At 40.3% G+C, this 576,716-nt stretch overlaps 4 protein-coding genes across 17 annotated transcripts; 2 read left to right on the forward strand and 2 right to left on the reverse strand.

Annotated features, from left to right (window-relative positions):
• Window positions 1–21,290: 21,290 nt before the first annotated feature.
• nfkbiab (nuclear factor of kappa light polypeptide gene enhancer in B-cells inhibitor, alpha b) lies at window positions 21,291–24,349 on the reverse strand. Its single transcript, XM_072568883.1, has 6 exons — window positions 23,931–24,349; window positions 23,239–23,347; window positions 22,713–22,923; window positions 22,349–22,437; window positions 21,978–22,226; window positions 21,291–21,777 (listed from the first exon to the last, which is right to left on the reverse strand). Exons 1-6 carry the CDS (start codon window positions 24,194–24,196, stop codon window positions 21,724–21,726), a joined length of 978 nt encoding a protein of 325 aa, XP_072424984.1. The 5' UTR covers window positions 24,197–24,349; the 3' UTR covers window positions 21,291–21,723.
• A 73,354-nt stretch (window positions 24,350–97,703) lies between these two features.
• Window positions 97,704–101,187, forward strand: insm2 (insulinoma-associated 2). Its single transcript, XM_072568884.1, has one exon. The coding sequence runs from the start codon at window positions 97,814–97,816 to the stop codon at window positions 99,215–99,217; it is 1,404 nt and encodes a 467-aa protein (XP_072424985.1). The 5' UTR covers window positions 97,704–97,813; the 3' UTR covers window positions 99,218–101,187.
• Window positions 101,188–121,727: 20,540 nt separating this feature from the next.
• ralgapa1 (Ral GTPase activating protein catalytic subunit alpha 1) lies at window positions 121,728–434,705 on the reverse strand. 14 transcript variants are annotated; one of them, XM_072568892.1, is made up of 42 exons: window positions 434,185–434,702; window positions 418,001–418,111; window positions 406,260–406,309; window positions 384,915–384,972; window positions 382,191–382,234; window positions 381,639–381,816; window positions 381,158–381,273; window positions 379,915–380,053; window positions 360,356–360,564; window positions 360,032–360,268; window positions 358,670–358,873; window positions 353,420–353,560; window positions 353,039–353,187; window positions 345,863–345,992; window positions 338,222–338,459; window positions 326,789–326,950; window positions 318,640–318,783; window positions 317,406–317,573; window positions 315,074–315,198; window positions 313,025–313,166; window positions 301,116–301,289; window positions 296,908–297,060; window positions 295,273–295,466; window positions 283,939–284,037; window positions 278,311–278,466; window positions 277,560–277,688; window positions 271,570–271,695; window positions 268,085–268,143; window positions 267,488–267,596; window positions 267,284–267,394; window positions 262,819–262,887; window positions 262,596–262,730; window positions 257,298–257,481; window positions 231,159–232,023; window positions 219,873–219,944; window positions 217,152–217,275; window positions 207,682–207,837; window positions 194,361–194,519; window positions 184,869–184,996; window positions 148,437–148,561; window positions 124,340–124,454; window positions 121,728–123,147 (listed from the first exon to the last, which is right to left on the reverse strand). In XM_072568892.1, exons 1-42 carry the CDS (start codon window positions 434,288–434,290, stop codon window positions 123,057–123,059), a joined length of 6,384 nt encoding a protein of 2,127 aa, XP_072424993.1. In that variant the 5' UTR covers window positions 434,291–434,702; the 3' UTR covers window positions 121,728–123,056. The 14 variants fall into 14 exon arrangements, with proteins under 14 accessions (XP_072424993.1, XP_072424990.1, XP_072424989.1 ...); XM_072568889.1 differs by having other exon boundaries at window positions 124,340–124,409; window positions 313,025–313,241; window positions 434,185–434,701; XM_072568888.1 differs by having other exon boundaries at window positions 313,025–313,241; window positions 434,185–434,701.
• A 233-nt stretch (window positions 434,706–434,938) lies between these two features.
• On the forward strand, window positions 434,939–467,914 carry brms1la (BRMS1 like transcriptional repressor a). Its single transcript, XM_072568901.1, has 10 exons — window positions 434,939–435,233; window positions 438,373–438,463; window positions 447,905–448,032; window positions 448,305–448,384; window positions 452,161–452,257; window positions 453,169–453,258; window positions 453,635–453,699; window positions 463,179–463,218; window positions 463,307–463,430; window positions 466,183–467,914. The coding sequence occupies exons 1-10, from the start codon at window positions 435,098–435,100 to the stop codon at window positions 466,298–466,300; spliced, it is 969 nt and encodes a 322-aa protein (XP_072425002.1). The 5' UTR covers window positions 434,939–435,097; the 3' UTR covers window positions 466,301–467,914.
• The last annotated feature ends 108,802 nt before the right edge of the window (window positions 467,915–576,716 follow it).

Consider the following 576,716-nt stretch of genomic DNA (forward strand, 5'->3'; position numbering starts at 1 on the left):
AAATAAAATTCCGATTTTTCACCCAGTCTTTTAATAGTGAGATGAGAACCTCACTGGTGAGCACAGGAGACCCATTTGCAAGTATTTCCATCTCATTATTTCTTCTTCTTGCTTCATTTGTTTGCAGTTTGCTATTCTCCCACCCAGTGGAGAGAAACTGGACAATGACAACTTGTGGGTAACCTGGTAGATTCAGCTTGCTGCTCGCTCCTCTGGACCTCTATCTTGACCAGCAATTGCCAACACCTCCTCAGGGCACTCTCCATCATCAGTTTCCAGCACATCCTTTTGAACCCCATCATGTCCATGTAGGTTGGCATTGGATATGCACTAGTTGTAGCACAGTATCCTGCAATGTGAATGGCTTGTAGTGACCCACAATATCAAATACAAATCCTGGTAACAAGGAATTTTGACTGTATTACTGGTCATTACAGAGTAATCATAGTCATCTCTGTGAAGCAAAAGTGATCTTAAAGCCGTTCACCTGCAGGTCAACACAGTGCAAGGTCTCATTGGATGCAGAATGCTGGTTTCATGTCACTGTGAACTATAAGTTTTTGTTAACATGCTCTTATATGCAAAGCTTGCTTTCTTCAGTGATGTGGGGTGGGGTGGGATTCTTGGTGGTAGAGGGAGGCAAAGTTTCAATAATCTGATCACATTTACAATCTCCTACTGTATTTGTGGATCATGGCTTGTGCTGCATACATCAGAATATGATCCACTATGTCAAAGGTCCATGTATGGGATTTCTACAACGCTCAAGTTGGAATCCTGCATGTCCCACTTTATCAAGGACTAAACTAAACTATCACTTGTGTGTAATGTAAATGCTGTTTATTCACATAACCAAGGACCTTTCAATTTTGATATTCCCAACACGGGTTCACTAGAACTGTGACCAACGGATTCAACCACATCAGAATTTATCTTCACTATGGTCATGGTGCAATAAAAGGCACAGAAAAATTGAGGAAGAAGAAATGCATCAGCAACTCATGACCAGCAGCAACCTGCTCTGCCCAGCAGTGTCCACAAAAGAGGCCAAACCTGAAGGTCCCTGTGGATGCAGAGGAGGTATGAGAGTCCCAGAGCCTACTTCCTCAATGCCATTTCCTCCAGATCAGCAAGGCTGATTGTCACTACAAACTGTGATGTCCCTCCGCACTCTGTGACCTGAGGATTGAGTAGTCATCCTATCCTGGTGCCTAACAAGGTGGCAGCTGAATTAAGCTTTTCTGCAACTGGCTGTTTCCAAGGGTCCAGTGGGAATCTGTGTGGAATCTCTCTTTCTCAACAGATGTTGTTACCTTTGCAATTTGTGCCAGATCACATCGCTTCATCTCATTTCCCAATGACAAGGTCAGTGCTGCTGCCCAGGCAATAGGCTTTGCCACCATAGCTGGCTTTTCTGGATGCAAAGTCCTATATACTATAAAGGTGTTGCATTGAAAGCACCATATCATAACACAATAGACTTCACCAATAGCAAATAGTTTGATTTCTTCAATGTACAAACCACTTGTCATTAACAGTAACATATCCCAGAACTTTGCACAGGTACCCTGACAGCTGTCATGATACCTATATTCTTGAGAACTCTCATGTTCCTACTTGATTCCATGGACTGGATGCCTTGTATGGATGGTTGCTGGGAGAAAAGGGCTCCCTTCAGTAACTATGGCTGACAACTATTACTCGATCCCCTGATAGAAGTTCAGTGTAGATGAAATGCAGCCCAGTTTTCCACCATAACAATCATGGAACAGTCAATCGGCCTCCTGAAGCTGAGGTTCCAATGGCCTACAGGCAGATGGAGTATATGTTAAACAGTGTCCACTGTGGAATCCCAGCCTGCTGTGCCTTGCACAACAGGAGCATGCAAAGAAGAGACAAGATAGATACTGAACAGTTAGGAGAATGCCAGCAGTCTTCTGAGGAGAATGACAAGGATATGGGCAGGTACCTTCAATATAAAGCAGCGGTGCAGTGTTGGGCACAATGAGCTGGACAGGGCTTCATTGATAGTTGGTTCCATTAGATACAAGCTGGGTAAAGTGACCAGACATTGACTGTAGATCGGTTGCTGCTCAGAATACAAGTGGTCCTTATTGTTCCGAGAAGCAAATACACCTTTTTTATTTGTTTTTTAAATTACTTTTCCAGTTGTTGAATAAAAGTTAATGCTTTCAAGTGTTTAAAGATTTTTTTATGATGCAATAGTCTCCAAACTAGAGGGCATAGGTTTAGGGTGAGAGGGGAAAGATATAAAAGAGACCTAAGGGGTAACTTTTTCACACAAAGGGTGGTACATGTATGGAATGAGCTACCAGAGAAAGTGATGGAGGCTGGTACAACTGCAACATTTAAAAGGCATTTGAATGGGTATATGAATAGGAAGGGTTTGGAGGGATATGGGCCGGCTGCTGGCAGGTGGGATTAGATTGGGTTGGGATATCTGTTCGGCATGGATGAGTCTGTTTCCATGCTGTTCATCTCTATGACTCTCTGACTCTATGAGAAGATATTTTGCTATGTTGATTGATAGGGAAAGAGCAGCATTCCCTCAGATAAGGTTCAAACATGGTTTGGTGCTAAAAATGGGTAGCCATTGTGATTTGATTCTTGTAGCTGCAGTTACAATTACTGTTCATCAGATACATGATATTGTAGCATAGCAGCACATTTGCAAATGTGAACTTCCATCTCCAATGAAGAGTCTGTCTGCTCTGTGATCTATATCCCCGATGTTCTTTTCTATTTCTCTCCTATAATATGGACTGTGAAAGGTTATTATTAGTGGGCAGCAATTGACCTGGTGCATAGCTGATCTTTAAATATTGCTGTACTGGCAGAGACCCTAGAAAGTCCAGGCAGCAACAGGTACCTGTTCCACTGGTGAGCAAAAGATAACAAGAGAACAGTGCTATAGAAATTTGATGCATACATAATGAGGTGAGCAGCAGACAGTTGTGTATGATAGCTTGATGGAGCTTATGGAGAGAATACCTTCATGAAATTCCCTGAAATTGACACTTAAGACAATATGTGGCAATATTCAGCCCTTACTTAACAAACTTACAGTCTCAGCAAAAATGTTCTGACTAAAATAAGATACCCCAGGTGCCAGTTCAATGGAATTTGGCAAAACTAATCCTACTGTAAAATGATTGCTGTGAGAATCTCAAACATTCCCACTTCTGGGTCAAAAATATGCTTTAAGGAAGGGAATCTCAGGGGGGATCCAAGATGGTGGCGACCCAGCAAGTCTGAGTCTACAGTGCTCCTCCCAAGACTTGGGCAAAGTGGGCCACCCACCCCCACCACACTCACCAAATCATTTAAAATAGCTTTTACTTAATGTAATTAGTCGTTTAGTATTGAATTTAAACAATTTAATCTCCAGTAAAAATGACTAAAGGGAAGGGAGCCCGCAGCTCTCAGCAAGCAGGAACCCCTCCCCCACACTCTCCAGCTGCAGCAGAGGCGTCCACAGCCGCCCCGGGGGACTTACCTACGGTGGGAGCCTCGTGGAAATCATCTCCAAACTGGATGCGAAGATCGACGCTTTCATTGAAGAATCCCGAAGTCGATGGGACTCACTCTCGGCCGCGCTGCAAAAGCACGACCGAGACATTAAGGAAATCGAGCGACCTCCGAAACTAAAGCACAATCGGCCGTGGATCGGGTCCGGACTCTCGAACAGCGGGTCCGGACCTTAGAGAACCACATTGAGTCGTCGAAAAACTACTCATTTGCTGGGCCTTCCCGAATGGGAAGAGGAAGGCCAGCTTACAGCGTTCCTCGAACAATGGCTTTGACAGCTTTTAAATCTGGAAGCTGGATCAGGCCAGGTGAGGGTGGAATGGGCCTACCGGGTTGCAATATGCAGGCCTGGCTCGAACCAGCGCCCCCACCAGATCCTGTTCTGGCTGCAGAGCTATAGGGAGAGGCAGATACTCTTAGAAGCCTCCAGAAATCTTGGAAAAGATCCCCAAGCCATGATCTATAAAGGATCCAAGATCATGTTATTCCAGGACTTTTCCCCAGCTCTGGTCCAAAAGAGGAAGGCATTTGATGAGGCAAAGAAGTGTTTAAGGGATTTAAATATTCAGTACTCCTTACGCTGCCCAGCGACGCTACGCTTTAACCATGAAGGATCCGTGTATAACTACGGATTGCCGGAAAAGACTAAGGAATTTTTGGACTCTCTGAGATAAATTGTAAGAGATAATTGATGTTGGTTTGCTTCCCCCCCACTCCAGTTTACATCCCCCCCTCCCTTTTCTTTTATATATTCATCCCTTTTTATTAACTGACTGTTTAATATTATCTTGCGGGTGGGGAGAGGGATTTATTTATTTGTTCCCTACTTAATGATTTTCTCCCCCCTTATATATATATATAGGCCAGGGGGTCTAGTTAATGTTGGTGGGGGGAGGTGGTTACCTTATTCTATTTTACCTCTGTCTCTAGGAGTGGGGTTGTTATTTTTTATTATTATATTTAATTAATACTTGTTGAGGTTGTAATTTTATAGTTATATATGTTTATACATGGTATTAACATTACCAAATATATCCAGGTGTTGGTGTGGGTGGGGGTAGGGTGCTCACTGTTAACTCTAGCTCTGAAGTATATTTGAATTTTCCTCATCCTATTGAGGAGCGCCTGGGTCAAGGGTGGGGCACTGGTTGGGAGAGGATACGATGGACCTTTGGAAAGGAAGTGATACCCCCTGGGAACAAGGGGGGAAATCTCCATTTAAATATCTTTTTTTAAATTTAGAAATAGTTTTTTGTTATACTGTTGTGAGTGTATTAGAGAGCCTTTATTTTTATGAATTTTATATGCTCTATGTTCGGGATGTTCTGGATAGAGTTTCCCCTCCCAAGGGGTCTCGGATTTGCCCGGACGATTATGGTTGATCAGTCGGTTAAGTGGTGCACCTGGAATGTCAAGGGGAGTAATTCGCCAGTCAAAAGGAAGAAAATATTATCAAACCTCAAGAAAGAAAGGGTTGACATAGCTTTCCTACAGGAGACACACTTATTGGATAAAGAACACTTGAAATTACGACAGGGTGGATTTGATCAGGCCTTTTTTTCTTCTTTTAGCTCAAAAAGCAGGGGAGTTATTATTCTTATTCGGAAGAATTTCCCTCTCAAAATTCTAAATCAGGTAAAAGATGAATCCGGACGATATATTCTGATTAAAGCCCTTATAAATGGAGAGGAATATGGGATTTTAAATTTGTATTGCCCCCCCCCCCCCCCCCACCCCCACCCGGCACATCCTTTTAAATTTATAACGGAAACCTTCTCAAAATTGATGGCTCTCGGTGCCCGTCATACAATTATAGGGGGAGATTTTAATTGTATTATGGATCCAGAAATAGATAGGATTCCCAAGAGTACTGTAGGAGTATCTCCCAGATCTAGACAATTGGTGGATTTGAACAAAGAATTAGGATTAGTAGATGTATGGAGATGTCTTCATCCACAGGGCAGAGATTTTTCTTTTTACTCCAATCCACATAAATGCCATACCAGAATCGATATGTTTTTTGCCCCCTCGATTTTTTAACATTCCATATCATCCTGTAAAATAGGTAGTATAGCAATTTCTGACCACGCTGCTGTATATATGGAAACCAAGGCGAGGAACAATGGGACATACCCCCGGCACTGGCGTATGGACCCCTTCCTGATAAAAGATAGTAAATTTGTAAGGTACTTCTCGCAAGAATTTAAAACTTTTTTAGAAATTAATTTAGATACGGCTAGCAACCCATCAATGATGTGGGCGACCATCAAAGCTTACGCGCGAGGTTTGATCATCTCATACTCAGCGACCCAGAAAAAATTAAAGGGAGAACAACAGCGTCTGCTCGAAGCTCGCTTAAAAGCAGCTGAAACAGCATACGCTGACAGACTTTCTATTATCAAATTGCAAAGCATTACTGCCCTTAGGACAGCTCTAAACACCATGCTTACCCAAACGGCTGAGAGCGAAATATTATTTGCAAAACAAAGGTTATATGAATTTGGCGATAAACCTGTTAGATACGTAGCATTTCTTGCAAAGAAGAGAAAGGCCCCTCAAACTATCACGTCTATCAAGGAAAGTACGGGTATTTTGACTCATGCTCATAAAAGGATTAACGCAATCTTTAGAAAATTTTATTCTGATTTATATAAATTGCAGGATTGTGAAAACAGGACTAGGAGGATGCAATCATTTTTTAAAAATTTGACCATTCTGGACCTAACTCCGGAACAGGTATCAGTGCTGAATGTTCCCCTAACAATCCAAGAAATACTTGACACAATCAGGCAACTTCAGAGCGGTAAGGAACCTGGCCCAGATGGTTTTCAAGCTGAATTCTATAAAGAATTTACAGGAATATTGGCTGGTCCACTTATGGACATTTATAACTACTCATATAGTCAGGGCTGTCTCCCGCCTTCGCCTTCTCTCATCCTTAAAATAGGAAAGGACCCAGAAGATTGCGCATCATACAGACCAATATCCTTGCTAAATGTAGATTTTAAAATCGTCTCTAAAACATTGAGGCTAGAAACAGTATTGCCACAAAAGAGGATCAGACGGGGTTTATTAAGGGCCATAGATCATCCAATAATGTTAGAAGGAATTTGAATATGATTCAAGCCTGCCATCAGGGAAAGATACCAGGAGTAGTTGACTCATTAGACGTGGAAAAGGTATTCGATAGGGTTGAATGGTCGTATTTGTTTTACACATTGGAAAGGTTTGGCGTTGGAAAGGTGTTTACCAAATGGGTCTCAACATTGTATAGTGATCCCAAAGCAGTTGTGATTACCAATGGATTAGGCTCGGATAGCTTCAGTGTGGGTAGGGGCTGCCGTCAGGGATGTCCTCTTTCACCATTGCTATTTACGCTAATAATTGAGCCACTAGCAGAAGCTATACGGGCTGACCCTAATATAACGGCCCAGAGGACTGGTACAGGTAAACATAAAATTACCCTTTATGCAGATGATGTTCTTCTATTCCTCAGTAATCCTCTGATGTCCATGCCTCATTTAATCCAAGTTATTAATACATTTAGTGCATTCTCAGGCTATAAAATTAATTTCTCAAAATCGGAGGCTATGCCAATGGTTTACCCCACTTAGTGGACGGATCCCATTTTCCCTTTCGTTGGTCCCTGGAGGGTTTCTTATATTTAGGCATTTTTATTACCCCAGTATTTGGTCAGTTATACAAGGCTAACTTTGTGCATTTACTGGAAAGGATAAGGCAGGACCTCCAGTGATGGGGAGACCTTCCAATTTCCTGGCTAAGGTAGAATAGCACTAATTAAAATGAATGTCCTGCCCCGTCTCCTATACCCTATGAGAATGCTACCGGTGATGCTGCCGAGGCTGGCTCTACGTAAATTATATGGCTGGTTGGGTTCCTTTATCTGGAATCATAGACGGCCCCTCATTAAGCTGAAGAAGCTACAGCTTCCACAGGCAAGGGGAGGATTGGATTTCCCAGATTTTAGGAAATATCAGTTAAGTTCCCTATTAGGTTACATAGCCGATCAGGTCTTGTCTGACCCACGATCAATCTGGCTGGACATCGAGGCTTCTCAAGTAAAATGCCCACTTATTAACCTTTTATTTTCAGACAAGAGGAAAATCATTACGGATAACTGTAAAAACTCTATAATACTAAACACAATTAAAGCTTGGAATATAATGTGGCAAAATGAGGGCAACTCACATAAAACATCCCCCTATGCTCCGATAATGGGAGCATGGGGATTCCAACTGGGATTTACAGATGCCACCTTCAAACTCTGGAGATCCAGGGGTATCTCATGTCTAGGGGACCTATTTAAAGATGGGGTCCTAATGTCTTTTGAACAGCTGTGTCAGAAATTCGGATTACCTAATGGAGACCTCTTTCAATACTTCCAAATTCGAGATTACATACAGAAGAAAACTACATTATTAGATAGTCTTTATAAATCAGATAGAGAATGTAGAGTGCTACGGCCAATGGGGGTATCTTCCATCAGTACTATTTATCATTTACTACATGAGGAAGTATTGGGAGATATGGACAATCTGCTTCAAACATGGGATCAGGATTTGGGACTAGAAATCTCTATAGAAACATGGAATGACATTTGGGAAAACGCCAGAAGAATCACCATCTGCAACAGAACCCAGGCTATCCAGCTGAAGATACTTCATAGGGCCCATATAGCACCGGATCGATTGGCAAAATTTAAGGCAGGGGCATCTCCAATGTGTCCCAAATGTAAAATAGTAGTACATTGCCTATGGACCTGTCATAAGGTCCATAGATATTGGACTAAAGTAGCAAGTGCTCTGACAGAAATCTTAGGAACGGAAATTAGAGTGGACCCTGTATCTCTCCTTTTGGGCTTTTTGAACTTACCCTCCCTGGACATGTACGGGAAGAGATTATTTTCTATTCTCTCTTTCTGTGCAAGGAAAATATTTTGGTAAACTGGGGGCCCCCCTGGACTTTCAAATTGGCACAGTTTAATTATGGAATGTATTCCCCTTGACTTCCTTACAAATATGGTGCACCAAAAGACCGAATTATTCCATAAAATATGGCAGCCCTTCTTGAATTATATAAATACAGATATTTCAGCCATCCTAACAAGGGCTTTTATTTAATTGAGATGGCGAACCTGGCTGGTCCGGGGCCCCTTGGGAGAGGAATCCCACACGAATACAGGTTTTGTTACATTTGATGTTAATACATTCCGAGCATGTATCTCACTACCCAATTTCTGTGTTATCTGTCAGTTTTTTTTTCTTTCTCTTATTTGAATAATGTAAGAGACTTAATTATACACTCTGGTTAGTTGTAGGTTAGATTAGTAGTTAGTTGAGTTTTTTTTCTCTCGGTATTTTTCTTTTGTTAAATTTTGGTTATTATTTATTTAAGATTTAATTGTATATCAATGTTTACACTTGGGATTTTTTTTATTTTTGTAAACTTGTAAAAATGTTAAATTTTCAATAAAAATATCTATAAAAAAAGGGAATCTCCTATTCTTTACTTGGTCTGGCCCACCTGTGACTCCAGACTAGCAATGTGGATGACTCCTAACCATCCACCGAAATGATCTAGCAAGCCACACTGATGCATTAAACTGCTCAAGTTAAAAAAACACTACCCATCTATTGTAGTTCCCAAGCAGATTCACCACCTTCTGAAGAGCTCATAGGAATCAGCAATAAATACTGGCTTTGCTAGCAATGCTTACATTCCAAGACTGAATAAAAAAAGGTCAGTTAGCTTCATTATAAACATTTGATATCTTTCAAAATCAGTGGATCTGTGCCTCTAACAAGCATGTCTAATTCCCTTTTATTTACTTGACGTGTTCCAATAAAAGGGAAATAAGCGCTTGGTGGCAAAGTTTCAGTTTCACAAGTCAGGGATTCTGTGTTGCATGCTTCCCTGAATGGAAATTACCTAGGTTATTATTGCCTACAAGGAACTATAGGCTGAAAAATTCCAGAAACGTACTTCTTCTTATACTTCAGACACTAGACATGATAAAGGAGTGAAGAGATTTGGATATCTAAGAGCAGAAATTGCTCAAAGTTAGAACATAAGAAAAACCTAAAAGATCAATGGTATGTTGAAATCCTTCAGTTGCATGCTGCTTTGGCCAGACTCCATCTGGAGCATTGTGTCAGGATTTTGTTGCCACACCTCAGCAAGGGCATGTTAACCTTGAAAAGGATACTGCCCAGACTCACCAGAGAAATACTAAGACCCGTGAAAATTCAAATAGTATGACAGATCAGAAGGTTAGGATTGTATCCCCATGAATTAATTTATATGATTGTGGGTTGATGTCTTTAAAATTATGAAAGGATTTGACATTTATTTCATTTGGTGAGAGAAGCCAGAGAAAGGAGGCATAATCTGAAAATGAAAATAGACTATTCAGGCGTGTAAACCAAGATATGTTTTCTCTTAAAGTTTATGGAAATTTGGAAATCTCTTCTCCAAACTGGTATGGCTATTGAGTCAACCAAAATGTTCAAATATGGGCTGGGTGCTGGCAGGTGGGACTAGATTGGGTTGGGATATCTGATCGGCATGGACGGGTTGGACCGAAGGGTCTGTTTCCATGTTGTACATCTCTATGACTCTATGACTCTATGAGATTGACAAGTTTTAATTTGTTGAAGCATCCAGAGATATCGATCAGCAATATAAATAGAGTTGAGGTATAAGTTCACCATGATTTAATTAAAAGGGAGATCAAATCTGAGCGGCTGACTAGCCTGTCCTGTTCCAGTGTTTCTGCTAAAATTGTTGAACTTCAATCGGGTGGATGATTAAACATCATGTGCACAGCATCAATCCCATTTTTTAATGTTGGAAAATATTAATTGCTTTTTTGTGACTGATCAACAGGACAATGCATGCAGTCACTGGTAAAAACATAGTTAAAACTGCAATTAAAAACCCAAAACAAATGAGACCATATTCAGTTTTGGAAGTAACAGATAGGTGTCTTGATCTTCCTAAGATACATTATACTTCTGAGTGGTTCCCTGGATAAAGTACAGAATCACAGAATTGTTACAGTGCAGAGGAGGCCATTCAGCTCATTGTGTTGGCACCAGTTCTCTGTGCATTGTAACCTAATGCCAGTCTTCTGCCTTTTCCCTACACATAGACTGTTTAAATAATCGTCTAATGTCCACTTCAATTAAAGTCGCCTTCAGCACACTTCCAGGCAGCACATTTCAGATCCTAACTATTCTGAATTCAGAGAGATTTTTCTCACCTCATATTTGCTTCTCCGTCCTTTTCCAATTGGGAACATTTTCTCTCTATCTACTCTGTCCAGGCTCTGACGATTTTGAAAACTTCTAGCAAATCTCTCCTCAACCTTCTCCTCATCAAGAAAACAGTCCTGACTTCTTCTATCTACTGACATAACTAACGGTTCTCATCCCTGGAACCATTCTTGGAAATCCCTTCTGCATTCTCTCCACTCTGTTCACACCCCACTGTAGTGTGACATCCAGAACTGTACGCAATACTCCAGCTGTGGTCTAACCAGTGTTCTGTATAAATTTAGCATACCAACCCTACTCCTGTATTCTACACCCCTATTAATAAAGTCGGCAAAAGTGAGGACTGAAGATGATGGAACCCTGATGAAGGGCTTTTGCCTGAAACGTTGATTTTCCTGCTCCTCGGATGCTGCCTAACCTGCTATGCTTTTCCAGCACCACTCTAATCTAGACCCCTATTAATGAAACCTAGAATACTGGATGCTTTATTAGACTCATCTCTTTATCTGTACTATAAACCTGTAATGATTTATGCTGCACATATTGCTCAGGTCTTCCTGTTCTTTCACACCTTTAAAACAGCACACTTTGTTTTAGACTATACCTCCATTTTCTTTGTATCAAAGTGTATCACATCACATTTCAAACTTCATGTACTATTTTATCCTTGTGTCAATGTCTTTTGGAGATTTTGCCATATCCTTCCCACAGTTTACAATTCTCCCAAGTTTTGTGTCATCTACAAACTTTGAAATTGTCCCCTATAAACCAAGAACTAGGACCTTATATACATCTGGAAAAACATGAGTCCCAATATTGACCGTGAGGAAATGCCACAATAAACCTTATTCCAGCTCAAAACAATACCATTAATGACCATTAATAACCATACTCTCTGTTTCCTAATACTCAGCCAATTTTGTAACTATGTTGCTACTATGCCTTTTATTTGATAACCTGTAACTTTGCTTGCAAGTCTTTTCTGTGGTACTGCATTGAATACCTTTTGGAAGCCCATGTACACCATACCCACAGCCTCACCCTCATCAATTCTCTCTGTTACCTCTTCAAACAAATCCAGCAAGTTAAACATGATTTTCCCCAAGTAAATCATGGTGGCTCCGTGGTTAGCACTACTGCCTCACAGTGCCAAGGACTCGGGTTTGATTCCAGCCTTGGACAACTGTGTGTGTGGAGTTTGCACATTCTCCCTGTGTCCATGTGGGTTTCCTCCCACAATCCAAAGGTGTGTAGGTTAGGTGAATTGGCCAAGCTAAATTGCCCATTGTGTTAGGTGCATTAATCTGGGTAAATATACATAATAAGGTAGACGAATGGGTCTGGGTGGATTACTCTTTGGAGGGTTGGTTTTGACTTGTTGGGTTGAAGGACCTGTTTCCATACTGGACGGATTCTATAAAAAAAAATCCATTCTGACTTTTATGAATTAACCTCCATTTTTACATGCAGCTATTTTATGGGTGGCATGATGGCACAGTGGTTAGCATGAGGGACTTGGGTTTGTGTGACTGTCTGTGTGGAACTTGCACATTTTCTCTTGGGGGGTTTGCTCCCACAATCCAGGTTAGATAGCTCAGCCACACTAAATTACCTATAGTGTCTACGGATGTACAGGTTAGCTGGATCAGCCATGGGAAATGTAGTGGAAGGGAGGAGTGTGTCTGAATTGGTGAGGACTCGATGGGCTGAATAGCCTGTTTCCATATGGTAGGGATTCTGTTCTATTATTTCTAGATGTTACCCATCACCTTAGTTAAACTGTCCACACTAAGTACTTTTATTTTCTTTGTTCCAGCATGTGGATGTTACTGGCTAGGTCGTTGTTTATTGCCTTTCCCCAATGGCTTTTGAGATTTTGGGGTGAGCTCCCTGGCGAACCACTTCAGTCTTTGAGGTATACCCACAATGCTACAAGGGAGGCGTCCTACGATTTTGACCCAGCAACACTGAAACAACAGGGATATAGTTCCAAGCTAGGGTGGTGTGTGGCTTGGAGGGGAACTCACAAGTAGTGGTGTTCCCATGCAACTACTATCCCTGTCCTTCTAGTTGTTAGAGAGTGTGGATTTGGAAAGTGCTGGTGGATAAGTCTTGGCGAGTTACTATGATGCATCTTGTAGATGGCATACTGCTCTTGCGATGCTTCAGTGGTGGAAGGAAAGGAACACCTGGAAAATGGGAAGCCTTCAGAAATGAGATAACGAGAGGCGAGCCACAGTATATTCCTAGGTAAAAACAATGACTGCAGATGCTGGAAACCAGATTCTGGATTAGTGGTGCTGGAAGAGCACAGCAGTTCAGGCAGCATCCGAGGAGCAGTAAAATCGACATTTCGGGCAAAAGCCCTTCATCAGGAATACAGGCAGAGAGCCTGAAGGCTGGAGAGATAAGTGAGAGGAAGGTGGGGTGGGGAGAAAGTAGCATAGAGTGCTCTTCCAGCACCACTAATCCACAGTATACTCCTGTTAGGGTGAAAGGAAAGGTTGGTACGTACAGGGAATGCTGGAAGACTAAAGAAATTGGGGGTTTGGTTAACAATAAGAAGGAAGGATATGTCAGGTATAGACAGGATAGATCAAGTGAACCCTTAGAAGAGTATAAAGGCACTAGGAGTATACTTAAGAGGGAAATCATGAGGACAAAAAGGGGACACAAGATAGCTCTGGCAAATTGAGTTAAGGAGAATCCAAAGGGTTTTTACAATACATTAAGGACAAAAGAGTAACTAGGAAGAGAATAGGGCCCTCAAAGGTCAGCAAGAGATGGGGGATATACTAAATGAGAATTTTGCATCACTATTTACTCTGGAAAAGGATACGGAAGATATAGAATGAAGTGAAATATATGGTGACAGCTTGAAAAACGTCCATATTACAGAAGATATGGTGCTGGATGTCTTGAAATGCATAAAAGTGGATAAATCCCCAGGAGGTGATCGGGTGTACCCTAAAACTCTGTGGGAAGCTAGGAAAGGGATTGCTGGGCCTCTTGCTGAGATATTTGTATCAACGACAGTCACAGGTGAGGTGCTGGAAGGCTGGAGGTTGGCTAACGTGGTGCCACTGTTTAAGAACAGTGGTAAGGACAAGACAGGGTACTTGTGGGGACAAAAGTCCTTCATCAGGAATAAAGGAGGGCTTTTGCCTGAAACGTCGATTTCGCTGCTCGTTGGATGCTGCCTGAACTGCTGTGCTCTTCCAGCACCACTAATCCAGTATTTGGTTTTCAGCATCTGCAGTCATTGTTTTTACCTAGGGAACTTGTGGGGCAAGTTGTTGGAGGGAATCCTCAAGGACTGGATGTATATGTATTTGGAAAGGCAAGGACCGATTATAGATAGCCAACATGGCTTTGTGTGTGGGAAATCATGTCTCACAAACTTGATTGAGTTTTTTGAAGAAGTAACAAAGAGGATTGATGAGGTTAGAATGGTAGATGTGATCTATATGGACTTCAGTAAGGCATTCAACAAGGTTTTTCATGTGAGACCAGTTAGCAAGGTTCGATCTCATGGAATACAGGGAGAAATAGCCATTTGGATACAGAACTGGCTCAAAGGTAGAAGACAGAGGGTGGTGGTGGAGGGTTGTTTTTCAGACTGGAGGCCTGTGACCAATGGAGTGCCACAAGGATCGGTGCTGGGTCCTCTACTTTTCTTCATTTATATAAATGATTTGGATGTGAGCATAAGAGGAATAATTAGTAAGTTTGCAGATGACACCAAAATTGGAGGTGTAGTGGACAGCGAAGAAAGTTGGCTCAGATTGCAATGGGATCTTGATCAGATGGGCCAATGGGCTGAGAAGTGGCAGATGGAGTTTAATTTAGAGAAATGCAGGGTGCTGCATTTTGGGAATCTTAGCAGGACTTATACACTTAATGGTAAGGCCCTAGGAGATGCTGCTCAACAAAGAGACCTTGGAGTGCAGGTTCATAGCTCCTTGAAAGTAGAGTCACGGGTTGATAGGATAGTGAAGTTGGCGTTTGGTTTGCTTTCCTTTATTGGTCAGAGTATTGAGTACAGGAGTTCTGGTCTCCTTCCTATCAGAAAGATGTTGTGAAACTTGAAAGGGTTCACAAAAGATTTACAAAGATGTTGCCAGGTTTGGAGGATTTCAGATATCGGGAGAAGTTGAATAAGCTAGGGCTGTTTTCTCTGGAGCATCGGAGGCTGAGGGGTGACCTTATAGAGGTTTACAAAATCATGAGGGGCATGGATAGGATAAATAGGCAAAGTCTTTTCCCTGGGGTGGGGAAGTCCAGAACTAGAGGGCAAAGGTTTATGGTGAGAGGGGAAAGATATAAAAGTGACCTGAGGGGCAACTTTTTCACACAGAGGGTGGTACGTGTCTGGAATGAGCTGCCAGAGGAAATGGTGGTGGGTGCTAGGTACAATTGCAACATTTAAAAGGCATCTGGTTGGGTTTATGAATAGGAAAGGTTTGGAGAGATATGGGCTGGGTGATGGTAGGTAGGACTAGATTGGGTTGGGATATCTGGTTGGCATGCACGGGTTGGATCGAAGGGTCTGTTTCCATGCTGTACATCTCTATGACTCTGTGACTCTATAAGTGAATGTTGAAAGTGGTGGATGAGGTACTAATTAAGATGTCTGTTTTTTTCTGGATGATGTCAAGCTCCTTGAGCATTTCTGGAGCTGCATGCATCCAGAGAAGTGGAGCACATTCCACCTCACTTCAGATTTTTAGCTTCTAGAAAGGCATTGAGTTACTTGCCATAGAATTCCTAGTCTCTGATCTGCTCATGTAGCCAGTATTGGCGAGTCCAGTTCAGTTTCAGGTCAATGGTAATCTCCAGATTTTGGTAATGGAGTTTCAGTGATAGCAATACCATTGAAAATCAAGGGGAGGTAGTTAGATTCGCTCTTATTTTAGATGGTCATTGCCTGACATTTGTGTGACATGACTGTTACTGCCACTTATCAGCTCGAGTCTGGATATTGTCCAGGTTTTGCTGGATGTGGCTATTTCAGTATCTGAAGAGTCATGAATAGTGAGTCAGATTGTGCAATCATCATTGGATGTCCCCACCTTAGACCTTATAATGGAAGCAAACTAAAAATGACTGGGCTTATGACACTATCCTGAGGAATTCCTACAGAGATTTCCTGGAGCTAAAAGTATTAGCTTCCAAAAATCACAATTGTCTTCCTTTGTGCTGGATATGTCAAAAATAGGCTCTGATCTGAGCGGTGTTTTCCCTGAGCACATTAACCTCAGTTTTGCTGGGGTTCCTTCATGCCATTACTTGGTCAAATTCTGCCTTGATGTTAAGATCCATCATCCTCACCTCACCGGAGTTTAACTCTTTCGCCAATATTTGGATCAAGGCTGTAATGAGTCCAGGAGCTGAGTGGTACTAGCAGAATTCAAAATGAGCATTCGTAAGAAGGTTATTGCTGAGAAAGTACCACTCAGCAGGTCTGTCGACGAAGTCTTCCCTCTTAAGTTACAGATAATTGAGTGTGGACTGATGTTGCAGTGATTGACTGGGTTGGATTTGTCCTGCTTTTCAGCACAAGAATACTGAGGCAGTTTTCCATATTCTCGGGTAAATACCAGTGTTGTAAAATCACCAGAACAATGACTGTGGTCATAACTAGTTCTGGAGCACAATCCTTGAGTACTATTGCCAAAATGTTGTCAGATTCCATAGCCTTTGCAGTACCCAAAGTCTTCTACCATTTCTTGGTATCATGTAGTGAATCACATTTGCTGAAGGCTGGCATCTGTGATGCATGGGTCATCTGCAAGAGGTCATTGACATACTCTCCCTTATTTCTCAAGGCATGTATCAAGCCTAACACTAACAGGCATTTGTTTAGGCTAATCTTGGCCCTTTGACTGAAGTTGAGAGGAAAATTACTTGAAAATGAGCAATGACGAATGAGCAAGAAAATGTAGTTATTAGATTTCAGCTCACAAACCTAATCTCAGCTTCCAAATAACAGTTACCACTGTTCTTATGTTTTATAATGTTACTTGGGCCCCTTCATTAGATTACAGCCTTATAACTCTCCCAAGGTATCCTTTATATTCCATAGGAACCACAGAATGATTCTGTGAACCCTTATAAAAGATGTCATTACATACTGTGTGAATCAGAAAATGCTCTAATTCTGTTTTATGGATGTCATCATTCACTATTATGCTCTGTTTGAAATGTCACTGTGGCTTTGCTTCCAGCTGCTAGCAGAGATCACTTTATATTATTTTATTTCAGCCACAGCACCATGGAAAGATTACTTGTCATCTTGTTTTCTTAATAAGAAGCCAGAGCTTTTTCTCTGGATTTTCTTTCTGCTCTTAGCTGTCCACTTTAAATGAACTGAATGGCCTATAATGTAGGGATTCTATGATTCTAAAGCATATTTCTTCTATTTCCCAGACCAATATACTGATTACCCTGCAGCTAACTTGAACTCATTTTTTTTCTTCACTTCTCTTTGGTATCTGTCCTGATTTCTTCATCTCTGCTTATAGTTACAGGTTTCCAAAATGACTTTCTAATTCCTTATTGTTCTTGCGTGTGTTATTCTTTCTCTGTCCACCTTCCTTACTTTGCTCTTTCTAGTTTTATGTGAATTTTTAAACATAATTTATATTTCATACATGTGTGATTGTTCTATTAATATACATACATGATACTAACTCACAGTGTCAAGGAAGGCCACCGGTTCTATCCTTGGTCTATATTGAGTTAACAGATCTAAATTTGGGCAGCAAAGAGAAATTATAGTTGGCCTCAGTGTCAGTGGAAACTTAGGTGGATATGAAAGGGCAGTGAAACTGATTAGCAATATGTGGGATTAAGGAGTTGATGAAATCAATTAACAAGTGACTCTCTGTTAAGGCTTTGTTCATGTAAAAAATCACCAATGATATGGGGAATGGCCTTTCAATCTGAAGTTGGGTGTCTGACATTGGGCTAATTCCTGGGTCACAACCTTGCTGCATACAACGTCAGTGCAGTGAGGCTATTTTCAAATATAATTGATCTGATTAAGTTTGATGCCCAATTAGCAGTGCTGGGAACATGCTGGGATGAAGGTGTGACATAATAACTAAGAACCCTTTGAAAAGTCAAATAGGGATCATCTTTCCCATTCCCATTAGTATATGAAAATCCAGATCATGTTCTCAACTGTCTTAGTCGAAAACTTGAATAACAGGAGTCGTTCTGTGATATTCTGCTACGGATATTAATTTTAATGTTTATTAAATAAGTAGACTTACATTATACTGTAAGGTCAGTCTTTGAAGGTCACTATCAGGACCCTCCTCAGATGGTAAATCAGTCATGGTAACTACATATCATGGTTCCTCACCCACTAGGATAAAAGCACCTGAGTTGCTGTGAATGGCTCTGTGATTTCTACATCAACATTGGCCTGCTGTAATTTGACACTTCTTGAAATAAAAGGGATATTTTTCTCACCATCTCCCAAGGCAGCAGAATCACTACAATAATGCATGTAACTTAAAACCATTAAACATCATTTTGAACTCAGTGACTTAACTCTAAACAGTAAAAATTATAACAGGTGGTAAGAAAATGTAATCGCAGCTGAGGTTCTGTGAGGTTTCAAAGGCATCCAGAAGGCATCCTTGTTCCCTTTGTGTAATTCCTGTGCGTTCTGTCCCAAATATGAATTCTAATTGCTCTCTTTCAGAAAGAAATCTGCTACTAACTTAACTGGACTGACTTTCCAAGAGATTTTATTTTTAACATTAATCTCTGCTCAGTCAGGACAACAGAAAATCCATTATTTTACTGACTTTTCAAGGCAACGACTAGTGAAGTCTGACTGTTGAGGATGGTTTGAGCAAAAGATTATATCCTGACTGCTAACATTTGTAAAAGAGCTGTTGAATAAGGCAAAGACATTTTGAGATCAGAGAGTAGAAACTGGCAAATAGAACAAGAGGCTGGGAGGTGAGTAATGCATCAGATCCATTCAATAAAGACAAGAACTAGTTTATATAGAGCCTTCAACAGAGCAAAACATGTCATGGCACTTTGCAGGAGAACTAGCAAACCAAATTAAACATTGGATCAGCAAAGGAAACAACCAAAAACATAGTCAAAGAGATATGTTTAAGAAATGTCATGATGGAGGAACAAGAGGATGATAGGACAGAGTTTTAGGAGGAATTTACAGACCACAGGGCCTAGGTTGCTGTAGGTGTAACCATCAATAGTGGATAAATTGAAGTCAGGGTTGAGCTAGAGATCATAATTGGAGAAGGATAGGGCAAAGACACAGGAGTGAATTTGAAAATAAATCAAAATGTTAATCGTGAACCACATAAATAGGTGACTGGAATTTGGAGCAAAAGAGGGATTGGTTATGGACTGGGCAAGATGGGATGCTGAATGGGTGGACTTTGGATTTGTGAATTCTAGAAATAACAAGGGTAAGGATGAAGGCTTCAACAAATGAGCTGAGGTAACGATAAATTTGAGTGACATTAGGAAAGTGGAAATGTCTAAGTAACAGCCTGGACAATCACAAAGGCTAACCTCCCATCTATAGAATCTATCTGTCAAGGAAAGGCTGCCAGCATTCTCAAAGATCCATCCCACCATGGTAATGTTTCTCTACAACCTCTACCAGAAGCTACAGAAGCCTGAACACACGCACCAGCCGGTTTCCTAACACTTTCTATCCTACTGTTGTTAGACTACTGAATGGACTCTCAAACTCATAACATTCGCCTGTACCTGTGTTTTTGTTTTTACCGCTGTTTACCTATTACTTATCGTTGCTACTTAACTCTGTGATCTGCCTGTACTGTTCACAAGGCAAAGCTTTTCACTGTGCCTCGGTACATGTGACAATAAATCAAGTATATGCAATCACATTTGACTTAATTAAAAATATCTACATGAAGCAATGTTTGACCAGTTACTAAATGCGATGAAGCAACTTAGGGTCCAGTTTCATCGAAGACCTGAACTTGCACTTACTGTGTAGACACTATGATGCTTAAAAATGACCATCACCTTCCATATACTGTGACCTGATCTAAATACTTTTTCTGAAGATGCTCACTCCAAATGTAATCACAAATTAAAATCTCAAATTTCTGAATAGGATTTTTGAAATGCTAACTACATTTTAAAAATATGACTTATAAAATGTCGGATTTCATAAACAGATAAATACAAGTTGCCTCCCAATGTTCCAACCAAATAATTATTAAATGAAACTGCCCAATGGTACTTTTCAGTGTGAACTTTTCATCAAATAAAGGAACCTTGCTTAAAATTTAATTATCCCTTTTTTTCCTCTAGGTACTGACAGACCCATTAAGCATTTCCAAAACATTAAAGATTTGAGTTCAGATATGGCAAACTGTATTCAGGCAAGAACATCCCTTCTTATCCCAAATGCTTTAAAAATAAATTACTCACAAAGGTTTATAAAATCTGCCTTCTGAAATATCAGATGATTTCACAATAGGAAAGGCGCAATTTACCAATCTCCAGCTCTTACATAATTCACAGAATAATTCCAGAATGTCACCACCTTATCAATTTTATGCTGTGCCATCTGAGCATGACAAATAAAAATGTTGCCATGTGGGAGACTACAAATGCAAAATTGCAACATTACCCAGTGTGTTCCAACAGCAACTGGGGTTAAGTCACTCTGGTTATAAAGTTCATAACTAGTTATAAACTCTTCCTGATGGAAGAAGTGCACTCTCATTTTTTTTGGGACAGCGCTTCATCTATGCAATTAATGCAAACTTGTTTTTTTGGAGTATTATATTTGCGGGGAGTGCGGTGGCACAGTGGTTAGCACTGCTACCTCACAGCGCCGGAGACCCAGGTTCAATTCCCACCTCAGGCAACTGACTGTGAGGAGTTTGCACGTTCTCCCAGTGTCTGCATGGGTTTCCTCCGGGTGCTCCGGTTTCCTCCCACAGTCCAAAGATGTGCAGGTCAGGTGAATTGGCTATGCTAAATTGCCTGTAGTGTTAGGTTAGGGGTATGGGTGGGTTGCACTTCGGCGGGTCGGTGTGGACTTATTGGGCCAAAGGGCCTGTTCCCACACTGTAATCTAAAAGACCACATGCAATAGAATTACAAGTTCAAAATAAAAATTATATGTGCCAGTCCTTTTATATTTGGTTTTTGCTCTCCTGTACAAACTGGTTACGGAGAATATTCTGTATGGTGACCGGTCGGGAATAAATTAAGTTTTCACTCAACCAAATAACAAGGTCTTTGTTGATTAAAATACTGCAAAGATATTCCATAATTCTTCACAATTTTTAGCTATTTGTATTACAGATATTTGCAGTACTGTAAGTTAGGAATTCCTGTGGATTATTCGTTATAATCACAAACTCAAAACATACAACTAATTTTAAGTCCATAATCTTTATTTGACAAAAAATAAATATTTGAGGCATGTACAAACATTGTCTTGTTTAAGGGTAGAAAATTCTGTACAATAATTACACAATTTTACATATTTACAAATTTTTACAAAATACAAATATGCACAATATCTCAATGTTGAAAATTTTACAGTTTTTTTTTCAAACCAGTTACAATAATTGAAAACAGTGCATACAAGCAATCATTTACACCATAGTATATAATTTACATCTAAGACTTGTAGCACTGCATTCTCTGCTTCTGAAAGGCTTATTTACATTAGAAATTTAGAACATCAGACGTCAGCACCCAACTGTGACTTAGAAATCTTAGTGTACGTCACTGAAGTTTTTCATTAAACCAAATTATTGGGTAACCACACTAATATGCATCTCCAGTTTTTTTCAGATGATTTGAAATGCAGCAATGCACAAAGAAAGCAACTTCAACATCTGAGTGGAAGTCCTCCAATTGCACAGTCATCATAAGAGAAAGGTACCTGAGGAAACAATGAATTACACATTAGTAACAATATCAGTGATGAACATCTTTAAACTGATACCACTGATTATAGAAACAATTTAGCTGGGTTATAGTTTTATTCTATATGATATGTTTATGTAGAGGTCAACAATTACAGTAAATGCACATCTTTAAAGCATTTCAGTGGGTATAACAGTTTACTTTTAGCACACTCACCTCATGGTCAGGTGTTTCAGATTCCCAAAACTTTTCTTCATCCCACATCATGCATAAAGATGGATCTGTCACACGAATAAGTTCTGTCTGTATTTTGCCGTTGTCTCTTCCCAAGGTCAGGTGATATGGTGTACAGCCATTGTAGGTGAGCACATTGGGGTCTGCTCCACACTGCAGCAACAGAGACACCATTTCAGCATCCTGCTCCTCCACTGCAAGATGGAGGGCTGTCCGACCACTTGATGGCTCCTGTGCCAAAAACACACCTTAGAGTTAGTACTCGCCATGAAAGTGAGTTACAGAATGTCTTTGTTTAATTTGCCATCAATTGAGAGATTGCTCTCATTTAGAAAGTTAAAACATTAATATACCTGAACATTAATATCAGCTCCAATCTGAATTAGATAGACCACCATCTTGTGAAGTCTGTTTTTGACAGCCAGCTGCAAACATGTAAGACCTGAAATGGGAAAATGAAAGTCTTAAATATGTGCAACTAACAAATATTCATTGTCCAATATATTAAACCCCAAAACGTTACATTCTTTACATTGCAGCATTAATTTGCATGTTTATTGTCTAAAAGAATACCTAGTCACAACAGTGCAGCCACAGCAATGAATTTTAAAGAAACCCGACGTTACATTTTATACTAATTTAACATTTTGAAAACGCATTATTTATTCTAAAGAATGGAATTCGAATTTGAATTGCACATATAAAAGGCAACTGTACCATTGTAATTCTTGCTGTCCAAAAGTTCTCGGGTATGGTGCCTCGTGAGGAAATCGCTGATGGTCTTCACGCACACGAACAAGTTCATCTCACAAGCGATGTGTAAAGCTGAATTCCCATTGATGTCCCTCAGTCCCAGATCTCCTCCAACCCACAACAAAGCACGTAGCACGTCAGGCTGCTGTGTGATCACTGCCAGATGCAAGGGAGTCTGAACAAAACAGAACAAAAAGAATTCCAGTGAGAATACTACACAGTAAACCACGGAAACGCACAGTACAAAGGAAATTGGTCACGTTATTTATGCACCGCGCCAGTACCCACAGTATTTATTAATATGGTGGGGACTTTCCAATGCAAACTGCAATCACCCCATTTAGCGGCCTCTGGCAGAACAATATATTCTCAAAAGTTAATTAAATCTAGAACAGTCCCCAATTTATTAAATATAAAATGACAATGTTTCAGTGTTGTGCATTAAAGCAGCTTACTCAAATATTTGTATTAATCAATTGCAAATATTTACCTGTTTCAGGTTATTCTGACGGTGAAGGTACTGATCTCCAAACTCGGTATTGGCGAGGATTTGGGATACGATTTCACTGGCTGCATGGATGATCGCCAAATGCAGAAATCTAAAAAGGAAAATGTCATGTTAAAACTTGCTGCATCGGGGAAACTCTGCACAACAGCTCAGCCCTGAAGATTGGAAGTCTCCAGGATTGCGCAAGCTCGGGTTTTTTGGGTACTTTCCACGGTTAAATATTTATCAGACAACCGCAAGCTGGCCGCCTGCCAGGGACTTTCCAACATCAAACAGGAACTGTACCGCCCAGCGGCCAGCCATTGCCAGAACATCATGTTCTCAAAAAGCCTTTCAACAGACTCCAGCCCCTCAGTTACTATTAGTTTATTCAATACTCTTCAGTTTTTATGAATTTTTAAACACATTTTCATTTGAAAAAAATGAATTGCAATAAAACACCACTAATTTTGTTGTATTGTATTTGCAAACCGGACGTTCACTTGAGTCGACATTTTTACTGGTAGGGTTCTGGAAACCTTTAGCGGTTGGTAAATTGCTAATTCAGAGACATTTATTAGTTTCTGCAGCTTTACTTTTCTCCAATCCGGACAGCATACACTTGTTTAATTTCTGTATATTCCCCCCTCCCTGTAGCTTATTGCATGTTTTAAAAAAGACTCCAAGTCACTTACGTATCTCCATCCTCCGAGATGAAGTCTTTCCAACATTGGGCTGGCTCTGGTTTGTCGTCCAGGCTGAGTTCTTGGATCTCCCGCAGAACCTCCGCGTCCTTCTCATTCATTGAGCCGATGCCGCTGTCACACCGCTCCTCCCAAAGGGGAGCCTGTTTACCCACTCCAGGCTGCATCGAGCCGCCCTGATAATCTACCTTCCCACTGCCTTTACTGCGATTATCCAAACGGTCAGCGTGATTGTGAAATAAGGTAGGATCGGCCATGACTTCTGTACAGTAAGAAGTTTCCCAGTGAAGTAGACAAGCAAAAAAAAATACAGCACAGCCCAAACAAGCAACGGATGACAGACACTACCAAATCCTCCACCTACAGCAAAATCCTCTGCCACGTCTCAGTACTGTAGACGTGACACTGCACTGCAAGATTTATAAACTCCAAGTCGGGTTTTTTTTCTGGGTGGAGTTTCTTGTCCCCGCCTCCAAACTTCAGTTGCCTTTTTGGCTGGGAAATTCCAGAGCAGTTAATGTGCCTCAATTAGAAAAAAGAACACTGTGTTCCGAATGGAACAAGGAGGGAAAATCCCTTTATGGGCGGTAATTCACAAAGACACAGGGCAATCCCAGAAGGAAGACGTTAGCTACACATTAATTACAATGAAGGGTCAATTCTCATAACGATTAGCATGGAGTTTGTATATTATTCTGCAATATCTGTGCTTTTTTAAAAATTGGTTACATTTGCTGAAGCCCTTCCGGTTTCTTTTTCTGCTGAATTTTGAAGTGGGTGGAAATTTCGGAAGCTGTGTGAAAATATTAAAGAAAGTCCCAATAGCTGCAGCAAGTTCCCGTGCGGACGGGAACATCCCGGCGCAGAGAGAAAACGGCAGGGGTGTGTCTGGTATTTGGCAGTTAAAGTTGTGCGTTCTGTTAATCATCCCCAAACTAGTACTCTGGAAAGTTTACATGGGAGGGGGGAATTTAAGCGAGGGTGGTTTTGAAACAAGATGACCTTTGATTTTCTAATTAATGAGTCTTAGGGTGAGGAGCAGGGGGAGTACATTAAAGCAAATGCACTGAGCCAATTCATGAGGCAGTTGCACAGTTTACGTACAGCATTCAGAGGGTGGATTAAAATACGTTTTCATTAATTTTCGCAAAGCAATTTCCAATATTTTGCTCATTAACACCTCTAATGCAATGCACCTAAACAATTTAGACGATCAAAATAAAACTTGTGATTACAATACTTTGCTACCTCGAAATTGGTTATTTGGGTTAATGTTATTTGATTGCAAAATAATTTTGGCAAATGCATCAAAACCGACGGGTGCGAATGTTACAGAGCTTGACATCAGTCCTTATTTGCTTAAATATATTGTCACAACACACCGAAATACAGTCGATTTATGACAAACTGTTGTTTGTGTAGTAATATGAAATTTAGTCAATTTCAAATGCATCTCCCAAGAAATAACAACTTCCCTATCATGAAATTTGCACAGTATGTATTCAACCATGCATAGGGAACTACAAGGTATAGTTCTTCAACAATTAAGATTAGACTCATAAAATGTTTGTTCTCAGCATTTACAGTGAGCTGTAATTCCTTTCTAAAACTATCAACACTTTGCTGCCTCCCAAATCATGTCCATCTTTCCCACAGTTCCACACTTGTCTCTCTCTCTCTCATCAGGTTTCTGCCCTGCTAATTCAAAGTCACAAATTATATGCTATACAACTATGACAGTGGTACACTAGGTCTCCTCTACTTTTTCAACCTGTTGCCTTTGGTGTGATTGTGATTGTTATCAATTGACCAGAAGTTGTCTTGCTCTGTTCTAGTCTTCCCAATCCAGTTCCAGTCAGCATATCTGCTGGAGTAGCTTCCCTTCCTGTCCACCGATCTTTATGTCCAAATCTTTTTCAGTACCCCCTCCAATTTGCATTCACATTTCCTTCCCAAGATGAGGAGAAGTTATGATGTCAGATTCGAAGAGTATTCTGACAATACTCCGCTCTACTTTCTCAAGGCTTTTATTATCTCTAATATTAGATTGCTTCTTTAATGCTCAATCCTGGGGTAAACTGCAATTTCCCAAATTAAACATTGGAAAGACTGAAGCCATTGACATCTACTACCATAGAGTCATGTAGGTCGTCCATGCTGACCAAGTTTCCCAAACTAAACTAGTCCTATTTGCCTGGGTTTGGCATACATCCCTCCAAACCTTTCCAAACATTTGTCTAAATGTGTTTTAAATGTTATAACTGTACCAACCTCCACCACTTCTTCTGGAAGTTCATTCCACACTCAAACCACCCTCAGTGTGAATTAGTTGCCTCTCAGGTCCTTTTTAAATCTTTCTCCTTTCACCTTAAAAATACACCCCAGTCTTGAACTCACCCAACCCAAGGGGAAAAAAAATTGCTATTCACCTTATCTACGCACCTCATGATTTAAAAAAATCTCTTTAAGGTCACCCCTCAATTTCCTATGCTCTAGTGAAAAAAGCTCCCAGCCTGCCCCGGCCTATCCAAACTCTCCAGACCCAGCAACATCCTGGTAAATCTTTTCTGAAACCTCTCCAATTTAATAATATCCTTCCTTTAGCAGTGTGACCAGCACAAACTCCATTCCCTATCATTGACTTTATCCCCTTTCCTGGTCTTAAGCTGAAACAGACTATTTGCATCTTTGCTTGACCCTGACCTGAGCTATCAAACCAAATTCTTTCAATCTCAAAGACCATTTCCTACCACCTTTGTAACATTGCTCACTTTAGCACCAACTACCCACCTTACCGACCCCACCCAGTGGGCGGCACAGTGATTAGCACCGCTGCCTCACAGCGCCAGAGATCCGGGTTCAATTCCTGCCTCAGGCGACTGTGTGAAGTTTGCACATTCTCCCCGTGTCTGCGTGGGTTTCTTCTGGGTGCTCTGGTTTCCTCCCACAGTCCAAAGATGTGCGGGTTAGGTGAATTGGCCTTGCTAAATTGCCTGTAGTGTTAGGGATAGGGGAATGGGTCTGGGTGGGTTGCGCTTCGGCGGGTCGGTGTGGACTTGTAGGGCCGAAGGGCCTGTTTCCACACTGTAAGTAATCTAATCTAATCTAAAAACCCCAGGCTGAGCCTCTTTGATGCTGTAACCCAGGTGTGGCCTCCTGCTCATTTCCATTACTCTACTGATTGGGCTCCATCTTCTCATTTGAGTTCATCCAAATTTGTTATTCCCCAGACCTAATTCAGCCTAAATCCCAATCACTTGCCACCTCTGTTCCTGCTGAACTTTATTGCCCCTTAATCCATCAAAGCCTCAAACATATAATTTTCACCCATGTGTTCAAATTCCTCCATGACCTCACTCTTATTCTCTAGCTGTGCAACTGCATAAGAACTCTGAACATGTAGCATAAAACAGTACAGCAAGGAAACAGGCCCTTCAGCCCACGATATTTTGCCAAACATGATGCTAAATTAATCTAATCCCTTCTGCCCTTGGTCTATATCTCTCCGTCCCTTGCATATTCGTGTGCTTATCTAAAAGTCCCTTCAATGTCCCTATTATATCTGCCTCCACCTACCAGTCCTGGCAGCACGTTCCAGACTCCTACCACTCTCTGTGTAAAATACTTGCCCCTCACATCTCCTTTGAACTTTTTCCCTCTTACCTTAAATGCATGTCCCCAGTACTAGATATTTCACCTCTGGAAAAAGATTCTGACTGTCAACTCTATCCATGCATTTCATGATTTTATAGACTTCTATCAAGTCTCCCCTCAGTCTCACCGCTCCAGAAAAAAAATCACTAAATTTCCTAAGCTCTCCTTACAGCTTGTACCCTCTAGTCCTGGTAAACCTCCTCTGCACCCTCTCCAAAGCCTCCACATCCTTCCTGTAATGTGGCAACCAGAAATGAATGCAACACTTTAAGTGTGGTCTAACCAAAGCCTCTTTAAAGCTGCCAACATGACGTCCTGACTCTTGTACTCAATGACCTGACCAATTAAGCAAGCATGTCATATGCCTTCTTTACCACCCTATCTACTTGTGTGGCCACTATGAACCCCATCTACTCTGGCCTCTTGTATCTCCCATTTCCTTTGTCACATCCACTGATGCCCTAGGTTTTTAGTCAACCAAGCACTAAACTTTGTTACTACTTGAATGTATGGTTAATGTAAATGTTTTCAAATCAGACCTATTACATATATTGTAGTTTCCACCTTGTGCAACCAGATAATGCTCAATGCAGCTGATATCAGGCAAATCCATGTGGAAGATTGGGGAATTTTAAATATGGGTAAATTACACCCAAAACTACTGAGTTCATTTTTCTGTCATCTCTTCCAATGGTTTGGGACTCAATTCATTTGATTCAGGAGCCCAACTATAAAACTGACAATGCCCTAAGTATTCTGAAAATTGCATTGATTGAAGAAAGTGCTTCAAATTATGTTCCTTTTCTTCAGTCATAGACAGGAAAGACAGGAAAAGTTTTTTTCTTATCAATAATAAATCAAGTTAGAAACAGATTAGTATACAACAGTGAAACTATGTAAATGTTCCATATAGTTTTAAGTTAACCGTTGTGGTTTTAAATCAGATTATTCAAACTGGATAGGCATTAAAAATGTCCATTTTTGGTGGCATAGTTGTTGACTGGTAAAATTGCACCAGGTTACTACTTGCAAGTCAATTTCATTTTAAACTTGAGCTGTACCCCTACAAGTGCAGTTTCAAATGCATTTTGAATGAAATTTCCGAATCATGCGTAATGTGGAAAGCCAGGCATTTACATGAATGCAAACAGAAATAAGATGCACATAAAGTCCCAGAATATTTTTGAATCGCATGTGTTGAAATGCAGACTCGAGGCAACAGATTAAGATTATTTGGCAATATGAGACATTCCATATCTGGGGAGGGGAAATGCTGACAAAGGTTTTCTTGCTACAATTCTGCCTTCTGCTTGCAGCAAAAAGAATTAGCGAAGGCTGGTCATCAAACAGGCCAGCCTTTAGACTGTCTGTAGGAGGTTTTGTAAGAGTAATAGGGGAACAGATTAACCAAACATTTGATTAGACCACTGAGAGTGCCCTCTACTGGAAAAGTATTAATCTCTCATATCTTTGTTATTTTTCTTGCCAAATCTTTTGTTCCTTACTCTGCCCAAAGTGCTAAATCCTTTCTGAGGTACAAATCCATGGGAACTGGTTATCCTCTGGCACCTACACAAGAATTGATATTGACTTTAAATGCCAACTGCGGATTGATACCATACAGAGTCATACAACAGAGTGGAAACAGACCCTTTGGTCCAACTCATCCTTGCTGACCAGATATCCTAAAGTAGTCTTGTCCCACTTGCCAGCATTTGGCCCATATCCCTCTAAACCATTCCTATTCATGTACCTATCTAGATGCCTTTTATATGTTGTAATTGTACCTGCCTCCACCACCCTCTGGCAGCTCATTCCATACATACGCCACCCTCTGCGTGAAAGTGTTGTCCCTTAGGTCCCTTTTAAATCTTTCGCCTCTCTTCTGCCTTCTAATTTCAGACTGTCCTACCCAACAAAAAAGACTTTGACAATTCACCCTATCCACACCTGTCATGATTTTATAAACCACTAAAAGGTCATCCCTTAATCTTCAATGCTCCAGGGAAAACAGCCCCAGCCTATTAAGCCTCTCCCTACAGTTCAAACTCTCCAACCCTGGCATCATCCTTTAAATTCCTGATGAAGGGCTTACGCCCGAGACGTCGATTCTCCTGCTCCTTGGATGCTGCCTGACCTACTGCGCTTTTCCAGCAACACATTTTCAGCATCATCCTTTAAATCTCTTCTACATCCTTTTAAGTTTAATAACATCCTTCCTAGAGAAAGGAGACCTGAACTGAATGCAGAATTCCAAAAGTGGCCTGACCAATGTCCTGTACAACTGCAATTTGACATTCCCAACTCCAATAATCAATGCCCTGAGCAATAAAAACAAGTGTACCAAACACCTTCTTTCACTACCCTGTCTACCTGTGGGAAATTCAGATTTTTAAATCAAAAGTGTTTTTTTTTAATAAAGATCCTCATGAAAAGCTGCAACTGAAGCTAAACAGAGTGAGTTCAATATAAACGCAGCATGTGAATGAAAAACTAGTCAAACATACTTGTTTGGGGATTAATGTCAGACTGGGGAAAGAACTGACTGAAGAGTTCTAACCTTCAGTGCAAGAGTGTCTATTCTTACCAGCTACATCAATGGATTGACTATGAGAACTCAGTATAAGCTAGTTACAATTCTAGGTGTTATAAAACAGGGGTGAAGTTTAAAGATGATGGACTTCTACAAAAGGAATGGATAATAGTATTAAATCTTTCAAACTGGCAGTAAAGCATTATAGGCGCCCCACACAGTTTCCAATCTATTATTGTTGAGCAAGATTGTAAGATCTGAAAAAAATTAATTCAGGTTATCAGAGTAAAACCAAAGTTTCAGTTTGCGTGAAGTGTGATCTGCTGATGGAAATTGTCAAGCTGTTTACAACAGAAAATATAGTGTTGGAAAAACCTTTTCCATAAAACTTACAATGTCTGTTTTTTGTAACCAATTGAATCCATTTTAGAAGATGAAAAATAAGTAATTCAGGCTTCTCATGTGGTCAGACATCTGTCACGGATTTTACAAATTTAATTAAAGGATTGACACTTCCTGGAAAATAAGGAAGGACTGGTATTGACTTGTCATTTTCATCATTGGCTGTATCTCAATTCGGGGTTAGTATCTATTCATGCTCATGAGCTTTTGTATGGGTCTTCAGCAGAACTGGCAATTCTACACTTGCAGACATTGGCCACGTGAGGCAGGATGTGCCATGAGGTAGTGGGCTCTGAAGAGCAGGATTTGATTCATTTTCTTTGCTCTTTGCTGCCGCTGCTGTATCTCATCATTAAGAGGCTTGTTCTTGAAGCATGATGCAGCATAATGGGCATATTGTTACCATTTGGTACGACTGATAGCAAGCTCTTCTCACTCCTCAATGTCCATGCTTCTGACCTTCAAGCAGACCTTCAGAACGTGTTCATAGTGTTTCCTTTGTCTTACCTTGGAGTACTGGCTATTTGAGAATTGAGAAAACAGGATGTGGTGACAAGACACTGTTTAGCCATGCAGACACAGGTCCAATCCTTTGTAGTTGATCTTGCAGCAGTTGCTTATCAACATAGCATCTGAAGCTTTTTGAAGTCATTAGGGCCATTTGTAGATTAAAGTCAAATTGATCTGAGCTAATCTGCTCCAGTACATCCACAACGCTTGCATCTACCTGACAATGTGAAAAATTGCCTAGGTATGTCCTGCACACAAAAAGCAGGACAAATCCAATGCAGCCAATTACCACCTCATCAGTCTACTCTCAATTATTAGTAAAGTGGTTGTAGATGCCATCAACAGTACTTTCAAGCAACACCTGTTTCGTAATATCCTGCTCACTAATGCACAGTTTGACTTCTGCCAGGACAATAGACTCCTGACTTCATAACAGCCTTGCTTCAAACATGGACAAAACAGCTGAATTCCAGAGGTGAGGCCAGAGTCACTGAACTTGACTTCTTGGCTGCATTTGACTAGTGTGGCATCAAGGATTCCTAGCATAAGTGGAGTGAATGGGAATCAAGAAGAACATTTTCCACTGGTTGGAATCATACCTGGCACATAGGAAGATGACTGTGTTTATTGGAGCTCAGCCACCTCAGCTCCAGGAGATCAAGATTCCTTAGGGTAGTGTCCTATGCCCAACCATCTTCAGTTGCTTCATTGATGACCTCCACTCCATCATAAAGTCAGAGATTGGGATGTTCACTGATGATAACACAACATTCAACGCCATTAACTATACAAGGAAGTAGTCAGACCACATCCGTAATACTGTGAACAGTCAGTCCCCTTTTCTAAGGAATATTATGCTGGCATATCAGGATATCATTAGAAGATTCACTAAGTTGATCCTAGGTATGGAGGGTTTTTCATATGAACAGGGTTTGTGCAGGTTAGGCCTGTACTCAATGGAATTTCGAAGAAGGAGAAGTGACCTTACTGGAACATAGAACATTTTTAGGGGGTTTGACAGGGGGGATGTTGAGAGGTTGTTTCCTCTAAGTGGGACAGTCTAGGAACAGAGGCCCCATTTAAGGTAGAGATAAAGAGTTTTTTAAAATTAGATTAGATTCCCTACAATATGGAAACAGGCCCTTCAGCCCAACAAGTCCACACAGACCCTCTGAAGAGTAACCCACCTAGACCCATTCCCCCACCCTATAATTTACACCTGACTAATGCACCTAGCACTATGGGCAATTTAGCATGGCCAATTCACCTGACCTGCACATCTTTGGATTGTGGGAGGAAACTGGAGCACCCGGAGGAAACCCACACAGACACGGGGAGATTGTACAAACTCCGCACAGGCAGTCGCCCGAGACAGAAATCAAACCCGGGTCCCTGGTGCTGTGAGCCACCGTGCCACCCCCCTCTGATGGTAGTGAGTCTATGGAATTCTTTGCTGCAGAGGGCTGAGTAGTCCCCCAAAATTCTTCAAATGAGATTGTATTACAGGAGTAATTTTCCCATTTGTAAAGGGATTCTCATTTTTTGGAAAAAGAATATACCCTTTATATTTTCTGTCCCACACAGAATAGGGATTTTAGAGGCGGTTTACCTCTTGGCAATGTTCCAGCAATTTCAGATACAAATAGCAGACACAGCAACCATTTTTCAGTTTTTGTTTGGTGGTTGAGCTGTAGTTTGGACATTGTGAAGCATGGACAGAGTGAGGCACAGTTACTGAGTAATGAAGCTGGGATTGGAAAATACTTAAATGGGAGCCTTGAAAGAATTGTGGTTATAGTAGCAGTGGTGACATGATAGGACCTGAAATGGAAAGCAAGTTAAAAAAGAAATACAATGATATGCTCAATGTATATTCTCCAATGACATAATTCATATTTGAAGGCAACATTGATGGGACTAAAGGGCTGGCAAATCCACTAGACCTGACAATCAATATTCGAGGTTTGAAAGCTTTAGCTGAAAAGAAAGAGGATGCATTGCTTTCCAGAATTCCTTAGATTATAAAACAATACCCAAAGATTGGAAGATAGCAAACACCATTAGTTAAGTAAAGAAGGATCAGAGAAACTGGGATTTATAAGCTAATTCACCTAATAGTTGATGAAATGCTAAAATATATTAATAAGAGTGTGATAACAAGGAAATCATGACATAATTAAGCAGAGTCAACACAGATTTATGAAAGGTAATAGTGTTTGACAAACCTTAGAGATTTTGAGGATATAGCTTCCATGATGGATAAGGGGGAGCCATGGGACATACTGTATTTGGATTTTCAAAATGTATTCAATAAGGAGATACACAAAATTCATTGTAGGAAAATAAGACCAAAAGGACTGGTCGTTTGATAATTGGAATTTGTAAAGTCAGCAATTTTATTAAACAGATTCTGGATTAGTGGTGCTGGAAGAGCACAGCATCACACGTGACATCACTTCCGCCCTTCACATCATCGCTGATGCCACATGCTCAGTGACCTCCGCCACCCCTCCTGCTGTGGTCACCACCACTTCCACCCCCACCAGCGCCACTCACCTGCATTCTGCTGACATGCCCCCACAGACCCCACTGTCACTATCCCCGCCCCCCAGAACCCCAAGGGGAACACTACCCACTGCTCATGACTCCACCCCCATTCCCCCCACCATCACACCCACTCCAGTTACAGGTTCCGCCCCCACTCCCAGCTCTACACCCACACCAGATCCCAGCTCCCAGCCCTGCCGAGTTTTCACCATCCTCCTAGACTTCCCCCTCACTGAGGATGAACGATCAGTCCTCAGCAAAGGACTCACCTTCATCCCCCTCCGTCCACGCATCAATGAATTTAATACACGTCGTGACGTCGAACAATTCTTCCGTCGCCTCCGCCTCCGAGCTTACTTTCACAAACAGGACTCCCGCCCACCTTCCGAGGACCCCTTTGCCCACTTCTAACACACTGCATCCACCTGGACACCCCGCGCTGGCCTATGACCTGCCCTCGACCTCTCCATTTCCAACTGCCGCCGGGTTATTAATCGCCTCAACCTGTCGTCCCCCCTCCCCCACTCCAACATCTCACCCTCACAACGCGCAGCCGTCCAATCCCTCTGCTCCAATCCCAATCTCACCATCAAGCCAGCGGATAAAGGGGGTGCAGTGGTAGTCTGGCGCACTGGCCTCTTCACCGCTGAAGCCAAACGCCAACTCAAGGACACCTCTTCCTACTGCCCCACCCCCCATCACCAAACCATCATCTCCCAGACCATACAGAACCTCATCACCTCAGGAGATTTCCCACCCACAGCTTCCAACCTCATCGTCCGGGAACCCCGCACTGCCCGGTTCTACCTCCTTCCCAAGATCCACAAGCCTGACCACCCTGGCCGACCCATTGTCTCAGCATGCTCCTGCCCCACTGAACTCATCTCTACCTACCTTGACACTGTCCTATCCCCCCTAGTCCAGGAACTCCCACATACGTTCAAGACACCACCCACGCCCTCCACCTCCTCCAAGACTTCCGTTTCCCCGGCCCCCAATGCCTCATCTTCACCATGGATATCCAATCCCTCTACACCTCCATCCGCCATGACCAGAGCCTCCAAGCCCTCCGTTTTTTCCTCTCCAGATGTCCCCAACAGTACCCTTCCACCGACACTCTCATTCGTTTGGCCAAACTGGTCCTCACACTTAACAATTTCTCCTTTGAATCATCCCACTTCCTCCAGACCAAAGGGGTAGCCATGGGCACATGTATGGGCCCCAGCTATGCCTGTTTCTTTGGTGGCTACGTAGAGCAGTTGATCTTCTGTAATTACACCGGCACCACTCCCCAACTCTTCCTCCGCTACATTGATGACTGCATTAGCGCCACCTCGTGCTCCCGCGAGGAGGTTGAGCAATTCATCAACTTCACCAACACATCCCTGACCTTAAATTTACCTGGACCATCTCTGACACCTCGCTCCCCTTCCTGGACCTCTCCATCTCCATTAATGATGACCGACTTGACACTGACATTTTTACAAACCCACTGACTCCCACAGCTACCTGGATTACACCTCTTCCCATCCTACCTCTTACAACAATGCCATCCCGTATTCCCAATTCCTCCACCTCCGCCGGATCTGCTCCCAGGAGGACCAGTTCCACCACAGAACACACCAGATGGCCTCCTTCTTTAGAGACCGCAATTTCCCTTCCCACGTGGTTAAAGATGCCCTCCAACGCATCTCATCCACATCTCGCACCTCCGCCCTCAGACTCCACCCCTCCAACCGTAACAAGGACAGAACGCCCCTGGTGCTCATCTTCCACCCTACCAACCTTCGCATAAACCAAATCATCCACCGACATTTCCACCACCTCCAAACAGACCCCACCACCAAGGATATATTTCCCTCCCCACCCCTTTCCGCCTTCCACAAAGACCGTTCCCTCCATGACTACCTGGTCAGGTCCACGCCCCCCTACAACCCACCCTCCCATTCTGGCACTTTCCCCTGCCACCGCAGGAACTGTAAAACCTGCGCCCACACCTCCTCCCTCACCTCTATCCAAGGCCCTAAAGGAGCCTTCCACATCCATCAAAGTTTTACTTGCATATCCATTAATATCATTTATTGTATCCGTTGCTCCCGATGCGGTCTCCTCTACATTGGGGAGACTGGGCGCCTCCTAGCAGAGCGCTTTAGGGAACATCTCTGGGACACCCGCACCAATCAACCACACCGCCCCTTGGCCCAACATTTCAACTTCCCCTCCCACTCTGCCGAGGACATGGAGGTCCTGGGCCTCCTTCACCACCGCTCCCTCACCACCAGACGCCTGGAGGAAGAAAGCTTTATCTTCCGCCTCGGAACACTTCAACCCTAGGGCATCAATGTGGACTTCAACAGTTTCCTCATTTCCCCTTCCCCCACCTCACCCTAGTTCCAAACTTCCAGCTCAGCACTGTCCCCTGACTTGTCTGGACTTGTCCTACCTCCCTATCTCCTTTTCCACCTATCCACTCCACCCTCTCCTTCCTGACCTATCACCTTCATCCCCTCCCCCACTCACCCATTGTACTCTATGCTACTTTCTCCCCACCCCCACCCTCCTCTAGCTTATCTCTCCATGCTTCAGGCTCTCTGCCTTTATTCCTGATGAAGGGCTTTTGCCCGAAACGTTGATTTCGAAGGTCCTTGGATGCTGCCTGAACTGCTGTGCTCTTCCAGCACCACTAATCCAGAATCTGGTTTCCAGCATCTGCAGTCATTGTTTTTACCTTCCAATTTTATTAAAGATTATCACTTTAAGGGTAGTATTGAATAAGAGCTCAATATGTAGATAATCTGAAGCCAGATGTCATCATGTGACCAAAGGCATCAGTTACTCTGCATTGCAGCACCCCAGGACAAGGATGTGCCTTGAGATTACTATTTACTGTATACATTAGTTTTAACTGTAAATAAAGCCTTCAGAAGGCTTGAAATAAATAGAACCCATGTACATTGTTTGCATTGTATATAAATAGCAGAACAACTACACTTTTGGTCAAGAGTGTGGTGCTGGAAAAGCACAGCAGGTCAGGCAGCATCCGAGGAGCAGGAAAATCGACGTTTCGGGCAAACGGCCTTCATCAGGAATGAGGTTGGCACCCTCAGGGGTGGAGCTGAGGGGAGGAAGGTAGCTTAGAGTACAATAGATGATGACGGTGGGGATAAAGGTGAAAGGTTGGAGAAGAGGGTGAAGCAGATAGGTGGGAAGGAAGATTAACAGATGGGACAGGTCATGAGGACAGTGCTGAATTGGAAGGTTGGACTGGGGTAAGGTGAGGGGAGGGGAAATGAGGAAACTGGTGAAATCCACATTGATGCCATGGGGTTGGAGGGTCCTAAGGCGGAAGATGAGGCGTTCTTCCTCCAGGCGTCAGGTGGTGAGGGAGTGGCGATGAAGGAGGCCCATGTCCTCCATGTCCTCGGCAGAGTGGGAGGGGGAGTTAAAGTGTTCGGCCATGGGGTGGTGGGGTTGATTGGTTCGGGTGTACCCCGCACTGAAGAACATCTCCGGGACACCCGCACCAATCAACCCCACCGCCCCGTGGCTGAACACTTTAACTCCCCCTCCCACTCTGCCAAGGAAGTGCGGGTCCTGGGCCTCCTTCATCGCCACTCCTTTACCAACCTTCCAACTCAGCACCGCCCTCATGACCTGTCCCACCTGCCTATCTTCCTTCCCACCTATTCGCTCCACTCTCCCCTGCGACCTATCACCTTTATCCCCACATTCATCCACCTATTGCACTCTCAGCTGCCTTCCCCCCAGCTCCATCCCCCTCCCATTTATCTTTCCACCACCGAGGCTCCCAAGCTCATTCCTAATGAAGGGCTTTTGCCTGAAACGTCAATTTTCTTGCTCCTTGGATGCTGCCTGACCTGCTGTGCTTTTCCAGCACCACACTCTCGACTCTAACTTATAGCATCTGCAGTCCTCACTTTCACCTACAGTTTCTGTCAGCAATGCTGCAACCAAGGGGAAACCATTGTGCGGAAGAGGTGAAGATATATGGAAAACAGACAATAAGGGAATATACAAGGGCAATTGGCTCACTTTCATAATAACTGTGTTATGACTTCATTCATAAATTTGGTACAATTCTTTATTTTTCATAGACTGCCCAGACAAAGTGAGATTGTGTGGTTTGCCTGCTTCTCTTCCTTTCTCCCTCCTTCTTCTCCTCATGCTTTTGTTCCTCAGGTGCTAACTGTTTCACTGGGGCCAGGGCTATCTGATCACAACGAATGCAGCATGCAGCTTGATATCCATTCTGCTGAGAACTGCAGGGCTCCTTCAGAGTGTCAAGTCAGCAAAGGTGCAGTTTTGGCATGCTATTGATACATGTAGCTCCATTACTTTCTTTGTAGTCAAGCTGTTCATGTTTGCATAGATTTTTGCATTTATAATCAGTCATGTTGTCATCAATTGCCCTTAGCTATTTTTTGTTTGTCATGGTGGCTCAAATGTACAGGCACAGAATGAAGGCATGATGACTGTCACCAGTATAGTGGACATTGACCAAAAAGTGATTCATTGTCTATAGGTGTACATCAACTGCATTTCATGAAGTTGAATCCCAGTCAGCACTGGTATAGAAAAGACAGTATCAGCAGAGAGATTTGAGTGCAGTCAAAGAGACCCTGAGTTACGGGGGAACCTATAATGCTAGAAGTGCATTCTTCCTTTTTGTCTTTGGCAAGGGTAAATGAAATACAGCTGGCATTCTTTGACCAGAGCCCCACAGTGACCTCCCTTATTCCAGAGAGGATTGGAAACTGTGAAAAGTTGCAGGTTTGAACAGTGTCTCCTTAAAAGGAGATAAATTAATACTGGCAATGAGGCCTTACCCTATTTCAAGGCTGCAGATGTGATTGCAGCAGGTTTCAGTAAAGGTTCTTTACATTTTGAGAGTTGGTGGTGCAGGATATATATGGAAAATTGTATTCTGGGTAATCATGTACAAACTTCTGCAAAACCTATATAAAACCTCTGGAAATTCCTCTTTAAAGCCATGTCTCTATTTTCTCTCTGTCCTTCTAAATCTGTCAGAAACAGTACTTTGTTGTAATATAATTGACAAAAAGGGCAGTTATTAGGAGTTTATATATTCCTTCTCGACTTAGAGGTTTATCCTATCCTCCTTCAGAGGAGTGTGACATGTTTAGTAGAAGCTCAATACAATGACAGGGATGAGGTAATAAGTTCGAACTTCATGATTCTGGAGGGCTGATGCACTAACAATTCATGATTAAGATTTTGCTGAGTGGGTCATCCCATGGCTTTTCTTTTGAGTTAGGCTTGCTTAGGGTTTTGCCCACAACGTTGCAGGAAGTATGAGATGTTAACAGGTAACAGGCATCTGGATCATGAACACATGCCGAGTGAGAAAAAAGGCTGAATTCCAGTGGATGCATTGGATATCAATTCATTTACAGGAAGAGAAAAAACACAGGGAAAGAAAATTGGATTAAGAAATGGAAACAAAAGTGACAAAATGAAAATATAAGAACAATATCCAAGAAAGTAAAGCATTATAGCTTGTCTAATTCTCCCAAACCAATTCATAACCTGATTGGGATGGAATGCTTTACATATTTCCCATTTTGTACAAGTGAAACTGATTGCATTGCACTAACAATTATCATGATATTAAAAGAGGCTTATGCCAGATTTAGCTTTCTGTGATAGGTTTAAGGGAAAATTAATATGCAAATACAACAAATTCAATGGGAAAGTGAGCACAACATGTAATTTTCATGAAGCTAATAGTGAAGCAGTGCAAATAGTCAGCCACTGGTAACAATTTGGAATTCAGAGGTATCACTTCCTCATTACAAAATACTGGCTGATTTGTACATTTATGTAACTTTTTAAAAGAAAATTCTGCCTCAAGCTTATTTGTGCCATTATGTCAGAACACTACAACATTTAAAACAAAGCTTGAGTTAGCAGTTCCATTTTACCTTTTGTTTTCTGTGAAGCCTTAGCTACTTAATGATTTTACCCATGTTAGGTGCTTTCAACAAACTTTCCCTCTTTATAAATTCTCGTATTAACTATCAACAACAGAGATGGGGGTGGGGTGGGGCGGGGCGAAGTTTCTTGAAAAGTTTAGGCAGCACGTGACACAGCAATTCACATTCAAAATAGAATCATGACCGCTCTACCTGGTGGCCACAATATAAATTGCAGGTCAATATTTACCAATTTTACTGACAAAGCAATGTTTAAGTAGGGAATTGATACATTTTAATTCTGCGTTCTTCGCAATACTGTTTAAGAAGTGCCTCATAAATATAAAGTGTAAAATGCTGTAGTGTTTGGATGTGGATTTAATACCTCTAAATCAGGAATTCAGTGCAGAGTTGGACTGTTCTGTGACGTGCTGTTAGTGCGTTAACATAGTGATCCACTTGAAGACTTGTAAACCATAGGCTTTTTCCCTCTATGTTAAATGCGAACTTGTAAATATAGCACTGCAATTGCATCCGTAAGAAATATTAGCAGCAAAAATAACAGATAGAAAGCCTATTTTACTCTTGCAATTCATTGCCAGAATGTGTGAGCTTGGATTTGGTGTAACAAAACTAGAAATTGCTGAGAAACTCAGCAGCATCTGTGGAGAGAGAAACAGAGTCTCCAATCCGGTGACCCTTTTTCATGTGTGATAATCTCAGCTTTCTCTCCACAAATTCTACTAGACCCGCCGAGTTTCCTCAGCACTTTCTTTTTTTTGTTTCAGAGCCTTAGCAAACGCAGTTGTTTTTTCTGGATTTGCTGTGAACGTTGTCGACATGTTTGAGCAAGTGGCAGACAACTCGAGTTAGAACAGATGGAGGTGTTAATAGGTGGCTGTGAAGGGTAAGTCTTTTGGAACTTACTTGGTTGCCTTTGAGTTTGAGAGGAATTTCCCAGTTATTTTTCCTGAAATGACCAAAGGCCTTGCTGCATTTTTTTTTGTTCAGGAGATTCCCCGTCGCGTGAGAGTATTCGGTAGCTCAGAGCTGTTCTAGGTGTGAGTCATTGTGGATTGTACTGTTTGGTTATTTCATTTCGTACGAATATTGCTCAATTCCTGATTACACAATCACGCATGGTATTGAAAAGAATTAAAGCAAAGTAATATGCGTTTGTGTGTCAGTGTGTGGTGCATGTCCATGTGTGTGTTTCCAACGTGTATGTGTGCTCTGCCAGTAAGGTATTTATGCTTCTCTGTGGGCATTTCAATTGTAAAAGGCTAATCTCTTATTCTGAGTGCGAGACTCTTAGTTTCAGACTTTCAAGCCAGAAAATATATCTTCCTCTCGTCTGCTCTATCAATAAATTTCTGTAGTTCAGTGAAATCTTTCTCATTCTTCTAAACTTCATAGAATCGATTTATGTTCTATCAGGGGAGAACCCTTCATTTGCTCTCTCTCAGGAGGCTAAAATTGCACACTACTCCAGGTATAGTCTCACTAAGGCTCTACATAATTATAGTGAGACTTATTTAGTGTTATTACTCAATTTTTTTAATTAAGCAAAGCATACTATTTACTTTCATAGACAGAAAAACACCTGTGTTCTTATGGAAACTGGGCATTGTGGGGCTGCCAGCAATGAATGGACTGCATGGGTTCAAGAAAGCAGCTCGCCAGCACCTTCTCAAGAGTAAAAAGGCAATAAATGCTGGCCCAGCCAGTGATGCTCATATCCCGTGATTGAATAAAACTAAAACAAGACTAGATAAAACATAAATCTTAAATTTATCCCTATTGTTATAACTATTTACTTCCATACAAGTGTTTGATTTGTTTGTCGTAATGTGCAGATTTAGTGGTATTTATATTATGCAGTCATCATCAAATGAAAAGTACCAGTGTTCATTATATTTATGACCAACACAGAATGCTGGAGAGACTCAGTCAGTGGAGAGAGAGAGAGAGAAACAAGGTTAATTGTTCAAATCCAGTATGGTTTTTTTCAGCACTGTTTCATTTATAATTACCTATAGACTTATTATGGGCTTTTCCTCTGACACTATCTGTGATTACAAACATATTGCCAACAGAGGGTCGGGGCCTGTGTATAAAGGGGAGGGGCTATCCATTTCCTGAACTAGGCAGACTGAAGAAACTCGCCTGAGACACTTAGGGCTGGATTTTCAAAGCAGAGTTGGGAACCTAATATCTGGGCAATTCTGGGTCCTGGTCCCATGCCTGAACAGCGTTGCTGTATTCAGCAGGATAGGCCCAGATGTTCTGATAGCTAAACAGTGATTTCTGAGCTGTTGATGGGAGCTGCGTGCAGTGAACCTGCAGAATCTCTGGCGTGACAGAATCTGACGGAATTGCCTGAAGATTCTGATGGGCAATTCCCTGTGCCTGGGACCCTCCAAAAGTACCTATTTAAATCGGAGAATTCAGAAGATTCCATTGTTGTGAAGTTCATCAAAAAATTAGACAAACAAAACCCTAGTCTAACTCTCCTGGTAATTATTAAAAAGCACACCCTCCCCCCAAAAACTTGCAATACTCACCATCCCCCACAAACACACCTACCCTAGACCCCTTACAACTCCTCACCTAACAACCTTAGGGGCAGCATGGTGGCTCAGTGGTTAGCACTGCTGCCTCACAGTGTCAGAGATTCAGGTTTGATTCCAGCCTCAGACGACTGAATGTGTGGAGTTTGCACATTCTTCCCGTGTCTGTGTGGGTTTTCTCCGGGTGCTTTGGTTTCCTCCCACAGGTAAAGATGTGCGGGTTAGGCGAATTGGCCATGCTAAAGTGCCCATGTGATATGTAGTTAGGAATAAAAGTAGAGTAATGGGGAATGGGTTTGGGTGGGACACTCTTTGGAGGCTTAGTGTGGACTTGTAGGGCCGAAAGGCCTGTTTCTTCTATACTGTAGGGATTCTTAAAAAAAATGTCAGCTGATGTCCCCCAGCAGGACAAATCAGGCTGTCTTCGTTCCCAGAACCAGAAATCTCATTCTCCTTCCAGAACCTGCAGCCCTCTTCCCCTGCCATGACAAGGCATCTTCCCCTCTGCCACAAAAACCAACACATTCCCTCTTGCCTCTGGGACCTGACACCTGCCTGCTGCTGCTGAACATGACACACACTCCTCTCCCTGCTGGACTCAATAACCTACCCTAACCACTCAGTCATTTGCCCAGTACTCTTCCCACCTTACACCCTGGCACCCTAATACTTTACACACGTGGCATCTTGTTACTTTATGCACCTGGCACCCTATCCATCTGGCAACTAACCTCACCATGACCTTGTATACTTACCCTTTTGCATGAGCTATCAACAGGGCTGTTTGTGCTGCTAAACATTTAATTCACAGAATAAAGGAACTACTACTGTGCAAAGGGGATGTGGTTTTCCTTCACCTAACTGTTTGCACTGTGAGGACACTGTTGGATTTAAAGTCCTCGCCACATTTCTGCATGAGCCATGAATAAAATCTCTTGCCAGAACCTTTTTAAAATAGGAGTGAAGTGGCAATCTACCTATGATTACCACTCCTCAGAAAGACTGGTGCATTATTTTTAATTTCAGATGGACTAAGTGGCAAAAACTTAGTGCCAGTGCCTTGCTAAAGCAACCAGGCAGATCCTCAAATGGACAACGGTATCAATGGGACTGGAAGGGGTCATATGAGAAATTTGAAATTCTATTACACACCCCAGCACAGGTGAATCTTGGAAATAAAACAGGTAAAATCTAAGTTCAGTAAATTTTAATTGGCCTTTGAGCAAAGCTGGAAAATATGCACCAGTGAATGTTGAACTGTTCAGATTTTTAGATTGGATTAGACTCCCTACAACGTGGAAACAGGCCCAACCAATCCACACCAACCCTCCGAAGAGTAACCCACCCCTCTGACTAATGCACCTATCACTATGGGCAGTTTAGCATGGCCAATTCACCTGACCTGCACATCTTTGGACTGTGGGAGAAAACTAGAGCACCCGAAGGAAACCCATGCAGACACAAGGAGACCATGCAAACTCCACATAGTCACCAAGGCTTTTCAATAAGACAATTCAAAACACTCAGAAGCCTTTGAAAGAAAGAAAATTCATCTCATCTCCGTATAAATGGGAAAACCCTGATTTTAAAACACTGACCTCAAATTCTAATTGATCGCAAATTAGGTTTTGTAGTACCTGTAATGAGAGGATTGCCTCATGCAGAAAGGCTATACCTGCCAGTTTAAAAGAATCAGAGGTAACTTCATTGAAACATATAAGATCCTGAGGGGACTTGACATGTTGAAAGGATGTTGTAGGAGAATCTGGAACCAGGGATCTGGTTTAAAATAAAGTGCTCATTAAAACAAAGACAAGGAAGCATGTTTTCCTGGCAGAGGGTCGTGAGATTTTGAAATTACCTCCCTGAAAAGGCAGTGGATGCAAAATCTTTAAATACTTTCAAGGCAGAGATAGGTAGTTTCTTGATTACTAAGGCAGCAAAAGATTATTAGGGAAATGCAGGAATGTATAGTTAAAGTCAGATCAGTCATGATCTTATTGATTGACAACAGGCTCAAAGGTCTGAGTCGCCTATTCTTATTCCTTGTCCATATGTTCTAGATTCTCAATCAACATAGCTTTTGGCCTCATTAGCAGCATAGCATGTTCTCAGGAGGAAATAAGGCATCACTTGGAACATTAAACAATGTCAATGATCAAGACAGAAAAACATACTAACAATGCTGTGAATTTATGTAGCATCATTCGTGGAGTGTAACATAGAACATAGAACATAGAAGAATACAGCGCAGTACAGGCCCTTCGGCCCTCGATGTTGCGCCGATCAAAGCCCACCTAACCTACACTAACCCACTATCCTCCATATACCTATCCAATACCCACTTAAATACCCATAAAGAGGGAGAGTCCACTACTGCTACTGGCAGGGCATTCCATGAACTTACGACTCGCTGAGTGAAGAACCTACCCCTAACATCAGTCCTATATCTACCCCCCCTTAATTTAAAGCTATGCCCCCTTGTAATAGCTGACTCCATACGTGGAAAAAGGTTCTCACTGTCAACCCTATCTAACCCCCTAATCATCTTGTACACCTCTATCAAGTCACCCCTAAACCTTCTTTTCTCCAAAGAAAACAACCCCAAGTGCCTCAGCCTTTCCTCATAGGATCTTCCTACCATACCAGGCAACATCCTGGTAAACTTCCTCTGCACCCGTTCCAGTGCCTCCACATCCTTCCTATAGTATGGCGACCAAAACTGCACACAATATTCCAGATGCGGCCGCACCAGAGTCTTATACAACTGCAGCATGACCTCAGGACTCCGGAACTCAATTCCTCTACCAATAAAAGCCAGTACGCCATATGCCTTCTTCACTGCACTATTTACCTGGGTGGCAACTTTCAGAGATCTGTGTACATGGACACCAAGATCCCTCTGCTCTTCCACACTACCAAGTATCCGACCATTAGCCCAGTACCCCATCTTTTTATTACTCTTACCAAAGTGAATCACCTCACACTTAGCTACATTGAACTCCATTTGCCACCTTTCTGCCCAGCTCTGCAGCTTCTCTATATCCCGCTGTAACCTGCCACATCCTTCCTCACTGTCTACAACTCCTCCGACTTTCGTATCGTCCGCAAACTTGCTCACCCAACCTTCTAACCCTTCCTCCAGGTCATTTATAAAAATGACAAACAGCAATGGTCCCAAAACAGATCCTTGCGGAACACCGCTAGTGACGGCACTCCAAGATGAACCTTTGCCATCAACTACTACCCTCTGTCTTCTTCCAGCCAGCCAATTCCTAATCCAAACCTCCAACTCACCCTCAATGCCATATCTCTGTATTTTCTGCAGTAGCCTACCATGGGGGACCTTATCAAACGCCTTACTAAAATCCATATACACCACATCTACCGCTTTCCCCTCATCTACCTCCTTAGTCACCTTCTCAAAGAATTCAATAAGGTTTGTGAGGCATGACCTGCCCTTCACAAAACCATGCTGACTATCCTTGATCACATTATTCTTATCCAGATGTGCATAAATCCTATCCCTTACAATTCTCTCTAAGACTTTGCCCACAACAGAAGTGAGACTCACTGGCCTATAGTTACTAGGATTATCCCTACTCCCCTTCTTGAACAAGGGAACCACGTTTGCTAGCCTCCAGTCCTCCGGCACTACTCCTGTAGACAAAGAGGACACAAAAATCAAGGCCAATGGCTCTGCAATCTCCTTCCTTGCTTCCCAGAGAATCCTAGGATAAATGCCATCAGGCCCAGGGGACTTATCTATTTTCACCCTTGCCATAATTTCCAACACCTCTTCTCTACATATCTCAAAGCCATCCATTCTACTTATTCATGCCTCAGTATTCATATCGACAACAATGTCCTGTTCCTGAGTGAATACTGACGAAAAGTATTCATTCAGTGCCTCCCCAATCTCTTCAGCCTCCACACGCAATTTCCCTTTACTATCCTTGATTGGACCTATTCCTACCCTAGTCATTCTTTTATTCCTAACATACCTATAGAAAGCCTTAGGGTTTTTCCTAATCCTACCAACTAAGGACCTTTCATGTCCCCTCCTTGCTACTCTTAGCTCTCTCTTCAGGTCCTTCCGGGCTACCTTATAACTCTCAATCGCCCTTATTGAACCTTCACGCCTCATCTTTACATAGGCCGCCCTCTTCCATTTAACAAGGGATTCCAATTCCTTATTAAACCACGGCTCCCTCACACGACCCTTTCCTCCCTGCCTGATAGGTACGTACTTATCAAGGACACTCAATAGTTGCTCCTTGAACAAGTTCCACATATCAATTACACTCTTGCCTTGGAATCTACATTTCCAATCCACACATCCTAAGTCATGCCTCAACGCATCATAATTTCCCTGCCCCCAGCTATAACTCTTGCCCTGTAGTACACACTTATCCCTCTCCATCACTAGAGTAAAAATCACCGAATTGTGGTCACTGTCCCCAAAGTGCTCACCTATCTCTAGTTCTAATTCCTGGCCTGGTTCGTTACCCAGAACCAAATCCAGTATGGCCTCACCTCTTGTTGGCTTATCTACATATTGTGTCAGGAAACTCTCCTGCACACATTGCACAAACACTGACCCATCTAACGAACTTGAGCTATAGCTTTCCCAATCAATATCAGGAAAGTTAAAGTCCCCCATAACAATCACCCTATTACTGTCACTCTTCTCCTGAATCATCTTCGCAATCCTTTCTTCAACGATTCTAGGACTATTAGGAGGCCTGTAAAAGACTCCTAACAGGGTGACCTCACCTCTCCTATTCCTAACCTCAACCCAAACTACCTCAGATGGCAAATCTTCGTCCATCTTCCTTTCCACCGCTGTAATACTATCTTTGACAAGCAAAGCCACCCCCCCCCTCTTTTACCCCCACCTCTGACCCTACTAAAACATTTAAACCCTGGAACCTGCAACAGCCAATCCTGTCCCTGATCTAGCCATGTCTCCGTAATAGCCACAACATCGAAGTCCCAGGTACCAACCCACGCTGCAAGTTCACCTACCTTATTTCGTATACTTCTGGCATTAAAGTATACACACTTCAAGCCACTCTTCTGTTTACAGGCACCCTCCTTTAAGATTGATGCCATATTCCTAACCTCCCTACACTCCAGGTCCTGCACCCTAAAGCTATAGTCTGGGTTCCCATGCCCCTGCAGAGTTAGTTAAACCCCCCCCAAGAGCACTAGCAAACCTCCCCCCAAGGATACTGGTGCCCCTCAGGTTCAGGTGCAGACCATCCTGTTTATAGAGGTCCCACTTTCCCCAGAAAGAACCCCAGTTATCCAAGTACCGAAATCCCTCCCTCCTACACCATCCCTGTAGCCACGCATTTAACTGTTCTCTCTCCCTATTCCTCGACTCTCTATCACGTGGCACGGGTAACAAACCAGAGACAACAACTCTGTTCGTTCTAACTCTGAGCTTCCAACCTAGCTCCTTAAAAGCCTGTCTAACATCCTCAGCACTCCTCCTACCTACGTCATTGGTGCCAATATGGACCACGACTTCAGGCTGCTCCCCCTCCCCCTTAAGGACCCGGAAAACACGATCAGAGACATCACATACCCTTGCACCTGGGAGGCAACATACCAAACGTGAGTCTCTCTCGTTCCCACAAAACCGTCTATCTGTGCCCCGAACTATCGAGTCCCCAATTATTATTGCTCTGCTCTTCTCCACCCTTCCCTTCTGAGTAGCGGGGACAGGCTCCGTGCCAGAGGCCTGAGCCCCGTCACTTACCCCTGGTAAGTCATCCCCCCCACAAGTATCCAAAACGGTATACTTGTTCTTGAGGGGAACGGCCGCAGGGGGTCCCTGCACTGGCTGCTTCCTCCCAGTCCCCCTCACTGTCACCCATCTATCTGCCATCTTTGGAGTTACTACTTCCCTATAGCTCCGATCTATGACCCCCTCTGCCTCCCGAATGATCCGAAGTTCATCCAACTCCAGCTCCAGTTCCCTAACACGGTCTTGGAGGAGCTGGAGATGGGTGCACTTCCTGCAAGTGTAATCAGGAGGGATGCTAATGGCTTCCCTCACCTCATACATGTTGCAGGAAGAACATTGCACTGCCTTCACTGCCATCCCTCTAAAGCTAACCTTTATTTTAAAACAAAACTGGGTCTAAAGAATACAACAAGCAAAATTCAGCACTTACCTACTTACCACAATGGATCTTATTATTAGGTTAGAGGAGGAGGGCGGGTGGGAGGCACTACCTCCGTAGTGCCTCGGGTTCTTCAGCTGTGCGCTTTTAAAGGGGAAACAAACCTACCCAGGTAAGCTTACGCTCTACCTGCTTCCGGGTCTCGGCTACCTCTCTGGTCGTCGTCACTTCCCCCTGCTGCTCCCGCTCTTTCTGTGAAGAGAGAGTGAAAAAAAACACCGCTGCCCGCTATCGGTAAGTACTTTTAAAACAAACAGTCTTACCTTAGCTGCTGCTCGCACTATAGGGAAGTAGTAACTCCAAAGATGGCAGATAGATGGGTGACAGTGAGGGGGACTGGGAGGAAGCAGCCAGTGCAGGGACCCCCTGCGGCCGTTCCCCTCAAGAACAAGTATACCGTTTTGGATACTTGTGGGGGGGATGACTTACCAGGGGAAACTGCAGACTACAGAGAAACCATTGCCACTCTGGGTTACCTGGACAAAGGCAATCAAGTACCTACGCTGACCACTGCCCATCTCTCCCAACCAGGCCTAAATCGGACCAAGCTAGTGCAAATTCTGGATTGTTCAATTAATAGAAACAATGGCAAATCTCATGGCTCACCCCAACCATTAGTTTATTTGCAGTTGGAGGAGGACATGTATAATATACCAGATGGCTCCTCACCCACTTCACACTTGCCCTTGAGCTGTCCCCCATAAGAGGGTGGGAGTGATAATCATCAACCAGCTAATGAATGGCCAGTTAAAGGCCTCAGTCCACTGAAACAGCCAGGGAGGCAGTGTTTGGGGGAAGGAGGCCAGCCAATTCTTTCAAACCTCAGGTTAAAAGTTGCATGTTTGTGGCTGGCTTATACCCCAGAGTGCCCTCACCAAGATGGTACTTAACCTTTATGCCTCCTAATCCCCAGTTACCAGAACCTGACCCTTTTTCCCCTCTCCCCACTGGGGTCCCTGATCACTTTCCTTTCTATAAGTATTGGCATTAACTTGGTACCAATGCTGTCTTTTATTCCAATACTGCCTTATAATCTCCAGAATGGCTATTATTTGCTTCTGGCATTATCGACTTTGCTGCTTGCTAATCGGAATAACTAGCTACTCTTGAGAGTGAGGCCCTCATTTCTCGAGGGGCTGAGGACCTGCTCTCAACCTGTTATGGAATGGAACAATCTGGCATCAAGCTAGACACTGGACACAACAACAGCCCTGTTGACTCTGCAAAGTCCTCGCCATTGAGAAAATTTGGGGGGGCTGTCTCTCAGATTAACCAAGAAACAGCCCAACATAGCCATATTCATGGAATCATAGCTTATAGACCACATACATACCCTACTGGCAGGACAGACCAAGCAGAGATGATAGCACTGTAGTATACAGGAGGAAGGAGGGAGTTGCCCTGGACGCCTTCAACATTGACTCTGGACCCCATGAAGTCGCATGGCATTTTGTCAAAGAAGGGCAAGGAAATCTTTTGCTGATTACCACATACTCCACTTTCCCCCACCCACCAGTTGATAATCAATGTTCCTCCATGTTGCACATGATTTGAATTCAATACCAAATGTGGTATTAAGAGTCTAATGGTGACCTTGAATCCATTGTCAATTGTCGGGAAAACCCATCTGATTCAATAATGCCCTTTAGGGAAGGAAACTGTCATCCTTACCTTGTCTGGCCTACATGTAACTCCAGACCTACAGCAATGTGGTGGACTCTTAACTGCCCTTTGGACAATTAGTGATGGACAATAAATGCAGGCCTAGTCAGAGACAGCCTTGTCCCATGAATGAATAAAAAAGAACACTTCAAGGAAGCACTGAAGGTGGTAAGACTACTCTAGGTGGGGGAATTCAAAGTCCACCACCAAGAGTGTCTTGGCTGCAGAATTACCAACTGAGCTGATCAAGGCCTAAAGGTCTCAGTCTGCATCAGGTGGTGATGAAACCAACAAGAGGGAGAAATGTACTTGATCTGATCCTTACCAATCTGCTGCTTGCAGATGCATCTGTCCACGACAGTATCAGTAAGGTGACCACTGTATAGTCCTTGTGGAGACAAAGTCTCTCATGTTGTGTAGCACTATCACTGTGCTAAATGGGACAGACATCAACTGGGATGGGGAGTAGGATATGGTGTGATCAGCAGACGTTTCCTGGCCCATGTTTGATCTGATGCCATGAAACTCAATGGGGTAGAGAGTCAACACTGAGGACTCACAGAGCAACTCCCTCTTTCCTCCCTCCCAGCTTCAGTAAAATTCATCCCATTATAAATACTTGTTCAATGAGCAAACCTTTCTATAAGCTCCATGAGCAATAGAAGGTTATTGATATCCAGCAAATGATTAATAAACAGCACCTGATATTCTGAGCAATGCTCACTGCAATACATATCAACGTTAAGTGTCTAGTGGATATCTTCATATTCCAGTGGGATGCCCAATGCTTTGCTCTCTGAAGCAGAGAGCCAATAGATTTGATCCCAATGGCAACGGGCAACAAATGACCTGGCAAGACCATGGAGGGAATATTCTGGACCTCCTAGCAGAACAATGCATTGAGATAGCTCCCTAAGGATGTCCAGCAATATATTTGTGCCATGTCTAAAACAGCTCAGACTAATCTGACCTCAACCTTGCAGGGAAGTACCTTCAGCCTGAACTGGACCAGTTTGTATTACCACATCCTGCCATCGCTGACTCATCTCAGAGCTGAGAAGTGAACAGCACAAGCCTGGATAACCATAGGGCTCCCTCTGTGCCATGAGCCCTACCAAGGGACATAAAAGTGGGACCCTACTTGGAGATATTTGTAAGTGGATAGAGAAGCACCAGTAATTGTTTAGAAAATGGGAATGGACTTCGATTCATTCAATATACATTTGCAGTAGCAAGAACATTGACCTCATTTGCTTTAGACTACATTTAAAGGAAGGGCATTCATCAGATGTACCATTAACCAAACATGGTAATATTCAGGAAACCAGCTATCGTTCACCATCAAAAAGTGTGAAACTCTGCTGCAGCAACCAGATTTAACTATTTGAACTCTGAGAAATTCACGTGGAATTGAAGGTAAGAGTAGGGGGAGTCATTGACGTTTTAGCACTGTGTATGACAGTCAACAATAAAAGTTTGCTGTATTTCTCTGTAGTTTATAGATTAGGAGCGTGGGAATAGTCTTAAAACGGCAAAAAGAGAGCCCTTCAGTCCACGTTCACTTGTTCATGAGTGCATGATGCGATTAACATTTGCTTCAAATGTATTGCTGTGTAATGAATGACAGAATACAGTACAGTATTTGCATTTTCAGACCATGTTCAATAAACTACTGGCAAGGTGTCTGTAAACATTCCCAGTCACGTACACTCAGGAAAGAAGCTGTGAAACCAGTGAGGCTCAGCAAACAGCCAACACCAAGACTTCATTTTTCACCATCTAGTGGCCACAAGGCTGAACAGCAGGACTCAGAAAACATCTCTCAAAACCACATTAGCCCAGATCTTCCAAAAGGTTATTGCAACAATATTTGATTGAAAACACATAGAAATCCCAATGTAGCTGATTCCACTGGAATTGCCTGGGAAGTTAAAACTTCTGATGGATTATTCTTTGCTGTCTGAAACCTTCAAAACAAGTACCCAACTTTGAGTTAGAATTGGAGACTTCAGATATTCTGGCATACTGACCTGAATAGTTATTCAGGAAATTAAATGAAATAAAACCTGCTTCGATTCTTGCGTAACTATTAAACTAGGAGAAAGTGAGCCCACCAACTCACCTATGATATCCCCCTCATCCCTCCTCATCCTTTCCCATCCCTCCCCCCTCCCCATCCTTCCCCATCCTTCCCCACACCTCCATCCATCGCCATCCTCACCCCCATCACCACCCCACAGCAACCCCCATCCCCCATCCAATTTGCTCCTCACCTTGACTCCTGCAACCCATTCTCCAGGTCCCAAATCATCAGACTTGATATCTTCTCCAGACTCAATGTCCTCCCTACCTTGGTACTCACACCCACTGAACGCAACACTCATCAGATACAGCATTCCTATTTGTGGACCTGACAGTGCCCCCTGACCTTCACTGATTACTGCAAACTGATAGCCCACCAGCCTGAACTGATTGTACCCATACTTGATCCCTCCCCTACTCAAATCCCCCACCTTGAATCGGAAACCTTCCTATTTCCCTGACAGACACAACTCACTCCTTTCCCCCAGTAGGATCCACGTCGGTACGGATCCACGTACCTGCCACCCTCCATCCCACCCATCTGTCACCTATCCCTCCACAACCTGACCTTCTGACAGTGGTTGTCAAAGTGGCTACAGACCTTTGAACCACAGATCTGGTCCTATGCTACAGAGAAAGAGGGAATGCTTTCAGTGCCCATTCTCTTCATTCCTTCTTTCATAGAACCAGGTTGGAGAATTCATGCCACATTTCCCAGTGTTTCATGAGTGCCTGAATGGCAGGTACAGTGCATTAGAAATATAGATGCAGACCCGTTCTACTTTGTTCCATATCCCTTATCTTCAAGTTCTAGGTTATGTTCTTGTTGAGGGGATTAGTGCCTTATTGTGGCAGGAGCAGCTATTGGTATTTAAACCAGCAGTTATGTTTCCATTGGGATAGCTTGGAATATAAGGAAAGGGGTCTCAGTAGAAACCTGCTGTAACTTCTGTTACTACTATTGTGCTTACAGGTTAAAGCTGAACTCAGATTACAGGATGGGAATCCATTTTGGCAATGTTGTCTTCTGTTGAAAACTGCAATCATCTGCATATGAAACCTTTATCATTGATAGCAGTATTGGAACAATGTAGAAAATTATCTGAGTCCGTTCTGTTTGCATTAATCAGGATTGACAGTTAAGTAGCTGTACTGCAGATTCATGCTTCTTCTGCCTTCTAATAGCTAATCAATCTCCTCATCAGGTCAATAACTTCCCTTCCATTCCATGAGCTTTGATTCTGGCTAAGGATCTATCTTATGGAATCTTATCAAATGTCTTGTCTGTCCTCCTCTTTAAAGTGCCATTGTTTTGATTTTTGTTTCCACAAATTTCCAAAACAATGCAACAGTTTATAAGACAGTAATTAGGGCTGCTAGAATTCAAGGAAATCAGCTCTTCCATAGATTAATCACAATTATCTCCATCGAGACCCCTCTGTGTATTCTTTAGCTACTAATTGAATTGGATTTATTCAACTTAACCTGCCTGTTATAAATCCATGTTCACACACTCTCTCTAATCAATTCCAGTTTCTCTAATTACTTAGTCACTCTATTCTTAAGGAATGTCCTACAATAGATGTTAGACTGACAGCTCTATATTTTCCTGATTTCTCTTTCACCTTTATTAAATAGTGGAGTCATGATTCAAGGTTGATAAGGGGGAAGTGTTGGATAGACTGTCCGTGCCCATTTAAAATGGACAAGAACCTAGGAGCAGATGAGATGTATGCAAGGACACTGAAGGAAGTGAGAGTGGAGATTGTGGAGGAACTGACTATAAGCTTTCTGTTTTCCTTCGACTCTGGCATGGGCCCAACTGACTACGGATTTGCAAACAACACGCTCTTGTTCAAAAAAAGATGTAAGGATTGTTGAGAAGATTCTGCATATTTATTTGAGGATTTAAGTTTTGAAAGAAAGTTGAAACATTTATTTGTTACAAGATTTTGGAAATACCTAAAGAGGTTTCTTTAATGGAAGTCATTAAAAGGTCTCTGTAGACATTGGAAACCTTCTTCACAAAGCTTTTTAGATATCACATGATTGGTGATAACTGCTGGCTTTTTCATTGACTTTTCTGGGGCTGTTTCAGCAGCGACTACTTAGGGAGAGTACATTAGATTCCGAAATGAATTGGAGCATAAGGTAAGAAGCCAGCCAGGAAAGGTTGTTCAGTTGATCTCTCCCAATTCTGAGAAAAAAAAACCTCTTGTTCAGTTTGGGATGAATTCTCTTTGCTATTTGCCATTGAAGAAATATCTCAATTTTGCATTTCCTGATCAAGCTGTTTCAGAAAGATGCCAGAGATGATTAATGCCTTGACCACATATGCCAGGACCTCAGAGTGAAGACCTCAGAATGTTCAATCAATTAGCCTTTTTGCCTTCAAGAACAACCTTCTGACCAAAGGGTTTTTATTTTCAGAAGGCCAATCTCAGATTCGCAGAGTGTTATGGCACAAAAGGAGAACGTTACATCTCATAATCTTGCACATTACCTCTATCCAAATAATCATTCAGCACTCTCTTTAATGCCTCAATTGAGCCTGCCTCCACCACACTTCCGGGCAGTGCATTCCAGACCCTAATTAATTGCTGAGTGAAACAAATCTTACCTCTCATTTGCTTCTTTTGCAAATCATTGTAAATCTGTTCTCTCTTGTTCTTGATCCTTTTACAGGTGGGAACAATTTGGCCCTGTCTACTCTCTCCAGCATCTCATGAGTTGGAGAGCTTTGTCAGATCTTCTCTAAGCCTATGTCTCTCCAAAGGAAACATTCCCAATTTCTTCAATCTGTCCTCATAATTTAAATTTCTTTTCTCTGAAGTCATGTCATAAATCAGTTCTGCACTCTCTCCAATTTGTTCTCACCCTTCTTATAATGTGACACTCCCAGCTGAGGTCTAACAAGTATATTATACAAGTTCAGCATCATCTCTTCGCTCTGGAACTGTATATCCCTATTAATAAAACCAAGTGCACTGTAGATATCTTTAATCAACATGTTCTGGCATGTTATGATATGTGTCTGGGACAGGGTGAGATTTGAACCCAGGCAGTCTGTTCAGAGATAGGGATGCTACCATTGTGCTGCAAGCCCCTCAATGTCAAGAACATTATATGCTTCATTGATCGCCTTTTCAACCTGTCCTGTGCATATGTATACCTAGGTCCCTCAGTTCCTCCAGTCTCTTAGATTTGTACTCCCTGCTTTATATTGTCTTTATCGTACCCACTATTTTATATTGTTTTCACAGAGAAATCTATTTTATCCTCATCCTGAAATGTCTGCATGGGATATTTAGCAGACAAACACATATACTTTTATATTACTGACTGATTGTGTTAACCAAATATTGAATCTCCATTGAATATATTTTGTATTGATAATAAACCAATTTTTAAATCGTGTTTATTAAGAAACCAGGTTGGTAGATTTTTTTTTGCTTTAAACCTAATATGAGATAATCTATTTAATTGGCCATCTCTGTAACTGGAAAGATAATTTTTTGTTGTGATCCCATGGAGTAGTGAGACTAGAGTAAAAATGCATTCCCACCAGCCTTGGTTGTAAAAGGACAAACCCAGCAATTACAGAGCAAACAGTTTAATCTCTGTGGTGGAAAAAGTTTTAGAAACAATAGTTCTGGAGTAAGTTAATAATTACTTGGACAAATGTAGGCTTAATAAGAAGGGCCATATGGTTTTCTTACTGGAAAATTGAATGTAATTAACTTGCTGAAGACTTTTGAGGAGGTAACAGAGAGGTTGATAAGGGTAATGCTGTTGATGTGGTGTACATGGACTGCTAAAAGGTATTTGATAGAGTCCTGCACAATACACTTGTGAGAAACGTTGGAGCCTGTAGAATATCAGGGACAGTACTCAAGTGGATACAAAATTAGCTGAATGATAGGAAACAGTAAGTAACAGTTAATCGTTCCTTTTGGGCTGGAAGAAGGTTTGCCATAGTTTACCCTGGGGTTGATATTGTGACCCTTGCTTTTCCTGATATATATTAAAATCTCTTCCTGAGGGGGTTGGTGCAGGGATAATTTCAAAATTTTTGTATGATACAAAACTTGGAGGCATTGTGAACTGAGTAGGATAGTGTAGAACATCAAAAGAATGTCGATAAGTTGATGGAGTGGGCTGATGAAGTTTAATGCAGAGAAAACAACATTTAAGAGGCATTTGGGTGGGTGTATGAATAGGAAGGGTTTGGAGGGATATGGGCCGGGTGCTGGCAGGTGGGACTAGATTGGGTTGGGAAATCTGGTCGGCATGAACAGGTTGGACTGAAGGATCTGTTTCCATGCTGTGCATCTCTATGACTCTATGACTCTATAAGTGTGATGTGATATATTTTGGTGGAAAAACATGAAGAGACAGTAGAAGATAAAAGTGTGTAGGAACAGTGAAGCCAGGGTGTATCTATGTGCTTAAGTCAAAAAAGGTGGAAGGAAAGGTGGAGAGAGCTGTTAATAAAAAATTTGGTAATCTAAACTTTGATGATATGTTTTATGTGGTAAAGAGCAGGTAGGTTATGCCAAACTTATGTGAGACACTAGTTAGAGGAGTATTGGAAGTGACAGCAAAGAGTAGATTTCATAGAAGTCTTCAAAATCTTGACAGATCGAAGCAGTGTAGGGGGAGAAACTGTACCCACACCTGAAAGAATCAAGAACACAAGGGCACATCTACTAGGGAACATTTGACACATCTGCTTTACTGATATTGTGATCTATAAAGTGTGATGTGAAAGTGAAAAGAAAATGCAAAGTCTGAGAAGATAAAGTAAACAGAAAGAAACCCCTTGAGAAGAAACTTAAAAGTTGCTGCAAAATAAAAAAAAGCATTGACTGAAATTTATTTTACTTTTTAAGAAATTACTAAAATTACGAGAAATGCTTGTGAGCTAGGAAATTGTAATTGCGTTAGTGTGAAGTCTGATATGTCCCTTGTTGACCATGGTTTTGAATCTTGCACAAAGTGCTTCAAAGCAAGAATTGCCTTCATTATTTAGTAAACTTGCATATTATTTTCTGTACTGGAAAGACTGTTAAAGCAAGTAAATGAGACAAACCGATGCCAAGTCATAGTGCTGCACACCAGGGAGTGTCTCTCTGCTGTCACCACTCATCTTTCACAGAGTGGCTGCTTTCTTGCTTTTGTAAAGGAAGATAAACTGCAAAGATCTGAACAGATGGCTATATAATTATATGTGTTTTACTGGGCTTAATGAATCCGGATTTCTGTGATTATAATAATTGTGAAAGAATCATCAATTGAGTAAATAAACATTCTACCTCAGTGCTTATCTGTCCTGCAGTTGTGTAATAGAAAGGATGCTACATCTCATTGAAGCAAGGCACCCTATCGCTTTGTCATACTGGAAACTAACTGGTTCACATTACAGCCTGCAACAAAGAAAATAAATTTCTTGTATTAACCTTCTAGATATTGAGAGACTTTATAGCCCTCAAAATCAATTTTGTTTTAATCATTTTGTCTTGGCTGTTGTTCCCAAAGGTTTATAAAATATTTGATTTATGTTTGCAAATAATTAAAAATTCTCTTATGCATTGAATTATTAAACAAAACATTTTCATAGCTGCAACATTGTTGTTTCAACATTACTTGGGGCATAATGACTGTACATGGGTTTGTCTGAAAAGTAAAGATTTGCTTCAAGAAAATGTTAAACCTCCGGTAAAATGAAAGCTAAAAGACTGCAATAGGAATTAAAAGAATTATTCAAGAAAATGTCCATGAGAGTTGAGGAAGAATTACATTTTCATTTCCTATGCATTGCAATTGATCAAAATCTTAAACTAAAGAATGGTTCTAAGATACTGATAATATTGTCACAGGTGTATGCCCTTTGAAGTATAATTAATGTTGTACAGATCCGTACACAACATTTGGTTAATAGCGTTCGGAGCTTCATTGCAACGATCTCCACATGTAACAATATGTCAATATGTTTGCTATTAAAGAAAATCTGTGGTTCAGGCCTGAAGGTAGCAGCTTTTGCCCCCACTGGGTTTTCCCTCATGAATCTCCTTTCCCAGATAAGGGGAGTGACAATCCTACCTGACTCCCCAATCCATTTTGTTTTACATGATGTCAGTATACTTTCAACTTTCCGGATGACTCCTGACAAATGAACAGTTCTAATGTCAAAATATTGTCAGGATCTTCAATATATACAAACGTGTGTAAAATTATTCATTGAGCCAGCTAATACAAATTTAAATTACATTATGATTGGACCAAACGTGTTCACCCAAATAAACAATACACAATTTTTTTACTTCTGTGATCTTTATGTTCTATCTATGTCAGAGCCTGGTTTGCACATAACAATATCAGCTTTATAACCATGTGTTTTTTATTGAATCAAGGCTGCTTTTAATCTCTGATCTAATACAGCAGTGTATACATAAACTGTTTTTTGTAATTAGGTGACCGAGGTTAGAAAACTCTTTTAACTAACATAAATTATGCAAAAGATCTCCTTTGATCAATTCATGAATTGTCTAAAGCATCCTCTCACATTCTGAGGAATTGTCTCTCAATGAGTATTACCTTAGATTATGGAAATGTTACTTTTCCAGGAAGAGGCTTAATAATTAACAAAAAAACAGCAGTGTCTTATTTTCTGCGTGCCAGATTGAGGATAGGAGAAATAGGGGAGTAAGGCAGACTACCAAATCTCCACCTTTTTTTTGATGTGTTAGAAGTGGTTTAATGATTAACTTGTAAATATGTTTGTAGCCTTAATGATTATTTAAAAAAAGATTGAGAGATATTGGGAGGGTTTATGAGTGAACAAAGTCTATAGTATAGAACATTTGAATGAAAGATTCTGAATTTTTTTTAGTTTAAAGAAAATACGCTTTGCTTGTAGAAAAACCTTTCGGTTTTAATTCAGTTTGGGGCAGATCTGCAGGGTTCTTAGCTGAATATGGAGGTGTAAAGCAGTTGGTTCTAGGAAAGGGAGAAAATAGTTTAGATTTGTTAAAAAATAAATCATCTCAGAGCAAAGTATGTTCCAGACCAGAAGCATTTGGGTAAAACCTGTAAGGGGGTACTTGAAACTGAGAAGGTTTAAGCTCAGCTGCATAAGTTCTCCAGGAAGAGGCTATCAGATTCTTTACACTAACAGTAGAAGTTGCAGTTAAAGTTAGCTTCCAAAGGTATTAGAAGGAGATTCTCTCTCGTGTGAGTACTGTAAAGAGATGCTTTTGGGATTTGTAAAGGAGTACTTTTGTGATCTATAAACCAGTGCTTTTGGGATTCATGGGATTATATTTTTACCATATGTTCTGAAATACGTAAATTGTTTGGTTTATTCCATTTTATCTTAATTTATTTTGCATAATCTTCTATTTCAGTGATAAAACTAAATCTACAATAGAGAGACTGCTTCATTAAAACTAAAAAAAACTCTATCAAGCCAGATTTAGTCTAGAATCTGACTAGCCCTTTAATAATGTCAGCTGGGATCAAAACAACTGAAATCCTTTCTTGCTGTCAGGAAGTTCAATACCCAGCAATGAGATCCAGTTTCTCAATGTAGCTGATTTTGACAGCTCTGGGCATTTTGAACTTATTTATAATTTGTTCAATCTTTTGAGAGTATGGCCACAAGAAATACAAACATATTTTAGATGAGTTCAGTATAATCAACAAAGTAAAAAGGCAACAATGAAAATGCAGGGAAACTGAAAGAGAAATATGAAATGTTGGGAATATTTTCAGCCTTTCCTGTGTTTGGTTCACTGCGATAATCTACTGACATTCTGTCAAATAATGCGTACTTGCATTCTGTTTTCTCAAAGAAACAAATAATTTATGTATAATTTTTTTCAGATTATGTCTATTTAATAAAGTGCTAGATGTTTATTTGGCGTTCTATTAAAATTATTCTTCCATATCCTGCAGTAACTTCACATCTGCAACAAAAAGCTGACTGCTTTTTTTTAGATTAGATTACATTACAGTGTGGAAACAGACCCTTTGGCCCAACTGACCCGCCGAAGTGCAACCCACCCATACCTAACACTACGGGCAATTTAGCATGGCCAATTCACCTGACCTGCACATCTTTGGACTGTGGGAGGAAACCGGAGCACCTGGAGGAAACCCACGCAGACACGGGGAGAACGTGCAAACTCCACACAGACAGTCGCCTGAGGTGGGAATTGAACCCGGGTCTCTGGCGCTGTGAGGCAGCAGTGCTAACCACTGTGCCGCCCACAAAGTTGATTTAACACAAGGCCTACTGGTCAACATTGTAAATAATTTATGTTTTTTCCACAGAAGACATGTCAGATGTGTCCAAATGGGATGCAAATTGTCCATTATTAATGCAGCATGTCAGGTCTACTCTGGTTTGTCAAGTTTTCTTCCCTGTATCTCTCCTGTCTGCCACACAGTAACTATCGCCAAGGGTGCTCTGCATTGTTCTTCTGTCAGAATTTCTGCCATACTATAAGCTGCTTCTGAAGGGTGTTTTTTTGCTGCTCACAATCAGCATCTGTTGTCAAATGGGACCCGTGTATTTGGACCAGTAATAACCCCACAGTGATTAATCCAATCCCAGGCCAACATGAAGGGTTTCACTAGGTTTCCTATTAACATGCAATTCTAATTGAATTTATTCCACTGACATTCAAATGCTATGTTTGTTACTACAATAGGTCTGAGTTCAAAGATTTTCTCACTGCAGAGTTGGATTTAACACAAGTCCTACTGGTCAACATTGTAAATAATTTATGTTTTTTTCCACAGAAGACATGTCAGATGTGTCCAAATGGGATGCAAATTGTCCATTATTAATGCATGTCAGGTCTACTCTGGTTTGTCAAGTTATTTCCACCTAAAGTTATGAGTCACAGGAAATTCCTAAGGATATTCATTTGCTTTTACAGTAAGCATATTCTCCAGAGTAATTACTTACTTTATGTCCACAATTATTGTTCCAACGTCTGGTTCATATTCCGGAAGAGCTCTATTGTAATGTGCCCAGATAGGGATTATGAGGCTGGACGTGTCACAGCCAAAATTGTGTAGTTCCTAGCTCCTTACAAGAAATGACTAATATTATATTCTCAAATCTATTCCACCCTTGAATTGCCTGAAATACTAAACTGGGTATTCATGGTAAACTTTGTCAAAATTATTCAGGTTTGAGAGGATGAGAGGAAAATTTTGCACAATGCAACATACGAACTGTGCACTGAGTACTAAGGCATTTTTTTCTGAATAATAATTCCCTCTGGAATAATGGTATTCATAACATGTAATAAGAATGTTTCTTTAACTAACTTGAATTTCCCTGATGTCTTAAAAGTGTAAAATAATGAGATTCCCCTTTCAGATAATGAGGACTTTGGAAATTATCAATTGTCGCTGCTCTCCAACCTTTCATAGAAACATAGAAAGTAGGAGCTGAGTAGGCCATTCTGCCCTTCAAACCTGTTCCGACATTCAATATGATCGTGGCTGATCCTCCAATTTGATACCCTGTACCTGCTTTCTCCCCACACCCTTTGATCACTTTGGCCCCTTACAACGTTATATAACTCGTCCTAGAAACCTTTTTACAACTTAGCTTCAACTATTTCTGTGGCAGTGAACTCTACAGGCTCACACTCTCTGGCTGATGAAATTTCTCCTCAGCTCAAACCTAAATGGCCTAACCTGTATCCTTTAGTGGTGACCCTTTAGTAGTGCACTCATTTTATGATTCAATTACTCTTAACTGTGTTATGGACCAGGCCAGACCCCCTCAAAACATTTCAAGAAAGTGGCCCAGACCCGAAATTTGCCAGTTTTTTAAGCAGGTGAAAGGTGGATATTCCAGGAGAGATGCAGCTGGTCAAACCACTTAGTTTTAAACGAAACAGAATTTAATTACAAGATTATCAAATGAAACACAAACGGAAAAGAGAACAGAATATGAATAACTTAATCTATCCAAAATCCCAACAGATTATCCCACTTAATGATGCTATTCCAAACTCCTCCTTGGCAGGAAAAAAAAGGAAAACTCAAACGCAGGTTCTTACAGGAGAGATGTCAGAGAGAGAGAGTACCATATGACCTGCCTCTTTGGGTCCAGTAGCTTCACACTGACTGCTTTCAATGAACAGCCAGATCAAACCAGAGAAAAGCTGAGCTGGGAGAACTGACCACTCCCCTTTCATTGTACAAGTTTTTTTTAAACTTGAAAAAAAGGCTAACTTTTGCCTGAAGTTAGCTATAATCAAACTGGACATACTCACTAAACAATCCCATTGCCTTGTGGCCAATTACTTCAACTTCCCCTCCCACTCCGCCAAGGACATGCAAGTCCTGGGCCTTCTCCACTGCCAAATCCTAGCCACCCAACAACTGCAGGAAGAACACCTCATATTCTGCCTTGGAACCCTCCAACCACAAAGAATCAATGTCAATTCCACCACTTTCCTCATCTCCCCTACCCCACTTTATCTCAGATCCAGCCCTCCAACTTGGCACCACCTTCCTTCCCACCTATCCACTCCATCCTCTGCTCCAACCTACCACTATCAACCCCCACCTTCATCTACCTATCGCCTTCCCAGTTACCTCACCCCCAGCCCCAACCCCCCTCCAATTTAACTCTCAGCCCCCTTAGATTCCCCCCCCCAACATTTTTGATGAAGAAATTATGCCTGAAACGTTGACTCTCCTTCTCCTCAATTGCTGCCTGACCGGCTGTACTTTTCCAGTGCCACACTTTTTGAGCCGGAAAGCTGTGTTAAAAACGCCCTCCTGGGAGTGGTCATCCACAACAAGTTTTCTTGGACTCTTCATGTGGACGCACTGGTTACAAAGGCCCAACAACATCCCTTCTTCCTCAGCTGAGGAAATTTGACATGACAGCAAATACCCTTGCCAACTTTCATAGGTATGCCATTGAAAGCATTCTGTCTGGATGTATCTCTACCTGGCATGGCAACTATACCATTCAAGATCGGAGATGGTTATGGCGAGTGGTGAACTCAGCCCGAACAGTCACAAAGGCCAGCCACCCATCTATAGAATCCATCTACAAGGCCTGCTGTCAAGGAAAGACTGGCAGCATCCTCAAAGATCCATCCAACCCTGGCAATGTTTTTCTACAACCTATACCATCGGGGAGAAGGTACAGAAGCCTGAACACATGCACCAGCTGGTTTCATAACAGTTTCTACCCTACTGTTGTTAGAATACTGAATGGACTCATAAACTCTTAACATTTGCCTGTATCTGTGTTTTTGTTTTTGCTGCTGTTTGTCTATTATTTACTTATCTATGATACTTAACTCTGTGATCTGCCTGTATTGCTCACAAGACAAAGCTTTTCACTGTGCCTCAGTACACGTGACAATAAATTCAATTCAATGTTGTGGTTCTGTTCGTCGAGCTGGGAATTTGTCTTGCAAACGTTTCGTCCCCTGTCTAGGTGACATCCTCAGTGAGTGGGAGCCTCCTGTGAAGCGCTTCTGTGCTGTTTCCTCCACCATTTATAGTGGCCTGTCTCTGCCGCTTCCAGTTGTCAGTTCGAGCTGTCCGCTGTAGTGGCCAGTATATTGGGTCCAGGTCGATGTGTTTGTTGATAGAGTCTGTGGATGAGTGCCATGCCTCTAGGAATTCCCTGGCTGTTCTCTGTTTGGCTTGTCCTATAATAGTAGTGTTGTCCCAGTCGAATTCATGTTGCTTGTCATCTGTGTGTGTGGCTACTAAGGATAGCTGGTCGTGTCGTTTCGTGGCTAGGTGGTGTTCATGGATACGGATCGTTAACTGTCTTCCTGTTTGTCCGATGTAGTGTTTTGTGCAGTCCTTGCATGGGATTTTGTACACTACATTGGTTTTGCTCATATTGGGTATCGGGTCCTTCGTTCTGGTGAGTTGTTGTCTGAGAGTGGCTGTTGGTTTGTGTGCTGTTATGAGTCCTAGTGGTCGCAGTAGTCTGGCTGTCAGTTCGGAAATGCTGTTGATGTATGGTAGTGTGGCTAGTCCTTTGGGTTGTGGCATGTCCTCGTTCCGTTGTCTTTCCCTTAGGCATCTGTTGATGAAATTGCAGGGGTATCCGTTTTTAGCGAATACCTTGTATAGGTGTTCCTCTTCCTCTTTTTGTAGTTCTGGTGTGCTGCAGTGTGTTGTGGCCCTTTTGAATAGTGTCTTGATGCAACTTCATTTGTGTGTGTTGGGGTGGTTGCTTTCATAGTTTAGGACTTGGTCTGTGTGTGTGGCTTTCCTGTATACCTTTGTGGTGAATTCTCCGTTCGGTGTTCTCTGTACCATCACGTCTAGGAATGGGAGTTGGTTGTCCTTTTCTTCCTCTCTCGTGAATCGGATTCCTGTGAGTGTGGCGTTGATGATCTGGTGTGTGTTCTCTATTTCTGTGTTTTTAATTATTACAAACGTGTCATCCACATATCTGACCCAGAGTTTGGGTTGAATTTGCGGTAAGACTGTTTGTTCTAACTGCTTCTAACTGTTCTAACTGCTAACTGCATTACTGCTTCTGCTATGAGTCCAGAGATCGGTGAGCCCATGGGTGTTCCGTTGATTTGTTCATATATCTGGTTGTTGAATGTGGAGTGTGTTGTGAGGCACAAGTCCAGTAGTTTAAGTATGCCGTCTTTGTTGATAGGTTCAATGTCCTGTTGTCTGTTATGTCTGTCCAGCAGGTTGGCTATTGTTTCTTTGGCTAGGGTTTTGTCTATGGAGGTGAATAGTGCCGTTACATCGAATGAGACCATAGTTTCTTCCTTGTCTATGTGTATATTTCTGATGATGTCCAAGAATTCCTGTGTCGATTGTATAGATTGTCTGGATCCGCTGATCAGGTGTTTCAGTTTCTGCTGTAGTTCTTTAGCCAGATTGTGTGATGGTGTCCCTGGTGTGATACTATGGGTCTGAGTGGGATGTCTGGTTTGTGCACTTTGGGTAGTCCATAGAATCTGGGGGTGTTGTTGCTTTCAGGTTTCATTCTTTTTAGGTCAGACCTGGTTATCTGTCCGTTTTTTTGTAGATTCCTCAGTGTGTTGTTTATCCTATTGGTGAGCTGTGGGGTGGGGTCAAACTCCCTCTTTTGGTAGGTGTTGGTATCTGCAAGTAGTTGTTGTGCTTTTTGGATGTACTCTGCTCTGTCCAGGATGACCGTCATTCTGCCTTTGTCTGCTGGTAGTATGATTATGTTCTTATCGTTTCTTAGTGATTTTAGTGCTTCCCTCTCCTTGGTGTTGAGGTTATGTGTTTGTCTTTTTCTTGTTATCAGCGGTACAATACTTTGTCTCACAGTTTGTTGTGTCTCTTCTGTCAGTCCATTGTTCCTGAGTGTGCATTCTAGTGCTGCTCGGAAGTCTGCTGTCTTGGCGTCCCTGTGGTTGTAGTTGAGTCCCTTGGCCAGTATTGTTCTTTCCGTGTCTGTGAGCTGTCTGTGGGAGAGGTTTTTAACCCAGGTGTGTGTTGTGGTGTCCTCTTCATTGTGTGTTAGTTTGGCCATTTTTTTTTCTTTTAGTGCCGTTTTTTTGCGGTGTGTTGTCCTGTTCTGTCCTATGGTGACGGCCTGTTATATGGTCCGGGTCCATTCCTGATTGGTGGTTTTTGAAATTAACGATTTTTGGCGCGCAATGTCTTGTCTGTATTTGTGTAGTCTGTTGTGAGCGTCTGTAATCATTACCTAGATCATCCTGAATCCGTTCTGCCTGGCTGTGTCCCTGGCTTGTGGATTGTTGACTGGTGGTCTGTATCTAACACATGGTGGAAGGCTTCGATTCTTTTGGCATTCATGCAGGAACCGGAGTTGTTTGTATGTGGCACTTAGGCGGTTTATCACCAAGCCTGCCTTCTGATTCAATTGAACAAGTAAACATTGTAAATGATCCTTCCATTTTGTGACTAAAAATCACCAGGTCATCAATACATGCAACACAATTAGCTAATCCGGACATGACCTTATTGATTAGTCTCTGAAATGAGGCTAGCGCATTTTTCATATCAAATGGAATGATTTTAAACTGGTACAGTCCATTTGGCATTACGAATGCCGAAATTGTCTTTGCTCTTTCGGACAAAGGTACCTGTCAGTATCCTCTGAGCAAGTCCAACTTAGAAATATAAGTTGCTTGTCCCACTTTTTCAACACAGTCTTCCAAACACGGAATTGGACATGCATCAGGCATTGTAACTGCATTGACTTTATAATAGTCCAGACATAACCATTGGGTACCAATCTGGTTTTGGCACCATTACAATGAGCGAGTTCCAGTCACTGTAACTCATTTCGATTATGTCGTCTTGGAGCATGTGCTCAATCTCCTTTTGAACCTCTGCCAACTTTAGAGATTAGGCCTATAAGGATGTTGCTTAATCGGAACAGCATTCCCTATATCTACATCATGCATAATTAGGTAAGTACTTCCCAGTTTATTTCTACTATCTCCCCATGTGATAGTAATAACTCCTTGATTTTCCTCTGGAAGGTAACTCAATAATTTATCCCAATTTTTGCCAACTTCCTCATTGTCCAATTTAATTTGAGGAATGTCCAATTCAGAGTCCTCTGAATTTGGTTGTGCCTTCTGTGAGAGGACCACTAAAATTGACCAGTACAAACATTATCTGTCGGCTTCTGGCACAAGCTGATATGCACTCAAGATGGCTTTCTTCACCTCCTCTTATACCCCAGGTACCTCCTCTGATAGCGATGCAACTACCTCACTAGCTCTAGTTACAAGTTTTCTTTGGATCAATAAAACCCACATGGTCACTGGCCACTGCATTTGCTTAGCTACCTTTTCAAATGAGATGGAAAAGGCTTCTACATCCTTCTCCTCAAATGTAGTCAACGCTTGAATATATTTAAACAGATCCTTACCAGCCCTTTGGCTACTATGGGTTTGCTCATTGTCACTCTCTTCCTCATTAAGCTTACCTTCAGCTTTCATCGCCATCCCTTTAAGCTGACTTTCCTGTTGAAGTGGCAATTTCTGAAGTTCAAACTCCCTCTCTTTCTTCCTTTCCTCTCTCTCCTTTTCTCTCGCTTCTCTCTCTTTTCCTTTCTCTTCTCTCGCTCTATTTCTCCTGGTTCTGCTAAAGTGCCCTGCTTTTAATTGTAATTCAAAGTGTTTTATTTCTGTTGCGCTTTCCTTATCGTTTGCCCCCAACTTGAGCTGCTTCATTTTCAGCTGAAATGTAGCTGTCTCTAAAGATTCTGATGGCGTTTCCAGTAAATGTAAATGCTGAGCTATTGCTGTAATTATCTCTCCCTTTCCTCATGGAAGGAAGCAGCTCCAACCCCAGCTTGTCTGCTAATTCCAGCAGCTTGGCTTTAATCACCTTTTATAAAACCCCAAAGTCACTTCTTCCACCCCCAGAAAACTCTCGGTGTCTGAAAGAAACATTGCTATTCCAAGCGCTCTTTAAACGAACCAAATACAACACCTGGAACAAAAGACACAAACACCTGCCACTCAATGCCTTTGAATCCAACAACCCCAATTTCAATTTGGAACTATAGATCAAATCCTGCAAAGATCCTCCGATCTGTTACAGAGGAGACCCGATCCCCTCAAAACATCTCAAGAAAGTTGCCCAGACCCTAACTTTGTTAGTTGTTTTAAGCAGGTGTAAAGTGGATATTCCAGGAGAGATGCAGCTGGTCGAACCACTTAGAATTAAACAAAACAACTTATTTGCAAAATTACTGAATGAAATATAAACAAAAGAGAACAGAATACCAAATAATTTAACCCAACCAAAAACCTGACAGATTATTCCCAACTTAATGATGCTGTTCCAAATCCGTGCAACAATCCTCATAACCTCCCAACTCCTTGGCGAATCAAACAGGATATTACAGGAGAGATGTCAGAAAGAAAGGATCAGCATGGACCTGCCTCTTCGGGTGCAGCAGCTTCATAACTGACTGACTGCTTTCAGTGAACAGCTAGACTGCTGAAAACCAAACCAAACAGAGAAAAGCTGAGCTGGGAGACCTGGCCACTCCCCTTTCATTGTACAAGCGTTTTTAAAAAAAAACCTTGAGATCCTTTTTGCCTTAGGCAGCATTTGTTAGCTATAATCAAATTGGCCCTAAAACCCATCCAAGCCAGATTTTTCTGAGTCTCTGTCTTTTACGGCCTCTTTGGAAAAAAAAAGCCAAAGACACCATAACCTTGTTAAAGGAGCAGCATTGTCACAAGTACATTGTTAAAATAAAACAAAGCTGATAGTTATCCATTCCCTGAGAGTAGTTTGGACAATATAGAAGCCTTTTCATGGATCAACTGAGGAGTGGCATAAACTGTGTTTGTGCATGTTCTCATATCCATCTGAGATTGTGTGGAGAAGGTCAAGTTGTGAAGGAAAGAAATAAGGAAAAATCAATAACAAGAAAAATTACATTAGTGATGTATTGAGCATCGCTCTGAATGGATTTACAAAACTGGTCCCAAAAATGGGAGGTGATATGTATTAGCAAAAATGGAACAGGCTAGCACTTTTTTCTCTAGAAAAGAGAACATTAAGGGTAACCTAATACAGGTCTTTAAAGCTACGAAAGGGTTTGATAGTGTAGACATGGGAAAGGTTTTTCTACTTGTGATGGTTCCAATATTAATGGTCACAAAAACATGGTCGTAACTAGTGAATCTAACAAGGAATTTGGGAGGAACATCTTTATCCAAAAAATGGTTACATATGAAATGTTCTACCATTTGGAGCAGCTAGGAGAAACAGGACACATGCCTTTGAGGGAAGGCTAGAAAATTTCATAATAAATAAATAAATAAAACAATATGCTGACAAAGAGTTGGGTGAAGTAAGGTGATAGAGGTTTGTGTGGAGCATAGACACCAATTTACACCAGTTGGCTCAAATGTGTTGTTTACTTGTTGCACAGTTTGTGGGCAGAATCTTTTTTGGGTCTGAGAGATATGAGCTACAGCAAGATACATGGCAGAGAGCAATGTCAGGAGCAACTTCTGACATCTCTTATTCTTTTGATGTATGGTGTGGCAGGTTTCTGCTAGGTAGCAGCGGGTGTCATACATGAGAATAATTGCTTTTTAAATACATTGTTAATTGTCCAAATCATCTCATAATTTTCAGCTTCCTCTTACCAAATATGTCAAACAAGCTTGATTTCAAGAAATCTTGACATGAAAGTCAGAGATGGTACCTGGTGAACTCACTCACTTCTTGCTTGGAAGAACCACCATTTTAGATACTGGGTGTCAGCCATATGCAAGGATATTGGCATACGATATGTGGCATCTTCTAAGAATACTCATGACACAGCTCCACTTATAGGATGCATTTGCACCTAAATGCTTCACCTTGGTCAGCACCAACAACTAACACTGTCGGGCTGCAGCAAGGGCACTCTGCACTCAGGGACACACACTCAACTCATGGGCTGGACCAGGCTGCATCTATGAGCTCTTTCACTTGCTGCCATAGCACTCACTCACTCTGAGTCCACTGGAGACTCACAGCATCCCTACCTTATGTTATAATGTCTTGCGTTTTTGCACTTTGTCCCCTTCAGTCAGAGATACAAGGCTCATATTACTGTTGGTCTTGCTGAGCTATTCAGCACAGACATAGAGCTTGGAAGATTGTCATGTTGTCGGCAGGCATTCTTATTTTTTTTAAAACATTGGATAAAATTTAAACAAGAATCAGTGGGGCTCTTAATTGAATTCCATGCAGTACATATAATTATTATTTGTGTCACCATGGTTAATCTTCTGCCATGTTCCACCACTTTGAATGGAGTGGCAATCATACTAAATTGAAACAGTAAATGAGTTACCTTCTTAAATAGGATGGCTTTCTACATATACCTTCCCTTATAATACCTCAGATTCTTTTTTCCCAACCACTTCAGGACAGTCTCACAATACCGTCTTGCAGTCAGAACGTCCGAGCTTTAGAATTCCTTCAGACTCTGAGATTATTGCTCCCTGATCAGTAAGCAAGAAGCATAATTCAGAAGAACAACGTGTTACGTTTGCTTTCTTTTAATGCTGAATTCCTTATCCCTTTGTAGTGTCCAGTTCTGCACTGAAGGCAACTGGTGCCGATCCAACTAGCATAGATAACCAGAATAGACAGGGAGCTTGTGTAATGCAAAGGTAGTGTCCCTATCTCTGAGCCAGCAGGCCTGGGTTCAGGTCCCACCAGCTCCACATCTGCATAATGATATCCCTAAAGAGGTTACTTAAAAAATATCTTGGTGGACTGCCAAGTTTCCCTAGGACTTGAAGCCAGGAAGCATATGTTCCTTCTGACCGAGCTGCTAGGTCACAATGATTTAATTTACCTTTCTGTTGAGAAAGGAAGAAAGATTACTTGAGATTTATTTAGAAGCAGCATAAAAGGCAGCAATTGGCAATATAAAGCAACCGTAACAAATTACTTTTAAAGAGGAATGACCATTTTTAAAAATAATTAGGAGAAAAAATATTAGTCTAAGTAATCAAAGTCAAATTATTTGAAAATTGCTGCAATATATCTTGAATTAATGAAAATGCATTGAATAATTTTGCGATTAAATCTGCTTTCATTTTTAAAAGGTTTGACTAGCCTTTAATTATGTGTTGGACTTGTATAATAAATCAAAAATTAAGGGCAGCAAGAAACACATTTTAAACACATTTCTATTTGTAACTCAAAATTTTTGAAATGGAATTTTCTAAATCTTTCTTTACAGTAATCAGAAACTTTTTTTTAGAATGATTAAAAATGCCACTTTGATTATTGCCTAACAAAGATTATGAATCTTGATATTCCTGGTCAGTGATCTGATAATGTTGCAGAAAGTTGGAGTCCTTTTGATTTAGATTCTGATTCATGTAATTATGTTAGAAGCATTGTAAAAGTGCAACCAACTGTTGTTGGCTGGGTTCTACTGCAATGATTAGACATTCGACGGGGATGTGCATCAACTGAGACCATATATAATACCATAGAATCCAAGATGGACCTGTGGAATTGGACCTTCCATACATATCTTTTACTGCAAAGGAGACAGAACTGTAGAGCAACCTATCAAACCTCGCATACCATGGGTTCTCAACATAATTCTGACATATAGTTGCAAAGACTACTGCTCAGCCCAGTAGCACCTGTATAAACCTTCTGGGGATCTAAACTAAGAAAAACAGTGACATTCTAAAGTGCAAAAGCATGCCAGTACAGCAAGTAATTAAGGAGGCAAATTTCATGGTAGCATTTATTGGAAAAGAATTGGAGTGCAGTAATAACAAAGTCTTGCTGCAATTGTACATGGTTTAGGTGATACAAGTGTAGGATACGGTGTGCAGTTTTAGTCTCCATAGTTAAAGAAGAATATGAAAGTTTGCCAAAGTGGTCCCTGGAATGGAGAGTTTGTCCATGCTGAGACACTGAGTAAATTGGGCCAATATTCTCTGTGTTTTAGAGGAATGAGATGCAATTATAATGAAACGTGCAAGATTCTGAGGGTCTTGACAGGATGGGTGTCAAGCAATTGTTTCATTGGTCAGGGAAATCTAAAACATGGGGACATAATCTCAGCACAAGAGGCTGATCATTTCGGATTGAGATGAGGAGAAATTACTTTATTCTAAAGGCTGTGATTCTTTGGAATTCTCCAACCAAGAAGACGGTGCATGCTCTATTGTTAAATACAGTCATTCCTCTATATCTGTGAGGATTCCATTCCTGAGAACCCTTGCAAATAATCAAATTCACGAGTGTATTACTTATTTAAAAGTAAGTTAAAAATATACGGATATGTGAGCTTTGCTCACTGATGTTGAATTTTGTTGATACTTATTTTTGGTGCAGATAAGTGAACTTATGAGTTGTGATTTCACAGATAGCGAGGATTTACTGTACATTGAGATAGATGGACTTTTCATCTCTCATGGAATCAAGGGATGTGGGAAGGGGGCAGGAAAATGGCCCAAGATAAGACACAATCTAAATTTTAGCATGATTTGGCAAAGTGTTACTTTCATTGAGTTTCATGGAGGCTGTCACTCCACAAGGCCTAACGCGGTTTCTCACACTATCCACCCAAACTTAACTTACCTCACCCACCATGTTCCTATGGCAGCCTGCTCCTCTGATGTTAGCCAGTTTTTCTACATGATAGCCAGAAATTCTCGCCACTCCAGGGCCATTCCAGGATCACTAGTACTGGCACCCAGTCAAGCATTGTCTGTCCACAGCTGTGCTGCACAGTTGAATATTTGCCCAGATACGGTAGAGAAGGGGTAATTGGTGGTCATTTGTGGACAGGAATTTGGAGACTGAGGTAGCACAAAGGAGTGATTTCCTCTTTCCACTGGACTTGCAGTACAGGCTCATGTCACCAGACCTGCAAGATTCATTCATGTTGCCACCAATATCAATGGCGTACACTGCTCTGCCAGGGTAAGTGCCACCATCTTCTCTCTGCCACCTCTCTGCTACTGTACCCATTTCCGACCTCAAGGCTCATGCTCTACCACTCTCACTATTAAATTCAAAACCTTCCCTCACTTCCTTTTGTCCATCAAATTTCCCCACACCACTTACCCCGCATGGTCTGTGTGCTGTTTATTCATTAACTAGGGACACCTCATCAACTTTTTCCTTCTACCACTAGCACTAACCACCAGGGATCCTAACAGCTGCATCTCACTCAATCCATTCCTTTCTCTTATTCCAGGGGGAAACAGCGTATGCAGGCAGAAAGAGCCAATACAGGTGGTGGGGTGCATGACATTCAATTCCTTATCTCCCTGAGGAGAGTATCCTGCCCCTGACCACCTCAAGCAGCTGACTGATTATGTCCAAGCTCTTGGAATGTTATCATATCCTGCCCTTCATTTCCTGTGGCTTGACACTCTGTCTGAAGGCTATCCCCCTGATGTGACTGAGGACTACTCAATCTTTGAGACATGGTCATTTGCTTAAAGTCCAAGCAATGGGTTTGCCGTGTAAGCTGTTGCCATGGTGCAGGTGTGAGATTGACAGAGCGTGGAACCTACGGAAACATATCCATCTCCCTGAGAGCTGATTGCTGACAACATGCCTGGCTTTGTATCTGTGCTAAAATGCAAGGCAAGACAGAAGGACAGTATGCCTGCTTGCTGTAGCTGAGGAGTTAAGCACTCAATGGCAAAGTAAGGCAGGAATCTTGTCAGCATCCAGGTAGGTGCAAGATGAGTGAGTCTAAATGATAATTGCTGGAGTGCTCCGAAGCTTGGAATGCAAAAGCTTAAAGTAAATGTATCAGCAATGTCCCATGATATTTTAAAGAGGGTGACATGAATTGGATGTAAGCATCCATAAAGACAGACAGTGCCCTGAGACATTGGTGACGAGTGTCCAAGATGAAGGTCCGGAGAAACAACGAACTAGAATCATCAGGGAAGCACTGAATTTCTTGCCGGGAGTTATTTGCATTTAGCATGGTAGAATAGGAGAGTGTATATTAACGAGGTGAGCTGAGAAATAATGAGGGTGATAATGAGCACAACAGGCCTCTCCCTGCTCACCATCAAGAATTTTATCTCACTGTCTATTCAGAGAGAAGCCTGCCTGTCTTCCTTTTGCACAAATTCTTAGTGTGTTGTGACCTACCAAAATGAGAATACAGACTGACCATCCTCACCAGAATTAGATTTCTACTTGCCTTTGCTTCTTAGCTGTTTGTCCCCATGGCAACCTCAGGTCACATGGCTATTCTCTATAACCAAATGATGACATAATCAGGAAACATATTTTGCCTCATCCTCTTCAGTCCAAACTAATTTAAAGGGACATCTCTCAGAAGAACGTCCAGACTTACCCCATTACTGACATTTCCTAAAGCACATGGATCAACACAATTTCTCTGTATAAGTAATATCAAACCAAAAGAACAGGTTGATTTATTATTAATTTTGGGGGCATATTTTTCTCTTAATCAAGAATTTGCCATGGAATTTTTTTTGGACTGATTTAAGACTTCAATTCAGCCTCTCATTGCAAATGTGGTACTGGCCGGCTGCTGGTAGGTGGGACTAGATTGGGTTGGGATATCTGGTCAGCATGGATGGGTTGGACCGAAGGGTCTGTTTCCATGCTCTACATCTCTATGACTCTAGTCCCAAATATAAATGTAGATTGTGACCTTGAATGGCACTTCCAAACATATCTTTTTGACTTTGAGGCAAGCTGACACTAGACAGGGTTAGGGGTTCCTATTTTATAGGTGTAAAAGGAAATCATTGCGGAAAGAATCATTAGAGGTAACTACACGATAATACAGTGATAGTAAAACTAAGGTTGTGTGTACAGCTTTTCATCTCAAAAATAAGTGAAGGCCCAGATCTTCCTGTCTTCGATAACTGGTGGCCAGACGTACAGTCCAACACACCCATCAGGGTCCCACAGAAGACTCATTGCTCTGACTGTTTAAAATTACCTAGAAAATTTAAATTTCTACTGGGCCCCCTGCTCTCTAAGAAACATTTCTTTAAAAAGCCAAGAGCACCCATCCAAGAATGTAGACCTGTGTTGGGTTGCATGATGCTGCCATAGTTTTGGTAACATGAATTGGAGCTTAGTGGGTGTTGTGTGAAGGAGAGTTGTAGATGATAGCATCTTCAGAAGGAAATGATAAACAGGAATATTAGTGCACTGTCCATATGTGGAAATCAAAAAAGGCCACCTGTATGAGGATACCACACACGTCCCTTGCAACCAGCAATGAGTTCATTTCTGCCTCCTCTTGGGCTGTTCTGACTTATGTACCTGTGCAACAATGGTTTTGAACAGCCTAGCCACAGAGTAACTCAGCCACTTCAAGCAACCATCCAACATGTCAAAAATGATCAGTAATGGTTCTGATGCCTGCAGACTGCAACAAATTCATTGCACTGGTGCTGAACTTGTGTTTCCAGAATATGGAACAAAATGCAGTTGGCCACCATTGTAGAAAATAGGTTTGCACTCCCAGTCCCCATCTTGTGAACTTCCTGTGTTCAATCACTGCAAAATGCAATCATGATAGGGCTACCTAACAGTGAGGCATGTAGTCACTTGCACGTTGTGGTGCTGATAATCAAAAATAAACTGCAAGTTGTCAGATTGGATTTTGTTCCTTCTGATGTAGGTAGTATCATTGATGAAGCAAGTATGTACAGTTATCTGGGTGTAACCTTTGATTTATTTGACATTCTGGCATTCATTAAGATTATGATTATCTGGTATACTGCCAATTATCAATGGGAAAGTGGATGAATAGGCTTGTTCCAATAAATAATTTATCCACAACTTGTACAGTGAATTTGCATATAACTGATTGACTAACAGAAATGATAATTTGGCTGGAAACCCGGAATGGTCCTGTCACATGTACAACTGTGTACAGTTCTGGTCTCCAAATTTGAGGAAAGACATTCTGGCTATTGAGGGAGTGCAGCGTAGGTTCACGAGGTCAATTCCTGGAATGGCAGGATTGCCTTACACGGAAAGACTGAAGCGACTGGGCTTGTATACCCTTGAGTTTAGAAGACTGAGAGGGGATCTGATTGAAACGTATAGGATTATGAAAGGACTGGACACTCTGGCAGGAGGGAACATATTTCCGTTGATGGGGGAATGCCGAACCAGAGGACACAACTTAAAAATACGGGGTAGACCATTTAGGACAGAGATGAGGAGAAACTACTTCACCCAGAGAGTGGTGGCTGTGTGGAATGCTCTGCCCCAGAGGGCAGTGGAGGCCCAGTCTCTGGATTCATTTAAGAAAGAATTGGATAGAGCTCTTAAAGGTAGTGGAGTCAAGGGGTATGGAGATAAGGCTGGAACAGGATACTGATTAGGAATGATCAGCCATGATCATATTGAATGGCAGTGCAGGCTCGAAGGGCAGAATGGCCTACTCCTGCATCTATTGTCTATTGTCTATTGTCTATTGTCTATTTAGAATGGTTGCTTTCTTTAACCTCTGTTGCTACATGTACTTTTTTTGTGGTACCTCAAATCCTAGACACATGTTTTATATGGGTGAAATCATTAGTACAAATGCAGTGGGAAAATGGGAAATTCTCTGGCTTTACTACCTCACTACTGTTGAGTCTCATTGAGCCATCCAAAACAATGTTGTTATTTGCTTAATAGCAATTAAGATGGAAAATAGTAACCATGCAAAGGCAGTCAGAGTTCCAGTAAAAATCAACTCTGACTCAATTTGTCCTTTAGCCATTTGATTCTCTCTGTTTCAACCAAACTAGGAGTAGCTGAAGTCTTTGAATCCTTTCACATATCACACACACACATAGCTGCCTCAAAACATCACCTAAATGATTATATTTGGATCAAGACTGAAATATATCAGTTGTTGCATCTCATCCTTCACCTGTCTCAAGTTTTATTCTGAATAGTTCCATTATTAACAATGTTTTGCACACATCATGAAGGTTATTTGAATGACATGGTCCTGACCCAGCTTAACTGCACCCAATTGTTGATAAACTCTATCCCATCATATAATGGATTCTCAATAAAAGTGCAAATTCCACTTTGGTTACAATATTTTAAAATCAAGAGGTAAGTAAAGAACAAAGAAGAAAATATTGGCAAAATATTCCACTTTATTATATCATTCTCTGCTTTGGATCTGAAAGGATTTGAATGAAAATTAAGTCAGAACCATAGTTGTGAAGAATGTTTTTATGAAGTTGAGTGACATATTTCAGACAACTTATTCCTGATTTTATAAAGACTGTTGTATAAGGCAATGGTTACAAAAGGACTACTGCTGGACATGACATTAAATTCCAACCAATCTGAAGATTTCATAAGGACCTGGAACAGGCAGAAAGTCCCAGAATGTCAGAAATGCTGTTAATCCTTACTCTCCTCCAGGTTTTTGTAACAATTTCTGTCTTACTATCTATAGGGGAGGCAGTAACATTGTGGTAATGTTTTTTGAGCCAGTCCAGAGAATTTATGTTCTGTGTTTGAATCTTACAAATATTATCCTGCAAATAGTAATCACAAATGGTGAAATTCGAAATTGATGGATAATACTGGAAGTAAAAGTTGGTCAAGTGGTGACCATCAAACAATTATTATAGAAACAAGAGAGGTAAATCTACTATCCTTACTTGGTTGGGCATAGATATGACTCCAGTTCCAAGGCAATGTAACCTCTTAAAACCCACTCTGAAATGTTGACCAACAAGCCACTCAGTTGTATGTAACCACAACAAAGTCTAACAAAAGGAATGAAATGGTACAGACATCCAAGCATTGAAATAGATACTGTAAGAGATAGATAATGAAAACACAGTTAAAAATCACACAGCACCTGATGAAGGAGCAGCACTCTGAAAGCTAGTGCTTCCAAATAAACTTGTTAGACTAAAACCTGGTGTTGTGTGATTTTTAATTTTGTCCACCCCAGTCCAACACCAGCTCTTCAAAATCATAATGGAATCGCAGCCTTGACAATCCTTCAAAGTCCTTTGTACTAACATCTTGGTCAGATTTGAGAGAGGTGTCCCAGAGATTCACCAGGCAACAGCCTGAGCATGATCTCAAATCACAAACCAGAAGTGTAATAAAATACTCTCCATTTGCCTGGATGAGTGCAGCTTCACCCACACGCACAGGTCAACACCATCCAGGACAAAGTAACCTTCTGATTATGACGCATTCAACATTTATTCCCTCCATCTCTTAAGAAAGTATTATCTCTCATTTTCTTTCAGGGCTCATGAGCTGCAGTGACTTTCAGAGCTGGAGGTCAATGCCACAGTCGCTGTGCTGATACTAATTGCCACATCTTGAAAAACCAGCCCCATGCAGCGTGCTACTTAGAGGGAATGTTGCTTATGAACAGTGACAACCATATTACCAGCTGCAAGATGCACTGTAGCAACTCACTGAAGTCTTCTTAGAAAACACCTTTCAAATTTGTGGCCTCTACCACCTTAAAGGTGAAGGGTAGCAGATCTATGGGAACACCACGATGTGCAGGTTCTCTTCCAAACCATTTGGAATTAGAATTTCATTGATATTACTTTATTGTAAATGGATCAAAATCATGGAAATTCTTTCTTTGTTTAACACCATTGTGGTTGAATCTCCATCACATGAAATGTAGTGATTTTAGGCGACAGCTCACTACCACCTTCTCAAAGGCATCTAGGGATGGGCAATGAATGTTACCCCACCAATAATGACCAGTACCCCATGATTAAATTTTTAAATCAGGTAGCTCATACCTGCTTATTATGCAAAAATCGACATTTTGTTTAAGACAAGACCCTCTGCTCATTGCATTACTTAGTTGTTTTTCTCTATCATTTTATACCATATATAGTTTGTATACCCAGTCAGAGAAGGGAATAGAGGCAGCAATCTACCTAATAAATACTGTATCACACTTCTGTTTGTGATTTGAGATCACGCACAGGCTGTTGCCTGATGAATCTCTGGGACACCTCTCTCAAGTCTGATCACAGATGTCAGTACAAAGGACTTTCAAGGATTGACAAGGCTGTGGTTTCATTATGATTTTGAGGAGCTGGGGTTGGACTGGAGTGGATAAAATTAAAAATCACACAACACCAAGTTTTAGTCCAACAGGTTTATTTGGAAGCATCGGTAAAAAAAAAGCACCTTGTTAAATTGAAGACATGCTTTTACTTTACACTCACTAATGATCCTCTTGTAAACACGCTGATGGAAAAATAATTAACATGACAGGAAAAAGCACCATCAGCCACATTTGTCATCTTGGCAATGCCACTGGAACGTTGACTGTAATTATCAGTAATTAAAATTTAATAAAGATGCCAATTCTAATCTCTTGCTTATTTGTGCATATGGTTGCTGGAACTGTTCAAATCCCTTTGGTGCTGAATCATGGATTGACAATCTTTTCCACTGCCTCCAATCTCCAAGGGCCATCAAAAGCTGTATTAGAAAAGGCTTCAAATGACAGAAAGAAAAATAATTGTTTGTAATGTTCATTACTTAAGATCATTAAATACATCATTTTTAAATATCTAAAATTCATGCAGCTTTCAGAAGAATAAAAATAGTTACTTTCTTTACATTTGTTGGTGTGTTACATATGAAATTGGCTATTCAGTGTGACAGTTTGGCTCCTGCTATTTGTCTGTATACAGTACCAATTATTAATACAGTGGGGAGAATACATAAAAAGCAGAATAAATCCAATCTGAGCAATTATCACTCACCAGTCAATTCTTGATCATCAGTACATTGATGGAAAACATTACCAATAGTGTTATCAAACAACACTTGCTTAACAATAACCTGATTACTAATACACAGTTTGGTTCAACCAGGACGACTCAGATCCTGACACCATTGGTTCAATCATGGTCAAAAGAGCTAAATCCCAGAGGTGAGGAGAATATGATTGCTCTTGACATTAAGGCTGCAATTGACTGTAGCATCAAAGAGCTGTAGCAAAACTGGAATCATTGAGAATAAAGGGTAAAACTCTCTACTGGTTAGAGTTATACCTGGCACAAAAATAACTTATAGTTGGAGGTTAGATTAGATTAGATTACTTACAGTGTGGAAACAGGCCCTTCGGCCCAACAAGTCCACACCGCCCCGCCGAAGCGCAACCCACCCACACCCTTACATCTACATCTACATCTACCCCTTACCTAACACTACGGGCAATTTAGCATGGCCAATTCACCTGACCTGCACATCTTTGGAGTGTGGGAGGAAACCGGAGCACCCGGAGGAAACCCACGCAGACACGGGGAGAATGTGCAAACTCCACACAGTCAGTCGCCTGAGGCGGGAATTGAACCCGGGTCTCTGGCGCTGTGAGGCAGCAGTGCTAACCACTGTGCCGCTGAGGTTAATCATCTCAGCTCAGCTGCTAGCTCCAATCACCTTCAACTGCTTCATAGATGACCTTCCCTCCATCGCAGTGTTGTGAGCAAATTAATTCAATTAGCTATTAAGAAATCTCACAAATGACTAAAATCTAAAACAAAGATCTAAATTTTATTGCATTTAGCAAGCACAATAAGAACCAAGTAAGCAAGTTAAGCCACACAACCCAATTTGGCTATGACCCTATTAATGGAAGAACTTAGTTTTGATTCTAGCCAATAGTGTCTGTCTCTGGAAGTCCCAGGGTTCAATCCTTGTGTTGTGCTACTCTTTGAAGTTCTGCCACTGAATTGTTCTGGTGTTGGATTCTTGTACAATTTTCTCTCTTTCAAGTTTATGGTATGGCATTATGATGATTCAATAGATTCTTTCAACCCCAACATGGATTACACATTTTTTTTGAGCCCTCTGGTCTGTAGCTTGCCTTCTTATCAGAAGTAACTCCATTGTTCCTTGTCACATTCAGGGTTAACTGTAGGTTTGAAACAGCCTTTCCTGCAATCAAGCTCTTTACTTCGGGACATTCCTTCCACAGGCAGTCATAATTGTCCATTTGTCATGAGGCAGGAGGTTATCTAGCAGTGTTACCTCCTCTCTCCTTGGAAACAGCCTGTTTAGGTTGCTTCCAGACTATGTCTGAAAGAGTTATTGCTGATATTCTTTCAATCCATTAAGTTATCAAAGTTATGAAGTTTACATTGTCACAATAAGGTTAGTAGTGGGGATATTTGCTGGTGATTGCACAATGACTTATGCCACTTACAACCCCTCAGATACTGAAGCAGTCCTTGTCCAAATGCAACAAGACCTGCACGATACCCATGTTTGGGCTGACAAATGTCAAATAACATTTGTACCACTCAACAGGCCATCTCCAACAAGAGAGAATCTAACCATCATCCCTTGACATTTAATGGCCTTACTATCATAGAAATTCTCTTTATCAATATCCTGAGCAACTCCAAACTGCAGTGCTCTGTGTGCACAGCTGCTCTGATGTTCTGGGTATGCCAATTGCCACATTGATTTCCAATTCCAGACATTGCCGCCATCTATGGCTTCAGGGTCCACACAATCAATAAAATGATTAGAGGGGATGCTGATCCAAGGGGTTACTATTAACGAGAAACTGAACTGGACTAACTATTTAAATACTGTGACTACAAAAGCAGGTCAGAGGTTAGAAATTCTGCAGAGGTTAAGTCACTCCCTGTCCACCACCTAAAAAGCACATGTCAGGAATGTGATGGAGTATGTCTCATTTGCTTGGATGAATGCAGCTCCAGCAACACTCAAGAATACATAGCAACTTCATCCACCAACATACACTCTGTTCACCACCACTGCTCAGTAGCAGTTGTGTGTACCATTGTAGAGCATTGTAGAAATGCACTAATGCTCCTTAGGCAATAAACTCTTGACCACTACCATCCAGAAGGACAAGAACAGCAACTGCCAACAACTCACACTCCAAATCTCTCACCATCCTCACTTATTTCCCTCTCTGTCTCTGTTTCTCTCTAAAACTTGGTTTTAGATTCAGGTTGCTCAGTCACCTGTGAACCAATCTCTTAACTTTTGCCTCCAGTTCATCTTCAGTCAATTGCTGCTTGTTCAAGCAATTGTCTACAATGTCTGCCATGGCCATCAGCTTACCTGCTTTCAAAACTGTGGCCACTCTTTCAAACATCAGTGTTTAAAAAGTTCTTTCTCATTTTAGTTCACAGCTTTAAAACAACAAAAAGTCCACATTCCACTATTTAAGAAAAGATGTAGAGAAAAATAGGGAACCACAGACTCACCCTCCTTACATCAGGATAGGGAAAGTATTACTGTAATGAAGGATGAGATAAACAGACACTTGGTTAGTGCTCACCCGGTTCGACAATTAGCATGTATGTGCGAACAGAAAATCATGTCTCATGAACTTTTGAAGTTTTTTTGAGAATGTTACAAACATATTTTATCAAGGGGAGTTGATAGATGTAGTATATTTGATTTTCAGAAGGCTTTTGATAAAGTTCGTGAGCTAATTAAAGCAGGTAATGTATTGGCAATGGATTAAGGATCGGTTAACAGACAAAAAAACAGAGGAAAGGAACAAATGGGTCATTCTCATGTTGACAGGCTGTGACTATGGAGATACTGCATGGATCTATACATCGGTCCGGCAATTCACAATGTAATGCAATGACTTGGAGGTGTGAACTAAACGTAATATTGCCACGTTTGTAAATGATACAAAGCGAAGTGGGAATGTGTGCTGTGAGGAAGATGTCAAATATGGTCAGAAGCGCCCGAACTGCAGACCTAGTGATTAGGCAAGAACATGGCAGAGGAAATATAACGTGGAAATGTTATGAGAGAAACTCATTCCTGTGTTCAGTCAATGGCAGAACAAATCTGTTAGCTATATTACTCTGTTCAATCTGATGGCAATGAACCGCGGCGGCACTCAGACCTGGGCATTGGCGCTGAGTAGTTGGAAATAACTACTGAACAGACAGTCCCCATTTCACATACAGCCCTTTCTATCCGTTTATCTTCTATTCATGTCCTCACCCGAGAAAACCATCGAAACCAAACCCATGGGACAGCCCGGGTTTTGATAAACACAGTTGCATTTTTTCTAGTTTAAAAAAAACTGAATAGCGACTTCACTGATATATCACCAGTAAGACGAGCTGCCGCAAATATGAACGGCCTCGTCTTTGTGACAAACAGAAATTGCTGGAAAAATTCAGCAGGTCTGGCAGCATCTGTGGAGAGAAATCAGAGTTAACATTTCGAATCGAGTGACCCTTCCTCAGAACTGTATTTGTGGCCAATTTCTGACTGACTCTGTTGGGAATGAAAACCTGCTGATAATCTTAGAATTGTTATACTTAGAGAAAGAGTTGTCAATGCACAGAATTTGGAGACTGAGCCCGGATTTAATTCCTGAATACTCGCAAAGCGAGTCCAGATCTCGCACATACACAGTAGTGAGTCCACACTGTGGCCTCCCATGCCAGGCCAAGTCAATAACACCTTCATCTGGCTGTGTATTGCTGCCTTTTGACTTTAGTTCAGGAAGAAGTTTAGTAGCAGTCCATAGAGTCATAAAGCACAGAATTTAGATGTGCAGGTTAGGTGAATTGGCCATGTTAAATTGTCCATAGTGTGTAGATTCAGTGCATTAGTCAGGGGTAGGGGATTGGGTCTGGTGGTTTGCTCTTTGACGGTCGCTCTGGACCTGTTGGGTTAAATGGCCTGTTTCCAGGGGTTTTACGATTAACCGTATCTATAATGGGAGAGTGCGGGCTAGAGGGCGACACGCTGTCTCTCACATGTGGTTAGAGAGGAAGGCTGGACGGGGGGTGGGGGGGGAGCGGTCTGCATACACTGAGCTCAGCATACATCTCGAACCCACAGCTCAGCTACTGCGAGCGGCCAGGCCCCGAGCTGCCCACATTAAATTAGCCGATAATGTCAGGCTTTCTGAACCAAGAACAACAACCTTAAACATGGATGTTGTTTCACATCGTCCAAGGATTGAGCTGTTGGGATTGATCCGCTTCATGTTATTGGGGATTCTCCCAACTCTTTCAGGGTTCCCAGGCACGACTATACACGGGGTTGTTTTAAATCACCATACACAGGCTGTGTGTTCCTGTTGCAGATGTGACCGGCACGGTTAGAGCTCAGGGTCAGACTAGAGGTCAGGATTGACATGTAACCGCTACGTGAGGTTAGTTTGAAACAGGTAATCAGGAGATGGACACATCAAAACCCTTCCTGAAGAAGGGCTCCGGACTGAGAGGTCGATTCCCCTGCTCCTGGGATGCTGCCTGACCTGCTGTGCTTTTCCAGCAACACACTCTCAACTCTGATCTCCAGCATCTGCAGTCCTCACTGTCTCCTCATCCAAACACCCCGCCTCTTTCAGAACAGCAGCTAGAGAGGGAGTTGGGACTGAACACAGGATCCAGGCCCGCAGTTAGAGTACAGAACATGCAGAGTACAGTTCACATCAAACAATGGCGGCCACAGCTTGCAGTAACTCACATACTGACCTCGGCTCCCATTCATTATTGATCAGCCTGGCACAGTGTGAACTCTCCCCGGAACCCCAGCTGTCTGACCAGCTCCTACTGGTTTGAACACAAGGAAATTGTTCAATTAATAATCGCTCAGGCGACGTGACTTGGCTTCGGTGAAGTCATTTCATTTTGGAAGGTTTTGAATCAAAACAAATAAGATTATTTATATATATGTATATATATATATAAAAGAAACGTCCATTTCCTTGTATTTCTTGTTTCTTCAAGTAATCACGTTTGGTATAGAATCTGACCACGGGATAACTGGGATTAATTGAAAAGCAAGCAAATTAGCAGAGTCCTGACAGACAGGGCAGATGGTCAGATGGAGCCCGGCAAGCGGAAGGGAAGGGGGCTGGGAGATGTATCTAAACACTTGGCCATTGAACCTGCCCTGTGTTCCCACTGGGGCAGACTTCACCTCAAGCAGCCGAGGAGGGGAATTCCAAATCCTTATGAACTGGGTCACTGACAGTAACCCAGTGCGGTCTTCAGACTTGCCAAATTAACCTTTAGATTAGAGAAGAATCAAACGTCGAGTGAAATTTTATTTGTAAATTCAACAATTCATTGCAAAAGATTTGCCTCACGGCTGAGAGGGTTTAGATTGCTTATAAATTCTAATTGGAAACCGGGACATTTACCAAGACCGGCATATTTTGGATGGGTGGTATGATAAGGTACAGTGCTCCCATCTGGAGTTGTTTATCAGCGGCTGCAGTTGCAGGCGAGCAGAGACCCAGATGGCTGGGCTTTTCTCTCTGCATTATCAATACCAACAGCCAGCAGCCTCCATTCGGACTGCTGCTGCTGCTGCTGCTGCCCCACAGCTCTCACTGAGATAATGATCACACTCTACACTTGGGAAAAGACAAGGAAACATTCCCACGAATTGTCAAGGACGCCATCGGCATCACGGCGGATGTGGGCGCATCACTGAAAATGGATTTTTCCAACATTTCTGTGGGATTATTCTGACGGTTCGGACCTTTTCCTGTGGGCAGGTGCAGAAACACAGAAGATGTGAATTAGGCTAGTCAGATAATAGAGGTCTGTGCTGCACTGATAGAGCGATCTTTCGATGGAGATGACCATTTAAAATAAATGTGTCTTTCAGGGACATCTGGAAGAAGCCAGGTTTTATTGAACGGTGGTCTGGAAGGATTTTCACATGAAATTGTAGTGTGAATGAAAGCGACTAATTGCACTTACTACCCACAATGAAAATATTTGATTAGTTTCAGAGGGATCTGCTAAAATCCGTTGGCGAGATAAGTGTCGGGGGTGGGGGAGGGGGCGCATCTCAATAGTTTTGTCTTGTTTGTGATTAAATTAACATTTGACACAGCAAGTTCCTCTCTGTATTTCACATCTGAACATATTTAAATCCTCAAAATCTAACAGTGGCGTCTCATCCAACTAGAACTGAGACTTGTCATAATATAATATCAGGTCTGGACTCTTTAACAATATTTACATTGATTTTCAGCGCAACAGCCCATTAGCTGATAAGGTGCAAACTAGACTTTCATCTTGTTAAGAGCTAACTTCACACTAGTAAGTCTACAAATTATAGTTGTATTCCTGAAACTCGCAGGAATGAAGCAGCTTAAACAAGCCATTGGTTCACATAAGAAACAATGTTAAAATCAGAGGGAGTTACTTCAGATATTTTCAGTCTGCCATTGTCAGGTGTTAAAGATGTTTAATCTGCTTTGAGGACCTCCCTAAAATGTTTCTGTGAAGTTGGTTTGGAGGGATTAGTGTTTCAATGCAGGGTTCTTCTCTCACTGACTGTAAAATGGAATCTCTGCATCTTCCTGTTACAATGTTGGACAAGGGGCCAAAACTAATCAGGAGATTGTGGAAAAAGGGCCTGACGCCCTGCAGTATTCACCCAAACAAGCCCTGAGACAAGAACATTACTCTGAGGTAGGAGATCCTATCCATTTCTCTCAAATACTTTATCCTGGTCCTCCCTGGTCTAAAGCTCCAAAGGTGACACACCTTAGGCTCCAAAATGACAAACACCTTGCAGAGTCAAGAAATTGAACTTCTCTTCAATGAAGTGAGCCATCAAGGTTCTAACGTCTTCCTTGCAAAATTAAAACTTTTCATTTAGGTGCTGTCCTTGGGAAAAGCTTGTTTCAGAAATTAAAGAAAAACTTGTGAATCTTTTGCATGCTAATTACATGCTTTTCATGGTACTCAGTTCAGAATGGCACCATGAAGTCCCAGGACCCAATGACAAAGCAAAACAAAATCACAATATGAAACAGGACAGAGAACAATGTGGGATGATGACACACATGATGTAAAATAAAAACTGAATGCCTAAATTGTGAATGTCAGCCTTAAAAACTTCATGACTTTAAAATGAAATGACAAAGTTGGGTAATTTTAAGTGAGCATTTTCTTTAGAATGTTACACATGACTTTGTTTAACACTGGGATCTTGGGACATTGATGTCCATGCAGGCTGATAGGTGAGTGAATCCCAGGTCAAACCATGATCATCTTGTTGCTGCAGCCCAAATTGACCAAAGCATTTGATTCAGTAAATCACATGGTTCCTTGGATTGTGTTCCAAAGAGTTGGGTGGCCAAGGAATCTTCGTCAAAATTCTGCAGCTGCTTCATGATGAAATGATGGATTTTTTTTGTGGGATATTTTGAAACAGATTCCTTTACAATTTAGGTCTGGTCAAACAAGGACATGTGTTAGTCCCTATATCATTTACAATCTACCTGACAGTGACAATTCAACTCATGAAAAGTCAGTGTCCTCTGGTGTGAATATTAAGTAACTTTGAGATGGAAACCCCTTTAACACCAGTGGCCCCTGTATAAAAGTAAATGGACAACCACAAATATGAATGATGTGCAGTTTGCAATGATTGCAATTGTATGGTTCACTTTGCACCAGCTTTCCAAGCTTTTCTCAATCTCTTCCTTGAGTGAGGCCAAAACAAAACTCATATATTAACTCTCACCTGACCATCCAAATATTCAACCACCTGTATGTGTTTAAGGAGTAACTCTGCAATATGTTGAGTATTTGCCATACTCTCTCAACAAGTCACCATTGAGAAAATCCAACACTGGATCATCTGTCCCAGGTGACCCAATAGTACAAAGTGCAGCTAAAAGTTTTGGACAACAAAGACCTTTACAAGTCAATGGAAGCCCTAGTGTATGAAGCAACTGCTGGCACCACAATCCAGAGATCAGTATCACAGAATAGAGCTAGAGAAATTCCATCAGCGATGACCCTACCACATCCTCCTCAAGCATTCAGGCATAATTGCTGCAAAATCAACTTCAGTGAACTGAGCACTGAATCTTGATGGCTAAAAACAATCTTCTGCCCAGAATCTTATTTTCTGAATTCTCAAATGGTCAATGTTCCAGATGAGGTCAAAGAAAACACTTGTAAAAATATTTGAAGTTCTTCATGAAGCACAACAAATCTGACATTAATGCTTGAGAGGACTGTGCTACTAATTGCTTAGAATGGCAAAAATTTCTCCATCAGTCTACATTAAGTTTTGATTCACAGTTTCTTATTGATAAGGCAGAATGGCAGAAGAAAGGGAAAGAAAAGGAAGAAAATCTTGCAGCTGATCTATTACCTCCTGCTCCATGAGCCCAAAAACGTATCATGCAAGAATCCATGTATTCTGTTACCCATGGCAGAAATTTAAGATTATGAGTAGACATGAACCTTGAATTAAGTGTCAGCCAATAATACAATGATTTCCATGTCAATTCTAACTGTGTCCAAATGCTTAATAACTCATTTAGTGACATTGATTGTCCAAATAGATCACTGCCTTTAACAGCTTCATACCTATATCCTATTGGATGTTCCAATGTAAATATTGCAAATGCTGATTGGTTGAAACACATGGAAGACTGATGCTTCTTTCAAAGACAAGACAAGAAAAGAACAAAACTATTTTGTTAATGAAACTGTCAAAATAAGGGAAAATAATTGTAAAAAGTTATGGGAATATTTAGCAAGGTGAGGCAGCGTCTGTGGAGAAAGAAACAGAGTTAATGACCTGACTCTATTTGTCTCTGGATTATAGGAGTCTGGACAAGTGACCAAGACCCTACAAGAGTCCTGATGTCCTGCCCTCTGTTGGAATTGTCTGGGTGGTTTCAACTTCTGGTCAGCAATTACCTTCCTCCCTGGGACAATCCATGAGTGTTGAACAGGTAAAACATGCTTATTAAATAGTTATCCAGGCAGGGAAAAATACTTTGTCTAACTCTTTGATAAATGAGCTGCCAGAGGATGTGGTGGAGGCCGGTACAATTACAACATTTAAGAGGCATTTGGATGGATATATGAAGAGGAAGGGTTTACAGGGATATGGGCCAGGTGCTGGCAGGTGGGACTAGATTGGGTTGGGATATCTGGTCGGCATGGACGGGTTGGACCGAAGGGTCTGTTTCCATGCTGTACATCTCTATGCCTCTATGAACTCTAGAACAGATCCCCAGTCATTCACACTGACACCCTAACTGCTTTCATGACCCCTCGTCTAACACTCTAGCAATCTGACTCTTCCCAACTCCCAACCACATCCATGATCCACCACCAACATCCCCTGGCCCTTACCTCACACAATGCTTTCCTGACAAACTTGCTGATCCTTTGATTAATACTTGACTCCCAACTACACAGCTGACTATCTCCAAACTTGACTACCACCTCAACTATCTCCCATCTGACTCATCTGCCACCCTACTAATCTAATATTATCTATCACCCTACATGTTTGATACCTCCTCACCTATCTGTTACCTCAGCCATTTGATACCTCACCTACCTGTTCCTTTGTTCATTTGCCATCCTACCCACCTCCAGTTCTACATACCTGTCACCTGACCCACTTACCATCTCATCCAAGCCCTACCATCTCAAACACCTGCCATTCTACCCACCTGCCATTCCACTTGCTAACCATCTTACATATCTGCCACCTAACCCACTGCCTGTTCACCCAACTAGCTTTTACGCACCCAGCTATCTCACCCATATTCCCATCCTAACTATTTACTCATTTGTCCACTGACTCACCATTCACACATTCACTAATATTTTTATTAGACCTTTAAACTTACTGTATGGCAGCAAATACCATGAAAAAGATTCATGTCCTGCCTGCCCCAATTATCCTTCCCATTGATGGAGATGTCCAAGGGACTTTGTGCTCTCCATTTCTGCCAACATTAGTATCATAAGATCCAGCAAAAATGCAGAGCAGCATTGAGTTTCGAGAAAATTCAAATAGAGTGACAATTCATTGATAATGATAGCTCTGCAGAAGATCCACAACATAATTTCAGGACTTGTCATTTGAAAGGTATTTTCTCTAATATAAATGGTGGAAATATTCAGAAGGTCTGGCAGAGACCTAGGGTCATTTAAAGCATAGATGGAAATCATTCAATACTTTGAGGTCACACTGGCTCTCTGTAATTCACCCAGACCACTTCCTCACCCTATCCATGTAGCCCTGCAAGTTTGCTCACATTCAAGTGGACATACACTTTCATTTCAAAATCATTGAATATCTCTTCTTCCACAAGATAATAGGAACAGTGCTCCAGGTCAGCACCACTCACTGCATCAAATTATATTTACCCTGCATCTCGTGTCTAAACCCATGAATCTGTAGCCCTTGCAAAATCACGAATTGGAAATAGCTGTTCATTGCCTACCCTGTCTAAATCTGTCATAATTGTGTCACCACTATCAAATCTCTGCTCAAACGAGACAACGGCAGGGTCTCCAAACTGATGTTGCATCTAAAATACTTTATCCCTGGAACCATTCCAATATCAATGAGAGTTGGGATTTTAGAATCGTGGCATCTAATTAGAACTGGGAAAAGTTAGCAATGTAATCAAATTTAAGCAACTGAAAACAGAAGATATTAAATTAGAAAAGGTTTCGGAGTGCACACCCATAAAGAACAGTAATGCTAAAATATCATAGGCAACCTTCAGAATAATGGGTACCCAAAGCAGTTCATATTTTAGTGTATATGTAACAACTCATGGAAGTTCATCAGGTGGTCACTCTTGACCCTGAAAAGTGCTCAATCAACATTATATTTTCCTCGGGGTAAATGTTTGAGCACCAGACACAGATCTTTCACACTGCTACAGTCAGTACCAACACAAGTGCTGGCACCATTAACAAGGTATTGCTGTCAACCCAGAATGATTTTCTGTCTATCAAACAAATGAATATTGTAGTGCATGAATTTCAGTGTTGGTGTGATGACAGGTACATATACCATATGTCTCAAAGATTGGCGGATTGTATCAACAATATGTTCCCTTGGCTGTTCGCAGCGGTACTCTACTTAGTCATAGAGCCATAGAGATTTACAGCACATAAACAGACACTTCAGTCCAACTCATCTATGCCAACCAGATACCCCAACCCAATCTAGTCCCACCTGCCAGCACGTGGCCTATATCCCTCCAAACCCCTTCTGTTCATATACCCATTCAGATGCCTTTTAAATGTTGCAATTGTACTAGCCTCTACCACTTCCTCTGGCAGCCCATTCCACACATGCACCACTCTCTGTGTGAAAATGTTGCCCATTAAGTCTCTTTTATATCTTTCACATCTCACCCTAAACCTATGCCCTCTAGCTCTGGACTCCCCCACCCAGGGAAAAGATCTTGTCTATTTTTCTTATCCACACCCCTCATGATTTTGTAAACCTCTATAAGGTCACCCCTCAGCCTCTGACACTACAGGGAAAATAGCACCAGCCTATTCAACCTCTCCCTTTAGCTCAAATCCTCCAACCTTGGCAACATCCTTGTAAATCTTTTCTGAACCCTTTCAAGTTTCACAACATCTTTCTGATAGGAAGGAGACCAGAAATGCACACAATATACCAAAAGTGGCCTAATCAATGTCCTGTACAGCCACAATACAACCTCTCAACTCCTGTACTTTATACTCTGACCAATAAAAGAAAGCATACCAAACACCTTCTTCACTATCCTATCTATCTCTGACTCTACTTTCAAGGAGCTATGAACCTGCACTCCAAGGTCTTTGTTCAGCAACACTCCCAAGGACCTTACTATTAAGTGTATAAGTCCTGATAAGATTTGGTTTCCCAAAATGCAGCACCTCACATTTATCTAAATTAAACGCCACCTACCACTCCTTAGCCCATTGGCTCATCTAATCAACATCGACCCATTTTTGCAATATTCACAACTCAGTGCTTAACATGACCAGTGTACGACGTCTACTGGATAGTACTGAATGTGTAAAGAATTATGCTGACAACCAATTTACTGGAGTATTATCTGTTGGGCTTGCAGTGTGACATCTTTGTGTTACTGGAAGCTACATGTGTTAATACTCAGGGCTCTGATCTTTGCAGACAGAAAAAAACCCATTCGATTCAACTCAATAAAATAGGCCATTTATTGGCTCACTCCCAAGGGCAATGCCCTGACCAATCAATGTTAACTTGCCTGGTTTAAAATTAAACAGTTTCTGAATGCATTTTGTCTGCTGTTTGGGTTTGTTCCAGAAACCCTAACCAGTATGCCCTACATCATAGACATCTTGGAAATGACTGCCACACTACTCAGTCCTCTTGACATCATGGTAGCCCATAAACCCACCAACAAACTAAAACAGCAACTAATGAACTTGAAAGACCCTATACAGACAACAAGAAAAGCTAATATCATTTATAAAATTACTTGCAAGAACTGCAACAAACATGAATTTGGACAAACAGGCAGAAAACTATCAGCATACATGAACATCAGCTAACCACAAAAAGATATGACCAATCTTATTAGTATCTTTACATACAGATGAGGAAGGACACCACTTTGACTGGGCCAACACATCTATCCTAGGACAAGCCAAACAGAGACATGCACAAGAATTCCTAGAAGCATGGCATTCCAAACGGAACTCTATCAACAAACACATTGACTTGAATCCCATTTATCACCCCGAGAAAAAGAACAGGAAATTACATCAGCACAGAAAAAGACATCACCATGGGAAGTGACATCACCAACCCAAGGAAATCTAAACACGTAAACATAAAGCAGGCCATACCACCAGTGCTTCACTGGTAGCTCACCTGATGATGTTACCGAGTATGGTGATGAAACATCTGAAAACAAACCTTCCAGCTCAGTGAGCAAACTTACGTCCAAATGCCTAATAAATGAAAGGAAGCACAGATTTTTAAAAGGCAAAATTTATTTGAGTAAGCTGATTAAGTTCTTTGATAAAGTGATGTAAAAGATGTCCAGAATAATTTACTTCATGTTGCATGAATGGACATTCAAAACACATTTGAACAAGAACTACATAACAGATCTGTTAGTAAAATTAAAAACAATTTAGTTTAGGGATAGTGGTAGTATGGAAACAAAATTGGGGAATGGATAGAAAAAAGAGTAAAAGTGAATAGTTATTTTTCAGATAGGATAAAGGAATATAATGATTTTTTTTCCTGAGATTGGTATTAAGGGCACTGCTGTTTTTACGCATATATTTGGACAGGGTATTTTGGTCATATTTTTGAAGTTTGAACTCAGAGTTTCTATGAGATCATAAACAGGCAATGGAACTGCATGAACATGGTGAAATTTAATGTGGTGAAATTTAATGTAGTGAAATATAAAATTATACAATCTGATAGAGGTAATAAAGAGAGGAAATAGAAATTAAGTGTTTTTTAAACAGTCTTAAAACAATGCAGGCATTGAAAAACATGAAATTATAAATGCACAAATTTTTGAAGGGCAAAATGAGAAACTTGGTTTAAAAAGAGAGCTTTTTTGACTTTATTATGATAGGCTTTTGAGAACAAAAGCATGGAAATTATTTATTATAATAACCCTGGGTTTTGGGGACTTGTCAAGAGATCAGAAAATTTGGGCTAGTTCCATTACAGAATGGAAGCAGAGATTTGATAGAGGTGTTCAAAATGCTGAATATTTTTGACAGATTAAATAAGAATCATCTATTTTCATGGCAAGGGCCAGTAACCAGTGAGTAGAGGGTTAAATGATAGACTAAGAACCAGGTAAGACGTAAGGAAACATTTTTGCACCTCAGGTTGTTGTGGTCTGGAATAAGCTGCCTGAAATAATGGTGGAAGAAGATTCAATAGTAATATTCAAGAAGAAATTGGACGAATATATTAAAACCATTTACCGTGCTAAGGAGAAATATCAGAAAAATTGGACTAATTTGTTAGCTCTACAAAAATGCCACACAGATATAATAGACCTGAATGACTACCTTTTGTTCACCATCATTCTGCAGTGATTGGAAGGAGGCGAATGCCATGGGACTTGAACAAACCATGATTCCTACTTAAGGTAATTGCTAATGTAAATATAATGGAACACAATCAGATAGAGTTCAGAGAAGAAGCACAGCAAATGAGATAAAGCAGAAAAAAATCCAATTGACCTTCAGTCGTATTCATTCAATAGGATCATGGCTGATCAGACACTTCTTACATTCACTACCTGCCCTCTCCCCATATTTTTTGACTCCCCTACTGACCAAGAATCTATCTATGTCTGCCATAAAGATACACAAGGACTCTGAACCCACAGCTCTATGACATGGAGTTCCGACCGTATGGACTAACATTATTGATGAATTGAAACATAGCATAACTTTCCATTACTCCCTATTCACAGATCAGTTGGTCTCGGATGAGGACAAGTGACTTGTATTTGCATATACATTCGGGATGTATTTTATTCACCTCAGTGTAATTTATGACTGTGCTTATATTTGCACTTACAGGTAAATACATAGAATTGTATTATATACAGATCTCTCCTAATGTCGAAATTATTACCTACTCTTCCGCTTGCATCTTTCGAGGACGCTAGAGATGTCCATGCTGGTACAGTTAAATGGATGTTTTTAAGCTACCCGCATTAGGGTTCCAAAGTACAGCTATACTTTCCATCAGCTGTTTTCAAGCAGCATATCATCTGTACATTTCTGGGAATTGTTAGTTAAATATGAGCGCTCGCATGTAAAGTAAATGGGGCAATCAAACAGCATGACATATCGAAAGTATGAGGTTTGGGGAAGTGGATTAGTAAATACCTCTGCAGACGTTATTGTTGTGGCGATCGGTACCAGGCAAACGCTGAGAAGGGGGAATTGAGCGAGTCCCATAGCCATTACTTTTGTATGGAAACTGGCTGCCTTGTCATTCACGATGTCGGGGACGCACATGTCAGCTGGCATCAAGTTACTGCAGCCTGTCCAATCCTGAATACTGAGCTTCGGGTTACACACACACACACACACACACACACACAAAACTGGGACTAAACAAACATAAATAAACAATCATAAAGCGTCTGCCGGCACTATTCCATGTATGTATTAGGCAGAATACGCTCAATGGTGTTATGTTGTTGGTTTTCATCAATTAATTGATCAGATACAATAATAATAAAGCTGAAACAACACATGACAACTTCTATTGTGTTAATCCCCTCTTGGGAATCCTTAAAAGGCCATTAGTTTTCACAGGCTTCAGTGTATTTGCTTCAAATAACTCACGGCTGGGGGTAAAGAATACCATCTTGGAATAACAGTTATATTACTAAACAATCTGGGAATAAGAATCAGTATTAAACAATCTGCGAATAATAATTAAAGTGTAAAACTATCTGGATAATCAATCTGGGAGCATTTATTAAAGTAGTAAACGCTCTGGAAAAATTACAGTAATGAATAATCTGGGGATAATAATTACAATAATAAATAATTTAATTCAAATCTCTCTCCTTTGCCCCCAAATTACGGGTAGGTTCACGTTTTCAATTTGATAAAACATTTTTATTGCAGTTTAGAACGATGTGTAAAGTTGTGTATATCAACACTTTGAAGGAACTAAACCTAATACCCTCAAATTCATGATGTGCAAAATGTTGATGAGGTTTACTAAATGGAACAGATTTCCACAGTCCCTGGTTGATGGCAGTAAACAGCTCCTGTGCTTGACTTCGGTGCATCACCCGGCACTATACAAAAGCCACACAATTCTCTCTTGCAACAACAGTGATAAAAAAGCCCCCTTTCTCGGGATTGTTACTGCTTTGGGTCTGGTATTTCTGTTATCTTCTGATTTCCAGGAGTACAACTTTTTATTCAGCAATGTGTGATTTTATTGTTTTCATTTTGTTTTAAATACAAGGATCAGAATTCCTAAATTTTTTTTTGTTTTTATTGAATACACATGGCAGCGTGCGTTGGAACTCTGAACCCTTAATTAATTTCTCTATTTGAGCTTTCAAGAGATTCCAAGTCGCCTCTAACGTGATATCTGCTTTGTGTGAACTCACCAGCCGTGTGCCTGGGTCAGAACACATTCGTGATGAACTGTGATGTATCCCATACACACACAGCTATAGCATACACCACTGTTCTCTTATTTTTCGGAACGGTTCGACTAAACTCATATGGACCTGAGTTATATGGTCTTGACAAAATTCTTCAGGTACTCGCATACTTCATGGGGAATTTCTGAAGGTCTTGCCCCAGTCATAAATACACAGTCGGTCAACCCCAGAATTAAAATTGCAAGATCAACACTATCAGAATCCTACTGCGTTTTATCGTTTTATGTCCCCTCCACATAACATTTAAGCCTGGAATCTGATGGAGGTGTAATTTAAAGACGTATTCCTCCGAAAGGAGGGGAGGTCTGAGACAGTTCATCCTGCTAGCTCCGGTGCCGATGAGAGAGAAATGAAAACGGGGCAGTTGTATAGAGGTAAGCCCGGTGGTTGGCCGGAGATTTCTCAGATCACTGAACACAGGCAGCGGTACAAACCGGCCCTTTCCCCAAACAAACATTCGGATGAACTTCCACAAGATTTATTCAAGTTTACAGATGTTCCCAGTTCCTTAAGGTGCAGTTTCAAAGTGTACCAGCTCGTCAATCCCTTCCAACGCTGACGGAATCCACATTATAGCCTCTTTTCGGAAATGAGCACATCAAAGAGAGGGATTTCGAGGCTGAATAACAGCGACACGCGTCCTCATGACCGCACAGTCTGTGAGAGCACAGCAGTATAACTCTTCAGCAAAATCACATCAGACGTTTTAGCTTTGAAACCTTCACCCTCACGACCGAAAATACACGCTCAGTGCTGGTGACATCTCGGCGTTGGATTGGCCTTTCCTCAGGGAAAGCTGACCGAGATTCCTCACCTACCATTGGAAAATCAAAGCCTACACTTTGAACCAGTGTTTGTTCTGCAGACAGCCCTGGCCGTAAACAACCCACTGTTACAACGACATCGATGGCTATCCAAGCCCGCAGTTCTGTTATGCTAGCCGGGTAATTTCACGGTACCAAGATGACAGCTCAATCGATGGGTCCATCAGGGGGACTGCCTTCTCTCGATCAGAACAAAACATAGACAATCTTTTACTGGAAGCGCTTTGGGTGTTCAAACACAATACCGTCACATCGATCCACAACGTGTACACTGATTTATCTCACTCCCCAATGCCTGTTTAACCTGTTGTGTGGTTAAAATAAAACCCGCCAGGTTTAGGAAACAGACCCATGTCCCACACGTGAAAGAAAGCAACTGCAATACTGTCCATTCACGCTAATTTCAACGCCAGTAAAATGTATTGTGTGCAATTACTCCAAACACTACAACCATTGATGGCTTGCTGCTGGGAAATGTCTTTAGAAATCGAATGGATTTACCATGGCAGAAGCGTTATTTTCTTGCTCCGGACGGACCTAATAGTTTATTATCACCAAAGATAACTCAATTATATCAACAATTAAAGCGAACACGAGAAGTGATTTCCGTTTCGCGGGATAATGGAAGCGCGTTTAGCTATCACAAACACTGCCTTGATTCACAATTTGCGAAGAACGATGAGACACGCAATCATCTGTTCTGACCTGACATCAGGTTAGCACACGGAAGGGTTTTGTCAATAAAATACATTTCCCGAGGAAACATACAGACTGCGAGATTGGCAGTTTTCATGTGACTGAAAGGCACTGAGTGTAAAACACAATAAAACCAGCAACAGAATAACAACAACATCTATTTTATTATTGTTCCGCGCCGGGGAGAGGGAATAACGGGTTTACGTCCGAAAAGCGGACTTCAGGAAGCAGAAGTCGATCCTTCAGGGGTCCTCTCTACCTGAGAAAATGATTTAAATCCCGTCCAAGTTAGCGTGAGGCTGCCGCAGATTAGGTCATACTAAAAAGTTGCACGTGTGAGCAAGTGTGTGTGCAAGTCTTTTGAGGGAGGGCAAGACAAGGAGGTTTTCCTTTCCCTTGCAGTTTTCTTTCTATACCCATCTCACACAAATAATATCCCTGGTTACCTCTTTGTTGCAATAGACCATGCCGCCGTCCCTTCTCTCCACCTCCTGAGCCATCCGGAGCGATTCAGTGGTACTGATTGGACTATTAGTCCCTTCCACAAACAGCTTCTCCGTCAATAAAAGCCAGGCAGGGCAATGTGGAGAGTCAGTACCACCGTCTCCTGATGTTCATCCCTGACACCTAGAGGGAGGGGAGGGGAGGGGAAGAGAGGGGAAGGAAGTATAGACCTGACTCGGCTCCTGAAACCTCTGCACAGTCCAGACGGGTCGCCTTCTGTAATCTGTCTAACGCCGGCTCGAAGATGCCCAGAGGATTCCTGGTGAAAAGGAACAACAAATGGTCCCGGGTTTCATACAGGATTCGGGCTAAGGACGATCAACTACTTCAAGGCCACCCTCTGACAGTGGGCATGGGGCCAGCCGTGTGCCCGGACAGTCTTTTTGCCCAGTCAGGTTCCCAGAGCAGCGGCCCAGAGGGGTTTCACCACGGGATGACAGAGGATCGAGGCTTGTTGTCAGCCCAGGGACAGAGAGTGCAGGCTGACGCTGCTCCAGGCCGGGGCCTTACTGGGTGTCCTGCTGCCTCTTCCAGCCTGGTCACAGCCACCGACCCCAAACCAGAACCCTGTGCCTTGGACAGCAGCTGCCTCACCTCCTCCTCCCCCTCCGCAGCTGCTGCCGCCAGGCCGGGGGAGTGGTCCCTGCGGGCACCGGCAGAGGGTACCCAGCCTGGCAGCACTGACCCACACCCCCCAGCTTTCCCGGGCACCAAGGTAGCTGGCCCAGAGCCCGGGCGCCGCAAGTACAAGGTGCGCCCGAAGAAGCCCAAAGTCAGCAGGAAGCTCCACCTGCAGGACGAGGTCAGCACCTCCCCGGTGCTCGGTCTGAGAATTAAAGCGGACGCCAGCGACTTCAAAGCGGAGGCACCGTTCGCAAAGCCGCGGCTCCTGGCCGCCTACACCTGCCAGCTGTGCAGGGAGACCTACTCGGACGCCTTCTCGCTGGCCCAGCACAGATGCTCCAGGATAGTCCGGGTGGAATACCGCTGCCCAGACTGCCAGAAGGTCTTCAGCTGCCCGGCTAACCTGGCATCTCACCGCAGGTGGCACAAACCCCGCTCGGGAGGCGATGCTGCAGACCCTGCCAAGGAGAGGGACACCTGGCCCGGAGCCCGGCCGCGGGTAGACCCAGAGAGTAAGGAGAACTCCTCGGGCGTGAGCGCCGGGGAGAGCCGGGGCGGCTTGCAGACCCTGGACAGCTCCGCGCGGAGCTCCGAGCCGAGCGAGGCCGCCACCCCCGTCCCCCCGAGCCGCCCCCAGCGCTTCGAGTGCCGCTTGTGCAGCAGGAGATTCCGGCGCCAGGCCTCCCTGGAGAAGCACCAGTCCGGGCACCAGGCGGCCGGCTCCCCGGGCCACAGGCGCCTGCAGTGGCGCCGCCTCAGCTTCCCCTGCCCGCTGTGCGAGGTGAACCTGCCGTCGGCCGACAGTCGCAACAAGCACCTGCTCTGGCATGCGGTGACCCGCGGGGAGACAGCCGAGCTGCAGGAGACTGCCGCCGGCACCGGAGGGCAGCTCCTCACCTGCAAACACTGCCCTTCCAGCTTCCTGAGCTCGGCCAGCTTGAGCAGGCACCTCACCAAGTCCCACCCGTCAGAGAACCGGCAGCTCCTCCTCCTCCTGCAGCTAGCCACCGGGCCAGGCTGCTAATGGCCTCCAGCCAGTGAGACCTCAGAATCCAGAAGCAATGTCTTTATATAGAACACAGTAAGAGCCTGTACCACAGGGAGTGCTGAGGCCAGTAGTACAGACATGCTTAAGGAGGGGCTAGGAGGTTGGATTCATAAACATAGCTGAGGAAAAGTGAATAGAACAAGCAGGTTGGGTTAAGTGGACTGTTTTTATGTAGTGCGTTATGTACTTCATTCTTTTCAAAACATACCGCAAAAGACTCAATATCATTTCTTGCTCACTAAAAAAAAGATCTTAAACGAGAACCTGCTCCAACTGCTGCCAAACTATTTATTCTGAGCATCCGAATGAGTGACTTGTTTAGCAAATGTGCTGAATATAGACCACTTGTAAGGTGTGTCCACTATTCAATGGTGGATGCTAGAGAGCAAATGTGGGTATAGTACAATGGCAATGGCACATGTTTTATCCATGTACTGGCTCTGGTAGTTCATGGAGACTTGCTTCTTTGTCTTGTCCAAGACTTGATGTGTAGTGATGCCTCAACCTACAGTCAGAGACATTAGGGGCTTTTAAGCGACTGCTGGACAAGCACATGGACAGCAGTAAATTGAGGGGTGTGTAAGTTAGGTTGATCTGAGATTAAGATAAATGCTCGGCCCAACATCAGGGGCCAAAGGGTCTGTGCTGTTCTATGTTCTATGTTCTATAAACACAGAGGCTGTCTGTGACAGTGAAATGCCAATGGTTTCTCACTGTCATGGAGAGTGGCAGAAGATGATTGTCCTAAGTTGTTCACTCTAGCTCAGAGTGGATACATTTGCATAGGGACCTGCACAGCAAGGAACTATTTATTGGAAGTTTAAAGGATTCCTACATGTGTCCATGCATCAGAACTTCTGCGGTGTCCTGATATGCATTTTCTGTTGTATATCCAATCTCTCACAATCTGGAACCTACACAATTTAGGCTAGATCTTTTTGATGTTCTGAATAACTAGTCAGGACTCTGGAACACAGACTCCTAATTGCCTCCTTGTAGTGGGGAAAATATTTTGGAAAGCATAGAAAATATATGAACATTTAGATATAAAATTGAATTTTCTGTTTAGCAGAAGTCCATTTAATGAGCATGCACACCCTATATCCAAATACTCTTGTAGAATATACATAAATACATTTTTTCTTTCAAAGAATGCTTGCAAATGTGTTACTGGATATGCATACTGCAACAACAGCATCATTTTTGTCAAAGGTAAAATGTTGTAAAATACAACATTTTGTAAGAGGGAGTCTTAAAGCATCTATTTTAAAACTCAATACATTAATGTTGATGTATCTTTGTATTATTTGCCTTACATGTCTTGTACTACATTATGAAAATAATTGCAATTTTGTTTATTTTTTGTGGCCAATGTGGTAATGACTTATCAACATAGCTTTTCATGCAAGCAATATTTCTACCCTGCTAGCTATTTACTGTAATGTGTGCTAGGTAGTTCATATGTGACAATAATTCCTACTCTGATTGTAAGTTTGCTCACTGAGCTGGTAGGTTTTTCTCAGACATTTCATCACCATGCTAGGTAACATCATCAGTGAGCTTCCATTGAAGCACTGGTGTTCTGTCCTGCTTTCTATTTATATGTCTTGGTCTGTTATTGTGGGTGATGCCATGTCCAGCTCTTTTTCTCAGAGGTTGGTAAATGGCATTCAAATTGATGTGTTTATTGATGGAGTTCCAGTTTGAATGCCAGGCCTCTATGAATTCCCATGCGTGTCTCTGTTTAGCCTATCCTAGGATGGCCACCAGGATGCACGAACACCAACTAGCCACCAAAAGACATCACCAGCTATCACAAGTATCCTTACACACCGACGAAGAAGGACACCACCCATCCTAGGACAGGCTAAACAGAGACAAAAACGAGAATTTCTAGAGGCCTGGCATTCAAAGTGGAACACCATCAATGAACACATCGATTTGAACCCCATATACCAATCTCTGAGAAAAAGAGCCGGAAATGATGTCACCCACCGTAACAGACCAAGACACGTAAATAGAAAGCAGGACAGAACACCAGCACTTCAACAAGTGCTCACTGCTGATGTTACCTTGCATGGTGACAAAACGTCTGAGAACAAACCTACCAGCACAGTGAGCAAATGTACAATTGAACTACAAATCTTCTTAAAAATCGCAAATAATTCCTGCTCTGTAATTTCTTACCTGCTTAAGTCATTTTGAGCTATTTTCATACACTTTAATAAACTAAATTACTTGAAATAACTGTGCATTAGTTATGCTCAGAGCAATCAATATAATTTAACTTTAGGTGCTTTCTTTTTGTAAATTCACTTATAGTTTACTATCACATGTTTTCTGCAGTTAACATGAGAACAGGTTAACTTCTTGAGAAAGAGAAATATGAGATGGCAGTATCTTATAAACTTAACTCATTAAGTGTAGATCTACTTTAATTAAAACATTAAAAAGGAACAAAATAGAAAACCAAGGTTTTCTACGCAGCTAGAAACTTGCTCATGGAACCTAAGTGATTGAAAATAGAATCAGAAAAAAAAACAACTATGGTGAATGCTAAAAATCATAAATAAGAACAAAAAGTGCTGGCATTGCTCAACAGGGCCTGGCAGCAGGTGTTGGACAGAATGTTATGGACTAGACAAGAGCCCCCAAAGTATATTATGGAGATAGTCTAGAGCCTAACTTTTATATATATTTTTAAAGACACTGTGTTCCAGATATCATTTGACTGGTCCACCACCAATAAAACACATTTAAAGTTATAGAGTCATACAGCATGGAAACAGACCTTCAGTCCAACCAGTTCATGTCAACCATGTTCCCAAACGAAACTAGTCCCACCTGTCTGCGTTTGGCACAAATCGCTTCAAGCTTTCCTATTCATGAACTTATCCAAATGTCTTTTAAACATTGCAACTGTACCAGAATGCATCACTTCCTCGGGCAGCTCATTCCACACATGAACTACTATGTGTAAAAATGTTGCCCCTCATGTCTTTTATAAAGCTTTCTCCTCTCACCTTAAAAATATGCTCCCTAGTTTTGAACTCACCTATCCTAGGGAAAAGACCCTGTCTTTCACTTTACCTATGCCCCTCATGATTTTATAAATCTCAACATGGTCACCCCTCAACCTCCTATGATCCAGTGAAGAAAATCCTAGCCTGTCCAATCTATTGTTATAACTCAAATCCTCCATACCCATCAACATCCTGGTAAATCTCTTCTGAAATCTCTCCAACTTAATAAGATATTTCCTATAACAGGGCGGCCAGAACTGCACACAATACTCCAGAAGAAGCCTTACAACCTCAACATGATAATCCAACTCCTACACTCAAAGGTCCGAGCAATAAAGGCAAGGTGCTAAACACCTTCTTAACAACCCTGTCTACCTGTGATACAAATTTCAAAGAATTATGTGCCTGAACCCAAAATCTTTCTGTTCTGCAACACTGCCTAAGACCCTATCATTAATTGTATAAGTCCTGCCCTTCTTTGTATGACAAAGTTGCAATAGCTCACACTTATTCAAATTAAACTCCATCTGCCATTCCTCAGCTCATTGACCCAATTGATCAAGATCTCTTTGTAATCTTAGATAACCTTCTTCAATGTCCCTTATACCCCCAATTTTGGTGTCATCTGCAAACTTACTAACTATGCCTCCTATATTCTCATCCAAATCATTTATTTAAATGACAAACAAAAATGAACCCAATACTGAGCCCAGTGTGACATCACTGATCACAGGCTTCCAATCCAAAAAAACAACCCTCCACCACCACCCTCTGTCTGTTATTATCAAGGCAATTTTATATTGAATTGGCCAGCTCCCATTGAATCTTGTGTAATCTAACTTTACTAATTAGTCTACTATGCAGAACCTTGTCAAAGGCTTTCGTAGAATCCAATTAAACAACATTTACCACTTTGCCCTCATCAAGCCTGCATTTATGCAGCACAGAAACAGACCCAACTTGTCCATGCCAACCAGATATCCTAAATAAATCTAATCCCATTTTTCAGCATTTGTCCCAAATCCCTCTAACCCTTCTTATTCATATAACCATCCCAATGTTTTGTAAATGTTATAATTGTTTCAATCTCCACCACTTCCTCTGACAGCTCATTCCATACATGCACCGCCCTCTGTGTGAAAAAGTTGCCCCTTTGATCTCTTTTAAATCTTCCCCTTTTACCCTAAACCTATGCCCTTTAGTTTTGAACTGCCCTACCTGGAGAAAATATCTTGTCTATTTACCCGATCCATGCCCCTCATGATTTTATAAACCTCTATAGATCATCCGTCAGCCTCTGATGCTCCAGGGAGAATAGCCCAATTCTATTCAGCCTCTCCCTATAGGTCAAACCTTCCAACTCTGGCAACACCCTTATAAATCTTTTGTGAACCCTTTCAAGTTTCATAACATCTTTCCAATAGCAGGGAAACCAGAACTGCATGCAGTTTTCCAATAGTGGCCTAACCAATATCCTACGGAGTCGCAACATGACCTCCAAATTCCTACACTCAATACACTGACCAATAAAGACAAGCATACCAAATGCCTTCTTCACTATCCTGTCTAACTGCGACTCCACTTAGAAGGAACTATGAACTTGCACTCCAGGGTCTCCTTGATCAGCAACACTCCTCAGGAACTTACCATTAAGTGTATAAGTCTTACCTTGATTTACCTCACACTTTTCTAAATTAAACTCCATTTGCCACTTTTTGGCCCATTGGGTCATCTGATCAAGATCCCATTGTAATCTGAGGTAACATTCTTCGCTGTCTACTACACCTCCAATTTTGGTGTCATCTGCCATCTCATTAACCATGCCTCCGATATTCACATCCCAATCATTTATATAAATGACAAATAGCAGTGGACTCAGCACTAACCCTTGTGGCACACTGCTGATCACAGGCCTCCAATCTGAAAAGCAACCTTTCACCACCATTCTCTGTCTTCTACCTTTGAGCCAGTTCTGTATCCAAATAGGTAGTTCTCCATGTATTCCATGTGATCTAACCTTGCTAACCAGTTTACCATGAGGAACCTTGTCGAATGCTTTACTGAAGTCCATATAGATCATGTCCACCATCTTACCCTCATCAATCCTCTTTGTTACTTCTTCAAACAGATTCAATCAAGTTAGTGTGACATGATTTCCCACGCACAAAGCCATATCGACTATCCCTAATCAGTCCTTACCCCTTTTCTTAAATAGTGGCACCACGTTAGCCAACCTCTAGTCTTCTGGCATTTCATCTGTGGTGATCAAGGATACAAATATCTCAGCAAGGAGCCCAACAATCACTTTCCTAGCTTCCCATAGAGTTCTAGGATACATTTGATCCTTTTGGTTACTTCATTAAAAAAGCTGAATAAAATTTGTGAGACACAATTTCCCTCACATAAAACCATGTTGACTATTCCTAATCAGTCCCTGCCTCTCCAAATGTATATAAATCCTATTTGTCCAAATCACCTCCAACAACCTTCCCTCCACCGATGTCAGTCTAGATTAGAGTGGTGCTGGAAAAGCACAGCAGTTCAGGCAGGAAAATCGATGTTTCGGACAAAAGCCCTTCATCAGGAATAGAGGCAGAATGCCTGAAGGGTGGAGAGATAAAGGAGGGTGGGGGTGGGGAGAAAGTAGCAGAGAGTCAGGGCAGAGGAAATGACCTGGGAGTTGCAGTGGGAGAGGAGGAAAACTTCTTCAGGGCAGACATCCTTGCAACAGGATTCACAGTAGGGTTAAAATCAACTAGGTAAAAACAAGAACTTTCTCCCCACTGCTATCAGGCTGCGATCAAGGTGATCATTTCATTCCTATTTCTAATTTCAACCCATATATTTTCAGTAAATGATCCCTCAGAAATATCTTCTCTAATTATTGTGGTAATATATGCCTTCACCAAAAATGCCACTTGCAATCCTCTCTAGTTAAAATACAACAAAAAGAAAAACTGGCATAACTTTATTTCATTGAAATATTTAATAAGATAATGTATTATTTACCCACCAATCATCAACTGTTCTAATACAGGCAGCATCCCATATACACACCTTTGGCAAAAAATGCAATTCAGCATGATTCTCACTTGTTGTCTCTCTCCAGTCCAGAAGAAAGAACATTAAAAGAAGCAATTGACACATTTTGATTTTTAAGAGGAAGCCTCTCGTCTAAGACTTCACTCTAGTAGCAGAAAACATAAGCTTTTAGCTCCAACAGCCAGCAAAAAGTCTTCTTGACAACTGAAAGCAAAACTAAGATCATTCCTGGGTCTATGTGAGCCCTGATCACACTGACCCACCATTCTTTTGACTTATTAAAAAATACATCTAGGCAGAACTCAAAGCTATTTACCAAGTGTCTGTCTGAAGGAGACATTTTGAAACTATTGTGACAACACTCTGAAAGAGAAACTGGACAGGAAACAGTTCTTAATATTCTGTTTTATCAGGGTTGGGAAAGGCTAGAAATGTAATAAGTCTTAGAAAACTAAGGGGATTGAGGGTCTGAAAAAGCACAAAAGAAAGATCTTTGATAGGAATTGAAGGCAGGAAAGATTGAATGTCAGAAGGTTTCATGGTGCAAGATTAAGAGAGTTGTAAAAAGGACAAGTAAAGAAACATCAGATGGATTTAGAGGAGCTGAGAATTGAAGGTTAATTGCCATTTAAACTGAAGTAAAGGAGATGAAAGAGAAACAAGAGGTAAAAGCAAATTAACACAAAAAGAAACAAAAGAAGGACAGAAGATATGATCTAAAATTCTGAATACGACGTTAAATGCAGAAGAAGTAAAGTGCCCAGTTGAAAGGTGAAGTGCTGTTCTGCAACTATGTGGCGAGCTTCACTGGACATGGTAGCAGGCCACAGACAGAAAGGACAGGCTTGAGAATTAAAATGGCAGCTGACTGGAAGCTCAGGATCATGTTCAGAGATTGAACAGAGGTATTCCATAAAGCTGTCACCGTGTCTACTTCTGATATCTCCCATGTAGAGGAGACAATATTGTGAGCAGTGGATACACTATACTAAACTGAAAAAATGTACAAGTAAATCACTTGGAGGAGTTTCTGGGGTCTTAGATAATAGGAGGTAAAAATGTAATCTTACATCTCTTATGCTTCCAAAGGTGCCATAGGAAAGAGAGTACATATTGGAGGTGATGGATGAGTACAGCAGGATGTCATGGAGATGGTGGGAGACGTCACTTCAAAATGCTCAGGAGAGAGAAAAGAACATCTGGTGGGGCAGCAATCAAGGACATAGCAGAGTATGGTGTGATGTGAAAGAGCATGGTGATGTGAAAGATGTGGACAAGGGGATCCCTAATCAATATGCTGGCAGAGAGGGAAAGGCTGGGGCAGGAGAGAATGAATTAGAATGAGATTGTTGAGTTAACTGTCAACTACTGTTGGTGAGTGAGAGGAGTCCTTAGTTGAAGGGAAAGAAAAACCTATCAGAAGCAATGGAATGGAAGTTTGCATTGTCTGAACTGGGAGAATCCCTTGAGAACTGTACTCAAGGCATCTGTGGGAGGCATGAGGTTCATCAAAGTTATTAGTTAATAGCTTCTACCTAGAAATGAAGAGAGGAAAGTGCACTAAGAGAAGGGAAGAGCCAAGGATGGACCTTGTGGCAGTGAGAAGAGTGAGCATTGCAAGTAAAGTTGATGAAATGTTACAGTTCCAGCAGGAATAGGAAATGATGCAACACAGTTATTCATGAGAGATAAAGGAAGGGGCCAGGGTGAGACTAAAAGAACAAATATGTCACATTTCTCATAAAAAGGCATGTTCTGCAGGACCCGTAATAACACCTTTTATTTTAAAGGATGTGAGCAGATTTAATGGACAAGTTCAATGTGCGAAGAATATCAGTCAAGCAGAGGAAGGTATTGGATGGGGGCTGTTTGGGGTTCATTCAATGGAGAAGTGGAGAGCCCACAGACAACCTTGGTGGTGATTGGTTCAATGTCTATTCTAAAAGGGGACAGAAACTGTTGAAGTGATTGAGGGCACCTGAAAAATCATGAATGTAGATGGGAAGAGACTGGGCAATGCAGGAAAAAATAACGGAGGTAAGAACAAATCAGTTTAGAGGGGCATAAGTTGTTGAACTGATAGGCCTGTTTGTGGATCTTGGGTAGAAGGTTCAAATGGGCTATTTGAGAATGGAGCTGGGGTTGAAAGCCACAGAGTTCTAGTGTTTTTACAGCATGAAAAGAGGCCCTTCAGCCCACCAGGTTTCGGTAAGTCATCAAACATCCATCGACTTTAACCCCATTTTCCAGTGTAGCCTGTAGCCTTGTATGTTAAGGTATTTCAAGTACTCATCTAAATAATTTTTTATTGTCTTGAGGGTTCCTGCCTCTAGCACTCTTTTAGGCAGTGAGACTAGATACCCACAGTCATCTGGTCAAAAAGTGTATTCTCAAATCCCCTCTAACTTGCCTGCTTCTTATCTGAAAACTGTGACCTCTGCTTATTGAACCCATCACAAAATGAAAAAGACTCTCCCTATTTACCCTGTCTATACCTCTCAGAACTTTGTACACCTCAATCAATGCCCTTCTCTGTTCAAAGGAAACAACCCCAATGTATCTAGTCTCTCTTTGTAGCTGAATTGCTCCAATCACGGCAACATCCTCGTGAATCTCTTCTGCACACTGTCTAGTGCAACAACATTATACCTAAAATGTGACAACCAGAATGACACATAGGACTCAAGCTGTGGCCTAGCTATCATATATACAGCTCCACCGTAACTTTTGTGCTCCTGTATTCATTGCCTTGACTAATAATGGCAAGTATCTCATACACCTTCTTAACCACCTTAACTTTCTGTGTTGCTGCCTTCAAGGACCTATGGATGTGCACACCAAAGTCTCCCTGATACTCTGGACTTCTATGATTCAACATGAATTCCCTTGCCTCAAAATAATCACCTCACAATTTTCAGGACTAAATTTCATTTGCCACCGTTCAGCCCATCGATATTACCCAATTGTCTAAGGTTTTCCTCATTGCTATTTATTATCCCACCAATTTTCATGTCAGCTTACAGAGCTTACAGATCATACTCTGTACATTCCTGTCTAGATCATTAATGTACATAATAAATAGCAAAGGACCCAGCACCAACCCACAAAGGTCACTGGGCACAGGCTTTCAGTCAGAAAAACACCCTTTGGCCAGCAGCCTCTACTTCCTGACACAAAGCTACCCATTGTGTCTTCATCTGAGGGACGTTCAAAGATAACATCCCTCTTTACTGCAGTAAATAACTTCTCAATGAGCATTGCAGCATCACTTCATCTCTCGTGCTCCTCCCCCCCCGACTATAGTCTTGATGAGATTGACTCAGTCCTTCTTACATACTGATCTGTACATTACTCTTTCTGAACCTCCACACTGCATTCAACCCTCCCCCGCTGACAAATTAATTTTAATTCCTTCCACTGCACTAGCAAATCTCTGCACAATGATGATCCCATTTAATTTCCAATGCAAACTGTGAGATTTGTAAATGTCTCACTTGCCACAGAAATGAACGTAGTGATCCAGGAATCTTAAGACCTTCTGCTTCAGCTCTTCAGCCATGCATTCAACTCTTCTATCTGCCTATTCCTATAATCACTCGCAGGAGACACTGGGAATAATCCAGAGATTGCAACCTTGAGGCCATGCTACCTTGTACCCTAAATTCTTGTTGCAAGACCTCATCCCTCTTTCTACTATGTTTCTGGTACCAATGTGTACCATGATCACTGACTGTTCATTCTCCTCCTTCAGAAAGTCCTGCAGTTGTTCAGTGACATCCTTGATTCTGGCCCCAGAAACCTGTGTCTGCATCCCACACTATTAATTCTCCTAACACTACTGTGCTCCTTGAATTTCTGTCCCTCACTTATGCAGCTGGGCTCTGACTGCACTCCCCAGAGGAACCCATCATGCTCATTAATTTCCAGTACACAAAATCTTTTCTTGAATGAGATGTACTCTGGGACTTTCTTGACTATATGCCTGCAACTCTTCTTCTGACTGCTTCAGTGGCTATGTGTGTGTGGAGCTGAAGGACATTGCTAGCACATTCAGGAGGAGGAGAATATAAGTACAGAATTTGAGAAGAAGGAGTCTGAGTTTCTTGAGCAGATTGAATAAGACAGTGAGGAAGTATTGAAGGTTTTGGTAGGCTTAAAAATGGATAAATTCCCCAATCCAAATGAAATCTTTCGCAAACTATTGTGGGAGATGAGGAAGGAAATTACCGAGACTTTGACCCTAATTCTAAATATCCTCTGGCCACAGAAGAGGTATGAGAAGACGAGAGGACAGCTACTGTGGTCTTACCTTTTAAAAAGGGTGGTAGGGATGGACCAAGGAATTGTAGATGAGTGAGATTCACATTAGTGAGAGAGAAACTATTGGAGAAAAGAATCAATCTCCACTTGGAGAAGCATGTTCGATCAGGGATAGTCAGGTAGTGTTGTCAGAGAGAGGTCATGCCTAACATTTATCTAGGAATAGTAGTCTGGGAATAGGGCATGAATCTGTCTGAGTGATTACATTCAAATTTCTATATCCTACACGTAATCTAATTGAACCAATACTTTAGAAGAACTTCAATTACTCTAGCTTGGTTCCATCAATTGATCCTCTAATATGTATTGAATTTCCTTTGTTATTTTGGCCTGTTTTTCTGGGTTTAACTAGTATGGGTTTTATTTATCGGTCCAAACTGCTTACATCTATGTCATATTTGGATAATATGGTACATCTAATTGTATCTATGCAAACTTTAATGTATTTCCTGAGCAATCTTACTACTGTATATCACTCTTTTAATCTTTCTCCAGATGCAAAATACAGCATCAGAATTCTCCAATATCTGTGAATTGCTTAATTTAATGGCAGGAAACTCACTTTGTAAATTATCCTTTACTCCATGGCTATCATCTTTCTTTCTTATATTCTCCTCTACTGCCGTCACTACTTGACACATCTGTATTTCCCCATTGTCTTCCCAATGGTAGGACTGTTTTAACATGTTCACATGACATGATAGAATTTTATTTCCTATGGATGGGAGTATCAATTAAAGATGCTACCTGACCAACCCTTCTAATTACCTTCTCGGGACTCCTGAAATTTGCTTTTAATAGCTCACCCCAAAATTTCATTTCCTGCTTTAAAGATTCTAATTGTTGTATGTTTATCTGCCCACACTTTAATTTTGTTTTGGGAAATTTTAATGTCTTGGTACTCCTGTTAACTTTTTGAGAAACATGGATACATACTCAAACATTGAATATTCATTTTTCTGACTTAATCATTTATCTCTAATCAGTTTTATTGTTACTTGTATTTCATGGCCGTAAACTAACTCAAAATACCCGAAGCCAGTGGATTCATTTGAAGAACTCCTGGTTGCAAGTAAAAGAAAATTTAAACCTTTGTCCCAATCCTTTGGACACTCTTAAAGCACTTTGGATCTGTGGATGGTACACAGTCTTTCCCTATTTAATCCCCAAAATACTAACGATAGCTTGAAAATGTTTTGACATAAAGTTTGATCCATGATCAGACTGTATTTTCCTTGGTGGAAATCTGTTTCTGTAATTGTTCTGATTCTTGTACCTCCTTTGTGCATTTACGATACCAACAGTTACTTCTCCTGATAACAAATCACATTCCAGTGTACTTTATATAATGGAACTGGAACGTATTCTCCCTTAATCCCATTTATTAATACCTGAGTTCCCATCAATCAGTCTAGGGGAAAATCATGCTTTTCTCCAGTAAAATTGATTGCATCACCCCTATATCTCTAAGCATGGTTTCATACCTTTCATTTCCCTGAGACATTTCTTTACTAATGACAGAATTCTACCATTGGCCTTTTCATTAACATTAGTAGTACAATCTGGTCCATGGAACTATTTTTTTGTCTTCAGAAACAAAAACAGAAATTGCTGGAAAAGCTCAGAGGATCTGTCAGTATCTGTGGAGAGAAATCAGTGCTAATGGTTTAGGTCCAGTGATCCTCCTTCAGAACACTGTAAATCCCATGGGTCTACCTTGCAACTTCCAATATTAGCATGCACATGTCCCAACTTATTACAGTAGAAACATTTAATCTTCTGAACTACACCTCCAGACTCATCTTAATTTCCATCTTAATTGGAGTTGTAGTGCTTGGGCTGTTTCCCACTGTCTACACTCTACCCTGGCTACTTACCTTCTTTTCACGCTCTCATTTTGTTCTTCTCAAATTTCTGGGGTTAGAGAAAATGCTTATGGACCGCTTCATAATCATTAGCCATTGCAGCTACTTGTTTTGCTTTACTACCCTTTGACCTTCTACATGAGTTCTAATTACAAAACGTAGTGAAGTCTTCTAAAGTAATATCTTTCCTGAGAGCACAGTAAGTATTCTATGCCTTTAATGCTCTTATCCACCATAGAGTCATAGAGATGTACAACATGGAAACAGACCCTTCCGTCTAACCTGTCCATGCCGATCAGATATCCCAACACAATCTAGTCCTACCTGTCAGCACCCAGCCCATTCTCTCCAAACCCTTCCTATTTATATACCCATCCAAATGCCTCTTAAATGTTGCAATTGGACCAGCCTCCACCACATCCTCTGGCAGCTCATTCCATACGCGTACTACCCTCTGCGTGAAAAAGTTGCCCCTCAGGTCTCTTTTATATCTTTCCCCTCTCACTGTAAACCTATGCCCTCTAGTTCTGGACTCCCTGACTCCAGGGAAAAGACTTTGTCTATTTATCCAATCCATGCCCCTCATAATTTTGTAAACCTCTATAACGTAACCCTCAGCCTCCGACACTCCAGGGAAAACAGCCCCAGCCTGTTCAGCCTCTCCCTATAGCTCAAATCCTCCAACACTGGCAACATCCTTGTAAATCTTTTCTGAACCCTTTCAAGTTTCACAACATCTTTCCGATAGGAAAGAGACCAGAATTGCACGCAATATTCCAACCATCAAAATTATTTTGTTTTACCATCTCAAATTCAGTACGAATTTGTCCAGGCTGTTTCTGTAAGTTCTGAAACCTCTGCCTGTATGCTTCTGGGACCAACACATGTGCATTTAGAATAGCCCTTTTTATGTTATCATAATTTTTAGAATGTTGCTCCAATAGAGATGCGTAAATCTCTTGTGCTTTCCCAGTTAATTTACTCAACATAGACAAGGTTTCAGCGCACCCATTTGTGTTGTCATCTTCTCAAACAACATAAAAAATGTGTCTACATCCATCTCTTCAATACACTACCCTTAAATATCTCCTGACTGAACCATGGATTGAGACGAGAAACTTCTTCTTCCAAGTCTTCACGATTATCTGGTTAAACTTATTTAAGCTGCATCATTTCTAATTTAAATTACCAGTCTTTCTCTTTTTCCTCCCTTTCTCTTTCTTTCATTCTTTGGAATTCCAGCTTTTAAGTTCTAACTCTCTTTAGAATTCAGTCTCCAGTTTTCCCAATTCCATTTGTCTGAACTGCAAATCAAAGTTCACAGATGCAACCAATATTTTGCCTGTTTGACTTGGCCTCTCTACTTCCACTAAACCCAACTGCTTCTTTATTTCATCTATAATGGCTGTGTTCTTAAATTGTTATGTCAACATTATTTCCAGTCTGCTGGCTAACTCTGCCAATTTTGCTCTAATTATACTGTACAACCTTACCAGGGAAACCTTTGACATTTTTAAAAATGCCTTAACAGTAACCAATGTCATCTTAAGTCTGAATACAAACCTGGTGTTTGATCATCCATTCTAACAACCAAAATCAAATTCCAGATCTACATTGTCTGTGGTTCAAGATCGAGTACTTGAGCACGCTGTTACGTTATGCCATGGAGACAGACAGCAGACCCACATTAGACTTTCTACCACTGTATTTGCAACGCAGCAAAATTAAAACCTTCAAATAACCTCAAAATTGCCCCCAGTGGTTACTGACTAGACTTTTTGAATAAGTAAGTCGAGAGTGTGGTGCTGGAAAAGCACAGCAGGTCAGACAGCATCTGAGAAGCAGTAGTATCGACGTTTCATCAGTGTGGAATGCAGGTTCCAAAATGCAACAAAAAGAAATGTTTGAGGAATACTGGAGGTCTAAAAGATATCGATAATTGTGGGTAGATTCAAAACAAGAAAGACAACATTTCAATGGGAACCCAAAGCAGTTGCTAAGAGAGATGCGGCCATTAAGGCAAATATTGGTAGATAACGGATCAAACATAAGAAGGGAAGTAGAAGGTAATAAACATGTAACAAGTAGAAGAGACAGTGGAAATCATATTTCTTGCAGTGAGGGCGGCTGAACAGAAACTAAAAAGTCTGCTTACCCCATCCCACAGTTTCTGCACATTCAATCAAATTTTGGATGACCTGTGAGTAGCTATCCAATAGGAAGAAGGCCAATATTTGAAGCAAAGGAAGCTTCCTGAATACTAAACCTTCCTCTTCTGTTTCAATCTTGTAGTTATTATCAGGTGCCACATCGTCATGCTGCCCTTTGATGCCAAATATACTCAACTCATGTCTGAGGTACTGTAAATAATGTGGTGATTTTTAGCAGTTCCATTCACAGTGGAATATGAACAACACCTTGGCGTGAAATGCATAACTTGTGGGCTCAAAGAATTGACTCTGGGGGAGAAAAGATCAAAACTTTGGCACTTTAAAAAGCAGGAAGATAGACAAAGGCAGAGACCATGTGGTCAGAGATAGAAACCTATACTGCTGTCTGACACAGCAGTGAATCTGCACAGCTACTGCCTTTGTTGTTTGAGTATCTCTGGAAATCGGAGTGTGTCTAAGAAAAATTAACAAACAGCGAAAATCACAGCTGACCTTGGAGGAACCTGTGTGGGCGAGCTCACAGCACAGGATCAGATAAGTGCATAGTTTTCAGTGTAACCTTGCTGTAAATCTACAATAGTGAGTAGAGTGGGTTCTTTATTCATTATTTGTTTTATTGAGATCTGTCTCTTGATTACATTTTTAAAGTATAAACCATAAGTACTCAGTTAGCTTGGAGCAGTGTTTTGTTAGAGCAGTAAGATGGTGCTATTTTCTGGATCTATAGATAGTTAAGGAGCAAAACTGGTCTTTAGTAGAGTGATGTGCTCTTCCTGTCAGATGTGAGAGTTTAGGGAGAGTTTCCATGTTACTGATGATTATGTCTGCAGGAAGTGTCTTTGGTTGTGAATCCTAAGAATTGCATGGATCATTTGGAGCTGAAGTTCGGGGCAATAAGGAATTTAGGGCGTGTGATGGATGGTAGTTATAGGAAGGGAGAAAGACCACAGATGCAGTCAGATAGATGGGTTAACTCCAGGAAAGGTAGGAGAGGTAGGCAGGTAGTACAGGAACTCCTATAGCTATCCCCATCTCAAACAAGTTTGCTGTTTTAGAAATTGTAGGTGATGGACTCTCAGGGGAATGTAGCATGATCAGCCAAATTTCTGGTATTGAGACTGGCTCTAATGTAACGAGGGGTACATCACATTCCAAGCAATCCATTGTATAGGAGATTGTCTAATCAGAGGCACAGATAGATGTTTCTGCGGCTGGCAGTGAGAAATCAGAATGGTGTGTTGCCTGCTTGGTGCCTGAATCAAGGATATCTCAGAGAGGATGGAGAATGTTCTCAAGAGGGAAAGGGACCAGCAGGAGATCATTGTTCACATTGGAACTAATGACATAGGAAGGGAAAAGGATGAGATTCTGAAGGGAGAATATAGGAAGTCGGACAGGACTTTAAAGAGGAGGTCTTCGAGGATAGTAAATTTCTGGATTACTCCCAATGCTATGCACTAGTGAGGGTAGGAATAGGTGGTAAGAGCATGCTGAGGAGCTGGTGCAAGGGTGAAGGTTTCACACTTTTGAATTATTGGAATCCACTTTGGGGTAGAAGTGACCTGCACAAGGAGGACAGATTGCACCCAAATTGGAAGGGGACTAATATTTTGGCAGGGAGATTTGCTAGAGCTGCTTGGGAGGATTTAAAGAAGTAAGATGGGAATGTGGGACCCAGGGAAATAGTGAGGAAAGAAGTCAGTCCGAGATTGGTACAATTGGGAAAATGAGCCAAACAGTCAGGGCAGGCAGGATCAAAGCAGAGAATGAGGTCGGACTGATAAATTAAACTGCATTTATTTCAATGCAAGAGGCCTAACAGGGAAGGCAAATGAACTCAGGACATGGTTAGGAACATGGGATTGGGATAACATAGCAATTACGGAGAGGTGGCTCAGGGATGGACAGGACAGGCATGCAGAGGGTGCTGAGTGTATGGAATGAGCTGCCAGAGGGAGTGGTGGAGGCAGATATAATTACAACATTTAAAAGGCATATGGATGGGTATGAGAATAGGAAGGGTTTAGAGGGATATGGGCCAAGTGGTGGCAAATGTGACTAAATTAGGTTAGGATATCTGGTCAGCATGGACGAGTTGGACCAAATGGTCTGTTTCTGTGCTGTACACCTATATGACTCTACTCAGCACTGCAAAAAGGACATTTGCGAAAGATGTATAATGTCACAGTCATGCTTACAATTGTACAGAACCCTGGTCTCCGAATCACCGTTTATTATTCATTGAAGATATAAAGTATTTTCTTTAAAAAAAGCTAACTAAAATAACTAAAGCCAGCACCTTCCCCAGCAGAACATAGTGAATGTACATTCAATGAATGCCTTGATGGCAAACCTTCTTTTAATCACCCTCATGCTGCTCCAGAATAGCAAGCAAAAAAGGCACCCAATTGTTTTTTAAATGTACAAAGTCCAGAAAATGCAGTAGATATTAGAACATTGTAGATAATTGGATCAGCAGCAAGCTTAATGACTTGTTAATGAATTAATTCAACATGCCTAAGTTGGGATGATTGTCATATAGCTGACACATCACAATCTTTCATCGACATTTGGATTTCTGTGAAATTTTGAGAAGGCTTCCGTTATAAATTTAAAGGGGTGTGCCGGGGGGCAGTACAAATTTAAAATCCCATATTCCTCTCCTTTTATGAGGGCTTTAATCAGAATATATCGTCCCCATTCGTCTTTTATCTGGTGTAGGATTTTGAAAGGGAAATTCTTCCGAATAAGAATAACAACTACCCTACATTTTGAGCTAAAAGAAGAAAAAAAGGCCTGATCAAATCCACCCTGTCGTAATTTCAAGTGTTCTTTATCCAACCGATGTGTCTCCTGTAGGAGAGCTATATCAACTCTTTCTTTCTTAAGATTTGATAATATTTTCTTCCTTTTGACTGGCAAATTACTCCCCTTGACATTCCAGGTGCACCACTTAACTGACTGATCAACCATAATCGTCCGGGCAAGTCCGAGACCCCTCGAGAGGGGAAACCCTATCCAGAACATCCTGAGCATAGAGCATATAAAATTCACAAAAATAAAGGCTCTCTATAACACTCACGATAGTATAACAAAAAACTATTTCTAAATAATAAAAAAATGTATTTAAATGGAGATTTTCCCCCTTGTTCCCAGGGGGTATCACTTCCTTTCGAAAGGCTCATCATATCCTCTCCCAACCAATGCGCCACTCTTGACCCAGGCGCTCCTCAATAGGATGAGGAGAATTCAGATATAATACAAAGCTAGAGTTAACAGTGAGCACACTACCCCCACTCCAACACACCTGGATATATTTGGTAATGCTAATACCATGTATAAACATATATAACTATAAAATTACGACCTCAGCAAATAATAATTAAATATAATAATACAAAGTTTGGTAGAAGATTTGTAGCTCGGCTGCTCGTTATTGTGGTTCTGTTCGCCGAGCTGGGAATTTGTCTTGCAAACGTTTCGTCCCCTGTCTAGGTGACATCCTCAGTGCTTGGGAGCCTCCTGTGAAGCGCTTCTTTGCTGTTTCCTCCGGCATTTTTAGTGGTCTGTCTCTGCCGCTTCCGGTTGTCAGTTCGAGCTGTCCACTGTAGTGGCCGGTATATTGGGTCCAGGTTGATGTGTTACAAACACTGCAGTGGACAGCTCGAACTGACAACCGGAAGCGGCACAGACAGGCCACTATAAATACCGGAGGAAACAGCAAAGAAGCGCTTCACAGGAGGCTCCCAAGCACTGAGGATGTCACCTAGACAGGGGACGAAACGTTTGCAAGACAAATTCCCAGCTCTGCGAACAGAACCACAACAATAATAATACAAAATAGCAAGGGAAAACAACCCCGCTCCTAGAGACAGAGGTAAAATAGAATAAGGTAACCACCTCCCCCCACCAACATTAACTAAACCCTCTGGCTTATATATATATATATATATATATATATATATAAAATATACAAACACATATATATAGAATAATGAAAAAAAAACCCCGGGGGAGAAAATCGTTAAATAGAGAACAAATAAATAAATCCCTCTCCCCATCCCCAAGATAATATTAAACAGTAAGGTAAGAAAAAAGTAAAAGGGGGGGATATAAACTGGAGTGGGGGGAAGGCAAACCAACATCCGTTTTCTCTTACAATTTATCTCAGAGAGTCCAAAAATTCCTTAGCCTTTTCTGACGATCCGAAGTTATACACGGATTCTTCATGGTTAAAGCGTAGCGTCGCTGGGTAGAATAAGGAGTACTGAATATTTAAGTCCCTTAAACACTTCTTCGCCTCATCGAATGCCTTCCTCATTCGGACCAGAGCTGGGGAAAAGTCCTGGAATAACATGATCTTAGATCCTTTATAGATCATGGCTTGGGAATCTTTTCCAAGATTTCTAGAGGCTTCTAGGAGTATCTGCCTCTCCTTATAGCTCTGCAGCCGGAACAGGACCTGTTGGGGGTGCTGGTTCGAGCCGGGCCCGCGTATTGCAACCCGGTAGGCCCATTCTACCTTTACCTGGCCTGATCCAGCTTCCAGATTTAAAAGCTGTGGCAGCTACTGCTCGAGAAATGCTGTAAGCTGGCCTTCCTCTTCCCGTTCGGGAAGGCCCAGCAAACTAATATTTTTCCGACGACCTCGATTATCGAGGTCATCAATGTGATTCTCTAAGGTCCGGACCTGCAGTTCGAGAGTCCGGACCCGATCCATGGCCGATTGTGCTGTAGTTTCGGAGCTCGCGGCTTTTAGATCCGCCCCTCCAACTCGGCGCTCGATTTCCTTGATGTCTCGGTCGTGCTTTTGCAGCGCGGCCGAGAGTGAGTCCCATCGACTGCGGGATTCTTCAATGAAAGCGTCGGTCTTCGCATCCAGTTTGGAGATTATTTCCACGAGGCTCGCCACTGTAGGTAAGTCCCCCGGGGCGGCTGTGGACGCCTCTGCTGCAGCTAGAGAGGATGGGGGAGGGGTTCCTGCTTGCTGAGAGCTGCAGGCTCCTTTCTGTTTAGTCATTTTTACTGAAGATTAAATTGTTTAAATTCAATACTGAGGAACTAATGAAATTAAACAGCTATTTTAAACGATTTGGTGAGTGTGGTGGGGGTGGGTGACCCACTTTGCCCAAGTCTTGGGAGGAGCACTGTAGACTCAGACTTGCTGGGTCGCCGCCATCTTGGATCCCCCGCTTCTGGCTCTTGAGGGTCATTGGGCTCAAAACATTATCTGTTTTCTCTCTACAGATTGGATTAGATTCCTTACAGTGTGGAAACAGTTGGCCCAACAAGTCCACCGACTCTCTGAAGACTAACCCATCGAGACCCATTTCCCTACATTTACCCTGACTAATGCACCTAAACTGGCAATTTAGCATGGCCAATCCAACCAACCTGCACATCTTTGGATTGTGGGAGGAAACCGGACCACCCGGAGGAAACCCACACAGCCACGGGGAAAAAACTCCACACAGTCACCCAAGGTGGGAATCAATCCCAGGTCTCTGGCACTGTGAGGCAGCAGTGTTAACCATTGAGCCACTAGATATGTCTTCCATTTTCCCCAGTCAAGAATTCCCACCTCAACTGTGACAGACAGGGTCGACAACCAAGCATTTCCATCCATCTGGACAATGTGGAGAAATGTTAGAGGTAGATTTGTCAAAAACTGCAGAAAGTTTGAGAGAGATGAGGAGGAATAGTGAATCACAATCATAGCCAAAAATATATCATTTGTGACTCTGATGAGAACAGTATCATCATGTGGCACAGGGAAACTAAATAAAAGGGTTACATCATCAACTTCTGGGAAAAATGAGCATGGGTTTCAGCAACAGCACCTCATTCAAAGACTTTCAAAAGAAAGGGAGTTTTCACATAAGACAGTAGTTTACTAGGATAGAATTTTTGAGAGATTTGATGACAACAAATTTGATGGTGAGGGGATCATAAACTGAGGAGAGAAAACAATTAACTCGCAAGCTATCATCGACGTGAGGGAGTGGTTCATCAGCAATTTGGAGGAAATAAAGTTGAAGCAGGAGGGGGAGGTCTCATGGACAAGTGGGGAGTTTGGAGAGGATACTGGGTAAGATTGAAGATAAAACAGAAGATGATGAGTGTTCTGCTTATGGCCAATGCGGATTTACTGGGATTTCCAGGGGAGGAGAACCAGTGCATAGAGTAACATTCTATTGGGATTCATATTCTTTCCCTATTCTTTTCATCCTGCCCCAACCAACAAAAATAAAATCAACTTTACCGATATCCTTCAAGGTGATGCTTGAAAGGCATTGCAAAAATGGTCTTCAGCGAAAGAGCAGCTGCAATAATTAGGCAGATACTGCTAGATCTGCTGAGTTTCCGTAGTAATTTTTATTTGTGTAGACTAAATGCTGACTGGAACAAATGTTAAGGAGGTTACATCATGAGTAGCGAGTTCAGTACACTAAATAGAAAGACTCCTCCTTCCCTATACACCTTACCATATAAACGGAAGGAATACAACACCTGCCCTTTTACCTTTTCATTGTCCTAGGTACCAAACACTCTTTCCTAGTGAAACGGAGATTTACTTGTACTTCTATTTATTATACCGAACTCACTACTCACAATGTAGGCTCCTCAAAATTGTTTCAGTCAGCAGTTAGTCTGCTCAAACAAAAAAAACCATAAGTTGCTGACGAAACTCAGGAAATCTGGCAGCATCTGTGGAGAGAAAACGGAGATAATGTTTTGAACTCAGTGAGTCGAGAGTGTGGCGCTGGAAAGGCACAGCAGGTCAGGCAGCATCTGAGGAGCAGGTGAATCGACTTTTCAAGCATAAGCCCTTCATCAGGAACCCAGTGACCCTTATTCAGAACCAGAAGCTGACTGGTTGATTCATTTGGTCAATATCTCAATGCAGTGAATAAGAGCCACATCAAGCTTTCAGTTACCTACCATTTTAATTTTTCATCTTGCTCCCATCTCATTCAGCCTGTCCTTGAAGGCTACAGTATTTCAATGAAGCTCACACAAGATTAAGGAACAGCACCTCACCGTTCCAGAGGGAATTTTACTGCCTTCTGGACTTTAACAGAGTTCAATAATTTCAGGTCATAAGCTTTGTCCATATTTTGTTTGATTTTCCAGTGCATTCTTGTCACTCATTTCTTTCTTATTTTCTTTGCAATTGGACAGTAACCATTTATAGCTCCTCTCTCAGCATTGAGTCTTTACTTGTTCCATTACCACACTTTCGCTTTGAATTTGTACCATGAAATCATGTCATTTAATATTTCCTGCCTCCCATTCTACAATAGACTTTGCAGTTTGTTCTTCCATATCAAGCCCCTTTCACTTGATTAAAACGTAATTCTAACTTTGCTTAGTTGTGATGGCTGGCAGCTGAAACAGTCAGAATGCAAGAGTAGGTATTGCTGGGACTACAAGGAACCCAGAGAAGATGATCATGGCAACCTGAGATAGGTAAATCCCTGACTTTCAGGGAGTGATTGGAGATCCAAGGGAGGAGAAATGGGAGAAACTGGCCTTTGGAGTGCAAGTAGGGAGGAACAAAGGAGTCTTACATCTTGGGCTAGTGAGTGCCAAGATTGATTACCAACTCCCTTCCTTCCCCTCATTTTATTGGAAGTGAATTGAGGTCCTTCCTATAATTACCACGAAATTGGGCAGTTCAGCTGGCAGGCATCTAATCTACTCCCCACTCTGTATTACATGGAACAGGTTGGGGTGGGCAGAAAGATAGTGGGCTGAGCACCTGACATTTTACTTGCTCTCCTACCGAACATATTCCTGTCAGGAGAGCAGTAAATATTCCAAAAAATTTATTAAAGCAAGCATTAGCAATACTTTGATACTTGAGAATATTTCAATAATGTTGAAAATATATGAAATGGAACGGAAAAAATAATTAATTAGTGAATTACGGTACATTAGATATTTATTGGTTTCCCTTTGTGCTTTGACATTTCTCAATATAGCAAGACATTTCAGAGTTCTGAAAGACTACATAATAGCATTCTCCATTTAAGACTTGCTAACAAAAATTTCCACAAGTAGACATGGTAAGAATATTTTTTATTGCAATATTAAACAGCGCATCTTCAGCCATTACAAATTTTTATAGACAACTACATAAATGACAATACATAATATATTTTATCATATGATATTTACACATGCAGTTAGTACTGACATCATGCTACATACTGTTAGTAGTAACATTGCAAGTCACCTACAAAATAATGTTTCCTTGTAGGAAAATACATTTGATAAGCTGGAATATGCATTTTGTTGCATTTCAGCAATTTAAAGTTGACTCAATTCAAGTTGAACTGGTTATACAGACACACTTAAATGATCCCTTTTCTCCTTAATGAATATATCACAGAAAATTGAAAACATATTTGAGTGCAAATCCTGTAAGAGTGCATATCCAAACACATCCAGAATTCTCATCATTCCAGCAATAACTTGGCCTCTTACCAGATTTCACCTACAGTGTTTTTTCTACAGTTTCTTGGTTGGAAGCCATGCACAAGTAAATAGTTTAACTCAGCAGCATTTTCAGCATTTTTAAGATTATATATATTTATATATATATATATGTCAGTGTTTAAAATAAAAGCAAGTCCATATATTTCCTCTTGATTTTCTTTTGTCAAGCTATGTTTTATAGCTGAAATGCTAAGAGACCATTTACATTCCTTGGAAAATTCATACTTATAATTTAAAATGAAAATATTCTGTACATGTTTTGTGCCATAAGATTGATTTGGTGAATATATTTTGAAACAACTTTACATCTACATAAAAACTGAAAACTTACTATACATTCCTGAATTGTGCACAAGTAATCTGAAATGTTTCTACTGTAAAACAAAACTGTACAAAGTACACAATATACAGCCAAGCAAGACTGTTGTAATTTCCTAGTGATGGTACCCGATAACAAATGGGTCATTCAACTTAACTAGCCAAATACAATTCAACAAGAAAATGTTTTTCAAAACAGTAAGTGTGATTAAAAGTGCAGTAAATATACAGATACGTAATCAAGTAGGTGCAAGGTAGTTGCACTGTACAACCAAGCGTAGATTAGATTGCTAAAATATATATTTTGGTAAGCTAAAAATAGAACTCCAGTGTTCTTAATAAAAAGTAGTTTACAAGAAACAGGTATTAAACTGCATATGGAGTGGTAACACACAGTTACTAAATTAGCAAGAGGCAAAAACATTTGGCTTAAGCAGTAAAATAATAAGTAAAAAAAGAACACATTGATTTATGGCTAGTGAATTAGGAGTGTAACTTTTTGTTATGATGTGGTCGTTAAGATTTATTAGCCGAACCAGACGAGCGCCGCAATTTCATCGACATACGACTCTTGCTAGCACGAGGTGACATTGGAGAGGCTAAGTCGATCCCGTCCGCCCCCTGTGCTGCAGGACTTTCGGCCTGCTGACTCTCTGGGCATGAGCCTGCAAAACAGTACAAGGAAAATATTATTTATATACAAGCTATTGTTGGGAATTTTCCATCAACTATTGCTCTTTGTAAAGAGATTTAAAGAACTTTAAAGAACTTTTAACTTTTCTGAGGCTTATACTAAATGTTTCAGAATTTTACAAGCTTTTGAAGTGCCATAAGCATGTTTGCAGAATTTATTTAACTCATGCATACTTAATTCCACTGAGAAAGGAACAAGGATATGCATGCTCCAAAGAAGAATAGTAAATGTGAACAATCAAATAGCTTTCAGCCAATACCAGAAAAATGCAAGAGCAAGAAATTAATTCCATGTTAGAAAGTGACTACACAGTGTCAAGTGAACCAGTCCTGATTTAGTGAGAACAAAAAGAGAAATGGATTTTCTTCTGCAGGGCTTCATAAGTCAGCAGAATTCATTAATGAATTAAAATGAAATGGTTTGGGCACTACATCATTGAGATTAAACCAGAAAGACACGTTTTCTGTTCTGAGTAAAGATGGAAATATGGAAGGTAAAAAGTAAAAATACATTCAATAAGCAAAAACAATGTCAAAAATAACATACCAAAAACATCCTAACATAAATTTAAAAGCAAAAAAAATACTAAACTCGGAAATTAGGCCTACCAGTTTAGCACATTGACACTGAACTGTGTATTACACAAATTACAAAATATCTGAAACGATATAGAAGCTTGACTAAATCTGCAACATAACTGATTGCAATTAAGCTTAATTAAAGTCAATTAATTTGGACTGATGAGATTGATCATAAAATGTATTACAACAATACCATTGTTGTAAACCAGAGTTTTCTTGGAAGCATGTTCGGTTTAGTTTATGTAAACCTCAGTGAAAGACTCAGAACACATCGGAGATAAATTTCAAATGAAAGGCAAACAACTTAGCTATGTAATTAAATCTCCATTCACTTAAATGAGTAAAATATAATTTTGACTTTAAATTAGCAAGAATAAATTACGTCCTCTACAGTCCAAATTAAAGTATTATCTGGACTGGAAATGTAATTTAATGAAATTACTCAAAACTACAGAAATGTATTGATTGGTTCCCTTTTTAAAGAACATGTAAAGTAAACTAAATATTTATAAGTTACAAATATATTTAGGAGCTAGAAATGACAGGCTGAAGGAAGTTTTGTTTAAATTTTGCACAGCATACCATTCATAGCTAGCGTGAAAGACCTTCCGTTTCAAGCCTTTGCCCTTTACCTTGATGAGGCCAATGTTTTCTAGTGGAGGTTTGGGAAGAAGAAGAAATATCACAGCATTTCTTTCTTTAAAGTGAAGAAAATGAAGCAAAAAATGAATTGGACAAGAAGGGGAGAAAAGGGAAAAAGAGAACAGGCGTGAGAAATGATACAAATAGTAAAAGTTGAAGGGTATTAATAATAAATGTGCAGAACAGAGAGATAATGAGCAGAAATCCTGACGCCAAACCCACCAGCTACTTCAAAACAGAAGTTACAGCTGACAATTACACAGTGGACAAAGCACGATATTCAGAGAACAATAACTTGAATATTATATACTCTTTAAAAAACCAAAAGAGACATATAGTTGGAATGCACAATTAGATTTTCTTTGCTTTGACTTTTCAGGCCGTGCCAGAGTCAGATTTAAAATACCAAATATTATGGTTGGAGCAAGCATATCAACAATACAAAGATGATCCATTAAAACACTACACCCAAACTGGAAGTCTACACATCTCTTAACAGCATTGGAGTAAGCACCTACATGTAATAGAATTTATCTCTGAGTGTGTCACACAACAGTAAGTATATCTAGGAAGGGATGTGTCTTGAAGCATTCCACTGACTCAAGATTCTCATTTCAGTCCAGCAATTTCAATCGAGATGTTCATATTATGGAGGTTAAGAGTCTCCAGGGACTGTACTTCAATAGGAAATGTTAGTTAGCATCAAAACACAAATCCTGGTTTATTTTTAAATGCTTGCTGAACATTCTGGATTCTACTGAGAAGAGCACATTCATTAAAATACAAATACAAAATTATATGTTCAGCGTAAACATCTGTGGGAGGCTGAATAAACACTTAAAAAGTATCAGTTTACAATGATAATTTCCTTACATATTACTATATAGCTAATACTTGCAATAGAGACAAAGACAAAGATGTTCATATAATATTCAAAATGCTCATTATGCAAACTAAGCATTCAAAGAGGTACATAATTGATCGATATGGACTTCAGTATGGCATTCGACAACGTTCCCCATGGGAGACTGGTTAGCAAGGTTAGATCTCATGGAATGCAGAAAGAACTACTGATTTGGGTACAGAACTGGCTTGAAGGTAGAAGACAGATGGTGGTGGAGGAGGGTTGTTTTTCAGACTGGAGCCCTGTAACCAGTGGAGTGCCACAATGATCAGTGCTGGGTCCACCACTTTTCGTCATTTATATAAATGATTTGGATGTGAGCATAAAAGGTATAGTTACTAAGTTTGTAGATGACAACAAAAATTGGAGGCATAGCGGACAGCAAAGGTTACCTCAGATTACAAAGGGATTGGAGTTTAATTCAGATAAATGCGAGGTGCTGCGTTTTGGGAAAGCAAATCTTAGCAGGACTTGTATACTTAATGGTTAGGACCGAGGGAGTGTTACTGAACAAAGAGACCTTGGAGTGTATGTTCATAGCTCCTTGAAAGTAGAGTCACAGGTAGGTAGGATAGTGAAGAAGGTATTTGGTATGCTTCCCTTTATAGGTCAGAGTATTGAGTACAGGAGTTGTGAAGTCATGTTGCAGCTGTACAGGACATTGGTTAGGCCACTTTTAGAATATTGTGCGCAATTCTGGTCTCCTTCCTACTGGAAGGATGTTGTGAAACTTGAAAGGGTTCTGAAAAGATTTACAAGGATGTTGCCAGGGTTGGAGGATTTGAGCTATGTGGAGAGGCTGAATAGGCTGGGGCTGTTTTCTCTGGAGTGTCGGAGGCTGAAGTGTGACCTTATCAAGATTTATAAAATCATAAGGGACATGGATATTATAAATAGACAAAGTCTATCCCTCTGAGGTGGGGGAGTCCAGAACTAGAGGGCATAGGTTTAGAGTGAGAGGGGAAAAATATAAAAGGGACCTAAGGGGCAACGTTTTCATGCGGAGGGCGGTGAATGAATGGAATGAGCTGCCAGAGGAAGTGATGGAGGCTGGTACAATTGCAACATTTAAAAGGCATCTGGATGGGTGTATGAGTAGGAAGGGTTTGGAGGGATATGGGCTGGGTGTTGGCAAGTGGGACTAGATTAGGTTGGGATATCTGGTCGGCATGGACGAGTTGGATTGAGGGGTCTGTTTCCGTGCTGTACATCTCTATGACTCTATGGCACTGTAGCAATAGGAACAGGGTAATTGCTACAAATGCCAGAGCATTTATGCCAATTCATGTTGGAATTATAATTTCCCATATCAGATATACCAACATGCCTTTTTCAGATAGGTAGATAGAAGAGGGATAAGAGATCAATGTGACTATTTTAATGAATTCAGTTTTAATGGATTGCTCTGCTTAAAAAAAAAGTTTACTTGAAAGAGGAAAGATCAATTGATTTAGGATCCAAGGCAGTTAATAAACCTGCAGCCAAATCCAACAAGATTGTTCGGCAAAATGACTGAGAACTTAATCTAATGGCTGCCTAGTTTATGTCAAATAAGCTTGAAAAAGCTGTTAAACCAACAACTGTTCTGTGGAGAATGTTAATTTACTCACCACAGATGCATTCATAGTTACTTATGAAGATAGCACTTTTCCAATTAACAAGAACATTCTCTGCAGCTGTATGGAGAAAATGTCCCATTAAATCTAAACAGATTATAGTTCCTTCTCCGCTCAATCTCCAAAATTAAGTGGAAAGCCTTATTCGGAATACAATTTCAATTCTTTCCAGAGGACAGCAGTCGAGCACATTTAAACTCAAACAGTTTCATTATAGAACATAAAGTAAAGTAGGAATCAGAGTAAAGGAAATGCTTTAAATTCTCTTTCAGGAGAGTCACCATGCACATCACACTTTGTTTTGGAGGGTAGTAATTCCCAAATGTGCAAATGTGGTAGTCGTTTCATCTGCTGGAAGATCCTATAACAGTAGATTAAATGAATGATCCAATGTTTTTTTTTGTTAGTAGATCGAAACAGGAATAATGACTGTGACATTAGGGAAACTCTATCCTCCTCAGACTTTTAGCATCCAATTGAACCAAACTATAGACTACACCTATATTTACTGAAGAATGAATAATGCTAGGTATTGAAGTTCTGAAAAATTTAGGTAGCAATTATAATTTAAACATTTTCAATTATGAAAGTGACACTTCAACTGGGTCAAAGACACACTTGCAAAGTGAGGTGGACCCAGAGATAGCAACACTCAAGACAGCAGATGTGAAGAGAACATGGACAGACAGCAGCATCTAAAATAATTATCCAGTCCAGTTTCAATGCCTCAGAGTTTACCAACAATGTTCTGACAGAAATCAAAGCACCACATTATAGCAAAAATAAATCAGTGACTGTCTAGGGAATATTTTACTTCCTGATCTTTCAAATCTTGTCTAACTTGGTAATAATTATGTTCTTACAGGTCGGAATAAAGTTTGCTAGCAATAATAAAATTTATTGGGGGCTGTAATCTTTATTAATTATAAATTGAAAAATAAAAGGGTCAGATGCTGGGTTGTGCTTGCAGAACGTGGAAGCTCTTGGATGTCAATATGGTCTAGGGAAAATGCATCTGCTGTAAATGTATGCAGCTTCAGGAGTGTTGGTTTATTCAGAGTTTGACACTGAGCTACAGACACTGCAGCACATCTGGGAAGGATGAAAAATGGCCTGCACACTGTTCCAGATGTCTACACCCTCAGTGTGTTCTGATTTGGTCACTGGCCAGGACAGTGTGACTCTAAGTAAGGCAGGTATAGGGATCGACAACATTAGAAGTAAAAGAAGCTCAACCTTTGCAATGGTCCAATAGGTTCAGTGAGCTTGCAGTCAGTATGGGTTAAAGTAGGGGCTGCAGGGTGGATGAGCAAACTGACCATTGTATTGGAGTCCATTAACACAGGGGTAATAATTAGGAATACAGTGGTATAATCAAGGGGATAGAAATAGTTCTCTGCAGCCAAGTTTAAAAGCTCAGATACTAATTTGCCTGTCTGTACCAGGGTTTAAGACATCTGCTCTGAGCTGGAGAGGAACTTGCTGCAGGTTGTGTTCTATGCAGGTATTAGGTATGGCTATAAAGCAGCTTCTATTTAGGGAACAAAGGCAGCCAGGAAACAAATTGAAAAAGCAGAATCCCAAAGGTAATAATCTCTGAATTGGTACCTGACACATGAGCAAATTGACCTATGGCAAATAAGATTCTAGCGCTCCAAAGATTGGTGTGGGAAACGGGTTTTGATTCTCGGAGCACTGATTGGGTCTGTACTGAGTAAAGTAGGAGCCTTACCAATGGGATAGTCCTCATCTGATCCATGTTGAGGTGAATGTTCCAGTGAATCATAATATTAGGGCTGGAGATAGGCCTTTAAACTAAATGGAAGGTGAATCAAATGCAGGAAGATGGGATTAAAGAAAGAAAACAAGGCAACTGTTAAGGTGGCAATACAGGAAGTGATTATCAGAAGCAGGCAGGAAGGGACAGACATACAAACAAGAATGTGCTGACAAATAAGCCAAAGATTGCAAAAGATGACAAAAAAATGAAAGCAAATAGTATTAGTAACAATAAACAAATTGACAGTTCAAATAGCAATGAACATTTATGACCTGATGGTCATTACAAAGACATGGCAACAAGATGATAAAGGCCGAGACAGAAATATTCAAGGGTATATGACATTTCAGAAGGGCAGGAAGCTAAGTAAAGGTGAAAGAGTAGCTACAGATGATATTTGTACAATAGAAATAAGGATGATCTTCGTTCTAAAGGCCAAGATGTACAATCAGTTTGGGTAAAGAAAGAAACAGCAAAGGAAGGTAAGTTACATGTGGAAGTAGTTCATAACCTCTTAATAGAAACCATGCTGTAGGATGATGCGTACAAGAAGAAATAAGGGCAATTACAGAAAGATATGGTAATAATCGTGGGTGATTTTAATATGCATGTAGATTCAGCAAATCAGATTGAAAGAGGTAGCTTGGGAAATGAGCATTTATCAGGATAATTTCTGCAGCCAAACAGAGAACAGGTAACTCTAGAACTGGTAATAGATTAGATTAGATTACTTACAGCATGGAAACACGCCCTTCGGCCCAACAAGTCCACACCGACCCTCCGAAGAGCAACCCACCCAGACCCATTTCCCTACATTTACCCCTTCACCTAACACTATGGGCAATTTAGTACGGCCAATTCAACTAACCTGAGGTGGGCATTGAACCTGAGTCTCTGGTGCTGTGAGGCAGCAGTGCTAACTACTGTGTCACCGTGCCACCCACTAATGTACAATGAACTGAGATTAGTTTATGGCCTTCTAATAAATTCATCCCTAGCTAGCAACGATGATCAAATGAGTGAATTGTGCACACAGTTCAGGGCAGATGAGTGGGTCTCATGCTAGTGGTTTATTTTTAAGTAAGGGAAATTCTGGGGCATGAAGGCAGCAGGCTAACATGAATTGAGAAATTAGATTAAGGGATAGGTCCATGGAGATACAATGGCAGAAATGTAAGGAGATATTTCATACCTCTGCAGATTGTTATACTGAGCATGTCAGAAGACAGAATGAAATCTCACTTAACAGATCATTTTTGAAGTTGGTTAATGCGTGGTGGTTAGTTACTATAATATATTCGTACATGGTTGCATATGTTCTTTAACAAGAGAACATAAGTTTATTGCAGAAAAGAAATGAACATAGTGTTATTCAAAAAGATAAAACAGTTAGAAAGATCATAACACAAACATCAAAACAAAGTTTCAACCTGTTTCCCCAACATTACTCTTTACAAAAGCACAATCTCTGAGAAATATTGCTCACTTCTTAGCTTGTTAAATCTTTACTCAACGAACACTTCATCCAGTTTCCTTTTGTTGGGTTATTGAGATCATTTAAAAAAAAGACTCCTTTCAGAGTCTGTTGGCGTGAACTTTTCAGAGTTATGATAGCCAAAACTTTCTCAATTTAACAAATGAAAGATTCCTGTCCAAAGTGTCCTGTCTTGGAAGTTCCACAGGCTAGGAACCACTTACAATGATATGACTGGCCCCCGTGAACTGACTAGCTTCTCCTGCCTCCTGTTCTGAACTGAACTCTGCATACTTCTTAATTTAAAAGCTTTGAACTTACTGGTTTTATGTTTTTATTCTGCCTGTCATAAACCCAACAATATAAATATTTCATCCATTAACACTACAGGGATTCTCCCAGACACTACACTGAAATCACATGCTTTCTGGGAACTGATTGTTTAGGTCACTGTTCCAAATTTACTTCCAGGTCTTTTTAATAGAACTAACTCACATTCATCTGCCTTTACTTTGAATATGTTATACATATTTGTAAGATATATTCCAAGGAGAAAGATATACTTTAGGGAAAGGATACACTGTTCTTCACTATATAAGGATAGTATCCAGGAGTATCAAATACAAAAAGCACATACTACCACCTACATTAGTTGCAGATCAGAAGATTGGATAGAACATAAAAAATAGCAAAGAAAAAGGATAAAAGTTGCAAGGAAAAGAATAATAATGGAAAAATTAAGAGTATGAGAGAAAGACAACTAGAAATATGAAAACAGTTAAGTTTCTACAGATATTTAGAAGTGAAAACAGTAATGTAAATGTTTTTTTACACAAGGAGAGTCTGATGAATTAATAATAGTTAATAAATAAATGGTAGATGAATTGAATAGATATTTTGCATCTGTCTTCAATGAAGATGATGCATATAATTTTCAAGAAATAAGTATGAATTAAGAGCTTAAAGGGAGTAGAACTAAAACCTGACATGTTCCCACATCATAATGGAAATCATTCCAAAGTCAAAAATTGCTGTTGAGATATTAATTTTAATTTTCCAAAACTTCCTAGATTCTGAAAAGGTCTGATGTGATTAAGAAATAGTGAATGTAAATCTGGTATTTAATAAATTTGGGATGCAGAAACTAGGAAACCACAGGTCAAATATCTGTCAACGGGAAATATGTTGGAACCCGTTACAAAAGAAATTGCAGCAGGCATTTTGAAACTTGTATTCAGTTAGGGTCAACATTCTTTCATGGAAGGGAAAAACTTTTTGACTAATTTATTAGAGATTATTTATTAAAGATTTTCAGGATCTATCAAGCAATGTGAATTAAGGGGAATCTGTGGATGTGGTATACTTAAGATTTTTAAAGAGAAATTTATTAAAGTGCCACATCAAGTGCCACTGCATAAATTAAGAACTCATAGTGTAGGGTAACATATTGCCATAGAGAGGGGCTCAGTTAGATAACAGGGACTGGAACGTAGGCATAAATGGGTCATTTTAGATTGGCAAAATTGAATGAGGAGTGCCACAGGGATCAGAAATGGGAACTCACATTTTCACAATCTCTATTAATGACCTGGATGACAGAATCAAATAAATGGTGCAGAAACTGAAACTACTGGAGAAACTCAGCAGGCCTGGCAGTATCTGTAGAATGATTAGGCAAAAGTGAGGACTCCAGATGCTGGAAATCAGAGTCTAGATTAGAGTGGTTTGGAAAAGCACAGCTGGTCAGGCAGCATCCAAGGAGCAGGAAAATCGACATTTCGGGCAAAAGCCCTTCATCAGGAATGAAGGCAGGGAGCCTCCAGGGTGGAGATCTCTTTGCAGAATGATTGCAGAGTTAATGTTTCAAGTCTAATGACCCCTGTTCAGATCTGATAGTAGTTAGGAAAAAACAAATTTATGGTTGATTTTACAGAATCATAGCATGCCTACATTGTGAAAGCAGCTAAAAATGTGTTGCTGGAAAAGCACAGCAGGTCAGGCAGGCTATTTGACACATCAAGTCCACACCAACCCTCTGAACAGCATCCCTCCCAGACCTACCCCTCTACCCTAACCATGTAACCCTGCACATCCCATACCTAACCCACCTAGTCTACACACCTTTGGACATAATGAGCAATATAGCATGCCCAAAACACCGAATGTGCACGTTTGTACTGTGGAAGATTTTCTGAAGACACAACGGTAGGTAGGAAAGTAAGTTGCCAAGAAGACATAAGGTATCTACAAAGAGACACAGATAGGTGAGTAATCAAAATTTTGGAGCATGAAATGTAGTGTGGGAAAATGTGAACTTGTCCATTTTGGCAGAAAGATAAAAAAAAGCATATTATTTAATGAGGAGAGATGGCACAATTTTAAGTATCTTATATAAGCTTCCTCCTTTTTCTTTAACAAATTCTTGATATCTCTTGACATCTGGAGTTCCCTGGATTTGCTGCCTTTGCCCTTCACTCTTGGAGGAACACGCTGCTCCTAAATGCTCACTGTATTACTTTTAAAAGACTCCCAGTTTCCAAATGTAGACCTATCTACAAGTAGCTGCTATGCAAGTATTTGCCAAATCCTATCTAGTGATATTAAAATTGGCCTTCCTCCAATTTAGACACATCTTCGTCATTATCCTTATCTGGAGTAATGTATGTAGTTTTGGTCCCCTTATGTAAGGAAAATATTATTTCATTGGAGGAATTGAAAGAAGGCTCACCTGGGTGACTCCCAGCATGGAAGGATTGTCTTGAAGTTGGGACTCTATTCACTGGAGTTTAGAAGAATGAGAGGTAATCACATTAAAACATGCACAACTTTTAAGGGGCTTGACAGGATAAATGCTGAGAGGATGTTTCCCCTCATGAGAGAGTCTAGTACCAGAGTACACAGTCTAAGAATAAAAGACCAAGATAGAGTCATAGAGATGTACAACATGGAAACAGACCCTTCGGTCCAACTCGTCCATGCCGACCAGATATCCCAACCCAATCTAGTCCCACCTGCCAGCACCCGGCCCATATCCCTCCAAACTCTTCCTATTCATACACCCACCCAGATGCCTTTTAAATGTTGCAATTGCACTAGCCTCCACCACTTCCTCTGGCAGCTCATTCCATACACGTACCACCCTCTGCGTGAAAACGTTGCCTCTTTGGTCTTTTTTATATCTTTCCCCTCTCATCCTAAACCTAAGCCCTCTAGGTCTAGACTCCCACACCCCAGGAAAAAGACTTTGTCTATTTATCCTATCCTTGACCCTTGTGTTTTTTAAACCTAAGGTCATCCCTCAGCATCGGACGCTCCAGGGAAAACAGCCCCAGCCTATTCAGCCTCTCCCTACACCTCAAATCCTCCAACCCTGGCAACATTCCTGTAAATCTTTTCTGAACCCTTTCAAGTTTCACAACATCCTTCCAATAGGAAGGAGACTAGAATTGCACGCAATATTCCAAAAGTGGCCTAACCAATGTCCTGTATAACTGCAACATGATTGCCCAACTCTGACCAATAATGGAAAGCATACCAAAAGCTTTCTTCACTATCCTATCTACCTGCGACTCTACTTTCAAGGAGCTATGAACCTGCACTCCAAGGTCTCTTTGTTCAGCAACACTCCCTAGGACCTTACCATTAAGTGTATAAGCCCTGCTAAGTTTTGCTTTCCCAAAATGCAGCATCTCACATTTATCTAAATTAAATTCCATCTGCCATACCTCAGCCCACTGGCCCATCTAATCAAGATCCCATTGTAATCGGAGGTAACCTTCTTCACTGTCCACTACACCTCCAATTTTGGTGTCATCTGCAAACTTACTAACTGTGCCTCTTTTGCTCACATCCAAATCATTTGAAGAGGAATTTTTTCTGTCAGAGGGTTGAGTTTCTTTGAAAGATGTTACCACAGAATCTGTGTGGGCAGAGTCCTTGTGTATATCTAAGGTTGAGATAGATTGATTCTTGATCAATAGAGAAATCAAAAGTCCTGGGGAAAACACAGGAATGTGATCACGAGGAACAACCACAATTCTATTGAATGGCAAAGCATGCTTAAGTGGTTAAATGGCCCACTCCCAGTCCTATTTCTTATGGTATTATGGTCTTGGGTTTTGGCAGTGTTATCTAAATGATACAGAAGGAAAGGTGAGTTAGAAGGTTCTGATTTAATGTATAACAATGTTTGCTGCAATGTGAATGTCATAATTAAAATTTTAAGGGGGAGTATAGTTATTAGCATTCATGTTCTTTGATTTTTATGCAGTAATATTATTTGGATTTACACTATGAACCTCGCAGTCTTATCTATTTACTAACTATTTGGGCCTCACATTAATACAAAACGCCACTGGTCTCTACGGAGATCATAATACTTAGCATTATTGGCTCTGCTACTTTTAATGACCATGTACCATTGAGGATAAATGTCAATCTGATCAAAATATCATTGTCTATGTCCTATTTGACACTAAGGGCAGAACCTTAACACAACAGACTTGCATGCAGCTGACAAACCTGAATTTTTGCCATTGCACTTCTAACAGCTACAATATTAGCATTTAGCTTCTGGGCTTCTTGACTAATCACCATGTGTGGGATGACACAGTACCTGTTAAAGACTAGACTTCTAGTCAAAGAGATACTCAGATTAGAATGACTGAACTGTACATTTATTGCTGAACCTTCAGCAACCATAGAAATGGCATCCTCACCAGGTCTCCGACTTTTACCCGGAGATCCTGTTGAGACATCTGAAGGACTGAAGTGAGATTATGTGCAGTAAGCTCTTTGGATCTGGATACAGTACACTAAAGTAATTCATGATTTCAGAAAGAGATGAGAAATGTGTGTCAAAATGCATAAATCCTCCACACACTGGCTTTTCCAGCATTCTCCTGCACACCTCTCAGGTTAAAGGTGGCACAGTGGCTCAGAGGTTATCACAGCTTCCTCAAAGCGTCAGGGACACAGGTTGGATTCCAGTCTCTGACCACAGTCTGTGTGTAGTTTGCACATTCTCCCATGGGTTTCCTCTGGGCACTCCAGTTTTGTCTCACAGTCCAAAGATGTGCAGGTCAAGTGAATTGGCAATGCTAAATTGCCCATAATGTTAGGTGGATTAGTCAGAGGGAAATGGGTCTGGATGGGTCACTCTTCGGATTGTCGGTATGGACTTGTTGGGCTGAAGGGCCTGTTTTACGCTGTAGGGAATCTAATCTAATCAATACATCTCGCAACTCCAAGTACTGCTCTCTCATAGCACCTCTTCATATCCTCATCCTCAAAGCCAGCATTGAAATTCACCAATCTTTGTGTCATCTCACTCAGGTTTAGCCGCTTTCCACTATGTTGTTCTTCCCTCCTCCATAAATAATTCATTTCTTATACTCCGTTCTCTACCTTCTCTCCTTGCAAGAAATGCAGAACTCCATGAAGGAACAGAAAACCAGAGCAGGACCTCCAGAGAGCCTGAGGGCCAATGGCTCTGCATGCTACATGGTAAACCGGGAAGTTTCTGTCTCTGTTCCATGTGGATACAGATATCAGTTATGACTGATCATGAATGCCTAAACATTATGAAGCACTAGTGCTCACATGGGAAGAGACAGGTGCCTGCAGACCCTATTTTGGGGTCTCACCAACTTTGTGATGTGCTCATTTCCTCTGCCTGGTGGAGTGATTGAAGCGCAGGCCACTACTGCTCCTATTGCTCTTCTTGTTCTGAATGAAAAACCCAAGATAGAACTGCATATACTTTTCCCATGCCACAAAGTGCAGACCATCAGTAGGGGAACGTAAGTCAAGGTGAATGAAGTTCAAGACATAAGAGGTGTCTTCTATGAAGTTGGAAATCGGCTATTAAACGGTGAAAGCACATTGTTAGAAGTGCTCTGAGAACCAGTCCCTCACCTTGGATTGGCAGTTCTATTGAGAAAACACTCCACACTGCGACCTTGCCTGGTACCTTCCACAGAACTAAGTAAACCTATGCATAGGGTGTTAAAGTTAGAATGTTGGGTTAAGTACAGAGTTAATTGGTCATTTAAAAATTAGTTACTTATGAGCAGTTCGACTTGCATTTGTGCTTGCCTGCAAACCACTTGAATAAAACCTGGAAGTGATCTAAATCAAGCAGAGTTCATTGACACTTTTGGGGTTTAACTTCCTGAACACACCTGAACAGTTAAAATTCTGCTCCAAGTTTCATTTTTTAAAATTAATTCTATCTAAGTCAATTTCCAATGGCCCACTATCCATAACGAATCGAATTCAAAATCTGTGTCTTTGCCTACAATTTCCACTTAGTGTTTTTCTCCCTGCCTTTATACCTCTTCCAGCCCCATGTTAATGTCTGCTCACCTGACTCTGGCCTCATTTTCCCCTGTTCTAGTTCTCGCTTTCTAATCTTTTTTGTTATAGGACTTTCAAGTACCTGAGCCTCATACTTTTGGATCCTCACTAAAACTTACCACATCTTACTTCTCTCTCCTCAGTCACCTCAGGAGTCAGTTAGTTCAGCTGGCTGAATGGATAATTTGGATGCAAAGTGATGCCAATAGTGTTCACGTGTACAATTCCCACACTGAAGTTACCAGGAAGGACTCTCCTTCTCAACCTTTCCTCTTGCCTGAGCCATGGTCTCCCTCAGGTTAAACCACCTGTCATCGCTCTCTAATAAAGGAAAAGCCCTATGGTTTGCTAAGACTACGGCAACCTTACATCTACAGTCATCTCCTTCAGCTCTTCACCCTTCTGCGATCCCTAACCTCACCTGCGTTGAGAGATACTTTGGACATGGTATAATTGCAAACTCAAGATTACTCCTAACTCTTTATTTACCATCCAGTAACTGTATCCACAGAGAAACCTTTGAAGGCCAGAGGTTTGTTTTAAATTTTAGTTTTGAAACTTTCAAAAGAAAACAAATAACAACTTGAATTCCTATAGTGTCTAACATTGTAAAACAAGCTAAGTTAATTGACAAAGCATTAACAAGCAAAATTTTAATGCTCAGCATTGAGCCATTAGGACACATTACAAAAGACTTTGATCAAAGAGGTAGGTTCTAAGCAAAATCTTAAATGAGGAAAGAGATGTAAAAGTGCAGAGAAAAATTCCATAGTTTAGGGGCTTGACAAATGAGGGCTGCAGATCTGGAGACGTCATGAGGAATTTAAGACAAGAATTTTAAAATGGAGTCAGTGCTTAATTAGGAGCTAATGTAAATCAGTAAATGAAGAAGTGATTAAATGTGGGGTTTTCTTAATGCAATTAGTTTTTGCATTGCATGTAATATTGAAGAGAAATCTCACTTGTGAAATTACAGCTGTTTCAGTTGTGAAGAACTGCAGTTAAAACTAGGATATTATGGCATATGGTGGAAAACGCCTCAACAGATTATCCTTTGTATTTAATCACGGCAATACTTCTCTTTCACTTAATGCTGTAGTTAATTCGACAAAATGCTACAATTCTTCTCATGTTATCAAAGGGTTAAAGGACATTGGGTCAAGTTAGGTCATGTATAGCAGAGCTTTAGATGACTTCAAGTATATGCTGGCTAGGACATACTGAACAGGCCAGCAGTATGTTGAATAGTTACATGTAGATGTAATACAACGCATGGATGAGTGTTCCATCAGCAGGAAGCAGGAACGGAATTGAACGATAATGTAAAGGTGACATAGGTATAATCTAGGTGAATGAGGCAAATCAATTTTGATAACATGAGAAGAATTGTAACATTTGTAGAATTAACTACAGCATTAAGTGAGAGAGAAATATTGCCTTGATTAAATACAAAGAATAATATTTTGAGGCATTTTCCCCCTTCTGCCATAATATCCTAGTTTTAACTGCAATTCTTCAAAACTGAAAGAGCTGTAATTTCACAAGTGGGATTTCTCTTCAATATTACATGCAATGCAATAACTAATTGCATTAAGGAAACCCCACATTTATTGCCACATGGATGCAGACTTGTTGTTGTATTCTCTGGCATGAACATAACATAGCAATTCTCTATTCCATCCTTGTGTTGAGCAAGGAAAACTACTGACAGCAAGATTTTTCTTATGAGTGTAGACACGCCACAACCTCCAAAGAAATTAAAAAATCAGTGACTAGATAATAATTCACTTATACTTCTTATTGGTAATAAATTAATCACAATGAGTTTTCATACAGCATTATCAATTGTGGTTAATCATGTTTTGCAGTGTGTTTGAATATATTGTTAAAAATCACACATCACCAGGTTATAGTCCAACAGGTTTCATTGGAAGCACTAGTTTTCATCACTATCACCTGATGAAGGAGCGTCGCTCCGAAAGCTAGTGTGCTTCCAATTAATCTGTTGGACTATAACCTGGTGTTGTGTGATTTTTAACTTTGCACACCCCAGTCCAACACCGGCATCTCCAAATCATGAATATATTGTGATTGGTTAAATTCTCTTCAGAAACAATTTTGAATTGTGTCTTTAAAGTGACTTCCTCTTTTCAAAAAAAGATAATACAAGGCAGATTACACCATCTATATGCATAATATCAGAATGAAATTTTAGATCCACTAGTCTCTCCAAATATACAAACAAACTCAGGAGCTAAGGGTTTCTTTTTCATCTATGTGTTCATTTTAATTTTCTCATTTGATATTATGGATTGAAGTAGTAAGCTGAAAACTCAATGATGTCAACAGTGATAGTAACCCTGGCTACAAGCTCAAGGTTGCCTGGAGGAGAATGCCAAATTGAGAGTGTAAACTTTACCTTTGTGGCAAAATGAAAAAATAATTGAAAGGAAGTAAAGGGCATCTGACCTGTAACTTATATAATTGGTATGGATGAATGATCATTAGAGGTTTTCAGTTTTCTCATTTTGTAGAAGGATTTGACAAACCAAGTGCTTAGCTGGCCCATGCGAACTCTTGGTACAGCCTCGTAAGTCTACATTATCTCATAATCATGATCTATGTTACTAGTCTTGTAAATTCCTTAGCGTAAAGTCCCTATTCAAACACTTTAAAAATTATTCATAGAACTAGCTTTCACCACTTTTTCGGGATAGTTTAGACCCCAACAACTTGGTGAAAAAAAAAGTCTTCTCTCTCCTACAGCTGTTGCTCATTATTTCATATTTACGACCTCTAGTTATTGACCTATTCAACAGAAGGAATAATTCTCTATACTTACTCGTGAAAAATGTCTCTCTTTCAAAACCTTCAATAGGTCCCTCATAAACTTTCCTATTCCAAGAATAAAAGTCTTGATTTTTTTTAACCTATCTGCATAACGAAAGTCTGCCATCTCTGGTAGCTCTGATAATCTACACTTATATAGCTAAAAATCGCACAACACCAGGTCATAGTCCAACTGGTTTAGTTGTAAATACAAGCTTTCGGAATGCTACTCCCTAGTCAGGTAGCAGCGCCCTGAAAGCTTGGACTTCCAAATAAACCTGTTGGACTATAACATGGTGTTGTGCGATTTTTAACTTTGTCCATCCCAGTCCAACACCAGCACCTCCAGATCATGGCTACATCTATATAGTTTCTAAGAGACAAAAAAAAAACTGCAGATACTATCTGGCTTGCTGTGTTCTTCCAGTCTCCTACTTGTCTACTATATAGTTTCTAAGACTAACTATTAATCAATTGGATGCAACACAGAATTGTTATTTCACAACACTCCAACTGAGAACTAACTGGTATGATCTCTTTGCATTTGTATAATAAATATATCATTATTTATAAACCTAAACAACCTGTATGCTTTCTCAAATCACCTACTTCAATGATAACCCTGTAGATCAGATGGTAGTCAAAGGAAACGTACAAAAATTATGGCACTTGGATTAACAAGGTCTGTGTGACAAAGAATATGATTTAGAGTCATAGAGTCAGAGATGTACAGCATGGAAACAGACCCTTTGGTCCAACTCATCCATGCTGACCAGATATCCTAAATTAATCTAGTCCCATTTGCCAGCACTTGGGCCCACGTCCCTCTAAGCTCTTCCTATTGATGTACCTAAATGTTGTAATTGTACCAGCCTCCACCTCTTCCTGTGGCAGCTCATTCCATACATGCACCACCCTTTGCTTGAAAATATTGTCCCTTTTAAATCTTTCCACTCTCACCCTAAAACTCTGCCCTTTAATTCTAGACTCCCCAACCCAGGGAAAAGGCCTTGTCTATTTACCCTACCATGCCCCTCATGGTTTTATAAACCTCTATAAGGTCACCCAATAGCTCCAGGGAAAACAGCCACAACCTATTCAGTCTCTCCCTACAGTCCAAGGTCTCTAACCGTGGCAACATTCTTGTAAATCTTTTGTTAAACCTATCAAGTTTCACACTATCCTTCCTATAGGAGGGAGACCAGAATTGCACACAATATCCCAAGAGTGGCTTAACCAATATCCTGTACAGACACAATATGACTTCCCAGCTCCTATACTCAATGCTCTGACCTCCCAACTCCTCTACTCAATACTCTGACCAATAAAAGAAAGCATACAAAACGCCTTCTTCACTATCCTATATACCTGAGACTTCACTTTCAAGGAACTATGAACCTGCACTCCAAGGTCTCTTTGCTCAGGAACACTCCCCAGGACCTTACCATTAATGGATACATCTTGCCCTGATTTGCCTTTCCAAAATGCAGCACCTCACATTTATCTAAAATGAACTCCATCTGCCACTCCTCAGCCCACTGGCCTATCTGATCAAGATCCTGTTGTGCTGTGAGGTAACCTTCTTTGCTGTTGACTACACCTCCAATTTTGGTGTCATCTGCAAACCTGCTACCTATACATCCTATGTTCAGATCCAAATCATTCATATAAATGAAGAAAAGCAATGGACCCAGCACCGATCCTTGTAGCACACCATTGGTCATAGGCATCCAGTCTGAACACAACCCTCCACCACCTCCTGTCTTCTAGCTTTGAGCCAGTTCTATATCCAAATGGCAAGTTCTCCCTGTATTCCATGCGACCTAACATGCTAACCAGTCTACCATGAGGAACCTTGTTGAATGCCTTACTGAAGTCCAAATAGATCATGACCACCACCCTGCCCTCATCAACTTTCTTTGTTGTTTCTTCAAAAACTCAATCGTTAGCGAGACATGATTTTCCATGCACAAAGCCATGTTGACAATCCCTAATTAGTCTTGCCTATCAAAATACATGTAAATACAGTCCCTTAGGATTCCCTCCAAAAACTTGCCTACTGCCAATGTCACGCTCACTAGTCAATAGCTCCCTGGCTTTTCCTTACCACCTTACTTAAATACTGGCACCATATTAGCCAACCTCCAGTCTTCCAGCACCTCACCTGTGATATTGATGATCCAAATATCTCAGCAAGGGTCCAGCAATCACTTCCCTAGCTTCCCACAGAGTTCTCGGGTACACCTGATCAGATGCTGGGAATGTTTCCACCTTTATGCACTTTAAGACACTCAGCACCTCCTCCTCTGCAATATGGACACTTTTCATGATGTCACCATCTATCTCCCCACATTCTATGTCTTTTATGTCCTTCTTCACAGTAAACACTGTTGCAAAATACTCATTTGCTATTTCTCCAATCTCCTGTGGCTCCACACAAAGGCTGCCTTGCCTTTGAGGGCCCCTATTCTCTCCATAGTTACCCTTGGGTCCATATGTATTTATAAAATCCCTTTGGATTCTCCTTCCTTAACCCTATTTGCCAAAACTGTCTCATGTAGCCTTTTTGCCCTCCCAACTTCCCTCTTAACTATACTCCTAATGCCTTTATACTCTTCTAAGGATTCATTTGATTTCTCCTGTCTGTACCTGACACACGCTTCCTTCTTTTTCTTAACCAATTCCTCAACTTCTCTCAGTCATCCATATTTCCCTACACCTACCAGCCTTTCCTTTTTCACCCTAACAGGAATATATTGTCTCTGGACTCTCGTTATCTCATTTTTGAAGGCTTCCTATTTTCCAGCTGTCCTTTTACCTGTGAACACTTGACAATTCTTGCTTAATACCATCAATATTAGCCTCCCTCCAATTTAGAACTTGAACTTTTAAATCCTGTTTCTCCTTTTCCATCACTATTTTAAATCTAAAAGAATAATGGTCGCTGGCCCCAAAGTGCTCTCCCACTGACACCTCAGTCACCTGTCCTGCCTTATTTCCCAAGAGGAGGTCAGGCTTTGCAGCTTCTCGAGTGGGAACATCCACATAGTGAGTCAGAAAATTGTCATGTACACACTTGACAAATTCCTCTTCATCTAAACCCTGAACACTATGTTCAGTCCCAGTCTATGTTTGGAAAGTTAAAATCCCCTGCCATTACCACCCTACTATTCCTACAGATAAGGGACATCTCCTTACAAATTGGTTTCTCAAATTCCCGCTGATTAGTGGGAGATCTATAGTACAATCCTAATAAGGTAATCATCCCTTTCTTATTTTTCAGTTCCACCCAAATAACTCCCCTAGACATATTCCCAGGAACATGTCCCCTTAAATACAGCTGTAATGTACTTATCAAAAAATGCCAATTCCACCTCCACTCCACCCACTCCCCCCCCCCCCATACACACACGCACACGCTTCACCAACCCCCCTTTCTATCACTAATATCGCATTTGTATCCTGGAACATTTAAGCTGCCAGTCCTGCCCATCCCTGAGCCACGTCTCTGTAATTGCTATGATATATCCCAGTACCATGTTCCTGACCATGTCCTGAGCTCATCTGCCTTCCTGGTTAGGCCTCTTGCATTGAAATAAATGCAGTTTAATTTACCTCATTCTCTGTTTTGTTCCTGTGTGCCCTGACTGTTTGACTTGCTCCTTTTCTCAACTGCACCAGTCTCAGATTGATGTGTTTCCTCAGTATTTCCCTGGATTCCATGATTGGCATGTGCATGGTGATGGAATGCAGGTGGGTGGTGAAAAGAACTGTTGGAGATATGCATGGGGAGGGCACACAAGTTGGCAGTGAGATTAGTCTCAACAATCAACCAGTTGACTGAAATCTCCATGTTGGAGATCATGGAGGTAGGGGGTACAGAATGCACTGTTTGAAAGTGCGGTGAAGGCAGGTTCAATTGTAAGCATTTAAGAGAGGAGGAGATTGGTACAAAGTGAAAATGCTCCAAGCTAATGCAAATATAATGGGCCAAATGGCCTCCTTCTACACTGTGGCAATTCTGTGATACCAATATGGAAACTTCAATTTCATGCAAAATTAGGAGCATATTGTACACTTGTATACTATACACACCATGATCTTTCCAAGTACAAGAGACTTGTCAATGTGAGGGCTATTTTGAAGTTTGCTCTATTCATTTGGATTTAATGCTCCTTTCATTCACTACAATTTGCTCCCCCAGTCCCCTCCATTCACCCAATCAACACAGTCTCTTTTTATTTGGCATTACCTTCTAATTTTCTTACAAAAATGGTCTGAACTCAAAAACTATTGATTAAAGTTTATCTTACTACCCCTTATCTAGTAAGAGCTTTAAAAATTCTTAATTCGCTTCTTTATCTTCTGCATCAGCTTCAAAATAAGTCAATGGACATAATACTTATTACAGCTTACTTAAATTGTCACAAAGCTAAACTTCAATCATGATCACAGTTATTTAATTACTTCCCAGAATCTTAAGTTTACCGAGAGTAGAGAGTAGACCAACTGATAGAGAGTAGACTCTTTTCTGGAAACTGTGTTATTAGGTCCATGTATTTACCTACCTTTTGAAAGATTCTCACTATCATTAAATTCATCTAATGGGCAATATGAATTGCACAGAATATTTATATATACTTATCCTACTGCAATTTTATGACTCAATCAAAAATTTTACATTAATGGCAACTCTTCACCCTGATATTCTATGATAATTGCAGTTTTTTTCTCTTTGCTGTCATGGATTCCCAGTTATACTCAAAACTTCCTTTACTAGTAATTATACTAGCACTCAACATTATTGCATAGCTATTATAAATTAAATTACGCCAGGAGAAGAAAATAAAAACTATCGCTGAAGGGAGAAAAATGAAAACCTATGAAGGACTTATGGTCAGCTTAGCAAAGACATATAAGGAGACATGATAGATATTGGAATAAAAATTATCATCACCAACTGAAATATAGATCAGTTCAGGTTTAAATAGCATGAAGACTCAGAATTACACAAGAGGACTGCACTAAAGATGGTTCACACAAGATTGAAACAATGATTTGAACAAGCAAGATTAAAAGAGAGATCAAGAAAAATGTTCATTCTTTGATACATTTAATTTATAGGCAGTCAAATCAACAAGCTATATACAAGATTGTATGTACATGGATTGTAGAACATCCTGTGTATTACATACGTTTGCAAAGTCAGCACCACCGACATTGCTATATTTTAAGATTTTAGGGTACCAATACTGAAATTACAAATGTAAACAAAATAAGCTACTTTCACCTAATGCAATGTGGATAATCTCTGATGAGATACCAAGTAATATAGCAAAGCCCTCATGTTCTGAATTAGCTAGTCTCAGGGAAGGGTCAGGGGCATTAAAACTGGCTGCAGTGTCCTTAAAGAAAACAAATGTTCAAAGCACTTCCATTCCTGCTTTTTATATCTTGAAGCTTGCTGGAAAGATGGATGAGTGGCTGTAAGTTAAGAATACATGGGTCACTACAATGATGATTCATCCAGTGAAATAGTGTCTAGCTACTCGCAGTCTAAGCTCAGACATTATAAACTACTACTGGGTTAATGTACAGGGGCTTGCCAGTGTCCATGAAACTAAGATTCAAAAAGGAGGAAAGAAAAAGAAGTAGAGGAAAAAAAAAGTCAGACCTTTTCTTTCAAAGTTACTTCTGAAGTTAGTCAAATTATAAACATCCAAGAGCAGTAACTATAATGAAAGATAGGTGAGGAAGGAAGTCAATAAATCTTAATTTATTTGTTTTTTTTTAGAAATGAACAATGAGATAATTCTCTCATTGATTCACTATTCATAGGCATCTGGATCCTTCTGTAAGTAGTAGGTACCATTTATCTTGCTTTAACTTGTTGTGATTGTACATTTCACTATCCTACACGATAAGACAACCCTTTAAATTGCTTTGCCACTCATTTTATGTCCATACTTTCCTTTCTTTAGAAAAGAAAAATAACCTAAAAGCAAACAAACTATAAAGAAAATAATCTAGAAAACAAACTACAGTTAGATTCGATTCCATATTTGAAATTTTCATTAAAATATCCCAGAATAACTAAAAGGATTTATAAAGACAAAGTAATAAGAAATACTGCCTTGTAGGAAAACATAGTTTCTGGATACATATTAAATTCAGTACAATACATATATATGTCATATTATTTCTTCCAAATGAAACCAATTCATGGGAGGTTGCAAATTGTCATGATTTCACCTTCATCTTGTCATCAGCAACAATATAACCAGGTGGTAACATTATAAAGATCAACTGTCACAATTTTAGATAATAGGCTTTTAATATTAAAATAAGATAATTTTGGACTTCATTTAAAAAGATTGCATAATTGCTATAAATTGAAATTTAATTGGGTAAAATGTACTTCTAACTTAAGATCTTCAAACATTTATCAAGTTTAAATCAAATATGCAGTTTCCATGCTATTATTAATAAGCTATTAGTTATTCATGTAATAAATCAGGTAATGCAATGTTCATTAAACTAGCTTAATCATAATATGCTATTTTTGACAAATTTATCTGTTTCTTTATAGAAAAAGGTGCAAAAGTTCTCAGATATCATAATTGTTATTGTACTTCGTAATTAGATAAAACTGTATGATATATTCCTACTGTGTACTTTAATCATGCTAAGTGCTAATGAATTCAAATCATAACAGCACAAAGGATGCTATTCTCTTCATCGAATCTGTGCCAGTTTTCTGTAAACTAATTCAGTCAGTCCCAATCCCTCACTATGTCCCTCACAATCCAGTAAATTTCTTTCCTTCAAGCGTCTATCCAATTTACTTCTGAAGTCATTCAACATTTTAACATAGCCCTGTAAGACAGCAAGTCTCAACTGACAGCAGTAACGAAAAAAAAATCTTTTTTGCTCTCCGCTCCCCACCCCTGTATTTCCTGCTCAAAAGCCTTTTATATGCTTTTGTTCTTGTAACCATCAGCTAATTGGAACAACGTTTTGATAGGATTTGTCTCCAAAGTGTTCCATTATACTAGCGTAAAAAGTCTTTCAAAACATATGGAACTACAGCTGCTGTCTTTATGTTTGAAAGTTTGCAGTTTAAAATACAGTAAAATTGTGTTATCTAGCACCTCAACTAGAATGTTCCATGAACAAGAGTCACTATTATATTATAAAATACTGCTATCATTTACTTTTTTGTGATTATAAAGGAGTGGCTGAAGATTGAAGTATTTTTTCCATCAGTATTTGGAGTGGAAGGAATCAATGTTGGAGAGCTTCTAAGCACCTGCAATTTGCAGCATACATCAAGGCATGTTTCTGTTTCATTCCTACATTTACCACAAACTGCAAAGACTTAACTGGTATTTCTGATTTACTGGCACCACCTCATCCCAGTATGTTTCAGATAACATGTATTTTACTGTAGATGCATGTGACACATTACTTTAACTTTAAGACTGTGCTCAATAATAGCAGTATATTTCATAATTTTTTTGAAGGTCTTCAGGAAACTGTTTTGATAAGTTTCACATCTTACAAAGAACGATGATTAACTTTCACTGTTGTTTACCTGGGTTAGAATGTTTATTGAAACAGTGCTATTGAAATCATTTGGAAATCAGCTTGGAGGAATTACAATTTGTGAAAGTTAAATTAATAGATATTTGTTTATTAGCTTGGAGGATTTCAGCAATGAGTTGAGATTAACGTGTATCAACATTTCCTTGAGTAATGACTCAGCTCGAGTAATTACTCCAAACTACTTTGCCATAAAGCTATTATATTTTAAAAGAAACCTTGTAAAATATACAAAAGGAAACAAACAATTTTTGCAATGAGATTTGCAAAATAAATGTTAAAAAAGACACAAAGATAGTGAAATGTCGAAACGTTGATCTAGTTATAAATGTCATTAATGATTTTACCCAATCGAGAAACTTATTTTCCGTGTAGCACTTTCTGCTGATATTAGTTCTAAATAGTAAATATTAAATATAAACATGCATCAATGGAGTTGCTTTTGATTCATGCAAGAGAGAAACAAAAGAGTGCAGCAATGTTATTTGTCCAAATCAGACTGGATTGTTAAATATATTTCAGTACTGAAAGGTTAGTATGGTGTACAGGCCTGGTTAGTGACTCTTCAGTCAAGAGCATACTTCAAAATAAAGGACTTGGGGAAATCCCTTTTAGTGTGAACAGAGCATAAGAAAAATTTGCTTCAAACTGTTAAGGGTTTAGTGCTCTGATAGGAAGTAACCTGAACATAAACTCTGTCACTGAATCTTACCTTTGATTTATAGAATTGACATTTTAATGATCTAAAAGGGGAAAATAAAACAATGAAAATAATCACTTTGATACATGGTAGGTCTGTACAGGATAGGAAGGCTGAGTTTGCCACTTTTATAAACCTCAAAAAGGTTGAAATTGCAATTTGATATGAATACCAGAAACCCAGACTATAAGACAAATCTGCAGGTACCAATAATGATGCAACATTTTAATTTTCATTTGTTCTATTTTTGGTCAAAGTTTTAAAAATGGCTTTTTACATATTTTAGGAAACGCTATCAACTAGACCTTGAAGTCTTTTTTTTAAAAAGGCAGAATTTAATCTTCCCCATCCAATGTAAAATAAAATGCAAAGACTAAAAAACCCGTATTCAAAAAAATTATAGATTTTTTGCAAGAATTCTACTGAGAGGTCAATTCGTCTTGCCTATTTTGGTGAACTCAGAAAACAGCTCTACATAAATATATTTACATTAATATCATGATTTTCCAACAAAGTTGTAAAGATGAATTGTAGTTACCAATAATTTCATCCAGGCATTCTAGATCGTCAACACCATAATTAAAGTTAGGAAAAAGATACAGCAGAGAAATTGATCCTTAAAAAATGTGATAGAAGTATTTGCAATTAAAATATCAGCAATATTATACATTTTTTTCATCAAATTGTACAAATGACATAAAAAAACCTAATATGGAACTGTTTTGGGAATTAATTTATTACAAAGTCAAATGCAAGGTCAAATATTTGCTTTTACCTGGATCAGATGGTATATTGTGACAAGGGGCTGGACAGAAGACCTGGGCAGCAAAATCCTCAAAAGTGGTTGGCTCCTGGTGGTGTTGCACAATGGTTTCTAGGTATCGAGCTCGTTCCTCATAGCTGAGATTTGAGTTAAGTATAAACAGACCAATTAAAGCAGTATACTAAATTCAAAGCTGTCAATTGTACACTTTAATTATTACTAGAAACTTGTGTTTCCGTCATAAGAAATGTTTGGAGGAGTCCTGGCTTGGTACCTTAGTAGAATTTACAATTGGAATTATTGAATTGTATTATATTTTCATATTCTCTCATTAATGCATTTCAATCTTCAAGAAGGGAAGCTATCCCTTTTTGTACTCTAACAGGAATGTGGAGGCACAGAAAAGACTAAGGAAAATGAGGAATTTCAATTAATGAATGGCAGAGTTATATTGCTAGCATTTGACATTCTGTATTACAATTGACAATCCCAGTCCGCAGACTAATTAACAAGGCTTCTCTGACTAATAGTTAATAGCCCTGTGAAATTGTATAAGTTACTTAGCAATCTGATAATGAAAGGGGGCAGTATTTAGTAACTAGATCTTAATAAATTGCTTAAATTCATTTTAGTTGAGGAAAACGGAGATCAGAAAAGAATCTATATTCCACTTTCCCCAATCTCAAAGTTTAGCTCCCAGCTGTGAAAATAATCAAGCACACTAGTCACGAAAACAGAAATACAGGTAAAATAGCTTTATAACTGTAGTGCTAATTTGCGTAGCAAGCATTATAAGTACAGACAGTCCCTGGAAGCACAATGCAGTTCAATATAAAACAACTGTTCGGAGGTAAGGAAACGTGTTTAAAATTCAACCCCCATATTGGATTGCATTCACAAGCACTAGTGCTTGTAAGTTGGATGTTTGTTAAATTGGGGACCATCTATTAACTTTTGTAAAATGACTTTCTGTCATAAATATGGGGACAACAGTAATATACGATAACTTCCTTTTCTGTTGCATGAAGGTAGAAAGTTACTTAGTATCACGTTGTGTAGAATCCAAACATCAGCCAGCAGCTTATTGCAGCAGCTCATATTTTTTCTGTGAAATAGTGGAAAATGATAACTTTAAATTAAAATACCCTTATATAGCTGAAACAAAGCTAACAGGGACAAGTTAGGTCCCACTAAAATACAGAAGGCAACATGCTGTTACAAAGGGTTTATGCTTTTTTTTATATAAACAAGTTGCCTACAGTTAGAAAGTATTTCAAATATTCAAATCAACAGCTGTGCAATAGACAGTAATTTTGGAACTGCAGATAATAAATTACAATTTGCTGACTTCATGGCTTGTAGCATATGCTTTAAGAAAGGTGTTAAATAACATACCATATTTTTTTTTCACATTGATTTTGTTTGCAAAACCATTGGTAAACATTGAATAACACTATAACGTTAAGAAGATTGGAGTGGGGTGGAGTTGGGAATGGGAAGCAATAATGTGTTCAGAGTTTGTACAATGAATTTTTCAATATGTAAACTGGAACTTGCTGAGATCATGAGATCTTAAAAATTACTGGTATTTAATGTAAGGGATACATGGGATTAAATTAACTGATTACAGAAGCTGCATTCCAGAGACATCAATTTTGGACCAAAATTGTTCATTTTTAAAATAAATATCATCAGCTTTTAAAAGATAGTGCAGATATTAGTTTATATTCACTTCATTATGCCATAGGTTCAACTGATACCATGATGGTTTTTCAAATAAAATACATGCAACTATCACAAACAACTTATGGTTTTTACATAGGCAATTATTAAAACAAATTTGAGGATTGAACTCAATAATGGTGCAACAGATTTTGTTTATAGTTTGCTTCATTATTAATTACAGAACAATGTCAAATTGTTGGTTCTATTTATTGTAAACTATTTAGATTTATTCTGCACTTTTCAAATGGTGATGGTATTCATAACATAGCATTTTCTCTGCAGTAAATAAAAAAAAGCTCCACATAAGTGATATCATGACTCAAGTCAACAGCCAACTCCCAGTCTGAAACAAGTACACTGAAATCAGAAGGTGCAAGACAATCTCTCATAGCTTTCTGTTAAATCACTCTGAAAATATATACTATAGGTCAAACAACTTTAATCAAAGTTTCAAAACATTTCAAATTTAGCAGAATCCCCACACTTTTCCCCAAGAAGTTATAAGTTAACTGATTGTGTACTTGTATTTATGCACATCAATTCTTGTTTGTGGTGGTCAGGGAAAAGCATAATCAGCAGTGAAATTCCGGTCTTCATGCTGTGCATTCTGTTAATGGAATCGATAGTCTAATTATTTTGGGAGGGTGGTCATAAGTACCAAAGTTTGTGAACATCCTAACTTCGAACCAAATGCTGTTTTACATCTTAATACGACTGGTACGAGGTCTCAAATGGTTTCAAATCTCAAAAGGGATCCAACATGATAGTGTTTTCAAGAAAATTGTTGTCACTGCAGTGAATCTTATAATCAAGATTACTTTAAACAAAGGACGGACAATCTGTTTTGAAGAATTATATTGATTCTATTATGGTTAATTCCCAGTCATAAATAAAGACGCCATCATCTAAGTATTTCCTCATGGCTTTCTGATTACATTTTGACATTTCAGTTCTTTCGAGCAAGTCAACAATACAATTGTTTTTCGCCCAGTAGTGTCACACAAAGCTGCTTTAATTTTGATCTTCCAGCTTCTGTAGCATTAGTGTTTATGCTTATACCAGACAAGTTGATAAAGACAAAATGCCCAATTCTTTTAGATCTATGAGTGTTATGATTTTGAAGCCTGTTGTTGGTCTTGTTATAATGAGTACTGCATTGATGACAAAACGAATTCATAATATTTCAAACTGCTTAATGATTAGATGTAACCATTTAGGATTCATGATTGTAATATTACAATATTTAATTGACCTTATTGCATTGTTACATTTATTTGGACAGGGACCAATGATGCTAATTTGATGTTTTTTTCTTGTAGCCACTAATTCAGAGGGAGAATGGTGCCAAAAGTTACAATTTCAGAGTCTCCACCTGAAACATGTCCTATACCATAAAAAAGAACCACTAAATGTTTACAAATCAAACGAGTAATCAGGTAATAGTCTTGCACATGGAAACAGAATCATGTAGTATAAGATCGCACCAGGAATCCAAAAGAAAACAATATGGGTTTTGACAGTTGGATTCACGATAGTATCTTCATCTGAACTTGAACATGAAAAAATATTTATGAAAGCATTTAAGTTACCACTGAAACATTTTTTGTTTAGAAGAGTCAAGAAAATTCTTAGTAAATTAGCAAATAGATGCTCACAAAATACAAGACATGTTCACAGGATAAAGAAACAGATAGAATGCCAGAGACACAGCTAAGAGAATGAACAAGAGAAAGAGAAGCTGAGAGCCTCAAATATACAATTTTTTTTCTTGAAAGGATGGATGAACTGGATAGAGTGTTCAAACCTTTTCTGAGCTGTTTGATTTTACTTACTCTGTGCATTTAACAAATAAACCAAGAAGAACTAACAAACCTGTAATAAAAATAGAGATTGCTGCAAAAGCTTAGCAGGTCTGACTGCACCTTTGGATAATGTTTTGGGTCAGGTGACCCTTCCTCAAACCTATTCTGTAGTTTGATCCATTTTTGTGGTCCTTCAGCAGTTTAAAAATTGGAGGACGTCAGAAAGAGACAATCCTAGATGATCACAATTAATCAAATTTAGTAGTGCGGTCATATTGGCTTTTGGTACCAACACGAAGGATAGAAACAGTTTTCAACATGGAGATATACAGCTAATATAAAAATTAAAATTTAGAATAGATTCTTTTTCGTTTGTGCGCTTATTTTATTTTCCATCTGAATGTCAAAAACGTTTAAAGTGCACTATTCCACGACAAGATTGTGGATGAAATTTAGTGCAAGGAAATGTGAAGTGGTACATTTTGGGAGGGAGAACGTAGGGAAGATAAAGGGCACTACTGTAAACAGGTTGCAGATTCAGAGAAACCAAAGGGTATACGTCCAAATATTTTTGAGGATGGCATGTTGATAAAATGGTTAAAAGGCAAACAGGACTTTGGACTTTCTAAAAAGAGGTGAAAAGTACAAATATAAGAGATTTACGGTGAATATGTATAAAATTCTAGTTCAATTTCAGATGGACTGCTGTATCAAATTCTGAGCATCACAATGTAGGACAAATGTGATGGGTTTAGAGAATGTGCAGAAAAAAGATTGCAAGAGTGATTCCAGGGACAAGAAACTTCAATATCCATGGAATGGATTGGAGAAGCTAGGGTTATATCCCCTGAAAGAGAAGGCTCTGGTAAAGTTTAATAGAGCCAAAATCAAGAGAGATCTAAACAGTAAACAATGCAAAACTGTAAGGATTATGGGTAATCCAAGATGGAGGATGGGAGAAAATTGTGGCTGTAAGAGCTGCTCATTTTTTTGAAGAAATTTAGGTGTTGAAAGCGATTTCCTCAAATTCCAGAAGCAGCAATTACTGTTTTATGGGGCAGTGTTTTGTAGAGGAATAAGATGGTGTTATTTTCTGGGTCTGTAGATTGCGAAGGAGCAAAAATGGCCTTTAGTAGAGTGACGTGCACTTCTTGTCAGATGTGGGATTTAAACAGAGTTTATGGATCACTGCGGAATATATCTGCAATAAATACTGTTGGTTGTGAATCTTATCAGATCGAATGGACTGGTTGGAGAGACAGTTAGAAGCAATGAGGAATTTGCAAAAGCAACAATATGTGATGGATGGCAGTTGTAGGAAGGGGGAAAAGTCTCAGATACAGTCACATAGATGGGTTAACTCAAGGAAAGGTAAGAGAGGTAGGCAGCTAGTGCAGGAGCCTTTTGTGGCTCTACCCATTTCAAACAAGTATGCTGTTTGGAAAATGTAGGGAGTGATGGATTCACAGGGGAACGTAGCACGAACAGCCAGGTTTCTGGTATTGAAACTGGTACAATGCAATGAGGGGTAAGTCGGGTTCCGAGAGATCAATTGTGTTAGGGGACTCTCTAGTCCGAGGTACACACAGATGTTTCTGTGGCCAGCTGTGAAAAATCAGAATGGTGTGTTGCGTCCCTGGTGCCAGGATCAAGGATGTTTCAGAGAGGGTGCAGAAGGTTCTCAAGGGGGAGAGGGGCCAGCAAGAGGTCATTGTCCACATTGGAACTAACGACATTGGAAGGGAAAAGGTTGAGACTCTGAAGGGAGATTACAGAGAGTTAGGCAGGAATTTAAAAAGGAGGTCCTCGAGAGTAGTAATATCTGGATTACTCTTGGTGCTACGAGCTAGTGAGGGCAGGGATAGGAGGATAGAGCAGATGAATGCATGGCTGAGGAGCTGGTGTATGGGAGAAGGATTCACATTTTTGGACCATTGGAAGATCTTTTGGGGTAGAAGTGACCTGTACAAGAAGGACGGTTTGCACCTAAATTGGAAGGGGACTAATATATTGGCAGAGAGATTTGCAGAGCTGCTTATGAGGATTTAAACTAATAAGCTGGGAGGTGGGGGGGAACCCAGGGAGATAGTGAGGAAAGAGTTGGGAACAGAAGAAAGTCAAACAGTCAGGACAGGCAGGGACGAGGTAGGACTAATAAATTAAACTGCATTTAGTTCAATGCAAGGAGCCCAACAGGGAAGGCAGATGAACTCAGGGCATGGTTAGGAACATGGGACTGGGATGAAACATGGCTCAAGGATGGCAGCTAAATGTTCCAGGATTCAAATGCTCCAGGAAGGATAGAAAGGGAGGCGAGAGAGGAAGGGAAGTGGCGTTCTTGATAAGGGATAGCATTACAGCTGTGCTGAGGGAGAATATTCCTGGAAATACATCCAGGGAAGTTATTTGGGTGGAACTGAGAGATAAGAAAAGGATGATCACCATATTGGGATTGTATTAAAGACTCCCTAATAGTCAGAGGAAAATTGAGAAACAAAGTTGTAAGGAGATCTCAGCTTTCTGTAAGAATAATAGAGTGGTTATGGTAGGAAATTTTAACTTTCCAAACATAGACTGGGACTGCCATCGTGTTCAGGGTTTGGATGGACAGGAATTTGTTAAGTGTGCTCAAGAAAGTTTTCTGATTCACTATGTGGATGTTCCGACTAGAGAAGCTGCAAAGCTTGACCTGCTCTTGGGAAATAAGGCAGGACAGGTGACTGAGGTGTCAGTGGGAGAGCACTTTGGGGCCAGCAACCATAATTCTATTAGTTTTAGAATGAGGATGGAAAAGGATAGACCAGATCTAAAAGTTGAAGTTTTAAATTGGAGAAAGGTCAATTTTGACGGTATTAGGCAAGAACTTTCGAAAGCTGAATGGAGGCAGATGTTCACAGGTAAAGGGACGGCTGGAAAATGGGAAGCATTCAGGAATGAGATAACGAGAATCCAGAGAAAGTATATTCCTGTTAGGGTGAAAGGAAAGGCTGGTAGGTATAGGGAATGCTGGATGACTAAAGGAATTGCAGGTTTGGTTAAGAAAAATAAGGATGCATATGTAAGGTATAGACAGGATAGATTGAGTGAATCCTTAGAAGAGTATAAAGGCAGAAGGAGTATACTTAAGAGGGAAATCAGGAGGGCAAAAAGGGGACATGAAATAGCTTTGGCAAATAGAGTTAAGGAGAATCCAAAGGGTTTTTACAAATACATTAAGGACAAAAGGATAACTAGGGAGAGAATAGGGCCCCTCAAACATCAGCAAGGTGGCCTTTGTGTGGAGCCGCAGAAAATGGGGGAGATACTAAACGAGTATTTTGCATCAGTATTTACAGTGGAAAAGGACATGGAAGATGTAGACTGTAGGGAAATAGATGGTGACACCTTGCAAAATGTCCATATAGCAAAGGAGGAAATGCTGGATGTCTTGAAACACATAAAGGTGAATAAATCCCCAGAACCTAATCTGGTGTACCCTAGAACTCTGTGGGAAGCTAGAGAAGTGATTGCTGGGCCTCTTGCTGAGATATTTGTATCATCGATAGTCACAGGTGACGTGCTGGAAGACTGGAGGTTGGCTAATGTGGTGCCACTGTTCAAGAAGTGTGGTAAGAACAAGCCAGGGAACTGTAGACCAGTGAGCCTGATATTGGTGGTGGGCAAGTTGTTAGAGGGAATCCTGAGGGACATGATGTACATGTATTTGGAAAGACATTAGGGATAGTCAACATCGTTTTGTGCGTGGGAAATCATGTCTCACAAACTTGATTGAATTTTTTGAAGAAGTAACAAAGAGAATTGATAAGGACAGATCTATATAGACTTCAGTAAGGCGTTCGACAAGTTTCCCCAAGGGAGTCCGATTAGCAAGGTTGGATCTCATGGAATATAGGGAGAACTAGCCATTTGGATACAGAATTGGCTCAAAGGTAGAAGACAGATGATGGTGGCAGAGGGTTGTTTTTCAGACTGGAGGCCTGTGACCAGTGGAGTGCCACAAGGATCGGTGCTGGGTCCTCTATTTTTTGTCATTTACATAAATGATTTGGATGCGAGCATAAGAGGTACAGTTAGTAAGTTTGCAGATGACACCAAAATTGGAGGTGTAGTGGACAGTGAAGAAGGTTACCACAGATTACAGCAGGATTTTGATCAGATGGGCCAATGCGTCTAGAAGTGGCAGATGGAGTTTAATTCAGATAAATGCGAGGTGCTGCATTTTGGGAAAGCAAATCTTAGCAGGACTTGTACACTTAATGGTAAGGTCCTGGAGAGTGTTGCTGAACAAAGAGACCTTGAAGTGCAGGTTCACAGCTCCTTGAAAGTGGGGTCGCAGGTAGATAGGATAGTGGAGGTGGTGTTTGGTATGCTTTCTTTTATTGGTCAGAGTATTGAGCACAGGAGTTGGGACATCATGTTGCAGCTGTACAGGACATTGGTTAGGCCACTGTTGGAATATTGCATGCAATTCTTGTCTCCTTCCTATTGGAAAGATGTGAAACTTGAAAGGGTTCAGAAACGATTTACAATGATGTTGCCAGGGTTGGAGGATTTGAGCTATGTGGAGAGGCTGAACAGGTTGGGGCTGTTTTACCTGGAGCATTGGAGGCTGAGGAGTGACCTTATAGAAGTGTACAAAATTATGAGGGGCATGGATAGGATAACTAGACAAAGTCTTTCCCCTGGGGTCGGGGAGTCCAGAACTAGAGGGCATAGGTTTAGGAAGAGAGGGGAAAGATATAAAAGGGACCTGAGGGGCAACTTTTTCACGCAGAGGGTGGTATGTGTATGGAATGAGCTGCCAGAGAAAGTGGTGGAGGCTGGTACAATTGCAATATTTAAAAGGCATTTGGATGGGTATCTGAATAGGAAGGGTTTGGAGGGATAGAGGCTGGGTGCTGGCAGGTGGGACTAGATTGGGTTGGGATATCTGGTTGGCATGGACAGGTTGGACCGAAGGGTCTGTTTTCATGCTGTACATCTCTAAGACTCTATATGCTGTTGCATTGTTTTGGAACTTGGAGGGGGGGGGGGTTAAAAATAAAGAGATCAAAACAACGGCACATTTAAAAGAGAAAGACAGACAAAAGGCAGTGACCATATGGTCAGCAAGAAACATACACTGCTAACTTACACAGCAGTGAATATGTTTGAGTTCATGTATCACTACCATTGGAGTGCATCTAGGAAAAATGAACAAACAGCAAAATTCACAGCTGACCTGCATGGGAAAGCTCACAGCAAGTGCATAGTTTTTAAGTGTAACCTCACTGTAGGTCTACAGTAGTGAGTAGAGTGAGTTCTTTCTTGATTATATATTTTATTGAGATCTGTCTCTTGATTAAGTTAGTCTGTAGCGCTGTTTTTTAGAGCAAAAAGATAGTGCTATTTTCTGGGTCTGTAGATTGTGAAAGAGCAAAGGAGAGTGATATGCTCTTCCTGTTGGATGTTGGAGTTTAGGGAGATGTTACTGATTATTATGTCTGCAGGATGCATCTTTGGTTGTAAATCCTATCAGATCACATGGATCAGTTGGAGCGGCACTTAGAGACAGTAAGAAATTTACAAGAGCTGGGGATGTGATGGATGGCAGTTAAAGGAAGGAAGAAAAGCCGCAGATACAATCAGGTAGATGGGTTAATTCTAGGAAAGAAAGGAGGGTGAGGGAAGTAGTGCAGGAGTCTAATGTGGCTATCCCCATTTCATACAAGTATGTTGTTTTGAAAAATGTAGGGGGTGATGGACTCTCAGGGGAATGCAGTACGAACAACCAAGTTTCTGATATCGAGACCGGTTCTAATGTAATGAGGGGTACATCAGGTTCCAAGCGATCAATTGTGATAGGGGATTTTCGAGTCAGAGGCACAGACAGAAGTTTCTGTCGCCAGCAGCAAATGGCTTCCCTAGTGCCAGGATCAAGGATATCTCAGAGAGGATGCAGAATGTTCCCAAAGAGAGGAGGGACCAGTAGGTCGTCATTGGACACATTGGAAATAACAACATAGGAAGGGGAAAAGGATGAGATTCTGAAGGGAAAAGATTGAAAGTTAGGCAGGAATTTAAAAAGGAGGTCATCAAGGGTAGTAATATCTGGATTACTCCCAGTGCTATGAGCAAGTGAGGGTAGGAATAGGAGGATAGAGCAAATGAATGCATGGCAGAGGAGCTGGTGCAGGGGTTCATATTTTTGGATCATTGGAATCTCTTCTGGGGAAGAGGTGACCTGTATAAGAAGGACAGATTGCAGCTGAACTAGAAGGAGACTAATATACTGGCAGGGAGATTTGCTGGAGCTGCTTGGGAGGATTTAAACCAGTAGAGTAGGGGTGTAAGACCCAGGGAAATAATGAGAAAAGAGATCATTCTGAGACTTAGACTGTTTGGAAAAGGAGCGAGTCATGGCAGGCAGGAACAAAGCAGAATACAGGTAGGACTGATAAATTAAACTGCATTTACTTCAATGCAAGAGGCCTAACAGGGAAGGCAGATGAACTCAGGGCAGGTTAGGAACATGGGTGTGGGATATCATAGCAATTTAGACAGCACGGTGACTCAGTGGTAAGCACTGCAGCCTCACAGTGCCAGGGACCTGGGTTTGATAGCCTCGGGTAACTGTCTGTATAGAGTTTGCACATTCTCCCAATGTCTGCATGGGTTTCTTCCAGGTGCTCCACTTTCCTCCCACAGTCCAAAGATGTGCAAGTTAGGTGAATTGGCCATGCTAAATTGCCCATAGTGTAGGCTAGGTACATTAGTCAGGGCTAAGTATAGGGTAGGGGAATGGCCCGGAAGGATTATTCTTCAGAGGGTCGGTGTGGATTTGTTGGGCCAAAGGGCCTGTTTCCACACTGTAGGGATTCTGATTCTAACTCTTAACAGAAGCATGGCTCAGGGATGGACAGGACGGGAAGCTTATTGTTCCAGGATACAAATGCTATATGAGGGACAGAAAGGGGGGGCAAGAGAGGAGAGGGAGTGGCATTTTTGATAAGGGATACCATTACTGCTGAACTTAGCGGGGAGTATTCCTGGGAAAACATCCAGGGAGGTTAGTTGGGTGGAACTGAGAAGTAAGAAAGGGATGATCACTTTATTGTATTATAGACCCCCTAATAGTCAGCTGGAAACTGAACAACAAATTTGTAAGGAGATTTCAGTTATCTGTAAGAAAAATAGGGTGGTTATGTTCAGAGATTTTAACTTTCCAAACATAGACTGGGACTGCCATAATGTTAAGGATTTAGATGGAGAGGCATTTGATAAATGTGCACAAGAAAATTTTCTGATTCAGTATGTGGATGTACCACATGGAGAAAGTGCAAAACTTGACTATTCTTCAGAAATAAGCCAGAACAGGTGACTGAAGTGTCAGTGGGGGAACACTTTGGGGCCATAATTCTATTAGTTTTAAAATAGTGACAGAAAAGGAGAGACAGGACCTCAGAGTTGAAGTTCTAAATTGGAGGAAGGCTAATTTTGATGGTATGAGGCAAGAACTTTCAAAAGCTGATTGGGGGCAGATGTTCACAGGTAAAGGGATGGCTGGAAAATGGGAAGCCTTCAGGAATGAGATAATGAGAGTCCAGAGACAATATTTTTCTGCAAGGGTGAAAGGAAAGGCTGGTAGGTGTAGAGAAATATGGATGATTAGAGAAATTGAAGATTTGGTTAAGAAATCGAAGGAAGCATTTGTCAGGTACAGACAGGAGAGATCAAATTATTCCTTAGAAGAGTATAAAGGCAGTAGGAGTATACTTAAGAGGGAAATCAGGAGGACAAAAGGGGGATATGAGATAGTTTTGGCAAATAGGGTTAAGGAGAATCCAAAGGGATTTTATAAATACATTAGGGTCCAAAGGGCAACTAGGGAGAGAATAGGGGCCCTCAAAGATCAGCAAGGCAGCCTTTGTGTGGAGCCGCAGGAGATTGGGGAGATATTAAATGAGTATTTTGCATCAGTACTTACTGTGGAGAAGGACATAAAAGATATAGAATGTGGGAAAATAGATTGTGACAGCTTGAAAAATGTCCATATTATAGAGGACGTGGTGTCGGATGTCTTGAAATGCATAAATAAAAATAAATAAATCCCCAGGACCTGATCAGGAGTACCACAGAGCTTTGTGGGAAGCAAGAGGAATGATTGCTAGGGCCCTTGCTGATAGTCACATGTGAGGTGCCGGAATACTGCAGGTTGGCTAACGTGGTTCTACTATTGAAGAAAAGTAGTAAGGAAAAGCCAGGGGACTATAGACCAGTGAGGCTGACATCAGTGGTGAGCAAGTTGTTGGATGGAATCCTGAGTGACAGGATTTACATGTATCTGGAAAGGCAAGGACTCTTAGGAAAAGTCAGCATGGCTTTGTGTGTGGGAAATCATATCTCACAAATTTGATTGAGTTTTTTTGAAGAAGTAACACAGAGGATTGATGAGGACAGAGCAATAGATGTGGTCTACATGGACTTCAGTAAGGCATTTGACAAGAGAACTGATGGGAAACTAGTTAGCAACATTACTTCTCATGGAATACAAGGAGAACGAGTCATTTGGATACAGAACTGGCTTGAAAGTAGAAGACAGAGGGTGGTGGAGGAGGGTTGTTTTTCTGACTGGAGGCCTGTGACCAGTGGTGTGCCACAAGGATTGGTGCTGGGTCCACTGTTTTTCTTCATTTACATAAATTATTTGGATGTGAACATAAGAGATTTAGTTAATAAGTTTGCAGATGACATCAAAATGGAGGCGTAGTGGACTTCAAATAAAATTACCTCAGAGTACAATGGGATCTTGATAAGCCAATGGGCTGAGGAGTGGCAGATGGAGTTTAATTTAATAAATGTGAGGTGCTGCATTTTGGAAAAGAAAATCTTCACAGGACTAGTAACTTAATGGTGAGTGTTGCTGAACAAAGAGACCTTGGAGTGCAGGTTCATAGCTCCTTGAAAGTGGGGTTGCAAGTAGATCAGATGGTGAAGGCGGCATTTGGTATGCTTTCCTTTATTGATTAGTTTATTGAGTATAGGAGTTGAGCGGTCATGTTGCGGCTGTACAGGACATTGGTTACGTCATTTTTTGTGCAATTCTATTGGAATCTTGGAAGGGTTCAAAAAAGATTTACAAGCATGTTGCCAGGGTTGGAGGATTTGAACTATCGGGAGAGGCTGAATAGGCTGGAGCTGTTTTCCCTGGAGCATCGGAGGCTGAGGGGTGACTTTACACTGGTTTATGAAATCATGAGGGACATGGATAGGGTAAATAGACAAAGTCTTTTCCCTGGGGTAGGGGAGCCCAGAACTAGAGGGCATGAGTTTAGGGTGAGAGAGGAAAGATATAAAAGGGACCTAATTGGCAACTTTTTCAGACAGAGGGTGGTACGTGTATGGCATGAGCTGCCAGAAGAATTGGTGGAGACTGCACAAATACAACATTTATAAGGCATCTGGATGGGTATATGAATAGGAAGGGTTTGGAAGGATATAGGCCAAGTGCTGGCAAGTGGGACTAGATTAGGTTAGGATATCTGGTTGGCATGGATGAGTTGGACCGAAGGGTCTGTTTGTTCCCATTGGCAGAGCAATTAGCACTACTTTAAAATGATTCGCAAAATAGCAAATTGACAAGGTGCATGTTATGACCCCTGTAGAAACCAATAACCTCTAAAAGAAAGGAATCCCCACAATGCCATGAGAAAGAATACCAGTGGACAAGGTGGTGGCAGAGTTGCAGTGCAGCATAAGGATTCCTGCCTGGAGTTCATCTGCTCCATTCACTTTAACTTTTTTTTACTTGTTTGCTGTTTTCTTTTCTCACTTTAATCTACTTACCTTCTGTGGAGAGTGGGTTTGTGCAGTGCAGAGGAGAGCGAGCTCAGCACATGGCAGATCGAGCCAGCGCAGTGCATGGGAGATCCAGCCATGGTGGGGACAGTGAGCCCAATGTGACAGTGAGAGAGGTCCCCTGGCATCTACAGTGGTGTCAAGTACAGGGGAGATTGAACTTAGCTTCTCAAGAGAGCTTGGTCGTCGAGACACCAGTGGGAATGGCACCATGGCTTCGTTGGGTCTGGAGCGTTGCAGCAGCTAAGGGTCTGGAGCAGGGACTTTGGCGGTCAGTGGTATTGCAGCTGGTTGCAGTCTGGTGAGTAGCAGTCGCTGGAGGCCTGGATTGGGGTTTTGACGATCGGAGATCAATCCCAATGTGGGAAGAATGAGCCCAATGCAGCAGTCAGGGAGCTCTCCTGCCATCGGCAGCAGTGGTGAGAGCAGGCAGCATAACGTTTCCTGGAGAGTAGGCCAAATCAAAGGAGATTGAGCCCTTGTAGGGAGTATAAGCTCAGCATGGCTAAGCACTTAAGAAAGATTGTTGAACTTTTAATTTTGTTTATTTTTCTACTTAATACTAAGAAGGTCTGTGATGTATAACTTTTAAACAGTATTTATCTATTTTTCAAATTTATACTAATATGGACTGTAATGTTTAACTTTTAACTCAGGTACAAAGTAGAAAAATAAAGAAACCAAGATTTTGTATCTAGGTCCCTTTGTATCGAAGATGTTGCTGGGAATGGCGACACTGTACACTTTTCACTGTACTCATGTACTGGCAATGTAATTTAAGTATTAGTCAAGGTGAAGGATATTTCAACCAAAGATGTAGATTGCATTTTAAATAATTGATACAAAAGTATACTTCATATAGTTCCAAGCACTTGCATTACTTGCTGTAGAAACGTGGTATCCCATCCAACTACGTTTTTTCCAAGTCAGTCTTTGTTGTATAGAATAGTACCCCCTCAATTATTTCAGCCCTTGGATCACATTTACTAGAAATTCTCATTCATCTGCAGTCCCTGGACATGTTTACCACTGACAAAGTGCACATCTACAAACCCTCTCGCACGCAAGTCACAACAATACTAATGACACAGGAATCCCAGACACTTTGTTCTTCGAGGCATTAAATGGTCTGGAGAGCTCTGGCAACACTGAAACAGCAGCAATGGGTTTTGTTTTCTTGGCCTTCCCAATAAAAAACAGAGTTTAAAGTCCCACCCATTTGAATATGTTTCATGGAATGTCTGAATAGGTTGATTAAAATAAATTTAATACAAATAGCAACAATGGAATTTTCCACTCCCTCGATGGCAAGAAATGTGGGAAAATATGGTGAAAATGAAAAAATTCAAAATCTTGACATTCAGGAAAACAAAGAGGTCCACTTTTCCCCTTAAGGTTAAAGGTGCATTCAGAACTTTGCTAATGAGCAGAGACACCATCATTTCCATGCAATTGAATATATTCTAATTCAACTCTCAAGGGAGTCAGTGACATAATGATAATGTCATGGGACTAGCAATCTAGAGCTTCATGTTAACTGTTATCATAAGGAAATTGTGTAAGTGCTGAAGAAGAAAATTCCTAGAGTTGGGGGGAAAAAGGACAGGAAAGTGAAACAGTTGTGTTACTGTCACAGAGAGCCAACATAGATACAACCAGCTTAATTGCTTTCCTCTGTACTGAAATCAAAGATTTAAATAAAATAGCTTGTGGATAACTTTTTGAATAGGACAGACAAAAATCACAAAGGGTAAAGGATTAACTTGCTGTAATTGCTTCAAGGAGCTAATCATGCTTAAACTGGACATCAGGAACTTTTGTTTACTAGCTTCAGAGTTGCTTGCGTTATGACCTTTCGGTAAACTGTACGGAAATATTAGACTTTACAGTAACCAGCTAATGTACAGTATATTTGAAAGAGTAATTATCATTATAACAAGAAATCAAGATTAAAATGCAAATAGCATGGATCTTTTGAACTAATCATTATATCTCCTACCTGTTTGTAACAGTTTTAAACTTCCTTTAGTGCAATAACTCAATATATCACTTTACTGTTTCACTTGTCCTACTTTCTTTTATTTATGTCACTTGTTTCCACCATATGATATTATATTAGGTAATAGCACACATAAATTAAGATGCTCGGTCGGATAGTATTAACTTCACTACAAGAAATCTTCGAAACATATAAGTTGCTGCTTTAACCTGATATTTCAAATGATACTATAAAGCAAAGCAACAGAAGACAAATAAAGCAGTTGTGTGGCTCTTCACTTTTAAAGCTTGTTCAAGGAAGCTCCCAGTCGCTTCACAGCTGCAGAATTATTGGGGGCTAACAGTGCCCTGTTCACAGCAGTGATTCTTGCAGAGAGAATATGAGGCTCTGCATTACCAGAAAGTAATATTCTGTTAACATAGCATTATTGGAGCACCCACCTACTGTGCTTTTCATTCAATGTGACTCAGCTGAGAGCCATCTCTTGAAAAATTATGCTTGAAGCAAGGGTATAAAGTGAGTTTGTTAGCATGTAAGAACTGCAGTAACATAGGGCCCCAGAAAATTCCCAGTTGTGCGATTATTTTTGTCTCCACACAGCCTGGTACATGTAGTTTCCTAATTGATCATTCTTTTCACACAATGGTACCACTAGGTAGAAAAGGTATGAAGGGCCATAGCAGGGTTCAGAAAAGATTTACAAGGATGTTGCCAAAGTTGGAGGATTTGAGCTATAGGGAGAGGCTGAATAGGCTGGGGCTGCTTTCCCTGGAGCATCGAAGGCTATGGGATGACCTCAGAGGTTTATAAAATCATGAGGGGCATGGTTAGGATAAATAGACAAAGTCTTTTCCCTGGGGTGGGGAGTCCAGAACGAGAGGTCATAGGTTTAGGGTGAGAGGGGAAAGATATAAAATGATGTAAGGGGCAATCTTTCTACACAGAGGGTGGTATATGTATGTATTGAGCTGCCAGAGGAAGTGGTGGAAGCTAGTACAATTGCAACATTTAAAAGGCATCTGGATGGGTATATGAAGAGGAAGGGTTTGGAGGGAATGGGCCGGGTGCTGACAGGTGAGACTAGATTGGGTTGGGATATCTGGTCAGCATGGACCGGTTGGACCGAAGGGTCTGTTTCTGTGCTGTACATCTCTATGACTGTATGAACAGTCTATTTGAACAGGAGGCAAATTGTATCATGAACAACACAAAATGCTCCCCGTCTGGAGCAATCATATTCCTTAGTGAGATTATGTTTCAGTGATATTGGTAATGGGAATACAGTAGACTTAAACAACACATTAACAAATTATTTCTGACAGCTGTCTTCTGATAATGGCATGAATGAAATAGAAAAAAACTGCAGGCAGCTGCTGCAATCAAAAGTGAAAAGTAATCAGAGAAAAATTTGCTTTGATCCACAAAAAAATTATAATGGAAGTAGACTGTCATGCTTACTAAGAAGAAAACACATCTGAAGCATTCATTCCAGACGAGGAAAGTTGAGAACAAATGCTACTGATCTTTAAAAATAATTCACGTTTTAATCTGAGTAGAATCAGAAGATGACAACACTCCCCTTGTGATTTTTGAAACTGCAGGCCATTTAAGAAACAGGCTATGCATAGTTCACTTACGTAAATATCTTTAGGACTACATTACTACAAGACTATTTTTGGATTTTCTGAGAGAAAAGATGAATTTAGCATAACTGGTCGGCTCAGTTTCCGTGCTGTACATCTCTATGACTTGCAATTAGTAAAATATAGATCTTACTACCTATTGTCAGTTCTTTAATGCAAAACATGCAAGATCATTCCTGTACTGAAGACCCATTATTAATTAATTCATTCAGTTATTTAGTAAATAGCTTCAGGCAAGATAATGCACTGTTGCAGAGATTCTGAATGCATCTGAACATCAATCCTTTATCATTGTTCCTTAAGTATTATATTACCACTGACATAGCACATTTTATTTTAGCAATTTACTACATATGTTGGTGACATGAGAGTGGCCAGTGAGCATTTTGTGCAGTGTAGGTGGCTGTTACTCTCCTGGCATCTGAGTGCAAAATAAGAGACAATGCTGCCATGGAAAAACATGCGGCCATCTAACCAAAATGGAAGGAAGTAGTTGACAATCAAGAGACAACTCTGGTTTTTGGCTCAGTGGTAATGAAAAACATCACCCTCTGGACAATAATGGCAGGGATGGCGATTGACGGACGAAAAAAACAGATAGAGATTATAATGAGGCACCGACTTGCTGAAGCTACAACACAGGATTATGCATGCCAGAAATGCAGCTGCACGCAATAACAGAGCAGAGCCATCCCAAAAGCAAAAGATTAAAGATCTGTATCTGTGATATTTTGTGAATTATGGGGGCAATGGAACAACAAATTGGAGGATGATATTCCAAAAACAATGCATAAATGTGAGGTATTGCATTTTGATAAAACAAACAAGGGTAGGGTTACACAATTAATAGTAGCATCTTGGTTCGTGTTATAGAACAGAGGAACATAAGGGTGCAGTTACATAATTCTTTGAAGTTTGCGTCACATGGGGTGGATAAAAAGGCATTTGGCTGCTTGCCTTCATTGCTCAATCCTTTGAGAATAGGAGTTGGGAAGTGCTGTTGAGATTGCACAGGACACTGATGAGGCCTGTTCCGGAATACTGTGTTCAGTTCTGGTCGTCCAGGTATTGGAAGACTATTATTAAACCGGAGAAGGTTCAGAGGAGATTTACAGGATGTTGCAGGGCAGGGAAGGTTTGAGTTATAAAGAAAGGCTGGGACTTTTTTCCACTGGAGCAAAGGAGGTTGAGAGGTGACCTTATAGAAGTTTATAAGAAAAATGAGGGGTATAGATAGAGTTAATAGTAGTTGTCTTTTCCCTAGGATGGGGGATTTCAAGATGATACCTTAAAATCAAAATTACAAATACCTTAAAATCAAAATTACAAATTGTCTTATATAAGAAAAATGTATCCTCTCTTTCCATTGTGATCTTAGCTGGCGAGAATTACAATGAATGTTTACGCTCTTTATTGATTTTACACTATTATATACAACCAAGGAAAGAGAGAGAGAATGAGCAACCATAAGATTATTGTTGTTGTTTCGGATTGTATCTTTAAAAGTGGGGTTAATTTGAAATGGTTTCATGGGATCTATTCAGGAGATCTGATAGGAAATCTAGGTTATTTAACTATTAAGAATTAACTGGAGGACTCAAATTCTTTTACTGAAAGTGAGGTGCCAGATATTTACACTTGGGGACAATGGCAGTTGTTTCTAATTTCACAATGATAAGATCCTGTGTCTCTTGTGACCCAGAAAGCTGTTACTGATATTAAGTGATAAGCAGTTTGCTGACACTTATCTCTGTGTTTCAAAGATAAGAGATTAGAGGTACCTTATTTGCAATTCTACATGGACAAAAAATGGAAAATAGGAGCAGGAGCAGACCATTTAGCTCTTTGCTCAACTATTAATCATTCCAGTTTTCTCCCCATAACCCTTTAGTCCCAAGAATGTTCTCTAGCTCTTTCTTGAAAACTTTCAATGATTTGGTCTCAACTGATTTCTGTGACAAAGAATTCCACAGGCTCACCACTCTCTGAGTAACGAAATTACTCACCTCAGTTCTCATATCCTTAAACTATGACCCTGGTTCTGGACTCTGGTCATTGGGATCATTCTTCCTGTGTTTACTCTGTCTAGTCATTTGGAATTTTATAGGTTTCTGTTAGAAACCCTCATTCTTCTAAATTCCAGAGAATATGGTCCAAACCAATCCAGTTTCTTTTCATACATCAGTCCTGTCACCCAGGAACCCCACTGTACTTTATCCGTAGCTTGAACAACCTTCCTCAGAAAAGGTTTCACCAAAAGTGCACATCATACTCCAGTTTTGATCTCACCAATGTCATATACTATGCAGGAAGACATCCCTGCTACTGTACTCAAATCCTCTCATTATGAAGGCCAACATACCATTTAACTGCTGCACCTGCACACTTACTTTCAATGACTGGTGGACAAAAAACACCCAGGTCCTGTTACACATTCCTCTTTCCCAATCTATTACCTTTCAGAAAATCATTTGCCATCCTGTTTTTGCTACCTGTTACGGGCCAGGCCAAACCCTAATTTTTCTAGTTGTTTTAAGCAGATGTTCCTGGAGTGATGCAGCTTGTCAAACCACTCAGTTTTAAACAAAACAGAATTTATTTACAGACACCTCTATGACTAATGAATGAAACACAAGCAAAAGAAAAACAGAATTTAGAATAACAACAATTTGAAAACCCCTGCAACTTAACAAAGAGCTGTTCAGATTTCCTGCAACATCCCATAAACAGACCCCTTGGCCAAAAAGGTAAATTCAAACACAGGTTCTTACAGGAGAGAGAGTGTAGAGAGGATCAGCCTGGGATCATTGACTGGAACATCTTTTTACCCCAGCAGTGTCTCGGGATACCCAGCTAAAACTAAACCAAATTAGAAAAATCCCTGAACTGGTCACTCCCCTTTCATTATAAAAATGTTTTCAAAAAACCTAAATGCCCATTTCCCCATTTGTTGCCTTAGGCAGTATCAGTCATAATCAAAGGGCCCAACCCCAACAAATCCATACCTCTGGTTCCTAAAACCCCTTTTGAACCCTCTTGAGATAAAAGACAACATTACATTCGCTTTCTTAATCATGAACTCAACCTGCATGTTTACCTTTAGAGAATCCTCAACTAGGACTCCCAGATCCCTCTGTACTTTGGCTTTACGAATTTTCTCACTGTTTAGAAAGTAGTCCATGCTTGTATTCTTTTTTCCAAAGTGCAAAGACCTCACATTTGCTCACATTGAATTCAATCAGCCATTTCCTGGACTACTCTCCCAAACTGTCTAGATCCTTCTGCAGCCTCCCCACTTCCTCAGGACTACCTGCCTGTCCACCTAACTTTGTATCATTGGCAAACTTAGCTAGAATTCCCCCATCCCTTCATCCAGATCATTAATATATAATGTGAACAGCTGCGGCCCCAACACTTGTCACCGGCTGCCATTCCGAAAAAGAACCTTTTATCCCAACTCTCTGCCTTCTGTCAGACAGCCAATCCTCAATCCATACCAGTAGTTCACCTCGAACACCATGGGCCCTCACCTTGCTCAGCAGCCTCCCGTGTGGCACCTTATCAAAGGCCTTTTGGAAGTCTAGATAGACCAAACCCACTGGGTTTCCCCGGTCTAACTTACTTGTCACCTCTTCAAAGAGCTCCAACAGGTTTGTCAGGCACGACCTCCCCTTATTAAATCCATGTTGACTTGTTCTAATCTGACCCTGCTCCTCCAAGAATTTAGAAACCTCATCCTTAATGATGGATTCTAGAATTTTACCACCAACTGAGGTTAGGCTAATTGGCCTATAATTTTCTATCTTTTGTCTTGATCCTTTTTTGAACAAGGGGGTTACAACAGCGATCTTCCAATCATCCGGGACTTTCCCTGACTCCAGTGACTTTTGAAAGATCTCAACCAACGCCTCTGCTATTTCCTCAGCCACCTCCCTCAGAACTCTAGGATGTAGCCCATCGGGGCCAGGAGATTTATCAATTTTAAAACCTTTAGCTTTTCTAGCACTTTCTCTTTTGTAATGGCAACCATACTCAACTCAGCACCCTGACTCCCTTTAATTGTTGGGATATTACTCATGTCTTCCACTGTGAAGACTGATGCAAAGTACTTATTAAGTTCTCCTGCTATTTCCTTACCTCCCATCACTAGGCTTCCAGCATCAGTTTGAAGTGGCCCAATGTTTACTTTTGCCTGTCATTTGTTTCTTATGTATTGAAAGAAACTTTTACTATTATTTCTAATATTACTGGCTAGCCTACCTTCATATTTGATCCTCTCCTTCCTTATTTCTCTCTTTGTTATCCTTTGTTTTTGTAGCCTTCCCAATCTTCTGATTTCCCAGTGCTCTTGGCCACTTTATAGGATCTCTCTTTTTCTTTGATAGATTTCCTGACTTCCTTTGTCAGCCATGGCTGTCTAATCCTCCCCCGGATAATCTTTCTCTTCTTGGGGATGAACCTCTGTACAGCATCCTCAATTTTACCCACAAACCCCTGCCATTTTTGCTCTACTGTCTTCCCTGCTAGGCTCTGCTTCCAGTCGATTTTCGTCAGTTCCTCTCTCATGCCCTCATAATTACCTTTATTTAACTGTAACACCATTACATCTGATTTTGCCTTCTCTCTTTTAAACTGCAGACTGAACTCTACCATATTTTGATCGCTGCTTCCTAAGTGTTCCCTTACTTTAAGATTTTTTATAAAGTCAGGTTCATTACATAGCACTAGGTCTAGAATAGCCTGCTCCCTTGTGGGCTCCATGACAAGCCGTTCCAAAAAGCCATCCTGTAAGCATTCCATGCATTCCCTTTCTTTGGATCCACTGCCAACATTATTTCCCCAGTCCACCTGCACACTGAAGTCTCCCATGATCACCGTGACTTTGCCTTTCTGACATGCCTTCTCTATTTCCCGGCACATGTTGCGCCCCTGGTCCTGACCACTGTTAGGAGGTCTGTACATAACTCCCATTATGGTTTCTTTGCCTTTGTGGTTCCTCAATTCCACCCACACAGACTCCACATCATCCGACGCTATGTCATTCAGTGCCATAGATTTAATTTTGTTCTTAACTAACAAGGCAACACCGCCTCCTCTGCCCACCTCCCTGTCTTTTCGATAAGTTGAAAACCCTTGGATGTTTAACTGAACATTTGTTGCAGTTCCTCCATATCCTCTTTACATGTTTGCGTAAGATACAGTCATAGAGTCATAGAGATGTACAGCACAGGAACAGACCCTTTCATCCAACTTGTCCATGCCGACCAGATATCCCAACCTAACCTAGTCCCACCTCCCAGCACCTGGCCCATATCCCTCCAAACTCTTCCTATTCATATACCCATCCTGATGCCTTTTTAATGTTGCAACTGTTCCAGCCTCCACCACTTCCTCTGGCAACTCATTCCATACACATACCACCCTCTGCAAGAAAAAGTGGCTCCTTAGGTCATTTTATATCTTTCCCCTCTCATCCTAAACCCATGCCCTCTGGTTGTGGACTCCACCACCCCAGGGAACCTATCCATGCCCCTCATGATTTTGTAAACTTCTATAAAGTCACCCCTCAGCCTTCGATGTTCCAGGGAAAACAGCCCCAGCCTGTTCAACCTCTCCCTGTAGCTCAAATCCTCCAACCCTGGCAACATCCTTATAAATCTTTTCTGAACTCTCAAATTTCACAACATCTTTCCGATAGGAAGGAGACCAGAATTGCATGCAATATTCCAACAGTGGCCTAACCAATGTCCTGTACAGAAGCAACATGACCTCCCAACTCCTGTACTCAATACACTGACCAATAAAAGAAAGCATATACCAAACGCCGCCTTCACTATCCGAACTACCTGCGACTCCACTTTCAAGGAGCTATGAACCTGCACTCCAAGGTCTCTTTGTTCAGCAACACTCCAGAGGACCTTACCATTAAGTGTATAAGTCCTGCTAAGACTTGCTTTCCCAAAATGCAGCACTTCACATTATCTAAATTAAATTCCAACTGCCACTTCTCAGCCCACCTCCCCCTCACTGAGGACTAACGATCAGTCCTCAGCAAAGTACTCACCTTCATCCCCCTCCATCCACGCAATGAATTTAATACACGCCGTGACGTCGAACAATTCTTCCGTTGCCTCTGCCTCCGAGCTTACTTTCACAATCAGGATTCCCGTCCACCTTCCGAGGACCCCTTCGCCGACCTCCAACACACTGCATCCACCTGGACACCCCGCACTGGCCTGTTACCTGCCCTCGACCTCTCCATTTCCAACTGCCGCCGGGACATTAACCGCCTCAACCTGTCTACCCCCCTCCCCCACTCCAACCTCTCACCCTCACAACATGCAGCCCTCCAATCCCTCTGCTCCAATCCCAGCCTCACCATTAAGCCAGCGGATAAAGGGGGTGCAGTGGTAGTCTGGCGCACTGACCTCTACACCACTGAAGCCAAACGCCAACGAGGACAACTCTTCCTACTACCCCCTCGACCATGACCCCAACCCCCATCACCAAACCATCATCGCCAGACCATACAGAACCTCATCAACTCAGGAGATCTCCCACCCACAGCTTCCAACCTCTATCGTCCGGGAATCCCGCACTGCCCGGTTCTACCTCCTTCCCAAGATCCACAAGCCTGACCAACCTGGCCGACCCATTGTCTCAGCATGCTCCTGTCCCACTGAACTCATCTCTACCTACCTCGACACTGTCCTATCCCCCCTAGTCCAGGAACTCCCCACATACGTTTGAGACACCACCCACGCCCTCCACCTCCTCCTAGACTTCTGTTTTCCCGGCCCCCAACGCCTCATCTTCACCATGGATATCCAATCTCTCTACACCTCCATCTGCCATGACCAGGGCCTCCAAGCCCACCGTTTTTTCCTCTCCAGACGTCCCCAACAGTACCCTTTCACCGACACTCTCATTCATTTGGCCGAACTGGTCCTCACCCGTAACAATTTCTCCTTCGAATCCTCCCACTTCCTCCAGACCAAAGGGGTAGCCATGAGCACACGTATGGGCCCCAGCTATGCCTGTCTCTTTGGCGGCTACGTAGAACAGTTGATCTTCCGTAATTACACTGGCACCACTCCCCACCTCTTCCTCCGCTACATTGATGACTGCATTGGTGCCACCTCCTGCTCCCGCGAGGAGGTGAAGCAATTCATCAACTTCACCAACACATTGCACCCTGACCTCAAGTTTACCTGGACCATCCCTGACATCTCCCTCCCCTTCCTGGACCTCTCCATCTCCATTAATGACGACCGACTTGACACTGACATTTTTTACAAACCCACCGACTCCCACAGCTACCTGGATTCCACCTCTTCCCACCCTACATCTTGCAAAAATGCCATCCCGTATTCCCAATTACTCTGCCGTATCTGCTCCCAGGAGGACCAATTCCACCAGAGAACACACCAGATGGCCTCCTTCTTTAGAGACCGCAATTTCCCTTCCCACGTGATTAAAGATGCCCTCCAACTCACCTCCGTCCTCAGACCCCACCCCTCCAACCGTAACAAGGACAGAACGCCCCTGGTGCTCACCTTCCAACCTACCAACCTTTGCATAAACCAAATCATCCGCCGACATTTCCGCCACCTCCAAAAAGACCCCACCACCAGGGATATATTTCCCTCCCCACCCCTTTCCGCCTTCCGCAAAGACCGTGCCCTCTGTGACTACCTGGTCAGGTCCCCGCCCCCCTACAACCCACCCTCCCATCCTGACACCTTCCCCTGCCACCGCAGGAACTGTAAAACCAGCGCCCACACCTCCTCCCTCACTTCTATCCAAGGCCCTAAAGGAGCCTTCCACATCCATCAAAGTTTTACCTGCACATCCACTAATATCATTTATTGTACCCGTTGCTCCCGATGCAATCTCCTCTAAATTGGAGAGACTGGGCGCTTCCTAGCAGAGTGCTTTAGGGAACATCTCCGGGACACCCGCACCAATCAACCCCACCGCCCCGTGGCCCAACATTTCAACTCCCCCTCCCACTCTGCCGAGGACATGGAGGTCCTGGGCCTCCTTCACCGATGCTCCCTCACCACCAGACACCTGGAGGAAGAATGCCTCATCTTACGCCTCGGAACACTTCAACCCCAGGGCATCAATGTGGACTTCAACAGTTTCCTCATTTCCCCTTCCCCCACCTCACCGTAGTTCTAAACTTCCAGCTCAGCACTGTCCCCATGACTTGTCCGTACTTGTCCTACCTGCCTATCTCCTTTTCCACCTATCCACTGCACCCTCTCCTCCCTGACCTATCACCTTCATCCCCTCCCCCACTCACCCATTGTACTCTATGCTACTTTCTCCCCACCCCCACACTCCTCTAGCTTATCTCTCCACGCTTAAGGCTCTCTGCCTTTATTCCTGATGAAGGGCTTTTGCCCGAAACGTCGATTTTGCTGCTCCTTGGATGCTGCCTGTACTGCTGTGCTCTTTCAGCACCACTAATCCAGAACCATATCTTCAAGACCCCACTGTAATGTGAGGAGGGTAACCTTCTTTGCTATTCACTACACCTCCAATTTTGGTGTCATCTGCAAACTTACTAACAGTACCTATTATGCTCACATCCAAATTATTTCTATAAACGAAGAAAAGTAGTGGATCCAGCACTGATCCTTGTGGCACTCCACTGGTCATAGGCCCCCAGTCTGAAAAACAACCCTCCACCACCACTCTCTGTCTTCTCCCTTTGAGCCAGTTCTGTGTCCAAATGGCTAGTTCTCCCTGTATTCCATGAGATCTCCCCTTGCTAACCAGTCTCCCATGGGGAACCTTGTCGAATGCCTTACTGAAGTCCATATAGATCACATCCACCATTCTGCCCTCATCAATCCTCTTTGTTACTTCTTCAAAAAACTCAATCAAGTTTGTGAGACATGATTTCCCATGCACAAAGCAATGTTGGCAATCTCTAATCAGTTCTCGCCTTTCCAATACATGTACATCCTGTCCCTCAGGATTCCTGCCAACAACTTGTCCACCACCACCTTCAAACTCACTGGTCTATAGTTCCCTGGCTTGTCCTTACCACCCTTCTTAAACAGTGGCACCACGTTAGCCGATCTCCAGTCTTCTGGCACCTCACCTGTGACTATCGATGGTACAAATATCTCAGCAAGAGGTCAAGCAATCACTTCCCTTGCTTCCCACAGAGTTCTAGGGTATACCTGATCAGGTCCTGGGGATTTATCAACTTTTATGCGTTTCAAGACATCCAGTACTTCCTCCTCTGAAATATGGACATTTTTCAAGATGTCACCATTTTTTCCCAACATTCTATATCTTCCATATCCTTTTCCACAGTAAATACTGATGCAAAATACGTGTTTAGTATCACCCCCATCTCCTGTGGCTCCACACAAAGACTGCCTTGCTGATCTGGCTGAGCTAGACTTGCACATTAGCAAAGAAAATGCTGACTCCATCATTCACAATCTTCAGACTGAAGACCAAGCTCATGAGGAGTTAAAACAAGGCTGGGAAGTTCATCTCGGTAGAGCTAGAGGAAGAATGTCCAAGAAAACTTTGAGTGTAGGAATAGAATGAATAACATAATTAAGTTATGGCTTTCGGCTGTCATGAAAAATATAAAGAGGCACATTCTGTACGTAATTTATATTTTAAAATTCCAATGAAAATAAACTTGTATTTAGTAAGCAGTGGTGTTTTGGTTTAGTCATTCAATATAGTAAAGTTTTAAAACTTAACATTTTGTTGTGTGGCCTCCTTTCAGTTAATAACTGTTTATTCAACTTCTGCTTTACATGTCACCAGTCTTTATGGAGATCACAGGAACATACAGGGGTGGGAGGCCATTTGTCCCTTTCAGCCTGCTCTACAATTGAATAAGATCTTGGCAGATGTGGTTGTGGTCCAAAGTCTACTTTCCTGTCCAAACCATAAAACTTGATCCCTATTCCATCAGAAGTATCCTGAACTCAGCTCTGAATAATTTCTGTGATCCAGATTCTGCTAGCTTCTGTGAAGTGAATTTCACATATTATTAACCTTCTGTGAGGAAAAATAAAATTCTCATCAGTCTTAAAAGCAAGGTAACTATGTGCCCTATTTCTTGTCCATTCTACAAGGGAGGAGGCATCTCATAGTCCAGCCTGTGAAATCCCTTTGATACTGTATACGTTAGAAATTATAACACGTCTTGCTCTTTCTGATTTTTGACCCAGGAATATATATTTATATTCAGACATAATGTACCAAACAAGCAGTATGATTACTGATACAATTCATATAATGAAATTACCACATTCTGGAAAAGTCTGAAATTATGTATTTGGGAAGGATCTCCAAAGTAAAGGAATACACAATAAACAGATGGCATTGAGAGGGGTACAGGAAGTGAGAGACCATGGAGTCCATGTTGTTGAAGGTGGCAAGACAGGTAAATAAAATGTGATAATGAAGGTTTACTTGATGCTTTCTTTCATTTGGCAAAGCACTGAATACAAAAGCAGGAATTTAATGCTGGAACTATACAAGACATCAGCTAGTCCACAGTTGGAATTCTGTATACAATCCTGGTCACCACATTGCAGGAAGGACAATTGCTCCAGAGACAGTACGAGAAGACTTACAAGAATTCACAAGAAATTTACTGTCAGAGCTTGAAAATTGCAGCTCAGGGAATACTGGATACATTAAGATTGTTTTCCTTCAAGCAAAGGATGGTGAGGGGTGACTTAATTGAGGTGTACAAAACGCTGAAGTGCTTGAACAGTGGATAGAGAAAATGTTTCCCCTAGCAGAAAATCAATTTTTGAGTGCACAGATTTAAGTTGACTGATAAAGGATTAGAGAAGACATGTAGGAAACCATTTTCACTGAGAGGGTGGTGGATAACTGGAATTTGCTGGTTGAGGCAGAAACTCTCAACTTATTTCAAAGAAATCTGGATCTGCACCTGAAGTGCTGTAACTGCAGGGTTATGGACCAGGTGCTAAAAAGTGAGGTTAGAAGGGGTGGCTAGTTTATACAGTTAGCACAAACACGATGGGCTGAAATTGCCTTTTTCTGTGCGGTTATGTTTCTATGGTTCCATGGATTTAAAGAATGCAACACATGTATTAAAAGAAATGAGGTACTGTATTCAATGAAACATTAATATTCAAATTTTAAAAATACAGATCATTGTATTAAATGAAAGGCTGCTTGAATCTTTGTAAAATTAACTTCCAAATATAGAATGGTTAGAATAAAAGAACTCAATATTGTACACGATACATTAGTCAAAACACAATTTTAAGAAAGTAACAATTGCTCAGTCTTGATTTGAAAGATTTCAGTTCTAAATATTTGAAGACAAAAGTTACAATTTGGCTGTAATTACATTTTTCTTTTATCCAAATTCACTTAAAAGGCTTCAATAAATTAGAACTGCAAATCAGATCCAACTTCTTCAGTTGGTCGGTGTAATCTATAACTAAATTAGCGTAAGGTCTCCTCTAACTGCTATACAGTTTGTAAAGCTATGATTATGAATACTCAAACTCTATTTCCACAAGGTAGAACTCACTGAAATAATACTAAACAGCTAGGTTTTATTGTCTGAACAGAGCTGAATTAAGGCTGAGAAAGGCGCTGACTCAAGCTCCTTATCACATTGAACCATATGCCAACCCCTCAATCATTGACACTTTATCACACAAAATCAGGAGCAATGGCTTCCCTGTAAAAATCCCACTTCACATACCCTCTGTGCATTGTGTCACTTGTCTGTGGATGTGTTTAACAATATTGACTTTTCACAATCAGTATAACCAGATGGGAACTAACAAATGTGGCGTGGCAAATAAAAGTTACTAAAATTAAATAATTTACATTATAAAAAACAGAGGTACAGAATCCAAAAAGGGGTGAGACCCTCAGTTACCATTTTCTATTCAAAACTATTTTTTGATTGAACAAGATATTATTGAGCTGAAGATGGTTGGGTGCCTGATCCTTTCACTAAACTACAGTAAAAGGAAAAGTAAAGTTGCCATTATTTTACCAGACCAGAGGGTTGCTCTCTCATTAAAGAGAGGGGCAACTGATGGTGGTTTAACATGAAGTTCCTGTTAATCTACATCACAAACCAGCTGTCCAGCCAACTGAGCGAAATTGATCCCTTAACTATAGTAATGCTATAATGACACAACAATTGAACAATATTCCAATAGCAGAATATTTATTGAAATCTTTAATTTCAAGACTTTTAAAATGCATCTCCTCCTCATAAATTATGATATAGTGAGAGAAAATATGAAACCTTCTCTCAAGTGGATTTACAATTGAAGCTAAGAGTTTACACTTCATGAGCCAGTGACATGCAAAAGTAAAACTTCAAAATAAAAATCCAGAAAATTGAAAGCTTCGTGGTTGATTGTCAACTGTTCCTGCTGGGTAGGAAATGAGTAGTAACACACTGCACCATTTATAAATTAACATTTTCATAATTGGAGGTTAATTTTAATCATAAAAACCCACTGGTAGGGAAATGTAATACCTGCTTACACATCTTTTCTGAGTGAAGCAGGTCAATTCAACTTGGATAAGCATGGACTAATCAAGGAAAATCAATAGACTTTTTAAAAAGATCAATCTGAGTTTGATTAATGTGGTATTTTTCATGATGAGATAATGGAGAAGATGGATGAGGACAGTACAGGTGATGATATGTCTATGAATTTTTAAAAAGCACTGGCTCATTTTGCAAAATTACAAAAAGGAGGGAGCAGTATGGATACAAGATTAGTTGAAGGATTGACAAAAGTATTGCAAAAGTGGCAGCTTTTGGAGAGATATACACATTGGATTCTCCAGAATTACGAGGGAGTACTAGTGATTCTGATGCATATTAATGTCTTGAACATGGTTTACAGAGGCTGATTGCCCAAAAGGCACAAACAAGGTTGTGACAGCAGATGAAAGTCAATGCAAAAAAGTGATGGATACATTTTGGTAGGAAGAATGAGGAGAGACAACATCAGCTTTATTTATGTTTTAAAGTGATGGCAGAGAGAGACCGGAGGTATTTCAGAGGTTAAGAAAGCAATTAGTGCAGCATTTGAGATCCTGAGTTTTATAAATAGAAGGTTAGGGTACAATAAAGCAGAAGTTTTGGGTTTACTCATCTTGGAGCAGAGAAGATTAAGAAAAGCTGATCAAGCAGTATGTTCAAAATGGGCAGCATGGTGGCTCAGTGGTTAGTCGACTGCCTCGAAGTGCCAGAGGTCCAGGTTCAATTCCACCCTTGGGTGACTGTCTGTGTGGAGTTTGCACATTCTCCCTGTGCTGGTTTCCTCCCCTAGCCCAAAGATTAGACGGATGGGTTATTCTAAATTGCCAGAGTGTCCAGGGATGCGCAGGCTAAGTGGATTAGCCATGGCAAATTCAGGATTGCAGGAATAGGGTTGGAATGGAGCCTGGTTGGTATGCTCTTCAGAAAGTCAACGTGGACTTGATGGGCTGAATGGCCTGCTTCCACACTGTAGGGATTTTATAATTAAGAGGTGACCTTTCTGAGGTGTTCAAAATTATAAACAATTTTGACAGGATAAAGGAGGATATTCTGTTTCCACTAGTTTTCATGCCAGTAACTAAGTGGTCACAATTTCAAGACTGCTAGCAAGAGAGCTAGGTATGAGATTAGGATAAAAATCTTTACTCACAGTTGTTAGGATTGGAATGCACTGCCTAGGCAAGTGGTGGAGGTGAATTCTACAGGAGGTTTGAGAAGAGAACTGGGTATATATTTGGAAGTGATGAATTTAGAAGGTTACAGAAATTTGAGTGGAGAATGGGACTAGCTGGGTTGCTCTAGGGAGCCAGTACAGAGACAATGGGCTAAATGGCCTCCTTCTGCACAGTAAGATTCCATGAAAAACTTAGGCTGTTGTCTATTGAGTAGATATTAGAAGAGATTTATTAGAGGTATTTTAAATAATCAAGGCGTTAAACAGAGTAAATGAATACTGAAACTGTTTCAAAGACAGATTGGATGCTAATTGCAGGGCTCAGGTTTAGATGCTTTGCAGACAAACTAACATCAGAAAAATATATCTGACTGATTCGGATTTTGAACATACTGACTCATAGACAATTATTGTTAAATTTGCATCATTACCCAAAATAGGAACCGAGAAAATATTTGTAGGAAAAATGCAGGATTACAGAAAAAAGATTCAGTGAGTGGAATTGCTGGATCTCATTTTTAAATCACCGACTTGTTTGGTAAGTGGTCTCCAATGATATTGTTCTACTGAATGGTAATGGCTGCTCTGACTTACCTTTCTCTGTTAAAAGTTCATTGCTATACTGTGCAATTCATATTTTCTGTTGTTATTTCTAGTTTTCTCAAGGATAATCTAAGATAAGCAGAAATTATGCTTTTAGCTATCATATTCTCTGGTGATTTACCTCACTAGACTTTAATTCATACTTTGAATAAATACAAAACAATCTAATTTGCATTACAAATAAGGAACAAAAAAAGGTTATGCAAGTTCTTGTTCCTTGCTTTGATCTTTTACTTCTTGTTCTAGTTCTCTTGACCTTAGTAATGCATCACAACTATAAATTATCAAGCCAATAAATTGTTCACAAGGGAGAAAAAGGCTCACAAAAGTGCTTTCATCAGGACAAAACAATCAAAAAATTTAAATAACTCAACCCTCGGCTCATTGACGGGCACCTCTTCTACTTCCTGGGTGCTGGCAGGATGCCTGACCTGCTGGGGGTGACAGAAAAGAAGCCATGTGACATTTGTTGCCAATGAAACAATGGTTGTCAGCAGCGCAGCAGGGAGCCTGCGGGATGTTGGCAGGTTAGGTAGGTAGAAGGAAACCTTACCATCAACAGGTCAGGGAGCATCTGTGCAGGTCAGATAGTAATGACCAGGCTAAATTGACTGTAGTGTCAAGGGATGTTTCCTGAAGTGGGTTAACCATGGTAAATGTGGGGTTACAGGGATAGGGTGAGAGACTGGGTCTGGATGGGATGCTTTTTGGATGTTGGGTCAATAGGCCGAATAGTCTCTTTCCAAACTACAGGAATTTTATTATCCTTTGACCAAGGGCTGAATTTGACTAGCCAACTCTGGCTTTTGGCATAAATCAGAACATTATTTTATTAGAGACTTTATACAAAGTAAAAAATATTTCTGCACAGTGTAAGAAGAGCTATACAGCATAACCAGAATACAAATCAATCTTAAGTTCTTTAAATTCAGACACTGATAGAGAACATCCTTCAGAAGTGAAATCAATGTTTTTGGCTAAAGTCGTATTTATCTGTGCTTCAAATACATTTTGTGTCATTTTAGAAATGTGGTGTAAAAAATCTAACTGATACCTATAGAATTTGCACACTTCAGTGAGTGTCGCAGTTAGCTGTTCAGTCTGCATGAGAAAATGTATTTATAGTATCTTGATCAATGCAACATGTCAGCACCCATTTGTAAAACGTTCATCAACTACTAAAATGAAATGGAACTGAATTACACACAAATTATTAGATGAAAATACTGATTCTTGCTTTCTAGAAATGCTGTGAAAGTGTTAAACTTAATTATTTCAAGATTATAACTACTTGAAGTTCACCTATGAGCTAACTGCAATTGAATCTGCAGGTTGTATTAACAAGATGCTGATAACATAATGCTATCAATTGAAGTTAAAATGTCAATGTTTAATATGAAATTTAACATTTCAATTTTGAAGCATTTCTACTTGACTTTAGGCTCGACGAGTGCTATCACTGAACAGTAATATAAAAATGCACTGGATATCAATGACTTCCACCTGCTTTGTTCCACCATAATTTTGGTTTTGGGTATACGTACACAGTTTCTTAAGACAAATAGAAGTAGTAGCAATAACTATAGAACTTGTGAACAGATAGGTACATAACTGAATTGTCTCATTTTCTGTTGCTGTCCCAAACTGGAAAGCTCCAACTCTGATCCCAATTTTCATTGGTCATTTTAGACCCTGCCCTTTCTCAACTTCTATGCATCCATTCCTGGGGTTAGGCTGTTCATCAATATCTTGAAGAAGACAATTTTCCCCATATCCCTCTTTCTTTAAGGATTGTAATACATTTTCCATCACGTGTTTTGACACGACTGCTGACCCTGATAATGCTTTTGATGTCTTGTCTTTTTCTTTAACTGGGGATGACTGTTCACCATAGTTGAAAGGATTGTCCATTACATTTCTTCCATTTTTGCTTTGATCCTTCCTCCCCATATCATCCCTTAGAGCCATGACAGGGTTCCGCTTATCCTCACCTTTAATCCACCAGCCCATACATTCAACAGCTCAGCTTCTGCTTTCACCAAATACACTGCTTTTGCCTTGTCTCTTAGCATTTTGACTAATCCTTCTGCGACATCTTGCTCCACTCCTCACTTATTTGCTCTTTTTTCCATGGAACCCTCCCATGCAAGTGTAGGAGATACACCTGTCATCTTATGTTCTCCCTCCCCACCACTCATGATCTGAAAACATCTTCCAGTTACAATAACTATTTTTGAACTGTTAATGTATGATACAATATATTTACTGCTCATGACTCAGTCTGCTCTAAATTGTGGAGACCAAACACAAAATCAGGTGAGCACTTTGAGTTACAAATTCAATCACCCAATAAGACTCTAAGCTTCGCTGATCTTTATTTTAATTTTCTGTTCCACTCCCACTCTAACCTAAGGTTCTTACATCCAACAACACTCGTGAAGTTTGAGCAACTGTAGCCCATTTTCTTTGGTACTTTACAATCTTCTGGACAGAGTTCAGCAATTTCAGACCATAGTCTCTGTTTGTGACAGCAACTGATGACGATCATTTTGTGATTCCCATTCACAATCCCTCAACTCATCTCATTTCGTTACTTTCCCCATTAAAACCACTGCTTTTACCCAGACATGTCAGCCTTTTAATCATTTAACCTTCCCTGCCTTCTACCCCATTAAGTCTTTTGCTTTTGTTCTGTCCCCCTTTCTCCTCATGTTACTCGAGTGTTCACTCACTCTAAGTTTTTCCAGTTCTGACAAAATCAGAAATTTTGAACAGTAATTGAACCTGGATTGAATAAACAAACTGTCACATTGGTGATATGCTGCTGGAAATAGTCAAAAATGCCTTCATCCTCCTGTTCTCTAACAGGCAGATTATAAAGTTCAAGCTACAAACAAATTGCATTTCATAAGAAATTTAAGTGGTAGAAGTGAAAGTCAAACACAGCAAAAAGAGTAATGATTTACTTCACCTGTAAAATCTGTTCCAAACAAAATCTGATTTTAAATACAAACTTTGATTTCTGAGGTTACACTGAATTTATAGTGTCTATAATATGAAGCTTAGAAATGAAATGAGTAATCATGCTCCCAGCTGGTTAATGACTGAAGCAAAGATTTACTAAATGGGAGCCTTGCTAAGAACGCTCGTTTTAAGACAAGAACTATTTATTAGGCAGATCTGGCTCATTATCTAGAATTTGTGTACTTAATTTTAAAGTGATCGAAAAACTGACATACTAAATATTAACATAATACCAAAATATATAGTCTCTTCCGTCATGAAGCAAAGCAGATCTTCTATTCATTACACTTACATACAATGTTTTAAAAAGATGCAGCATAATAAATACTAAATGTGGATTCAGAAAGACTTGACATCTTGATATAACTATATAATTTTTCTGCATCTCAAATCCTCTAAGACGTTTGTAAATTTTCAACTTTATCAGATTACATCATAGACTAAGTTAGTTTTCAACAATTATACGTTCAGAAGGTTCCTCTATGTTTGTTATAGAAGATGTTGTGGTTCTGTACGCCGAGCTGGGAATTTGTGTTGCAGATGTTTCGTCCCCTGTCTAGGTGACATCCTCAGTGCTTGGGAGCTTCCTGTGAAGTGCTTCTGTGACCTTTCCTCCGGCATTTGTAGTGGTTTGAATCTGTCGCTTCCGGTTGTCAGTTCCAGCTGTCCGTTGCAGTAGCCGGTATATTGGGTCCAGATCGATGTGCTTATTGATTGGATCTGTGGATGAGTGCCATGCCTCTAGGAATTCTCTGGCTGTTCTCTGTTTGGCTTGTCCTATAATAGTAGTGTTGTACCAGTCGAATTCATGTTGCTTGTCATCTGCGTGTGTGGCTGCTAAGGATAGCTGGTCGTGTCGTTTCGTGGCTAGTTGGTGTTCATGGATGCGGATCATTAGCTTTCTTCCTGTTTGTCCTATGTAGTGTTTTGTGCAGTCCTTGCATGGGATTTTGTACACTACATTGGTTTTGCTCATGCTGGGTATCGGGTCCTTCGTTCTGGTGAGTTGTTGTCTGAGAGTGGCTGTTGGTTTGTGCGCTGTTATGTGTCCTAGTGGTCGCAGTAGTCTGGCTGTCAGTTCGGAAATGCTCTTGATGTGTATGGTAGTGTGGCTAGTCCCTTGGGTTGTGGCATGTCCTCGTTCTGTTGTCTTTCCCTTAGGCATCTGTTGATGAAATTGCGCGGGTATCCGTTTTTGGCGAATACATTGTATAGGTGTTCTTCTTCCTCTTTTTGCAGTTCTGGTATATTGCAGCACTGCGACCACTAGGACTCATAACAGCACACAAACCAACAGCCACTCTCAGACAACAACTCACCAGAACGAAGGACCCGATATCCAGCATGACCAAAACCAATGTAGTATACAAAATCCCACGCAAGGACTGCACAAAACACCACATAGGACAAACAGGAAGACAGCTAATGATCCGCATCCATGAACACTAACTAGCCACGAAACGACACGACCACCTATTCTTAGCAGCTACACACGCAGATGACAAGCAACATGAATTTGACTGGGACAACACTACCATTATAGGACAAGCCAAACAGAAAACAGCTAGAGGCATGGCACTCATCCACAGATTCAATCAATAAGCACATCGATCTGGACCCAATATACCGGCTACTGCAACGGACAGCTAGAACTGACAACCGGAAGCGACAGATTCAAACCACTATAAATGCCGGAGGAAACATCACAGAAGGGCTTCACAGGAGGCTCCCAAGCACTGAGGATGTCACCTAGACAGGGGACGAAACATCTGCAACACAAATTCCCAGCTCGGCGAACAGAACCACAACAACGAGCACCCAAGCTACAAATCTTCGCACAAACTTTGTTATAGAAGATAAATAATTACCTTTCTTTCTTGTAGAGGCATCTTGCTAATGTATTTGTGCAACTTACCTTCAACCCCCCCACAAAAATACCAAACTGAATGTGTGGATTCTTCTCCCAAACACTAGCGGAGGCATTAAAAAGGAAAATATCTTGCAATTGTAATTCCATCTTAAGAGGTTTTCTGAAACTTCTAACGACATTTTAACAAAAGGAAAAGGCAGACATTTTTCAAAAAGGATACAAATTTTGATACAGTGGAATTAGTGATTTTAGTGCTCGACTTGCATTGATTGCTGTAGCTCGGACTAGATTTGGTAGAACTTTCCCATCCACAATAGCACCATCAAAGAGTGGGCCAAAAAATGGTATCTGTTCAAAAGAAGGTTATTTGGTTCAGTTTTACCAAATGAGTTATTTCCTATCACTGCAATTAAGTTACACAAGATTTCTGCATTCAGTTTAAAAATAAATTTACTTCACTTCAATAGAAAGAAATGTTAAAAAAGTGACTGAAAAATGATAATAGGATCTAATTTAAGTCAATTGCTTCTATTGGCCATTTGAGTGGAATGTACTTCACCCTTCTCCATCTCTATATTTCACCAGTTCTTGTGGATTTCTGCACTCAATTAACTCTACTGGTTTGAGCATCCCTAATGTTACTTGGTCTACCATTATTGGCAGTGCTTTCAGCTACCTTGGTTTCAAGCTCGAATTCCCTCCCTAAACCTCACCCCACTGCTTTTAATATGCTCCTTAAAACCTTTCCAACAATACTGCCAGAACCAGCAACTGAGACGACTGAGAACAATAAATCACAAGTTACTTTCAAAGGATAATGTATTCCAGAGTGTCAATGTCAGGCAACAATATGTAATAATGTAATATCATTGGGAAATAGAAAATTGTTAGCACCTAGGTAACATTCTCAGCACTGGCACAAACAAACAGATGTTAGTCCAGAGGACTTTGCAGGGTTGCCAGCTGAGTGCCTAGGTCAATGCTAAGTTATCCAAATGGTTTCGCTCTTTTTCTTAGGTTTTGTAGCAGGTTGACATAGCGGAGAGGTTTGCTGGGCGACTTTTGCAGACATTGTGGAAGGTCAGATCAGGCAGGGCCGACAGATTTCCTTCCCTAATGTGCATTACTGAACCAGATGAAGTTTGATCATAAATCAACAAGAGTTTCACTGTCATCATTACGCTGGCTTTTAGTTACCATTTCAACATTTGCTTTCTAATAATGTGCCAAGAGTATTAGCCTGGTCCCCTGGATTGCTGGTGCAGTGGCATTATCACTGCCTCCCTACTGTTTTCAGATAGAACAATTTGTCTTTCAACTCCATTCACTTCCTCCAAAAAAAATACTTGCTGCGAGTCCCTTCAGGTTCTAATATGGCTGCCTTTTGCAGGATATGTAGAATTTCCTTGAAGTATTCTTAATACATACATCTCCCTCATCTCTCTTTCTAGTACAGGGATGACTACATTGTTGCTGCTTCCTTCTTGTATCCTGGACTAGAAAAAAATCCAACCAATATAGATCAGGAAGCTGGGAAATCTGCAGTAACCAACATAGCTCCTGACTCTTCAAAGCCCATCATCTATAAGGTACAAGTGAGGAATGTGATGAGATTCTGTTTACTTGTCTGAAAGAGGACAGCTCTAACAACACCCAAGAAATTTGCACCATTCAGGACAAAACAGGACTGGGAACCAATCTACCACCAGCTGTATGTACAAAACACATGATGCATTGCAGCAGCTCAAAAAAGGCTACTTTGACAATGTTTTCCATACATACATCATGTGCCAACAGAAGGCCAAGAGAAGCATAGGAAGATGACCACCTGCAAGTCCCACTCCAAGCCACACACCATCCTGCTTGGAACTTTAGCACTGTTTCTTCACTGTCACTGGGCCAAAATCCTCAAACTCTTTACTAGCAGAACTGTAGAGATGTATTTACATCAGCGACTTCAGCAGTTTAGAGGGCAGCTCACCACTACCTTCAGGGAGAAACAAAATAAGCAAGCCATGCTCACAAACCATGAAAGAATTTCTAAACATTCACTGACTTTCTTTGCAATTGATATATCTCAGACTCTTCCATCCCTTAGAACATAGAACAGTACAGCACAGTAGAGGCCCTTCAGCCCTTGTGCCGACCTTTTAACCTACTTCTCAGTCTTCATTTTTGAGTTTACGATTCCATGGACTCCTACATTTACCTTGACTACACTTACTGACATCCTAGCTTCCAAGGTGTCTTCCTTTCTCTTCAACTTTAATAGAAATTCACTAAGGTTCCTTAGACAGCACCTTCCAAGGCCTTTACCATTACTGTCGAGAAGAACAAGGGCTCCAGATACATGGGAACACTATCACCATTATCTGCAAACTCCCTCCAAGCCACTCACCATCCTAACCTGAAAATATATCATGTTCCTTCAGTGTTGCAGGGTCAAATTCTGGAATTCCCTCCCTAATGGCACTGTAGATCTCCCTGTACCAAATACAGAATGTCAAGGAGGCCAACAACCACTTTCTCAATGATAACAAATTCTGACCCAGTTATGGATATTCATGCTTCATGAAAGAATAAAAAGCCTATGGATTCCTTCCCAGTGTGCCTGATCTTGTTCAAGTACTACTGCTCCCTTCCTTTCCCTCCCTCCCCAGTAGGACTCCCCTTGATATCACCTTTCACCTCAGCTGCTTTCATATTCGATGGATCACCTCTTGTAATTTCTGCCACCTCCAGTGCGATGTGAAAATTTTTAGCATTCTAAAGGGCCTATTCCTTTTGTAATTCCCTGATCACTCTCAGTCAACCTCCAACTATTAAATGGATTTTAAGCCTGATGGAAAAGTACAAAATCAGGTGCCAATTTCTTGAAATGGGTTTATTTATAGCATTACACGTTAGCCTTCTATCGATCACCCATTATCCCAACTGGCTCTCTTCATAAATGTTCAAGGTGCTTAATTAAACAATATCCTTCACTTTTTAAAAATATATATTATATTGCTAGATATATATATATTATATATATATATCTAGCAATATAATGAACATGCCATCACAGATTCATCTTATTGCTTTCAAAAAGCATTGTAAGATACTCAAACAATTACAAAACAAATTGAAGAGAACTGTCTTTTCATATTTGATATAACCCATCACAAAATGTCTCTCTTCCATACCTTCAATAATTTATTCAAGGCAGGCTTCCTGTCTGTAATTAATTCTGACAATTTAGTGACTGGTGTCAAGATTCATTTTATCTTGCTGATCCTTTTGCCTCTTAATATTTATTTTATGTAAGCAAGGTCTACCCTTAATCCTTTTTCAATCAAAGTCTTTGTAGAATATGCATTATCCTACAGTGAACTACTACAAATTCTTATGAGCATGCCTTATATGCAAATTATTTCAAAGTATTTAACCTTAACCTTTGTCAGGCCTAAGGATACTTTCCACTTTCTCTTTCTCGTTCTGAAGAAGGATCACCAGACTAGAAATGTTAACTCTGTTTTCTCTTCAAAGATGTTTCCAGACTTGCTGAGATTTTCTAACAATTTTTGTTTTTGTTTCAGATCTTCAGCACCCACAGTTCTTTGTTTGATAAAAAGATCGATTTCATGTCTTTTGGGTCACCCAGGGCTTGAAATTAGAATATACGTTTCTGCAAATTTAAATGCTTTAATATTCTATTTGCCCTCAGCACTTCAATTGCAGTGTGTTTCACCATCTAAGTTTCAATATGCCAGATCTGGTTTGAGTAAACAGCCAGTTTAACTATCCAATCATCCATATTAATGATTTGTTTCTTCTTCAGTTGGAAGATCATCTTTCTGTAATTATCTTGCTCAATTTACCTAGTTCTAGATATAACTGTTCATTCAAGCCCATTCAGATTCATATCTAAGCCAGTATATTTAAAAGTACCTGAAGATTGACTTATAATCTTAAATGCCCCTTTGATTTTGACTGTTACAAATTGTCCAAGTTGTGCAGTATGTCCCCATAAAACATCAATATACGTCATAAAAATGCCCAGGAGTTTCTCTTTGTTCCACTATAAGATCACTGCTGTAACTGTTTCCAAATCAGTAGTGTTTTGATTTGAGAACCCAACTCCAGTTAAAAGCAGGAGCTTGCCCATTTATGACACAGTAGCTTAATCCAAAAATTTGACAGAAACCACAGAACAAAGAATTCCCAAATTTAATTTCTGCAATTGCATATAAAAGTCTATTAAAGTCCATGATATATTCCACTATAGAATTACTATTGAGTGATCTTTTGAAATCTATCAAAAGTCTTATTGAACCGTGACTCATATTAAGTTGCTTTTTGTAAATTTTATGTACATGACTTCACACAAGCTGCAACTATGCCTTGTTTCCTCTTCAGCGGGAACATAACCCAGGTCTACAAGTGGGGTGTGGGGAGGGGCGAGGTCTCAGTTACAAGGACAAATTAAAGGAGGGGGCGGAGGCCTCAGCAGAGGTTGTCAAAGGTTCCAAAACAAGTAATAGGACAGAAAGTATGGAAGGGTCAGGATCTAACTTCAGACACAGTTATTAAGGGGACAACTATGAGAGGGAAGACAATCAATGCAGGATTGAGGGTGTTGTACATAAATGCACACAGTATATGAAACAAGGTTAAATATGCTTGTAGCACAAATTGAAACTGGCAGGTACAATGTTGTGGCTATCACGGAGGAAATCAGGGCTGGGAATTAAATATCCAATTCTACAATACACATTCTATCGTAAGGACATGCAGATGGGCAGAGGGGACAGGGTCACCTTGATAGTAAGAAACAAAATTAAATTGATACCAAGAATATCTATATTCTGATATATAGTCGGAAGGCATAGAATCTGTGTGGGTAGAGTTGAGGAACAGAAAAGGGAAATAAAATCAGGGATTTGAGTACAAGCCTCTTTGTAGTATTCAGAATGTGGGACAGAAATAAATTAGGAGATAGTAAAGGCATGTAATAAAAGTAATATTACAATAATCATGGTGAAGATTAATATGCAGGTGGATTAAAAAAAATCAGGCTCTGCGCAAGATGGGTTTTTTTGGAGCAGCTTCTGGTAGAGCCCATGTGGGAACTGTACTGGATTTGAAAATGTGTAATGAAGCCGACTTGATTAAGGAGCTTAAGATGAAGAAACCCCTAGGGGGCAGTGACCACATCACGACAAAATTCACCCTGCAGTTTGAGGGGGAGAAGCTGGAATTGGATGTAATTCCTCTCCATCCAAGTCTTTAACACTATGGCAGTCTCAGTCTATGTTTGGAACGTTAAAATCCCCTACCGTAACCACCCTATTATTCTTACAAATAACTGAGATGTCTTTACAAATTTGTTTCTCAATTTCCTGCTGACTACTGGAAGGTCTGTAGTACAATCCCAATAAGGTGATCATCCCTTTCTTCATACTCAGTTCCACACAAATAACTTCCCTGGACGTATTCCCAGGATTATTCTACCTAAGCACAACCATAATGTTAACCTAAATCAAAAACACCACTCCCCTCCTCTCTTGCCCCCTTTCTATCCTTCTTATTGCATTTGGAACATTAAAGCTGCTAGTCCTGTCTATCTCTGAGGCACACCTCTGTAATAGCCATGATTTCCGAATACCACATTCCTAACAATGCCCTGAGTTCATCTGCCTTCCCGGTTAGGTATTTTGCATTGGAATAAATGCACTTTAATTTTTTAGTCCTACTTTGTTCTCTGCTTTGTTCCTGCCTGCCCTGGCTTACTCTTGTCCCACCTGTGCCAGTCTCAAAATGATGTCTTTCCTCACTGCATCCCACTCCCACTCCAATTTCTCCCTCCCCCGACAAGTTTAAATCCTCTTGAGTAGCCCCAGCAAATCTCCCCGTCGGTATATTAGTCCCTTCCTAAATCAGGTGCAATCTGTCCTTCTTATACAGGTCACTTTGACCCCAGAAGAGATCCCAATGATCTAAAAATGTGAACCCTTCTCTCCTGTACTCGTTCCAAAGCCAAGTATTCATCTGCTCTATCCTCCCACATCAATGCTTACTAGCTCTCAGCTCCAGGGGTAAACTGATAATACTACCTTCAAGGACCTCCTTTTTAAATTCCTGCCTAACTTCCTATATTCTCTCCTCAGAATCTCATCCTTTTAATTTCTTCTGTCATTAGTTCTAATGTGTATAATGACCTCCTGCTGGTCCGGCTCCCCTTTGAGAATTTTCTGCACTTTCTGAGATATCCTTAATCCTGGCAATAGAGAGAGGCAACACACCATTCTGATTTGTTGCTGCTGGCCACAGAAACGTCTGTCTGTGTCTTTGACTGGAGAGTCCCCTATCACAATCGATCACAATGGAATCTGACGTACCCCTTGTTACATCAAAGCCAGTCTTGCTACCAGAAACCTAGCTGTCAATGCTAAATTCCTGAAAGTCCCTCACCCCCTATATTTTCCAAAACATCATACTTGTGTGAGATGGGGACAGCCACAGGAGACTCTTGCACAATCTGGCACCCTCTCCTACCTTTCCTGGCATTAACCCACCTACCTGACTGTAACGGTGGTTTTTCTGCCTTCCTACAACTGCCATCCATCACACTCCCTAGCTTCTGTGAATTCTTCACTGTCTCCAACTGCCATTCCAACCAATTCATGCAATCCAATGGGATTTGCAACCATCAGATTTCTTGCAGACATGATCATCAGTAACATGGAAATTTTCCCTGAACTCCCACATCGAACAGGGGGAGCATATTATTCTACTAAAAGCCATATTTGCACCTTAAGGTCTACGGACTCAGAAAATAACAGTCTTACTACTCTAAAACACTGCTCCAAGCTAACTTAATGCCTATGTTTTACATTTTTAAAGTTTAATCGGGAGACCTCAATAAAACACATAATCAAAAAAGAACCCACTCTACGCATTAATTGTAGATTTACAAAATAAACAGTGAGGTTACACTTTAAAAAGCTACTTAGCTGCTCCCCTGCTCTGAGCTCTCCCACACAGGTTTCTCCAAGGTTAACTGTGAATCTCGCTGTTTGTTAACTTTTCTTTGACAAACTCTGACATCTAGAGATACATGAAATCAAACAGCAGAGGCTATAGCTGTGCAGATTCACTGCTGGGTCAGACAGCAGTGTAGGTTTCTTTCTCCATTTGAATCACTTCTCATGTCAGCTCTGCCAATGCCTTTGTCTAGGTAAAAACAAGAACTGCAGATGCTGGAAACCAGATTCTAGATTAGAGTGGTGCTGGAAAAGCACAGCAGTTCAGGCAGCATCCGAGGAGCAGGAAAATCGACGCTTCGGGCAAAAGCCCTTCATCAGGAATAGAGGCAGGGTGCCTGATGGGTGGAGAGATAAATGAGAGGAGGGTGGGGGTGGGGAGAAAGTAGCATGGAGTACAGTAGGTGAGTGGGGGTGGAGATGATAGGTCAGGGAGGAGTGTGGGGGAAGGTAGCAAAGAGTACAATGGGTGAATGGGGGTGGGGATGAAAGTGATAGGTCAGAGAGGAGGGTGGAGTGGATAGGTGGAAAGGAAGATAGGCAGGTAGGACAAGTCATGGGGACAGTGCTGAGCTGGAAATTTGGAACTGGGATGAGATGGGGGAAGGGGAAATGAGGAAACTGGTGAAGTCCACATTGATGCTCTGGGGTTGAAGTGTTCTGAGGCGGAAGATGAGGCATTCTTCCTACAAGCGTCGGGTGGTGAGGGAGCAGCGGTGAAGGAGGCCCAGGACCTCCATGACCTCGGCTGAGTGGGAGGGGGAGTTGAAATGTTGGGCCATGGGGTGGTGTGGTTGATTGGTGCGGGTGTCCCAGAGATGTTCCCTAAAGCACTCCGCTAGGAGGCGTCCAGTCTCCCCAGTGTAGAGGAGACTGCATTAGGAGCAACGGACACAATAAATGATATTGGTGGATGTGCAGGTAAAACTTTGATGGATGTGGAAGGCTCCTTTGGGGCTTTGGATGGAGGTGAGGGAGGAGGTATAGGTGCAGGTTTTGCAATTCCTGTGGTGGCAGGGGAGGGTGCCAGGATGGGAGGGTGGGTTGTTCGGGGGTGTGGACATGACCAGGTAGTCACGGAGGGAATGGTCTTTGCGTAAGGCGGAAAGGGGTGGGGAGGGAAATATATCCCTGGTGGTGGGGTCCGTTTTGAGGTGGCGGAAATGTCGTCGGATGATTTGGTTTATGCGAGGGTTGGTAGGGTGGAAGGTGAGCATCAGGGGGTTTCCATCCTTATTACGGTTGGAGGGGTGGGGTCTGAGGGCGGAGGTGCGGGATGTGGACGAGATGCATTGGAAGGCATCTTTAACCACGTGGAAAGGGAAATTGCAGTCTCTAAAGAAGGAGGTTATCTGGTGTGTTGTGTGGTGGAACTGGTCCTCCTGGGAGCAGATACAGCGAGGCGGAGGAATTGGGAATATAGGATGGCATTTTTGCAGGAGGTAGGGTGGGAAGAGGTGTAATCCAGGTAACTGTGGGAGTCGGTGGGTTTGTAAAAAGAATGTCGGTGTCAAGTCGGTCGTCATTAATGGAGATGGAGAGGTCCAGTAAGGTGTCAGAGATGATCCAGGTACATTTAAGGTCAGGGTGGAATGTGTTGGTGAATGCCTTTGTCTGTCTTCCTCTTTTTAAAGTGCTGTAGGTTTGATTTTTCTTTTCCCAGAAGTTCCAAAACAATGCAACAGCTTATAAAACTGTTCTTAGTATTTGAGGGAATCAGTTCCAGCACTGAAAATACCTCAAAAAGAACCAGCTCTTACAGCCACAAGTTTTTTTCCTGCTCTTCATCTTCAATTACCCAGAATCCTTTCTTCATGTTCCAAACATTTCTTCTAAGTAAAACAGTGATTTACTTGTAATTCTTTCAACTTTAGTTTTATTTATTGTTTACGATGTGGTCTCCTCTACAGTGGGAAGATGAAACAAATGGTGTGATTACTTTGTAGAACACCTCCATTCAATCCAGAAGCCTGGCCACCAGATTCCTGTTGCTTGTCATTTCAATTCTTCACCTTGTTCCCATTCTCACCCCTGTATTCATGACTCACTACAGTTGTCGAACAATGTTCAACAAATGCTTAAGAACAGTTGCTCCGATTTGAATATTCAACAACTTGTTGATTTAATAGCAAGTTCAACAATTTAAGATCCTTATTACTGCAAACATTTTATTTTAAATTTTTCTTCACTTTTTAAAACTCCTTTCTGTAGTCCCTCCTTGGGTATTTGGACAGTCACTATTCAGCCATTCACACTTAATCTGAGCACATTTTTGTATCTTTACTGTATTACTATCACTCCCTTTGGTGGTGTACCATGAAATCTTTTGTCATTTAATCTTGATCTTCCCTATATTCCTTCATGAACTTCCCTTTTTGGTTCTTCCATGTCCTCCCTGCCCTATTTCCATTTTAATACATATTATTTATACTTTTCCTTAGATCTAATGAAGGGTCATTGACCTGAAACGTTAACCCTGTTTCTCTCCACAAATATTACCTGACTTTGTGGGTATTTCCAGTATTTTCTGTTTTGATTTCCAGCACATGTGGATTTTGATTTTGTGTTGTTGCTGCAAATATATAACTTGCATTCCAGTTTTACAAACAACTTCACGAAAATAATGTGCAAAATATTCTGGTATCTAATTCAGTTTAATAATTTAGCACACTGTAGGATTACCTTACCTCAGGCTTTTTCATTATGTGGATACTGAACATAAAATTTTTCATTGGATAAATAACAATGAGGACATCACCAAATTCAGTGGGAATAATTCCTCTTCTGTAGTCTCTTGTATGCTCTGACCAGACAATATGCACTTCATCATTCCCAAGGTGTCTCAACTGCCCACAATGAGAGAGAAAAGGGTAGAGTTAAACAGCAAAAATTTTAATATTACAAAATTAGAGCAATTACACAAACAAAGATAAAATAATCGATACTCTAGAGTTAGCTCAAAGTTTACACTTGGACATTGCATATTTTTTCTGCTTTACAGCAATGGATTCAGAGAATATACACAAGCAATGATATGGAAGTATATGGAACATGATTATTTGGGTGTCATTCAGAATGATTTTAGGAGGTCTAAAGATATGGCAATTTGAAACAGAAGCAAAGAAAGGGTACTACGTATGACAGAAATGCAGACCTCTCTGTAATTTCTGTGAGTGGTCTCCAGCACTATGAGCAATTTGAATCTGAGCCGTGCAACTGATAAACGACCATAATATTGTATCAACTAAGGTTGATCACACCTGGCCACCATGCAAAGTTCAAAAGCTGGAGTGATTTATAAATTTATGTTCAAGCAATGAATGAAAGTTCATGAAGATCAATGTCTGAGAAAGGAAAATTATACTCGTAAAATGATCTACCAAAAAAGAAAATATGGGGTAAATTGTTCTAGTTAATGATTATCCTCGATTTATTACTAATACCCAGAGAGCAAGAGTAGGAGCATGTGGCAAAGAGTGAAAGTGAGAGCGTAGCTGAGAGAATGAGAGCAGCAATGTACCCCAGAGTGTAAGCAGCTGCATGTTTATCTCTCTCTCAAGCTCTGTTTCTTAAGTGAAAAGGCAAAAAAACGTTAGCTTTGCATTGCTCGGGTGTGCTCTCATTCATGCATTCCAGCTCTTGCTTTCTCAGGTGCCCTCCTTTTTGCTCTCTGGGGCATTCTCCCACATGCAAAAATAGTATTAAAAATGCCAACTTTTAAGAGAGTACTCAAGCACCAGAGTACTCTCTTAACGGTTGGCATTTTTTAATACTATTTTTTCTTAACCTATTTTTAAACATTATTAATTTTTACTTTGTAGGATGAGGGGGGAAACGAACATTTCATGGATTGGGTAATAACATCAAAAAGTACATTCTTTCTACTACAATGTTACTCTGCTTAAGTATAGGCATACAGATCTTGCATTAGGATTAGGGTTAGGGTTGTGACTTCCATTCCTGATGAAGGGCTCCGGCCCAAGCATCGATTTTCCTGCTCCTCAGATGCTGCCTGACCTGCTGTGCTTTTCTAGCAACACATTCTCAACTCTGATCTCCAGCATCTGCAGACCTCACTGTCTCCTTAGGGTTGTGACTGTTCAGTTTCATTTAACAAAGAAACATATAGGATTGAGAACAGAGTGAAGACAATACTTTAATGTTTAAGACTTACAGATCTGAGGTCGAGGGGTCTCTGTCTTGCTTTTCTGGAGCTAAAGGTCAGACTTTCAAGGTTGAAGATGACAGTCGTGTACTCTTAGTTCATTGGCCCAAATCAAAAAATCATAACCACAGATGTGCCCTTGTACTGGTGTGATTTAGTTTGTTTAAGTCAATATAATTTCATTTTAAAGTTAAATTTGTACCAATGTGCTGAAATCTGGAACTGTATTTTACTTTAAACTTTAAGGATTATACCTTGTACAACAGTTTGTTGGGATTAGTATTTTCTGTATTAGTATTTTCATATAGCTTTGAAGTCATAAGCAACCTTTTCATACTACACCTTATGGCTTCTTAACTATAAAGAGTAACATGAATTGCTTTCAAACATTCAATGCAGCAAAAATGAAACTAATTAGAAAAGTCAACTGTGAGGATAAAGCAAATGATCAGCAATAAACAGGTGGCTGGTTTAAATGGAAACTTTGCTAAATTAATTGAGGATTGAGACTTGTGCTCATGGATATAAATCTTTCGGTCATGACTGTAAATGCCTCTTTTTTTCTCTTTACCAGAGAGGTTTAAAAAATATCAAATTATCCTCTAAGTAAAATGAAATACCTACACAGAAGCCAGCGTCCTGTCACCAAGTCACCCTTTATTTACTTGTGCACAGTACACTAGCTGTGGCCAGTCAGAATGGAGTCAGTCCCCTGAGCTCAGGAGATTCAGAATCCTCAGTTTATATATTTTTTATTTTATTAATCAGAACAAACAGGTCAATCAGAATGCAAGTGATCATGCTTTGGGTTGTGGCCTAAAGAGAGATCATTAAGCATCAGCCTTTGGCGACCAATGTGTGCAAGAAATTTGAAGTTATCCTATGTCCAATTGGAAAGCCCTGGACAGTGATGAGAAATTGGATGTCAACTTGTTCCCTAAGTTCAAAACATTAACACTGTTTCTTTCTTCAGAGATGCGGTTGTTGAGTAATTCTAGAATTCAGTAAAAGCAAAATACTAAAGATAATGGAGATTGGAAATAAAATCAGTGTTAGAGAAACTCAGCAGCTCTGGCAGCATCTGTGGAATGCAAGAAATAGTGTTAATGTTTTGAATCCAATATGACTCCTCCACAGAACCAGGATTTTCTGTTTCTATTTTAAATATTTACTATCTGTAGTAATCTACTCTCCTATTATATGTTCCCCATTGAGCATTTGTAAGTGATTTGTTTCAACATAAAATGAGAAAGCAGTTATTACTCAGGCTTTTTTTAAAAGCCTGAGTCTTTTGAATATTGCAAAGAGTTAGGTTTAATGAAATGGAGCTGGTTGCATATTATGAGCAATCAAGTTACGTGCAATTTTTGGACAAAGCTATGGTCAAGTATATCATACTAAAACTGAGCTTTCAACAGGCTTCAAAAATATAGGGCAAGAGTATAAAACCAAAAAGATTTGCTAAATGTGTAAAATACTGCAAACCCTCGGAGCATCTGAGGATGCAGTTAAATGTGAGATGGAGTTGGTGGTAGAGGAGGTCCAGAAACAGAAGAAGCCACAGTGCCCACATTCCTTCCTTCACCCTCATTATCCTCAAATTCCATGTTGTTTTGGGGAATCTATTTATAGTTCTATACGCTATTTCTGAATAGATGGTGAGGCTGATAGTACTTGAAAAAGATAACAGATCGAGAAGACCCACTTTTCTCCTCTTGAATTGACTCAGTTTTGTCATTGAATCTAGGCTTACTGTCAATGTCTCTTTTAAGGTAGTAGAAGGTGGCTCTCTATGCAATTATGAAGCTATAGAAAGCAGCAGAAACTGTCTCCGGAAATCTGCCACAAGTTTCAGACAGAAATGTGATCCAGGACTTAGGGAGGTGGAGATGCAGGTGCAGTCTGGGGCTGATGAAGAAGAGTTTCTCCACCCAAGCAGTGTCTCAAGAATACAGAGGGCCAAATGTTGAGGTAGTGGTGACTGAGGTGATACTGCCATTGAGAGAAAGTCCTCTTTATCAACTTCAGCTTCCTTTTCTGCCTTGCCCCCAGCTCCCTGGGCTCTCAGATATAACCTCTGTCTCACCCTCACTCCCAACTTTCTCCTCATCAAAGATAGTATTACAATGGTGGAAAGGACGATGGTGAAGACTCACCATCTGAGGTAGTTTGGGCTGAGGTTAGGAATAGGAAAGGTGAGGTCACCCTTTTAGGAATTTTCTATAGGTATCCTAATAGTCCGAGAGACGCAGAAGAAAGGATTGCGAGGATGATTCAGGAGAAGAGTGAAAGTAATAGGGTGGTTGTTATGGGGGATTTTAACTTTCCTGATATTGCCTGGGAAAGCTATAGCTCAAGTTTGTTAGATGAGTCGGTGTTTGTCCAATGTGTGCAGGAGGGTTTCCTGACACAATATGTAGACAGGCCAACAAGAGGTGAGGCCATACTGGATTTGGTTCTGGGTAATGAACCAGGCCAGGTGTTAGAGGTAGGTGAGCACTTTGGGGACAGTGACCACAATTCGGTGACTTTTACTCTAGTGATGGAGAGGGATAAGTGTGCACTTCAGGGCAAGAGTTATAGCTAGGGGCAGGGAAATTATGATGCGGTGAGGCACGACTTAGGATGCGCAGCTTGGAAAAGTAGGCTTCAAGGCAAGGGCTCAATTGATATGTGGAGCTTGTTCAAGACGCAACTATTGAGTGTCTTTGATAAGTATGTACCTGTCAGGCAGGGAGGGAAGGGTCGTGTGAGGGAGCTGTGGTTTAATAAGGAATTGGAATCCCTTGATAAAGGGAAGAGGGCGGCCTATGTAAAGATGAGGCGTGAAGGTTCAATTGGGGCAATTGAGAGTTATAAGGTAGCCAGGAAGGATCTGAAGAGAGAGCTAATAGCAGCAAGGAGGGGACATGAAAAGTCCTTAGTTGGTAGGATTAGGGAAAACCCAAAGGCTTTCTATAGGTATGTCAGGAATAAAAGAATGACTAGGGTAGGAATAGGTCCAGTCAAGGATAGTAGTGGGAAGTTGCATGTAGAGGCTGAAGAGATTGGGGAGACACTGAATGAATACTTTTCGTCAGTATTCACTCAGGAACAGGACATTGTTGCCGATGTGAATACTGAGTCACAATTAATTAGAATGGACGGCTTTGAGGTATGTAGGGAAGAGGTGTTGGAAATTCTGGAAAGGGTGAAAATAGATAAGTCCCCTGGGCCTGATGGCATTTATCCTAGGATTCTCTGGGAAGCAAGGGAGGAGATTGCAGAGCCATTAGCCTTGATTTTTATGTCCTCGTCTACAGGAATAGTGCCAGAAGACTAGAGGATAGCGAATGTGGTTCCCTTGTTCAAGAAGGGGAGTAGGGATAACCCTAGTAACTATAGGCCGGTGAGTCTCACTTCTGTTGTGGGCAAAGTCTTAGAGAGAATTGTAAGGAATAGGATTTATGAACATCTGGATAGGAATAATGTGATCAAGGATAGTCAGCATGGTTTTGTAAAGGGCAGATCGTGCCTCACAAACCTTATTGAATTCTTTGAGAAGGTGACTAAGGAGGTGGACGAGGGTAAAGCGTTAGATGTGGTGTATATGGATTTTAGTAAGGCGTTTGATAAGGATCCCCATGGTAGGCTACTGCAAAAAATACGAAGGTATGGCACTGAGGGGGAGTTGGAAGTTTGGATTAGGAATTGGCTGGCTGGAAGAAGAGAGGGTAGTAGTTGATGGTAAAGGTTCATCTTGGAGTGCAGTTACTAGTGGTGTTCTGCAAGGATCTGTTTTGGGACCATTGCTGTTTGTCATTTTTATAAATGACCTGGAGGAGGGGCTAGAAGGCTGGGTGAGCAAATTTGCGGATGATACAAAAGTCGGTGGAGTTGTTGACAGTGAGGAAGGATGAGTCAGGTTACAGCGGGATACAGATAAGCTGCAGAGCTGGGCAGAAAAGTGGCAAATGGAGTTCAATGTGGGTAAGTGTGAGGTGATTCACTTTGGTATGAGTAACAAAAAGATGGGGTACTGGGCTAATGGTCGTATACTTGGTAGTGTGGATGAGCAGACGGATCTTGGTGTCCATGTACACAGATCTCTGAAAGTTGCCACCCAGGTAAATAGTGCGGTGAAGAAGGCATATGGCGTACTGGCTTTTATTGGTAGAGGAATTGAGTTCCGGAGTCCTGAGGTCATGTTGCAGTTGTATAAGACTCTGGTGCGGCCGCATCTGGAGTATTGTGTGCAGTTTTGGTCGCCATACTATAGGAAGGATGTGAAGGCACTGGAACGGGTGCGGAGGAGGTTTACCAGGATGTTGCCTGGTATGGTAGGAAGATCGTATGAGGAAAGGCTGAGGCTCTTGGGGCTGTTTTCATTGGAGAAAAAAAGGTTTAGGGGTGACTTGATAGAGGTGTACAAGATGATTAGGGGTTTAGATAGGGTTGACCATGAGAACCTTTATCCACGTATGGAGTCATCTATTACGAGAGGGCATAGCTTTAAATTAAGGGGGGGTAGGTATAGGACAGATGTTAGGGGTAGATTCTTTACTCAGCGAGTCGTGAATTCATGGAATGCCCTGCCAGTAGCAATGGTGGACTCTCCCTCTTTATGGGCATTTAAACGGGCATTGGATAGGTATATGGAGGATAGTGGGCTAGTGTAGGTTAGGTGGGCTTGGATCGGTGCAACATCGAGGGCCAAAGGGCCTGTACTGCGCTGTATTTTTCTATGTTCTATGTTCATCCACAGCCAGTGGAAAGGGGGGTGGGGGTGGGGTGGGGTCAATGTCAGCAGCACACGGGTGTGCCTGTATGTATGTGACTGCTGTCACAATGCATAGAACATGGTGCTATAAGCTGTACATGTGCAGACACATCCTGGCGTGTTGATGTCAATTGAGCATGTGCAGATGCTTTTATAGAGGTCAGCTGACATCACGGCCCACTTCTGTGCACGTAGCAGACATCTTTGGATAGCCATTCTGTTTGACTGATTTTTTTTTTATAACTACCTTCATAATAATCTAGGAATTGTTCGTCATTAGATGGATTATCTAATCTGCAAATTGCTTCTTTGTCCTAACAGCAAAGCTGCAATTTTTCTGCTCTTGGCAGCACTTAAGCAAATATTAGGTTTACAAGCATGACTTTTCTGCACAAGCCAAATGAAGTATTGCACAATACATCGAGTTGTTCTGCTATAGGCAAAGTAAATACTTTCCCAACTTAGAACACATAATCCAATTAAATTTATTACTGGAATTGGTTATGCTGCAATATTATATTTCAACCACAATTTATTGATAAATAAAATGAATACAATATTATATCCAATAATGCATCTTTGGGGTAAGAAGTGACAGCCAAATGATGCCCTAATGTTCATTCATAACAAAATACAAACTTTAAGGTGTGAAGTTTCAATTGATTAAAATATAACTGATAAAATTCTGTAGAAAAATATGATTGTAGATTGTCGTTTGTACAATGGGTGCATAAAGTGTTTTCTCAGCACATCTAAAACATGAATGTACTTTCCAACTATATTAAATTACTGCAAATTCACATGGGGCAACACATAAGACTAGACAATCCATCCAATTATTGATTAGTTCTTGTATAATTATAAAGACAACTCCAAGAAAGATGAAGCAAACCCATTTTTACAAATATTGCCAGAAGAGCAAAATGAAAAATTAAATTGACAACAGTTGGATATTTCAATGCTTTGGATCAGACAGCACTGTTGATGAACGCAATTCAACGTATTTATCCAAAGTGAACAAAGTGGCCACACAAAATGGGTTTTGTTTAATAAAAAAAGTCAATATTTTTAATTGTAACTCATCTGCGCAGTATAATAGTATTGATAAATTAAGTGAGGAAAATTATTGGCCCATGCACTACATTCATTTAATTTTTTTGAAAGTATGATGCATTTGATCAAGAAACAATAATGATAAAGAAAGTTGATGCAATTAAGGAAGCAAATGGTTGAACTTCCATTGGAGCACAAAACCTGATGTTTTATGGAAAATCATCATGCAATGTTTTATAGGGGCCAGTCTTCACATTGGTTTCACTTTTCAGTATTTGCATTGAGGCAATAGTAAAAATTGTTTGTCATATTTCTGGATTTCAATAAGTTTGTTTCATTGTGGTTTGGATACACCATAATAACTTGCAAAAACTTTAATTTAGACAAAAGGCCCAAAGCATGTCACAGATGAAGAAAATCATGGCTGCTGGAGAGATGACCAAAAACTTGATGAGAAAATTTGATTTAAAGGAGGCTTTTGAAGCTAGAGAGAGAAGTAAACAAAAGTGCAGCCTTTTTTAAAAAGTGAATTCCAACAGCTGACATGAGACAAATAGCAACTGAATACTGACTGATATTAACTGATCAAAGAACCAGCATATATTTGCAAAGACCAAGTTATATAAAGTATGTGTTAATAAATGTTATTTCTTTAGACTCTAGAGCAATTTAGTAAGGTTTCCCACAGAAAAAACCATGATTAAAGTTAAAAGCACATGGTATTAGAGGCAACCTTTTGACATGGGTCAGGATTTGTTTCTGAAATAAGACACGGCCAGGAGGGATTGGGTGTATGCACTTGGAACAGAAAAATGCAAAAATGTTTTCTCATAGGAAACTGAACTGGTGCCTCAGCTTTACATTACATTGCCTTCAGAATAGTGATTTGTAAAGTTGCTGAGTACAATATCAGTTAGCACATTCTGATGGGAGCACAAAGTTTTAAGGACACTTTAACATACCTACGACTGAAAAGGAAGATGTCACTAACACTTCTGGTATTTCATTTATCAGGTATGCCAAATTTCATAATATTTCATAAAAAATGAATGTTTAAATGCATGGGTCCCTACACTTAATGTAGGCTGTCTTGTGCTCTTTTTGAGTTACTCAGGAGTTTGAAGAGCCTAATATGCCTTGTTGTTTGCTCCATAGCCACGCCTTAGTGAATAAGAACCAATTTGCCAACCAAGTTATATCCTTTACTCTTTTCATACAGAGTACTAAGATTCTTTAAAATTTGGTATTCTTTGGATTAGCCTGCTTAGTAGAAACGAAAGGCCTTTGCAACATATTCATCCTTTCAGCAAAGATCTGTAAAGGTACAGAAGTAACAGGGTTGTTGTCGTGGGTGACTTTAACTTCCCTAATATTGATTGGAATCTCCTGAGTTCAAATAGTTTGGATGGAGCAGTTTTTAAATCGGGTGTGTCCAGGAAGGATTCCTGATTCAATATGTATATAGGCTGACTAGAGGAGAGGCCATATTGGATTTGGTGCTTGGCAACGAATCAGGCCAGATGTCAGATCTCTCAGTGGGAGAGCATTTCAGTGATAGTAATCACAACTCCCTGACCTTCACTATAGTCACGAAGATGGACAGGAGCAGGTGGTATGGGAAAATATTTAATTGGGGGAGAGGGAATTACAATGCTATGAGGCAGAATTGGGAACAGATGTTCTCAGGAAAATGCACAACAGAAATGTGGAGGATGCTTAGGGAGCATTTGCTGATAGTGCTGGATAGGTTTGTTCCACTGAGGCAAGGAAGGGATGTAGAACATTTAGTCAAGAGGAAGAAGGAAGCTTATGTAAGGTTGAGGAAGCAAGAATCAGACAGGGCTTTGGAGGGTTACAAGATAGCCAGGAAGGAACTGAAGAATGAACTTAGGAGTGAGAAGGGGGCATGAAAAAGCTTTAGCAGGTAGAATTAGACAAAACCCTAAGGCATTCTATACTTAAGTGAGGAATAAGAGGATAGCCAGAGTGAGGGTAGCGCCAATCATGGATAGTGGAGGGAACTTATGCCTGGAGTCGGAGGTGGTAGGGGAGGTCCTTAATGAATACTTTGCCTCAGTACTCACTACTGAGAGGGACCTTGTTGTTTGTGAGGACAGCATGAAACAGGCTTAAATGCTTGAACAGATGAATGTTAACGAGGAGGATGTGCTAGAAATTTCGAAAAACATAAGGATGGATAAGTCCCCTGGGCCAAATGGGATATACCGAAGGTTGCTGCGTGAAATAAGGGAAGAGACTGCTGCGCCTTTGGCGATGACCTTTACATCCTCACTGTCCACTGGAGTAGTGCCAGATGATTGGAGGTTGGCAAATGTATTCCCTTGTTCAAGAAAGGGAATAGGGTTAATCCTGGGAATTACAGATCACTCAGTCCTATGTCTATGGTGGACAAATTATCAGTGAGCATTCTGACAGACAGGATTTATGATTACTTGGAAAACCATAGTTTGATTAGAGATAGTCAGCATAGCTTTGTGAGGGGCAGGTCATGCCTCACAAGCCTTATTGAATCATTCGAAGATGTGACAAAACACATTGATGAAGGTACAGCATGTGGTGTTCATGGATTTTAGCAAGGTGTTTGGTAAGGTTCCCCATGGTAGGATCATTCAGAAAGTAAGGAGGCATGGGATACAGGGAAAGTTGGCTGTTTGGATACAGAATTGGCTGGCCCATAGAAGACAGTGGATGGTAACAGGTGGAAGGTATTGAGCCTGGAGCTCGGTGACCAGTGGTGTTCTGCAGTGATCTGTTCTGGGATCTCTGCTCTTTGTGATTTTTATAAATGACTTGGATGAAGAGGTGGGTTAGTATGATAGGGAAGTTCAAGTCACCTATGACAACAGCCCTGTTACTTCTGTCCCTTTACAGACCTCTATACTGCTGAAAAGCTGGACATGTTGCTACAGCCGATGACATGAAGGTTGATGGAGTGTTGGATAGTGTGGAGGTCTGTTGTAGGTTGCAACGGGACATTGGCAGGAAGCAGAAGTGGCAGATGGAGTTCAACCTGGAAAAGTGTGAAGTGATTCATTTTAGAAGGTTGAATTTGAATGTAGAATACAGGGTTAAAGGGAGAATTCTTGGCAGTGTGGAGGAATGAGCTGAAAAGTGTGTTGCTGGAAAAGCGCAGCAGGTCAGGCAGCATCCAAGGAGCAGGAGATTCGACGTTTTGGGCATAAGCCCTTCTTCAGGAATCCTGATTCCTGAAGAAGGGCTTATGCCCGAAACGTCGATTCTCCTGCTCCTTGGATGCTGCCTGACCTGCTGTGCTTTTCCAGCAACACACTTTTCAGCTCTGATCTCCAGCATCTGCAGTCCTCACTTTCTCCTAGTGTGGAGGAATAGGGGGATTTTGGAGTCCATGTCCATAGGTCCCTCAAAGTTGCCACCCAAGTTAATAGGGTTATTAAGAAGGCATACAGTATGTTAGCTTTCATTTGCAGGGGGACTGGGTTTAAGAGCCACAAGGTAATGCTGCACTCTTTAGAGCTCTGGTTAGACCACAGTTGGAATATTGTGTACAGTTCTGGTTGTCTCATTACAGAAAGGATGTAGAAGCTTCAGAGAGGGTGCAGAGGAGACTTACCAGAATGCTGCTTGGACTGGAGAGCATGTCTTATGAAGGAAGATTAAGGGAGCTAAGGCTTTTCTCATTGGAGCGAAGAAGGGTGAGGGGCGAATTGATAGAGGTGTACAAGATGGTGAGAGGCATAGATAGAGTAGATAGCCAAAGACGTTTTCCCAGGGCAGAAATGGCTATCACAAGGGAGCATAATTTTAAGGTGATTGGAGGAAGGTTTAGAGAAGATGTCACAGGTAGGTTCTTTACACAGAAAGTGGTGGGTGCATGGAATGCACTGCCAGCGATAGTAGTAGAGACAGATACATTAGGGACATTCAAACAACTCTTGGATAGGTACACGGATGATAGTAAAATGAAGGGACACAAGTTAGTTTGATCTTAGAGTAAGATAAAAGTTTGGCACAACATCAAGGGCCGAAGGGCCTGTCCTGTGACGTACTGTTCGGTGTTCTATTTACTCCCGTATTAAGTAAATGGTTAAATTGCGCGAGGCAGGGTTCAACATGGGCAAGTGCAAGATTACCTATTCTGAATCTAAGAATGATATTTACTGAATGGTTTTGAGCTGTGGAGGAGGAAGGAAATTTAGCAACCCGTTTCCAGAAAGCACAAAAATGATGGACAGTTAAGTAAGTAATTAAAAGTGAAAGAAATCTTAGGTTCATCTGTGAAGAACTGGAATCTGAAGGGATAGAAAACACAGAATCCGACAAGTAACCTTTGAAAGTCCAATTATCCACTTAAGACCTCAACCTGAAGCAATTTGAATTTTTCTATAGTCTTTCCTCTTGATCACTAAAACAATTTCAGTAAGTTACAACACACAAATCAACTGATTTTGCTCGAACCCAAAATGACTAATTGTTAAGCATGATGGCAACAAGAAATTATTTATTGACTATTTAATTGATTCTGAAAATTTCAAAGCCAGATTGATATTTTATTTTCAGTACCACTTCACTTTTTCTCCCTTTGTTCTTTTATGGGATATGGGTGTCAGTGCCAAGACTAGCATTTGCTACTTTGTTCCTGATTGCCCTTGAACTGCTAAGCCCTTGAAGGCTTCACCACACTGCTGTTGGTCTGGAGTCTCATATAGACTAGACCAGGTAACAATGGCAGCTTTCTTTTCCTAAAGGAAGGAAATAGTCTCTGAATAGAATACATCAAGTTTTCAGTGATGGATGACATTGAACTGAATTGAATGATTTATTGTCACTTGCATTTTACAGTGAATAAAATGGTAAAATACAGTGAAAAGCTTCAACTGTCGCCGTAATCTGGTGCCATGGTCACCATTAGAGAGGCTAGCATTTTATCCTAGATTTATTAACTGAATTGGAGTTGCACCAATGTCTCCTGACAATTTATCTGGGCCTCTGGATTACCAATCCAGTATTATTATTACTCTGCCACTATCTCCCTACTGTCAATGGACCAGACATGGATTTATGACTTGAGCACAGTCTAGAATAATGGTAATGAAATGTTCCTTTCCTCACTAGAATAAAGCAGTGTTTTTTTCAAATAACTTTTGAAACAAGAGAACAAGTATTAAAATGTGTGTGAATTTATGGGTATGGATTCCTACTTTTCATGGCAGTATGCTAGTTGTCACATTGATAAATGATAATTCCCTCTGCCATTCTACACTTACACAATTATTTTGTTCAGAATCCAAATAAAACTTAATTGTTGCTACCTCCAAAACACCATTCTCAGCCAAGGTCATGTTCACTATAAAGGAAAACGCAAGTAGTAGTGTTTGTTCCTGAAAACGTTCTTTTGAACACTTTCCTCCTTAAACTGGATCATTCAATTCTTTTTTTCTCCCCAAAGAAAGAAAGGGCTTTTGTTTTTTTTTCTGAATGGGAAACTGATGAGTCCTTACATGTTGACAGAGAGAGGAAAGACAACCAAGATAAATGAACTAACTAATGCTTATGTTAACTTTAAGCAAGACACGCAATATTGTGGATCAACGGCTGGAAAATGCCATTAGAATAGTTAGGCAGTTGCTTTGACCATCACAGACTCATTGGGCCAAAAGACCTATTTTTGTGCTGTAGACCTCTTTGATTGTATGACTTTGCCTACACAACTTAACACTACATACTAATATTATCTAATACTTACTTAGATGGCTAAAAGTTGAGAAGTAAACACTGGTAACAAACAAAATAATAAACTTTGAAATAAGTCCACCAGAATTTTTAACAGATAATTTCATTATGGTAACAATAAGGCAAAATGAAAAACCCACTGATACATTGTGCTATTTCAAAATCAGATACACCCAGTTTCAAATCAATGCCAACATAAAATAAAATGATATGACCTGATACTGTTTTTCAATGTACCAAGTTGTCAATTTAGAAAAAGTGATAAGAGTATGTGTAGCTATATATTTATTACAAACCATACCTTTTTTGTTAAAGAATCATCTGAATCAGAAGGTATTCTTGTAGATACATGAAATATTACTTCTACGGTGGACGTAGCAAAGTATGGAGTGGAGAGACCAGTGCTTTTATTTCTTTGTAGTCCACCCATGAAGCCACAATGATTAGTAAGGTTAACCTGAAACATAAAGAAATGAGACTACAATTAAGAAAATCCAATTTACCAATATCACGAACATGAATTAATTATCTACTTGTTGCGGCCAGAAAATGCTAAACGCCGTTAGAATACATGACAACTGTTAGCATACAGTTTATATATAGTCTTAAAATTTTGAGACAGTAAATCTCTACATGATAGTCACTTAATAATATGTTGGCCAGCTTGTGATTTATCGCATGTTATGTGATGTAACACTACTGTGTTGGAGGCAATTGCACTCAATCTGCCCAGGTTGCAAAATCCAAAACAGAAGATTGACTGTTATACATGATTTTGCAGTAGTGTAGAACAATCCTGAATTTACTAATATTTATACTAACAACCAATTTTAGGTCATCTGTCAAACTCACAACAGAGCTTACTTATATTTGCTAGAAGCAACACACATTCAAAGGCAGGAATTCTCTGTAAAGAAAAGGCAGAGTCTTTTTTGAATTGCCGGGAGCTGTTGTTTCACATCTGCAACATCTCAGCCAGAGTCAATTTGTTAATCATTCAGCAACCTTTTCTTTTGTAGTATATATTGTTGCAATCATCGGAAATCTGGAATTGTCACATTTGCCTCGATGACTGATTGCCAAAAAGTCTTTCTTCTCTGCAATACTCATTTGGAGCCCTTGAAGAAAGGTTTCTGTAATGGGGGTGAAAGGACATCTTCTATTGTTTAAGCTATGTTACAAGTTGTTCAAGTGATACAAAAGACTGCCTTGTTATGCTGAAATAGAAACCAGTTAAGATCAATATCTCAATGGTTACATCTTTTCATATGTCACCAGCATAGCTCAATCTCCAAAAATGTATTGTTAACAAGAGACATTGAACCATAATTTACAGTTATCCTTGAGAAATAGCTAACATGTAAGAATGAAAAAAATATATATACAGGATAAAGAGGGGAGGTAAAACGATGTTGGGGTGAAGTCACAATATTCATTAACAAAATCATCACAGCCATGAACAGTGATGCCAATTTTCAAGTGAGGTGATATTGGCTGGATTGAAGCATTAAAACAAAAGGCATCACATTCCATGAAATATACTATAGGCATTCAACAATCAGATGAGGTGTAGAGAAGCAAAAATGTAAACATGTTGCTGAGAATTGCAGAAATAACAGGATCACAGTAGGGAATTCAAATTAGCCTAGCATTAGCTGGGATAAAATCAGTATGAAAGTTGTAGATGACACAGAATTATGAGTACGCATTCAGGAGAACCTCTTTTGTTACTGCACAGTAAGCCAAGCAAGAGAGATTTGGTGACTTAGTTTAAAAATAAAGCAGGTGGGAGGTGCATGAGCAAGAAACTATTTTAGTGGCAGCGATCATAAGCCCATTAGATTTAGCACGATATGGGAAATGACAACGATGGGTCAAGAGAAAAAAAAACAGGGGTGGCCAATTTTAGTAGGGTGAGGTGTGAGTTTTGTTTTCACAAAGTAGTCTGGAAGCAACTACTCCAAGGTAGATCAATACAAGAGCAATGAGCGACATTAAAAGAAGAGATAAAAGAGACTTCAGAACAAATACGTCTCCAGAAGGAAAAAATGCTGCAATTCACAAATCTAGACATTGTGCATAAAACAGTGGGAAACTTATACAAGATACAAAGAGGATAGTATTGCAGAAAGGAAAATGCAGATGTGAAATTAAAAAAAAAGAAACTGTGAAAGCAAAAAGATGAGAAAATACAGGTTTGATGGTTATGGCAAAGTGGGGATCTACTGGGCTATGAAGTTACAGATTATAGTTGAATATAGCTACTGTTGCTATGGTCCTGCTTCATGGATGCTCAGTCTTGAATAGATTGATCTGTTTGGACTCTGTCCTGGTGCCATACTCTTCAACAGAAGGTATTTTCATTTGAAGATGAGACTTCATTTCTACAATGACTATGGTTATCACTCCTGTCATGAATGGTCAGTGCTGTGAGAATGAGATTGGTGTTGATGAGGTTAAATAGATTATTCCCTCTGGCTGGTTCCCATGCCACCTTTAACAGGCCCAATTCAGGAACTATACACATTATAGTCAGCCAGCTTGATGAATTGTGGAGGAATGAACTACCCCACCCAATGCACATTCTGTGCTTTTGTCATCCTCATTGTTTCTTGCAATTGGTTTCAACATGGAGGAGCCCTGATTCATCAGGTGGATTTGGGAGGGTCAGTGATAATAGCTAGTTTCCTTGTCCATGCCACGGGTCCTCATGGCTCTGAAGTCCACTGTTCAGACAGCAACATTACAGTTTACCATTGCGATACCACATCTGTCTGATTGAGACAGGACAGGACAGGAAATACCCAGGAGTGGTGATGGCATTGTATGGCACATTGCCTGTAAGATATTATTCTATGAAAATGACTATATCAGGCTATTGGGTCTGTGACACAGTCTTCCCAATTTTGGCGTAAACCCCAAGATATTGGCAAAGTGAAATTCTCAATGCTGACAAGCTGGAATTTGCCATTATTATCATACCGAAGTTGACATCAGATGGTCAATCTGGTTTCATTACTTAGAAATAGCCTAGTGAGAAGAAATAGGAAGAACCTACTTCCATTCACAAAATGGTCAAGTTTTAAAATTCAGTTGTGGGACTTGGGCATCCTTGGCTGAGCTAGCATTTACTGCCTGTCCTTAGTTACACTTGAGGTATTGGTGGTGAGCTGCCTTCTTAGACCACTGCAGTCCATGTTCTATAGGCAGACACATGATACCATTAGGGAGGGAATTCTTGGATTTTGACCCAGTCACAGTGAAGTAACAGCGATATTTTCCCAGGTCAGGAATGGTGAGTGCTTGGAGGGAACTTGCCAGTAGGGTGTTCCCATCAACTGTTCCCTTGACCTTCTAGATGGAATCAGTTGTGGATTTTAACAACCCCGTCTAAGGATTGTTGGCAAATTTCTGCAATGCATTTTGTAGATAATACATACCTCTCTATTGAGCTTTGGTGATGGATGTGGATGTGGAACTAATTAAGTGGGCTGCTTTATCTTGGATAATGTCAAGCATAAGCGTTCTTGAAGCTGCACCCATCCAGGCAAGTAGGGAATATTCCATAACACTGCTGACTTATACCTTGTAAATGGTAGACAGGCTTTGGGGAGTCAAGAGCTGACTTACCTGCTGCAGGATCCCTAGCCTCCAACCCACTTTTGCAGCCACTGTATTGATACAGTGAGTCAAGTTTCGTGTCTGGTCAATGGTAATACCCAGGATGTTGAAACAGGGAGATTCAGTGATGGTAACACCAATGAATGTCTATGGGCAGTGACTAGTTTGTCGCTTCTTGGAGATGGTCATTGTTTTGCATTTCTGTAGCGCGAATGGTGACTTGCTATTTTTCAGGGGAGTTTGTTTTTAAGGGAAGGCAATGGCCCAGACCATGAATTTAATATTCTGAGGACCCAGGTTCAAATTTCACCACACAGAGAAGTTTGAATTCAATAAAAATCTGAATTAAGAGCCTAATGATCATTAAACCATTGCTGAAAAGTAATAGCTGGTTCACCAATGTCCTTTAGGGAAGGAAAATGCTGTCCTTACCTGCTCTGGTCTACATGTGACTCCAGACCAATAGCCACGTGGTTGACTCTTAACTGCACTCTGGGCAAAGAGGGATAGGCAATAAATCCTGTCATAGTCAGTGGCGCCCAACTTCCATGATTAACATTAAAAAAAACTCAAGCCTGGATATTGTTCAAGTCTTGTTGGATTTGGATGTGGAGTCACAAATGCTGAACATTTTACAATCATCAGTGAACATCCCACTTCTGACCTTATGAAGAAGGGAAGGTCATCGATGAAGCAGCTGAAGATGGCTGAGCTTAGGAAACCACCCTGAGGAACTTCTGCAGAAATGTCCTGAGGCGGAGATGCCTGACCTCAACAATCCCAACTATCCTCCCATGTGCAAGGTATGACTCCAACCAGTGGAGAGTTTGTTCCCTGATATGCATTAATTCTGGTTTTGTGAGGTCTCCTTGTTGCTACACTCAGTTGAATGTGGTCTTGTTGTAAAGGCTTGCCACTTACACCTAAACCCTGGAATTCAGCTGTTTTTACCATGCTTGAACCAAGGTTAAAATAAGGCTGAGTGGCCTTGGAGGAGTCTAAACTGGGCCTCGTTGAGCCGGTTATTGTTGAGCAGGTGCTGCTTGAGAGCACTGTTGATGGCACATTCAATCACGTTTTACTGATGATTAAGAATAGACTGATGGGGCAGTAATTGGTCTTGTTGGATTTGTCCTGATTTTTGCATACAGGACATAGCTGGGTAATTTTCCACACTGGTGGGTAATATGCTAGTGTTGTAACTATATCGGAAGAGCTTGGCTAGGGTGCCCAAACTGGATATTGTTGAACAGGTGCTGCTTAACAAGAAGGTTGACTCCACCTTCTATCTCTTTAAAGATGAGTGAGAGTGAATTAATTGGATGGCAATCAGCCAGGTTGGATTTATCCTGCTGTGTGTGTAAAGGACATATCTGGGCAATTTTCTATATTGCTCAGCAAGATGCCAAAGTTGTAGCTGTTCAGGTGAACATCAGGTGAGCATTAGTTCAATGGAAGGCAAGGCTGGGGACTAAGACAGATGAATTGAACAGAAAAGATTTACAAGGGGATGTTGCCAGGGTTGGAGGGTTTGAGCTATAAGGAGAGGCTGAATAGGCTGGTGCTGTTTTCCCTGGAGCGATGGAGGTGGACTGGTGACCTTATAGAAGCTTAAAAAAATCATTTGGGGGTATGGTAAATAGCCAAGGTCTAGATTAGAGTGGTGCTGGAAAAGCACAGCAGATCAGGCAGCATCTGAGGAGCAGAAGAATCGACGCTTCGGGCAAAAGCCCTTCATCAGGAATAGAGGCAGGGTGCCTGCAGAGTGGAGATGCATAGATATGATACTTTCTCCCCACCCCCACCCCCCTCTCATTTATCTCTCCACTTTTGCTCCTTGGATGCTGCCTGACCTGCTGTGCTTTTCCAGCACCACTCTAATCTAGACTCTGGTTTCCAGCATCTGCAGTCCTTGTTTTTACCTAAATAGCCAAGTCTTTTCCCTGGGGTGGGGGAATCCAAAACTGGTGGGTAGAGGTTTAAGGTGAGAGGGGAAAGATTCAAAAGGGACCGAATGGGCAGCTTTTTCATGCAGAGAATGATGCATGTATGGAGTGAGCTGCCAGGGGAAAGGGTGGAGACTGGTACAATTACAACATTTAAAAGGCATCTGGATGGTTTAGGAAGGGTTGAGAGAGAGATATGGGCCAAATGCTGGCAAATGGGACTTGATTTTCACTCAGAGGATAGTCTTACTTCCTGAAAAAGTGGTGAATGCAGAAACCTTGAGTGGACTTAAAGGGTATGCCTTTAAGTCCAACTACCTCAAGATTACAAACCAAAAGCTAGAATGAGGGGGAGGGGGGATGTATGATATTAGATTAGTTTTTTTGACAGACACAGCCACATAGGCCAAATGATTTCTTTGTGTGCTCAAAGCACGTTTTGATGTTCGTAGCAGATAGATGGAGCAAAAATAGAGGAAGAAAATAAGATGAGGAAGAAGGTTGATCTCAGAACATCCTATAAAGTGCTTTATAGATAATCAATTAATTTTAAACTACTGTTATGTAGGCACACCTGGCAGCTAATATTTTCTCACCAGGCTACCACAAATAGGATTTGAAATTTATAGTAATTTAAATATTTTTGGCAGTGTTGATTGACATGAGTATTGACATGGACAACACTTCATGTCCACCCTAGAAGACAGATATAGCTGTTGTTTAACATCTCATTTGCAGGTGAACACTTCCAATAATGTAGCAGCCCCAATTTCGGCTTGCAAATTCTGAGCTTTTAGATTTGGACAAGATTGGACAAAATATAAAACAAAAGCAAAGAATGACAAAAACATCACTAAGAAGGAAACATTATAGTACAAGAGAATGCCAGAAATATAAAAACTGTTCGTAAGAATTTCTACAGATACACTGAGACAGCACTGGCTCAATAGAAAGTGAGTCTGGGGATTAACAATGGAAAATGAAGAGATGGTACATGAACTGAACACATATTTTGTATCAGTATTCGCTATAGATGCTACAATTAACATCCTGGAAATAGATGTATATCAGGAAATGAAAGGGAAAGAGAAACTTAAGAACATTACATCACCAGGGTAGTGGCACTGAGCAAATTGTTGGAATTGTGAACTTAAATCATAGGTTAAGTGAGTGGACAAGGATCTGACAAATGCAGGAAAATGTTAAACTGCCTACTTTAGTCAAAAGAATAAAAAAAGCCTATTATCTAAGTGGTGAGTGATTACAGGGCTCTGAGGGATCTTACGTGTCCTAAAACATGATTTACAAAAGGTTAGTATCTAGAATTAAGACTTTACTGATGACTATGAAACCATTGTTAATTGTCAGAAAACCCATCTGACTCATTAATGTCCTTCAGGGAAAGGAATATGCCATCGTCTGCCCTACACGTGATTCCAGCCCACAGCAATGTAGTTGACTCTCAACTGCCCTCTGAAATGGCCTAGCGAGCCACTCAGTTATATAGGGCAGTTCATTACCACCTTCTCAAGGGCAACTAGGGACAGGTAGTAAATGCTGGCTAGCCAGCAATGAGCACACCCAACAAGTGAATATGAAAAAAAAATACAAATTATAAATTATTGTGAGTGGAATTAAATATAAAAGCAGGGAGGTTATAATTCGGTTATATGGTCATTATTGAGACCACATCTGGAACAGTGTGTACAGTATTGACTTCCATACTTAAGGAAGGATGTAAATGCATTGGAAACAATTTGGAGAAGGTTTACTTGGCAAAAAACCTAGAATGGGTGATTTCTCATAGGAGGAAATGTTAGACAGGCTGGAATGGTTTCTGCTGGAGTTTAGAAAAGTAAGAGGCTATTTGACTGAAACATAAAGATCTTGGATGATGGAAGGATATTTCCTCTTGTGGGGGTATCTAGAACTAGAGTCATTATTTAAAAATTATGGAATGTCTACTTAAGATAGAGTAAGGAGAAACAAAAACAGAAATTGCAGGAGAAAGGATTCTGAAGTTGTCTCACTGGACCCAAAACATTATCTCTGCTTTCTCTCTACCATGTTGCCAGACCTGTTGAGTTTCTCTAGGCATTTCTGTTTTAGACTTCTAGCATCTGCAAATCTTTGTTTTGTTTTAGAGATGAGGACAATTTGTTTTCTGCCAGATGACTGTGGTCTTTGGAACTATTTACATCCCTTGAAAAGGGATGTAAATAGAGTATTCAAACTCTAGAGTAAGGTCGATAGAATCTTGATAAGCAAGGGGGTAAAAAGGTCATCATAAATAGGCAGGATTGTGGCATAATCTGGTCATCCATGATCTTTATTCTATAAGAGAGCATGCTCAAGGGACCTATAGCCATTTGTTTGTAAATAAGATCACAAACCTTTGTTCTTTTGATTCACGGGTTGTAGTGCTCGTAACTCAAAAAGGTGAGCCAGATAATAAGCTTAACAAGTGTTAAACATTCACTCTCATAAAATAATTAAGCACAACAATTCAGAGAACTGTATGTCCCACAATGAATGAATTCTTCCCTCTTATAACAGTCGCCACTCTCTTTTGATCACAGCAGGAAGTGCGAGAAAAACACCAGATAGATGTCCTGGATTTAGACTGAAGTTTATGGTAGTAGCTCCAGTAATTCATCAACAATATTGATGAACTACTGTAAACAAAACACATTTCATGATACATGGACATAACAAAAGAAAAATAACAAAATACTCATTTAAAAAATACACAATCCGCAATATTACATCTTGCCTTCAAAAGGAAGGTATTCACAAAATAACCTCTCATATGTTAACAAAGAAATGTTAATCTGTGAAAGGACCATTTGATTGAAGGCCCAATTCTAAAATCCACACGATGATTAAAGAGAAATCCTAACATTTAAGAAGTGGCAAAAAATACTAGTCGATATCTTGGGTACATTTCAACTTTTGTGTCCTTTACTTCCTTACTTCTTTCTTGAATGTAAGATTTTTTGCTGGGATAGTTCGATAGACTGTAGGAATCCCTCTAGTACAGGTAATTCGTCAGTGCGAATTGGCTATAATGTAACTGATGAATTGTGGACTTTGCTTGCATAATGCAAACTTTCTGAACAAGTACAGCAGTTTTTCATGGCACGATCTTCTACAGCGCAATTCCTGTAGCGGTTTCCCATAACACAATTTTCTATTGTGCAAGGTTGCAGAGGAACACAACTGTCATGTTATAGTAGAACAACCTGTATCTTAAATGGCTCTGCTTCATGTATGCACATAGAAAATGAATCCCAATTGTGTCAACAATCTATTGTGTTGAAAATGATTGCTATGTTGCTTTAGTGCACAAAATAAGAGACCAATATAACTTGATAATTATTTTGTAAGGATCTTATTATAAATCATCTTGCACATATCAGTAAAGGGAACTATACTTTCTAGGACGTTAACATCAATACAACTGCTGCTGTTTACAGAATAAGTAATAAACTAGAGGCTAGTTCACAGTGTCAGAGAATATACTGAGAATTTCAGAAGTGGCATGATTTCTCCAAGTGAAAAAATCTTGAAAGCATTATTTGATGTTTTCTAAAATACAACCTGATTTATTTTCTAAGATACATGGAAATTTGCAATTGCAAGCAGTGCTGAGGGGATTCTACGCGTGTGCTCTTTTTGTTCAGCTCTGTGCAGGTAGAACTTAGGTGATTATACAATACTATTCGCTGGAAATAGGAGACAAAGGTCTGCCATCCCTTGAAAAGGAGAAAGATCTTTGAAGGACATGTGATTGAGTTTGAGGAACTTGATGCTGTGTTGATTGTCCAGCCAATTTGTAAAGTCTATCTTAGTTGTATTTGCTACTTAACATGTAATTGAAAGCTCATAATTATTTATAATTGCCTGCTCATTTATGTTTAACTGATGTTGATTCTGGATGCTAGATTGTAGGAAATTAATCAAGATAGTATTCAACATTTACTTTGTTACATTTTTCATAGCACAAAAATTATTTTTGAACTGTTGAATCTTGTAGCTTCATTCTTTTAATCAATAATTGGGATTTGGATTTCTTCTTTTGTTCTTTAAAAAAGTTACTGTCTCTAACAAGATGGGAACAATATTACAGAGTTAAAGCAATGCCGCAATACAAGGGTAAGTGATGTGAAAAGTAAATAAGTTGAGCAAGCACAAGAAACTTTACCTCCCAACCAAGCCCGGCTACAAAATCCTCATAGGATTGGCTTCCTCCAGTGTTCGTCAGAATGGAGTGCTTATCTTCCTGCCCTTCAGCAACATAAAACACTGCTATCTTGTGCGTTTCTCGACTGCATGAAACAAAACAGTAGTTAGTTTAACGAGGCAAAAAAATCCATATCTTACATTAATTTCAATTAATGCAATGTTCAATCATCTACTTTCTGTAAAATATACAGATTTGATTTATGTGGAAGTTGAGTTAAACAATTATCACCAAACCAAAGGAAAATCACAGGGAGATTTTGCCCTTCAAAACCTGGAGCTACAACACATTCCCTTGCATCTCTGGCTTTGTTTGTTATTGCATTTCAATTCTCTATAGGAAAGATGTTGTGAAACTTAAAAGAGTTCAGAAAAGATTTATAAGGATGCTGCCAGGATTGGAGGGTTTGAGCTATAAGGAGAGGCTGAATAGACTGGGGCTATTTTCCCTGGAGCATTGGAGGGTGAGCTTATAGAGGTTGAGAAAATCAAGAGGGACATGAATAGTGAATGGTCAAGGTCTTTTCACCAAATTAGGGAAATTCAAAACTAGAGGGCATAGATTTAGGGTCAGAGGGGAAAGACATAAAAGGGACCTAAGGGCAACTTTTTCCACACAGAGGGTGGTGAATATATGGAATGAACTGCTAGAGGAGATGGTGGAGGCAGGTACAGTTACAACATTTAAAATGTATCTGGATAAGTACATGAATAGGAAGGGTTTAGAGGGATATGGGCCAAATCCAGGCAAGTGAGACTAGATCAGTGTAGAATATCTGGTCGACATGGACTGAAGGGTCTGTTTATATGAGCCTTAAGGGAGTAATGCACAGAATTTCCAAACCCACGACCTCTACCACCGAGAAGGCCAAGGGCAGCTCAAACATTGAACATGGTCTTCTCCAGGTCACACAGCATTCTGACTCAGAAATAGAATATTGATTCCTCATTGTCACTTCTTCTTCCTAATTGCACTGAAATTGCACTTCATTAGGAGAATGTGAGGACTGCAGATGCTGGAGATCAGAGTCGAGAGTGTGTTGCTGGAAAAGTACTGCAGCTCAGGCAGCATTCAAGATGCAGGAGAATTGACATTTTGGGCATAAGCCCTTCATTGCTTACAATGGTTCGAGGAGGCAGATTATCATGACCTTCTAAAATAAAATTAAGGAATACTGGCTATACTAGTGATGGTCACATCCAATGATTAAAAAAAATTGAAATTCTGTGTGGAGGGAACACAAGCGTTGACATTTCTACTTATCAAAGCGAACTGAAGGGTGAAATGACAGTTGTGTGTGTGTCAAAATTAAATAATTTTTAGAACATGAGCATTATCTTAAAATTAAGTAATAGTGAATGTGTCACATTCAAATGAATTTTCTCCAAATTGTAAGGTAACTTGTGAAAATACCTTAAAAATGAAGCCAGTCTGAAGCAGCAAAAACACTTGTCACTTAATTCAACAATGTTATCTCACAGGAGCACACAAAAAGGTTATTCATTTAGCTAACTTACAGTTGAAATTCAAAAACATTGGTTATACATATGCAATCAACACAAGAAAGACGGAGACTATACTATTCACTATAGTTTTGTAATAATGAATTCAAGAAAAAACTTCAAATATTGATTTTGTTATTTAATGTTCAGTGACAGTTTTGTACAATGCTTTAGTACTGAATGAAAACCACAACATTTCTGGTATATTTAATATAGTAAGATGTTCCCCATGATGCATGCTTTCCCTTGTTTTATGAACTTAAAAAGCCGGAGCTTCACAAGCATCAGCAAACACCAGTTGTATGAAAGACCTTCATTGAGAAAAAGAATCTAGAAGTAGCTACATGCCCAGATGTAGAATGGCCTAGGCCCTGGAGTGGTCAGGCCAATCGCTTTTCTTAGGCAGTTCTTCAGGGTTGAAGGTAACTTGTTTCCACTCTGCCTTAATGAGTTCTGAAATAGCTGGTTAGTTCAATGCATGGCCTGGAGACTCTGCCACAAGGTGCTTGGTTGGTCAGATAGGTAAGCTGTTTTGAGATTTGCTTGCTCTCTCAAGTACTTTGACTTCATCTCTTCACTCTGGATGAAGTCTCTCAATGTGCTAGCTGCCTTCATGAATAGAGTGTTCTCTATTTTGATCAGTCACAAAGTAGAGACTCCCACGAGTCAGCAGGGAATTCTGACCTCTTCAGGGATGTTTTAAGGACATCCGTAAAGATTTCTGTTATCCTCCTGGGGATTTTGACATAAGAATAGTTGCTTTGGAAATGAGAAATCTGGCATGTTCTGCCCAATGACACTAGTTTTAAGAGTATATTTTTTGAAAATATGGTTCAGTTCACTTTAATAGCTGAACTATACAGGTTAACAGCATCAGAAACAATTGCAGGCCTGTGTTAGAAAACATAACTCAATTGGGTGATGAGCAGACTTTTCTTCTAGTTTTTGAATTTGGGGTATTCCTTTCAATTATGATTTTTCAGTTCATTTACAGTACATTTACCCCTTTTTTGGTATATGGCAATGAGTTGCATCAAAAAGTTGTCATACAGAATGCAAAGATACAATGAAGAAAGATGTGAAGTGTTTCTTGTTTTAATGAACGTACAAAATTTATCTGACGGATTTGAGCCTGAAACATTTCAGCCTGAAACACACCAATTACTGCAGAAAAACTTACCATTGCCTTGAGTCTAGGTTTTTAAGCTCCCGTAAAAGCTTTTCATTTTTCTTCAGAAGATGAAAACTGGTCCTACAGTGAAACAGAAAGTTTAAAATTATAATAGACACGAATAGTTTTATTAGAAAAGATAATTGGTTAAAGCTGTGAATCAATCATGGTACCCTGCTGACAATCATTAATTGAAACATCATCAGTACCCAAGAAAAAATTTATAACAATTATCTGTTACGTTACTGCTAACCTAACTAAACTGTTTCAGTAAAATTGGCACTAACCTCCACCTGACAATTTTAAGCCTGCCCCACTCTATCTGAAAAAATAGCATTAACCAAAACTGGCTTATTATTGACCCATCTACCTCCTTCCAAATATTAATACCAGAATCCTGACCTTACCATAGCTTTGATCCAGCCACAGGCACATAAATGTTAATTTCAGGAGAAAGACTATTTGCCCACAATGTCAAGGTGATGCCAATGTCCAATTCCATTAAGAATACAACTTCTAGGTTGGAGGTTCAAATGCTTAATGCATGTTCAATAGAATCATCTGATTAAGCAAATAATAGGCAACCCTGAAGTTGCTGCAGTTTAAGTAGCTGCAGTAATTGCAGTTCCAAGTCTTTATTTAATGATCTCAGAACAAGAAGGGTGAGAAGTTGAAAAATAGATAACCTATGACTGAGCTTTTATGAGAGGTAGCAAGTCCAGCTTTGTAAATAAATGATTCAAAATATTTATCAGTTCTTTCAAAAGTAAAGTGAAAAAGTAGTTAGCTAAAATGGGAGTTTGCTGATAGATACAAAATTTCTGGGAAAGAGAGCTATAGAAGTATATTAGAGATACAAATGATTAATAGTGCTTATAGAATTAAAGAGGTATGCTAAAGGCACAAATGATTAGTTTGCAGTTAACCATGGCAAGAATGTTGTCATGCAGTTAGGCTGTGTAAGTTAGGAAGTTCCTTTGTTTATTTTATCTAAGTCTTTCTCACAGGGAAAAAGAAGCTGAAAAATTTGTCTAGCTTTAGAATAGAGGAACCAATCTGCCTTGCTCTTCACAGTGAAAGGCAGTTACTCCTATGAAAGGAAGCAGATGGGCTTCACTGCATGTGCTAAGCTAAGTACGAACAGAGAAATTCACAGTTTTGACATTTGGAAGATAATGTTGAAGACTGCTTAGTCAAGAACTAATGGAAGGACCCCTATGAAATTTCACACCTTGGAGAATAGTTGGAACACTGAGGGGAAACTAAAGTGAATTCCAGAGGGTTAGGCCACATCCGTCATCTCACAAATACTCAATAAACTTTCAAGAATTTTGTCATGATAAAGGGAATTCTTGCTGAGAAATATAAGTAAGATGGAGTTTGTAGCAAAACGAGCTGTAGTGGAACTTTCTACACTTAATTTCTCTTGAAATGAAGTTAATTCTTATATAAAAGTGAAAAGTCTTGTGCAATTAATCTTTGGGTAATTGCTTTCCAGTTCAATGTAACTGTCCCCAACATGATGGTAACACAGGGAAAAACTGATTGCATTGCAGAGCTAATGATCCCTACCTATAAAGAAAGATTTGGCTGTGGCTGACAGAGGCTGGTAATCAGTTGTACGGCATTACTTCCTGAAGTATGAATAGTAAACACAAGCAAAAGCACTGAGCTAGAACTGGATTGATTGTAGATTGCAGAATGTAGATTGGAGGGAACTGGACCTACAGGAGACAATTCTACTCTGGAGCAGGCTGAGTTTGAAAAATTGACGAGTGACATTGCAAGAAAACCACATGTTTGTTGGTTGAAGTTCAGGAGACAGAGGATTGTGGGACAAACAGCCAGCCACACATGGTGAGAATTCTTTTACTGTACAGACATCAAAATGAAAACTGGTCTTTAGATTAAGTCATATTTAAAGTAGAAGTCATAAGATAATGACCCAAGAACACAGAACAATACAGTGCAGAACAGGCCCTTTGGTCCTTGATATTGCACCGACCTGTGAACTAATCTAAGCCCATCCCCCTACACTATCCGATCATCATCCATGCCCTTGTTTAAATCTCCCTAATGTAGCTGAGTTACCTATATTGGCAGGAAGGGCATTCCTCATCCTTACCACTCAGGAGTAAAGAACCTGCCTCTGACATCTGTCTTAAATTTATTACCTCTCAATTTGTAACTATGCCCTCTCATACAGGCCGACGTCATCATCCTAGGAAAACGACTTTCACTGTCTACCTTACCTAATCCTCTGATCATCTTGTACGACTCTCTCAAATCCTCTCTTAGTCTTCTTCTTTCCAATGAGAACAGACCCAAGTCTCTCAGCCTTTCCTCATAAGACCATCCTGGTAAATCTCCTCTGCACCTTTTCCAATGCTTCAACATCCTTTCTGTAATGGGACGAACAGAACTGTACACAATATTCCAAGTGCGGCCACACAAGCAGTTTGTATGGTTGCAACATGACATTACAGATCTGGAACTCAATTCCTCTACTAATAAAACCTAACACACTATATGCCTTCTTAACAGCGCTATCATCCTGGGTGGCAACTTTTAGTGATCTATGAATATGGACTCCAAGATCCCTCTGCACATCCACACTACCAAGAATCTTTCCATTGACCCAGTATTCTGCCTTCCTGTTATTCTTCCCAAAGTGAATCACCTCACATTTATCTGCATTGAACTCCATTTACCACCTCTCAGCCCAATTCTGCAGTTTATCCAAGTCCCCCTGCAACATTCTTTCACACTATCCACTACTCCACCGACTTTAGTGTCATCTGCAAACTCAGTAACCCATCCATCTATGCCAGGGTCTAAGTAATTTATATAAGTGACAAACAGCAGTGGGCCCACAACAGATCCTTGTGGCACTCCACTAGTAACCGGACACCAGGCTGAATATTTTCCATTAACCACCACTCATTGCCTTCTTACAGAAAGCCAATTTCTAATCCAAACTGCTAAATCACCCTCAATTCCATGCCTCTCCATTTTCTCCAACAGTCTACCCTTGTTTATATTTAACATTCTTTTACTACAGAAAGTAAATGAAAAAGGGAACAGCTCAAAGGTAAGGCATGAGAGCAAAGCTTGGACAATTGGGGGAGAGCATAGAACACCACTAGTGATGGGGTACACAACTATAAGAAGAACAGATAGACATTTCTGTCGGTGCAAATATGACACCAGGATGGCATATTGCCTCCTGATGTTGTGGTCAAGGGTGTCACTGAGCAGCTATACAACACTTTAAAGGGAGAATAGTCAGACATTGTGGTTAATATCAGAACCAATAGCATATGTAAAAAGAAAGGAGGCTCTGCAGGCAGAATATAGGGAGCTGGGAAATTAATTAAAAAGCAGGGCCTTAAAGATAGTAATTTCATCATTACTCTCAGTGTTACGTACTAGTGAGATCACGACTAGAAGAATATACTGGATAAATGCATGGCTGTAAAGATACTTTTGGAGCAAGGAATTTAGGTTCTTGAGGCATTGGGACTGTTTCTGGGGAAAATGGAACCTAAACAAACTGGATGGGTTGTATTCCAGAAGGACCGGGACCAATATCCTTGGTTGAGCATTCCCTGGTATTATGATTTTAGCGTGAAGAGCAAGGGGGTGGGAACCTGAGCAGGGAGAAACAAAAAGGAAAAGAAAGCTAGATGTGAAAGATAGAAAAGTAGAGAGCATAAGTAGAAGGGAAAAGAAACAAGGACTTGCAGCAATTAAGGCTTGAGTGCCAAAAAAAGTGTGAAATTGTTAAAGATAAATGTAAAAGTACTCTATGTGAATGTACAGATCTTTGTAAGCAGACATGCTTTTCTTACAATTACAGACACGGCTGTAGAATAACTACAGATAGGAACAAATATCCAAATACAATCAATATTTGGGAAAGACAGGCAAGGAGGATAGGAAGGTGGGTAGCAGTGAAGGGTAAAGTCAGTGCAACATTGAGAAATGATATTGGCTCGTAAACAGATGTATGGTGCGAGACAAGAACTTTCAAAAGTTGATTGTAGTAGACTGTTCACAGGTAAAGGGACAAATGGCAAGTTGGAGTCTTTCAAAAGTCTGGTGAGATTTCAGAGGCATTATGTTCCTGTTAGAGTGAAGGATATTGCTGGTAAGAATAGGGGACAGTAGGTGAACAAAGACATTGAGGCTCTAGTCAAGAATAAAACAGAATCATATATCAGATATAGACAACTGTGATCAAATGAACCTCTTGAAGAGTACAAAGAGAGTAGGGGCATTCTTACGAGAGAAATCAGGAGGGCAAAGAGGGGATATGAGATAGCCTCAGCAGATAAAACTGTAGATAATCCAAGAGATTCTGCAAATACATTAAGAACAAAAAAGCAACTAGAGAGAGAATATGTCCCCTTCAAGATCAGAGGTTATCTATGTGTTGAACCTCATGAGATGGGAGAAATCCAAATGAATATTTCACGTCATCATTTACTGTGGAGAAAGAAATGGAGGCTAGAGAACTCGGGGAAATAAATATTGCTGTTTTGAAAACAGTTCATATTACAGAAGAGGAAGTGCTGGAAGTCTTAGGAAACAAAGGTGGCTAAATCTCTGTTATCTGATCCCAGGACATAGTGGGAAGTTAGAGAATAAATTACTGAGCCCCTAGCAGAAATATGTATCATCTATAACCACAGGTGAGGTGCTGGAAGTCTGGAGTGTGGCTAATGTTGTGCCTTTATTTAAGAAAGGCTGTAAGGAGAAGCTGGGAACTACAGACCTGTGAGCCTGACAGCGGTGGTGGGTAAGTGATTCTGAAAGACTGATTTACACGCATTTGGAGAAGCAAGGACTGATTAGGGATAGTCAGCATGCTTTTATGCATGGGTATTCATATCTCACAAACTTGATTGAGTTTTTTGAGGAAGTAACCAAAAGGATTGATGCGGCAGAGCGGTAGATGTTGTTCACATGGACTTTAGCAAAGCTTTTGACAAGATTCCACACAGTAGACTAATTAGGAAAGTTAGATCACATGGGATTCAGGGTGAGCTTGCCAACTGGATACAAAATTGGCTTGAAGGTAGGAGACAGAAAGTGATGGCGGAGGGATGCCTGTCAGGCTGGAGACCTGAGACTAGCAGTGCTTCACAGGCATCAGTACTGAGTCCACTTTTGTTTGTCATTTATATAAACGATTTGGATCATGATTATTAAGTTTGCAGATGATACCAAAATTGGTGATACACTGGACAGTGTAGAAGGTAATCTAAGATAACAATGTAACATGGTATAAAATACACACGTTAATCTCCTTGTGTAACTACAAGTCCTCTCTCTTCCTTTTTCTGTTACTCCCAAGTGGTGCTAGCCACATGACTGCAGCAGAACCATGAAGAAGGCTGCTCATTACCCTGCTCTGTTTGCTCAAATGTTCATTGCTGGATGCAATAAATCAGGTTAGAGGAAATGCAGGTGAATCTCTGCCGGACATGGAATGATTCTCTGGGGCCTTGGACGGAGCAAAGAGGGGAGGTGTGAGGGCAGGTTTTGCACCTTCTGCAGCCACAGGGGAAGGTTCCAGGTTTGGAACCGATAAGGACACACAAAAGACTGCCCCATGTGCACCAATGCAGGGGTAGATTTGGTTATCAAGACAGCAGGCAGAACATATGATTTCAGCTAAGGGGCTGTGAATGTAGTAAACAAGGGGTAGTGCCACCAGGGAGCAGTAAAGATTCAGAAGTTGAAGCACTTTGAATAGAACATTCATTTCCATGTTCTCTTGGTCTATCTTGGAGGTAGTGAGTACTGCAGACGCCGGAAAGGTCGGAGTTGATAAAGAGTGGAAAAAGCACAGCAGGTCAAGCAGCACCAGAAGAACAGGGGAATTGATGTTTCGGGACAAACCTTTCATTAGGACTGGGGAGGGAGCGGGGTGGGGATAGGGCAAAGGTAAGTGGGATGGCGATCAATGGATGTAGATAGGAGGTGATTGTGATTGGTCAGTGGGAAGGGTGGAGCAGATGGATGGGAAGGAAGATTAGGTCAGGCCAAAGGGCGGAGAGCAAGGGTTGGACCCAGGATTGGGGTGGGGTGGGGTGGGGGTGTTGAGTTGGAAGATTTGGAAGCTGCTGAATTCTACATTCAGGCCAAATGGTTGTAAGCTTGTGACGTGGAAGATGAGGTGCTCTTCCTCCAGTTTGCATGTGACCTTATTTTGATGGTGGAGGAAGCCCAGGATGGACATGTCATTGGGGGAGTGGAAGGGGGAGTTAAAATGGCTAGCAACTGGAAGATGGGGTTGATTGGAGAGTACGGACCATAGATGTTCCCAGAACTGGTCTCTGACTTTGCACTCAGTCTCTCCAATGTAGAGGAGACCACATCAGGAGCAATGGATGCAATAAATCAAGTTAGAGGAAATGCAGGTGAATCTTTGCTAGACGTGGAATGATTATTTGGGACCATGGATGGAGCTAAGAGGGGAGGTGTGAGGGCAGGTTTTGCACCTCCTGCAGCTACAGGGGAAGGTTCCAGGTGTGGAGGAGAGGTTGGTGGGGGGTGTGGACCAAATGAGGGAGTCACGGAGGGAATGGTCCCTGTGAAAAGTGCATGAGGTGGGGCGGGAAATATCATTTTGATGGTAGGGTCAGACTACACGTATGGAAACGGCAGAGGATGATGTACAGGAGATTAGTGGGGAGAAATCTGAGGACTGGGAGACACTATCCTTGTTGTGGTTGGGTGTTTGGGGGGGGGGGGGGGGGGGGGGGGGAGAGGGGGAAAGTGGTAGGTTTGAGGGCCAAAATGTGGGAAATAGAAGAGATATGGTTGAGGGCATTGTTGGTCACAGGGGAGGGGATAGTTTGATCCTTGAGGTAGGAGGACATCTCAGATGTCCTGAAGTGGTATCGCTCATCCTGGGAGCAGATACAGCAGAGGTGGAGAAATTGGGAGTATGTAAATACATTTTGGGAGGTGTAGTCAAGGTAACTGTGGGAGTTGGTGGAATTGAAATAGATGCCGATGCTTAGCAATTTGCCACAGATGGAGACAGAGAGGCAGGCATAGCTGGTACCCATGGCCACCCCTCTGGTTTGTAGCAAGTGTCACAGGTAGACAGGGTAGTTAAGAAGGCCTTTAGCATGCTTGCCTTCATTGGTCAGACCTTTGACTGCAGAAGTGTGATGCCATGTTGAGGTTATAAAGGATATTGGTAAGGCTTCTTCTGGAGTACTGTGCACAGTTCTGGTCACCCTGTTATAGGAAGAGTTTATTATTAAATTCGAGAGGATTCAAAAAAGATTTATCAGGATGTTGCCAGGAATGGCATTGGAAGTCAAGTTGCTGAAGAGGCATGATGGTGGATAGGCAATGCTAAGATTTACAGAACAAATTAATGTACTGCAACAGTTATATTTTCATTTTTGGTGCAAAGATTCAACAGGAACAGTGACCCAAAAGAAACTAATGATATTGCCAGATTTCAAGTAAAAGTAGCAAGCCTGTGGCCGGGAGCAGTTTAGAATATAGCAAAGGAGAACCAGAAGTTTGAATAAGATGGGAAAAAGAATACGCGAGTAAAATGGATCAAGTCAGAGTAAAGCAGGCTATAAGATCTTCAATAATATGTAAAAGGTTCAGAAATTCTGGAGGATCGGCAATGGAGAACAAAGAAATGGGACAGCAATTAAACAACTCTTTTGGTTCTGTATTCATAGAAGGCACAAATAACTTCCCAGAAATGCCAGGATAGCAAGGGTCTGCTAGGAAGAAGAAACTGAAGGAAATTAATAAGAATGCAAAAAAAAATTGCTGTGGCAATTAATGGGACCAGAAGTTGATAAAGCTCTAGGTCTTGATAACCTACATGCCAGGGTAAAAAATGTTGTGGCCACGGAGATAATGGATGTTAGTCATCTTCTTCCAAAGTTTTCTAGATTCTGGAAAAATCCCAGCAGATGGGGACGGAGAGGGCATATGTAATCACACCATTTAAAAAAAAAGGAGGGAGAAAACTGAGAATTACTCTGGTTAGCCTAACATCAGTAGTGGGGAAAATGATGGGAGTCAATTAAAAAGGATGGAATAAGATGGCAATTCAAAGATACTAACAGGATTAAATAAAATCAACATGAATTTATGAAAAGGTAAACCATGTGTGACAAACCTGTTGGGTTTTGTTTGATAATTTAGCTAGTAAAATGGAAGACAGACAATCAGTGAATGTGGAATATTTTGAAAAATTCTCACAGAAGGAGTGTGCTCAAAATTAACGTATATGGGATTAGGTAATTTGGGTATGGATTGAGAATTGGTCAGCAGACAGGAAAAGAAGTCTTGTAGATAGAAATTGCATGCAATATGTCCACATTTGCTGAAAACACAAATCTAGGTGGGGTTTCGAGTTAAATGGAGAATGTAAGGAGATTCAAGGTAATTTAGACAAGTGTATGGATAAATACATGGCAGATGCAGTATAGTGTGAAATTATTCATTTTAGTTTGAAAAAGAAAACATCTAGTTACAACAACCTGCATTTATGTAGTGGTCATGGGAAATGTTAATACGGAAATGGACCCACGTGTCATTTATAAATCAGTCAATGAAAGCAAGCACGCAACTGCAGCAAGCAGGGAGGAAGGCAAATGATATGTTGGCCTTCATTGCAAAGGAGCAAGAAATTCTTGTTACTCCTGTATGGGAACTTTGTGACACTACACTTAGAGTATTGTATGTAGTTCACCAAAGGCTCACCTGGCCAATTTCTGGGATGGCAGATTTATCATATGAGGAGAGATTGGGTTGAATAGGCTTGTATTTACTGGAATATGGAAGAATGAGAGAGGATCTTGTCAAAATACATAAAATTCTGACAGGGCTTGACAGACTGGATGAAGGGGCAATATTGTTTCTAGCTGGGGGATCTAGAACAAAGGGTCATAGCTTTGGGATAGACATTAGATAATTTAGGACTAGGAATGAAGAGAAATTTCCTCAAGAGGCTGTTGACCCTATGGAATTCTCTACCACATAAGACAGTGTAGACGAAGTAACTGAATATATTTAAGGAAGAAATGGATAGATTTCTGGACATTAAACATATCAAGGGAATATGGGGACAAAGTTGGAGAATGGGATTGAGAAAGAGAATCAATCATGATCATACCGAATGGCAAAGCAAGTTCAATGTGCTGAATGGCCTACTTTTGCTCCTAATTTCTAGTATATGGTCATCACTTATGAATGTAGATCTTTTCTGCTGTTAAAAATTATACACACTGACTCATCCACCCATAACGTCTCTTCACACACTTGAACAACAAATTTTGTCTCTGGCTGATGAGGTAGAACTTTGTTTTTTCTAACCTCTCTCAATAGATCACAACTTTGTTTTGCTTCAATCTCAATATAACATTCACAATTTCTCAAACTGCATTTACACAATGCTTTTGACATAGGTAAGCATTATAAGGCACTCCATAGGTGTGTAATCAGGTAAAAACTGACACTAAGCTAAAAGAATGTTGGATGACTAACAGCTTGATCACAAAGGTAGGTTTTAAGAATAATCATAAAAGACGTGAGAAAAGATGTGTAGGGATCCCAACAGCACAACTTTAGGCCGAGACAGTTCATGGCATGGTTGTCAATGATATGGCAAACCAGATAGAGATGTACAAGAGGTCAAAGATAGAGGACCAAAGATCCAAGGAAGACTGTTAGACTGCAGAAGATTGCAGAGATAGGAGTGTGGGAGAGCAAAGACTGATTTAAATTGTGACAATTTTAAGAGTGATATTGGGGGTCTTGAAACATCTGATATGTAAATAGGGTAAGGTCATTTGGCCCCCTGAGCTTGCTCCACTATTTAATGAGATGATGGCTGATCTTGTTGTGCCCTCAACTTTACTTTCCTACCCATGCTAAAGGTGGGTGATGAATGAGCAGGATTTCGTACCAGTTAGGATAAAGGTAGGACAATTTTTGCTCAATTCAAATTTACGCGAGATGGAAGAGTGAAAGATGAACAGGGAAGCATTGGAATGGAATGGAGGTAACAAACTCAAGATCATTATAAATTTGTTACATACTACACAAAGGCAAGAGGGCCAGCCACTGGAAATGCAGGAACAGAATAAAAAAGATTCTCCCATGTGAAAGTAATAATTCATTTCTTTCCATGAAGCAGATTTAGACACAAGTTATTGTGCAACGAAGGATTAACTATATACTTTAAATGTTGCTGCTTACATGCATTCTTCGTAGTTAGATCATAGTGAGCTCACACAATACAGAACTGGGACCAGAGTCAGTCAGATTCTGCAGATGTCCTCGCTGGTTAACCCTCGTATAATTAATAATTAATAAAAAGTTGTTGATTTTTACTGACAAGAGTTTGAACTAACTTGTCAACAACCCCAGCATGATGGCAGTCATCAAATACAAAAAAAGATTGAGGTAATCAGCAACGAACACCAGAACTGATACCCATGGCAGTACAGTGCAGCAGATGAAAGTAAAGACCAGTCTAATATACAACCATAGAAGAATGAGAAAAGCCTGAGGAGATGCCCAGTGAAACTATACAGTAGTGGCAAAAGCTCATGAAGGCCAACCCAGTCACTGTACCAGTCCAGCGATTAACATAGACAGCACTGTGGAAAGGCATGTACTTCGACAAGGATGAGCAATGAATTCCACTCTAGCACATCTAAGAACTTTCCAGAAGGCAGAGGGCAACTCACAAACCGAACAAGGGCACAGTTATCATAGAGGATGCAGAAACAAAGTGTGCCGTGGCAATTTCTGGAGATGTGTGCAGAAAGACACCATTTTTTGCAAGCTCCCCAAGACAGCGTGAAGAAGGTTCACAGGCTGAAAGAAAACCCTGTCCACATAGTGGAAAGTTGCAGTCATAGCAGTTGTTTTTTTTGCGAATGGATCTGTAAGCCTCAGGGTCCAAAAGGCACCAGCCTCAAAGGTCAGCTTCAAGCAAAATTAATACAGAGAAATTGTTGAAATACTATACTTTATCTACGTCCACCCATGTTAACTTCGAAGCAGGAGAATCTGAATAAGTCTGAATTTCATCTTCAAGTTAGAAGAAATTATCAGACAGGAATAAGCCATTCAATTTAAATCAATAATTTCCAAAACTGTTTAGTGGCCCTGGAAAATTGAATACTATGTACATCACAATAAAGTGGATGGCAAACTCAACTATTTTTAAATTAAATGTACAATTATTTTCTAAAGCATGAATATCAAAAATCATATTTTTAAACATCTTACCTATTATCCCATGAATTCATGCCAAGAATATTCAGCAGCATCCTGCAATAGTAAAACACAGACTGAGGCTCTTGTGGGCATGGCTCTTCCTGCTCCATTGCTTTCATATTCTGGTCATTGCCATGTTTCTCTACAAATTCCTTCTCTTCTGTGTACTGTTTTAGAATTTCATTGATTACATCATTTTCCTGTTTCTCTGAAAAACAAACAGGAGCGGCAGCAGGGATATTAAGTTGCACACCAGCTCTCTGGAGACATTCTGGACTGGTGGAACCAAGGTACTGCAACATCTCATCCAAGGCATCTTCGTCATCACGAATTACATCCCAAGACGGCACTACTTCCCCGCACCTTCTTTTTGTTTGAGGTACCAAATATTCCCTTAAATCTACATCATCGTTTTCTGTTTCATTGGAGTGAGGTTCAGCCATCTGTTCTTCTTTGCAAAGATTGCTGACCTTGGAAGCAATTTGTTTTTGTTGACAGAAGTGAGGTGGTCCATATAGAATTGCAGAATCCCAGCAGTACTTACCAGATATATCACGTACCACAACTCTAACATTTGAGGTAGCTGTCGAGAGTCCAGCTGACATCCCTCCTCCTGGGATATTGTCCTCAATAGGGATTTCCAGGTATGAAATAAGTGTTGAACTGTTCAGCACAAAAAACTGGAGATTAGGGTTTTCAAAAAGTTCAGGGGAAAGCTCAGTGCAGTCAGTAAAAGGATTGTCATGGTTTTCACTTATTAAGCTGGTCAGCATTGCTGGGCCACCACTCAATGGATAATGGCCAACGTGGTTTACCAAATGAATTATCACAGTCCGGGCAGCAACTGAGATCAAACCTTGTTGAATGCGACTCCTCACTGTAAAATATGTAAAGGGGATACGTTGTAAGAAATTTTTTGGGGGCTTGGTTGCAAATTCTAACTTCAGCTAAAAATGTAAAGTATTGTAAATCATTAAATTTAGCTCACTTTGACCTTCCATTGGATAAGTGAAGTTAGATGTGTGGTCATAGAGCAATATTAACGGATTACTTTCAGTGAATATTGATAAAATTCAGATCACCATGGTTGCACACATTCAATCAATCTAAATTTACATACATGAACACTATTCATTTTTCTCAAAGAAATATTGGAAAGCCACAGTTGCAGTTATAGCAGTTGTTTTTGTGAATGGATCTGTAAGCCTCAGGGTCCAAGAAGCACCAGCCTCAAAGGTTAGCTTCAAGCAAAATTAATACAGAGAAATTGTTGTATGGTCTGTATGGAAGTTATAAGAATTTTTTTCTAGGTTTTCTAAGCACCTAGGTTCCAATGCAGCACACAAAAGGCTAAGTTGCACAACTAACAAGCAAACAATGTTCAGAACCCTATGAAAAATTAAACTGTATGAAGTACAGAAAGATATACTGTACTTCAAATCTGATTTGTTACATATTAGCAGATAGCTGTACCAAGTGCCTTTGTATCAAAGATGGTACCATAAGCTGCGACTTGCGCGTTTGTCACTGTACTCATTTGAGTACATGTGACAATAAAGCGAAATAGCAATGCCAATAGGGGGCGAGTGGTTAAAAATATTTAACTCTCCTAATGCTTGAAAATCTAATTTCAATGACATAAAATGACTTTTTAAAAAGGAACAATTTTAGCTGCTTCCAAACTTCATCAGAGAACTTATTCCTGGCCTAATGCCTCTGCATTAAAAAGGGCAAAGAGAATACTAAAAATCCCTGCCTGTGAAGCTTTAGTTATTCTTACCAGTACAAAACAGAAACTGCTTATAATGTATAGTTTTCCTATTGGCTGTTCTGCACTCTGTATCCCTTTAGTGTCCTTTCTGCTGAAGGAATAGATTTCAATAGGTGGCTTCGCAACCCACAGATGGTGAAAATTTGAAGTTTAGAACAGTGAGCCAGATTATCTGAAAATGGCAATTTTGCAAATATTGTCACTCTGCCTCTTCCTTTTCATGAAAGGAAATAGCTCTGTATTTATGATAGAAAATTAAGGCTCCTTGAGAAACACAGACCTGTACTTCCTTTCTGACAGTTCTCTTCTTATGCAGAACTGACTGAGGAAAGCAAACCATTCCTACTTTTCACAGCAGTCAGTTGTTATTTTATGAAATGTAAAGGTCCAGAATCAGACAGCTATTTTGACAGCTGCAAACAGCTAGTAGATAAGCTAAGTGAGGTGAGGGGCCAAGAAGGTAGGGTGCTAGATGGTTAAGGGTTAAAGTGCTAGGTGAGTAGGGTGCCAACTCAGTAGGGAGTAGGGTGTCAGGAGCAAGGTGATAAAGGGGCCAGGTAAGCAAGGTAGTATTTAGGATAGGTCAGGATAGAAGGGAGAGAAGGGAGAAGTAGGGGAACGAAGTTGGGTCCAGAAGATGTGCAGGTCAGGTGAATTGGCCATGTTAAGTTGTCCATAGTGTTCAGGGATGTGTAGGTTAGGTGCATTTGTCAGGGGTAAATGTAGCGGAATGGGCCTGGGTACTCTTTGGAAGGTCAGCGTGGACTTGTTGGGCCAAATGGTTTGTTTCCACACTGTAGGGATTCTACTTTATTCTAAAACAGAGGAAGTGAGAATCAGATACAGAGTGTGGGAAGTGATTAATCGTTTAACTATTCCTGGGTGACTATTTACTTAATTTCACTGGAATCCTCTGAATTCACAGAGTTAAATGGAGACTTTCAGAGCATTCCAGCAGAATCTTCAATTTCCTAGGCAAATCTTTTGGAGTCTGTTAAGATGGGGATTCTGCAGGGTTCCCACATGCAACTCACATGGAATAAGGACTGTTGAACCATCTGAAAATCTGGGTCATAACAATCCTGAAATTATTGGAGTGGTATTGTTGATTTCTAAAGGAGAAGAGTTCTTAGGTAAATTACACTCTTTCAAAGCTAAGTCAATGATTTTATGGAGAAGCTGACCTTCTAAAGAGAAAGGCACACAAATCAACTCATTATAACTTATAGTGAAGACATCTGAGAAATATAATTTCAAGGTCAGGAACAAGTCATTGGAATCTTGGCCGGTTTAGATTAGATTCTCTACAGTGTCGAAACAGGTCCTTTGACCCCACAAGTCCACACCGCCCCTCCAAAGAGTAACCCACCCAAATCCATTCTCCTACCCTATATTTACCCCTGACTAACGCACCTAACACCGTGGGCAATTTAGCATGGCCAATTCATCTGACCTGCACATCTTTGGCTTGTGGGAGAAAACTGGAGCACCCGGAGGAAACCCATGCAGACACGGGGAGAATAGGCAAACTCCAATTTATTTTACTGTTTTCTGACATAAAGTGTCCAAACATAGGGAAGCCAAACATCCAAATCCAGCATCCAAACCTTGGTGCTTCCAAGAAAAAGACAAACTATTGCACAATGCACTGACCACTTTTCTTCCTTAAATAGCGTTGTGCAATACCCTGTGAAAGGTTTTGTTAATGGCTAGAATAGATCAGCCATTAGACCAATAGTACTCAATGTATTATATCAAAGAGGGTTTTACTTGGAATTTATCAAAGTCAAGAGTGATCTCAAACATCATGGTTTGTACCACTTGACAGTGGTGACAAATCATTGCAGGGGCAAAAACCTAATATGTTACATCCGCAAAAGAGCTGCTGTTGGATGGGGCTGTGGTATACATAATCATTCACAAAAAAGACGATTGGAAAAGGGTATGGAATTTATGGGACGGTTGTAAACGGAATTAAAACTAATTGGTGGGGAGGAAGTTGACAGCAGGAGTTACGGGCATTTTCTTAAGAGTGGCTGGAAATGAGTGATTGTGCCTCATAGAATTGTATGCTTGTACTCTTACTGCTTACTGAAAATATCAATGATTTGAATAGAAGGCTTGGTAGTACTGTGAAATACAGGTGAGATATATGGCAAATTGGCCACAGCCATGCAGCAAATTGATAACATTCCTTTTTACAGCCATACACTGATTTTTAAAATTGCAGCAACAATTGTATGAGTATGGGTGTCACTTGCTAGAGTGTCATTTGTCTGTCCTTAATTAAGCATGGAAGAATCAACCACATTGCTATCAAATATCTGACTGGTCAGACTCTGACCAGTTTTGTCAGAATATACTGTAGTTAATTGTCAAAGTTCTATCAACACAGAAGATGAATAGCTAGTTGCTCAATGAAACAATAAATCCATTGCTTATTACCTTCTCTCAGTGTGCTCCTTAATGATGGCCTCTTGCAACGCAGTGATTGCATCCTTACCTCTGCGCCAGGAGGCCCAGGTTCAGGTCCACCTGCTCTAGAGATGTGTCTTAACAGCTGGACAGCTTCCTTGGAAGCCACAGAGGAACCTTGATTATCGAGGCTTCACTTAACCGAATTTCAAATGATCCAAACAAGATTGCAAGGTCCCAATGCTTGGCTAGCTATGTAATCCGGCATTCAATTAACTGAACAAAATACGCCCGTGTCCTTCAGATAATCGAAGTTCCTCTGTATCTACATTTAGAGGAGTGTATTTTGTCTGTTTTCTATTGTCTAATATGTCCCGCACAAGGCGTGTACTTAGAGAAATTCAACACTCCCCAACATAACATAAGCCCTGCAGCAGTCAGCTAGAGGTGATGATGACAGTATCGAAGATCTGGAAGTCTCAAGCTTTGGACCAGAACATAGATGGTGAAGTTTGATTTAAAAAAAACACTCACAGGGAGATTTGCTAGAGCTGCTCGGGAGGATTTAAACTAGTAAGGTGGGGGAGGTGGGACCCAGGGAAATAGTGAGCAAAGAGGTCAATCTGAGACTGGTACAGTTGAGAACAAAAGCAAGTCAAACAGTCAGGGCAGGCAGGAACAAGGTAGGACTAATAAATTAAACTGCATTTATTTAGATGCAAGGGGCCTAAGAGGGAAGGCAGATGAACTCAGGGCATGGTTAGGAACATGGGACAGGGGTATCATAGTATTTATAGAAATATGGCTCAGGGATGGGCAGGACTGGCAGCTTAATGTTCCAGAATACAAATGCTTCAGGAAGGATAGAAAGGGAGGCAAGAGAGAAGGGGGAGTGGTGTTTTTGATATGGGATAACATTACAGCTGTGCTGAGGGAGGGTTATTTGGGTGGAATTGAGAAATAAGAAAGGGATGATTACCTTATTGGGATTGTATTATGGACCCTCTAATAGTCAGAGGGAAATTGAGAAACAAACTTGTAAGGAGATCTCAGCTATCTGTAAGAATAATAGGGTGGTTACTGTAGGGGACTTTAACTTTCCAATCATAGACTGGGACTGCCATAGTGTTAAGGGGTTAGATGGAGAAGAACGTGTTAAGTGTGTACAAGAAAATATTCTGATTCAGTATGTGGATGTACCTACTACAGAAGGTGCAAAACTTGACCTACTCTTGGGAAATAAGGCCAGGCAGGTGACTGAGGTGTCAGTGGGGGAGCACTTTGGGGCCAGCAACCATAATTCTATTAGATTTAAAATAGTGACGGAAAAGGATAAACCAGATCTAAAAGTTGAAGTTTTAAATTGGAGAAAGGCCAATTTTGACGGTATTAGGCAAGAAGTTTCCAAAGCTGATTGGAGGCAGATGTTCGCAGGTAAAGGGGCAGCTGGGAAATGGGAAGCCTTCAGAAATGAGATAACGAGAATCCAGAGAAAGTATATTCCTGTCATGGTGAAAGGGAAGGCTGGTAGGTATAGGGAATGCTGGATGACTAAAGAAATTGAGGGTTTGGTTAAGAAAAAGAAGGAAGCATATGTCAGGTATAGACAGGATAGATCGAGTGAATCCTCAGAAGAGTATAAAGGCAGTAGGGGTATACTTGAGGGAAATCAGGAGGAAAACAAGGAGACATGAGATAGCTTTGGCAAATAGAATTAAGGAGAATCCAAAGGGTTTTTACAAATACATTAAGGACAAAGGGTAACTAGGGAGAGAATAGGGCCCCTCAAAAGGTCAACAAGGCGGCCTTGTGTGGAGCCACAGAAAATGGGGGAGATACTAAACGAGTATTTTGCATCAGTATTTACTGCAGAAAAGGATATGGAAGATATAGAATGTAGGGAAATAGATGGTGACATCTTGCAAAATATCCATCTTAGAGAGGAGGAAGTGCTGGATGTCCTGAAACGGGTAAAGGTGGATAAATCCCCAGGACCTGATCAGGTGTACCCGAGAACCCTGTGGGAAGCTAGAGAAGTTTAGGGTGTAGGTTTGCTTGCTGAGCTGTAGGTTTGATATCCAGGCGTTTCATTACCTGGCTTGGTAACATCATCAGTGGCGACCTCCAAGTGAAACGAAGCTGTTGTCTCCTGTTTTCTGTTTATATGTTTGTCCTGGATGGGGTTCCTGGTGATGTCATTTCCTGCTTGTTTTCGGAGGGGTTGATAGATGGTATCTAGATCTATGTGTTTGTTTATGGCATTGTGGTTGAAGTGCCAGGCCTCTAGGAATTCTCTGACATATCTTTGCTTAGCCTGTCCCAAGATAGATGTGATGTCCCAGTCGAAATGGTGGTTTTTTTCATCCATGTGTAGGGAGACGAGGGAGAGAGGGTCATGTCTTTTTGTGGCTAGCTGGTGTTCGTGTATCCTGGTGGCTAACTTTCTTCCTGTTTGTCCTACGTAGTGTTTGTGGCAGTCCTTGCATGGAAATTTGTAGACGACGTTGGTTTTGTCCATGGGTTGTACTGGGTCTTTTAAGTTTGTTAGTTTTTGTTTGAGAGTGTTGGTGGGTTTGTGTGCTACTAGGAGTTTGTTGTCGGTTTCTTCCTCCTTGGTGAACTTTATGCCTGTGAGGGTGTTGTTGATGATGTTAAATGTCACTTCTATCTTGTTTCATTTTGTGATGACAAAGGTGTTATCTACGTAGCGGACCCAAATTTTTGGTTTGATGGCAACAAACTCGCATTCCTGGACGTCACAGTCGAAAGAAAGGACAACGGAGAACTACAAACCTGCGTATACAGAAAACCGACAAACATTGACCAAATACTTAACTACACCAGCAACCATCCCAACACACACAAACAAAGCTGTATCAGAGCACTATTCCAACAAGCCACCACACATTGCAGCACAGGCGAACTTCAGAAAACAGAGGAGAACCACCTATAATACAATATATTCAAGAAGAACGGATACTCAAAAAATACAGTCCGCAGATTCCTAAGGAACAAACCATGACAAGCAGACCAAACACAGCCAGAAACCCTAACCATCTTACCATACATCAAAATGGTCTCAGAAATGACAGCCAGACTACGAAGACCCCTTGAAATCCTAGTAGCACACAGACCCACCAACACTCTCAAACAAAAACTAACAAACTTAAAAGACCCAGTACAACCCATGGACAAAACCAACGTCATCTACAAAATTCCATGCAAGGACTGCCACAAACACTACGTAGGACAAACAGGAAGGAAGTTAGCCACCAGGATACACTAACACCAGCTAGCCACAAAAAGACACGACCCTCTCTCCCTCGTCGCCCTACACACGGATGAAAAAAACCACCATTTCCATCTGAGACAACACATCTATCCTGGGACAGGCTAAGCAAAGACATGCCAGAGAATTCCTAGAGGTCTGGCACTCCAACTACAACGCCATAAACAAACACATAGATCTAGATACCAACTATCAACCCCTCAGAAAATAAACAGGAAATGACATCAGCAGAAATCCCAGGAACCCCATCCAGGACAAACATATAAATAGAAAGCAGGAGACAACAGCTTCGCTTCACTTGGAGGTTGCCACTGATGATGTTATCTAGCCAGGTAATGAAACGTCTGGATATCAAACCGAGAGCTCAGCGAGCAATCCTACACCCTAAACCTCAACCTGAGCTACAAGCCTTCACAAACCTTGCAAAAAGCTAGAGAAGTGATTGCTGGGCCTCTTGCTGAGATATTTGTATCATTCCGGTGAGGTGCCGGAAGACTGGAGGTTGGCTAACATGGTGCCACTGTTTAAGAAGGGTGGTAAGAACAGGCCAGGGAACTATAGACCAGTGAGCCTGACGTTGGTGGTGGGCAAGTTGTTGGTGGGAATCCTGAGGGACAGGATGTACATGTATTTGGAAAGGCGAGGACTTATTAGGGATAATCAACATGGCTTTGTGCATGGGAAATCATGTCTCACAAACTTGATTGAGTTTTTTGAAGAAGTAGCAAAGAGGATTGATGAGGGCAGAGGGGTAGATGTGATCTATATGGACTTCAGTAAAGGTTCCCCATGGGAGACTGGTTAGCAAGGTTAGATCTCACGGAATACAGGGAGAACTAGCCATTTGGATACAAAACTGGCTCAAAGATAGAAGACAGAGGGTGGTGGTGGAGGGTTGTTTTTCAGACTGGAGGCCGGTGACCAGTGGAGTGCCACAAGGATCGGTGCTGGGTCCTCTACTTCTTGTGATTTACATAAATGATTTGGATGCGAGCATAAGAGGTTCAGTTAGTAAGTTTGGAGTAAAATTGGAGGTGTAGTGGACAGGGAAGAGGATTACCTCAGATTACTACAGGATCTTGACCAGATGGGCCAATGGACCAAGAAGTGGCAGATGGAGTTTAATTCAGATAAATGCGAGGTGCTGCATTTTGGGAAAGCAAATCTTAGCAGGACTTATACAGTTAATGGTAAGGTCCAGGGGAGTGTTGCTGAACAAAGAGACCTTGGAGTGCAGGTTCATAGCTCCTTGAAAGTGGAGTCGCAGGTAGATAGGATAGTGAAGAATGCGTTTGGTATGTTTTCTTTTATTGGTAAGAGTACTGAGTACAGGAGTTGGGAGGTCACGTTGCGGCTGTACAGGACATTGGTTAGGCCACTGCTGGAATACTGCATGCAATTCTGGTCTCCTTCCTATCGGAAAGATGTTGTGAAACTTGAAAGTGATCAGAAAAGATTTACAAGGACGTTACCAGGGATGGCGGATTTGAGCTGTTGTGAGAGGCTGAACAGGCTAGAAGTGTCGGAGGCTGAGGGGTGACCTTATAGAGGTTTACAAAATTATGAGGGGCATGGATAGGATAAATAAACAAAGTCTTTTCCCTGAGGTCAGGGAATCCAGAACTAGAGGGCATAGGTTTAGGGTGAGAGGGGAAAGATACAAAAGAGACCTAAGGGGCAACTTTTTCACACAGAGGGTGGTACGTGTATGGAAGTGGTGGAGACTGGTACAATTGCAACATTTAAGAGACATTTGGATGGGTATATGAATAGGAAGGGTTTGGAAGGATATAGGCTGGGTGCTGGCAGGTGGGACCAGATGGGGCTGGGATATCTGGTTGGGTTGGACCGAAGGATCTGTTTCCGTGTGTTGATAGATTTGTAGGCAGGCAAAAGGCAACTGAGGGAAGAAGGTGGTGGTTATGTATTCTTCTTGAGAGGAAAGCCTGAGTATTAACCCAAGGCTCATGGAATTGTTTTTACTATTAAAAAAGTAGTAGTTAACTGAATCTCAGAGTTCCCCGTTCACATCAATGATCGTCTTGTGACATTCCATCTACAACTTACCAAGAATAAGCAGGCAATGATCACGAGTTCCTATGTCCTAACCCTTGATTGCATTGATGAATCTAAAGCTCTCAACCTTGCTCACGGAACTTCATTATGTGAAGGACATATCTTTAAGCTTATCTCAACACCTTTACAGAAACATACTGTATTATCTCTCACCGCATCAAATCAGTGAGTGCTGCCTTTGGACACTTAAGCTTTCAATCACCAAAACATTCGTAGTGGTACTTAGATCATTGTGTGGAAGGCAGTTATCCTTTTGACTGTTCTATCTGGCTTCAGAACTGGATTATTTATAGATGACACCTCAAGGGCCCTGCAAAAGTACCACTGATGTTGTCTGAGGCTGATTCCTCATATCAGCCAGAAGGACAAGCGTACTAACATAAGCGCCCTTGAAGAAGCCAACAGTATCAGCATTGAAGCCACTATGATCCGAAGACATGATCATCTGAAACAACTTTGCACTGGCCTGGCCACATGCTTAGGACACCCGAGTTCTGACTGCCACAGCAAATCATCTTTTCCCAGCTCAAGAAAGGCACATGAACAAGAGGAAGGTAAAGGAAGTATTTCAAAGACTCCCTGAAGGTTTTTAATCAAGAAGTACATACCAGATGTCAACACGTGGAGAGCTTCACAAGAAACTGATGGGGCATAGATCAGACTACTACAACCCCTTGGCATCATGGTAGCCCACAAAACTACCAACATACTGAAACAGCAACTGATAAACCTAAAGGACCCTGTACAACAACCAGCAAAATGAATGTAATATACAAAATACCCTGCAAGGTCGGCAACAAACGCTACAATGGACAGACAGGCAGGAAACTAGCCACCAGGATACACAAGCACCAACTAGCCACCTAAATACATCACCCACAATCACTACTATCCTTACACATAGACGAAGGAGGACACCACTTCGACTGGGACAACACATCCATCCTCGGATAGGCTAAACAAAGACACACATGGAAATTCCTAGAGGCCTGGCATTCAGACCGGAACTCTATCTATAAACACATTGATTTGGACTCCATTTATCAACCTCTGAGAAAAAGAACCGGAAACGATATCACCCACTGTTACAGACCAGGACACACAAATAGAAAGTGGGACAGAACACCAATGCTTCAACGGAGGCTCACTGATAATGTAACCTAGCGCGGTGACGAAACGTCTGAGAACAAAACTACCAGCTCAGCAAACCAACTTAAAACCTGAACTAACAAGTATGATTGTCCACCTGGAAAAATTGGTGTCAGTGGTCATGGATTCTCCGGGTCTGAGAACAAACCTATCAGTGAACAAACTTACAACCTGAACGTCAACCCGAGCTAAAAATCTTCTCAAAAATTGCATTCTTATTAGTGAGTGACTATCGATATCTTTGACAACAAGGCTATGTACCAATTTAGTGACTAAGCCACAGACCAGATCAACATTTAAGAACAGGCTAGAAAGATGCTTGAAGGAAATGGGGACAATAATTAGAAATGAGAACATGGTGGACATATCAATTAATGCTGTCTGGAGAACAAACAACAAGACAAAACAGTTTAGTGAACAAGTTGTTTCAGTATTGTATTATCTTTGTAATTCTATGGCATCAGTTCTTGGATTTGCAAATGATAGATCAATTGATGACTCGGTCAAAAATATTGTATTTCCACCAACCATCGAATGGGATAGCTCAATCAATCTCTAACAGGTATGATATTCTGCACAGAGTTTGTACACATATGCAACAGATCCTGGGAGCCACTCAAAGTTATACAATTCTATCATGGTGGACTGATAGAAAATAGTTTAAAACTTCATGCAACAGGAAAAATGATGTATTTGTGAAGATTGCCTCAATACAACTGCAAAATTGCATAGGGAGAAAGAGATGTCTTAAGATAGTCAACAAAAAGAAGTTTAATCTCAAAGCAGAAATGGCAGATACTAACGTTGTTCTTTTCTTTTTAATCGAAGTAAGCAGCAAAAAAATAGTTAACTTTATCAACTAAAGTTTTTACCAAATCTCTCAACAGACTGACAGGTTCAATTTTTATAGAACAAAGGAAAAATTCTGAAATAAAAATCAAAATATATTCAAATACATACTGGATACCAATAAGGAATCATTGGATAATGTTAAACTTTTGACTTTTCCTTCAGATATTCCAATAAATAATTACAATCAGTAATTAGAATCAATATTTACATTCAAACCCTATTTTTCCATTTCATGAACTGAGTTTAAATCTGCTCAGGTCATTAGGGCTAAAATTCCTTACTATGTATGTTTCTGGAGGCAATTTGAGAAGCACAGTAGAAATTCATTACAAAAAAGAAGTAGTGAAGGCATGATGTGGCAACCATGGTTGAAAAAGGAAGTCAGGTAAAGCATAAAGCAAAAAAGAGCAAACAGTGAGTAAAGATTGCTGAGAAACCAGAGGATTGGGAAGGCTGTAAAAACCAGCAGAGGGTAACTAAAAAAGCAAAAAGGTGGGAAAATATGAAACAAGAGTGCAATCTAGCTAGTTATATAAAGGAAGATTACAAACAATTTTTTAGATTGCAAAAGCTAAGACAGAGTTAAGACTGGACATTAGGCCAATGGAAAATGAGGCTAGAGAAGTAGTAATGAGAAACTAAGAAAACAAAGAAAGGAAGAAAAACAAATAAGGAATTGAATGGATACCTTGCATCAGATTTCTCCATGGAACACACCTGCAGCATACCAGAACTTTAGGAGTGTCAAGGGGTAGAGATGAGCATAGTGACCATCACTATGGAGAGGGTGCTGGGGAAATGGAAAGGTCTGAAGGCAGATAAATCAATTGGACCAGATGGACTACATCCCAGAATTGTGAAAGAGATAGCCGGGGAGACTATAGAGGCACTGGTGGTGATTTTTCAGGAATCTCTGAAGTTAGGGAAGGTCCCAAAGGACTGAAAAATGGCTAACGGCTGTTTAAGAAGGGAAGGAGGCAGAAGGCATGGAAGTCTAATCTGGTTAGTCTGACCTCAGTCATTGATAAGGTTTTAGAATCCATTATTAAGGAACAGATTGCACAATGCTTGGAAGGGCATGGTAAAAGACGGCTGAATCAGCATGACTTCATCAAGGAGCAGTCCTACCTGACTGAACTGTTAGAATTCTTTAAAGAGGTAACAAGTAAGTTAGTCAAAGGACCGCCACTGGACATGACCTATTTGGATTGTCAGAAGGCCTTTGACAAGGTTCAACACAGGAGGCTGCTAAATAAGATAAGGGCCTATGGTGTTAGAGGCAGCTACTGGAAAGGATAAAGGCAGAAGACAAAGAGTAGGGATAAAGTGGTCTTTTTCAGGATGGCAACCAGCGACTAGTGGAGTTCCGCAGGGGTCTGTGTGGGACTACACCTATTTACCTTATATATTAATAACCTGGTTGAAGGAACTGAGGGAATTGTTGTTAAATTATCAGATGAGACAAAGATAGTTGGAGGATCAGGTCACGTTGAGGAAGTACAGAAGCTGCAGAAGGACTTGGACAGGCTAGGAGTGTGGGCAAGGAAGCAGTAGATGAAATACAATGTGGGAAAGTGTCAGGTTATTCAATTTGTTAGGAAGAACAGAGGCACAGACTACTTTTGAAATGTGGAAAGGTTTTGGAAATCTGAAGCACAAAAGGACTTGCGAGTCCCAGTTCAGGATTTTCTTAAGGTTAGCATGCAGGTTCAATTGGCAGTTAGGAAGGCAAATGCAATGTTAGCATTCATTTCAATAGGACTAGAATTCAAGAGCAAAGATGTACTGCTGATGCTGAATAAAGCTCTAGTAAGACTGCATTTCAAATACTCCGAGTAGTTTTGGGTGCTGGAGGGATTCAAGAGGTGGTTTACAAGAATGATTCGGGGGATATGTAGAGTGATTAAGAACTCTGGGTCCACACTCAATGGAGTTTAGAAGGATGAGGGGGATCTGACCGAAACTGAGAAGCCTGGGTAAATGTATAGAAGATGTTTCCACAAGGGATGACCCTTTAGAACTGAGATGAGGAAGAATTTCTTTCGCCAGAGGAAGAAACATTTTAGGTATGATTGAATGGAGGAGCAAAGTCGATGGGCCAGAAAGTTTAAGTGAAGGGCAAAAATTTTGGTCTATAGAATATTATGTGGGAAAATGAGAGGTTATGCACTTTGGCAGGATGAATAGAGGAGTTGAATAGGAAAGATTCAAAAAGCTGCAGCATAAGATCCTTATCCATAAATCACAAAAGCTAACATAGTAACTACCCCATTAGTGCGTAATAGGGAAAACAAATAGATGGACTTTAATTCAAAGGGAATAGAGTACAGAAATACGGTAGCCTTGCGAAAGCTACATAAGATACTAGTCAGATCATTCCTAGAATGCTGTGAACCATTTAATGCCGATAACTAAAGAAAAATATATACTGGCTTTGAAAGAAATCCGGCAAAGGTTCACCATATTGATTTCTGAACAAAGGAATTTGCACAGTTCATCATAGACTCTGACAGCCACAGACTGATAATGGACAGTGGTACAATTCTGTTCATATATCCACCTGAGCCATCATTAGATAGATAACTGGTCCACGGAAGATGTGCTGCTGGATTCTTAGGAGGGGCACTCCAGTACTCACTAGACCACATCTCCAGGACAGATGATGTTCACTGTCCTTTGCACAACCTATGATAGGATAATAATTTAGCAGAGAGGGAGATGGACCAATCATGTTACTACTTAGACAAGGGTGGAAGGAGTTGTCTAGCAAAGATGCTAAGGGAGGTGATGGTGATGTTGCTTCTCAAGGTGACAGGGCACCAGGGAAACATAGCAGATAGGCCCGAGAGAATCTAGTAGTAGCTGGATTTGTCTTTGAACTAACATATTTTGGATACTCAAACTCAAGCTTCTGAAACTCAAAATAATTTAAAATTATTCTCCACATATTTCTGGAAGAATGAACCACATGAGCGTGTTCTTCAAGCACAAGTTTTCATGCAATTTTGGAACATCAGATTGAATGAATTGCATGGCAAACCCTCTAGGTAATTTAAAAAAACTGAAATATATTTGGAATATGGAAATATTCTATCTTTCACTGATATTTTGCTGCAGTTATAAAATTCTCAATAGATAATTTCAAAGGTAAGAATACCAACTGGTTGTACAAAAGTCTCTTCAAACCATATTTTGATAGTACAATACAGATAATCATCTGCAGGCTTACAAATCAGAACATTGCTGAATCCATTGTGGAGCTTATTAGGGACAGATATGTTGAGAGCACCTTGCTACTTCATCAATGGTTCAAATCTGCTTGAAAAGAATGAAACATGCTTCGGACAATGCAGTAATGATTAGTGTACTTTTTCTAATAAAAAGCATCACATAGATAGCAAAATCAAGAAAAATCGCCTGCTGTTATCACATGGATAAATGCTCAGCATTTATCTAACTCTCATACTACTTTAGTGCCCTGAAGGAAACCAAGATGAATAGTGAACAGCACTACATAAATCCCATCATACAGATATTGAAGTCATCTGTTTCAATATTTTGTTTGCTTCTAGACATCAGGATCATCTCTCTAAAAAAGTCTTGTTATATAGATATGAAAAGCATAAATACAGCATGGATTCAAAATTATACTGCAGCCAACAAAGTCACAATCACAATCCTAATACTATAAAAATACACAAGCCAAAACAGTGGGAAGTTAAATTGAATATTAAAACATTAAGATGCAATATAACTTGATTATTTGGCAAATGTTATTTCCATTGTTGACTATTTAGGGATTACAGATCAACGCTTTTCTCAGGCCCATGTTGATACTACATTTCTAGCAAAATGTACCTGCATTGTTAGATTCAATGTAATAAAAAAACCGTACAGATTGCTTGGAGTTGCAGGGTTACGTTTCTAAAGCATTTATACATTTACTCTGCAGCAAATAAAATGTTCAAGTGAGTAAAATTGATAATAATTGCAAATGTTGGGCACAAATAAAATCTTCACAGCAGGAATTTTGGGCAACATAATGAAGAACTGTGCATGTTAGAAATCTGAAACAAAAACAGAAACTGAAGAAACTCAGCAGATCTGGCAGCACCTTGGTGAGAAAGCAGAGTTAACATTCCAGGTACAGTGACCCTTCCTCAGAACTGACAGAATTTGGGCAGTTTATCGATCATGAACAGTGCATGAAAATGTAAAAGAAATTGATATAGGTTTTAGAAGTACAAAAGTACACTTTTACCTTTGTTCTTAGAAGCAGACTGAAATTTGTGCTGATCCACCTAAACAAGGAAGTAGATCTCGAAATAAATTATAACAGAGGAAACAATTACCAGGAAATTACTTGGATTTCAAACAAATAAAAATGTAAGAAGCCCTCTACTGACAAAGAACTGTTATATCACTTAGCTAAGTTCAACAATGAAAGACGGAAAGCTATGAATTTGGGGACAAAAGTATGGCATTCAGCTCCTCTAGTTATTCTGCCTCTCAATGTGATCATGATTTGTACCTTAACTCTATACACTGGCATTACTTCATATTCCTTTGTGTAGGAAAAGTCCTTTGATCTTGATTTAAAATTAATTAAACTAGCATTGACTACTTTTCATAGAAATGTTTCACACTTCGACCACAGACGTTGAGTGATAACATGTCACTTGGTATAACACTCATCCCTTTATTGAAGTCTCACATCCTAAAAGAAAGCCTAAACCTTCGTTCATAATTGAAGAATTTACTTATACATACAAATCTGAGTCTCTAAACTGCCAATGACTACAACTCCACAGACGACTACTTGGCTTTCAGGCATTTCATTCATCATTTACTGATTGACCTGCTGTCAGCTCTAAAACTGCAAGTGAGAAAAAAAAAAATCAGTGTAAGATGAAAGTTGTGAGAATTAATAATTTTATTAACTGAGAAATAAAAAAATCAGAATAGAATAAATTTTTTTAAAAATTGGGGGATAAAGGACAAGATAAACCCAGGCAAGCAGCAATACAAGTGATTCCATTCAGAATCTATATCGGAATGGAATAACTGTTGCACTGTTGCTTCCCTGAGTTTATCTTCTTAGTTTTATACTGGATGTCCCCTGCTGCTAATTATTAATATCTTTAGACAGTACTTACTCTAGATCCCATGGATGAAATAAAATAGTGCTACTAATATGACTGGAGGTCTTGATGCATCTCTTGCATAGCTATCAGTCCATGATTATTTTGAAGATGTCAAACAATCGCAAATCAACTGTTCACATGCATGGTGGTAGTGGCTTCTAACCACTTTTTTATCCCTTGAATTTTGTACTTGCATCATCCAGCTGTAATCTCACTAAAGTTCCTTTTCACTTATATCCATCTTGATAGCTTGTCCTTTGTAACATTAAATAGCAAATCTTCCACAGTCAATGGGAACGTGTTAACTGCTTAATTTTTTTGTAACAGTCCTCCAGAGCATTGGAGTCATCCTAGTACATCCTTACTGAGAAATAGAACGATGAAACCTGAACAACATATTGTTCAAGTTGCTCCACCATTGATTTGCATCTGTCTTTACCAAGAAATAAGATCCCACCCAGGTCCAGTGGAAGAAGAAGAAGAAATACAGTTGCTAGAATCATTTAACATTGCTCAGGAGATGGTATTGATTAGACCAGGGGTGGGGAACCTGCAGCCTTATTGTGTGTGGCCTTTTGAATGAACCCAAATTTTGCAGAACAAATTTTTTTTTTATTAATATGTTTTTCCCTACAAAAAGCAGCCACAACATAGTCATTAAAAGGTTAGTTAACTTTAGAATTAACATTTTAAAATTAAAAAAAATTTTTTTTTAGTTAGTACATAGTAGTTAGATTTTTACAAAATAATGTGAATTTTGAAGAATATATAATTGAAGTTTCTAGGATGCAGCCTTATTAGGTTACAACTAACATAATGCGGCCTTCCAACATGAAAAGGTTCCCCACCTCTGGATTAGACTGTCTGCACTAAATTTGACAAGGCACCAGGACCAGACTAAAATGGTTGCTAAAGATTACATGATTTCTAAGTTGGAAATAATTCCAGACACTTAAAGTAGAGAAGGATAAACCAGCATATAACCAAAATTCATCTGATTTGTGCAGAGTTCTTAATTGTACATTTCTGATCCTTGCTAAACTCCTGGTAGTGGCAAAGCCATACACCAGGCTAATAATAAATTTAATTTTGCCTTGGACCATTGATTTGCAGATTAGGCAGACTGACTATGTTAAATTGTCCACGGAATCCAGGCTAGATGGATTAGCCATGGGAAATGAAAGGCTACAGGGATAGAATAGTGGGGTTGTTCAGGATGGTATGTTCTCTGGAGGGTTGGTGTGGACTTGGTGGTCAAATGGCCTGCTTCCACAGAGCAGCAGCTCTCTCTTTCTACAGCTAAGGCTGCCTCAAATTCAAGTTTGTTTACAATCTGGTTCTGCAAAACATAATGTACTTATTTGCTCAACAAACCAATTCTCTGTATACCAAGATAATCTTGCTGTACCATCATTAAATCACACCTGAAATCCCTGCTGTCAGCCATTTGAACATGTATGAATCTGAATACCTCAAGGAATCCTCACTGGAATTTGATTCATGGAAAACAATCTCTACAATTTTGTTTTTAATGTTCACAGCTGTAAAATACTTTCTCTGTCCTGCTTTTTTCTTGTGTGCACATGAAATCCACCCAAGTTTGAATGTGAATAAATAATATGCTTAATTTAAACTTAAGAGTTTGCTGTGTATTACTTTCAAACTGACAACACTAAAAAGGGGTTTGAAAACATATCACAGACAACTTACAAGTTAAACCATTCTGCTTATGGACTGAAGGTGATGAAAAAATAGAGCACAATCTATCTGTCTTCCCTGTCTGTAATAACCAGTTTTTCAAATGCTGTTAGTTCAGGAAAAACAACTTTCTTGCACCTGCTGACAGTTATAGGTGAAAGTATTCTACATTAAAAATACTTGCATCTTTAAGAAAATAGCATATCCGTGTATGCACTTTTTAATATAAAGTAAGATTAGACAGGGAAGCCTTATAACATGTAGCATGGGCAGAAGACTCACTGGTTGAAAAAAAAAGTGTGCGCATAAGCAGTTCTTCAGATTGTCAGGATGTGATAAAAATGGGGTCTGTGCTACGCCTCAATTTAGATGAGGGGTTGAAAGGCATAGTGGCTAAATTTGCAGATAACTAAAAGATATGTAGAAAATTATATGGTGAAATGACATAACAAAGACGCAAATCAATATAAAGAGGTTAACTGAGTGGGTAAAAATCTGGCAGATGCTGTGTCATGTTGAAAAATGTGAAGTTGTTTACTTTGAAGGAAGAATAAACAGGTAGATGGGGAATGTCTCCAGAATTTAAAGGGATTTAGGTGTATGAATCACAAAAGGTTAGTATGTAGGCACAGTATAATCAGGAAGGCTAATGTGAAGTCAGCTTTATTACAAAAGGAGTTGAACGCAACTGGAAGGATATTATGCTTTAATTAAACATGGCATTGGTGTGACCACATGACAAATACTGTGTGCAATTTATTAAAGGAAGAATGTCAATGTATGGAGGCGGTTCAGAAGAGGTTAACTAGGTTGTCACCTGGAATGAACCTGTTACCTTATGAAGAAAGATTGGACAGGCTGATTAAAGACTTAACAGCCATCTAGATTTGTCTAACACATCGTATCAATTTGATCTTTTATTTATAAATTCTGTGTCCTATGTACCTGCCTCACTAGCTACTTGATAAAGGAGCAGTGCTCCAAAAGCTTGTACTTTCAAATAAACCTGCTGGACTATAACCTGGTGTGTGATTTTTAAAAAAAAAACTTTGTTCCAACCCCAGTCCAACACTGGCATTTCCACATCAAAACTCCAGACAGTTGCTTGAGCATGGAATTGAACCCGAGCCCCTGATGCTGTGAGGTAGCAGTGCTAACTACTGAGCTGCCGAGCCGCCCTAGGGAGCCATGAACCTTTGGAACTCTGCCTCAGAAAGTGGTAGTGGTGGGGTCATTGAATATTTTGAAGCCGGTGGTGGATAGATTTATAGGCAAAGGATTCGGTTGTTGGGGATTAATGGGAATGTGGAATTTGAAACACAAATCAATCAGCCAGCATCTTACTGAATGGATGAGCCAGCTTCAAGTATGAATAGCGTACTTCTATTCCTAATTTGAATGTTTATACATATGTAAAAGCAAGAATTGACTTGGTTGAAATGTACAAGATCCTGAGGGGTCTTGACATCATAGACGGAAAAGACACATCTTGTTATGGGGGAATCTAGAATTAGGGGTCACAATTTAAAAATAAGGGGCTGCCCATTTAAGATAGGTGAAATATTTTTCCAAAGAGGGACATGGATTTTTGGAATTGAATCAGGGTATTCAAACATTTTTAAGGCAGTGGTAATTGATTCTTGGTAAGGAAGGGACTGAAAGGTTATCAAGGATAGGCAAGAAATTGATCCGAGGTTACATTATATGACAGAACAGGCCTGTCGAATAGTTGACTCCTGCACCTTGTTTGTACACTTGTAGCTTTGTGCCTTGGTCTTAAGAAAGCGAGAAGCAAGATTAAGACATAAATTTAAGGGAGCTGCTAAAAGTAAGGAATTATTGAAACACTCAGTCGTTTCAGGGAAATTCCTTCAACATAGCAAATAACGTTGGTGAGCTGCTGGTGCAGATAGCCAAGGGGCAACATGATGTTGTGACATTAACGGAGACCTGGTTCAAGGAAGAGCAGGACTGGGTACAAAACAGTCCTGGATATAATTAGTATAGTAAATACAGGGGAAGAGTGAAAGGAGATAGATGTCAGTTTTCATTAAAATGAAACCTTGCAGTGCTGGATAAAGATACCCAAATAATTAAAGGATGAATATTCTATTTGTACAGAATATAGAAACAATAAAAGATATTATCACCAACTAATGGAAAGTTTGTAGAAGAAGAAACAAACAAGAACATTACAGAGACGTACAAGAGTGATTCTAATGAAAATCATTAAATATAACAGAAAATGTAAATAGATAATCTACTAGACTGGCAACTGACATGCATTTTAATTGTTCTTGATTTGTAGGAAGCAGATGAGAATGTATTTATTGTTTACTCTTAAGTCTATCATGAATCAGCCATAGTGTCGACTTAGGCAAGTGCATAGAGAACTGCATGCCAAAGAAGTCAATCCACATGTTCCCCAACCAGAAACCTTGGATGAACCAGAAAATCCACTGCCAACTCAAGACCAGGCATGCACCATTCAAGTCAGATGACACAGATCTTTACAGAATATCCAGAAATTACCTCCACAAGGCCATTAGAAATGCCAAGAAGCAATACCAGACCAAGTTAGAGGCCCAAACTAATCACAGGAACATCCACCAGCTGTGGCAAGGCCAACATGATAAAATGGGATACAAAATGAAGCAGAACAAAATAGGAGAAAAAGAACAGATATCTCTCTGATGCACTCGATGCTTTTTACACTTGGTTCGAGCAGCATGCCAGCAGAATGATGTCACTTGCCCTGATAGCACTGGATGCACCTGTTCCCTTCATCACCGCTGTAAAACGTCAGATCAACCTTCTTAAGAGGAGCCCGAGGAAAGCAACTGGCCCAGATGGAGTCCCTGGTTGTGCACTCTGATCCTGTGTGGACCAGCTGATGGGAGGATTTGCTGACAACTTTAATCTCTCCTTGTTACAAGCCAAAGTTTCCACCTGCTTCAACAAGATCACTGTCATCCCAGTATCAAAGAAAACACATGCAACGTGCCCAACCACTACTGCCCAATGGCTCTGACCTCCATAATTATGAATTACTTTGAGACGTTTGTCATGGCTCACATCAACTATAGTCTCCCAGCCTGCCTCAATCCCTTGCAATTTGCCTACAGGCACTACAGTTATACAGTCATAGAGAATGTACAGTATGGAAACAGACCTTTCGGTCCAACCCATCCATGCTGACCAGATATCCTAATCTAATCCAGTCCCATTTGCCAGCACCTGGCCCATATCCCTCTAAACCCTTCCTCTTGATATACCCAGCGAGATGCCTTTTAAATGTTGTATTTGTACCAGTCTCCACCAGTTCTTCAGGTAGCTCATTCCATACATGCACCACCCTCTGTGTGAAAAGGTTGCCCCTTAGGTCCTTTTTATATCTTTCCCCTCTCACCCTAAACTATGCCCTCTAGTTCTGCACAGGGAAAATACTTTGTCTATTTATCCTATCCATGCCCCTCATGATTTCATAAACCTCTATAAGGTCACTCCTCAGCCTCTGATGCTCCAGGAAAACAGCCCCAGCCTATTCAGCCTCTACCTATATCTCAAATCCTCCATCCCTGGCAACATCCTTGTAAATCTTTTCTGAAGCCTTTCAAGTTTCTGGATGTACGTTTGCTCGCTGAGCTGGAAGGTTCATTTCCAGACGTTTTGTCACACTACTAGGTAACATCTTCAGTAGGCCTCCAGAAAAGCACGGTTGATGATTCCTGCTTTCTATTTACATGTTTGGGTTTCTTTGGATTGGTGATGTCATTTCCTATTCTTTTTCTCAGGGGGTGGTAGATGGGGTCTAAGTCAATGTGTTTGTTGATAGTGTTCTGGTTGGAATGCCAGGCTTCTAGGAATTCTCGTGTGTCTCTCTGTTTGGCTTGTCCTAGGATGGATGTATTGTCCCAGTCGAAGTGGTGTCCTTCCTTATCTGTATGTAAGGATACTAGTGTGAGAGAGTCATGTCGTTTTGTGGCTAGTTGATGTTCATGTATCCTGGTGGTGGTATGTGGATACGGGTGCACACCCAGCAACCAGAGAGGTTAATCTTCAGTGTGTAATGTGAGTCATATGAAGAAAAGGCATTAACTTGCAAATCTCTTACGACCGAGTTCATTATGCTACCTCTTCTATCCATTTCATGCCTAGTCAGTGTAAGTAAGGAAATGAGGAGCGTAGAGATAGTTTGTGGTTTTAGGTGGCCTGAAGTTGTGTGACTTCTGACTTTGTCCACCCCGGTCCAACACCAGCACTTCCACATTGTGGCTAAATGGGACAGACTTTGAACAGATCTAGCAACTCAAGACTGGCCATCCATGAGGCACTGCACGCCACCAACAGCAGCAGAATTGTACTCCAGCGCAACCTGCAACATCATGGACTGGCATATCCCTCACTTAACCATTACTATCAACCAGGGGATAACCCTGGCTCAATGGAGTATGTGGGAAGGCATGCCAGCAGCAGCTCCAGGCATAACTTAAAATGAGGTGTCAACCTGGTGAAGCTACCAAACAGGACTACTTCCATGCAAAACAGCTTCAGCAGTAAGTGATAGACAGAGCTAAGCAATACTTCAACCAAAGGATCATCTCCAAGCTCTGCAGTCCTGCTACATCCAGTCATGAATAGTAATTGACAACTTAATAACACATTAAAGGAGGGGGATCCACAAGTATTCCATCCTCAATGATGGAAGAGCCCAGCACAGCAGCGCAAAAGATAAGACGGAAGCATTCGCAGCAATCTTTAGCCACAATGATCGATCTGAACCTCCTCCAGTGGTCCTCAGCATTACAGATACCAGTCTTCAGCCACGATTGCACGCGATATTAAGGAATGGTTGGTGCCACTGGATATCGCAAAGGCTGTGGGCCCTGACAACATTCTGTGAATAATACTTAAGACTTGTGCTCGAGAACTTGCTGCACCTCTAGCCAAGCTGCTGCAGTAGAGTTACAACACTGGCATTTACCCAATGTGGCAAGTTGTCCAGGTATACCCTGTACACAAAAAGCAGGACATATCTAATTCGGTTAATTACTGCAACATTAGTCTACTCTCCATCATCAGAAAAGTGATGGAAGATTCCATGAACAGCGCTATTAAACAGTATCTGTTCAGCAAAAACCTGCTCAGTGACGCCCAGTTTGGTTTCCGCCAAGGCCATTCAGCTCCTGGACCACATTACAGCCTTGGTTCAAATATGGACAAAAGAGGTGAATTCCAGGGGTGAGGAGAAGTGCGAGTGATAGCCCTTGACATCAAAGCCACATTCAACTGAGTGTGGCATCAAGAAGCCCTAGCAAAACTGAAATCAATGGATATGAGGGAGCAAACTCTCTACTAGTTGGGGTTATACCTGGCAGACAGGAAGATGGCTGTTGTTGGAGTAAGTTATCTCAGCTCCAGGATGTCTCTGCAGGAGTTCCTCAAGATGGTGTCCTAAGCCTAACCATCTTTAGCTGATTTATCAATGGCCTTCCTTCCATCATAAGGTTAGAAGTGAGGATGTTTGCCAAGGATTGCACAATGTTCAGCACCATTCGCGATTCCTCTGGTACTGAAGCAGTCCTTGTTCGAATGCAGCAGGATCTGGATAGTATCCAGGCTTGGGTTGACAAGTGACAAGTAATATTCCACACAAATACCAAGCAATAATCATCTTAAATAAGAGGCAGTCTAACCACACCCTCTTGACATTCATCACTGAATCCCCCATTATCAATATTCTTGTGGTTATCATTGACCAGAAATGTAACTTGTTGTCTAGAGGAATTAAGGGCTACGGGGAGAACGCTGGTAAGTGGAGCTGAAATGCGCATCAGCCATGATTGAATGGCAGAGTGGACTCGATGGGCCGAATGGCCTTACTTCCACTCCTATGTCTTATGGTCTTAACTGGACTCCACTCATTTCTGACCTCATTAAATCTTCTTGCTGGGCTAAAATCCTGAAACATGGCCCTAATAGCCATGTGGATGGCCTTACAACCTCAGACTTCTATTCATCACTTCCTCTGACTACTTCAATTAGAGATGAACAATAAACAATGGCTTAGCCATTGGAGAGGCAACCTGATAGAAGTTCATAAAATAATGAAACATGTAGACAGAGTTAATGGTAATTGTCTTTTCCTTAGGATGGGGGATTTCAAGACTAGGGGGCACATTATTAAGCTGAGAGGAGAGAGATTTAAAAAAGGCAAGACAAGCAACATTTTTACACAGAGGGTGGTTCACGCGTGGAATGAACTTCCGGAAGAAGTGGCAGACGTGGGTACAATTACAACTTTTAAAAGACATTTAAATAGGTCCACGAGTTGGAAAGGTTTGTAAGGATAAAGGCCAGGAGCAGGCAGATGGGACTAATTTAGTTTGGGATTACGTTTGGCATTGACTCGTTGGACCGAAGGGTCTGTTTCCATGCTGTATGACTCTATGACTATAATCCCAACCAAACTAATCTCCAAACTCTGAGACCCAGGTCTCAGCTCTGCTCTCTGTAATTGTATCCTCATCTTCCAGACCCAGACTGCAATCAGTGAAGATAAACAACAACATCTTCCCCATGATAATCTTCAACAATGACACCCAGCAAGGATGTGTACTCAGGCCCCTACTGTACTCCCTCTACATTCACAACTGTGTGACCAACTTTGACTGAACACCATCTACAAGTTCGCAGATGACATCACTGATATATACATCAATGACTAGTCAGAATACAGGAAGTAGATAGAGTGTTTGGTGTTGTGGTTCAATGATAACAATCTCTCCCTTGATGCCAGCAAAACTAAAGAACCGATCATTGACTTCAGGAAGAAAGGAGGATGACATGCCCCTATCTACATCAGTGGAGCTGAGGTGGAGATGGTGGAGAGTATCAAGTTCCTAGGAATGATGATAACCAACAATCTGTCCTAGTCCTCCCCTATAGATGTGACAGTCAAGAAGGCATAACAATGCCTCTTCTTCCTCAGGAGGCTGAAGAAATTTGGCATATTCTTACAGGCCCTCACCAACCTTTACAGATGCACCAGTTAAAGCATTCTATCTAGGTGCATCATGGCTTGGTATGGCAACTGCTCTGCCCAGGACAGTAAGGAAGAACAGAATGTCATGAACACAGCCCAGACCATCACGCAAGCCAACCTCCCATCCACGGAATCCATCTACACTTCTTGCTGCCATGGAAAGGCAGCTATCATCATCACAGACCTCTCCACCCCGGTTATACTCTCATCCAACCTCTTCCATCAGGGAAAAGATACAGAAGCTTAAACACATGTACCAGTGGGTTTAAGAACAGCTTCTTCCCTACTATTATTAGATTGCTGATAGATCTCTCTAATTTCATGTTGATCTTGCTTTTGTGCACTTCCTGTGCGGCCATAACCTTGTATGCCTCACTTTGTCTAAATGCCCTATGGTCTGTATGTCCTTGTACATTATGATCTGCATGTACTGCACAAAAAACAAAATTTTTCACTGTACTTAGGTAGGTGACAACAATAAATCAAATCAAACTGGGGTGTAGCATTTCAATGTTCCAAAAAGACAAACTAACATTGTTTTTGAAGAAATAGTAAGTCTAATCATCTACAAGTTAGAAAATTAAGAATTAAATTTCATAAAATTTCCTAGTGGGATTGAACCATTGATCCTTACAACCCCACCATACTACAAGATGTTCCTTTGTTACTTTTAATGATTCTGATGTAAGGTTTTGGTTATCTTAATACATACCCTCTGTGACAGTTTGAAGCTTTGATGATCGCTCAGAATCAGGGGAATGCAAAGGCTCTGGTTCTTTCAAACTTTCCAAATGTAAAAATGGATCATATTCAACAGAGGCAAGATCTGATAAGTTCAGAGGAAAGTATCTAGGATTACTGAAGTATTGGGCTCCATAAACACAGCCATGTAGCACCTGTAGAAAAATAAGGCAAAGATGCTTTACAAATAAAGACCAACACTCACGACTGAGAATGTTACCAAACAACTGACTTTCTCCTTATAGATTATCATGGGTTAATTAACAAAATTACAGAAACCAACGTTGAAAAGGCAAAGAAAAAGATAGTGTCTCTATGGTTGTAAAGCGAATGTTACAAAATAATTGTATATGTTATGCACATAGAAAAATCACAATTTATTCTTTGATCATATACAGATTTACAAACAGACAGGAACTGTTACCACAGCCATTAAAAATTTGAAGGTTCTCTTGCATATTGCAGTTTGTCTACCTCCTTGGAAATCAACTGATTTTGAACAGAATTCAAGGCTTATTTTGATGAAGTGAACAAATACATTAAACAGAATTTCAAATTAAAAGAATTTCAATTTGTATACAATCTCCAAGGAGGAACAAAAATAGCTGACTCAAACAGAAATTACGAGTGTAGAAAGAAAACTCAAACAAGATCATTTCAATTGTATTTTCATATCCTTGCTCAGAAACCATGCCATGAATCTAAAATTATTGAGCATGAGGCCCAGGATATCAATTACATTTCTCCAATCTATTTTTATAAATTTTAATCTCCTTTATTTAAAAGGAAATCAGGTTCAAAGTGAAAACATGTTCATAAGATTGGGTGATACGGTGATTCAGTGGTTAGCACTGCTGCCTCACAGTGCCAGGGACCCAGGTTTGATTCCACCCTGGCGACTGTCTGTGTGGAGTTTGCATATTTACCCCATGTCTGCATAGGTTTCCTCCCACAGTCCAATGATGTGCAGGTTAGGTGGATTGGTATTGCTAAATTGCCCATAGTATCCAAGATTGTGCAGGCTAGGTAGATTAGCCATGGGAAATATAAGGTTCCAGGAATAGGATTGGGGGTGTGTGTGTGTCTAGGTGGGATGCTCTTCGGAAGACTTGATGGGCTGAATAGCCTGCTTCTACACTGTAGAATTTTATGATTTCATGAAGACAAGGGAGTCAAACTTAACTGGATCCATCGAAGCAGCTAGCAATTGGGAGAGTAACATCAAACATTAGTTTTGAATCAAATACGGAATTATTAATTGCTTGGCAGTTTACTAAAAAGAGACAAAGTCAAAGCTTTTTGTTTGTATTCATCAGGATTGACAAGCAAGAAATAAAACTTGGAGAAGTGGGTGCTGATCAGTTAGAGCATAGGTGGCATGAAGCTGCAACAGGGGCTATTAACTGTCAATCTTAGATTAGATAAAGCTCAGATCTGGCAGGTAGATTCTGATTGGTAAGGATTTTGTCATGACGAATTCAGGAAGGGTTGCCAGTCTCCATGAGCCTTTTGTCAACAGAAAGATACAGTACAAAAATAAATTCCACACACTTCGGTGTGTTAATATGCATAGCTTCTGACGTGCAAATATGTCACACTGTGAGTCTGACTGATAACCTTACATTGGTTTCTGATGTAATTCTTACCACAGTCAAGATTATTTAGAAAATGTTGTCCAATAGCAGAATCACATCTAATGCTGTACATGGTGTGGATGCTTATGAGCATGGCCTGTTGAACATGAATGGCACACTGCAAATGGTCAAAAGGATGTTTTTGTTATGGTCTACCAGCCATTGAGGCATATAGCCTTCATTTCAGTTGTCACACCAGCAGTGAATTTAATATTACATTATTCTCTTGGGATGTATTTTTGACTGATTGCAGCACCCTGTTCGTGCATGAACCCCATTCGGGTGTTCACTACAAAGTAGCTAGCTTTGCCGAACGGTCAAACTTTTGAGGCCTCTGGCTTTCATGGTAATCTGAGGTACACTGGGCACCATTCAGGTCCCAAAGTAGTGGTCTTACACACTTTCAGGAGATTGGTATTCAGGCCAAGGTATGACTTCAAGAAGGTATTTATTATCAAGCAAGCTACTTTAGATATGCCTCAACTCAGTATCAAACTGACATGAACACTATGAGGAAAGAGAACTCATGAGATTGTTCCATTTCATGGAATTTCTTTACACAGCTGAGTAAATTCCATTCTGCACTCAAATTTACTAATGAAATACAGCAATCAACAAGCTCAATGTGTCACTTGAGAAATGAACTTATGGGTTGTCTACTGCACACTATCTTTCGAAAGCCAAATTCACTGGTCAAAATACCCGTGGAAAATCCTCCAGCTCTGTGTGTTACAATATTAAGTTTATTGGCAACCTCTTTTTAAAAAAAAAGAGTCCTAATCATTTGCTTATCATGTAAACTTGATGCTGAGATAGGGCACATCAAAACTGTCCTACATGATAATGGTTCAAATTAACTTGTTATACATTGGACAAATTCATAAAAAGGCCGACAACCAACAATTTTGGCCCTGAACAGTGCCAGTCTATCTTAGATTACTCTGGAAAGGGAAAGGTATCTGAGAAATTTGAACAGATGAAGTCACCCATTTCACATTGCTACTTTCAAGTAAACACAAGTAATTTTCTTCACTGACAGGATTCTGCCATAAAGACTTCTTGCCTCGGATACAAATGAGTAATGTGACACACAGAATGAAAGAATTTTATGGAACAGGAGGTCATGTGACCCATTGTGTCTGCACTAACTCCTGCAAGAGCTACCCAGCTAGACTCATTCTCTAGCCCTCGAAATTTATCACTTAACAAATACATCTAGCTCTCCTTTTGAAAGTTCTATGGAACCTACCTCCACCAATCTTTCAGGTAGCACATTCCAAACAACTCTGAGAAAAGATGTTCTGCTGCATCTCATTCCTAGCTCACTTACTGACAATCTTGAAACTGAGAGCCCTCAGGTTTCACCACTGGTGCACTGATTGTTATGCAGATCATATAGCAGGCTGCATCAAACAACATGTCCCTTTGACCATGTGCATCATGAAGCATGTTGACGGTAATCAAGCAACCTATGCTTGCAAACCTTAGAACAATATATCCAAGGTAGATGTGATATAGCTGCTGAACATCATTTATTGAATATCTTCAACCGTGCTCAGAATTATCTGGGATATCAACTAAACATCAACTAGGCTCACAGTGCAGTGAATTTGAATGTAACAGAAACTATGTACAGTAACACAGAAAGCGAGGAATGAGATTGCTGCGCATCTGGTGATGATCTTTGCATCCTCAGTGTCCACGGGAGTAGTAGTGGATGATTGGAGAGAGGTGAATGTTGTTCCTGTGTTCAAACAAAAAGGGAATAGGGAAATCCCTGGGAATTACAGACCAGTCAGTCTTACGTCTGTTGTAAGCAAGGTCCTGGAAAGGATTCTGAGAGGTATGATTTATGACTATTTGGAAAAACATAGTTTGATTAAAGGTAGTCAACATGGCTTTGTGAGGGGCAGGTCATGCCTTACAAGCTTAGTAAGCTCTTTGTGGTTGTGACAAGACAAGGTGACGAAGGTCAAGCAGTGGATGTGTTGTACATGGATTTCAGTAAGGCATTTGACAAGGTTCTCCATGGTAGGGTCATTCAGAAAGTTAGGATGTATGGGATACAGGGAAATTTGGCCATCTGGATACAGAATTGGCTGGCCGAAAGAAGACAGCAAGTGGTAGTGGATGGAAAGTATTCTGCCTGGAGGTCAGTGACCAGTGGTGTCCCACAGAGATGTGCTCTGGGGCCTCTGCTTTTTGTAGTTTCTATAAATGATTTGGATGAAGAAGTGGAAGGCTGGGTTAATAAGTTTGACGATGACACAAAGGTCGGTGGGGGTTATAGATAGTGTCAAGGGCTGTTGCAGGCTATAAGACTGATAGGATGCAGAGCTGGGCTGAGAAGTGGCAGATGAAGTTCAAAGTGGATAAATGCGAGGTGATTCATTTTGGAAGGTTGAACTTGAATGCTGAGTACAGGGTTAAAGACAGGATTCTTGGCAGTGTGGAGGAACAGTGGGATCTTGGGGAGCATGAACATAGATCCCTCAAAGTTGCCACACAGGTTGATAGGGTTGTTAAGAAGACATATGGTGTTTCATTAACAGGGGGATTGAGCGTAAGAGCCTCGAGGTTTTGCTGCAGCTCTACAAAACCCTGATTATACCACACTTGGAATATTGTGTCCAGTTCTCATTATAGGAAGGTAATAGATGCTTTAGAGGGGGTGCAGAGGAGATTTGCCAGGATGCTGCCCAGACTGGAAGGCATGTCTTATGAAGAGAGAATGAGTGAGCTAGGGCTTTTCACACTGGAAAAAGGAGGAAGAGAGGTCACTTGATAGAGGTTTACAAGATGATAACAGGCATAGGTAGAGACCTTTTCCCAGGACAAAAATGGCTGTCACGAGGGGACATAATTTTAAGGTGATTGGAGGAAGGTATAAGAGGTGTCAGAGGTAGATTCTTTATGCAGAGAGTGGTGGGTGCGTAGAATGCACTGCCAGCAGTGGTAGTAGAGTCAGAGACATTAGGGACATTTAAGTGACAGTTGGACAAGCACATGGACGGCAGTAAATTGAGGGGTGTGTAGGTTAATCTGATCTCAGATTAAGATAAATGCTTGACACAACATCGTGGCCGAAGGGCCTGTACTGTGTTGTATGTTCCATGTTCTAACACAGATGTTTCATGAGGGTAAAGGGAATTTGCCCATATATTGCATCTTTTTCACTGAGAATAGAATTACAGAGACTAGCAGAGAATTTGCTGCATTCTCCACAGCAACTTTCTGACCCTATAATAGTAAACTTACACGCTCTGAATTTTGTCAGTTAAGAGACTACCAACAGTTGCAGGTGTATCTCCATGTCAACTACGTCTAATACATCACTCTCTTCATATCAATTGTTTCTTTTCCAAGTTTGGTCTCTTACATGGCAGTTCTGATGATTACAGGATGAAAAGGCTTTGCCTTTGGTTCTCTTTTGACTCATGATTAAATAAAGAGCAACGAAAAATTAAACTGAATGTTAGAAACATATGCTGATCTGAAACAAACAGTTTTGCAATATCAGAAATTTACCAAAGTAATCAATTCAAGAGGTAATAGTATCACTTTGCAAAAATCTAAAGATAATTAATGCAAAGGCTTAAATGTAAATCATTATTACAACTATTATGGAAGTATACCTTGTAAATACAACTGAGAATGGATTTGTCGGCATTGTCCTTATCTTGCCCTGCAGCTTGGACTGCTTGTAAGAGTATTTTTAAAGGCAGCACCATGCACCAGTCCAACAGGCAAAGCAATAGGGATACCACCAGCTGTGAAGGACAAGTCACAAAAAAATGTTTCCAAAAGCCAAAATTTGTAAATCACCTTACTATCCACATAAATTTAACCTATGCATACCCTTTTGTCTTGCTCATGCGGAGATACTTCTGTACTGGGTAACAGATAAGTAATTGTTGCCATTAATATCTAAACAAAAAGAAAAAGACATGTATGTTATAACAAATAGCATCTTAATAATCCATAAAGGGATAATAGGTTTTCCAGAACAAAGAAAAAAACATTCATAAGAACATAATGTTCCACAAGATTTTCTAACAAGTTCTCTTTTTAACAGGTGATCAAGAAAAATAAGTTTATTCTATTACATTCAAGATAGTCAGTGACAGCAATGAGTTTTCTGATTTTTATTGCAATTCATACTTTGCTCTAAAGTAAATTTATTGAAGCAGTACAAAAGACAAGTTGCATTAATCATATACAGATTTATCAACAGATCTCCTGTGGCATTGCATATGGATAATCACGATCAGGAGTTGCTTACATTAAAGAATCAAAGCCAGCAGGAGGAGGAGGAGACAGGAAGGAGTGAGGATGGAGTTGTCTTGTTTCAATTTTGTTTAGGCGTGAATCAAACAGCAATTTGAAAAAAAGGGAGCAATGTGGTTGCTGATTTCTAAAGAGCACTGTTTTAATTGGATTCCCATGCTATGGAAATGTTTGGTCCACCAAACTGTAGGCTCATCAAATGCACTGTTTAAAGTTTCTTTGCTAATACTTCATTTCAAATTTAATTCAGCCTTCAATTTGTTACATAATTTTATTGTTTGTAGTGTACTATTCCATTTTGTTATCTTAAAGCAGTTAATTCTTCACTACTGTATTTCCTTGGAACTAAAATGTTCATAAATCTGTTTATAACACCAAAACTTAGTGTATCTCCCTTCCTACTATATTTGGATGTGTGCCCACACATCATGGAGTGGAATGGTTCAAAAAGGCATTTCATCAGCACCTTCTCGTTATTTTGGGATTAAGAATGCTCAAATAATGCTGACGTAACTAGTTTTGAGCACATCCTATGAAAGAATAAATAAGGAAACATATACTCCTAATTTCACTAATTTTAAAATTTTCCTCCTGCATTTTTGAGAGGGGAAGCTTTTAATTTCCCTTACAAGTAGCCCAGATACATAATGTTCTGTCACCACACGTTACGCTCAATGCGATGCACATAATGTAACAATGTTGGAATGCAGAGATCATTCAAAGAAGGTGTAATTACAAAACAGGTAGGAACAGATGAAAGGCAGTTGGCCCATTTAGTGAGATCAATCACAGTCTTTCCCATTTAAATAACATTAAACATTTTTATTCTTCCTACCAAAGTGCATAACTTCACATTTTCCCTCATTATATTCCTTCTATCTTTTTGCCAACTCACTTAACCTGCTTTTAACCCTCGGTAAATTCTGTACCATCCTCACTACTTGCCTTCGCACCTATTATGTCATTGCAAACATGGTAATAGGATATTGATTTCCATTATCCAAGTCATTAATATACACACACACATATATAGTAAATAATTATGGCTCCAGCACTAATCTCTATTGTACTCCACTAGTTACATACTTTCAGCCCGAAAATATACCTTTTTATGAATTCGTCAATCCTCCATCTATGTCAAAATACCATCCCCAACACCATGGGTTATTATCAAGCAGCTTTGTGTGTGGTACATTACAGAAAACCTTTTGGAAAGCTAAATGGATTGCATCTACGTTTTCCTCTTTGCATATCCTCCTCAAAGGACAGTAATAGATTTGTCAGGCATGCTTCACTCTTCATGAAGTCATGTTGACTCTGCTTGATTATCTGAGGAGCAGGAGAATCGACGTTTCGGGCATAAGCCCTTCTTCAGGAATGAGGCTGGTGTGCCAAGCGGGCTGAGATAAAAGGTTGGGGGGGGGGTGGTGGGCACTGGGAATACGACAGGTGGAAGGAGGTGAGGGTGAGGGTGATAGGCCGGAGAGGGGGTGGGGGCAGAGAGGTCGGAAAGAAGATTGCAGGTCAAGAGGGCGGTGCTGAATCCGGGGGTTGGGACAGAGATAAGGCAGGGGGAGGGGAAATGAGGAATCTGGAGAAATCTACATTCATCCCGTGTGGTTGGAGGGTTCCTAGGCAGAAGATGAGGCGCTCTTCCTCCAGGCGTCATGTGGTCAGGGTCTGGCGATGGAGGCCAAGGACCTGCATGCCCTTGGCGGAGTGGGAGGGGGAGTTAAAGTGTTCAGCCATGGGGCGGTTATGTTGGTTGGTGCGGGTGTCTCAGAGGTGTTCCCTGAAACGTTCCACAAGTAGGCGGCCTGTCTCCCCAATGTAGAGGAAACCACATCGGGTGCAGCGGATACAGTAAATGATGTGTGTGGAGGTGCAGGTGATTTGCGACGGATATGGAAGGATCCATTGGGGCCTTGGAGGGAGGTGAGGGGGGAGGTGTGGGCGCAAGTTTTGCATTTCTTTCGGTTGCAGGGGAAGGTGCCAGGAGTAGAAGTTGGGTTGGTGGGGGGTGTGGACCTGACGAGGGAGTGGCGGAGGGAGTGGTCCTGCTCCTCGGATGCTGCCTGGCCTACTGCACTTTTCCAGCATCACACTTTTCAACTCTGGTCTCCAGCATCTGCAGTCCTCACTTTCTCCTAGTTCTGCTTGATTATATTATGTATTTCCAAATGCTCTGTTATTACATCATTTAAAAAAGTCTCTTAACCTTTTCCATATGACAGATGTTACGCTAATGTGTTCTCTAACTGTGTATGCTAACTTTGGCATCGCTCTCCCTTTTTATATATTTAAGAAAGCTCTTAGCATACATGTTCATATTAATGATTAATTTTTGCTACATTTTATCTTTTTCTTTTCAAATTGATACTACCTTCACTTCCAGGTTAGTGAGAAATACACAGCAACTGACTGACTTGGAAAATTATTTATCAATTCAAAAGTCACAGCTCACAGCAACTGCTGCAGGAAAAGTAATTGGTTTTCTTCAAATTTTAAACCACGGAGAACAGGCAGCTTCGGCTGGGAAGAACAACTGTACATGTCTGTGTAACTCACTTCCCATTCCAACCTGCTTAGTTAGCTGAGAACCAATCAGCTTCAATTTAGACAACTCTTGGTTCCTTATGATTTGCACACTGCATGAACCAACAGCCACAAAAACAGAGCTCGCATTAAGTGACAAATTTCTTGCTGCGAAATTTAGCCATCCAGATAAATCCCAAATACAACATGAAGGAGTCCTGGTAAAATAAGGACAATGGGAATCGGTGGGAAACTGTCCACTGAATAGAAACTAATAAGCACAAAGGAAGCTAGTTCTTGCTGTTGCTGGTGAATCAGTCCCAGAACATTGCTGCACCAATTTCTCAGCATCCTTCACATAGTTCAATGACCTCCACTCCAACACAAAGTAATTAAGGGGTTTTGCAGCGATGATTTCACAATGTTCAGTACCACTTGTGACTCTTCAGTTAATAAAGTTGTGTGTGCCACATGCTCCAACTCCCTAACATTTGGCCTTGGATTGATAAGGACACTACACAAATGCCATGTAAGATCATATCTAACATGACAGAATCAACATTACCGTTACTGAACTCCCAGCTACCAAAATCAGGGTGAGGTCTTATTACTGACCAGAAATTGAACTGAATGACCCTTAAAATACTGAGGCCACAAGAACACGTCATGGGCTGGAATTCTGCTGTGACTCCCCAAAGTCTGTCCACCATCTACAAGATACAAGTTTGTCATGTAACGGAATACTACTTACTTGCCAGGATGAGTGCAGCACCAATAACACTCATGAGAATACTCAAGAATTCAACGTTAAAAATCACACAACACCAGGTTATAGTCCAACAGGTTTAATTGGAAGCACACTAGCTTTCGGAGTGACGCTCCTTCATCCTGATGAAGGAGCGTCGCTCCGAAAGCTCGTGTGCTTCCAATTAAACCTGTTGGACTCTAACCTGGTGTTGTGTGATTTTTAACTTTGTGCACCCCACTCCAACACCGGCATCTCCAAATCAAGAATTCAACAGCATCCACGATAAGGGTTGCCTGCTTGATCGGCAAACCTCTATTTACTTGCTCCACCATGAAAGCACTGAATACTTTATAATTTTAGTTTTATTTTAAATTCATTTAAGGAATGTTGGTATCCCTGACGAGGCCAAGATTTCTGATCCATCCCTAAATGTCCTTGAGAAAGCTGTAGTGAATTGCATTCTTGAACTACTGTAGTTCTTGGAATGTAGGTTCAGAGACAGTGCTGTTAGGATGGGAGTTCTAAGATTTAAACCCAGTGACAGTGGGGTATATAATGTGCTGTACTAAATGTGATTTATCTCTTTGTAAACTAATCAGCACCTACATTTACTCAATACAAGTATACAGTGTCATAGACAAAAAGATTAGTTAAAAAAACTTTACTGGCTGAATCTTCATTGGAAATACTTGACAGGCAAATACTTAACCAACAGAAATAAAATCAATAAATGCCTCAAAAAATACCTCTCACCTCAAGCATTTTTTTTGGAGAATCTGGTGGATAATTCTGAAGTTTGTCCACATAATTGATCAATAAATGCAAAATATCACAAGCCACCTGTGCAACCGCTTTGTTTGGAAACTGTAAAACATTAACAACTTAATTCTTACAATTGTTGTATTTTTTTCCAAAAGCTGATGAATTAAGAAAAAACATTGTTAAAACATTACTTACCTTTAAAGTTACGCAAATTACATTTAGAGCATCTTTGATTTGTGGATGGCGAGTATCATGTACCAATTCTTCACAGAGCCAAATGCCAAGGCTACAAAGTGCAACACATCTGTAAAGTAGAGATAGTAATGCACATCATGCAAGCATAAGCTATCTAGATATGGTCAAGAAAATATAGAATATAAAATCCTATTTTCTATTTCATAGGCTCGTTGTGAAATTATTTGAAAGTAAGCAATGTAGCTTTCAGAAAACTTACTTTAATATTTAGTCTCACTACAGATCATCGTAAAATCAAAAACTAAGTAATCCAACCATCTTGTTACATCTGTCAGAAACCATCACCTGGATATTGGAGTCAGAGGCAAAGCAAATGCACTCCCACTGATCTCATAAATACTTCCTTAAGAGATCTAGTAACTTCTGGCAGGAACCTTGCCTCTTACAAAGTGATTGCTATGTTGTTCAAAAGGGAATTCCCAGGAAAATGCAGTGATGGCATCCAGCTGGCCAGCAGTCAACGACATCAAAGAATTTTGGGATGGTTAATAGTGAAGTTACTTCTTTAAAAATTACAGATGAAATAAAGCTACTTGCCTAGCTGGTCCAGAAGGCTCTTCCCTTGCTGATTTTAAAATGCTCTTAATCACAAGTTCCTATGATATCAAATTGAAAATATAAAGAATATATAAAAATATAGTAAGTGTCATCAAACAAAGATTACTAAAAAGCTGACGAAAAACTTTAGCACACAGATATTTCAAAATAAATGTTCAATGCAATATTGCCCCATTGCAACAAATCAGTAACTCTCAAAGTTCAAGAATTATTTTCAGGAAAATAAAAGCAATGAACAATTTTAAAATACCAGTAACTTGAAAAATAAATTAATATATTTAGATTTCAAATAAGCGTACCATCACTTCTTTTACGTTTAAAAGAAAATTCAGAAAAGTTCCCATAAAATCAACTCCATTCAAGATTACTTGAATTTGCTTGAAGAAAGCATATTAGAAATAAGGTATTATCAAATTGTATCATCTTAAATGATCATACTAAATAAGACTTAATAAGTTTGTGGTGCGTCATATGCCAAAAAAAGTTCTACACAGGAACAATGCAGATTTTATTTAGAGAATTAAGTCTGATATTTAAAAATCTCACTGGACTAAATCAGAGGTTTGGATGGATAGCACTAGTACATTGTGATGAAGGGTAATAAGAAGTGATGTTAAATTCACCTATTGTCTCTCCAGATGTTGAATTCTCAGTCTCTGCTGCATTGTCAAAAGGAGTATTAAACTTATATTAGGATAAGAATAGTGATGATAATGTCATTACAAATCATGAGTGGTGGTTAGGTTCTCTTTTAGAGATAACCACTGTCTGGCATTCATCTCATTTTCCACGCATCAGCCTAAGCCTGTATTTTGTCCAGGTTTTGTTGCCTGTGGACATGGTCTGCTTTCATACATAAGAAGTCACAAATGTACAGTCATGAGCAAATACACAAATATTCATTGTACAGTCAGGAGCAAACACGCTCACTTCTGACCTCATGAAAGAAAAAGATCATTGATGAAGCAACTGAAGATAGACATGCCTAGGATACTACCACGAGGAACACTTTCATTGCTGTCCTTGGAATGAGATGATTTCCCTTCAATAAGCATAACCATTTTGTTTGTGCTAGGTATGGCTACAAACAAAGTTTAGTTTCCAAACAATTCCAGTTTTACTCAGACTCCTGATGCCATACTCAGACAAATGCTGCCTTAATGTCAAGGGTAGTCACACTCAGGATTTCAGCTCTTCTGTCCATATTTGGGGCAAGACTGCAATGAAGTCAGAACAATGAGGTTTTGGTACAATCCAAACTGAGCATTGGTGAATAAGTGCGATAGTCCCTTTTAGTTTTTCAACATTTAACTGGAAGAAACTAGGAGTCACCTAACATGGAGTGTCTGACATTACAGAGGCAGTGAAGAAACACTGGAGAGATAGAGATGGTTGTCATTAGCGATCCATTTAATTATGGCAACATGGCTGAATGGATGCATTTTTAAAAAACTACATTCAGCACTATATTTTTATATGAAAAATCAACCCTTTCTACTCATAAGACAAATGACAGATGACAGATTTAGAAACAAGAGATTCAAAGATCTGCAATGAAACTGTACAGGGAATTTTTTTTGCCACAGATACCATCTTGGTACAGATGAAATCCAATTTAAAATCACACAACACCGGGTTATAGTCCAATTGGTTTATTTGGAGGCACTAGATTTCGAAGCTAGCTTTCCAAACAAACCAGTTGGACCATAACCTGGTCTTGTGCGATGTTTAAACTTGTCCACCACAGTCCAACACCAGCTCCTCCAAATCATGACCAAATCAAATGGCAGTAAAAGGTACAGGAAACTTTGATCTACATGATCTTGTGAATAAATTTGAACAAGTGTGCACTAGAAAAAGCTCAAAGATCTAAATTTTGTTGTCAACAGCAAATGAATGGCACTAGCTATCCATTACACTTGACCATACTTTCTACAGACTTCTGCACAGGAACTGTCAAGGGTTAAAATTCATTTTCAGCACAGCACCCTCTAAAGAGGTTCATCAAATAAATTTAAAAATACATACTTAGGTATGCAGAGCCTGAATCCTAGATATAAACTAGAATGGTTAATTTAATGCCAAATCAAACAACTAAATCAGAACAGAAGAAAGGAAAGTCATTGGATTAAGAGGGAATACAAATGGAGAAATATGAAAGGCTATTAATTTGAAATGCTATACTGGTTTCTCGCTTTGTACATGCTGTCTGATCTTAATATTTAAAGGATTTTCCATCTCTAATGTTATTAAAAATGATTTTTGTCAAAAGGTAACAATGACTAAAATCTTAATGGGTGAGACAGTACACTTAATTTTCCATGCTGGAGAGGTTCTCTGGCAGAAATTAAAACCAATCACACTTAAAGATTTACTTACGCTGATGTTTCCCAATCATAGAGTCATACACAATAGAAACAGGCCCTTTGGCTCACCATGTCTGTGCTGATGAACAACTATACTAATCCCATTTACCTGCACTTGTTTCACAGCCTTCCATGCCATGGCATTTTAAGTACTTGTTCAGATGCTTCTTAAATGTTGAGTGAATACCTGCCTCCACCACCATCTGAGGCAGCCTGTTCTTTATTTCTACCATCTTTTGGGTGAAAAAACTTTTTGCCTATGTAATCAGGTTCTTCTGATAGTATGGTGACCAAAACTGCACAGTGGTGCAAACAATGCTCTATAAAGTTGCAACAAGTCTTCCCTGCTCCTATATTCTACACCCCAGCTAATGAAAGCAAACATCCCTTATGCCTTCTTCACCATCTTATCAATCTAAGCTGACACCCACAGGGATCTATAGACTGATACACCATGGTCCCTTTTAGCTACACGTTTATCTGACCTATCTTTCTATACTTGTACACAGTTGCATGCGACACTGGAAGCAATCTGGGGATTAGAACATTAACCCTCATCTACTAAACTACTACTTGACTCTCTAAAATGCTCATTTTTTTTTAAACCATGACATGCAGCATGACTGCTGGCAATTCACCCTCCTCCTTCAAAATACCCTGCACCCGCTTGAGACATCCCTGACCCTAGCACCACGGACTCTCATTTGCAGCCACAGAACTGCTTGCCAGGAGAATTAGTGAGAATCTATTACGCATGACAACTTTGTGACTTTGCACATTTTTTGCTGTGAAACCTGAAGCGGAAATTCTGCTTCAAGAGGGCAACTCATAACAGTTTTCTGAATTTCATGTTAAGTTGCATGTTCTGTAAAAATTGCTGTCATCTCCACATTTTAACAATGATGGGACTGATCCTTGTTACTTAATCAGAGGATTAGAGTCACAAATTTTAATTTGGTGAAGAATGGAGTAGAGTATATGTAAACAAAGAAATTAAGACAAAATATTGGATTGTAATTTGTGCTTTGGAGGAGCAGGTAGAAAAAAAAATTGGTAACAATTCAACACATCAAGCACCATTTGCTTGAGAAATCTTACCTTAACATCATCACATTTTGTTGATAAAATGTCCACAAGAGAAGGTTGTAAAGTAGGGAGGTCTACATATATATTTGGGAAACAGACTAAAGAGCCCAATAGAATCTGCGCTTCTACTCTTGGAGCCTGAAATGAAAGAAGAATATAAATGGAAATTCCAGGCAAATCAAATTAAATCGTAATTTAATTCATATTTAATACTGGCTTTACAATTGGAAAATCTAGACCCATTTACTAAAACAATGGTAAATCTATTTTTATTGAAACACCAATTTTTTTTGTTGTTTGAAAATATTACTTAATGACTAATTAGTATATTCTGGTAGAGTATTACTTTGGCAAATTTGTGGCAATATATAAGGTTATTGCCCTTTTCATTCATTTAATTGGATACGCAACTGTAGAATGCATACAATTCTTCCAAAACTTCTGATTCTGCATTTCTTCTTTGTTAGGGCATCTTTATTGGTTCATGCTGCTGACATATCACCCACATTACTATATTGCACGATTAGCTATGACGGCAAGGGTAACTGGATCATTTACACTAACAACAGAAAATGCTTGAGAAACTCAGCCAACAGAAAGACAGCAAATAGTGATAACTTGAAATATTAACTTATACTGGACTTGAAATGTGAACTCAGTTTCTCTCTCTACAGATGCTGCCAGTTGCTACGTTTCATCAGTTTTCTGTTTTTACTTCAAATTACAGCATCTTCAGTATTTTGCTTTCATTTAATTGATTGATGACCATAGTCATTACAGTCTCATATATTCACTATGAATATAAAAACTTTACAAACAAAAAATACAGGAATTGATGGAGAACACATCAACAAGGATTCATCTAAGCAGCCTTAGAGGGTAGAAGAATGCAAATTATGTTATCTTCAGCAGTAACTTTGCTGTGATGAGCTAAATTGGTATAGATCAGATCGTCAGACTGTACAGTTAGACAAATACTGCACTTAGCTAATAAACTGCAACCGTAAAATAATCTTCATTATTTAGTATAATAACAAAAGAAAACTAGTTTGGTATTTTAATGCTCAGGGAAAATCTCGACACTATTCAACGAAAGAAAAATTCAATTTTTAAAAGTACATTGATTGCTCTGTTCATAAATGTTTTAGAAAGAAATCAGTGTCAAAAAACTTGCCACAATCGAAAATGTCAGTAAGACATTCTTTCAGATCTAAACAAAAGGCAACCGGAAGTCCTATCAAATGTTCAATTTTCAAAGGGAATACTTGATTATTACGGTGTTTAAAGTTTGAAATTGGAGAAATACCAGTGATTGAAGTACCACATTAGAAGTCTTGAGTATTGCTGAGTTTTCGTTTGATATTCATCAGGACAATTTGCAAAACTGCAAGCTGAAAGGGAAAATTAACATTTATACTCCAAAGATGTTAGAGGGTTTATTTGTTCTGCTGACATGTAAGAAATTGGATATTCTGGGGGTTGTATTCTTCTGTCTTGCAGGCAGGATGTGACAATCTAATCATACCCTGTAATAGTGTTTTAAGGAATAACCTTATTTCCAGAAACAATGTGAGATTATGCAAATACTTTAGTTTGTTTTTGGGTGGCATGTGATTATGGGGGAGTGGCAGGGGCTTGTGTCTTGTGTGCATGACTGACTGCGATGTCAAATCTGCTAGAAAGGAGAACTGTTCCCTTGTTTAGAGAGCTTCTCTTGACATGCTTCGCAAGCATTGCGAGGAGTGTTAAGTGATCTTCCAAAGTTTGTCCTTGCTTAATAGATTTTGGTTCACATAAGTTGGCATATTGCAATTGCATCGAGTGTGTAAGAATCTTGAGAAAAAGAACCTAACACTCTATGAGAGGAGAGAGCTGATTGATTGGCAACTGGTCACTGATTGATCGAGGCATTGCCATAGAATGCACCTATTAATCCTGACTGACAGTTATCTGTTCGGATTTGTTTAAGTTTTAAATCAGACAGGTTGACGCTGATGGTCAGGGTAGTGCTCTGAGGAATAAAACTGTGAATGGTTCTCAACTACTTTGTTGACTTGAAACACGTGCAGTGAGTGCACGCATATTTCCTGTTTGCAAAGAACGGGGTTCTGCATTCATTTCTAGTACATACTAGTGCGCCACACACTGTGAGCCCACATAGACAGTTAGCCAAACTGAACTAAACCCAGGTCTCTGGCACTGTGAGGCAGTTGTGCTAACCACGGAGCCATAGCTCCTAATACTGGACACTGTATTATGAATAGATAAAAGGAATATGCTGTGAGAAATAAAGCACCAGTATTACACACCAGGCAACACATTTGCTCTGAAATTCAAATATCGTATGGAATTTAATTTAGATAAATGCGAGGTGCTGCATTTTGGGAAAGCAAATCTTAGCAGGACTTAGACATTTAATGGTATGGTCCTGGGGAGTGCTGCTGAACAAAGAGACCTTGGAGTGCAGGTTCATAGCTCCTTGAGAATAGAGTTGCAGGTAGATAGGATAGTGAAGGCGGCATGTGATATGTTTTCCTTTATTGGTCAAAGTATTGAGGACAGGAGTTGGGAGGTCATATTGCGGCTGTACAGGACATTGGTTAGACCACTTTTGCAATACAGTGTGCAACTTTGGTCTCCTTCTTATCAGAAGGACGTTGTGAAACTTGAAAGAGTTCAGAAAAGATTTACAAGGATGTTGCCAGGGTTGGATGATTTGAGTTATAGGGAGAGGTTGAACAGGCTGAGGCTGTTTTCCCGAGAGCTTTGGAGGCTGAGGGGTGACCTTATAGAGGTTTATAAAATCATGAGGGGCATGGAAAGGGAAAATACACAAGGTCTTTTCTTTGGGACGGAGGAGTCCAGAACTAGAGGGCCACCAGATATCCCAACCCAATCTGGTCCCACTTGCCAGCATTCGGCCCATATCACTCCAAACCCTTCCTATTCATATACCCATCCAGAAGCCTTTTAAATGTTGCAATTGTACCAGCCTCCACCACTTCCTCTGGCAGCTCGTTCCATACACGTCCCACCCTCTACATGAAAAAGTTGCCTCTTAGGTCTCTTTTACATCTTTCCCCTCTCACCCTAAACCTATGCCCTCTAGTTCCGGACTCCCCTATCCCAGGGAAAAGACTTTGTCTATTTATCCTATCCATGCCCCTCAGGACTTTATAAACCTCTTGATCGTCACCCTCAGCCTCTGACGCTCCAGGGAAAACAGCCCCAGCCTATTCAACCTCTCCCGTTGGCTCAAATGCTCCAACCCTGGCAACATACTTGTAAATCTTTTCCGAAGACTTTCAAGTTTCACAACATCTTTCCAATATTCCAAAAGTGGCCTAATCAACGTCCTGTACAGCCGTAACATGACCTTTCAACTCCTGTACTCAATACTGTGAGCAATAAAGGAAAGCACACCAAATGCCTTCTTCACCATCCTATTTACGTGCAACTCCCCTTTCAAGGAGCTTATGAACCTGCACTCCCCAGGACCTTACCATTAAATGGTTCAGCCCTGCTAAGATCTGCTTTCCCAAAATGCAGCACCTCATGGTGATTTAAATTAAACTCCATCTACCATTTCTCAGCCCATTGGTCCATCTGATCAAGATCCCGTTGTAATCTGAGGTAACCTTCTTCGCTGTCCACTACACCTCCAATTTTGGTGTCATTTGCAAACTTACTAACTATACCTCTTATGCTCACATCCAAATCATTTATATAAATGATGAAAAGTAGTGGATCCAACACCGATCCTTGTGGCACTCCACTGGTCACAGGCCTCCAGTCTCAAAAACAACCCTTCACCACCACCCCGTCATATACCTTTGAGCCAGTCCTGTATCCAAATGGCTAGTTCTCCCTGTGTTCCTTGAGATCTAACTTTGCTAACCAGTCCCCCATGGGGAACCTTGTCGAACGCCTTACTGAAGTCCATATAGATACTGAAGTCCATATAGATCATGTCCACCGCTCTGCCCTCATCAATCCTCTTTGTTACTTCTTCAAAAAATTCAATCAAGTTTGTGAGACATGAGTTCCCATACACATAGCCATGCTGACTATCCCTAATCAGTTCTTGCCTTTCCAAATACATGTATACCCTGTCTCTCAGGATTCCCTCCAACAACTTGCCCACCACCGACATCAGGCTCACTGGTCTATAGTTCCCTGGCTTGTCCTTACCGCCCTTCTTAAACAGTGGTACCATGTTAGCCAACCTCCAGTCTTCCGGCACCTCATCTGTGACTATTGATGACACAAATATCTCAGCAAGAGGCTCAGCATTCACTTCCTTAGCTTCCCACAGAGTTCTGGAGTATCTCCCCCATCTCCTGTGGCTCCACACATAGGCAATCTTGCTGATCTGTGAGGGGCCCTATTCTTTCCCTAGTTACCCTTTTTGTCCTTAATGTATTTGTAAAAACCCTTTGAATTGTCCTTAATTCTATTTGCCATGGCTATCTCATGTCCCTTTTTTGCCCTCCTGATTTCCCTCTTAAGTATGCTTCTACTGTCTTTATACTCTTCTGAGGATTAATTCGATCTATCCTGTCGATACCTGACATATGCTTCCTTCTTTTTCTTAACCAAACCCTCAATTTCTTTAGTCATCTCTATACCTACCATCCTTTCCTTTCACCCTAACAGGAGTATACTGTCTCTGGACTCTCGTTATCTTATTTCTGAAGGCTTCATATTTTCTAGCCGTCCCTTTACTTGCGAAAATCTGTAACCAAACAGCTTTTGAAAGCTCTTGCCTAATACAGTCAAAATTGGCCTTCCTCCAATTTGGAACTTCAACTTTTAGATCTGGTCTCTCCTTTTCCATCACTATTTTAAAACTAATAGAATTATGTTCGCTGGCCCCGAAGTGCTCTCCTACTGACACCTCAGTCACCTGCCCTGCCTTATTTCCCAAGAGTAGGTCAAGTTTTGCACCTTCTCTAGTAGGTACATCCACATATTTGACACTGCATATCGCATTAACGCATGGCAGGCTCTAAGATAGTCACTATGGGTTCTGTAAAATGTCCAATCTATTTTAATTTACTCTGGAAGAGTTAGATTTCTGAAGTGTGTGCAACAGGAGGAAACTAGCAGTCTCGTGCTGCCCATTATGCAGTAGCAATGAGTGGTGTGTGCCACTAACAGGATGCTGCTGCCAAGTAAAAGAAAAATGTCTGCCTATCAAATAATTGCGTAATATAGCATATGAATTTCAGTGCTGGTGTGATGCCAGGTTTGTATGTCATTCATCCCGATGATTCGTGATTGTATCAAACTGCATTTCCCTTCAGTCATTCAATCAAGTACCAACAAGCAAGGACAAAAATAGAAGTTGCTGCAAAAGCTCAGCAGGTCTGGCAGCATCTGTGAAGTGAAATCAGAGTTAACGTTTCGGGTCCAGTGAAACTTCCTCAGAATCTGGACCCGCAATCTTAATTCTGATTTCTCTTCACAGATGCTGCCAGACCTGTTGAGCTTTTCCAACAACTTGTTTTTGGTTTTGATTTACAGCATCCACAGATTTTATCAACAAGAAAGGTACTGTTTGCGTCCAAATAGTTCATGCTAGCAATATCTGCAATAAGGTCCAACATTTGATGCGATTCTTCAATTGGACAATATTTGCTGGATAATTATGAGTGCGTAAAGAATTATACTGACAACCAACTGTCACTCAGGGTCACGCTGTGATACACATGCTGGTATTGGAACTATATATATTGATTTTGTATTCCTATAAAATGTCCTGATGAGTGCAAGACAAAAGCCTCATAAAATGATTCTTTTTACAGCAAATTTCAAGTTCTGTGGTACTGAACATTTCCAAACCTTAATATTTATTAATTCCAGATGACATGCCCACACATTACCTCTTAATTCCACATATTTTTTCTGTTGACTACAGAAATCACAAAGTAATGTTTACTGAATTTTCAAAATAAGCTACATTAATTAATCAGAAAATATAGTAATATATATTGACTTACATTAAGTGAAGAAGAGAATGTTACTTTACTAGCAGCAACTATAAAATCCCAAATTAGCATGGTAGCACCAGGCAACCCAATAGAAAAGAACCTTGGAGAACAATGCTTGATGATGGTGTTCACAATATCCTAAAGTATTTTTAAAAATAAGATTAAAACAGAAGACAACTAAAATGGACAGTTTCTCATTGTGTACATCAAATAGAACAAGCAATAATGTTGGTCTTAGAGTGCAACTGCTGACACTTAGCGCAGTGCTCCAAACAAATCAAATGCACAAATTATTTGCTAATTACATTAATGCAGCAAATACACTGAAGCAATACCTCAGACCTAAGGTTTATACACATTACCAGAAATGATAGACCTGCGATTTTTGCAACAGTATGTTTATTTTTACCCACCACTCTAAGCTTATTCACTTCATTGGTTTTCTTCTTTTCTCTTCTCAATTATAGCACTTGCTGGAAAAACTACTTGCAAAGCACATACAAGATTAATTATCTGTTCAAAGTTTTAATTTTTCTTTGCTCTGGTCCAGGTTTAATTGGCTTATTCCAATTATCTTCAGTGTGCAAAATACCTCAAACCTACATTGCTTGTAATGGAACAGTCACTAGCCCTGAAATTCTTCAATGAGCAAAAACAAAACTTAAAACAACAGCAACTTTAACCTGAAACTTTAAATTAAATAACTCAAATTCTGGACATCTGAAAATACACAAATAGACTTTAAACAGGAAAAGCTAACCTGATCAAGATTTAAGAGTCCACTGTGCATTATATTGTAGAAGTGAACAAGGAAATCAGAATTAGGTGAAACATCTTGACGTCGTTTCATAATTTTGCAGATAAGCTTGTATGCATGCAGCTTTCCTTGCTTGTATTTTTCTGGTAATGTTGTTGCCTAATTAAAAAAAATAAAATTTAGCATCAAATATGGTGTTCAGAAAAAGTTATTGCTTATTAATTACTGAAAGTTGCAGCTTGAATTAGACTGTTATTTTTCACGTATAAGATTTAATTACATGATCTCTACGGCTCATTGATTAAAGGTCTGAAAAGAATTTCAGTCCCGTTTCCAGTTCACAGAGATAAGCAAAACAATGTCCAATGACTATAATTACAGGAATTAATAAATCAGTCCCCATTGTGTCGCAGTAATTAGAAACAGGACAACAGGCTGGTAGGTATAGGGAATGCTGGCTGACTAAAGAAATTGAGGGTTTGGTTAAGAAAAAGAAGGAAGCATATGTAAGGTATAGACAGGATAGATCGAGTGTAAAGTATAAGATTATAAAGGCAATAGGAATATACTTAAGAGGGAAATCAGGAGGACAAAAAGGGGACATCTGATAGCTTTGGCAAATAGAATTAAGGAGAATCCAAAGGGTTTTTACAAATACATTAAGGACAAAAAAGAGTAACTAGGGAGAGAATAGGGCCCTTCAAAGATCAGCAAGGCAGCCTTTGGGTGGAGCCACAGAAAATGGGGGAGATACTAAACGAGTATTTTGCATCAGTATTTACAATGGAAAAGAACATGGAAGATATAGAATGTACGGAAATACATGGTGACACCTTGCAAAATGTCCATCTTACACAGGAGGAAGTGCTGAATGTCTTGAAACACAAAGGTGTATAAATCCCCAGGACCTGATCAGATGTACCCGAGAACTCTGTGGGAAGCCAGAGAAGTGATTGCTGGGCCTCTTGCTGAGATATTTGTATCATTGATAGTCACAGGTGAGGTGCCGGAAGACTGGAGGTTGGCTAACGTGGTGGCACTGTTTAAGAAGGGTGGTAAGGAGAAGCTAGGTGACTATAGATCAGTGAACCTGACATTGGTGGTGGGCAAGTTGTTGGAGGGAATCCTGAGGGACAGGATGTACATGTATTTGGAAAGGCGAGGACTTATCAGGGATAGTCAACATGGCTTTGTGCGTGGGAAATCATGTCTCACAAACTTGATTGAGTTTTTTGAAGAAGTAACAAAGAGGATTGATGAGGGCAGAGCGGTAGATGTAACCTATATGGATTTCAGAAAGGCTTTCAACAAGGTTCCCCATGGGAGACTGGTTAGCAAGGTTACATCTCACGGAATACAGGGAGAACTAGCCATTTGGATACAAAACTGGCTCAAAGATAGAAGACAGAGAGTGGTGGTGGAGTGTTGTTTTTCAGGCTGGAGGCCTGTGACCAATGAAGTGCCACAAGGATCGGTGCTGGGTCTACTACGTTTTGTCATTTACATAAATGATTTGGATGTGAGCATAAGAGGTACAGTTAGTAAGTTTGCAGATGACACCAAAATTGGAGGTGTAGTGGACAGCGAAGAAGGTTACCTCAGATTACAACAGGATCTTGACCAGATGGGCCAATGGTCTAAGAAGTGGCAGATGGAGTTTAATTCAGATAAGAGATCTACGGGGCAACTTTTTCACACAGAGGGTGGTACGTGTATGGAATGAGCTGCCAGAGGAAGTGGTGGAGGCTGGTACAATTGCAACATTTAAGAGGCATTTGGATGAGTATATGAATAGAAAGGGTTTGGAGAGATATGGGCTGGGTGCTGCAGGTGGGACTAGATTGGGTTGGGATATCTGGTCAGCATGGACAGATTGGATGCTGTTTCCATGCTGTACTTCTCTATGACTCTAAATGCAAGTTGCCGCATTTTGGGAAAGCAAAACTTAGCAGGACTTATACACTTAATGGTAAGGTCCTAGGGAGTGTTGCTGAACAAAGAGACCTTGGAGTGCAGGTTCATAGCTCCTTGAAAGTGGAGTCGCAGGTAGATAGGATAGTGAAGAATGCGTTTGGTATGTTTTCTTTTATTGGTCAGAGTATTGAGTACAGGAGTTGGGAGGTCATGTTGCGGCTGTACAGGACGTTGATTAGGCCACTTTTGGAATATCAGAAAGATGTTGTGAAACTTCAAAGGGTTCAGAAAAGATTTGCAATGATGTTGCCAGGGTTGGATGATTTGAGCTTTAGGGAGAGGCTGAACAGGCTGGGGCTGTTTTCCCTGGAGCGTTGGAGGTTGAAGGGTGACATTAGAGAGGTCTACAAAATCATGAGGGGCATGGATAGGATGAACAGGCAAAGTCTTTTCCCTGGGGTCAGGGAGTCCAGAACTAGAGGGCGTTGGTTCAGGGTGAGAGGGGGAAGATAAAGAAGAGACTTAAGGGGCAGTGTTTTCACGCAGAGGGTGGTACGTCTACGGAATGAGCTGTCAGAGGAAGTGGTGGAGGCTGGTATAATTGCAACATTTAAGAGGCATTTGGATGGGTGTATGAATAGGAAGGGTTTGGAGGAATATGGGCCGGGTGCTGGCAGTTGCGACAATCTGGTCGTGATGGACGGGTTGGACCAAAGGATCTGTTTCTATGCTGCACATCTCTATGATTCTATGATAATCTGCAGTAATATACAAAAGTTGAAATTGAGATCATTAAATTTATTCCATTTTACACACTGTTAATTGCATCCTCTGAACAGTACCACTGCATGCTTGCACTGACATGAGGGTACTATTTCATGTGAGAAGGTGACATGTGCTTCCAGTACAAGCAGGGCCATATGAATTTGACAGAGGTTTCAAACAGATCAGTATTAATATATTTAAACAAAGAATTAATAAATAGATGAATATGATGTAAGTACCAAATGACTCCATAATTCAATGTAAATATTTCCATTTTAATTCTTTATAATCTTCTAACTTGAAGAATTGAACACAAACTGGCTCATCACCTATTTTCTACACTTCCTAAACTTGAGGTCATCCAAGACTATGCCACTCAGGTTTTAACTTGCTGTAATTCCTACTCCTGATTGATTCTGGGCTTGCTGACTTAGATTGGTTTGGTTCAAGAAATGTTTTGACTTGAAAGTTCTGTTCCTGGTTTTCAGTGGGGAAAGTTGCTTCGTTCTATGCTATAAACGTTTATGATTCTGTACCAATTATTATTTGCAATTAATAACTTGGGGATTTTATTACTATTGTTAACCATGTGATTTACAACACAATCCTCTGGTTTTGGCCATTAACTTTGCACTAAAATAGATCTTCAAGCTTTCCTTAACCTTATAAGTTTGAACATATCGCAACATGATATTTTGACACTTTATCATGAAGTAACAACCGTGCCACTAATGTTCATACCACTGATAGAAATATTTTGATAATATTTTGAAACAATCCGTTTTTTCCACAATCAACACAAAACAATAATAACTGCACTTATTCAATGTCTAAATCCTGATAATGAAAGCAGTATACAATGTTTAATAATTACATTTCCCCTTTTCTTCAACAATTAATAAATGTAAATTAAGTTCAGCCATATGTAGAAAAAATAAGAATGAACCACATCAAGATGTATGGATGACACAAATGAGAAACCTTAATGCTGATTAAGAACATTAACCTATTTTATTATGCAGCATTAAATATTTAAGCATTCTGTAAAACAGTAAAACAATTCATTCTAAAAATCTGGATCTAAAAAACATTGTGGCGTACTACTATACACAAAACAGCCAGATAAGATGCTCAATGGCACCGATAAACTTAGTGCACCAACAAAAGAGAATTATAACGACAGTCGTGTATTAAAAGAGTTAATGTTAAAACACACACTCTCCTTGAAAATATGAACCATCCATAGAAACAAACAGAAATATGTCTAAGAATTATGAACTATAATTATATGACCAACAACGAAGTAAGAATATAATATATTCTGCAGCTTCAGGTCTAGGCGGCTGTCGGCCAAAGGTGGATGTTCAAGAGATGAGATCTTATATCTGAGGGTTATAGGGTAGAAAACAATTACAGAAATGGGGAGGGCATGGCCATAGTGGAGCCTGAAAACAAGGATAAGAACTTAAAATTGATTTCTTGATTCCTTTGGTAGTCAATGAAAGCTAAGATTCTGAGCAAATGGCAACCTGGTGAACTCTGGGGAATTACTGAACTATAAATTTTGGAACTCAAAACAAGTCAAAAAGAAAATAAACCTAGATCTGGACGGACATTGAAAAAGTTGGCATTCCCCATTACAAAACTTGTGAATCCAGCAGCTACTTTGGCAGTTCCACGTGAGCTGAAAAAAGGAATCTCAGAAATCATGGCAAGGTTTGACCCTAGGGTTGCATGAGTCCTTCGATGTTTGATTTTATCAAACAAGGCCTTCATGTTCAGGAAAGGAGAGAGTGACGCTTGAAATATGGCTGTATTGACAGAATGCCGTCTCAAAGAATCCTTGTAAAACTGAAATCAGAGGAAATCAGGAGAAAATTAGTTGCTGACTGCAGCCATACCTAGCATTTTTGGGGGAGTTTATGGGTGCACTGTTCTTGTTGCTAGACAAACAACCCACAGACCCAGATAATGCCCCTGTTGAGAGAATGAAATATGCCTTTTCTAGCACCTTTAAAGTCTTCAAGTGTTTCCAAAGTAAGTTCTGTTTTGTGGCTGCATATATTGACTAGCTTCAATATAGCAGAGTCAGACTAAAAGACCAATTGCCTAATTTGCTTTTTGTGCTATTGACATAGAAATGAATGATCAACGCTGCATTCCCTACTTTAGAAAAAATTAAAAATCATATGACACCAGTTTATAGTCCAACATGTTTATTTGGAAGTACAAGCTGCTCCTTCATCAGGTAGCTAGTGGAGTAGGTTCATTGTACACAGAATTTACTTTAGAAAACTTTACAGTCAATTCAACACTTCAAATGGAATTGCTGTTGGAGTGTAGAAAATGCAGTCAAGTTATACTCAACAAAGTTGCCAAATAGCAATACCAGATAGTTTGTTTTAGTGATCTTGATGGAAGCATCAGTAAATCGAGAAAAACTTCACCGCTCTTCTTCAAAAAATGCTGCAACTTTTTATTGCCAATCTAAGAGGATACATGGGGCACTGTTTAAAATTTCACCTGAAAAGCAGCAATACTCACCAGTGCTGCATTGAAGTGTCAGCCTGGATTATGTGCTCACATTTCTGGAGTTAAATTTAACTCATAATTTTCAAAAGCAGAGGGAAGAATGCTAACAATTGACTCACAGCCAGAATATGGTAAGGAACTTCTGTATTCCTGCCAGAAAAGTGTCTTTGATGTTGACCTGATGGGGTAGGTGGTTTAATATCTCATTTGGAAGATAATGTTATTAGTGGAGTTTTGGTACTTCTGAACACACACACCTTCTGACTGAAAGATGAGGGTGATTTCACTAAGTCAAGGATATGAAGTACTGAAATAACAACCTGAAATTTCTGAATGCTCTGAAGGCTTAGTGTATGAATTGATTGATGGAAATAATAGCGAAAAATAGATCATTCATCTTTGAGAAACAATTTAACTTACCTTAAAAAGCCAAGGAGTTAGAATTCTGAGAGGTGGTATCAAAACTGGAGGCGGTGGGGAGGTGTGATTGTCTACTGTAATTCCAAGATTATCTCTCACCTTCAAAGAAAGGAAATTATCTTTTGACAAAATAATTATAAATGTTTTAATAAGACAATATTTTACTGTGAATATTTCACAAAGCAAGGAATTTCAGATGAATACTTTAGGTGAAAATCATATCTAACAGTGTGGCTTGTTAAGAATAATCGGCACAACTTAAACAGTATTAAATTGCTACCTCCAAAGGCAACTTGGAATGCAGGAATTGGTAAACAAGGAAAGACTATGATCCACTGAATTCATTATTTACCACCTTGCTAGCCATTGATGCAATAATGGTGCTTTTAATCAAACAAAACAATCAATCTCGAACAACTCTCCCATAACAGACCCAGAACGAAACAAAGAAACCTCTAGCGATGTGAAGTTATAGAAAACTCAGGGTCACGTCACCTGTTCCTCTCACGCATACACTCACCATATCTCATGTCTTAAATTATTCTCATATTCTAAACCAAAATATTATTTTCTCCAAGAAAGATATCGAAGTTGTATTTAAATCCATCATACTGTATGCTTTCTTCACCACTCAAGCCTGCTTTTTCAATACATTCACCATCATTTGGAACAGGCCATACATTTTGTTGTACTATTCTGGAGGAGTTATCATTTTATGTACATACACGCTAATAATCAAAACAATGCTTCTCCATTCAGGTTCTGTTAGAACAACTTAGCTCCATACATTATCATTATCTCAGGCTGGGGCTGTTTTCCCTGGAACGTCGGAGGCTGAGGGGTGACCTTTTAGAGGTTTACAAAATTATGAGGGGCATGGATAGGGTAAATAGACAAAGTCTTTTCCCTGGGGTCGGGAAGTCCAGAACTAGAGGGCATAGGTTTAGGGTGAGAGGGAAAAGATATAAAAGAGACCTAAGGGGCAACTTTTTCACGCAGAGAGTGGTACCTGTATGGAATGAGCTGCCAGAGGAAGTGGTGGAGGCTGGTACAATTGCAATATTTGAGAGGCATTTGGATGGGTATATGAACAGGAAGGGTTTGGAGGGATATGGGCCGGGTGCTGGCAGGTGGGACTAGATTGCGTTGGGATATCTGGTCGGCATGGACAGGTTGGACCGAAGGGTCTGTTTCCATGTTGTAAACCTCTATGACTCTATATGGATTGCCTAAATTAAATACAAGAGGAAAAGAGATTAACTGTAATTAATAGGTGTAATGGAGAAAAATCATTACTGTTCACACTTACATCTGGCACATAGGAAAATCACCTCAGCCTCAGAATACTGTTGCAAAATGCCCTGAACTCAATCATTTTCAGACCAAGGCTTAGATGGACCGAGTTTTAATCAGTTAGAGAATCAAGGATTATGGAGAAAATGCAGGAAAGTGCAGTTGAGGATTATCAGATCAGCCAGGATCTCACTGAATGGCCTACTTCTGCACTTATGTTTTATGATCTTATGAACTTCATTACTTTCTCTTTGTGGCAGTGGTGCATTCACTGACCATGGCACAGTATTATGCTCCATTCAGTCCTCCTCCAATATTGTAGATGCTTACAATACATTACAGGACTGACAATGGGATGACAAACAGTAGTGACATTTTTGCACTGTTGATGTCGTGCAATGATCATCTCTGACAAGCAAAACCTAGTCATGTCTCCCTTATCGTCACCTACACCATTATCAACCAACATCAATACTGGGGTCACCGCTTACAAAGAAAATAGGAGAGGAATAGGCTATTCATTCCATTGAGCCACCTCCACTATGCAACAGGATCGTGACTTAATCTTTCTTAATGACATATCCCAATTCTCTCACCATATCCCTTGACAAACTGTAGCTAAAAACCTATTTCTTCCTTAGCTATATTCAGTGACTTTCTCTCTACAGCCTTCTGTGGTAGAGGGTTCGACAGGTTCACCACCATTTGAGTGAAAAAAAATTCTTCTTGTTTCAGTCTAAAATGGCTGACCTCAATCTGAGACTTCAACTATTTGTTCTGGACACACCAGCCAGGGGAAACATCATTCCTGCAGCCAGTCTGCTCAACCCTGTCAGAAGTTTCCTCTTTCCAATGAGAAATGGTTATACTAATCATTTTAATTAAGTGACCAAGTCTATCACAGTCAACTCACCTATCAAATGTTCATAGCTTCCACGGTGTACATTCAAGCTGTCAGTTTTATATTAGACTACCTGCTATTCTATCCCAGTGCCGTTATGGTCACTTTTTCTTAAAGGGCATCTCACCACAAGATTATTATTGAACCTCTTCTCACTGCATGAAAAACAAATCGAAGATGTCCTATCCTTGAGTTGGTTCCTCAGTGTACTGGTTTAAACAAAACCACACTATACATACTCCAGGAATTCATCTGCACAATATTACTACTCAAGTGGTTTGTGCACTTTTTGTATAGATTAAAATCACCCATGATTACTGTAGTCCTCTTACAGCTTCCACCTCTAATTTCCTGCTTCATGCCACCTTAAACTCACCATTAGTATTTGAAAATGTATGGACAACTCCCATTAATGCTTTCTGCCCCTTGTTGCTTGCTTACTCCCCCAGATTGATTCCATATCTGGACTTCTTGTGCTAATATCTTTTCTCACCACTGCACTGACTTCACCTTTCACTAACCATGCTAATTCACCTCATTTTCCATTTCAATATCCTTGGATGTTTAGTTCCCAGCCTTGGTCACCCTGAAGTCATGTCTCCTTAATGACAATCAATTATATCAGAGCTGTTTACAACTATTTGCACTGCCAATTCACCTACCTTATCACACATACTCTGCACAATCATTTAGACTTCTCTTTTCAACATTTCTACACATTCTGGTTTGTACTCCAACCCTATTTGTTGCTAGCCCATGTTTCCTCTGCCTTCCACTTTTTCTTTCTACACTTCTATCTTTCAGTTCATCTTTGCTTCCCTCACCTTCACCTCTTTGCCCAGGTTCCTAGACCCTGCCACTAAACCCTCACTCACAATAATGGCCAGTGACCCTCTGAAGATATTAACACTAGTCCTGCTGGGTTGCTTGGATTGGTCCCACTTCTTCCTCAGAATATATTCTAATGCCTCAAATATCATAATCCCCCAACCCCATTCCTCCAGCCATTTGGTTTATTCACCTATTCCTGATCTCATTCATATATGACATTGGAGGTTATGACTTCAGGCTTTCTTTTTTAAATTATTTCCTAGCTTCCTCTATTGTGCTTACAGGACTTTATACCTCTTCTTACTTCTGTCACGATACTAATATAGTATACAACCTCCAGCTGCTCTCTCTCACCTTCAGAACACTCTGTAGCCGTTCTGTGACAACCTTGACCCTGGTACAAGTGAGGCAACACACCACTCTGGTGTCTCATCTGTGGGTGCAGTAATGTCTATGTGTTCCTCTTATAATAGAATATGACCACAATCACTCTCCTACTTATCTTTTTTCCTTTCCTGTGCAATTGAGCTGCTCTTGGTGCCACAGATTTGATTCTTGCTGCATTCCCTGAGAAACCAGCTCCACCAGCAGTATCAGAATTGGAAAGTAGGTATTTCCAGGGGACTCCTGAATGACCTGCCTGGTGCTTTTTCTCTGACTGGTAATCACCTACACCATTTCTGCCTATGTACTCTTTATCTTTAGCATAACCACCCCACTGTACATACTATCCACAAAGATCTCAGCCTTGCAGAGGCTCCACGGTGACTCCAGTTGCTGCTGCAGACCTGAAAGATGGATTTTCAGTAGCTGGGCTGGAGACATCATCTGCATACTTGATGACCTTGGACACTGGAGTTAACCCTGATTTCTCACATTGCACAAAAGGAGCATTCACTGGGTTGTGCTACCTTGCAAACATAATTTTCTCTAGGACAATGAGAGATGGGACTTAAATTCTGGCTTAACCAGCGATGCCCATATCCTGTGAACTAAAATAAAACTGATCATGGATTACCACAAACAAGGTTACCTTGAAAGGCAATCCATGAGCTTGAACCATTTCCATCAAATCTTGGAAAGATTGCAGATTACAGGGAGGTAGTCACACCTCTGGTGCAAGCAAGAGGCAGATGGGTTACAGTCAGGGGATGGAAAGGGAACCGCCAGGCAGTGCAGGGAACCCCTGTGGCCGTTCCCCTCAATAACTTGGATACAGGTGTGTGTGTGGTGTGTGTGCGTACGTACCAGGGCTAGGCATTGGGGCACAGGTCTCTGGCACAAAGTCTGTCCCAGGTGCTCAGAAGGGAAGGGGGGAATGAGCAGACCATTAGTCATTTGGGACGCCACAGTTAGGGGAACAGATAGGAGGGTCTGTGGGAATGAGGGAGACTCATGGTTGGTGTGTTGCCTCCCAGGTGCCAAGGTTCATGATGTCTTGAATCATGTTTTTGGGATCACTGAGGGGGAGCAGCCTCAAGTCGTGGTCCACACAGGTACTAACAACATAGGTAGGAAAAGGGATAGGGATTTAAGGCAGAAATTCAGGGAGCTAGGGTGGAAGGTTAGAGCTGGAACAAACAGAGTTGTTATCTCTGGTTTGTTTCCCATGCCACATGCGAGTGAGGTGAGGAATACGGGGAGAGAAAGGAGTTGAATATGTGGCTACAGGGGTGGTGCAGGAGAGAGGGTTTCAGTAACCTGGATAATTGGGGCTCATTCTGGGATAGGTGGGACCTCAACAAACAGGATGGCCTACACCTGAACCAGAGGGGTATCAATATCCTGGATGGAAATTTACTCATGTTCTTTGGGAGGGTTCAAACTAATTCAGCAATAGATTGGGAACCTAAATTGTAGTTCCAGTGTCCAGGGGGTTGAACGTAGTGAGGTCAGAAATGAGGTTTCAAGGTTGCACGAGTTCACTGGCAAGCAGGAAGGTGGTTTGAAGTGCCTACTTCAAGGCCAGGAGCATCCCGAATAAAGTGGGTGAAATTGCAGCATGCGTGGTTACCTGGGACTTCGATGTTGTGGCCATTTCGGAGACATGGATAAAGCAGGGATGGGAATGGTTGCTGCAGGTTCTGGAATTTAGGTGTTTCAGTAAGAACAGAGAAGATGATAAAAGAGGGGGTGTGTCATTGTTGGTCAAGGGCAGCATTACGGTGGCAGAAAGGACATTTGAAGACTCATCTACTGAGTAAGTACAGGCTGAGGTTAGAAACAGGCAAGGGGAGATCACCCTGTTGGGAGGTTTCTATCAGCCTCCAAATTGTTCCAGACATGTAGAGGAAAGGATAGCAAAGATAATTCTGGATAGGAGCGAGAGTAAAAGGTAGTTGTTATGAGGGACTTTAACTTTCCAAATATTGACTGGAAATACCACAGGAGGAAGTAAGGACTGCAGATGCTGGGACCAGAATTGAAAAATGTGGTGCTGGAAAAACATAGCAGGCCAGGCAGCATCCGAGGAGCAGGAGAATCGATGTTTCGGGCATAAGCCCTTCTTCAGGGATGGGAAATACCATAGTTCGAGTACTTTAGATGGGTCAGCTTTTGTCCAACGTGTGCAGGTGGTTTCCTGACACAGTATGTAGACAAGCCAGCAAAGGATGAGGCCACACTGGATTTGGAGCTGGGTAATAAACCTGGCCAGATGTTAGATTTGGAGGTAGGTGAGCACTTTACTGATAGTGACCACAATTTGGTTATGTTTACTTTAGTGATGGAAAGGCAAGGTCATATAACACAAGGCAAGAGTTGTAGTTGGGAGAAAGGCAATTATGATGCAGAAGATGGGGAAGGAAACTGCAGGGGATGGGCACAATTGAAATGTGGAGCTTATTCAAGGAACAGCTACTGCGTACCCTTGATAAATATGTACCTGTCAGGAAGGGAGGAAGTGGTCAAGTGAGGGAACAGTGGTTTACTAAAGAAGTTGAAACTCTTGTTAAGAGGAAGAAGGCGGCTTATGTTAGGATGAGAAATGAAGGCTCAGTTAGGGCGCTTGAGAGTTAAAAGTTAGCCAGGAAAGACCAAAAGAGAGCGTGAAGAAGAGCCAGGAGGAGTCATGAGAAGTCATTGGCAGATAGGATCAATGAAAAGCTTTCTCATAGGTATATCAGGAATAAATTAATGACTAGAGAAAGATTAGGCCAATCAAGGATAGTAACTGGAAGTTGTGCGTGGAATCAGAGGAGATAGGGGAAGTTCTAAATGAATGTTTTTTGTCTTTTTCCAATGTGAATACTAACAATGTTGTCGAAGAGAATACAGAGATACTGGCTACTAGACTAGTTGGGATTGAGGTTCACAAGGAAGAGGTGTTAGCAATTCTGGAAAGTGTGAAAATAGTTAAATCCCCTTGGCTGGATGGGATTTATCATCGGATTTTCTGTGAAACCAGAGAGGAGGTGCCGAGCCTTTGGCTTTGATCTTTATGTTGTCCTTGTCTACAGGAACAGTGCCAGAAGACTGGAGGATAGCAAATGTTGTCCCCTTGTTCAAGAAGATGGGGTAGAGATAACCCTGGTAATTATAGACCAGTGAGCCTTACTTCGGTAGTGGGCAAAGTGTTGGAAAAGTTTATAAGGGATAGGATTTATAATTATCTGGAAAGGAATAATTTGATTAGGGATAGTCAACACAGATTGGTGAAGACCATAAGACAAAGGAGTGGAAGTAAGGCCATTCGGCCCATCGAGTCCACTCCGCCATTCAATCATGGCTGATGGGCATTTCAACTCCACTTACCCGCATTCTCCCCGTAGCCCTTAATTCCTCGAGACAACAAGAATCTATCAATCTCTGCCTTGAAGACATTTAGTGTCCCGGCCTCCACTGCACTCTGCGGCAATGAATTCCAAAGGCCCACCACTCTCTGGCTGAAGAAATGTCTCCGCATTTCTGTTCTGAATTTACCCCCTCTAATTCTAAGGCTGTGTCCATGGGTCCTAGTCTCCTCACCTAAGGAAACAATTTCCTAGCGTCCACCCTTTCCAAGCTATGTATTATCTTGTACGTCTCTATTAAGTCTCCCCTTAATCTTCTAAACTCCAATGAATACAATCCCAGGATCCTCAGCTGTTCCTCACATGTTAGACCAACCATTCCAGGGATCATCCGTGTGAATCTCTGCTGGATACGTTCCAGTGCCAGTATGTCCTTCCTGAGGTGTGGGGACCAAAACTGGACACAATACTCCAAATGAGGCCTAACCAGAGCTTTATAAAGTCTTTGTAGCACAACGGTGCTTTTATATTCTAACCCTCTTGAGATAAGTGACAACATTGCATTCGCTTTCTTAATCACGGACTCAACCTGCATGTTGACCTTTAGAGAATCCTCGACTAGCACTCCCAGATCCCTTTGTACTTTGGCTTTACGAATTTTCTCACCGTTTAGAAAGTAGTCTGTGCTTTTATTCTGTTTGCCAAAGTGCAAGACCTCGCATTTGTTCACGTTGAATTCCATCAGCCATTTCCTGGACCACTCTCCCAAACTGTCTAGATCCTTCTGTAGCCTCCCCACTTCCTCAGGACTACCTGCCTGTCCACCTAACTTTGTATCATCTGCAAACTTCGCTAGAATGCCCCCAGTCCCTTCATCCAGATCACTAATATGTAATGCGAACAGCTGTGGCCCCAACACTGAACCCTGCGGGACACCGCTCGTCACCGGCTGCCATTCCGAAAAAGAACCTTTTATCCCAACTCTCTGCCTTCTGTCAGACAGCCAATCCTCAATCCATCCCAGTAGCTCACCTCGTACACCATGGGCCCTCACCTTGCTCAGCAGCCTCCCGTGTGGCACCTTATCAAAGGCCTTTTGGAAGTCTAGATAGACCACATCCACTGGGTTTCCCTGATCTAACCTACTTGTCACCTCTTCAAAGAATATCAACAGGTTTGTCAGGCATGACCTCCCCTTACTAAATCCATGTTGACTTGTTCTAATCAGACTCTGCTCTTCTAAGAATTTAGAAACCTTATCCTTAATGATGGATTCTAGAATTTTACCAACAAAGGGTAGGTCATGCCTTACAAACCTTACTGAGATCTTTGAGAAGGTGACCAAACAGGTGGATGAGGATAAAGCGGTTGTTGCGGTGCATATGGATTTCAGTAAGGAGTTTGTTAAGGTTCCCCACAGTAGGCTATTGCACAAAATACAGAGGCATGGGATGGAGGGTGATTTAGCGGATTGGATCAAAAATTGGCTAGCTGAAAGAAGACAGAGGGTGGTGGTTGATGGGAAGTATTCATCCTGGAGTTCAGTTACTGTTGGTGTACTGCAAGGATCTGTTTTGAGGCCACTGCTATTTGTCATTTTTATAAACAACCCAGACGAGTGCATAAAAGGATGGGTTAGTAAATTTGCAGATGACACTAAGGTCAGAAGAGTTGTGGACTATACTGAAGGATGTTGCAGGTTATAGAGGGACATAGATAAAGTGCAGAGCTGGGCTGAGAGATAGCAAATGGAGTTTAACGTGGAAAAGTGAGAGGTGATTCAATTTGGAAGGAGCAACTGGAATGCAGAGTACTGGGCTAATGGTAAGATTCTTGGTAGTGTAGATGAGCAAAGAGATCTCGATGCCCATGTACATAGATGCCTGAAAGTTGCCCAGATTGATTGGGTTGTTAAGGCGGCATACGGTGTGTTAGCTTTTATTGGTAGAGGGATTGATTTTCGGAGCCACAAAGTTATGCTGCAGCTCTACAAAACTCTGGTGTGGCCACACTTCGAGTATTACATACAGTTCTGGTCACCAGTTCATAGGAAGGATGTGGAAGCTTTGGAAAAGCTTCAGATGAGATTTACTGACATGTTGCCTGGTATGGAGGGAAGGTTCTAGGAGGGAAGGCTGAGGGATATGTGTTCGTTAGAGAAGAAAGTTGAGAGGTGACTTAATTGAGACATATAAGCTAAGCAGAGGGTTAGATAGGGTGGACAGTGACAGCCTTTTTCCTTGGATGGTGATGGCTAGCACAAGAGGACATAGCTTTAAATAGAGTGGTGATAGATATAGGACAGATGTCAGAGGTAGTTTCTTTACCCTAAGGGTAGTAGGGGCGTGGAATACACTGCCTGCAACAGTAGTAGACTTGCCAAATTTAAGGGCATTTAAATGGTCATTGGATAAACATATAGATGAAAATGGAATAGTGTAGGCTATATAGGCTACAGATTAGTTGCACAGGTCGGTGTAACATCAAGGATTGAAGGACCTGTACTGCACTGTAATGTCCTAGAACCTACAGAAGAATTTCAAAACATTGGTCGGAGATATTCCAATGACATTGGCAAACAGAAAAACACACATATTCAGCCTCCAATCTTTTTGTAATTCATTCATGGGAGATGGTATTGATGTCTGAGCCAGCATTTATTGTCCATCCTTAATTGCTCTTGAGAAGGTGGTGGTGATGATCTGCCTTCTTGAACTGCTGCAGTTCAATTACATAATCAAATATGTGCACTATCTGCTGAATAATTTACATTTGAAAACTTAAACAGTTGACTTCATATCCAACACAGCATCATTGGCAGTTACAAAATAATATCACTTCACCTCCACAATCCATGATTCCATGATCCTGGCAACACGTGCATTTAAAGCACAAATACATTTTATTACATTCTAAGACAATAGAGAACCTGTAACAGGTGTTATGTTGGATTGTGATCTCAAATGGTTGCGGCTCCCTGTACTGCACTCTGACAACACTGTGGCTGCAGTAGTAATGACATGTTCAGAGCTAGCCATGATCTTAGCCAAGCTCTTTGAGTACAGCGACGATATAGAACAATGTGGAAAATTGTTGAGCATATCTAGCCCACTGAATGCAGAACAGATCCAAGTAATCACAACCCAACAGTCTATTCTCAATCATCAACAATATGACAGAACGTTCACAATGTTAAGCATTATTTACTCACCAAGAATCTATTCAATAATGTTCAATTCAGGTTTCAACAGGAGTACCTGAATTCAGACCATATTAATGTTTTGGCCCAAACATGGATGAATACACTGAGAGTGACTGCCCCTGACATCAATGAAACATATGACTGTGAGAGACATCTAAAAGTACAAGTAAAATTTCAGTTCATGGGATTGGAGGAAACCTTGCCAGTGGCAGCAGTGATACGTAGCACAAAGCAAGATGTTTGTCATTTTCGAGGCCAACTGCTTCAGTCCCATGGATGTAGCAGCTAGGAGTTTGTCAGCATAGTGTCCTAGGCCCAATCATTTTCAGCTGTTTCATCAATGACCGTTCCTTCATCACCAGGTCAAAAACAGAGAAACTTAATGTTTAGGTGTGTTCAGAACCTTTGCCACTTCTCAGATAATGCAGTCTATGTCTGTGTGTACAACATTTATGGCTTGGGCTGATAAGTAGCAAGATTTTTTCTGCCGCACAAATGCTAGGCAATGAGCATCTTCAACAAGGTATCATCGTTGTATGACATTGAATGGCATTTACATTGCTGAATTCTCCATTAAAATCCTGGGGTCATCTGAGCCCTGAATATACTGTGACTAAAAGAGCATGTAAAAGGCTGGGTATTTTATTGTGAGCTCCCGACTCTCCAAAGCCTTTCCAATTTCTATAAAGGAACAAGTCAGGAATATGATGAAAATACTCTCCACTTTCCTGGATGAGCGCAATTTGAACATCGCTCAAAGGGCTAAAACTTGACATCATGTAGCCTACTTGATTGTACCACATCCACCATTTTAAATATTCCATTCTCCCATCATAAGTGCAACACGGCCAAAATGTGCACCACCTAAAGAATGGACTGCAACAACTTGTTAAAGCTTTATTAATACGTATGCCTCTATGCTCATGAGCATCATCACCTACGGCCAAAAGGGCAGCAGAACCACGGGAGACCCTGACACAGAAAAATATTGCTGTTCTTTCATTGCCAATGGATCAAAATCCCAGAACTCCTTACTTAACAACACTGAAGAGGCAGGTGGGTGGATTATCTTCACCACACAGGCTACAGTAAATAATGGCAGTCGTTCACAATCTCTCCATCAATTGAGTGGACAATAAATGCTTGTCAGTGACACTCACATCCCATTAATGAATGCAACATGTGAATTTCAACAAGATTAAACTTTAAACAGCAAATCAAAAGTTGCTTTCATAAACTGCAAACTATAAATAACAACCACGTACTATCCACTTTCTATTTATTCCGAGAAAAAAGCATCAAAAACACCGATATGGAAAGCTTAGTCCATCATAGCACTGCTAATCTTTGCAAGCAAGCTTAAATTAAGAGCTTACCTTGGCCAAATTCTGCCACAGCTCGCATAAATAGTCAAAAACTTGAGCATGAATTTCAGGATCCTTAATGCAGTTGACATCTCCCAAAATACCAAGCATTCGTCTCCACATAACTGTAGCAACATCTTCATGCCAACCTTTAAGACTTCCTCCTGCCATCACACTGCAATCTTCATTTGGAAATTCACTGTTTTCTGCTCAATGCAACATTTTAAGTTATAGAACAGACAATATACATATATAGTTTAGAAAAATTACATTTAACACGAAAAAGTACAACAAATTAAAATGTAAATACTTTGAAACTATCGCTACATAGAAACAAATGCCATCAATACAACATGAATTATGTAAACAAATAAAAACGATCACATAAGTTTCTTAACTGCCCTCCAGTGCAACTCCCCTGCTTCCTGCACTTCTGCCCTTGAACCCAAACCCCCTCCCCCCACACCCCCCACCCACCCACCCCGTCTAAAAGATAAACCCCTCTGGTCCTCATCTTCCACCACACCAATCTCCGGATACAACACATCGTCCTCTGTCATTTCCACCACCAATAGTCAGACCCCACCAGGGATATATTTCCCTCCCTACACCTATCAACATTTCACAGAGATCATTCCCTCTGCGACTCTCTTGTTAGGTCCACACTCCCCCCCCACTCCAATCAACCCATTCCCCACTCCTGGCACCATCCATTGCAACTGCAAGAGCTGTAAAATCTGTGCCCATATCTCCCCTCAAGTCCCCAAAGGATCCTTCCACACCCAGCAGAGATTTTCCTGCACATCCAAACACCTCACCTATTGTGTCTGTTGCTCTTGATGTGGTCTCCTCTACACTAAGGATACAGGACGCCAACTTGCAGAATGGTTCAGAGAATATCTCCGGGACACACGCACCTAACAACCCCACTGCCCTGTGGGTGACCACTTCAACTCCCCCCACTCGGCTCCGCCGAGGACATGCAAGTCCTGGGCTTTCTACACCGCCAAATCTAAACCACTTGGAGGAAGAACACCTCATCTTCCACTTTGGGACCGTCCAACCACACGGTAGCAATGTCGATTTCACCAGTTCCCTGATCCCCCCCCTCCACCCACCTTATCCTAGATCCAACCCTCCAACTGGGCACTACCCTCTTGAACTGTCCGAGCTGTCCATCTTCCTTTACATCTATCCACTCTGACCTATCACCATCAACCCCCACCCTCATCTACCTATTGCAATCCTAGCTACCTTCCCCGCCCCCAGCACCACATCCCCCCACCCCCACCTTCCGCCGCCCCCCCACCCCACCCCCCCAACTCCCATTTACCTCTCAGCTCTCTTGGGGCACCCCCCCACAATCCTGATGAAGAGCGTATGCTCGCGACCTCGACTCTCCTACCCTTCGGAAACTGCCTGACCTGCTGTGTTTGTCCAGTGTCACACTTTTGACTCTGATCTCCAGCATGTGCAGTGCTCACTTTCTCCTTGCTGGCATGTCTTACCATAAAAACAATTTAGATAAAAGGAAAACATTTCCAATGAAGTGTATCTATGTCATAGTACCATACTGAGGAATCAAGATTAAATGTTTGGAACAAGTCGCATATTTAACTTTAAATGAATTAACTATGTAAGTAATACCCAAGTCATCTGGAGTCTGCAAGACTGAATGATGCAATTTTTCATCCAGAGGTAAATCTTTTTGTTCCATATGATCAGCATTCAAAGTAGACGGAGAAGGTGTCTGAGATCTTGAACATGTGTTTGAATGTGAAGGAGAAGCACTTTCAGAACCTGAAGAATATTAAACGATACAACATAATAACTTGAGAGACCACAACATAAGAAAAAAACTGAAATTGAAAATAATGGATATGAAGTACAAACCAAACTCCTGACTATTTAAAAAGAATGTTAAAACAATATAAGTAAAAACTATACTGGACTATGGTATTGGTATAAAACACTAGTGAAAACAATTGCATAATAGTCTCTACTTCAAAGCTCTCATTTGGTTTCAATGTCAAGATTGTTCACTAATAGAATCTTCAGGCATGGATCGTGCAATTAATTCTATGCTACTTTCAAGCTTTTGGAGCGTAGCCCCTTTGTCAGGTGAAGTGAGAGGAAAACACACAGAACACAGGATTTATGAGTGGAGACATCAAAGGATCATACAAGTGGTGTGAGCGGAATATCGGAAGTAAATTTCTGCATGTGACCAAGGGTGTTAGAAGGTGTGAGTAAAGTGTCAATAGCTGAACAACCACCGAAGGGTGACCTATAATCTGATTAAATGAAACAGAGAGATAATTACAAAAACTTCAAAATAAAGTGGTGCTGGTGACAAACCAAATGACTGGAACAACATGGAAAACAAGCAGAAACAGCTGGAAAAACCCAGCATGTCATAGAGATGTACAGCATGGAAACATACCCTTTGGTCTTACCTGTCCATGCCGACCAGATATCCCAACCCAATCTAGTCCCAACTGCCAGCACCCGGCCCATATCCCTCCAAACCCTTCCTATTCATATACCCATCCAAATGCCTCTTAAATTTTGCAATTGCACCAGCCTTCACCTCATCCTCTGGCAGCTCATTCCATACACATACTACCCGCTGCATGAAAAAGTTGCCCCATTGGTCTCTTTTATATCTTTCCCCTCTCACCTTAAACCTATGCCCTCTAGTCCTGGACTCCCCGACTCCAGGGAAAAGACTTTGCCTATTTATCCTAACCATGCCCCTCATGATTTTGTAAACCTCTATAAGGTCACCCCTCAGCCTCCGACGCTCCAGGGAAAACAGCCCCAGTCTGTTCAGCCTCTCCCTATAGCTTAAATCCTCCAACCCTGGCAACATCCTTGTAAATATTTTCTGAACCCTTGTCTGGTAGCATGTGTGAACAACCACCAAAGGAAGAGTCACTGGACCTGAAATGTTAACTCTAATTTTTCTTCACAATGCTGCGAGACCCGCTGAGCTTCCCCAAGCAACCCTTACCCTTGCTCCTGATTTACAGCTCCTGCAGTTCTTTCAGTTTTTATTTAACGGGAATAACACAACAAGTATAAGAGGGGACAACCAAAGCTATAAGTAAACCAAAATTGTACAAACTGATTTAAGTTAGAGAGATCATAACAAAGCAACAAGGACAGTAAGGAAGATTTTACAGATATAGAAGTGTGGTGGGGTCACATGTAGTGCAACAGGAACCCAAGATCATGGTTGAGGTTGTCTTCATCCGTACGGAACTTGGCTATCAGTTTCTACTTGCTGATTCTGCATTGTTTTGTATCTTGAGGCCGCCTTGGAGGATGTTTACCTGAAAATCAGGAGCTGAATGTTCCTGACCGCTAAAGTGCTCCCTGACTGGGAGGGAACATTCCTGTCTGGCGATTATTGCGTGCTGTGTCCATTCATGCGTTGTCGTAGTGTCTGCAAGGTCTTGCCAATATACCATATCTTGGGGCATCCTTGCCTGCAACATATGCGATAGACAACATTGGCAGAGTCACTTGAGTATCTACCGTGTATGTGGTGGATGGTATTCCGACATGTGATGGTAGTATCTATGTTGATGATCTGACATGTCTTGCAGAAGTTGTCTTGGCACAGTTGGGTGGTGTTGTGGTTGATGTTGTCCTGAAGGCTTGGTAGTTAGCTATGAACAATGGTCTGTTGAAGGCTTGGCAATTGTTTGAAGGCATAGGGATGATCTTGATAAGATGCTCGTTGTTATCATCATCAACAACATGTTGAAGGCTGCAAAGAACGTGGCATAGTCTCTCTGTTCCGGGGCAGTACTGGACAACAAAGGGTACTCTATTAGTCATATCCTGTGTCTGTCCTCTGAGGAGGTTAGTGTAATTTATTTTACTGTAGAACATCGGAAGTGGCGATTGTTGAGTTGAACATCGTATGCCATTCTTATGAGGGCGTCCTTCAAAATCTATAGGTGTCCATCGTGTTCATTCTCATCTGAGTAGATCTGCTGTATGTGCAGGGCTTGTCCATAGGGGGTGGCTTCTTTAATATGATTAGGGTGGAAGCTAGAGAAGTGCAGCATCGTGAGGTTATCTTGGGCTTGCGGTTGAGTGAGATACTGAGGTGTCCATCCATAAAGGAGATCCATGTGTCCAAGAATGAGACATTGAGTCGTCCATGGTAAGTCTGATGGGGGAATGAAACTTGATGATATCACTGTGTAGTCATTATAGGGGTTGCCGGGGGGAGGGGGGCACTCAGCAGGTCTGGTGGCACTTGAAGAAAAACCACAGTTAACATTTCGGGTCCGATGACCCTTCCTCCGGAATTTCCTCACAGATGCTGCCGGACCTGCTGGGCCTTTCCAATGGCTTCTGTTTGTTTTTCATGTTATTCTAGACATTTGGCTTGTCTCCAGTACCACCGTATTTTTAATTTTTTGTAATTATCTCTGTCTCATTTTATCAGAATAAAATTCATCCTTTCAGATGCTATTCAGCAATTGACACTTGACTCACACTGTCTAACACGCTTGGACACCTGCAGAGACAATTTTTTGACACTCTGCTCACTGCATTTGTATGATCCTTTGATCTCTCTGCCCAGATATTCTGTGCTCTGAGCGCTTCCCTCTCACTTCATCTGACGAAGGAGCAATGCTTCGAAAGCTTGTGATTTCAAATCAACCTGTAAGAATATAACCCGGTGTCTGAGATTTCTGACTTTGTCCATCTAAATCCAACAATGGCACCTCCACATCATGGCTACCTTGAGAGCAATAATAGAGGGATTGTTTTAGTAGCATTACATTTCTATATTTATACAGGAAGGTAGATCAGAACCGATAAAAGTCACAGACCAGAAATGTTAGCTCTGCTTCCCTTTCCAGACATATTATTAGACCTGCTGAGTGTTTCCAGTATGTTGTGCTTATAGTGAAATATCGGAATGCACATTCGCAGATAATCTCCCCAGAAGATGGAATGCTCAGCCAGAGCAGAGCTTGATTTAGCAACCCTTTGCCAAAATTTAATACACAGCAAACAAACAAATAATTCAATACTTTGTTTGATTTCTCTTCCACTCAATCATACCAGCAATTCATATCCCAAAACGATTAATAATATTGTATTTATTCAGTCTCCAAATTTTAGTTAATTTTTAAAAAGCTATTTCCAATGTTCATTCACTATAATTGCCACTGTCATAAATTTTCTTGACAAAGCAAATTTTTTTTTCTCCCATTTTAGAGACTTAACTCTTGCCCCCTGGGGGTGTCAGAGCAAGCAAACCCATTTCCCAAGAACTGATTAAGACCAAAACAACTTGTTGGAATAATTTCATCCTAAAGGGTGAAAAAATGTTGGAAGACAACTGGATTGATTATGTAGTTGACTGGAAGTACTGGACCTGCAGTGCTCTGTCATGGAATGTGTTGGCATTTTAGATTTCAATGCCCATTTTCCTTCAGAACAGTTCACTTACCAGCATGATAACATTCCTTTGCATTGCTACACTGGAGTGACAACTTCACCCACATTGCTGTTTCTTTAATAACACTTTGTCAAAGTTCTGGAACTTACTACTTGAAGGCACTGTAAGTGTGTCTACACTACAAACAGTACAGCAGTTTGATAAGGCTACTTATCATCACGCATTCTAAAGCAGTTAGGGATGGACAAGTAACACTGGCCTTGCCATCGATACCCACATCCCAAGAACTGAACGAAAGTTTTTTATTTACAAGTAAAAACTACATTATTTTAAAAACACAAAAGTGTGTCTGGAAAAGGAACAAAACAGGACTGTGGTAAACGTCAACGGCTGATTTTACCTTTTCTCAGCAAGCACAACACACCTGTGATTGTAACTGTGTCAACAGAAGTGGTCTGCAGATTGAGGCTGCTTGTTTCAGAATCAACGTGCATAGCAGTTAAATTCGCCAATTCTTGTTCCGCATCCGTTTGCCGTAGTGGTCCTAGATCTGCTTCAGTGTATACGGTAGAAATGGTTTCACTGCCAAATCTAAAGCCTACACAGAACAAAAACCAATGACCATTATGAATCCCCTTTTGAGCAAAAAAAATGGAAAAATATGACTGCGAAGACTGTGCAAATCATATAATTTTTAAAAATAGCAAAAACTTGCACTTTCTAGGAAAAGATGCAAGATAAAACAAATAAAGGAGAACTCAAAGTATTTGCAAAACTCTGATTTTGCATTGTGAAACCAAAATCATGTGCAGAAATAATCAAAGGAGCTTCAAATAATCAAAGGTTGAATGGTTTATAAAAGTGAGAGGGGAATAGATAAGATGAATAGCAAAGGGCATTTTCTCCATAGTAGGAGAGTTCAAAACTGGATGGAGTAGTTTTAAGGCGAGAGGAGAAAGATTTAAAGGGACCTGAGGAGCAACCTTTTCACAGAGGGCAGCTCATACGTGGAATAAACTGCCAGAGTTAGTGGCAGATGCAGGTACATGAATAGGGAAGATTGAGGGATATGGGCCTAATGGCAGGCAAATGGAACTAGTTTAGTTTGGGAATCCTGGTCAGCATGGACAAGTTGGACTGAAGGTCTGACTCTATAATGTGGTTCAGCCAGTATACAGATGACAATTTGGCCAACCAAATAGCAGTCTCTTAAAAATGCTCGAATTTCAGCTTTTTTTACCCAATTCTTCCCTATCTATTGTTTCCAAGTCACAGTTGATTGGATAAAGGTATCTTTGATTGAGTTGTGAGAAATGAAAATCACATGAAGGTAACTACATGAAGAGTTATCATTGTTCTAGCAAAACGTACATACGCATTTCTGCCTATTATTGAGAACAAAAGCAGATGCATAACTTATAACAGGAAACTAAGTGAAGACTTGGAATAGCAGATTTGAAAATCTGTTTCTTTGAAATTTAATTTTTTTCTGAAAAATTTGTTATAAAAAGCTAATTTAAGTAATACAAATTGCTACACAGTTTATGGTATATGAATTATTTTAATGTATTGAACGAACCATTAGACTTTTAGCATCTGACTAAATGCTGCAGTTGCATCTGGAGAAAATATTTGTCATAAAACGAACTCAGGCTCCATGTTAAGTAATCTTATAGTTATACTCCAGGACTTGAAACATGATGCCAGTTGTTTTTGACCTGAACTTACACAAACAGAAACAAATTAGAAAATACCAAATTTTACAGCCAGGACAAAGTCAGAGCCAGTTCAAAGCCAGATTTTAAAAAAGTGTAAAAGGATCTTGAGGTAGAGATTATTTGAAGGATGGAAGTCAGATGAATTATTTTCTTTCCTATTTAAGCTTTGTTTGAACACAGTAAGGATACCAAAGTAATATCAACTTAGGAGGGAAAATAGGCCCTTGCAGGGTATCCATAACATGATTTCAAACACAAATTGGATAAACATAAACCAGTTAAATACAGACTTGACTTAGCATGATATCTAAACAGCAGATTGGCTTATTCAGCAACATTGCAAGTATCAGTCATAATTTGACAGAACTGTTTTAGAAGTAAAGATACAATTACCTTTAAACTATCCTTGAATTGAGAACACACAGGCCTCTACTTAATTATGCAGTGTTGAGACATTAGTTCTGACTATATAATAATAAACTGACTATCAACACTACCAGTTGTGAATATCTAGTTTATACATTCCAGAAAAGAATTTTAGTTTTAATTTGAATTTTAAGTGCAAAAAAACTGAAAAGCATGGTTAAGAAACAAATAAATAACCACCAATATAAAGGCAAATCAAACAAACCTAGGTTTAATTAAACTGCCTATATTACAAAGTCAGAGTTTGGAGCCCTCTTGTGGTACTGTTCTTACCCTTGAACTAAGCAACCTGGGTTCAAGTTTCACCTCTTCCAGAGGTGTGTAATAACATCTCTGAACAGGTTGATTATGAAAATAGGTTGATTTAAAAAAAAGGTCAGAGACTATAGTTTAAAAAAAACTTGGACAATGACTGATCAATTTGCAAGCTTGTAAAGAAGTTAAAAAGGCCTGGCAAAAGGGTAAAACAAATGCCTTTAGAAGTGGATTTTATTGAAGAAACAAAGAGTTCTGCTGAAGGCAAAGCAATCTGCTCACATTTCTTGAGCTGGGGCGGCACTGGTAAAGTGGTAACATCACTAGATTAGTAATGCAGAAACCCAGCTTAATGTTCTGGGAACATTGGCTCGAATGTTGCCAAAGACAGATGGTGAACTGAAGACTGGAATCAAAGAAATAATCAGTTTAATGACGACTATGCAATTATTGCCAACTGTTGTAAAACCCCGTCTAGTTTGCTAACATTCAAGGATGGAAATCCACCACTCTTGCCTAGTCCTGCCTACACGTGACTCTAGGTTCACAGCAATATGGAGACTCTTAACAGCCCTTTGAAATGGTCTGGCAAGCCACTCAGTTCAAAGGTGAGGCTTACACAAACACAGAAGATGGGAGGAGAACACCATTTGACCCCTCAAGCCTGCTCTAACACTCAGGATGATCATGAGCTCAAAACTGTAAACCCACCCTATAACCCTTAATCCTTTTAGTCACAACAGCTATATCTACCTTCAACTTGAAAACATTCAATGTTTTGGCCTGAACCGCATTCTGTGGAAGTGAATTCCACAGGCTCACCACTCTCTGGGTGAAGAAATTTATCCTTATCTTAGTCCTAGGTTTACCCCTTATCCTTAATACCCCTCGGTTCTGGATGCTCCCACCATCGGTAACATCTTGTTTCATTTACTAGGGTAGTCCTGTTAGAATTTTATAGGTTTCTAAACTCAAGTGAATACAATCCTAACCAACTAAAATCTTGCCTACATGGCAGTTCTGCTATCCCAGGAATCAATTTGGTAAACCTTCGCTGCACTCATTCTATAGCAAGAACATCCTTTCTCAGATATGGAGGCCACACCTGTATCCAACATTCCAGATGTGCAGATAATTGCAGAACACATCCTTGTTCCTGTACTCGAACTCTCTCAATATGAAGGCCAACACACAGTTATCCTTGTTTACTGCCTGCTTCACCTGCGTGCTTACTTACAGCAACTAGTGCACAAGGACACTTTGGTCAGAGAGTCATAGAGATCTACAGCACAAAAACAGACTCTTCAGTTCATCTTGTTCATGCCAACTAGTTATTCTAACCTAATCTAGTCCCATTTTCCAGCATTTGGCCCATATCCCTTCTTATAAAGATGTGGGTGCATTGTACCTTTAAGAGAGAAAAGCTAGCAGAACTATCTGACAGCACCAAGTGTTCTGAATATAATACAATGTAACATGTGGTTCAGCAGCTAGTGTAGCTGATTGCCAGGAGACAAAAAACAAATTTGAATTAGGCCAATCAATTTAAATTATACCTCAAAAAAAAACCCCAAACTCCAATCAAGTTTGGATTTAGTATATTGACAATAATAAAAGCCAATGAGACAATCATTAGGGGTATAAGACTGGAAAAAATTGAACAGTTGAGGGAAATCTGCCAAAGGACCAACAGATGTCAGCTGTGAGTGAGAACTCTCTGTCTAGAGAAGGAATTTTCACACAGAAAAACATCAACACCGACCTGGAGAGCAAATCCACAGAGGCAGATATAAAAAGAAGATTCAACCGCTGGCTGGTTTTGAAATTTAAATTTTTCACTAAACTTTAATCGGGGGTTTTATCAGACTAGTATTATAGAAGGGAAAGTAAAAGATAGATTAGAGGAAGGAGTTGTAAATAGTTGTTAGTCAATTATTCTCTGTCATACTTTAAGAAATAAAGTTGTTAATTTTTACTTTAAATACTTCTTGGCCTCTCGAATCTTCACTTATTACTGCATGGGATAAATCTATTCTGCGTTGCTGGCTTAAATTAAGCAGGAGGGTTTAACCCATGTTGTAACAGTATGGGGGCTCATCACTGTGCTGTGAAGTTTGTGAGGCTTTTGTCTGTTATTTGAACAATTTGGGTGCTGAATTTGTGATTTGAACTGGTTTAGACAGATTTGAATAGATTTGGGGGTATGCAAAATCCCAGCAGATTTAAACACAGGTTAGTGTCCTAGATTGTTAAGTAAAACGTAGGTGAGGCAATTTGTTTAATTTTGGTGATTTGTCGTTGATTAAATTAAAAGTGAGACAAATGGCTCTTAAAATTGCAAAAGATGCTCTGGGGTTTGAAGATGATTCTCAAATTTGCTAAGGAAGTTTAGAAGGAAAGAAAAAAGCCATACTTAAGTTCGATTTGGGTTTAACCAAGGACAAAAGTAAAGCTGAAATTGTAAGGAAGGTACTCACACAATTTGGTGTATCAGAGAAACAGACAAGTGCAGCAGAGGTAGAAAAACTTAAATTACGCTTGAAGAAAATGGAGTTAGAAGATAGAAAAGGAGGAGAGAGAGAGAGAGAGAGTGAAGAAAGAAGGAGACAGAGAAAAGAGAGGGAGAAAGGACAAAAGAGAAGGTTCTTAGACGAGCAAACAGAGAGAGAAGAAAGATAGAAAGAGAGGAGCGAGAAAGAAAGAGAGAATTTGAAAAGTTGCAACTTAGTCAGCAAAGTCAAGTTAATAGGATGGAGATTAAAAGAGAAGGTAGTGATATATATAAACATGTCAAAACTCTGCCACATTTTGATGAGAAAGATGTTGAAGCCTTCTTTATTTCATTTGAAAAATTGTCGAGGCAGATGGAGTGATCTGAGAATTTATGAATAATGCTACTTCAGACTAAATTGACAGGCAGAGCTAGTAAGGTAATTGCTGCAGTGTCAAAAGAGGTCAAACAGGCAATTTTAAGTGTTTATGAATTGGTAGTAGAAGCATATAGACAGCAGTTCAGAAACACAAAGGAGGAACCAGGTCAGAGTTATGTTGAGTTGGAAAAAAATTAAACAGTCATTTTGATGGATGGGTGCATGCTTTGAAAATAGATAAGACCTTTGAGGCTCTACGAGAGATTATTCTGCTGGAGGACTTAAAAAACTCACTTCCAGAGATGGTAGGAATTCACATGGAGTTCAGGAAGTGAGAAGGGCAGCAGAATTGGCAGATGAATACACGTTGGTGCATAAGTTTTCCGCCAGAATTTCAGTCCTGTAGGAGATAGAAGTTGGGAGAAGAGGAGATCCTACGCTACAAAATCAAAAGTAGAAAGCACTGGTAAGAAGTTACCACGGGATAAAAAGAAGCCCAAGAAAGGAGGTGAAAGGCCACAGGGATTTCCACTATGGTAAAGTGGAACATGTAAAGTTACAGTGCCAGTTGGTAAAGAAAGGCACTGTGGAAAAAGATGTGGTAAAAGAAGCTCAGCCAGAGATATTAGTGAAGGTAGTAAAGGAGACCCCAAGAAGAGCCAAGGAGCTGCAGGAGAGTATTCAGCCTAGGCAGGGGCTGGGTATGAAGTTAGTACCTGATCTCTACAAAGAATCCACCTCTGTGGATAAAGTTTAATCAGAAAGAACAGGGGGTAGAAGAACAAGAAATTATAATTTTGAGAGATACAGGATCTAACCAGCCACTGATAGTAAGAGATGAGCAAATATGCACTCTATCTGATCTATTACCCGAGAGTGTGGTAATTTGTGGGATAGATGGACAGAAATTTAGTGTTCCCCTATGTAAGATCAGGTTGGAGTGCCAACACAACACTGGGGAAGTTAAGTGGGAGTGATTGACATGGTGTCAGTTCCAGGAATTCAGTTTGTTCTTGGGAATGAATTAGCAGGATCCAAGGTGGGAATGACACTGCTTGTTGTGGAGAAGTCCAAGGAAGACCTAGAAACTGAGGAGCTAAAACGGAAATAGCCTGGTATTTTCCCAGATTGTGTAGTAACCAGATCCCATTATCATTACTTTTCACTTTGTCCCGTGAGTTTAGAGAAAGATGAAGGAGTTGAGGCTCAGTTAGCAGATACCTGTTGAACATAATGGTGCAGGAAAAACCTGATCAGGTAGAGGGTCAACAGAAGTGTTTACTCTTGAAAGATTAAGAGACTTGCAACAGTAAGATGATAATAGATTATACAAGATATATATGTGGATGCATACTCTGAAAAGGAAGCAGATAATATATTATCTAAAAGATAATATCCTAAGACAGAAATAGAGACCACAGCAGGTTAGTGCAGAGGAGAAATGGGCTGAAGTGCATCAGGTTGCATTGCTGGTAGCATACAGACAGATGGTGTTATGGGTAGCACATGAAGTACCTAGGGGTGGTCACCTAGGGGTACGAAAGACTCAGTAAGGTACAAAAACATTTTTATCAACATCCACCAGAGGAAATACTCCACAATCAAAAAGGAACTATTGAGTTTGGTGATGGCCTTCCAACGTTTTAATGTGTAGGTCATGAACAATGTGTCAGCGACGGTTGTGTACATGGATCACAATCCGCTTACATTCTTAGAACGTTTTAAAAACAAGAATATGAGACTATTTCATTGGAGTCTTATGTTACAGACTTTTAATGTAAAAATCATACATGTTGCAGGTCATAAGAATGTAATCGCAGGTGCGTTATCGTGGATTTAACTGATCATGTTTAGATGAGATTTGTATTTATTTAATGTTTTGTATCTATACAGGTATATGGGAATAAGTTCAGGTGAGCTTATATAAAATTTATCTGTATGTTAAGGTAATGTATTTTTTTAAAAAAAGAAGAAAAAAAGAGCCATCTTTTCATTATGATGGTTCATTTTTTTTTCTTAAGGGGGAGGTGTTATGAAGATGTGAGTGGACTCTACCTTTAAGAAAGTTATTAGCTAGGAGAACTATCTGACAGAACCAAGTGTTCTGAAAAGAAATATAATGTGACATTTGATCAAACAACTTGATTAGCTGGTTGCTTGGAGACAAAAACAGATTCGAATTCGGCCGATCATTTTAAATTATATCCCCAAAAAATACCAATTCCAATCAAGTTTGAAATGAGTATCTTGACAAGCTTAAAAGCCAATGACCCAATCTGGGGGTATAAGATTGGGGAAAATTGAACTGTTGGGAGCAGAACTGCCAAATCAGCATGTGGAGACTGGCCAAAAAAACCTCTCTTAAAAGTACCTTTATGATCAGTAACCTGGAAAGCAGAATCCCCAAGAAGAAAAGAAGACCAGAATAGAAAGGAGAACTGAAAGCTGCCTGATTTTGAGATAAGGAGTCTTATTTTGTAAATCTTAATCTGGGGTTTTATCAGACTAATATTGTTGAAGGGGAAGGTAAAAGGAAGGTTAGAGAAAGGACTTGCAAATAGCTGTTAGTTAATTATTCTCTGTCATACTTTAAGAAATAAAGTTGTTAATTTTTACTTGGCCTTGGCCTCTCGAAGTTACAGATTACTGCACGTTGAGCTGCTGGAAATGGGGGAAGGTAGTAACCAAGTATTTTGCATCAGTGTTTACTGTGGAGAAGGACGTGGAAATACAGAATGTGGGGAAATAGATGGTGACATCGTGAAAAATTTCCACATTACAGAGGTGGTGGTGCTGGATGTCTTAAAACGCTTAAAGGTTGATAAATCCTCAGGACCTGAACAGATACACCCGCGAATTCTATGGGATGCGATTGTTAGGCCCCTTGCTGAGATATTTGTATTATCGATAGTCACGGATGAAGAGCAAGGAAGACTGGAGTTGGCTAAGTGGTAAGGAAAAGCCAGGGAACTACAGACTGGAGAGCCTGACGTTGATGGTGGGCAGGTTGTTGGAGGAAATTCTGAAGGACAGGATTTACATGTATTTGGAAAGAGATAGTCAACTGGTTAGAGATAGTCAACATGGCTTTGTGTGTGGGAAATCATGTCTCATTAACTTGATTGAGTTTTTTGAAGTAGTAATGAAGGGGACTGATGAGGGCAGAACGGTGGACATGATCTATTTGGACGTCAGTAAGGCATTTGACAAGGTTCCTCACGGTAGACTGGTTAGCAAGGTTAGATCTCATGGATTACAGGGAGAACATTTAGATACAGAACTGGCTCGAAGATAGAAAACAGAATGTGGTGTTGGAAAGTTGTCTTTCAGATTGGAGGACTATGACCAGTGGTATGCCACGAGAATAGGTGCTGGGTCCGCTGCTTTTTGTCATTTATATAAACGATTTGAATGTGAACAAAGGAGGTACGGGTACTAAGTTTGCAGATGACACTAAATTGGAGGTGTAGTGAACAGCGAAGAAAGTTACCTTAGAGTACAATAGGATCCTGATCAAATGGGCCAATGGGCTGAGGAGTGGCAGATGGAGTTTAATTTAGATAAATGCGAGGTGCTACACTTTGGAAAGGCAGATCATAGCAGGACTTCTATACCTCACGGTAAGATCCAGGGGAGTGAATAAGGAGACCTTGGAGTACAGGTTCATATTCTTTGAAAGTGGAGACACAGGTAGATAGGATAGTAAAGAAGGTGTTTAGTACATAAGAACTAGAAGTAGGAGTAGGCCATCAGACTCTTTGAGCCTACTCTGCCATTCAATAAGATCATGGCTAATCCTGTCATGGATTTAGCTCCACTTACCCACGCTCTCATTGTATCCCTTAATTCCTTTATTTTTCAAAATAAACCTTAGCATTAAAAGTGTTTACTGAAGTAGCTTCAACTACTTCCCTGGGCAAGGAATTCCATAGATTAACAACCCTCTGGGTGAAGAAGTTCCTTTTCAATTCAGTCCTAAATCTGCTCCTCCGAATTTTGAGGCTATGCCCTCTTGTCCTAGCTTCACCTGCTAGTGGAAACATCCTATATAATCTACTTTATCGATTTCCTTCATAATTTTAAATATTTCTATGAGATCCTCCCTCATTCTTTTGAATGCCAATTAATATATTCCCAAATTACTTAGTCTCTGCTCATAAACCAACCCCCTAAACTCCGGAATCAACCTAGTGAAACTCCTTTGCACCCTCTCCAGTGTCAGCAAATCCTTGCTCAAGAAAGACGACAAAAACTGCACACAGTACTCCAGGTGTGGCCTTAACAGCACCTTGCATTCCTGCAATATTACCTCTCTGCTTTTAATCTCAACCCCTTTAGCAATGAAGGGCAAAATTCCATTTGCCTTCCTAATTACTTGATGTACCTGCAGATCAAACTTCTATGACTCATGCACAAGGCTACACAGGTTCCTCTACATAGCAGCATGCTGCAACGTTTTACCATTCAAGTAGTAATCTTTTTCACTGTTACTTCTATCAAAATGTATGACTTCATATTTATTAACATTGTATTCCATCTGCCAGACCTTTGCCCACTCACTCAGTTTATCCATGTTCCTCTGCAAAGTTTCACAGTCCTCTGTACTTTGCTCTGCCACTCATCTTAGTGTCATCTGCAAACTTTGACATACATGGCCCCCAACTGCAAATCATCTATATAAATTGTAAATAATTGTGGTCTCAACACTGATCCCTGAGGCACATCACTCGTCACTGTTTGCCAGCCAGAATAGCACTCATTTATGCCCACTGTTTGCTACCTATTAGTCAACTAATCCTCCATCCATGCTAATACTATGCCCCAATGCCTATTCTTTCCTTTATTGGTCAGAGTATTGAGTATTGGAGTTGGGAGGTCAAGTTGCAGCTGTACAGGACATTGGTTAGGCCACTTTTGGAATATTGTGGTTAATTCTGATCTCCCTCCTATCTGAAAGATGTTGTGAAACTTGAAAGGGTTCAGAAGAGATTTACAAGTTGCCAGGGTTGGAGGAATTGAGCTATAGGGTGCGGCTGAATAAGCTGTGACTGTTTTCCCTGGAGGGTCGGAGGCTGAGGAGTAATCTTATAGTGGATTATAAAATCATGAGGGGCATGGATAGGATAAATAGACAAGGTCTTTTCCCAAGGTTGGGAAAGTCCAGAGTGAGGGGGCATAGGTTTAGGGCGAGGGGGGAAAATTTAAAAGGGACCGAAGGGGCAACTTTTTCACGCAGAGGGTGGTGCGTGTATGGAATGAGCTGCCATAGGAAGTGGTGGAGGGTGGTACAATTACAACATTTAAAAGGTATCTGGATGGGTATATGAATAGGAAGGGTTCAGAGGGATATGGGCCAAGTGCTGGCAAATGGGACTAGATTAGGTTAGGATAGCTGGTCAGTATGGACGACTTGGACCAAAAGATCTGTTTCCATGCTGTACATCTCTATGACTCTTATCCAAGTCCAAGCACCAACAGCCATAATTAAAAGTGCACAACAGCAGATAGGTCATTTGTCAAAAACATACTGATATGTATCTGATCTAAAGATAACTCTGCAACATACATAAATGCCCAGAAAGTCACTTGGGGCAATTAGCTCTGTTATTAAACAAACGTGACAACACGCATTTCATTCCAAACAAAATGGGCAAAGAAAGCATTGCTAGTTGTTCCCACATCTCAAGCGAAAACTGTGAAATTTAATGAAATAACAAGAAAAAAGTTATGGGAAATAACGATCTCACAAGTCATTGAGACCATAATGAACCAGTCAGAAAAGTAACATGCAATAACATTGGTAAGAAGACCTTAAGAAACCAGACATTAATCATGATGCACCGAAACAATCAGAGAATATGATGCACTGCCTGATGTTCAGGGACTCCAGTGATAATGCAGAGATAGTGGCAAGCAAGAGTTAATAAGCAATAACTTTTATCTATACACCTTATTGCTAAAGGAATATTGACTTTAGCTGACGAAACATATCAAAGGACAGTGCCACAGTGGGCCAGGAGGCATAAGCTAGTGGTTGAAGTGGATTCTTTACAACTATCTTTGCTAAACAAAACACAGAAAATGCTGGAGAAGCTCAGTAGGGTTGGCACCATGTGTAGAGAGAGAAATAGAGTTGACATTTTGATTCTGAACCAAACTGAAGAAATGGTGTATCAGGCTTGAAATATTAATTGTGTTTCCCTCTGCACAGATGCTGCGAGACCTGTTGAGTTTCTCTCTCATTGCATTTTTTCAGATTTTCAGCATTCACAGTCATTTATTTTTATTACTTCTGTTAAGAAACCCATTTTTGTATTAATCTGGTTAACCAAATGAATTCTGTGAATCTCGTAAAGAAAAGCCTCCACCTGGCATGTTAGTAACTAGTTGGAATCTATTATCCCCTTCTGAATATTGATTTGCCCAGCTCACTTGAGAATTATAATTGACTTAAATCTTACATTTCAGTTAATGCAAACTCCAGATCTTCCATCTGCATCATGTCGAGACCTACATGCAGCATTTATTTGCATCAAGATGACATTTCTATTCATTTACTAAGTGCAGATTAACCAATTCAATTAAAATTGTTTGACTCCTATAAAATGTACAGGACACTTCGATGAGCAGCATAATTCTTTCTTGCTTGGCACACAAAGTGAATATCAAATATTGGCAAGCGATGCATCAAGAGAAGATGTATGGTGAAATAGACATTCACCACTTCAACTTTTTGCGAAACATTGTATATCTAAATGGCCTCTTTGAATGAGATGACAGCTCAAAAGTTCAGTAAATATCCCAGATACATGGTACATTGACAGTACATTAAATAGCTGCGTAAGAGAGAAGATTCTCACTACATCAAGGTGGATGGAATTTGGATTCACTTTTAGAAATCAAAGGAGATTCACATCATCATAACTTATATCAATCCAAAGCTGGAGTTATTTACATTGAAATTCATAAATTTATTTCAAAGGTAAAGTAGGTCATGCAGTTTATTAACAAAAACAATACACTTTAAAACTTGAACAGACATCCCACAGTGAGTAAATACTTACCCTCAAATTTTCGTCCATCATATTGGAAAGCATTGAAAGAATCCGAATGGCTGTCAGAACTAATGAGATCACTACTTCCAGCACTGGCCGGGGAAGTCCATTCGGATGGGATGCCTGGGTCATCTACTGGTCTGGTCTGGTTCTGTCGGTTCAACAAATCAGGAAGATCTTTTGGCACTTCCAAACTACCAGGACTACTTCCTCTTCTCAAAACATTCTAATACAAAAAAAATTATGTTTTTTTTACCACTTTCAAATTGATATAGCTGGCATAGCTTAATTATGTTCCAGCTGAGGATGAAAATAAATCTAATAAGATAATTTATTGATTTAATAATCAATTCAGTGATTTTTTAAATGATATTTAAAAAGGAGTGTTATAAATCGAAGTAATTGTTATTAATAGTGTTAACTATTTCAGTTGCAACAATTTTCACCTTCAGACCTGTTGGTCAAGAACTCATTCAATGGCTCCCTGATTTAACTTCAATAACAAGGTAGCACTACAACATAAACTGCCAGATAAATTTGCAAAAGCACTGTTTGGAACTAAATCAAGTTATAACAAAACCAATTCATGTGCATTGATTTGAAATGTGGAACCGCAATAAAATTTTAACTTGGATTTTAAGTGAAGGAATCCATTGGCTTAGTGGGTAAACATTGTAGATCACTGCAATATTAATTGTTAATGTCAGAAAAGTTCAGATTCAGAATCTTTGATCTATATTGAATTATTTATTCTTGGTTATAATTTACAGGTGCTCATTATTCCTTGTGCATGATTTAGGTAGAATTGACAAAATGCTCAAAAATTTATTATATTCTTGGAAGTTGCCCAGAAAAACTAAGCATCTCCAGAACAAAAAAGACAAGACAAAAGATCAACTTATAAAGTTGGAGTATCAATATTGCATTTTAAAAAGAGCTCTACTTGCTATGCTTTAAAATCATTAGCAAGAAATAGAAATAAAAGTACAGGCACAGGAGACTGCTGTACTATTCAGAGAAAGTGAGGACTGCTGATGCTCAAGAGTCAGAGTCGAAACGTGTGGCACTGGAAAAGCACAGCAAATCAGGCAGCATCTGAGGAGAAGGACAGTCAACGTTTTGGACATAAGCCCCTTGGATGTTGCTTGACCTGCTGTGCTTTTTCAGCACCACACTGTTGTATTACTGCCAACTAAACAAGGTGTTATGGTCCACAACAAAATAAGCAACATAGTGGATAAGGCTAACAGATTACACAAATTTTTTAAAAGAAAAAGTAATATTATTTTTGTATCTGAGACTTTGGGTTGGAGAGAATAAATAATTTTCAATCTCTAAAGTTGTCTGAATTTCTTTTTAAGAAATATAAGTATTGTTCTATAAAAATAGAAAATAAGCATAAAAACAAATCAATTTTTGATATGAGTGGATCATTCAAAATCTCAATTTTGTCAATTTGAATCACTTCAAATTACTTTTAATTTCTACCTTCTTTTGCTAACTTTGTTCCCGACCTGTTAAAGGCACTTGATTACTTCTCAACATGCTCTATTTTCTGACAAGACGTCCATTTGGACAGGACACTATTAACTCTTAAAAACTGAAAAACATACAATGTCAAAGTTTGCTGTCCATTTCTTATGTTGCACTAAAACAAATAAATGAATGTCAATTACACACTTAATAACATGAATTGTATTTTCATGTTCTCACTGTTAGCACTTCCATTGAGCACATTCCATGAGTCATTGATTGGAATGATTACATAAGCGGCTCCACCAGAATTTAAAAATACTCTGCGAGTAAAGCTTCTGAAGTTTACTAAAATTTGCTACTTTCACTAACGACTAATTAATATCAATTTTGAGAAAAGCAGTGTATAGCGACTGCTAATTGTTTAGATAATATGATCACGTGAAAAAAAAAATCTGTTGCTGAATCATACTCACTTCTTCATGCATGGAATGCAGAAAAGAGTAATGTAGAAAGTATACATAATAGAAGGAATTGCAACTAGTAGCTATAAAATGCACAAGACAAGAAAGTAAGTGGACTTACCACAGAAGTGCCAGTTCGCAATCGTTCTGCTATAAACTCATCCATAAGATCACTGATGTTGGGATTACTATTGCCAATATCAGTGCTGAAGGGTCGGGGTTTTTGATTAGGGTCTTCCTTGTTGACTGAAAGCAAATAAGCCATTTAAATCACAATAACACAACTTTGTAATCAACAAAGAAACATAATAAATGTACTGATCAAAGCAATAAAAGGAAATTAGCATTGCAAGGGTTACTTGCTCAATCATGCAGTTCCCCAAGATCTGAAGTGTCCTAACCTTACTGTATGCATTAGAAGTAATCTCAAATTAGCATTAGCATACTTTACATTAAAAGATTAGTAGAGGTTAACAATTTTTAATCTTTGATGAAAGAGGAATTTTATTACACAGTCTAAACTGTCAACATATTTTTATTCAATATACAATAAATTATTTTTCTACTACCATACTTTAAAATGTTTTCATTTTAACTGGTTTCATTGTGCAATTTTATTTCCGTGAAAGTCAAAAGGTGAAATACACCTTTACAAACACATGTAACTTCTCAATGTAAGACTCTACGAGGACATTGTACTTGAAAAGTCTGTCCCCTCGTGCTGAAAATGTTTAAAATAATCTAAAAAGGATAAATGCAAATTCATCTTGCTACCATAACCAACTACAAACAATTTCACTGTCAAAGATTAACAACTGAAAACCTGCATACATAAAAGGGAGACATTAGTATAGGTTTGGAGGGTGGGCAGGGGTAAACAAAATATTTGCCAGGACATACCAGCTAATTAAAAATGCATGCAAGACCAATAAAGAAAAAGCAGTGATCATTTCCAAGCTGTTTGATTGCTTAAAGCTTTTCAGTTGCATCAAGCCAAACAGGTGCTCCTTGGTGCGTTGCACACTGTTAGTGCTCACCTGCAACTTTCCTTCCAAAATATCCCAAAACATGACTGTAAAGATCCCTCAGTGGAGCCTCTGCTGGTACTTTTCTCTGCCTCTGTGGGGAAACATTTGCTTTCGACTTTGAAAAAGCGTGTACAACAGTTCTGTAAACACCACCGAGGGAACTCTGTTGCTGTATTGGTTCCTGTAAGCTACATGACCTAAGTGTTCCATGACCAGTTCCCTGACTATCACCTGAACTTCCCTTCAGCACTGGAGTACTTGCAGCAGTAATCAATGTTGACTTCCGATTCTTATATTCATTATGAGAAACTCTAGTGTCAAGAGGTCTATAGACACCAGGTTTCACTGAATCAGTTGGTGCAGAAGAGCCACTGCTGAAACCACCAAGTCTTCGAAGTCTTAACTTCCAATGAGCTTCCTTACTGTCCAACTGACTGTGGAATTGTACAGACTCAGTCGATGGCCTAAAACTAACATGCATATTGTTATTTTTTTTCTTATTTGCTATGCTCAAGTACTGCAGTTCTGGTGTTGCTGCAACAGTGATTTCTTGGTTAGCTGAAGACTTTTGTGCACTTAAAGCTTTAAGTGGGTCAGTAATTGTGGTGCTATGTGGAAACGTATTTGAATACATGCTATATGCTTCAGTTATCCTATTAAGTTGTACAATTGCAGAGGTTTGGCAAGAGGCATCAGCTAGCTGTTTCCTTTTAAATTGCTGATCTGTTGATGCTACCACTTTTCTACCGTCTACCTCAGTTGCCATCTGGCGAATAAGAACTTTTTGCCTCTGTCTGAAATCTGGATTTTCTGATGTCATTTGTGATGAAATTCCCTGTTCAAAGCTTTCAAGTTGCTTGTTATTTTGCTGTTCAATACTAGTCTCTGGCAACTCCTTTTCTTTACCAGAAAATGTAGTAATACTCAAATAATTATCTTCTATATATGGAACAGAACTTTCCAGGTCCTGTACTTTTACCTGTATTTCAGTGTTTCCTCCCAAAATCTTATCTTGACCACTAGTATCGCACATTTTTACTTGCCTTATATAGTCTAGATCGGTCTCATCTACCATTAACTCAACATTTTCATTTAAGGAAATGCCATTTGCATCCTCTCCCGATTTATGTTTGGTGTGTTCCATTTCTTCAGTAGACTCATTAAAATATTTGCGTATGGAAGACAGCAAATCTGCCTCACTATCATCTACTGTGTGTTGACTGCACTCATAATAGGAAGTTATTGTTTCTATATCCCCTACAAGATGACAAAGATGATCATAAATATTATCACCAACTTCCAGAGAATGTTCTGTATTGTGTGCATCTGTGAAATGACTTTCAGTGGACCTAGATAACGAGAACACCTCAGCAGAACTTTGCAAACTTGAAGGAACTGATGAGCTGTCAATGACAGGAACTGCACCTTTAGCTCGTTCAGCTATGAACGGTTCCATTATATCAGACGTGCTGCTGCTTCGTGGCATTGGCTGCTCTTCACGTACAGTGCTAAATACTTCAGAAGTGTTTTCTTCACTCTGAGAATAATGCCTTATTCGAGTAGGCCGGGCCAAAATTTGGGCATCATCAAGATCTTGAAAATAAACCACAATTAATGGTTATAATTTGGAGAAATTGGAATTTCCAGCAAGACATACCATAACCAGCCATCCCTTGCATGTGTACAAATCAGCTCAGGACAAAATATCAAGCTTAACAAATGGAAAGGTGAATGCCACAAATTCTGTACATCAATTCTGACCAAAGACAACCATAATTGCAATAGTTGTAAAATAAAGGTTAAATGCTATCCCACATATCCAATGTCAATTCTTTGAACTACATATTCAGATATTATAATCAACATGCCAGCCTCAGAATTGTTTGGCTAAATGGAAGAGCATTGAATTAACATGCAAGACTTGTTTCATTTGCTTGAAAAAGGGAATTTTCATTATTTACAGGAAACCTTTAAAGGCTTGTGACAAACAAGGAATCATAGAAACATAAAAATCAAACTATTAGACAAATTAATTTAAACTATATTTATTTTCACACTTATTTACAATCTCCCCAACTTGTGATTTCTTAACCCAACTTACTTTTGTTAGTATTACACTCTGCTGATAGGCTTTACTGAGAAATTATTATTTACATTTTAGTAGGAGTGGGAAAAAGGGAAACACACATACATATATCCAATTGTCCATTTTTCCTAATCCTATTAAAATGTTTGCTTCTACTTTTGTTTGAAGTTCTAAAATACCGTGTATGAAGTTTTTTTTTCCCCCACTGATGTTGCTAGAGTTAGTTCTTTATGCTCTTCCTTGTTTTTATTTCAGATTTCTAACATTGGCAACATTTCCTAAAAATCTGATTTTTGCAGTATGCAATCATTCAAGTAAGTAGATGGTTAAGAACATAATACAGTAAAACAGAGGCTGGCTATTTATAGAGGTAACATTTGTGTCAGAAAGCAAACAATATTAATCCTGTAATTTGTTTCCCAATTTCTAGCACAAATCAGCTTCATAACAAATTAAAATTTTTCTATTTTGTACCATTTTACAAGGCCCATTAATTATTACGTAGTTAGAAAAGCCAAGCAAGCAACAAGACGAATGGTAAATAGGCACAGCAAGTAAGCAGAGCTGAACTACCTGAAAGTTCATCAAAAAAGGGGGTGAGGACTAGGTCAAGCAGGTAAGGATTGGAAGAAGTATGGAGCAGAACAGGTGCACTTTTAGCATTGCGCATAGAGGCCGATGTACAAACACAATCACCAATGGATCGGCTTCCGATGGCTTTAAAAAAAAATTAAAATGAAGAGAAAAGAGGGAATCAAAGCAAAGAGTAGTATCCATAGTAATGAAAAGTGCTTTCACAAAAAGACAAAAACTAGGACAACATAAGTAAACTACAGACATACAACTGCAGAAGTCAATTCTGTAACACTCCATGAATTAGGATCTCAATCTAAAAATTTTGAAAAGCCATTAAAAACAGAATTTTATTATACTTTGTCCTATTTTTGTGCCATAGGTATTTAGACAACACATGCTTGAAAAGTACAATTATTTAATTCTAAGCCATTACAAAATTCCTTACACATTTTATAGGTCTTGCATCAAGAGAATCCTATCCTAAAAGTTTCACAGTACATGGCAGTAGATTATTCAGCTTTGTGACAAAGGTATTAGGGTTGTTGGTTACTGTGAAGTGCACAGTTTGTTCATTCAAAAAACCATCCTACTCATTAAAAAAATGACGTGAAAACACATTAAGTAGTTTTCTCATTAGTAATATGCAGATGTAAACATGGATTTTCTCAGTTTAAGTTGATTTAACAAATAAACAACAGTACACTATTCCTATAAATGGTAAAGCCAGGTGTCCAAGTGAAAATGGAATGTTGAAAATTGAAATTAGATAATTGAATAAAATTGATATTTAAATGCATACTAATAACTTGAAATAGACAAATGCAGCTTCAGCATTTTCTTGAAGCATGATGGTAAGTACAGCTAATACAGAAGGAACAATGGGACAGATTTTTTATTCCTATAGGAACAAAGCTAAAACTGTAAGTTGTAAAATGTAGAAACCTTCATAAGAATGAATAGCACCCTACAGATGATGAAAGAGTAAACAGGAGGAGACAGAAGAGCTCCAATGATAATTATGCTTCACAGAGTTAATGTAAACATTAAAAAGACATTTGCATGACTGGTGTAGCCTTGTTTATTGACAAGGATATGTGATGCAAATACGATGATGGTCATTGACAAGAGAACCATATCTGTAAGTTTTCATTCAATGTTTCAAGGAGAGCACTTTCAAATGTACTTTCATCAAATCTGTCTTGCACATATGTGCTTAAAAAGATCTGTAATAATTGTATGCAGGAATCAAAAATGAATGCTTTAAAATCACCACAACAATTTTGGCACTGAGAGCAGGGTCTTTATAATATTGGTTGGTGATACTGGATTGAATACTGACATCAAAGGAAGGATGAGAATGGTTATTTTATCATCCATTAGATAGGGAGGTCAGCATTCAAAATGAGCAGATTTGAAGATTCGAACCAGGGAAGAGGTCTGTGTGTGCAGTTATTAAAGATGGCATGATGCCACAATTGTAATTTCTTCCTTGGATAAGAAGGTGTAATTGTAACTGCTTTCAGGTTTAAGCACATTTGATGAGTAACCATGGGCTAAAACAGTAGACACTGTTGTCTAGGGAGAGAACCAGTAGGGTTTTGATAGGTGAGGCCTTTCCCTAGCTAGAGAAAACTGTCAAGATAAGGGAGTTAATTTTCTAGCCAGGTGTGGTATATGGAGAGACCATTTCTTTGACAGAGAACCATCAGAGTGTAGGTGTTATACCAGCAAGGCATGGTGGTTCAAATTAGGATGTTTGGATTGATTATGTTTAATCCTGAGTTGGATTGACTTTAGGCTAGAAACCTTCCAAAGTTAGGATTTGAAGTTATATTCCTAATATAATTTTCAACAAGGAAAATGAATTTTAAATTTCGGCACCGCTAGCTGGAACTTGAAAACAAATGGTCGCAGTTTGATACAGTGGGCTCAAAGTCAAAATGAAGAAAAGTAGTAGAGATTGGCTCGAGAAAGACAATATAACAAAAGTTGATTCCCCAGAGAGAACAAACATTAATCTTAAATGCTTTTGTGCTGGAAAAGAAAGAGCAGAATTTGAAATAGAGTCTTGTTCAGGAAAATTTTAAAAATGTACAATGATGCAAATGAATGAACTGGAGACTGATTAGCTCCACCTCTTTGGAGAAACAGACAAAGTTAATTCTTTCCTCTGGCAGATTGAGATTTCATGCCTCAAACAGAATGGGTCTTTTATGCCTTTTGCTTATGAAGGTAACATGTTTACTTAACCACTTAAGAATTAGCTCAGACATTTATAAGAAATTTGAATCAACAAACTAAATTAATTTTGGTTAAAGAGATTTTCTGAAAACAATAATAAACACACACAGTCTGATAGTTTCAGTGAGCATGAAAAAGGTAAAGGACATAATTTTCCAGCCAGATTTGGTACAATGGGGGAAGACCATTTCCTTGACAGAGAATCTTCAGAGTATAGATGTTATATCAGCATGGCATGGTAGTGCAAATTAGGATGTTTGAAGTGATTACGTTTAACTTTGGTCAATGAGATTTTTTGAAAACAATAAAAAATCTCAGAGTCACACACACACAGTCTGATGGCTTCAGTGAATACGAAAGAGGTTTCTTTTGATAACATATAAATTAATACCGGGGAAAACTGACATTTTAATGAGCTGTTACTTAAATTTAGGATGATTCTGAGATGCAAAAAGTGTAGCTTAATTTAGCAAGTTACTGCTGGAAAAGAAATAAGATAACAGATAAGCAAAATCCAATAGACAGGTTTCACTTTTGAACAGTATTGTATAATCTATCATAAAGTTTCTTCAGAGTTTATGAATTAAATAGAATGGTAATCAGTAGGACGTGTAAAACTGTATGAGGGGAAACTTGTAGAGTAAAAACCATTCTGCAAGAAGACATCAAAACATGCTGAAATTGCTTCCCGAACCAAAGGGTAGTCATTGATGTAGAAGTAAAGAGATCAGCAATTGAGCTATTAAGGTGTTACTGCTGAGCAAGCTCGCACACCAAGTCATACAGACAGCAATGTAACATGCCCTTACATAAGAGAAGTGCCTTCATGGGTTAACAGCTATTTGGAAATAGTGACTGAATGTGAAAGCAACAGCCTTGTAGGCTCAGAGGTTTGGTACAGGTACTTCCTTTACAGATAAATTGTAATAGGAAAAACTTAAACACAGGGTGACATCACACTTAAAGGTCTCAGCTTAAGCTGTACGATTCAAATCTATTTTTGGCTACATGAGAGACAGAAGCAGATCTCTTATTTGTTTTGTTTCAGGTAAACCACCAGAATAATAGCAGTCAGCAAACTGAAATAACAGTGGATATCATCCTGGCAACCACAACAGTGTAACAAACACCCATTCTATATATCAGCAAGACTACCTGTCTGCATCCTGGGCAGTACATGCTACAAAGCGACAAAGGAGTCAACTGATCAAGGCCCTGAGTGGTACAAGGCACAGTGGAGGAATGGTCGTGATTTCACCAGGTTAGACAAATTCATTCCCCTTCATACTGGGAGTTGCAGGATGATATTGTTAAGAATGTGCATTGATATTATTAACTGGCTAGGATGTGCTGATGTAAGATGGTTTAACTTACAGGTCATTCTGCTATAACGCGCATTTCGTTAATGTGATTTCACTATAAATTGATGGATGAATTGGGGACACTGTTTCTAATGCGCAAACTTTTAAAGTGTGTATTGGTAATAATGTGATTCCGGCCCTATTAGTTTAAATAGTGCTGCTATTACACAATTTTCTTATAACATGGAATTGCATGAGAATGGAACTACTGCATTATAGCAGAACTGACTGTAAAAACATAGTTAATTGAGGTTGGAGTAGTGTCCCACTGCTGTATTGCTTCAAGAGGGAGGCATCAAAATGGTCAGGAACCCAAAGATGACGTTACTATAATATTAGGAAGGACATATAGTTTAAATAGTTAAAGGTCAACTTCATTGAGTCAATTGGTTTGCAGAGGACAAATTTGATCAGCTAGCTGTTGACTAGAAGAATCATAATACTCCTGGAGTAAGGAACGCTATGAACAGAAAGAAGCAGGTTGTGTTCTGATAGCAATAATTCAGTCCTAAGTTCATTGTAGACCTTCAGTACATATTATTAGGCTTTGTGGGAGGTTTGCAAAGTGCTAAGGGTTTGCAATTTTTGGCCAGAGGGATCAAATATGCAATCATAATGGTAAATATGCAAGAAGCATCAGTAATAAAAGTGTTAACTCTAATCTGTCTGAAGACTTAACTGATAACATAGGAATGTAAATTTAGAATCTGTGTTTTGAAACCATGTCCAGACATACACACAAAGAGATCAGTCTGAATAATCTAGAAACAGAAAGTAAGGAACTAAAGGAGCCTCATCCAGCTCAAGGAACACTGTTATAACAAACTGCTTATGTGAGGAAAAGTGCTATGCAACTACTAATCAATTATCTTTTAGCTAATACAGACAAAATCTGAGAATAACCCTACCCAACCTTCTGCTTGACTGCTGAATTCTAGGTACTGATTAGGCACAAAGAACTAAACAATATATATTAATGCAACTCCATGGAGATACAGCTGACATACAGACCATGTCAACATGTTCAACTGTGAAGTACTACTTCTGCCAGAGCACCTGCCTGAATGCCACTGCAAACGTACTGGCAAATCTTCTTGGATTGCCACAATTTGGAACAGAAGAATCAGTCCTTAAAAATGACACGGAGGTCATTAAAGACACTAATTGATGGCAGGATTTGTGTAACTGGGAATTTGATGTACAAATCCACCCTTGCATACAGATCATCTCATGTGTAGGAGTTATATAAATGGCAATCATTTTGTCCCTGCTTCCCACAAGCTATGTCTGGATGCAGAGACCATGCAAAGTTACATTTTACAACTTACATTCTTAGCTAGTTTCTATATAAATGGAAGCATATTCTGTCATTCCTACAGTCTTGGCTATATTTCCCAGCTATGAGGAAACTATAACAGAGGGCAAGAATTTTCAAATTGAAGTTTTGGTGGAGCAGGATCCAATGTAGATTGGTGAGCACAGGGGAGATGAGTTAACTTGGAGAAACTTGGGAGAGCTGAGATGTGAACTTCAAGTTTATGGGGCATGTGAATAAAAATCTGACGAAGGGAGTATTTGAACAACCAAGTGCAAAGGAACATTTCCTTGGATTTGCAAATTGCAAACTTTCTTTACTAGGATAAAAAACTGAAAGGTTAGACTCATAACGAAAGATTTACCAAATGGAGAAAATAAAACCAAGGTTCTGTTTTATTTCAGATCTCAATCACTGCAAAGTTTGGAGAAAAACCTCAGAAGATCTGTCAGCTGTGAAGAGGGAGAGACAGTCAAGATTTCATGAGCAATATGAATTTGCCATAAAATTTGAAGATGAGAGTTTTGGTAGACCATCTCCATGTACATTTGCTACCAAACCGAAGATTTTCCAGCACTTTCTCTTTTTCCTTCTTAAAGACGGAGTGATGACCTGATACTGGTTATCATAGAATAGATGTAGAGAAAATGCCTCCTTTGGTAGGCAAGAAGAAGACAAGAATCATATATAGAAAGAATTACTAACAAATCAAAGTCAGAAATTAAGGAGAAACATGTTTAGACAGTACAATGCCCTACTACAAGTCATTGTTATGGTGACTGCCATTTAAAGGAAAGACAGATAAACATTTGAGGGAGAAAGCAATTTAAGAATATGTTGATGGAGTTACATGAGGTTGAGTGGGAAACAAAGATTGGAACAATTAGGTCAAATTTCTGTGTAAATATTGAGAGATACTATGCAATACAATTTACTATATAAATGCTTGGAAGCAGATTTTTTGCAATGGAGAGCATATGGGCTTAGATATTCAGCTCAGGCAAACCAGTTTGGCATCAGAAAGAATGTGATCAAGGAGGTGAGTGAAATTGATTAGGAGAGAATGAAGCTCACAAGGGCTACAGGTAACGTTTATTTGGATGAGTATTTTGTACTGACTATTCAAAAAAACACAAGAGACATGGAGGTGCCTAGAAAGATATTGATGAGCTGGAACTGGATGTTGTTGACATGAAACTTGATGTGAAATCTTATGGGTTATGTTACTGAGGGACAGAATGTAGATAAGGAAGAAGGTTCCAATATTGATCTTTAGTAAATGTCAGGAATAATGTCACCAGTTAGGGGAAAAAAGCCAATTCAGCAGGTGCTCTGTCTATGGCTAACCAAGGCTGCAGACAAACCAGGTAAGGGCAATCCCACACAATTGGACAATGGAAAAGAGGCACTGGAGAGGAATAGCATCATCATCAACTGCATTTCAAAAAAGATAATGCACCACAAGGGATATTATTTGTATTTATTTAAAAGGTTTTTCAGTGTGATGGCTAGTTCATAAAACGGATTGAAAAGGTTCAAACCTGTAGTTGCAGGAAATATGTGAATTTGGGAGATGACAACTTACTCAAGAATTTGACATGGGAGGTTAGATCAGGGAAACCAGGTTTTAAAAACAGCAGTTAATGACTGTGTCATTATCACTCCCTCTTCAGAAAAAAAAGGACATGAGAGTAGATAGGAAAGAAAATAAGCAGTTCAGGGCTAGGGCAGGTGTGAATATTGACAGACAATGGAAGGAGGAATGCAGTAGGGCATTAAACATCGGTGTGCCCTCAGTTTTAATAATGAAGAAAACCATGAGTTCCGGGTACTTTCCATTGAAGCTCAGGGTTGAACAAAAAAGGGGTTTAATCAAAGGTTTATTTTAGAAAAAAGAAGCCAAGGGTTATCTTTGCATTCCAGGATGATCCTGGAGTATGAGCAGTTTTGGGAGTGAAGAACAAGTTAGTTCTCGGTGTTTTCCAATTGGATGTAGCAATTATTAACTCAATCAGCTGAGCACCACGTACAGAAATTCTTTACTCCCCTGGATTTAAGGGAGAAGAGATAGGGCCCATACCAAGGCAATGAGCAGGAAGAGCTAGGGTTTTGCTTGTGGCAAAAAAAGCAGGCATTAAAGGTAGTGGCAAGCAAATGATTGATAGAAAGATAACTGAAGTTGGATTATGGCAAACAGAGTGTCATACACTAGATGGTCATGAGTTTGAAAGCACTGCTGTATGTCAGTAGATGATTGAGGGAAGAGATTTTTCTCAACAGGTTCAAATATCAGTGGAGCTGGAAGACAGTAGGTGATTATGAATGGTGAGTGATAAAAAGAACTGATTACAAGTGATTGCAGTTATGGAAAGAGGGGCCACACGAGATAGCAAGAACGACAGAGTGGTAAGTTCATAGAGATCAAAGTAGGACTGCAGTAAAGAAATTTCCAAACAAAATATTTTGAGAAGTAAACTAGATAAGTACAATGTTAAATTAAAATACAAATCCTTTGGCATATTAAAATAGAATTAGAATCCCTAGAGTGTGGACACAGGCCATCCAGCCTATCAAGTCCATGCTGAGCATCCAAAGAGCATACCATCCACATCAACCCTCCTACCTTATTTTTGTAATCCTGCATTTCCCATGGCTAATTCACATAGGCTGCACATCCCCTGACATTATGGGGCAATCTAGCATGGCCAATCCACCTAACATACATATTTTTGGACTGTGGTAGGAAACCAGAGCACCTGGAAGAAACACACGCAGACATGGGGAGAATGTGCAAACTCCACACAGATAATCACCCGAGTCTGGAATCGAACCTGGGTCTCTGGCGCTACGAGGCAGCAGTGCTAACCATTTGCCACCATGCCGCCCTTTTTAAAGTTATTAAAGGATGAGTGATCGGTAAAAGGAAACTAAGTTCAGAACTGAGTATGCGTCAAAAATTATATCATAGTGCAACAGATTTTTGTAAAAAAAATTCAGTTACAATACATGAAGGACATGAAATAATTTACATTATTGCAAAAGATGCAAGAAACCCATTTAATCTAACTATAATGTCAAACTGAATATAGAGACAAAATAAAATCATAACAAGAGGAATTTAAATAGCAGTAATTCATTAGCAGATTAACCTTCTTAATTAAGGATACACTTAGAACAAAATATTTGGAACAATTTTGAGAAGTCCTTTTGATATTTAAATTTCACGTACCAATAGTTTTCTGTCGTACTATATTTCTTGCCTTTTCTGTTCCAGGGGAACCAGCAGTGGTGGCACTTCGTTGTCTCATTTGTAAGTGCCCAGGCTGATCACGACTCCAACCACGGGAAAATGATTTATCAACAACTGACTTTTGACATCCGTGACTGCCACCTAAATTCCAACAGAAAGCAGTTAGATCTAAGCATTACATTTGAATTCCTGTAAGTTAACATTCAGTGATTATGCAATTCAATAATTAAATCAATTAACCTTTGTTTACTTTTATGTCTAAACTACAGATTTAAAACTGTGTGTCAACCTGCTGGGCTGAGACAAAAAGCAATAAAGCAAACAGAATATTGTTGCACTTCAATAACATTTAAGAAAGGTCAATAAATTAATTTGTTTTTCTTTTGGCAACTGGTACGTCATGTCATTTACATAAATTATCAGAAAATTATAATAATTGAGCCTACTTTGGTTCAAGGTAAACAACATAAACTAAAGAAAGCGAGAGTATTGCAGACAACGGTGCTGCTTACAGACTCTACAAAACTCCAAAGATCTAAGTAGTCATGTCAGCTAATTTTGCACAGGAACCATTAAATTGCAAACACCAAACTCCCTTTTGATTCTGTGCCATTTCAATCATTTTTGGGCTCGAAGATTAAGATTAATTTCAACATCATCCAGATGCATCTGCCTGATATTTTTGTATAATACAGTTTCAGTGCTCCACTGTTTGAGTGCTCTTGTTCACAAATACTGTGAGATGCTTCTTGAGACAAAGTTTTTCCTATGTCCCAGACGACATACATTCCTAAACCAGGATCAGCAAAGCAGGTCAGCTGGTCACTGATCTTATCATAATTGTACAATCTTTGTTATATACAAATTGGCCGCAGTATTTTCTGACAGGATGATGATCACTGAACATCAACAAATGGTTCACTCATTGAGAAGAATGTTGGAACATCTGAAGCGATAAAATTTACTACATAAGTGCAAACCGTTTTACCTTCGCCTAGATAAAAAAAGGAAGCCACCGGTCCAAGAAGCTAAAATACTTTATAGAAGTTTTTATCTTATGGGATAGGAAGGAAGTATTTTGATGCAGTGTCAGAGACGCCCTGTAGATCATTACAGGATTTGAGAAAACTGTACAGTGAAAATCCTTCTAAATTGTAACTCTGATCCAGCAAAGTCTCCTTAGTCAGTTCCTTAATAAATTTCCCTTCTACCTTTTTATGAAGTCCCATTCAAGGTGACAAGAGTTATGTGGAAGGTCCCAAAGGATTTAACTTCATTTTAGTAAAGTCAATGTATATTGGAAGCAGTCAAAATGCCCTGTTAGTCTTTTTGACAGCCTGCTATAAATGGCTGACCAACTTCTGTAGCAGGTACGATCTAGTCTCTAGATTTCAATGAAATGTTGAAAAGTGTCAATGGCAGTCGTGAGGATGTCATTCATCAACACAGTGTATGTAATCTTAGAATAATAAACATACTGAAATAAGAGACGCTGGTACCCCGTCACCGAGCCACCCTTTATTTACATAGTGCTTGACACTGGACCAGCTTCCTCAGAGCCAGTGCGCGGAAATGAAAAGAACCTCTGGCACTCCTACTTATTTTTTTTTTTTTTTTTTCCTTTTTTTTTTCACAACTCCAGGGTGTCAGTGGACACCCACGTGCTCCTTCTCCAAGGACACCCGGGCCAGGCACTCCTACTTATATCTGTCAGCCAGGGGGCCCTGATTGGAGCAGATTAACTGCCCTAATCAAGGAACTCATATTCTATGAGGCCCACATTGCTGACCTTGTTACAATTATTACATATTACAATTATTACACATCACCTCTACAACCTTCTGTGTTAACTGATGACATCCTCATCAGTTATGTCAAATAACAGAGACTAGAAGTTATCAAGTTCAATCATCCCACAAGTGACATTTTGTTTCTCAGTTTTATCCCAAGCAATGCAAAACACAAGGTTAATTCTTCTTTAATGACTGTAATTAATATTCAATTGAATGCTTTTCCCCAAAAAAACTTATAAAATGTCAAATATGTGATTGCAAATACATGCAGTGTAAAATACAACTGCCCAAAACCTTTTGCAAAACAAAGCATGGTTATACCATACAAATTGCGGCTTTTTCTTTGTACTATAGCAATTAGTATGTAAGTACATACGACAGGTTGATTTGCTACTTTACTGTATGTGTAAAGACTGTATCTTTTTAAGTTTCTATATTTTTGACAATGAACTGAAATGTGAAAATGACTGTTTTAAAAACCAAGGAAGGAAAAGCACATTTTAAAAGCAATCATCCAGTACTTACTGTAAGTGTTAGTCGCATTGTTTTTTTGTTGGAACAGTGAGACAAGTGTAGTTGCAAATGAACTGACACTAGGGAGTACGTACAAAATGAGATTTGGCCTGCAAAAAGTAGCTGATTGGTCTGTACACAGAAAATCAGTTTGCTAATGGCAATGACTTTCTGCTGTCAACAAGTATTAAAATGTCTGAGAGATAGCTGAACAACTTGTTTGTGTGAACGAATTGGTCAGAAGCAGAAGAGAGGTGCTGTGAAGAGACATCTCTGCAATTAAAAAAAAATACACCTAATGCCAGAAAAACAACAATTTAATTTTCCTTACCAGTTGCTGTAAGCAATTGCTTTTAACCAATAAGTTGGGAGACCTGAAAGTTTGTGAACTAGTGCAAACAATGAAAGTATGTGCAGAAGAGAGATCAAACAGCAGCAAGTCCTGGCAAGCCAAAAAGGATCATCTCCGTGAACATCATGGACAGGGATTACTGAACTATCTTCCTGGTTTTCCCTCCACCTATAGTTTTTGTGTTTGTGCATGTGCACATAGGGGGCAGTTTTATAAGGGGAGGCCAGAGATTTGGCCAGAAGAGAGTTGTTTGTTGTTATTTCATTGTTGTTTACCTGTAGCTAGAAATTATTTATTTGCAATAAATAGTAATTCTTGTTAAGTATAGAAACCTGTTCATACTTTCTGGATCTAAAAGACAGATAAATCTGAAAATTTGTGCACTTTGGTAAAATCTTCAATTTTACAATGATTCTAGGAATAGTAGGGCTTGATTCCTTGCATGCTGTCCCAATGAGGCTTGATAGGAACATGCTAAGCACATTGTCACAGGTGAAATCAATAACTAACACCCATTATATATTGACAATGCTAGAATACAGTATTATAACATGACTAATTCAAATTAATCCTCATTGCAGACTGGGTAAAGATGGTAGATTTGCTTCACTAAAGGATTCTGGTGAATTAAAAGCTGCAGTCACGTTGTGATGGAATGCATAGTTTGCACAGTCCAAGTGACATACCATAGTCTGGGGAAGGTGCCAGAATCAAGCCCTGGAGAACAGAGTGAGAAGTGGGTATTGACATATAACTAGTACTGAGAAAGAGCAACAGTGAGCTTGAGACTAAGTGCAGTTGGTGAATTGGACCAATGGACAAGCCAAGAGAAGAGCTACACTGAAAGAAACTTTAGAAAAATTAGACATTTTTGGGCGAGTGAAATTATGTCTCACAATCTTGATTGCGTTTTTTGAGTAAGTAACCAAGAGGATTGACACGAGCAGAGCAGTAATCATTACTTACTTGGATGTTAGGAAAGCCTTTGATAACGTTCCACATGGCAGACTAATTAATAAAGGTGGATCACATGGAATTCAGGGTGACCTTCCCTACTGGATACAAAATTGGCCTAACAGTAGGAGGCAGAGCCTGATGATGGAGGATTGTTTTTTGTACTGGAAACCTGTGACCAGCTGTGTTCCACACGGATCAGTGCTGGTGCCACTTCTGTTTACCATTTACATAAATGATTTAGATGAGAATATGAAAAGCATTGCTAGTAAGTTTGCGGATGACACCAGATTGTTGGTATAGTGGACACTGAAAAAGGCTATTGAAAATTACAAGGTGATCTTGATCATTTGGGTCAATGCGCTGAAGAGTGGCAAATGGAGTTTAATTTGGATAAATTTATGTATCATTTTTGTTTGTTTTACCAAAATGCAAGACTTATACAATTAAAAGTAGGGCCTTGGGAAGTGATGTAGAACAGAGAGACCTAAGGATTCAGATACATAATTGTTTAAACTTTGTATCATATAAAATAGGGTGGTTAAAAGATGTTTAACATGCTTGTTTTTATTGCTAGACCTTTGTGCATAGGAGTTGGGATATTATATTGAGGTTGTACAGGACATTGGTAAGACCTCTTCCAAAGTACTGTGTCCAGTTTGGTTTCACTGTCATTGGAAGGACACTATTAAGCTGGAGAGGGTTCAGAAGAGATTTGCCAGGATGTTGGGGGAATGGAGCATTTTTCACTGGAGCATAGAAGGTTGAGAGGTCACCTTAAAGAGGTTTATAAAATTAGAAGGGGTATAGATAAGGTGAATGGCAGATGTCTTTCCATAGGGTTGGGGGATTTCAAGACAAGGGGACATGATTTTAAGGTGAGAGGAGAAAGATTTAAAAAGGAAGAGGGGCAACGTTTATACACAGAGAGTGGTTATTGTTTGGAATGAACTTCCAGAGGAAGTGGTGGATGTGAGCACAATGTTTAAAAGATATTTAGATCAGTAAATATCATGAGCAAGAAATGTTTGGAGAGATACGAGCCAAGCACAGGCAGGTGCGACTAGTTTAGTTTGGGATTACGGTCAGCATGGTCCAGTTAGACTGAAGGTCTGTTTCCATGCTGTATGACTCTGTGACTCCACACAGAGGTCATGTGGCTGATTGTGTATACACACCAGCAGAGAATGCTTTTATGCCACCAAATGACATCAGCTGGCAAGAAAACAAGTCCATGTGGCCAGATTCGCTGAAAGTGGTGATGCACTTGGACAGTGAACAGGAAAGAGAGATCCAGGAGTGAAGCTAAATAAATTGCTGTCTTAGTTACACAGAATTAATCAAGAATAACCAGTCACGGATATGGGTGGAAGGTTGTGGAGAACTGCATCATTTTGTTGAAGGTTGTAGAGCAGAATTTGGGAGTGGTAGGGGGAGCTCCTATACAATAAGTCTCTAGCTAATTAGCTGAAGGATAGCAGCTGCAATTCTCTGAGGAAGATCAGAGTTTTCAATGGCCAAGTGGCTCAAATTGCTGTTATACATGTGGAGTACGATACCATAAATCTGAGAGATCCATCTTTGTTGTAACTGTTATTTAGTATGTAATTTATAATATATAGTCATTCATATTTATTGAATATTTATTATGTGCTGATTTTACTTTGCCTGTTAAAGTAAAATTATCAACTGGTTTTTTTGCATTGGAGGTCATTTAAGATCGAGTTGAAGAAGAATTTTTTTCCACGAGGGTAGAAGATCTGTGGAATTCTTTACCACAGAGGGCTGATGAATCTTCATTGTTAAGTACATTTAAGGCTGAGATACACACATTATTAATCAGAAAAGGAATCAAGGGTTATAGAGAAAAGGCAGAAAAAAATTGAGTTCAGACTTATCAGAATCAGCCATGATGTAATTCAACGGCAGAGCAGATTTGATGGGCTGAATGGTCAACTTGTATTCCTACTTCTTACAGTTGTTCAATAAATTGATTTAATTTGGATTTTTGATCTCCATGGGGGTTTGTAACTCTGATCTGGCCTAAACGTGGCTTCAGACCAATAACAAAGTGGAAGAATCTTAACTGCCCATTCAAATGACCTCAATTTTACAAAAAAAAGGGCACAACATCCAGCATTGATCTCAACACGAGATAAAACAGTAAGATTGCCTAACCCAAGCCTTACTAGCTCTGATCTGCTCTTGGAGTGAGAGGATTTATAATAGTTAGCTCAATTCAGTTTCTGGTCATTGGTGACCCCTAGGGTGTTAATAACAGAAGATTCAGTAGGTGTGACAGTTAAACTCTCTCTTGTTTGTCATTGCTCTTTTGTGGCATGAATGCTATTTTCCACTTGTTTGCCCACATCTGAATTTGTCCAGAACTTGCTGCTTTTGGACATGGATTGCTTCAGAACTTGCTGCTTTTGGACATGGATTGCTTCAGTACCTGAAAAGTGGTGAATCATAGCCAACTTCCCTGCTGCACCTTATGATGGACGGAATGTCATTGATGAAGCTGCTAATAATGGTTAGGCCAAGAACACCACCTGAAGAACCAGGGGTCTCTTAGCACAGTGGCAGTGTGCCTGCCCCTGAGCCAGAAGGCCTAGTTTCAAGTCCAACCTGCTCTAGAGATGTGTAGAAACAGAAAATATATTAGAAAGTACATACTCCGAAGGATTCTTACAATGATGACCAGGAGATTAGATGACTGAACTCCAACAAGCAGAATCATTTTCTTTGAGTTAAGCCAACCAGTAGAATGCTTCCCCCCTACCTCTCTCCTACCATTTCTCAATGACTCCAATTTTGCTAGGGTTCCTTGATGTCATACTGTTAAATGTTGCCCTAATGTCAAGTGCAGTCACTCTGACCTCATAGCTGATTGCTGGATTGATTGGCAAGTCAAACATGATTGATAAAAGTGTTGCCATGGAGAATGCAACAATGATGATTGATAATTAACTGTCAGACTTTGCTTAAATTCTAAACCATGCATGGAAACAAACCCATCGATCCAACTCTTCCATGCCGACCTGATATCCTAACCTAATCTAGTCCCATTTGCCAGCAGCCAGCCCTTCCTATTCACATACAATTACAACATTTAAAAGGGATCTGGATGGGTATCAGCTTTCACCACTTCCTGTGGCAGCTCATTCCATACAAGCTCACCCTCTGCATCGAAAAGGTGCCCCTTAGGTCCCTTTTAAATCTTTCCCCTCCTACCCTAAACCTATGCACTCTAGTTGTGGACTCCCCTACCCCAGGGAAAAGACCTTGTATATTTATCCTATCCATGCCCATCATGAAGTCATCCCTCAGCCTCCAATGCTCCAGGGAAAACAGTCCCAGCCTATTCAGCCGCTTCCTGTAGCTCAAAACCTCCAACCCTGGCAACATCCTTATAAATCTTTTCTGAACCCTCCAGTAGGTACATCCACATACTGAATCAGAAAATTTTCTTGTATACACTTAAATTCCTCTCTGTTTAAACCCTTAACATTATGGCAGTACTAGTTTACATTTAGAAAGTTAAAATCCCCTTTTCCACCCTATTATTCTAACAAATAACTGAGGTCTCCTTACCAATTTGTTTCTCAATTTCCCGCTGACCATTGGCAGGTCAATAGTACAATCCCAACAATGCAATCATCCCTTTCTTATTTCTCAGTTCCACCCAAATAACTTCCCTGGAAGTATTCCCAGGAACATCCTGCCTAAGTACAGCCATAATGTTACTCCTGATCAAATACACCACTCCCTCTCTTCTCTTGCCCTGCTTTCTATCATTCCAAAAGCATTTGTATCCTAGAACATTAAGCTGCTAGTCCTATATGTCCTTGAGCCACGTCCCTGTAATTGCTATGATATCCTAGTCCCATATTACTCAGCATGCCCTGAGTTCAAGTGTCTTCTCTGTTAGACCTCTTGGATCAAAATAAATGCAGTTTAATTTATCAGTCCTGCTTTGTTCCTGACTGTTTAACTTGCTTTTTTCCCCAGCTGTACCAATCTCCGACTAATCTCTTTCCTCACTATCTCCCTGGGTCCCATTCTCTCTGCCCCCCCAACTACCACCCCCACCTCCCCTGCCCCCCTCCCCCAACAAATCACGCACCCACACCTTACTAGGTTAACTCCTCCCAAGCAGCTTTAGTATATCTCCATGCCAGTACATTAGTCCCCTTCCAATTCGGGTGCAATCCATTCTTCTTATACAGGTCACTTTTACCCCAGAAGAGATTCCAATGATCCAAAACTATGAATCCTTCTCTCTGCACCAGCCCCTCAGCCACGCATTCATATGCTCTATTCTCCTATTCCTACCCTCACTAGATAGTGGCACCGGGAATAATCCAGATAATGCTACCCTTGAGAATCTCCTTTTTAAATTTATGCCTAACTTCCGATATTCTCCCTTCAGAATTTTTATTTCCTATGCCGTTAGTTCCAATGTGTACAACTAACTCCTGCTGGCCCCACACCCTTTGAGAATATCCTCCACTCTCTCAGAGATATCCTTCATTCTTGCACCAGGCAGGCAACACATCATGCTGATTTCTTGCTGTCGGCTGCAGAAATGTCTGTCTGTGCCTCTGACTACAGAATCTCCGATCACAATCGATCGTTTGGAACCTGATGTACCCTTCATTACATATTAGCCAGTCTCTGTACCAGAAACTTGGCTGTTCGTACTACATTGCCCTGAGAGTCCATCAACCACTACATTTTTCAAAAAACAAAACATGCTTGTTTGAGATGGGGATAGCGACAGGAGACTCCTACATTATCTGCCTCCTTCTCCTACCTTTCCTGGAGGTAACCCATCTACCTGACTGTATTTGTGGCTCTTCTCCCTTCCTATAACTGCCATCCATCACACCCTCTAGCTCCTGTAAATTCCTTATTGCTTCTGCCACTCCAATCGATCCATGCAATATGATAGGATCTGCAACCAAAGATACTTACTGCAGAAATAATCATCAGTAACATGGAAACTAATTTCCCAAATACAACAGGAAGAACACATCACTCTACTAAAGGCCATCTTTGCACCATTACAATGTGCAGACCCAGAAAATAGCAGTCTTACTGCTTTAACAAAACACTGCTCCAAGCTAACATAGTACCTATGTTTTGTATTTTTAAAATTTAATCAACAGGCAAATCTCAATAAATCATGCAATCAAAAAGAACATACTCTACTCACTGTTATAAGTTTACGAAAAAAAGAGCAAGGTTACACTTAAAAACCATGCAGTTATCTGCTCCTGTGCTGTGAGTTCTTTTATATAGGTTCCTCCAAAGTCAGCTGTAATTTTCATTGTTTGTTAATTTTTCTTACATGCACTCCAATGTCCAGAAATACTTAAACTCAAACAGCAACGGCAGTAGCTGTGCAGATTCACTGCTGTATCAGACAGCAGTACGTTTCTTTCTCTCGCTCTCTCACCGAACATGTAGTGTTTTGTGTCTCTTCCTCCTTTTTAAAGTGCCATTGTTTTGATAGTTTTTTTTCCCCGAAGGTCTAAAACAATGCAACAGCTTATAAAAATGTAATTACTGCTCCTAGAATTCGAGGAAATCAGCTCCAATGCCTAAAATGCTTCAAAAATAGGAGCAGCTCTTACAGCCACAATTTTTTTCCCATTAATTGACTTTACAGACGTTTGTAAAACCAGGAGGAGCATAGATAGAGTGAATAGCCAATATCTTTCTCCCAGGATAGAGGAGTCCAAAACTAGAGGGCCTAGGTTTACGTTGAGAAGGGAACAATTTGAAAAAGACCTGAGGGATAACGTTTTCACCCAGACTGTGGTGCGTGTAAGCAATTAAGCTGCCAAAGGAACTGGTGGTTGCAATTACAACATTTAAAAGGAATCTAGATAAGTAAATGAACAGGAAGGATTAAGGTGGTTATGGGCCAAATGCTGGCAAATAGAATTAGGTCAGTCTTGGATGTTTACGCAGACAAGTTGGACCAATGGGTCTGTTTCTGTCCTGGATGACTCTATGACTCTACAACTAGCTCTCTGAACAGAACATAAAGACGACTGTTGCTTAAATTTGAAGATTAAAAGCAAAGCAAACTATTTATGACAGACAAATGCAATGTTAATAGACACAGCTAAAAATAATAGTGGAACTAGAAGAGTATACAGGCAGTATGAGAAAACTTGAGAGGAAAATCAGGAGGGTAAAAATGGGCATGAGATTGCTTTGGCAAAGAGGATTAAAGAGCATCCAAAGGGATTCTACAAATACATTAAGCACAAAAGGATAACTAGGGAGAGAACAGGGCCCCTTAAAGAAAACCAAGGCTGCCTATGTGTGGAATCGCAAGGGATGGGGGAGATACTAAATGAGTACTTTGCATAGTGTTTACTGTGGAGAAGAATATGGAAGACAGAAAATGCAGGGAAATAAACAGCAACATCTCGAAAAACGTCCATATTATTGAGGTGGTGGTGCTGGCATCTCAAAATGCATAAATGTGGATAAAACCCCACGACCTGATCAGGTGAACTCTGTGGGAAGCTGGGAAATTGATTGCTGGGCCCCTTGCTGAGATATCTACAGGTGCAATAACTACAGGCAAGGTGCCAGAAGACTGAACATTGGCTAACTTGGTGCCAGTATTTAAAAAAGGTGGTAAGGAAAATCCAGGCAAGTAGAGACAAGTGAGCCTGGCATCATTGGTGGGCAAGTTCTGCAGTGAACAAGATGAATCAGGAGCTGAGCTGACAACAGTACAAAGGTTTAGTGATAGCATGAATATGTAGTTGGAAGCATATCATTGGAAAAATATGACATCAGGTTTGTGAAGTTCTGGTTCAATGCCAGAGAGTTGCAAGGGAGAGGAATGGAATTGGTGGCAAGGGAAAGGAATTTGAGATGGGAATTGAAAAAAAGTGGCTCTAGGTTTCCTAATATTAAAATTAAGAAAACTCTTGCTCATCTGGCAGTAAATGTCAAACAGTATTGCCAATTTATAGACAATGAAGGGAGTGGAGAGAAATGGTGTCAAAGTGGGACTAATTGTCTTTTGCGTACTTGAGGAAAATGATACTGCTATTAAATAATGTCACGGAATAAAGTGGCCATTCACCTGGCTTTACAAAAGACAGTCCAGTTTTTAAGATGATCTCTACAGTATTGGTTACCCTTATGTCTGGCATTTTCCATTTTATAAAAAGAGCAATGTGTATAACTACAAAGTGTAGCCATGTGTATAGTACCTGTTATTTTGAAAATGCAGCGTCACATTCATTCTAGCAATGTAGACAGAGGTTTGTCCAAAAAGCCATTTCTCTTTAAATTAATCAAGACTGAATAAGTACATTTATGGTTCCAATTAAGACAAACTGCTTCAGGGAATGTTTGCATATTTAAATTTGAATATTTTTGTGATTTATTTTTAAAATTAAAAAATACAAATCTTTTCTCTGAAACACAAGTTGAAGTCATAGGCTTACACTTGTTAATCAAACAATGATTTTAGTTTAACTAGGTTTGAACATTATTCTTAAGTAACACCATTTTTATTTAGTCTTTGCAACGCCATAAACTAATTCCTGAAACCGCCACGTTAATTTTAAAATTACATTTGATGTGCCTATGTGGAATTTGGCAGGTGAATGTGCGGTGTTCATTGAACTAAGGTCAGTGGTTGCCCCAGCAATTGAGCAGCTTGTAAATGAGAATGGTATATTCTTCAGTAATACCAGAAGTAAGTAAACGTTTGTTAAACCTTTAAATCACATTAAAACAATATCTAATAGTTAACTATACCTTTTCCTTTGTGTTTTTTCTGTTTTTGTTCACTCAATTTGTCTAAAGGAAGATCATGTAAGTCAAGGTTGTACAAATTCCGGGCGAGCACTTTGGTCAAGGTTTCCATTGTCATTGCCCATTCAGTAATTAGTTCTTCCCAGCATGTAAGTGATGACAACACCATCAGCAATTCATCCCACAGCTCTCGTGAAACATATACGTCCAAATTTGCTTTGATCCAGGCTACTATTAGTGTCTATAAACAGAAAGAGACAAAAGAATGATTAAAAAGTGAGCAAATTATGCAGATACAAACTGTTAAAATAGTTTTACTAGTTTTCCTTTAAATAATAAAGTTATTACATGCAACTTGCACAATGAGTTGTGCTTAAATTCCTAACTGTTCATTGCATTTCCACATTACGATGAACTAAAACATACAAGAAAACATAGCTGTACAGTACAGATGGGAAGGAAGTTTATTTACTATCTGGTTTTTAAAAGGGTACTAAAGAGCTGATACCCAATTATACCCTTTACTTGCTCCTCAAAATACATCTCATACCTTCAGTATGTATATGCAACACCTTAATTTTCTTGGACACCAAGGGAATCAAGAGATGAGGGATCAGGGCAGAAGCAGGATAGGGGAGGAGCATTGAGATAGGTGAACAGCTATGATCTTATTGAATGGTAAAGCAGGGTCATAGGACTGTCTAATCTACTCAGATGCTATTTTGGACATTTGTATATGTAGCTAGATTCTACTTAGCATACACCATGTATGAAGCAAATGTGGAGAGAATAAAAACATAGTAAGAAAAGTATCAACTGACGTATAAAAAACAGGAGCAGAAGACAATCCAGCCCAATAAGCCTGCACCACTATTCAATATGATGTTGGCTGATCTTGGGTTCCAATTCCACTTTCTATTTCATTTACTGTATCTCCCAATTCGTAAGAGTTCAAACACTGTCTACCTCAGTCTCAAGTGTACTCAATGATAACACATTCACAAGTCTCAGGATTCTATAAATAGAATTCCACAATCCTTTGAATGAAGAAATTTCTCGTGATCTCAGTCCTAAATGATTAGGCAGTATCCTCAAATTATGGCTTCTTGTTCTAGGAACTCAACCAAGGGTAACAACCTCTACCTTGTTAAGCCCCTTCAGAATCTTGTGACTTTCAATGTAATGGTCTCTTACTCTTCAAAACTCAGAAGAACATCAAAAGGACATGGAGGAGTTGATGAAATCAATATGGCTTTGTGCATGGGAAATCACGTCTCACAAATTTGATTGAGTTTTTTGAAAAAGTAACGATGAGGATTGATGAGCGCAGAGCGGCGGATGTAATCTATGGACTTCACTAAGGCATTCAACAAGATTAGCAAGTTTAGATACAGGGAGAACTAGCCATTTAGATACAGAACTGGCTTGAAGATACAAAACAGAGGGTGGTGGTAGAGGGTTGTTTTTCAAACTGGAGGCCTGTGACCGATGGTTTGCCACAAGGATCAGTGCTGGGTCCACTACTTTTCATCATTTATGTAAATGATTTGAATGTGAACATGGGAGGTATGGTTACTAACTTTCCAGATGACACCAAAATTGGAGGTGTAGTGGACAGCAAAGAAAGTTGCCTCAAAATAAAATGCGATCTTGATCAGATGGGCCGAGCAGTAGCAAATGGAGTTTAATTTAGATAAATGTGTATTGCTGTATTTTAGAAAGACAAATCAGAGCAGGACTTCTACACTTAATAGTAAGGTCCTGGGAGTGTTGCTGAACAAAGAGACCTTGGAGTTCAGGTTCATAGTTCCTTGAAAGTGGAGTTGCAGGGAGACAGGATAGTGAAGGCGGCATTTGGTATTCTTTCCTTTAGTGGTCAGAGCATAGAGTATATGGAGGTCGTGTTGTGGCTGTACACGACATTGGTTCAACTACTGTTGGAATATTGTGTGCAATTCTGATCTCCCTCCTATGAGAAGGTTGTGAAACTTGAAAGCTTTCAGAAAAGCTTTATACAAGGATGTTGCCAGGATTGGAGAGTTGGAGCTAAACGGAAAGGCTAAATAGAGAGCATAGGTTTAGGATGAGGGGGGGAAAAACTTAAAAGGGACCTAAGAGGCAATTTTTTCACGCAGAGGGTGGTGCTTATATAGAATGAGCTGCCAGAGGCAATGGTGGAGGCTCATACAATTACAACTTTTAAAAGACAACTGGATGGGTATATGAATAGGAAGGGTTTGGAGGGATACAAACCAGGTGCTGGTAAATGGGAATAGATTAATTTAGGATATCAGGTCGGTGTCGATGAGTTAGATCGAAGGGTCTGTTTCCATGCTGTACATATTTATGACTGTTAGCAATAAATGGCAGACTAACTTCAATACTATAAAGAAAATGGAGACACAGTATAAACTAAAGGGTTAGTCGCAGCAGAGGGGCATGTGCGTATAAAGGCATAAATTGTTAAAACTTGACAGGACAGGTCGGATAGCTGTTAATGAAACATTCCGTTTTCTACACGTCATTAATAGGGGCATGGAGTAAAAGAACAGGGAGGTTTTGTTGGACCTGTGTGACAATGCTGCTCCTTTGACAAGGTTAGGTTTTCCTTGTTTTTCTTTCCACAGGGGTCATAAAAGCATAGATTCCAATATGTCTGGTTTGCATGGATTTAGGCCCAATTTAACTAAAGCTAACAGATAGTTCCTCAGACAAAAGGCTTTCAAGTTAAAAAAAAACTTGTACAATGAAAGGGGAACGGCCAGTTCTCCCAGCTCAGCTTTTCTCTGGCTGAGTTTGGTTTTAGCAATTTGCATGTTCAGAGCTCCTGGGTTTTTTCTGAGGCTGCTGGTCCACGAAACAGCTCCACACTGATCCTCTCTTTCTGACATCTCTCCTGTAAGAACCTGTGTTTGATTTTACCTTTTTTGCCAAGGGGGTGTTTATGGGGATGTTGCAAGTATTTGGAACAGCATCACTAAATTGCAATAGAGTTGACTGGGTTTTTTAATAGTCATGTTATTCTAAATTTACTTTTCTTTTATTCATGTGTAAATAAATACTACTTTGTTTAAAACTGAGTGGTTGGGACATTCCTGGAATATCCAATTTATATGTGCTTAAAACAATTAGAAAAGTTAGGGTCCGGGCTACTTTCTTGAAATGTTTTTGAGGGGGGCTGGCCTAGTCCATAACAACTCTATATGACACCAGTTCAATCTCAGCACTGGCAACAATGTGAACACATTGTAAGAGTGCAGAAGAAGTTTATGTAACTAAAATTTCATATCCCTAAAACCATTTATGAGGACAGATTGGAGAAATTGGGACTGTTTTGCTTGGAAAGGAGGTGATGGTCTGATACAAATTTTCAAGATCTTGAGGGAGAAAAAGGTCCCACTTCTAAGAATATCAAGAACTAAAGGATACAGATTTAACATATTTTGAAAAATAAACAAATCCAATGTGTGAACTTCTCTCTCCCTTCCTTCCCCCACCTGTGTTCCCCCCACTCACCCCACTCATACCCCACTGCTCTACAGACACACACACACAGTTGTAGAATGCACTGCAGGAACTGTGATGGAGGCTGGTTTAATTGTGGTATTCAAGAAGCTAGAGTTATGGGGAAATGGCGCAATACTGGTACCAAGTCAAAAACGCTCAGAGAGGCAATGCAGACATTATGGACCAAATAGAATTGTTACTGTGTGGAAGGGTATCAGTTTGCGAACTCCCAACCATATAGGCCCAATTTAATCAGCTTTTCATCATAGGATAACATTCTTATCCTTAGGGATAAATCAAGTGAATATTTGCTCTATTGTATCCAATTCTTAAATTTGGAGACCAAATTCTACCTAGCATTCTGATTGTGGTCTCACCAAAGCATCACATTATAGTAGTATCATGATTTCATTTTTGTACTCCATTCCCCTTCCAATCCATCATTTGCAGTGTAACTTTTTGCACTGCATGTTAAGTTTGTTTCTTGTTCAGGTATAGCCAAGTCTCTATTTACAAGAGACCCTTTACACACCCTTTCAAACCATTTGCTTTTCTATTCTTATGAATGAAGTGAATAACCTCACTCCTCTACATTTAGCTCTGTCTGCCACCTTGATGCTCATTATGTAAACCAACAATAATTTGTGTTCTGGAAACTCTGACAATATTTCACCAAGGTTGTCAACAGAACTAGCACTCGCATTGTGAGCAATAGATGATGTTGAAGGCCGAGGAGATGGTGATTTAGGCGCATTAGCCTCTTCAATAAATTTGTGCTTGCATGCTTGAATGTGGAAGATGAAACTGCATTACAGTTTCTACAGTAAAGCAGTTTTACTGCTCATCAACTTTCAGGACATTGAATCTCTTGCAACCTGCTGCTCCTCATCATCAGCTGATTTGGTATCCACAGATTTCTATTCATCAAATTTTAGAACCCATTCAGTACCCTAAAGGTGAGATAAGGGACATGGCTCTGTAATTTACTATTTTTCATAAAATTCCTTCACACTTTCCACTAGCATACATCCAGAGGTACATGTAATGTCCGACCTCTTCATACAAAACACAGTACAAATCTTCAAGCGTAGGAACATGCTTTTAACACTCTTGGATTTCACAACAAATTCTTTAAGCTCCTCACTTTACACTTTAAAGGTTTCATTAAAGTGAATAAGTTTTCACTTTAGTCTTGCATGTGAGTCTTCTTAGGTCACAGAGGACTAATAGATGAAAGACTTTGGATATAATATACTCACAAATTCAACTAACCACTTTTCTACTGGTGTCTATATGAGAGGGGGAGACTTAACATACGGTGGAATATACACAAATTGGAACTTGGCACACTAAGTTCAAATAGACATTTTTCAAAAAATTCTATAAATTGACAAATTCGCTTTGAAGTCTTTATTAGTTGGATGAGAATTCCAGGTGCTTAGGTACGAGACAACGAGAAGTTTACTGTAACAGACTTCAGCACTTTCCCATTGACTGAAGGCTTGCAGTTCCCCGTCTTCTCTTTCCGTCCTTTCTTCAATAGCAGTTATACATTTGCTAACTTTAAATCTGCTAAGTCTGTTTCAGAATCTACAAATCATCGCCAGTCATCCGCTATCTTTGCAAATGGAGGGAAAGGGGGGGGAAACGGGTGGGGAGAGGAAATGGGGGAAATGGTGGGTGGGGATGTGTCGGTGGGAGTGACAAGTGGAGAGAGGGAGGGGAGAATGGTTAAGGCAGGAATATCAAGCATGATTACCCTTTATTTTGAGATTGTGCATTGTGGTTCAACATTCACCAGCCAGAGGAGCATTCTATTCTATTACAACCCGTAAGCATCTTAAAATTTGATCTCATGTTTCAAAGCAGCCGAGAATACAGGCAGAATTTCATTAATCACTCCTCTCAAGGCAATCCTACTATCCCAGTGACTTGTCTGGTTAATGCTGGTGTACTTCATCTATGTTAAATTACATCTTTCTTTGGATAAAGAAGCCAAAACTGAACACCAAGCGTAATCTCACCATTCTTTGCTCCTGTACCTAATTCCTCTTGCAATAAAAGTCAATATACAGAAATGAGATAATTGATTCATGCTGATATTTAAATGTACATGAATAGCTTGAGAATAAACAAAATGTAGCACCTCCTCTGAACATGATGGGAAATGTAACCAGTTCTATAGACATGATGGTTGTCTCAGTCAATTCTTGATAGCTAAGAATGGAAGTTGTTAAAACATGTCCCTCCAGAATATTTGGTGGCAGCAGTGCAGGGCATGACGGTAACCACATTTCATGGAAAAAGGCTTCAAAAAAAGTACTCTTAAACTGACTTTTTGATACAGTAGCACCTATTGTGTTGCGTTGCTTGCAAATATTGTGAATTGTGCCTGAATAAGAGACCAACTTAATATAGGCTTCAATTGAAAATAAATTTAGACCTTGCAACAAGAATAATGTGTGCAATTGTAATTTCTTTGGCTTTCATGAGAAAAATCTATGTGCGAACCCGAATAAAGGTTCTTGTCAGAACATTTTCCAAACTCTGTCTTTCTTTACTCAATTAGTGGTTTTGTCAAATGAACTTCTTTGCATTTATAATAATACAAGAATCTTCCAGTGCTAATTCACAAGGTGTGAATCACAACTTACTGTTTGTTTTACTTAATTCTAATACAAGTTGATTTAATACGTCTTAAAAACTGATCATACCCCAAACAGTGCAGGCAATGGGGCTTGAGTGTTATGACAAATAGATGTCAAATTTGGAATTTGTGGTGTGGATTTGGTGCAGACTGAGAATCATAGAATCCCTACAGAGCAGAAAAAGGCCATTCAGCCCATCAAGTCTACACAGACCCACCTCTATCCCCTCACTGTATCACCATAATCCTGCATTTACCATGGCTAATCCATCAGCTTGCACATCCCTGGACACTACAGGGCAATTTTGCATGGCCAATCCACCTAACCTGCACATCTTTAAACCATGGGAGGAAACCGGTGCATCAAGTGGAATCCATGCAGATCCAGGAAGAATGCGCAAACTCCACACAGTCACTCAGGGCTGGAATCGAACACTGGACCCTGCCGCTGTGAGGCAGCAGTGCTAACCACTAAGTCACTGTACCATCTCTTTATTTTCTTTTGTTTCACAGTTTATTCTTTTTATACTTTTTCAGTTTCGAAAATCTAGGGGTAGGCCCTCATCATATTCGAGCTTCATTACCTTCACACTATAGATGAACAACAATAACTTTTCTGCTACTTTATTAGCTTGTATTAGAATTAAATTTATAAAAATACAAGTTGTAATTCCCATCTTGTGAAATAGCACCAAAAGCTTTTTGTTATTAAAAATGTAAATGAAGGTCATATGAAAACATTTATTGAATAAAGGAGGGCAGAATTTGGAAAGCTTTTGACAAGAATCTATTCAGGGTCACAAAGATTTTCTCATTAAAGCCAAGGAAATTCTAATTGCACATATTATTTTTATTGAAAAGTCAGCTTATTTACAGTTGAAACCTGTGTTAAATGTCCAAATCTGTCTCTTATCCGGGAATAATTCACAATATTTACAAGCAATTTAATTCTAGATGACCATTACAGGAGTTACCATACCATTAATGCAACTTAAGAATTTTTTTCAACCTTTGCTTGAAAATGTGGTTGCTTTCTTACACCCCACATCCTTAAACAAATCAAAATATTCTGGAGGGAAAATGTTGCAGATTTTTTCAGAAATATATGGAATAACATTCAACTTGCAAATTCATGCAATAACTTGCAGGAATACGTAGGTTAGCCATTATACACTCCCTTCAATTTTGCATTGTATTACTGATAGTTCTTAATTGTATATAAAACTAATCTCCAAAATCTCAATAAATAGGACATGGTCTCTAACTAATAGTTTCAAAACAAAACAAAGGAAGAGAAAGTATTGTTGCTATGCTTTAAGCCCTGAGTGACCTATTCCCAGCAGAATGAATCTTTGCATTTGTTAACACAACCAGCATAATTTACAAGTAAAATATGACTTTTCAACCCAAATTCTTCCAAACATTAAAACACTTCATTTACTTAGCACAGTATACTTTTAAAAAAAATTTGATCCAGATACACGCTTTACCCGAAAGAGTGGTGTAGCAAGCCTCCCTGCTAACACTGAATTCTTTCTCCCTTGAGATAATGGTGGTACTTGCAGCGGTCGTTTCATAACAGATTCTGTAATTCTCAACAGAACCAATAACAACTGCTCCCTTTAAAGAAAAACAGAAAGTAATAGTCAAGCTATGACACCAAAGGCTTAAATTTTGAGATTTCACTTTCTGAAAAAAGGCTACTTTATCCAGTCATACACCCGATACACAAAATGTATCATGCTTATGGTATCAGATTTGTTGAATAACAGTATAAAAATTCATTTACTTTCAGTTTCATGACTACTAGAAGGAGGACTCTTTGAAGATAGTTGGGTGCTGGTGGATTAACACTGTGTTGGTTTCATTTCAACTGTTATACAAGATGCATCATTCAGAACCTAATGCACACTGATATAATGCATCACCACAATACACAATGGAGCCATCTATGCATACCGAATGGGGTATCAAACAGTACCAACCAATGGGACAGGTGGTTCTCCTATAACACAAGTTTTGTCAACTCAATTTGTCTGTAACGCAATTGGTGAATTAGGAAAAAAAAAATTTAAAACACAAATCCCCGTTGGCTATGACACGATTCCATTCCCAGTTACCTTAAGCCCACTATTGGCGTTTACTTCAGGTCAAGCAAAAGAGGTTTGATGGGGCAAATGTTTTCTGACCTTATTGTTGATATTTTCAAGGATTTTTTTTAGAAATTATTGTAGGAGAAAAGATTTCAATTTCAAGTTTCTCCTCCTTCTGGATAATGCATCAATCCACATTGGTGAGCTTTCTGAAAGTGCTATTTCTACCTCCGAATACAACCTCTCTCACTCAACCCATGGAACAGGGTGCAATAGCAGCTTTTAAAGCTTATTACTTAAGGCACACATTCAAGAAGCTGATTGGCAGAAGCTTCTCCAGATTTTTTTCATGATTTTAAAGGGGTTGAACCATCAATGGAGCTTCCAGCAATCAAAGAACATTGTGTCGCTTTTGCAAAGTAAGTTGGATTTGAAGAAATGGAGACTGATCTACACCAACTTATTGCTGCAGGGAAATTGAAGCTTGAGGTGAAGACGATGAAGTCCAGTATAAGCACCACGAGAACTTTCCACTTTTCTTTTGTCTTCTATCCTGAGGGAATTTGAGAAGCAGTTGCACCACTGAGAAGACAATGACTACAATGCAGAATGCAGCAGAATAGCAGTTCATGTCAAAGTCTTATCTGGCACCCTACGAATAGCTTCTTCAGCAGCAAAAACTAGATGCTTTTTTTAAGCCAACCTCCAAGAAACAATCTGAAGACAATGAACCACAGCCATCCACTTTGGGACTAAATATTTTCTTTCGTCATAATCCTGCATTCTGAACTGGTCCTGAAAGCAATGATGATGCTGATGGTGACCCTCAGCTCTTGCCTTAATACAGTACTGTAACTCAGCAAATTCAAAAAGTGTTAAAATTTATTGTATTATTTCAATAAAATATATGGAGTTGTAGAGATGACAAGCATGGAAACAGACCCTTCGGTCCAACTCATCCATGCTGACCAGATATCCTCACTTAATCTAGTCCCATTTGCCAGCACTTGGCCCTTATCCCTCTAAACCGTTCTTATTCATATACCTAAACAGATGCCTTTTAAATGTTGCAATTAAATCTGCCTCCTCTATCACTTCCTCTGGCAGCTCATTCCATACATGCACCACCCTCTGTGTGAAAAAGTTGCTCCTAAGGTCCCTTTTAAATTTTTCCCTTCTCACCCTAAACCTATGCCCCCTCGCTCTGGACTTCCCCAACCCAGGGAAAAGAACTTGTCTATTTACCCTATCCACACCCCAGCATGATTTTATAAACCTCTCTAAGGTCACCCCATAACCTCTGACACTTCAGGGAAAACATTCCCAGCCTATTCAGCCTCTCCCTATAGCTCAAATCCACCAACTCTAGCAACATCCCTGTAAATCTTTTCTAAACCCTTTCAAGCTTCACAGCATCCTTCCAATAGATTCCAGTAGATTTGTCAAGCATGATTTTGTTTTCATAAATCCATGCTGAATCTACCCCATCCTTGTCAGTGTTTTTCAGGTGCTCTGTAATTAAATATTTAAACATGAATTCTAGAATTTTCCCCACTACCAATGTCAGGCTAACCAATCTATAATTCCTGTTTACTCTTTACCTTTCTTAAAATAGTGGGATTACATTACTTACCCTCCAGTCCATAGGAACTACTCCAGAATCTGTAGAATGGATCATCAATGTATCCATTATTTCTTGAACCACTTCCTTTACTACTCTGGAACTTGGGTTATCAGGCCCAGAGTTTTATTGGCCTTTAATACCATCAATTTCCACAACACCATTTCCTAATAATGATTTCCTTCAGCTTCTCTCACGAGATACCATGTTCCCAACATTTTTTTATGCCCTTATTTGTCATTTTAGCACTTACTTAGACTGTGCTATTGTCTGTGTTCGGCTAACTACTGTTGATGTTCAATTTTTACTGATATATTTGGTGGTTCCCCACAGGGCCCGTTATTTCTATTGCGCAATTTTCTATTACAGAAGGTCACACGAGATTGCAACTACTGCATTATAGCAGATCAGACTGGAGAACAATACATGCCAAGATGTAAATGCATTCAAGATAATCACCAATTATCCTAGTTTTGTATGATCCATCAATTGGCTGCGAACTAGTATTATTTTATGGACCTATCTTACTCTGCCTGAATTAGTATAATAGGGACAGAATGAGTTATATAGTATTCATTTTAACTTGACCTATTTGGAATTCCATAGTTTAATTTTTAAAATATCAGAAACTTCCTGTCACACTTCCATTTACTATATTAATAAAACATCTTTATCCAAAAATGGGTGGTTAAGTTCCGAATTTCACAGATGGTGGTCTGCAAAATCACATGTGCTGTGATATGAAGGGCTTTTGCCTGAAATGTCGATTACTGGTCCTCGGATGCTGCCTGAACTGCTGTGCTTTTCCAGCACCACTCTAATCTAGAGTCTGGTTTCCAGCATATCTTTATGTGAGACCATTTAAGCTCAGCATAACTCACTGGTTTTACTTCCAAAATCAGGTAAATTGCACTTTTCACACAAAGGCAAAAAATTAACACCAATTAACCAAATTAACATTAATTCAAAACTGCAAGTTTACTTTTTGGATTGTACCAAGATGGTAACAACTACTCCTGTGGCAAGTAGTAGCATCCCTACTTCTGGGCCAGAAGGTCTGGGTTCAAGAAGGAACTCGGATCAAGTGTCATCTGGACATTTGTCATAAAATATCTGAACAGGTTGTTGAAAAGTATTGCTTTGTAAACTTGTTCTTTATACCGCATTCCCTCTACTTGCAATTTTGCAATAGACACTACATGAGAAGGAAATTTGCACCATGTTTAACAGCAAATACTCTCATGAAACACTCTCTTTATATTGCCAAAATGTTGATCAGAGACTTGAAATAGCTCCAGTGTACATGGCAGCTACTCTTACGGAACATCTGACAAAGGCATATAATGAACGAAAAGGAGGGAGAAGGTTCCAATTTAGTCATAATTATAGTCTAATTATTATTGCTTTTATGCTTTGGGCTACAGAGTGAGATCGCCAAAAATAATTTGAATGAATGTACAGTCTGTTTAAACATGACATTCATACAACCTGTATGAGCTCTGATTCTTATAGGATTTGGTCCTAAACAACCCTGAACATAGGAATTGTTGGAAAAAGAAACTCAAATCTTTCTAGCTTGCGTTCTACTATCCTGTTGACACAATAATTGAGTTACTGACTGATCAGAGAAAGTTAATCTCATCAATTCATCATCAGAAAGAAGCAGTGAGTAGTATTATCACCAGGCTATTAATCCAGCAACTCAGCAAATGTTCTGGGGAACCAGGATTCACATCCTGCAGTGGCAGATGGTGGAATTTGAATTCAATAAAAATTATCTGGAATTAAGAATCAATTGATGACCGTTCTCTTGACTGTTAGAAAAACAGATCTGACTCACAAACCTCCTGCAGGGAAGAAAATCTGCCATTCTCAACTGATCTGGCTTACATGTGACTCCAGATCAACAGCAATGGGGCCCTCTGAAGTGGCCCAGTAAGCCACTCAGTTGTATCAATCACTACGAAGTCTCAACAAACAAATCAAACTGGATGGACCAGCCAGTGTTGACCTAGGCACTGAGAAAGACAACAACAGAAACAGCCCTGTTGACCCTGAAAATTCTTCCTTACTAACATCTGGGGTCTTGTGCCAAAATTGGGAGAGCTGTCTCAAAGATTAGTCAAGCAACAGCGTGAAATAGGTATACTCAAAGTGTGAAATGTACTCTGGGGGAGGATTTCAATGTCCACCACAAAGCATGACTTGGCAGCAGCACTATTAATCTAGCTGGTTGGGTTTAAAAGGACATATCTGCTAGAGTGTGTCTGCAGTAGTTAATAAGAGAACCAAGAGAAAAAAAACATACATGACTTCGTCCTTACCAATCTGCCACCTGCAGATGCATCCATAGAGTATTGCTAAGAGGAACCACCCCACAGTCCCACCTTCACATTAAGGATAGCCTCCATCGTGGTGTGTGGTACTATCACTGTACTAAATGGTTCAGACTTTGAACAGATCCAACAACTGAAGATTGAGCATCCATGAGATGCTATGGGCCATCAACATGCAACAGAATCTGCAACGTCATGGCCCAGCATATGTTTAGATTAGATTAGATTAGATTATTAGATTAGATTAGATTACTTACAGTGTGGAAACAGGCCCTTCGGCCCAACAAGTCCACACCGCCCCGCCGAAGCGTAACCCACCCATACCCCTACATCTACATTTACCCCTTACCTAACACTACGGGCAATTTAGCATGGCCAATTCACCTGGCCTGCACATCTTTGGACTGTGGGAGGAAACCAGAGCACCCGGAGGAAACCCACGCAGACACGGGGAGAACGTGCAAACTCCACACAGTCAGTCGCCTGAGGCGGGAATTGAACCCGGGTCTCAGGCGCTGTGAGGCAGCAGTGCTAACCACTGTGCCACTGTGCCGCCCACAACCATGTCTCCCTCAACCATTGCCATCAAGCCAGGCGATCAACCCTGGTCCAATGGTGAGTACAGGATGGCATGCCAGGAGCAGCATCAGGCATACCTAACAATAGGTCTCAGCCCGGTGAAACAACCAAACAGACTACTTATATGTCAAACAGCATAACCAGCAAGTGATATTCAGAGCTAAGTAATCACACAACCAACGGTTCAGATATGATCTCTGCAGTTCTGGCACATTCAGTCATGAGTGATGGTGGAAAATCAAATAACTCACTGGGGCGGGGAGGGGTGGTTCCACAAATATCCCCATCCTCAATGATTGAAGAGCCCCACACTTCAGTACAAAAGATAAGGCTGAAGCAATCACAGCAATCTTCAGCTAGAAGGGTCAAGTGGCCCATCTCAACTACCTCCAGTAGTCTTCAGCATTACACACTCTACTCTTCAGCCAATTCGATTCACTTCATGGGATATTAAGAAACAGTTGGAGATGCTGGATACTGGAAAGTCTGTGGGCCCAGACAACATTCCAGCAATAGTACTGAAGATTTGTTGCTCCCCTTGCCAAACTCTTCCAATATAGTTGCAACACCAGCATCTAAGCAACAATGTGGAAAATTGCTAAAAAGTGATTGAATGTGTCATCAACAGTGCTATCAAGTAGAAACTACTCAATAATAACCTGCTCAACAACACCCAGTGTGGTTTCTGCCATGGCCACTCAGCTCCCGAACTCATTACAGCCTTGGCTCAAGCACTGTCAAAAGAGCTGAATTCTAGAGGTTAGGTGTGAGTGACACTCTTTACATCAAGGTCACATTCAACTTAGTGCAGCATTAAGGAGACCTTACAAAACTGGAATTAATGGGAATCGGGAAAGATGGCTGTGGTTGTTGGAGGTCAATCATCTCAGTTCCAGGACATGTCTGCAGGAGTTCCTCAGGGTAGTGTCCTTGATCCAATCATCTTCGGCTGCTTCATAAATTACTTTCCCTCCATCATAAGGTCAGAAGTGGGGATGTTCTTAGATCTTTGCACAATGTTCAACACCATTTGTGACTTCTGAGGTGCTGACGCAGTCCATGTTCAAATGCAATAAAATCTAGATAATATCAAGACTTGGGGTGACAAGTAGCAAGTAATGATCGCACCACACAAGTGCCAGGCAATGACCACCACCAATAAAAGACAAAAACCATCGCTCCTTGACATTCACCAGTGTTACCAACACTGAACATCCTACTATCAACATTTTTGGGTGTATCATTGACTAGAAACCTCAAGTGGACTTACCACATAAACAGTGGCCTCAAGAGCAGGTCATAGACTAGGAACACCGCAGCGTCAGTCAACTCCTGACTCCCCAAAGCCTGTTCACCACCGACAAGGCATAAGTCAGGAGTTTGACAGAATACTCCCCACTGACCCAGGTTGGTGTAACTCCAACAACGCTCAAGAGGCTTGACACCATCCAGGACAAAACAACCTGCTTGACTGGCACTACATCCACAAGCATCCACTCCTTCCACCACCGACATTCAGCAGCAATACGTACTACCTACAAAATGCACCAAAGATGCTTAGATTACACCTTCCAAATACATGACCACTTCCATCTAGAAGGAAAAGAGCAGCAGATACATGGAACATCACCTTTTGCAAATTCCCTTCCAAGTCACTCACCATTCTGACTTGGAAATATATTGCTGTTCCTTCACTGTCACTGGGTCAAAATCCTGGAATTCCCTCCCTAAAGGCATTGTGGGTCAACCTACAACATGTGAACTGCAACGGTTCAAGAAGGCAGCTCACCAGTACCATCTTCTCAAGGGCAATGAGATAGATGTCGGCCCAGCAAGCAATGCCCATTTCCCACAAGTGAATTTTAAAAAGCCAGGACTTGAAACAATGAAAATGATTGCTTTTCAAGGACACCTGATACATTGAGCACATATCACTTCTTAAATTATTTAAATTGCATTCCAAAATATCATTTTTAAAAACACTTAAAGCAGTCAACCACATTTTTGCAGGGTCACAATACAAAATTCTTATTTTACCAGGTTTTCTTATTCATTGCTGTGTGGACAACCATGTATCTATAGATGTTGAGAACACGTTTACACATATCTACATGCTCATCCAGGAGGACTCCAATTTCGTTGGCAGGTTCTAGTAGTAATATATTTGCTGAGTTGGTTATAAAAACCTGCAATATAACAACATCATCACATTATCATGCAATGGACATGGACTTCACAGAATGCACAGTTAAGAGAAAAAGGTATTTCCAAGATTAAATCTAGCAGCCTTCATCTGCCAAATCATTAGGTGGCCAATTCATCAATGCCATTACAAATCTTTAAGTAGTAGTTAACTTTGAGAAACAGTGCAATTTTGCAACTGACTCAACAACAAAGAAGAAAAACCTTTAAGTGTACCTGCAATGATGCCTGAACACCTGCACATACATTCCTCTCCTCTTCCTCAACTTCAGGAGCATTGTTAATTGCATTCTGGTATGATGAATTCCTTGTCCAGCTAAGATTCCTTACATGACCTGATGTTTTGGTCATTTTGTCCTAGAAAATAAAACGATAATCAAGATACATTTGATGTTAGAGTTCTGAAGAGGTGTCACTGGACCCAAAATAGTAACGCTGCTTTTTCCTCAAAGATGCTGTCAGACCGGAGTTTATCCAGATTTTTAAAAAATGTTATGTCATTGCTAAATATAATAAGTTTTTAGTTTTGTATAAAGTCAATTTCATTGAAGTTTTTCTTCTTGCAGTCATCAGGACATTTCAAACAATACCAGTTCCAGGGTAAAACAAACATTTATATTGCATGAGAGGACAGCATTGACTGGTTCACAAGTGGACTCTGATTTGACTGAGGTATTGCCATGGTGAATATATCCTGTAATGTTGATTGATAGGCAACATCCAGGCTTTGTTCTAACTTTTCCCCAGAGAGTTTGATTAGTCAATCAGGACATCTTCTGAAGAAATGAATGAGTAAATGGATGTCACCTGTATTATTGAATTGAAACAGGTGCAGTGTGTGTACATGCTGTTTGCAAAAAACAGGGCCCCATATATTAAAAATATTTGGCTACCATTCTCACAAGTACACCACAATGCAAGCCTGACTGACAGTCTTAAATCTTAATTCCTTGTACATTTGGGGTTATCCAATAAATAATGTATAATTGCAGAATCCCATCTAATGTTAGATATCATAATGAGAGTTTTGCAAGTGCAAGATGGTTTGTCAGGTCAGGTCTGTGCTTAAACAAATTACTCAAGCCTTATTTACAAGATTGCTAATAAAAGTTAATATATGGTATTTGGAATTGTAAGAATCCCAATGTGTATACTGATGATTAAAGTGAGGTTTGCATTACACAGCAATAGAGAAAACCTCTGGCCTATTTCTCAACGCAGACAAAGAAAGGGAGCTCATTTGACTGTTCCATTTCAAATATGAATGTAAGTGTAGGATAGAGCCCATTAAAACAAAGAAATACTTACATGCAGATGCAGCTTTAAAGATCACAAATGTTAGCGAATACATAAGGAGTTGGAAGCTAAGTGATAGTGTTGCAGCATAGATGTTAATGGCTTCTTTGAAGGTTATGTTTGTGAACAGAATGGGCTTCATCCTGTACTCTAATTTGAATTCAAATTCAAAGTGGAACAATTGAAAGATCCTCCTTTGTTTGATGCCTAAGTTATGAAATTGGCTCGCTTCCACTGTGAACTTACTAGCCAGCATCCAGTCGAATTCCTACACTTTTACATTTATGAATACACAGGGCTCTGTTCTTTGCAGACAAAAATAATCTGTATATACATTGCACCTTTTTCAATTCAGCAAAATAGGTGACAGCTATTTGCTCGTTTGTTTCTCAGGTAACGTCAACTTGCGTGGTTTAAAATTTCAACAATGCCTGCTGTTAACAGCCAACTAGCATCAATGGGTTCATTATCCATGGCAATGCTTCTATCAATCAAATCCACTTGCCAACCAATCAACATTCTCCTCTCATGTCAGTTTTCCCCTTAAATTGGTGTACTTGTAAAATGTTCCAATGAGTGCAAGATGAAAAATGTCTTTTTGCAACAATACTCAAAATTCTGTATTACGAAACAACTAAACGTTTTTTCTAAATGATCACCCATAGTCTTGAGCAAAATACTGCAAAATTCTGGAAAGCTGAAATAAAGTTTAAAACATTGGTAACACTCAGCTGGACAGACAATACATGTAGTGATAGAAATAGCTTAATATTTTAGGTCTGTGACCAATCATCAGAACCCCTGAGTGGGACTTGAAACCAAAACTTTGCCTGAGGAGACAAAGAGTGCTACCAAAATGAGCAGTATTGAGATACTTTTCAATAATTGATCACTTTAATTCCTCACTAAATCAAAATGACATGCTTGTATATGTTTAGTTGGAGAACAGTTTCTGTCAACCATTTGGCCCAGGTCAAATGTAAATGAATGGGTTTCTGGTTAATTGCTGTTTAAGAGCTCAGGCTAATGAAAACTCAAGCCAATGGATTTGAGAATGTCTTAAGGTAAAGCTATAACTGAAAGACACAAGAATGTTTTAAACTGATTTAGTTTTGTAATATACTATAAATAAGAGCCCCATGGAAATGTGTGCGTTTGTATGGAATTAAGAGTCCACGGTAAGTTTTGTGGTCTTGTTTTTGTTTTGATTTTCTCAGATGTGTCAACGGGGACATCTAAGACACCAGCATATCATTAAGACATGATACGACAGACATTAGAGTTCACTGAGTGCCACCTTTTCTTGCTAAAAATGTGTGGAGCTGGGAGACAAGCTTTAGAAATCTTCTAAAGTGATTGATATGTCAAAGAATGAATTGGGAGACAGTAGGAAATGATATTAGTAAGATGAGCATTATTTTCTAAGAAACCAATCAGGAATCGGCATACACTACCTAGTTGATCCAAAATTGACCAATGACTGTACACACATTGTTCAAACAGGCCAGGGCTGTTTTCCCTGAAGCGTCAGAGGCTAAGGGGTGACCTTAGAGAGGTTTATAAAATCATGAGGGCATGTATAGGGTAAATAGACAAAGTCTTTCCTTGGGGTGGAACAGTCCAGGACTAGAGGGTATAGGTTTAGAGTGAGAGGGAAAAAATTTAAAAAGGATCTAAGGGGCAACTTTATCATGGAATAAGCGGCCAGAGGAACAACATTTAAAAGACATCTGGATGGGTATATGAATAGGAAGGTGTTTTGAGGAATACAGGCCAAGTGCTAGCAAATGGGACTGGATTAGGTTAGAATATCTGGTTGGCAGGGACGAGTTGGACCGAAGGATGTTTCTGTGCTGTACACCCCGATGACTCTATTAATAAATCTATTAAGAGTTCAGTATGTCTCCGATCATACATAAGGGCTTGTGGCTAATATAGGTTAATACGGTCAGGGCTTCAGTGGTTTGATGCAACATAAGGAATATCGAACACAAAAGAAAAACTTCAGTCAACAGAACAGAATGAAAGATCCATATCCAGTCAACCAATAATTCAAACAAATATTTAGTAGCACCCGAAATGACTTCTACGTTTATTCAGCATTTTCTTTGTATTTGTTATGGGTTTTACAGTATGTATCAAGTTTATGAAAACATTGTACAATTAATTCATACAATTTTTATGACTAAAGTTCAAATGAACTCCAAAATCTTACATGGTTTCTCCACAGGCTTCTTTTATTAAATCAAATTCAGAAAAATACTTGATAAATCTAGGAAACCTCATGTAATTAACTGAAGGATTAAGGCTTTTTTTTTTAAAAGTTAACCTTGTCCACTTGAAAATTAAATAACAAATGTTGAGAACACCAATATTAAGTTGTGATTTTCTAACTTAATATAAATTTTGGATTCAACTTGTAAACTTGATTTTTTGAAGCCTTAACATACAACACATTAAAAAGGTGAAAATGGTGTGCCTTGTATGGTTAAATAATTATAAATATCTGAACTGCAGACTTAAAATGACACACATGAAAATAATGAAGTGGCCACAACACCAAATTATCCTTCCTGAACACACTACTACGGAAAAATATAAATAAATACCCCTAACTCAATCGTTGATGTATTAGCATCTTTAGCTTTTCTTAATCTGGATGTTCCTTTTTAAAAGTCATATGTCTATTATGAGGAAAACGCAGTGCTGCCTTTTTTGAAATATTCCACGATAGTTTGTTACAAAGTTCTAAATCTTGACATGGAACAATTGTGAAATTAGAACATTAACTGGATCAGTCATAATTACGAGGCTGCATATCAGTTACACTAACCCATATTTCTGTAGCAGTGACATAGCAAAATGCAATGTCTATGTTACTTCTGCAAAATGAAAAACAACTTTTGGAGTGCACATGTGCAGTTAAACTCCGAAATCCAGACATTCTTGTCAGTGATCCCAGGAATGATTTTACAACCGCTGAAGAAGTCAGCAGGCAGCTGACAAACAGAGATGGCGACTATCCAACAGCCATACAAGCGGAACAAGGTTAAAGTGGTAGGGAATTGGACATCTTTCTACTCAACAAGAGGAAATCAATGTCCTTATGGCATTGTCCAATCTGATTAGCCAGCAGCTCTAAAAGCTTACTTAGGAGTGGATACTGATAACCAGTCCTACTGAGAAAGCCCAATGGATTTCAGCGTGAAGTCAGTCAAAGATACTCAGCAGGAACAAGTGAGAGGGGTGTGTTTTAGAAAGCAGATTCGTAGGGATGAAGGAGGTTACAGACTAAGGGTTGGTGTAAGTCAGCTATAGTGTCTTCCTGCCAGCTGCCCATATCCAAATGACCGTCATATATTTTATGGCATAGGCAGTGTATTATTCAGTTCAACTGGCTTGGAAACAACCCAACTGTTTAACTATTTGCATATGTTAATCAGGCTGCCAATTTCTGCAGCCACCCACTTTGTGTGTTATGGGCAGCTCAGGGATGGGTGGGAAGGTAGTGGGCTGTCCACACAGTGTCCTTCCCGCACCTTGAAAACATGTTCAGTTGTGACATGTAAAATCCAGCCACAAATAACTGGGAAAAAGGAAAACCAACTCTCAGGGACTGCTAGGTTTTTGAGGGCAGCCTCCACAGTTTTATAGCAAGCAGAACTGCTTCTCTGTTGATCATCAGTTTGGCCATTGTTGTTACTGTTATACTATATTACAACATTTCAAAGAGCAAGGGAGTTACTCCTGGCATCAAAGTTCTTATCTCAATTAATATAATTCAAAGAACAGATTATCTGTTTATCATAGTTCTGTCTCTGGCAACTAGTAAATTGGCTACTGTATTACATACAACAGTGACTACAACTCAAGTATTTCATTAGCTACAAAGCACATTGAGATATCCTGAGGTCTGAAAGGCATTATATAAATGTATGTCTGACTTGTCATTTTCTGCTTATTATTCTAGCAAAATTAGAATGGCCCACAAAGCAGAGACATACAACTTTCACTCGTGAGAAACTAGAGACAAGACACTAGATTTACAGCAAAAGTAGAGATTTGTCCTTCAGAAAAACTGACAATTTAAGATTCATGTCAGGTTTAAATGCCCAAGTTTTAATTCAAGCTTTAATATCAACATGGACCTTTGATTTTAATAATAAGTACCTCCTCCTGTTTATTTTTCTCCAGTGGATAAGAACCACCATGCTCTCCAGCACTGACTAAATTTATGACACTTGTTGAAGGAGAATAGCCCAAGTCTTCAGCCTCTTTCATAAATACAGGTTTGTCCTCTTGTTGAATCCATTCCTGATAAACTTTAACTACTCTTCGCATGGCCGCAGCTTCACAGATGGGCAACAGAAAAGCCTAAGGAACATAAAAGTATGCATGCTTATTGGTGTGGTAAATAATTATTAATTAAATTAGATTTTGTTTATTGTTGAGAGACAAGTTACAAGTTAGATGGTGCTATTTTCTAAGGTTCAAAAAATTCTAACAGTAGAAACAAACACAGGACACAAGAGAGAAGCTCAGAAGTTCTGGCAGCATTGGTGAAGTGAGAAACAGTTAATGTTTCAAGTTCAATATCACTCTACTTCAGAACTTCTAAAGAGTTATGAATAAGCATATAAGACTTGGTATATTAAATTGTTCTCTGTCCATAGATGGTGCCAGACCTTGTAAGTTTCTCCAGCATTTTATGCTTATTTCAGATTTCCAGCAGCCACAGTATTTAACTTATATGTTAACAGTAGAAAGTTTGTGCTTTGTCATCCCATTCCCATTGTCATCACTGATCTATTTCAAACAGTACTAAAGATTTTCATTACAGTTTAAGACTGGATGTGTGGGGGTCGGTCAGGGACAATGACCTAGACTGTCAATCCATAAATTCAGCTGATGTTCAGGAGACCTGGATTCATTAAAGAATGTGGAATTAATGGCTGTAATGATGACCATGAAACCAGTATTATTTGTTGGAAAAACTCCAATTGGTTCACCAATGTCCTTTCTGGAAGGATGAAAGGTCCTGATGTGAAACGTCTACTCTCCTGCTCCTCTGATGCTGCTTGACCTGCTGTGCTTTTTCCAGTTCCACATTTTATCGACTCTGAGTTTCCAGTATCTGCAGTCCTCACTATCTCCAATCTGTCATTCTTACCTGGTCTGGCCTACATGTGATTTCAGACCCACAGCAACGCGGTTGATTCTCAACTGCCTTTTGGGCAATTAATGCTGGCCTAGCCAGACAGGCTTACATCCCATGAGTGAATTTAAAAAATTTACTCTGCTGTCCATACAATTGTGGGAAGATTTTAAATTTGATGTTAAGTTACTCCTCCTGGAGCTAGATTTTAAACAGAAAACATTTAGTCAACTTTAGAATGGAACCATGACTTTTGAATCTCTCAAGGATGAGGGACACTACACATCATGCTAAATTACAAAAACATTGAATGAATTTAAGGTGAAAGTATCATTAGCAGAAACTTACAATACTATAAGTAAGTATGCATAAGTTACCTGTCGAAAAACCTCTATAATAAAATTCACGTTCTCTCTTGAGGAGTAGAAAACTTTGCGCACTATTTCCATATCTGTTAGATGCTCTTCATCAACACTACACAGACTAGATGAACTGGGCTCTCGCTCAGTTAGGGTGCTGGTGTTAGAATGGGATTGCTCCAACTCTGCACTGCCATCTCCGGAATCCCCACGGCAGGAGCCCTCTTCACGGGCAGCCAAACCAGCAGCTGCTCTCTGGAGAAAGAAAATTATTTTATATAAAAATTCATATTCACCTTTCATATAAAAATTAAAATAATGTGTCAGCTTATAATCACTCACCTGAATATTCTTTGGTACATTTTCACCTTCAACTCCAGGAATCTGGAGTCCTAGATTGGCTTTTGGCTCAAACCAGAAAGATACCAACCAACGGATAACTGAGACACGAGCAGACAAAAATGCATCTTTTGTTGAATATGTTGTTTCGTTAGTCTCTGGATCTTTCTTTGTCATAATATAACAGGGCTTTGATCTCAATTGTGGGACATCTGGAAACAAAATTATTTTAAATTCTCAAAAAAATGTAATGATACCACATGGAATTTTTCAGTAAAACTCCAATATATTTACATAGTCTTGGTATTACTGCTTCATATGTTCAGTGATGAAAAATAACATGACTCGGTCATTCAGCTCTTTGAACACATTCCACTATTTAATTAGATCATGGCTGATATGGACCACAACCCGATCTTTGTTCCAAGCTGCGTGACCCAGCCAAAAACTACTTCATTAATTTTCATTGACCAAGCATGAACGCATGGGAAATTTCTAGATTTTTATTAACCACAATGAAAACGTGCCTTCTGAGCTTTTTTAACTTGAAAGGAACAACAAGCCTCTGCTGAACTTGAAAAATTCCAGAAATTTCAAGTTGCTGGAAGATCCAGAAAATTTTGTTCCAGTTTATACCAAAAACAGAGCCTTAAAATTGTGTCACATGTAGTGGAAATATCTAATTTTGCAAAACAACTGAAGTTATAGCTTACAACAGGGAATGGTTAGCTCAGTTGGGTGGATGGCTGGTTTGCAATACAATAGCACAAACAGCAGGAGTTCAATTCCTGCCCCAGCTGAGATTACCATGAAAATTCCTCCATCTCAATCTCTCCCCTCACCTGAGGCATGGTGACCCAATCCAATCACCTTTCTCTCTCACCTGGTTAGATTATGGCAACTTTATCTTTATTGTTTGTGAGTGAAAAATCAATGAATTCAAAATGCTTGCACTAGTCATTGAAGATTTCAGCAAATAGTTTTATGAAAGGGAAATCATATTTAACAAATTTAACAGTTCTGTGATTAACAAGTACGGTAGATAAAGGGGAACCAATAAATGTCATAGAGTCAGAGATGTACAGCATGGAAACAGACCCTTCGTCCAAACCGACGAGATATCCCAACCCAACCTAGTTCTACCAGCCAGCACCCGGCCCATATCCCTCTAAACCTTTCTGATTCATATACCCATCCAGATGCCTTTCAAATGTTGCAATTGTACCAGCCTCCTCCATTTCCTCTGGCAGCCTATTCCACACACCCACCACCCTCTGCGTGAAAAAATTGTCCCTTAGGTCTCTTTTATATCTTTCCCCTCTCACCCTAAACCTATGCCCTCTAGTTCTGGACTTGCCCACCCCAGTGAAAAGACTTTGTCTAGTTACCCTATCCATGCCTCTCATGACTTTCTAAACCTCCATAAGGAAAACAGCTCCAGCCTATTCAACCTCTCCCTATTGCTCAAATCCTCCAACTCTAGCAACATCCTTGTAAATCTTTTCTGAACCCTTTCAAGTTTCACAACATCTTCCAATAGGAAGGTGATCAGAAGTGCATACAATATTCCAAAAGTGGCCTAACCAATGAACTGTACAGCAGCAACATGATCTCCCAACTCCTATACTCAATACTCTGACCAATAAAAAAAGCATACTAAACACCACCTTCACTATCCTATCTACCTATGACTCTAATTTCAAAAAGCTATGAACCTGTACTCCAAGTCTCTTTGTTAAGCAATACTCCCTCGGCCCTTACCATTAAGTCCATATATTTGAATTTCCAAAAGGCATTCAATAAGCTATTGCACATAAGGCTACTTAATAGTATTGGGTGTAGCAAGTGAGCATGGACAAAGAATTGGTTAACTAATAAAAGAGAATTGGGGGAAAATGGGTATTTTCAGATTGTGGAGGACCATGGGGGCCACAATTAGTCACAGCATATATTAATGAGTTAGCCGATAGAAGCGAAAGCAAGACAGTCAAGTTTGCAAATGACATAAAAATAAGTGGGAAGGCAATTAGAAATGATTATATAGTGAACAGTCAGGTTAAGTGGGTGGGCAAAAAATGTGGCAGATGAAAAATAATTTGGAAGAATGTCAGGTTATGCACTTTGGCAGGAAGAATATATGAATTGAGAATTATTTTAATTGGAAAAGACTACAGAAAACTGCAGCACAGAAGGTGTGGGGATCCTACTGCCTAAATCGTAAAAAGTTAACATCCTGGTTCTGCAAGTAACAGGGAAGGCAAGTGGAACAGTGGTCTTTATTTCAAAAGGGAGGGAAAAATGATAAAATCATACAAGCCACAGCTGAAATATTGTGAAGAATCTTGGTTTCCTACCTAAGGAAAGATATACTGGATTGAAAGGAGTCTACAGAAGGTTAACCACAATGATCCGAGGTGTAAAGGAGCTTTCTTATGAGTAGGTGGGGTTTGTACTCGTTGGTGTTTAGAAGGATGGGAAGAAACATACAAGATTCTTATGAGGCTTGACTGGGTAGACACAAAGAGATTGTTTTTGCTTGTGAGAGATACAAGGCCCAAAGGACATAATCTCAGAGTAAGGGGTCATCCTTTGAAATCAGAGATGAGATGGAATTTTTCTGTCAGAGGGTGGTAAGTCTGTGGAATTCTTCACCACAGAGAGCTTGTAAGGCCAGGTCAATAAGTATATTCAAGACTTAGATAGACAGATTTCAAATTATTTAGGGAACTAAAAGATTATGGAGATAAGGCAGCAACATGGAGTTGAGGATGATCAGATCAAATATGACTCATTCAATGACAATCAAGGTCATGCTTAAAAACAAATAAAGAATCAGAGTAAAAAAAATGTCAAATTTCAGTGGAATTTGGTACATAGATAGGGTATGTCCCAAGGAAGAACAAATCAGTTATTTTGACTTTGTAGACCCTTTATGTTTTTAAAGGATCTGTTGTAGATCTTTAAAGAATATTATTGATAATTTCACGAATGTGAGGATCATCTCAGCTCCTAAGATGCAATTATACTGTAAGTAGAGCTTTCAGAGCACGCTATTAGATTAGATTACTTACAGTGTGGAAACAGGCCCTTCGGCCCAACAAGTCCACACTGACCCTCTGAAGAGCAACCCACCCAGACCTATTCCCCTACATTTCCCCCTTCACCTAACACTACGGGCAATTTAACATGGCCAATTCACCTAACCTGCACATTTTTGGACTGTGGGAGGAAACCCACACAGACACGGGGAAAACGTGCAAACTTCACACAAACAGTTGCCTGAGGCAGGAATTGAACCCAGGTCTCTGGCGCAGTGAGGCAGCAGTGCTAACCACTGTGCCACCGTGCGCCCATTAGTTGTAGTTTGGATCTGGATCTGGATCTTTCTCAATGAGATGGAGGCTCTTAACAGAAACATTCCTTGCACACAGATCTCATTTTGATTAAGCTTTGGGCTAAAAATGGGAAAAGATACTGCTTTACACCAAGGAAACCTTGAAAGAAGGTATTTCTATTTTGACAGGCAAGTTACTAGAGCACATTGAGTTGGGTCTACAAGTGTGGTTTTTTCCAAGCAGTGAAGGAAAATTCCAGACTGAACGGCACCACTGTGGTGTTCAAGTAATTTTGCTCAGAGACAGATACAGTCTTAAAACTGGCTTTTCAATCAAGGCCAATTGCTGTGGGCTCAGGTGGACTCAGGACAGTAACAACCGATTGACTGATTCCTGGACAGGTGGCTACAATATCTTGATGTGAACAATACAACTGAAACAGCCGTCCTGCAAAAAGAAAGTATCCATCTCTCTCTCGCTCTCTTCCTGTGGAGAAGTAAAAGAAAATCCATAGTAGCTAGCAACTCTCCTGCACCTTTCTCTGCAAGTTGATCCTTTTACAAATCCTTGTTGGAAGGAAAAGGGGAGAAACGACTTTCAGAGGCAATAAAAGGGTAAATCCACAACCAATGAATGAAAGATTGAGAACTGGGGTATGCACTACCTCATGTCATTAGCAAAGAGTTGAAAGAAAGCTGAAAGAAAGCAATTCATTGATGTTAGTGATTCAGAGTGATGGCAGAACTACACTCCTGATTGTGGGGGGTGGGGGAGGGAGGGGAACAATGCATTTGGTCTTGTCTCATAACTTTGTGTCTGTTTGAATGCTTATGACAATTTTAAGAAAGGCGTAGAGATCAACTTACAGAATTACAGATTAGAAACAGAACTTGTCTCTTTTTGCCATTGGTTAAAAACACCTCCCTGGCAGCATGTTCCAGGCACCTACACCCTCTGTATGAACTTTTCTCACACATCTCCCAAACACTTCCTCTCTCATCTTAGTATTTGACATAAGCACCATGTCACAATTTTATATACTTCTATCTGGTCTCCCCCTCAGCTTCTGATGCTCTAGCGAAAACAATCCAAGTTTGTCCAAACTCTCCTGATCGTTAATACACTCTAATCCAGGTAACCTCTTGGTAGACCTCTTTTGCACCTTCACATCCTTCCTACAGTGTGGTGACCCAAACTACATAGAATACTCCAAATATGGCCAAATTAAAATCTTATACAGCTGCAACATAACTTACCAACTGCTACACTCAATGATGAAGGTAAATGTGCATTATGCCTTCTTTTCTTTATGCTCCGAATGATCCTGCCATTAACTGTATATTTTTCTCTTGCATTTGACTTCCCAAAATGCATTACCTCACACTTGTCTAGATTAAACTCCATTTGCTAATTTTCCACCCAGTTTTCCATATGATCTATATCCTGCTGTATCTTTTGATAACATTTCTCATTATCCACAACTCCACTAATCAGATCACCTACATTTTTATTCAAGTTATTCACATATTACAAACAACAGAGGTCCCTGTACTGATCCTTATGGAACATCACTGATCACAGACTTTCAGTCAGAAAAACATCGCTCCTCAATAATTCCCATCTCCTTCATGCAAACTAATTTACCAAAGATCCCATACAACTTAATCTTTTTAACCAACCAACCATGAGGGACCTTGTCAAATGCTTTAGTAATATCCATGTAGACAACATCTACTGCCCTATTCTCAATTATCTGCATCACTTAAGAAACTCAATCAAATTTGTGAGACAAGACCTCCCTGGAATACAGCCATGCTGACTAGCCCTAGTAAGCGAATTCTTTTCCAAATGTCAGTAAATCTTGCCCCTAAGAATCTTCTCCACTAATTTCTCCATCACAGATGGAAAGCTCAGTGGCGTTTAATTTCCTGGATTATCCTATTGTCTTTCTTAAACATAACAGCATTGGTTATTCTTCAGTCTTCTGGAACCTCATCTGTGGCTAAACAGGATACAAAGATCAAAGCTTGTGAGAAGATTTGTAGCTCGGGTGCTCGTTAGAACATAGAACATAGAACAATACAGCACAGAACAGGCCCTTCGGCCCACGATGTTGTGCCGAACTTCTATCCTAGATTAAGCACCCATCCATGTACCTATCCAAATGCCGCTTAAAGGTCGCCAATGAATCTGACTCTACCACTCCCACGGGCAGCGCATTCCATGCCCCCACCACTCTCTGGGTGAAGAACCCACCCCTGACATCTCCCCTATACCTTCCACCCTTCACCTTAAATTTATGTCCCCTTGTAACACTCTGTTGTACCCGGGGAAAAAGTTTCTGACTGTCTACTCTATCTATTCCTCTGATCATCTTATAAACCTCTATCAAGTCACCCCTCATCCTTCGCCGTTCCAACGAGAAAAGGCCGAGAACTCTCAACCTATCCTCGTATGACCTACTCTCCATTCCAGGCAACATCCTGGTAAATCTTCTCTGCACCCTCTCCAAAGCTTCCACATCTTTCCTAAAGTGAGGCGACCAGAACTGCACACAGTACTCCAAATGTGGCCTAACCAAAGTCCTGTACAGCTGCAACATCACCTCACGACTCTTGAATTCAATCCCTCTGCTAATGAACGATAATACTCCATAGGCCTTCTTACAAACTCTATCCACCTGAGTGGCAACCTTCAAAGATCTATGTACATAGACCCCAAGATCCCTCTGTTCCTCCACCTGACCAAGAACCCTACCATTAACCCTGTATTCCGCATTCTTATTTGTTCTTCCAAAATGGACAACTTCACACTTGGCAGGGTTGAACTCCATCTGCCACTCCTCAGCCCAGCTCTGCATCATATCTAAGTCCCTCTGCAGCCGACAACAGCCCTCCTCACTGTCCACAACTCCACCTATCTTTGTATCATCTGCAAATTTACTGACCCACCCTTCGACTCCCTCATCTAAGTCATTAATAAAAATTACAAACAGCAGAGGGCCCAGAACTGATCCCTGCGGAACTCCACTTGTAACTGGACTCCATGCTGAATATTTACCATCTACCACCACTCTCTGACTTCGACCGGTTAGCCAGTTTTCTATCCAATTGGCCAAATTTCCCTCTATCCCATGCCTCCTGACTTTCCGCATAAGCCTACCATGGGGAACCTTATCAAATGCCTTACTAAAATCCATGTACACTACATCCACTGCTCTACCCTCATCCACATGCTTGGTCACCTCCTCGAAGAATTCAATAAGACTTGTAAGGCAAGACCTACCCTTCACAAATCCGTGCTGGCTGTCCCTAATCAAGCAGTGCCGTTCCAGATACTCGTAAATCCTATCCCTCAGTACCCTTTCCATTACTTTGCCTACCACAGAAGTAAGACTAACTGGCCTGTAATTCCCGGGGTTATCCCTATTCCCTTTTTTGAACAGGGGCACAACATTCGCTACTCTCCAGTCCCCTGGTACCACCCCCGTTGCCAGTGAAGACGAGAAGATCATTGCCAACGGTACTGCAATTTCCTCTCTTGCTTCCCACATAATCCTAGGATATATCCCGTCAGGCCCGGGGGACTTGTCTATCCTCAAGTTGTTCAAAATGTCCAACACATCTTCCTTCCTAACAGATATCTCTTCTAGCTTATCAGTCCGTTTCACACTCTCCTCTTCAACAATACAGTCCCTCTCGTTCGTAAATACTGAAGAGAAGTACTTGTTCAAGACCTCTCCTATCTCTTCCGACTCAATACACAGTCTCCCACCACTGTCCTTGATCGGACCTACCCTCGTTCTCGTCATTCTCAGGTTTCTCACATATGCATAGAATGCCTTGGGGTTATCCTTGATCCTATCCGCCAGGGATTTTTCATGCCCTCTCTTAGCTCTCCTAATCCCTTTCTTCAGGTCCCTTCTGGCTATCCTGTATCCCTCCACTGCTCTGTCTGAACCTTGTTTCCTCAACCTTATGTAAGCCTCCTTCTTCCTCTTTACTAGACATTCAACCTCCCTCGTCAACCAAGGCTCCCTCACACGACCATTTCTTTCCTGCCTGATCGGTACATACATATCAAGGACACGTCGTATCTGCTCCTTGAAAAAGTCCCACATTTCCACCACATCCTTCCCTGACAGCCTATGCTCCCAACGTATGCTCCTCAAATCCTGTCTTACAGCATCGTAATTTCCCTTCCCCCAATTGTAAAAACTTCCTTGTTGTGTGCACCTATCCCTCTCCATAACCAAGGTGAAAGTGACAGAATTGTGGTCGCCATCACCAAAATGTTCACCCACTAACAAGCCCACCACTTGTCCCGGTTCGTTACCGAGTACCAAATCCAATATGGCCTCCCCTCTGGTTGGACAATCTACATACTGCGTTAGAAAAGCTTCCTGGACACACTGCACAAACACCGCCCCATCCAATCTACTTGATCTAAAGAGCTTCCAATCAATATTTGGGAAGTTGAAGTCGCCCATGACTACGACCCTGTGGCTTCTGCACCTTTCCAAAATCTGTTTCCCAATCTGTTTCTCCACATCTTTGCTGCTATTGGGGGGCCTATAATAAACACCCAACAAGGTGACTGCACCTTTCCTATTTCTGACTTCAGCCCATACTACCTCCAGAGGCAGATCTCCCTCAAACTTCCTTTCTGCAGCCGTTATACCATTTCTAATTAGCAATGCCACCCCCCCTCCTTTTTTACCACCCTCCCTAATCTTACTGAAACATCTGTAACCAGGAACCTCCAACAGCCATTCCTGTCCCTCATCTATCCATGTTTCCGTGATGGCTACAACATCGTAGTCCCAGGTACCGATCCATGCCTTAAGTTCACCCACCTTATTTCTGATACTCCTTGCATTGAAGTATACGCACTTGAGCCCATCTCTGTGTCCGTAAGTAGTCCCTGTCAGTGCTACCTTCTCCACAGCCTCCCTACAGTCTTGGACATCCTGACACACAGCTAGCTTACTTGCTGGACTACAAGTCCGGATCCCATCCCCCTGCCAAATTAGTTTAAACCCCCCCGAAGAGTGCTAGCAAACCTACCCCCCAGGATATTGGTGCCCTTCTGGTTCAGGTGCAACCCGTCCTGTTTATACAGGTCCCACCTTCCCCAGAATGCAGTCCAATTGTCCAAATATCTGAAGCCCTCCCTCCTACACCATCCTTGCAGCCACGTGTTCAACTGCACTCTCTCCCTATTCTTTGCCTCTCTGTCACGTGGCACCGGCAACAACCCAGAGATGACGACTCTGTCTGTCCTAGCTTTTAGCTTCCAGCCTAACTCCTTGAGCTCTTGAATGACCTCCCCGCCCCTCTTCCTACCTATGTCGTTGGTGCCAATGTGTACCACGACTTCTGGCTGCACACCCTCCCCCTTAAGGATTCTGAAGACACGGTCCGAGACGTCTCGGACCCTAGCACCCGGGAGGCAACAAACCATCCGAGAGTCTCGCCCATGTCCACAGAACCGCCTGTCCGTCCCTCTAACTAGAGAGTCCCCTATAACTAGCGCTCTCTTCTTCTCCCCCTTTCCCTTCTGAATCTCAGAGCCACAGACCCCTTCACTGCAGCTTACACCTGCAAGGCTGTCCCCCCCAACAGTTTCCAAAGCTGCATACTTATTTTTTAGGGGAACGACTACAGGGGAACCCTGCACTGCCTGTTTCTTCCCCTTCCCACCTCTAACTGTTACCCAGCTACCTCTGTTCTCTGGCGTAACTATGTCCCTGTAGCTTCTATCGATCACCCTCTCAGCCTCTCTAATAATCCTCAGCTCATCCAGTTCCAGTTCCAGTTCCCTAACTCGTTCGGTGAGGATCAGGATCTGACTGCATTTCCTGCACACGAAGTCGGCAGGAGTATCGGTGGTCACCCCTACCTCAAACATCCTGCAGGAGGAACATTCCACCGCCTGTGCTGCCATGACTGTACACTGTCTCCAAAAACAAGAACACTGAGTCAATAACCTGGGGTCTAGAACACACCCACTCAAATACTAATCACTTACCTTCCCGCCCAGCTATGCGCTCCAACCTCACTTCCGCTGCCCGCTACAGGTAAGTAATTTTGAAACAAACTGTCTTACCTTAGCTGTAGTCTCCCGGGTTCGTTTTTCCTCGGCCGCTGCTCCCACTCAAGAAGCCACGAAACGACATGACCAGTTATCCTTAGTAGCCACACACACAGATGACGAGCAACATGAATTCGACTGGGACAACACTACTATTATAGGACAAGCCAAACAGAGAACAGCCAGGGAATTCCTAGAGGCATGGCACTCATCCACAGATTCAATCAATAAGCACATTGACCTGGACCCAATATACCGGCCACTGCAGCGGACAGCTGGAACTGACAACCAGAAGCGGCAGATTCAAACCATTATAAACGCCGGAGGAAAGATCACAGAAGCGCTTCACAGGAGGCTCCCAAGCACTGAGGATGTCACCTAGACAGGGGACGAAACGTCTGCAACACAAATTCCTAGCTCGGCGAACAGAACCACAACAAGGATACAAAGATCTCTATCAAGACGCCAGAAATCTCTTGCCTTGCCTCGTTCAATATCCTGGGATAAATCACATCAGGCCCTGGGAGTTTGTCTAGCTTAATGCTTTTCAAGACACCCAACAACGCCACTTTCTTAATGTCAATATGCTCCAGATTATCAACATACCTCTCCCTAATCTTACCATCATCCAAATCCTTCTCCTTAGTGAATACCAGTCTAAACTACTAAGGACTTCATTCACTTCCTCTGGCTCCATGCAGAAATTCCCTCCTTCGCCCTGGAGTGAACCTCTTTTTCCCTTGTTACTGTCTTGCTCCTGTTAAGTATAAAATGCCTCTGGATTCTTCTTAATCCTACTTGCCAAGGACATTCCGTAGCCACTCCTAATCTATTGGTAAGTTCTGTTCTGCTTCTTTTATATTCCTCAAGGGCCTTGCTTGATTTCAGTTTCCTAAATATATGCTTCCTTTTTCTTTTTGACTAACTCTTCAGACACTGTCATCCTCCAACATTCGAAGCCTTGCCAGCCTTATCCTTCACTCTCACAGGACAATGCTTGTCCTGAACTCTGATCAACTGGCCTTTAAAAGATTCCACATGTCAGATGTGGATTTACCCTCAAACAGCCACCTCCCATCTAATTTCTCCAGTATATGTCCACTACTATTGTAGAGTCATAGAATGATAGAGGCTCTTCAGCCCAACTCATTCATGCTGATCAGGTTTCCAAAAGTGAACTAGTCTCATTTGCCTGCGTTTGGCCCAAATCCCTCTAATCCTTTCCTATCCACGTACCTATCTTATCCTGGGGAAAAGACCTTGACTATACACCTTACCCATGCCTCTTGTGATTTTATAAACCTCTGAAAGGTCACCCCTCAGCCTCCTACTCTCTAAGGAAAAGTCCCACCAATCCAGCCTCTCCTTATAACTCAAGCCTTCCAGTCTCAGTAACTACCTTGTAAATCTTTTCTGCACCCTTTACAGTTTCGTAATATCCTTCCTATAGCAGGGTGACCAGAATTGTATGCAGTATGCCAAATGTGCCCTTGCCAATGTCTTGTACAGCTGCTAAAGGATGCCCCAACTCCTGTACTCAATGATTTGACCAATGAAAGTAAGCATGCCAAACCCTTTCTTCACCATCCGGTCTACCCATGACACCACTTTCAAGGAACTAAGTACCTGCACCCCTAGGTTTCTGTTCAAACCACTACCATTAACTGTGTAAGGTCTGTCCCCAGTTTTTCAAACCAAAATGCCTCACATTTATCTGGATTAATCCCCATCTCCCACTCCTCAGGCCACTGGCCAGTTGCTTAAGGTCCCATTGTATTCCGAGATAACGTTCTTCACTATCCACGATACCAACAATTTTGGTGTCATCAACATACTTGCTAACCAAACTGCCTATATTCTCACTCAAATTGCTTATATAAACAACAAATGACAGTGGACCCAGCACCAAATCTTGCGGCACACTGCTGGTCACAGGCCTCTAGCTTGAACAATAACCCTCCACTACCACCCTCTGTCTTTTAGCTTGAATCCAATTTCGTATCCAACTGGCTAGCTCTCTCTGGATCCCATGTGATCTAACCTTACTAACAAGTCTACCACGTGAAACCTTATCAAAGCTTTACTTTGTGAAGTCCAACTATATGTAGACAATGTCTACTGCCCTGCCTTCATCTATTGTCTAGGTAACCTCTTCAAAAAACCTTAATCAAATTTGAAAGACAGGATTTCCCAAACATAAAGCTATGCTGACTATCCCGAATCAGTCCTTGCCTTTCCAGCAATTCTCAGTCAGAAGTGCCATATGAATGATCCATCTCTGCCTCCTCAGTGGTCCCCAGCATTACAAATACAAGTCTTCAGCCAATTTGATTCGCTCCAAGAAACAGGTGGAATCACTGGATACTACAAAGGCTATGAGCCCTGACAACATTTTGGCAATAGTACTGAAGGCATGTGTTCCAGAACCTGCTGCTCCCCTAGCCAAGCTGTTCCAGTACAGTTACAACACTGGCATTACGCAGAGATAGCCTCGCTGATTTTTAAGTCTATTCTCTTCATAGTTACATTTTTGCCCTAATATGCTTGTAAATCTCTCTGGATTCTCATTTATCTTATCTGCCAAAGCTATCGGATATCCCCTCTTTAACCTCCTGACTTCCTTCTTAAGTGTACTCCTAAGACACCCTGTAACCCTCAAGTGACTCACTCAATCCTGGCTGCCCGTACCTGATATATCTCATAATTTTTCTTGACTAGAGTCTCATTATTTCTAGTCATCCAGTGTTGCCTACACCTGCCAGCCTTGCCCTTCACTCAGGAACATGTTGACCCTGAAATCTCATCATCTCAAAAGCCTCCCGCTTGGCAAACATTCCCTATACCTGCAAGCAGCCTCCCATAATCAATTTTTGAAAGTTCCTGTCTAATACCATAAAAAATTGGTCTTTACCCATTTTTGAACTTTTAACATGTGGATCAAGACCTATCCTTTTCCATAATTCGATTAGTTTTAAGGTAGCTATGGTCATTGATCCCAAAGCGATCCCCTACTAACATCTCAGTCACTTTCCCTGCCTTATTTCCCAAGAGGTCAAAGTTTGACCCTACTCTACTAGGGCCATCTCGGTGGTTGATATAGCTTTCCTGAATGCATCTAAATTTCTCCCCATCCAAGCCCATAACATGATGGCCATCTCAGTTTATGCTTGGAAAGTTAAAATCTCCTACAAATCCTATTATTCGTACAACTATTAGCAATCTCCCTACATATTTGCTCTTCAATTTTCTGCTGGCTATTTGGAGGCCTGTAATACAATTCCATCAAAGTGATTACCCCCTTCTTATATCTCAGTTCCACACAGTTTCATTGGACAATCCCCCCATGATGCTTTCCCTAATCGAAATGCCACTCCCCTCCTCTCTTGCCTCTTCTTCTATCTTACCAACAGCATCTGTACCCTGGAACATTGAGCTGCCAGACCTGTCCTTCCTTCAGCCATGCTTCTGTAATGGCTATGATATCCCAGTCCTATGTTCCCATCCATGTTGTGTTCATCTGCCTTACTCATCAGGCCTTTTGTACCGAAATAACTATATTGTTTAATTCATCAAATTTTCCCTCATTCCCTGTCATGCTCTTGTCTGCCTTGTCTATTTAATTTTCTCTAACTTCTATACTAGTCTCACTCTTCTTTTTGCCTCTGTATTGGTTGGGGTCCCAACTTCTTCAGACTAGTTTAAACTCTCCCGAGTATCTCTAACAAATCTCTTGACCAGGATATTGGTCCCCCTCCAGTTCAGTTGCCTCTTGCACAGGTCAGCTCGGCCCCAGAAGAGGTCCCAATGATAATGCATTTAATATTCATAGCTAAAACATTTTCAAGATAGAGAGAAACAGTGCAGCACGGGATGGTGCAGGGTTATGTTAGTGAAGGGTTCAATCACAGCCTTAGAATGAAAGGATGATCAATGAAAATGTACAAATATTAAATTTGTTTGTAAAGAGCAACACTTTCCTTTTTTTAAATTTACAAGTATGGGGGCAAGTGCATTAATGGCGACTAAGCTTTTCTCCTTGTTGCAGCATTGGAGTTGTGTGGAGAGAGTATGTTCACGGTGTTTGGAGGCAATGTAGTGCTCTTCACTGTTTTCAAAGGCCACTCCTTACTTTTTCATCTGTACCTCCTATTTCCTCCAGAGTTGGGCGTTTGGAGTCTCCCCTAAGCTAGCAGGCAGATCTCAATGTTTTCCCAGTCAGAAACTTAGCCAGCTTTCTCACTGCCAGAGAGACAGGTGACTGGGGATGAGCTAAGGCATTTATGTGGTTAATTTGTTTATAATACAATTTGTTAAAATGTGGTATATCGATTAACTGGCATTTAGATTAGATTCCCTACAGTGTGGAAGCAGTCACTTTGGCCCAACAAGTCCAGACCAAGCCTCTGAAGAGTAAACCACCCAGTCCCACTTCCCTCTCGCTATGCACCTAACACTATGGGCAATTTAGCATGGCCAATTCATTTGACCCGCACATCTTTGGACTGTGGGAGGAAACCGGAACACCCAAAGGAAACCCATGCAGACACGGGGAGAATGTGCAAACTCCACACAAACAGTCACCCAAGGCTGGAATCGAACCTGGGACCCTGATGCTGTGAGGCAGCAGTGCTTACCACCGAGCCACCATGCTGCACCTGTTAACAGTTGAGTTGAGTTGACAAGGTTGCCAGTGGACCTTCTTGCCCCGTACTTAACTGCTAAGGAGTGAAAAGTTTCTCCCCTGGGCCAACTCAGTCCATATTTCCTTGTTTCACTTTCTCTTGGGAGGGGAAAACTGCATCCAGAGAATTGAGAAATTAGAAGGGAAAAAAAAATCACACAATGCTCAGTTAACTTTATAAACTCCGAAGAATGCAGGGAAGATTGAGGGAGCAGGATGTTGACAGTGCAGAAAACATGCATGGGCAATATTATTAGAATGATTTAACTACCATGTTACAGACTAATAAGAGCTGATGCATGCAGTGATATTAGAATATTCAGGAATTTACAACATGCAGGTGCAGTGCTCCTGCAGGAACCACACCAATTTAGACCTTCCTTATAAACTAAAACTTGGAAATACAATTAATAAAGGTCAATTAAATTTTGCAGGACCATCAAGAGACTAGTCAAGACTACTGGAAAAAATTAAACACCTGATTCAGTTTTTCGCCTCCTTCCAATTTATCAGATTCATCTGCAGGACTAGTCTTATCCTTTTTCCATAAATTCCTTAACTTAAGGAATCATGATCACTCTCCCTAAAATGCTCCCGAACTGAAACTTCAATCACCTGGCCAGGTTCATTCACCAGCACAAGGCCTAGTACAACCCCTTGCCTAGTTGGACTATCTACATATTGTTTCAAGAAACCCTCCTCAAAACACTGAACAAATTCTACCCTAAGCCCCTGACATTAAGGCAGTCCCAGTCAATATTGAGGAAGTTAAAAATCACCCATTACAATAACCCTATTGTTTTTACATCTTTCCGTGATCTGCTTATATATCGGTCCCTCTGTGTCCCACTGATTAGAGGGAGGCCTACGTATAATCCCAACCTCGTGAGTGCACCTTTTTTATTTTTAAATTCTACCTTTTAGGTTTCATTGGAAGAGCCCTCCAATATAGACTCTCTTTGTCACAGCTGTGAAATTCTCCTTAATCAGTGATGCAACTCCCCCCTTTTACATCCCTCTCTATCTTGCTCTCATCTGAGACATCTAAATCCAACAACTTTGAGCCGCTAGTCCTCACCACCTTTCCGGTAAAAACAATGACTGCAGATGCTGGAAATCAGATTCTGGATTAGTGGTGTTGGAAGAGCACAGCAGTTCAGGCAGCATCCAAGTAGCTTCGAAATCGATGTTTCGGGCAAAGCCCTTCATCAGGAATAAAGGCAGTGAGCCTGAAGCGTGGAGAGATAAGCTAGAGGAGGGTGGGGGTGGGGAGAAAGTAGCATAGAGTACAATGGGTGAGTGGGGGAGGGGATGAAGGTGATAGGTCAAGGAGGAGAGGGTGGAGTGGATAATATTTGTACATTTTCATTGATCATCCTATCTCTCCACACTTCAGGCTCACTGCCTTTATTCCTGATGAAGGGCTTTTGCCCAAAACGTCGATTTCGAAGCTACTTGGATGCTGCCTGAACTGCTGTGCTCTTCCAGCACCACTAATCCAGAATCTCACCTCCTTTCAACCAACTTTCTGGAGTGGCCACCACATCAAATGGTTCAGCAAAGCTCTTCAAGGGCTTAGCTACACCTTAAGCCCATTTTAAAGAAAAATATAATCACAATAATGCAAATATCATAATAATTCTCAAAAGCAACTAGAGACAGGCAATAAATGCTGGCCAGCCATCGACGCCCACATCCCATGAATGAATAAAAGAAGTGTAGTTTTTCATTGATGGAAAGTATTCTAAGCACATATTGACAACAAGTAAGGGATCAATCATAGCTCTTTCTGAGTGTTAGCCCTATAAAAACAAGATAAAATTCAAAATGTCTAAAACATAATCTCCTCTTGCTTAGAATTTCGAGATAGCATACATGATATTCTGCATAACCTTCAAGTAACAATTTCCAAGTAACAAATTGGCTGGATCATTCTATGAAGAGAGATCAAGCAAATATTGAGCACAGAAGAGGTCAATGATGCTGTCAAGTGGCATTTGCCGAGTAATAAATTACTTGCTGATATGTAGTTGAGTCATTTCAAAGATCTCTCAGTTCTCCACCTCATTTCAGACTTGGTCCAAACATGGACAAAGAGGTCAACTGAGAGGAACTGCCCTTGACATCACTGCAGTATTTGACCAAGTATAGCATCAAGGAGCTCTAGCATGCCATTAGAGTACAGAGTGTGGTGCTGGAAAAGCACAGCAGATCAGACAGTGTCAGAGGAGCAGGATAGTCGACATTTCAAACAGAAGCCCTTCATCAGGAATGTCTGAAGGGCTTTTGCCCGAAATATTGACTCTCCTGCCCCTCGGATGCTGCCTGATCTGCTGTGCTTTTCCAGCACCACACTCTCGACTCTCATCTTCAGCATCTGCAGTCCTCACTTTCTCCTAGCATACCATTAGTATGTGAGAACAGGGGAAAATCTCTGCTGGTTGGAGTCATACCTTGCACAAAGGAAGATGGTGTGGTTGTTGGACGTCAATCATCTCAGTCCCATGAAGTTACTGCAGGTTACTCCCCCGGGTAAATATGTTTTTGTCAACCTGATCGGACATATTAGGACACACGTCGAGGGGAGATGTACTTGAACCCAGGCCTTTTGGCTCACAGGTAGGGACATTATCACTGAACCAGTGTCTTAGACTCAACCAACCTCAGCTGCATCAGATCATAAGCGAGGATACTATTGATAAACTGAGGCTCTGTTGTGGTGCATTGTCCCTGCCCCTGAACCTGAAGGCCTTTGTTCAAATTCTATCTGTTCCAGAGGTGACTAATAACAGCTCTGAACAGCTTGGTTAGAAAATATTCACTGATAATTAGACTCATGCTCTTGTGGCACAATAGTGGTGTCCCTAACTCCTGGGTTCAAGACCCACCTGCTGCAGAGATGTGTAATGACATTGCTGAATGAGATGATTCAAAAAAGTAATTAAATTCACTGATAAATGGGGTTCTTGCAGCATAATGATAGCTCAGAGGGAGGGAAACTAAGTCCGAGATTCAAATTCTACCTTGCTGCAAGATACGCAATAACACATCTGAACAGTTTGATTTAACACCTTTCTTCTAAATGGGGCTGTTCTGCTGCACTACAGTGTCCCTATCTCTGAGTCATAAGGCCCAGATACAAGTCCCACTTGTGTGTGATGAGTAATGGCACGTCAGAACAGGTTGGTTTGAAAATATCTTCACTGCTAATTGTACAATGTGGCTTACCATTCGTCATCCTCTCGATGCTGAGGTACTCCATACCATACATAGCAAGATCTGGACAATATTAAAGCTTTGGCCGGTAAGTGGCCAACAGCATTCACACTACACAAGTTCCAGGCAAGGATCATCTCCAACAAAAGAGAATCCAACCATCACTTTTTTGGGGAAGGGGGTTGCTGGGGTTAATGGTGGTGGGGAGAGAGAGAGAGAGAGAGAGAGAGAGGTGGAGGAGACAAAAGAGGTTACCATTGACCAGAAACCTGGAGTGGACTAGCCATATGAATACTGTGGCTACAGAAACAGGTCAGGGATTTGGGATTCTTCAGCAGGTAATTCACTTCCTGACTTCCCAATGCCGTCTCACTATTAACTAATTAGAACTCAGAACTGTGATGGAATAACCTCCACTTTCTTGGTTAACTGTTGCTCCAACAACACTCAAGAAACTGGTCATCACCTGGTCAATGTGGCTTGTTTGCTTGGTACCCCATCTACCACCTTCAATATTCACCACCTAACATACATAGTCAACTTATGTACAATCAACAAGATGCACTCCAGCAACTCACCCAAGCCTCCCAAAACAGCTTCTAAACCAGCCACTTTGACCACCTGAAAGGACAGGTGCATGGGGACATCATTATCTGCTAGTGCCTCTCTAAATCTCTCAGGATTGTAACTTTAGACTGTGTCATCATTCCTTTTCTGTCACAGAGTCAAAATGCTGCAACGCCCCTCCTAATATTATGAGAATCACAACAGTTCAAGAAACTAGCTTGCCACCAACCTTCTCAAGGTCATTTAGAGATAAACATTAGTCAAACCAGCAATACCCACATCACAGGAACAATACAACAAAAGCTAACTGAAACAAAGTTCTTAAAAGGTTTATCAGGATGGATGGAAAAAGAATGATATCCTGGCTCAAGAGTCTACATCCAGGAGACAGAACAGAAAATTGGAAACTGCTCATCTAGGACTGAGGTCAGGAGGGATTTTTTCACTCAGTGGAAAATCTTTGGAATTTTCTACCCTGGAAGGCTGTAGAGGCTCAGCCATTGAGATTGACAGATTTCTAAACATAAACATTAGCATATGGATGTACATGGAATAGTGTAGGTTAGATGGGCTTCAGATTGGTATGACAGGTCGGCGCAACATTGAGGGCCGAAGGGCCTGTACTGCGCTGTAATGTTCCAAAAAGGTTTCAAGAGCAATGGAAGCTGTGCAGGAAAATGGGGTTGAGGTGGACCATCAGCCGTGATAGCTAAAAGTAGGGCTTTGGGTGGTGTTGTAGAACAGAGAAACCCAGGGGTTCAGGTAAATAATTCTTTAAAGTTTGCGTCACATGTAGATAAATTAGTTAAGAAGGCATTTAGCACGCTTGCCTTTGTTACTCAACCTATGACTTTGAGAGTGTTGATGTCATGTTGAGGTTGTACAGGACAGTGTGACACTTCTTCTGGAGTACTGTATGCAGTTCTGGTTGCCCTGTTACAGAAAGGATGTTATTAAGAGTTCAGAAAAGATGTTGCTGGGAATAGAAGATTTCAGTTATAAGGAAAGGCTGGATAGGCTGGGATCTTTTTTCAATAGCGTGTACGTGGTTGAGGAGTAACCTTAAAGATCTTTACAAAGTCATAAGGGATACAGGTAAGGTGAATGGCAGGTGTCTTTTCCCTTAGATCAGGACTTCAAGACTAGGGGGCATATTTTTCACATGAGAAGAGAGAGATTTAAGAAAGAAAACAAGGGCCAACGTTTCATTTCAATAGAGTGGTTCTTTTGTGGAATGAACTTCCAGAGGAAATGGTGGATGCGGGTACAATGGCAATATTTAAAAGACATTTTGCTAAGTACATTAATAAGAAACGTTTGGAGGAATATAGGTACAGTGCAGGCAGGGGAATTAGCTTATTTTGAGATGTTTTTGGCATGGACTGGTTGGACCGAAGAGTCATACAGCATGCAAGCAGTCCTTATGTGGAGCAGACTTGGGGTGCAAACTGCATGGTAGATCCCTCATTTCCTATGTTTCCTTATGATAAACAAAAAAAAAATCAGAATTAGATTTAAAAAAAAGACTAAATTTAACAAAGAGACTAGTATTATTATATTTGACATACAATTGGTGGCTTTAAACAATAATATCACACCCTTAACTCTCAAAACAACAAATATTTGATTTTAGGTATATATATTTAGACAAATCAAAGTATTATGCTTACCAAGGATTGGGTTAAACAAGCTGGTCTCCTTTGAGAAATTAGGAAATATGTGAGGCAGATAGTACTTCTTGAAATTTTCAAACAAGAATGCAAACCCTTTCTCCTGATTTTCTTTGTCTTTCCATTCTAATCCCTTTGCCTATGAAAAAATTGTATGTAATTTTTGGTAAGTGTATTAATATGATCATAAATAACTTCCATATAAAAATATGACAGAAAAGAAAATCCTCGTATTTCCTGAGCCTGACAAAGCTCCAAGGAGTATTAACCTCCTTTCATTGTATCAGGACGACATGTAACGGGATTTAGAAAAAATGTCACAGCCTTTATCTAGCCACTGATTGCATTGTTACTTTCAGCATAGCTCATGAAAATATTAGTCAAAAGTGAAAAGTAATTTAGAATTTCAAGTACAAAACAATTCCAGCTCAAACAGTTTATTTGACATTTTTCTCAACATTAAAAATAATTGTGCTACAAACTAGTTCCCAGTCCTGACTTCTGCCAGTTCTTGAGGACAGGTGTAGGGTGTCCTTAGTTGTTGAAAAGGGCAGGAGAGAGAGGTGATATTGATTGGTTAGCAGGAGGAATGGGGCAGCAGCTGATAAGCAGGGTGATGGTGTCAGTTATTAAACTGACTGGGGAAGAGGACTTCAGTTGATGACCAGGAGGGAAACGGTAGCATTGACTGATGAGCAGAAATCAGATTTCCAAGCAAAATGCTGAAAAAAAAGGGGTAAATAGAAAGAAAGAGAAAGGGTGGAGAGAGTGGAGTGAGGGAAGATGGGGGCAGGGGAAGAGATTGGGGTGGTGGGTAGGGTGAAAATAGATAGCGGGGGGGGGCGGGGGGCTAGAGGCGAGGAAGGCGAGAGGCGAGGAGGGTGAGATGACAGGCGAGGGGGGAGGAGAAAAGGGACGTGGGGAGAAAGAGAGGAAGGGTGGGAAGGAAAGGAGGAGAGAGGGGGTGGGGAGGGGACAGACACAACAGAAGATACAAATTCTTTCAACGGGTTCATGACAAAGAGAGTACAGGAACTAACATGACATAGTGAAATCAAGATCAACATTGCTGTTGGATCGATTTGCCCAACCTAGGTTCGTTTTGAGAAATTTGAAGTGGAAAATAACAAAAAAAATCAATGCAATAATGATTAAAACACAGTTGTTTCTAGTTTAGTGGTTGAGTAATAGACCACGTCTTTTAACAAATGGTTTAATAGGGTTAGTACTATAAAGCTTCTACCTGGATTACCATATATTTTAGCAGTGCATCAAGAAAGTAGCTTGTAAGATCATCTTGTCCTTTGTCTCCCGATTGTGGGGGCACAAGGGGAGTGATTTCTTCTGGAGTGACTTGCGCTGTCAGGTAGATATGGATATATAACATGAATCATGTCAAAAATACTTCACTATGAATACCTAATAATATTTTATTCAAGGACAAGAACATTACACTCTTAAGTTTCCACCTACTCAAATTTATTCTTACAACACAGATTTAGTATCCTTGATTTGCATTGGTTCATTATAAATTGCTAAGTTGCTTTTCGTTTGAAATCAAGATTGCTGAAAAATCTACGATATGAGACTTGAAGCATTATTTCAACTATGTGAATTGATTCATGGCATATACAATTGTACTGGCACTGCACAGTAATGGGAGAAAAAGAAAACAGATTTCAAAATATTAGTGAGAGGTGAAGCAGAAAATGCACAGCTCTTACTTTCTTGAAAACAGAATGTGGAATTGATCAGATTGTCCAGTGTTCGAGGTCCCTGCTCTGAAAGTAGTGGTGGGAAACCAGGAATAAGGCAGGCAAAAATATGGAGTTGTTCTTCAGTGCAATTGTGTTGGAGTGCTTGCATCCATAACAAAAAGAGACGTACACCTTCTCGCCTTATCTGAAGTGGATTGAAAATTAATTCAAAACTTCTTGATGAAAACTTATTTGCTTTAAGTTTTTCATTTCATAACTAATAATTTCAATATCACAATGAAGGGCTTTTTAAAAAGCTAAAGCAATTTGGTCTGGAACTCATGAAACACTCAGTATTTGAAGTACAAGTTAAAAGACTGGGCTTCTCTAAAGGTGACATTAGGTTTTTAAACAATCAATCCTTGTAAACAAAATAAAGCACTGTGATAACAAATATTTGAAAAAAATGTAAAACACGATCAATATGAAAACAGTTTTAAAAATGCATTTAATCACACTATGTTCCAGGATATTTCTAATGATGTCTCAAAATGATTCTTTTAAAAAAATCTGCAAAACCTTCAAGGAGTTCCCAAAATGAAGGAGTTTTTTCAAAGTCAAGCCTGCAAAGAGAAAAGAAAAACAGCATTTGCAACACTGAAGAAAATATATTAGAAACAGTGTAAAGACAAAATGTCCGAGGTCTCGGTCAGACTTGGTAAATATTTATAATCAAGTCCTTGGCATTCTCTGCATTACTCTTGGTAACCTTTCTACCCTTTGGCATTATTTTATTGCCAAAAGGAAAAGGAGAGATCACCATTTTATGTACACTGTTCAACTACTAAATTACTAGTGTTAAATTGTGCAGACATATATATATTTTCACCTGCCCTTTCTTTTTCAATACTACTGAAATACTGGGTTCAAAAATATTCAGAGGATATAACATTGAAATTGAGCAAGTGAAAATGAAGTTTCTCAAGTTATTTTTCTCAGCAAATTATTAACTGTAAGAAGACTTCTGTCCTGCTATACATATGGGATGTCACTACTCCGTATCAGTGTTGATGTTCATGAACTATATCTAGAAAACAGAGGATGGAAATAAGGCTTACTATGACAGACTAAAATTGGAAGGGCAGTTAGGGTAAACCTTGACAATAAAGAATGACAGAAATAAGGGTGCAAGCAAGTATCTTGGTTCAAAACAGCAGGCAATGTAAACAGTATGGGTGGAGATAAGAAATGACAAGGTCAGAAACTGCTAATGGGAGTAATCAAAAGGGGCTCCATCCATAGCTAGACTAAACTTCTGAACTAGAAATTGCTTGATTTTTTTGAAATTAGGCATTCTTGCTTTTGTCCAGATGAGTGCAAGATGAAAGGCTTCAGCCACACCTCTTTTCAGCAATATTATGATCTGTATACCAAGCAACAGTTTTATTCATTTATCACTTTTCTGTCCTGATTGAACACAACTGATTTAACTTGCTAGACCATCACAGAGGCAGTTAAGAGTCATAGAAACAAAAAAAAATGAGTAGACCCTTCAATCCTGCTCTACCATTCAATCTGATTGTACAACTCAGTAAGCCATTCTGCTTTCTCCCCATATCCTTTGACCTGTTGCACATGCCACACAGTGTGTTTTAACTCATATCTAGCAAAGAAACTGCAAGTTGACTCTTAATAGTAATAAACTATAATATTTATTTAACACAATATTACAATAACAAAATACACTACAAACTAACAATTAACGCTATAAATCCAATCAACTATCTTGTCCTTTACTTAACTCTGGATGATCATATTCAACCACACTAGATCATGGCCTTGATCCACATGGCAAAGGATCGCCTGGTCTTCTTTTCCTGGTGGTCTCAGGGGTGTCTTCTCTTTTTGGTAGTTGGTCTCAAAGTTACCGCTCCTGAAGGTGGTGTTGTGGTTTCCTATCGTTTCCTCCCACAATCCAAAGACATGCAGGTCAAATTAATTGGCCATGCTAAATTGCCCATAGTGTTAGGTACATTATAGGGGTAAACATAGGGTAGGCGAATGGGTCTTCAGAGGGTCAGTGTGAACTTGTTGGGCTGGGGAGCCCGATTCCATACTGTAAGGATTCTAATCTAATCATATGAGAAGTAAAGAAAATTACTTGTTTATGCACAGAACAGGCATAAACAAGTATTTTTTACATTATGAAGTTGTTTCTAATGTAGCAGCATAAAGATAAGTAGTGGGGCTGCAGCTGTTACATGGTATTTTAAGAATATGGATGAAGAGATCAAATCTGATGAATCCTAGTTGGTTAATAATGTTAAGCTAGATGGCATAATGAGCAGGTTAGAGGACACAATTTGCAAAGGAATATAAATAGAAAAAAATTAATGTGTAATAAGATAGCAGATAGATTGTGGGAAGGAGTATGACATTATTCATTAACTTTGGTAGCAAGAAGAGGGGAGATTTTTCAAATACTGTGAGAAACTATTTAACATTGACTTCCAGAGGAATTTGGTTATTCTTCTATACAAAACAGAAAGTTAACAGGACGTAAATGGCTGCTGCCCAATAGCACAAGGAAGTTGGAGTACAGCTTAAGGAATAATTGTATAGCTATTAGATGCTGCCAAATCTGGAGTTCCAGGTAAAGCTTTGATCACCTGTCCCAAGCAAAATTCATCCAATTGATTCCCTGGATAAGGAAATATTTCTATAAAGAGACTGATTTGAAATGGCCTATACTCCTTAATATTTAGTAATAAGGTGCTGAGACAGACAAGACTCTACACTGCATGACGGATTAGATATAAAGGTTGTTTCACTTGGGAGTGTAGAACCAGACAGCACAGTCTCTGGACAAGAGAACCAGCCATTTAGGGTTGAGATGAGGAGCAAGTTTATTCATTCAGAAGGTTGAATGTCTGTGGATATACAGTCACCGAGTATAATCAGGGCTATTACATTTTGCTATTCTGAGCGAATCAAGAAAGATGGGACAAGAGTTGGAATACAGAATAAGGAAGCTTGCTGTAATTGTACAGACCTTTGGCATGGCCTTCCTTGGGCAGGAAAGAGATTGTAGATCAGAAATTATAATACTAAATACCAGAGAAAGGTCTGCGTGCCTTATGATGTATTCCTGCTCTAATTTTCTTTGTACCAGCTGAAAACTTTATAATTGTTTAGGCTACTGACCTCTCAAGGCTGTTGCAAAGGACACAGTTAAAGATGTACATTCACTTTTTTCAAAAACACGACTGATAGAATAAACACTCAAAGAATATTTAAAGTTACCTATACTGTGAAACTGCCATCTGCTCTGAATTCTTTCCGGAAGGTGTTGTAAGATTTTCTGTAAGAAATAAAACTCAATTTGGATCAAGTTTGGAATAAAGACAGCAAATACAAAAGGTTTGTTCCATAAAATCTTAACTAACATATCTCTTAAAAAATGTGTTTTTATTTTCCACTCAAATTGTAAATTGTAAATGCATTTTTGTGCACAAGTTTACAACTTTCCTACAAATGCATAACCGTTAAAGTCTTATCATCATGTAATGGAAGAACACTATGTTAATCTTTATGACAGACATTCTATTAGAGATTAGCACAAATGTCCTCAAATTAAGTACTAGGAAGACAGAAGCCATTGTTTTTAGGTTTTTGCCATAATCTCAGTTCCCTAGCTGCTAACTCCATCTATTTTCCTGAAAACAGTGTCAGATATTGGCCATTGGTTTGCAACGTTGGTGTCACATTTAATTCTCAGATGAGCTTCTGGCCTTATTTGCTCCACTACCAAGATCATCTATTGCAACCTCCATAATATTGCCCCTGTTTTAGTTCAAGCTGCTACCAAAGTCTCATTCATGCCTTTGTTATAGAGTATACAGCACTGAAACAGCCTCTTTGGTCCAATCAGTCCATGCTAAACATAATCCCAAACTAAATTAGTCTCACCTGCCTGCTACTGGCCCACATCCGTCCTATTCATGTACTTGCCGAAAGGTGTTTTAAACATCCACCACTTCCTCAGGAAGTTCATTCCACATGCGAACCACTTCCTATGCAAAAAAGTTGTCCCTTAGATTTTTTTAAAATCTCTCTCCTCTGACCTTAAAGATATGACCCATAGTCTTGAAATCCCCCATCTTAGGGAAAATACAACTGCCATTAACTCTATCTGTACCCCTCATGATTTTATAAACTTATATAAAGGTCACCTCTCAACTCCTACGCTCCAGTGAAAAAGTTCCAATCTATCCAGCCTTTCTTTACAACTCAAACCTTCCATACCTGGCAACATTCTGAGTATTCATCAATACATATATCTTTTATTGTCTTGTCTTTCTGTTCAAAGTCCATTAGCCTTTTAGAACTACACACTTCAGCCTGACTCTCTGTCTGTTCAGGTATTTCCTGCACCATTACATTGAACAGTTTGTCAGCTAACTGAACCTCAGTTCAACTGAACATCTGTTTGTTTAGTTTTTGTGTCTTGCTGTAACTTATGATAGTGAGATCTTTTTAATATACAGTCTGGAAACTTTTCAGTGTATTTTCCTTTTCAACTCTGCAGTTTCTTGGTCTTCCTTGGGCTTCTCCACAACAAGGGGTGTCACTCCTACCTTGGATCCTGCTAAATCGTTCCCAAGAACAAACTACATTCCTGGAACTGACACTCTGTCAATCACTCCCACTGTAACTTGCCCAGTCTTGATTGGCACTCCACCCTGATCTTATAGAGGGGAATTCCAAATTTCTGTCCATCTATCCCACAAATTACCGCTCTCTCGGGTAACAGGTCAGAAGGAGTGTTATTACATTCATCTCTTACTATGAGACACTGATTAGATCCTGTATTTCTCAAAATTATAACCTATTTCCCTTCTTTCTGATTAAACTGATAAATCTCCAGCTTATTACTATCCTTCCTTAAACTGGGCAACCAGAACTGAACACAGTACTCCAGAAGAGGCTTCACCAATGCCCTATACAACTTCAACATGACTTCCTAACTCCTATACTCAAAGGTCTGAGCAATTACTCTTAGACGAGACTCTTTCAAAGCTTTTTCTACATTCTGCAAACTTGTGATTTTACAAACTTTTGTTGCTCCTCTTAGGTCCCTTTTATAACTTTTAAAAGGGACCCAAGGGACAACTTTTTCATGCACAGGGTTATGAATGTATGGAATGAGCTGCCAGATGAAGCAGTGGGGCTGGTACAATTGCAGCATTTAAAAGGCATCTGGATGGGTTTATGAATAGGAAGGCTTGAGAGGGCCAAGTGTTGGCATTGGGGACTAGATTAGGTTAGGATATCTGGGTCAGCATGGACGAGTTGGAGCATATATATATCTTAATTCGCAGCAAGCACTGCTCTCCTATCATCCCAGCATTTGCCACCTTAAAATGGCTCCCAATTAAAGAAGTGCAGATAGAAGTCATTTGACCTACTGAGTCTGCATCAACCTTCCAAACAGCATCTGACCCAAACCCATCCCATTCCCCCACTTACCATGGCTAATACACCTAATCTGGACATATTTGTGGATTATGGGATGAAACCAGAGCATCCAGCAGAAACCCATGCGAAAACTCCAAACAGTCATCCATGTCAGACACAGTCGCAGATTTCAATGGAATCAAACAGGGGTCCCTGGCACTAAGGCAGAAGTGCTACCCTCTGTGCCATCATGCCACCAGTCAAGCAATGTCTGGATTCTAAATCCCTCCAAGGCCTCACCTACTGTATCTCTAATCAGCTCAGTCCCATTTCTTTGAAGGATATCTGCACTCCTTTAACTCCAGCTTTTTGTACACCCTCAATTTTGGTTGGTCTACCTGGCCATGCCTTCAACTGCTTAGGGCCAAACTCTGGCATTCCCTCCTTACACTTCTTTGTCTTACTATGCATATTTCAAACAAATCTTTAAATCTACTACTTTGAATAAACTTTTGGTCATCTAATCCAATATTGCTTTATGTCATTTGTTGACATACTTTTTGTGCCTTTGAAGCACTTAGGACCATTTCATTGAATTAAAGGCATTACATATCCACTAGTACTGTTGCTGGAGGCCTACTTAAAATTTAGAGCAGACTGTGCAGAGTCGCCCTCTCCCTTTCAAAGGGCTCATCAAAAGTCTTCATACAGCCACACGTATTTGCCCAATGCTCAAGAGCCTGTACTGCTATTCAATACCAAACTATGGACAATGTCAATGCAAAAATATCAGTACAAAATCAAAATGTCTCAGGTGCTGGAAAACCAAAATAAAATAGAAAGGTTGGAGATAGCAAGTTTTGACAAGATTTGTAGCTCAGGTTGAGGTTCTAAATGTATGCTTGCTGACCTGAAAAGTTCGCTTTCAGACGTTTCTTCATCTAACTAGGTATCATCATCAGTGAGCCTCCAGATGATGCCCTGGTGCTGTGGCCTGCTTTGAAACACAGATACAAAGCGGGCCATACTGCCAGGGCTTCATCCGGAGGCTCACTGATGATGTTACCAAATATGGTGATGAAATGTCTGAAAATGAACCTTCCAGCTCAGCGAGCAAACCTACATCCAGGCTGGAGGTACTCAGTGCGTTAGGCAGAACTTGAGGAGAGAGAATGTTTCAGTTAGATGACTATTCATTAGAACAGTGAAAAGTTAAAAATGTAATAAGTGAAAGGGAGAGGGTGGCAAAACAAAAAACGGACAGTTATTGATTAGGTAGAAAGCAGGAAAGATTAAATAACCGAATATTTCATGATGGCCAAAGAGACAAGATATATCAAAGTTGCATCTTGAAGAGAATGGCAGAATAACAACCAAATGCCATCTGAAAACAAAAGAACAAGAAATGAACAAGAATGAAACCAAATATTCAAGAAAAAGGAAACAAAATGGAGGGCAGTAATTATAGGCTGAATATTAAGTTTGGGCAGCTGGCAAATAATGAAACTAAATACAAGCTGCTGTTTCTTGAAGTTACATTTATACTACTGTTTTACCTGAAAAGTCTGTAAGGCCTTGGAAGGTAAAAAGACAGGTGTTTGATCTCTTGTACTTTCCATGGAAGTACCAGCCTTAAAGTTTATGATTAACAGGGACATGGGCCAGGGTAGTGCAAGTAAACAGTTCCTGAGGAATGTTTAAAGAGGAGAGGAGAGAAAGAAGTGGCCACATAATGCAGATAGGTGATAGAAAGAGTAGAGGGATATCGTTTCAACATGGAAGCAGGTGTGGTGTCAGCAGAACAAAATAAGAGGTCTGCCAAGGTTCTAGGAGAGTCAGATGGATGGAGAACAAAAGAACAGGAAAAATACAAATGTGATCCAGGATACTAACAACAATGTCCAGAGTAAGTGTATGAAGAATCCTTAGTTGGGGAAAGGAATCAAAATCAGCAGTGCTGATTTGGAAGATTGCATCATAAGAACAGTAGAAAAAGGGAAACTAGGAGAATGGAATTCAGTCTGCACATTAACAGAAGTGTAACTGAAATAGCTGAGAGTCAGAGGTTATAATAGGCCATAAATCAGTCCTTAAAAATTAAGTCACAGAAATCAAGGAATGGAAGACTCCAGATGGAGAAAGAGAAGAACAAAGGAGGATGGAAATTGGAAGCAAATTAAATGAAAATGTTTCCAGTTCAGGCATAAGTAGCAAGGTGCCCGAGTAGGATTAAAACAGAGAATGTTCTTCAAATTCCATTAAAAAAAAGATATTACCAGGCCCTATGTGGAATCCCATAGTTTTATTTGGAGGAAGTGAGTGAATTGAAGTGCAAGTTATTCAATGTGGGAAAAATTTGGTCAGATTGGTTGGGCCTTCACTGAAGGAATAACTGGCAGAAAGTGAAACTATGCAGAGATTGGTATTCATAGTGAAAATTAGTGTGTTAGAACCAGGAAACTTAAAATGTGGTTGGTGAGAAGGTGAGAGCAACATCTTGACAGAGTCATGGATGAAGGTGGGAAGAAACCTGTCACAACCACTGAGCATGTCCACAGCATTGCCGACAAACTGCGAATTTATCTGGTTCCTAGAATCTCTTTTTTAAATTTGTGCGATTCAAGTTAAAAGTATTAAGCTTTTATTTAAATAGGACACATTAGTTTATGTCAAGCTTTTGCTGAGGTTGCCATTTTTTTCTTTGCTTATCTCTCTTCAAAAAAATTGGGCAGCATGGTGGCTCACAGCACCAGGGTCCCAGGTTCAATTCCAGCCTCAGGCAACTGTCTGTGTGGAGTTTGCACATTCTCCCCATGTCCGCGTGGGTTTCCTCCAGGTACTTCGGTTTCCTCCCACAGTCCAAAGATGTGCAGGTCAGGTGAATTGGCCGTGCTAAATTGCCCATAGTGCTAGATGCATTAGTGAGAGGGAAATGGATCGGGGTGGGTTACTTTTCGGAGGGTCAGTGTGGACTTGTTGGGCCAAAGGGCCTGTTTCCGCACTGTGGGAATCTAATCGAATCCAAAGGAAAAATTAACCAAACAAATTACAAATACCAAAATTAAAGCAATTACAAAAAACATTTAAAAGGAGCAAATCTCTGTGGTATACCACTGGGCCATTTGCTCAAGTTGTTTGTTACTCAAGTGAAGACATGAACCCCTGAATTCAGAATTAAGCATATGTGATGGCTTCTGTAGTTGAATAATTTGAGCTTGCTTTGAGAGAAAGAGATGGTCTCGTGCTCTTCACTTGTTGTGTGGTCTTGGCACATGCAGATTTCCTGAACTCTTTCAGCAGAGCAGTGATGTATATAAAGAAAAATCTTTTAAACTGAAAACTCTTCTCTTACAATGTCAAATGTTGAGAAATCACCACTTGACTTGTGATTGATATATAGTGCTGCCACCAATCCTACTTTCTATTATTTTAAATAAGTCAAACAGCCCAATTGAGCCAAAATTGGTTCAACAGGCCCTAAAAGGCACTGAACAAATATCAAAATCACAAATGAAACTCAGTTGAAGAGTCTAGTTATCAGCAATAGAGGATAAATTATGTGATGAAAAGTGTGTAATCTATATATATGTTGGTATCACTTTTAGTGTTGATTCTTTTTGAATCTGAATGGTGACCTAATACAGTATGTATCTGGATTGATAGGTCTTTTTAAATTTAGCATGGAGGTCAGTAATTGAAACATAAGCATGCAAAACTACAGATCTTCTTTTAATACTAAACACACGTTTGTTACATAGAAGCAAAATAAACTCAAATAAATAAAAACAGACCAAGCTATCTAAATATACAATATATGTGACTGCAAAACCCCTCTACTGTTAATGAAAGGCCATTGACATTGTGGGTTTTACAACAGGGAATGTAAACACTGAAGGCATCAGCTTGCTCATAGTTTAAAATAATCAAGGATCGATTTTAGTTTGCAAACAAAAAGACTAAAATCTTTTAGGAACAGGTTTTGAAGGAGACATAATTCGAGTCACAAGCATATATACTTTATCTTCTAGAAAGGAGTATCAGACATTCTGGAAAAGTTCAGTTCCAATGAGGTGAAAGTTTATGAAACTTCAAGTCCAGGAGTGTTTGAATAGAACTTTGCAGATTGTAAAGACAGAAAAAAAATCTAAGCTTTCCCTTGTCATGGGTATTTGCCTAAGTAGCATTCACAGTTCACAGGACAAAACTAGACAGAACCAATTGTGTTAAAACTAAAGTTCTGGTATAGAGAGAAATTTCTCAAGAGAGTTTGAATGGCTATCACAGAATAATGTTGGACTATGGATGAGACTGATTACTGTGAACTTAAACATTTTTCAAACTATATTGTATATTTAGATAGCTTGATCTGTTTTTGATTTTATTTCTTCCTGTGTAACAAACGTCTGCTTAGTATTAAAAGAAGATCTGTAGCTTTGCATGCTTATGTTTCAATTACTGACCTCCATGCTAAATTTAAAAAGACCTATCAATCCAGATTTTATTCTGGGATCTCAGTTGTCTAAGAGTATTTGGCAGCAAACAAAGCTATCTAGAAATGGACATATGAATCAGAGGAGGCCACTTAGCTTGCTCCACGACTCATTCAGATCATGGCTGATTCAATTGTGACCTAACCTCCAAATTCCGACTTACCCAGATAACCATTCAACCCCTTGCTTAACAAGAATCTATGTACCTCTGCTTGAAAGTATTCAAGTCCTTTGCTTCCACAATCTTTCAGGAAGAGTGTTCCATAGACTCACAAAGCTCAGAAAAGAATTTGCCATGTCTGTTTCAAATGGATGGTCCCTGATTTTCAAACAGTGAATTCTAATTATAGTTTGCCTCATAAGGGGAAACAACCTCTCTACACCTATCCTGTCAAGGCACCTCAGGATCTTGTATGTTTCAATCAAGTCATGTCTACATTCCAGTGGATACAAACATAGCCTGTCCAGTCTTTTCTCATAAGACAACCTGTACATTCCTGGTTTCTAGTAAACCTCCTCTGAACTGCTTCCAATGCATTTCAAACCTTTCTTAAATAAGGTGACCAATAATATACATAGTTCTCCAGATGCAGTGTCTCCAGTACAACAGGAGTATTACCTCCATAACTGAGAGATTCAATTCCCCAAGGACTAGATTTAAAAAAAAGCTTTTCCTATTATTTGCTAAATCTGCATGTTAACAGTTTACAGTCAAGCACAAGGACACCCAATTGTATTTGTATTTCAGAGCTTTGCAATCTCTCATCATTTAGATCATGTTACTTTTTATTCCATTTTCCCACATTATACCTCATTTGCCACATTTTTGACCACTCACCTAATGTATCAATATCTTTGTGTCCTCTTCACAGCTTACTTTCCTATCTTTGTGGCATCAAAAAACTCGATAAGCATAGCTTCTGTCCCTTCACCCAAGTAATTTATAAACATTTGAGAGCCCAGCAGCAATCCATGTGGCACACCATCAACATCCTACCAACCTACAAGGCCCATTCACGTGTACTTTCTGGTTGGCCAGCCAATCTTGTATCCATGCCAATATGTTACCTCCGACACCATGAGCTTTATTCCACACCCCCCACCACAACCACCTGATGTGGAACCTTAGCAAAAGCCTTCTGTAAATCTAAATACAGTTTAATCACTGGTTTCCCTTTATCCACAGCACATTACCTTCTCAAAGACTGGTCAAACATGATTTCCCAAAGCCACGTTGACACTGTCCAATTACCTTGAACATATCTGGGTCCCTGCTATAACTTCTTAATTAATCATTTCCACCATTTTCCATACAACAGATGTTAAGCCAACAGCTTGTAGTTTCTCGTCACAGGTGACATCGAAAGGGCTGTTTTGTAATTTGGGAGGGGCTGAAATATGAATGGATGGATTCAAATATGGTGCTCCAGGAAAGATGCGAGGTGACATTAGATTCAAAGGGAAGGACAATTGTGTCAAGGGATTTTGTTTTTTTTCAGAAAGAGGGGTTGAACTTTCTGTCCAAGGCCTACGAAAGCATTCTAACAATGCTTATTGCAAACTCAGAAACAGAGCCCTACCTTATGACTGGGCACTCAACAGCCTTCCAGACTCAACACTGAATTCAACAACTATAAATTATAACCTCTGCCTCCATCTTGATCTGCACTGTCCTAATTTCACTGACTGAATCCAGCTGGTTTCTTTTCTTTATCTCTTTATATGCCATTTTGAAAACGATTCTCATGTCACCAATTCACACCTTGTTTGAGCACAATCTTTGTTTCTTCACTATATTCATTGCCATATCATTGCAATTGGTAATCTTTTCTCATTCAATGTCGCTTGGTCTCCACCTTATCACAGACCTCCTTTTTCTCTGGTCTTCTTGCCCCCAGCGCTCACTGGCTTGAAACGTTTTACTACAGAGTTCCAGCATCTGTAGTATTTTGTTTTTGCATTTTTAAAAACTTTTCCCAGTTCATATGAAACATCATAGGCCTGAAATGTTAACTCAGTTTTTCACACTATTGACACCGCCTGACCTATTTTCTGCACTGATCTTGTGGAAGCATTATAGTAAATATTTAAGTCAAGGTTAAAATACAAGTTTGGGGACAGCAGACTCTCCTACTAACCTGATAAAAATGTGTCGGGTGTACCTGTAGTATTTGTATACAGTTTAGGTTTCAAAGTGAGCAATGACACAAATAAAATAAAAACAAAATGTTATATGTCATGACGTTAGCCATGGCTCAGATGGTAGCATTAATGCCAGTGTCAGAACATTCTGTGTTTAGATATCATTAATACTAAATGTAGTACTGAGGCCGAATGGGTTTTGTCAGGCAGGCATAAACATATTCCATTGCACTATTTTTCCTCAGTGGCTTGGCCACTATTTATCCCTCAATCAACATCACTCAAGCAGATTAGTTAGGCATTACTACACTTACTGTTAATGGACGATTCCCATGATTACAACATTATAGGGGCGACATTATAAAAGCTGCCCACTGGGTGCCCCAAGCATTTTACAGCCAGGTGTAATGAAAGACACCATAAATCGAAGTTCATTTTCCTTTGACACAAATAATTTATATGATTTGCCTCAGTTCCAAGATCCTTTCCAACAACAGATAGGTTAGTATGCAAGATACATTCCTGTACATTTGTATTGTTCAACTACTACATCCTGGGATGAGAACTTGAAATGCAATAAGTGTCGATTTAGAGTGGCATTTTTGGTACAGACACAATGGCCCAAAGGTCTCTTCTATACTGTATGATGCTATGAAACATTAGTATCATATATTAATATTACTTTTCAGTGTACAACCTGTTTTCTTGAATCTTGTCTTTTCCTTTATCTCCTATTAACCCAATTAATACCAAATAGCATCATGAAACCAGAAGCATTTTCTTAAAACTACTCTACATGATATGTATATCCAAATTCTGGATTAGTGGTGCTGGAAGAGCACAGCAGTTCAGGCAGCATCCAAGTAGCTTCGAAATCGACATTTTGGGCAAAAGCCCTTCATCAGGAATAAAGGCAGTGAGCCAAATGGCAAGCTATGAGAGATTAAATTATTTGCGACTGGCTTGTCCACACTATCAAACTGATTAAAGTCCTAATTTAAATGACAAAACTGAATAAATTGGACAACTTAATCAGGATATTCAACTTGACTTCATGTGACACAAGAACATTGCATAATCAATGTTCCCATCAGTTTCTGGGTTTCCAAATGCTGCTCTCAACAGATTTTGATACCCAATTTAAATTCAATTCACCAAGTTGATAAAAATGCAAAGAAATCTCTCTCCCAACCTTTCTGAGCACAAACCAGAAAAAAAGTGTAACAACAGAAGTGAACTGCTGATGCATGAAGGGACTTTTTGCCAGAGTTCGAAGATTACAGTGTATTCACAGGACATAATTTGGATGTCCAGTTTTTGAGGAGTGGATTTGAACAGTCAAATTTCAAAGCAGCATAGATATAGCCAACCGGCAATTCAATTTTGTAATTTAGTCAGGAATTTGTTTGCAAGTTCATATTTAATGGGAATACTTTACTGTGGACATGCAGCACACAGGAAAGCACTCTTTTGATGTTTTAGACAACTCAAGACTTTGCAAGTTTAAAAACACTTTACAAACTATGTGCTGCATTTAACAGATTATTTAAAGTGAGTGATACTAATTTTCAGAAGTCTACATCTTAGTTGAATGTAAACAAGTAAATACGTTTTAGAAACTGGTTTAATCATGGTGCAAAATTCCTATCAGAGTTTTCAAAGGACTACACCCAAGCCTCCAGCATATCTTAATTCTAAAGAAAGTTCGCATTCACTTATCAGACATCAATGACTGTATCATGGGCGTTGCAACTGTGGCTGAATAGCTACGAGTTCATTTCTCAGTCAATCAAGATCTTGTTTTATTTATCAGATTCCTTAATTCTTTTATTTTCAAGAAAAAATGCATCAATAATTTTTAAAAAACAATATTTCCTGGAATGCACTAACATCAAGCAAAATTTGAAACATGTTATCTTTATGTAACTATTAACAGAAGTTACTTGCAGAACCCAGTAATTCCTCCCTTAAAATGAAACAGCTATAAGTGAGTAAGATTTTCCCCTTAAGTTATAGGTTCCATAGGAACTTCCCCGTCCAAAAAGTATGCTCTAAAAATTTAAATACAGATATTCCCAATACCTTTATTGTAAATAAAATAACAACATATTTTTAACAATATTTTATTAAGCCTTTCTATTTGCCTCGTACTCACTGCCTCTTTCACAGAGATTGTGAGCAACCAGAGACGAAATTAGCAAGTATAACCACAAATGTAATAGACTAGGCAAGAGCAAATTGGTGTTGGGCAAATAAGATTAGGGATTGTGGTTCAGAGACTGGTGTGGGAGACTCGTGGGGCTCCAGTACCAGTACTGGGGAAAGTTAGGGTGACCTTCACCTGAACTGTGCTAAGAACTCAAGAATGCACCAGAATGTAAGGCTGGAATCTGCAAGAAAATATAAAGGCAGATCTTAACACTCTGCACCAGAAAGTGTACAGTTTTCAAACCACAACTAAGAGCATGAATCAAAATGAATGACCAGTAGTCATTTCAGAGATGGTTGCAAAACCACTAAGGCTGGAGCCTAAGTGTTCAGCAGGGCAGGAGGCTAGGAAAAGGTGGTGGGCTAGTTCAAATTTGGAGTTACATTAGTATAATGGTGAGAGATTACCTCAGTTTAGAGATCAAGGTGAAAAATTGATTAAGAGAGAGAAAGAAATAGCAAACAAGTCACTTGCTGGGAATAGCTCAGAGGCTCCCAACAGTACCTACAGAATATCCAGTAAGAAATAATGGAACCATGTAGAGAAAGGTACTGCATTAAATCACAGGTGATCTTAAATTTTCATATAGATTGTGCAAATCAGATTGACAAAGGAGGCCTTACAGGTGACAGTGTTTTCAGGAAAGATTTCGTAAAGCAGTATATTTTAAGGCCAACGAGGGAGAAGGCTGTATTAAACCTAGTAAAGTGCAACGAGACAAGATAAATGAATGACCTCAAAGTAAAACAGCAATTAAGCATAACTGATCATAAATCAATGAATTCCATAATAAGTTTGAGGAGAGAAGAAAGTTTTAAACTTAAACGAAGGCATTTATAGGGGTACGAAGACATTTATTGGCTCAAGTGTATGGATGAATAGGTTAAAAAGGTAACACAGCTGAGAAACAGAAGTCATTTAAGGAGAGTATTTTATGGAGTAGGAAAGTCTGTGAGAAGGATGCACAACACATGTTTCAATAAGAATATTTGTAATTGTATAAAATTTAAAGAAAAAGCATAATTAATGCCAAAATTGATGGTAGATCAGATGAACAGACAGACTTTAGAAACTAATAAAGAATGACTAAGAAAATAAGGAAATCAGATGGAGTGATGAAGGAGCAGCACTTTGAAACTTGTGATTTCAAATAAACCTATTGTACTATAACTTGGTGTTGCGTGACTTCTGACTTTGCCCACCCAAGTCCAACACCAGCACCTCCACATCATGGCTACCTAAGAAAATAAGGATTGAGAAATTAGCAATAGAAATTTTCCAAATCCACTGTTATCAATTTTGCCACGTCATAGTTTTGTTTGTTCAGATTTAAGACAACCATTTTCTGAGTGAACTATACCATTTTTAAATAATATAAAATTCTGTCATATTGTGGTTACCATTCTCTAAAGGCTCCTTTACAGCAAGATTAATTAGCCCTTTCACATTACATAAAACCAACTGCTTGTTTCCAAATTGGTTCTTCAACATAGTGCTGCAAAACTGACTCTTGTACACACATCAAGAATGAATTCTTCACTGCATTAGTGCTGATTGGAGTCTACATGGATGGCCATTAATACTAGATTACCCATGTTACAGGTACCTCTAATTTCCCGACTTACATTGTGCTATCTGACAAAGCAGCAATACTCCAAAAGCTTGCACTTCCAAATCAATCAGTTGGACGGACTATAACCTGGTGTTATGTGATTTTTAACGATATTGTGCCCCACATTGCTACTACTGTTTGTGGCCTATAAAAACAGGTCCACTAAAACTGATTCGAGATCTTGATCCTTTGATCGAAGATCCTCCCTCACAAAGTACAGATCTTATCCCTTATTGAGTGCATCATCTTTTTTTTTTAAGAATATAGAACATTACAGCGCAGTACAGGCCCTTCGGCCCTCAATGTTGTGCCAACCTGTCATAGCAATCTGAAGCCCATCTAACCTACACTATTCCACGTATGTTTTATGCCCTTCCCTACTAAATTACAAACATTTTTGAATAGTTAGTTCTAGTCTTAATCATTTCTAACCATGTCTTGGTAATCAATGCCAATTAAAACCAGATCCATTTATCTCTATTTGGGAATTCAAATTATCGACATTGCTGCAAAGGTTTCAGATGTGTTCAGAAACAGTGCCCTAGGGAAAAGGTTGAGATTGTGAAGGGAGATTACAGAGAGTTAGGTAGAAATTTAAAAAGGAGGTCCTCAAGGGTAGTAATATCTGGATTACTCCCAGTGCTGTGAGCTAGTGAGGGCAGGAATAGGAGGATAGAGCAGATGAATGCATGGCTGAGGAGCTGGTCTATGGGAGAAGGATTCACATTTTTCAATCATTGGAATCTCTTTTGGGGTAGGAGTGATCTGTACAAGAAGGACTGATTGCACCTAAATTGGAAGGAGACTAATATACTGGCAGGGAAATTTGCTAGAACTGTTTGGGAGGATTTAAACTAGTAAGGTGGGGGGCTGGGACCCAGGGAGATAGTGAGGAAAGAGATCGATCTGAGACAGGTACAGCTGAGAACAGAAGTGAGTCAAACAGTCAGGGACAAGGTAGGACTAATAAATTGAACTGCATTTATTTCAATGCAAGGGGCCTAACAGGGAAGGCAGATGAATTTAGGGCATGGTTAGGAACATGGGACTGGGCTATCATAGCAATTACAGAAACATGGCTCAAGGATGGACAGGACTGGCAACTTAATGTTCCAGGATACAAATGCTACAGGAAGGATAGAAAGGGAGGCAAGAGAGGAGGGGGAATGGCATTTTTGATAAGGGATAGCATTACAGCTGTACTGAGGGAGGATAATCCTGGAAATACACCCAGGGAAGTTATTTGGGTGGAACTGAGAAATAAGAAAGGGATGATCACGTTGTTGGGATTGTATTACAGACCCCCCAATCGTCAGAGGGAATTCGAGAAACAAACTTGTAAGGAGATCTCAGCTATCTGTAAGAATAATAGGGTAGTTATGGCAGGACTGGGACTGCCATAGTGTTAAAGGTTTAGATGGAGAGGAATTTCTTAAGTGTGTATAAGGCAATTTTCTGATTCAGTATGTGGATGTACCTACTAGAGAAGGTGCAAAACTTGACCTACTCTTGGGAAATAAGGCAGGGCAGGTGACTGAGGTGTCAGTGGGGGAGCACTTTGGGGCCAGCGACCATTATTCTATTAGATTTAAAATAGTGATGGAAAAGGAGAGAACAGATCTAAAAGTTGAAGTTCTAAATTGGAGGAAGGGCAATTTTGACGGTATTAGGCAAGAACTTTCGAAAGCTGATTGGAGGCAGATGTTCACAGGTAAAGGGATGACTGGAAAATGGGAAGCCTTCAGAAATGAGATAACAAGAATCCAGAGAAAGTATATTCCTGTTAGGGTGAAAGGGAAGGCTGGTAGGTATAGAGAATGCTGGATGACTAAAGAAATTTAGGGTTTGGTTAAGAAAAAGAAGGAAGCATATGTCAGGTATAGACAGCATAGATCGAGTGAATCCTTAGGTAAAAACAATGACTGCAGATGCCGATGAAGGGCTTTTGCCCGAAACGTCGATTTCGTTGCTCGTTGGATGCTGCCTGAACTGCTGTGCTCTTCCAGCACCAGTAATCCAGTATCCCGAGTGAATCCTTAGAAGAGTATAAAGGAAGCAGGAGTAGATTTAAGAGGGAAATCAGAAGGGCAAAATGGGGACATTAGATAGCGTTAGCAAATACAATTAAGGAGAATCCAAAGGGTTTTTATCAAGATATTAAGGACAAAAGGTTAACTAGGGAGACAATAGGGCCCCTCAAAGATCAGCAAGGTGGCCTTTGTGTGGAGTTACAGAAAATGGGGGAGATACTAAATGAATATTTTGCATCAGTATTTGCTGTGGAAAAGGATATGGAAGATATAGACTGTAGGGAAATAGATGGTGATATCTTGCAAAATGTCCAGATTGCAGAGGAGGAAGTGCTGGATGTCTTGAAACGGTTCAAAGGTGGATAAGTCCCCAGGACCTGATCAGGTGTACCCGAGAACTCTTTGGGAACCCAGAGAAGAGATTGCTGGAGCTCTTGCTAAGATATTTGTATCATCGATAGTCACAGGTGAGGTGCCGGAAGACTGGAGGTTGGCAAAGAAGGGCGGTAAAGACAAGCCAGGGAACTATAGACCGGTGAGCCTGACCTCGGTGGAGGGCAAGTTGTTGGAGGGAGTCCTGAGGGACAAGATGTACATGTATTTGGAAAGGTAAGGACTGATTCGGGATAGTCAACATGGCTTTGTGCGTGGGAAATCATGTCTCACAAACTTGATTGAGTTTTTTGAAGAAGTAACAAAGAAGATTGATAAGGGCAGAACAGTAGATGTGATCTATATGGACTTCAGTAAGGTGTTTGACAAGATTCCCCATGGGAGACTGATTAGCAAGGTTAGATCTCATGGAATACAGGGACAACTAACCATTTGGATACAGAACTGGCTCAAAGGTAGAAGACAGAGGGTGGTGGCGGAGGGTTGTTTTTCAGACTGGAGGCCTCTGACCAGTGGAGTGCCACAAGGATCGGTGCTGGGTCCGCAACTTTTTGTCATTTACATAAATGATTTGGATGTGAGCATAAGAGGCATAGTTAGTAAGTTTGCAGATGACACCAAAATTGGACAGTGGAGAGGGTTACCTCAGATTACAACAGGATCTTGACCAGATGGGCCAATGGCCTGAGAAGTGGCAGATGGAGTTTAATTCAGATAAATGTGAGGTGCTGCATTTTGGGAAAGCAAATCTTAGCAGGACTTATACATTTAATGGTAAGATCCTAGGGAGTGTTGCTGAACAAGGAGACCTTGGAATGCAGGTTCATAGCTCCTTGAAAGTGGAGTCGCAGGTAGATAGGATAGTGAAGAAGGCATTTGGTATACTTTCCTTTATTGGTCAGAGTATTGAGTACAGGAGTTGGGAAGTCATGTTGCAGCTGTACAGGACATTGGTTAGGCCACTGTTGTAATATTGCGCGCAATTCTGATCTCCTTCCTATCGGAAAGATGTTGTGAAACTTGAAAGGGTTCAGAAAAGATTTACAAGGATGTCGCCAGGGTTGGAGGATCTGAGCTACAGGGAGAGGCTGAACAGGCTGGGGCTGTTTTCCCTGGAGCGTCGGAGGCGGAGGAGTGACCTTATAGAGGTTTACAAAATTATGAGGGGCATAGATAGGATAAATAGACAAAGTCTTTTCCCTGGGGTTGGGATTTAGAGATTTAGGGTAAGATATAAAAGAGACCTAAGGGGCAACTGTTTCACGCAGAGGGTGGTACGTGTATGGAATGAGCTGCCATGGGATGTTATGGAGGCTGGTACAATTATAACATTTAAGAGGCATTTGGATGGGTATATGAATAGAAAGGGTTTGGAGGGATATGGGCCGGGTGCTGGCAGGTGGGACTAGATTGAGTTGGGATATCTGGTCGGCATGGATGGATTAGACCAAAGGGTCTGTTTACATGCTGTACATCTCTAGGACTCTAGATTTGAGTTTTTCACATTATTCCATGTTCTGTTTCTCTCTGATGCTTGTCTTGGCTTTTTCTGTATTTAATTTTGCTCATTACCTTTCTACTTCCTGTTACCAATTTTGCTCCTCTAATTTGAGCCCCTGCTCACCTTTCCATCCTTTGCCAATCTAGGTTCCACCATCCACAGCAGCAGCACTAATTCTCCAATAATGTTAGCATTGGCTTTGCTAAGATAAATCCTGTCTTGTACAAATCCCATGAACCCCAGAACCACTAACATGTTTTAGAAATCTGACAGACTCCCTCCTACACCAATTCTCCAACTATGTGTTCAAATCACTTAAACCTCCCACTCCTGTTTCACTGGCATGTAGCACTGAAGAACCTGATTTTGAGGTCCTGCTTTTCACTCTCTCAGCTCTGGCACCAGTGAGGCAACAAACCAGCCAAGAGTCACATCTATAGCTGCACAAATCCCTACAGTTCCCCAAACTAACGAATTCCTCATTGTTGTTGCTCTACTGCTCTTCTTTCTCTCCTCCTATGCAGCTAAGCAAATTTTGGCATTAGGGACTTGGTGCTGGTTCCACTCCTCATCAGTGTCTAAAGTAGAAGCCCAGTTAGTGAGCAAGATTATCTCAGGGAATTCCTGTAGTACCTCAGACTGCTGAATGTAACCTGATCCCTGGTCTCCAAGCTCATAACCTTGATTTTGGAGGGGGGGGCGGGGGAGGAGAAAGAGTGTTGTCTGCCTGCCTGTAGAAACAACAGATGCATTGATGGTAAGCATCAATAATTGCCTAGATTCTGGAAAGGACATGGAAAACATCTTCTCAAGACAGTAGAGAGGATGAACATTTAAAAAAAAGAAGTGGTAGGGGTGAGGGGACAGGATGATGTGTCCCTGGTCTTTTGTCATGTCGCAAAGAAGATTGTGGGGAGGATGCCAAGAGTTTATAAAGGGGTGTAATTAAGTTAATGTGTGTTAAGGGCAGCACAATGGCTCAGTGGTTAGCACTGCTGCCTCACAGCACCAGGGTCCCAGGTTCAGTTCCAGCCTCAGGCGACTGTCTGTGTGGAGTTTGCACATTCTCCCCGTGTCTGTGTCTGTGTGGCTTTCGTCCCACAATCCAAAGATGTGCAGGTCAGGTGAATTGGCCATGCTAAATTGCCCACTAGTGTTAGTGTTAGGAGGGAAATGGTTCTGGGTGGGTTACTCTTCGGAGGGTCAGTGTGGACTAGTTGGGCCAAAGTTTCATGTTGCAGTTTCCACACTGTAAGGAATCTATCTAACCTAATCTAAAAGATCTTTCAAACTGTGTTTTAGATTTAGACAGCTTGGGGTTTCTCTTGGCTTTCCTTTGTGTAATCAATATTTGTTACGCTCTCAAAGAAACTCTGTAGTCTCAGGGTGGTGTGTTGTGATGAGCCACCACATTATTTTAGATAATGTAGAATCTGTCAAACCAGATTCTGGCATTTGACTTGTTCAACAGTACCATCAGCTGAGATAACAAATGAGTTGAGTATGAATCAATTTTAGGAAACAAAATTTTAAACTTCTAGCTCTATATCCTTTTTTTCAAAAAAAGAAAAGGAGAAAAGCATTCCTCAAAAAACTTGCTTCAATTTTGCTTGCAACCAAGATATATTCAACTTTACTTCTGATGGAAAACATACAAAAGGAGACCAAAGTAGACTGAAGCAAGTGAAAAAAAAAACTTGAAAGTCCATTAGATTTTCTTCCAAGGTAGCGAGAGATTGAATTGGAAGATATACAGTTGAATGGAAAAAGGACTACTATGTAATGCAATCTTCACAAATCATAGTCACTGACTTCAAAGTGACTAAATTAGTCAAATTCTGTTCCATCTCATCTTAGTGTGATAGACTAAGACATCAATCAATAAACTGAAGGCAAAAATGAAATCAATATTTTTAAAGTAAGATAATGTTTTTGCTTTTCCTCTGTCTTCTCTGTTCTTGATCCTTCAAATTTCATCTTCCTGCCTTAATTGCATTTTACCCTTTCAAAAAAGGAATACTTCAAATGAACATAGAACACAGATCATTACAGCGCAGTACAGGCCCTTCGGCCCTCGATGTTGCGCTGACCTATGAAAGCAATCTGAAGTCCATCGAACCTACACTATTCCATTATTAAAATGCTCTTAAATTTGGCGAGTCTACTACTGTTGCAGGCAGGGCATTCTATGCCCTTGCTGCTCTGAGTAAAGAAACTACCTCTGTCATCTGTCCTATATCTAATCACCCCTAAATTTAAAGCCATGCCCCTTTGTGCTAGCCATCACCATCTGAGGAAAACGACTCTCACTATCCACCCTATCTAATCCTCTGATCATCTTGTATGTCTCTACTAAGTCACCTCTCAACCTTCTCCTCTCGAATGAAAACAGTGTCAAGTCCTTCAGTCTTTCCGATAAGACCAGCAACATCCTGGTAAATCTCCTCTGCAGCCTTTTCAGTGCTTCAAAATCCTTCCTATAATGCGGCAACCAGAACTGTATGCAATACTCCAGGTGTGGCTGCACCAGTTTTGTACAACTGCAACATGACCTCATGGTTCTGAAACTCAATCCCTCTACTAATAAAGACTAACACATTCATGTGCCTTCTGAACAACCCCAACTTGGGTGGCAACTTTCAGGGATCTATGCATGTGGACACCGAGATCTCTCTGCTCATCTACACGACCAAGAACGTTACCATTAACCTTGTACTTTATATTCGTTACTCCTTCCAAAAAGTGAATCACCTCATGCTTTTCCGCATTAAACTCCATTTGTCATCTCTCAGCCCTGCTCTGCTCATTATCTACGTCCCTGTGTAACCTGCAACATCACTTCCACACTGTCCACAACTTCACCGACTTTAGTATCATCCGCAAATTTACTAACACATCCTGCTATGCCTTCATCCAGGTCATTTATCAAAATGACAAACAGCAGTGGCTCCAAAATAGATCCTTGTGGTACACCACCAATAGCTGAACTCCAGGATAAACATTTCCCATCAACCACCACCCTACCGCGGGAAACTTTGTCAAACGCTTTACTGAAATCCATATACACCACATGAACCGCTTCACCTTCATCCACCTGTTTGGTCACCTTCCCAAAGAACTCAAGGTTTGTGAGGCACGACCTACCCTTCACAAAACCGTGTTGACCATCCCTAACCTAATCAAACTATTCCTTTCTAGATGATTAGAAATCCTATCTCATTTAATCCAACATTTTACCCAAAACCAAAGTAAAGCTCACTGATCTATAATCTCCAGGGTTGTCTCTAACTCCCTTTCCTGAACAAGGGGACAATATTAACTATCCTCCAGTCTTCTGGCACAATTCCTGTCGACAATGACGACATAAAGATCAAAGCCAAAGGCTCTGCAATCTCCTCTTTGCAGAGAATCCGAGGATAAATCCCATCCAGCCCAGGGGACTATCTATTTTTGTTTTTCCAGAATTGCTAACATCTGCTCATGAACCTCAATCCCATCAAGTCTAATAGCCTGCATCTCAGGATTCTCCTCGACAACACTGTCTTTTTCCTGTGTGAATACTGATGAAAAGTATTCATTTGGTGCTTCCCCATCTCCTTGGACTCCATGCACAACTTGCCACTACTGCCTTTGACTGGCCCTAATCTTACTCTAATCATTTGTTTATTTCTGACATACCTTTAGAAAGCTTTGGCGTTTTCCTTGATCCTACCTGCCAAAGACTTCTAACGTCCCCTCCCGGCTCCTCTTAGCTCTCTGTTTAGGTCTTTCCTGGCTAACTTTTAACTCTCAAAACACCCTAACTGAGCCTTCACATCTCATCTTTACAAAAGCCTCCTTCTTCCTCTTGACAAGAGATTCAACTTTAGTAAACCACAGCTCCCTTGCTTGACCACTTCCTCCCTGCCTGACAGATACATACTTATCAAGAACACACAGTAGCTGTTCCGTGAACAATCTCCACATTTCAATTGTGCCCATCCCCTGCAGTTTCCTTCCCCATCCTGTGCATCCTAATCTTGCCTAATCATATCATAATTGCCTTTCTCCAGCTATAATTCTTGCCTTGCGGTATATACCTATCCCTTTCCATCGCTAAAGTAAACGTAACTGAATTGTGGTCACTATCACCAAAGTGCTCACCTATCTCCAAATCTAACACCTGGCTTGGTTTATTACTCAGTATCAAATACAATTTGGCCTCACCTCTTGCAGGCCTATCTACATACTGTGTCAGGAAACCCTCCTGCACACATTTGACAAAAATTGACCCATCTAAAGTACCAGAGCATTTCCATTCAATATTTGGAAGGTTAAAGACCTGCAACCACCCTGTTACTTTCGCTCCTATCCAGAGTCATCTTTGCAATCCTTTCCTCTACATGTCTGAAACTTTTCAGAGGCCTATTGAAAACTCCCAACAGGTAACCTCTCCTTTCCTGTGTCACACCTCAGCCCATACTCCCTCAGTAGATGAAACCTCATCAAATGTCCTTTCTGCCACCATAATACTGTCCTTGACTAACAATGCCACACCTCCCTCTCTTTTACCACCTTCCCTGTTCTTAATGAAAGATCTAAACCCTGGAATCTGCCACAACCATTCCTATCTCTACTCTGTCCATGTCTCCGAAATGGCCACAACATCGAAGTCCCAGGTACCAATCCATACTGCAAGTTCACCCACCTTATTCCTCGCTCCTCTGAGTTACTTCGTTTGCTGTTTTTCAAACAAAATTTTTAAAAATTCTTGCCTCAAAGATATTACAGCAGTTAACGGAACATCAACAGCCAACAAAATCTAGCATTCTTACCTCAAATATAAAAAGGATGGAATCCAATTCTTCCCTCTGTGATTTGTGACCTGGAACACAAAATACATCAAGTTAATATATAAAATACCATGCAATTTAAGATATTCCAACCATTCTGGTCCACACAAGAACTGAATTTCACAATCATCAAAAATAATTAAAGTACTGGATTGACATTTTAAGACTTTTACTGGGAAAAAAAAAGACGTTTTGCTATTAAGTTGCCTGTAAATTCCTTTGAAATGGGTGTTACAACCTTTTTAGTTGCACATTGTACTTCAAGTATTATTACAAGAACAAATGCAAGCTTGTTCTCTATTCTCCAGCAGACTCACTTCCCCCTGTTGCACTGGATCACAATATGTAGTAAAAGTTTTCCACTCAACCAAAGTTTTCCCAACCCACTTCCAACAGCAAGTGTATGTTCTTAAATCTCCAAAAAAGGTCCTGTCCTGTTGCAAACCTAAAAGTCTGGAGAAACTCAGCAGGTTTGGCAGCACCTATGGAACGAAGAAGAATGTTTCAAGTCCAGTGACCCTTCATCAAAACCAAAGCACTGAAAGTTTATCATGGTTTTTCTAGTTAGGACCCTCTGAACTATCAGACTTTACATAATTGCTTATTGCAAAACAAGAATATCAGATGGGCCTCCAGGCCCCATCAATGAACTAGACTGGCAGATCAATCTGATGATGAGTCACTGAATTCAAAATATTGGCTCTATTTTTCTCTCCATTAACACTGTCAGACTTGCTGAGTTTCCCCAATGCTTTGTGTGTGTCTCAGATCTCCTCCATTTGCAGGTCTTTGTTCTGTTTTACCAGTCTGTTCTGATCCCTTCTTTCTGTACACGAAAGAAGTTCTGAAAATGCCCAACTTTACCAGAACGGTGTTTTTTTTGTTACTTCACATAGTTCTGCCTTCTTGTCTCTGTGCAACCTCCTTAACAGGTGTCTTCTTACTAAGAGTTACTGTATACACCCATGAAAGCTTTCACTTGGTTTTGACAGGTTTCAGTTTCACTCCACCCATACCACAAATGGTCTTATAGGTCAAAAATATGCCTAAAACCAGAAATAGGAGAAACAGAATGAGGCCATTCAATCCTTTGAGCCTACTCCACCATTCAAGAGGATCATGTCTAATCTAACATTCTAGACATTTGCTGTTCTGCCTTCTCCTTGTAACCCTTGATTCCTTTACTGATTAATAACCTTTCTCAGCCTTAAGTATACACAAAGACACCGCTCTCTGTGGCATGGAGTTCCAAAGAGACTCAACTCTCAGAAGAAAGTCCTCATCTGTCTTACGTTGGTATCCCTCAATTCTGAGTCTATGTTTTGTGGTCCCAGACTCTCCCATGAAATAAGGGCCAACATTTCATTAGACTTCCAGATTATAACTATTTTTGTGTTGGCTGCAAATCTGGCTATAGTACATTCACTTCTTTCTTCCGGGTCATTAACATGTACTGTAAACAATTGTGGTCCCGCCACGGATCCCTGTGAAATGCCACTCATTAGGGATTGCTAACCTGAGAAAGAAACTCTTATCCACACATGCTGTTTCCTGTATGTAAGTCAACATACTACCTCCAACACCACGAACTGTCATCTCATGACTTTTCCTTTTGAGAGTTACTTTGTCGACTGCCTTCTGGAAGTCCAAATGTAACACATTTATAGATTCCCCTCTATCCACTCTGGTTGAGTCTTCCTTGAAAGACTCTCCCAAATTAATCAAACATAATTTCACTTTCATGAAGTCATGGTGACTCTGTTTGATGAGATTATGATTTTGACGAGATTATGTGTTGCTGTTACTTCTGACTGGCCTATAGTTACCTGCTTTTGGTCTCCCTACTTTTTTGAATAATGGTGCCATGCTGGCAGTTTTCCGGAATCCATGAACTTTTGAAATATTAAAACCAATTCAACCACTATCTCTGCAGCTATTTTTAGGACCCTAGGGCAGAAGCTATCAGCGCCAGGGAAGTTATGTGTCATTAGCCGCATTAGATTGTCTCAATCCTGCTTCTTTAGTCATGGTGATGGTACTTCATTCTCTCCACCTCCCCTTTATTCTTTAATGATAATGGGACATTCAAGCATATTCCACCATAAAGACTAATGCAAAATATCTGTTAAACTCCTCTGCCACTTCCATGTTAGCCAAAAGTATCTCCCCAGATTCATTTTCTAACAGATCTATGTTCACATTGACCTCTCCCTTTATCTATTTATTTAAAAGAGGTGGGGTGCTTCCAAGATGCTTAATGCCTCAGGTTGAAAGGAGAAATGTTTAAATTATAGACTTACCAAAAAAAGTGTTAGTAACACGTTTACTACCTTTGCAAACAAAAATTAAATGAAAATAAGAAAGCTTGATCATAGTTATGGAAAACGAAATCAACACTATCAAAACAAAAATCACAAAACTGTGAATGTTTCAAATATCTTACAATAAACACTACAGATAACATTTGTATCCCAGCAGGTCTGGCAGCATTTGTAGGGAGAAAGCAGACTTAACATTTCAAGCCCAGTGACTCTTGAGTTCTGAAAGAGGGTCACTGGACCAGTTTGTTAACTCTTTCTCTTCACAGATGGACAGAAGAGAATATATCTGCCAGACTTGCTCAGTTTTTCTAGTAATTTTTGATTTTGTTTCTGATTTCCAGCACCAGTAGTTCTTTGGTCTTTTGTAAAGTGTCATCATTAAAACATTCTGCATCTCAAATATAAAACCATAAGTAGTAGGTGTGGAACTAGCACCAGCACCCTGCCATTCAATGAGATCATGGTTTAACTGATAAACCTCAATTCTACTTTCCTGGCTTACCCCATAACCATCAATTCCCTTTCTGATTAATAATCTGTCTTTCTCAGCCCCTTGAATATACTTACTGACATAGCCTCATCAGCCTTCTCTGGTAACGAATTCCACAGTTTAGATTAGATTCCCTACAGTGTGGAAACAGGCCCTGCGGCCCAACCAGTCCACACCGACCCTCTGAAGAGTAACCCACCCAGACCCACTTCCCTCTGACTAATGCACTAAGCACTATGGGCAATTTAGTGTTGCCAATCCACCTGACCTACACATCCTTGGACTGTGGGAGGAAACCGGAGCAGCCGGAGGAAACCCATGCAGACACGGGGAGAATGTGCAAACTCTACACAGACACATGCCCGAGGCTGCAATCGAACCTGGGACCCTGGTGTTGTGAGGCAGCAGTGCTAACCACTGAGCCACTGTGCCGCCCATAGATTCACTACCCAGAGAGAAGAAATTCCTCATTTCGGTCATAAATGGGTGAACCCTTACTCAGATAATGCCCTCAATTCTAGAGGGAAAACCTGGTCAAAGGGAAAACAACCTCTCTATATGTACGCTTTCAAGTGCCCCAAGAATCTTGTATGGTTCAATCAAATCGTCTCTCAATCTCTCACAACCGCAACGAATACTGACCCAACAGTGAAGTTGAAGCCATGTAGTCTGGAAAGGCCATACAGATAAATGAAATAAATGACACGTCAGAGCCGAAGATGAGATTAGTCGAAAAGTCAGGCTGATGCCACATGATGAGGAAAGGGCATGCAGAGAGAAAAATAAATGAATCACAGAGCTAAATGAACACCTTCCTTTGATCTTCATGCTTGCAGCTGCCAGGCCAAAACCCTTGGACATCAAGTAAAGGGTGAATTGAAACAACACACAAACGAAACAGGTTTTAGAAGGAACATATTAGTTTATTTGTATCTGGAATTGTGAAAAATATAGAGGTAAAAAATTTTCAAAGATGTTAGTGCCTGGGAACCAGCAGAATTTTCTTATTTCTGTTAAGAATATTGAATTATGAGAAGATAGAAACAGTGAATGTGCTTCTTTTTGAGAGCATGGTACAATTGATAGGAATTAAAAGAAATTTCTATAAGTTGGATGCAGGACGCAGTTTAAGGAAGAAAACTACAGCTTCTTTAATTTCAGTAGTTAAGCATTTGTATCAAAGTGCTAGTAATTAAGAATTAGCAGCAATTTCTGTCAGTGATGTAAAGAGACAAAAAAAACCCAGCAGATTCTAGAATCCAAAGCAGACAAGCAGGAGGCTGGGAAAACACAGCAAGATAATCTGTGGGTGGAAAGTATCACAGATAATAAATAGTGACTATCCATGTCTTCAGGTGTGGAGGAGAGATGAAATAAGACCTCTGAAAACAAACTGAAATGTTGTGTACAGATTAGCACACAGCAGAATAACATCTATTTAGATATTAGGTAAATCTTCAAGGTTTTATATGGTTATGATTAGATTCCCTACAGTGTGGAAACAGGCCCTTCGGCCCAACAAGTCGTTATATATAACATGAACTTGAAGACTGTATATCATCTCAGGAGAAGGGCATATACAGCATGAGACAATAATTAAGGAATTAGTGGAAGCTTCGAGACTACCACTAGAAGCAGCAGCAATAAAAGTAAAAACACAACAGAAGGGAACAGATCTATTTAATTATGTAATGGGGCAGTGATAGCCTAGTGTTATTAACAGTGCACTGTTAATCCAGAGATCCAGGAATGTGCTGGGCACTCGGATTCAAAATTTAAATTTAATAACAAAACAAAATTGGAATTAGAAGTCTCCTGACGGCCAGGAATCCACTGTTGATTGTCAGGAAAAATCCAACTGATTCACGGAGGCCCTTAAAGGATGGAAATTGCCATCCGTAGCTGGTCTGGTCTACATGTGACTTCAGACCCACAGCAATGTTGCTGACTCTTAGTCATATAATGAGAGATGTACAGCATGAAAACAGACCTTCCAGTCCATGCTGACTAAATATCCTAAATTAATCTATCCCATTTGCCTCCGCCATCACCTCCACCTCTGGCAATTCATTCCACGCACGCACCACCTTCTGTGCGAAAAAGTTGCCCCTTAGGTCCCTTTTAAATCTTTCCCCTCTCATCTGAAACCTACGTCCTCTAGTTTTGGACTCCTCCACCTAGGGAAAAGACTTTGGCTATACATGCCCCTCATGATTTTATAAACCTCGACAAAGGTCACCTCTTATCTCTGATGCTCCAGGGAAAATAGCCCCAGCCTGTTCAGCCTCTCACTATAGCTCAAACTCTACAAACATCCTTGTAAATCTTTTCTGAACCCTTTACCATCTTTCCTACAGCAGGGAGGCCAGAATGGAATGCAGTATTCCAATGTGGCCTAACCAAGGTCCTGAACAGCCACAACATGACTTCCCAACTCCTATACTCAATGCACTGACAACTAAAGGCCAAACGTACCATATGCCTTCTTCACTACCCTGTGTACTTGTGACTTAACTGCCCTTTTGGCAATTAGGGATAGGCAATGAATGCTGGCTGAGTCAGTGACACCCTCATCTCATGAATGAATTTTTCAAAAATCCAATGGGCAGATGAGACAGGCCCAAAACGTTAGCTGGTATAAGTAGCAACTGGGGCAGAGAAAACAAACATGGCGAATTTACACCAGGATATGTGAGGAGAGATAAGGTGGTGGGAAAAGCAAACATCAATAAAGGGCTCTGGTGGAATTTCGCAAAAAGCAGATAGCACCATACATGCATGTGGTTATGCTGAATGTATACCACAGAAATGCATACTATGGGAGGGAAGCCATGTTGTGGAGGACTACGTGGGAGCTAACAAAGAAAGACAACCTGTCACGGTTAAGTAAAGAACACTCAACGCTTACAAAGACTGTGGGAAACAAAGATAAAATGGGACACAAGGATACTAAATGTGGGTACTGAAATATGCAAGCTGTAATCAGAATAAAACTTGAAGGAATGCCATAATTCACCAAAGTGAGCTCTGATCCTATCATAAAGCTTCTGTCCATGTGTGCATGAAATAAATGATCATCTGTTCTCCTGGAATCCTCTATCAATTTGACAAGTGGCTCTACTTCAGATCCATAGGTAAACAGCACCAAACTGACGACAGTATTCTAGGTGTGATCTGACTACTGCCTTCTATAGCTTGGGCAAGTCATCCTATTTGTGTACTTAATCCATAACAACTGCATGAATATGACAAGTAAGATTTAATGTCAGGCTTACATGAATTCAAGTTCCAACTCTCTTCCAAACATGAGTTTCTTTTAGTACTGGTAAAGGCATTTTCTTTCAAACTTTCCAGAAAAAATATATTTTTCCTCCCATTTTGAATAGTATGGACTGCATGGCCTACATGGTCAGTATGTATCATGGTTTTGGAACTTCATTTAGCTTTTTAAAATACATCTTTGATTGATTACAATTTGGATTCGCAATAGCAGTTGTGAAGGTCCAAAAGGTTTCACAATTTGTTTAATCTTGTTGATACTGACATTGCTGGTGAACCATCTGGCTCTTGGGTACTAGCAGCTGTGAACTACAGTTCAAGAAGAAATCCTGTCACAATTTATTATATTCTCTTGATTCAGCAATTTTCTTTGTTCTTTCTTAAAGTCTGAAACCAAATTTTCACAATTTTAATTTATTTAAAAAGAAAGACTTCCAACAGACTTCATTCAGATTACAACTCCTGATCTCCATTTTATATCTACATGTCTTGAATCTCCAAGATTTTGAAGAATGGCTAAACCGAAGGTCAGAACTGCTATGCACAAACAACTTAAATTCACTTCATCTTAAATTCAGAATCAATCCTAATTTGTACAGTTCATAATCTTTCACATTTCTTTTAACTTTTCATCCTCCCATCCAGTTTGAGCTTGTCAAATTCCTTTCTTCCAAACCTGATTGCTCTGTCAACTTGAATGTAAATTGAAACCTCAAAAACAGCATCCTTCATGGCTCTACAGTGCCAGCATTGGATGAAGCTGTTCCACTCTCCAAATTATTTGTTACCTTTGTTTCATTATTAGTTTGGAATACTGTTACTATCCTCCCTGCCACAGCTTGCTCTTGCTTCTCAGCCATTGTGACTCAAATAGTTTTAATCCTCTCCAAGTGCAATGAACTCTCTTTTCAGTCTGGTGTGCCAATGTCTTTTAAAATTAGCAGAATTAGGTTTCTGACTTTTGGGAAACATTTGTTTTCACAATAGGGTTATATGGGACCACATTGACCCAAGTCACTGTTTTGTGTCATAGCATCAACAGGTTATTTTTCTGAAAACACTTGAGATAGCATTACCTTATCCTCAGCGAAAGTAATTTCCTAATAGGAAAAACTGCACCAATCATAGGCAGATTTGAAACAACCCACCACAGAATAATTAATTAGGTTCAATTTTACATTAATCTTCACGATGGGATAGGCATACAATTTCCATCAATTTCTGGTAATGATTTTTATTTAGTCGCCTTTTCATAGGGAAATCTTCCCTAGTCTTCCAAGTCCAACTTTTATCAAGTCCGACCTTGGTGACTCCTTATTCCTTGAACGTTGAAGTTTATTCTGTTCCCTTCTTTTCTAATTGAAAACAACCACAAGATAGCATTTTTGCTTCTCCACACTCATGCTGCATACTTCCTTCACACAGTAGTAGTTTCTTTCTATTGCTCCCTCTGCAAGTCTTCCAAAGCAGCTGTCTAATTACTCTGAGTTACTGTATACGCATGTGAAAAGAGATCCACCCCAATGGCAACCAGATCAGAGGAATGACTGTGAACCAGTGTGCTTCCAGCATACTTAGTTTTACCACAAATTAGAGATGACATTTTAAAACATAATCATCTGGGGAGTAATATCAAATAAATATTTTGCTCTGCCACTATCCAATACTGCAACATAAAACACTAAATATGGCACTAATGTTTTGACCTCAGGGAAACTAGAACAGCACTTTCATTTTGTACATTACTTAATGGGTTTAAATTCTCATTCCATCAGCTAACTGCTAGAATGCCACATACATATGAGACAGTAGATTTATTGTGCAAATGTAAACACGGCAGTGGAAAAGTTGGACCTGTGCTGCTCACAAGTGAACTGTGCATACCTATGCATTGCATTAGTAAAGCAGTATTTTATACTGGAGCATTACATTGGACAATAGCCATTTACAAGTTACAGCAATAAGTTATTCATTTTATTGAGTAAGAATAGACTATTGAAAGTGAATTACTGTTGTGTGACAGGGATTATGTTGAGGAAGGTAATGGGTAAAAAAGATTTAAGGGGGTAAAACTGAAGAGGCTTAATTACTGAACCAACTGTGAAAGTGGAAAATCATGTATTTTCTGAGAATTGAATACAGACTGCTTTATTATGTAGCAAAGTGGAAAGGAAATGCTAATACCACTGATAATGTGTGCCAAGTTTTAGGGTGAGGAAAGTAGTTGTAAAGTATTCTATGTACCACTACAGGGGACAATCCCCAGAGAAGAAAACACCTTTGACCCATTATAACAACTGTTTAAAATCTATAGTAAAAATCACTACAGGAATGCTTTCATGCTGAAATGCCCAACTTAGAATATATTATTTCATCATGATTACGTAGTAGAAACTAAAACAAGGCTTTATATTGATTGACACTTGCTAAAAATTAGCAATGTCTAAGAGATAGCCACCTTTACTTTGGTTTCAATTAATGACTAAAGATGAGAAATCAGGTTTGATGAGTGTACAGAAGCACATACCATTCTCAGCACGAAATATTTCATCTGATTGCAAGTGCCCAACTGCATGCTGGATGTGTTGTAGATTAAGATCATGAAAATGTTCAGTTGTTATTCTGCAGAAATTCTGACTCTATCTTCGCCAAACAGCCAGTCTTAAAAGGACTTGGAATAAGGGGACCTTCACCATTGGAAAACTTGAATACAAACATTACAGTTCTCAGTGACAGGAACCCCCTCACAATCTACTGGAAAGATGTCAAAGAATGCCAATCAGATGCCATGCTGATTACATGTGATTCAAGCACTTTCTCCACCCAAAGCCTCGGTTTGAGGAAACAAAATTCACAGTCCAAAGCCCTCAATCCATCCCCAACACTGTCCCTCAACCCATCTCTATTCTACCACCACCAGAACAGGTTTGAGATTCAAACATTAAAATATCAAATTCAATAAACTGTTATGATCCAGTTAGAAGTGGATTGATTTGTTTCCTTGTCCTATTCCTCCACTGGCCACAAGTTTAAACTTCGAAAGGGAGGTGAGCTTGTCAATCATATTATACTTGCATATATTAACACAGACACATGCACAGCCACATCTGTATCTAGTTCAGAATCAGAAACAAGTCAGTCAGATATATTAAGATAACAAAATAAAAATCGTATTCAAAGATTGGCAACAATAGAGTTAAATGTCCATATGCATCCAACTCGAGAGTGTGGTGCTGGAAAAGCACAGCAGGTCAGGCAGCATCCGAGGAGGAGAATCAAAATTTCAGGCATAAGCCCTTCATCAGGAATTCCTGGTAAAGGGCTTATGCCCGAAACATTGATGTTCCTGCTCCTTGGATGCTGCCTGACCTGCTGTGCTTTTCCAGCACCACACTCTTCACTCCGATCTCCAGCATCTGCAGTCCTCACTTTCTCCTATATTTTTCCAACTACTAAAATTAAAAAGGTAAGATCTCCACAGTCTTACCAGACCATAAGGCTGCACTCTCATGAGTGAGAGAGATGACTGATGGTGGTTTAATCTGAGGGTCACCACGCCTCAGGCGAGGAGAGAGGTTGAGAAGGAGAGTCCTTAGTGATAACCTCAGCCAGTGTTTGAAAAATAACACACTCACACCCTCTTTCAAGCCTGGGGGAAAATATGCAATTCTGCAGAATGTTATCGTGAAAGGACTTTGGCTAAGTAAACTGCAAGTTTTGAAAAAAATAATTATTCACAGTTGTGTAATTGCTGGGTCTGATGCTGAAGTCATTTTGCACACAAGCTATTGGCATTAACATTTCTCTCTAATCAGTTAGGCTGGTTGAATACTTTTTTTCTGGAGATAATGGTACAGATGTAACATTTCCTTTAAGGACTGTATATTTACAGCAATAAGCCTTTCTAACTCCAACTTTGGCAAGTTTGGGGTCAGGGAAAGAGAGCCAAACAGTGAGAATGAGGAGAGAGACAGAAGGGAGGGGGCAGAACAGAGAGAAGGAGAGAGCGCAAGAGTGAGCACGAGAGAAAAAAAATAAGAAAGACAGACAAAAAGACAGACAAAAAAGAAACAAAGAAAGAAAAAGAAAAGAAAAAAGAAAGAACAAGAAAAAGAGAACAAAGGTGTGTTTTCAAAGCTTTTTACCCACAAACTGGATCATGTATTTTCTCCCTGTAAGCTTTGCAGACTGGGATCAATTCAACCAACTTGTGTTTGCTGCAAAGACAACATTTTTGTTGTATCCGATTTCCTCTGTTCAAAAATGGCTCTTCTGAAAAGTTCAAGATATGTATGAATGCCTAGTCAATTATATGTTATCTGAAACATTAATTTATGATATTGTCATATCAGAATTTTTTCAGGTTATCAAAAAAATCTGAAAATTAAAATAGCCACAATTACGACTTTTTTGTAGAATCTGTTTACTTTTTTCTTTTGTATTATTGATTTTCAAAAGCATAATTATGGAAAAATAACTTGTAAATAGAAACTTGAAAATACTTATTGCCTCAAGTGAGTTATATATTTCAATTGTTATGCTAAACTACTGTTGTGTGACAAATAAATATTTACCCAGTAATTCTCGCACACTGCATTAGATAGAAACAGCTAGCATTGTGATGCATATTGACATAGATTTATTGCTATATTTTCCCCACATTTATCATCTTAACATTTAAATATATGAATTGTTTTGCAGGTTTCAGCTAGGTTGTTTTGACTGTGCAAAGCCATACATATCAGTGTTTTGGTTAATTCATTGAATGTGGCACTGGATAGGCCTGTACTTATCATCTATCCCTAAATAACCATGAGGCAGAGGCAGAGGCTAGTGGCAGCAGCGCTGGCAGTGAGCTGCCTTCTTGAATGGTATAGGGACACTCACAATGTAATTAGGAAGAGAGTTCCACAATTTTGAACCAGTGAGAGAGAGGGAACAGCAATGGAAATGCATTAAGAGCTAAAATAAGTGTGCCTTGGCTTAAAAGTTTCTTTGGAAACAGTATGTGGGCAATACAATAAAATAACATTAAGATGTTTCAGAATTCTGATTTTCTACTCTCACACTCTTATATAGCTCCAGAACTAGAACCTCATTTCACAAAAATTGCACACATTTCTGTAAGACCAAAGTAGTACAGAATTGAAAGAAGAGAAGTTCCTGCATAAGAGTCATAACACACATCTGTCAGAATCAAGATGCTAAAGGTATTGTCATGAGTATTTGTTAAATTCAGATTGTCGTGGTTACTAATCAGTGCATTGATCCATGTGTCAGCCTTTCATGTGCCAGCAACTAGAACTAAAAATATCTCCTAAGTAGTGGTGTGAAATGCTGGTTGATTTATTCTCTTTATTGTTTCTCTGGATGAATGCAGAAAATGTACTCAATCAGCAACGAGGCTGCCTCTGCACTAAGACTAATTAACAATTTTTTGGAGATCTTACACTGTTCTGTGTAAAGGATGATACTACTTGGAGGTTATATACACAGCACTTCCATGGGAATAATATTTCACTGACTGCTGAACACTAAGTTTACACCTTGTTGCAAATGAAAATGAAGCTCTTCAGTCCCCTCCTCTCTTCTCCCACTTCTTCCCCTCCCCTCCCTCCCTCCCTTATCCTTACCTTTTTGCTTTAGGCTTGTTTCAATGGCCACAAAATTTTCAAAGAAAACATAATATATGTGCGAATATGTTTGATCAAAGAACGGCTTCAAATCACTTGCTTCAGAGTTTTCTACAATTAAAAAAAAGAAAAGATATTAGGATAATCAATAATTTAAATTTAGATTAATTAAGCCACCAACTACATATATATTTAAGTTTTCTAACCTTATTCATACAAATGAATACAAAAGATGAACTAACTCCCAAATATGGATCAACCAACTTAGCTCAAATCTTGAAACATGTATTCCTAGTTCAGATGTAGGTAAAAGCTCACAGGCTTGTCAGAGAGGCAGGAATCCTTCATATCTCTCCTGATTATAGATAAATGTCACAGTCATGCAAATATATTAGTCATCCACTAAATATTGTAAAAATCATCAGGGATAAGGTTTCATAAGTCAAAACGTATAGTAAAGTAGAACAGTAAATTTTTCAAAGCTAATTCAGGCTGCTAACAATAGACCACAGCCAAATATTACATTTGATGACATTTTTATATCAACAGCTCTGTTTGAATTTCTGCAATCACCATCTCTCAAATTGGCAGCCATACACGTGGGTGGCCTCCCTAGGTAGTTGCCAATGCTGCTATGGAATTGCTGCTCAATCAGCCACAGGATAACTTCATGTCGTATTTTTCTTAACTTAAGAGGGTATCTGATTTTTAGCTGTTGTGAAATCACAAATACTTTGAGCAAGTTATAAAGAAGAAAAAAATGCCACTATGATACATTCGGGATGAATAAAGAAGGGTAAAATTGAAATCCAAGGGGGAGAAAAAGTACACATGAAGTATATATGACAAAGCAGCAAATGACAGGAGAGAAAATGAAACAGTCAGGGAAAAGAGAAAAAATTAGGAAGACAAAACGTCAAAATGAAATCAAGAAGCACAAAGATAATAAACTTTTCCACAGTCCATATTAATTAAAGAAAAATACAGGTGAGAATATGTCACGCTAGATAAACTCACAGACATTGCCATTACCCCTATTTGGTAATCACAGGGCTGGGGGGATGGTGTGTGTGTGTGTGTGTAGAAAATTAGAAGATACGATATAATGCTCACATGAGGTAATTAAAATTTGGCCTGTGACCAGGGCCAGGCACGTGACACTGCAGGTGAAGCAGGTATGCGGATTCGAGAGATAATTAGAGCAGCCTTAGCCTCTGCAATTATCAAATAAAAACAAGGTTTTGCAAGGCATGGAGAGTGGGGACTGCAGAGAGAAAATGAGTGACCTGACCAGAGTACAGTAGTACAGGGAGGCATTCCTCTACCTGTGTGTTTTAGATCTCCAGCATCCCCAGTTTCTGTGTATATTAGTATGGGAGGACTGGGTTTTAGTTAATGAGGCAGTTGGTACCATACTGCAGAAAAAGGAAACTTCTCCAATAGGATCCATTTCACTTGAACAGTGTGGAAACTAGTGCACTGACAGATCAAATAACTAGGGCTTTAGAATGGGTTTTGAATGAATTAGATGTAAGGAGAGATATCGAGAAGGATACGTAGGCATACAAAGCAAAATAATATGACAGCCTTGCCCGACAACTATTTCAGTAATGATACCCAGTGTGGGACAGGAAGAGACACAGAGTATACAAACCTGGAAAAATAGCAGCAATTAGGATCAAACTGAAAAAAAGGCAAAATTAACAGCTCATTATTTAAAAGCGATATATGGAGAAAAGAGGTTATTGGGCATAATCATAGTTAGGAGATCAAAGCTGAGAACTAAATATGCAGGGGTACACAACTTTTCAAAAGGACAGGAGAAAGGAGAAGATGGTGAGGTAGCTTTCTTAGTATGGAATGGAATGAATGCAATAGCAAGTAACTACCTTGGATCACCCATATGGATTCTACAAGAGAAAGATGTTAGAGGTGAGTAGGTCACACCTCCCTTTCAGTAGCTATACTGTGGGATAGAGAATAAATCAAGAGATATTGAGGACATGTAAAAAAACACAGTACATTAACTATGGGTGACTGTAATCTTCATGTAGAATGGGAAAATCAAATTAGCAGAGGAAGGACTCAAGGTGTATATGCCAGAGTTTCCCAGAATCCAACTAGGGACAAGCTATTTTAGATGTGGAAATGTGTGGTGAAGCAGGTTTAGTCAATGATTTCAGAATAAAAGATCCTATATTAAACAGTGAGTGGTAGAATGTAGCATTCAGTTTTTAAGTGAGGAAGGTAAGTTAAAAACTGTGCTAAACTTAAATAAGGGAAGCTACATTGGTATGAGGGCTAAACTGGCTGCAGTGGACAGGGAAAGGAATTTAACAGAAAAGGTGGTTGATAAACAATGGCAGATGTTTATGATTTAAAACAAAAATTTCTTCCTGTGAGCAAGAAGATTCTCTGAAGAGGATAAGCCAACCACAGTTAACGAAGCAAGTTAAGGATAGCATGAAATTGAAAATGAAAACAGATGTTACAAGGATTAGTGATAAACCAAAAATTTCAGAATGTCCTAAAAGTTAAAAGTTGACCAAAGAAATAATAGAGGGAGAAATTAAATTACAATGGTAAGCTTGCAAGTAAATATGAAAACAGATAATAAGACCGTCTTCAAATAAAGAAAAAGGAAGAGAAGCATCAAAGCGAACACAGGCCACTTAAGAAATTAGTTATGAAAATCATAACAGGAAGCCATGAAGTGGGACAGGAGTCAAGTAAATCCTTTTCATCATAGAGATGTACAGCATGGAAACAGACCCTTCGGTCCAACTCATCCATGCTGACCAGATATCCCAACCCAATCTTGTCCCACCTGCCAGCACCTGGTCCATATCCCTGCAAACCCTTCCTATTCATATACCCATCCAAATGCTTTTTAAATGCTGCAATTGTACCAGCCTCCACCACTTCCTCTGGCAGCTCATTCCATACACGTACCACCCTCTGTGTGAAACAGTTGCCCTTTAGGTCTCTTTTATATCTTCCCCCTCTCGTTTTGGACTCCCGACCCCAGGGAAAAGACTTTGTCTATTTATCCAATCCATGTCCCTCATAATTTTGTAAACCTCTATAAGGTCACCCCTCAGCCTCCGACACTCCAGGGAAAACAGCCCCAGCCTGTTCAGCCTCTCCCTGTAGCTCAGATCCTCCAACCTTGGCAACATCCTTGTGAATCTTTTCTGAACCCTTTCAAGTTTCATAACATCTTTCCGAATAGGAAGGAGACCAGAATTGCACGCAATATTCCAACAGTGGCCTAACCAATGTCCTGTACAGCCGCAACATGACCTCCCAACTCCTGTCCTCAATACTCTGACCAATAAAGGAAAGCATACCAAATGCCTTCTTCACTATCCTATCTACCTGAGACTCCACTTTCAAGGAGCTATGAACCTGCACTCCAAGGTCTCTTTGTTCAGCAACACTCCCTAAGACCTTACCATTAAGTGTATAAGTCCTGCTAAGATTTGCTTTCCCAAAATGCAGCACCTCGCATTTATCTAAATTAAACTCCATCTGCCACTTCTCAGCCCATTGGCCCATTTGGTCCTGATCACATTGTAATCTGAGGTAACCCTCTTCGCTGTCCACTACACCTCCAATTTTGGTGTCATCTGAAAACTTACTAACTGTACCTCTTATGCTCGCACCCAAATCATTTATGTAAATGACAAAAAGTAGCGGACCCAGTCTTCATGGTAACGAACACTAACAGCATTCTGGAAACGTTAAATTAAGGTCAAACACTGTGGAGGAAATAAACACCTGTATTATCACCAGGGAAAGAGTACAAGGGAAACTAATGGGCTAAAGTCAAAATATCCCTGGACCTGCTGAGTTGAATCCTAGGATACTAAAGGAAGTAGCTACGGAGATAGTGGATGCACTGGGAGCAATATTCTAGAAGGTCCAAAGCAAAAACCTTATTCAGGAAAGAAAAGAGACAGAACAAAAGATATATAGGTTAGTTAGCTTAAGGTGTGTCATTGAGAAAACATGAGAGCATGATATAAAGGATTCAATATTAGACATTTAGAAATGCATAAAGTAATCAAGCAGAATCAGCATGGTTTCATAAAAGGGAAAGCGTGTCTGAAAAAGTTATTAGAATTAGTTATGATGAATAACAAACAGAATAGTTAAAGAGGAGCTAGAAGGTGTCATACATATGGATTTATGTTATATAAAAGGCAGAAGATAAGTACTCCGTATAAGGCTACTTAATGAAATGAGAGCCCGTGATGTTGAATGTAGCATATTAACATGGAAAGAAGATAGGCTAACTAATCAAAGGTACAGATTTGGGATAAAGTAAGTATTTTCAGAATAGCAATTTGTAATTAGTGGAGTGCCAAAGAGATGACTATTAGAGCTACAATTATTGACAACGTACATTCAATTTCTTCATCAAAGTAATTAATGTACTGTCATCAAGTTTGCAGAATATGTGGGAAGGCAAGTGGTGAAGATTACACAAAGAGTCTGCCGAATGATGTAGACAGGTGTGTGGGCAAAATCTTGGCAGGAAGAACAGAGGAGCAGATTATTTTATTTTATTGTGAAACTTTGCAGAAAGCTACAGCACAGAGAGATTTTGGAGTCCTTGCGCATGTATCACAAAAACTGGCATTCAAGTTCAATTGACAATAGGAAAGGCAAACGTAATGATACCTTTATTTGAGGGGAATGAGGGTGGGTTTCTTTCAAAATTTTACAAGGCAAGAGTTAGATTACACCTACAATACTGTGAACAATTTTGGTCCCTTTACCTAAGGAGGTATTGGACACAGTCCAGAGAAGGTACACTAGATTGATCATAGACATGGAGAGATTTTCTTTTGAGGAGAGCTCAAGTAGTTTGGTATTGGAATTTAGAAGGACAAGAGACCACTTTATTGAACCATACCAAATTCTTAAGAGGGTTGACAGGGTAGATATGGAGAAGTTGAGTTTCTCCTTGGAGTTTCCCCTCTAGAACCAGAATGCAAAATCTCAAGAGTGGGGGCACCAATTTAAGACAGTAACAGGGAGGGATTATTTTCAAGGTAGACTGATGTTTAGACAATCAAGAGGCACGGGGGGGAAAAAACGAAGGAAAACTGAGTTGACGATTATCAATCAGCATGATCCACTGAATGGCAAATGTGACGATGTATCAAATGACCGATGCTTGCATCTACATAAGGTTACTGGGGGCTCACTTCCAAAGGGCCAAGATATTAAACATCTATCAAACTCAAGTTGGAACACACTTGAGAGTACTAAACAGTTCTGGTGTCCTTATTTATAGCTAAAGAATGTAGGAAGCACTGGAGAAAGTGAAAACAAGATTTGGTAGAACAATACTGGAATTGAGAGATAATATTCAGAACTTTGAAAGCTTTAAGACTTTGAACAATCTTGTTCTTCTTTCTAGAAAGAGAAAACTTAGACATGACCTGACCAAAATCTAAGATTATGAAAGGGCAGTTGTAGAGAATTTTGTAGACCTATTCACTTGCAGGCTCAGAATCCAGAACGTGACAGTATAAACATGACACAACCATTAACAAACTCAATAGTAAACTCAGGAGAGAAGTCATTACAGGGTATGGTTGGAATATACCTATCACAACAAGCAGTGATGCCAACTAGCATTAATGCAACTAAAGGAATATGAGATAATTACAAGGAGGTAACAGATGGAAGATTCTGACAAAATGATAGAACATAACAAACGCAATGTGAAGATCTTTGTTTGGAACATAAAGACTGGCATGGACTATGGTCCAAACAATTCAAATCATACGGTCAGTATTATATAGTACTTCACAATCTGCTACTAGTTAGAACGAGTATAGTTGAAAAACGTTTTATTTGAAGATTTTTGTTTGGTACACATCAAGACAAAATTACAAGTATCCAAGAATACCAAATTTCAAAGTTAGTTATGATGTAGCTCTTAAAATGAGAGCTATATCAACTTCAGCAAAGCACTCGACAAATCTTCCACATGGTATGCCAGTTAGTAAGGTTAGATCGCATGGGATCCAGGGGAGCTAGCTAATCAGACACAAAATTGACTTGAAGGTCGGAAGCAGAAGGTTATAATAGAGATTAGCATTATTGAATTTTGAGAAGATTTGTAGCTCAGATTGAGGTTCTGGATGTAGGTTTGCTCACTGAGCTGGAAGGTTCATTTCCAGACATTTCATCACCCTGCTAGGTAACATCTTCAGTGGGCCTCCAGGCAAAGCACTGCTGCTGATTCTTGCTTTCCATTTATATGTTTGGGTTTCTTTGGATTGGTGAAGTCACTTCTGGTTCCTTTTCTCAGGGGGTGGTAGATGGGGTCTAACTCGATGTGTTTGTTGATAGAGTTCCGGTTGGAATGTCATGCTTCGAGAAATTCTCGTGCGTGTCTCTGTTTGGCTTGTCCCAGGATGGATGTGTTGTCCCAGTCGAAGTGGTGTCTGTCCTTATCTGTATGTAAGGATACCAGTGAGAGAGGGTCATGTCATTCTGTGGCTAGTTGATGTTCATGTATCCTGGTGGCTCATTTTCTGGTGGATAAACAGGCAGAAAAACACATCCATCCTAGGACAAGCCAGACAGAGACATGCACGAGAATTCCTAGAAGCGTGGCATTCTAACCGGAACTCTATCAACAAACACATCGAGTAGAGGAGAAAGTGAGGACTGCAGATGCTGGAGATCAGAGCTGAAAATGTGTTGCTGGAAAAGCACAGCAGGTCAGGCAGCATCCAAGGAACAGGAGAATCAACGTTTCGGGCAAAAGCCCTTCCTCAGGAATGAGGAAAGTGTGTCCAGCAGGCTAAGATAAAAGGTAGTGAGGAGGGACTTGGGGGAGGGGCATTGGAAATGCAATAGGTGGAAGGAGGTCAAGGTGAGGGTGATAGGCCTGAATGGGGTGGGGGCGGAGAGGCCAGGAAGAAGATTGCAGGTTAGGAAGGCGGTGCTGAGTTCAAGGGATTTGACAATGAGACAAGGTGGGGGGAGGGGAAATGAGGAAACTGGAGAAATCTGAGTTCATCCCTTGTGGTTGGAGGGTTCCTAGGCCGCATTTATGGAGTTAGATCCCATCTATCACCTCCTGAGAAAAAGGACAGGAAATGATGTCACCACAGAAAATTACATCAACCCAAAAAACCCAAACATAGAAAGAGAAAGCAGGAATCAGCAGCAGTGCTTCGCCTGGAGGCCCACTGAAGATGTTACCTAGTAGGTGATGAAACATCTAGGAATGAACCTTCCAGCTCAGTGAGCAAACCTCCATCCAAAGGTTTGCATTTTGTACTGGAGGCCTATTACCAGCTGTGTGTCACAAGGATCAGTACTAGGTCCAGAGGGACCTTGATCAGATGGGCCAATGGGCCGAGGAGTGGCTGATGATGGAGTACAATTTAAATAAATGTGAGGTAAGGCAAAACATGACAGGATTTTTACAGTTAGCTGTATGGTTTTGGGGACTGTTGCCGAACAGAGACCTTGGGGTGCAGGTGCATAATTCCTTGAAATGGAGTTTCAGGTAGACAGGATGGTGAAGATGGCATTTGGCACGCTTGCCTTGATTTGCCAGAACACTGAGTATAGGAGTTGGGTCATGTGGCAGTACAGGACAATCGTGAGGCTACCATTAGAATACTGCATATGATTCAAGTCGCCCTTCTATAGGAAGGATGTTGTGAAACTTGAGGGGGTACAGAAAAGATTTACAAGGTTGTTACTATGACTGGAGTTATAGGGAGAGGCTGAGTTAGCTGGGGCTTTTTTCTCTGGAGCGTCAGAGGCTGAGGGAGTAACTTCATAGAGGTTTATAAAATCATGAGGGGCATGGATAGGGTGAAAACAGCCAAGGTCTTTTTCCTAAGGTGGGTCAGTCCAAAACTAGGGGGGATAAGTTTAATGTGTGAGGAGAAAGATTTAAAAAGGACCTGAGGAGTAACTTTATTACACAGAGGGTGCTGAGAGATGAAGTGGTAGAGATGGGTACAACATATGAAAGACATTGGGAAGGGCATATGAATAGGAAGGGTTTAGAAGAATATGGACCAAATGCTGGCAAATGGGACTAGGTCAGAATGGGATGTCTGGTTGCTGCAGAGGAGTTGGACCAAAGGGTCTGTTTCCACGCTATATAACTATGAACAGACTACAATAATCAAATATTAAGTTTGAGTTAAAGGAGCGATCCATTGCTGGAAACTGAATCCAGCCATGAACAGAATTTTAAAACAAGTTTTCTGTTTAACAGATTTTAATATTCCACCACTTTCGACCTTCAAAAGGTTTTCGGTGATTCTGAATTTCTAGATTGGTCATTAAATTGATGTGTAAACCAGCAACAGTGGTACGAATACACATCCTTCAATTACAATACATAACGATAATATTTTACAAATTATTAAATGCACTTACAACTCAAACATTTGATCCAGCTTAGCAAGTCCTTGGTTTTGCATTTCATTGTCCTCTAAACCTTTTTCATCTAACTTCTTTAAGCAAATCCTTCCAATCCTATCTGTCTCATGTGCTTACCTAACTTTCTTTTGAATGCATCTACACTCATTGAGGTAACACAGCCCATATTCTAACTATTTTCTGGGTAAAGACGTTCCATCTTAAATCCCTGTAATTAAATATCTTAATTTACAATGTAAAGTTTTGGTCTTGCCAACGGGCAAAGTTAGTGGCTAGGTGGTGGATAGTGACAAATTCACCAGCCTACTAATCCAGAGCCCTGGGCTAATGTTCAGAGGACCACTGATTCAAATCCCACCATAGCAAGTGGTGAAATTTGAATTTGATAAAATTCTGCGATCAAATTTCGTCTAATGGATACCATGTAACTACAACCAATTGGTATAATAAATAATGTTCTTTGGGGGAAAGGAATCTGCCAGATCTATATCCGTATCATGTGGTTGACTCTTAATTGCCCCTGAAAGCCACTCAGTGAAGGGATGAGGGATGATCCCACTAACTAATTGAGAAAAGATAAACAGGTAGACAGTGAACAGGTACGAGCCAGTGTAATAAAGTTAGCCAACATAAAAATCAATCAATTCATGCAATGATACAGAAGCATTTCTGCCAATCGGGCACATGATCAAACCAAGGATGGGCCTACTCTTGGTTTGAGGCACCTGAGTTCAATTCCATCCGCTCCAGAAGTGTAAAATAACATCTCTGAAAAGCTTGATAAGAAAAATGGGTCAAATCAAGGATGCAAGAGTAAAATATCAAAATTAATTTTTAAATGATGGTACACAGAATCAGAGGAGTGTAGTAAAAAGGAGAATTAAAGAAGTGATTACACTCAAAGCGTCTTTCATAATCTGTGAAATTAAGAATTCAATTTCCATACAAATGCAAGAATTCCACACGTTCATTCATTCATTTATCCAGTAAAGTTCTGTAGAATCTTTTGATATTATTGCAAAATATTAAGCTTCTTTTCACTTATGAATAATATTAGCTCAAACTCACTTAAACATGATGGTCCAGATGCATCATTTTTCACCTGTTCCATTCCATTGTTAATTGAGCATCAAGGATGTCTTTCGGAATTATCAAAACCGAAAGCTAAGGATTACAGAAAGAAGCAAGCATTGGGGACAGGACGTAGGCGAACATCAATTATATCAAAATTATGGTAAGATTAGATGCAGGAAGTATGGTCATTTTCGGGCAATCAACAAGAAAAAAAAACCAATTATCCAAAAGTTTAAATTAAAGTTACAGTTATATGCAAAGAAGATTGATAAACAACAGCTAGCATTTAGTGCCTTTAACCTAGTGAAATGTTTCAATGTGCCTCAAGAATGTAATTACTGGGAAAAAAAAACAAACATGCACCAAGTCAAAGCTGGAGGAATTAGAACAGATGACAAAAGAATTTCAGAATTTAAGGCTTAGGCTAGGTTGGAGAGTTTCAGTTATGGAGAGAAGGTTTTCCTCTGGGCAGAAAAGATTCAAAAGGGGACATGCTTGAGATGTATAAAATTATGAAGTGCATAGACAGGGAAGACAGGAATAAAACTTTTCTAATTGATGGAATGATCAATGACTAGGGAGCACAGATTAAAGGTAAGGGGCAGGGAGTTTAGAGGAGCTGAAGGAAAAACTTTGTCATCCAGAGGGTGGTGGGAATCTGGAACACACTGCCTGTAAGGGTGATAGAAGCAAAAACCATTAAATCATTTATATTGTATTTAGATGTGCACTTGCAACATCAAGGCATAGAAGGATATGGGCCAAGGTACTAGAAAACTGGACTAGAATAATTCAGCAATTATTTTTAACCAGTGTGAACGAAATGTACCAGAGGGCCATTTTCCATGCTGCAGATGTCTATGATTCTGAACAGCTAAAGGCATGGCCACCAAGGCAAGAAGTCAGCACTGCAGGTTTGTGGGCCTAAGAGAAGTTAGAAAGAGAGAGGGACAAGATTTGAGTTACTTGAGCAATGAGCAAACATTTTTCTGACTGTACAAAATTATATCGTGGGGAACACAAGATTAGGACCATAACCTCTCTTGTTTCTGATGAAGGGCTTTTGCCTGAAACGTCGATTTCACTGCTCCTTGGATGCTGCCTGAATTTTTTTTTTAGATTAGATGTTTTTTTTAGATTAGATTACTTACAGTGTGGAAACAGGCCCTTCGGCCCAACAAGTCCACACCGCCCCGCCGAAGCGTAACCCACCCATACCCCTACATCTACATCTACCCCTTACCTAACACTACGGGCAATTTAGCATGGCCAATTCACCTGACCTGCACATCTTTGGACTGTGGGAGGAAACCGGAGCACCCGGAGGAAACCCACGCAGACACGGGGAGAACGTGCAAACGCCACACAGTCAGTCGCCTGAGGCGGGAATTGAACCCGGGTCTCCGGCGCTGCGAGGCAGCAGTGCTAACCACTATGCCACCATGCCGCCCACTAATTGCTGTGCTCTTCCAGCACCATTAATCCAGAATTGGTTTCCAGCATCTGCAGTCATTGTTTTTACCTCCATAACCTCTCTTGTTTTATATAAAAAGACCTGGATTTGGTTGCTGGTGACAAAACTTGGTAAAATGGTAAATAGTGAGCAGGATGGGCACAGGATGTAAACAGTTGGACTGAATAGTGTAAGAAAATGTATTTTTATTTTTGTACTTTGTAAAATTTTGTACTAAAAAAAGAAAGAATTGTTTTCAAAAACAGTGCTTTGAATGGTGGTTGCATATTTTGAAAAGCAAATAACCCAACACCCATGTCTAACATCAAACCAATTGAAGTGGTTGTATACGACAGGAGCAGAGGAGTTGTGTACAGACTCAGCTGGGTGGCAACTGAAATTGATTGATCTATTGACTCGTAATGAGAAGTCTACTGCCTCCCAGTAGCAGCAAGATTGCTTGTCAGGTAACTGAATAGCTTGGAATTGGGAAGAAGCAACAGAAACAGGATTTGATCCTCACTAGTTCAGAAGCTGTCTCTGTTCTCTGCAGTCAAAACTCACTTCAAACCTGAAGAAAACCAGTTCATCTTTCTTTCTAAAGTTACTGTAAGCTGTGACTTTTAATTAATATCTGTGCCTCTTGCAAACCAGTAGAAGCATTCAGAAAAAGAGAATGCTAGAAAGAAATGTTCAGATAAGCAAGTACCAGCTCAACAAAATGAAGTACAAAGAGGTCTTCAGTTCTTTCCTCTGTCTATCTGTAAGGAAGAGTTCAGGGAGCAGTTTTAATTTATAATGTTATTCGCTGATGATTTATCTGTAGTTCGAGTCAAATTACTTGTAATAAATACTAATTCTTGCTAATTACAGAGACCTTATTCAAAAATTGGGAAATATTGAAGATTTTAAAATAAGTATACAATTTTTGAGACAACTCTAGTGAATAGTGGCCCCAATGAATTAAGACAATAGGCAGACATAATTTAATACAGAAATTTGTGATGTGCCACACTTTGGAAGAAACAACATAAACTGACAAGATAATCTAAAAAGTATTGTGTTGTTGAGGGACTGGAGAGCCTATGGAAATAAATATTCACAAATCCATGAAAGCTTGAAATCTACATGTGCAGAACAAATTGACAACGTGGTTAAAGCATATAGGAAAAATGGCTTTATAAATAGGGGCATTAAATTAGTTAGGTACCACACATTAGGAAAGCTGTGGAAAGGGTTTGTCAGTATGACCAATCATGGTTACATGAACAGAAAAGTTGGGATTGTTCTGCTTGAAGCAGAGAAGGTCAAGGAAGACAGAGGACGTATTCAAAATTTGGAAGGGTTTTAGTGGAGATAATAGGAAAAATTACTTTCTTTGCCAAATTCAATTGAGAAGTTACAGTTTTAAAATTGACAAAAGAGAAGTGAGGGAAAAAAATACTTCACATATGCTGTTAAAATTTGGAATAAACCACCTAAAGGATGGTGGACTCAGGTTCCGTAAACAATATCTATTTCAGAGAGCTAACACAATAGGCTAAAATGTTCTTTTTTGTGCTGCAAGATTCTATTTACTGAACTGCAATTTGTCACAATGACATTTTCACTGAAATTAAAATTAAGCTTTCTATTGAAATCCTCAAAATATAATGAATATTGTCAATAGCAATGAAGAAAAATAACTTGCATTAATATAGCATCTCTCACAGCCTACGGACCTCCCAGCTAACGAAGTATGTTTGAAACATAATGAATATTGTTACATAGTAAGTACAGTGGTTTTGCACAGATTCACATAAAATGATAAGTGATCTATCTTACTGGATCTAGCCAAAGGATAAACATACAAGGGAGTTTTCCCTTGTGATTCTTTGAAACAATGTCTTGGGATCTTTTATATCCACTTTAGAAGACAGATAGGACTTGATTTTAATATCTTCTCCAAACAACTGAACCACAGCTGGTGTAGCACACCCTTAACACTAGACAGACTAATTCAACCTGAAACCACAACTGCCTTACTTGAAGATGAACATGAGCCAAGGCTGCTATATTTTGCTTTGTAAGTGGCAATCTATTCCAAAGGTTTTAATGAAAATAACTACCACAGCTCCTACATTCAATTATGTAATGAATATAATTTGGTTTTCGCAACCAGTTCTGCCGAAGAGTCACAGAAAAATGGACTCAAAATATTAACTCAGCTTTCTTTCCACAGATACTTCCAGACCTGCTGAGGTTCTCCAGCAATTTGTTTTTGTTTCAGATCTTCAACATTTATAGCTGTTTTATTTTAGATTTTTACGAAAGATTTACAAGGATGTTGCCAAGACTTGAAGGTCTGAGTTATAAGGAGAGGATGAAGAGACTGGGGCTTTTTCCATGGAATGTTGGAGGTTGAGGGGTAACCTTATAGAAGTTTATAAAATCATGAGCAGCTTCGATAAGATGAATATCCAAGATCTTTTTCCTAAAGTAGAGAAGTCCAAAACTAGACAGCATGGGTTGAAGGTGAGTAGTGTGGAGAGAATTAAAAGGGATTTCAGAAGCAACTTTTTCACAGAGGATGGTGCATATATGGAACCAGTTGCCAAAGGAAGTGGGAGAGGTGGTTACAATTATAACAGTTAAAAGACATTTGGACTGGTACATGAATAGGAAAGGTTGACAGGATATGGACCAAACACAGGCAAATGGGACTAGTTTAGATTAGGAAATCTGGTCAGCATTGATGAGTTGGGCCAAAGAGTCTGTTTTCATGCTGTATGACACTAGCTGTAGTTCCAGTCCTCCAGTACTTTGTGTACATTGCCCAGTTGGAAGTTTAATATCTATGTTTAAGAGAAAACACTGGGCTCGAATTAAAATTCTCAAGTGTTTTAAAGTTCATCAAAACCTCTAACCCTATTTTGCTAGTATCTGGTCAGGTCGTGATTTGAATTTATATCTTACTTTTAACATTGTCATGGACTCTGATGATAATATTGGACACATCAGATCTCAGTAAGAAACCTACCTTGATAAATCAAGTTTTATTTTTGCAAAATTAGTTACCACTGTGACTAGTCATCAAATGTAGTCATAAAGAGTTCACATGTATTTTCCACAAAAGAACACAAATTGATGACTGAAATCAACTGTATGTAATGACAATTTTTGCAAAACTTAACAGAGAGCAAAAAGATTTAACCTGTTCTTTCTTCACAGACACTTGATCAGTGAAGTATCGCTCCTATCTGCAGTCTTCAATTTTTTTTTTACTTAACTGCCTCTTTGCAGCCCTTCTCCTTTGACTGCTGTGAAACAGCTTAAGCCTTCTTTCCAATCTGATGGCCTGGAGATTTCTAACTCTCTAGAACCTAGAGACCGCTACAATACTAAAACTACCCTTCCCTGGTATAAATTAACCCCATCTCAACTCAAAATGTTCCTATCATCTGTTTCTGCAGTCATAAAATTCAACTTAATAAACATTTAGCATGTAATTCCCAAGGTGTTACCCTGAGTCATTGGGCTTAAGTCACACGCCTCCTGGAAAAGGCTGTTTTGACAGCATTGTTGTTAAAAATTACTTTCAGATCTGTTAACCCTTTTACAGACATAAACCAAAAACCCACTTTCCAATTCAATTTCCAAAAATATGTTATAAACCTTTACAACATCATGAGAAAACAATATAGCACTGCTAATGCACCTCAACTTAAATACATTTCAGCACAAGGCTGAACAGAATTAAAAAGTATGTCTGTAAGTAAAAAAAAAAGCTTGAAAGCACTAAACAGAAGCACAGGAGAGCACAGTGATCAGCACTGCTACCTCACAGGGCCAGGGACCCGGGTTGATTCTAGCCTTGTGCAACTGGAGTGACCTTATAGAAGTTAATAAAATCACGAGCAGCATGGATGGGGTGAGTAGTCAATGTCTTTTCCCCAAGATAGGGGAGTCCAAAACTAGAGAGCATAGGTTTAAAATAAGAGGGAAATGATTTAAAAAGGGACCTATGGGCAACTTTTCATGCAGAGGGTGGTCTGTGGATGGAATGAACTGCCAGAGGAAGTGATGGTAGCTGGTACAATTACAACATTTAAAAGGCATCGGGTTGGGTCTTTGAATAGGAAGGGTTTAAGAGGGATAAAGGCCAAATGCTAGCAAATGGGACTAAATTAATTTAGGATATCTGGTCAGCATGGATGAGTTGGTCTGAAGAGTGTTTTCATGCTGCACATCTTTATGACTACCTTTGTGGAGCTTGTTCTCCGTTTCTTTGTGGGTTTCCACCAGGTGCATTGGTTTCCTCCCATAGTCCAAAGATGTGCAGGTTAGGTGGCTTGGCTATGCTAAATTGCCCTGTAGTGTACAGGAACGTGCAAGCTAGATGAATGAGCCATGGCAGGGTGGGTGTTAGGTGTGGGTGGGATGCTCTTTGGAGGATAGATGCAGCGTCAGTGGGCCGAATGGCCTCTTTCTGCACTGTCGGGACTCTGAACTAATCATGAGCATCCTGGTTCTTCATATCATGTATTTTCAGTTGATCAATTTTATCACAATTTAATATATTTAATCTATTTTGAAAGCAAAATACAATAGTTTAATAGAATATAAAATAAAAATAGTAAGCAATACTTAGAAATCTATGATGGGCTGGATTTCCGTTACATTTTTCTGGCTAAGCTTTTAACGTTGCATAAAGAAAACCACGCGAATCTTAGACAGCCTGATTGAAGACAGCACAAGCCCAATTGTTTCCTGTTTACGAGTTGATAATCCGTTTTGCGAACAACAATTTAATTTCAATAATGGTGCGGGGCGTGTTTATTTCCAGACGCCTATGAAATAGAATAGGATATTTACATGACTGACATTACTGATTGGGGCACAATAACCGAAATCAAACTCTCCAATGATGAACATAATACCCTTCGGCACTCTGTCAAAGGAAAAAAAAAATCAAATTCTCTAACGGGAAGATTTAAAAATCCATGAATATCAAAAAGGATGAAAACTTGCGATGTGTCTGCGACCCACGTAACCACACACCAGCCACAGCAATTCAGACAATATTAACCATTTCAACTTAGAAACAGACTTAACAACAATCAGTAAACAAAAACTGGATTAACCCCTATATAAGTGTACCCTGCCAATACTTCGCCTGTGGATAGGGTGACTAGAAATTGTCTTTAAGAGTTGCTGCAATGAGCATCACCGTGAAACTGACCTATGACAACCCTCAGGTGCTTCAATCTGGTCAGAACATCCTTCTTCGGATCCAGGACTTTCTGTGTGGATTTTCTTACATCTCCGTGAGGCTTTTTAGAGAACATTCCGCTCCTTGGGTTAAGCACCAGACACCGCTCCCTCCCCACCTTCGCAACGCGTATTCCTTTTTTTTTGTTAAATGGGTCGCGGCCTAATAACAACCAAACTTGCCCAAGATGCCGACCCCATGAACGCAGCAACTGGGTGAACACAGCCCTGAGATCAACCGTCAGTCGCCAACATGGCGGCTCTCAGCAGGACAAACAATCGGCACGCTCAATCAAAACCAGAGCGCCTGCAACACAACTCAAATGACAAACGCTTCACGTTAGCGCTCATGCAGCGGCCTTGCAATCGAAGTGCATTCCATGTCAAACCGCTACTGACAAAGCACGAACTATTTGATCTGAAAACGTTCCGTCATCCAAACACTTGTCTCCTGACAGTTCGACGATGTTTAGTCACGTCTGTTTGCCCGCAGGAACAATGGCTGCCGGGAATGGTAGTTTTAGGTGTTGAATAGTGAGCGGCCAATCAGGAGTCCTTGCACTACAACTCCCAGGGATACACAGACATGTCCGACTGCCGGCAGGGATGGATTTGCGCGCTTCCATTCGATCCCCCTTCAGCCCCAGCCCTCTGCCTCGCTGATTGGCGCTCCTGCTGGTTACGGCACAAAGCGTTCCTAGTCCGGGCTTGCGAATGGCCAATGAAGCTGCCAGTCAGCTCAGGCAACTACTCGTCCCCTTCCCGTACTCCCTATCCAGGTTGAAATGTGATGTTGGGGTGAAGTAAACCGTTCAGTGCAATTCATGTAAAACCGGCGTTTGAGATTTGAACTTTTGTTTTCAAAAAAAAAAAGCACGGTCAATATGCCGGTCCATTCTAGGGATAAGAAAGAGAATAATCACGAAGACATGGATGTTGACTTCCCCGAGAACGAAGGCAGCAGTTCAGATGATGAGGACACGGAGAGTTCCTCGGTCTCGGAAGATGGGGACAGCTCAGGTGGGTAAAGGCCGGAATTCCCTCGTTATGTCGAGCTGGCAGGCCTCGAACATCCTGCTCATATGCATTGCAGCCCATTTGTTGTGGTTGGCCGATTTCGAGTTAATGCTCGCTTAAACATTGTGTCACGTTTATTAATAAATAAACACGAATAATTTACCCTTTCCCCCTTCCCTAACTTGATCGCCCGCCTCGTATCTCTTCCCTTGCCTGCGACCCTGCCCCCCGGGCTGGACCCCCACACTTCCCTCCCCCCCCGGGCCTGGTCGATGCCCCCTCCCTCTCGAGCCTGGACGATGCCCCCGCCCCCCAGCCTGGACAACTCCCCTCTCCCCACCCCCCCAGCCTGGACAACTCTCCTCCCACCCCTCCGTGGCGTTTTTGACAAGGGATAGCATTACAGCTGTACTGTGGGAGGATATTCCCGGAAATACATCCAGGGAAGTTATTTAGGTGGAACTGAGAATTAAGAAGGGGATGATCACCTTATTGGGATTGTATTACTGACCCCCTAATAGTCAGAGGGAAATTGAGAAACAAAGTTGTTAAGAGATCTCAGCTATCTGTAAGAATAATAGGGTAGTTATGGTTGGGGATTTTAACTTTCCAAACATAGACTAGGATTGCCATAGTGTTAAGGGATTAGATGGAGAGGAATTTGATAAATGTGTACAAGACAATTTTCTGATTCAGTATGTGGTTGTAGCTGCTAGAGAAGTTGCAAAACTTGACCTACACTTGGGAGATAAGGCAGGGCAGGTGACTGAGGTGTCAGTGGGAGAGCATTTTGGAACCAGTGACCATAATTCTATTAGTTTTAAAATAGTGATGGAAAAGGATAGAACAAATTTAAAAAGTTGAAGTTCTAAATTGGAGAAAGGCTAATTTTAACAGTATTAGGCAAGAACTTTCAAAAGTTGATTGGGGGCAGATGTTCACAGGTAAAGGAGCGGCTAGAAAGTGGGAAGCCTTCAGAAATGAGATAACGAGAATCCATAGAAAGTATATTCCTGTTCGGGTGAAAGGAAAGGCTAGTGGGTAGAGGGAATGTTGGATGACTAAAGAAATTGAGGTTAAGAAAAAGAAGGAAACATATGTAAGGTATAGACAGGATAGATCAAGTGAATCCTTAGAATATAAAGGCAGTAGGGGTATACTTGAGGGAAATCAGAAGGACAAAAAGGGAAGATGAGATAGCTCTGACAAGTAGAAATAAGGAGAATCCAAAGGGTTTTTACAAATGCATTAAGGACAAAAGGGTAACTAGGCAGAGAATAAGGCGGCCTTTGTGTGGTGCCGCAGAAAATGGGGTAGATGCTAAATGAGTATTTTGCATCAGTATTTACTGTGGAAAAGGATATGGAAGATATAGAATGTAGGGAAAAAGATGGTGACACCTTGCAAAATGTCCATATTACAAAGGAGGAAATGCTGGATGTCTTGAAACGCATAAAGGTGATTAAATCCTTGGACCAGATCTGGTGTACCCTAGAACTCTGTGGGAAGCTAGAGAAGTGATTCCTGGGGCTCTTGCAGAGATATTTGTATCATCGATAGTCACAGGTGTGGTGCCAGAAGACTGGAGGTTGGCTGACGCAGTGTCACTGTTTAAGAAGGGTGGTAAGGACAAGCCAGGGAACTATAGACCAGTGAGCCTGACCTCAGTGGTGGGCAAGTTGTTGGAGGGAATCCTGAGGGACATGATGAACATGTATTTGGAAAGGCAAGGACTGATTGGGGGTGGTCAACATGGTTTTGTGCGTGGAAAATCATGTCTCACAAACTTGATTGAGTCTTTTGAGTAACAAAGAAGATTGATGAGGGTAGAATACAGGGAGAACTAGCCATTTGGATACAGAACTGGCTCAAAGGTAGAAGTCAGAGGGTGGTATGGAGGGTTGTTTTTCAGACTGGAGGCCTGTGACCAGTGGAGTGCCACAAGGATCGGTGCTGGGTCCTCTACTTTTTGTCATTTACATAAATGATTTGGATGCAAGCATAAGAGGTACAGTTAGTAAGTTTGCAGATGACATCAAAATTGGAGGTGTAGCGAAGAAGCTTACCTCAGATTACAACAGGATCTTGACCAGATGGGCCAATGGGCTGAGAAGTGGCAGATGGAGTTTAATTCGGATAAATGTGAGGTGCTGCATTTTGGGAAAGCAAGTCTTCGCAGGACGTATGCACTTAATGGTAAGATCCTAGGGAGTGATGCTGAACAAGGAGACCTTGGAGTGGAGGTTCATAGCTCCTTGAAAGTGGAGTCGCAGATAGATAGGATAGTGAAGAAGGCGTTTGGTATGCTTTCCTTTATTGGTCACAGTATTGAGTACAGGAGTTGGGAGGTCATGTTGCGGCTATATAGGACATTGGTTAGGCCACTGTTGGAATATTGTGTACAATTCTGGTTTCCTTCTTATTGGAAAGATGTTGTGAAACTCAAAAGGTTTCAGAAAAGACTTACAAGGATGTTGCCAGGGTTGGAGGATTTGAGCTATAGGGAGAGGCTGAACAGGCTGGGGCTGTTTTCTCTGGAGCATCGGAGGCTGAGGGGTGACCTTATAGAGGTTTACAAAATCATGAGGGGCATGGATAGGATAAATAGACAAAGTCTTTTCCCTGGGATTGGGGAGTCCAGAACTAGAGGGCATAGGTTTAGGGTGAGAGGGGAAAGATATAAAACAGACCTAAGGGGCAACCTTTTCATGCAGAGGGTGGTATGTGTATGGAATGAACTGCCAGAGGAAGTGGTGGAGGCTGGTACAATTGAAACATTTAAGAGGGTTTTGGATGGAATTGGAAGGGTTTGGAGGGATATGGGCTGGACGCTGGCAGGTGGGACTACATTGGGATATCTGGTCGGCATGGACAGGTTGGACTGAAGGGTCTGTTTCTATGCTGTATATCTCTATGAAGCTATAACTCCCCTCTCTCCCCAGTCCCCTGGCCTGGACAACACCCCTCTCTCCCCACTCCACCTCGCCCCCCCCCCCCCCCCCCCCCCAACCCCGGCCTGGACAACTTGCCTCTCTCCCCACATCCCGAGATGGTACAAGAAACCAAAAGTTAGTAGTTAACCTGTTGACTAGCCAATCTTCCTCCTGTCTGTTACTGAGAAAATCATAATGATGTCTTGCAGAAATGGATGATGAAGACTGTGAAAGGAGGAGAACAGAGTGTTTAGATGAGATGTCCAATTTGGAGAAACAGTTTACAGATCTAAAAGAACAGTAAGTCTTAGTATAGTTTTCTATTTGGTGATACCTTATTTACAGCATTGCAAACTTCAGATCGATTTTGATTTCGCGCTATACTGTTGGACAACTCAAAGTTGTTTTGAACGTTTAGATTCTTTGGATGTACTTTTGTAGCCATAAGAGTTGTACAGCATGGAAACAAACCCTTCAGTCCAACTCGTCCATGCAGACCAAATATCCCAAACTGACATCGTCTCAGTTGCTAGCATTTGGCCCATATCCCTCTAAATTCTTTCATCATGTACCTATTTAAATGTTGTAATTGTGCCAGCCTCCTCCACTCCTGTGGCAGCTCATTGCATACATGCACCATCCTCTGCATGAAAAATTTGTCCCTCAGGTCCCTTTAATATCTTTCCACTTTCACCTTAAACCTATGCCCTCTAGTTTTGGACTCCCCTGTCCTGGCTATTCACCCTATTCATGCCCCTCATGCCTTATAAATCTCTAAAAGGTCGCCCCTCAGCCTCTAGTGTTCCTGGGAAAATAGCCCCAGCCTATTTAGCTTCACCCTGTAGATCAAACCCTCTGACCTCCTTGTAAATCTTTTCAATCCTATTCTTTTAAAGAAAGAAGCCATGAAAATCACCCCCTTCTACTTGTTGTTTTACCATTAACTTGCATTCCCCAAAATAATCAATAAGAATGGTACCTTGTTATAAAGGGTGCATATGTGAGCAAAATCTGTCCCCTCTGTGGGATACGATATGTATTCAAGTTGCTACTGAAGGGTGTGAAATCTCAACCATTAGAAACCCCGTGTCAGTGTCATATAATGTGAGTGTCAAAAGTAGGATACTGCATGTGCATGTTGGAAATCTGAAATAAAAACAGAAAATGCTGAAAATACATAACATGTTACAGGACCGTCTTGGGAGATTGAGTTAATGCTTCAGGCCTTTCTAACCGAAGAACTTCAAAGAGATTGCACTTAACGTGTGTTGCTAGGTTAAATATTTTATGAATGTTTCATATCAAAATTTGACAGGAAAGTAAATAAGTTAGTAACTTGCCAACATGCTTAGTTGAAGTCTGCTTCATTGTCACAGTTGAAAGTCAGCTGTGATATTAAATTGCTGAAAATAAATTTTGAACTATTGTAACATGGAAGTATCTAAATGCGCATCTGTTACTATGTCTTCAACCTTTTTAACTGCTACGCAGATAAAATAACTATTATCAGACATTTTACCACAATTTAACATACAGAAGTTATGATGGTGATGAGTTGTAGTAGTGGATATATTTAGTATACTCCACGATGCCAAGTTTGGGACTTTAGACCCTGTTTTAAGTTGTATCACTCAGTTTTACTTTGCTGTAAAGTTCTTGATGTAATGATGCCAGAATAACACTGGTACTTCTGCTTTATGTCATTTGGTGCCCAGGCCTGTGTAGCATTGTGTGACTCAATTTGCTCCATTTGGTGCAAGGAAAGGCAACTCTTCCACATTCCAAGCAACAGCAATATTCTTAAATTGAGCAGTTGTTTGTTTGCTGTTGTAAACAGTTTTCACACAATATCCACTAGTGGGCCTACATTTGTTTTTCATAGCATCATAAAATCCCTACAGTATGGGAAGAGACCATTTGGTCCATCAAGTCTGCACCAACCCACTAAAGAGCGTCCCACTCACACCCACCCTATCTCCGTTACCCAATATTTACCATGGCTAAACCACTTAGTTTGCACATCCTTGGATGTTATGGGATAATTTAGCATGGCCAATCCACCTAACCTGCACATCTTTGGACTATGGGAGGAAACTTGAGCACCTGGCACTAACCCACGCTGACACAGAGAGGATGTGCAAACTCCATAGGGTCACCCGAGACTGGAATCGAACCCAGGTCCCAGGCGCAGTGAAGCAGCCAAGTGCCGAGCATGAGGGATGTAGAAAGAGTGAATACGTTTCTACGTTTTTAAGATTGCAACTTGGTATGTATGATATTTAAATTTACAGGGCATAATGTTTCCTTTCTGGGAAAGGCCTTGCGAAATCTTAGTACTACTGTTTCATTTTCTTGTCATGGGAAAACCTGATTATCTTTACATTGCATTTCTGTAAGTGCAATTTTACTTAAGGCTAAGTGTGGAATTATTGTACCTAACTGAGCAAACGAAGGTCTATCCTGTGTAGTCCTCTATGGTGGATAACATGACCACATCTGCTCGAATTCTTTCTCTAGCTATTGACTGCAGTCTTCTCTTTGCCTACTGCCTCAGACTAAACCTGATTTGTTCTCAATTTTGGTGCCTTATGTGATCTCGATTTGCACTTCATATCCATTGCATCACAGATTTTATAAAGCTGAGAGGAGTGTAGAAAGCAAAGTAAACATGAAGTTTAAAAAAAGCAATTAGGTAAATGGAGGGTATGCAAAGAAACATTGGCTGAGGAAAATTCAGTAAAATCCAAAAGTATTTTGTCATTCCTCTTTTTATTGTACTGATAAAGGTAAAGGTTGGGTCTATTAGGTACATGCATGGTAATTCTTAGATGGGTGCAGAGGATGTGGGACAGGATTCTTAATGAGTATTTTGATTCTGTCTTCACAGTGGAGAAGGATGATGTAGATATTTTAGTTGAAGAGAAGGAGTGTGAATGATTAAATAAAATAAGCATATTTGAAACATGCAGGCATGAGGAAAGATTGAATAGGCTAGCTATTTTTTCTTTAGAAGGAGGAGACTGAAGGGGTTGAATAGAGTGGACAGTATTTAAAGTTGGTGCTTCTAGCAGAAAATAACTGCGAGGAGATACAGATTAAAGATGATCGCTAGACACAAGAGAAACTTTTTCGTCTAGAGCGTGTCTGGAATTTGCTGTCCAGTTTGGTCGTTGGGGCAGAAATCTCAACTTCGGAAAGATTTTTCTGGATCAGCATCCAAGATGTGGTAACTTGGAATGCTGCAGACCAAGTGCTGTATTAAAATGACCAACTAGTCTATTCAGCCAGCACAGACATAATGGCCTGAATGGCCTTTCACTGTGGTGTAACATTTCTCTCATTATCTTCTTACCTGCTTCTGGGATCCTCATTCATGCTTGTGTTTGTAGACGTCCTTGTTCTGATTATATGACCTCTACAATCTACTGTGAGTGAGGATGTGGTTATTCAAAATCTTGTATTTGCATCAGATCCCATTCACTTATTGCCACTGTACTTGTTCAGCTATATTGGCTTCCAGTCAAACAAGGATATTTTTGCATGAGAAACTTTCTCTGGTTCTTGCAGGTTTTCTTTTAGTGCATGGCAAGTTCTTAATGCTTTCTCATAGTTACATTCTGCCACTGTTACAGTTGCTTTTAAATCTCCCAATCCTCAAACATTAGAGAACCACCAGTTTGGGAATTTGGCAGTTACCCTTTGCTTCCAAAGTTCTCCTTGGCTTCCTCGCTTGCTTCACGTGTTTCTTAGCAGGTTGTGCAAAAGTTTTCATGCTTTTTCAGGCTTCTGACATGAAATTCATGACAGATCCTTATCCCTATCTGGCCATCTCTATCAATGAATCTCTAGTCTTACTTTGAGTTATTTTTAAGAATTAGAATTAGAATCCCTACAGTGTGGAAACAGGCCCTTCGGCCCAACAAGTCCAAACCGACCTCCGAAGAGTAACCCACCCAGACCAATTCGCTCTGATTGATATACCTAACCCATAAATCCCTAAACACGATGGGCAGCTTAGCCTGTCCAATTCACCTGACCTGCACATCTTTGGACTGTGGGAGGAAACCGGAGTACCGGGAGGAAACCCATGCAAGACACTGGGAGAATGTCTGTGTGGAGTATGCACAATCAAACTCAGGTCTCTGGTGCTGTGAGGCAGCAGCGTGAACCACTGAACCACCATGCCGACCACTGAGCCATCGTGCCCACATTCTTCCTACATTTTCAGATCGTCAAGTAAAGAACTGAGAGTGGTTGCCCCCATTGTGTCCTTTACCCATCTGAGTGATTCCAACTGGCTGTCCTGTCTTGTCATTGGGTTTTACCCACAAGCCATCGAGGTGACTCTGCAGAGGGACAGAGTGTTGATTGATGAGACCTTGTCCACTGGGATCTTACCCAATCACAACGGGATCTACCAGATCCGGAAATGGGTACTGTTTGATCCGAAGGATCAGGCCAAGTATTCCTGTCAGGTGGAATACAGCGGGCTGGTAGTGATTTATGATAAGACTGATTCTCATTGTCAGAGAGGAACCACACTCAGACTAGGATCAGAGGAGGGAGGATGAATGCTGCGCATTTTCACCAGAACAGCTGAGGTTAGAAAAAGGAACAATATATAGAAAGGGGCTCGCACCATTTATAGGAAACCATAATCAAGGCAGTTGTTCCTGGGAATTCCAGTACAACATGTATCAGTGTATCCTGGAATATTAGAGTATAGCAGCATTGGATATTGGCTGGGATATAACAGAATGACAGGATCTGGTGTTTTGCAGGTAATTGTCACTCACTGTATCCAGTCATACACGGAATTAAGGCACCCAATGTAACGTGAAAACACATGCCATTTCAGCACCTGGCATATTCCAGGAATATTATAGTATTATAGTATAAGGTACATTGTACTTCTGATATTGACGGTATTAGGCAAGAACTTTCGAAAGCTGATTGGAGGCAGATGTTCGCAGGTAAAGGGACGGCTAGAAAATGGGAAGCCTTCAGAAATGAGATAACAAGAATCCAGAGAAAGTATATTCCTGTCAGGGTGAAAGGAAAGACTGGTAGCTATAGGGATTGCTGGGTGACTAAAGAAATTGAGGGTTTTGTTAAGAAAAAGAAGGAAGCATATGTCAGGATAGATCGAGTGAATCCTTAGAAGAGTATAAAGGCAGTAGGAGTATACTTAAGAGGGAAATCAGGAAGACAAAAAGGGGACATTAGATAGCGTTGGCAAATAGAATTAAGGAGAATCCAAAGGGTTTTTACAAAGATATTAAGGACAAAAGGGTAACTAGGGAGAGAATAGGGCCCCTCAAAGATCAGCAAGGCGGCCTTTGTGTGGAGCACAGAAAATGGGGGAGATACTAAATGAATATTTTGCATCTGTATTTACTGTGGAATAGGATATAGAAGAAACAGATGGTGACATCTTGCAAAATGTCCAGATTACAGAGGAGGAAGTGCTGGATGTCTTGAAACGGTTAAAGGTGGATAAATCCCCAGGACCTGACCGGGTGTACCTGAGAACTCTGTGGGAAGCTAGAGAAGTGATTGCTGGGCCTCTTGCTGAGATATTTGTATCATCGATAGTCACAGATAAGGTGCCGGAAGACTGGAGGTTGGCAAACGTGGTGCCACTGTTTAAGAAGGACGGTAAAGACAAGCCAGGGAACTATAGACCGGTGAGCCTGACCTCAGTGGTGGGCAAGTTGTTGGAGGGAATCCTGAGGGACAGGATGTACATGTCCTGAGGGACAGGAAAGGCAAGGACTGATTAGGGATAGTCAACATGGCTTTGTGTGTGGGAAATCATGTCTCACAAACTTGACTGAGTTTTTTGAAGAAGTAACAAAGAAGATTGATGAGGGCAGAGCAGTAGATGTGACCTATATGGACTTCAGTAAGGCGTTCGACAGGGTTCCATATGGGAGACTGGTGAGCAAGGTTAGATCTCACGGAACACAGGGCGAACTAGCCATTTAGATACACAACTGGCTCAAAGGTGGTGGTGGAGGGTTGTTTTTCAGACTGGAGGCCTGTGATTAGTGAAGTGGCTCAAAGATCAGTGCCGGGTCCACTAGTTTTCATCATTTATTTAAATGATTTGAATGTGAGCATAAGAGGTATAGTTAGTAAGTTTACAGATGACACCAAAATTGGAGGTGTAGTGGACGGCGGAGAAGATTATCTCAGATTACAACAGGATCTTGATCAGATGGGCCAATGGGCTGAGAAATGGCCGATGAGTTTAATTGTTTAATTCCGATAAATGTGAGGTGCTGCATTTTAGGAAAGCAAATCTTAGCAGGACTTATATACTTAATGGTAAGGTCCTAGGGAGTGTTGCTGAACAAAGAGACCTTGGAGTGCAGGTTCATAGCTCCTTGAAAGTGGAGTCGCAGGTAGATAGGATAGTGAGGAAGGTGTTTGGTATGCTTTCTTTTATTGGTCAGAGTATTGCGTACAGGAGTTGGGAGGTCATGTTGCAGCTGTACAGGATATTGGTTAGACCACTGTTGGAATATTGTGTGCAGTTTTGGACTCCTTCCTATTTGGAAGGATGTTGTGAAACTTGAAAGGGTTCAGAAAAGATTTACAAGGATGTTGCGAGGGTTGGAGGATCTGAGCAACAGGGAGAGACTGAACAGGCTGGGGCTGAATTCCCTGGAGCGTCGGAGGCTGAGGGGTGACCTTAGAGAGGGTTACAAAATTATGAGAGGCGTGGATTGGATAAATAGGCAAAGTCTTTTCACCGGGGTGGATGTGTCCAGAACTAGCGGGCAAAGGTTTAGGGTGAGAGGGGAAAGATATAAAAGAGACCTTAGGGGCAACTTTTTCACGCAGAGGGTGGTATGTGTATGGAATGAGCTACTAGAGAAAGTGGTGGAGGCTGGTACAATTGCAACATTTAAGAGGCATCTGGATGGGTATATGAATAGGAAGGGTTTGGAAGGATATGGACCGGGTGCAGGTAGGTGGGACTAGATCGGCTTGGGATATCTGGTCGGCATGGAAGCTTTGGACCGAAGGGTCTATTTCCGTGCTGTACATCTCTATGACTCTAACTCTAATTCCAACTTATCCTTTGAAACAGAAACATTTGTTATGAATTGATCTCGCCAAAAGTGCAGGGTTTTCTTATTCTGGTGTAACTTAGATTGAATTCTGGTACAATATTTAGTTTTGACAGCATTTTGTCGAAACCCACAGCCGTACAATTATTCCTTGATAACTTGCCACTTTGTGTTTTAGATCCGTATCAATCCAAATAAAACAGTAATTTAGAAGATTACTCCGGCCCCTTGAAAAACTTAAGTTCTTAAAAGTGTAGAATATATCCAATTTCCAGGGAAACACATAACACTTGACTTCACCAGTCAGTTAGTAAAAATGTGTAGTTTTACCTTTATATCAAATACAACTTAAACAGTGCAAGTGGCACTTGTTGCAGTGCTTGATGAGCACAATGGTAAAGCATAGCTTAAAGCTGTGAAAATCAGATTTAGGAAAGAATTGGAGAATATTTCTTAACATGTAGTCTGGCATTTCCCATCATCCATTATCTCCAGTGATCTTTTCAATGGGTATATGTCTTTGAGTCAGATGAAAACAGGATTAAACAGCTTTCTGGTGCTCGCTGCTCAGATTGTAATGCAGAATGTTAAACATTCAAGTGGCAGCATTAGAAGAAATACCATAAAACTATTGCTACTGGTAGAAACATACCCCTACATGAGAGTGCCTACAGCAGGAGAGTTTTAATAAATTGTGTGGAAGGGCAGGTGAATCCAGGAGATTGGACTAATTTATGGAATTGCAAAATGCTATATTGGGAGGATAATAGTGATAATGTAATTGGAGGATGAAATTTAATGACTTTTTTTTATACATATGAGAAGTAGCATTTCATTTTGTTTGACTGAAGTATGCACTGTCCTCAGGGACCTATCTCATTTACCACCTCCTCATTGAGTTAGATTTAGAAGCCAAATTTTTATTGAGATACTTCAGAAGTTTACATGCGTGGAAATTGTGCAGATTTCTACCAAAGTATTACATTACGTGAACCAGAAATATGGAGATCTGAAACAAAACAGAATGTTGGAGAAAATCAGTAGATCTGACAGCATTTTTGAAGAGAAAAGCAAAGTTGACCGTTGGAGTCCCATGACCCTCCATCAGAACCAAAATACTCCAAGTTTATCTCTTGTCTAATTAGGCCATCTAAGCTGTAGGGTTTTACATAATTCTTTAGAACAAGAAGAATATCTGATCTATACGGTAGGTGCTCCAGGCCCTATCAGTGAGTTAGATTGGCAGATCAATTTTTTTTTTAAATTGTCATTCCTAAAGAAAAGCTGAAAATGCTGGAAAAATTCTTTTGAACAGTTCTGAAGAAGAGTCCTTATCAGACTTGAAGCATTAATTCTGCTCCTGCACAGATGCTACCAGACTTGCTGAGTTTCTCCAGTATTTCTGTTTTTATTTCAGGTTTCCAGCATTTGCAGTGTTTTGCTTTTACTTGATTACTGAAGATATGTTTGGATCATGTGTTTTAATTCCTACTTTTTTTTTGTTGACGTGTCTAATTATTTGTGATGTCTTTTTACCTGCTGCCATCTTAATACCAAGGAGGGTCATATGATAAGTGACAACTGCATACATTACCATAATTACTGATTGGGTTTTTCTGGCAAATTGTGTGTTTGGTTAATTTAGAAAAATAGTCAGTAATAATGCAATCATTACGTGTTCTTTATGTTCAATATTCTGTATCTGAAGAGAAGTAAAAGACACATCCCACAGAATAGTTGCAATGCAAAGGGAAACCATTGGGTCCATTTTGTCCGTGCTAACTCTGTACAAGATCAACTTGGAATATCCTAATCCTCTTCCTTTTATTTTGCAAAATGTTTCTCTAATATAGTAATCCAATATTTTGGTAGCCATTGTTGAATCTGCCATTATCACATTCTCAAGCAGTGCTTCTTTATTTGAAGTACTTGGTACATTTTACTAAAATGAAGAACTTTTTTCTCATGTTGCATTTGGGTCTTTTACCATTCACCTTCAGTTTCTCCCTGTCTTCTTGGTCCCACCCACTCATTATTTTTGAATGCATCTATCATACCCCCAGCTAATGCAGTTTTGTGTCCTGCAGATAATTAAACAATGGCTGGGTCTTTAATTTGAGTCTGTTAATGAAATTTCAAATTGTGTGTAAAACATCTAGCTGCAAACATAAATCTTATGCACATATAAAGTATAATAAAAGGTATAACTACCTTTGACAGTATTCATTTAATTATACTCTATGTAAATTGTTTAATAATCGGTGGCTCATTGGTTAGCAATACTGCCTCACAGCTCCAGGGACCCAGGTTCGATTCCAGCCTTGGGCAACTGTCTGTGTGGAGATTGCACATTCTCCCCGTGTCTGCGTAGGTTTTTTGCAGGTGCTCTGATTTCCTCCCACACTCCAAAGATGTGTAGGTTAGGTGAAAAGACAGTGCAAAATTGCCCATAATGTTGAGTGCATTAGTCAGAGGAAAATGGGTCTTGGTGGGTTACTCTTCGGAGGGTCTGTGTGCAATTGTTGGGCCGAAGGGCCTGTTTCCACACTGTAGGGAATCTAATCTAAATTGGATGTAAGATATGCCAGTTTTGAACTATATTTGATTTGGCTGAACAAATTTCAAGGTGAATAACTTAACCAAATAGTCTTTATATTTTCAGGTTATATAGGGAAAGGTTAAGTCAAGTGGAAGCAAAACTTGAGGAAGTTATAGCAGGAAAGGCTCCTGAATATTTGGAACCATTAGCAACTCTACAAGAGAATATGCAAATTCGAACAAAGGTTGCAGGTAAAAATTCAATTTTAAAATTTCCGTTACAAACGCATATTTTCATGTACAATTTTTACAAGTCTGAAGAGATCTATGCTTATTATATTGTTTTCTAAACCCAACTTGATGCAACATTTAACAGCAGCAACGTAGCTGTCAAGGTAATTATGAAAAGGCAGCTCCACTTGATCCATTAGTGATCTGAATATATGTTAATTTAGCAGTCAAAACATATGAATAAAAATCAACCCATTTATTCTCTATTTAAATGGGTGATTTTCTGGTTACAGGTATCTATAGAGAACTCTGTTTGAAGACTGTAAAGAATCAATATGAGTGTGAAGTCCAGGCAGCATTCCAACACTGGGAGGTGAGCAGTGTTAACTTTACAATGGTCACTCCTACTATTGTAACTGCAACAGATAGCTTGGTAAGGATTAGGGTGAAGACAATATTCTCTCACATTGGTTCTCTTTCCATCTGCAAAAATATCCTTCAATTAAGTGGCCTTTTTAAACAAATTGACATTTGAAGCTTCCAGGTATATTCTGTGTCCATGCTATCTGCCTCCAAGTGGTGCTTAACCAGGAGAGTACTATTTCATTAGGTGCAGAGTATTGGTGATCAACTGAATTCTTCGAACCCCACATCAGATCTGATTGGATTCGGTCTTCATGGTGAGCTTTTTTCCCTGACTGTGTTAAGCTGTTTCCAAAGTGTGTATGAATCTGTCAGTGGAGCAGGAATATGGAACAATACCTGATGGCTATGATCCTCTAAGTCTGATTGTTAGTTTTTATTAATCTGTGTGATAGCACTTCCCATTGATATTTCTGAGGAGTTTTGTGATTGATTTATGCTGGGAGTGCTTTTTTTCATATCCTAATTTGAAGCTTGGGTGCACTATCCTCTTATTTTTCACTTTATATGGCTTCACACTAAGAATGCCTCTCATGGTGTTGTGTACCCACCATTGTGCTGAATGGGATAGGTAAAGAAATGTCCAGCAGCTCAAAACTAGGAATCTGTGAGATTCTGTGGTCCAGCAGCGACAGATGGATTACATACCACCCACAATCTGCAACTTCCGTAACTTGGCATATTCCTCTGTCTTCCTTGGGTTCACTGAATGTAGAGGCACGTGGTGGGATCAGCTCCAGGCATGGAAGGCTGACCTGGTGAAGCACGCAGTGGATTAAATATATGCTACGTCATGGAAGTGACATGATATGGTTAGACCTTGGCCATCCCATGCAACCAGTCAGATCAAAACTCTGCAGTCCTGCCACGTTCAATATCCAATCATAATGGACAGTTCAGTAGCAAACTGGAGGAGGTGTCCCTCAGTTATGCTGGAGCTCAGTATGAGAGTGCAAAAGCCAAGGTTGAAATGTTTGTAACCATCTTAAGTCAGTAGTATTAACTAGGTAATAGTCCCACACAAGAGGTTAGTGAGTAAAATTAGGGTGCACGGGATTGGGGGCAAAGTACTAGATTGGATAGAGAATTGGTTGGCTAATAGGAAACAAAGGGTAGTGATTAACGGCTCCATTTCGGAATGGCAGGCAGTGACCAGTGGGGTACCGCAGGGATCCGTGCTGGGACTGCAGCTTTTTACAATATATGTAAATGATATAGAAGATGGTATCAGCAATAACATTAGCAAATTTGCTGATGACACAAAGCTAGGTGGTAGGGTGAAATGTGATGAGGATGTTAGGGGATTACAGGGTGATCTGGACAAGTTAGGTGAGTGGGCAGATGCATGGCAGATGCAGTTTAATGTGGATAAATGTCTGGTTATCCACTTTGGTGGCAAGAACAGGAAGGCAGATTACTACCTCAATGGTATCAAATTAGGTAAAGGGGCTGTTCAGAGAGATCTGGGTGTTCTTGTCCACCAGTCAATGAAGGCAAGCATGCAGGTACAGCAGGTCGTGAAGAAGGCTAATAGCATGCTGGCCTTCATAACAAGAGGGATTGAGTATAGAAGCAAAGAGGTGCTTCTGCAGCTGTACAGGGCCCTGGTGAGACCACACCTGGAGTACTGTGTACAGTTCTGGTCTCCAAATTTGAGGAAAGACATTCTGGCTATTGAGGGAGTGCAGCGTAGGTTCACGAGGTCAATTCCTGGAATGGCAGGATTGCCTTACACGGAAAGACTGAAGCAACTGGGCTTGTATACCCTTGAGTTTAGAAGACTGAGAGGGGATCTGATTGAAACGTATAGGATTATGAAAGGACTGGACACTCTGGCAGGAGGGAACATATTTCCGTTGATGGGGGAATGCCGAACCAGAGGACACAACTTAAAAATAGGGGGTAGACCATTTAGGACAGAGATGAGGAGAAACTACTTCACCCAGAGAGTGGTGGCTGTGTGGAATGCTCTGCCCCAGAGGGCAGTGGAGGCCCAGTCTCTGGATTCATTTAAGAAAGAATTGGATAGAGCTCTTAAAGATAGTGGAGTCAAGGGTTATGGAGATAAGGCTGGAACAGGATACTGATTAGGAATGATCAGCCATGATCATATTGAATGGCGGTGCAGGCTCGAAGGGCAGAATGGCCTACTCCTGCATCTATTGTCTATTGTCTATTGTAATCTTTCAGTCTTCTGATACAACCACCATCACAGGTGCCAGTCTTCAGCTAATTTCCTTCCCCCTATGTGACATCAAGAAATGACTAAATGCAGTGCACACAGTAAAGTCTACAAGCTCTACAGTCTCCAAGCTATTATGGCAGACTGTCTCCAGAACTAACTCTTAATCTTTAGATAAACTATTTAAGTAGAACTACTAGAATGGCTTTTTTCTGAAAAAGGTGGATAATTGTGAGAATAGGCACCATTGAGTCTATTCCCTGAGCAAAGTGATAGAACAGTGCTATCAAGTGGCACTTGCTCACCCATCTTCCTTTTTGCTTCTGGGGAAAAAAACCTGGCAGCACATGTCCTATACAGCTTTAGTCCTATACAGCTTTAGTCCTAACATGAATTAATAGATTTGGAGAGATGAGGTGAGAGTAACTGCTCTTTACATCAAGGCAACATTTGACTGAATGCACTCACCTAATAAGAATGAAATAAGTAGAATTCAATGGAAAAACTCTGGAGTTATATCTGAATGGTTATGGTTGTTGAAGAGCAATCATCCTGGCCTAGAATACTGAAATTCTAAGTACTTCAAGGCCCAACTACAAGCAGTTGCTTCATCGATCATCATCCTATGTTTATAACTTCAGAATTGAAGCTTTTCACTAATTGAAGAGTGTTTAGTAAGATAATGAAGCAGTCTAAACCCCAGGCAGCAAAACCTAGACAGCCTCCAAGATTGGGATGTAAGTGGCAAGTATCATTCAGGCTACACAAGTGTCAGAAAATTATTGCAACTGGAGAGGTTAACCACCTTCCCTTATAGTCAATGTCATTGCCATCATAGAATACCCTCTCATCTAAAGATGGGCATTTCCCAGAAATTAAATTGTAGTCCCAAACATGCTGTGGCTATTAAAGCAGACCAGAGGAATAATTATTATGCCATGAGTGACTGTCTACCATCTAAAATGCACTTTAGGAATATGATACAATGCTTTTCTCTTGCTTGGATACTTGCAGCTCTAAAATCGCTTAAATGACTTCACACTGTCTAAAACAAAGTAGTCCATTTGACAGGCAGTACATCCATTGGTTTAAACCCAACCCCTTCACTGTTGTGATACCATGGTTGCATTGTGTACCACCTAAAAGATGCACTGCACCTTCGTGCCAAGACTTTTTTTTAGATTAGATTAGATTACTTACTCTTTGATTGCACCTACAAAGCTGCTTGATTTCCGCTGTTTAGAAGGTGAGAGAAGCAAATGCATGAGAACACGGTGACCACTAAGCCATACACCATCTTCGCGTATATTACTCTGTTATTGCAGGATCAAGATCCTGTAACTAGCAACTTTATGAAACATTGTGAACTGTGGCATTGGATGTTATGACAAAGAAGCATTATCACCATCTCAATCACAGCTATAGATGCCAGTAAATGCCAGCCTTGCCAGCGGTGAAAGCATTCCACGAATAATGAAATTTTAAAAAGTGGTTATATATATAAAATAATTCAGAATAGTTAACCTATATTCTGCTGCTACTAGAGTGAAAAGCTCCTTCTCTATGATACTGTACAAAGTGAACTGGAGGAGAGAATTCGGCGCCTTGAAGAAGACCGGCACAGCATTGACATCACTTCAGGTATGCAAGCTACTCAGTTCACATGAAGAGTATATAGTGTTCTGCAGATTAACACTTTACAATGCTTAAGGACAATAACAACTCTAACATTCTTTAAAATAAACACAAGAAATCTCCGAGTTTTGAGAAGATTTGTCGCTCGGATTGAGATTCTGGTTGTAGATTTGCTCGCTGAGTTGGAAGGTTCATGTTCAGAGGTTTCATCACCAAACTAGTAATATCTTCAGTGAGTCTCCAGACGAAGCATTGCTGATGATTCCTGCTTTCTATTTATATGTTTGGGTTTCTTTGGGTCGGTGATGTCATTTCCTGTCCTCTTTCTCAGGGGGTAGTAGATGGTGTCTAACCCCATGTGTTTGTTAATCGAATTCCAATTGGAATGCCATGCTTCTAGGAATTCTTGTGCGTGTCTCTGTTTGACTTGTCCTTGGATGGATGTGTTGTACCAGTCAAAGTGGTGTCCTTCCACATCTGTATGTAAGGATATTAGTGAGGGAGGGTCATGACGACATGACCAATCGGAACTTTATCAATAAACACATTGACTTGGACCTGATTTACCACCTCCTCAGAAAAAGAACAGGACATGACATCACCAACCCAAAGAAACCCAGACATATAAATAGAAAGCAGGAATCATTAGCGATGCTTCATCTGGAGACTCACTAAAGATGTTCCTAGTATGGTGACGAAACATCTGGACATGAACCTTCCAGCTCAGTGAGCAAACCTACATCCAGAACAATTGTTGCATCAGTTATAGAACTATGTTTTTGCTTCATTGTCAACCAACAAATGTGTATAAACTTACTATGAAACTACTTGTGGTTGATACAAAAATGACTGAATATTTTCATGTTTAAAAACACCGCTTAAATATCTAGATTAATAATTTATAATCTATCTTGTAGAACTTTGGAATGATGAACTACAATCCAGAAAAAATAAGAGGAAAGATCCATTTAGTCCAGACAAAAAGAAAAAACCAGTGGTTGTCTCTGATATCCTTTTTTTAAAACTACATCTTTAGAACAAAGCAAATGCTTCAACAAAGTCCACTAGTAACCAGGCACAAACATCTCCCATTGCCTATTATCCCTATTGGAAATCTAATAATCTTGCAGAGCTTTTATTGAAATTAATACCTAAAATATTTAATATTTTAATGTATAATTTAAGACTAATTTCTGGTATAGAAATAGTTTTTATTAATGTTTTTAAAATATGATCTTTCTCCATGATAACTTGAAAATGAAAAGATAAAACATGTCTTATTTTAAGCATTCTATTACTGTTTTAAGTATGTATATCATATTTTTAAATTGTAGAGAAACGAAATTAATTTTCAGTTTCTGGGAATTTCCTTAACCAGCAAACGTCCTTATGTAGTTTACATGTTACAAGATCTTGATATACTTGAAGACTGGACAACTATTAGAAAAGTATGTTTCTTCATATACTATGCCCCTCATTTGTAGTAATTTTTTGTAAATTGAAATTGTAATTTGAAAGTGACATTGGAGGAACCAGTGTAGGTGAGCTCACAGCACAGGAACAGATAAGTGCATAGTTTTTAATGTGTAACCTAGCTGTATGTCTACAGTTGTGAGTGGAGTGGGATTTTTTTCTTGATTATGTTTTATTGAGATCTGTCTGTCTGAAATCTTAAAAGTATAAAACCATAAGTACTAAGTTAGCATAGAGCACTTTCTTTTAAGAGCAAAAAGGTGGTGCTATTTTCTGGGTCTGTAGATTGTGAAGGAGCAAAGCTTACCTTTAGTAGAGTGATATGCTCTTCCTGTTAGACATGGGAGTTTAGGGAGAGTTTCCATGTTACTGCAGATGATTATGTCTGCAGGAAGTGACTTTGGCTGCAAATCCTATCAGTTTGCATGGATCCATTGGATTGGTAGTTAGAAGCAGTAAGGAATTTACAGGAGCTGTGGGGTAGGATGAATAGCAGTTATAGGCAGGGAGAAAAGCTGCAGATACAGTCAGGAAAATGGGTTAACCCCAGGATAGGTAGGAGGGGTGGGCAGGTAGTGCAGGAGTCTTCTGTGGCTATCTCCATTTCAAACAAGTAGGCTGTTTTGGAAAAGGTAGGGGATGATGGACTCCCAGGGGAACATAGCACAAGCAGCCAAGTTTCTGGTATCGAGACTGGCTGTAATGTAATGAGGGGTACGTCAGGTTCCAAGCAGTCAATTGTGATAGGCGACTCTCCAGTCAGAGGCACAGACATACATTTCCGCAGCAAGCAGTGAAAAAATCAGCATTTCGTTTTGCCTCCCTGGTGCCAGGATCAAGGATATCTTAGGGTGCAAAATGTTGTCAAAGGGGAAAGGAACCAGCAGTAGGTCATTGTACACATTGGAACTAATGACATAGGAAGGGAAAAGGATGAGATTCTGAAGGGAGAATATAGAAAGTTAGGCAGGAATTTAAAAAGGAGGCTCTCCAAGGTAATATCTGGATTACTTCCGGTGCTACGTGCTAGTGAGGGTAGGAATAGGAGGATTGGAGCAGATGAATGTTTGGCTGAAGAGCTGGTACAGGGGAGAAGGGTTCATATTTTTGGATCATTGGAATCTGTTCTGGGGTACAAGTGACCTGTACAAGAAGGAGGCATTGCACCTGAATTGGAAAGGGACTAATATTCTGGCAGGGAGATTTGCTGGAGCTGCTCAGGAGGATTTATTGAGTCATAGTGTCATAGAGATGTACAGCATGGAACCAGACCCTTTGGTCCAACCCGTCCATGCCGACCAGATATCCCAACCCAATCTAGTCCCACCTGCCAGCACCCGGCTCATATCCCTCCAAACCCTTAGTAAGGTGAGGGAGTGGGACCCAGGGAGATAGTGAGGAAAGAGAGCAATCTGAGCCTGGTACAGTTGGGAAAAGGAGCATGTCAAACAGTCAGGGCAGGCAGGAACAAAGCAGAGAACAAGGTAGGACTGATAAACTTCATTTATTTCATTGCAAGAGGCCTAACAGGGAAGTCAAATGAACTCGGCATGGTTAGGAACATGAGACTCGGATATCATAACAAGTATGGGGATGGGCTCAGGGATGCACAGGACTGGGGGGAGGGTGTCGGTGGTGGCAAAAGATAGGAGGGGGAGTGTTGTTTTTGAAAACTGATAGCATGACTGCTGTACTTGTGAGGGTATTCCTGAGAATACATCCAGGGAAGTAATTTGGGTGCAACTGAGAAACAAGAAAAGGGTAATCATCTTAGTAGGGTTGTATTATAGACCACCCCCCACCCCTGCCAGTAGTCAGCACGAAATTGAGAAACAAACTTGTACGGAGATCTCCGTTATCTGTAAGAATCAGAGGGTGGTTATGGTAGGGGATTTTAACTTTCCATCCATAGACTGGGACTGCCATAATGTTAAGGGTTTAGATGGAGAGGCATTTGTTAAGTGTGTAAGTGTGTACAAGAAAATTTCTGATTCAGAATGTGGATGAACCTACTAGCGAAGGTGCAAAACGACCAACACTTGGGAAATAAGGCAGGGCATGTGACTGAAGTGTCAGTGGGGGAGCACTTTGGGGACAGTGACCATAATTCTATTAGTTTTAAAATAATGATGGAAAAGGATAGAATGGATTTAAAAAAGTTGAAGTTCTAAATTGGAGGAAGGCTAATTTTGACAGTATTAGGCAAGACCTTTCAAAAGCTGATTGGGGGCAGATGTTCACAGGTAAAGGGACGGCTGGAAAAGGGGAAGCCTTCAGAAATTAAGTAACAAGAGTCCAGAGACAGTATATTCCTGTTCGGGTGAAAGGAAAGGCTCATAGGTGTAGGGAATAGAGCCATACGGATATACAGCTTTTCGGTCTGGAGGCCTATGACCAGCGGTTTTCCATAGGGATTGGTTCTAGGTCCTTTTTTCTGTCATTATGTAAATGTAAATGACAATATAGAAGGCATGGTTAGTAAGTTTGCAGAGGACCCCAAAATTGGTGGCATAGACAGTGGAAAAATGTTTTCTAAGATTACAAAAGGATTAGATTAGATTAGATTACTTACAGTGTGGAAACAGGCCCTTCGGCCCAACAAGTCCACACCGACCCACCCAAGTGTAACCCACCCATTCCTGTACATTTACCCCTTTACCTAACACTACGGGCAATTTAGCATGGCCAATTCACCTGACGTGCACATCTTTGGACTGTGGGAGGAAACCGGAGCACCCGGAGGAAACCCACGCATACACGGGGAGAATGTGCAAACTCCACACAGTCAGTCGCCTGAGTCAGGAATTGAACCCGGGTCTCTGGCGCTGTGAGGCAGCAGTGCTAACCACTGTGCCACCGTGCCGCCCAAAAGGATCTTGATCAAATGGTTCAATGGGCTGAAAAATGGCAGATGGCGTTTAATCTGGATAAATCTGAGGAATTGCATTTTGATACAACAAACAGGGGCAAGACTTATACAATAAATTGAAAGGCCTTGGGTAGTGTTGTCGAACAGAGGGACCTAGGGGTTCAGGTACATAATTCTTTTGAAGTTTGTCTTACATATAGATAGGATGGTTAAAAGACATTTAGCACGCTTACCTTCATGGCTCATTCCTTTGAGTATAGGAGTCAGGAAATCATGTTGAGATTGTACAGGACATTTGTAAGGTCTCTTCTGAAATATTGTGTCCTATTATGGGAAGGATAATGTTAAGCTAGAGGGGGTTCAGAAGAGATTTACCAGAATGTTGTCAGGATCAGGGTTTGAGTTATAAAGAAAGGCTAAGTTTTTTTCACTGGAACATAGGAGGTTGAGAGGTGACCTTAGAGGTCATGAGGGGTATAGATAGGGTTAATAATAGGTGCCTTTTCCCTAGGATGGGGTATTTAAAGACTAAGGGGCATATTTTAAAAGTGAGAGGAGAGAGATTTTAAAAAGATGAGGATGGTTCGCATATAGAATGAAGTTCCTCAGGAAGTGGTGGATGCGGGTGCAGTTATAACGTTTTAAAGACACTTAAGTAAGTACATGAATGAGAAAGGTTGGAAGTATATGGGCCAGGAGCAGGCAGGTGGCACCAGTTTAGTGTGGAATTTTGCTCAGCATGGACCAAAGGGTTTGTTTATGTGCTGTATTACTGAGATTTTCTTCCTTCAACTTGCTTTGAGCTTCACTGAAGCACTGCAACAGACCTGAGACAGAATGTTGTCATTGAAACATGATGGTGTGCTAAAAAGACAGGCAAGTGGAAGCTCAGGGTCATCTTTTACAGGTAGAGCAGAGATGTTCAGCAAAGCGGTCACCATGTCTCTGTTTTGTCTCCCCAATGTAAGGGAGACCATATTGTGAGCAGCGAATTCAGCAGACAAGATAGAATGAAGGGTAGGTAAATTACTGCTTCAACTTTAAGGTGTCTGTTTTTCTCACCACAGAAACTGCCAGATCTGCTGAGTTTTTGCAGCTCTTTCTCTTCATATTAGTTTTACAGTATACGCAGTGCTGTTTTATGTTGTTGTTAGGCAGATACCCAAATACCCATGAGAGACTCATCATCTCTCAAGGGAACTTCGGAATGAGCGATAAACTCTAAGTTTGCCAGTGATATGCAGATCCAAAGAAGAAAAACAAATTAAAAACTGATCCATTCAGTTCAAATAAAAATATCTGTATAAGCTGTTCAAACTTTGATAGCAGTTTTTGAATTTACAAGTTGCTTAAGCTCAACGTTTTACTCAGGGTATCTGTGTAAGTCTGATTTTTTTTAAAATCATGCCTCCTCAGAATTGTTCACACCATACACTTTACAGAAAAGAAAAGAAACTTTTTTTCTTTTTAAAAAAAGTGTTTTAATTAAATATGCTGCAAACTGTTTACTTTCTACTATTTGAGCTAGAGAATTTTAGCACATATTAGAAATGTAAACAAAATAGTGGGACACTCAGCTTGGGTAAGGTGTGAGGAGAAGTATTGAGAGTTGGCTGACCAGTGATCATCGACTCAAAGATACTTCAGATTGACAACTTTTAACCACGTACAGAGACAAAAAAGTTTGACATGCTGATTATTTCCATCATTCCCAGTATTTCAGATTTCCAGCATTTACACTGTTTTGCTTCATTGTGTGTATTGTGTCACTGCTACTTTTCACATGTTCTTATTTTAACACATTTCTTGGGCAGTTGAATAACGCTATGCTATACAAGGGCAAGGAAGGTTAAATAAAATTTGAATTATATTAGCTGGAAATAAGATGATTTTGCTATGAGGTTTGATATCTGAGTAACACTCTGAAATATCAGGAACTAGGGGTAGAATTTTCTCCTCCCTGGTTTGGTGTGGGAGACGGTGCAAAAGGTCGGAGAATAAAGAGACAAGGAAAAAAATCAGAAATTCAATGTGAAGAAAACATTATCTTTCCTCTTAAGTCTTAACTGGCGATATCAGAATCCTGCCAATTAGTGACAATGACTTTATTTCTATGTGCTTCCACTATTAAAGCCCCAACTTGCCCGATATAAACAGTACTTCCAATTGTCCCTTCCTTCTCTGAGAAACTGGATGGCACAAATTCCTGACATGTAAGTCAGAGCAGGTACCTGCCTGACTGTCAAATGCTTATCTTGCCTATCATTCAAAAACTTCACAACATGTCCCTGCATGTTTGGTGGCCATCATCCTGTAAGTTTGCAGAGGCAAATCACCAGCCTCACCATATCAACATGCTTATTCTCTGGTCAACCTGGGCACCACTTCAGCCCTTCAACATTTTGCTTTCGAATTTAGGGACACCTGTGATGCACACACACATACACCCAATAGCATATGATACTTCGTATGGCTACTAATACTCATTCATGCAGCCATTGTGGCTGACAGCCTCTGTCTACTTCACATTGCTTTCCTAGCGCATTGTAGACTTCACCACTGACTTAAGCACTGTGAGCCTCTGTGTGGCACATGTTCTTCTTTGGTAGCCTGCAGCTGAGCATTGGTCTCTGGCTTGCATCCCTTTTTAACACTGAGGGAAAGGCAGGTAGTTTATTGTGGTGGGGAGTACTGAACACTCAGGGTGAACATGTCACTGTACCAAGCCAAAATCTCCCCTGCAGCATGTGGCAGCAGTTTATATGCAAACCCAAGGTATATGATTCACATAAGTCAGTGTGTGAAAGTCAGAAGTGCAGCAGTTCTTCGAGTGAAGGGGATATGATCAATCACAGGATACCACCACAGTCAGTCAAGGGGTTCATTCTATTTCAGACCAGACAGTGCGCAGTGATCAATCAGGGTCTTGGTTTTACAAGAATCCAGGGACTTCTGTCTTTGCAATTCAACAAGTGGGCCATAGTAAGTCCTGCAGGTGAAGTGCAAACAATCCAGACATTACAGATAGGTCAATTGTGGTGCTGTAGAAACCTCAGTCAGGGGCTGGTTGGGCCAACCTTTCCTGCATTAAGACAGTGGGATTGAGTGGGGCGGATGTGAATGAAAGAACAGCTAATGTGATGCATGAGCAGGACAGATGATGGGTGTTGTCTGGGAGTAGGAGCCACAGACCGCAGGAAGGGTTGATGTTTTGGGAAAACGAGGTGAGAGAGAGCCATTAAGTGGACATGATGCATGTAACCCTTAGAGTTGTAGTCTTTGAGTGGTGAGAGGCATTTGAGTCTAAAGTAACCAAGCAAAGGTAATGGTGTTTACCCATGCAGAGCACAAAAGATCATTTACCATCTCTTTTTTTTTAATTATCCTTTTTTTAATCAACCTATTGGAGATATTATTACATGCCCCTGAAGCAGGTGGGACTTGAACCCAGCTCCTTCAGTTTATGAATGGGAACATAACTGCTGAGCCACAAGAGGGCTCCTAAAAGGGATTGAAGCCTCAACTTTCTGACTTGTAGACAAGCAGGCAATAGCACTGAGCTACGCCTCTGACTTAATTGACTATCTTACAGTACCTAGGAAATAGCACTGCAACTTAGGTCCAGGCTGGCTTCGTTGGGTATTGTGGCCTCCTGCTGTGGATCACAAGAAAAAGGACTGTCCTTCTCTTCACCATCCCATCCACCAAGACCCCCAGGTCCACGTTCACAAAGCAGGGAGAGTGAACTTTCCTTCAAACCATATCCTTTATGTAATAATTAAACACCACAGTGTGAGGAGTCATTCTCGGCTTGTGGAATCTGAAGTGCAGCTGGGTATTATGAGATGCCAGCGACCTAAATGTTAGATGATCCTAGCAATGGTGAGTAGTTCCACCTATCTTACCGTGTAATTTTCCACAAGAGGCCTACAAAAGTCTGTTTGTATAATTAATGAGTGGAAAAGTGGAAGGTTATATGAGAAAAGTCACCTTGACGTTCATTAATATAAGTAAAGATATAATTAAATGAAATAACTAGGTAGCTAAGGGTTTCAGGACAGGTGATGTATCACAACTGCAGTAAGTGCAACTTCCTGGATGTCACTTTGTTCCACAGCAGATATGACTGCAGCAAGTGTTTCAAGATAGGAGTTCTGGCTCAGTTTGAACTAGAGGCTGAACTGCACGATGTCAGGGAGTGGAGGATTTATCTGAATCGTTGTACCTGGAAGCAGACATACCTCTTAGGATTGAGTTTGATCATAGAATCCCTAGAGAGTAGAAACAGGCCATGTAGCCCAACAAGACCACACCAACCCTCCAAAAAGTATCCCACCTAGACACGTTCCCTTACCCTGTTAGTCTACATTTCCCATGATTTAATGGACCTAACCAACACATCCCTGAATGCTTTGGGCAATATAGATGCCCAATTCACCTAATTTGTACATATTTTGATTGTGGGAGGAAATCGCAGACACAGGGTAAATGTGCCAACTCCAAACGGACAGTCGCCCGAGGCTTGGATTGAACCCGGGTTCCTGGCACTGTGAGGCAGCAGTGCCAACCAATGAGTCACTGCCACCCTTGTTTGATTTGGTCAGTATTCAGGGGCAAGATGGGTAAGAGTGAGGTGGATAAGGACAGACCTAGAGGACAGGAGTGAGGAAGCCTCGTTCTTTACAACTGTCTAGCATGTTTGAGAATAAGGTGAATATGCTAATTGATCATGGCATTATGGTAAAGGAAGCCATTCAAGTGGTGTTGGAGAGTAAGAAGGAATGTTGTGTAGTAGGGACAGGATAGTGAAGGGGGATTGACATCATTCTCTGCAGCAAAATGTGAGAAATGTGTTGTCTTCCCAATGCCAGAATTCAGGACATTCACCTAGGGCGGGTGAGGAACTTGCATGGTGAGAATTCAGTCATTGTGGTCCATGTGGGTTCAATGACATTGGCAGAACGAAAAAAGGAGATGTTGCAAAATCTGTATGAGGAGCTGGGTACCAAATTAAGCAGGTGAACCTTAAAGGTCAGAATCTCTGTATTATTACCTGAGCCACTAAAAATTGGCATAGAGTTAATCAGATTAGAAATGAATACATAGTTCACGCACCCCAGTGTGAGAGAAATGGTTTCTGTTTCATGGAGAACTGGCACAGATTTTGCGGAAAGTGAAATTTGTACTAAACAAACAGGCTCCATCTGAACATTGCTGGCATCAGTGTTTGTTGTCAATTGCATAACCAGGAAATTGAGAGGAATTTAAACTAAGTAATGACACGCAGGTATATAATTTGGAAAATGTAGCAAATCAGTAGAGTTGAGGCCAAAGACAAAGTTATTATAATGGGAAATGATACACTGTAATAAGAAGACTTCCAGAATTGGCTACAGTCATTAGCCAAGCTGTCCCAGTACAACTACAATACTAGCACCTACTAGGCAGTATGGAAGATTGCACAGTTTTATTTTGCTCACGAAAAACATGGCTAATGCGATCTGACCAATTGTTGCCCTGTCAATCTACTCCATCAGTGAAGTGGTGGAAGGTGTTGTTAACAGTGATGCTTGCTCTGTATTGATCTGCTCGTTGATGCTCAACTGGGTGCTGCCAGGGCCAATCAGCTTCTGACCTCAAAACTTTAGTTGAAACATGGACTAAAGAATTGAACTCCAGAGATAGGATTTGAATGATGCCCTTATCATCAAGGACACATTTGATTTGAGTGTGGCATCAAGTAATCCTAGCAGAATGGAAATCAATGAGAATCAGGAAGAAACTCTGGTTGGAGTCATACCTAGCATAAAGAGAATGGTTGTGGTTGTTGGAAGTAAATCATTTCAGTTCTAGACATCTCAGTATGGGTTCCTCAGGTTAGTATCATAGGACCAACCATCTTCAGCTGTTTAATTCGTGATCTTTCCTCCATCATCAGACCAAAGTGCAGATGTTCCCTGTGCAATGTTTAGTACCATTTGTTCTGCTGCGACCAGTTCTTAACAACTGAATCCAAGTTGATTGAAAGCAGATCTGGACATTTTTCACAAGTCTACTGCAGTCAGCAATCTAACTTAATTGACAGGAAATTTGGTGGACCTGAGGAGTCATCATATTTTAACATATTGTTTCTGGACCTCGGTCCAGATGGGTTGTGTTTATTAATTTTTTTACTAAAAAGCATAAGTGTTTTCAGAACTTTATTGAAATTCTGTCATGTTGATCAGTTTAGACTTGAAGCTATCTGATTTGGCCCACCATGTATAGTGTGCCTTAAACAGGTTACTTTTAAAGTTTTTTTTTGCTGTCTTGGAATGATTTTGATATAGTACTTGTATCATTGTTTCTCATGATGCATGTCACCATTTAAGTATTTAATTTAACTAGTCTTTCATTCCAGTCAAATGCTCCAATTAGTTTTTTTTTATTTTGTATACCTTAATTATTTTCACAACCCCATTCCAAATTATGGAATAAAATAGATAAACTAATGAGTTTTTGTCTGTGTGCGTGAGTGAATGAGAGATAGAACTCCTAAAATCTTTCAGCGTGTTAAATTTAATACACTGAATTTTGTTTCATTAGGCAATGGCTACGCTTGGACCACATAGAGTTAAAGCAGATGGTGAGTTGAAGTATAAAATTTTAATAATACTCTAGCATTTTATTACTGCCATTAAACTGTATTTACATTTTTTTCATTTAAACTTTAGCATCCAAAACAGAAAAACAACTTCACAGTGCCAGATCAGAAGATGGCAGGTTATTTTACGATGGGGAGTGGTACAGCCGTGGGCAGACTATATGTATTGACAAGAAAGATGACTTTCCTATAAGGCAATTATGTTTTTTTTTCTTAAATTATTGAACTATTTGCAATTGCAGCAAACTTTGTTTTAACCGGCACATTATGAACTTGCACTCTTGATAAACTAGCAAAATTTGTATACTCTGAACCGGATGTTTAGAGTATTATCGCTATCTCCGCGATGTCCAAGTAGTCAGTTGAAGGTGCGACTGAGAAGGCTCTCTGCCATTAAATTTTATAACAGGCAAAGTTGCTTTGTTATTGAAGGATTTAAGCTTTAAATGAAGTGAAACAGCAAAGTGCATACCCACTGCATTACTTTTCTTTTATTTAGTGTGTACTTTGACATTGATTATGTGGACTACTTGATCAACCAGAATATTTTATCAACTGGCACACTCCTGGTACCATAGGTGCTGGTTAATAAAACGTTTCCTGTACTCAATTTGTTGACTAACTGTAATTTGGAGATATTGACTTAATCCATACATGAAGAAGTTGTTTCCTTGAAAGTATGTTCAGCCTCATTGCTTATTTTCACCTAACAAAGCTTTGATCCTACAGTAAATGTTACAAGTTTGGCCAAGTTAGTTCCTTCTAATATAATAATAAAGATACCAAGGATTAATTTGTGGTGCGGCGTAATAGTTTATTTTCCACTATTAAATTTCCAATCTTAGATGTAGTTTTATGGAGGAGGGCTCACAATCTTCACAATTGGCAGTCTGAAATAAAACAGAAAATATCAGGAATGCACAGCAGGTCAATGAAAAGAAAGTTAACATGCCCAATTCTGATGGAAGGCCATCAACCTGAAAAGGTAGCAATGTAATCGTGTTTTAAACTGGCGAGGGGAGGGGTGTTGGGGGAGCGTAGATGTTGAGAGTGAGACTAACAACAAAAAATCTGTTATGCGCAAAGCGGGAGAAAGTAAATTAGAGAAGTATTCAAGGGACACAGGAAAAAGGAGTGGTGATGGGACCAGTAAGGAAACAAAACCATTGTTTGAAGGAGGTGTGAAAAGTCAGTCATGAATAACTGCTATTCAGAAGTCATTGGCATTTGAACATAGCAACATAAGGACAGGAATATGCAATAGAACTGCCTGTAGGCATATTTGGCTGACATTATACTAATAGCACTATAGTTATCCCACATTTAAGACTTCTATTAGGTTTCTTTAAAAAAAACTCTAAGAAACAGTTGAACTGAGATTACTTTCCCATTGCAAACAATGTAGCCAGGGTGGGTTAAAGTCCTGACCTATATCTTGTACAATTAAAAACATATTGGCTGCTTTGAACCTAGTTACTCTTTGGAGAGTCTCTGTTGGGCCAAATGGCCTGTTTCCTCACTGTAGGGATTCTATGATTCTTTAAAATGTTAAAAATGGACTAAGCATCCTTAGTAACCATGTGCTATAGTTCTTGGCACATGTGTGTTAAACTGAGGACAATCTGCCTATTTGGTTCCTAATTTACAAGCTACATTAAAATGAAGTGCACTATTGGAATGCCCTTTAAACTAAGATGTGGAGATGCTGGCGTTGGACAAGGGTGGACAAAGTTAAAAATCTCACAATATCAGGTTATAGTTCAACAACTTTACTTGAAAGTACAAGCTTATACCCTATACCCGAAACGTTGACTTCTCCACCTGTTATTGCCTGGTTTGCTGTGCTCTTCCAGCCTCCTGCATGCCTACATTCCATGATAGGACAACACTTAACAATTGAGTGTGCTAAAGCTAATCTGAAAATTATTATTAAGTGTATCAATCAGTCTTGCAATGTTGGTTTTCATTTGCTAAAAGCTATGTGTATTCATATGCAAGGCCATGTCCTTCGCAAACAGAAAGAACATGCCCCATGTTTCACTTTTTCAATTAAACAAAGGCTTGGTGAATATCTGTTCCTTTGGTGCATGAATGATTTGACCAATCAATTCAGGACCTTTTTTTTAATATAAATTGTTGTTCCTTTTGAAATTGTGTTTTTGTTTTCCTTTATGAGTGCAAGACTCCAAGCTTGAACAACATTTCTGTTTTTCAGCTGTATTCTAGTGTAAGTAATGTCCTTTGTAGTACAGCTATGTGTATATGTAACTTGGAAGACATGTATGCTGCTTCTTATTCCTTGCAATCATCCCACTTCATACACTATTTCTCACCATTCAAAAGGAGAGTCCAAAATCAGTTACTCATCTTAATGCAGTGCTGCTTGGCATTTGACCCCTGGGCTAGGCATGCTGTAGATGACTGTTACCCACACACCTTTCAATTCCGAGCAATTGGTAACTTTTCTTTGTCAGTGATTACGTCTGGTATATGAGGACAACATGCTTGTAACAGACAAATTTGGAAAACAAAATTGGTTAAGGGCTGGTCTATTCAACCAAGAACAATAAGTTTAGCTTGTCAATAATAGTTTGTAACATTATTTTCTCCCTACATCCATTTCTGCCTTCCTCACACACTATATGCAGGTGATTTACAAAATATCTTCATTTAATTTTTTCTCTATTTAACGTTTTTCAGGTTTTGTTGCAATTTGCATCAGATACCAATGACTCACTGGATTACCTATACTTTAAGATGAAGGATTGCAGCTAAGACTGTAAAATTATGGTGTGAAATTTAATGGTTTGAAACTGCTCATTCTTTATTTTGGATATTTGTGCACTCTGACATTATCACTAAACAGAACATTAGAATGTTCTGAAAGTGTCCTAAGAAAATATTCTCAATCAAAGGAATAATTTAACTTTTTGGATTTATTTTTAGTGCCACAATAACAACCATCAACAACGATGAAGTATGGTTTAAGAGGACAGACAACAGCAAATCAAAACTTTACATTTCTCAATTGCAGAAAGGAAAATATACCATCAAACATATGTAGCTTCATAGTGCTAATGTGAAGTGTCTTTTTGTATGAATTTTTTGTATTGTCTACAATAATGAAGGTGCTGTGACATCTCGATTAAAATTAATGAAAAACAGTTAATTCCATTTGCAAAAATATCTAGTTTATCTGGTGAGGAAGAGTTACTTGAGAATGAAATACTTTATATATGTCACCACCTTTTTTTCCATTAAGTAAACCAAAATTTGTATTTGTTTATTATCATTGTGTACACTTCAACTACTCCCCCTCTTGTTTGTACAAATGAAAGGATTTATTTTGTCAGATCTGTGACCTCTGCTTCAAGAAACTTGCTTCAAGCTATACCAGAGGCAAATAAGGTACCTATTCAGTGTATACTTGCATTGCTTCTGAATTTGAGACCCCCAATAGTGCCAAACTCTACCTTGTCCCACCTGTTACCGTTGAACCACTGAACATTAGACACCATCATATTCATGTAGTACCCGGTTGTACCTGATTAAAAAATCTGATGGTACTTAAAAGTTTTCAATCAATAATTTAGTCCTTTACACTGGTGTCCAACACATGGTTGTTGTGTTAGAATGGACCAAACAGTGGATGGAATAAATGTGAAAATGCTACAGTGTTAACAGTTGGCCTAATGTGTAGGATGTTACATTATAGAGCCATATTTGTTTTCATTTTCTGAATTTCAAGTTTAGCAAACAAAGACACAAATAGATCATGGTGCTTTCATCCAATTGTATTGTCTTTACCAGTTACTGTCTTTTAAGAACCTTATAAGAAAATAAGACGTTTGAAAGTGTGCAGTTTGTTGGTAAATACATTTGTCAGTTGTTTATTTTCTTGAATAGTTTTTGTGATTTTATTTGTGGAAATAATTTGAACAAATTGAATGACATTTCCTGAGCATGACCAGACTTTATTTTATATAAAGGCAGTGAAATTGAATTAAGTACTTATTTCTGCTTGTGGTTTTGTGTAAACTGCAACTTTTTTTTTGTTGGTTCAATATGCAGTATATTCTTGATGAAATATAAGCAAGAAAAGTTACATAATTCTTCTAATTGGTTGGATGGTAAAATCTTCCTACTACACCTGATGAATTTAGAGAATTTCCTGCCATTTGATGTATTGGCTACTGCATGTAAATGAAATAAGACAATTAAAGTGAGGTCCAATTAAAGTTTTTCACCCTTCACCATGTGCTATCATTTGTGCTAGAATAATCTCTTGGTTACAAAGCCCTGCTCTTATACACACACCTTGTTTATTGAAGGATTTTACCTTTTGTTGAGTGTGCCTACATGTAAAATAAGTGTATAATTGTCGGCACAATATTGTAAAGCTTCAATTGTCACCTCTATTTCTCTCAGTATGGTGTGGTCTCGCTGGTTTGAGAAGCACCTAGATATGAATTGTCTGGGAAATTAATTGCTGTGTGTAGACCTATCATGAATTTACAATTTGTATGCATTTCCTCAGTCTGTGTGCAACGTGAACAAAAATGATGGACATTGGTTACTTTTGCATGAAAATGGAATTTTAAAATTTCAAATGGGTCATGAACAAACTTTATTATGCAAGTTGTGTTTATTACCATGTTAATAAAAACCCTTTTTAGTATTTTCTGGCTTGCTTTTACATCATTCCATGCATTGAAAAATTTCAGCTTTTGACAAGGTTACATAGATAAAATAATTTTACAAGACTTATTATCTGTAGAACTAGAAAGTTCCAAATTGTCTTCAATTCTTGTAACAACAGATAAGTGTCCCAATTTGCTATGTACATTTTGGCTAGACAAGCAGGAGGCTGAAAGAATACAGCAAGCGAGACCGCATCAAAGGTGGAGAAGTCACTGTTTTTGGGTGTAACCCTTCTTCAAGACTGGAGTTGGGGTAGGGGGAGCTGCAGATAAAGGGGAAGGTGGGGTCAGGGTGGTAAAGTGGGGATACGTGAAGACAGGTAGAGGGTATGACCTAGTTGGTCAATGACCAGAATGAATCCGGTAGGGGGCTGGGAAGTGAGTCGGGGGAATGGAAAGGAGATTATTTGAAACTGGAAAACTCGATGTTAAGTCCTCCAGACTATAAGCAGCCCAGGCGGAAGGTGAGGTGTTGTTCCTCCAATTTGCAGTTTGTTTTGTGTGGCAATGGAGAAGATCAGGATAGTCATGTCGGACAGGGAGTGGAAATGGGAATTAAAATGGGCGGTGACTGCGAGGTCTGGTCAGCCCCTGCGGGCCCAGCTGAGATGTTTGGCAAATTATTCCTTAAGTTTACATTTGGTCTCCCGATGTAGAGAAGACCGCATTGGGAGCACCTGATGTGGTAAATTAGGTTGGAAGAGAGGCAGGTGAACCTCCGTTTCACTTGGTGCAAGGACTGTTTGAGGTCCTGGATGGAGATGAGGGGGATGGTGTGTTGGCAGGTTTTGTGTCTTTTCTGGTTGTAGCTCAACAAATAGTTTTTCAGTTTCATATCTGATAGGCCCTCCTGTACATTTTGGTGGCCTGTGGAGTAAATGTCATCTATACATTAATTATTGTGCAGGACTTAAAAGCAATCCTGAGGCTTGTTGGCTGGAATTAACCATTTTCATTAAAAGAAAATTCAGGAGTACACATGAGATTATCTGCATTCAATATTCCTTCAGTCTGTATGAAGGCATTCAGATAATTAGTTGAATTTCATTCAATTGAATAGAATCATTATTCAAGTAGCACATCATTCAGGAATGATCATTAAGTCTCCACTAATTGAGACCAAAATTACTAAAACCTGCAGTTGTTTAGAAAATCTTATGGAATAAGTCACTGTAAATTTACCTTAATGCAATTTCTCATTTAAAAATGTGTGTACCATGAGCTGTATTTTTAATGGTGTGGGTGGCAACTTTGTTTACAGCCCTCAACCATAAAAGAATTTTATACTACCATTACCAAATATGCTTTTCAACTTTGTCTTTAGGTGAGTAAGTCTTCAAATGTTGCTGATCCCTCAGTGTTTTAAGCAAGTGATGACCTTATTTGATTTACTGCAATACTAATCAAATGTTAAAAACAAAGTGATTATTATGTGAACAATTTATCTTTTTGTGAGAATTTGTGCTGGCTGCTGTTAGACTGGAGTTATTGTGTGCAACTAGGGTCAGTTTGAGTCTGTCTGTTTAACCAGTGTCTATTTTTGTACATTGACATATGGTTGGCACACTTGCCAGAAGTGACATATAAAAATGAGAGCATTAGAAAATTAAAATTATTTCAAAAGTTATAAGTATTTTCTATTATCTTTATTTGACATTGAAAGATTTTTATTTCCCTGTCTCAATTAGGTTATGATGGCAAATTATACTGTACTTAAGTAATTGTGCATTGCTGGTTTACTTCCAAATGTAGCCCGGTCTCTTAATCCACAATAGCCAAATCCTGCAATATTTTAGCAATTTACATCCTGCATTATTCAATCACTGTCAATTTGTGTTGTTCAATGCTCTTTAAAATGAATACAGTAAGTTTTTTGTTCTTTTTTTTTATCAATGACTGATTACTGTCTCCACAACAAGCACACAATTGTAGATAAATACAGTTGGATGCATTTAAATAAATAAACTACTGCAGACCAGAGGTGGAATATATATGTTACTTAATGCTGCCTCAGGATTGAATCTGGATAGATGAACAAAAAAAACTAACCTGCAACTTGAATAAGCCTGAGTTCAGACAATCCTATAAAAGAATAATGCAAAACCTCACCACCTTAATTGTCTAATTTGTGATCAAACTCTCCCTTTGTATATTAATCTATGTATAAATTATATATGATGGCAGTGATCATGAGTATTATTTGGAAAATCTAAATCAGATGATTCAAACAGTGCTATTGAAAAGTTAGTGCAGGCTTTTGTACAATAAGCTAACAAAACTAAAATAGTTTGGCTCTAAAATGATACTGACTTTTTTTCTTGGATTGATTTTTCTTATAATTGAATGGATTTTATTCATCTTTGGGAGCATTTTAGCAAACACTGATCAACAAAGACTAGTTTTTGCAAGGTACCTGCAATCACATTTGCATCCAAATTACTCCAGGACATTAAATTATTTAACATTTTTGCCCAAAGATGACAATTTTCCTCTTATATTAGTTGATTTATCACTGATGTGGTAATAATGAATGTTCCAGCATGTTTGATGTTGGAATGGAGAACAGAGGCTGATTAATTCACGAGGCACAGCCAAGTGCTTTAATCTGCTCAAGCTCCCCAATTCTCGTCTAAAAATGCTAGAACCTTCATTATCACTATTAGTGGATAGATGAAATTCAATTATAATGCAACTATTATGCCCTGGCAGTTGTTTGTTTTCAGGATGCAAGACTTTTATCGTATATTTATTTTCAGTTCTTCCTCTGTCCAGCAGGTCAATGTGCTGCATCTGTTGTGTAGTTGAAGAGAGTTAATAAGCTTTCTGGTTTTGATCGCTATTTTGTTTCTCATTTTCAACCAACATCACTGGTTTTCTGCAATGTGAGAGAGAGCCAAATGGATAATTCCCCACAGGTTGGCAGCTGTGCATCCATGTGTTGATCCAAGGAAACTGGATCCCTCCTGGCCCTAGGCTAAAGCTTTCAAAGAACCTGGAGGGCTTTGCCTTCGGATAAGGTGTGCTGTTTGACTGACAGTTGGGCATGCTTTGGTAGTAATGAGCCTATCCAATAGGCAAAGGCCTCCACTGCTGCTGAAGGAGTAAGCTCTGATGGAAAAGCGTCTGGCATGAATCTCAAAGGCAAACATGTCCAGAAATGCAATTTTGCCCAGGCTTGCAATCTGAAGCTGACACACCAAATCAGTAACATGGGAAATAGACTTAACACAAAGTTGACCACAATGGAGCACACCATCATCTTACAAGACAGAGGTCTACGATTCTTTTACTTTAGTTGGAACACTTAAAACAGTTATCAATTAAAAAGAAGATAATTGATTCTGAGGGATGGTGGTTTTATGTGCTGGTAATTTTGTATCAAAGTGAGGACCTCATACATATCAGTAATTTAGCCATGAAATGCTTATTTAGATCATAATACATCACAGCTTTTCTTTCTTTACACAGGAAACGTTTTATTATCTGGCATCGATGGAACCAGGAATGTGCTGATTCATCGATATCCCGGATAATCAATAGGTCCATGTACTCCATGTAAAAACATACTAAGTTTAGATCGGAGTGGTGCTGGAAAAGCACAGCAGGTCAGGCAGCATCCGAGGAGCAGGAAAGTTAATGTTTCAGGCAAAAGCCCTTCATCAGGAAGGGCTTTTGCCTGAAATGTCGATTTTCCTGCTCCTCGGATGCTGCCTGACCTGTTTCCAGCACCACTCTGATCTAAACTCTGGTTTCCAGCATCTGCAATCCTCACTTTTGCCTAGTAAAAACACACTAAGTACTCTAATAGAAACAATGCAGGTGGTTTACATGTCATATTTTATTTCCAGCATATATCACCTAAGTAATAATGCAACTTTGCCTTAAATAAAACTTAACGGAGAGATCCTTCCTACCCGCACCCTCGACTGGCGACTCGAACAATGTGCTCGATCGCAGTCTTTGAGGAGAAATCGACTCGAAATTGAATCAACTGTTGAGGTTTCATGTGACCATTCGATTGAACAGCAAGTATATTTACATGAAGAAAAATAAATTTAACAAACTATAATAATTGGATAGAATGATAAGTAAACTTAGTGTTATTTGAGGTATATAATTTTTGCTGGTTTATCATGATTCTAGTTTCGTAATGTGTTGGATTGTTGGAATTACAAAATCGAATAAGCTGAGAACATCTTTAATTAAAGGAAAAATCAATGGGTGTGTTGTGTCACAGAGGTGATGTACCTATCGGAAGTACAGCATATTATTCATAATGTTTCTTAAGTGTAAGTCAAGACTATAAATGTTCCAATTTCAAATATGCAAAGGTCATCTTCTATACACAAAGTATAACAATCTATTAAAATAGACTGATATTTCAAATTAACTTTAGATAGTAACAACATACTTGGCTGATCCTTGGGATGAGGTGGTGTTATGAGGAAAGGTTAAACAGATTGGTCAATGCTCTCATATTTAGTAAACGTGAAGTGGTATTATTGAAGCACAAGATTCTGCGGGGGCTTCAGGGGTCGATAACAAGAGAATATTTTCCCTCAAAGGAGAATCTGGAAGAGGGACCGATTGAATATTAATATTTGATAATTCAGTAACTAGTCAATTCTGGAAACCTATATACAACCCCTTTTTGGTAATGATGATACTACAGAGTTGTAAACCCATGGTAAACCTTTTGGTGGCAGTAAACTGACAGAAAATGGGTTGCATGCGATAACGTGATTTAAAATCAACATTTTTGAATTGAGAATATTTAAAGTATAACTTTTGCTATTCATTGCAATTATTAAAAATCCTTTACATCCTAAATATGCTTTCAGTTTATCATTTTTAAAGGGGAGATGCAATGTTCCTTAATTCATTGCTCATGACTGCAGTACAGGCTTATATCCAGAAGGTGGTAAGTATGAGCTAATACTGAACAAACAGAACTTGAGAATTAGAAGTGTAGTCATGGGGTGGGAAGGGAATTCTCACTTCACAATTCAATAATTGGCAATGTAAGAGTTTTGTTAAGCTACAAGGTGCTATAATTGGCTTCAATTTATTACCCATTTGATGGGAAGGTGATGGCAGATCCAAGTTGTTCTTGCAAAGCTTTTCTACTCGAGGACCATAAAGGTTTCCAAGTGCCGAGTTGTTGATGCTAGCAGCGGTTCTGACATTTAGTAAGTTGTAGTCTACGTTAAATACTGGTGTGCAGAATTCAATCACATTTTCTGTTTAGCAGGCCAACTGCTGTCATGTTTTTGATCCTTTTTATATGACATCCAGTTATTTTTGATATTTAGAGTCCTAGAGTTGTAGAGATGTATAGCATGGAAACAAACGCTTTGGTCCAACTCTTCCATGCCGACCAGATATTCCAACCAAATCTAGTCCCATTCGCCAGCACTTGGCCCATATCCTTCTAAACCCTTCCTATTCATATACTCATCCAGATGCCTTTTAAATGCTGTAATCGTTACAGCCTGGACTTCCTCTGACAGTTCATTCCATAAATGCACCACCTTCTATGTGAAAAAGTTGCCCCTTAGGTCCCTTTTATATCTTTCCCCTGTCATCTTAAACCTATACCCTCCAGTTCTGGACTTCTCCACCCCAGGGAAATGACCTTGTCTATTTATCTTATCCATACCCTTCATGATTCTATAAACCTCTATAAGGTCACTCCTCAGTCTCCACTCCAGCCTATCCAGCCTCTCCGTATAGATCAAATCCCCCACCCTGGCAACATCCTTGTAAATCTTTTCTGAACCTTTCAAGTTTCACAACATCCTTTTGGTAGGAAGGAGACCAAAATTGCACACAGTGTTTCAAAAGTGGTCTAACCAATGCCTTGTACAGCCACAATATGACCTCCTATACTCAATGCTCTGTCCAATAAAAGAAAGCATACCAATCACCTTCTTCACTATCCTATTTACCTGCGACTCTACTTTCAAGGAACTATGAACCTGCATTCCAAGGCTTCCAGTCTGAAAAGCAACCTTCCACCACAACCCTCCGTCTTCTACCTTTGAGCCAGTTCTGTATCCAAATGGATAGTTCTTCCTGTATTCCGTGAGACCTAACCTTACTGACCAGTGTCCCATGAGGACCCTTGTCAAATGCCTTACTGAAGTTCATATAGGTCACATCTACCGCTCTGTCCTCATCAATTCTCTTGGTTACTTCAAAAAACTCAATCAAGCTTATGAGACATGATTTCCCATGCACAAAGCTATGCTGACTATCCCTGATCAGTCCTTGCCTTTCCAAATGCATGCAAATCCTGTCCCTCAGGATTCCCTCCAAAAACCTTCCCACCACTGATGTCAGGCGCAGTGGTTTGTAGTTCCCTGGCTTTTCCTTACCATTCTTAAATGGTGGCATCATGTTGGCCAACTTCCAGTCTTCCGGCACCTTGCCTGTGACTATCAAGGATATAAATATCTCAGCAAGGGGCCCAGCAATCACTTCCCTAGCTTCCCATAGAGTTCTAGGGTACACCCGATCAGGTCCTGGGGATTTATCCACTTTTATGCATTTCAAGACATCCAGCACCACCACCTCTGTAATATGGACAATTTTCAAGATGTCACAATCTATTTCCCCACATCCTATATCTTCCGTGTCCTCCTCCACAATAAACACTGATGTAAAATACTTGTTTTGTATTTTCCCAATCTCCTGCAGCTCCACACATAGGCTGCCTTGCTGATCTTTGAGAGGCCCTACTCTCTCCCTAGTTACCCTTTTGTCTTGAATGTATTTATAAAATCCCTTTGGATTCTCCTTAACCCTGTTTGCCATAGCTATCTATGTCTCCCTTTTGCCCTCCTGATTTACCTCTTAAATATACTCTTACTGCCTTTATACTCTTCTAAGGATTCATTTAATCTCTGCTAGCTACCTTACATATGCTTCCTTCTTTTTCTTAACCAAAATTTCGTAGTCATCTAAATTCCCTACATCTAGCAGCCTTTCCTTTCACCCTAACAGGAATGTACTGTCTCTGGACTCTTGTTATCTCATTTTTGAAGGCCTCCAATTTTCCAGTTGTCCCTTTTACCTACGAACCTCTGCCCCCAATTAGCTTTTGAAAGTTCTTGCCTAATACTGTCAAAATTAGCCTTTCTCCAATTTAGAACTTCAACTTTTAGATCTAAAATAATCCAAATTAAGGTTGAAGTAATTCCTAAGAATTCGAAAAAGCAATCTGCTGATGAATGAAGCTAACCGGGAGGTGAGATGGCCTTTTCAGTGTCTTACAACTTGTACGTGAATCTGCAGATGCACAGTAACTCAGGATGTGAAATTGTGACTCATAGTAACATATCCACTCCCATGACATGGACACTGCTGTAAATAAGTGAAATAGATTTTATGCACATATTTTGTGTTTTGTAACTTGCCTCCATTGTATTTTGCTGGAAAAATCATTTTGCTTTCATGAAGAGAAGTTGGACCATATTTAGTCAGGAGTGTAATTTGTTCCAACTCATAGAGACACTTTATAAAAAGTCTGCTTTGGCTTGAAAAAATATAATGTGCTGTCCTAAATCCTGTCTTGATACCAACTCATTGTTTGACAAATAGTGGCAATAGCACTCTGAATAAAGTTTTATTGCATCAGCTATTTACAAAAATGCCATGTAAAGATTATAAATACCCAGCAATCAGGGAAGGTATTTAATAGTTTAACTATTCATTTCCTTCTCAAATGCCCCAGAGTTCACCTGAAACCTATTTGAAATGAGCAATCTTTAGCATATTAATTCCTTGGTCTATAGAATGAAAATTCTCTTCGATTTAAATGAAAAAATATGTATCCAAAGTGGTTTGTGCATGTAATTTATGTCATCAAGAAGATTAAACAAAACATCATTTTTTTTCCACTGCCCTATATTCTTTCCTCCCAAAAGCGTAGAGATTGAGCATTGCTTTCAGCCCACACAAAATAACCAATTGTAAGTACAGAGCTGGATAATGTGGGTAGTTGTGTCCTCAAAGTATAATGGAGGTGGGAGGAAAAAAATCACTTTAGCATTTAATTTTTAAATATTTTAAGCAAGGTTTTCTATTCAATTTTGCTGCCCCTTCCAAAGCAAAGGTTGCTAAGGAAAATGTTAGTTGCTATATTCTGTATACCAATTAACATATTTGAATGCAGTAATAAGTGTGCTCTATTCTCAGTTCTGTCTCTATTACAGTCTCTCTTGATGGGATTCTTTGTTCTTCCCTGAATATGGAGATATTAATAAGGTCTAACCCACAGCACAGAGATGTCACACACTGTATTCAGTGCCATCCAGTTCAGTCACAGACATTTCTTCACCTATTTAAAATTTTCTTTCCCATCTAACTAATAAATAATAAAATTCAGTTTTATGAAGATACAAAATTGTTACTGAATTTTTTTGCCAATGCATTTAATTATCTGAAAGTCACAATTTCATAAGGCATTTTTCACTTGCGAGTAACACGCTAAATATTGCAGATGTTGGAATTCTGAATTAAAACTCAATGTTAGAACTACACTGCAAGTCTAACCAAATCTGTGGAGAGAGAAAAACAAAGTTCACATCAGGATTTAGCATTGCAGATTGGAATGGACCAAGAACATAGAAATGGTATGCATTAGGGACCAATGCAATCAAATTCTGGAAATTTTGAGAAGATAACTGTCCCTTATTTCTTGTTCTCCACAGTTGCTACTGAATATTCCAGCATTTTCTGTTTTTTATTTAACTAATGATTCAGTTGTTCTGAGAGTGATTTAGCTCAGGTGGTTGGATTGTTGTACGTGATGCAGAGTGACACATGGAATGCAGGTTCAATTTATGCCAGTTTTTTTATTTCAAAAATATGCATTATTCATAAAAATATCTTTATATACACACTCACTTAAGCAGTTCATTTCTGTACAGTAGCATATGAAGAAACAAAACAAGCATTGGAGTTTGACTCAATCCAGTAAGCAAACCGTCGGCAATTCTTACTTTTACAAGACTATACTTACATACACCTGAGGCGCTGGGAGGGTCCGATAATAACTGATCAGAGCCCCGTTTAACTTTGGCAGAAAGATCTTAGATTGTGGTATTTCCGCACTGCACATTAGCAGCAACTGCCCCAAGCTTTAATGCGTCCTTCAGCACATAATCCTGGACCTTGGAATGTGCCAATCTGCAACACTTAGCCAAGGTCAACTCCTTGTTTTGGACGTGTACCAACTGAGGTTACAATGAAGATCCCACCTTCTCAAGACACCACTTTCCTGAGGCATGGTTGCCCTTCAGATTAAGCTTACCACCAGTCACCTTTCTCTAATGAGAAAGATCACAACTATGGTGATTTTCATTTATATTTTCAGCAGTAAGAAAAATCCATTATTTATGATCCAAAGAAGATCATCAACCTTATGGGAAGGGCTGACTGACTAATCTTTGGTGGCTGGCCAATAAGATATGCAAGGGTAGCCAAATATGTAATAGGTCCGTGCAAAAAGTCACTAATTCCATCATCAACTCACAGGGACAGAGGTTTGCAAATTAATTCTAAGTGACATTTGATCATGCCTGCAGTGCTGACAAGTTGGTAGCGTTGTGCTACTATTTGATTTGCACACTTATCTTGCAAATATCTCAGAGTAGAAACCACCTAGCCCATGGTTCAACAATGCCAGGTTCCCCTCCAAACTGCCCCAGAATAGCAACAAGTGTTCTTCCTCACTGGTAACTTCCAAAGACCAAGCAAATTTGGTGGAGAAGACTCAATGGGTTGACTGGCCTAATTCTGCTCATCTATCTTAGGGTCTTATGGTCTCAGTAGAGACTCCAGCAAAAGTTAGCAGCTTTTTCTTTAATTCACTCATGGAATGTAGGCATCTCTGGTTAGGTCAGGAATAATTGCTGTGGGTCTGGAGTCCTATGTAGGCCAGATCAGATAAGGACAACAGACTTTCTTCCCTAATGAACATTAGTGTATTTGCAACAATTGACAATTATTTTGTGGTCATCATTAGACCTCTGATTTCAATCCACCACCTTCTGTGGTGGGATTTGAGCCTGGAGCCCTGGGGCATTAGCTGAGTTTCTGGATTAATAGTATAGTTATAATACCACTAGGCCATTGCTTCCCTGATGTGGGTTCAATGCAGGAAAACAGTCAATGACCTATGCCACACTGCACGTGTGAGTAGAACAATAGCATTTGATTAAAGTGGATCTCATGAGGGCAACAAGCAATGTGGCAATTGAGAAGGCAGGTGACAGAATACAATGTAAGGAACAGCAATACACGTATTGTAAGGCCAGGATGCATCAGGTTAATGTTTCCCTCAAAGTGCCAGTGGTGTGAGTGTCCTGTGAGGACAGAGTTCACAGGAGGCCCATTGATCTGCCAGAGAGGTGTATGAATCATTGTAGAATGATAGAATCCCTACAGTGCAGAAGAGGCCATGTGGCCTCTCAAGTCTGCACCGACCTCCTGAAAAGCATTTCACTGAGGTTTACCACTCTATGTAAAATGGTGTAACATGTTGCAGACGAATCCTCAAGACCTCTTAGACCCACATGTATTGCTTTGCAGGACTTGGCCTGGCACATTCTCAACACGTTGATGGTTTGCTTATGTGTAAACCTTCTGTGTCCTTGGGATACATTGATGTGTTCCTCAGCTGGAGCCTGGAGCTTTTCACTGATGCCTTGGTCAGATAGTTCTTGGAGACATGGGAAGACCTTGAATAGCTGTGACATATGTGAATTGCAAAGATAAAGAACCAGGAGAAGACCTTTGGAACCAAATGTGTACCTGGAGAAACTAGTTATATAGATAGTTGATATATTGGTTGTGATCTTCTAGAGTTCCCTAGATTCTACAAATGTTCCAGCAGATTGGAAACCAACAAATGTAACTCCTGTCTTCAAGAAAAGAGGAAGTGAGAAAGAATAGAAAACTGTCGGCCAGGTAGTCCAATATATGTTAATGTTTCAAGTTCAATGTGACTCCTTCATAACTGAGCTCAAATCCTCTGAATTGAGTTCAGTTCTGAAGAACAGGCATACCAAACTCAAAAAGTCAACTCCGTTTTTCTCTCTTCACAGATACTGACAGACTGCTGAAGTACTGCAACCTTCTCTGTGTCTATTTCAGATTTCCAGCCTCTGCAGTATTTTACTTTTAGTCTACTATCTGTGATTATGAAAGTGCTGGAATCCATTATTAAGGATGTAGTAGCAGAACCCTGAGAAAATCATTTTAAAAAGCCAGGAAGAGTCAGCATGTTTTTGTGAAAGGAATTTTGTATTTAACAAAGTATTAGAATTCTTTGAGGATATAACAAGCAGGATGGATAAAGACAATCCAATAGATTTTGTGACTTTGTATTTCTAAAGGCATTTGATAAATTTCCACATGGAATGTTACTACACAAAGTAGAAACTCATGGCATTCAATTGATGTATCAAAATGGATAGAGGGTTACCTGACTAACAGGACATGATGTTGAAATAAATGGCTAAGTCACAAACTGTAACTATGGAATGCCATTGGGAAGAATGCTGGGGCTTCAACTATTTCTGATCTATATTAATGATTTGGATAAAGGGACAATCTTATGTTTGCCAAATTTACTCATGATACGGGGTAGCAAAACAATTGATGTGGAGGGGACAAAAAGTCTCCCAAGGGGTTTAGACACTATAAATGAATGGGCAATAATTTGGCACATCAGATATAACCTGGGAAAATGTGTGGTTGTCCACTTTGTCCAGAAGAGCAGATACAAGGAATATTATTAAAATGAAATAAAACTGTAAAATACTATTGTTCAGAAGGATCTGGATGCCCTTGTATATGAATTTCAAAAAGGTAGCATGCAACTGCAGCTTTTAGTTAGGAACTCAAATGGAATATTAGTCCTTAGTGTAAGGGGGATGGAATTTAGAAGTATGGAAGTCTTGTATGATTCTTAGATGGCTTTACTGTGTAGATACTGACTGAATGTTTCCCATCAAAAATCCAGAAATAGGGAACACATTTTAAAATTATGATAGTGTTCATGAAAGGAGGAGATTAGGAAAAATTTATTCTAAAAAGTGTTGTTGGTCTCTGGATTCTCTTCCACTAACTGAATCATTGAATATATTTAAGAATGTGTTGGCCAAATTTTGATCTATAAGGGAATCTGATGTTGTGGACACAGATAGTATTAACTCAATCTTCCTATGAAGAAGTCAGTTCATGATGATACTGAATACATGATCAGGCTGAAGGGACTGAATCATCTATTCCTGTTCCTATTTATTTTTCGAACAGCCAAATTTCTAGTATTGAGACTGGCTCTAATGCAACGAGGGGTAAGTTGGCTTCCAAGAGATCAATTGTGTTAGGGGATTCTGTAGTCTGAGGTATAGACAGACATTTCTGTGGCCAGCAGCGAAAAAGCAGAATGGTGTGTTGCTTCCCTGGTGCCAGGATCAAGGCTGTCTCAGAGAGGGTACAGACTGTTCTCACGGGGGAGAGGGGCCAGCAAAACATCATTGTGCACATTGCAACCAATGACATAGGAAGGGAAAAGGTTGAGATTCTGAAGGGAGATTACAGAGAGTTAGGCAGGAATTTAAAAAGGAGGTCCTTGAGAGTAGTAATATCTGGATTACTCCCGGTGCTACGAGCCAGTGAGGGCAGGAATTGGAGGATAGAGCAGATGAATGCATGGCCGAGGAGCTGGTGTATGGGAGAAGAATTCATATTTTTTGGATCATTGGAATCTCTTTTGGGGTAGAAGTTACCTGTACAAAAAGGACGGATTGCACCTAAATTGGAAGGGGACTAATATACTGATAGGGAAATTTGCTAGAGTTGCTTGGGAGGATTTAAACTAGTAAGGTGGGGGGGTTGGGACCCAGGGAGATAATGAGGGAAGAGATCAATCTGAGACTTGGACAGTTGAGAACAGAAGTGAGTCAAACAGTCAGTGCAGGCAGGGACAAGTTAGGACTAATAAATTAAACAGCATTTATTTCAATGTAAGGGGCCTAACAGGGAAGGCAGGTGAACTCAGGGCATGGTTAGGAACATGGGACTGGGATATCATTGCAATTACAGAAACATGGCTCAGGGATGGGCAGGACTGGCAGCTCAATGTTCCAGAATACAAATGCGACAAGAAGGATAGAAAGGGGAGCAAGAGAGGAGGGGGAGTGGCATTTTTGATCAGGGATAGCATTACAGCTGTGCTGAGGGAGGATATTCCCGGAAATACCTCCAGGGAAGTTATTTGGGTGGAACTGAGAAATAAGAAAGGGATGATCACCTTATTGGGTTTGTATTATAGACCCCCGAATAGTCAGAGGGAAATTGAGAAACAAACTTGTAAGGAGATCTCAGCTATCTGTAAGAATAATAGGGTGGTTATGGTAAGGGATTTTAACTTTCCAAACGTAGACTGGGACTGCCATAGTGTTAAAGGTTTAGATGGAGAGGAATTTGTTAAGTTCAGTATGTGGATGTACCTACTAGAGAAGGTGTAAAACTTGACCTACTCTTGGGGAGTAAGGCAGGGCAGGTGACTGAGGTGTCAGTGGGGGAGCACTTTGGGGCTAGTGACCATAATTCTATTAGATTTAAAATAGTGATGGAAAAGGATAGACCAGATCTAAAAGTTGAAGTTTTAAATTGGAGAAAGGCCAATTTTGACGGTATTAGGCAAGAACTTTTGAAAGCAGATTGGGGGGCAGATTTTTGCAGGTAAAGGGACGGCTGGAAAACGGGAAGCCTTCAGAAATGAGATACTGAGAATCCAGAAAAAGTATATTCCTGTCAGTGTGAAAGGAAAGGCTGGTAGGTATAGGGAATGCTGGGTGACTAAAGAAATTGAGGGTTTTGTTAAGAAAAAGAAGGAAGCATATGTTTTTACAGATACATTAAGGACAAAAGGGTAACTAGGGAGAGAATAGGGCCCCTCAAAGATTAGCAGGCGGCCTTTGTTGGAGGCACAGAAAATGGGGGAGATACTAAATGAGTATTTCGCATCAGTACTTACTGTGGAAAAGGATATGGAAGATATAGACTGTAGGGAAATAGATGGTTTCATCTTCCAAATGTCCAGATTACAGAGGAGGAAGTGCTGGATTTCTTGAAATGGGTAAAGGTGGATAAATCCCCAGAACGTGATCAGGTGTACCCGAGAACTCTGTGAGAAACTAGAGAAGTGATTGCTGGGCCTCTTGCTGAGATATTTGTATCATTGATAGTCACAGGTGAGGTGCCGGAAGACTGGAGGTTGGCAAACGTGGTGCCATTGTATAAGAAGGGTGGTAAAGACAAGCCAGGGAACTATAGACCGGTGAGCCTGACCTCAGTGGTGTGCAAGTTGTTGGAGGGAATCGTGAGGGACAGGATATACATGTATTTTGAAAGGCAAGGACTGATTAGGGATAGTCAACATGGTTTTGTGCATGGGAAATCATGTCTCTCAAACTTGATTTAGTTTATTGAAGAAGTAACAAAGAGGATTGATGAGGGCAGAGCGGCAGATGTGATCTATATGGACTTCAGTAAGGCGTTCGACAAGGTTCCCCATGGGAGACGGATTAGCAAGGTTAGATCTCATGGAATACAGGGAGAACTAGCCATTTGGATACAGAACTGGCTCAAAGGTAGAAGACAAAGGGTGGTAGTGAAGGGTTGTATTTCAGCCTGGAGGCCCGTGACCTGTGGAGTGCCACAAGGATCGGTGCTGGGTCCTCTACTTTATGTCATTTACATAAATGATTTGGATGCGAGCATAAAAGGTACGGTTTGTAAGTTTGCAGATGACACCAAAATTGGAGGTATAGTGGACAGCGAAGAGGTTTAGCGTAGGTTACAACAGAATCTTGACCAGTTGGTCCAATGGACTAGAAGTGGCAGATGGAGTTTAATTCAGATAAATGAGAGGTGCTGCATTTTGGGAAAGCTAATCTAAGCAGGACTTATACATTTAATGGTAAGGTCCAGGGGAGTGTTGCTGAACAAAGAGACCTTGAAGTGTAGGTTCATAGCTCCTTGAAAGTGGAGTCGCAGGTAGATAGGATAGTGAAGAAGGCGTTTGGTATGCTTTCCTTTATTGGTCAGAGTATTGACCAATACAGGAGTTGGGAGGTCATGTTGTGGCTGTACAGGACATTGGTTAGGCCACTGTTGGAATATTGCATGTAATTCTGGTCTCCTTCTTATCGCAAACATGTTGTGAAACTTGAAAGGGTTCAGAAAAGATTTACAAGGATGTTGCCAGGGTTGGAGGATTTGAGCTATAGGGAGAGGCTGAACAGGCTGGGGCTGTTTTCCCTGGAGTGTCGGAGGCTGAGGGGTGACTTTATAGAGATTTGAGGGGCATGGATAGGGTAAATAGGCAAAGTCTTTTCCCTGTGGTCGGGGAGTCCAGAGCTAGAGGGCATAGGTTTAAGGTGAGAGGGGAAAGATATAAAAGAGACTTAAGGGGCAACATTTTCACACAGAAGGTGGTACAGTTATGGATTAAGCTGTCGGAGGAAGTGGTGGAGGCTGGTGCAATTGCAACATTTAAGAGGCATTTGGATGGATATATGAATAGGAAGGGTTTGGAGGGATATGGGCCAGGTGCTGGCAGGTGGGGCTAGATTGGGTTGGGATATCTGGTTGGCATGGAAGGGTTGGACCAAAGGATCTGTTTCCATGCTGTACATCTCTATGACTCTCTATGATTATTTTGTGATTTTTATAATCTTCTTTGAAGGAGTACCATGTATTTTGGGTAAATAGGACCCTACAGAAGACTGTTGCAGGAGTTTTAGAAGTCTTTTCACAGGGTGGTCGCATAAAGAAAGAGTTCATGGTGCAGGGGGTAATATGGGAATGACTATTTGAGCTCTGAATGTTTCTGTGAAGAAATTAGGAAATGATAATTAATATTTGTTAAATTGTGATCAGATCATATTCTCAGAGTAACAGCAGAAGCGTGGGGAAACAAAAAAACCTGAAGCAGCTAAGATAAAAATACACAACTCGTTTTGAAAGTGTAATATAAACCAATCTTTTGAAAGGCAATTACATTCCCTATATGACCTCGTCAAAGTATCAGCAGACTGCAATCCATTACATCAATAGAAGTGATATATTTACATTTAATAAAACATTCTAGCATTAATAAAAGGAGGTAGATACTGTGCCAAATCTGTTAGCATGAAGATGAGAAGTTTGAAATGCATTTTCAGTCATGGGGGAGAACATTTGAAGAGAACCAAACAATAAAAGCCAGAATCTATATCTGATAATCTGTTAAATTTCTCTTTCAAACATTGATTCAGTACAGATTATCAAAATGGTGGTTCTGTATTTTTAACCACTCAGAAAAGTTAGTAAGTTTGCAGATGACACCAAAATTGGTGGTATAGTGGACAGTGAAGAAGGCTATCTAAGATTACAAAGGGACCTTAATCAGTTAGGTCAATAGGCTGAGGAGTGACAGATGGAATTTAATTTGGATAAATGCAAGGTACGTAATACAAACAAGGACAGAACTTGTACAGTTAATGGTAGGACCCTGGGTTGTGTTGTAGAACAGAAAGATCTAGGTGTTCAGGAATATAATTCTTTTAACTATTCATCACAGATAAGAAGATTAAGAAGGTATTTAACACACTTGCCTTTGTTGATCAGACCTTTGAGTATAGGAGTTGAGGTTGTCCAGGACATTGATTGGCCTCTTTTGGAGTACAGTGTGCAGTTCTAGTCACTCTGTTGTAGGAAGGATATTATTAAACAGGAGAAGGTTCACATAAGATTTACCAGGTTATTGCTAGGAATGGCGGGATTGAGATTAAAAAATTGACTGGAAGTTCTGCTGGGAGCTTTTTCACTGGAGTGGAGGAGTTTGAGAGGTGATGCTACTGAGGTTTGTAAAATCATTAGGGACATAAATAGGGTGAATAACAAGGGCCTTTTTCCTAAGATGCGATAATTCAAAACTAAGAGACATATTCTTTAAGGTGAGAGGAGAAAGATTTAAAAGGAATATGAGGGGCAACCTTTTTACTCAGAGTGGTTCATGTTTGGAATGAACTGCCAGAGAAAGTAGTGAATGCAAGTACAGTTACAATGTTTAAAAGACATTTGGATAAGTTCATGAATAGGAAAGATTTGGAGGCATATGGACCAAGCCCAGGCAGCTGGGACTAGTTTATTTTGGGAACATATTCGGCATGGATTGGTTGGACCAAAGGGTCTGTCTTCTTGCTATATGATTCTGACTCATGACAGATATTTGATCAGAGCTCGTTTATTGGCACCTCCAAGAGTTTCCATCCACATTCAACATATATTGAAACATGTTTATTAGTGTTTTTTTATTGTTAGTTTATTATGGTTATGAAATTATATTTGTTATCGTTACTAAATGATAATATTTATTTTTAAAAATCTAAGATGAGATAACAATTAGTAACATTAATCACCTTAAATTCACTTTCAGCATAATTCTCTATTTTGATATATTCTATTGAAAACTGCATCATTCAAAGATCAATTTTAAGATTCTGATTTGTACTGTTAGAAAGTGATTGACTGATGAAAACTATTTGTCACTACAATACATTTATCGAAGACGTTATCTGGGAGTTGGTTTCATAAGTAAGCAGAGTTCAATGCCAAGTAATGAAACAGATCCCATGTTTTACTTAGCTAACACACAAAATATTAGTGACACTAAAGTTCAGCAAATCTCATTAAAACTTTACAAGGGATTGCAATTTCTTCTCTTTCAAATACCTAACTTCAGAACTTTCTCAAAAGCTACTTCATCACAGATTACCTCAATCATTCCTCGTGTCCTGTATTTCACACTCTTTTCCCTTGCATTCTTACATTCCCTTGCACTCTAGCATTTGCTTTCGGGCACAACTCCAGATCTTTTGTGGACAACTCACTTCACCAAGGTAACAATGTCCTGAAATTTTTCTTTGGTTCTAATCGTGCTCAGTTGCACCAACCAAATACTCTGAGCTTTCAACTTCCACTCCCCATTGCACTGAAGTATTAGTGGCACACAGCTTCTTCTGAGCTCTAACGATAACACTTAGCTACCTATTGCCTCCCAGAACTTCTTCCTTAGTTCTAATGACACAGAGTTAACAAAATGAAGAAAGTAAATTGTTCAATTTTAGTGTAAAGAAATAAAAAGAAAAAAATGCATTTAAATAATATTTTTCATAACCACAGATACCCTGAATGCTTCTCAGCCAAATGAAGTATTTTTCAAGTTGAGTCACTGTAACCAATTGTCACCTTTTGTGGAGGAAGTACATTATAGAAAATCATCTTCTAGTTAGAGCATTCTGAGATTTCAATTGGCTCATGTTGTGCTGAGTTCCAGATGCTAATTGAATGTTTGGTGTTGTACTTCTAGTTGTAATATTCCATACTAGATCCTTCCTGGAAGTGAATAGATTGCCACATTTGAAGCAACAACTAATTTGTGCACAGCAAATCCAAGAAACTACAATGAATAATTTACCTGTGTCATATTTTAGGTTTGTATTAAGAGGTAAAAGTAAGCCAGCGTACTGGGAGATCTTCCCCTCTATGCTCTGAATATTGCCACAGGATCTTTATTGGTAATAATTATTTGAATGTAGATATTTTCACCTGTAAAACATCTCATTCTCTATATCCTGGATCAGCACGGCTTTTATTTCCAATTTTTTTTAATCAAGTGGGTACTTATTTGTGTGTGTGTGTGTGTGTCTGTGTGTGTGTGTAAACACACATACACATTTGTAATGATTTAACTGGTTCACCTGTTTATGTAGGAAAGTACTTTATATAAGATCTTTGAGTTAGAACATGTTGTGGTTGAAATTGCCTGACATTGTACTTGATTTCGTAGTCATAGAGTTCCTACACTGTGGAAGCAGGCTATTCAGTCCATTGAGTCCACGCTGATCTTCTGAACAGATCCCACCAAGATCCACCCCGCTACTCAAGTGATAATTGAGTGTTTACTGTTGCATTAATGGTTGTAATATTTCTATGCCTAATTCTTCCCTGGAAGTGAACACATTGCCACATTGCCAACTTTTTCCTGGAGTTTGAGTTTGTGGAATGTTATATGTAGTTCTTGAGGAGTAATGCTTCTTTCAATGTTTGCATCATCTGCTATTAATAGTAATAGTACAGCACTACAGCCCAGGTAATGCATGGAGTTGTTTTAACTTATTCAGTAATTGAATACTTCCCATTTCCCATGCACAGCTGTTATGTCCGATAAATAATATGGACTCCCTATAGAGCAAAGCCCCGTTCTCTCAATCCACTTATCATTGTTTTTCTGCATTATTGCCCAGAACCTACTCATACCAAGTGTCATTAGAAATTAAAGCTGAGGTTGTGTCTTTCTGTAATGCTACATTTCTGACTTCCAGAGTGATACAAAACCGTCAAATGTTTACATAGCAACAGTGAATCAGTGTCACAAAATCTGAAATACAAGTAAGAATAATAGTCACCTTTGCTAAATTATTTAAACTGTCCTGCAGGGAATATGTGTGCAATAAATGGCAACAAGTATGGTGCTGGTTTAAACCTGTTCAAAATGAAAGTCAAAATTGAATGTATTGTAATCTTTTCAACAGCTGAAAAATGTGTTGCTGGAAAAGCGCAGCAGGTCAGGCAGCATCCAAGGAGCTTATGCCCGAAACATCGATTCTCCTGCTCCTTGGATGCTGCCTGACCTGCTGCGCTTTTCCAGCAACACATTTTTCAGCTCTGATCTCCAGCATCTGCAGTCCTCACTTTCTCCTAATCTTTTCAACAGCAGTGCTTACAAAGAGTCAATTTTATCTCCCATCTTCATTTCCAACTGTTGGACCATGGACCATGGACTGATCCACGTGGGTTAATGGACAAAACATTTGTAGTCATTCATTCTTGCCTTGCACAGGATGGCTGGCCAGGAAACTCTCAGCACCAGACATTGTGGAAGGATTTACAGACTAACAAGCTGTTTGGCCTCTTCACAACACACTTTCCATGGCCAGCAAATCCTGCTGTAGGATTTTCACCCAGAGGTAGGGATACCACCACTCTGCCTCACGGTCTCCACTTATGAACCATACCAAAGAAAGAAATTTCCATATGAAAGCTTCTACACAAAGAGCCTATATCTGAAATATTTCACATATGTTGCTTTTGTAATGATTCTATTGTAATCTTGCATATGTGACTAGGTCAGTTGTTTTTGCTTTACTGGATATCTAGGTTAAAGGTATAAACAAAATTCAATGGCATTTTTAAAAAAAGATCTTTTGAATCTATCAGTTCATCAATTCTTCTTTCTGTCAGCATGGTAATAAACCACTGTGTCTTTTTTTAATCCCATACATCTTTCAAGACCATGTGGAAGACACTTTGTGCCCAGATGTGTTGGTTTGTCTGGACCAAGCACATAAAAGAAAACCAGGCAGTTTGGAGGACTTACCTGGAAAGGGAAGGTCCTGATTTCCCTTCATTATTTTAAAGGAAGTGTATGATGTGCCCAACCTGTATGTTTTTCTTAACTTGTAAAAAAATATTTCTGTGGAGGCATTAAGTGCGCCTAGTTAATATACTCATCCTTTGTTCATTGACATACTCCAAACAATTCAAAATGTGCTAAGATTCTGACTGGGTAAACTGTAGATCAACTAACTTTCAAAAAATAATTGCCTTATTATGCTCCATGTTAAGTTTCACTTGTGCCTCCTTCATAAAAGATTTACTCAACAGCATAAGTACTTCACTTGAGACTACATCAGTACTTATAAATTGGCTTACTCCAGCTATTTTACATGGAATTACAACTCCATTTACTGACCTCAATATCTTGTCATTGCTAGTCCTTGTATTGATTCTCACTACTTAGTGAATCAGGTAACATTTTAACCAATCTGTCCCATACGCTGTTGAAATATCAGCATTATCTAGTACTGCAGAATTAAGGGAGTCTCCAATTGATACATTCATCCCAGAATGAAACTCCTGATGACTAATGTAATTTGTTCAGATCCAGTGTTACCTTCGTTCTCTTCTTCAGAATTCTTATTGGTATCTGATCATTTAAGGATCCTTTCTCTTCACTTTGAGCAGTTCACAACATAATAATACTTTGAATCACAACCAAAGCACTAATTAATTGTTCTTCATCCATTCCTGGAATTCATTCACCTATTATCTTTATTCCAATTTTGTCTTCTGCCATCTTTGTTAAGAGTACTTTCATCTTCACTGTGCCAGTCTTTAATCCTTCTGTTGCATTGACACCTGCCTCTGGTATTTGGGCTATTTTAAAATCTGTGATTTATTGAATGTTTTACTCATTGAATCATCATAGAATGTTTCACTTGCTCCATTAAGGCTGAAGGAGATTATTGTTCCCTGTGATTTTTTTAAAGACTGCAGACATCTGATCCAAATTAATCTCCTTTTCTGAGAACCAAACACCAGTTAGAACCAGTTGCATCTGAGACACCTCAGCACAATCCAATAATTTAAGCTGAACACTGATCCAGGGATCTTCAAATAGAACTTTTTTCCATCTTTTATACAGTCTGCTAAAGTCAATGATATATTCTCCCATTGAATGACCATCTGTTTTCCAAAGCCTATCAAACTCTGATTATTGTTTTTGCAGAGTTAACAGATCATCTTGCTGATAGATTTCATCCAAAAACTCTAATCAAAATTTAAATTATTATTAGTTCTTGCTGACATTACTTGCAAGGTCAGCATTTGTTGCCCATCCCTACTTTCTGTTAAGAAGACAGGGGTGAGCTGTCTTTCTGCAGTCTATATGGTGTAGGGACATCCTTGTGTTGTTACAAATTGCGTTCCAGGAATGTGACCCCATAAGTGAGGGAAGGGCAAAGCAATTCCAAGTTAGGAAAGTGTATAGCTCTGAGGGAAAATTGAAGATGGTGGTGTTCCCAAGTATTGGGTGCTTCGTTCTTCTAGGTGTGGAGTTTGTGGATTTGGAAAGTGCTATTAAAGGAACTTTCATGAGTTGGACAGCATCAGTACCTGAAGAATTGCAAATGTTAGCAAGCAGCATGTGATTATCAGCAGACATCCCTACTTCTCTACTTTTATTGGAGGGAAGATAATCGATGAAGCAAACAGATTAGGATCATTGGGCCTAGCATACTTCCCTGAGGGACTCCCACAGTGATGACTTGGGATTGACCATTTGACTTCCAACAATTACAATTATCTTTCTTTGTGTAGTGGAGAATTTTCTTCCTGATTCCCAATGACTTCACTTTTTCTTCGGACTTGTTGATGCTACACTCAGTCAAGTACTGTCTTGGTAGTAAGGTTAATCACTTGCACCTCACCTTTTGGAAGTTAGCTCTTTTGTTCATGTTTAATGCAAGGCAAAAACAAGATTTGGAGCTGACTCATCTTTGCAGAACCCAAGCTTAGCATTAATTACTAGCTTGTTACTAAATAACTACTTTTGAAAGTACTGTTGGCACCACTTTCATCATTTTGTTGATGATTGAGAATGGCTAGATGAGATAGTGCTACGTTAGATTTGTCCCACTTTTCACATTGTCAGGTAGATGTGTTTTGAACCTATATCAAAATATCTTGATTAAGGGAACAGCTTGTTCTGGACAGGAACTGTTTGATATTTGTCGGAGAAATTCAGCCCAGTGTATCAGATTCCACAAACGAGGATCACGATGAAATTGACAAGTGGTTTATTAAACAAAGCAATATTGCGGAAAAGAAATTGACCAGGCTGACAGAACTGATTCTCTGCACAGATAACCAGAATGCTATTCCCCGAATGAAAGATGCAGGCAGGCTTTATAGGGGTACAACACAAAGGTGACAATTGTAAAGCAGTTACAGTACAATGGTGAAAATTGTAAAGCGATTAAAACAAGAATAAACTGAATGGAAATTAATCAAGAGATTTGTAATTGACACAGGAGATTCCAGCCATCTCTGTGAGTGGGTGAGAATGTCTTCTAGAGGATTCTTCATTGTATTTACCGTCCGCACGAATATGTGTAAATGTTCCTTCTCCTGGCATCCAGGTCCGCCCATTGTGTTCCTCCTGCGAGCGAAGTCTTCCAGGGTCTCTCGGTCTGCCTCTTTGTTAATGTGGTATCGGCTTCAATGGGAAACGAGCCTGCCCTTAGGGTATTGGGGCCGCAGTGCTAATAGGGCTGGCAGAATTACTGTGAAGGCTGTTTGGGAAGTATACTCTCTGGTCTGGCATTAGCTTGGCCATGTCTGGTTTCTATGTTAGCCTGTTTGGCCAAGACTGGGGCATTGTGGGTGTGTTCTGTGTGTGTTGGCAGGCTTGATCTCTATGTTTCGCAGACCTGCTTCTGTGTTTATTTTTAATGTGGTCGTGCTGTGGGTGGGCAGTTGAGCAGATTTGTCTCCCACAATATTATTGCTGGAATCTTGACCCATAGCACCTGTTGCCTTCAGCACTGCCCACAACCAATGTTTGATTCACTCCATGTGATATCAAATTGTCTGTAGATTTGCATCTATGGTAGTAGGGAGCTCAGAGGAGATCAGGGTGAATCATCCACTTGGCACTTCTCACTGAATATGGTTCCAAATATTTTATCCTTGTCTTTTGCATTGACATGCTGTACTCCCAGTTGTTGAAGATCAGAATTAGTGACTTATTTTCTTAGTTGTTTAATTGCACTACATCTGACTACCATGACTCTGACTGCAGAACATTGGCCTGATATGTTAGCTGTGAGATTAATAGTTCTGTATAAAGCATGCTGCTGCTTTAATGTGCTTGTAGTCATGTGTTATACCTTTACCAATTTGGTATCTGACTTTTAGATATACTTGGTGTTGATCTTGGCATGCTTTCTTGACTTGCCATTGAACCAGAATTTGTCCTCTGGCCTGGTGGTAATAGTGGAATGTTATGACATAGATAAACACTCCTGCTAATTTAAAACAGCAACACAGAAAAGAATTATCTGGTGCAGTAATCTGTGAAAATTCAAGAGACCAATAACTGTTTAAAGTAAAAATTAACAACTTTATTTCTTGAAGTATAACAGAGAATGATTAACTAACAATTATTTACAACTCCTTCCTCTAACCTATCTTTTACCTTCCCCTTCTACAATACTAGTCCGATAAAACCCCCAATAAAGATTTACAAAATGAAACTTCTTATCTCAAAACCAGGCAGCTTTCAGTTCTTCTCTGTATTCCTGTCATCTTTTCTTCATCTTGGGGATTCTGCTTCACAGGTTACTGATTGATAAAGATACCTTTAAGAGAACTATTCTCTAGGCAGTTTGCAGATGTCGTTGGCTTGGCAATTCTCCTTGCAACTGTTCAATTTTCCCCAGTCTTATACCCCCAAAGCATCGGATTGAGTCATTGGCTTTTAAGATTGTCAATATAAATTAATTCAAACTTCAGTGGTGGTTGATATTTTGGGGTATAATTTAAACTGATTGGTCACATTTGAATTTGTTTTTTGTCTCCAGGCAACCAGCTAATCAGGTTGTTTGACCAAATGTTACATTGTATCTTACTGAGAACACTTGGTGCTGTCACTGCTCGCTTTTAACTCTCTTAAAGGTTCAGTATACCCACATCTTCACAACGCCTACCCCTTTAAGAAAAAAATGAACCATCATAATGAAAAAATGGCTTCATTTTTTCTATTTTTTTAAACACATTACCCTAACATACAGAAAACTTTAATATATGTTCACCTTAACGTCTTCCCATATACCTGTGTGTGTGTATAAAAACATTAAATAAATACGAATCTCATCTAAACTCTGTCAGTTAAATCCACGATAACACATCAACAATTACATTCTTCCAACCTGCAACATGTATGATTTTTAAATTAAAAGTCTGTAACATAAGATTCCTATGAAATAGTCTCATTCTTGTCTTTAAAACGTTCTAAGAATGTAAACGGATTATGATCTGTGTTTCCAACTGTCTCTGACGTATTGTTTGTGACATACACATTAAAATGTTGGAAGGCCAGTACCAAATTCAATAGTTCCTTTTCGCTTGTGGAGTATTTCCTCTGGTGGATGTTGATCTTCAAAAAGTAACCAACTAGCAGTTCAATCCCATCCTCATCTTTCTGTAGGAGTACAGCTCCAACTCCTATGTCACTAACATCGATAACGACTTTAAAAGGTTTTGAAAAGTTTAGTGTAGCTAAAACTGGTTTGGTGGTTAATATGGTTTTCAAATGGTTGAATGCATCCTGGCATTGTTCTTTCCACCGAAACTTTGTGTACTTCTTCAGCAAGTCGGTTAATGGTGTCACTATACTGCTGAAGTTTGTTCCAAACTTCTGATAGAATCCGCTGAGTCCTAAGAATCGAAGCACCTCTTTCTTCAAGGTTGGTCGTGGAAATTCCTCAATGGCCTTCGTCTTTGCGTTCCATGTGGTCAACTTTCCATGACCGATGTTATGTCCCAAGAACACCTCCTCTGTTTTCGCGAATTCTGTTTTATTTAAGTTTATCACCAGTTTTGCTTCTCATAGTCATTCAAAGAGCTCAGCTAACTGTACCATGTGATCTTTCCAAGACTTACTAAAGATCACTACATTGTCCAAATAGACTGCACAGTTTGTTGATCAGCTACAACTCTGTTCATGGGTCTTTGGAATGTGGTGGGTGCATTCTTAATTTCAAAGGGCATCATTTTAAACTGATATAGCCCATTTGGGATTACAAATGCAGAAATTTCTTTGATAAAGATACCTGTCAATAACCATGCCTTAAGTTCAACTTGGTGATGTAACTAGCTTGTCAGACTCTCTCGATACAGTCCTCCAATCTTGGAATTGGATGAGTCTGATTTTGTAACGACGTTGACCTTCCGGTAATTTACACAGATTCGCTGAGTCCCGTCCGGTTTGGGACCTAAGACGATCAGCGATCTCCATTTGCTCTGGCTTGGTTCAATGATGTCCTCCTCGAGCATGGCCTCCACCTCCACCTGGACCTGTCTGGCTTTGAAACGATTAAGCTGATAGGGGTGTTGTTTTATCAGAGTAGTATTCCCTATGTCTACTCCATGTACAATAGCATTCTTACGTATGTCCTTATACTGCAGTAACAAATCTTTCAACTGCATTCTATGCTCCTGAGACAGCTTACTAATCCATCCCACTCCTCAAGGACGACTTCATTTTTTAATCTATTTTGAGGCACATCAAAATTCACATCATCTGGATTTGATTCCTCATCCTACAGGACAGTAACTTACACCTGTTTCTCCAGTTCTTTCTCTCTAGTATACTATGGTTTCAACATATTCGCATGACTTACCCGATACCCCTTTTTTTTAACTAGATAGTTCACCTGACTCAACTTTTTTTCAATTTAATAGGGACTGGCTTTGAAAGGATCTCTGATCACTGGTAAGAGTACTAACATGTCATCCCCTTGCGAAAACGTCCGAGTCTCAGAGCTTTAATCTGCCGCCTGCTTCATTCTACACTGTGCTCTCTTTAGCTGCTGTTTAGCTAACTCACCTACTCAATTTAGTCTCTCCCTCACCTCTGATACATAATCTAAAGTGTGAGATCTCTGACATTGGTCCTGTCAATTTTTCTTTATTTAATTTCAAAGGGCCTCTCACTTCATGCCTGAATATTAAGTCAAAGGGAGTGAACTGAGTAGATTCATTTAGGACATCTCTAATGGCAAACAATACAAATGTGATACCTTTATCCCAATCATTCAGATAATCCTGACAGTATATTCTCAACATGGTCTTCAAGGTCTGATGCCATCTTTCTAAAGCTCCCTAGGCTTCAGAATGATATGCATTGGATTTAAAGTGCTGTATACCCAAGCTATCCATGACTTCCTTAAACAGCCTAGCAGTAAAATTTGAACCTTGGTCCAACTGAATCGCTCAGGGTAGCCTATACCATGTGAAGAAAGCTACTAACTCCTCTACTACCCTTTTCGCCTTGATACTCCATAATGGAATTGCCTCCGGAAATCCGGTACACACAGCCATTATGATTAACAAGTATGGTTCCCACTTTTAGTTCTCGGGAGGGGACCTACACAATCAATTATAATCTGCACGAAAGGTTCTTCAAATGTGGGAATTGGAAACAAAGGTGCTGGTTTTATTACCGCCTGTGGCTTACCTACCATTTAGCATGCATGACACATACGGCAAAAGTTAACCACATCAGTGTGCATTCCAGACCAATAAAAATATTTTTGTACCTTAGCCTGAGGCTTTCATACCACTAGGTGACTTCCTACAAGTAGTTTATGCGCTACCCGTAACACCTCCTATCTGTATGCTACCGGCAACACAATCTGGTGCACTTCAGCCCATTTCTCCTCTGCACTCTCCTGGGTGGCACGGTGGCACAGTGGTTAGCACTGCTGCCTCACAGCGCTAGAGACCCAAGTTCAATTCCTGACTCAGGCGACTGACTGTGTGGAGTTTGCACATTCTCCCCGTGTCTGCGTGGGTTTTCTCTGGGTGCTCTGGTTTCCTCCCACAGTCCAAAGATGTGTAGGTCAGGTGAATTGGTCATGCTAAATTGCCCGTAGTGTTTGGTAAAAGGGGTATGAGTGGGTTGCGGGTTGGTGTGGACTTGTTGGGCCGAAGGGCCTGTTTTCACACTGTAAGTAATCTAACCTGCTGTGGTCACCATTTCTGCCTTAGGATTCTATCTTTCAGATAATAACCCTCCAGAATATTCTCTGCATCCACATATATATATTTTACTGTCTTGTCTTGCTGTTGCAAGTTTCTTAGTCTTTCAGGAGTAAACGCTTCTCTCTGACCCTCTGCCTGTTCAGGTTTTTCCTGCACCATTACATCAAACAGGGTATCCGCAAACTGAACCTCAACTCCTTCATCTTTCTCTTGACTTTTCGCTTTGTGCTGTGACTTATGATAGTGACATCTGGTTACCACACAGTCTGGAAAATATCAGGATGTTTCTTTGTCTTCCTTGGGCTTCTCCACAACAAGGGGAGTCACTTCCACCTTGGATCTTGCTAATTCATTCCCAAGAACAAACTGAATTCCTGGAACTGACACTCTGTCAATCACTCCCACTGAAACTTCCCCAGTCTTGAGTTGGCACTCCAACCTGATCTTACATAGCGGAATGCTAAATTTCTGTTCATCCATCCCACAAATTCCCACACTCTTGGATAACAGATCAGAAAGAGTGTATATTCGCCCATCCCTTACTATCAGCGACTGGTTAGATCCTGTATTTCTCAAAATTATAACTTCTTATCCTTCTCCCCCTGTTCTTTCTGAGTAAACGTTACCCACAGAGGTGAATTCTTTGTAGAGATCAGGTACTAAATCCATACCCTGCCCCTGCCTAGGCTGTGGACTCTCCTGCAGCTCTTCAGCCCTTCTTACGGTCTCCTTTATTATCTTCACTAATGCCACAGTCTTAGCTTCCTCTAGCACATCTTTTTCCACAGTGCCTTTCTTTGATGACTAGCACTGTGACTTTGTATCCCACTTTCTGGCAGTAAAAACACCTTTTCCCAGTGTCCTTCTGAAACCACTGGCACTGTAAATTTCCTATCCCTTCCATTATAGTGATAACACCTGAGACCTTTCACCTTCTGTCCACCCTCTTGGGCTTCTCTTTTTATCCTGTGGTAAATTCTTACCAGTACTCTCTACTCTTGGTTTAGTAGTGTAGGACTTCCCCTTCTCCCAACTTTCATCCCTCACAGGATGAAATTCTGGCCGGAAGCTTTCCTTATGCACTAACGTAGACTCATCTACTAATTCTGCTGCCCTTCTCACATCCTGAACTTTCTGTTCCTCCACATGAATTCTTACCACCGCTGGAAGTGAGTTTTTAAAAAAAACTCCTCCAGCAGAATAATCTCTCTTAGAGCCTCGAAGGTCTTATCTATTTTCAAAGCACGCACCCTTTGAACCCAATTTTTTCGGACTCAGCGTAAGTTTGACCTGGTCCCTTCATTGTGTTTTTGAACCACTGTCTCTATGCTTCTGGTACCAATTTGTAAGTACTTAAAATAGCCTGTTTAATCTCTTCATAATCTCTTGACACTTGATCTGACTGTGCAGCAAATACCTCACTCGGTCTGCCTACCAGTTAGTCTGAACTAGCATTACCCATAAAACCTTGGACCACTCCATCGGTCTCGCCAATTTTTTCAAATGAAATAAAGCAGGCTTCAACGTCTTTCTCATCAAAATGTGGTAGAGTTTATATATATATCTCTACCTTCTCTTTTAATCTCCATCCTGTTAACTTGACTTTGCTGACTAAGTCGCAACTTCTCAAGTTCAAATCTCTCTCTTTTTGCTCAGCTAAGAACTTTCACTCTTTCTTTTTCCACTCTCTCTGTCTTTCCCTCTCTCCCTCTCTTTGTTTATCTTCTCACTCAATTTTGCTCAATTGTAATTTAAGTTTTTCTACCTCTACTGCACTTGTCTGTTTCTCTGACACACCAAAGTGTTTGAGTAACTCCCTTATATTTTCAGCTTTACTTTTGTCCTTAGTTAAACTCAAATCTAACTTATTTGCTAACTCTAAAAGTATGGCCTTTTTCTTTCCTTCTAAACTTTCTTGGCAAGTTTGAGAATCATCTTCAAATCCCGGAACCTCTTTACCAATTTTAAGAGCCATTTCTCTCACTTTTAATTTAATCAGCCACAAGTCACTGAAAGTAAACAAATTGCCTCACCCAAGATCTAGGACACTAACCTGCAAGCGTTTAAATCTGCTGGGATTTTTCATACCCCCAAATTACTCAAATCTGTCTAAACCAGTTCAAATTATGGACCTGAGCCCCCAAACTGTTACGACACTGGGTAATCACTCCTGCTTAATTTAAAGCAGCAACACAGAAAAGATTTATCTGTGCAGTAAGCTGTGAAAATTCAAGAGGCCAAGAACTACTTAAAGTAAAAATTAACAACTTTATTTCTTAAAATATAACAGAGCCTGATTAATTAACAACTATTTACAACTCCTTCCTCTAACTTATCTTTTACCTTCCCTTTCTCCAATACTAGTCTGATAAAACTCCCGATTAAGATTTACAAAACTAAATTTCTTATCTTAAAACCAGGTAGCTTTTGGTTCTTCTCTGTATTCCTGTCTTCTTTTCTTCTTCTTTGGGATTCTGCTTCACAGGTTACTGATTGGTAAAGGTACCTTTAAGAGAGTTATTCTCTGGGCAGTTTGTGGATGTCATTGGTTTGGTAGTTCTCCTCCCAATTGTTCAATTCTCCCCAGTCTTATACCCCCAAAGCATCAAATTGTATCATTCGCTTTTAAGATTGTCAATATACTCTATTCAACTTAATTGGAGGTTGGTATTTTGGGGTATAATTTAAACTGGTTGGTCAAATTTGAATTTGTTTTTGTCTCCAGGCAACCAGTTAATCAGGTTGTTCGACCAAATGTTACATTGTATCTTATTGAGAACCTTGGTGCTGTTACTGCTAGCTGTTAACTCCCTTAAAGGTACAGTACATCCACATCTTCATAACAGGAATGAGGCAAGTGTCAGGCCATGTGATTGCAGATTGTGGTTGAATTAATTCTCTTGATGGTGATCTGCACTGCTTTATAGACAATTTATCTGATTGTGATGGATTTAACAGATGTTGCTGCATCTAGCATCTTTGAGAAGATTGAAGGGAAAAGCATGTTTCTACCCTTTCTCAAATCCTACTTCACTGTCTTCCTGCCATCTTGCATGAAGTGCAGGTGATATGACCATGGATCTCTTGCTTTCTATCCCAAAGCTCTTACCTGACCTGAAGATTCTCCTTTTGTATTTCTGCTTTGACATACCAATGAATTGCTGCAAGGTCAATAACTACAGCCATAGAGAAGGATGTGAGCTACACCTGACATCTGATGATAAACCTCTGTCTCTTTCTCAGCCCTATGTGCTGTTACAAGTAGGACAGATCTGGAACCTTCATTGTGCATTCCCAAGCATGATAGATTATAGCCAATGTGCCTGGTCACAGGAGGGTGCGTTTGCAGATGAGATGTGCTACAGATGAATCAGATGAGGATTTTGATTGAACAACCAAAGTAGGTGCTTGATGCATGGTAAACTGTCAAACAGCTTGCCAAAGAGTATCAAGGAGTCCAACTTCAGTTTAGCTCAGGGCTTTTCACAGGTTTGGAACGTGGTCAGCTTCATGACAATACACACAACATTGTATGGTTAATGCTCACCTTCCATTGCAGCCAGGTACAAATTTCTCTGTGTCACAGTGAAAGCTCAGACTGAGTCATGAGATTCGAGTTTGTGGCAAAGTATATCACAACCCAGAAATCTGTCCTGTAAAAGATTACTAAAGTATTTGGCTGATATTGAGATAATGATAAGAGGATGAATTTCTGCTCCAATAAGGGGCCGCTTTAACTTCCCTGATGCAGTGATTGATGGCAAATTGTGTGATGTTGCAAATGGTCAGCTCCCTTCTGATTTCACTGCTAAGTGCTCTTCCAGCAGCACTAATCCAGTATTTGCTTTCCAGCATCTGCAGTCATTGTTTTTACCTCCCTTCTGGAAGGATCTACTTGCCTAGGAATGTAGGCAACAGTGATTTAGACCGGCATTACCACATTTGTTCTCATCCTACTCTGAGGCTGTGGGCCTGGTTCTAGGAGGTGATACAGTTCAATGACCACCACTTGACAAAATGAAGGCTTGTCATATAACATTCCTGGCTAAGATGGAAATAGGAGAAATGTTCCTGAAGTATCCTAAGTTAATATAGCTTCCTCTTGACTAGTCAGTAATCTTTGATCTCACTTTCAGGAAGCTGCATTATTCACTTGAATAGTGAAAAAAGCATCTAACGCTGATACAAATCAGCTAAGTATAGATGCATAAGTGTATATGTAACTTCACATAATCTCATATCTGATCGAAATTTAAATCCAAACCAAACACAGAGCTTTAATGAAATAAGTAGCTTACACTCGTTCTTTTTTTCAGAAGTATTATTTAGATTCAAACACAGCCCTATAATCATGATTAAGATCCAAAAAAGCTTTTAATTGTTATCACTAATTCTCATTCTCCATGTTAAGCACTTTTTGTAGACTGACACTTCTTTTAAAAGAAAATATTGCATATTTTATTTAAATATTGTTAATTGGCTGAGATACATATATCATCTAGACCAAACATAAGGTCTTTGGTAAACTGTTTTTGTATAACATTGAGATGAATGTTCCTCCCAAAGGTTATAGATGATTGTTAACTATAGCCTATATTGCTGGGTTAATGACTAATAAATAATACAAAAACTTGATGCAAGCAAGAAAATATTCCAGTTGTAGGAAAAAGACTAAACTGCAAGCTTTCACTTTGTGATATTTATCTGCAAGGGAACATCTATGCCACCTGTTGCTGACATGATCAGAGTATTACTTCCTCTTCTGTCCTGGGCACACTCTCAGTTTAACATCACCCCAGGGGAGGTTTTGTTAACCACTGCTGTTACTTTTCTCATGCACTGTCATACAGTGGGACCTCCATTCAAATGGTAGTGCTGACCTTGTTAGTACATTTGAATAGGCCACCACAGAAGCTTTTCAGTGTGGATGTGCACAGGGGCTCCTGGGTGGCCTTTTGTCTGACTGAGAGCTCTTGTTAATGGACTACTGAGCTAGAATGATTGCAATATATAAATGCAGTGACCAAAGAAAAGGGAGACAAAGCGATTCTAGTCGTAACATGTAGGTCAAACTTGTACAAAGTGGACACTGGCTTATTAGTGTCAAAGCTGTTTGTGAACCTAAATTTACATGTGACCAAATTGCAAGCTTTTTCAAATAAAAAGAACCACAAAAATGTTCATTCTTTAGTATTTCAAAAAATAAAATACTACACTAGAATCAATTTACATACTGACTTCATTCATTTTATACAGACCTTTCACTGTAAGAAACTTGAGTAGGAGACTACTATTTATTAAAAATCCTGGTATAATTTAGTTTTAGTTCAAGGTTGCTTTTCAGAACATTTATTTAAAATATAAAGAAATTTGGATAAATTATCATTCTAATTTTAATAAACATCCACTGAATATAAGAATAAAAGCCATTTCTAAGTCCAATTTGAAAATGTTTGGACTCATCAGTCTTGTTCTATTTGAACTTTAGATGTGACTCTTCTCAGGGACACTGTCCATTACTGGTTCCCATGGTATTTGTTGCTAAAGTGGATTATTTAGGCTTGAAACTTTCCCAGGCCTATTGGACAGATAAAGCACATGTTTATGTCTGCTTCCAGGGTTATTTCTTTTCCTGGTACAGGTACCCAGAGGCAGTAGCCCATGGGGCACCACTTCAGATGAAGCATGGCTGATCAGGAACCTCCTTTGCTCTCATTTCCAGTTGATAATCAAGCTGATTGTTCATGTTATTAAATACCTTCTTTGGCCATTTAAATTCCTGAAGTGGAACTTAAAACCCTGAAATTTTTGGATGCCTCAGATGGATGGCAGACTACATCATATTACCAGCAGCATCACCTCACATTTACAGCATGATTCTCAGCTTTTCATCAGGGGTAATGTTATTTCATTTCATTAATAATCTTTTTATTTGATCTTTTATCACTTGAGTGGTTAGAAATAGCCATTAGCAATCTAATGTTGTTCGTTATTTGAATTTATATTGATACAGTTGATTTTCTACACTCTTTCTGCCCAGGTGCTGACCAGGAACTGGTCTTTGCAAAGTACACTGCAAGCATTCAAACTTGAGATCCTCAAAATTTTCTTCTCTGGGCTCTTTAAATCATGCAGGAATTATGTGAAAAGCCTAGCACTGGTGTAGGAGCCAGAAATTTGGGTTTTTTAGCTACCTGTCTGATCCTGATGATTAAAACATTTTGGCTGCTGATGGAGAATGGGGACAAGAAGATCCTGATTGTATACCAACCTTCTGAGAGACCTAACCTCAAGATATTTCATGTCCTTGAACAACAGAGGAAGGATAAGAAGGAAATACGCAGAGAAAAAATGAGGTACGAAGGTAAACTGGCCAACAATATAAAGGAAGATAGTAAAAGTTTTTTTAGGTATGTGAAAGACAAAAAAATGGTTAAGACTAAAATTGGGCCCTTGAAGACAGAAACAAGGGAATATATTACGGGGAACAAAGAAATGGCAGAAGAATTGAATTGGTACTTCAGATCTGTGTTCACTGGGGAAGACACAAGCAATCTCCCTGAGGTAACAGTGGCTGAAGGACCTGAACTTAAGTGAATTTATATTTGCCAGGATTTGGGGTTGGAGAGACTGTTGGAGAGTCTGAAGGTTGACAAGTCCCCGGGGCCTGATGGCCTACATCTCAGGGTACTGAAGGAGGTAGCTTGAGAAATCGTGGATGCGTTGGTGATTATTTTCCAGAGTTCGAAAGATTCGGGATCAGTTCCTGCGGATTGGAGGGTGGCTAATGTTGTACCACTTTTTAAGGAAGGTGGAAGAGAGAGAGCAGGAAATTATAGACCAGTTAATCTGACTTCAGTGGTGGGAAAGATGCTGGAGTCTATTATAAAGGATGAAATTATGACACATCTGGATAGTAGTAACAGGATCGGTCAGAGTCAGCATGGATTTATGAAGGGGAAATCATGCTTGACTAATCTTCTGGAATTTTTTGAGGATGTAACTCTGAAGATGGACGAGGGAGATCCAGTAGATGTAGTGTACCTGGACTTTCAGAAAGCTTTTGATAAAATCCCACATAGGAGGTTAGTGAGCAAAATTAGGACGCATGGTATTGGGGGCAAAGTACTAACTTGGATTGAAAGTTGGTTGGCTGACAGGAAACAAAGAGTAGTGATAAACAGCTCCATTTCGGAATGGCAGGCAGTGAACAGTGGGGTACCGCAGGGATCAGTGCTGGGACTGCAGCTTTTTACAATATATATTAATGATATAGAAGATGGTATTGGTAATGACGTTAGCAAATTTGCTGATGATACTTAGCTGGGTGGCAGGGTGAAATGTGAGGAGGATGTTAGGAGATTACAGGGTGACCTGGACAGATTAGGTGAGTGGTCAGATGCATGGCAGATGCAGTTTAATGTGGATAAATGTATGGTTATCCACTTTGGTGGCAAGAACAGGAAGGCAGATTACTACCTAAATGCAATCAATTTAGGTAAAGGGGCAGTACAAAGAGATCTGGGTGTTCTTGTACACCAGTCAATGAAGGTAAGCATGCAGGTACAGCAGGTAGTGAAGAAGGCTAATAGCATGCTGGCCTTCATAACAAGAGGGATTGAGTATAGAAGCAAAGAGGTTCTTCTGCAGCTGTACAGGGCCCTGGTGAGATCACTCCTGGAGTATTGTGTGCAGTTCTGGTCTCCAAATTTGAGGAAAGACATTCTGGCTATTGAGGGAGTGCAGCGTAGGTTCACGAGGTCAATTCCTGGAATGGCGGGACTACCTTATGCTGAAAGACTGGAGTGACTGGGCTTGTATACCCTTGAATTTAGAAGACTGAGAGGGGATCTGATTGAGACATATAAGATTATTAAAGAATTGGACACTCTGGAGGCAGGAAACATGTTTCCACTGATAGGTGAGTGCCGAACCAGAGGACACAGCTTAAAAATACGGGGTAGACCATTTAGGACAGAGATGAGGAGAAACGTCTTCACCCAGAGAGTGGTGGCTGTATGGAATGCTCTACCCCAGAGGGCAGTGGAGGCCGAGTCTCTGGATTCACTTAAGAAAGAGTTGGATAGAGCTCTTAAGGATTGTGGAATCAAGGGTTATGGAGATAAGGCAGGAACAGGATACTGATTAAGGATGATCAGCCATGATCATATTGAATGATGGTGTAGGCTCGAAGGGCAGAATGGCCTACTCCTGCACCTATTTTCTATTGTCTATTGTCCTGTTACTACTATCCAGATGTGTCGTAATTTCATCCTTTATAATAGACTCCAGCATCTTTCCCACCACTGAAGTCAGACTAACTGGTCTATAATTTCCTGCTCTCTCTCTCTCCCACCTTTCTTAAAAAGTGGTACAACATTAGCCACCCTCCAATCTGCAGGAACTGATCCCGAATCTTTCGAACTCTGGAAAATAATCACCAATGCATCCATGATTTCTCGAGCCTCCTCCTTCAGTACCCTGGGATGTAGACCATCAGGCCCCGGGGACTTGTCAACCTTCAGACTATCCAACAGTATCTCCAACTGATCCCTGCGGTACCCCACTGTTCACTGCCTGCCATTCCGAAATGGAGCTCTTTATCACTACACTTTGTTTCCTGTCAGCCAACCAACTTTCAATCCAAGTTGGTACTTTGCCCCCAATACCATGTGCCCAAATTTTGCTCACTAACCTCCTATGTGGGACTTTATCAAAAGCTTTCTGAAAGTCCAGGTACACTACATCTACTGGATCTCCCTCGTCCATCTTCAGGTCACCCAAGGATCATTTGCTTGGTGAATGTTTCAGGGCAGGTCATTTTAGATTTTATGACTTTCCCAAATGCCTCCCCTCTAATTTAAATCAAATTGTCTGGTCCATACCTTTCACAGATTAAGTTACGTTCTGTTCCCATAAGGTAGCCTTACCAACTCTAGAGAAGTATTACAGTGCCACCCAGTTACATTATTTAGTCCCCTTCCAGCTTAGTCACAGTCAAAAGCCTATATACATAACTCTAAAAAGTTTCAGATTCTGTTTATTCAATTTAAACAATGAGTTGCTACATGCTGGTATTGCTTTAAGATTAATCTTATAAGGATTGATTAGATTAGATTCTGAGATGCTGCTCTTAAAGCTACAGCTCCTCTATTCCTGGCAACAAATTTACTGATCCTTCCAGCATGAATTATTGGCAGTCCATGCAATTTGTCCTACAACTTGGGATTTAATTGTGATACCTTCATCAGAATTTTTATCCACAATTTAAAAAAAATGTATACCTTGCAGTCATCAATTTCTTTACTTGCATATTTTGTTTTCAGATAAAAACAGCTAAAAAAACTCTGATATAATTCACATATGTTGCTGACAACACACAGTTTTACCTCACCTGTGTTGTCCATGCTTTGGACACTTCGACAACTCTTATGTGTTAAAAACACTTTACCCAAGCATTCTTGTCGCTGAAGTGAACAAAGGAACACAGAATTAAGTTTGCAATTCAACTCCATTTTATTAACAAAACATTCCTTATTAAAAACATCATGTGAGCATTTCCCAAATTCCTACCATATTGTCTAGCTCTATCCATTTGAGAAAGGCTATTAATTACAACAATCCACATTTTGAGCCGGGCACTTGGAATCTCCCATCTCTCTGCGTTTGTCACTGACATTTCTAAAGATCTCACTCCTCTTGTGGATGTCTGTGAGCTCAGTTAGGCCTACTCTGGCTGGTATGTGTGGTCTAATACAAAGTTGGTGTTTTGGATGTTACATGCGAAGGTCCCATACTGGGAGTGTTTTAGGGAAGTTGTGATGCTGTATTCTCCCTTCTCCCATATACTACGTGGTGATGGAGGTAGTTAAAAATCACACAATTGTGAGTGTCTCTCACACACACTTTGCCAAGCTTGCGCACATGCAAACACACTCTCACGTGCACTCACACGCACACGTACACATGATCTCTATCTCTCTCTCTCTCTCTCTCTCATGCATGCACACACACATATAAGTCTATGGGTTGAAATTTGTATTTGCAGAATTATATTTGCAGATACATTCTATTTTGCTCAAAAAATGTACAGTCAATACATGTAATATTTTGTAAATTCCACATTGGAAATAGAACCAGGCTGACTCAAGATTGAGATTCTGACAGATTCTAACCTCACACCTCACACCTTGTCTATGCTGAGATATCACTTTTTTAAATAAAAGCTTAATGTGAATGTGACTTAAAAAGAAGTTCTGTGATTTACATATTAATAAACCAAAACTTACAACTCATTCTAAAAGATGAAAGACTTAACAACAATCTAGGTTTGTTCAATATATCATTTCAGTTGCATGACACTGAGATCTTTTGCTATAAATTCTGTGCCTTATGATCCTGCTCCACAACTATCTGATGAAGGAACAGCTCTCTGAAAGCGAGTGCTTTCAAATGAAGCCATTGGACTATAACCTGGTGTTGGGTGACTTTTAACTGAGTCCACCCCAGTCCAACACTGACTCCTCCACATCATACCTTGGTGATGTCTGTGTTCAGGCTCTAGAACTCTACAGTACAATTTAAGACAACATTTGTCCAAAAACCACACAAGGCATTTTCATTTGAATATATGGGGCCAGGGTACACAATTACTGCTTTTGTTCTTGATGTTTATCCAGAGTTGTACCTACGAACCTTCTCTCTTTTTCAACAGCGCACAGAAGGCTGCCATTGTAACCGTATTCCCTCTTGGACAATGGTGACATTTCTCATCTTGAAGATTTGGTGTTATAATCAGGATCCCCAGTACCATCCCCACAACTTTTCCTGAGGTCCACTTACAATCGTTAAGCCGGACCTTGGTCAGTTACCATAATTGACAATTTGAAATATTGGGGTGTTCTTTTCCCACAACAAATGTGCATCTGCTTGTCACTGATCCAAGATTGGACTTGTCTTTCTTAGCTTACCTGGAGGTTCTCCCTGAACTGTTTAATCATCCACTGGCCATAGATACTGCGGAGGGTCCTATTCTGCTGCCTACCTCCAATATCTATCCTTCTCTGATGATCTTGTTTATGGCCCTGGTGTTGTCCTTCTAACACCATTATTCAGTGTTGGTCTGGCTGATCTTCTTTTATTCCCCTCTTGGCATCTTACTGACTGCCCAAATTAATTCAATGTCTGTTGCCAAACTCTGAGTTTATTACCCAAATTAGCCAAATGAAGGGTATTGATTGTGAACATTCCTGCTCTGTAAGCTGTTGCCAAATCATTCAACTCTTTTTTATTCTGCCCTACTGGTCTGGATCTGGCTTTTTCCGTGGCAATTCCTGTTTTCCAACCCAAAAACCAATGAGTCAAGTATAATTATAATTTCTGAAGTTGGGAAGGGTATCACTGTGGCAGTTGAGTTCCGGATATATCTAATACCACTGGTGTTTGACGTTATACAGGGTTTTGCTTGTATGTTTTAAAACCACCCCATCTTCTATTCCTGGATCAGTCCTCAGACAGACATGTATGGGTGAACTTCTGGCTGGCTTTAGCCCATTTCTAATTTTGTACAGGACATAGTTCTCTCCTAATCTACAAATCTATTACAGACAGGTAGATTGGTGATCATCAGGAAGGGCAAGCAGGCAGAGCAGGAGAACTCTATGGCTAGTTCTGTCTCAAACAAGTATACTATTTTGAATACTGTTGGCAAGGACAGGCTATCAGGGGGTGGTGACAGTGCTACACAAAACGCTGGCACAACAGCTGACTCTGTTGTACAGCAGGGAGGGTCAAAATGCAGGTGAGCTGTGGTAGTTGGATACTGTACAGTCAGGGTATAGATGACTATGAGTGAGACTTCAGGATGGTGTGTTGCCTTCATGGTGCCAAGGTCAAGGATGTCTCTGAGTGGTCACAGGACATAGTGAAAGGGGAGGGTGAACAGCTAGAGGTTGTGGTCCATATTGAAGTTATGACAAGGCAAGAAGGGAGATGAAATCCTGCAAAAGAAATTTAGGTAGTTAGGCTAAATGTTAAAAAGCAGGACTTTAGATTAGATTGCTTACAGTGTGGAAACAGGCCCTTCAGCCCAACCAGTCCACACCGACCCTCTGAAGAGCAACCCACCCAGACCCATTTCCCTCTGACTAATGCATTTAACACTACGGGCAATTTAGCATGGCCAATTCACCTGACCTGCACATCTTTGGACTGTGGGAGGAAACCGGAGCACCTGGAGGAAACCTACGCAGACATGGGGAGAATGTGCAAAATGACACCAAAATTTAAGGTGTAGTGGACAGTGAAGAGGGTTACCTCAGATTACAACAGGATCTTGACCAGATGGGCCAATGGCCTGAGAAGTGGCAGATGGAGTTTAATTCAGATAAATGCGAGGTGCTGCATTTTGGGAAAGCAAATCTTAATGGTAAGGTCCTAGGGAGTGTTGCTGAACAAGAGACCTTGGAGTGCAGGTTCATAGCTCCTTGAAAGTGGAGTCGCAGGTAGATAGGATAGTGAAGAAGGTGTTTGATATGCTTTCCTTTATTGGTCAGAGTATTGAGGACAGGAGTTGGGAGGTCATGTTTCAGCTGTACAGGACATTGGTTCGGCCACTGTTGGAATATTGTGTACAATTCTAGTCTCCTTCCTATCGGGAAGATGTTGTGAAACTTGAAAGGGTTCAGAAAAGATTTACAAGGATGTTGCCAAGGTTGGGGGATCTGAGCTATAGGGAGAGGCTGAACAGGCTGGGGCTGTTTTCCTTGGACCGTCAGAGGTTGAGGGGTGACCTGAAAGAGGTTTACAAAATTATGAGGGGCATGGATAGGATAAATAGACAAAGTCTTTTCCCTGGGGTCGGGGAGTCCAGAACGAGAGGGCATAGGTTTAGGTTGAGAGGGGAAAGATATAAAAGAGACCTAAGGGGCAACTTTTTCTCGCAGAGGGTGGTACGTGTATGGAATGAGCTACCAGAGGATGTGGTGGAGGCTGGTACAATTGCAACATTTAAGAGGCATTTGGATGGGTATATGAATAGGAAGGGTTTGGAGGGATCTGGGCCAGGTACTGGCAGGTCGGACTAGATTGGGTTGGGATATCTGGTCGGCATGGACGGGTTGGACCGAAGGGTCTGTTTCCATGCTGTACATCTCTATGACTCTATGACTAAGTAATAGGACATAGAGTAAGGAAAGGGTCAGGAATCCAACTTCGGACATAGCAGACAGGGGACAACTATAAGAAGGAGGGCAATCAACTCAGGACTGAGGGTGTTGTACTGAAATGAATGCAGTGTAAGAAACAAGGTAAATGAGCTTGTAGTACAGATTGAAATTGGCAAGTACAATGTTCTGGGTATAATAGAGATTAGGCTGCAAGCGGGAGGCGTTTGGAGCTAAATATCCAAGGATATACATACTATCAAAAGGACAGGTAGATGGGTGATGGGGCCACGTTTGTCTTGTTAATAAGACCTGAAAATAAATTTGAGAGCAAGAAGTGATACAGCATTGTGAGATGTAGAATTTTTGTAGGTAGAGTTGAGGAATCGCAAAGGAGAAAAGACCCTGATGGGAGTTGTGTATAGGCTTCCTAGCAGTATTGACAATCTGGGGAAGAAAACAAGTCACGAGGTAGAAAAAGCATGTAAGAAAGGCACGATTACAATAACCTTGGTAGCCTTCAATATGCAGGAGGACTGGGAAAATTAGGTTGGTAACCAATCTCAAAAAAAGAAGTTTGTGGAATATCTACAAGATGATTTTTTGGAGCGCCTTTTCGTACAGTCCAAGAGGGAACAGGCAATTCTGGGGTTGGTGATGTGTCATGAGGCAGATTTGATTAGGGACCTTAAGGTGAAGGACCCCTCGGGGAAGTGATCATAATATAATAAAATTCAGCCTACAGTTTGAGAGGGGGAAGCTGGAATCAGATGTAAGGTAACTGCAAAGATATTAGGGAAGAGCTGATTAGAGTTGATAGGAAGGGGAGCCCAACAGGGATGACAGTGGAGCAACAATAGCAGGAATTTCACGGGGTAATTCAGGAGGCGCAGCAAAAATTCATCCCAAGGAAGAAGAAACATACTTTGGGGAGAATAAGGTATCTATGGCAGACAGGGGAAGTCAGGGTCAGCATAAAAACAAGAGACAAAGCATACAGTGTGGTGAAGATTAGTGAGAATCCAGAGGACTGGGAAGCCTTTAAAAGCCAGGAGAATAATTAAGAAAGGAATATGGGGGTGAAGATGAAATGTGAGAGTAAGTGAACTAATAATATAAGAGATACCTAAAAGACATGAGTGAGTAGACACTGGACCACTGAGAAACGCGGCTGGAGAAATCTTAATGGGGAATAAAGAAATGGTAGAGGAACTGAATAGGTACTTTGCATCAGTTTTCATAGTAGAAGACACCAGCAGCATACCGGAACTTCAGGAGAGTCAGGGCAAGGATGAGTGCAGTGGCCATCACTAAGGAATCTGAAAGGTCTGAATGTGGATAAGTCACTCAGATCAGACGATCTACATCCCAGGTTCTGAAGGAGATAGCTGATGAAATAGTTGAGGCATTGATGGATATCTTTCAGGAATCACTGGAGTCAGGGAGTATCCCAGAGAGTTGGAATATGACTGATGTAAACCTTTGTTTAAGAAGGGAGAGAGGCAGAAGATAGAAATGTTTAGGCTGATTAGCCTAACCTTGATCATTGATAAGATTTTGGAGTCCATTATTAAGGCTGACATTGCTGAGTACTTGCAAGTGTGTAATAAATAGGGCTGAGTCAGCACAACTTCTTCAAGGGGAAGTCATGTCTGACCAATCCATTTGAATTCTTTGTGGACATGACAAGAAAGTAAGACAAAGGAGAACCAGTGGACATGATCCATTTGGATTTCCAGAAGGCCTTTGACAAGGTGCTGAACAGGAGGCTGTTAAATAAGATAAGGGACAAAATAACTGCAGATGCTGGAATCCAAAGTAGACAAGCAGAAGGCTGGAAGAACACAGCAAGCCAGGCAGCATCAGGAGGTGGAGAAGTTGACGTTTTGGGTATAATTCTTCTTTAGAAAGAAGGGTCAAACCCAAAACCTTGACTCTCCACCTCCTGCTGCTGCCTGGTTTGCTGTGTTCTTCCAGCCTCCTGCTTATCGAAATAAGATGAGTCCATAGTGTTAGGAGCACATTTTTGGCATGGATAGAGGATTGGCTGATGGGCAGAAGGGAGAGAGCAGGAATAAAGAGGTCATGTTCAGGATGTTAGCCAGTGACTAGTAGTGTTCTGCAGGGGTCAATGTTAGGACAATTACTCACAGTATATATTAAGGATCTGGACAAAGGAACCAAGGGCATTGGTGCTAAGTTTAGAGATGACACAAAGAAAGGTGGAGGTATAGGTAGTGTTGAGGAGGTGGGGAGACTGCAGAAGGACTTGGACATACTTGGAGAGTGGGCAAGGAAGTGACAGATGGAATACAATGTGTAAAAATGTAAGGTTATGCATTTTGGTAGGAGAGTAGAGGTATAGACTATTTTCTAAATGGGGAAAGACTTCAAAACTCTGAAGCATAAAAGGACTTGGGAGTCTTCATTCAGGATTTTTTTTAAGATTAACATGCAGGTTCAGTTCCATTAGGAAGGCAAATGCAACATAGACTTTCATTTCAAGAGGGCTATATTACAAGAACAGGGATGTACTGCTGAGGCTACATAAGGTTCTGGTCAGACAACATTTTGAATATTGTGAGCAGTTTTTGGCTCCATATCTAAAGAAGGAAGATCTTGCATTGAAGGACGTCCAGAGGTTTACAAAAATGATCTTGGGGATGAAGGGCTTGTCATTATGAACAGCAGTTGAGGATTCTGAGTCTACTTGATGGAGTTTAGTAGAATAATGAACGATCTCATTGAAAGTACTGAGAGGCCTGAATAAATACTCCTAACCAGTTGATACAGTTGCAATTCACAACTCATCATTGCCTCCCCATTTTACAAAACTGTCATCATTGCACTTACCTCAGAAATTGAGAAAAACCCTCGATTACCCAACTGCCTTTGCAATCAGTAGCACAGTGGTTATTTTACTGAATAATAATTTGGAGTCCTAAACTAATGTTCAGAAGACTAATGTTCATACCATAGCAGATGAATCGATAAATTCAATTATTGATGGATTTAGAATTTAAAAAACATTAAAAATAATGGTAACCATGAAACTATTGGACTAGTTTAATAATCCATTTGGTTAACTAATATTCTTGGGTGGATCAAATCAACTGCCCTCACCTTGTCCATCTATGTGTGAATTGAAACTGTGACAATACAGTTAGCTCTTTGCTGCCTTCTGAAGTTGCCTAGGACATCACTAATTGTATTCAAGTAGGCTTTCTCAAGGGCAACTAGGAATGGGTTATGAACACTAACCTGCCAGTGAAAACACTACCCATGAATAAATAAAAACTTGCTTTTTCTCTCATGTGTGATGGATAATCATGACAGTTCATTTTAGTGAAAGATCCATCTGGTAGATTTACAGCCACCAGTATCTTTCCTGCTGGGGATTCACTGGGCCTACTTAGCCCAGTGTAGAGAGGAAAACCACTTGGCAGTCTAAAGAGAATAAGATGCTGTTTACTTGTGTGACAGCAATTAAGTGCAAATTACATTCATATCGTGGACATTGTTACCAGACTACATGAAAGACTTTAATGTTAGGCCTGAAATTAGTCTTCCCAACTCAAGCCCATAAAACATTATTACTGTATATTGGCTATTGCTTAATACTCTTCTCAGCTTAACCTTTTCAGATATTTATACCCCTTACACAATATCTAGGGTTCCTAAACCTGTTGCCACTTTCTAGTTCTGAACCCACCGTCGATAAATCATCCTGTCTGAAAGTCTGCAATCAGGTTTCTGTCTCAATATTTAAAGACTTGAATCAAATTCCAAATAGGATTTTGTGTAACTATATTCATGTGATTTTGTTCACCCAAGCCATTTCTACAACATTTAAAGTAGTTGACAATGTAATCATCCTCCAACAGCTTTTGTTTAATGGATGCCTTGTTTGGATCTATGATTATTTATTTAACCATAGCTAATGTATTTCAATCAACATCTTCTCTTCCCACTTTCAACTTTGGCATTGCCCCATGATTTGACCTTAGCCCTTTTGCAATATGATCTAAAGTTATCAGTTCAATTTCGATATGTCAATTGATGGTGCCCAAACCTGACTGTCCATCATTTGACCCATTGACATCTGAGGTGCTATCAAATTGCTTGTACAGCATTCAGTGTTGACCATAAGATGCAGAAGCAGAATTAGGCCATTTGGTCCAATGAGAGTGTTCTACTATTCAATCATGGCTGATAAGTTTTTTTTAACCCCATTGCTCTGCCTTCAACTTGTAATCTTTGACCCCCTTGCTAATCAAGAATTGATTGGATGAGCCTTAACTTGCTCCAGCTAAAGCCATTGTCTTCAACACTTACAACAAATCATGATCCTTGGCATTGATTCCATGGCCATTTTGGTAACCTTGGCAGTTACTGGATGTTAAACTGTGCTATGACACTATTTTCTTTCTTTTAAAGTGGCTAACCTAATTCAATTCTAAAACATGTCCTGTCTCTGTTCCAATGTGTCTAAGTTCTAATTCATGTCTTTGTTACCTCCAAACCTCATTATGTTGAGGTGCTCCTATTCTCCAACCCCTGCCAATTTCCACTTAAAATTTTGCTGTTTGTATCCTATGTGAGATCAAATCAATCTCCCCATCACACCCATCCTTGCAGAAGTTCTATTTAGTGCCTCCATGATTTCTCCTCATCTCTTTAAACTTCACTAGCCTTCCAGTTTTCCTGCCATCGCTGTATTCCGTACTCATTGACAATGTCCATTTGTTGGCCCACATTTTGATGGATTGGACCATTAGCTGCTTAGGCATAATTTTATGGGATTACCTTAACTCTGTACTTCCCTATTCTCTTTTATGATGCTTTTCTATGACTAAGAATTTAGCTAGTTCCTAATCTTCCCAAGTATAATTTAACATTCATAATAGTTATGGCTCTGTGAAGCTTTATGGGACATCTTTCTCCATCAAAGCATTATATAGATTCAATTTGTTGATGTATCAGCTATAGTTGCAATATAAAAGATATCACAATTTCAGTGTCAAGTCCCATCAATTCAAACAAAGCGTAACTGTGTGACTGAGTTTAATTTATTGACTAAAAACTGTTGCAAGAACTGCTTGCGCAAAGTATTCAGTGTACATTGGGCTTAATTCACATATGGAGAAATATAACACAAATTCTTAGAACTTTTGATGAGCCATTCAACAGGAAACAAGAGTATCAACTGAATAAGGGTGTAATAAATAGCAATGTATAGTATTCAAGGAAATATGTTAGGTTTGACAGAGTAATTCAAAATCACGAGGGGTCTGGACAGAACAATTAGGGAGAAACTGTCTCCATTGGTGGAAAGATAGAAGCTAAGGTTTAAAGTGATTAACAAAAGCAACAATCACACTATGAGGTTCAATATTTTCATACTGTGAATGATAGGAATCTGGAAGCATTCCATGAGAGAGTGGTGGAGGTAGATGCATTCAATGTATTGAAAGGTGGTGGATTATTATCTGAAAAAAAAATGTGCAGAGCTACAGGGAGAATGCAGAGGAATGGCATTGGGTAAATTGCTCCTATTTGACAGCCAGCATAGACAAAATGGGCCAAATGGCCCCCCATCTGTACTGTGACCATTTTGATGTTGTGTGATTCTAATGTGGACATGAGGAGGTATTCTTTTGACGCGTTTTGATTTTAAATGTGATTTGTAGGTGTAATTAAACACAGACATCTTTGGAAAACTGATAACGTCTTATTTCTTTCGTAAGAATTCATGTAAAACCTGAGTTATTATAATTATGAATTATTTATGAATAGTCTAAAGCTTAAATTGTAATCACCAGTAATGAACACCTGTCAGCTGATTATTACCAGCATCAAATGTTTATGATTGTCCAACACTTTTACATTTTTAAAAAAAATTTAGGGCTGTCTGAAAGTAATTATAATGTTCCTTTCAATAAACAAGGTTTTGATGGAAAGAATCTGCCCATTGGATAATTATAACAACATATGATTGCAATAATCATAAGTTTTAGATAATTGTTTATAACTCTAGTAAATGGATTGCACACTTGAAAGAATTCACTGTACTAAACAAATGTAGCTCTCTATGTTTTCAGATTCTGCCATCTCTCAGACCATTCCAATACAGAAATGTACCAATAGTTCAAAGTTTGTGAGAAGATTTGTAGCTCGGGTGCTCGTTGTTGTGGTTCTGTTCACCGAGCTGGGAATTTGTGTTGTAGACGTTTCGTCCCCTGTCTCGGTGACATCCTCAGTGCTTGGGAGCCTCCTGTGAAGCGCTTCTGTGATCTTTCATCCGGCATTTGTAGCGAATTGTACCTGCCGCTTCCGGTTGTCAGTTCCAGCTGTCCAATAGTTTCCTGTGCTTTGTCGTTCATGGTTAAGCCTTGATAAGACATTCCCTGTTAGGCAGGAATCAGGGAATAAATCATGTTGGAAAACGTATTTGTTTGTAAAACTGAAGAGAACCAGCATGTGCATACTCTGAGCTAATTAGAGACTCGACAACCCAATGGTGCTTAAAAGGTGCTGAAGGATTTGCTTAGAAAATCCTACCTTCATACCTTTACCCTCTTTTTGAAAAAATTATGACATTTACATATGGAAAGAAGCTGATCTTTTTATTTCTAGTATCTTGTAATCTTATTTATGAGAACTTAGTGGAGGTTTTCACTCTTGGAATGGTGCATAAAAAGAAGGAATTACAAAACAATGCATTGCAAAGGAGGCCATTTCAGCACGTATGCATTTGCAGGTCTTTGACAAGCTACCAATTACAGTAATCCAATTACCAAACAGTGCCTACACAGCCCTGTGATTATTTTCTCTGAGAGTTTTTGTCAGGTTTCTTTTTAATTGTCACTATTGAATCTACTTCTACTACTCTTTAAGGCAATGCATCCCAAAACACAATCATTCACACCACCAAGATGAATTTCTCCACGTCATGTATGGTTCTTGATCACATTAAATTGCTGTCCTCTGGCTACTGAGTTTCCTGCCACTGGGAACATTTTCTCTTTGTTTACTCCGTCAAAACCAGTCATTACTTTGAACTCCTCTATTAAGTCTCCTCTTGACCTTCTCTACTTTAAGTGACCAGCAACATAATGCCCACTCTGTTCATATAAAGTGAGTTAAAAATCACACAGCACCAGGTTATAGTCCAACAGTTAAAAATCGCACAACACCATGTTATAGTCCAAATCAGGTTTAATTGTAGGCACACTAGCTTTCAGAGCGCTGCTCCTTCATTAGGTGATCACCTGATGAAGGAGCGGCACTCTGAAAACTAGTGTGCTTCCAACTAAACCTGTTGGACTATAACCTGACTTGAGATGCTGGTGTTGGACTGGGGTGTACAAAGTTAAAAATCACACAACATCATGTTATAGTCCAACAGGTTTAATTGGAAGCACACTAGCTTTCGGAGTGCCACTCCTTCATCAGGTGATATGGAGGATACAATTCTAAGGCACAGAATTATTAGCAAATATTTACAATGGGATGTAATTGAAATTATACATTGAAAAATACCTTGATTGTCTGTTGAGTCTTTCATCTGTTAGAATACAGTGATAGTTTCACTTCTTTCATGTGTAAATCACAAAACCTTTTTTTAAAAGTTGCATTCTCAGCTTAGCTGTAACAATGGGTGATCGCTAGACAATATGTTGAAGGTGGATTAGTGGTGCTGGAAGAGCACAGCAGTTCAGGCAGCATCCAACGAGCAGCAAAATCGACGTTTCGGGCAAAAGCCCTTCATCAGGAAACGTCGATTTCGCTGCTCGTTGGATGCTGCCTGAACTGCTGTGCTCTTCCAGCACCACTAATCCAGTATTTGGTTTTCAGCATCTGCAGTCATTGTTTTTACCATATGTTGAAGGTGTTAGTCCCCCGTGTTCTTGGCTATGCCATGATGTTTAGACTGATTGATTCTAATCTAAAAAGTGAGATAACAGAGTTTTACATGACTTCATGCAGTTTTTGAGCAAAGTACAATGTAACTCTGCAAGTACAAATTCACCCCACAAAATATATGTATATGTGTGGGTCTTTGTCTGTGTGTGTGTGTGTCTGTCTGGGTTGGTGGTTGTGAGTGAGAGACAGAGTGTATTCATGTGTGTAGTGATTGTAGAGTGTCTTAAGTCTGTGAGGAGTTGCATGTGTGAGTGTGGGAGTATGTGTGCATGTCTGGGGTGGGGGGTTGTGAGTGTCTGTGAGAGGGAGTGTATATGTGTGTGCATGAGTGCAGAATGGTCTAAGCCTGTGAGAGAATGCCTGTGTGAGTGTGGGAGTGTGTGTGTCTGTAAGGGTGTGTGTAAGTATCTGTGTGCCTGTCTGTGTATATGTGTGTCCATGTGTATGTGTGTATAGGAGTGCCTGTGTGTGTATGTGTGTGAGTGAGTGTGTGTGTATAGTGCAATGGTGGTCACCTGTGATGTGACATGAACCCAAGGTCCCAGTTGAGGCCCTCCCTATGGGTACCGAACTTAGCTATCAGCCTCTGCTCAGCCACTTTTCACTGCTGCCTGTACCAAAGTCCGCCTTGGAGGATGGTCACCCGATGGTCCGAGGTCGAATGTCCTGGACCACTGAAATGTTCCCCAACTGTGAGGGAACACTCCTGTCTGTTGATTGTTGTGCGGTGCCCATTCATCCGTTGTCGTAGCCTTTGCTCGGTTTCCCCAATGTACCATGTCTCAGGGCATCCTTGCCTGCAACATATGAGATAAACAATGTTGGCTGAGTCACATGAGTACCTGCCACGTACAAGGTGGGAGTGTCCCCATGTGTAATGGTGGTATCTATGTCCACACTCTGACACGTCTTGCAGCGCCTACCGTGATAGGGTTGTATGGAGTTGTCCTGAGAGCCTGGCAGCTGGCTACAAACAATGATTTGTTTGAGGTTTGGCAGTTGTTTAAAGGCAAGTAGTGGAGGTGTGGGGAAGGTCTTGGTGAGGTGCTCATCCTCATTGATAATGTGTTGCAGGTCATGAAGAACATGGCATAGTTTTTCAGCTCCTGGGAAAATAACCAGGACTATAACCTGGTGTTGTGTGAATTTTAACTTAGTACACCCCAGTCTAACACCAGCATCTCCAAATCATAGTCCAACAGGTTTATTTGGAAGTACTAGCTTTTGAGGCAGTGCCACTTCATCAGGTGGTTGTGAAACATGACAATATGACACAGAATTTATAGCAAAAGAGTTACAGTGTCATGGAGTTGTAATGATACATTAAACAAATTTAGATTAAGTCTTGTAGCTTTTAGAATGGGATATGGTGGTTTAGGTTCTTTAATATGTAAATCCCATCAACTCAACATTGTACAGACATTACCTTCACACATTCAATGCATTGTCTGAGCTGACATGACACCTATTATTAGATAAATTGATGCCACCTTGAGAATGTAATTCTGGGATTTACATATTAAAGAACCTAAGCCACCATATCCCATTCTAAAAGATGAAAGACTTAATCTAAATTTGTTTAAGAACTGTAACCTGGTGTTGTGTGATTTTTAACTAAAGTTGTTCAATATTATCATTCCAACACTTTTGCTATAAATTTTGTGTCATATGGTCATGTTCCACAACCACCAGATGAAGAGGCTGTGCCTCAAAAGCTAGTGCTTCCAAATAAACCTGTTGGACTATAACCTGGCATTGTGTTAATTTGGAGATGCCGATGTTGGACTGGGGTGTACAAAGTTAAAAATCACACAACACCAGATTATAGTCCAACAGGTTTAATTGGAAGCACTAGCTTTTAGAGTGCTGCTTCTTCACCAGGTGGTTGTGGAGAATAAGATTGTAAGACTATAAATTCTGTGTCTTAAAATCTTATTCTCCACAAATACCTGATGAAGGAGCAACGCTCCGAAAGCTAGTGCTTCCAAATAAAACTGTTGGACTATAACCTAGTGTTGTGTGATTTTTAAGTGATGTTGTGTGATTTTTAACTTCGTTCACCCCAGTCCAACACCAGGACCTCCAAATCTCATAAACTGAAGTTGCTCATCCATAGTACCATCCTAATAAGTATCTTCTGCACCCTCTATGTCATTGACAGTTTTCCAAATAAAGCATGGCCCATAAATTGGATACAATGGATAGAAACTTCAGGGGCCTGAGCAACATGGACTATGGCAAGATCTGTGGCAGAATCGGCTGGGAAGTCTGGTGAGACCTATCTCAATGTTGAGAGCTCTCGCTGCATGTTTTATGCAATCGCTAAACTGTGAGGTGAGCTGCTAATTAAGGGCATTGTGGCTTGTTAGACATCTCATTAACAATGCAACTCACCTCATGAATATTTAGCTTCCTATCTTACAAAACTTGCTGAGCAAGCTAGACATTCTGAGAATTCTGACATGGAAGTCAGAGCGGAAGTCAAGCTGGTGACCTCAGCTTGTATGTCAAGGGCACGATCCACATGCAACCCAAAGGCTTGGCCATGGTCATTTGTCTGCTTGGGCTAGGCATGGCCAGGATTTGTCTGACTCTAGTCTGGGGAGTGGGCAATGGTCCCTCCTGTAGGGTTAGCACCAGCAGTTAGGGGAATCATGCATTGTCCATGAGGAAGTTGCAAACACAGCCATCAGGTCTGGTCAAGTCAGGTCCAGGGGCTGGTCATCAAAGGTCAGGAGTCATTACAGGCTTGGGGTCAGTCTGCTGATCATTTAGGAGGGTGGAATGGAGTTATGTCGGGCAACAGGAGCATCACTGCTGAAAAGGTGTGATAGAAGGCAAGGATGGTTGGGTATACTGAAGTGTTTGTAAAACTGGGGACAAGTATGGTCATGGGATATGGGGGAACTCAAAATGTTGAGGAATTGGGGGAACAGTATTGGGGAGCATGTTGGGGTATGGGCATGGGGGTCATTTATTGGGTTTAGAGGGCTAGGGTGGGCATCATTAAGTGTAATGCAGGACTCAGCAGTTAGAGAAGATAGTCATAGCCAAAGTTCAATGTGGTGTGTCTACACATGGGGATGGAGGAAAGATGTGAAATTGATGGGGGAAATGGGCTGTCAGGGTGATGCAGAGACATGATTGCTCAGTTAGGGGGCTACCTGGTGGCCAGGCAGAGCCCAGTGCTGGCAGTGTACACCCGCAGCTGCATTCCCTGTCATCACCTGTATCTCTAGATGTGAAATACAACTGGAAAATAGTTGGGACAATATCCAGAGTAGGTAGTCAGTGTCACTCTGATAGGTGAAAGCGTGGGATTCATGTCTGATGGATACTAGGGCATTGAAGAAGCAAGTAGATGAAGCATGGGATTATATTTACAATTATTTTGACACCCATATACTATGTCTGCAGAGTGAAGATGCTCAGGGTTCAAATGGAAGGTCAAAAGTGATTTACACCATGCCATTGGTGTTTGCAAATTGAACTTGGACATCTCAATGATGCTGAAATTAGTACTGAATGAAAAAGATGTGAGTGCTGGCCAAAGGAGAACCATTACTTGTGCAAATCCCAAGGGTGCTGTGGGAGTTGGAGATCATCTCTTCATCATCTGTCATGTAAGTTTAACAATGATCTGTACTGAATGCAGTGAGATGTTGAATAGTTGATGTGGGTCTGGGATAAGAAGAGGGTAGGGACACAGCTGGCACTGCTTTTTGATTCAGTGTGCTGGTCTCTCAGCCAGTATGGCACCTTTACAAAGTTAGTGCAGATGTTGAGGATAAAGCTGAATGAACAATGGAAATATGACCCACATTATCAGGGTGCAGCATGTACTCACTGATGTGGAGCACAGATACAGCGCTACTCATGTTTTGCACAGGGCCATGGTGGATTACACTCTGGGTCTGCTGAAGATATAGTTCCACTGCTTGAACCGTCCGAAGGGGCACTCCAGTATATAGTGATATACTGATGTGCTGGAGCAGGCAGCGAGCTGATGTGAGGGATACTGAAGATACTGGAGGAATGGGAGCAGGCCTCCAAGTAGGGGGATGAAGAAATTAGAGAGTCAGAAACTATCCTTATCCATGACAGACCTCAGTTGCATTGAGTGCTATAAGTCAGATAGAACTTGATTCATCTGTTCCAGAATATGAGTGCTGGCTACAGCAGCAATTGTGGACTATCAAAGTGCCAATGGTCATGATGACAGATTTGTATTGAATTGTATTGTGTAATCTTTAATACCTACTTCCCATTATCCGCTCCCACCCCCTGGGCTTTATGCTGCCAACTCTCCACCACCCACTGCCTGGCTATGCCCCCACCTCCCCACCACCCACTGCCTGGTTATGCCCCCACCTCCCCACCACCCACTGCCTGGTTATGCCCCCACCTCCCCACCACCCACTGCCTGGTTATGCCCCCACCTCTCCACCACCCACTGCCTGGTTATGCCCCCACCTCCCCACCACCCACTGCCTGGTTATGCCCCCACCTCCCCACCACCCACTGCCTGGTTATGCCCCCACCTCTCCACCACCCACTGCCTGGCTATGCCCCCACCTCCCCACCACCCACTGCCTGGTTATGCCCCCACCTCCCCACCACCCACTGCCTGGTTATGCCCCCACCTCCCCACCACCCACTGCCTGGTTATGCCCCCACCTCCCCACCACCCACTGCCTGGTTATGCCCCCACCTCCCCACCACCCACTGCCTGGTTATGCCCCCACCTCCCCACCACCCACTGCCTGGTTATGCCCCCACCTCCCCACCACCCACTGCCTGATGTATGCCCCCACCTCCCCATCACCCACTGTCTGGTGTATGCCCCCACTGTCTGGTGTATGCCCCCACCTCCCCACCACCCACTGTCTGGTGTATGCCCCCACCTCCCCATCACCCACTGTCTGGTGTATGCCCCCACTGTCTGGTGTATGCCCCCACCTCCCCACCACCCACTGTCTGATGTATGCCGCCTGCTTCCCGCTACCCACTCACCGTTCTTTACCTCCTGCCCTTCATATCATGTTCCCTGGCTCTCACCACCCACTGTTCATTGCCTACTGCTCCACCTGCCTTCTCCCCACCTTCTATTCTCCAACAGCTACTCCCCTCCACCTTTTCCCCCGTCTGCTCTCCATCACTTACTCCTTTCTGCCTTCCCCCTGTCAGTTCTCCATCAACTGTGTCAGATCTCGCAGTGGGAGAGCACTTTAGTGACAGTGATCACAACTGCCTCACATTTAGCATAGCCTTGGAGAGTGAAAGGAGCAGTTACCGAGGGAAGATATTTAATTGGGGAAAAGGAAATTATGACGCTATCAGACAGGAGTTGGAAAGTACAGACTGGGAGCAATTGTTCCACAGAAAGGGCACAGCAGACATGTGGAGACTATTTAAGGAGCAGTTGTTGCGAGCGTTGCACAAATTTGTTCCACTGAGACAGGTAAGAAGGGGTAAGATTAAGGAACCTTGGATGACGAGAACAGAGAAGCTTTTTGTCAAAAGGAAGAAGGCAGCTTATGTAAGGTGGAGGAAGCAAGGATATAGCACAGCTTTAGTGGATTACAGGCTTGCTAGAAAGGAGCTCAGAAATAGACTGATGAGAGCCAGGAGAGAGCACGAGAAAGGCTTGGCAAGAAAGATTAGGGAGAACCCAAAGGCGTTTTACTCATACGTGAGGAATAAGAGAATGATCAGGGAGAAGGTAGGGCTGATCAGGGATAGCGGAGGGAACTTGTACGTGGAGTCTGAGGAGATAAGGGAAGCCCTAAATGAGTTTTTGCTTCGGTTTTCACCAAGGAAAGGGAATTTGTTGTAAATGAAAACTTAGAGGAGCTGGGATACAGGCTTGACCAGATCAAGATTGATGAAGCTGATGTGCTGGAAATTTTGGAAAACATTAATATTTATGTGTCCCCAGGGCCAGACCAGATTTTTCCTAGGCTGCTCCGGGAAGTGAGAAAGGAGGTTGCTAAGCCGCTGGCGAGGATATTTGCCTCCTCACTCTCCACGGGAGTTGTAGCGGAGGATTGGAAAGAGGCGAATGTTGTTCCTCTTTTCAAGAAGGGTAATAGGGAAATCGCTGGCAATTACAGACCAGTCAGTCTTACGTCTGTGGTCAGCAAAGTTGTGGAAAGAATTCTGAGGGATAGGATTTATGACTATTTGGCAAAGTATAGTGTGATTAAAGGCAGTCAGCATGGCTTTGTGAGGGGCAGGTCATGCCTCACAAATCTTATTGAGTTCTTTGAGGAGGTGTCAAGACAGGTCGACAATGGTAGAGCAGTGGATGTTGTGTAAATGGACTTCAGCAAGACATTTGATGAGTTTCCCATTGGTAGGCTCATACATAAAGTCAGGAAGTATGGGATACAGGGAGATTTCGCTATCTGGATTCAGAATTGGCTGGCTGACAGAAGGCAGAGACTGGTTGTAGATGGAAAATATTCTGCCTGGAGGACAGTGTTGAGTGGGGTCCTGCAGGGCTCTGCTCTTTGTAATTTTTATAAATGACTTGGATGAGGAGGTTGAGGGGTGGGTAAGTAAATTTGCAGATGACACAAAGGTTGGAGGTGTCATCAATAGTATAGAGGGCTACTGCAGGCTGCAGTGAAACATAGACAGGATGCAGAGCTGGGCTGAGAAATGGCAGGTGGAGTTCAACCTGGATAAATGCAAAGTGATGCATTTTGGAAGGTCGAATTCGAATGCTGAATATAGGATTAAAGACAGGATTCTTGGCAGAGTGCAGGAACAGAGGCATCTGGGTGTGCACATACATGGATCCCTCAAAGTTGCCACCCAAGTGGATAGGGTTGTTAAGAAAGCATATGGTGTTTTGGCTTTCATTAACAGGGGGATCGAGTTTAAGAGCCGCGAGGTTTTGCTGTAGCTCTACAAGTCCCTGGTGAGACCACACTTGGAATATTGTGTCCAATTCTGGTTGCCTTACTATAGGAAAGACACAGAGGCTTTGGAGAGGATGCAAAGAAGGTTTACCAGGATGTTGCCTGGACTGGAGGGCTTACCGTATGAAGAAAGGTTGACTAAGCTTGGACTTTTATCTCTGGAGAGAAGGAGGAAGGGAGGAGACCTGATCAAGGTGTACAAAATAATGAGGGGAATAGATAGAGTCAATAGCTTTTCCCCAGGGCAGGATTGACTGGTACGAGAAGTCATAGTTTGAATATATTAGGAGGATGGTATAAAGTAGACATCAAAGGTAGGTTCTTTATGCAGAGAGTTGTGAATGCATGGAATGCGTTGCCAGCTGTGGTGGTGGAAGCAGAGTCATTGGGGATATTTAAGCAACTGCTGGACATGCACATGGATAGCAGTGAGTTGAGGGGTGCATAGGTTAAGTTACTATATTTTACATTAGGATTAGATCTTGGCACAACATTGTGGACCTAAGGGCCTGTTCTGTGCTGTACTTTTCTATGTTCTATGTCTATGTTCAAAGTACTGCCTTCTGCCATTTACCTCCATCTGCTGCCCATCACATATTCCCCTCCGCTTTTTCCCCATCTGCTTTCTATCACCTACTACCCGTTGCCCATTCCCTGCTCCTGTTGCCCATCCCATTGCCTGCTTCCTCTGCTCTCTTTTGCAGGGAATGTGTAGGAGTAGGGATGAGTAGCAAATGGAGCGATGAGTGGAGAGCACAGTGAAAGACACAGGAGGGAGAAAGGGCAGCAGAAGGTGCTGAATATATGGTTATAGGGAGGGAGCAGGGCATTGTAGGTTACAGCATATGTATATGTTCTTTTCTGTCTTTATTAGATTGCATCACCTTTGATAACGATATCTGCCTGCAACATCTCAGGCACTGGCACAGCTTATGTGGGGAGTGCGCCCTCTGCAGTTACATTATCAGTATCATCAGCCTTGACTATTTATTACTTGTAAAATATTTTAAAAATATTTATGCTATCCACTAATCAATCCCCTTTATTCTCAACTTGATCCTTTTATTTTCTTTTCATATTACTTTGACACCTTTCAGCCGTACTATGATTATCTCCTGTAATATTGATCTTATAATTGCCTCAAGACTTCTTTTGCTGTTTTATTTTAACATCAACATCTTTAGTCATTCTACAGAATTCTAGCTTTGGATACTCTTTATAACTCATGGAAATTTGTTGCCTCTATGCCAAAACAATTGCCCCTTTAAATACAACAAAAGTTAAAATTACTGGAGAAATTCAGCAGGCTGGGCAATATGTGTAGGGAAAGCAGAGTTAACATTTTAGATGTAGCGCCAGACCTGCTGAATTTCTTCAATAATTTCTGTTTTTATGTCAGATTTACAGCACTTGCAGTTCTTGGTTTTATTTTATCCTCTAAATATCTTCCATTGTGCAATTACTATTTTGCTCACCATTTTTTGATTCAAATCTATCTGGCAAGGTTCACTTTTAATTCATTAAACGTAGTCCTTCTCCAGTTATCTATTCCTACTCTGGGTTGTACCTTGTCCATGTCTATAACTAACTTGACAACATAATAATATAGTATTCCTGTGTTCTCCATCTAAACCATACTTCACTGACCTCACTTCATTTCCAAAATAAAATCCAGTACTGCTTCCTTCCTCATTGGGTTAAAAACACAATAATCAAGGAAGTTTAACTGTGTACATTTCAGGAATTACTCCCCATCTTTACCCATTAATATCTCAGTCTGCATTAAGATGTAGATAACAAATGGCAATTATCACAATTATTATATTTTACACTGATTCTTGAGATTTAGGTCTATTTCTGTGCTGTCTGACTCTATGACTGTAAGATGGAGTTCATTGTTGGGAGAACACAGTTGGTTGAGAGACTGATGTTCACAGCTGTTAAGAGAATATGCTTGTCTGGTGATTTTCAACTGCTTAGAAGGTATTTTACCTGCCTTGGACTCTATGCAAGTGCAACCTGTAAAAGTTATCATTCAGCTGCCTAGGCCGATGGCATAGCTCACAAATAGGAAAGAATCTGATGAGATGACCAATGATGACATAAAATAAATTTTTCATATGGCTGAGAAAGGACAGTTGGCAGCAAACCTGACAGGGTCAAACAAATTCACAGAAACAAAAGTGACAGATCCTGTGCTTCCATTTGCCAGAAATTGCTGGGATACCTCAGCAAGTCTGGCAGCATCTGTGAGAGGGAAGCAAAGGGGTGACGGCAAAAGTGTAGGAGATAGGTTGGACATTGCTGTCACCAACGGTATTGGGGAATCCTTGGTTGAGGAAGAAGGTGGATATTTCAGAGGTTCTTCACTCAGTTGCAGACGCAGACTGGATGACTGCTTTGACGGAGGAGTCTGGGACATTGTGCGTAAGGTACATTGTGTGAGTATGTCTGTTGCCTGCTCTCCCAATTCTGCAACTAGCCCCCAGATATTAACTAGGAGAATTTCGCAAGGTTGACAGGGGCTGAGTTTGCCTTTGCCATTGCTGGCTCATCTGGTTTCATTCCTTTCCTGAGACATTTTTGTAATTTGATACATGGTCTGCTAGACCATTTCAGAGCACAGTTGTCGTCTGGAATCCCATGTAGACCCGACCAGATAAGGACAGCAGATTCCCTTCCCAAAAGAGCATGAGTGAGCCAGATGCATTTCCAATATTTAACAATGGTTATCCTGTATTCACAGGACATTAAATTCCCTATTTTTTAAAATTTAAATTTCAGTATCTAACATGGTGAGCTTTGAACCTGGTTTCCCAGAGATGAGAAACTTGATTGAAGATCTCAATTGTGAAATCTGCAATCAAACAGGATTAACCTGTTTGGAAGGGACTTTGGCATCATTAAGATTGATTAAAAGATCAAACTCAGCAGAAGCTTTTAGGAAAGAGCAAATACTGAGTACAAGAATGAACAGAACAACACATTTGCACTCATTCATGAACCCATGATTGACTACAGAACGGTTAATTTAAGTGACAAAGATAATGCTGAAGGATACAATCAGATAAGAGAAGCCACACTTCTCTCTTTTGTGAACCCTTCTCAGTCAGTTAAAACAACTTTTTAAAAGTTTCATTATATAGCTATCACACTTCAAATTGCTGGAAAAGCTCAGCAGGTCTGGCAGCACCTGTGGACGGAAATCAGAGTTAATGTTTCTGGCCAAGTGACCCCTTTTCAGAATGTTAAAAATCACACAACACCAGGTTATAGTCCAACAGGTTTATGTGAAAGCATTAGCTTTTGGAGTGCTGTTCCTTTATCAGGTGGTTGTGGAGTATAAGATCATAAGACACAGAATCCAACATCTGCATCTCCAAATCACTTTTTAAGAACAGTTCTGAGGAAGGCTCAGTTGACTTGAAACGTTAAATTTGATTTTCAACCAGACCTGTTGAGCTTTTCCAGCAATTTCCTCTTTTGTTTCTGATTTATAGCATCTGCAGTTCTTTCAGTTTTACACTTCAGTTAAATTTAATTAAACAGCTGGCAAACAAGAAAATGCCAATTCTAAGAAAGAGTAAAGGTTGATTATCTATTACTAGACCAAAAGAACCTATAACATCTACAGATTCAGGACACAATCAAAAAGAAGAAATTGCCTGACCTGAATATTCAAGATATTGAAAAAAAAACTTTTCAAAGCAAGAAGCAATTGTCTGGTACAGAAATCCAGGATGCAGCAAGGAAGAAGGTATTTATTTCACATGATATAATGGGATGCGTACCTGGGTTATCAGGGGAGAGTTCTTCTGCGAAGGAATTTCTGGAGATTAAAGATCCTCCAGATAAGGTAATGCACCAACAACTACAGTTACCTGGAATGGCATCCTCGACACTGGATATCCAAGAGATAAAACATCGTGCAATGAAACAATAATCCAAAAATAATAATCAACAACAGCCCTTAAACTAAAGGTTTACTATTTTTCTAAGGCTGAATGTAATGTGTTCTGGGGAAATTGTGAAATGCCCAGACCATCTGTATTGAAGAAGTCAGAGACATGGGAGAAGCTGAATTAGTGGTAAATGCAACATTGTTACATAAAGCAACATATAATGCTTAACTATGGGGAAAATATTTGTGGGGAAATATTGTATAAGGTTCTGAAGTACAGTAGTTTATAGAGTGTGGTGCTGGAAAAGCATAACAGGTCAGGCATCCAAGGAGCAGGAAAATCGACGTTTTGGGCATAAGCCCTTCATCAGGAATAAGGCTTATGGGCCAAGGGGGCTGAGAGATAAATGGGAGGAGGGTGGGGCTAGGGGAAAGATAGCTGAGAATGCAATAGGTAGAGGAAGGTGAGGGAGAAGGCGATAGGTCGGAGAGGAGGGTGGAGTGGATAGATGGAAAGGCAGGTAGGTCAAGAAGTTGCCCCCCCCACTCACCCCCAACCATTTATCTCTCAGCCCCCAGCCCACAAGGCTCATTCCTGATGATGGGGTTATGCCCAACACTTCAATTCTCCTACTCCTCAGATGCTGCCTGACCTGCTGTGGTTTTCCAGCACCACACTCTCGACTCTAATCTACAGCATCTGCAGTCCTCACGTTCTCGTAGTTAATATTTATGTAACACTGATTTCCACCTAAATCTAATGCTATCAAACTGTCTTTGGGTAGAAACAGTAGAGTTCTGTACAATTACCCAAAGGGGACTAGCTGTATTCTGTATAGCAAGAGTACTTAGAAATATCTGAAGTCTGAAGGGTCACTGGAGTCAAAACCTTAACTCTGTTTTCTCATCATAGATATAGTCAGATTGACTGAGTTTCACCAGTATTTTTCTGTTTTTATTTCTTTCAAATCTCCAGCATCTGCAATTATTTGTTTTATCCTTAATAATTAAGCATGAGTAATAATGTAAACTGACCCATTGCTATCATGCAATAATCTACCTTATTATCTAAGATAAGTGTCTCTTTTGTTTGAACTTACCAGTGCTTTATCCTTTACAACTAATAATTGATAATTAGACCGACCCAAAGTTCAGCATAGAAAAAGGAAGATTGAAAACAGTGATCCTTGAACACTATCACACGCTGGCAGCAGTGGTATCTGGAAATTTAAGACGTGCAACCTTTAAAATGTAAATGGCAGGATCTGGTTGATTACCTGTGTATTCCTTACTTGGAGCATAAAAAAATCACTAACATGATAATTTAACAATGTATTAAGAAATTTCAGCTTGAATTATTTGATTCCATTATGTGTCTAGCAAATAAAATCTGGCAAAAAGCTTTTACAACTATTGCTTTGGGTTAAGAAGGGTGGCATTTAAGCAAATATTGAAGGAAACATTTTTATCTAAAAAGACCCTCCTCCACTTTTGACAATAAATTAGATTTGATCATGCAAATCAAATGCTACTTTTGGAATGGCATTTGGTGCTGTTACTCTGATATTTCTTGTTGGAATATATCAGTAGCACATTCTTGATAACAGTTCATCAAACCTTTATTATACATAACTGTGAGTTACAAAAGGATTGAAGGCCAGAAATGGGAACATTTTCTCTTTTATTTTGTTATCACTTGATTAAATGTCAGGCTGATCTTGAAGAAATGCTAAAATAATCAAGGCTCTCTGCCTGACTGGCTCCACTGCATTTAATCTAAAGGAAGTGGATTCAAAGTAGGGTCAGATTAGATATTGGCTGTTCCATGATAATACCAGTGATCTAAATTGCTGCTGTAACCAACAGCCAAGGAGCCTGCTAGTGATAAAATATATAATATTCCCTAACCATCCCAGGTAAATTCCTTAATTAACATGGAAACCTTCAAAAGAATGGAGCAAATCCCTTTCCAGCAAACATTGTGTAGACAGGTTTGATTGCTAATTTTTATATAGATAAGAAAATGCAAACTCACATTCTGAAAACATTGATCACAAGTGAAGAAAACAAATCACGTATATATTTTTATTTTAAAAATGCCTTAATGCATGCTAGTATTAATGGAAATACATGTTGCAATCAAACTAAATAAGGTGAGAAAAATAAAAATCACACAACACCAGGTTATAGTCCAACACGTTTATTTGGAAGCACTAGCTTTTGGAGCGCTGCTCCTTCATCAGGTGGTTGATGAAGGAGCGATGCTCCGAAAGCTAGTGCTTCCAAATAAACCTGTTGGACTATAACCTGGTGTTGTGTGATTTTTAACTTTGTATGCCCCAATCCAACACTGGCACCTCCAAATCATGACAAAAGTAACATTTGTAAAGTCAAATTAAAGAGGCTTTAGAAAGGTTGACCCTGAGTGATTGTGATATGGCTTGCCCTCTTTGTGAACACCCAAAGGAAATGTTATAAAACAAAGATCTGGCAAGAAACCTCAAAACAAAGGAATCTACCATAGAATCCCCTTAAGCAAATCAAATAAATAAAAAGGAAGTGTGCCAAAGATTTCAGTGTTAATGGCATTCCCAACTCTTGAAACAATTTACCAATGGCAGGACCTAGATAACATCAGGCTTAAGCTGACAAATGACATTTGTAGATATTTTTAAGCAACCGGTTCAGATATATTCCATAAGTGACTGACAGTGATCATTGAGAACAATGGAATATCCAGCCATCTTCACGTGACTTTCAATGATATCTCAAGAGTTGGGATTTACTGTTGGCCAGTGGTTGAACAGGATCATCCATGTCAAGAGTGGGACCATCAGGAGAACCCTCATGCTGTGTTGTCTCTGACTAATGGCTCAATCCTGATGCCTCAAAGACTTTCCAAAATTCACAATACACGTGGATATACACAACTCAATAACACTTGAGATGCATTATACAATCTAAGATAAAAAAGTTAATTTGATCAATTCTCCTGTCACTGAATTCAATATTCACTGCAATAACACGGCACTGTGGCTGCTATACAATACACTGTAGCACACACCAGAGTAACCTTGGCAGCACTTCTCTCTCCTGTGAACTCTTGCACCAAAAGAGAGATGAAATCAGCACCTTCCTGGAAACGACATCACTTTTGAATAACTTTATATGTCACAGATTATCTCACCTTGAAAATGTAACCATCATTCATTGACTATCCTCAGGTAATACCCTGAAGTTCCAAAGCTAATATGCAAAAATACCATCCCCACTAGGAAGTAACTTTCATTCTGAAAGATGTTGATTCTAGGGTTTACTTTTTTTTCACTACGTGTTTATAAGAAGTTTAAAACTTTAATGTGGAGACTTTGGTCCCTTTTCCACAATTTCTTAGCTTGGTGGTAGATCATTGATGAATATTGATAACAGCAGTTGAGAAGCTGTGGGCAAGATAAAGAAAGGAAAAGGGGAGGAAATATCAGTGGAGAGCTCAAAAGGGGAAAATAATGAGCTAATAAGAGTTAGTAGTTCACAAAAGAAGAAATGCCTCTTCAATAATGAACCATTGATGCATTAAGTTATTGTTATTTGATATGGAATTTAGCAAGTCACCAGGTAGTCACTGAAAATTAGTTCTCTTCAGTAACCATTAGAAATGTTACTCTTTTCCAGTAATTTCAAAATAATGAATGTTGGCAGCAACTGTTGGAACTAAACTGCAAAAACTATTTTGTAGCTGATTTTATTAACCTAAGCACAAAGTTTTTAAATATCTTGCATTTTCAATGTTATAGGAAAAGGAAATTAGAAAATGAGATGGATAAGGACACTAAGTGTATTTCCTTTTCCAAAGTATTCATGGGAGTAACTGTTGATATTTTGCTTTCCAGAACTGCTCTTCATCACGTATGTTTCTTCTCTCAAAAATACAGAAGTTGCTAAAATGATTGCAATATTAATAAAACATAAAGTACATAATTGTTAAACTTCCTATTAATCAAAGGGCGGCACAGTGGCACAATGGTTAGCACTGCTACCTCACAGCACCAGAGACCCGCGTTCAATGCCCGATTCAGGCAACTGTCTGTGTGGAGTTTGCACGTTCTCCCTGTGTCTGCGTGGGTTTCCTCCGGGTGCTCTGGTTTCCTCCTACAGTCCAAAAATGTGCAGGTTAGGTGAATTGGCCACGCTAAATTGCCCATAGTGTTTGGTGAAGGGGTAAATGTAGGAGGAGTGGGTTGCTCTTTGGAGGGTTGGTGTGGACTTGTTGGGCCGAAGGGCCTGTTTCCACACTGTAAGTAATTTAATAAAAAAAAATTTAAATATTTAATCTTCCAGCATATTCATGTGGAAGTTATAGAAAATCTCTGTGAATAACTACAGACTGAATAGTGCCTTGAGTAAAAGGTTCTAATGGGATAAAGGACTAACGTTTGCTGTACAGTCAGCCATATTTTCAGATTACTAAGAAACTTAAAGTTAAATTGAAATGAAATGTTCACATAGTTCTGTTTTTGATAAGTTCTAGAAGCCCTCAAAGGGCTTGTGCTCTGATGTACCATGATTACACAATAATTTAGAGCTCAAAGTCAGTGTTTACAAACACTCCAAACAATATTCAATATAATTTATAGTGCTAGCACATGATAGTTCTTGCACTTCTGTTTCATTATCATACCACTTTTAGATCAGTCCTGTTTGAAGAGATGATTTATTCAGAGTTAATTTCTCTCCAAAGCTCATTATTGGTGACAGCTGAGTAACCTCATACAAATACCACTTAGGCAAAGCAATATCAGTGCAAATCTCCATTTAAACTTTAAATATATGCAACATGCATGGCTTGTCATATTTTACTGATCTTACAAGTAATCCCTTGCTTCCAGGATATTCTCAAAAGCTCTGTAACATAAGTCAATGTGGACTCCAGCATAGGTGCCAAACACTAATTATTCTGTCAAACATGCCTTTTACATGGAATTTAAATATTTTAATCCATTAACTTATTTGTCACCATTATGTTCTCTTCTGTTCTTGAAATATTGTCCTTTAGTTCAGCCTGTTCATTTTTCCCATCTAATTTTCACATTACTTAGGACATTTTGATTAAAAACAGATCAATTTGCACAGAGCTCCTGTCCTGAATGTGCCTTCCTGAGACTGGTTTGCTGTGTAACTCATAACATGTTGAGGATTAAGATTTTGGCATTACAGAAAGGAGCGTTGCATAATATTTCTTTGAGCAAGAATGCATGACAGTGTAAGTTTGATAACGACTCCGAACTTCCGGTCTCCAGATCATTGTGATTGGTATCCAGCAGAAGTGCACTAAACTTGGTCAGTCTTGGTGAGGATTGTGACACTCTTGGGAGAGCTTGGGACTGGTTAGGTGGATGATGTCCCTCCTTCTTTATATTCCCTGCACCAGGAATTCCAGGTCACGGCAGGTGAATTATGGAGCTGACCAGTCCCAATCTTCTTGGCTGCTGAATTGGTGCAACATTCTGATAACAGATTAGATGAAGTTGATTGATCAGTAGTGTGTTTCTGAAGCATTGCTGCATTACTCGCTTGGCATCCTCCTTACATATAGAAAGGGTCTGGTAATTTCTGGTCCAGTTACCAGTAAAGGGCTTGCCACTTTTTGGCATAGTGGCCTCATTGTAGCTATGTGAGTGTAAGCATGGCATAAGCTGATATTGCATGGCAATGTTCTAGGGAGGTTTGGCATGAAGTGAGACTCAGAGTAATCAGGTGACAGCTACATGGTTGGCCATTGCTTGTTAATCATTAAGAATAGACTGCCGTGAGAGGTAGTGGAGTTGAATAATGAGTGTGTGGAGCAGCTCGTATGCAAGACCATAAGATCATAAGACAGGAGCAGAAGTAGGTCATTCAGCCCTTTGGGTCTGCTCCACTATTCAATGATCATTACTGATATAACAATCCTCAAATCCATTTTCTTGCCTTTTAGACATAACCCTTGATTCCGCCCCACTCCCCACAATTCACCCACCATCCCACACCCCACCCCCCCAACCAATTCAAATCTGTCTACCTCAGCCTCGAACGTACTTAAGGATCCAGCCTTGGTAGTGCTCTGCGGTAAAGAATTCCACAGATTCCCATCTAATGTAAGGAAATATTTCTTCTCATCTCTGACTGAAGTGGATGATCTTTTCCTCAAGAGATTATGCCCTCTTGTCCGAGATTCTTTTACAAGGGGGAAGCAATCTCTCAAGCCCCATAAGACCTTGTCTGTTTCAATGAGATCACCTCTCATTCTTCTACAGGCTCAACCTACTCAACCTCACAATACAGTGTCTCCATATTTGGGATCAGGCTAAGAACCTTCTTTGGACTGCCTACAATGCCAGTATATTTTCCTTAGATAAGGGGTCCAAAACTCTTCACAGTATTCCACCTGTGGTCTGACTAGTGCTTTCTAGAGTTTTAATGAAATCTCCCTACATTTATACTCCAGGCTAGCATTACATTTGCCTTCTCTGTTATCCACTGAACTTGGATGCTAGCTTTTTGTGATTTATGGAGGAGAACTCCCAAATCCTTCAGTTCTACAGTTATCTACAGTCTTTTTCTCATTAATATTCAGCTCCTTTATTTTTCCTACCAAAGTGCATAGCCTCACATTTTCCCACATTATTTTCCATCTGTCAAGTTTCTGCCCACTCACTCAAATGTCTATATCTCACAGACTATTTTTGCTGTCCTCAACAATTACACCCACACCTACTTTTGTGTCATCTGCAAACTTGGAGAAAGTACATTCACTTTCCTCATCCAAATCATTAACATATTTCACAAATAATTGTAGCCCCAACACTGATTCCTGTGACACACATCTAGTTACAGCTTTTTGACCCCATTATCCCAAATCTCTGCCTTCTACTAGTTAGCTAATCCTATATCTATCCTTCAATGTCATAGGCTCTTTTCTTGGTAAGTACCTAAAATGTGGTAGATTGTTGTGCACACTTCTAATATTGCATTGTGACCTGCTGCAGATTCAGAAGAGAATAGGGTAAGTTCCAATCTTAACTAATTTAGACCATCCCCACTTTATTCATTGGTGTGAGGCAGCTGGATTTCAGTTTGACATTCTAGCAGATATTCAACCTTCATAAATTCACCCCATGGAAAGGACTCAGTGGATTTATATATAGTAGAACAGTATAGGATTATACAGAAATTGAGTGTTGCTGAAAAAAGATAGATTTTGTTGAAGCTTCTTGTCCTCATCAGGATAATTTGCAAGAAACATCTTGGAAAGTGAAACTATTTATATGATGTGACAGGAAAGTGCTAATTTGTTGCTAGGTGGTCCATGGTTGGTCATTGCCATGGAGAATGAACCAGTTACGACTAATGATGTCAGCTGGCAAATTTTGTTTAAATTCTAAATGAGGTAGGTTAATTCTGATTGGTAACAGCATTACCCAGTGAAATTAACCAGAGAATGGTTGTCATTTTGTTGAGTTGAAACAAGTGCAGTATTTGTACGTTACCTGATGAGTGTTATATGAAAAGCCTCAACAAAGTTTGTCTTTTCTATAGAAATAGTATTCTAATCAAATACAAATAATATTATAATATATGCAAAAGATAAAGAATCTTGGTATTTCTTGCAGAACTGCAATGTGTTTGTCAAATAAGTCTAATTGAATAATGAAATAAGTCTGATGAGGAAATTCTTTTAGATATTGTGGCTCATTTTCCGACAATACCAATCCGAGAACATATTAAATTAATCTTGTTTCTTGGCATCTATATTTCTTAGAAATCTACTAAAGATATTGATCATGTGTTTGTATATACAAATCCTTCCTGACATTCAACTGTCTGCAGTGACACAGTAGGTGCTGATGGCCCCTGTAGAATATTCACCAATATTAGGCCAACCTTCATTCTCTCCATTCAGGAACACACCATTTAAAAAGTGTCCAGACCCTATTTCTACTCTTTGACGTTTGAATGCGTGATAGCTCATCATGTCAGTTAAACTTGTATCAAACCCTGCCAACATCCTGGAGGTCCTTGTGGATAGGGAGGTGCTGGAGAGGGACATCCTCTTCCTGGAGGACTGGCCGAGGAGACAGCACCACCAGTCCCTGCCAGGCTGTTCCAAGGTGACTGCCTGGGTCGCTGCCATCTCAAGGGAGTGAAGGAGCAGTGCTGTAGGGTGAAGTGCTGTAGAAAGCTCAATAACCTTTTCCATCAGGGTAAGTGTTCCACTATTCTCTCTGCTACCTTACACTCACTCCATCTCTGCCCTGCCCACCACTCTCACTATTGCTGCAATATCTTCCTTCACCCATTCTCCTCCGCTCCTCGGCTTCCCACACGAACAACAGCCTTCTGTGTTGCCTCCTCAGTCCTCACCAACTCTCATTGCCTTTGCTCCACATGTACCAGCACTGACAGCCGAGACAGTCACTGTCATCTCCTCATTCACCCTCTTATTCTCATTGCAGAAGATGACAGCCCATAACAAGGCAGAGAGAGGCCAGGTGGATGGAAGTGTGCTGGTCATCAGGCTCCTCACCCACGATGAGAGAATTCTGGCCCTTGCACAAGAAGGCTGGCATCACTCCTGCGGGGATACCAAAATATCCACGCCCTGCCAGTTGAGTGAGTACTGCCCTGAATATCACTGCCACTCTCCCATTAATCTTGCTGTAATTGTGAGTCATTAGATGCCACTTCTAATCACTGGCTGTGACTTTTTCATATTGCAGGTTCCACAGTATTACCCTTGATTCCAGTGTTGAAACAGCCACCTCCACTGGAAGACCATCCTCACTGTCTGAGGACAAGAGTACAGAGGCCTCAGAGGTAGAACATACAAGGCTACATTCTGTGGCCTCCCATCCCAGACACTGACACCTCAGTGAGAACCATACTGTTAGAGGGGACACCATCTGGTGAGCACACCCCTGCAACAGCACCATAGCTGTATAGAAGTATAAACAGCCCAGGCCTCTGGTGTATAGAGGGCTGCCGGAGACCAGGACCCTGCTCGGCCCCAGGAAAGGACCCTGGGGGTGTCAGCAAACAGGGATGTCCTCTACATGCACAAGGAGGAACAGCTGAGGCAGACAGGCCCATAGGACACAATGGGCCTCACTGCCCAGAAACTTCAATAGAGTACTAAGTCATGTGACCATCTCTTTGCTTCCATTGATAGGTTAGTGATTGTCATTGGGAACCAAGCCTAGAACCCTGAAACACTGCTGGGCACACACACTCCACTACCCCAGCCACTGGGACTTAGGGCCAAGGGCACGACAACAGGGGAATTGAGAACTTTACAACAGTGCCCCTTCCTCATAAGGAAGCAGGTTTGTGTCAGGAAGCATCTAGTCAAAGATACAGTTTCCGATCAGGATACTGCAGAAATGGACAGGCCCTCCATCTCCACCTGACCCATTCTCTTCTAACCCTTCAAAGTTCAAGCCAAGGGGGGTCAACTTTTTCTGGCAAGAAGGCATTTGGCCTGTGTGACCCATCTGGACAGAAGCGCTCCTGGGAATCACTTTGCCAAAGCTCCAGCAACAATAGACTCAACAGTCAAGCAAACTCTCTCCATCCCAGCTGTGGTAACAGGGAGTGCACAAAGATGGACTCAGAGGGAGTGAAAGAAGAAAATGTATTGAGGGCACTTTGGTGTCATGGATGAAGAAGGCCATCTTGTTTTTCACATGTGCTACATAAATGCTGTTGACTATAATTTTCGTGCACTGCTTCATACTCTTTGTGCAGATGCTCAATGCATTGTCACACCATCCCACAGCAGTTCGGATTAAACCAGCTACAATCAGAGGAACAACATGTACACATGGCTTTGTGTATTGCTGCTGGTACTTTTGTCCCTCCTGGAGAAACAGCACTAATGTTTGGATCCCTCTGTACATAAAGGTGTAGCTGCCAAAGAGTTGCCCAGCAGTGGCTGTGCCAAGGAGGTATCTCCTTCACTGAGGGTCAATGGTGCAGAATGGCCAGGATGTACCCATTCTACAGGGCTTTGTGCTAGACCTTTCAGGATCACATTGTTCCTCTTTAAAAGCCCTCCAAACAGCATGTGCTGCATCGCTCCTCTGTCACAGGTCAAGTCACTTACCCCATCCACTCTGAATGTGGTTGCAGCTATTTCCTTCTTGTTGTTCACTTTTGATTTCCAACATGATGGAAGGAGGCAGGGAGTAATCCTCTTCTCGTCGACTCCAGCCTCAGCCTGACTGTGCTAGTGAGCTCCAAACATGCACAACTCCTCCTAACAGCTCATCCCTTCCTACTTCACACTTGCACAAGTTCCCACCCAATCCATATATGTGTGCCAGTGCCTATCTATCCTCCCTGCCCAGACCCAGGCATTTGAGGGGAACATGCCTGGTGTTCTCATTCAAAATCTTGAAGCCAGGGTGCTACTGGCTATTGATATCTCTCCTTCCTCAGTACACTCTTCCCAGATACAGCATGGCCCCTTCAGAAACCTGCTGACCCCTTTCACAACTGCACAACATTCTTCCCAACATGATAAAGTGCCAAAGCTGAGTACCATGGCTACAGCAATAACTTCATCCCCAAGCCCCTTCCTCTTAGTTTTTGAGAATGGACTGGGTGGACTAACAAGGGCTTACTCAATGACCGGCATGATTAGTCCTCCTGAGGAGACCTGACTGCTGCCTGTACATCTCACCAACTGCAAAAGCCCTGTCGCGGGACTGGCTTCTGTGATGCCAACAGACTGACTGTGACCCACTCCCTGAATTATAGAGGCAAGGACCCTCTGAGAGAAATTCCCCTACTGGACTGTGGCCAATCCCTGGACTAATATGGGAAGCTGCCATTGACTTATTGAGAGGTGCCTCCAAGAAGTCCATTGAAGTCTACCCCTCTAATAGTTGGATACATAGTAGCCTGCCTACTGCATGTGCAGTGTTTTTTCCGTACCAGAAAGTGTAGACCCTCTAGACTGAGGACTGCTGAGCAGGAGGCAAGCTGCCTGGTCACGTGACTGCATTAATGGGCACAGCAAGGCTAGACAGAATAGAGATGTGGTGAACAAGCATGTAGACACTTAGTGAATGAACATTAATAGACCAAGCAAGCATCCCTCCTGTTCACCGTGCCTTCGATAAGGTACTGAGTGTGTTTGTAAAGAAAACCCACACTTTCAGGCTTTTTGTCCATCGCTTGTTGAATATATTTAATGATTGCCCGCTTAAAAGCTCTAAGTTGGAGGCAAGTCGGGAAGGCAATACATGGGCTTTCTCACCCTGAACTTAATCAGGGAAAGGTGGGAAATTGCTACCCACCAATCTCTGCATTCTGTCCTCTGTCTCTTATATTGACTTTTATCTGTTTTTCTAGATTATTTCATATTCTTCCATTTTGATTCTGATCATTTGTTCCATTTGAAATTAGGCTCATGGACCTGTAGTTATAAATTTACTCCTGTATTCTTCTTGAATTTGATGAATATATTAATCCCTTTCTAGTCTATCACAACCTTGGATGTAGGATTGCTCGTTGAGCTGACATGACCTTCTCTCACTAGTATCCTCACATACAGATGAGGAAAGACACCACTTTGACTGGGACAACACATCCATCCTAGGATAAGCCAAACAAAGATACACACAAGAATTCCTAGAAGCATAGCATTCCAACCGGAACTCTATCATCAAACACATCGAGTTAAACCCCATCTACCACCCCCTGAGAAAAGGAACAGGAAGTGACTGCACCACAGGAAATAACATCATCATAGAAAATGACATCACCAACCCAAAGAAACCTAAACATATAAATAGAAAGTAGATTTTCAGCATTGCTTCGCATGAGGTCCATTGAAGATGTTATCTATTAAGGTAATGAAACGTCTGGAAATGAACCTTTCAGCTTAGCGAGCAAACCTACACCCAAAACCTCAACCTGAGCTACGGATCTTCTCAAAACCCACTATCACAACCTCTTGACAGTTCAATGGATCCTTCGAAATGACTAGCCATACTCTCTCTATACCTTGTCTCATGCTTCTATAAGATACCTGGGTTGTAAGTTATTCTGCTTCACATGTAAGGTTCCAGAGCACAGATAATGTGTATTTGAAGCTAAATCCCATCCTGTTGTATTCCATCTTGGTAATAATATTCAAACAATAGTTGGGTAGACATTGAGAAAATTGCTCACCCAGAAATTATACCTTCCAGGCTCTCTCCGCTTGATGCAAGTATCCATTACTAAAGCAAAATTACAATTTTAACTGAGCAGAAATGTTGTGACTATTTGTAAATTGGCTAAAAGATATAAATAATAAGAAATCTAGTCAATAAAATGGTTTACTTTAAATCATCTCAGTGGATCTCATTTTTCATTTAAATGCATGTGACTTAGTTTGAAGATTTTCCAAGTGTATTCTTTGATATTTCCTCCCCTTCATGATAAGGGGTCCCTTAACACGAAACTAAACAGAAATAAATTTGCAATGGAGCATTGTGTTGATGCTTCAATGTATCGTTTGAGAGGTGAATCGAACTTCTCACATACCAATCCCTGATCACAGCTGTCCTGTAAGAAACAAGGATTAAAACAATTCGAGTGCCTCTGTCCACTGATAAAGGGCCAATTCAAACAGAAGAATACGTATAACCTGTCATTTGTCTCATAAGAGACACAGTAAACCATCTGTTTCTCCTAGTGATCAGCAAACATACCACAGCACTAATTACAAGCAGAAAAGGGGTAAGCCCAGAGCTTTGGTAAATACTCTTCCAAGGAAGGCACTTATATTAATAGTAATGACCTTCCCCTGAACCACAATGTAAACAAGACATGTAATTCCATTGTGATTTTCTGGTGAAATATCTTTATATAAAGTAATCATACTTTTACAATGTAAAGGTTGCCATTTGCAAAATATGCTTTTGTAGATAATAGTGATATTTGCCTTTGCTGCATAATCTATATAGACATACTGAAATACAAGGCAGAATCCTGTCCCCATCTCAGTGTAAATTTGTGTGTAGTTGGCAGCCGAGGAGCTATTTAATCAGATGGGAAGTTGGTAGGTCGAAACTCTGCCACCTTCTTGTCTCCACTTGACTATGTCTCTGGTGGGATAGTCAGTAGATGACCTTCCTGTCCCACCACTTTTTGAGATGCTTAAATACCACATAAGGGTCACATCTTGTTGCTGTTGTTAATAACTCAGCATTGGGTGGGAGGGGGGGGGGGGGGTCATCATGTAGGGACCACAATGCAGCCTTCTGGGGCACGAGAGACAGCACATCATTCAAAAGCAATCAGCCCTTGCTACTGATCTCCCTTCCCCATGACCCTAACCCTGGGACTGCTCTCTTACTGTCACTCACCTTTGGTTGGGATCCAATGATGATCCTCTTCTTTGGGTGGGGTCTCAGCCAACTGCAGTCAATACCACCCAAGTGGTGCTGCCATTCATTAAAACCTCTTGCCTCTGATAGACTGGCAGCTCTAGGCACACTGGGTCAGCCCACTGTTGGCCTGTCAAGTACCTGAGCAGTACATGATGTGGCAGGTCCTTCCACAAATAGTCAATATGGGGTTCCCGCCAATTCCCCAACTGCCAATTGACGCCCAGTCGTCTCTGGAGGTTTTTGATCATAGTCACACCTATAATTACTAATGGAAGGTAAACTCATGCTATAATTAGCATTGCTTAAAGGTGATTTTGTATCCTTTTAAAGATTTATCAGCAATAATGCTTTCCTCATGTACTTCTCAATGTCAGCTCTGCTAATGAATTTGTTTTGCCAAATAAATCAGCAGCTGTAAGACTTAGCTCATATTTTAACAAACAAGAATTGGAAGCCTACAGAACATTCATGATGATGAATAAAAAACTCCAAGGTTTCTTTCCCCTAATCTATATGTCAACATCATGTCAGTTTCATTAATACAAAATCGATCAGTGTCCATTGTGGCTCTCCATATTTTGAATCAAGGCTATCATTGAAATCATTGAAGTACTAACAAATTTAAAAATAAACAGCACCAAATTGATAGAATTGTTTTCAAAAACTCAACATGAGAAAGAAGAAATATTATTTTCCAAACATCCCAGCTCTGCTTTAACAAAAACATGGAAATGTAAACTGCAAAATATAGCTGATAATGTAGGCTTTAACTCACAATAGATAACAAATCTCCTTTAAGACAAACACCAACATAAAGCTTGAAAGGTCAGTGTTAATGCATTTTACTGTAATCTGGGGTTATTTGTATAAAGATTTTAGCTCAGTTCACGGAAAGTGTCAGAATAAAGGCAGATGATTTAATTTTGATTATTTTAAAGGATTACAGTTTACAGTGAGATCTCTGTAGATACCAGGCAGAGCCTATCATGGTTATCTCACATGGGATTGAACATAATTGAGTCATGTTCAGTGTTAAGCTATTACTAATGCTGATTTGCAATGCTAATATAGCAGAGACAGCTGTCACTGGGAATTAAATATGATCATTCAAAGCCTGGAATAAATGAGGTTGCTATTATCTTCTGGCCTCGCAGCAGTCTGCTTGAGAACATGAATAAATGATACAGTCTCAATGACTGCTGTACAGTATTGTAACTGTGGCTTAGAAATCAAAAATAAAAGAACTGTTCTTGAGCAAAAGGTAGCCACATAGAGACAGGAACAGAATCAGCAGCACTGTTAAACCCCATTGACCACATACTGCATGATAAACAACATAGAAGATCACACTACAGCAGCTGCTCTGTGCCTAGCGCATACATGTAATCCTAGGCAGTTTGCCAATTTAACAAAATAGGTTGTTATAACATTAACAATGACTAAAGAAATAATCTTTCTTTGGGAATGCTGTAAACTAGACTCTGTTTGCATTGAGTAGCACTAATAAGACATATGTTGCCAAAGAAATTAAATCCTGTCGATACAATTGAGGGGATTTGACTACCTTGGTTCCCTTTAATTTAAAATTTGGTTTGAATAGTAAGGAAGTCTTCACACACTTAGATTATTAAAAGATTTTTCTTAGCTGTTTGGTTTTAGTCAGTAAAAGGATTGTACACAAGAGAAGTGCATATGACAAAATGCTGTGAGTCTTAATTATTTATCTTTTCAATGAGACATTAAATTGTCTCACTTTTCTTTCTGGTAATGATATAGAAAGTAGAACGTTTGTCCAGTGACCCAGTTAACATTTCTTCCTGAACCAACGCACCCCAAAAAAAACGGAATAACCGGTCAACATCTCATTATTGTTTATTGGACCTTGTGGACAGATTATTAAGTTTGCCAGCAGAAACAATTTTTTTCCTTGCGTGCTGATAATTTTGATCACTTGCATAACTGTTTTCTGAGGAAGAGTCAGTCAACCTGAAACGTTAACTCTGATTTCTCTCCACAGATGCTGCCAGACCTGCTTAGCTTTTCCAGCAAATTATATTTTTGTCTCCGATTTACAGCATCTGCAGTTTTTCTGGTTTTTAGTTTATTCCCCTTCATCAGTCATCCTCTCCCTTCTGCAAATGTGTGAAAATGCCTGAAGAAGGAAGACTGAGAAGCAGCATTCTGATCAGCAATAGAATCATCTCAGCAAACTCAGTTGACAGGGACCACTGAACTGTCTTTCTCTCTGCCCATAACATCTATTTTTTTGTATCTGTCTGTATGTATGTGAAACAGGGAAATTTCTAAATGGGCTAGTTTTAACTAGTAGAGTTATATGTTGACGTTTCAGCATTGTTTCTCTGTAGCTAGAATCTTTTTATTTCTAGTAAAGAGCGATTCTTGATAAGTACAGAAATCTGGTTAGCATTCATTCTGGATCTTTGGAATTGACAAACATTGGCCAAATCCTGGATTTGTTGAGTCTCAGTCTTGTGCCCAAGTTTCCAGAATGACTTTATACAGATGCATTCTTTGCACTTCCTAAACAAAACTATCAGCTTAAAGTGAATGAGAGGCAAGTCAGAGTGAAAGGAAGGATGTGCATAAATAGATTGATTTTCTGAATGTTTCACCGTATAGCAGCAGCTCATAACTACTGCACACTGTAGCCCAGACATTTGTGCATGATTGCATTTCAATCCAAACACTGAATGTGCCCTGCAGGCTTCCTACAAAATCATTATCAGGCCTCCTCCCTTGGTTGCCCTTTTCAAAGCCATAAACAACAATAGCCAGCTTTCAATTTATCAGAACATTCTCTCTGCTCGTCTACACTTCAAAATAACATTCACTGATTTCTATTCTCTTAAATTTTCTTGTATCATTCATTTATTCATTCTCTGGCCTTGCAACCTATTTTACAGCAATTGTCTTAAACATACAGAACAATTGTAGGCCGTTCAGCCTATCAAGACTATTCTGTTGGTCAGTTATGGATCGTGGTTGATATGCACCTTGCTTTAGCAGTCTTGTTTGTTGACAATTCTAGAATGTATCCACATTGCCATTTGCAGTTGCTGTGAGTGTGTAGCTGGCTAACAACCTGAGGACAAAACTTATGGTAATTCATCATAATCCATAGGGATGCTTACAAATCTCACAAACTAATGAGGAATAAATGACCAGTGTATTAACAGCCTGCTGATATATAAGAATATCTGGTTAGAAAGATAGATTTGGCAAAGAAATAAGTGTAAGAGATAAGCTAAGACATACATATTAAAAACACTTATAAATAAATCATGAAAAACCTCGATAGCAGGTAGCAGGGAAAGGATATGCCTAAGAGGGAATATAGAAACAATTGCGATTAATTTAATTAGTGCTTGGCACAGACAATATAAAGGTGTAAACAGAAGTTTAATTACTAAAAAGGAGACCTGGAAAGACAAATAGCAACATCACACCTGGGCATGAAAGTAAAGCATTAATTATAAGAGAAACCATCCAACAGATAAGAATGGCAAAAACTCTTGAAACTGGGATAAAACAACACAAAATGAAAAAAAAAGAAACATTTTACTGATAACTGTTTAAGGGAGGATTCTTTTGAGACTGAAAGAATAAGAAAGAAATGGAAGGAATATCCAGATATGAAAATGAACCACCTTTATTGATCAAGATTTAATGAAGGACTCTTTTAAGATTGTAAAACTACAGGAAAGATTAGATTCCCTACAGTGTGGAAACAGGCCCTTCGGCCCAACCAGTCCACACCGACCCTCCGAAGAGTAACCCACCCAGACCTGTCCCCCTCTGACTAATGCACCTAACACTATGAGTAATTTAGCATGGCCAATTCACCTGACCCACACATCTTTGGACTGTGGGAGGAAACCGGAGCAAACCCATGCAGACACGGGGAGAATGTCCAAACTTCACACAGTTACCCGAGGTTGGAATCGAACCTGGGACCCTGGTGCTGTGAGGCAGCAGTGCTAAACCACTAAGTTAACACTGAGGAATATTTTTTAAAATTACTCACAACTTCATAAAAAAATCTTCACTGAAAAGTTAGGGAATAATACAGCAACATATAAAAGGAACTGATCAGAAGGTTAATAGAATTGTAAACCAGGAGGAGTCAAATTAACATAAAAACACAACCCTTGTACAGAAATATCAGAACTATTAATACTCCTCGAATAATACCCCTTATATAATAAAGGCATTTTTGGTCATTGGAAAATATATCTTACATGTTTGGTGCTTTAAGGTAAAATTCTACTCGAAACGTTGATGGATATTCAATTCTCAGATTTTGTTAGATAATTTATTTTTAGCTATTCTTAGATATGCTTAGATATTCTTTGAATAGTTCTAAAATGGATTCTATTAGATTTGACATTACACCTTTTGATGATCTTTGACATAGCATTATACCTATGTATAAGGCTGTAGGATGTACAAGCAGAAATGAGCCATCAAGTCTGCTTCGCTATTCAATGAAGCCATTGCTAATCCTCAACTCCACTCTCCTGCCTTTTCCCTGTAACCCGTGATCCCTTACTGATTAAAAACTGATCTATCTTAGCCTTGAGTATATTGAAAGACTCAGCCTCTCCAGTCTCCTGTGGTAAAGAATTCTACAAATTGACTATTCTCAGACAGAAGATATTCTACTACACCTCTGTTCTAACTGGGCAACTCCTTATCCCTCTGGTCCTAGATTTTCCCACAAGTGGCAACAACCTTTCTGCATCAATCCTGTCAAGTCCTCCAGGAATCTTATATGTTTCAATAAGTCTGCCCCTCATTCTCCCAAACTCCAATGATTGCAGGCCAAAGCTTCTCCTCATAAGAAAACCTCTTCATGCTTGCAGTCAATCTATTGAATCTTCTCTGGATAAACTCCAATGCCAGTATACCTTTCCTTGAATAAGGAGACCAAAACTGTTCACAATATCCTGGGTGTTGTCTAACTAATACTTTGGATAGTTTTAGCAAGACTTCTGTATTTTTATACTCCATTCCCTCTGAAATAAAGGCCAACAGTCCATCAGCCTTCCCTATTACCTGCTGAACTTGGCTGCTAGCTTTTTGTGATTCATGCACTAGGACTTCTAAATCCCTCTCTGCTGCATTTTTCGGCAATCTTTTTCCATTTAAATAGTACACAGTTACCCTATTCATCCTGCCAAAGTGCATAATATCACATCTTCCTACATTATATTCCATCTGTCAAGTTTCCCCCACTCACTTAACCTGTCTACATCCCTCCACTGGCTCCTTATGCCATCTCCACCATTTGCCTTCCCATCTATTTCTGGGTCATCTGCATACTTGGCAAAAGTACACTCACTTCCACTGTCCCATTTGTTAATACATATTACATATAACTGTGGCCCCATCACTGATCCCTGTGCATTCCACTAGTTACAGGTTACCATCCTACAAATGTTCCCCTTATCCCAATTTTCTAGTCTTCTATTAATTAGGCAATCTTTTATCCATGCAAATATACTACCCCTTACCTTATTGTATCAAGTAGCTTAATAGGTATATCTTATCAGCCACATTTGGAAATCCATTTATTTAATATATCCACTGTTACACTTTTATCTGTCTTGTTACGTCTTGAATTAATTATTTAAAAAATGTAAAATGAAGTGCTTTCCCCTTCATTAAGCTATGCTGATTCTGCTTAATCATAGAACATAGAACAATACAGCACAGAACAGGCCCTCCGGCCCTCGATATTGCGCCGACCTGGGAATTAATCTAAGCCCATTACTGGACGCTATGCCATCATCATCCACATGCTTATCCAAATACTGTTTAAATGCCCCGAATTTGGCTGAATTAACTACATTGGCAGGCAGGGTATTCCATGCCCTTACCACTCTCTGAGTAAAGAACCTGCCTCTGACATCTGTCTTAAAACTATCACCCCTCAATTTGCAGCTATGCCCCCTCGTACAAGCAAACATCATCATCCTAGGAAAAGGACTCTCACTGTCCACCCTATCTAATCCTCTGATCATCTTGTATGTCTCTATTAAATCCCCTCTTAGCCTAAGGCCTTTGCTCCAGACCAGGCAACATCTTGGTAAATCTCATCTGCATCTTTTCCAATGCTTCCACATCCTTCCTCTTATGGGCCGACCAGAACTGCACACAGTACTCCAAGTGAGGCTGCATTAGCATCTTGTACAGTTGCAGCATGACATCACGGCTCCAGAACTCATTCCTTCTACCAATAAAACCATATGCCTTCTTAACAGCACTATCAACCTGAGTGGTGATTTTCAGGGATCTATGTACATGAACACCAAGATCCCTCTGCGCATCCACACTACCAAGAATCTTTCCATTGACACAGTATTCTGCCTTCCTGATATTCTTCCCAAAGTGAATCACCTCATATTTATTTGCATTGAACTCCATTTGCTGCCTTTAAGTCCAGTTCTGCAGCTTATCCAAGTCTCCCTGCAACCTGCAACATTCTTCCACACTGTCCACCATTCCAACAACTTTAGTATCATCTGCAAACTAACCCATCCACTTATGCCTGCATCCAAGTCGTTTATAAAATTGACAAACAGCAATGGTCCCAAAACAGATCTTTATGGCACACCACTAGTAACCAGACTCCAGGCTGAATATTTTCCATCAACCATTACTCATTGTCTTTTTACAAAAAGCCAGTTTCACATCCAAATTGCTACCTTCAATCCCATGCCTCCACATTTTCTCCAATAGCTGAACATGTGGAATCATATCAAAGGCTTTACTGAAGCCTATGTACACCATGTCAACTGCCCTACCCTCATCCACATGCTTGGTGACCTTCTCAAAAAACTCAATGAGGTTTGTGAGACACAACCTGCCCTTGATGAATCCATGTTAACTATTTACAATCAAGTTATTGCTTGCAAAATGATTATAAATTCTATCTCTAATAATCCTTTCCAAAACCTTTCCTACAACAGACGTAAGGCTCACTGGTTTATAATTACCTGGGTCATCTCTACTGCCCTTCTTGAACAAGGGCACAATTTGCAATCCTCGAGTCCTCTATTACTAAATCTGTAGACAATGACGACTCAAAGATCAAGGCCAAAGGCTCTGCCACCCTATCCCTAGCTTCCCAGAGAACTCTCAGAAAAATCCCATCCAGCCCAGGGGACTTATCTACTTTCACACCCTCTCGAATTGATAACACCTCCTGTTTACTAACCTCAATCCTTTTCTAGTCTAATAGGGGTATCTCAGTCTTCTCTACAATATTCTCCTTCTTCTGAGTGAAAACAGATGAGCAATATTCATTGAGCACCTGTCCAGACTCCACAGGGTCCACACAAAACTTCCCACTGCTGTCTTTCACAGGCCCTATTCCTACCTTAGTCATCCTTTTATTCCTCACACACCTATAGAAAGCTTTAGGGCTCTCCTTTATTGTACCTGCTAAAGACTGCTCATGTCCCCTCCTTGCTCTTTTTAACTCTCTCTTTAATTCCTTCCTAGCTACTCTGTAACTCTCCATCACGTCATCTAAACCATCTAGCCTCAATGCCACATAAGCTTCCCTCCTCCACTTAGGAAGAGATACAATTTCTTTAGTAAACCACAGTTCCCTTACCTTATCACTTCCTCCCTGCCTGAAAGGGACATACCTATCAAAGACACACAATATATGTTCCTTAAACCAGCTCCACATTTCGATTGTCTCCATCCCCTGCATTTTGCTGCCCCATCCTACATCTCCTAAGTCTTGCCTAATCACATTATAATTGCCCTTTCCCCATCTATAACTCTTGTCTTGTGACATGTACTTTCCATCACTAAATTAAACGTAACTGAATTATGGTCACTCTCTCCAAAGTGCTTACCTATTACCAACTACCAGATCCATTGTGGCCTCCCCTCTTGTCTGTCCTTTGACATACTGTCAGGAAACCCTCCTGTACACATTGGGCAAAAACTGATCCATCCAATGTACTAGAGTTATAGCATTTCCAGTCAATGTTGGGGAAGTTAAAGTCTCCCATAATGACCACCCTGTTCCTTTCACTCCTGCTCAGAATCAATTTGCCAATCCTCTCCTCCACATCCCTGGAGCTTTGCGGACGCCTATACAAAACTCCCAGCAGGGTGATCTCTCCTCCCCTGTTTCTAACCTCAGACCATACCACCTCAATACATGAGTCCTCGTCAAAGGTTCCTTCAGCCACCGTTATACTGTCCTTGACTAACAAAGCAACATCTCTTTTACTATTTTCCCTGAACTTAATGAAAGATATAAACCCTGGAATCTGCAACATACAACCCTAACCTTGCTCTATCCATGTCTCAGAAAAGGCTACAACATTGAAGTCCCAGGTAACTATTCATGCTGCAACTTCACCTACCTTCTTCTGGATATCTTGGGCATTGAAGTAGACACACTTCAAACCAGCTTACTGTCTGCCAGCACACTCCTGTGACTGTGAAATCCTGTCCACGTTCTCCCTACTCTCATCCTCCTGTGTACTGGAACTACGACACAGATTCCCATCCCCCTGCTGAGCTAGTTTAACCCACCCGAATAGCACCAGCAAATTTCCCACCCAGGATGTTAGTACCCCTCTGGTTCATATGATGTATTTCTAAATGCTCTGCTATTACAACTTTTTAAGGGACCATTAACATTTTCTCACTAACAGATATTAAGCTAATTGGGCAATAGTTAGCAGTTTGTTTGTGTCCTTCCCTTTTTGAATAAGGGGTTACAATGGCAGTTTTCCAATTTTCTGGGACTTCTCCAGAATCTAATGAGTCCTAAAAGATTACTACCAGCACATCCACTATTTTTGTAGCTACTTTCTTTCATGTCCCACAATGCAACACATCAGATCCAGGGGACGTATCTGCTTTTAAACCTTTTAGTTTCTCAACTGCATTTTTTTAGTGATAGCTTTTGTATTTATTTCCTCTTTCCCTATTGCTCCAAGCTTAGTAAGTATTTTTAGCAGGTTGTTAGTATCTTTTACCATGAAGACTGCCCTAAAGTATTTATTCAACTCCTCTCTGCCCTTTCCTGATTTCCCATTATGATTTTCCCCCTTCTCATTTGCAAAGGGACTGATGTTTAGTTTGGTCTCTCTGTTCCTTTTAAGATATTTAAAGAAGCTCTTGCTATCCATCTTGCTATTGCTATAAGTTTATCCTCAAAGTTTATCTTGTCCCTAATTTAATTTTTAGTGATCTTTTGTTGATATTTAGAACTTTCCTAATCCTCTGGTTTACCACAAATCTGCCAAATTGTATATTTTTCTTTCAATTTGACGCTCTCCGTAACTTTTCTGGTTAACTATGGTTGAATTAACCCCTTACTGGAATATGTCTTTGCTGTGAGCCATGATGTATTTTCCAAAAAAGTCAGCCTTTGTTCCTCAATACTTTGACTGTTAAACTCCTTTCCTAGTCCACTCACTCTTGAAATTATCCTTATTTAAGTTTAACACAATTATTTCTAATCCATGTTTCTCACTCTCAAGCTTTTACTCCAAGGTAATTTAGTAAACCTGTCTCAGTACTTATTACTAGATTCAAAATAGTCTCGTCCCTAGTGAATCCACAACATATTGTTTGATTAAACTTTCTCAAGTACACTTTATGAATTCTTCCTCAAAGCTACCTCTGTCTAAATGACTGTGCCAATCTATATGACTGATTATTGTACTACCTTTTTTTACAGTCTTCATTGTCTCCTGATTTATTCTCTGTCCTACAGAAAAGCTATTACTACTACCACTGTCTGCTTCCCTTTGTTACTTCTCACCTTCCACCTATATTAGATTAGATTAGACTCCTTACAGCATAGAAACAGGCCCTTCGGCCCAACAAGTCCACACTGACCCTCCGAAGAGTAACCCACCCAGACCCATTTCCCTCTGATTAAAGTAGCTAACACTATGGGCAATTTAGCATGGCCAATTCACCTGTCCTGCACATCTTTGGACTGTGGGAGGAAACCGGAGCACCCGGAGGAAACCCAAGCAGACATGGGGAGAATGTGCAAACTCCACACAGACAGTCACCCAAGGCTGGAATCGAACCTGGGAGCCAGGTGCTGTGAGGCAGCAGTGCTAACCACTGAGCCACCATGCCAGCCCCATATGGATTCTGATTCAAGATCACTTCTTGCCATTGTACTTGTTGAGTCCTACACTAATGAAACTACCACACTGCTCTTTCCTTCGTGATTTCAAAATGTCACATACCCCTGGATATTTATTTCCCAGCTTTGTTCTGTAGTGAATCTGTGGAATTCTCAGCTTATCTCCTATTAACTATGTCTCTGTAATGGCTATAAGATCATACCTATTAATCTCAATTTGTATCATCAATTAATTTATTTTGTTCCACGTACAGAATGGACACAAGTACAAAGTACTTGATTTTGCCTTTTTACCATTACTTCCCCTTTGGCCTTATTTAGTACATTTTCACATTTGTACATTTTGTTCCTTCCTGTCCCTCTCTGGGTTTGGTTACCAAAATAGCTGCTCGGAGTTGCTGCCATATCCTTTTGCTTTGCAAGCTTACATTTATCCTCTCCAAAACGCTCCTCCCACTAAATTAGTTTCAAGCTCTCTTTGATTCACCAGCACACTGGACCCAGGACTGTTCAAATGATGCCTGTCCCACTGGAACAACTGTCTTCTACTCCAGTACTGCAGCCAGGACCCCTGAACTGAAGCCCATTCCATCCATATCAATCTTTGAACCACTCATTTAACTTGTTAACTTTAACAACCCCATGCCAGTTTGCCAATGTTCAGGTAGTAATCCATGTAGCTGCTTTGCAAAACTGTCATATCCTTTTACTTTGTAAGCCTCTTAGGGTCCTCTTCAAAGCACTTAAAGTATATTACTTGTTCATTTCTACTAATAAATTTGTAGTATTAGTAAATCGTCTCATCTAAGCTTTTACTGTTACAACTAAACTAAACCTGAATTTTTCATATACTTAAGGGGGAAGTGTATTTTCTGAACAGAAAATTTTTGGATCTTTAAAATAGCTGCAACCTTTATAGCATTGCTAAGGCTTTTAAAAATTAAGGACACTATTTTGGGGATGGTTATGTAAATTTTACAATATTTATTTAAAAACATTAAAGAACTTTAAAATGTTTGTGATACTGACTAGCTGGAAGTCAGAAGTTATCAGGAAAATATAATTGACCTCAATTAACTCGAAAAACTCAAATGTCTTTAAATCATTTCAGACTGGCCTTATAATCCAGTCAGGTGTAGTATCCCAGTCCCAGACCTTGACTGCTGGCCTATTTAATTATGAGCTGCCAATAGCTCACTTCCCACACCATTGATCTGGGCAAGTGGGAACAGTTGGGTGATATCCAATATTTGCTTGAAAGGATTTTCTCTGCCTCTTAACTGTCATGGTACCTTCCAAGGCATCCAGGTTCTGAGATGGATCACCCACATTGGATCTAGGTTAGCTAAGAGTCTAGGGGTTATATGACTGGTAACACTCATTCCATCCATTTCTGTCTGCTACCAGGTCCCCCGTGATATGTTCCAGGATGGGAGTAGGCGTCCTCAGACTCACAATTCAGATTCACAATACATAGGTTACTCCAGGGTCCACATCACGATCTTGACACCACTTCACTCAAGCCATAATACACCAATACAACACCACTGAGTAAGCCACTTATCTCCACATCATTCACTCTGGCCTCAAATAACCCCTCTCTGAGAATGACTTTCTGAGGTTGACCTCCTCCAACACTTCTGCTAATGGTCCAATGATATATATGCACTCACCTGTGTCAAGCCACTTGATGACTGTTGAGGGTTCAGGATCCCAGACATCTTGTATAATGCTGGAAAGTGTGGCTCTGGAAAGGCACGGCAGATCAGGCAACATCCAAGGAGCAGGAGAGTCGACATTTCGGGCATATGCTCTTCATTCTTGATGAAGGGCTTATACCCAAAATGTCAACTCTTCTGCTCCTTGGATGCTGCCTGACCTGCTATCGCATTCCAGCACCACACTTTTTTGACTCCGAACTCCAGCCCCTCAGTCCTCACTTTCTCTCATCTTGTATCACGCTCCTACCCAATATTCTAATTCTTTCCTTGTGCTCCTTTGAATGTCAATCTCCTCACTACCTCTCTCTCAGTTTGTTTGGACATCAGCTTGAAAAACTAGCTCAGCCTGGTGTGACACTTGGTGATCACACATTGACTTGAGCATCTCTACCTGAAGACCAAGGAGAATGATCTCCAGGAAAGACTGAGTCTCAGCCAAGGAAGGGAATGTGTGGAAAGTCGCCCCTGGCTGAGTGTGGGTGATATTTCAACACAAACCAGATCCAGAAGGTACTCAGGATCCTTTTGTTTACTCTCAAGAGGCAAGATGCCTGGACAGTCATGTAGAGTACAGTTAAACCATTAAGACTGTCCATTACTCTCGAGATGATACAGAATAGTGTGGCAATGTGAAGAGATCTGGGTGAGGGGCGTGACATGAATCAGCTTACGCTCCTCAGCCAGGTGCTCATGGGAAAACCAGTGGCTGACAGTTGACACTTCTACTTCTTCTTTGCAAAATTTCATGGCCTCTGCAGGGGAAATCCCTATTGCTGTAAATAAGACTGAGCTTCTTCCTGAAAGCACTTTGCCACCCTCTTGGCTTTCAGTGGGAGGCCCAACTAGTTTATCATAGAACCATAGAATCCGTACAGTGTGAAACAGGCCATTTGGCCCAACGAGTCCATACCGACTTTCCAAAGAATAACCTACCCAAACCCATTCCCCAATCCTATTACTTTACACTTACCCCTAACTAATGCACCTAATGTACACATCCCTGAACACTACGGTCAATTTAAGGTCTGGTGAGGAGAAAAGGCCAGTACACTGTATGGGGCCAGTGTGCATGATGTTAGAACTGGCAGTGGCTGTCAAATGCAGTCTTGTTTAAATGTCACAAGTCTAAGACATTTTAAAGCATCCTTTGGTTGATATCAACCTAGTGACTTACTATGGAATTAGAACAGAAAGGAATAGCATTTTTGCTGTGTATCAATCCGCTCTGCCTGCATTTTAATGCCTAAGGTCTATCTTGATGTCTGTGTTGGCAGTCACCTCCCTGATGGTTACCTCTTTCCTGATTCTAGGACTCCATTCTTTCCTATGATTCAGCGGAACAGTGGCACAATGGTTAGCACCGTTGCCTCACAGCGCAGGAGCCAGGTTTGATTCCAGTCTTGCTTGACTGTGTGGAGTTTGCATGGGTTTCCTCCAGTGCTCCAGTTTCTTTCCATAGTCCAAATTTGTGCAGGCTAGGTGGATAGGCCATGCTAAATTGCCATGTAGCGACTGGAGATATGCAGGCTAGGATGAATTAACCTGGATATAGGAATAGAATGGGGGTGCTGGATCTGGGTGAAATGCTGTTTGGAGCGTCAGTGCCAACATGATAGGCCAAGCTATCTCTTTTCGATTTTATGATATATTCATGTTCTTTGAAGAAAGGTAATGGATGATTTGTCACTATTAATCTCTTTAATTCTGTTTGGACATTCCCATTCCTCACTGCTTCTATTAGGCGTCCTTCAGTATCCTGTGTCTGGTCAATTCAAGGAAGGGTCCTGGAGAATGATGCATTTGATCAATTCACCAGTTCCAGAGATGTGGAAACCAGGTCCTCCCCTTTGTTTGCTTATAATCATTAGACCTCAGCTGTAACCATGTCAGGCTACTGTGGTCCCCAACGCCCTTGTGAGTGCCTCAAACTTCTGCTGTGGGCATCTTAGAATATCTGTACCTCTTCCCGCTATTTTCCAATGGGCTTTTCCATTATGAATGTCATCTGCCCACTCACATTGACGACAGAACCAGCTGAGCATCCCCAGTCTAGTCTTCAATTGCCTGATCATCAAGTCACAGAGTCACAGAGTCACAGAGATGTACAGCACAGAAATAGACCCTTCAGTCCAACTCATCCATGCTGACCAGATAGTGTTTCTGGTCATCCCCTGTCCAGCTTGTTACTCATCAGAAAGTTGAATAACTGGCCTGGAGTACTACTTCCTATCTTGGTAATGTGAAGGGAATGCACACAGGGAGCAGATGCAAGGGTTTGGTCTAAAGGCCTGATTCTCTCTGCCATGAACTGAGAGCAGCTTCAGCCTCCATCACAGAAATTGATCGATTCCTCTACCATCTGCTCAAACTCAGCCAGGCACTTTTCAATATTGTTTGTCATGACCGGATTAGAGACAAAAAGAACTGCAGACGCTGGAATCCATGGAAGACAAGCAGGAGGCTAGAAAAACATAGCAAGCCAGGCCGCATCAGGAGGTGGAGAAGTCGATGTTTCAGGTGTAAGCCTTCTTCAAGGTTGGGGGGTGAGTGTAAGGGGAGCTGAAGATAAAAGTGATGGCAGGGTAGGGTGGTAAAGTGTAGATACTATGGAATCCTGCCAACTATACTGGAAATGTATCAGGAAACTGAAGCACATAGATGACCCAAACATCAGAAGTCAGATTTTCTGGCTCAGCTGGTTTCAGCTCATTACAAAGAGCAAGGTAAATTAAGGATAACTAAGGAATATGTACTCTATCTACATGGAATTACATTCTGAGGAGTTTTATTTTTGGTTGATTCTTCTCCGTTCCCATCAGTCCTCTCTTCATCTTTTCCAGCAAGACTCCATTCAACTATTGCAGCAACCTTTATTGCCACCAACTACTGTGGATGTTGAAAATCAGAAATGAAAATAGAAATTGCTGGAAAAGCTCAGCATGTGTAGAGAGAAATCAGAATTAACATTTTGAGCCCAGTGACCCTTCCAAGCTTCCCATGTTGGAATCAGACACATCCCAAAAATGTCTCAAGCAGGATGCCAAGCCTATTTACTTGGTTGCAAAGTCCTTACGCCAGCTCACAGAAATTCTCTCTTCAGTTTTTGGAATACAAAGATTCCATAAATAATTCCTTATTCTGCAAGCATTTTGATGTTCACACAAAGTACAAACCATCTGTCAACATCCTTGCACTAGAGCACATTCACAACTACAGTACCTGCATGTCAAGATCTAAGGGTACAATTTTAACGTCCAATTCAAACCAGGTTCACAACGACTATTCATGATATTCTTTGCAGAGTTTCAAATCCAGCTTAGAGCAAAGAGATTCCTCAAGTTGGCGAAAGTGAAGACTGCAGATGCTGGAGATTAGAGTCGAGATTATGGTGCTGGAAAAGCACAGCAGGAAGGGCTTTTGCCCGAAATGTTGATTTTCCTGCTCCTCGGATGCTGCGTGACCTGCTGTGCTTTTCCAGCACCACACTCTAGGTTCCTCAAGTTGCTCACCCCTTTTCTCAAGTGTGGTCTCCACATTAAAGGAGTTTAAGCTATGAATGAAAGGTGACCTGACAGTTGAACAATATGTTTTACCCATTTGATGTACGCTTAAGAAATAATGACCAGGTTGACTGCTTGTGACATGAAGCTCTGTATAGTCCAAATCCAAGTAATAAGTGGTTAGCAAATAACCAGCTATTTGTTCTGAATTTCACTTTTTGGAACATAGTTTAATGTGATGCGAAAGCATGAATGTTATCTCCTGACTCAGCACAAACCTGAAAAAAGAAGGTAGTGTTTTGAATGCTTCCTACTACTTCCATCATGCCCCATTTTAATTTGTTTGGGAAACAGGATGTGCTGTGACCTGATATTCACTTAAAGTGATGTTTAGTTTGTAATGTCACTCCCTGCTGGAAATTCAAAACTCTGTGTCTTTGGTGTTTTGTATAGATGCGCGAATTCCTGAAAACTGAAAGGAACCCATTCTGATAAATAAGTTTGTGGTATATGGAGGATGCCTGCAATTGAGTTGGAACTTTTGACAGGCTGTTGCCAATGGTTACTCATATCCCCTATGTCCCCTCTTATGTCCCTTCACATCACCCATGTTTCCTCCACTTGCATTATCCTAAACATCTTCCATGCCCATTCTTCTAGTTTCCACCATGTATAAAACCAATGAACTATTGGCAATTTTGGCATGTCTTTGACAAGCACCTGAAACTGACACAAGCAGAGAAGATTGAAATAGATATGAAACAGAATTACTCAGCATATCAGTGTTAAAAGCTTTCGTCCATTTTACATCTCTTAATGACTGTAAATAAACACATCGGCATTGTCAAATCACAGCAAAAAAATAACACATATGAAATTAACAATGTGAATCAAGAAAGTTTGCATTTCTCTGTAAGCCATCTCAACATACTCAATGCTGAGCTGTGTGTATTGACCATTTTTGGAACCCAGTCCAATATGCAGAATGAGACATCTACAAAACATGCTTAGCTATCTGTCCACATTGTTTCTGTTGATACAATTGCAGAGGGGAATATCTGACCCTTTGTGTTTAAAAACTTATTATTCTGCTACTATTAGTTTCTTAGAACACTGAACCTGTATTCAGTTCTTCCAACTGTGTATTCCCAGGTCTCTGTCAACACCAAATAGACGAAAGAGCATTTTTCTTTGCTTTGCTACATTCCACTTCTTCCTTGCATTATTTTGATAAAGACCTCTTCCCTGAGTTAGCTTGGTTATGAATCACATCTCATTTATGTGAAATCAGACATATGAATGCACCACCTATAAGTTTCTCATGCACTGGATTGATACATCAATGACAGTTTAAAAAAGGTTGTATGTTTCAAATCATTTTGATTAATGCAAGAAAATTGTACTGTAAAATGTGTCTTTTTGCATTTATTGGATAACAACAAAGTGCAGGAGTGGAGGAAAATGGTTCAATGACATTTTATGAATTACAATTTACAAATCAAAACCATAAAATCTATTTTCATGAAATTATCAGTTTTATGAAATTATTCTTTCTGAAACCAAGACAAAATATGGATTAATTATATTAGTTGATTTAGCCTTGCTGTAAATCTACAACAGTGGGTAGAGTGCATTCTTTCTTGATTATATGTTTTATTGAGATCTGTCTCTTGATTAAATTTTAAAAATATAAGCCATAAGTATTAAGTTAGCATGGAGCAGTTTTTTTTAGAGCAATAAGATGGCGCTATTTTCTGGGTCTGTAGATTGTGAAGGAGCAATGATGGGTTTTAGTTGAGTGATAGGTTCTTCCTGTCGGATATCAGAGCTTAGGGAGAGTTTCCATGTTACTGATGATTATGTTGGCAAGAAGTGTATTTGGTTATGAATCCTATCAGATCGCATGGATAGGTTGGAGTGACAGTTAGAGGCAATAAGGAATTTGTAGGAGCTGGGGTGTGATGGATGGTAGTTATAGGAAAAGAGAAAAGCTACAGATACAGTTAAGTAAATGGGTTAACTGCAGGAAAGGAAGGAGAGGTAGGCAGGTAGCACAGGAGTCTCCTGTGGTTATCCCCATCTTAGACAAGTTTGCTGTTTTGGAAAATGTAGGGGGTGATGAACTCTCAGGAGAATGTAGCACGAACAGCCAGGTTTCTGACACCAACACTGTCATGAGGGCTATGTCATGTTCTAAGCAATTGATTGTGATAGGAGACTCTCAACTCAGAGACACAGACAAACGTTTCTGTTGCCAGCCCTGAGAAATCAGAACGGTGTGTTGCCTCCCTGGTGCCAGGATCAAAGATCTCTCAGAGAGGGTGCAGAATATTCTCAAAGGGCAGAGGGACCAGCAGGAGGTCATTGTACACATTGGAACTAACAACATAGGGAGGAAAATGGATGAGATTCTGAAGGGAGAATATGGAAAGTTAGGCAGAAGTTTAAAAAGGAGGTCTTCAAGGGGAGTAATGTCTGTATTACTCCTAGTGTTATGAGCTAGTGAGGCTAGGAATGGGGGAATAGAACACATGAATTTTTGGGTGAGGAGCTGGTGCAGGGAAGAAGGGTTCACATTTTTGGATCATTGGAATCTCTTCTGGGGTAGAAGTGACGTGTATAAGAAAGAGAGATCGCACTTGAATTGGAAACGGACTAATATACTGGCAGAGAGATTTGCTAGAGCTGCCCTGGAGGATTTATACTAGTAGATGTGGGGTGGGGGGTGGGACCCAGGAAAATAATGAGGAAAGAAATCAATCTGAGACTGGTACAGTAGGAAAACGGAGCAAGTCAAACAGTCAGGACAAGCAGGAACAAAGCAGAGACCAAGGTAAGACTGATAAATTAAACTGCATTTACTTCAATGCAAGAGACCTAACAGGGAAGCCAGATTAATTCAGGGCATGGTTAGGAACATGGGCCTGGGATATCAAAGCAATTACAGATGTGGCTCAGGGATGGACAGGACTGGCAACTTAATGTTCCAGGATACAGATGCTATAAAAGGGGAGGCAAGAGAGGAGGGGGAATGGTGTTTTCCATAAGGGATAGCATTACTGCTATACTTAGGGAGGATATTCCTGGGAATGCATCCAGGGAAGTTATTTGTGTGGAACTGAGAAATAAGAAAGGAATGATCACCTAATTGGGATTGTATTATAGATCCCCAATAGCCAATGGGAAATTGAGAAACAAATTTGGAAGGAGAGTTCAGTTATCTGTAAGTATAACAGAATGGTACCGGTAGGGGATTCTAACTTTCCAAACATAGACTGGGACTGCCATAGTGTTAAGGGTTTAGATGGAGAGGAATTTAAGTGTGTACAAGACAATTTTCTGATTCAGTATGTGGATGTACCTACTAAAGAAGGTGCAAAACCTGACCTACTCTTGGGAAATAAGGCAGGGCAGGTGACTGAGGTGTCAGTGGGGGAGCACTTTCTGGCTAGCAACCATAATTCTATTAGTTTTTAAATCATGATGGAAAATGATAGACAAAGTCTAAAAGTTAAAGTTCTAAATTAGAGGACAGCCAATTTTGACAGTATTAGGCAAGAACTTTTAAATATTTATTGGGGCAGATGTTCACAGGTAAAGGGACAGCTGGAAAATGGGAAGGGTTCAAAAATGAGATAACGAGGGTCCAGTGACAGTATATTCCTGTTAGGATGAAACGAAAGGCTGGTAGGTATGGGGAAATGCTGGATGACTGGAGAAATTGAAGTTTTGGATAAGAAAAATAAGGAAGCAAATGTCAGGTATAGACAGTAGAGATCGAGTGAATCCTTAGAAGAGTATAAAGGCAGTAGGAGTATACTTAAGAGGGAAATCAGGAGGGCAAAAAGGGGACATGAGATAACTTTGGCAAATAGGGTTAAGGTGAATCCAAAGGATTTTTATAAATACATAAGGACAAAAGGGTAACTAGGGAGAGAATACAGCCCCTCAAAGATCAGCAAGGCAGCCTCTGTGTGGAACCGCAGAAGATGAGGGAGATACAAAATGAGTACTTTGCATCAGTGTTTACTGTGGAGAAGGACATGGAAGATATAGGATGAAGGGAAATAGATGGTGACATCTTGAAAAATGTCCATATTACAGAGGAGAAAGGGCTGGATGTCTTAAATCACATAAAAGTGGATAAGTCCCCAGGACAGATCAGGTGTACCCTAGAACTCTGTGGGAAGCTAGGGAAGTGATTGCTGGGCTCCTTGCTGAGATATTTCTATCATCGTTAGTCACGGTGAGGTGCCAGAAGACTGGAGTTTGGCAAACGCGGTGCCACTATTTAAGGAAGGTGGTAAGGAAAAGCCAGGGAACTATAGACCGGTGAGCCTGACATCAGTGGTGGGCAAGTTGTTGGAGGGAATCCTGAGGGACAGGATTTACATGTATTTGGAAAATATACTGGTTCGGGATAGTCAACATGGCTTTGTGCATGGGAAATCATGTCTCACGAAGTTGATTGAGTTTTTTGAAGAAGTAACAAAGAGGATTGATGAGGGTAGAGCAGTGGATGTGAGTTACATGGACTTCAGTAAGATGTTCAACAAGGTTTCCCATGGTAGACTGGTTAACAAGGTTAGATCTTATGGAATACAGGGAGAACTAACCATTTGGATACAGAACTGGTTTGAAGGTAGAAGACAGAGGGTATTGGTGGAGGGTTGCTTTTCAGACTGGAGGCCTGTGACCAGTGGTGTGCCACAAGGATCAGTGCTGGGTCCACTGCTTTTCGTCTTTTATATAAATGATTTGGATGTGAACATAAGAGGTATTGGAGACATAGTGGACAGCGAAGAAGGTTACCTCAAATTACAACAGGATCTTGATCACATGGGCCAATGGGCTGAGGAGCGACAGATAGACTTTAATTTAGATTAATATGAGGTGCTACATTTTGTAAAGGCAAATCAGAGCAGGACTTATACATTTAATGGTAAGGGCCTGGGGAGTGTGGCTGAACAAAGAGACCTTGAAGTGCAAGCTCATGGTTCTTTTAAAGTGGAGTCATAAGTAGGTAGAATAGTGATGAAGGTGTTTGGTATGCTTTCCTTTATTGGACAGAGCATTGAGTACAGGAGTTGGGAGGTCATGTTGCAGCTATACAGGACATTGGTTCGGTCATTTTTGGAATATTGCAATCCAATCTGGTATCTCCTTTTTATCAGAAGGATGTTGTGAAACTTGAAAGGGTTCAGAAAAGATTTACAAGGATGTTGCTAGAGTTGGAGGATTTGAGCTATCGGCAGAGGTTGAATAGGCTGGAGCTGTTTTCTCTGGAACATCGGAGGCTGAGCGGTGACCGTATTGAGGTTTATAAAATCATGAGGGGCATGAAAAGGGTAAATAGTCATGGTTTTTTTCCCTGGGGTGAGGGGGTTCAAAACTAGAGGGCATAGGTTTAGGGTGAGAAGGGACCTAAGAAAATTTAAAAGGGACCTAAGGGACAACTTTTCCACGCAGAGAGTCGTGCATGTATGGATTGAGCTGCCAGAGGAAGTGGTGGAGACTGGTATAATGACAACATTTAAAAGGCATCTGGATGTGTATATGAGTCAGAAGGGTTTAGAGGGATATGGGCCAAGTGCTGGCAAATGAAACTAGATTAATTTAGGATATCTGTTCGGCATTAGCAATTTGGACCGAAGGGGTCTGTTTCCGTGCTGTACACATCTCTCCCTCTCTGATCTCTGCAGCCTCAACTACGACATATCAATGAGTTTTCTGAGTGTTTTTTAGAGACGTTTGCTGTCCTAACAGGTTCTTTACAGGTGGAGGAAGTATTCCTCCAAATTTTTCAATAATTCAAATTGTCTGCTGTTACCAAGCTGCCAAAAGTTTCAATCTCTGATGAAAATAATAAAAAATATCTGCAAAGTATTCACTAATTAGCATTAGCACCATTAGACAATCCGATGCAGCAGTGAATGGTTGTTTAATTTGCTGTTTGTGTAAAGCTATGTCATTCCCTGTCCTACAACATGAGTAGTACAAAGTCCCTATTATACATAATAATGCCAGCCATTCTGTGGTGTCTTTGCATTTCTCTTTGGCACTGCTGCAAAAACATGTTGAAGGAATATACTAATGATTTAATGGTTATGGGCCCCTCTGATGCAAGAAATGCAATTTGATGGTGCCGAACCTGTTACCTCTGCCCACAGAATGTTTGAATTGTGGACAGGTAATGTTCAGGTTTGTTTTCAGTCAAGACAGGACCAAAGCATCAAAGAAGTTGGGTAGTCAGGTGTTGAAGTGTGCTGGTTAGAGGCCTATTAGGGCTTTCCATGGCACCAGCCTAATACTATGCATGGTCATTATGCTCCTAGTCTTCACCCCTCACCCACATACCTTTCTGCCCCTTCATTCTTCCCCCATTAGACCATAAGACCAAAAGACATGGAGTAATAATCAAGCCATTCAGCCCATCAAGTCTGCTCCACCATTCAATAATGGCTGATAGGTTTTTCAACCCCCTTTTCCTGCTTTCTTCCTGTAACGTTTGATGCCCTTGGCAATCAAGAACTTATCTATCTCTATTTTAAATATACTCAATGACCTGGCCTCCACAACCTTCTGTTGCAATGAATTCCACAGATTCACCACTCTCCGGCTACAGAAGTTTCTCCTTATCTCTGTTCTAAAAGGTCTTCCCTTTTTCTCCAAGGATGTGCCCCCAGCTCCTCATCTCTCCCGCCGATGGAAATATGTTCCCAATGTCCACTCTGTCCAGGCCATCCAATATTCTGTAAGTTTCAATCAGATCCCCCCCTCGCCCTTCTAAATTCCATCAAGTATAGGCTCACAATCCTCAAAATTTCCTCAAATGTTTCCCACATAATTTACCCACACTCTTCCATGCTCTTAGAAGACCCCAATGTCCTCTCCATGTTTCCTTATGCCTTCTCTGTGGCCACCTTGTATCCTCAACAGCTTTTCTTGAGAACCTTTCTTGAGGAAGCCTGCTGAGGACCTTACTGAGACGTAAGTCGTCATTGTCAAGCATGTGGACGTACATGGAATAGTGTAGGTTAGATGGGCTTCAGATTGGTATGACAGGTCGGTGCAACATCGAGGGCTGAAGGGCCTGTACTGCGCTGTAATGTTTTATGTATGTTTCAAAGGTCATGACAAATTCAAACATCATGTTTGGATGCTGTTCTGATAAATTTTTAATTCGATGATTGATCACTGGGTTCTGTGCCGAAAAGTGAAGTTGACCGAAAAGTGAAGTTGGCATTGCATAGGTGTTGAGGTATATAGGAGAATCTTAGCCATTGAGAATGTGTCTTATGCATTCAAAACTATTACAAATTGTGCTAGGAAAAATGGTTGTCATTATTTTTAAAAAATGTCCAGTTGCAAAACGTTAAATAAAAGCTAACCATCTTCTCTGGGACTGTATTCAATGAGAGGCTATCTTCTGTAATTTAGAGAAGTAAAACCAGCTGTATGTTCCTTTAATTTTTGTATTGACCTGAATGGTTTGTTGGGAGAGCTATGGCCTTTTAAAGAACACTTGGCTAATTTCAAAAACTAATAATGGTTTGAGCACATACTGGCCCCCACCATATCCTTCCATCATCCTAAGCATCCTTTTATAGCACTCTAAACTCCTATCTCATCCACATAGCTGCCCTAACCACTCACAAGATCCATAATGGACAGACCTCATGGAACCATATATTAGATTCAGAATTAGGTTTTATTGTCAATTACTGGGATACAGGAGTACAGAGAAAAGTGTACAAAAGTGTACAAAGTCACCGTTCCTGGCATCATCTTAGGTACAAAGAACAAAAATAAAGAACTAAGTTAAAAATTCAGAATTACATGACTTCTTTAGCCATGGGCCTGCAGATGCTCCATGCTGGGCTTTCCCCAGGAGAGCTCGGAGTCCCCAATAGGGCCTAATCTCTCCTCCATGCTGCTGTCTCACTGCCCATTGCCAGAGTCCCAGCCAATCCCATCTGGGTATACCAGGCACTTCACCGCTGACTGCTCCCGACAGATAGAGTTCCACCTGATTCACCAGCCACCTTGTGGCTGAGTTCCAAAGTCCCACTTCGGAGCCCAGCCACTGCCACACTCTGGATCCCGACATGCTGTTACCTCCGTGACCTGATCACTCCAGAAAGTAAGTTTTCAAAAAAAACCAAACGAAACAAAAGAAAAAAAAGTGAAAAAAGAAAAAAGAACGGATGGAGTGAATGAGTCCTGGGCTCAAAACCCAGACACTGCCTACTCTGCTGCCACCATCTTGCTAAATAGAAACCCTTTGACTTTAAAAAACCTCAAACTGTTAATTAAACACATGTCCTCTTATATTTCAGTGCAAAAAATGTATGAGTCCTACTGAAACAGAAATGAAATCCTCTTAAATAGTCTTAAACTTGTGAAAATAAACAAACATCCACTCAAAGACAGTTAATGCAATAATAACCTATAAAAACTGTCAACACACTAAGCTCTCAGTCCATTGCCAACTGTGCAAACAATTTCATGCTGTGCTCAGACATGAAACTCAGCCAAATATTAATAATGAACCCAGCTCTGTCAACAAACAGCTCTGTCAACATAAGAACTCAAAGTGATGGATCCTTTTGAAATTGAACGGACAGTAGGCTTTTCTTTCTATGGCTTCTTATTTAAGGGGGTCCAAAAGCAGATAGTCTTTCTTTGAACCTTATGCAGTCCGGACTTTTACATCAATGCTCATATAATGACAGCATGTTTCCCTCGCACATTGTTCAACTGTTTTGAATATAAAAGAACACAATCTACAATGTGAAAAGTACTCTTATTCATCTTGACATCGACCAATGTAATGGTCAACTTCAGCAGAATAACAGCTATTGTTGACATTTGATGATTTGGAAATTTGGACTGGGGTGTACAAAGTTAAAAATCATACAACAGCAGGTTATAGTCCAACAGGTTTATTTGGAAGCACGTTAGCTTTCGGAATTCAAAACTATCATGGTATTCGAACAGATGAAACACAACAGACAGGTATTTTTCAATGTATAATTTCAGTTACATCACACTGTAAACTTTTACCATAAATTTTGTGCCTTATAATTGTGGTCTCCACAACCACCTGGTGAAGGAGCGATGCTCCGAAAGCTAGTTCTTCCAATTAAACCTGTTGGACTATAACCTGGTGTTGTGTGATTTTTAACATTGACATTTGAGGTAGTCAAGACTTTTAAACATCACTGTCGGATTTTTACTCATTCCTTAGCTGGCTTCTGGTAAGATAACGGTAGACTAGGGCTTCTAAGTCCGGGGCTTGTCTGTTCTGTCCATCCGATTTTCTTTTTGTTTCTTCTTTTTCTCTCTTTTTTCTTTTCTTTCTCTTTTATTTTAATGACTTCTGTTTGAAGAGCCCGGTCCCAGTGACAGCAGCGGCAGTGGCAGGGGAGTCCAGCGGGGGATTAGTGGCAGCAATGTCCGAGGTGAGTTCAGGTTCCGGCAGCCTCTGTATCGGCGAGGCAGCTGATGGCTGATGTGGCAGAGGTGAGTTTGGGCCCAGTATGAGACCCTGCAGCATTGGCAGTGGCTGCAATGGTGAGATGGACTCTAAGCTGACTCTTAGTGACAGCGAATCGAGATTGCAATACCCAGTGGAAGTGGTGGCACCTGTTTTGTCGAAGTCCAGTGAGGACTCACAATGCTGGAGAGAGATAGTGCTGAAGAGTGGGTGACTTTCATCCCAGCGCGGGGACTCATACTTGGCCATCACATGCATGACCCTTGGCAGAGCACTTAACAAGAAGGACTGGAAAGTGGAACACTTTCTCTTTTATTTCTTTATTTTTCTGTCTTTATATTTTATGTTTTGGTTTATTTTTCTGTGTTTTAAGATGGCATCGGAGGGTGACTCTATACAATACTTTTCACTGTACATTGTCACAAAATACGTGACAATAAATAAAACAAATTAAATCAAATACAAATAAATCAGGTTCACGAGTTGGCTTACTTGGCATAGTTCCCACAAGCTTCCAAATCTTGTTGCAACCAAATATTCAAACTTTCTTTCGACCTTTATGATGGCAACCCCAATGTTGAACACCATACATAGTGGCAGTGGGATCATTCTTCCTTCTAAGGGAAGGTAGGTACAAGTCAGAAATGGAATGAGAATTTTGATATTGTAGCTTCACAGGTTCAGTTTGGCAAAACCTGAACCATTTCTAAGCACATGCTGGAGAGTAAAGCTCAGCCGTTTATCTTAATGGTCTAGATTTTCTGGCCAGTGGCAACGTTGTAGCACATCAGGGTGAGCATAATAGAATTAGACAAGAAGAGGACATGTTCTCTTTTTTTTTGCACTGTACATGGGTTGTAACTAGCCAGCTCTAAGCCAGTCTCTAGATTAAGGAGACCATCTGAATCTCTTGTTTAATTTTTACTTATCCTCCACACTACCACTGCATAGCAATAGTTCTTATATTTTCCTTACCTCACTCACGTTTGTGCGTGTATTGACTCAGTAAAAAAGACACCATTTTGCAAGAACATTATTTTCCACCACCCAGGAAAAATACCCACATGGCCAGTGAACCATTAACAAAGCCTGAACAAGTCCCTTTTTTATGACTCTAGCAGTCATAGTCCATGTCTTTTAAAAGTGTGTAGGTTAGTGAATACGCAAGGATTGTTGAGTGAATGGGTAGGTAGATGACGTGAGTGAGTATTTGATATGGATAAGCAGGTAGGTGGTTGAGATGGATAGCTGTGAATGGGTGGTCAGATTGGCGGAGTACTGAGCTGATCGGCGAGGTGGTTGGGGTTATTGTATGGTGGTGAGCAGATGTGGGATTGTCAAGGTGGTTGGTGAGAGCGATAGTCATGTAGCCATTGGATACTCTGGTAGTCACAACAGGTTGGAGGGTTTAGTCAGGTGACCAAGATTGTAGTTGGACTGGATCAGAGCTAACTAAGCAGTGGGAGTATTAGTCAGGTAGTAAGGAGTGGATACTTGGGTGTGGTGAACTCCCAAGTAAGTCCATATGTCAGGACTTTTGCAGGCCCCTGACATGCATTTCCTGCTCATCTCTGATTATGCAAAGACAGGAAAATGTAGGCTAAAATTTAAATGATATATTGTTTGTTATTATATCACACTTTCCGTGAGAATAATCTAGAAGAGATTAGTTAAAAATGTAACACCAGGGACCTACATATCGAATGGTTCTTATTTTTTAACCAGGTAGATGTTAGATAGCTGCTGCAAAGAACATGTGAGGAAAATAGGACGAGACATCATGATGTTCGTTCAATTTTTCTTCTATAGTTCAAAATCAGTCCTGTATGTTTATTTCTCTTACGTTAATTTGAGAAACTTGATGATGTGAACTGGTTTTCTAGTCATATTATGAGGATAGGCTGAGAGTTAGGAAAAAGATGGGGAGGGAAAAATAACACAATTTTTGGAGGGAATGAAAAGAATCTGAGGTCTATTGGTTATGTCACCATCAACAAGCTGTCTAATTATTGCTCAAAACAGATACATCTAATATTAAATGTGGGTATGCTTAAAGACTGAAAAATGCTACTTAATATTCTATGAAAACATCAGTGAGATTTGAAGACCACTTAGAATTTTGTATGTTTCAAAACATTTATGCTAAAAATATAAAGACTAAATTGGTGACCATCCTGTGCTCTTTTGATGCTTTACTTGTGTATTTAATGATAGTTAGTTCTATGTCTGAATTTCACACGAGAACAGCAAAAAAAACATGGAATTAATTCAACTCAACAAAATGGCATCTGAAGCTTTGCAAAGTTAACCAAAGTAGTTCTTTTTTCTTTCACTATTGCAGTAAATCAGTTCACAATTGTGCAGTTCTGGTAAAACTGCTTCACCATAGCATTCTGAAGCTTGAACTCACAACTTGGTCAAATCTCTCTGATGCTAAAACCTTCCCCATCTAGTTACTGGTTTTAATGGCTTTGGGTGACACTAATCCCAAGAACAAGAGATCATGGATCAGAAATCTGAGCTGATTAAGTTTGAACTCTGTAGCTCAAATCCAGCTTCCCGGAATAGCAATTCTGTGCAATGAGGAAGCTAAGTAAAGGAACATTAAAAGTAACATCAGTTGAAACTATAATTTTATGAATTTCAGTTTGGGAATGGCAATAATGAAAATATTCATTTTCCTTGACATGGATGTCAGAAACTCCAGAATTTCCCCAAACGTTTCCCCTTTTTTTCCTCATTTTCTGCAACTTCGTACAATTTAGACGAATAGTTTCAAGTGGCAGAGTCCGTAATTTGGGATGGCCTGTAATTGCCTCTCCTGTCAAAGGTCACCATTGCATAGTCCCTCTGCTTTCAGTAAAGCTGCAGCTACGCAGAATATAAATAGTGACCTCATTAATCCTATTAACAGCCTGGGACAAAACCAGTGATGCTTGCCATCTACTGACTAGCATTGGACAGCATTATTCCAGCAATCAAAAAATCAGGCAGTTGGTGAATAGTAATCAACTGTGTTTATACTGCTAACTCACTAACCCCCCACAATAGTCAATCAATGTGGTGAATTCTCCTAATTGGGTACCTTCTGCGTCCAGCGGAGGCTGCAATAGGAAACAAAAGGGTCTAAAATTACTGTTTGCTGCAATTACTTTCCATCTAGCAGTACAGCCAGTACATGGCAGCCATCATTCAATCACTGCTCAGAGGACTTCAATGGCAAGAAAACAAATCCAACTCATTACCGGTCAGCCTTACTGATACGCCAGGACAGTGTTCTATGTACATATTAATAATAAAAGTAAACCCAACCTTACAAGTCTGCACAATCGCACATCAACGTTATATTTTTTTCTAAATTAATTTATAATTGTTAGGCTCGCAATTTCATTGCTAGAAACCCATTGCCCTGGCTCTTATCATTATGGGCTCCCTGCTGTAGCTTTTGAAAGGGTGAATTAGCAGTAGCACAATCCCGGTGACCTTTTCACCTCCATTACAAAGCATCAGCTGCAATGTCTTGTTTTGTTAGACCTCTCCATATGTTAGGACAGAATCGTTACAATGGAAGACACATCTCACTAAGGGACGAGGGTGGAAAATCAGAGGAAGAATCCTGCACAACTGATTTTATTTTCCTATTATCTTTAGACATGCTGGTTCTTGCAATTTTACAGTAGCAGTGGGAGTTTTATGGTTTGACCCTAAGGAAACACTTAAATTAGAAATTCAAAACTGTAAACCATCTGAATGAGAAATTTATCATTGTCACAAAACATTTGCTGATTTTTAAATGCTCTTAAAACTGCACTTTAATGAGACCTGATTAAAAGATAGCCACCCAAACATTAGTGCACAAAAACAAGGAGACACAATGAATTGATTCAAAAATATCAGTACAAATTTACTTTGTGACTCTTTGATATTCACTTAAATACAATTGGAAAAGATTAAACATTTTAAATAAAATCTTTATTTTAAGAATATACAACAGAAAAACAGTACTATAAATTGAAGTAATTCTTAATATCTCTAAAGTATAAAAAAGCCATACTCACTTAAGGTGTAAATCAATAACTAAATTGTAGGGCAGCTATGGTTCCTGATTTTCCATATGCAGATACCGTTAATCTCATAAAAGAGTTAGAAAAATGGAAACAAACTTATTATCGGTAAGCAAAGCGCTGAATCAAACCTCAAGATGTTTGGAGTTACTTTCAGCTACAAATAAAAATTAAGTGAATAAATAATTTATCAAAATGCACTAAAGTTAGAAGTAATAAAAGGCATTTCATTTACCAGATGTTGCTGCTACAAATGAATTCTGTTGTGGCAGTATTTTGATAATTATTCCAATGTAACTTATTTAACTGTGTATACCCTTGCACCAAAAATGAATTAATCAATTTGTTTCCTGGTACTAGTCTACTAAAGTAACAACTACTAGTTTGTATATCTTACCATTTTGCTGAATGCACTTTAATTACAACTGCTTTTATAAATCAATTGTCTTCCCTGATATTTCAGTTCTCCTTTCTGCCATATCATCTGCATCAGAAAGAGTTGTTTCATATGGTCTATGGAGTGTTGAAATTTATTATTCATGTAGCTTTCTTTGTATAAACTTGATATTTCTTTTAACAGGGTCAGTTAAACACTGTTGTCCTAGATTCAGGACCATGGGATATTTGAATGAGAATGTCAAATTGCATTTCTTCTTAACCTTTAATAGTTAATAGTTGGTGACAGCTTTCATCGACCAGCATGGGTTCACAAATGATTCATTAACTCAAAACTGACAATCCCCAGTGATTAATAGCACTTCTTCACCAACAATCAAACATCATTCCAAAACTCAATTTTGCAGGCACATAACAGAGCCTAAATAGCAATTAATTACAATCTATATATGCACATTCCATCAAATTAACATTACTTTGTCCTGATGTTTCTAGTAACCGAACTAGTCTAGCTCAGTGATTTTTAGCTCTGCCCCAGTGTATCATTGCTTGAAAAGCTTAGACACTTTATCATGGAGCAGGTTTTGTGGCACTGTCATCACGACCCAATGTGGGTCCTAATTTTAGGGCAAAGAGATTAGCAACACAGTACTCCAGAAAGCAACCTCTTAAGCAGATCGGGTATTCCAAAAACACAGACTCCTGAAGCTGGACCACAAAGCTTTAAGAGAAATATTCTGGGGTACTGGATATAGTTTTCACCTTTGCAGCCCTGAGACTATGGCTAAAATGGATTCCTTGTATTCACTGCCAGACTATCACCTCCAATGTGCTGGGGGTCTCCTCATGTGGCAGGGCCAAATTCCCAATGGGAAAGTTCAGGAGATGCCATAAAATCATCCCGAACTGGTGTCTTGATTCCCCTAACACTTGCTGTGAACAGCCCCACGTCATATAGTTCATCCTGTGAACAATGTCTGGGTGAACACCCTCATACAGCTATCCCACCTCTCTCCCTCCACACCCAGTTCCACTCAAATCTCCTCTGCGATGGGAATTCTGAGAGTATTAGCATGGTCCTGACACCAGCTCTTACATGGTAAAAACAATAACTGCAGATGCTGGAAAGCTCCAGTACCAGTTCTTACATGCTTACCAAAGTGATCACCAAAAACGTAGGCACAACATGATTTTTGCAAAATGCTCTTTTCTGGTTCAAAAAGCCACTTACATCCACTTTGCAATTGTGAAGAGGTTTCAGGGCAGAAAAAAATGCTAACATTTTCCACACTACAGTGTTAAGGATAACTGAGGGCACATTCATTTTATTTGTAAAATTATATGACCAGTGAGGTAAATAGTAACATCAGGAAAGCACATCAGCTTATACAACTACACAGTGTGTCAATAAAATTTCATTCAACTATAAATAAACTTAATGAGACTTTAAGTTAATGCAATTTATTCTTGATTTACCTCCAGTTTGTGATCAGTACTTATTTGGTACAATTAAATTCTATAATGGTTTGGTTGATATTAAACCAAAATGTCAGATTGGGCCCCATTCCAGATACTCCAGCTCAGAAAGCAAGCAGATACTTGCAGTGCAGTGCTGACAGTGTACTCCATTGTCGGGGATGGCTCTTTCAATGAACTGTTAAAATTGGGCCGTGTCTGTCCCTTCAGATAGATACAAAAAATATTTAAGGGTGAATTCTAGAATCTAGATGGCCACCAACATGTGGCAAAGACATGAACCTTTCAGAGCAAAATGAGCTTTCTGAAAAAAATAGAGAATGTAACAGCTGTATAGTGAGCCAGATTTAGGATAAAATATAAAAGAAAATGTTGTCAATATCTGCTATTGATAAAGAGAAAGAAAGACTTTCAAACATACTGACTTCAGGATACCCCAAAGTACATTCGAGTCAATGAAGTACTCATTGTCATCATTGTTGCAGGAAAATGCAGCAACAGATTGTCAGAGCAAAGGTCTCACAAAAGGGAATGTGATAATTACTAGATAATTTGTTTTAGTCATAATCTGGCCAATCCTTATCACAATATCTATATGACTTGAGGTGTGGCCAATGAATCTTCCTCTTGCCAACAGCTGAACTATCCTGAAATTGAAACATTTGAAATGAATTGCCATTCTTAATTTGTCATTATTACTTGGCGTCATAGAGATGTACAACACGGAAACAGACCCTTTGGTCCAACTCGTCCATGCCGATCAGCTATCCTAAATTAATCTAATCCTGTTTGCCAGCATTTGGTCCATATTCCACTAAACCTGTTCTGTTCATATACCCATTCAGATGACTTCTAAATGTTGTAATTGTGCCTGCCTCCACCATTTCCTCTGCCAGCTCATTCCATAGATGCACCAACCTCTGTGTGAAAAGTTGTCCCTTAGATCCCTTTTAAATCTTTCCCCTCTCACCTTAAACCTATGCCTTCTAATTCTTAAAATAAAGATAGGACATTCTCCTACTGTGAATACATTTTGAGCAGAAAATTCAGAACATGATCAGAGACAGCAATAGATCATCATATTTCCCTGCTTAAAACCAACTTTTGTCAGTTACTATCATTGGAAATAAAATCCATTGATTCTATTGGTCTGCTTTTAATTACGGATCTGCTTATTTTCTGATTAAGGAATTTTACTTTTGAATTAATTGATGCTGTTTATGATGAACAATAGAAGGCTGTTATGAATAATGTAAACTGAGGTGATTTGGCGAGTTTGATCCACAAAGGACTAGTAATGGTTTTAATAAAATGCTCTATAACAGAACAGATGTGCATCTGTATGTATGTGCACAGAATAAAATGAATGAATTTGATACAGGTTTGTACAATGTACTCGCATCCATTGCCTTCCTACCTTTACAATTTAACCTGACCATTTTAATACTGGTAATCTCATTTACTAACAGTGCTCATTTTCTACGGGCCCAAAATACATAAGAAGACTAATTGGATTTCAGCTACAATGTAAGCTGAAAAGTTAAGAAATGTAAATCTGATCTAGCATCAACCTTTTGTTAGGCTTTTGTGTGGTTGTCAATTGTTCTACTTCTTTGAAGTATTTATTAATAGGTTCTGCTATATTTTTTCTAGCTATTCTTTTTCACTAAGAAAAATGGCCTTTGTTTTTGTTATTGTTTTTTCCTGGTTTCTCCATCAAATTTGCATGACATTGTTGGTATGTGACCCTCAGTTTGAATTGGCCACTAGGCGGTGTAAAAGAGCAGCCATGGGGTAATATTCCTGCTCCATTTTCCCTCTTTCCCACACTTCAGTGCATTGCTTCCATTCAATTTATTTGCCTTATACCCGTGGTTATTTTTCTTTTTGTTTCTAGATTTTAAAAAGATTTTAAATGTTTCTTGTTACCAGTCCCTGCGATATATAATTCTTGCTGGAATTCACCAATACATTCAGGCAAACGTATTCCCTACCAAAAGAAAATCTGATTATGTGCTGGAAATCTGAATTGAAAACAAAAAATAAATGTTGGAAGTAACCAGCAGACCTAATCAGCAACAGAGCCCAGGAGAACGAACATAATTTTATATCTTAGTTGTACGTCCTTCCCTTTTTGAATGCTGGTGGACACTGTTGAAATGTTGCCACTTGAAAGACACTATATAAGTGCAAGGTTTTTTTGTGTATTTTCTGTCGTCTTTATAGACTGCCACATGTTACAGCTTTCAGCTCCTTTCTATGACACTCACAGCCTCATTTCAGTTTTAATGGAGATAATCAAAACCTATCTACAAATTGCATTAACTGTTATCTGTACTGAAGTATTATGTAAGCCCAGTCTTTGCCGAAATGAAAATGAAATTATTCAGGAGTATTTGCTCATTGCCTTCAGTCATTCTTTCTATTGTGCAACTCATGGTTGGCAGTCTTTCACCTCTGAGTCAGAAGGTACAAGTGCAAGTTCTCGTCAACGGCATGCACCATTCTAACTTGGAACTGTATTGCTGTTCCTTCACAGTTATTGTGTCAAATCCTGGAACTTCCTTCTCAACGGCACTATGGGTATCATATATACTGCAGCCATTCTAGAAGGCAGCTTAATACCTTGTTCACAAGGCCACTTAGGAAAGGGGGAATACATTTTGGCTTTGCCAAAGAAACCCTCAACCCATGAATGTATTTTAAAAGAATAACCTACTGCAGAATCATTCAAATAAAATATCCAGCCAGTCACTGTAGTGCAGTATTGAGGAAATCTCGCAGTGTTAAAGGAGCTGTCTTTCAGGTAAAACATTAAAGTGGAGCCTTACATGCCTTGTTGGGAAGGTGCAAAATAGAGTCATAGAGTCATAGTGATGTACAGCATGGAGACAGACCCTTCGGTCCAACCCGTCCATGCTGACCAGATATCCCAACCCAATCTAGTCCCACCTGCCAGCACCCGGCCCATATCCCTCCAAACCCTTCCTATTCATACACCCATCCAAATGCCTCTTAAATGTTGCAATTGTACAAGTCTCCACCACTTCCTCTGGCAGCACATTCCATACACGTACCACCCTCTGTGTGAAATAGTTGCCCTGAAGGTCTCTTTTATTTCTTTTCCCTCTCATCCTAAACCTATGCCCTCTAGTTCTGGACTCCCTGACCCCAGGGAAAAGACTTTGCCTATTTACCCTATCCATGCCCTTCATAATTTTGTAAACCTCTATAAGGTCACCCCTCAGCCTCCGACGCTCCAGGGAAAACAGCTCCAGCCTGTTCAGCCTCTCCCTATAACTCAAATCCTCCATCCCTGGCAACATCCTTGTAAATCTTTTCTGAAACCTTTCAAGTTTCATAACATCTTTCCAATAGGAAGGAGACCAGAATTACACGCAATATTCCAAAAGTGGCCTAACCAATATCCTGTACAGCTGCAACATGACCTCCCAACTCCTGTACTCAATACTCTGACCAATAAAGGAAAGCATACCAAACACCTTCTTCACTATCCTATCTACCTGCAACTCCACTTTCAAGGAGCTATGAATCTGCACTCCAAGGTCTCTTTGTTCAGCAACACTCCCGAGGACCTGACCATTAAGTGTATAAGTCCTGCTAAGATTTGCTTTCCCAAAATGCAGCACCTCACATTTATCTGAATTAAACTCCATCTGCCACTTCTCAGCCCACTGGCCCATCTGATCAAGATCCTGTTGTAATCTGAGGTTATCCTCTTCACTGGCCACGACACTTCCAATTTTGGTGTCATCTGCAAACTTACTAACTATACCTCTTATTCTCGCATCCAAATCATTTATGTAAATGACAAAAAGTAGAGGGCCCAATATCGATCCTTGTGGCACTCCACTGGTCACAGGCCTCCAGTCTGAAAACCAACCCTCCACCACCACCCTCTGTCTTCTACCTTTGAGCCAGTTCTGTATCCAAATGGCTGATTCTCCCTGTATTCCGTGAGATCTAACCTTGCTAATCAGTCTCCCATGGGGAACCTTGTTGAACGCCTTACTGAAGTCCATATAGATCACATCTGCCCTCTGCCCTCATCAATCCCCTTTGTTACTTCCTCAAAAACTCAATCAACTTTGTGAGATATGATTTCCCATGCACAAAGCCATGTTGACTATCCCGAATCAGTCCTTGATTCCTCCCATCGCTATTTGAAGACCAGAGGAGTTCTAGCTGGTGTCTTGCCACCTATCTCACACCTTCCATTTCAAATTTTCAACAGAGATTAGACTAGGAGCAACATTGACTAAGTGCATTGGTTTGGCTACCAGACATATTATCCTCTCTGAGCAAACATGTCAGATTCTATTTGACCAGGACTGGATAGCCAATTAGGGGAAGATATGCTGCTTCCCAGCAAGTAGGTACCCTGGAGCCACATCAATGCTGAGATGCCAGCCTGAACAGTGCCCACTTCTACCAACACCCCCACCACACACCACCCGACCCCACCCTACCCCATCCCACCTTCTTGCCAGTGATGGCCTGATAGAAATGGCTATGAGGGAATTTTGACTTTTTACAATCCATTCATTTTTGAGGGTCCACTCAGTCTTCTGTCTGTCTCAGCAGGACTCACTTGTGCCGTTGGAGCTTCTAACGGGATCTCACCACAGGCTCATTGATTGAATCTTCCATTTCACATCATTCAGAAGTTCTTGGATAGTGGAAATGCTAACTTTCCAAGTAGCCACCACTGGGAAAATGGAGCCACATCCCAATGTTGCTAACCCGATATTCAGACCAATGTTGGGATTAAGGACACATCCAGAAGTTGAGCTTTGCACCAGTGAAACAGATTGTCTACTTGTTATCATATGCCTGTCAGTACATAATCACTGCCAGAAAATTTTGACATTAATT

This window comes from Chiloscyllium punctatum, chromosome 4 (assembly GCF_047496795.1).
Source record: "Chiloscyllium punctatum isolate Juve2018m chromosome 4, sChiPun1.3, whole genome shotgun sequence".
Taxonomy (NCBI): domain Eukaryota; kingdom Metazoa; phylum Chordata; class Chondrichthyes; order Orectolobiformes; family Hemiscylliidae; genus Chiloscyllium; species Chiloscyllium punctatum.

What these genes read in the sequence shown, in the direction of transcription:
- nfkbiab (XM_072568883.1), bottom strand. Translation starts at nt 24,196, where the DNA reads ATGGCCGATCCTACCTTATTTCACAATCACGCTGACCGTTTGGATAAT. An exon ending in ATCTCGGAGGATGGAGATAC is followed by an intron (nt 23,348 to 23,930) that starts GTAAGTGACTTG and finishes TTTCCTTTTTAG; the next exon opens with ATTTCTGCATTTGGCGATCA. An exon ending in CTGAAACACCTGACCATGAG is followed by an intron (nt 21,778 to 21,977) that starts GTGAGTGTGCTA and finishes TTGTTTCCTCAG; the next exon opens with GTACCTTTCTCTTATGATGA.
- insm2 (XM_072568884.1), top strand. Translation starts at nt 97,814, where the DNA reads ATGCCCAGAGGATTCCTGGTGAAAAGGAACAACAAATGGTCCCGGGTT.
- ralgapa1 (XM_072568885.1), bottom strand. Translation starts at nt 434,290, where the DNA reads ATGTTCTCTAAAAAGCCTCACGGAGATGTAAGAAAATCCACACAGAAA. An exon ending in AGAAAAATAAACAGGAGGAG is followed by an intron (nt 353,561 to 358,669) that starts GTACTTATTATT and finishes TTTATTTTCTAG; the next exon opens with GACAAAATGACCAAAACATC. An exon ending in TTTTGGAAGGAAAGTTGCAG is followed by an intron (nt 315,199 to 315,989) that starts GTGAGCACTAAC and finishes ATTTGCTTTCAG; the next exon opens with TCAACAAGGAAGACCCTAAT.
- brms1la (XM_072568901.1), top strand. Translation starts at nt 435,098, where the DNA reads ATGCCGGTCCATTCTAGGGATAAGAAAGAGAATAATCACGAAGACATG. An exon ending in AATTCGAACAAAGGTTGCAG is followed by an intron (nt 448,033 to 448,304) that starts GTAAAAATTCAA and finishes TTCTGGTTACAG; the next exon opens with GTATCTATAGAGAACTCTGT. An exon ending in CAGCATTGACATCACTTCAG is followed by an intron (nt 452,258 to 453,168) that starts GTATGCAAGCTA and finishes TCTATCTTGTAG; the next exon opens with AACTTTGGAATGATGAACTA.